This window comes from Ambystoma mexicanum, chromosome 14, assembly GCF_040938575.1.
Source record: "Ambystoma mexicanum isolate Mex_15411 chromosome 14, UKY_AmexF1_1, whole genome shotgun sequence".
NCBI lineage: Eukaryota > Metazoa > Chordata > Amphibia > Caudata > Ambystomatidae > Ambystoma > Ambystoma mexicanum.
The window spans coordinates 595,041,206-595,528,792 of NC_090940.1; the positions used below are offsets into that span (position 1 = coordinate 595,041,206).

At 45.7% G+C, this 487,587-nt stretch overlaps 2 protein-coding genes across 6 annotated transcripts in view; one reads left to right on the forward strand and one right to left on the reverse strand.

The window, feature by feature from the left end:
* Positions 1 to 99,420, forward strand: part of SPATA7 (spermatogenesis associated 7) — a 466,226-nt gene extending 366,806 nt beyond the window's left edge. For 2 of the 4 annotated variants that reach the window (XM_069637949.1, XM_069637946.1), the window contains 4 exons: positions 15,769 to 15,828; positions 73,775 to 73,852; positions 97,742 to 97,799; positions 98,347 to 99,420. In XM_069637949.1, the coding sequence (XP_069494050.1) occupies positions 15,769 to 15,828; positions 73,775 to 73,852; positions 97,742 to 97,799; positions 98,347 to 99,234 (1,084 nt within the window). In that variant the 3' untranslated portion in view covers positions 99,235 to 99,420. The remainder of the gene's footprint in view (positions 1 to 15,768; positions 15,829 to 73,774; positions 73,853 to 97,741; positions 97,800 to 98,346) is intronic. The other 2 variants (XM_069637948.1, XM_069637950.1) reach the window with 1 other exon arrangement.
* A 78,835-nt stretch (positions 99,421 to 178,255) lies between these two features.
* On the reverse strand, positions 178,256 to 486,640 carry PTPN21 (protein tyrosine phosphatase non-receptor type 21). Of its 2 annotated transcripts, XM_069637951.1 has the most exons (20): positions 486,490 to 486,640; positions 448,603 to 448,914; positions 428,047 to 428,216; positions 425,963 to 426,060; positions 408,136 to 408,203; positions 402,244 to 402,314; positions 384,195 to 384,282; positions 376,296 to 376,384; positions 340,463 to 340,550; positions 335,788 to 335,867; positions 334,540 to 334,635; positions 318,045 to 318,105; positions 316,126 to 316,207; positions 312,177 to 313,657; positions 269,248 to 269,388; positions 263,568 to 263,786; positions 263,260 to 263,388; positions 232,187 to 232,421; positions 222,497 to 222,657; positions 178,256 to 186,742 (listed from the first exon to the last, which is right to left on the reverse strand). In XM_069637951.1, exons 2-20 carry the CDS (start codon positions 448,780 to 448,782, stop codon positions 186,614 to 186,616), a joined length of 3,666 nt encoding a protein of 1,221 aa, XP_069494052.1. In that variant the 5' UTR covers positions 448,783 to 448,914; positions 486,490 to 486,640; the 3' UTR covers positions 178,256 to 186,613. The 2 variants fall into 2 exon arrangements, with proteins under 2 accessions (XP_069494052.1, XP_069494053.1); XM_069637952.1 differs by lacking the exon at positions 334,540 to 334,635.
* Positions 486,641 to 487,587: the final 947 nt, after the last annotated feature.

The window sequence follows — 487,587 nt, forward strand, 5'->3', positions numbered from 1 at the left end:
TAGGTATTTAGGTCCTGCAGAGAGTTTGCTTCTTAAAGACATTGTCAAGTGTTATTTTGCTGGAACTCCACTCTATGTACTAAGAAAGACATTCTGTAAAATGCATGTTGAATGAATACTGAACCTGACATGTGAGTTGCATGCGAAGAATCCTTGCAAGTAGAAGTCATGCTGCCTTATGGCAGTTTGGACATGTGTGGTTAAAAAATGATGTGAATGAAAGAAGACATTCTTATCTGCATGTTTTTTTTAAAAAGAAAGAAAGACAGTGCAGGAGTAACATGGTTAATTGATACTTGAAGAACTCTGCTGCAATACTTTGAAAGGGAAGTGAAAGACACTATGTCCAGGGTTGATTCCAGGTGGTGGTCTGTTTATTCATGAGTTCGATCTGGGTTTTGCTAGCTGTGCTTTCATTTACACACAAGACAGGAACATGATGGAGTTGGAATGTCATGTACTCCCCTTTTGAGAGGATAAGGTGTTTTTCTGCAATTTGGGACTTAACTTCCCTTCAAAAGAATCCAATTCTAATTGCAGGATACCCTAAGAACTCATCATAATAACCAAAGTTACTTACAAGTGCAAATAACATCCTCCAAGTTGTTGTTAACAGGTACTGATCCTATGAAGTAGTTTTGGATAATAGACTTTGAAGGTTATGCTGTTTTCTGATTAACCTTTTTCCTTCCTTTCTGCAAATTCGTAGCCATTCGGAAGTTGGAGTCTGTTTTTTTATGTTCTCCACATACCCTTTCCCTTGGGAGTGTTAGTTCTTCAGCTTGTAATTTACACATTTGTTGATGAATTAGTCTTGAGGGATCTGTGGGGTTCAGCAGCTCCCGCGGAGAAGAAAAGTCAGGACCGGACACCCACTCCAGCACCTAGACCTTCATCTGAGGATGTGTTTTTTTGTGAAATTTTAGAAGCTCATGCACTCATGAGGGCATACTTTAAGGGTTTTTTCAGGGAAATGTATCCTGAACCTCCTGTGCTACCTTCTGCCCCGGATATTCCATTGCAGGCCCCGGTGGGGCCACCTCTTCCACCTCCTCCACCTCTACCTGCTGGCCCTCCTCCATCACTTCCCCCTCTGCCTCCGCTGTCCCCGATGGAGAAAACATCGGGTGCACTGCTAGACAACACTTTAATACCTGATGCGCCATGTGCAGCGGATCAGCCTCCTGTTCCCGTTTCAATGGATGAGGGCCAGGCAGACCAGGACAGCGATGAAGAGCCCCGCTCTACCAGAGAATTCCATGGTCGGGTGCTGGATATGATGGCCTAGGTGGATATTCCAGTACCCGAGGCCTCCGCTCCACAGGAGGGGGTGCTTTCTGGAGCCGTAACCTTGTCACTGCAGGAGCACACCAGCCTGTTCCTCCAGGAGGACGTCTTGGCTGAAGCCCGTAAGGTCTGGGAGAAACCCCATACTGGGCTGCAACTCAACAAGATGATTAATGCTCAATACAAGCTTCACGCCTCGGAAGATATAGGCTTGTCCGCTCCCATCGTCAACGGTTTTGGCTGCAGCTACTCTTCAGTCCAAACGGACCTCAACATCCTCCACTGCAGCGGCCCAAATCCTCTCCAAGGACGATAAACGTATTGACGCCATTGGCATGAAAGTATTTTCCAACTTGGCGCCCCAACTTTGTCAGGCTAACACAGAGCTCATCTTAGCTGCGGCCAATGTCAGGCTGTGGAGGGAGCTAGCTGATTTCCAGTAATGTTTACCTGTGTATAGGCTAGAAGACTTCAAAGCTGGTTTATTGGATGCCATAGTGTTGGCCCAGGATCTACTTGAGGCTGTAGCTCACCACCTAGATACCTCTGCTCGAGGCCTTATGGTCTGGGTTGTTGTTTCCCACCAAGCGTGGCTCCGTGCAATGAAGTTCTCAAAGGAAGTGCAGAACAAAGTGCTGGATCTTCCCTTTGATGGTAAGGAATTGTTCCATCTAACACACAGGGAGTTACTTTGATACACATTACCTCCAATAACGGGTATAGTATCCTTTGTTATCAGATATACTGTAACACACAAAACAGAAAAAGGACAGGAAGCTTAACTTGAGCTGATTTCTTTATTACGCCATCAATGCAGCCCTAACACACTCCCTAAAAAAGGACACACTATCCTAGCCCTTCATGATGTTCCTCACCCTAGAGAGCGCTGGTGCACCGACTAAGAGCGGGGGGTACATGCGGGCGATTCTTACCCTGTTCCTACATGCGATGAGATGATTTTCACAATATGATTTTTCACAGAGATTACATTCAACCCAAATTTTTATTCTGCTCCAAACAAGTTAAAAAGTTGCAATTATGGGAAAGCATGTTTCCTGGCTGCACACTTAAGTCAAACAGTTCACGTGGGACTGAACGTCAGAGATTCAGATGATTTATTTGCCCTCCATGAGGTGTGTCTGGTTGGCCCGAGTGTAATGTCTAAAACATTTTAAGAATATAAATATCAAAAACACACTCTCGTCAAATGAAAATGCACCCGCTACTAGGCTCTTTCTACCACTTTCAGGACATGGATAGTAAGAAAATTGTGAGTTCGGTGGTCGTGCAGGTAACACAATGTACATCCTCAGTGGCCATGGTGAAACTAGGATTTATAAAATCGGTGGAATATCTGCAATCGAGTGGAATGCACATCGACCTCATAGCCACGGACAGACACGTTTCAATTGCCAAGACAATGAGAGAGCAGTTCCCACATATTAAACATTAATTTGAAGTATGGCATCTTGCTAAATCAATCAATAAGAAAATCTCGGCTTCAGGGGAAAAAAAAAGGTTTGGAAAGTATTTCAGAGTGGTCGCAGTCTATCAGCAACCATCTTTGGAGCTCCAAAACTTGTGAAGGATCAGTGGAAATACTACTTGAAAAATGGCGGTCACTGATGCACCAATGTACCAACGTGCACCGCTGGTCAGAAAACCTACATTTCCACCAATGTGTACATGGCCCTTTATCCCCAGTGGAGGCACGGAAGAAGAAGTGGTTGAATCCATCTTCACCGACACACAAAGCCATTGAGAAGATTGTTTTCGATAAAACTCTATCAAGAAATTTGAGTGGACTGACATAATTCTGTCACACAGGAGGTTTGGAGGTGTTCCACAATATGTGCCTAAAGTATAGGCCAAAGCGCTTGCATTTCAGCATACAGGGCATGAGACCTAGGACTCTACTTGCCGTCTTGGCCCATCACGAGAATCTCGGCTGTGAACAATCTAGGACTAAGGGTAATGTAAGGATGCCTCGCTTCACTAAGGCCTTTTCAAAAAGAAGTAAGCAATGGGTGATCAAACCAGTCTATGAGGAAATGGAGTTCGACTTTGTCAAAAGCCTTATTGTTGCTGTATTAGAGAAGCACAGATATGGAATTTTGAACGTTTCTGTGCAGAGCACTGATCCATTGCCACTGTGCCATGTCCACCCAAAGGAGAGCTGGTTGTGAAGTACAAATCCCGGTTTAAATAATTGTAATACGATTGTCTTTTTGTAAATAAATTTTATTGTACAGTGTGCATACAAAGTACGCTAACCCTAACCCCTACCTTCACCATCCTGGGTGCCGAACTACCTGGGTGTCATCTTTGAATTCTCTCTATTCACCTCATATTGCTGACCTTGTCTATATGTGTATTTATATATTTTTGTTGATGTAATTAATTTTCGCAATCTCTTATAAATGCTGGGCACTGTTAACCAAGGGGAGGCTTGCGTATTGCAAATAATAAAACAAACAATAAAATCTCACTTTCAACTCAACTCCTCGGGTACTTTATACTTTCCCTGACCTTCCCCAAAAAATTAAGTCTCAATAGTTATGGTTCTTTGGGGCTTCAAAGCTCGCAGACAACGAGGACAAAATTGGGGGCCTTAGAACGCGCCAAGCGAGCCGTTGCAGATGGGAGAGAAGCCAGTTCGCATTTGCACATTGAGGCGCACTACATAGATGGATTCGAAACTTCAAGTTCTCACAGATGGCTTCGCTACGGGATGTTGCAAAGAAAGAATGTATGCTCATTTCTAGTGAAGGTCAGCGGCTTTGTTTTTCAGCTCGCGCCCTGAAGAGGCCCACAACTCGCACTGGCAGTATAAGGTTCTATTGTTTTTTGACCTTGAGAGACAGGGACCATACCGAAAGAACTTCATTTGAAGGGGGTTTTGGGGGGTGCAATAACGTAAGACGACAAGGCAGAAAATTCTTAAACTAGACCGAGTTTCATGTTAGTTCAGTATACTAAAAATCGTTGTCAAGAGCACAGTGGGATTTACAGACTGCATTACGCAGAGACACAATGGAATTTGCAAATATAATGTAAGTAACTCTTTAGACGCTTTTATACCGGAATGAAGAATTAATGAATGGATGCATGAATAAATGAATGAATGAAGAGCTTTGAAAACTTTTGTGGGATCGTCCTTGTAGCGGGCACATGGGCATGCAGGTCCACATTCCACACGCATGTAGACAAAAAGTTGTTTCTCATTGTGTACTAACCTTGATTTATTTCGTTAGTTTTCGCATTGATTTTAGAGCCGAACATACTCCATTGCACTATCCTTGAAAGCAAATAGTTTCAGCTCGGCCGTAATAAATAAAATGAATAATATTAATAAAGATCGGCTGGCGAGACTAATTATAAATTTTATGTTTTCAAAACGGGTATATACTTCCCTTTTGCCACTGCCACCAGTTTCAGACACCGGCAGACAGTTTCTTCAGCCGCCAGCTGCAGCTTAATGTAAACAACTGCACCATTCTGATGATCTTATGGGACGATCGCCAAGGGCCCATATGCCCTTACGTGGTACTAGCAGCTAGAAGCAACATATCAACCTTTACGCTGGCCTAGTGCCTACTTGATGGAACAGCCTTGCGGTTCAAAGTGCGACAAAAGTGCTTCTTTGAACGAAAAACAACACCCTGTGTACCATAAAGGAACAGCGCGTGACTCACGATAAAATTTTACGGATTTGCGGATAGAGATAAAAAAAAGACTTTCGGAATTCATATGGCAATTGCTGAATATTATATAAACATTTAATGTCAAATAAATGTACTTTACCAAATTTACTGTGTTGCTGTTTGATTTTAAAGTACAGTTTCATATTCTGAATTGTGGCGCGCTGTGTTGTGAGCTGATCTGTGTTGGTTTCCGGGTTCTGTGTGAAGTCGCGTAGAAGACGACTGGGCGCGTTTGCCTATGCAGCACAGAAACGTCAGAGAGAGGCGGGGAATATGAATGTTTTGATAATGTCAGGCTCAGGGGTGGGGGATATGATTTAGTGCCGCAAAAGCAGGTCAGCCAGGGCGATGCGGCAAGTGATAGGATTATCACAAAATGGCAGCTCCCTGGTGCCTGTTTTCGCGTGCGTTTAATGGACGAAAACTCGGGGAAGATCCATAGGAAGTTTTTCTAAAATCGAGCGACTTAGGCTTAAAAACACATGGCCGACCCATAGGGGCAATAACAAATTTTGACCGAACCATTCCTTTAACATCTAGTAACTATTTGTTCAGCACCGAATGATGAAAAAAGACACTTAGAGACTGTAATAGTAAATTATCTGATGTGGTCTGGCTTGATGAGAGGTCAACGGCAGAGTTTGATTCTTGTATCATGTGGATTTCTTGCCTTGATAATGAAAAGAATTGCAGAGTTAAGGAAATAATCAACATATATTTTACTTTTGAATTAATTGTTTCGAGGGGATTGGGTCCTCCGACGTATTTCATATCTATGACAGGTAATGTCCACAGCTGTGCTGCTTCGGAAAATCTTTGGCGCCTGCGTCCTGCGTCGATGACGTCGATGCGCCGTCCCCGAGGACCTCCTCCGACGGCCGACGTCACCCGATTTGATAAGTAGGACGCACGACGCCCATAGCCTCAGTTCCGTTTTTTCCGCGAACATGTTCGCTTTGTGAATCTCGGTACGCCTCGACTCGTTGGAGTTTGCTGTTTTCTATTCTCGGTTCGTTGAACCTGTTCGGTTGGTTGTGAAGACCTGTTCGTGGCGATGTCTTTCTCATCTTCGACCCTGCGTCCGGGCTTCAAGAACTGCGGGGACTGTGGGTCCAAGATGTCGGTCACGGACTCGCACGACGCCTGCCTCTGGTGCCTCGGGGAGGCCCATGATACAGACGACTGTGTTGACTGCCAGTCGCTCACTGCAAAGGCCTTGCGGGAGCGCAAGAAGGAGCTGTCGGTAGGCAGGGTGTCTAAGCCCCGGAAGTTGAGGTCTGCAGGGCTTTCGACCGATGACTCGAGGGGTGACTCTCCGCATCGTCGTCGGAAGTCCGGTGGGTCTCCTTCCAGGAGTCGGTCTAGCCACTCCTCTGCCTCTTCTAGGCATTCCAGGAAGCGCCGGCATAGCGCAGGCCTTCCCTGTCCTCTTCCGAGGACTCCGCCCGTCGGCGGGTCGCTTATCCCTCCATGCAAGCGACACCGGAGGAATGGGCTTCCTTCGGGAAGCAGATGCTAGCGATTCTGGAATCGCAGGGCACCGGTCCGTCTGCGCCTCCGAGTGGGGTCGGTCGGCACCGGTCGAGAGACACCGCTCGTACGCCTTCGGGCTCGGGTGGTCGGCACGGCTCGCGGGAGAGGTCCCACTCGGACAAGGGTAGCCGTTCTCGCCATGCCCGTTCCAGGTCCCGGTCCTCGACGCGCTCGAGACCGCGTGATCCTGTGCCATCTTCGAAGAAGACGTTGACGCCTGTGGCGCCAAGGTCGTCTACGATTTCTCTCGAGGTTCCGTCTTTGAGGGGGTCGTCGACGCCGTCGGCACCCAGGTTGTCCAGAGACACGCTCGGTGCTCCGGCTTCGAGAACTGTGTCGACGCCGCAGATGCTGGAGGCGTTGCAGCTGACGTCGATGCCGATTCGCTCGACGTCGACGCCTTTTGTGTCGGCGCCGCCTTGTTCGGTGCCCTCAACGCCTTTCGAGGCGATGGTGTCGGAGGGGCCCCATGGCACGGGGTTTGCCCCTAAAAAGGCTATGTCTAAGGTCCGGCACTGCTTTGGTCCGCAGAGGTCTTCCTCTCCCCGCCTGGAGTGCATTTCAGAGGGTGATGAAGGCTCTGATGGCGGCCTGGTTCCGGTTACGGTACCAGATGACCTTATCTCGGGCCATAGCCAGTTTGATGACCTGAGGCAGTCACTGCATGATGCCAGTGGACTGGACACCTCTCCGGAGGTGGAGTTTTGTAGGCCGGAGCCTGGCACTCATGCCGATTCGTCGTATCGGCGCCTTATGTCTCGGGTTACCGAGTACTTGGGTTGGTCAGCTCCCCCAGGGGAGTTCGTTCAGGATGATCTCACGGACATCCTTGATCTCGGTCTACCCACTGACCCGGTCTTGCCTTTTCATATGGCTTTGCAGAGAAGGGTGGCGGCGGCTTGGACTGCTCCGGAGAGTCTTCCGGCAGTGGGCAAGTCTTTGTCGCGAAAATACCGTCCAGCCAGTAGCGACCCCTGCTACTTGTCTAGGCACCCCGCCCCAGAGAGTTTGGTGGTGCAGGCGGCTACGGCCCCGGCAAAGCAGGCATCGTATCCTACCATCCCTTCGGATTCGGACAACAAACGTTTTGACGGCTGGGCGAAGAAAGTGTTTTCTTCGGGGGGGGGTATGGCGCTTCAGGCGGCCAACTCCGTATGTGCCTTGTCTCGTTTCACACACACTCTGTGAAACTGTGTTGCATTAGCGGCTGATCATATTCCCGAAGGGGACGAACGGGATGGTTTCCTTGCTATGGTTCAGGATGGCAAGGATGCTATGTGTGAGGCCGTTCAGTCCGGTTTGGACTTGGTGGATTGTGTCAGACGGTCCATGGCGGCGAGCACCGTAATGCGCAGGTTTGCGTGGTTGCGGAAGTCTGGGTTCGCTCCTGATGTGCAGTCCTGGGCCCTCAACATGCCTTTTGACGGTGAACACCTTTTTGGCATCAAGGCTGACGAGGGCCCTGAGAGGTTGCAGACCTCCAAAGCTGCAGCGAAATCGTTGGGCGCTGCAGTTCGCCAACCTCCGCCTTTTCGTCCTAGGGGACAGCAATGGAGGGGGAGGTTCCTTTCGCTATTACTCGTCCTTCAGCAAAGCGAGAGGAGCTAGCAGTCAGAGGCCATCATAAGAGTGCCAGAGGTGGAAACAAAGGTACTCGAGGTGCCAAGGCCACTCGGGCAGTTGCTTCTTTGCCCTCAGGCAACACCGCAGCCGCTACCACTCCGTCATGAGGCCAGGTCCCATGGTTCGCCAGTTGGGGGAAGGCTGGCGCAGCATCTTGTAGAGTGGCAAGCCATTACTTCGGATGTGTGGGTTCTGGAGATCATAACCCACGGCTACTGTCTTCCTTTTTCGGCAGAGGCCTCACGACAATCCACCAGGGAACCTCTCTTTGAAGAGTCCGGATCTGCTCCTTGCGCAGGAAATTCAAGCCCTGCTGGAGAAAGGCGCCATAGAACTGGTGCCTGTAGCGGAGAGGAACAAGGGATGGTATTCCCCTTATTTTTTGATTTCAAAGAAAGACGGGGGATTGAGACCCATCATGGACTTGCGCGGTTTGAACAAACTCCTCAGGAAGGATAGGTTCAAGATGGTGACTCTTAAGTCCTCCAGGCCCTTCAACTTCAGGACTGGTTGGTGTCTCTCGACCTCAAGGATGCTTACTTCCATGTGCCGATCCATCCCAAGCACAAGAAGTACCTGAGGTTTGCGGTTGGCGACTCATACTTTCAGTTTCGGGTCCTGCCATTCGAATTGACCTCCGCCCCGAGGGTTTTCACCAAGCTGATAGTGGTGGTGGCAGCGCATCTCAGCAAAGGGGGGATTCACGTCCACCCCTACCTGGACGATTGGTTGATCAGGGGGAGCTCTCCCGAGCAAGTCCTGGATCATCTGTCCGTCACCTGCCACTCCCTTCACAGGCTGGGCTTCTCCCTCAATTTAAAGAAGTCCCATTTGACACCAACGCAGCGGCTCCAGTACATCGGAGCAGTGCTCGATACGTCCCTGGGGCAGTGTTTTCCTCCTCAGGTGAGGGCTCTTCACATTCAGCAGATGGTGCACAAGATTCAGTTTGCCCAGAATCTCCCAGCGTCCGAGTTCTTGAGACTGCTCGGCCTCATGGCATCCTGCATTCTTATAGTGCCAGAGGCTCGTCAGCGGATGAGGTCTTTGCAGTGGGCACTCAAGCTCCAGTGGTCTCAGTCCTCCGGCAGGCTGTCGGACCCTGTTCAGGTGCCGCCCTCGGTAGCCCGGGACCTTCTGTGGTGGGCCGTCTAGGGCAATCTGAAGGGGGCCCCATTTTGGCTGCCCTGGCCGGAGGTGACGATCGTGACGGACGCTTCCCTCACGGGATGGGGAGCTCATGCCAACGAGTTGACAGTCAGCGGTCGTTGGTCTCCGTCGGAGTCCAGACTCCATATCAATCTGTTGGACCTGCGGGCCGTCAGGCTAGCCCTGAAGGCTTTTCTGCCGACTGTGCGCGGAAAGAGTGTCCTGATTCTGACGGACAACACGGTGGCCATGCACTACCTCAACAAAAAGGGGGGGGGCAGGGTCACTTCCGCTGTGCAGGGAGGCGATGCAGCTTGAGTTCTGGGCCATCCAGCAGGAACTTTCGATCTCGGCGGTTCATCTGGCCGGGGACGACAACGAGACGGCGGATGCTCTGAGCAGGCAGAGCACGATCTCTCACGAGTGGGAGCTGGCTCAGGAGATTCTCCTGGAGATCTTCGCCCTTTGGGGGACCCCTCAAGTGGATCTCTACGCCTCCAGTGTCAACCGGAAGTGCGAAAGGTTTTGCTCGCGGGAATTTCCTCCAAAAGGAGCCTTAGGAGATGTGTTCATGGTGGAGTGGTCGTTCCCACTGCTGTACGCGTTTCCTCCAATCCCCGTCATCCCGCAAGTGCTGCGGAGGTTACGGAGGTTCGGTTCCCGAATGATCCTCATTGCTCCGGCGTGGGCCCGGAGGACGTGGTACCCGGACCTTCTAGGCTTGTCCATCTGCCCTCCACGTCGTCTTCCCTACCGAGACTATCTGCTCTCACGGGAGGGGGGTCAGGTTCTCCATCCAGAGGTCAGATCCCTCAATCTTCACGCTTGGCTTCTGAAAGGTTGAGGTATAAGGATTGGGACCTCCCTGAAGATGTGATGGAGGTGTTGCTCTCGGCCAGGCGGCCGGCAACTAAGTCTCTGTACCGTTGCCGTTGGAGAAAGTTCTGCGACTGGTGCAGAGTTCAGAATGTGGATCCTTTTGAATGTGACATTCCCCTGGTTCTGTCTTTTTTGCTTTCTTTGGCCCACAGGGGCTTGCAAGTGGGGACCATTAAAGGTTACCTGGCGGCGCTGTCCATATTTAAGCGCTTATCTGAAGTGTTCCTATTTTAAGATTCCTTTAATTTCGCAGTTTTTGAAAGGGCTCACTAATGTGTTCCCTCCGTCACCTTTTCTGGTGCCAGGTTGGGATTTGAACCTTGTTCTTAAGTTTCTTATGGGTGCTCCGTTTGAGCCTTTACATTCTTGCCCTTTGAGGCTGTTAACTCTGAAAACTGTGTTTTTAGTTGCGGTTACTTCCGCTCGCAGAGTGAGTGAGTTACAGGCACTTTCAGTTAAGCCACCCTTCACTGTGTTTCACAAGGACAGGGTTGTCCTTAGAGTTCGTCATTCTTTTCTTCCGAAGGTGGTTTCGGAATTTCATTTGAGCCAGAAGGTTGTTCTTCCGGCGTTCTATCCTCCTCCACATCCTGGTAAGGAAGAGGAGAGGCTCCATAGGCTTGATCCTAGGAGAGCGTTGAGCTTTTATATCTCGCGCATGTCCCGGGTCAGAGTGGACGATCAACTTTTCATTGGTTACGCTGGTAAGTGTTTGGGACAAGCTGTGACGAAACAGACTTTGTCTCGTTGGATTATTTTAGCTATCTCCGAGTGTTACCGCTTGGCGGGTAAGGACCCTCCGGCTGGCTTGCGGGCCCATTCTACCAGAGGAGTGGCTGCGTCTACTGCCCTGTAGAGGGGAGTTCCTATTTGTCACATCTGTGATGCAGCCACCTGGGCTTCAGTACATACTTTTGTACGTCACTATTCCCTTGATTCCATCAGAGGGCAAGATCTGGCCTTTGGCAAGGCAGTTCTCTATTCCGCAATTTGATTGGGCATGCTAAATTTGTATTCTAAATTCTTTCCCACCTCCTTGCTTGGTACTGCTTTGGGAGTCTGTCATAGATATGGAATACGTCGGAGGACCCAATCCCCTCGAAGAACAAGTTACTTTCTCACCTGGTAACCTTCTTTCGATGGGATGGTCCGACGACGTATTCCATATCGCTCCCTCCCTGCCTTCCCCGCTGCAGAATTTCTTTTGCGATTGCAGCTTGCGTTCCGCAAGGCCTTGTGTCTGACTGGCAGAAAACTGGTGGCACACGTTCTGGGAAAAAACTATAACTGAGGCTATGGGCGTTGTGTGTCCTACTTATCACATCGGGTGACGTCGGCCGTCGGAGGAGGTCCTCGGGGACGGCGCATCGACGTCATCGACGCAGGACACAGACGCCAAAGATTTTCCGAAGCAGCACAGCTGTGGACATTACCTGTCATAGATATGGAATACGTCATCGGACCATCCCATCGAAAGAAAGTTACCAGGTAAGAAAGTAACTTGTTCTCGTTTGATGTAAACCTAAATTTATTTTTGGGCAATTTTACTTAAATATGTATGATGATGTTTTATTTATTCTTCTTTTTGTATTGATAGTGAAAGGTTGGAACATTTGATGTCTGAACCAAAACGCTAATAGACAGGCTACACTCCTAGGAATCAAGGGCACGGCTCTCACATGGATCTCCTTCATCTAATCTATCCCCCTGTTTTTTTAATGTCTACATGGCCCCTTTGGCTCACATGATCTCTGCCTTCACCTCCAACTTTGTGTTATGCAGATGACACACCGCTCCTTCAGGCTACTCTCTGCCTCTTCCTCATCCTCGCTCATCTCGGACTGTCTGTCCGCAATTCAGTCCTGGTGTGCTGCTAATGATCGCTGCCTTAATGCAAGTCAGGCAGAGATTGTCCTCATTGGGACCCCTGCTTCCATTTTCCCACATTCACTCTGGCCTACCACCCTCAGTCCTGCATCCTCCCCACTAGTGAGGCAAAAAATCTGGGGATCATCTTCAACTCTACTCTCTCCTTCGCTTCTCTTCTCACATCTCGAATATGTCCAAAATGTCCCACTACCAGCTGCACATCCTCAGAGGTATTCTACCTTTTTTCACCTTCCCCCAGAGGCTCACTGTCTCCAGAGCCCTCGTTCTCTCCAGACTGGACTACTGCAACAGTCTTTCTCACTCTTCCTACCTCTACTCTCTGACCTCTTCAACTTATCCAGAACAGAGCCGTGAGACTTATCCTTGGCCTCAAGTCCAGGGACCGCATCTCTCCAGCGCTGAAATCCCTCCACTGGCACCCTGTGGCTGCAAGGATCAAGTTCAAGTCCCTCTGCATAGTCCACAAGGCTTTCTGGGGCCGGGCCCTTACTATCTACAACACACTTCTTAAATGCTCTCCTTCCAGAGCCCTCCGCTCGGCCTCCTCCAACTCTTTATGGGTGAGCCCTTTTTCCAATCAGAGATTTGGGGGTCGATCCTTATCCTATGCAGGTGCCTCCCTCTGGAACAGCCTACCTGGGTCTCTCCATCTTGAGCCAGAGCTCCTTAAGTTCTGGAAACTCCTCAAGACATTCCTCTTCTCTACTCTTTCTCTCTACCTCTCCCTTGCTAACCTCCTTTCTCTTCTCTCCTAACTCCCTCCTTCATTCTCTTCAACTTGTTCAGTCCGCTAACTGGTTGCCTGGTGCACCTCCACAGCCTCACAGGTCCCAGGCTCCACCGCCATTCCTGCCTTTGTCTACGGACCTCCACACTTTGCCTTGCCCTACTGCACTCAGAATACGTTCCATGAGAGTGGCAACAACTCTGTGCTTAACCCTGGCCCCTGCTGGACTGGGTGCAATTGTCCCCCTCCCTAGCACTTGTGCGTGCGCACTTGCACAACCTTGAATGTACTAGGCTTAGCCTGTTTGTCTGTCTGTCCTATCCTCCTCTATCTCCCCTCCCTAACTTGGCTGTGCCTGCATGCATAGGCGTATTGATGAAAAAACATTTGCCTCTGTATGTTCCCCTACTCCCCGCCCCTGCCCCGGCCCACTCTTTGTCACGCACTTATATTAGTAGAAATGCCCCTGGCCTAGTATGCTAGTTATTGCTGTTAGATCATTCGGAATCTTCAAGGCCTAAGAATGACGACGATATCCCCTTGTTACCTTCCCGCCTTGAAGTGCTTTAAAGTACTTCACTTGTGTATAAGCACTTTACAAATAAACAATTACTATCTCTAACTGCTCGCAAATTGTGTTTCTACATCCTTTCAACCCCACATCTGGTCCAGTGCCGAAAGGCAGGGAGCATGCCTATTTCCCCTCCTCTTCAATACCTCTGTCCCCTTCCTTCACTCATCCGCTCTGACAACCTCATCTGCTACAACTATGTAGATGATCCTCAAATTCCCAAAATCGCTAGGCACCACCCTTTTATCATGCCTCTTATATTGACCACTGGATGACGACCAACCACCTCATCCTCAACCCTATAAAAACAGTAATCCTAGTGTGTGTGGTAAAACCGCTCTCCTTCCCCAACCTATCCCCTGGCCTCACTCTCTAGGCTTCCATTTATACCCCCCCCAAAAAAACCTCTACTTCAGTGAAAAACCTCAGATGGATACTTGACTCAATTCTATCCCTCGCCCAACACACCAACTCTGTATCCAGAACCTGCTTTTTCCACTTACACATCTTAATGATGAATCTTCCCATACCTCACCTACCGACACTGAATCTCTGCCATCCTCACCATCATCCTCTCCCGCATAGACTATGCATACTGCCTTTATCTCGGCACACTAGCTTTCCAACTTAGGAAACTCCAAAGAATCCAAAACGCCAGGGCCCACCTGCTCATTAGCCTCCCACCTAGGGAACACATCAGCCCTGCACTGAGAGTCCTACACTGGCTGCCTATTGGTCGACGGACTACCTTTTTAAAGCCATGTTCATTACTCACTGTGTCCAAATTTCTCCAAGCTAAACTCACATGCTACCGACCCTCCAAGACACTCAGATGCTGTGCAGCTTTTCTTAGTTATCCCCCACTATAACTACCCCAGAGTGGGTGGGTCCTCCTTCTCCATCCAAGCACCCACCATTGGGAACTCTCCCTCTCCACATCCACTACATTGACGACAACCTTGAATTTAGAAAGTCCCTCAGAACCAAATTTTTCATTACTCTGCTTGAATCCATCTTCCACACAATCCTTTGATTGCTCCTCTCACACAAGTACCTGACCTGACCTGACCAGGCCAAACAAAACACCAACAATTTCATAGTACTGCGGATGCCAGCAAGTACTGGCCTAAACCCAACAAAACAACAACAATTTGATAATGCAGCAGATGCTGGCAGCATTCGCAGCGGCACACTGTTGTAAACTCGCCCCTTTCCACTCCCACAGACAATCGTACATCAATCCCCCTGGACCTCCAGCTCTCTAACTGGTGCACTCTGGTTACCGAACAACACCTGAAAATCTGATTGTACCTTGAAAGTTGAACAGAATGCTCGATTAGACGGTCCACTAGAGATAGCAACTGTAGCCCACCTAGTTTGGCTTGGGGACAGGACATGTTACGCCCTCAGTTGGATCGTCGTACCTAATTATCAAGTGGCTTACCCAAGCACTCAGAATGCTCAATTCATAGGTTTTCACTAGAGGTAGAGAGGAAGTGCGCCAGTTTAACTTGGGCTATAGGACACTGTACGCACTTAGATGTTCTTGGGAATAGGAATGGTGATGCACTAAAATGCTCCTCGGGGGCATAAAACACGACACACTTAGACATTTGTTTCTTTTTGGGGACGGGAAATGATACCATTGGTCTTAGGCCATAGGTGTCAATGTCAAGTTATTTGCATGTTACACTCAAAGAATGCCACTAGCCAGAACCTTCCCAATGGTAGTATGCTAACCCCACCAGAAGATGCACTTGAACGACCAGCCTATTGCCTTGCGAAACTTCGGGGTCAGAAAAACCTGACAAACTTACATCGATAAACTCTGTCCGAGTTTAAGGTATGTATAAACTCACCACATCTGTGTCGCACATGCCACTGGCACAGCTCCCCATCCATGCACGCAAGAATGCAGCTATTGCTATGTCAGATTCGGTCTATCCACACAAATGGCCTACCGCAATGAAACCCTGGTGTGCCACAACACCTCTGCTATTTGTATACAGCAACAACCTATGACAAATTTGGTCTAGCTGAGCACACATTGAGTCTCCTGCACAAGCACTCTGTCTTGCCAGCAACAGCACCCGCCCACGTACCTGACCTCTTGGGTTGCTTACTGGAGCCTAATCAGCCCTCCTAAGTATAAAGCGGAATGTACATACACATCTTAAAGTCAACTCTTAGAATGTTTCCCCATCCCTGGACTTCGGTCCCTGAGGGCTTTCCAACCACAAAGCGCATTGAGGCCATGCAAATGGAAAGATTGCGCTATATACATGACTACAATACTACACATTCATAGCAGCGTGCAGTATGGTGTTCTGCTGGGAGATTTTAGCCAAATTGAATTGTTATAAATGTCTTAAATCTAGAAATCCTTGATATGTTCTCTTTTTTAGGTTCCCATCCATGAAATATTTGACGTCCACTTCACCAGTAATGCAGAAAATAAAAAACGAGTAAGTGCTGCATTATATTTGTTTAGTTATTACCAACATACCCATATTTCTTTTCTGAACAAACAATAGCATACTGATTCTAATGCTACAAGCAGATAAATAGTAACTGAGCTTATAAAAAAATGTTGTTAAAACATTGTTGTATGTTTTTCATGTAAAACCTGGTTTTCGCCTTGAGAATGAATGTCAGCTGTTTGCAGAGGGAATGTATTTGAAAATCCAAATAACTCTGTGTAAAACCATAAGGATGTTTTATGGAATGATTGTGTTTTTGGTGTGTTTAGGTTTCCTTCGTGCAACAAAGGCATATGATGCAAGCCTAGCTGGGAAGCGCCGGAGCCCTGTAGCGAGGGGACATTTCCAGGGGTTACAAGTAAGATGCAGGGGTAGTAGAGGGTATGGAGGGAACTCCGGAGCTGGAGTGTATGGTAGAGTGGAGAATAAGGGATTGGTGAGATATTCTTTGAAGATCCTAAGTTATATGATGAGGGGGCCAATATCGTCCAGAGACAACATGGACAGCAAGGAAAGGCCTGTTTCTGGGGTTTTCCCCTCTTGTAGTTTATTTCAAGGTTGGTTTGTTGAGTTCTGGCCTCCAGAGATGGCGAGTTTCTCAGCCAGGGAGAGCAGTGTTATGGTTGTCTGTTGTCTAGGTGATGCAGGCAATCCTGAACATGAAGCATTCTTCAAGAGGTGGACTGTGCAGCTCCTTGAGAATGGTGCTCATGTGGTTGAATTGTTTTTGGTCCCGTTATTAAGCATGCTGCACCATTTTGGATGCCTTTCATAGGGGCTAGTGTGGCATCTGGGACTTCTAAAAGCAGGGATAGGCTTTGTGGGGGAGCACACACTCTTGGCATGCTGTTTGAGGCTTCTTGACAATGTATATTTAAAATTCAAGATCAAAGTCCATTGTAAAGCTCAGAGTTTTTGCACTGAAAGTTGAGGCATGAATCCATTTAGCTTCTTGTCTGTCTGCTGCTTCTGGACTTTGACACGCTTGAATTTGGTCTTTGTGAGTTGTGTCAGGGAAGTGCTTGACACCCAGGTTGGATGAGGGACAGACTGAGTTGATGGATGTTGTCGATGCAGTTGATCTTTAGGTAAAGCTATGTGTCCTCTGCATGCTGCTGTTTCTTTTTGTTGGTGTTGACATAATTAAGGAAAGATCCACGGGATCCGATCAGGTTGTGATCCTATGAGTGATTATTCACCCAGTCTAAAATGTAATAGTATAGATCTGGAACAGCAGGAAACTGTTGACAAGGAACTCCGAGGGCTTACAAAAGGGGGGGAAAGGTGCCAGCACATTGTGGACTCGAATTGAGGCATAAAAATTGAATAATTGTGAAGATTAACAATGCGTTGCACTTAGTGAATTGTGAATTTTAGCTATGCATCACACCTAGATAGAATTGTGAAGTTTAGTCATGTGTACATTTAGATCGAATTTAGAAGATTAACCTTGCGTCAAGCTTAGATAGAATTGTGAAGATTAACCATGCGTATCACTAGATAGAATTGTGGAGATTAGTCCTGCATCGCAAAACAGATAGTATTGTGTAGATTTGCCAAATAGAAGAACTTAGCGAATAGCCATTGTACTAACCCCACACCTCTCCTACTTCCTCAAACACAGCACTCAAACACTATACACGCCCACTGGGATAACCAACATATTCATTCTCTCTCTCTCTTTCTTACTCGTACGGACACAATAAACCAGTGCACATAACATTAAATACCTACCAATATACACATAAAACACAGACACACCCCAACATAACAATCGCATAGAAACATCCCAGACATTGGACCATACCCGTACGGATACAACAAGCGGGTGCTCACCACCCTTAATACCAGCAATCTAAACGTAAAACCCCCATACACAACCAACATAACAAAGAATCACATAGAAAACATCCCAAGCATTGAACCTTTACCCGTACGGATGGAACAAGCCAGTGCACGCAACTTAATCTATGCAAGCAAGCACACAAAGATGCCAGTTTCTCCTACTTCTGGACCTATCCTATTAATCTTCTCTCACTAACCAACCTCATCCTCCTTCTTGCAGTGCCAGGTGAGTGCCTAGAGACTGCCCTTGGGTAGTAGCGGTGTGTGGAATTAATCAACCTAACATAACTTTATATGAGGAATGTTAATAAGGGAGTATGAGGAGTATTATTGCTAATATGAAAATGACCAATGGCATGCGCCGAGCAAATCTGAAGATGTTCCACGTTCATTGCATGTCTTCAGCCCCATCTTCTGCTTGAAGCAATCAAAACAAATTCCAAATTATTTTTTTTTTTCATGCGCACAAAGCTCTTCCACTTGCCACCAAAACATATCTGCCTATCTTGGCCTCAGTGCCAGGACCGCTAAGGCTGCCACAGGGGGACTTAAGGAGTCCTTTTGCCACGATCCTCAGGTAGCCCCAACTTGCACAATCCTTTTTTTTTTCTGTTTAAATTCCACTATTAGTCTTTTTAGTTAGGCTGAGGTAGTTAATCTACCCCCAACTCATTATATACTTACCATTTCTCCAGCATGGAGTCTGGCATGTATTCACATGGCATGAATATTGACCCGTCGTCAGGCTGGGAATAAATGCTCAGTAAAAAAGAAAAGCAGTTTTGCTTTAGCCTAAAAACTGCTTGTCTCCTCGATAACAAATCACTGTCCTCTGGGTCATACTGCTTCAATCCAATGACGGTCATCGCCTTAAGCTCCACCGCTGGTGGCCATCTTCAGATTTTTACCACACGTTTCAGTGTTGGGAGTCCTTTCATTTTGCTCTTCCGAGTATTTAGCTATTTTTGTATAAATGTGTTATTTCTTTCTGATTTTTTTTTTTTTTTTTTTCTTCCTCCATCGTTGACCTTCGATCGACTACTGGCAACAGGGATCAGTTGGCGGCAAAGATCTGCTTTCATCACCAGTTCTTCACTTCAAGTTTCAGAAGGCCCATGCTTGGGCCTACATCGCGCCTCAATGTCGTCTGAGGAGAAGAGGAGTCTCTTCAAACTGTGAATGAAATGTGGACTGCGGAACATCTGTCAAGGATCGGCACCCCAAGTGCCTATGTTGCCTGCATCCAGACCACGATGAGGATAGATGCAAGATTTGCCACCGATTTTTGACCAATTACGAAGGACAGTTATCGGAGGTTGGCTTGGCTCAAGTTGGGGGGGGGAGACTTCTGACTCGGCCTCCGGGTGCAGTCATGCCTTGTCCAGGACCGGCCAATCCCATGAGCATGCTCCCTCTGAGAAGAGGCTGTGGTCCTTTGAGGATGCCCCTTCCCAGGGGATCCAAAAGAAGTATATATCATGCATTGTTGTTAAAGGTAGGTCTTCGACGAGATCAATGTCCACCTCCCCTTCCTCCTCACCTGAATCCTCTGAGGAGACCATTCGCCGAGTGAGCTTCTTTTTTGATTTCTTCTTTGAGAAGAGAAAGGGTCGTCCTCGGTAAGAAGCCACCCTGATTCCCTTTTAAACAGGGAAGCAGTGGACTCCCTTCCTGCAGGGACCGAATGGAGAAGAAAAAAGCAGCCGCTTAAAAAAAACCTCAGTGGTGGTTGTTGAAGCAAACTTCCGGGTGGTTCTATAGTCCAGAACTGGAGGAAGGAGATCCGTAGCGCACTGTGTAGGTTCCGACGGTAGTAGCATAGAAGGTAGATCTTGTGCTTGAGGCTGAAGAGTAGAAGTAGAACTGAAGTCGACGCCCGGGAAGAAAACGGGCGTGGATAAGGAGCGGAGTACAACAAATAGGCCAGGTAAAAAGAGCACAGCACGGAAAGGAAAGAAGAGCGAAGCAGAAGAGAGAAGGCGGAGAAAGGCAAGCGGAAGAGGCAAAGGAAATGGCCCGAGAAGCGAGATGCTCGGGTAGCAGGAAAGTGAGTAGAAAACGAGGAAAGGCAGGCAGAGCAAGCGCGAGGAGAAAAACACGGGAGCACAGCAACAAAGTGAAAATGACCAAGTTGCAACGTGCCAGACGCAGAGATGGGCGGGGTTAAATACTGAACCGGCGCCAAAGAGCAAAAAGACTAGACCGGTGGACCAGGAAGTGAGTAAACAACCCGGAACAATCTAATGGCGCCGCCAACGCCAAGCGTTCCAAAGCCGCCAGCGGCCACCGGGAGACGGCGGCATGACAGTATACCCCCTCCCAAGTGACCCCCCCCCCCCCCCCCACTGGCTTGCCCGGAAACCTGCGGTGGAACCTCTTAATCAATGCCGGGACATGTACATGAGAAACCGGTTCCCAGGAATCCTCAGAATGGGGATAACCTTTCCAATTGATGAGGTATTCCAACCGGCCCCGCCGATAACGGGAATCCTGCACTGAGGGCACTTCATACTCTTCAGGAGGTACGTCAGATGGCACCGGGTCACGGGGCAAAGGACGATGGTAGGGATCCCCTTTTAATTCTCTAAGAAGGGAAGAGTTAAAAACAGGGTGGAGGCGGTGCATGTGTTTAGGTAGCAAAAGCTGGAAAGCCACAGGATTGATCTTGCGATCAATGGGAAAAGGACCCAGAAAACGAGGTGATAGCTTAGAGGGATGAAGCCAGCGAGGTAGATATTTAGTGGACAACCAAACTTTAGTACCAGTTTGCCACTTCGGAGAGGGCAGGCGTTTGGAATTACTCCGGGTACTGTAGCGCAAACTGCTAGCCTGTAGGTTCTCAACTGCAGATTTGTGAGCCTCCGAGATGCTAAACAGCAGGTTATCCACAGAGGGTGTGACAGATGAAGGAAAGGATAAAGGAGTAAAGCTTGGGTGATACCCATAGGAACAAAAGAAAGGGCTGAGGCCTGTGGCACTGTGCTTGGAGTTGTTGTAGGCGAATTCTGCAGTGGGCAGCACGCTGACCCAACTGTCCTGTTGAAGATTGGTGAAGCATCGCAGATATTGCTCTAGTGTAGCGTTTGTCCTTTCTGTTTGTCCATTGGTCTGTGGATGGAAACCTGACGATAAGGCACACTCTATGCCCAACCTGTCGCAAAGTTCTTTCCAAAAGCGGGAGACATATTGAGGACCTCTGTCAGAAATAATCTTATCCGGCGTCCCATGTAAGCGAAATATATCTCTGGCAAAAACAGCCGCCATCTCTGCAGCAATAGGCAACCCAACCAGGGGAGAGAAATGAGCCATCTTGGTAAAACAGTCGACTGTTACCATTATACAAGAGCAGCCTTCTGAAGGGGGAAGATCCACAATGAAGTCGGTAGCTATCAAGCTCCAAGGTCTCCTGGGAGTCTCTTCTTGTTGCAAAAAACCAATGGATTTTTGAGTGTTGTGTTTAGACCGATTACAAACTGGACAGGTATGGACATAAGAAGTGACCTCTTTTGCCATCTGAGGCCACCGAAATCTGCGTCGTAGCAGCTCTAGGGTGTTCCTCACCCCCCTGTGTCCAGCCACCGGGTCGTCATGACACCATTTTAGCGCCGTCTGCCGTGTTTGGAAGTTGGGAAGGAACAAGCGTTGTTGCTTGAAGTACAAACCATCTTGATCCAGAAGGTTCTCGGCGAGTGGGATACCAACAGACTGTGTAGCGTTACGAACCTCCTCCAAAAAGGACTCAACGGAACAGATGATCTTAACCTCCGGGAGCATGAGACTATGGGGTTCCTTCTGTACCATCCCGGGAAATTATTTTCTTGACAGGGCATCGGCAAGTATATTCTTGGAACCTGGCAGGTAGGTCAGAATGAAGTCAAATTGTGTTAAAAAAAAAAAAAAAAAAGAAATATGGGCCCTTCGGCTGTAGAACTTTGAGATTCTTGTGGTCGGTCCGTGATGACGCCATTCCTCACAAGCTGATTTCATGGCCAGTAGCTCCTTTTCAATGACGGAATAGTGTGTCTGACTGTCCAATGTTTTAGACATATAGGCCACGGGGTACTCCAGACCCTCATGTTCCTGCAGGAGCACTGCACCTAGGGCGGCAGCTGACGCATCAGTCTCAACAATACATTTTAAGCTCTGGTCAGGTTGGCAAAGGACAGGAGCCGAGCATAAATACTCTTTCAACTGTTGAAAGGCCTGGTTAGCCTCGGGGCCCCATGTGAATGGCATGGAAGACTTCTTGAGTAGCCTAGTGATGGCGAGTACTCTGTCGGAAAATCCAAGTATAAAATTGCGATAAAAATTGGCAAGTCCTAGGAACCTTTGAACATCCTTCACAGAACTAGGCGTTGGCCAATGTAGAATGGCTTCTATCTTTGTTGGATACATCCAGACACCCTCTGAAAACAAAATGAACCCAAGGTAAGGAACCTCAGGAACCTGAAATACACACTTCTCAGCATTAATCTTAAGGTGGTTTTCTTGTAATCGCTGGAGAACCTGGTGTAGATGTGTTGTGTGGAGCTGAGCGTTCTTCGAAAATTCCAAAATGTCATCTAGATAGACTATGGCACAATGAAATAGGAGGTCAGAGAATGTACGATCCATAAATCGTTGAAAAATCGATGGTGCATTGACCAAACCAAAGGGCATGACACAGTATTCATAGTGTCCATAAGGTGTATGGAAAGCCGTCTTCCACTCATCTCCTGAACGGATCCGTAGAAGGTGGTAGGCTCTTCTGAGATCAATCTTGGAGAACACCTTGGCCTGCCTCCAGTATGTCTCTTATTAGAGGCATGGTATAATGATCCCTTATTGTGACTTGGTTAAGGCCCCTCTAGTCGATGCAAGGTCGAAGTTCACAAGATCCTTTCTTAGAAAAGTGAGGCTCCGGCGGGAGAGTGAGAGTGCTGAATAGGACCATGTTGCAGATTGGAGTCAAGGTACTCCTTGAGTGCCTCCTTTTCTTTGAGAGAAAGAGAAACCATCCACCCAAAAGGTACCACCGCATTGGGCAGTAGGTTGATTTTGCAGTCCTCTGGTCGGTGAGGTGGTAACTCTTGAGGACCCTCGTTCTGAAACACCACCTGATACTGAAGGAATTCCGTAGGAATGCTGTTCACCTTTAAGACGTCCGTTCTCCGGGATGGATCAGGAAAAGCGAGAACTGTGGCATGCTGGGTTTGGGAAGAACATGATTTTTGACAAAATTCAGAGGCAAAAGTCAATTGATTCTTAGTCCAGTCTATAGCAGGATTGTGTTTCTATAGCCACGAAACCCCCAGGATAACTGGAAAATGCGCGGCTCTAATCAAATCGAATTGGATGGTTTCGGTATGATGACGTATCTTCTTCACCATGGGAGAAGTAGTGTGTGTGATGAGTCCGGAACTTAATAGTCTGCCATCCACTCCCTCCACCGTTTGGTCTTCCTTTTTCTCCAAACGACCAATACCAGTCTTGTCAGCCCAGACGACATCCATAAAACATCCAGCTGCTCCACTGTCAAGTAGAGCAAGTACTTCGTATGTTTGTTGAGAGAGACACAATTGGACACCAACTACCATAAGACGGTTGTCCTCAGTGGAATGGACAGGAGTAACAGATAATGACACAAAGGGACCAGGAAATCCCCTCGGTAACTCGTCCCCACTAGTTCCGAGGTGTGGCGTTTCCCGATCGTTTGGGTGGTACATCCGGGCAGTCCCATAGAATGTGTTGGCCAGATCCGCAGTGCATACACAGATTGTTGTCCCTGCGTCGTTTTCTTTCTTCAGACGAAAGTAGTCCTCTAGTAGTACCTATTTGCATGGGTTCCTCCTTGTTCGAGCAGGTGGAAGTGGGAGAGGATGTGCTAGGCTCAGTCTGAATCGGGAGCCCACGAAGTCTTCGACGTTCTGAACGCCGTTCTGAGAGGCGGAAGTCAAGCTGGATAACTGTACACCAAAGATCGGCAAGTGTGGCAGGTCTACTAACTCTTGCCAATTCGTCTTTGAGTTCTTCCATCAGACCCCGGCGAAAGATGGTATATTGGGCGTTCTCCTGCCAACCTGCATCTGCAGCCACTCGCTTGAAGCGGGATATGTAAGACAAAAGGTCAGAAGTACCCTGGCGGATGTCCAACAATTGTTCACTGGCTACTACGGCAGTCTCTTGCCTTTCGAAAGCCAATTTGAATTGGGCCGTAAACCCGGGATACTCTTGCAGTAGAGGGCTAGCGCCGGTTACAAGAGGAGTTGCCCAAGATAAGGCATTTGCAGTTATATTGGAGACAAGAAATCCTATGCGGGCTTGATCTGAGGCATATGTCTGGGGTCTGAAGGTGAAATGGATAATGCAAGCTTCCATAAATTCCTTGAATTTATTGGATGATCTATCAAATTTGCCACAGGATAAGGGCATGGGAGGAAGGTCACTCCGAGACTGTTCAAAGTGGTTGACCCTTGCCTAAGGGCCGTATTTTCGGCTTTGACAGCCTGTAATTCCTGTGTGATGTTATGCACAGCTGTAAGAAGCACCTGAACTAGTTCAGAGGTAGCCATTGATATTTCCTTATGGCGTTGCAAACTGACATGCACTGTTGTTAAAGGTAGGTCTTCGAGATCTGTCCACCTCCCCTTCCTCCTCACCTGAATCCTCTGAGGAGACTGTTCGCCGAGTGAGCTTCTTTTTTTATTTCTTCTTTGAGAAGAGAAAGGGTCGTCCTCGGTAAGAAGCCACCCTGATTCCCTGTTAAACAGGGAAGCAGTGGACTCCCTTCCCGCGGGGCCCGAATGGAGAGGAAAAAAGCAGCCGCTTAAAAAAACCTTTCAGTGGTGGTTGTTGAAGCAAACTTCCGGGTGGTTCTATAGTCCAGAACTGGAAGGAGGAGATCCGTAGCGCACTGTGTAGGTTCCGAAGGTAGTAGCATAGAAGGTAGATCTTGTGCTTCAGGCTGAAGAGTAGAAGTAGAACCGAAGTCGACGCCCGGGAAGAAAACTGGCGTGGATAAGGAGCGGAGTACAACAAATAGGCCAGGTAAAAAGAGCACGGAAAGGAAAGAAGAGCGAAGCAGAAGAGAGAAGACGGAGAAAGGCAAGCGGAAGAGGCAAAGGAAATGGCCTGAGAAGCAAGATGCTCGGGTAGCAGGAAAGGGAATAGAAAACGAGGAAAGGCAGGCAGAGCAAGCGCGAGGAGAAAAACACGAGAGCACAGCAACAAAGTGAAAATGACCAAGTTGCAACGCGCCGAACCCAGAGATGGGCGGGGTTAAATACTGAACCGCCGCCAAAGAGCAAAAAGACTACACCGGTGGACCAGGAAGTGAGTAAACAACCCGGAACAATCTAATGGCGCCGCCAACGCCAAGCGTTCCAAAGCCGCCACCGGGAGACGGTGGTGTGACAGTATAAGCACCACACTACTGATCCCACGAGGGTAGCTGCAGCTGTGGGGCCCAGTTCGGGAAGGATCAGTTCCCTTCTCCATCGCCGTCCACAGTGAACCTGCCGGTAGGGGAGTACCTTTCGCAAGGAAGTCCTTGACCACCTCGAAGCATAGTATTGAAGCATTGTAGCCTTGTCCATGGACAAGGCTAGGAAGGAGCAATCTTCAGGCTCATCGACAGTCCCGTTGACAGCCTCATCATCCACCATGACCACAACTTTGTCGATGACTACTTCGTCTGCTAAGGCTTCCAACTCATGGACGACCATGTTCCCATCGATGACCAGGGCTCCGTCGACGACAGCATCTGTATCCATCCCATCGACAACCCCCGTCAGTTACACCATCGACGAGCATCATTACTTCGTGAAAGGGAGATTGAATAACTACCGTGAATTCACCGGTCAAGACGACAACTCCATGGGTGACCCTGCCTCCTCGGCCTCCTACACCAGCAGCTGTTCCGCCCTCAACCATGGATGAGGCCCTTGTTGGTGCACAGGCTCCCATCATCTCGACATCCTGAAAGGATTGGGGCAGGACCATGAAGCTGTTACCGCCTACAGAGTTTCTCTGCAGGCAGGCTATACAAGCTCTGATGATGACCACTTGCCCGAGGATTATTACTTGGACCATGAGGGAGGCCTCGGCCCATGTCCTGGGAGGGATCTCCACAGTGGGGGTGTTTCTGCCATTTGATCCTCCATGGCATGCTAGCCCGGAGCCATAGCCATCTGCTCCTTTTACACATCAGTCAGCATCTAAAGACATGTCGCTGGACATTCTTACTACCCTCCAAACCTTGGTGTCAGAAATACAGCAGAGGCTGCCAGCTGCCCCGGTGCAGCCCTTCAAGACCACCGGCTAGAAGTCTGCCCAGGCCTAGTCCGCCAAGGCCAAGCGCCCACCTAGCACAGCCGGGCCAAAGTGACAGCCTATCCCTTAAGGGCCGAGACACCAACTAGCACCTCTGCAACCAGCACCACCCGTAAGGCCTTTAACTCCGGTGGAATAAGTCCCGGCAGACATCGGGACTGATCGGGTGACTACGTCAATGCTTATGGATGAGTATGACTACTATGTCCTGGCTGACGGGGAGCCGTTGGGTGCTGATGAGCCAGTCTGGACTTCTTCCATTCCATGATCTCGAGGGCATCTGCTCTCTTACATTGCGTGCCAGAAGAGAAGGAAGGGTTTCTTTTCTAACGCAGGGAGTCCTCACAGAAGACAGTCATGTCGGTCCCTTTGCTGGACGACGTCAGAGAGGAAGGTTTGTCTCTGATTAAAACGCCAAGTACCGCTCCTCCCAAAAGACAGGCTGGAAAAGAAGTACAGGGTCCTGGACTCAGCCCCCAGGTGCTTCAGATTGCAGCCTTCTCCAGACTGCGTGGTGTTGGCCGCCGTCAGGAAGCGTTCGTCAAAACCCTCGTCCTTGTTCATGGTGCCTCCATAACAGTAGGGGAAGAATCTTGATTCGATGGAGAAGCGCATCATTTACCCCGCGGCCTCCACGGTCAAGGCCGCCAATGCCCTGGCCATACTGTACCGGGAGGACCGGGAGCTCTGGTATAAGCTCATTCCAATCTTAGACTTCCTGCTGAACGACAAGAAGGCCGATATCCTGGCCCTGTTCCAGGAGGGCAAGGTGGCTTTGTACCACGCCATCATTGTGGCGTGGGATATTGAAAACTCCAGCTTCTGCCAGATGGGCAATTGGGTGGCCCTCCGGCGCCAACTTTGGCTGAAGGCCATGTACAGTCCAAGGTGGTGGACATGCCTTTCGATGGGGCCAATTCGTTTGGAAAGGCTGTGGACGAGACACTCCAATTGATTAAGACCAACACAGAGGTGGCATGTTCTCTTGGGCCACTGAGACAGAGGAGATCGTACTTTAGTTCCTCAAGAGGGAAGTCAAGGAGGATCGCCAGCCCTCCCGCTCTACCACCCAGGAAGCCTACAGGGGACTTCGACAGCATAGGTCAGCATTGCCACCCACAGAACCGGCCATGGACCCGGGCCCCCACTTTCGCACCCCAGTGGGTGGCCGGCTAGCGAACATTGTCGACCAGTGGAAGTACATTACCACGGACAAATGGGTGCTGGGCAGTCTTCATCAAGGGCACACCTTGGAGTTCCAACACAGGTGCCCTCACATTCCTCCTGTGGCACTTCAAGAACTGCACATGGCTCAACTGCTGCATGAGGTTCAGGCCATGTTAAGGAAAGGGGAAATAAAGCCGGTCCCTCAGTGCTCTGGTGCTCCAGAGTATACTCCAGATACTTTCTATACTTGGGACAAGTACTTGAAGTCCCAGAAGTTCAGGATTGTTATGTTGCAGCATGTGTTCAGCCACATGCAGAGATTTCCGGGCAACTTTAGATCTGGAGGACATCTACTTTCACGTCCCCACTCCCCTAAGGCATCGGAAGTTCATGCAGTTTGTGGTCCATGTACGGCACCATCAGTTCAAGACCCTGCACTTTGGCCTGAAATCAGCGCCGAGGGTGTTCACAAAGTGCTTCGACCTGGTGATGGCGCATCTGCTTCTCAAGAGCATCCACGTCTACCCTTAACTGGACATTTCTCATCCGCTCCCGCTCGCACACACTGGCGAGACAGCAGAGACCATTCGTCTTCTGATGGTGCTCGAATCTCCATCAGTTATCCACTCTGTTCCTGGGTGCCTGTCTCAACATGGTCGAATGCTGGCTACCCCCTAGGAGAAGATGACTGCCATCCTAGGGAAGGTGCAGTGCCTGTCATTGGGGCAATCCGCAACAGTACGATTCATCAAGTCACTATTGGGCATGATATCCACCTCTTCCCTTTTTGCAGGCTGCAGATGAGGCCGCATGCAGGAGTTCGACAAGTTCTACGATGGTGGGAAGCGTGCTTGCATCGAACGCAAGGAGCTCCTTTTCAGATCCCTCTGTACCAGGCAACAGTCACAATGGATGCCACCTTGGAAGGGTGAGGGGACCACAACAGACATTCACACACCAGAGACCTCTGGCGCCCGTAGGAGAAAGACCTCCACATCAACGTCCTGGAGCTGCAGGCAGTGTTCTGGACCCTCAAGTCTTTCCTGCCGTTGCTGAGGGAGGTGGTGAGAATCTTCTCAGACAACACCAACACCACGTTCTACATCCGGAAGCAGGGCAAGACGTGCTCATCGGTGCTCTCTCTGGAGGCCCAGACCTTGTGGCACTGGGCCATTCTTCAGGACATGTTCCACTTCCCATTTCACCTGGCAGGCACCAAGAACGCTAGGGAGCTGCGGTAATGCCATGAATGGGAGCTTCATCAGGATCAAGTATTTCTTCTCTTCTGCAAGTGGGTCAACCACAGATTGACCTCTTTGCGACGGCAACCAACTCCAAGTGCCAGAGGTTTGCCAGCGGGTTTCCTCAGCTGAGGAGCCTGGGGGATGTCTTCTCGTTTCCGTGGGAGGGGCTCTTCCTGTACGCCTTCCCTCCAATCCCGCTCCTGCTACGTGTGACCAACACATTCAGTGTTGTTGCAGGCTGATATTCATCGCTCCGGTGTGACCTTGACATATCTGGTACCCAGACCTGCTTTGTCCGTCAGCGGCGCTGTCCATCCAACTGCCTCCACTTCCCGATCCCGTCTCCAGAGAAAACGTTACAGTGCACCACAACCCAGTGTCGCTGAGCCTCACGGCATAGCTCCTGCAGGCCTAGAATTTGGGCATTATTCCTTGCCGTTGGAATATGAGAAGTCCTAGCCAAGGCCAGAGCTTCCTCTACGTTGTCGTGCTATGGCCATAAATGGAAAGGCTTCAGTGTGGTGCAGGACTAGAAGATTATGCTGCTGCGTGTCACAGCTTTGCAGCTCCTTCCGTATCTGGTTTCCCTGGCCAAGGCTGGTCTGCCTCGCGTCTCTATCAAGGTTCACTTGGCTGCTATATCCTGTTACACCAGGGCACCTGGTAAGCCCTCCCTGTGGTCACAGAGGCTCATCAAGGAGTTCCTCAAAGGCCTCTTCAGGGCCTTTCTACCAGTGATGCTCATCCCCGAGCTTGGGAGCTCAATGTGGTTTTGACTAAGCTCATGGGGGCCCCGTTTGAACCGATAAATCAGGCCCCTCTGAATTTTCTCTCATGGAAGACGGCTTTTCTAGGCGGGTCGTGGAGATACAGGCCCTTTCCTGCAAGCAGCTATACCTGTCCATCCACGCTACGAGGGTGGTGCTGCAGAACCACCCCACCTTTATGCTGAAGGTTCCTTCATAATTCCACCTCAGCAGGCTGTTTTTGTTCTGCCAGTCTTCTTCCTGAACCCTTCTACACCGGCAGAAAGGACGTTGCATTCGATGGTCGTGCCTTGAAGTTTTATGTGGCACGCACAAAGGATTTTCTGAAGACATCTCAACTCTTTGTGAATTTTGGTCCTGTGAATCATGGGAAGGCCATGTCTAAGGCTTCCATATCCAGGTGGCTCTCCAGCTGCATCATGCACTTTCATCGTCTGTCTAACAGACCTCTTCTAGGCCGGCCGAGAGTCCATTTCACCAGAGGCATCGCAGTGACGACGGCGTTTCTCTCTGTTGTTCTCCTGCTCGACATCTGCAAGGCTGCTACCTGTCGGTCTACCCACACCTTCACAAGATTCGACTGCGTCGACAGGGATTCCAGGGAGGAGTTCGGGTCAGCCAAGTGGTGCTACAGAACCTGTTTACCTGAGGTGAGTCTGTTCTAGGGTTAAGTGTATTACTCCTGTTGAGCCTTGCCACCTTCCGTGGTTGTGTATGTACTGCTGTGTAATCATATTTACGAGCATGTGAATCCATGCCAGACCCCATGCTGAAGAAGGAACAAGTTAATTATCTGTATCTCCTTTTCTCCAGCAAGGGTCTGGCATGGATTCACATGCAGACCCACCCTCCTTCCCCTCTGTAGCTCTACTTGGTTCATACTGCCACTTTATGTGCTCTACCAAATCTGAAGATGGCCACCAGGGGTGGAGCTTAGGAAAACGACTGTCATTGGATGTGGGCGGTATGACCCAGAGGACAGTAATTGGTTATAGAGAAGAAAAGTCATTTTCAGGGTAAAGCAAAACTGCTTTTCTTTTTTACAGAGGATTCCCAGTGGGACGAAATAGTGTCCTCAATGTGTTAATGAGCCGTCTGTAGCTCCATGTACCTTGAAGTTCTGCACTTTGAGTGTTTTTGAGAGATTCTGCATTGGGGATTGGCATTCTTGGGGATATGAAGGGTCATGATTGTGTATGATGGTGTGTGGTTCAAACCGCTGCAATAATGGCCTGCACCACCAGGTGCTGAGAGGTCGGGGCTGCCATGAATACAGCCAGTGCCGCCTGGTGGTGTGTGTTCCTCTGGTCAGAACCATGAATTGGCGGATGTGCAGAGGAAGTGTTCCAGATGGTGGGAGCTATGATGGAGAACGCTGAGCCGCCAACTCTGGTGGAGAGGTAAGGAGGAATAGTGAGGAGTGCTGAGCCCGATCAGCGGTTTCTGGGGGATTGGTAGTGGATGATTTTGTTCTGAACAAACTCAGGTTCTGTATTATGGAGGGCTTGGTGTGTGATGCACATGGCTTTGAAGGTTGCTCTTAGGCTAACAGAAGGCCACTGTAGTACAGGGGTGATATATTCTCTGGGAGAGGGGCCAATGAGCAGTCTGGCTGCCAAGTTTTGGATTTGTTGGAGTTTCCTGAGCTGGAGTGCTGGCATGCCGAGGTAGAGGGATTTGGCATAGTCTCAGCGGGAGATGATGATGGCCAGTATTGCAGAGACTCTTTGAGGATAGGAGAGGTAAGAAAATATTTGTTTTAGGATGCGTAAGTGGAAGTGGCAGGTTCTGTATGCAGAGTTGATGTGTTTGGAGAGAGATCGGTTTACGTCCATGGTGCATCCAAGATTTTAAATGGAGGTGGAAGTGGCAGGTTGGGCTTCCAGTGCTCTTGGCCTGGTAAAAGTTGGGGGAATCGGAGCAGTTTTGCCACATATTAGGATTTCAGATTTGCCCAGTTTGAGTATTAGGTGGTTGGTCATCATCCATAGGTCGATATCCAAGAGGCGAGGTCGGGGAAGTGGGGAGGCTGCAGTCTAGGGAATTTTGAAAATGATCTAGGTGTCATCTGTGTAATTGTAATATGATAAAGGAAATTGGGCCAACTAGACTAGAGATGACAGCTGACTATTGTTCATATCATAATAGTTTTCTGTTTATTGTACAAATGCATATGTCATACAAAAATATATACAATGTTTATGTTCATTAGTCGGCTCCACAGACCAACCGCAATACATCCTTTCCCAAACAGTTCATTCACAACTCATTCATACAGTCATCATGTTTACAAAGAAATAGAAAAAAGTGATGTTCTGTTTAGATCACAATAATAGGTCAGTTGTAAATTAAACACTCAATTGTTTTACAATGTGCCCCTCAGTTGGTATTCAGGGGGTTTAGAAAACCATTGTCAACATGTTTCGGTTGAGTTCTCTTAACGAGGATGAGACAGTCCCCTCGTGTCGTGACTTAATATTCAACCTTCTTCACGACGGGATTTATTCCACCCCACCAGTTCGCCAGCCCCTGAAAGATTCAGAGGAGGTGAGCAGGTGCCATACAGCAAACCAAGAGAGCTGTAGTTGGATATCAAGTAAATAGATTGTTGAGTAAACGCAGAGATGACAACTTTATTTGCTTTCTTTCTTTCTTTCTTAGATCAAAGGCTCTCTTGCCACATACACCCCCCACCTTTGGTTTTTTACCAAGAGGCAACGCGGAATTGGCGTTTGTTCTCCTGTCCTGAAGAAGGTTGAATACTGACCTATTATTGTGATCTAAACAGAACATCACTTTTTTCTATTTCTTTGTAAACATGATGACTGTATGAATGAGTTGTGAATGAACTGTTTGGGAAAGGATGTATTGCGGTTGGTCTGTGGAGCCGACTAATGAACATAAACATTGTATATATTTTTGTATGACATATGCATTTGTACAATAAACAGAAAACTATTATGATATGAACAATAGTCAGCTGTCATCTCTAGTCTAGTTGGCCCAATTTCCTTTATCATATTACAAGATTGCCTGGAGGGCCATAGACAATAATCAGGCTCCCTTTTTCTATCTCTATCTGTGTAATTGTAGCAGGTAAGGGCGTGAGAGCAGATGAGAAATGGCAGTGGGCTTAAGTAGAGGTTGAAGAAGAGGGATGAAAGGGAAGCTCCTTGTTGCACCCTTTTTGTGAGGGGATGAGGGGCAGAGGAGAAAGGTGGGAAGAGAATTATTTGCGAGTGATTGGAAATAAGAGGTGATCCAATTAAGGGCGGAACCTTTAATGCCTAGAGTAAAGAGCCTGTTCCTGAGTATTGTATGGTCGATAGTATCAAAGGGAACGGATTGTTATACAAATATGCCCTGTTCAGTCTTAAAAATGCCGTATTTATTTGCTGGTCTGTGTTCTAAGGGACTGCGTCCTAAGAACGGTGTTAAGGAGTTTTACAAAGTCCACCTATGGTAGGACTAGAGAAGATTCCGTATTGGATGTACCGGTTTCCATTCTTAGATTCAGCCTGAAGTACCCAAAAAGGTTTGGTAGGTTGGCGCACAGGACTCTGAGCATAGAAGGTGGTTCAAAGAAACTCTGACACACTAACGGTTTATATAAAACATTTTTTTTAAAATATATATACAGTAATGTTAAGGCTGTTGAGTAAGGTAAGTACTATTCAGAGTAAAATCTGTCAAATTACAGTAGGATGAATGGTGATATACTTTACAAAACAATGTAACAAAATAAGGCACGCTTTAAATCAAAGTAGGATGAAAGCAGTGTTTAAAACTCTTGTAAGAGGTAAGCAAACTTTTAGAACAATCTGGTAACTTAAATTAATGTTAAAGGACATTTGTACCGCACACTATCACCACCGAAGTGGTCCCCTGGCGCTCTGGCGGCTCTGAAAGAGGAGGGGAGGTTAAGTTAGTGGGAGGAAGCAAGAAAAGTGCAAGAGAGCAGTGATGTGCTGTTGGCGGCACTGGTCACATAATTATGCACATACTTACACCAGACTATGCCGCAACACCTCTCACTTCAGAATGCAGCGAAGACCGATGAACAATTTGGGTACGCTGAAAACATAGCGAGTCTGTAGCACTCGCGTCATTGGCCTCCTCTCAGCACCCATCCACATGCCTGACCCACATGGGTTGCTCTCTACTGGAGCCTGGCTAGTCCAAGCCTTATTTTGCCAAATGCACACACGCATTCTAGTCTTACTCCATGACCTTCAACACTCTGAACTCTGATCCACCGAGGGCGTTCCCACTACCAGCACTTTGAGACTATAATAATAATAAAAGGCGCCATATAAATGACAAGTACAACCCAATACAATTCCCTTCAGGCACTTTTGTGGTCAACGACTTTTGGTGAAACCACAGAGAATGATGGTGCTTTTCTTGGGGAGTGTGCGGCCTGCAGCTCCAAAAAGCAGAGAGGGGGATATGGTGTGTAACCTAGGGTGCATGCACAAACCATGGCAAAGGATTGTTGTCGCTAGGAAGCATGCATCTCGCTACCCTAAAGGCTCTTCCTTCTGAAGATGAACATTCTGTGAATAACTAATTCAGCCTTAGCATGAGATGTTCTAATTATTGTCTCTTCCCTGGTGAACCTTTCAACCCACCTTTCTTATCCTTAATGAACAGTTTTCTAAAATCCTGCTGAATTGCAAAGCGTTGCTTCCAAAACATTAAATACTTTAATTGACTAAGCCTCTCGCTGTCTGCTGGGCATGCAGCCATCAAAAGCTTTGCATTTCCCACTTGGTATTCCTTGCATTGTTCTCAAAGATTTCGAGTTCTTTCCTTGTTCATGCTAATAAGCTTGCAGGGAGACCTAAACTCAAAGCTATGCAAGCACCAGAAAAAACTGATTTCAAGCTATAGGAAACAGTTATAGAATACTTCTCAAGGTGCAATATTTCTAGTCATGGGAGGTGTTGAATCAAACCCCTAAAATAATGAGGGAAAGCTCTACAAATTAGGAGAAAATTCTTCATGAAACGGTGCCGGGGAAGTGGCCTATTCCCATAGACCATCAGCTCAAGTGTGATTTCTCTAAATCATTAAGTTCATACTGTAGCAGAGGCACACACTAATCTACAAAACAATGTGAATGATGTGGCTGACCGAAAGATCCAAAACCTATCAACATTATTTGGCCCGAAAGGCTTCCCTTTTACCATGTCTAACTGGGCTTGCGTTCGACTCATCGGGGCAACATTCTTTGGAATATCTTGATGTTGACTTTACTCTGAGATCCATTGTGTAATTGATGCTCTTGGAAAGAGCCGTCCGATCCATTGTACGAATATTTAATGCGGCCAATTGGAATACCTTCAATACTCTAAAAGATCAATGCTTGAGGCCTTGACAAAGACCCACGTATGGGTTGAAACAAACTCGTATTGGCTGTTTAGAACACAAATGTGCCTGTCCTGAAGACAAATACATATGTTTCAAAACTGTTTGAGCATTTATTTACTTTTCAATTTATAACCTTTGGTTTTGACATTGAATGTCTTGAATCTGTGTCTTAGAAATTATCTCCAACAGGCTCGTTTTAGTCTTGAGCTTATTAACAATTGTGTTCCTATTAATTGAAGCTGGTTGGGGCATCAGCCCTATCCACCCAGACTCACGCAGCAGGTACACCATATAATTTATCTTTTAAAATAATCCCAACACCAAGCCCGGTTGATTCAATGGTCTGAGGCCCAATTTCTGTGCATCTATTATTAAGAGTTCCTTAGCCTCTTGGCTATAACCCTAAGGTAATACACAAATGTTACACGTTTTGGTGACAGAAGAATTCATAAAACAATATCTAACCCTACTCTATAACACAAAAGAGAAAATGATCTCTTCCAGATTTGACCTATTCTGGACCCTTCTTCAGTCTTCCTGCTTTCAGTGTCTCAGTAGACCTCTTCCCGTTCTGTTTCTTACACGTCTCGTTTAGGCTTCAACTCACCCTCTTTCTTTCAGCTTGTACTAGGTTGGGTTTGTCGCCAAAGTCTATAAATTCATACTAACAGATAGTTCTTCTCTAGACCTTAGCATTCATGACAGGTGTCTTATGTTTACATGTGTAAAGAAATGAAAATGAAGAGCATTTTTTGCTAAACAATTGAAGTTAAACTAAAAGGGATTTATTCTACTACTGGCACCATTGAAAAGGCCCCAAATAAGTGACCCTCCTAAGGTGGTTGTATGGGATAGTGAAGCAGAGTCATTAACACGTACATCCAACTTGTGCCTTTTGCAGGTTCTATGCTGCAGAAAAGGGGATGTTGTTTTAAAATGAGAAACTCAGCTGTTGAACAACACAGAAGAGGTTGAATTGGTTTTGGGGAGTCCTGATGAAGGTCTGACTAGAATGAATGAGGCTCTCTTGCACTATGCGAGAGAGACAGTGTAGATAATTGGAACGAAACACAGATGTGTCGACAAGTTTAAAATGGACATTGTATATGGTGGCAATGAAGATTTCCCCTGCTAGTAGCGTAGGGAGTCTGGATTCTATTAAAGACACATCAAGCATTATGCTTCAACTTCTTTAATCTACTCTTCAGCAGTTTCCACACTTCAAATAGAAAAAATAAAAAAAACTTTTCCATGATCTTTTTTTGTTTTCTTTGGAAAACTACATTTCGAATGGATTGTGTCCTCCAACGTATTCCACATCTTTGACAAGTAATGTCCACAGCTGTGCACTTCGGAAACATTTTCAGCAGAGGGCGTCCTGCGTCGATGACATCGTGTCGATGTCTCTCAAGGGTGGCGTCACCGGGTGTTATAAATAGGGCGAACGGCGCCCATAGCATCAGTTCTGATTTTTCCACTAACACGTTCCTACGTGAAAATCGGCGCGCCTCGTGTGTTCATCGTTGAGATGTGTTTTTCTTCGACCCCTCCGACTCTGCGGTCTCACTTCAAGACCTGCCAGGACTGCAAGTCGAAAATGTTGACCACCAACCCGCATCGCATTTGTTTGTGGTGCTTGAGCGAATCGCACAACACTGACGACTGTTCGAAATGCCAGTCACTGACTACCAAGGCCTTGGGGAAGGGGAAGCTCCAAGTACGTAGGGGTTCTAAGCCCAGTAAGTCCCGAAAATCTAAGTCTAAGTCCAAAGGGGTGTCCACCGACGACTCGGGGGGGCGACTCTCTGCTTCGGGAGGAGACCCGGGCTTCTCGGTCATGGAGTGGTTACCGCCATTCTTCTTCGCTGCGGCATTCGCAGAAGCGCTGTTACTGGTCGCCTTCCCCGTCCCCCTCGGAGGAGGGAGCCGAGAGGAAAGTGGCATGCCCGACAAAGTCCTCGACTCAGGAGGAATGGGCTGCCTTTAAGGAGAAAATGTAAGCGATATTTCAACCGCGGGGCATGGGTCCAGTCGCACCTTCTAACAAAGCCAGCCAGGATCGGTCTTGTACCGTGGCTCGCACTCCTTCAGGGACGGGTTCGCAACGCGACTCGCATAGGGAACCTTCGAGGTCCTGCTCGGACAAGGCTTCGGAGAGGCGAAAGAGACGTGCTTCTAGGTCTCGGTCCTTGTCCCCAGCGAGACAGCTGCAACCTCCTAAGGGCTCGATGTCTGCTCGTACGTCGATGCTTTGCCATCTTATCAGCCCACGGTGCTGTCGATGCTGAAGCCTTCGGCGCTATCGGCACCTTCAGGCATCTTTGCCCGAAATATGCCTTTGGAGTACCCTGATGTGGTGGATCCTCCTAGGAAGGTTACAGCGAAGTCTGTGAGGCCAGTTTTGGACTTCAGGCCCTCTTCTGTCACCAGGCCCGGGTTTAAACTCCCTCTGGCTGACATATATGAAGAGGAGGAAAGGCCTGAATTTGAGGACCCTGATGAACTTGATGTGGCTGCGAGCACCGTTATAGGCAGATTTGTGTGGGTTTTGCTCCAGATGTGCAGGCCCATCATCTCAACATGCCCTTTGATGGCGCACATTTGTTTGGCAGCAAGGTTGATGAGAGCCTTGAGAGGTTGCACACCTCGAAAGCTGCGGCTAAATCTTTAAGCGCAGCTGTGCGTCAACCTCCGCCTTTTCGTCCTAGGGGATAGCAATGGAGGGGAGCTTCTTTTCGTTACTACTTCTCCTTTGGTTGAACAAGGGGGGCCGCCAGTCAAAGGGGACGTAAAAGTACCCATGGTGGACGGGGAAATCATGGTATAAAAAAGCCGCTCAGGCAGCTGCCTCTTTGCCTTCAGGCACTGCCGCAGCCGCTTCCAAACAGTCATGAGGCCATGTCCAATGGTTCGCCGGTTGGGGGCAGACTTTCCCAGCATCTCGAAGAATGGCGAGCCATTACTTTAGATGTGTGGGTTCTGGATACATAGCCCACGGCTACTGCCTTCCCTTCCTTCAGCGGCCTCATGGCAAACCACCAGGGAAACTCGCTTTGATGCTTCTGGATCCACTCCTTGCGCAGGAAATCCTAATCCTGCTGGAGAAAGGCGCTATAGAACTGGTGCCTGTAGCAGAGAGGAACAAGGGATGGTATTCCCCTTTTTTTTGTTATCCCGAAGAAAGACGGAGGATTGAGACCCATCATGGACTTGCGTTGGTTGAACAAACTTCTCAGGAAGGACAAGTTCAAGATAGTTACTCTTTCTGAAGTCCTCCAGGCCCTTCAACTTCAGGATTGGTTGGTGTCTCTGAAACTACAGGATGCTTACTTTCATGTGCTGATTCATCCTAGCACAGAACGTACCTGAGGTTTGCAGCTGGCGACTCGCACTTTCAGTTTCGGGTCCTGCCATTCCGATTGACCTCTGCCCGAGGGTCTTCTACAAGCTAATGGTGGTGGTGGCAGCGTACCTCAGGCGAGCAGGGATGCACATCTACCCCTACCTGGACGACTGTCTGATACGGGCGCACTTTCCTGAGGAAGCGTTGGATCACCTCGGTCTCACCTGCTGCACTTTCCACAGGCTGTGCTTCTCCCTGAATTTCAAGAAGTCGCATCTGACACCTTCCCAACAGCTCCAGTACATCGGACGCTGTTAGACACATCCTTTGAAGTGTTCGCCTCCCAAGGTGAGGGCTCATCACATTGTGCAGATGGTGAACAAGTTTCAACATGCCCAGAGTCTCCCGGCTTTCGAATTCTTATGGTTGCTCGGCCTCATGGCATCCTGCATTTGGTGCCAGAGGCAATGCTGCGGATGAGGTCCCTGCAATGGGTCCTCAAGATGCAGTGGTTACAGTTCTCTGGCAAGATGTCGGATCCCGTTCAGATTCCACTCTCGGTCTCCCAGGATCTTCTGTGGTGGGCCAACGCAGGGAACCTGATGAGGGGGGTGGGGCCGTTTTGGCAACCATGGTCGGAGGTGACTGTAGTGACGGATGCTTCCCTCACAGGATGGGGCGCTGATGCCAACGATTTGACAGCCAGTGGTCGTTGGTCTCCGTCGGAGTCCAAACTCCACATCAATCTGTTAGAGCTGAGGGCCATCAGGCTAGCTCTGAAGGCTTTTCTGCCTTCTGTACGGGGGAAGAGTGTCCTGATCATGACGGACAACACAGTGGCCATGCATTACCTCAACAAAAAAGGGGGCGTTGGGTCACTCCTGTTGGATATTTTGTGTAGATTTGGGGTCTGGCGGTATTTTCTTACCGCCAAAAATAATGGTAATTTGGCGATGACTACTCCTTGCATTTAGATTGGGTTTGGCCTTATTTCCTTTCAGTGACCATTCCTTATTACATTATATGGGATCAGTTAGAGGTATACATTATTGTTGGTGGTATTTTGGTGAGCATAATTTTTCTGTTTTATTTGTGGATCCAATATACACAAAACTCTTCTTTTTCTTAGACTGTTCTTGTGATCTATTGAGGCCTCGGACTTGCATTCAGAAACACCACAGTTTCACATATAGCATTCTCAATAACCTGTGGTATTATCACTAATTTATATACATTAGTGAACTGTTTCCATAGGCCTCTTTGCTGGTTCATGTACCCCCAGCAATGTCTATTGTATTAGATTCCACTCAGACACCACACACTGAGTGGAAACACGCACCAGCTATTTATAACTGCTAGTGCTATTATTCCATCTGCATGGGAAACATGACATATGTATTACCTAAAAAATCTTCCCCCTCTCCCGAAACATTATTCTAAATGCACCAAGAAAAGACAAAAGAAAAAACACTCTACACGGTTCGTGTCCATAAGATTTGTATTATAAACAGTTGCATTTCAAAATAACACCTTCCCCTTCTTGCTGCCACCTTATCTGACAAACGGAAGAGAAAACAAATGCAGCAATAAAACGAAATTCACTCCACATTATTTGTAACAATAAGAAGGAAAAAATTTACAGCGATAGAACAATATTCACTTTTGCAACATTATCGCGTTGCAATTAAACACTGGGGATTCCCTATTGCTACTCTCCCCGCCTGATATTTATAGAAGGTCATCCGTACAGGAGACAACCTCAATTCACTTGGATAATTATCAGCTATCTGTAGCTCTCCCACACGCGACCGCCCTTCGCTTGCCTCCGATGAATGGGCCCAGGGTTGTCCTCGTAATCTTGAAGTTTGAAGTGCACAGCGAGTACATGCAGTTCTCAAGCCGGTGCTAAGTGAGACTAGGAATGCCTTTTCACAGCCCGATCTCCGATGGTCTGTGTCAGCAGCTCAGCAAAAAGCAAACTGAACTTTTTTCTGTCAGACTTATCTAGCAAACCTCTGTCTCATCCCCCTATGCTTACGTGGAATCACTGCAGACACTCTGCACCAATCAAATTACAAAAACTGTATCATCCTTCCTTCCACAATAGCTCAATTTTTACAGTAAGAAACTGTAGCTAAACTCATTTCCTGGCATGCAGATTTTGCTTCCTGCAAACACAGTGAACAGAGAGAGGGGAAAGAAAATCCAAATGCATGTTTAAAATTAATCTCGAGCATGTCTTTCTGCCTCTTTTCCACATAGAGATTACATTATAATGTTATTGAGTTAGTACTAGTATTAGTATTTGTTAATTAAGTCAGTCATTTAGACAGCTAATGTCTCCTGTGAATGAGGCATTTCAAGTAGGAGAAAGAGAGAAAAAAAAAAATATATATATATATATATATATATTCTGGTGTACTTTTAAACCTGCAGCCTGTCTCCATTTGCATACCCATATGTTATTCTAACAACATAGGGCTGGCTATATGTGCCACATTATTGCTGGCAATAATGTTATCACATTCATTGGAGCTGTACTCCAAAACACAATATATTATAGTACATAATCCCTCCTTTTCTGAGAATTTGGCAGTGGCCCAAGCCACAATTGGAAGAAACTCAAAACACGCTCCTTTTCTTCCTTTAAAATGTATGCGTATTGGGATATCTTTCATTCCCTGTTGTAGCTAATATCATGAGCAACATCTTCACCTTTACCAATAAAACAATTAACCATCCTCCCATTATTAGCACCAGAACAGCTAAACCCACCATATAGCGTTCCCCCCCCCAGGTTCCCCAATTGAACTTTTCCACTTCTATTATACCCAGGTTACTAACTGTGATATTGGTTTTCCTCAGATTCATTTTCACAACATGTTTTTCTTTATGATTCAATAAGAACTCCACATCCGGGTCTATTGGAAATGCATCCCTTTGAAAAAATTCAATATTTTCTACTTGGCTTTCCCAAATATCATTTGTAATATGAAACGATGTTAAGCCTCCAGTTGAAACAATTGTGTCCTTTGGAACCTGTAAGTAAAATACATATTTCACCTGTTTGACAACAAATGTTCCATGATTTAAATTTATTATTGTCAGATTCTTCATACAGGTGCTGACCAACCATTTACCTTTGACCATTTTAGCTTGTGCCAACTCTTCACCCCCCATATTGCTAATAACTACTTCACATCCTCCTGATATACTTGTGTCAGATCTCAAACCAAAAATAGCATCTGTAGCATCAGGAATAAACGGTTTACCCGGACACATGTAATTTTGTTCTTTACATTTTACACAGGTTTCCAAATTTGGGATCAAGTAAACCTCAGGCTCCCATGACTGAAATGCCACCAGTTCTGGAGTGATAAACTTGTCTTCTTGCCAAAATCCCACATTGTGTACCTACTTAGTTTGATAAATTAGTTCAGGAGCTACGTATGGGATGCATAATAAAAACCCTATTTCCAACCTTTCCAAATACACATATAAGGGCATTGCATTGCCCATTTCAAATGCAATTTTCACTTGTACCACATCAATCTCCCTGCTGGTCAACCTTTCTATCATTTGATGAATAATATCTTGTGAAACGAAATACAATGCTATATATCCTCGAATCAATTGTGAAATTGCAGTTTGAACTTCTCTCATGTAATTCGTCAACAGTCTATCAACAGGATTCATTATATTCAGGATCTCATTTAATGTTCGGGCATGCTTAATCTCGAAGTTGAGCATATTCTTGTCTTGTGCGCCCTGATGCTCCAGGGCAAGGCGCGCCTTACAAATAATAAACTAAACTAAACTTAATAATTAACTTGGTTGTCCGTTGAATTACATCCGCTTGTTCATTCAATACGATCGCAGTTTGATTTATAAACCTTACTTGTTCATCCAATCCCCCCTAATTCCATCTAAAGGTTTTTGTATCATTTCTAAGTCGACACTCAGTTGTTGTGCTTTAATACTCAGCGTCCATACTGAAAGGGCATTGGCTGTTGACATCGTGGTACCTATTATGGCTCCAACTATAGACCTCACCAATGAGACCGCAAGCAATAAAGCTCCTCTTTTTCCTCTCCTTTTCTTTGTCCGCTGAATTCACAAATGTTTTCTCTAATTGCATCAACATATCTCTTATCGACTGCTTGGCGTCCTCTTTCCTTAGTTCTAGCCACTCTTTAGTTTGCTCAGCCTTCATTCCAGTATTATTAAAAATGGTTTTCCATCAGAGTATCAGGATTCAAGGGTATATAAATGTTCTGGAAAATCATCCTTCTATCACTTATGATGAATCCTGGTGCTTCTTCTACCGCAATGCCAGATGCTGTTCCGGGCTCAATGACAACTTGTGCTTCCACAGTTTTGAAATTCCCTCCTATTATCATAATAGTCACCATATCGTTGGCGGCATCATCAATGCTACTTGTTTTGTAGATTTGGTCTTCGCCCCCCACCCGGGCTTTTCCGGAATCCATCCTCGTGGACTCCAGGACTCCATCGTCTCCCGTGACCTCGGACCAAAGATTTATTAGTGTTCTAAATCAAATAGAAAAGAAACAAATTAAGTATATAGCACAATACTAATTTCACCCTTTTACCCAAAAAAAAAATATCCATGTGCTTTGTAAAGCATTTCGCCCTTTTCCTTTCGCCTTCTGAAATTAAGCACATGTTAGAGAAAACAAACATACATAAAGGATCATTCAACATATTTCAACTTTGTACAAATATAACTATTTTCAAGCCTCTTTTAATGACCATCACATATAGTCTTTGTTCACATCTATTCTATTACAACAAGCACTTCTATTTTTATTTCTCTGTCATTGTTCTATGAATAGACTCATGTATCCTCATTCAAGTATTTAAGGGGCTTTATCTATTTCTACACGCTCAAGCCTCTTTACCTCATGTTTGGGGTGCCAGGGTTTAATTTGATTTACGTGAACAAACTGTTCTGTTACTGTTTCACCTTCAGTTTTCAAAAGTTTGTACACCACGGGAGAAATCTAATCTATAATTCGAAATGGCCCCTGCCAGGCTGCCAGAAATGTAGAATTTTTCTGTTTACCTTTTCCAAAATGAAATTTATACACCTGATCCCCCCACACAATATTCTTTCACCGATGTTTTTTTTGATCATAATATGACTTTGCACTATCGGCAGCCCTTCCTAAATTCCGCTGCACAAAAGCAAATGCATGTTGTAAATACTTCCTCAGCTCATCCATGTATTCATGAACTGTAGATGCGCTTACAAGTGTCTGCTCATGTGTTCTGTATAGCAGATGTTGCGGCAATACCATTTTCCTACCCGTCAATACTTCATGGGGGCTAATACCTGTTGCTTTGGCAGGAGTTGATCTGATTGCCATCAAAACCAAAGGTAAACGTAAATCCCAGCTGGAACCTGCCTCTGCTACAAACTTCTTTAATATATCCACAACAGACCTATTACAGCGTTCAACTTCCCCAGAAGAAGCGGGTCTATATGCAATGTGTAATTTTCTTTTCACTCCTAGTATTTGCCATACCTTACTCATTAGAGCACTTGTGAAATGACTTCCTCTGTCTGATTCTATTCTTTGTGGTAACCCAAATCTTGAAAATATATGATTCACTAGTAATGCAGCTGCTGTTTGCGCACTACAATCTGGTGCAGGAATACACTCTATCCATTTTGACATTAAACAGACCACCCTCAAAATATACCGGTTCCCCCTGCTCGACCTCTTTACAGGCCCTACATAGTCTATTTGCAAATCTGACCATGGAAGAGTTGAGCCTCTTTTCATTAATGGGGCTCTATGCGTTGGTGAAGCAGGTTTAAATTGGGCACATACTAGACATCCTCTTGTATATAATTCCACATCTTGGGACATATGTGGCCAGTAAGCATAATCTTTCAGTATCTCCAATGTTTTTTGTGAACCTCTGTGACCTGCAGTTATTTCATCATGTGCATGGTGTAGCATTAGCCCTCTGAATGAAAGGGGCACCACCCACCGTATCTCTCCTGTTATGGACTCTCTAATCATGAGCCCAACCTGTAGGCTAATTTGTTTCTTATTCTTTAATAGCACCCTCAATTCTTCTTTTCCCACACAATCATTTTCTGTTAAAGGGTTTTGTTCAGGGTCTATCAAATGATTATAATATATTCCCAAAATTGGATCATCCTTTTGTGCCTTAATCAGATCTTGATCTGGTGTATCGTAACTCCATTGTACTACTGGTTGATCCACCTCTTTTGGCGCTTTAGAGCGTGTTACTGCATCAATTTGTATTTCACCAAGTATATTTTCAATAGGTAGTAACTCTCCCATCACAGCCCCAATTTTAGCTAAATGGTCTGCCTTATCTCCTTCCTTATCCTCTCCTGGAGTTTTTAAATGTCCACGATTTTCTCTCCAGTATATTGTCAAATCATTCTCTGACACCAATTTGTCTATGGCTTGTATCATTTTTCCATGTTTAAGTGGCTTCTTATTGTATGTAATCATGCCTCTCGCTTTCCAGCAAGGTAAATATTCCACGAAACTATTTTGTGCATAATCAGAATCAGTCACCAGGACAATTTCACTAAATTTATTATCAACTGCAGTAGTAATTGCTTTATAAATGGCTGCCAATTCCGCTACTTGACTGCTCCTAGCCCCAATTCTCATCCCTATACTGGGAACGCCTTCACATTTCAACCAGACATTTCCTATTCCTGACACCAATTGTTTATTACTGTCATTTTCAATGTGAAAAGCACAACCGTCAACATATACAGTCGGCAAATCCTTGCATGTCTTCATCAAAAGCTTTGTGTGGTGATTGCCCAAATTCCTGTAAACTAGATTCCACTTCTACTTCGTTTGATACATGTTCAGCTGCACAGTCACGTAGATCTGCCAAACCTTGAGCAACTGGGCTCTTTTTATTCTGGCCATATCTCACTTCTACAGGAAAACCCTGTAATGCCAGTGTCCATGAAGTGATTCTGGACTGTGCTAGGTTACCTGACCTAATTCTTTTACTCTCTAAAAACTGCAAAGGTTGATGATTTGTCTCAATAATCACCTTTTCTCCCTGAACAATGGGGCGGAAATGTTGTAGCGCCCAGACAGTGGTCAAAAGGGCCTTTTCACATTCATTGAATTTAATTTCAACTTGGGAAAATGCCTTACTTGCATAGGCAATGGTTTTGTGATTCAAATCATGTTTTTGTGATAATACTGCCAACATACAATGTTCAGAGAAACCTATTTCTATAAAGAAATCCCTATCCTTTATGGGGTATGCTAAACATGGTGCCTTTACAAGACATTCCTTTAATTTGGCCACTGCCTCAGACTGCTCTTTTTCCCATTTCCAGGGTGTATTCAGCTTTAACAATTTAGTCAATGGTTGAGTAATTTCAGCATCATTTTCAATGAACTTCCTGTTATAGCCCGTCATTCCTAATAAACTTTTTACCCCTTTCACACTTTTAGGGTCTTTTAGTTTTTGTATGGCCTCTACTTTCTTCTTTTGTAGGTTTAGTCCATGTTCAGTCACTTCATGGCCTAGAAAATTCACTTTTTTCTTGCACCATTGTGCTTTTTGTAAAGATACTTTGGCGCCTGTTGTGCTTTTTGTAAAGATACTTTGGCGCCTGCTTTCTGCAATTGGCCAAGAACATGTCTTATTTAATCAAAATGGCTTTTCAAGATTTCATTTTTTCAGTACATCATCCACATAAACTATGGTACCTCTTTCCACTGCATCAGACATGGCCTTTCTCAAAAATATTCCAAATTCACTCCCACTATTGACCTACCCGATTGGAACTCTAACCCATGCGTATTGGGTCTTATCAAATGAAAATGAAAATAAATTCTGAATCTCCTCTGCCAATGGCACGCACCAATATCCAGAAGTGAGATCTAACGTGGTAAACACTTTTGAGCCATGTGTCTGAGCCAGGCCTTGATCAATGAATGACAGTGGCCATCTGGATACAGGTACTCTTTTATTTAATTCCCTCAAATCTGCACATAGCCGCCATTGACCATTTGGCCTTAACACACCTAAAATAGGTGTGTTGGATGTGCTATGAATAGGCCTGATAATTCCACGAGACTCCACATTTTTAATTATATCTGCCAATTACTCTAAACATGCCAGTGGTAATCTATACTGGCGCACAAATACTGGGTTTCTACTACACCCTTCCGGTAGCGTGGCCACATGTAAATTAGTTAGACCGCAATCATAAGCATCTTTAGCAAAGACATCTTTAAACTCCATAAATATTTTCCTCAATTCATTTCTATCCTCATCGCTGTCGCATGCATCCGCTGATAAAATCTGCTCCTTTACCATTTTTGAACATTCTGGGAAATCTTTCAGTGGAGGAATCCCTGTGCTTTCTTCTGTGTGGCTGTGTCTCTCTGTAATGCTGCCACTTTTAAATATTTTGGTAGATCAGCTTCCACTTCAATGGGCTGATTATCTGTTTCATTTTCATTTAAGTCAGATGTTATACAATCCTCTTGATGACAGCACACTCATTTGAATCATAAGGGTACACAGAATTAATTTTAAATATTCATTTGGGCTGAGAATCCAGGTATTCTGGCAACTCACCCTTGTCATCCATATACTTTTCAGGGATATTTCCAATCCCCATGTTATATAGATCTGCAGTATAATGTGATTTTTGTATGGCTGTTCCTAATGAAGAATTTTCCTCTAAATAAACATCTTGACATCCTTTATTATTCACCATAATCTTTATAGACCCTTCACCAACATCTATCAATGGCATGTATTCATAATCCAGGCCTTGCTGTTTTATGGATTCATTCAAACACACAAATGCATCAGGATCTTTCATCTGTTGTCCATTCTTGCACTTTAGCGTTATTGCAAACTGCTTAGTGAATGCAGGGATAATGGTATCCTTCCTCAGCTGTAATTCAATTGCATATGAGACCAGCTGTGCGCAATGATAAGCCCTTCTTTGTCTTCAAATTCAGGTGCCGACCCACCTAGGCGTGACCATATTTTTTGATTAAGGAAATCTAACACCATACGCATTCTGTGCATGATATCAATGCCCATGTAAAAGCCATTTTGTGTCCTACTCACTATCCAAACATTATGGTGAATTGTTTTTTGTCCAATACTAATCTTCAGAATGCATCTGCCCGCAATTCGGTTTTCAAAATCTGAACTGTCCAAACCAGAGACATATTGGTTTTTAATTCTAAATTTCGGGATCTCCTCCATCTCCATTATTTTTTGCAGCAATTTCTCATTAATAAAGCTTCTTTCCTGTTCAAGTGCTAAAGTGGCTTTTATTATTTTAGAATAGTCATTTATACCAATGTGAACCCGTGGTTGCTCATCTTCCATGAGTATTTCAGCAAGAGTGGTGATGTGTTTTTCTGTACCTGTTTCAGAAGCAGTATTCTGTTTGCATGTTTTTTCTTTTAAATAAAAACATAATGTGTGCTCATCTATGGCAGTTTGCCATTTTTTCCTTGGGTCCAAATATATTTGTACAGATTGTTTCTCATCTTCACTCTGCATTTTATCTTGACACATCAAGAGAACAGTGACCCTAGGTATGCAGCTATTCTGGAGATATACCTCCACTGCATCATTTGTTTTGGCAACCGTGTGACATTCATTTATATTGCTGTTTTGTGATTTTAGTTTCTTAGGTCTCAATGGTTTTTTGGTTAAGGACCACAGTACTCCATTCACCCCATCTATGAGAGGAGACAATCTTCATGAAATCTGTTCCCATCAGAAATGGAATTTCATAAATAGATGTGATCAATACCTCTTGTTTCATTCTGTGTTTTCCTATCTTTATGTCAACCTTGGTGACACCTATAATAGGCACCTCCTCCCCGTTAAAATTATGCACTGGACATTGATTTTCCTTCACTGTGATCTGATTCTGTGGGGATCTCCTTTCATTGGTACTCTTTAACAATTCTTTAGACATAATTGTGGCCTGTGCGCCAGTGTCAATCATTGCAAATGTATTGCATTTCTCTTCTACATTGGTGGGAGCATAATACCTATTTTCAACTTCCTCTAACTCACATAAGAAGTGCGAATTCTTACTGATTTCAGGGCTCACCTTTCTCAGGCTTTTTTCACTTTTGGCTAAGAACATTGGTAAATGGAAAGACATTTTTTCCATCCTTTTTGCCCATTTCTGTGTGAGAGAATGTATTCATTTCTCCATGTTCAGAGGTTTTTTTGGAGTGTGTCCACCGTTCGGCCATCCATCCAGGTATCACCAGAGGTCACATTACAATCCTCCAACTGAACATGTGTAACATCATCACTTGGCAATTTGTCATTGTCTAACTCTGTGCATTTGTGATTATTTAGTATGGTACCAGTCCTTTAAACTTCTTCAAAAATATGTGGCTCAAAGAATTCTTCAGGTGATTGACCTGCACCCTCGTTTTGAGTATTTCTTTTTTCTGCCTGTGTTTGGTTATTGTTTTGATTGCCCAGGGAAGGAGTTATAGCATCCCCACTGACTCGCTGTTCACTGGTATTCCCCATGCATGAGTCATTTTTCTTAAATCTGTCTTTGTTCCTTTGGAATTTCAGGTTTTCCTTTTTTATTTGTACAAATCTCCAATGTTTGATTTAGCTCTAGGTTAAACCAAACTTCTTTCATAAGGGTATTTGCACTTTCTGTCACATGTTCATTTACCGGTATCTTTATTTTTGAATCCTTATACATCTCAGAGTCATTATGGAAAATCACATCAGAGCAATCCGTTTTCTTGGCACTGCAGGTATCATAAGTACTTAGTCACTTTTCAGAAATCACCCGGTCATTGCTATGATCTTCTGCCCCCTCCTTTGATGACTGTTTTTGTGCTGTACAGAGCTTTCCTATTTGCTCAGCTAACATTTTCACTTGGGCCTCGAGACACTGGAATCTTTCCATCTCTCTAGAGTCTCCTCTCTGTGGCCTAGATCGATATTGGTTGTTTTCCCCCTGATTGGATCTATTCTGATACCTCTCAGGGGAATGATTTCTATTGGGATGGTTCCTGAACTCTTGATTCATTTGTGGAGGGGAGCGGGGTGCACCCATCCTTTGGTTGTAGTCCCCTGGTAGGGAATCATTGTACTGACGTGGAGCATAATTCATATTCTGCCTCATGTCCTGTCTCTCATGTTGTGGGTACTGACCCCTATGTTGATTCCCATTATCAGTAAATCGATCCACATATCGGGGTCTATCCTGATTACCATATATCATGGTGTTGGGATCAAATCTGCTCTGTGTCCCCAATGTCTGGCAGGGACCATTATTTCTTTGATCCTGATTTTGTCTCTGGTTATTGTTCATACCTGACATATCAGGCCGCTATCCTGCCCGGGGCCTATCTCCTAAGTACCTAGGGCTGATGTAGCTCTCCCTATAACTAGGATCATGTGATTGAAACATTGGTACAGGAAGTGACGACCTTTGTTGATTACCCCTTTGTTCAGGTGTCAAATTATTTTTACCTGGACTTTGAGCAGACTCAAGGGACGTTTTGGCTGACCTGATTTGCAACTCTGTTGCTGAGGGTTCTTTAGCTTTTGGTCTAGTGTCTTTCATCTTATCACTTTCTCTACCCTGACAAGAGAGTACTTCATATAGTTTTGTGCTTTGGTGTACAATCCACTCAAGGGACTTGTCACAATCAAATTCACGGACCAACTGTGATACGACGTCTTTCTGTAGCCCATAGAAGTAGGCAGTTTTAAATTCATTAGAATTGGGGTCAAAAGATACATCAAAGCGAAAAAATGCTCTTTTTAAATCTAGTAAAAACTGGCGAGGGGATGTATTAGGCCCAGCAGTGATTGTGTAAGCAACTTTCTTTGCCTCCTGCAATGACTGAAAAGGAGAAAAATGACGCCTAATCTCTTTTTCAAACACCACCCATGTCATATTCTGCTGTTCATTCAAGCCCCTTATGATACTAGCTGTGGGAGCATCTAGAGTTAAATGAAAATAATGTCTGTATTGTTCCTTAGGTATCTGGAGGGCTTTAAATATGTCATGGACCGTTTCTAAGTGATTCTCTGTGCAGCATTCCCCTCCCTTTTTAAATGGTTTGATCAGGGATTTGATGGATTTCATTATCTTTATGGGGCTACTTGTTGCAATGCATGGAATTGCACTACTTGGTGATACAACCCTGGTTCCAGGTGTATGGGATTGGTGGCGGCCCCCAATGGGTGTATCAAATCCCCCGCTGCAACCAAGTTCAGTCACAGGCCCAATCACTGGGGCACTAGCTCTTTGGGTAGAAATAGAATTCACCTCAACTCCATTGAATGTGGTGCCCTGCCGTCTATCCTGGGACCTGGAAATGCATATTTGCTGTTCCAAATCCTTACACTTCTTAAGGAGCCTGTCTGCCTCATTTTGCAAATAGTTGTTTTCATCACTCATTGTATTAATTACCTCCTGCATGTCACACATTTGCATTTGGCATTCATTGAATTCTTTATTTCTCTTGTCTCGTTCTTGAAACATTTTAACCATTTCCCGTTCTGTATTTTGGAGATCACTTTCCTTTTCATAATCTTCTTTTTTGTAAAACCTGCATTTCCGAAACAATCTCCTTTATGTTGTCTAATGTGGTCCACCAACGCTTTTAAGTGTACCAATTCTTGTTCACTGTCCTCAAACTGTTTCTTGCTTTGGACAACTGAATATCAAGATCCCTACATTTTAACTGCATGTCTTTTTGACATCCTTCTAATTCTGCTCTTAACATTTCCTCCTTTTTACTTGGCCCATCCAGGTCGGATTTTAACCTGTTAATCAGCTTAGTATAATTTTCTTGCATTCGCAGGGACCTATTCAAAATAAACCAGGTCTTGGTGCATAGCCGTATCAGACAATCTTTCTAGCATGTTTATCAGTTGCATTTAATAATCTCATAAGGCAGACCTGAATTATGCTGCCTTCTGCAAAAATGTCTAGTGGTTCTTTCTGCACTTCACCATAAATACGGTCGTGCCATTCTGTGGCATTGTTCGATGACCACGTCCCATGTGCATATAACTTTGCCTCTAAATATTGCACTAGTTCTGAGAATGTGGCTTCCATTTGAGACATTCTGAAATTCGTTTTTAGTGACACACTGCTATTATGAAATGGGTTCCCTCTAATGTACAAATGGTAGTGAGACACACTTACCACGCCCAGTAGGTGCTCTATGATCACTTTCCCGGCCTGCAACGCACCATAAATATGTTGGATATTTTGTGTAGATTTGGGGTCTGGCGGTATTTTCTTACCGCCAAAAATAATGGCAATTTGGCGATGACTACTCCTTGCATTTAGATTGGGTTTGGCCTTATTTCCTTTCAGTGACCATTCTTTATTACATTATATGGGATCAGTTACTGGTATACATTATTGTTGGTGGTATTTTGGTGAGCATAATTTTTCTGTTTTATTTGTGGCCCCAATATACACAAAACTCTTCTTTTTCTTAGAGTGTTCTTGTGATCTATAGAGGCCTCGGACTTACATTCAGAAACACCACAGTTTCACATATAGCATTCTCAATAACCTGTGGTATTATCACTAATTTATATAAATTAGTGAACTGTTTCCATAGGCCTCTTTGCTGGTTCATGTACACCCAGCAATGTCTATTGTATTAGATTCCACTCAGACACCACACACTGAGTGGAAACACGCACACAGCTATTTATAACTGCTAGTGCTATTATTCCATCTGCATGGGAAACATGACACATGTATTACCTAAAAAATCTTCCCCCTCTCCCGAAATATTATTCGAATGGATTGTGTCCTCCAACGTATTCCTCATCTTGTGATAAATCGTTATCTCCAGCTTCGCTGCTTCGGAAAAAAAAAGTCTCGGCAGAGGGCGCTGTGCTCGAGGTCGTGGCGTCGATTGTCCCTCGACGTACTCCGTACTCTGTCGATGTCACCGATGGTATAAATAGCTCGAGCCGCGCCCGTTGCTTCAGTTCCGTTTTTCCGATCGCTTCGCTATCGAGAACGCGCGCTTCTATTTTCTGTGAAGAAAATGTCATCTTCGACACCCAGAACTGGGTTTAAAAAGTGTGCAGATTGTGGATCTAAAATGTCGATCACCGATCCCCACCGGATTTGTCTCTGGTGTCTCAGTTCGTCACCGAACCGACGACTGCGGGTCCTGCCAATCTATGACCGAAAAAGCTCTTCGTGAGAGTAGAGGTAAACTGTCGGTGGGGAGGGAAGCCTCAAGAAAGGTTTCGTCAAAAAGACACAACAAAGCGACTGATTCTAAGGAATCTGATCGCCATAGGCACTCGAAGAGATCTCGATCTAGGAGTAGATCGAGACACTCTTCGTCGTCATCGAAAAAAATGAAGAGGAGACATAGATCTCCCTCATCATCTTCTTCAGAGTCGACCGAAGAAATTTGTTGTCTGACTAAATCGGATTCTCCCAGTAAGTGGGAAGAATTCCGTAAAAAGATGGTGGTTTTCGAGAATGCGGCCCGACCCCCTCGAAAGACCCTCGAAAAAGCCATACCGCTCCATTGGACGACAAAGGGAAGCCCGAGGCTACCATGGCCAAGACCGGTAGCGTCGAGGAATCTAAAAAACCTTGAGTCGACGTAAAACGTCGAAGACTCTTTGAGAGTCGAGCACCTCTCAAGTGCCATGCAAGAAACACAAGTCGTCGAAGACTGCGACAACTTCGTCGACGCCCTCGACGTCGATAATTTCGACGCCAAATGCGTCATCGATGCCATTATTGAAGTCATCTTCGAAAACTTCGAAGAATTCGAAGACACCCTCAAACTTCGAGGGATTTGCCATTTCCTTCAAAGCAGATGGAAGAGGAAGAAAGGAGATTCACTCCTTGCCCAGGTCAGACTTTTTCAAATCTATGTCAGCAATCTATGAAGAGTCTGCTTCAGAAGAAGACGAGGTTACTCCCTTGGGAGTTACTTATGGTACAAGACAAGTTCCTGAGGAACTTATTGACCAGGAATCTAGAATGAGAGACCTGAGTGATACTCTACATTCTGCCAGTGGAGTTGACACATCCCCAGAATTAGAGTTTGCCAAACCTGATCCTGCAGAGCATGCAGATGCTGGGTACAGGGGTCTTATGACCAGGGTAGTTGAATATATGGGTTGGGGTAATACTTCACCCATTTTTGAACAAGATGACATGACGGATATAATCGTCAAGGGACCTCAGAAAGATCATGTTCTTCCTTTTTCACAGGGCCCTTCAAAGGACTGTGGAGTAAAACTGGGAGAAACCAGAAACTATTGCTGCTGCAGATAGCACTTTTCCAAGAAAATATAGACCAGCTGGAACGGATCCTGAATATTTGAATAAACATCCGACTCCAGAGAGTTTAGTCATTCAGGCAGCATCTACTTCAAAACAAACTGCTTATCCAACAATCCCTCCAGATAGAGAGGATAAAAAAATTGATGCCTGGGCACGTTAATTTTTCACGTCAGGCAGTATGGCAATTAAGTCGGCAAATGTCACCTGTACCCTAACCAGGTTTACCCATACCCTGTGGGACTGTATTTCGGTGGCGGCTGATCATATTCCGGAAGGCGAGGAAAGGGAAGGCTTCCTGAATATAGTCAAAGAGGCGAACGAGGCAATGGGGGAATGTCTCCAGTCTGGACTGGATACTGCTGATAGTATCAGCAGATCCATGGATGCAAGCGTTGTGCTACGCAGATTTGCGTGGTTGAGGAAGTCTGGATTTGCACCAGACGTGCAAGCTAGACTCCTCAACATGCCCTTTGATGGCTCGAGGCTCTTTGGCAGAAAGGCTGATGAAAGTCTGGAAAAACTTCAGACCTCGAAAGCGGCAGCTAAATCACTTGGCGCCTCTTTGCGCCAGCCTCTAAAAGCCTATTCCGGTTCATCTTCCTGGAGGGGTCGTTCTTTTCGATACTAGTCCTCTTTTGGTAGAGGAAGAGGACAGGCTTCTCAAAGGGGCAAAAGAAACTTCCCTCATGGAGCACGAGGAAGAGGTGCAAAATCAGCCTCAGGAGCGGCATCTGTACCCTCAGCCACTCCTGCAGCCGCCTCCAAATCCCTCTGAGACCTTGTTACACAAAACACCAGTGGGAGGCAGGATCTCTCAACATCTGAAGGAATGGCGGGGCATTACCTCAGATGCTTGGGCACTGGAAACAGTAGCCCAAGGTTACTGTCTCCCCTTTCTAAAAAGGCCTCAGAATCATCCACCCAGAGCCAACTCCACCAAAATTCCGGATCCGCTCCTGTTGCAGGAAATTTTAACCCTGCTAGAGAAAGGTGCCATAGAACTGGTACCTGTAGCGGAGAGGAACAGGGGTTGGTACTCCCCATATTTTCTCATCCCAAAAAAGGACAGAGGACTGAGACCCAACTTGGACTTGAGAAACTTGAACAAGTTCCTCAGGAAGGACAAGTTCAAGATGGTGACTCTTTCTCAGATCCTTCAGGCTCTCCAACTCCAAGATTGGTTGGTATCATTGGACCTTCAGGATGCTTACTTTCATGTGCCAATCCATCCAAAGCACAGAAAGTACCTGAGGTTCGCGATTGGCAATTCTCATTATCAGTTTCGAGTTCTGCCATTCGGGTTGACCTCCACCCCGAGGGTTTTCACCAAACTGTTGGCGGTTGTGACAGCAAGTCTCAGGAGAGGAGGTATTCACATGTATCCTTACCTGGACGACTGGTTGATCAGAGCAAGTTCTCCAGAACAAGCTCAGGAACATCTTTCGATCACCTGCCACTTCCTCCACAAACTGGGCTTCTCCCTCAATTTCAAGAAGTCCCACATGATACCATCCCAGAAACTCCAGTTTATCGGAGCAGTCTTGGACACTTCATCGGGGAAAGCCTTGCCTCCCGAAGTGAGAGCTCTCCACATCCAGCAGATGGTAACAAAGTTTCAGAATGCCCAACATCTACCGGCCTTCGATTTTTCTCAGGTTGCTCGGCCTCATGGCATCCTGCATTTTCCTAGTACCAGAGGCCAGGTTGAGAATGAGATCCCTTCAATGGGCACTCAGAACTCAGTGGTCCCAGTTCTCAGGGAATATGTCGGATCTTCTGCAAGTCCCGAGCACAGTTGCTCAGGATCTTCTATGGTGGGCTTGCAACGACAACATTCTCAAGGGAGAGTCTTTTTGGCAACCATGGCCGGAGATAACGGTAGTGACGGACGCCTCACTCACGGGGTGGGGAGCACACACCAACGATCTGACAATCAGCAGTCGTTGGTCTCCATCAGAGTCCAAACTACACAACCTATTGGAGCTTAGGGCAATCAGACTAGCTCTGAAGGCCTTTCTGCCCTCTGTACAGGGAAAGAATGTCATGATAATGACGGACAATGCAGTGGCCATGTACATCTCAACAAGAGATGATGTGTAGGGTCACTGCCACTGTGCAGAGAAGCAATGCAGCTCTGGTTCTGGGCAATACGAGAAGGAATCTCTCTGTCGGCAATTCACCTAGCCGGAGAGAAGAACACAGCGGCAGACGCTCTGAGCAGGCAGAGCACGGTCTGTCACGAGTGGGAGCTGGCTCAGGAAGTCCTTCTGGAGATCTTCGCCCTTTGGGGAACCCCTCAAGTGGATCTGTTTGCCACCGCGATCAACCGGAAGTGCGATCAGTAGTGCTCAAGGGAATTTCCTCAAAGAGGAGCTCTCAGAGACGCATTCGTAGTGGAGTGGAAGTTTCCACTGCTGTACGCGTTTCCCCCATTCCCCGTGATTCCTCAAGTAATCAGGAGGTTGAGAAAGTTCAGGAAAACCATGATCCTAGTTGCCCCGGATTGGGCCAGGAGAACGTGGTACCCGGACCTTCTAGACATGTCCATCTGCCCTCCAATACGTCTTCCGCAAAGAGAGGATCTTCTCTCGCAAGAGGAAGGTCGGGTTCTCCATCCAGAGGTCAAGACACTCAACCTTCACGCATGGTTTCTGAGAGGTTGAGATACAAGGATTGGGATCTTCCGGATGACGTAATGGAAATCTTGCTTTCGGCCAGAAGACCAGCAACAAAGTCTTTGTACCGATGTCGCTGGAACAGGTTTAGTAACTGGTGCAAAGACAAGGATGTGGACCCTTTTCAGTGTGGCACCCCAATGGTACTCTCTTTTCTACTACATCTAGCTAATCTGGGGCTCCAGATAGGAACAATCAAAGGATACCTTGCTGCGCTGTCCATTTTCAAGCGCTCCTCGGAAGAGGTTTCATATTTCAAAATACCGTTAATAATTCAATTCTTAAAGGGGCTTACTAATGTATACCCTCCAGTACCTTTTCATGTACCAACTTGGGGATTAAATTTAGTATTAAAATTCTTTACTTGCATACCTTTTGAGCCTCTGCACTCATGTCCATTGAGGCTTTTGACTCTAAAAACTGTCCTCCTTGTGGCCCTATCATCAGCCCGCAGGGTTAGCGAACTTCAGGCTCTCTCATGCAAACCCCCATATACTATTTTTTATAAAGATAAGGTAGTCCTTAAAGTTAAACCTTCGTTCTTGCCAAAAGTAGTCTCGGACTTCCATTTGTCACAAAAAATAGTACTACCAACTTTTTATCCTCCTCATCTGGGCAAAGAAGAGGAGAGATTACACAGATTAGATCCCAAGAGGGCTCTTAGTTTTTACATCTCAAGGATGGCTAAATTGAGACAAGATGACCAACTGTTTGTGGGTTATACTGGTAATAAATTAGGCTTATCTGTAACAAAACAGACCATTTCCCGCTGTATCATATTAGCCATAGTTGAATGCTACAGATTAGCGGGAAAAGAACCACCAGATGGGCTTTGTGCCCATTCTACAAGGGGAATGGCTACTTCTGCGGCTCTAAAGAGGGGAGTACCGGCAGCAGATATTTGTGCAGCTGCAACCTGGAAAACAATGCATACTTTTGTTAAACATTGTTTGGACACTGCCTCCTCTAACAAGGGTTTATTTGCAAAGGCAGTTCTGCATTTTGTCCACGAAAACTGAAATTAGTACTCCCACCTCCAAAAATTGATACTGCTATGGGAGCCTATCACAAGATGGGGAATACGTGGGAGGACACAATCCATTCGAAGAACAAGTTACTTACCAACTGTAACATTCTTTCGACTGGATGTTCCTCCCATGTATTCCTAATCGACCCTCCCATCCTACCCCGCAGTACAGTTTACGTTTTCTTACACTTTCCTCTCACGAAGAATGTCCTCAGATTGTTTTTTTCCGCCATACTGGTCGGAAGCATTTTGCGGAGTCCCCTGGCCTTAGCCATACTTTTGCTAAAAATTTAAAATAATTATCTATTGACATCCTTCCCCACCCCAACGTCGAACTTCGACAACTCGACGCCGGCTGGAGAAGAAATCGATCGTCGGCTGCTGCACGACGGATTTGGGCCTCGGAAGGCCGCTGGCCTCGGCCCGGGCCTGGTAGGCCGCTGGCCTCGGCCCGGGCCTGGTAGGCCGCTGGCCTCGGCCCTGCAAGTAGGGAGAGTGGGGGGTGGTACATACTCTACACTCTTTGTATATAGGTACACCTTATACATTTCCTACACTTAACAGCCCGCTGCCTCAAGGTGCGTATGGAGGGGTACCCCTTTTCAATTCTGCCCCAAGTGCAATCGCAAATACCCTTGGGTCGACAGGCACGCCACGTGCAATCTCTGCTTGCCGAGGGACCACCCCGAAGCGAACTGCAGAGCGTGTAGTAGGTTTAAACCTAAGACACTTAAGGACCGTTCGACGAAGCGTTGGGCCCACCACGCCAGGCAGGCGGCCATGGCAGAGGAGGGCGCCTTCAGCGATGGCAGCGACGCCGTACTTTCGGACGGCGAGGGCATTACAGCGTCGAAAGACAGCCGAGCGCAGGTCCCCGACCTCGGAAGGTCGTCCGGCAGGGCGGCTATGGGGAAGACCCCCGGCGACACAAGCGCTTCACATAATACACACACTAAACACACTAAGTCCAACCGAGACTCAACGACGTCGAGTTCTCGGAAAGAGGCACAGACAGAACGGTCCGATTCTGTGTCCTCTCGGCGCTCTCGATCAAGATCGCCGCATGACTCCAGGCAATCATCCACTCTTGCCAAGAGTGCCTCGCTCCCGAGGCTAACAAGTTCGATCGTCGGAAGACGAAGACGACTTCCACCCCCACGCCGCGCTCCAGGAGTCGGAGCCCGCAATTAAAGCCAGCGAGGCCCCACGCTCGAAGGTCAGGGACACCTCTCCCGATCCCCGATGCCAGGCGTCGAAAAACTCCGGAGCCACTAAGGGACAGGGAAAACATTTTTCTACGCACGGGGAGGGGGGAAAACAGCAGAAGAAACTACCTGTACATGCTTCCACACCTATAAAACACCCCACCCCCCCTAAACAGACAGACAAGCCCAGGTCTGCTGATAGGTCCACAACCAGCAAAGCTACTCAAGATAAATCCCATAGACTTGCTGAGAGAGTCATTCCCAGTTCCAAAAAATGGTCCAGTGAAGACATAGATAGGGTCATGTCAAGAATGTCTTCTTTGGCTGATTTTTATGATAAAAATCCAGAACATTTCCTCTCGTATGATCCACAAGGGGCCACACCCTCAGGCTCTACTGATCCTATCCCCCCGAGTAAGAAGGCCCGGTTTGAAACCCCTATGAGGTCTGAACCCTTCGAGGTACAACCTTACGCAACTCCATACTCACAGTATCAAGGAGAGGCTTCCTTTTGTGAAGACCAAGAATTTGGTATAATAGAAGAGCAAACCGGGACGGGCTACTATGGGGATGATGAGGACCAGGAAGAAGAGGATGACCCGGAAACATACAGAGTAGATTCCTCGGTAGAGAACGAAGCCCCGGTTACCGACTCCCCGGTCGATAACCAACCCCTCCTAAATGAGGTTCTCGCTCGCGCAGCAGAACATTTCCACATTGACACCCACGGTGTACAGGAAGAAAGGGACTTCGCAGAAGAGTTAGTGGGAGAAAAGGAGGCCTGTTGCCCAGACCATCCCTATCCTTAAATCCATTCAGCGGAGAATAGATCCGTCCCTGGTGAACCCAAACCTCACCAGAGCAGTCAATCCCAGGGTTGAAAAACTTTTCAGGGCGGCACAGTCTGACCCTCTCTATATAAGAGGACATCTGAAGCCAGACTCCCTAGTTGTCACCAACACTCGTAAGAGGGCTGGGACACCCTTGTCTTCGTCAGAAGCTCCTCCCGACAAGGAGAGCAAAAAACTATATAGTTTCGGCAGGAAGGTAGCCTCAACGTTCGCCTATCAAGCAAGGATTGCTAACTCCAACACCCTGTTGGCCAGCTACAACTGCCATCAGTGGGAAGAAGTCGCGGCTCTCATAGCCTCTGCTCCTGAACCGTTAAAGGGCCAATTAGCTCGGATTTCCGCAGAGGGTAGAGCCGTGTCTGGTTGCATTTTGAAAGCAACCTTCGACGCTGCGGACAATGCAGGCAGATTGATAGCAGAAGGTACTGTTATCAAGAGACATGCGTGGCTACGGCAGTCTGGTTTTAAGGCAGAAACACAGGCATCATTGTTGGACAAACCGGTGGAAACCGATCTGTTTGGTAAGGCGGTCGAAGACGCACTGAAAAATGCCAAGGACGAATACGAGACACTCAAGTCCCTTGGCCAGTTAACCAATAAACCCCCTAACCAGAGGGGGAATAGTAATTTTCGTTGCCCACGCGGCCAAAATTCCCAGAGAGGATCTAACTATTCCCAGGGGCAGGGTACACAGTGGAACAACAACCAACAGTCTACCCAGGGTTACGGCAGAGGTAATAGGAGAGGTCGTGGTAAAGGCAGAGGCAGCCCCAGCAAAGGAAGCGGCACGCCTCCACCAAAGCAGTGACGCTCAGTTCAGGGTCCCTTCTCACGCAACCCCAGTAGGGGGACGCATTTCAAACTTCACCCAGGCTTGGGAAGGGATCACATCAGACAGATGGGTGCTGTCAACAGTATCCACAGGATATTGTATAGAGCTACTGCAGCGTCCCCGGAACCATTCTCCACGACAAAGAGTACACTCCTTAGAACATCAGAAGATTCTCCTCAAGGAGATCGCCATTTTTAAACAAAATGACGCGATAGAACTCGTCCTGGGACACCAGGTAAACAAGGGTATTTATTCAACTTACTTCCTTGTGCCAAAGAAAGACTTGACAATGCGCCCAGTATTGGACTTACGGCCTGCCAACAAGTATGTCAAGCCCCAAAAATTTCGTATGACCACGCTACAAGAGGTAATCCCCCTCCTAAAAAAGGGGGATTACATGGCAACCTTGGATATGAAAGATGCTTATTTTCATATTTCCATGTTCCCAGCGCACAGAAAGTACTTGCGCTTCAAGGTGGACAGTCGCCACTACCAATTCAAGGTACTGCCCTTTGGGATAGCTTCAGCACCAAGGGTATTCACCAAGGTACTGGCGGTGGCGGCTGCACACCTACGCAGGGAGGCAATCCCAGTGTACCCTTATCTGGACGACTGGCTCATAACGGGGGAAACCCCAGGAATTTGCAGGACAAACATTCAAAGGACTATCGACCTCCTACACGAGTTAGGCTTCTCAATCAACGAGAAGAAGTCAAGCCTGGTGCCAAGCACCTCAAAACAATTCCTAGGAGCAATCCTGGACACCCAGGAGGGGATGACCTTTCCTTCGAAAGAATTCGGAATATACTACTGCAAATTCTGCATTATCAGTCCGGTCAACAAATAACGGTACGCAAAGCATTGCGTTTACTGGGCATGATGGCGTCATGCATTTACCTGGTCCCTCACGCGCGCCTGCGCATGCGTCCCATGCAGGAATGGTTGGCGAAACAGTGGTCTCAGGCAAGTGGTCAGTGGGACGATCTAGTGGTCATTTCGCCAACAGTGGTACAAAGCCTTCACTGGTGGACAAGAGAATCTCGCAAAGGGGAAACCCTTTTACGATCCCGAAGTACAGGCAGTAGTCACTACAGATGCATGTCTGACGGGGTGGGGAGCTCACCATCTCCACCACACAGCTCAGGGTCTCTGGTCTCACTCAGTGGCCAAGAACCACATCAACCTGCTAGAGCTTCTGGCAGTATTCAGAGCGCTTCAGGCGTTCGAGCCCCATCTACTAAACCTGTCGGTGCAAATCCGGACAGACAGCACTACAGCCATGTTCTACCTGAACAAGCAAGGAGGGACTCGCTCGCCAAATCTGTCCAAGCTTGCCCAGAAAATCTGGATATGGGCACTCAGACGGAACATCTTCCTGTCATCACAACATGTTCCAGGGGAGCTCAATTCCCTAGCGGATGCTCTGAGCAGAGACTCCCTCCCAGAGGAACACGAATGGGTTCTTCACAGAGAGGTCGTAGAAGATCTCTTCTCTCAGTGGGGTTTCCCCACAATAGACTTATTCGCCACAAGCGAAAACAGACAATGCCCAGGATTTGCATCCAGGTTCCCCCAACCAAACTCCCAGGGGAACGCCCTGTGGATGAACTGGTCAGGGATGTTTGCGTACGCTTTTCCACCAACTCCTCTCATCGGGAAAGTGGTGAACAAGATGAACAGGGAATCGATGACGCTCGTCCTAGTTGCTCCCATGTGGGCAAGACAACCGTGGTTCCCACACTTACGCAGGATGGCGGTGTGCGAGCCCATCAAACTTCCAGCCTGGTACAACCTACTATCCCAGCACCAAGGTCAAACAGTGCACCAGCAACCCAACTGAATGAACCTGGCAGCATGGCTCCTGAGGTCATAGAGTTTGGACACCTCAATTTGCCGCAGAGGTGTATGGACATCCTAAAGGAATCTAGGAAACCAAACACAAGGCACTGTTACTTTGACAAGTGGAAGAGGTTCGTTATCTGGTGCCAGAGTAGACAAATCAACCCGGTTGATTGCACTCCTTCCACTATTGTTACATACATGCTCCACCTGCTAGATGCAGGATTGGTTTTTAACTCACTGAAAGTACACCTGGCAGCCCTCTCGGCTTACACCACTTCACATAGCAAGGTTTCGTGGTGGAAAGTACCAGTAGTTAAAGCCTTCATGGAAGGAGTAAAGAGACTTCACCCTCCTATTTCAAACCCACCACCAGGGTGGGACCTTAATGTGGTGCTAGCCAAGCTCATGGGCCCCCCTTTCGAACCCATGCATAAAAGCAGTCTCAAACACCTGACTTATAAAACTGCCTTCTTAGTAGCTATTACTTCTATAAGAAGGGTCAGTGAAATTCAGGCTCTGTCAGTGCAGGATCCCTTCTTTACCGTCCATAAAGACAAACTGGTTTTACGCACACACCCTAGGTTCTCACCTAAATTTATATCAAAATTCCATGTAAACCAGTCCATCGAGCTTCCGGCTTTCTTCCAGAACCCGCAAAGCTCGGCTGAGGTGAAACTACACACCCTAGATGTGCGTAGGGCGGTCCTCTACTATGTAAATAAAACAAGACCGCTAAGGAAAACAGATCAACTGCTTGTCTCCGTAGCTACAGGCAGAGAGGGGGATCGCGTCTCGAAAGGTGCCATCTCGAAGTGGATTATTAACTGTATCCAGCTGTGTTACTCACTCTATGAAAAAGACTCTGCCTTTTACGCCAAGGGCCCACTCTACTAGAGGCATTGCGGCCACTCTGGCTTTCATTGCAAATGTACCCCTTGACACCATTTGCAAAGCAGCTACTTGGAGCTCTATTCACACTTTTACTCAGCATTACTGCATTGACACCCATTCCAAGGCAGATACACAAGTGGGACAAGCGGTTCTAAGACACTTATTTGCTCATGACCCTTCTCACATCCCACCTCCTTCTTCTGGTACTGCTCGCTAATCTATGCACAGCATGTGATCTAAGCAGATTCCACAAGCCTCAGAAGGGATACATTACTCACCGTAATCGTATTTCTGATGCTTGTATCTGCTTAGATTCACATGCGACCCACCCTTCCTCCCCTCCGAGAGAAGGCGCATGATTGCTTGTAGTCTTACCTTTCTATCTGCTTGGATTATCTGTACTCGCGCTACTCCTCATGCTACCTCAAGTCAGAAAAAATACAATCTGAAGATCCTAGACGCGTGAGGGATCTTGGGTACAGTGGACGTCACACTAGGGATAGTATTACTGGCACGCCCTGTGTCGACGCCCATTTTCGAGTTTCGAAAAACAAACTGTAGTACTCCGCAGCTTCCACTAGATGTCGGCCTATGCACAGCATGTGAATCTAAGCAGATACAAGCATCAGAAATACGATTACGGTGAGTAATGTATCATATATATATATATATATATACATATATTTTCGTCTCAAAAACAGAACTTAAGCAACGGGCGCGGCTCGAGCTATTTATACCATCGGTGACGTCGACAGAGTACGGAGTACGTCGAGGGACAATCGACGCCACGACCTCGAGCACAGCGCCCTCTGCCGACAATTTTTTTTTCCGAAGCAGCGAAGCTGGAGATAACGATTTATCACAAGATGAGGAATACGTGGGAGGAACATCCACTCGAAAGAACTTTACAGTTGGTAAGTAACTTGTTCTTCTAAATGCACCAAGAAAAGACAACAGCAAAAACACTACACGGTTCGTGTCCATAACATTTGTATTATAAACAGTTGCATTTCAAAATAACACCTTACCCTTCTTGCTGCCACCTTATCTGACAAACAAGAGAAAAAAAATGCAGCAATAAAACGAAATTCACTCCACATTATTTGTGACAATAAGAAGGAAGAAAATTACAGCGATAGAACAATATTCACTTTGCAACATTATGGCGTGGCAATTAAACACAGGCGATTCCCTATTACTACTCTCCCTGCATGATATTTATAGAAGGTCATCCGTACAGCACACAACCTCAAATCACTTGGATAATTACCAGCTGTCTGTAGCTCTCCCACACGCGACCTCCCTTCGCTCGCCTCCGAGGAATGGGCCCAGGGTTGTCCTCGTAATCTTGAAGTTTGAAGTGCACAGCGAGTACATGCAGTTCTCAAGCCGGTGCTAAGTGAGACTAGGAATGCCTTTTCACAGCCCGATCTCTGATGGTCTGTGTCAGCAGCTCAGCAAAAAGCAAACTGAACTTTTTTCTGTCAGACTTATCCAGCAAACCTCTGTCTCATCCCCCTATGCTTACGTGGAATCACTGCAGACACTCTGCACCAATCAAATTACAAAGACTGTATCATCCTTCCTTCCACAATAGCTCAATTTTTACAGTAAGAAACTGTAGCTAAACTCATTTCCTGGCATGCAGATTTTGCTTCCTGCAAACACAGTGAACACAGAGAGAAAAAAAATAATCCAAATGCACGTTTAAAATGAATCTCAGAGCATGTCTTTCTGCCTCTTTTCCACATAGAGATTACATTATAATGTTATTGAGTTAGTACTAGTATTAGTATTTGTTAATTAAGTCAGTCAATTAGACAGCTAATGTAGTCTCCTGTGAATGAGGCATTTCAAGTAAGAGAAAAAGAGAAAAAAAAATATTCTGGTGTACTTTTAAACCTGCAGCCGGTCTCCATTTGCATACCCATATGTTATGCTAACAACATAGGGCTGGCTATATGTGCCACATTATTGCTGGCAATAATGTTATCACATTCATTGGAGCTGTACTCCAAAACACAATAAATTATACTACTCCCCTTGTGCAGAGAGGCAATGCAGCTCTGGTTCTGGGCCATCCAGCAGGAAATTTCGATCTCGGCAGTTTATCTGGCCGGAGACAAAAATGCAGCGGAAGACGCTCTGAGCAGGTAGAGCACGATCTCTCACGAGTGGGAGTGGGGGAGAACCCCGCAAGTGGGTCTCTTCGCTACCAGTGTCAACCGGAAGTGCGAGAGATTCTGCTCAAGGGAATTTCCTCCAAGAGCCTAAGGAGATGCATTTGTGGTGGATTGGTCATTCCCACTACTGTATGCGTTTACTTCAGTCCCCGTCATTCCTCAAGTGTTGCAGAGGTTTGGTTCCCACATGATCTTCATTGCTCTGGATTGGGCTAGGAGAGCGTGGCACCCGTACCTTCTAGAAATGTCCATCTGCCCTCCACTCAGTCTTCCCTACCGAGAGGATCCGCTATCGCGCAAGGGGGGTTAGGTTCTCCATCCAGAGGTCAAGGCTCTCAACCTTCACGCTTGGTATCTGAAAGGTTGAGGTATAAAGATTGGGACCTCCCGGATGACGTGATGGAGGTGTTGCTTACGGCCAGACAGCCTGCAACAAAATCCCTGTACCGTTGGCGTAAGTTTTGCAACTGGTGCAGAGGTCACAATGTTGTTCCTTTTCATTGTTCCATTCCTATGGTTTTGTCTCTTTGGCCCACATTGGCCTTCAAATGGGCACCATTAAAGGTTACCCCACGGCAGTGTCTATCTTTTAAGCACTCGTCTGAAGTCATTTCTCAGTTTCTTAAAGGACTGACTAATATATTCCTACCGTTCCTTTTCCAGGTGCCGGTTTGGGACTTGAATTTGGTTTTGAAATTTCTCATGGGTGCTCCGTTTGAACCTTTGCACTCCTGTCCTTTGCGATTACTGTCCTGAGTGTTCTTGGTTGCGGTTACTTCCGCTCGCAGAGTGAGTGAATTGCAGGTACTTTCATCTAAGCCACCCTTTACTGTGTTTCACAAGAACAGGGTTGTACTTGCGGGTATGTCCCTAATTTCTACCTAAGGTAGTATCTGAATATCATTTGAGTCAAAAGGTGGTTCTTCCATCTTTCTACCCTCCTCCTCATCCTGGTAAGGAAAAGGAGTGACTCCATTGTTTGGATCCTTGGAGAGCTCTGAACTTTTACATTTCTAGGATGTCCAGGGTCAGAGTGGACGATCAACTCTTTGTGGGATATGCTGGACTCTGATAGGGCCAGGCTGTTACCAAACAGACCTTGTGCAGGTGGATTATCCTCACCATTACGGAGTGTTACCATGCGACTGTGTTACCGATTGGCGGGTAAGGACCCTCCTGAAGGATTGTGAGCTCATTCCACTAGGGGCTACTTCCACAGCGAGGGGTTCCTATTAGGAATATTTGTGATGCAGCCACATGGGCTTCAATCCAGACCTTTGTTAAACATTACTCCCTGGATACAATCCATGGTCAGGATATGGCCTTTGGGAAAGCAGTTCTTTATTCCACAATCTGATTGGGTACTCTGAATTCTTTTTCCCTCCTCCATTTACTGGTACTGCTTTGGGAGTCTGTCAAAGGTGTGGAATACGTCGGAGTACACAATCCATTTAAAGAACAAGTTACTTACCCACTGGTAACGTTCTTTTTCGACTGGATGTTCCTCCAACGTATTCCACATCACCCTCCCAGCCTGCCCCTTTGGAGAATTTCCTATGCGATTGCAGCTTACGTTTCCACAAGGCAATGAGCAGTCAAGCAGGCACGAAACTGGTGCCACACGTTCTGAGGGAATAAACTTAAACTGAGGCTACGGGCGCCGCGCGTCCTATTTATAACATCTGGTGATGTTGCCCTCGAGGGACATCGACCCGACTTCATCGACGCAGGACGCCCTCTGCTGAAAAAGTTTCCCAAGTGCACAGCTGTGGACATTACATGTGAAAGATGTGGAATACGTTGGAGGACCATGCGGCCGAAAGAACGTTACCAGTGGGTAAGTAACTTGTTTTCCTCTCTTCTAGTTCATTTTTATAGTCCATAGAACTTACTGTATGGAGCCTCACAGCTACGCCCTGTCTCTAGCTCCACCTCTTCTTTGGGTGCTCTGAACTGCAACTCCATAACTGTCAAAGAAAAACACGGCACACTCAACCAACAATGTCTCTGGCACATGCCACCGGGGTCAACGCAGTCCTTTCTGCTCATCAGATTTTCATCCACGAAGAAAACCTCAGGAGCCTCTCTTGCCAGCAAGACCGCTCAACCATTCTTCTGGTCGTCTCCTGCAATTCAGAAAAAGAAATACCATTGGAGAATGCACTGCCCTATTTCACACCACCGGGAAAATTTGGGTTAAACAACTCTGATGTACACTGCATGCGCAGGATGGGAAAGTAATGCTCGCCCCCGTGACTTTAAAAGAAACAAGACCCTGCTTTACTAGCAGGGGTAATCTTCATTTTATGTCAACCCAGGAGGCGAGCATTATGCCTGTTCAAAGGTCTGCACTACAGCTTACGTCAATGCGGGAATTGATTTGAAATAAAGACTTACACACGCTGTCACTCGACCAGTATGCTGCCCACAGAATGTGGACAAGCGGCATGCCCGCTGCGAATGTCCTGGAAGCCATGGCTCACCTGACAGAGTGAGCTCCGAAATGGTCCAAATTAATCCCTGCATGCTGCATGATCGTAATGTCAAAAATCCTTCACCAGCTCTGCGAGGAGTCTGGACCTTGTCCTGTCTAGATGGTTTATGTACCAGACTACTGAAATGCTGTCTATCCTCAAGTGGATGCAGCAGTTTGCCCCGTCTTTCGCAAAAGCCGTTTGTGAAAGATCCAGCTAACCGTTCTAGACAGTTTATATGTAGCTCTAATTCTCTGGGTGCCCATTTCCATCCGGTCTCTAGGGCGCTGCATCAGGCTCCCCAGTTTGCTGTGCTGGCGTCTAATTCTATAACCAAATCCGGACTGTATCCAAAGATGGCCTGCCCATTCCACGCTTCCATGTCCTGCAACCACCAAAGCAGTTTTGTGCATGAATCCTGATCGCGCAGAACTAACTCATGATATATCGGACCCTGCTGAAGATGCTTGATCTTCAGCCTTTGCAGGGCCCTTTTAATACAGAGCCCCCTGGAATATAGCTTGAATGGAGGAAGCTAATCGGCCCACTGTTCTCGCTAGTGAGAGGAGAGATGGGACCTCTTTGTCGAGGCATACTCTGAGCTCCTTCTTGATATCTCGGTCTTCCTCGCTAGGAGTTCCAGTGTTGCCTTGCATGTGTCTACTACGAAGCTGAGGAATTCTATCCTCTTAGGAGGTCACATGTCCGACTTCTCCCAGTTCACGAGAAAGCCTAGAGACGATAAGAGATATTTTACCCATTCTATCTGATATAGTAAGGCTTCCCTGTTGTCTGCCATCAGGAAGATGTTGTGTAGGTAAATTATTATGCGGATGCCCTTGTCCTTGATGGCTGCCGCAACAGGCCTCATAGGTTTTGTAAACACCCATGGTGCTGATGCTAGACTGAAAGTCAGAGTTTTGAATTGCCAAAATAGCCCTTCCCACTGGAATGCTAGGAGCGGGCGATCTGCTGACGCCACTGGGACTGTCACATATACATCTTCCAAATCTATCCTGGCCAGACAGTCGTCTTTCCTGAGGATGTCCCGCCGCTGGTGGATGCCTTCCATCTTGAAGTGCCTGTACACCACACAGCTGTTGAGCTCCTTTAGGTTTATTACTGGCCGAACTTTCTCTTTCCTGTGGACCAGGAACATATTGCTGACATATCAGGCCCTGGTGTGTCGCAGCACTCTATTGATTCTTTCACACTGAACTGCGCAAGCTTTCTGTGGAGGAGAGCCTCCTCCGCTTGTGACCTGATCAAGAGGTTGGGCCTTGACATTTGAATCGGGACCTTTACGAACTCTAGCTTGAAGCCCTGAATAGGTTTCAACACCCATGTATCAATGGAAGCCTGCGCCAGTTTTGCCAAAATTGTAACATCGTCAGGGGGGTATTTTGCTGTGCATCTCTCTCACTGGTCCTTTAGCACTGCCTGCTCCCTCTTCCCCTACGGTCTCTGGTGTTCCTCCCTCTGGAGGGCAAGAAAGAGTCTTGTTGTCTGGACTCCCAATAGTGGACCTGATGCCCAGGGGTCTTTGGGATGATGCGACGCGACTGACCCCGATAGAGCTGGTCCCAGCAGAAACTCTGCTGAGGAAGATGAGGGAGGGAGGGAGAGGTAGGGAGAGAGAGAGACGGACGGAGGGAGGGGGGAGGGAAAGGGAGAGGGAACACCTCCTTCCCCATCTTTTTGCCGAAAGCCTCTCTGTATAGGAGGCCTTGCGCTGCCTACTTGACTTCATAGCTGTCAAGGTCGCTCAACTTTGGATCAGTCTTCAGCAGGAGGCCCATACGTCTCTCTGAAGAGATGGCGCAGTTAGCGTTTCCTAAGAGGCAGACTGTTCTCTGCGCCCAACTAGCCAAGGTCTCTATCTGCACCTCTACTCTGGTGTCTCAAGCTCTCTCTGCTAGATCCATTATCTTCGCTAGCAGACCTGTGATGTCCAACAGTTTCTCCCGACACCTCTGCCAGGGTCTGTCCATGCTCTTTCTGAGATCTTTTCAGGTTTTGGTGACAAAAGTCATATTCTGGTTAAGCTCAGGAGTTTCTGCTACCTCCCTGCTAGATCGGGGCACGGGAACTCTCCTCTCATGCGCATCCTGGTATCTTTATCAAGGGCTTTCCGGATCCTTTGAGCCATGCATTTGGCCACCCTAAGAGATGGCTGCCAGTCGGAGGCCCTCTTGCCTCCAACGTGGGCTTGTTTACTCTCATTTTGTGAAGAAGCTGATTCTGCAGGCGAATCTTCCTCCTCTGTATCATCCATATTATCTTCCCCTGGGTAGGGGGTAAGGTGGTTTGGCACTGCTGTCCTTTGGAGGAAGGCTTAAAGGCATCAGTGACCTTTGGGGCCTTATGTTCTACCCCGTTACGTGGCCCTGGGAGAGTAGAAGAGGATTTCCTCTTCCGGGTTGTGGTACTCCCCTGAAGGCTCTCCTTTGTGGCGGCGGCCTTCGCAGACGTGTTCTCTTTGATATTCTGGGTGCTTAACTTCTTCTGCCCTAGGATAGACTCTGGGGTGGTCAGCCTTTCTTGGATAGGCCTTACTCCTTCAGCCACGGCTACCACTAATGAAACCCCCAGCACCTGTTCCGATTGCTCCTCTTCGCTCCATTCATATTCCGACATGCTGGAGTTTGAGGATTGTAATGCAGTGCTTGTGCCAATGCCTGGACTAAGCAGGCTGCGTCACACATCCGCAGTGTTAATTCTGGTGAGCCTGGCTTGCACCCTCAGCTGTTTGTGTGCTAATAAATATAACTGTTATTCATACACTGTGGTGTACAATTATGATTTCAGTCCCATGTAATGTGAGAAAACGATTTACTTTATATATTTTTATTTTCTGACTTAATTCTGTTCATGTGTTTATGGGTGGAGGGGGCTACTCAAAACATGTTTTGTTTGGTTGGCCTTTTACTTCTGAAGAGCTGCCCCTTTGTGGCCCGCCTGTGTCTCCAGCAAGCTTCCAGAGTGCTCCTGTGCAATAACTCCCAAGCTCAGGGTGCTCAATATCTGCGTTGCAGCGGGAAAGCTTAAGCACACTGTTCCTGTTATCACCGTTGCAGCGCTTCTCCCTCACTCGCTCCGAACGCTTGTAAATGCCAGCAAGTATTGTGAAAGCTGTGTCGCTTATGCAACACGTCTCCACTCCTCCTCCCCGAGGAAGGGGGCCCACTCCACGATACCACTGAGCGGGTACCCGGAAGTGCTGCGAGTACAGCACATGACCCTCTCGGTGCAATGCAGCACTACGGATGCTCACCCGTGCTTTCACAGGCGCGTATGGCACAAAACACAGGCTATTACTGAAACCAGCCCCACAACTAAAAATACAGGTCTCTACTGTTTGCTCCGTATCAGGTGTGCCTGCCACAAATACATGCATTATTAGCAAGTCTCACAGTACATACAATACAAAATGCTGTGCAGCAAGAACAAATGCACTTATCTGGCTGAAGAGCAGCTAAAGAAGAGGTGGGATTAAAGACGGGATGTAGTTAAGAGGATACCGACAGGAATTAATATGGACTACAAAAATTGACTAGAAGAAAGGGAAATGTAGTTTTTCAAAAGAAAAAAGAGAGAATTGAAAGGTTTTTTTTTTCCATTTGAAGTGTTGAAACTGCCGAAGGGTAGATTAAAGAGGTTGAAGCCTAATGCGCGCCTTCTGTCTAAATTAAGCGACCATTGTTTTGAAGATGTGCGCATGGGCACCACACTATGGTCGGTGGAATTCACGCCTCGTCGCAGAAGGAAAACTGTACATTATCATTTGATGTGAGACAACATTTGAACAGTTTATTTAGGTCTAACAAATGTATGCGAAATACCTCATTATATACAATTGAGTAATTTAAAGAGCTCGGCAAAAGATTGTAAACGGGGTGTGAGTACAGCATTGCCTCACCTACTAACCCCCACTCAGTGATTACATATTTTTATGAACGTGTTCATGTATTGTTAATTGATATGTACTGAATCAAATCAAGTGAAATTATTTATGTATGAAGGTTCTAGTACAATACCAAACACATTCAGTTGTGTAGAGCTGTGGAAGAGGAGAAGCTGAGGATGTATGAATAAGACAGGAGTGCTATATAGTTTTTTGAGTACTCCCACATAGGAGTTGTTTATAGAGGTATCTTATAGTCTTTGGTTCTCAGCTTTTACTCGTTCAGGTCTCTGCTTCACTTTGGATTTGTCAGCATTCAGGTCACTCCCTTACTTCTGGTTTCTGTAGAATTCAGTGTTCAGGTTACTTCTAGACCTCTGGCCCGCTTCTCACCCCTGTATCAGAGTCTGGTTAGCAAGTAACTTCTCCAGTAAAGTGCTCACCTTGTACCAAGTGGTGGTCTCCTTGTCTCGGCAAGCAGTGACGAGTAACAGGTCCTTCTCCCGGTCTGCTGCTGCTTCGGTTGGGCTCAACCAGCCCCTTTTGTGGCGCCTAATTCATTTGGGTATTTGTGTCAGCCCTGTGGATTGGCTGGGGCTGATAGTTTTGTGTCATGGGTTTGGGCTGTCTTTTTCTGGTTCCCTTAATAGATTTTTAACAAGAGCCTCTGTGCATTGGTTAGTTGCAGTATTTCTCTCTCCTGGTCGTTCTGCAGCTTTACTGATTCTGCAGTGTTACCCCGATCTTGGATTCTTGCATGTAGCCGCTCTTAGTTTTGTGTCTTCGCAGGGTTGGAAAGTGGACTGATGTGACATGTCTTCCTGGCTGTGAGGACCAGTTTTGGGAACAGAAGTAGAGCACCCAGTGCACCAGATAAGATTTGGAAGTGGGAGTACTTTACTCCCTATTTTTAAATGGGAGTAAAATGATTTTTAGAGAGTAAAAATGAAAGTTCCCACTGAGACTATTTTATAAGCGAGTAATAATATGGTTTAACTGAAAAACAAATAGTTTTGTAATGTTTATTTCTTTACACCTAGTTATTCATGCACATTAAAAGATACAGGTTTACTTCTTCCAATCAGGCAGTTAAAATAGTAGTTTCCTCATGTGTACTACGTGCACTACTGGTCCAAACATATGCATGGAGCTGTGAGGGGAAAAGCAGTGGCGCAAGACTCTTCATGTCTTTTTTCCAGTTTTTTGTTGGGAGTATTTTTACTCGATATTTTTTGTTTTTGGGAGTATTTGCCAATTTTGAGCGAGTAAAAGTGGCTGGTAAAGGGCTTATCTGCAGGCTGGGAGCACCTCTTAGTATTTTCCATCTATTACCTAAACTGTTTGGGCATGGTTTGAAGGTGTCTGCAAGTTACACTCCTGGTTGGGAGTTGGCATCTTGAACATCCCTGGTGGGGTAGCACCTCACCTTGGTAGAAATGGTGAGCCTGCCGAATCCCACTCCATCCATTGGTACCAAATAGTGCCTTACGACTTGGCTCCTCACAAATTAAAATGGGGAGTTTTGTCAACTCCAGACACACCCACCATCCCACAATTCAGGGAGTACCTCGAGACCCAACTCTTCAAAGAACATCTTGCCAATTGCTGAGCAGTTACCTCATTCCCATTGAAGGTCTCTGGAGCTTTCCCTCCTTCCCTGGTCACCCTACCCATCTAGGGCCACACTTTATACATACCATACGAACATATGTACAGTCAAGGACTTCAGAGTACAACCAAAGATCAGATTGCCTGGTACCCCCATATGCAGTTTAGTCGATACAATGTGGTAGCATCAATAAAAATTTTAAAAAATGGGCAACCTGGGTTGTCCTCATCTGCCTTTATTTGTTTATATTCCCTTTATACTTGCAACATCTTTGAATGCTGCCGCCATGCTTCTGGAAAGAAGATAAAGTTATATAACAATTTTTCTTACCTTTTATGTAAATAATTCATTCTCAAGCAATGTGTTTTAATGTTCTGATGTTGTGTGACTGGCATATCGCGCTTGGCCAAAGATTATAAATCCTTACAATTTGCAAATAAAAATGAGTTTCTAATCAAAAATTGAAGGTCAATTATTGTCCAGAAATTGGAGTGTCGAGTAACTTTAATGAACTATGATGTCAGCCGACACGTGTTTCGACAAGCGTTGTTTTCAAGGCATTCATCCAGTTGTGAACTAGGCAAGGAATAAAGTATTATCCTCACTAGGTTCTCCAATCAAACTCAGAATCAAGCCTGTTGCTGTAAAGCCCGATGGCTGATAATGTAAAGTGGATGTCCTATTACATGTGTCAAATGGTCAATCGATATTTCATTAACTGAGACTATTGGCTGCAAATCTTTTCAAAGGTTCAATCCCTATGGCGCTCGAGTTCCTAAATGCTTAGAGCGCCATAGGGATTTAACCTTTGAATAGATTCACTATTGGTAGAGCCATGATGAAAAATGTATGTTATGTTCTACCTAGACATATATTACATTGTGTTCCTCTAGTAGGATTGTGTGGCAAATATTTGTATTGGAATCATTTTTGTAACTTGGATTTCCAGGAATTACATTTTGCTGAAATTGATAAGACACATTTAAAATAATATACAGTTATGCTAAGAATGCATTCTCTTTCAGGGAAGAAGAACTTCAGTATCTGGAATTTGTTGCTGCTGTCACCAATGAAATCCTGACACTTGGGTTGTTCTCAAACAGGTTTGATTTTAAAACATAAGTCTGAATTGTATGGAAACATTTGTCATTTGTTACAATGGGTTTACCCTTGACTTGATTGCATAAAAATGTAGTTTAATTACTGTGAAATACATTTTTTGATTTTTGTCACCTAAACATTTGCTGTTAATGTGGAAATCTTGCATTATATGCACATCACGCTAGACACTGGAATAGCCAGTGTGATGAATCCAATGGAGTCATAACGAATTCCCCAGCGGTGACCTCCTCCTCCCATGTGGCCAGTGGTTGGCAGCCGCTACCCTGGGTGGGGCGGCTATATGAGGGAGGATCACATGGGAGGAGACATCCACCAGGGAGATATCATGGCTTCATGGATGAGACGTGGTATCCTCCATTTGCCCATGAAAAAGAACCCCTGTTTCCAATACCCTAATTGGCTGTTGCCATGCATCTGTTCCCCCCTCCCACACCCCCCATTAAGGAAAATAGAAAAACCTTTTCCCAAAACCCTTTAGGCCAACCTCCCATGACTGGTTTGAAAGGTTAAAACTCCAAGAATACCTTTTTTTAATTCTTATTGCCCTTCATGTAGAACTGGTTTTTAATATGTAACCATTGAGAGATTTTCCAAATACTGTGCATCAGTTGACATGAATGGACTGCAATTGCCGCAACCACCTAAGTAATGGGACGAGGAGGATGAAGGAAATGATGCAGAATAGAAGGAGCCTCAAGCTCAATGAGTGTGCTAGTTGCTTTCAGAAAGCACCTGTGTGCAGGACATTTAAAGATGGAAAACAAGCAATTGGGAGAGGCTGTTCAGGAGATGACGTCTCATCTCCCTTGGAGTCATGTGGTGTGGCGGTGTCAAGGGGCTCACCAGCAAAGAGGGACAGTAACGTTGCGTGAACCGGACATGCCGCAGAGATACCATGAACCACGTGACAATTCCTTGGCGGTTCGGCAGCTGGAGGAAGCAACGTTACCCTCACCAGGATCTGCCGGTGTGCAGGAGCGGAGCCGCGAGAGAAGCTGAAAAGACTTTGAAGGAGTCCAGAGTGGAAAGCAGGCGGCAAAGCTATGCCGCGTAAGCGCGAATGGGACCCCGGGGGCATTCAGGCGATGGCGCCAAATAGTTTGAACATTGTAAAGATGATCGAAGGAGTCGTGGCGGCCCTGGCGAAGCCTGTAGAGGCTACCCCAGTGGAGACGACCTCTGGGCCTAGAGCTTTCCTCCCATCCCGGAGGGAATCCTCTTTTCAGCCTATCGATAAGACCCCCATGAAACCCCAGATGGAGAAAGAGGGGTGGCACGGTAGCCTTAACAGACACTTATACCACCTCTGAAGATGAGCTGGTTGGCGTTGCAAAGATCCTGGACAAGAGGTTTGAGGAAGTCCGGTCCTACAGGAGGGATCCCGACGAGGCGGACGTAGAAAGCGACGTAGCCGACGAGGAGCCGCAGATCGTGGAGGAGACGGAGGACCCTACTCTCCAGCCGTCGCTCCCGTCGCAACCAGTGCCTATGCCACAGGACAACTTGGGAGCAATCTTGATGGCTATCCAGGCCCTGTGTACGGAGATAAGGACAAGATTGCCCTTAACACCAGCGGACGATCCAGCGGCGCCTGGATTGTCGGTAAGCCCACCGAACAAGCGGAGGCAAATTCATCCTCCCACTCCTTTCCAGCCCTCACCTCCTTCCCCTCCACCGGGGGACGAGACTGGAACGGAGACGGCGACGACGGGGACGGACGATGACGGTGGTGACAACGGGGCGTATCTCCCATCACCTCCTACCCGGGCTTCCCCACCCCACCCCCCGACGAAATTGGCTCTTTCCGTGACATGATCGCCAGGTCTCCGGAGCTCTTCCAATTTTGTCCCGAAGAACAGAAGGAGGGTTTCCTCCACCAGCGACGGGAGGCCAAGAGGAGGACCGTCCTCTCAGCACCGTTAATAGACATCTGGTACGAAGGACTGTCGCTACTCAAGAACCCATCCACGGCACCTGTGAAGAGGGACCGGTATGAGAAGTAGTACCGGGTCCCAGATTCCGCCCCGATATGCCTCAGAGCTCAGCCGTCACCGGATTTGGTGGTCTCCGCAGCGGCCAAGAAGAAATCGGCAGGGGCGATGGGATCAACTTCCACTTCCCCACCTGACGGCGAGGGGAAGAAGCTGGACCCCATGGGGCGACGAGTCATCTCGTCGGCTGCGACGACCATCAAAGCGGCCAACGCCCTCGCGATTGTGGTGCGCTAAGACCGGGATCTGTGGTTCAAGATCGCTCCCCTCCTGGATTTCCTGCCAGACGACAAGAGGGCGGAAGCCCTTGAAATCCTGCAAGAAGGCGAGGTGGCTTCGGACCACGCCATCACGGTGGCCACGGACATCGCCGACACCGGCTGCGCCAGATGGGCAACAGCATTTGCCTTCGCCGGCGCGGTTGGTTTAAGGCCACCGATTTCCATCAGGACGTGTAGACCAGGGTACTGGACATGCCCTTCGACAGGAACAACCTGTTAGGCGAGGCAGTGGACAAATCACTGCAGCCCATCAAGGAAGACACCGAGACAGCCCGGGCCTTGGGCTCTCTCCATCTGCGACGGCCGCCCTTTCGAAGCTCCAGAGGCAAGTCTCAAGGTGCCTCCAAAGTATTTGGTGGCGGTTCCTCGTCGTACCGCCAAACTGCCCGTTCATCATTGCAGGAGGCCTACAGAGGCTGCAGCAAGGCTGGAGGACGTCATCGCCAAGGCGGCCAAGGCCTCGGCGAAGTAGGATTGAACCGGCCGTGGCATTGGGCCCCCGCCGAGGCACCCCGGTGGGAGGCCGGCTGGTGAAATTCATCAGCTTGTGGGAGTCCATCTCCACCGATAGTTGGGTGCTAGACGCGCTGGCCCACAGGCACACTCTGGAATTCCAAAGAAAGTGTCCACGTCTACCACCTGTGGCCAGAAAGGAAAACCACGTCCCACAGCTACTTCTAGAGGTACGAGCAATGCTGAAAAAGGGCGCAATAGAACTCGTCCCGAAGATGCTCTGGGGCTCCAGAGTGTACTCGTGTACTTCCTCATCTGAAAGAAGACCGGCGGTTGGCGACCCATCCTGGAACTTCGTCGTCTAAACCAGTGCATCAAGTCCCAGAAATTCCAGATGGTCACCCTCCAGCACGTGCTGGGACAGCTGGAGGAAGGAGACATCCTTTCGTCACTGGACTTGGAGATGCCTACTTCCACATCCCCATTCTCAAAGGACATCGAAAGTTCCTAGATTTGTGGTTCAAGGGGGACACTATCAGTTCAAGGCCCTTCCCTTCGGACTGAAGTCGGCACCCAGGGTCTTCACCAAGTGCCTGGCACCATTGGCAGCACGACTGCGCCTGCAGGGGATCCACTTCTACCCCTACCTGAACAATTGGCTCATCCGAGCAAAGTCAAGGGAACTCGCAGTCTATCACACAGCGAAGGCTATCCAACTGCTCACGGATCTGGGATTTTCGATCAACTTCGCAAAATCCCACTTGGTACCGTCGTAAGACGCCCTGTTCCTGGGAGCCAGACTCGACACAGTGGCGCGATTGGCTTCGCCGTCGGAGGAAAGGACGAAAGCCATCCTGGGCAAGGTACAACGGTTGTTGACCATGGACGTGGCCAGGGTGAGGTCCATCAAGTCCCTACTCGGCATGATGTCCTTGTGCATTTACCTCATGCGCCTATGCAGGTTGCGGATGCGTCCACTGCAGGAGTTCTTCGACGCCCGTTTGCAAGCGGCGGGCAGCTTCGAAGACAGGATCTCGCTCAACGAGATTTTCCGCCAAGCGATCCGGTGGTGGGGCACCCGCGCGCATCTAGAGGCGGGCATGGGCTTTCAGAACTCGGCACATCAGGAAACGGTGACGACGGACGCCTCCCTGGAAGGGTGGGGATTGCACACCAGAGTTCTCCACGCAAGAGGCCTTTGGCTCCCGGAGGATAGGTCACTGCACATCAATGTACTGGAGCTCCTAGCTGTATTCTGGGCCCTCGGGTTGTTCCTTCCGTCCCTCAAGAGCAAGGTGGTGAGGGTCTTCACCGACAACATCACCACAATGTTCTACATCAGGAAGCAGGGGGGCACAGATCCCCAGCCCTATCCAAGGAAGCACAGAATCTGTGGCACTGGGCCGTTGCTCAAGGGATGTTCCTGGTGCCCTTCCATCTGGCAGGAATAAAGAACACCATCACCGACTCAGTCAGCAGGGAGCTGCGCTCGTGCCACGAGTGGGAACTTCGGCAGGATCAAGTGCATCTCCTATTCCGACGATGGGGCAATCCCCAGATTGGCCTATTCGCGACGGCGATGAATGCCAAGTGCCGCAGGTTTCCCAGGCTCGGGAGTATGGGCGATGCCTTCTCATTCCCCTGGGACGGCCTGTTCCTGTATGCATTCCCCCCGTTGCGACTCATCAGTCAACTCAGATGGTCCCGGTGCAGGATGATCCTCGTCGCACCGGCATGGCCGAGGCAAATCTGGTTCCCGGACCTTCTGGACATTTCACCGCCCCCCGTTCAAACTTCCGATGGACGCGGATCTGCTCGCCTGGGAAGGAGGCGCCATCCTCCATCACGGCCCAGGATTGCTGAACCTGCAGACCTGGCTCCTGCAGCGTTAGAGTTCGGAGGGTATGATATCCCAGCGGACTGCAAGGAGGTGCTTGCAAAGGCCAGGGCGTCCTCGACTCTCAAGTGTTATGGACACAAATGGAAGAGGTTCTCTGTCTGGTGCTGTGCACAGAAGATTAACCCTCTGTGGATTACGGCCCCTGAAGTGCTACTGTACTTGCTATCGCTTGCCAAGGCGGGGCTGGAACATGCTTCCATCAAGATCCATCTGGCGGCTATCTCCCGCTACACCAGAACTCCGGGGCGGTCATCTCTTTGGTCTCATCGCCTGGTGAAGGAGTTCATAAAAGGACTGTTCTGCTCGTTCCCGCCGTTGTAGACTCCAGCTCCGGCGTGGGAGCGCAACGTGTTACTGGCCATGTTCATGGGGCCGCCATTCGAGCCTCTGCATTCGGCACCGTTAAAGTTCCTGTCGTGGAAGACAGCGTTTCTTGTGCCCATCACCTCCACACGACGAGTGGGAGAGATCCAGGCCCTCTCCTGTAAACCTCCATACCTGACAATCCATGAGACAGGGGTACTGATGAGGACGCACCCCTCCTTCATGCCCAAGGTGCCATCGACTTCCATCTCAACGAGCCCTTGGTGTTACCGGTTTTCTTCCTGTCGCCTTCGTCGCCGGCTGAGAGGACTTTGCACTCACTGGATGTGGCTAGAGCGCTGAAGTTCTACGTGTACCGCACGAAGAGTCTTCGGAAGACATCACAGCTGTTTGTAAACTTTGGACCTGTGAACCAAGGGAAGGCCCTCTCGAAGGCTATCTCCAGATGGCTCTCCAGCTGCATCATGCACTGTCACCGGTTGGCAAAGCGACTGTTGCCTGGCCGTCCGAGAGCCCATTCAACCAGAGCGATCGCTGCTACCATGGCGTTCTTGTCTGGTGTGCCCCTGCTGGACATCTGCAGGGCTGCTATGTGGAGGTCGACACACACCTTCACGAGATTCTACTGCGTCAACCGGGATTCCAGGGAGGAGTCCAGTGTCGGCCAGGCAGTGCTGTGCAACCTGTTCGCTTGAAGGTGAGCCTGGTGAGGAGGTAAGAGATGCTTGATGTTGAGTTGTTGAAATGCTTAATGTTGAGCCTTGCCACCTCCTGTGGTTGTGCATGTGTGTACTGCTATGTATTCTTGTATTCATGAGCATGTGAATCCATGCCAGACCGCATGCTGGCGAAGGAACAAGTTATTTACCTGCAACTGTTGTTCTCCAGCATGGGTCTGGCATGGATTCACATGCAAACCCTCCCTCCTTACCCCTCTGCGGCTCTTCTCTTGGTCCTACTGCCACTTTACGTGTTACCAAATCTGAAGATGGCTGCCATAGGAGGGGCTTAGGTAGAGGGCAGTCATTGGCTGGGGACAGTATGACCCAGAGACCGGTGATTGGGTACTAGTAGAAAGACATTTTTCTTTACCGAGGATTCCCAGCCTAACGACGGGGAATATTCATGAGCATGTGAATCCATGCTGGAGAACAACAGTTACAGGTAAGTAACTTGGTCCTTTTTTACAGTACACACCATTTTACAGTGCAGTGGGGATACTTGTGTATCACCCTAGCTTTACTCTAGGGATTTTTGGTTACTTTTGTATGTGCTGTGGTGAATCTGGTGATGTCATCACTCCCTCTCAGGAGAAACTCCTCTCCCATATGGCAAGTGAAGGGCAGCCACTACTAGATCCCAAGCCTGGGGGTGGCTGCCTGAGGGTGGTCCATGTGGTGCGAGACAACCCTCATGGGAAGGAAGGAGACTCACTGGCAGGAACATGGCATCCACCTTATCACTCAAGGTATAACAACAACTCCCTGAATTCCCAAACCTGTATGGCCTATTGTAATATACAGCAAGCCCATATCACTTTGCACTGACAGTAGGGCTCTTTCCTATGCTTTTTGTGGAAGGACTGCGGCGTGGAAGAGCACAAGAGCAATACAGAGAGCTGAAGCTGCGGAACTAGACCCACTGTAGTGTTTGGATGGATTCGATAGGTGCAGAGACATTTAAAACCCTAGCACTGCAAGGAAGAGGGAGAACCACTATACCAACGTGGGTCGGGAAGCGAGGAAGAAGCCAGCTGTAGCAAGGAGCAGCAGAACTCCAACAAAAATGGGAAGGAAGAAGATAAGAGGGAAGGCGTCAAACTGCTGGGTTCATTCCCCGAAAACAACAATTAACATACAGACCAAAGAACCCAACAGTCATTTGTATCGTCTCTAAAGACCTAGAAATTCATAGATATGCCTACCTGTGTAATACAATTAATTCAAATTATATCAAAAAATACCCCCAGTATTGCTCTTCGCCAAGTTTCTGAGCGTATTCTCTCTAAGTAAACCCTAATCTTCCTCATCTTAGTATTTCCAGAAAGAAGGATACTATCTACCATACAGAGACATGAGGACATGTCTGGTATAGATGGGGTCTGGGTAGGGTACGTGGGTGAGGAAGGGGGTAATGCATGGCTAGCATACCACGTTCTCTCTGAATAGTCATCACTGGTCCAATAGGGGGTATCCCTCCCCATGAGATCCTCTCGCTGAGTACCAGCCCCAGGGGAATATCGGGAAGCAGCATCACCTCCCTGGCCTCATGAAAAGGGCCTTCACTATGGAATCTGTGACAACATTCTGGGATTCGTCACAGCCTATAATATAGTATTTCTGTACTTTGTGGACCCTGCCCTATTTCTGATGTACACCCACTGAGCAATGTACTTGATGTGGCGGCAAGTCCTGTCAGGTAAATCCTGACATTTTCTCTTTTCGCCACAATTTTGTTATACTATGGGATCTTTGGCTAAACACCAGCAGGCTTTGTACTGCTCCAGGCACACCATGCTCTTGCAACACTGAAAATCATGAATTGGACAGGCTGCACAATAAAAAACAGACACAATAATAGCCACCACACGTTTTCAAATTTCTGCACTTAGGCGCCTTTATATTAATTCATGTGAGGGGTCAGAAATGAGAGCTGGACACAATGTTGTCATGTTTTCACAATAAGATATTTATTAAAAGAAAAAGGTTAGGGAAAATGCCACTCTATCCCTATGCTAAAGAGGAGTGTCCCTGCCTATTAACCAAAAACGAAGGATCTGTCCGAATCAGGATGTCAACAACTGAAAAAAAACTGTCCTTGTATCCGAAACGCCCTATCCTGACCCTCACACTATGTGTAAGGGAAAATATCTTCAATTGGCCAAAAAAGTGTTCACAACAAAAATGTTCTCCAGGGCGGGAGCCTTTTGGTTCCGAAGGGTGGATGCCTTTCCCTGGGTTCTCAATTGTAAGATGAATAGTCACTTATGTAAACATTTCCTTAGTATATTGTTTGGACTCGCACGATTCCGGTTTAGGCAACCAGGTCTTTAACAGACTTTCTTTAATGTAACTTTCTCTGCGGTCTGGATAGCAATGTTTTTAACATACTTTCCAAAACACCAATCTTCCCTTTAACATTTCATCGGGCTTGCACATTACCTGGTTTACTCCCATGCCAGGTTTCTTTATGCAATACCACTTGCCTGGTGTCCTCTCCTGCCAGGTCTTTTTCTGCAGTGCCACTAGCCTCGTGCACACTCATGCTATATTAATATCCAGGCTTGCTGTCTTTCCTGTCAGGATTTCTCATATATTTCATTTGCCAGGTGTTTTTGGTTTACCCAGACTTCTAACCTGATTTTCTGTTTCATCACTATTGGAAGCTCACAGCCCTTCCTACAGTTCGATGCTTCCCCTCTACCCCCATTTATCCTGCCAAGGTCGATACATTGAGCACTATTAAATTGGGTGATTGCACCCAACACCACCTGTAACGAGAACGATTTCATTGGAATTCAACAGAATTATTTGCTTCGGTCTATGATCGCATACAAAAATGGATGAACAATTACTCTCTTGCTTTAAACGGTAGTAAGGCAGAGCTCATGCTAGTGGGCTCCAGCCAGCGACTGTCCAAATTATGTACAAGATATAGTCACTTTCTCATCAGGATCTACAAACAAAACATGCCCCTGGGTAAAAATTCGGTTTATACTTGGATTCTAATCTCAATATGAAAAAGCATGTCAATCACATCAAATCTGCATGTGCTTACACCACCAAACTCATCCGGCATATTAAACCATATCTTTCTGATAGTAATGTTGCATCTTTATTGACGGCACTAATAAAATACTAAGATCGACTATTGTAATAGTCTCTTTGCTGGAACTACAAAATGCAAAAGACTCAAGACTGCTCAAAATAATGCAGTGAGAGCAGTATGTGGACTTGCTTGCAGGACTCATGTCTTCCAGGCACGACATTTGCTGCACTGGCTTTCGGTGAGACACTGAATCTATCACAAATTTCTTTTCGTGGACCCATGAAAGTCTTCACCATCAAGCCACTGTGTATCTGACTAGGAGTATCCACAGAAATCCATTTGACGATCCCTATGCTCCAACGGCCACAATAAACTTCTTCAGCCTCGTCATTAACTGCAATCCTTTGGAGGTATTAGCTTCGATGTATCCGCTCCCGGCCCTTGGAATTCATTGTCCCAGTAGTTAAGAAATATTCCAGATCTTTGCCATTTTAAAAAAACGATTCAAACGTACCTCTTTAATTCTGATGACATTTGCATTCCCATTGTCCTATTCCTGTAAAGTATTTTGCACACTGAGGCCTCTGGGCGTGCTGCTCATTATAAAAAGTCATAATAATTTCTTAGATATGGGACTATTCCTTCAGGACGCATGCTATCAAACCTTGACATTTTGTCATCCACGTCGGGGGATGAAAGCCATCCTATAACAATAGGTAGTCAATAGTCTGTTGCACTCTTGCAAACCACTTGGCCCATAGTTTTGAAAGGTATTTTATAGAGGGGAATGAGATAGGGATAGGGTGTTTGGGTGTTGTAGGTATGCTCTGAAGAAGGCAAGGTAGAAAGTTCTACGGAGAGGGTGGCTGAAAGAGTGTTCGATAATTGTTTGGACATGCAGTGGTCTAGAGTGTAAAAATCTAGATTAAGTAGAAGTTTGGGGTGAAAATGCGCTCTACACCATTCAATTCTACAACTACGATCAAGATTCAGTGTTTTTGGTTTAAAAGAGTGAAGAACAGCCGACACGTGTTTCGACACTCGGGTCGTCTTCAAGGCTGAATTATTTCAAAATCAAATAATCCATTAACAATAATGTAAAAAGGTAAAGCAAAAGATAATGAAATAAAATACAACAACATGAGCCACAAATGCAAGTTGACATGGAAAATAACATACAATTATCAAAATGAAAAGTAAATGGTAACATTGTACCCATATCACATATCCAATTTAACATAATCCATAAGGACAAATCAACAGAATAGTGCAAACGAAAACCAAAAGAAAAATTGAAAAATGATATTACAGTAAAATGTTCAAATATATTAAAGCATACCATATCAGCAAGCGAGGGAAGGACAGATGTTGCGGAACAGACAATGCAGACGGCATGAAAGAAAAAACAATGTATTCTGATGAATGAAGTGTAATAATTACAACGCTTGAATAACTGTTGCTATATGTGCTTCAATAACCACTGTTCAAACCCATGCAAAGTTAAACACCAGTCACCGGATTAAAAGATAAATGTCATGATTTCCGAGCATTGGAATGATAAATGACCGAAAAGTGCACCTAGGGAAAGTACATCCACGTACACTAACTCATGATAAGTTCTACTCGGATATAGTAATGTGCGTACCCGCACGAAATTAAGGTGTACGGAAACCAAAAGATACCCGAGTGAAGGTGGGTATGTTAGTAATAGCCAAAGGAAAGCTTACCATCAGGGCTTAATGGTTGATAAGTAATATGCTCCTGTTGGAAAAAAGCCTTGTATCAAATTTGATAAAAATAAACAAATGATCAATAATCAAATATTGAAACAAAGATACTGGCACATACCATGAGGAGAGTAACTGGGTAAAATCCAATAAATTCACGTGGATAATCCACGTGAATTTATTGGATTTTACCCAGTATTCATCAGAATACATTGTTTTTTCATTCATGCTGTCTGCTTTCTGTTCCGCAACATCTGTCCTTCCCTTGCTGGCTGATATGGTATGCTTTAATATATTTGAACATTTTACTGTAATATAATTTTTCAATTTTTCTTTTGGTTTTCGTTTGCATTATTCTGTTGATTTGTCCTTATGGATTATGTTAAATTGGATATGTAATATGGGTACAATGTTACCATTTACTTTTCATTTTGATAATTTAATGTTATTTTCCATGTCAACTTGCAATTGTGGCTCATGTTGTATTTTATTTCATAATCTTTTGCTTTACCTTTTTACATTATTGTTAGCTGATTATTTGATTTTGAAATAATTCAGCCTTGAAGACGACCTGAGTGTCGAAACACGTGTCGGCTGTTCTTCACTCTATTAAACCAAAAACACTGAATCTTGATCGTAGTTGTATAATTGAATGGTGTAGAGCACATTTTCACCCCGAACGTCTACTTAATCATTTCATGAGTACCAAGTTGTGTGGATAGGTTGGTGGGAGTTGAATTGCTGCTACCACATCTCTGTATATTTCATTTCTCCCTAACCCTGACAAGTGACAAATAGCGCACAAGTATATAGTTGCGAATCTAAAAATCTAGAGACTAGAGTTTTGATCCAAGCTGTGGTTCTTCAACAAAGAATTGTATGAATCTTCATTTTCTCTTCTTTCTCCCTAGCCTTTTATATCGGTAGCACTGAGATGTCTGAAAGGCCATTGGCGCTATACAAAATACCATAAAACAAGACCTAACTTTTTCCTGTGCCTAAAAAGGAAAATATGAATTATAACATGTAAATGAGCAAAATAAAGTCTGTTAGGGGAGTTTTGCTAAAGTCCACGCTATAAAACTATCCCTTGTTATACAGGTGCCCAACTTAGTATAAGTCTGTACTACCCTAAAGAATCTTGGTAAAATGGCAGCACAGCCAGGCCTATCTTATGAGGAGGATGTGAGCTGTAGGTGAACACACTGAACCCAGTCAATTCAATAGCCCAAAGAAACTCTTATACACCAAGAGTTATATGTCAGGCTGGTAATATCCACATCCAACGCAGGAGCTGCTGAGTCCCACGATCCCACTAAGATGTCTAGCTCACAACTAAACTGAACAGCTGAGTACTAGACACCCCTGGGGGGAAGGGGGAAAAGTGGATAAAATAACAAATCAGACACTGGATCTTCTATCTTCATCCGGTCTCTGTATGAATGAAAATTGTTAAGCATTAAATAATATTACAAAACTAAACAACTATTATTTTATGAATATCAACAATCCTATCTGAATACCCTCTGCAAAAAGCCCAGAGGATGATAATTATTTCTATATATTTTTTTTAGTTTTGAAATAACTCCAACTCTTTTACCCTAAAAGCAAACTTTGGTGGTCATGTTTCATAACTGTGCTGCTGAAAACCAATGAACTGAATGTCATTACAAGTGACTAAACTGATGGAGGTTCCTTGTGGAAATAAATGAACTTGAAGAAAAGAAAATGTGTTTCCAAACAATGTCAATAAAACTGTGAACACAAACTCCAGAATGTCTCAAGAAGATGAGTCTTTTGAATGAAGCACACTTGAAAAAATAGTTGAAAACACAGAAATAATCTTTTGTTTTCCTTAAAATGATACTATTTCCTTAATCAGTTCATTCCATTTCATTTACCTCTCTTTATGGAAATAGTTCAACAACCAAAGGAAATACCATTTAATGTTGAGTGCAGTTTTAAAGTAAAGTTATTCCTCAAAAACGTCTTTGCATGTAATGAGATGCATTTGGAAGATTCCTCATATAATATGGTAAACAAGTCTTATATATTTTCCTCTTTGTTAAAAATACCTTGGCTCAAAAATAAATATCCTTCTTGGTGCTGCTTTTAAAAAACAAGGTTGCCTGTGCAGTCATTAACTTTAATAGCCTTTAAATATCATGTTTTCATGACTTAATCTCTGATGAATGAGTTTGCCATGTAAAAACACTGGCTTCACAACACAACGTCTTTTAATCCTTGCACTTCAGAGGAGAAAATAACAGAAGATAAGGCTAACTTTGGCAGTTCATTTAGATTAATTACATAAAAAGTACTTAGCTTATTTTTTGCTTTAGAAGACCTCTCAGCATTTTCTTCCACAGGGAAAATTAATTTCTTTAGAGTAGATGTAACTTGAATGAGTTGGTTCTTTTTCTTTTAGTGTTGAAGATATTTTCTTAAGAGTTTTCCAAGGCCCAAAACATAGGAGATAAACAGAAACATGACTAGCTCAGGAAACTAAACTAATGAAAGGCAGTTTAGAATGTTGGGAGTCACACCATTGTCAACCTGCCACCCAATCAGAACTCCTGCCTCTGCCCTCCATCTTGGCTTGGGGTATCTGCAGTACTCTGAATATGGAAGTTAAGGCCCAACCATTTTAACAGTGAAAGGACTATATTTAGTTTTTAAACCTAACAATGAAATAAACAAAGAACATAAGGATAATAATTCTTTAATTACCACCTATTTACTATGGAACCTGACAGTACCCCCTCTCCAAGCCCTCCCTCCCGGACCAGGCTTGAAAGGATACTTCCTATGAAATTTGGCGACAAAAATTGGAGCATGGACATCACTAGCAAATTCCCAAGAGCGTTCCTCAGGCCCAAAACCTTTCCAGTCTATTAAATACTGAAGTTTTCCACGACTTCTTCTAGAGTCCAAAATTGCTCTGACCTCAAATTCTTCAGATTGATTCTCCACTAAAACTGGACTAGGAGGAACTCCTAATCTAGTTCCATCAACAAATGGTTTTAACTGACTAATGTGAAATGTTGGATGTACTTTTACATTTTCGGGAAGTTTCAATCTAATTGCAACTGGATTTATCACAGTCTCAATCTCAAAAGGACCTATAAATCTTGGACTAAATTTAGTTCGACCCTTGATTTTCAAATTCTTGGTAGACAACCAGGCTTTATTCCCAACACAAAATTCTGGCCCAGGCTTGCGTTTAACATCAGCAAATCTCTTATAACTAGCCTTACTCAATTGAAGTGCCTTGACTGCTCGTACCAAATTTTCCTTCATAGTCTGTAATCTAATCTCAACTGCTGGACTACCAATGTCTTTCTCTATCTGTTCTCTAAGGAAACGAGGATGGAAACCACGACTACAGAAAAAAGGTGACATAGAAGTAGAATCCTTCATAGAATTATTATATGCAAATTCTGCTATCCAAATTAGATCTACCCAACTGTCTCCTGCTTGCAAGTAACATCTTAAGTACTTTTCCAACTCTTGATTAACACGTTCCACTTGACCATTAGTCTCGGGATGATATCCAGATGTTAATTTAACTTCCACACCAAGACTTCTACAAAAGGCGCTCCAAAATTTTGAAATAAACTGAGAACCTCTATCGGAAATCACCTGACTAGGTAAACCATGCAGCCGAACAATGCCTTGAGAAAAATGCTGTGCCAAACTTTCTGCAGTAACTTCCCCTTTAATTGGAATAAAATGACTTTCTTTAGTAAGTAAATCAACAACAACCAAAATTGTAGAACAACCCTGATCCTTAGGGAGATCAACTATAAAATCCATAGAAATAGTATGCCACGGATGCGGCGGAATTGGAAGAGGTTCTAATAAACCCATTGGTTTACCCACATGTGACTTGGCTCTAATACAAGTCTCACAAGTCTTAACAAAGTTTAAAATGCCACTTCTCATTGTATCCCACCAAAATTCCCTCCTGACCAATAAAGTTTTTCTAAACCCTGGATGACCTGAGAGTTTTGATTCATGACAATCAATCAAAATTTTTTCACGGAGCTTCTCTGAAGGAAGATATAATCTAGTGTCGAAATATGGTAAACCATTTTTAATTTTTCTCACTGGGTCCTGTCTCACCCATTCATCCATTTGTTCAGAAGTCATACAGTCTTGAATTTCTTTAGAAAAACTTCCTTCATCAAAAACTCCCGCCACAATAAAATGTTCAGAGGAAATCACAGGTTGTTGATCAATCTCCTTCAATTGTTCACTACCAGGAAACTGACGAGACAAAGCATCTGCCTTTCCATTTTGACTTCCAGGTTTAAAAGTAATTACAAAATCATAATCTGAAAAGAATAATGACCATCTTAATTGTCTGGGTGTTAAAGTTTTAGCTGATTTTAAAAATAAAAGATTTCGGTGATCAGTCAAAACTGTCAGTGTGTCTAGCTCCATTTAAATAATGGCGCCATTCCTCAAAGGCTGCCTTGATCGCTAAAAGCTCACGATCCATGATGGTATAATTGATTTCAGCTGAAGAAAATATTTTGGAAAAATAAGCAACTGGATGCAATTGTCCAGTGTTTTCATGCCTTTGAGATCAAACCGCTCCCATAGCCAGATTGGAGGCGTCTGCCTCAACAAAAAAAGGCTTAGAAGGATCAGGATGTAAAAGCACAGGTCCTGTAATGAAACGATCTTTCAAAACCTGAAAAGCCTCTTCAGCTTCTTCACTCCAAATGAATTTTACTCCTTTCTTAAGAAGTTTAGTAATAGGAGTAATGATTTGAGAGAATCCTTCGATAAATCTCCTATAAAAATTGGCAAAGCCCAAAAAACTCTGCACCTCCTTAACTTTAGTCGGAGATGGCCAGTCTTTGACAGCCTTAATCTTCTTTAAATCCATCTCCAACCCACCAGGAGTAATCACAAAACCAAGGAATTCAACTGAAGAAGTATGAAATTGGCTTTTTTCCAATTTTGCAAATAAATGGTTTTCTCTCAATTTTTGTAGGACCAATTTTACATGACTTTGATGTTGTTTCAAATCTTGTGAATAAATCAAAATATCATCGATGTAGACTACAACAAAAATGTCCAGAAACTCACGTAGCACTTCATTAATAAAAAACTGAAATGAAGCTGGGGCATTACATAATCCGAAAGGCATCACTAAATATTCAAATAATCCATACTTAGTCTTGAAAGCTGTCTTCCATTCATCTCCCTCTTTTACTCTAACAAGATAAGCACCTCTCAAATCCAATTTAGAAAATATTTCAGCTCCTTGTATCTGATCTAATATAACTGAAATTAAAGGAAGTGGATATCTGTTTTTGATGGTTACCTTATTTAGAGCTCTATAATCAATACAAGTCCTCAATGTTCCCTCTTTTTTAGGCACAAAAAATAAAGGAGATGCCACCGGGGACTTGGAATGTCTAATGAAACCCTTTGCTAAATTTTCAGTTAAATACTCCTTAAGGTAATCGTTTTCCTTTTCAGTAAGTGCATAAACCCTGCTACAAGGTAAAGTGGCTCCTGGTTCAAGTTCTATTTTACAATCAAATGGTCTATGAGGAGGAAGACCACCTGCCACTACCTCATCAAAGACATCACTGAATTCTTTGTAGCAATCAGGTAACTCTCCCATAACAGCTCCAATAGTATGAGAGTGAAAAAGAGCTCCAACCTCTCCTAAGAACCTTGCACCCTTAACATCATCAATCTGAGTATCTTCAAGGGATTTACCTTCAAAACAATGTTCCTTACAAAAATTGGAATTTAATTCAATCACCCTTCTGCCCCAATCAATCAAAGGATTATGATGTGTAAGCCAGGGCATGCCTAAAATAATCTTCAATTGTGGAGCATCGATAATCTCAAAAATCAACTCCTCTCCATGGTTCCCTGCCATAATCATTAGTAAGGGAGAAGTTTCATGTGTGATTGGTCCTGAAGTTAATTCTGATCCATCCACTGAACTAACCTGCTCAGATAAAACCTTCTTCACTAAGGGAATACCTAAACTCTTTGCTACTCCCCAATCCATAAAATTCCCAGTTGCTCCTGAATCAATAATCACAGGACCACTACCCACCAATTTCTTTTAAAAAATCAAGGATACATTAATTGTTATGTGAGGAACTGCCGCCTGAAGAGTATTGGCTACTTGATGATTCTTGCCGTCAGGATTTTGTACTTTCTTTGGAGTGTAAGGGCAGTTCCCAAGAAAATGTCCACTCCTTCCGCAATAAAGACAGAGATTATTATTTCTTCGCCTATCTCCTTCCTCCTTAGAAAGAGGTCCTCTAATTCTTCCTGAACTTTCTGAATTTTTTGACCTAAAATCTCTATTTACAAACTCCAGCCTAGGTCTATCAAATCTAGGATTAGATTTATTCTCTTGTTTATTGTCTCCCCTCCTACGCTCCAATCTTCTTTCATAGAGGCGAAAATCTAACTGTACAACTAAATCCATCAAGGCGTCACAAGAAGTTGGTCTATTTGCCACCCCAGACAAGGCGTCTTTAAATTCATCCCTTAAACCTCTGTAAAAAAGGGATGCTCTCTTCTCTTCTGGCCAGTTACTTTCAACAACTAGAGTCTTAAATTGGGTAATATAACTTACTAACTCTCGATTCCCCTGTTTTAACTCCAGCAGTTCACCATCAACTTGTAAGGATTCCTGACGTTTATCAAATAGCTCACTGAACTCCTCCTTAAATAATTTAAAATCATGCAAAGCTAAATCTTTTTGTTTAACCAACACTCCTGCCCAACTAGCAGCCTCCCCTGAAAGATAAGATATCATAAATGTTATCTTTGACATATCAGAAGAAAACACTTCCGGCCTACTTAAAAAATGTAATTCACATTGAGTGAAAAATGTTTGAAATCTTTTAGCCTCACCAGAAAAACGTTCAGGTGGTGCCAGAGGCACCGGTAAAATTAAAGACTTTAAACCTCCAATTGCTCCTAACCCAGAATCTCCTCTCTGTCTAGAACCTTCCCTTTCCAGAACTGGAGGTTCCAAAATCTGTTCTTCTCTCCTACCTACCAACCTTTCTTCTGACATTTCCTGAATATGTGTTACCTTAATATTTAACTCCTCAATCTTTTTATTTAAAAGGACATTCTCATTTATAGAAACCCTTAATTCTTCCCTCAACTCCTTAATCATATCCCCCAAGGCTTCCATAATTATTCTGGGAAGTGGTCTCAGCAGCTCAGGCGAAGTTAACTACTTGGGCCTTTCATTCTGTCAGGCTGGTAATATCCACATCCAACGCAGGAGCTGCTGAGTCCCACGATCCCACTAAGATGTCTAGCTCACAACTAAACTGAACAGCTGAGTACTAGACACCCCTGGGGGGAAGGGGGAAAAGTGGATAAAATAACAAATCAGACACTGGATCTTCTATCTTCATCCGGTCTCTGCATGAATGAAAATTGTTAAGCATTAAATAATAATACAAAACTAAACAACTATTATTTTATGAATATCAACAATCCTATCTGAATACCCTCTGCAAAAAGCCCAGAGGATGATAATTATTTCTATATATTTTTTTTAGTTTTGAAATTACCCTAAAAGCAAACTTTGGTGGTCATGTTTCATAACTCTGCTGCTGAAAACCAATGAACTGAATGTCATTACAAGTGACTAAACTGATGGAGGTTCCTTGTGGAAATAAATGAACTTGAAGAAAAGAAAATGTGTTTCCAAACAATGTCAATAAAACTGTGAACACAAACTCCAGATTGTCTCAAGAAGATGAGTCTTTTGAATGAAGCACACTTGAAAAAATAGTTGAAAACACAGAAATAATCTTTTGTTTTCCTTAAAATGATACTATTTCCTTAATCAGTTCATTCCATTTCATTTACCTCTCTTTATGGAAATAGTTCAACAACCAAAGGAAATACCATTTAATGTTGAGTGCAGTTTTAAAGTAAAAGTTATTCCTCAAAAACGTCTTTGCATGTAATGAGATGCATTTGGAAGATTCCTCATATAATATGGTAAACAAGTCTTATATATTTTCCTCTTTGTTAAAAATACCTTGGCTCAAAAATAAATATCCTTCTTGGTGCTGCTTTTAAAAAACAAGTTTGCCTGTGCAGTCATTAACTTTAATAGCCTTTAAATATCATGTTTTCATGACTTAATCTCTGATGAATGAGTTTGCCATGTAAAAACACTGGCTTCACAACACGACGTCTTTTAATCCTTGCACTTCAGAGGAGAAAATAACAGAAGATAAGGCTAACTTTGGCAGTTCATTTAGATTAATTACATAAAGTACTTAGCTTATTTTTTGCTTTAGAAGACCTCTCAGCATTTTCTTCCACAGGGAAAATTAATTTCTTTAGAGTAGATGTAACTTGAATGAGTTGGTTCTTTTTCTTTTAGTGTTGAAGATATTTTCTTAAGAGTTTTCCAAGGCCCAAAACATAGGAGATAAACAGAAACATGACCAGCTCGGGAAACTAAACTAATGAAAGGCAGTTTAGAATGTTGGGAGTCACACCATTGTCAACCTGCCACCCAATCAGAACTCCTGCCTCTGCCCTCCATCTTGGCTTGGGGTATCTGCAGTACTCTGAATATGGAAGTTAAGGCCCAACCATTTTAACAGTGAAAGGACTATATTTAGTTTTTAAACCTAACAATGAAATAAACAAAGAACATAAGGATAATAATTCTTTAATTACCACCTATTTACTATGGAACCTGACATTATATTACAATATATTTCTGTTTTATACACAAGGCAGGTAAGTAAATACTCTTCACAATACTTTTTAAAAGTGACTGCTTCACTTGTAGTTGCTTGTGTTACAATTGTTAGTGACACTAATAAGAGTTCTACCGTATTATCAGTACTACCACGCACTCACACAGATTACAGATACATGGTAATTGCATTGATGTAGTAAAGTCACATCAGGCAAAGTCTGTGGGAAGGAAAAGTATTATTTATTCACGCTTTACCAATAGTATATGTTCTAGTAACACTTTTCAAGGCTTCTAATGCTTTGCAAGTCCAATCCCTAACTAGCCAAAAGTCAGTGTATAAGTAGAACAAAAAGTATTATGTAGCAGCACAAAAGGCAGATACTTTAGTCACTAGAATAAAAATGCCTTAGCAGGATAACACAAGTTATAGGGACCGTGCGAAGGACTCCCTACTAGGACAAATTCTGTGTAGCCTGGGCCAGAGGTATGCGTGGACACCCCAACACCTTGTAACGCACTCCAGTCACGCTAGAGTGACTTTCCCTCTTTAGATAAGTTCTACCTTTAGCCCCTGAGTACCTTCGGTTAGAAGAAGTAAATGCAGCTGGATTCTTTCCAGTGAAGCAGCAACAGACCCAGTTTCCTGATTTCTCGGTCTGGCAACGAAACAAAGGACTCTGAATGTGATGTCACAGCAGCATTCGTGAGAAAGGACCCTCAGCTTGGATTTCTTCGGTCTCTCTTGCTGATCTGCGGTTTTGGTGTTTTTTTTTCAGCTCCAACAAAGAACGGTTATCGCCTGGTTGATCTTCCCCGGTTCTTCAGTCCTGTACTCTGTAGAGGGGACTTGGATGAGTGGGATTGTGCCTCTGGTTGTCCAACTGGAGCTCACCAAAGTTCTGCCCAGATTTGTCCACGCCAAGACATTGCACTGAAAATGGGTCGGTGGTCTCCTAGTATTCAGTTTGCACCTCTGGAAGGGAGATGGCTCGATTTGTAATTTGTCTTGTGGCTGTTTGGTCCCACCAGCCAAAGAAAGGGAAGGAGTCCTCCTTGGAGCGCCTCTGTAGACCAGAAAACTGGGTCAGGACAGCAGTGGTCCCTTCACGGTTATTGGAAGGGCCTGCATGCGTCTCTGGTCGTCTTCAGCTTTGGAACGTTTGTTCCAGTGGTTGACTTGCCTTCTACCCCAGGACCCTCACCTTATATTCGGATTTTCCACTCACTCATCTGCAAACTTGCAGCATTTTACAGAAAGGGGCATGTGGCTGTCTAATCAGGACAGCAGCCCCCCAGTTGGAACTGGTTCAATTCAGGCGCTCTGGCAGACAAAGGACAGGTGAGTGTTCTACTCCTCCCCTGCTTCTTGCCTTCGCAGACACACTGGAGCATAGACAGGGACACCCAAGGGTTACAGCCAAAGGCAAAGAACACACAGACATCCCCCTGCCAGAATGGTAAAAGAAGGGCTAACAAAGGACAACTACACGAGAAATGGCAGAAAAAAAAAAGAAAAAAAAACACCATGTTAGAACATAGGTGACCAAGACTGTGAATGCAGTTTGCGGTAGACAAAAGCACACGCCCACTGCCACCAGCCATGAATGTAGGGTTGTCACAGGGAGAAGGGGGATACTGGGTTTCCCCTTAGCAATCTCTCATTGGTTAAAGTTTTAGGAAGGATACAAAGTATCCCTCTATCCTTAAGAACAGTAGTTTTTAAGGATGGCAAAATAATCGCAAAGGATAATCCAAAGGGCTCCCAGCAACACTGCTCTTAGGGTGCTCTGGGCTGCAAAAGTTAAACACAGATGCCTTTAAAGAGATGTGAAGAAAAGCAGACTCCATAGAAAAGGTAAAGCGCAGAGAACAGAGTTCCAAAAGTCAGAACAAAATAAGAATGAATGAGGGGGAAAAGGCTCCCCTCATTCAGGATTGAAAGAAAAAGGTCCAGAAGTTCAGCATAAAGTGCCAGTGGTGGGGACATTGGGGGGGGTGATTGGGGGGGATTGGGGTGGGGAGGGGGATGATTGTGGGGATTGGGGGGATGATTGGGGGGAGGGGGGATGATTGGGGGGTATTGGGGGGGGGATGATTAGGGGGAGGGAGGATTGGGGGGGAGGGGGGATTGGGGGAATTTAGCATAACACTGATAAATCTCCAGAACAAAGTACATAACCTTGTATGGTTTGCATTGTACGTTACTTCATCCCTTGCCACTATGTGCGGTTTGTGTAATCTGACTTCACACGCCATATTGTTTCTTTCTAAAGCATTCTACTGCTCCTTGGAGCTAGAACTGCTGTACATCAAATACTTTAAATATAACCTGCTTCATGTCTGAATATCTTCCAACACAATTTGTTACATATAACCTCAATCAACTGCAATCCACAAACTAACACCTTCTACGAGGCTGCCTCTAAATAATGGGCGTTGTGGCCTCTATGAAGAGGCACCAATATATAATATAGAAGATTCCTTGGTAGAAAACAAACTGATAGGCGGGCACTCTACGTGGCAGTTCCACCTTGTGACTGCTGCAGCACAAGTCCTTGCCAGGCCCCTACGAGGGTCTGCAAGTGGATCTGTCCCTGTAGGCACAGAGTAGCACCATTAAGCCATGACCATACCATGTAGATGTCCAGTTCGGAATCCCAGCAGTGTAAATTCTGGCCCACAAATCCCAAACTCTTATGGCCTTTTAAGCGACCGATGTCAGGACTCTGGCTCAGGTTATTCAACTTGCCTCCATGCTGGCTGATTCTGCATAGGACCAGAGACGCAGGAAACTGAGAGTAGGAGTAGAGCCAAGGGACAATGAGAACATGTTTGTGCTAACAGATTGAATGTGTGTGCGTTTGTATTCGGGATTGCATGTGAGGAGTGGCAGGAGGAAATGGGGCAATGTTAGGAGCAGTGCGGTGGTAGAATGGGGTACCGAGGGGCAGATGGCGATAGATCTGATTACTTGGGGCCAGACATGGGGATAAACGCAGCTCTGCAATGCAAATGGGTGGTCAGAACTCACCACTGAGGGTCACATGGCCGTTGAACTCTGTATTGAGGGACAAATACAGGGCATAACTTATCACCAAGTGGCAAATTAGGGTACAACTCAGCACAGGGGGCAACCTGGAGCGAGAACTGTCGGATGCAAGTATGGCAAAAGTGGCTCGGGGAGACGGGACTCAAATTCAACTCCATCTTGCCCCTCATTGGAAGCAGTTTCAAGGACAAGAAAGATGGAGCCGAAATATCTTTCAAAAGCAGTCTTGGCTGAACAACCTTTTAGACTAAAAATGATTCAGACTCTTACTATTTTATACAACCATGCTGCAATGGATTTTCAGTTTTGGTAGTGGGGTGTTGTGTCTTTGCAAACTATGTTTTAGGGCGGGGGCTGCCTTACCTAAGATGACCATTGCTGAGTCCAAAGTGTCACTCGACTTTAATTTTGATGCCTACATTCTCGTCGACTTCCCCCGATTCTCACCCATACCTGCACAATGCTGCAAGACAGGGCTGCTGTTCATGCCCAGTATTGCCAAACTTAAACTCTTTCTCCTTGCCTGCAAATGGATGCATGGGCTAGCCACAAGCCCCCTCCCACTCACCTATCTGGCTTACTCCATCCCTTGCTGCTCCCCCCTCTCTAAAATCTTTCATTTGCCTCAACCTCTCTGTCCCCCATCCTCCCGTCACTACCTCTTGCTCGTTCACCCCATTTACTCGCCACCAAAAGAACACTACACTGTCCCATAAACTTCACCTCTCTAATTTCAAGGCTGCCCTGAAAAGGCATCCCATTCCCTGGACGCAGTGCAGAGCTGCGTCACCCACCGATCGGTATCTCCGCTTTACTTCGCCACGTACACTTACTTTGACATACATTTACTTGGGTATCTGTTAAGCTTTGCCGTTTTATTTATAATTCTTTTTTGCCAAATGGCAACTTTGCTCATTTTACCACAGAAAGCCGGGGGAGAACCCTCCCCCTTATATACCTGACCCATAATTGCCATCTGTGGTAAAAGAGGTACAGAAATTCGGCAAAAGGGCGGTATACCTCAACTTTGTCCTACAGTCACTTCGCTATACCTTTACTTTGTCATACTTTTACTTTGTCTGCATCTTCACATTGCGAAGATGGTAATGGATGTGGTTAGGGAAAGCGCATGGTTAGGTTTGGGACCAAGGGGCAACAGGGGGAAGAATATGGGGTAAGAAAGAAGGGGGGTCTGCGACAAAGTAAAGGTCTGGCAATGTAAATGTGACAAAAAAAGTGATGGAATTGTGAATGCTGGCTAAGTAAAGCCTTCCATCTCTCCGATCTCACACACACAGCTGTCCCCGAGCCCCAAACACTTAACTTGTACAGAGTTGAAAACATGGAACTGATAATCTTGTACAATGTGTTTGTGTATATTCTCACATTCCTGTCTCGTAACATGTGGCCCTGCCTCCCTAGTAGACCTGGTTATTGAACCTGTCACTGCAACTCGGTAACCACTGTAAGCCCCCATCCATGTGATTATTCCAGTCAGCCATCCATGCTCATTTACAGTTTCTTGTGGACCATATTTTACTAGGGTAAACAAATGCAACAGTCATGTCTCTTAAGCCAGGACTGAAAGCATATTTGTCTCCTTAATACTCTGTTTTTTTTTCTTTTTCATCAATGTTACTTAGGGTTTTGGAGCGAGTGTTTGCGCGCCATGTGGAACAAAACCGAGATCGCCTCGATGAGGTATGCCATTCCCATTTTGACAGTTATCTAAAATGTCTTGTACCAAGGTTTGATGAGCGCAGCAATGATGCCATTATTCCAAGTATTCTTTCCTGGAAAGTAACAGTATTATTGAGCATGTTATTAAAAATAGCTGATTGACTACTCATGGCAGAACTCGCTTAGAAGGCCATTGTGTATTTTATTTTTCCCCTGTTACACCCAGGCATCTGTGCTCTGTGGCAACACCAGATTCTCAATGCATTTGTGAATAGGGCAAACAATGTGCACAAGAAATGGGCAGTTGAGCTTTATTTTCATCCTTGTGAAGCACTGGTCTTTTCTTCGTGCACCGATGACCGCTAGAGAACATTGTTTCTCTACATCACCACGCGTAACGATCCAGCATATATTGCTGCAGCATAATGTATGTGGATGCTCCACTTTATATTGCAGCAAAGTATGTTGGGAATACTAAACCTGTGCTACTGTAATATTGACCTATGTGTTTCAAGGATAAAATGCAATACACTCTATTAAACGAGTTTGCTCTTTTTTTTTATCACAGGGAAAAATGCACCACCTACTTGATGTCCTCAGAGCAGACCTGGGGTGTAAGATGGATACCCCTGAAAAACCCAGCAGCATTGAATTTCATAATTATTTTCGCAGAGAGTCATTGAAATCTCAGCCGCCATCCGATAACGAGAAAAGTGATCATTTAAAAAAAAAAACGACCTCACCATCAGATGAGAAGTTTCCACAGAAGGAACAAAATGCTCTGGAGGAATTTCTGGCTCTAGATCGTCAGTCACCTCAGCCTGAGAGTAAGAATGAGGGCAAAGCTCCACTTCCAGCAGCGCAGCACGCAGGTCCTGTGGTGATTGATCAGGTCAAGAATGATGGCAAAGGGCCACTTCCACAAGCTCGCCAAGATGGAAAAATAACAGAGGCCTCGCTTTCAAATGAGAAGTTTCCACAGGCGGACCAAAGTGCTCTGGAGGAATTTCTAGATATAGATCCTGAGTCAACCCAGCCTGAGAGTAAGAGTGAGGGCAAAGCTCCACTTGCAGCAGCGCAGCACCCAGATCCTGTGGTGACTGATAAATTTCAGCATCCTCTCCTGCTGCGCAGAGAACTGGATCACGCCCAGCTAGATAAGGACAAGGACAGAGTGTCCCCACCGGCGGGTCGGGAACGAGCTCTCCTCTCATTGGTAAATGTAAAAGAAAGGGAAAGGGTAGAAATAGCAAGCACTTCAGAACCATCATTTGATAGCAACTCCTGCTGCGATTATGAAAACACAGAAGCGTCCACAGAATTTCAATGTCTAGAGCGATACTTTGCAGACTCTGTCAGAATCTCCAGGAACAAAGATAGGCCTCTTTTGAGTTCAGCAGAGAACCTGGGGGCTGACCCAAGCGAAATAAGTTATGTGCAAAAGAAAAACTATTGATCAACATCTTTAAGAATAAATTCCTGCCAAAGTTAGTAAACTCAAAAACAGTATCTTTGTGATGTTTCCTTTGCGTGAATGCTCCAACGTGAAACTCAGAAAACCAGGATCAATTCTCAGACGCAGAAAATGTGTTCTAGAACGTCTAATAAAGCATTGTAGGATGATGAATAGTACCAAAATCAACCTTGAATGTTGGTGTAGCTATTTCTATTCAAAGAAAAACGAGCATCTTAAAAATAAGATATTTTAATGTATAGTTTTTAAACGCAGCTGGCATTTTAAAAATCATTTTGATGTGTTTAAAGGGTTGTATCAGAGGATGTCAAAATGTATACTCAATGGTGTGATAGTGGTTTGCAAATTTGCGCCTGTCCAGTTCAAGTGAATATTGTTTTATTTCCCATGAAATGTTCATTGACTTACTCCAATTGGTCTAGAGTTACTATTTGTGCATGGCGAAATTAATAATGTGGCATATCTCAATAGGATAACATGTATCCAAAGCAATGTGAAAGTTGTCTATTTAGCTGCATTTTTGAAGTTAATGCTTCCAGAATTCCAGCTGTATGATGGCAGGTCAATATTGCATATACAGGAGTGGTTCTATGTTTATAGACCACACAGTAAAGGTCACACCTGCGGATGCAGCCTTTTGTGCGTGGCCCTCTCCCCTTCCTTGTCAGGGGGGTCCCCCCAAGACCTGACTGCTACGTGGCACCCTTCGTCCCTTCCCCCTGCTCCCGCCTCCCCACTTACCTCCCTGGAGCTCTGATCTCCAGCTACCGAGTTCCTTCAGCGCTATGCAGAGCACGTACCCGGAAGCCGGGGCAAATCACAGCGCGCTGTTGTGTGCAACCTTTTGTGACTTGGGATTCCGGGTAGACACTCTGCAGACTGCGAGCGACAGGTGTGTGATTTTCAGGGGCACAGACTCCCTGGCACTGGGAGATGGCAGGGTCCCTCTGGAAGGCACGCCATCCTCTGATTCAGTCTCTTGCATCACCAGCATTCCACGGTATGTTTATATATCGAAGATTCTCCTCGCAGTGGGCATCATGGCACTGAAATACGAAGACCAGTCTCACAATAATGAAGATCAGTGTGGCAAGCAGACTACATATGTTATTTTGTGAGTTTTTATTTGGTGCCTAAAAGCTAGATGTTTGCCAATATTATGAAGGCTTCTGTCAATACTGTTCCAGAACCTAGCTGCATGTCCTGTAAAAGATCTACCTCCAAAGCATGTGTGTCAGTAGCTGAGAAAATGCAAGACGTGTTTATTCTTGGATGTCTGTGATCGGTCAGACAGGGATCGCTATAAGGAGCTCCATGGGCAGTGGACAGTGTCTTGAATTCGGTCCCGGTCCTGAAGGAACCACAGGAGTGCCAAGGCTGCTATGGATGGAGACCCAGAGAAAGATGGGTTGCTTCTTGATTTTTCCTGGTTTGGTGGACCACCAAAAGATGGAATAGAATGCCGGAGTACTCTGAAGATGCGTGCCTGGCTCTCCGTCAGGTGCCCTTCTTATTAATCAGAAGCTTAAGTGGCATTTAGTGCACTGCTCTATGATGTGTGGGGGCTAGGGTACACAGAGCAAGGTTGCCTTTGCGTTGTTCTTTCCACATCAATGGGCACATTGATCCAAAGGTGCCAGGGAAGGGGTGGGAGCACTAGGAAGAATGGAATACAAAGTTGGGGGTTGAGGGGAGACCCTTCCCTTCACAAAAACATTTCTGTTTGTGCATTATTTTCCTTTTATTCCCATCTTCCATAAGCAATGTTTATATAATTGTATCAATTGTTTATGGTAGTTTTTAAAAATACATATATAATGAACATGTTTTGGTAATACCACTTTCAGATGGAGCTATTCAGGGTTTCAGAATTTTACACGAATCCAAAATGTCGGGTGTGATGCAGTGCCACAACGAGGCTGTTTACGCTCGTTGCCAGGCAACCAAGGCCCTCATTAGCCAATGAGAACCGCCGGCAGGTGGAAGTGCCGGCCATCGGCAAAGGCCAGGAAAAGGCCATGTTTGCTCCTGTCTGCCGCAGTAAGCCGCTGCCCTATATTTTATCCTTTATTATAAAAATGATTCTGCCGTCCATTCTATCATTTCTGTCCTTCTGGCTCTTTAACACTTTGGCTGCATCCTCTACAACGCTACCGCGGGTGCACCATATACTGCTCCTAGGAGTGCCCATCTCGCCATCGCTCATTATGCATACTGCGCATAGCCCGTGGTAAGCAACAGCCGCCATAGCAGTACTTATACCTCCAGTATACTGCTAGGGCAAATGCACCTGGCAGCTGCATAATCACCTTGTGCATCCTGCTACCTTGTGCATCCGACTCCTGCAACTATCTACAACTCACAGGAGACCGTTATTGCTTGCAATTGGCGATCTGGCCAAACCAGTCCCATGTCACTATACAGTCGCTCATAGAGTTACTATGCCCTCAGGGACATTGTGACACTCCTACCCTGTGCCAAAACTCCTGTTCATTGCCCCTAGCACAATGTTACCCACTGCTATGTTATTGCTATGTCCCATTGTTACCTATTGCTATATTATTGCTATGTCCCACTGAACTGTGCTGAACTGTCCCATAGCATGTTATGTGCCCTAGCTGAACGTTATTGATTTGCGCCACTGTATCTGTGTGCCCCATCTGATCTAAGTTAATTCGCCCCAGTGCATTTTCTTGTGCCCCATTTATCCAAATTGCGCTGCTCCATTGCACTTCTGCACCCTACTTGATCTATCCCGATTTACCCTATTGCATTTTGTGCATCCCACCTGACCCAAGTAGATCTGTTCGAATGCTTACCAAGATCCATCACTATGTGCATGCCCTACCTACTACGTTACATACGACTGCTATTCTGCATCACACTAACGCCTGCCTTGTTATTGTCCAACTTCAGTAGGGATACACCAACTCCGCCCCCTATGACTTTGAATAATAGGCTCATTATGTCAGGCTCATTATTTACTACCAGCTCTAGACCCCCACCTTCAGAGAGCATTCCCCCTTCAACCTTCCTGCCCCCTTGCTTACAGCATACCACCAACACCACTCCCACCAGCATTGCACCACCTACTAACCCTTATCTGAACTCACCAGCTTTATGGTTGGAACACTTTGCTGCCAAACCCACTCCTAACCAACCTTGTGCTTTGCATTTTAGGAACCTCAGACTAGGCTCCAGATTCCTCTGCATAGCCCCACGTTCACACATTCTCTCCACTGATGCCAAATCTCTCAATACTTCTATCAAACATATTCACATACCCAAGATAATACCTACGCAGAACACCCCACCTAAAGTTCCTTCTAATATTAACGATATCAATCATACCATTGACAAAGTTACCACGATTAAGGGTCCCTTATTAATGCAAGGTCTCTCCCTGCCCATGCGCTGGATATTGCAGACTGCATCACAGCCCAAGATCTAGATTTCCTAGCCATTAGAGACCTGGCTACACTCATCAGCAAGACCATTACTCTCACTTGCCGTCCCCGATGGTTATTACATCACTAGATGCAACCGAGATTCCAACCAATCCAAAGGCGGAGGCATCTCCAGAAGCTCCTTAGACTCATCCCTAATCAGCATATTCGATCAGCTGAGCTATTGTCCGTCAAGTTGCCTGTCTCATCTAACCAAACTATCACCATGCACCTCATCTATAGACCACCTGGCCCTGTCTCCACCTTTGCAGATAATATTACCACCCTCCTATAAGCTAACACCAAGCTCAATTCACAAATCTCACAAATCCTCTTACTAGGTGATCTCAATCTTGGCTTCTAAGATCCCAAGGACCATAAAGCCTTAGACTTGCCAGTACTCTAACTGAACTGGGCTTCTCATCACATTCAGGCACCCGCCCACATCAAAGGGAGAACCCTTGACTGGCTGGTTCATCTGAAGTGCACCATAAACCTAGTGTCCAACACACCCTGCGCCTGGTCAGATCACCATATGATAACCTTTAAAATCAAAGCGAATTACCAATGTTCTAAACAGAACATCGCACCTCCTATCAGCACGAGAAATGAAAGGGACATAACAAGGGAGAAACTGCTCCCACTAATACTAACCTTACTAAACAATGCCTCGGTGTCGTGCACTGACCCCACGGTTCTAGTTAACACCTTTTAATCAAACTATACTCAAAGCCATCAATACCATTGCCCCAATTAAACTAAGGAAACCCAAACCTCGTGCATACCTCAACTCTTGGTTTACGCCACACCTTAGAACATTACGTAAGGATACGAGAAACGCAGAGGCCTGCTGGTAAAACCTTCCCTCAGTCGCGAATGAGGACAGCCTTATACTAGCATCCCTTAATTACAAAGAGGCAATCTTCCAAGCCCAAAAAGACACCTATAACAATCCGATCTCGCAAGCCAAATCGAGCACCAAAGAGCTCTTTAAGATACTTAAAGAATTAGAATCCCTGTCAACTCCACCTGATACCTGTGTCAAAGATAGTATAAGGTGTTCTAATATTCAAAAAGCGCTCTTAGATAAAATAACCATGCTACAAACTAAAATTGACGCCAGAAAAAAGCAACTTATCGGCTGACCTACAGTATAGTATTTCCACTGGAGCATCTGACCCTCACCCCCCCAGCACGCCTACAAACCTTTTAGCTTTGCACCACTTTCTATCAAAGAGGTAGAAAATATCCCCAAACTTAAACCATCCAATCGCCAGGGCGACACATGCCCAGCCTCCATCATTAAGGAGGCAACCAAGGAACTAGCACCATTCATCACCGCCCTTATAAATGCTTCATTTAACACAGGCGTCGTACCTGATAACCTCAAGGATGCCTGGGTCCTCCCCCTACTTAAAAAACCATAGTTGGACCCGAACACCACTGCTAATTAAAGGCCAATCACCCCCTTCCCCTTCTTACTCAGAATTCTAGACAGAGCTGCTTACCTGCAGATCCAGGACCATCTAGAATCAAATAATCTCCTTGGCCTCAGACAATCTGGCTTCGGACCTAGCACGGAACAGAAACGGCCCTAATTAATTTTAAAACTCAAATCGAAGACCTTAAAGATAACGGCAAGCTGGCCATCTTACTACTGCTCAACTTATCAGGAGCATTTGATTTGGTTAACCATCAAATTTTCTGCCAGCATCTTAAATTCGCAGCCCACTTTTCTGACGAAGCTAGCATATGGATTAGATCCTTTTTGTCGAATAGATCTGTGAGGGTCTTCTCCCCCTCTGCCTCCGCTGAACCGTCCCCAGTTCTGTATGGGGTCCCACAAGGATCATGCGTATCACCTACACTTTATAATGTGTTCACAAAGCCCCTCTTTGATATTCTTGACTATTTGGGCGTCACCTACACCAGCCACGCAGCTGACACCCAAATACTCATCCCCATCACCGGAGGCCACATAGTTGACTCCAAAGCACTAAACGACGTCTATCTTGTCATCCAGGCTTGGATGGCACAACATGGGCTCTGTCTTAACAGCGATAAGACAGAGCTACTCCTCCTTGGATCCCAACTCCGACTCAACAGATTAGATCCCGCCTTCAAATCATTCATCGACGGCAACACCATAAAGGTATCCAAGGACACAAAAACCTTAGGCATTTATCTTGATTGTACTCTTTCCTTAACCAGACAAACAAACGCTGTAATATCTTCAACAGCCTACACGTGTAAATTGATCATGGCCTGTCGACCATTCTTCACTACAGCCAACTACACCACACTTGTTAGAAACCTCATCGTGTCGAAACTCAACTATTGCAACGTGCTCTTTCGAGGGGATTGGGTCCTCCGACGTATTCCATATCTGACATGTAATCACCGCAGCTGTGCGTCATCGGATGTGATAAGTAGGACGCACGACGCCTGTAGCCTCAGTTCCGTTTTTTCCGCGAACGTGTTGCTTCGTGAATCTCGGTTAACGCCTCGACTCTTTGGAGTTCTGTTCTTCTCGGTTCTTCGAACCTGTTCGTTTTGTGAAAATCCTTGGTGTGAAGATGTCTTCGACCCCGCTTCCGGGTTTTAAGAAGTGCGGGGAGTGTGGGTCCAAGATGTCGGTGACGGACTCGCACGACGCCTGCCTCTGGTGCCTCAGGGAGGCCCACGACACGGATGACTGTATCGACTGCCAGTCGCTCACGTCCAAAGCCTTACGCGAACGTAAGAAGAAGTTGTCGGTAGGTCGGGTGTCCAAGCCCCAGAAGTCGAGATCTGCGGGGCTTTCGACGGATGATTCAAGGGGTGACTCTCCGCGTCATCGTCGGAAGTCTCGTGGGTCTCCTTCTAGGAGTCGGTCTCGCCACTCCTCAGCCTCTTTGAGGCATTCTCGGAAGCGCCGACACCGGTCCTCTTCCAGGTCCTCTTCGGAGGACTCTGCCCGGCACGTCGCTTACCCCACCAGCTGGTCGACGCCGGAGGAATGGGCTTCCTTCGGGAAGAAAATGCTGGCGATTCTTGAGTCGCAGGGTACTAAGCCGTCCGCGCCCCTTAGTGGGGTCGGTCGTGAGAGGTCGAGAGACACCGCTCGCAAGAGTGGTCGGCACGAGTCACGGGAGAGGTCCCGTTCGGACAAGGAGACTCGTTCTCGACGTAACCGTTCCAGGTTCCGGTCCTCGACGCGTTCGAGACCGTGTGCACCTGTGAGGTCTTCGAGGAAAACATCGACGTCTGAGGCGTCAAGGGCGTCGGCAGGCTTTCTCGGGGCTCCGGCTCCGAGGAAGTCGTCGAAGCCGTCGACGCTCAGGTCGTCGAAGGACACGCTCGGGGCTCCGGCTTCGAGGGCTGTGTCAACGCCGCCGATGCTGGCGGCGCTGCATCTGACGTCGACGCCGATTTCCTCGACGCCGATCCCCTCGGCGCCGATGCCTGTTCTCTCGACGCCGGCACCGATTCACTCGAGGCCATCGACGCCTTTGTGTCAGAGGAACCCCCTAGGAAGGCTCTGGTTAAGAGCAAGCACTCTCGGGTGCCTTCTTTTCGCCACCTGGAATATATTTCAGAGGCGGATGAGGATTCTGATGGCCTGGTTCCTAGTCAGGTTCCAGATGAAATTGTCTCGGGCCCTAGTCAGTTTGACGATTTGAGGCAGTCACTGCATGATGCGAGTGGACTGGACACCTCTCCGGAGGTGGAGTTTTGTAGGGCTGAGCCTGGCTCTCATGCCGATTCCTCGTACCGGCGCCTTATGGCTACGGTTTCTGAGTACTTGGGATGGTCTGCTCCCCCAGGGGAGTTTGTGCAGGATGATCTAACGGACATCCTTGATGTTGGTCCCCCAACTGACCCGGTACTGCCGTTCCATATGGCTTTACAGAGAAGGGTGGCAGCGGCTTGGACTGCTCCGGAGAGTCTCCCGGCGGTGGGCAGATCCTTGTCGCGAAAATACCGTCCAGCCAGTAGCGACCCCTGCTACTTGACCAGGCACCCCCCTCCGGAGAGTTTGGTGGTGCAGGCGGCCACGGCCCCGGCAAAGCAGGCGTCGTACCCTACCATCCCTCCTGATAGGGACGATAAACGTTTTGATGGCTGGGCGAAGAAAGTGTTTTCTTCTGGTGGTATGGCGCTTCAGGCGGCCAACTCCATTTGTGCCTTGTCTCGTTTCACACACACTCTGTGGAACTGTGTTGCGTTAGCGGCTGAACATATTCCCGAAGGGGACGAACGGGATAGTTTCCTTGCTATGGTCCAGGATGGTAAGGATGCCATGTGTGAGTCCGTTCAGTCGGGTTTAGACTTAGCTGAATGCGTCAGTAGGTCCATGGCGGCGAGCACCGTGATACGCAGGTTTGCGTGGTTGCGGAAGTCGGGGTTTGCTCCTGATGTGCAGTCCCGGCTCCTCAACATGCCCTTTGACGGCGAACACCTTTTTGGCAGCAAGGCTGACGAGAGCCTTGAGAGGTTGCAGACCTCAAAAGCTGCAGCGAAGTCGTTGGGCGCTGCAGTTCGCCAACCTCTGCCTTTTCGTCCTAGGGGACCGCAGTGGAGGGGTGGTTCCTTTCGCTATTACTCGTCCTTCAGTAAAGCGAGAGGAGCTGGCAGTCAAAGAGGCCAACGCAGGGGTACCAGAGGTGGACGACAGGGTACCCGTGGTGCCAAGGCCGCTCGGGCAGTTGCCTCTTTGCCCTCAGGTAACGCCGCAGCCGCTCCCACTCAGTCATGAGGCCATGTCCCATGGTTTGCCGGTTGGGGGAAGGCTGGCGCAGCATCTTGTAGAGTGGCTAGCCATTACTTCAGATGTGTGGGTTCTGGAGATCATAACCCACGGCTACTGTCTTCCCTTTCGGCACAGGCCTCGCGACAATCCACCGGGGAACCTCTCTTTGCAGAGTCCGGATCCGCTCCTTGCGCAGGAAATTCAAGCCCTGCTGGAGAAAGGCGCCATAGAACTGGTGCCTGTAGCGGAGAGGAACAAGGGATGGTATTCCCCTTATTTTTTGATTTCGAAGAAAGACTGGGGATTGAGACCCATCATGGACTTGCACGGTTTGAACAAACTCCTCAGGAAGGACAAGTTCAAGATGGTTACTCTCAAGTCCTCCAGGCCCTTCAGCTTCACGACTGGTTGGTGTCACTTGACCTCAAGGATGCTTACTTCCATGTGCCGATCCATCCCAAGCACAAGAATACCTGAGGTTCGCGGTTGGCGACTCGCACTTTCAGTTTCCGGTCCTGCCGTTCGGATTGACCTCCGCCCCAAGGGTTTTCACCAAGCTCATGGTGGTGGTGGCAGCGCATCTCAGGCAAGGGGGGGATTCACGTCTACCCCTACCTGGATGATTGGTTGATCAGGGGGGGCTCTCCCGAGCAAGTCCTGGATCATCTGTCCGTCACCTGCCACTCCCTTCACATGCTGGGCTTCTCCCTCAATTTAAAGAAGTCCCATTTGACGCCAACACAGCGGCTCCAGTACATCGGAGCAGTGCTCGACACTTCCCTGGGGCAGTGTTTTCCTCCACAGGTGAGGGCTCTTCACATTCCCAGACGCTCCCAGCGTTCGAGTTCTTGAGGTTGCTCGGCCTCATGGCATCCTGCATTCTTCTGGTGCCAGAGGTGTAACGCTCACCTGACTCCCACGGAGGCGCTGGCCTGGTTCGCGCTGCTGTGACCTCTTCTAAGGTGAAACGCAGGGTTCGGAAGACGGACTGGACCGGGCCCCCAAATCTGGCTTGTCTGGCTCGCAGAAGTATCCTTCTGTAGGCAAAAATAGGGGACTGTCTGTGGGGTAATGCAATCGGCCTCCCACTTTCCCCTCTCACCCTCCTTGAAACCCTTCTGTGATTCCCCGGAGCGTCTCACCTTAGGGTCTGGAAGGACGAGCTCTCCATCCTGCTTCTGATGCAGGGGCGCGTTGGTATCCAGTTACTTCACTGGGTTTTCGGATTGGTGAGAACCCAACTTGCTTGGCTTCCAGGTACGTTTTTTGATAAGAGGTTCCCCTTCTGTCCATGCATTAATGTACTAATGCTAGTGTCTTTTTCCCCATAGGGGCCGGGGTACGGAATGCCGGGGAACAGGCACCGACCCGAGATGAGAGGTGAAATCCTTGTAGAAATCAGGCAAGTCTTTAATGAGCGTTTTTTGGTAATGTCTTTTCATTCGCTCATTAACGCTGATGTCTCTTTTTCCCCTTAGGGGCCGGGGTCCGGAAATGCCAGGATGCGGCGCGGACCCGAAATGAAGAGGGAATGAATCATTAGGTAAGTCTTACCATGGAGATTTAGCTTTCCTTATTCCCTTCTCTCTCTCACCTTTTGTTCTGGTCTTTTTCTCCCTAGGCGCTGGGGCGTGACTGCGAATCCGGATGATCGCTGCTGAACATGGAGGCGCCCTGTAAAGGTGAGTGGAATGCGGCGCTGCAGCGATCGACGCGATGAGCTTTTAAATAAAAGTCTTCCTTTTCAGGATTGTCGGCGAGATGTCTCCGGGATGCGGATTTAGCAGGTAAGGACTTTTCCTTCTTCTGTTCTTCTCTTCCTTTGCAGGTGATCCAGGATGCTGGCAGGCGTGGCAGAAGTCAGGATGCAGGAGCAGACACGGTGAGCGTCCAGCTGCTAGATGCAGAACAACGCGAAGCACGTGTGGCTGTTCGGGTGGGGTTTAAATAGCCTTGGAAGAAGTTCCAGGTATGTATCCTTCCCCGACCACGCCCGGATGGTACATTAGTCCCACAGGTAAAGTAGTTCCTTTCAGGCCTCAAGGAGGCCGGGATCCTGCAGCATGGTCTGCATCAGGTAAGTGCACCCAAGCACTCCCATAATGAGCCTGGCGCCATAGGCGCCAGTACACTGTCCAAAGGGCCCCTATATGGGGTTGCTGGGTCCTTCCTTGGGGACTGGATGTCTGTTTTCGGGGACACAGGGCTTGAACCAGCTCCCCGGGAGCGGGCATCATGACAAGAGGCTCGCCTGCGGATGAGATCTTTGCAGTGGGCACTCAAGACGCAATGGTTGCAGTCCTCCGGCAGGATGTCGGACCCGGTTCAGGTGCCGCCCTCGGTCGCCGGGACCTTCTGTGGTGGGCCGTCGAAGGCAACTTGATGAAGGGGGCTCCATTTTGGCTTCCCTGGCCGGAGGTGACGATCGTGACGGATGCATCCCTCACGGGATGGGGAGCTCATGCCAACCGGCTGAGAGTCAGCGGTCGTTGGTCTCCGTCGGAGTCCAGACTCCATATCAATCTGTTGGAGCTGAGGGCCGTTAGGCTAGCCCTGAAGGCTTTTCTGCTGACTGTGCGAGGAATGAGTGTCCTGATCCTGACGGACAACACAGTGGCCATGCACTACCTCAACAAAAAGGGGGGTGCAGGGTCACTTTCTCTGTGCAGGGAGGCGATGCAGCTCGAGTTCTGGGCCATCCAGCAGGAAGTTTCGATCTCGGCAGTTCATCTGGCCGGAGACGAAAACGTGACGGCGGACGCTCTGAGCAGGCAGAGCGCGATCTCTCACGAGTGGGAGTTGGCTCAGGAGATTCTCCTGGAGATCTTCGCCCTTTGGGGGACCCCTCAAGTGGATCTCTTCGCCTCCAGTGTCAACCGGAAGTGCGAAAGGTTTTGCTCGCGGGAATTTCCTCCAAAAGGAGCCTTAGGAGACGCGTTCGTGGTGGAGTGGTCATTCCCGCTGCTGTACGAGTTTCCTCCAGTCCCCGTCATCCCGCAAGTGCTGCTGAAGTTCGGTTCCCGGATGATCCTCATTGCTCCGGCGTGGGCTCGGAGGACGTGGTACCCGGACCTTCTCGACTTGTCCATCTGCCCTCCACGTCATCTTCCCTAACGAGACGATCTGCTCTCACGGGAGGGGGTCAGGTTCTCCATCCAGAGGTCGGATCCCTCAACCTTCACGCTTGGCTTCTGAAAGGTTGAGGTATAAGGATTGGGACCTCCCTGAAGACGTGATGGAGGTGTTGCTTTCGGCCCGAAGGCCGGCAACAAAGTCTCTGTACCGTTGCCGTTGGCGTAAGTTCTGCGACTGGTGCAGAGTTCAGAATGTGGATCCTTTTGCATGTGACATCCCCATGGTTCTCTCCTTTTTACTTTCTTTGGCCCACAGGGGCTTGCAAGTGGGTACCGTTAAAGGTTACCTGGCGGCGCTGTCCATCTTTAAGCGCTCGTCTGAAGAGTGTTCTTATTTTAAAATCCCTTTAATTTCACAGTTTCTGAAAGGGCTCACTAATGTGTTCCCTCCGTCACCTTTCCTGGTGCCCGGTTGGGATTTAAACCTTGTTCTTAAGTTTCTTATGGGTGCTCCGTTTGAGCCTTTACATTCTTGCCCTTTGAGGCTATTAACTCTGAAAACTGTGTTTTTAGTTGCGGTTACTTCCGCTCGCAGAGTGAGTAAGTTACAGGCACTTTCAGTTAAGCCACCCTTCACTGTATTTCACAAGGACAGGGTTGTCCTTAGAGTTCGTCCTTCTTTTCTTCCGAAGGTAGTGACGGAATTTCATTTGGCCCAGAAGGTTGTTCTTCCGGCGTTCTATCCTCCTCCGCATCCTGGTAAGGAAGAGGAGATGCTCCATAGGCTTGATCCTAGGAGAGCTTTAAGCTTTTATGTTTCACGCATGTCCCGGGTCAGAGTGGACGATCAACTCTTTATTGGTCACGCTGGAAAGCGTTTGGGGCAAGCTGTGACGAAACAGACTTTGTCTCGCTGGATTATTTTGGCCATCTCGGAGTGTTATCGCTTGGCGGGTAAGGACCCACCGGCTGGCTTGCGGGCCCATTCTACCAGGGGTATGGCTGCATCTACTGCCCTACAGAGGGGTGTTCCTATTCGCAACATCTGTGATGCAGCCACCTGGGCTTCAGTACATACATTTGTACGTCACTATTCCCTCGATTCCATCCGAGGACAGTATCTGGCCTTTGGCAAAAGGCGGTCCTTTGCTCTGCTATTTGATTGGCTATTCTAAATTTTGATTCTAAATTCTTTCCCTCCTCCTTGCTCTGGTACTGCTTTGGGAGTCTGTCATAGATATGGAATATGTCGGAGGACCCAATCCCCTCGAAGAACAAGTTACTTTCTTACCTGGTAACGTTCTTTCGATGGGATGGTCCGACGACATATTCCATATCGCTCCCGCCCTGCCTTCCCCGCTGCAGAATTTCTTTTGCGATTACAGCTTACGTTCCACAAGGCTTTATGTCTGACTGGCAGTTGACTAATGTCTGGGGGAAAAAAAACTACAACTGAGGCTACGGGCGTCGTGCGTCCTACTCATCACATCGGATGACGTCGGAGGAGGTTTCCGGAGCAGCACAGATGTGGTGATTGCATGTCATAGATATGGAATACGTCGTCGGACCATCCCATCGAAAGAACGTTACCAGGTAAGAAAGTAACTTGTTCATCTAGGGACCAGTCAGAGGAACTTAAGTAAGTTACAGGTAACACAAAACAGCGCCATCAGGGCAGCACTAAATATCCTGAGGAATCATCATATCTCTGACACTAGACGTAGCCTACACTGGTTATCTGTCACCCAAATAATCACCCTCCAAACTCTCTCACTTCCGCATAAATGCCTGGCGAACCGCTTCACACCCAACACTTCTATTCGCCCACTCTGAGCAGCCCAAGTACACTGCCTATCACTACCGAGGTTCAAGCTGCAGAAAGCAGGGTGTGTGCTCGCCACCAAGCTGTGGAACTCTCTTCTTAATCCACTCAGATCTGAGCCCTCATTCCACTCCTTCAAAAGTAAAGCTAAAACCTGGCTTGTAGCGCAGGACTGTTAAAGCCAACACCTGACACACTGCGCCGAACAACTTACACTGCCCTTGGTGCTTTGTGCTGCCGTCCTGACAAACACCTTTGTAAATATTACTGTATGTAACTGGATATGTATAATGTTATATTTTTGCTTCCTCTGTATATTTATGCTAATGTAACCTTAAAGAAATGCGTCGAGATGCCTTTGGGCCAGGCGTGCTATACAAATAAACAAAATACAAACCACTGTATTCCTCCAGTGCCAGTAGCAGATTATGCCCCCTAACGGTAGTCCTTGCTCCTTCTCCCCTGGCAGCGGTACCCATATTATCTGCAGGGAAGAAAAAGGGCTTCCCTAACCCCAGCTGTGATTAAGTAACAGTTTCTTCCTGAATCACGATTTTAGAAAAGAGCTGATTTACAATGGTAGATTTGTAGAACAGAGGCCCTAGTCACAAGGGGAAGGGCCCACTCCTCAGATTTGCTTCTGACGCTCTGTTCCGAATCCCTGGTCAGTGTCAAGCTGGGAAATCACTGTCCCTCAGCCAATAATGCTTAAATACTACCAATGGTTTATGCCCCAGGGTGCGGAAGAGGTTCTATGCCTGTAGTCTGCACACAAAAGGTTGCTCCTGCGATTGCAGCACAAAAGGTTAAAATCCCGTGGGTGCAACCTTTTGTGCGTGGTCTTCTTGTCTTCCTACGGGGCACTCTTTACGCCATACTTTCGGAAAGTTATGTCTACAGGGAAGCGCACTGGGACAATCGATTTTTGGCTCCCAATTCCCCAGATCCATCATCAGTCAACCGGGAAACCGCACCTCCCAACATTTTTCAAATGGTAGCACTTGCTTGCTGGGGCACGTTTTTAGTTTGGGCTATCAGATGGTGCTACAGTGCCACCTATAGGCCAAAACAATTGCATCCGGAGTACAGATGGGGAGAAATGGCATATAAGGGGAAGCGTGGGACACACACTTTAAGTGATTGTTTGGTTATTTGCCCACCCATTGACTGCCTATCAGCATGCTAATCCCTATACCTTTTCCCACCCAGTTCTTGCCCGCCCACAACACTGCCTCATGGGAACTCTTTCACCTCGCTTTAATCAAGCCTCATTATCTCACTTTGCACTCAAAGTGACTGCCAGTGGTTTTTCAAATCAGTCTTTGGAGAGTTGATCACTTAATTGGAGTATTAAACGCGGTACTGGTGTAACAAAAGTGGCTTGACCAGGTCTGCGTTCAGCCACTCGATTTATAAACACTATATATGTCCTTCGTTGAAGCCATGTTTAAAAAAAGCATTTGTAAAGCCAACAGTTTTGGCTCATTTATAAGTATTAAGCGTTTGCCAGGCACTGCTATTAGATGCCCAGGTACTTGCACCATTTTGTATTTGCTAACCATCAATGAGCAGTTATTACCACTACAGCAGTGCCTGACAAGTGCCTTTCTCAATCCTACACAAAAGTCCAAACTGTTTGGCATTGCCAATGCTTGTTTCAGTGTCTTTCTGCTGGGCAGTCACCTTGTTCCCTACAATCACTGCCACTCTTGCAGAAATTCCTCCTGTGATGCAGACACTCACCACCTCCATCTAGAGTTTCTAGTTGCAAGATCCACCTGGCCGTTTTACACACTCTGCAACCCCTTTTCTCATTGGGGCCTTTTTGACCACACTCATCTGGCATATCTGCTGGACTTTGGGAGAGGTAATCTTCTTTTCACGTGCACCCAACACCGGATGACTTGCTCCCTGTGCGCTCAACTCTTCAAGTTCTTCTACCACCAGTGGTCTCTGTGTTGCCAGGGGCAATAGTACATTTAATTCTGTTCCTAGCATTACTGCTGAGTCCTTGAGGGCTTGCCTTGTATGTTGGAGCTTTTAAGAACCAATACTGATGTGGAATTCTAGAAAGCCAACCTAGTGGAACAGCAAGAAGTTTTCATGCTTTGGTCTAACCAAACTCGCTGGGTAGCCTAGGCTGAGCAGCAAGACTTGGACCTAGATGATCAGGGACTGGGTGGCAGATGCAGCTGACATCAAATAAAGTTAAGTTATTGAATATCCACGCAGATGTATGAAAATATACTATTTATTAATGATGACAAAATGCAATAATAGCAAGGTTTCTAAACACCAGATAAGCACACTATACACATATATATTTACACAAGAACCCACAAACGGTCACACGCCATTTTACACAGTTCAATGTATAGCAAAGCAAACACTTTAGGACCTATCCTAACCCTCCCTTCCCTCCCCACCCCCCTTTGCGGAACTACGGTCTACCTAAGAGGACTGACATACACCATCCAATCAAAAAACATTCTTCCCCTGCTGCAACACTCCCTTCCTGTGTTTGTAGCATTTCTTTTCACCTCTTATCTACACTTGTTTTCTTTCATCTAGCAGACAAAGGTATGGATACCCCTGGCAGGGAACAGTAAGCCACTCCACGGTGCCACGCCTGCTTCTCTGAAACTGATACAGTGATGATTTTGAGAGGTGTAATGTCAGAGTAAAATAACATGCAATAGGCCCCCCTCTCCTTTGCTTTCAGTAATGCCCCCCTCTGCTCTTTCTCCGTATATTGCATTGCATCTATTCCTCGTGCATTCACTCTCCCTTCCGGCATTTCCCTCCTGCACGTCTTCATTCGCTTAATTATTTGTGTCTTATTTCCTCCATCTTTGTACAATAGTACCCCCTTTCTCCTAGTGTTTATCTTCTCCGTATATTGTACCTTATGTATTCCTTTTGCATTCTTTCTCTCCTCTACCTTGATGTGTTAACCTTCTCCCCTACCTCCATATGTTCCTCCTCTCCTTGGTGTCTTGTGGGAGGTCAGAAGAAGGAGACAGACCAAATGGTGGCATTGTTACTGATTTCTTTATTCAAATAATTAATAAAAGGCCTATCCATCACTAACGTGAAGGGGTTTGCCCTACCAAACACAAAACTAATGATGGTGCTCGTCATTTGTGATGTTGTCTAAATCAATAGTCTGCCCTCTGTCACAAAACAAACCTATCCTGACCCTACCACTTAATCAAAGTCTCTACAGAAAAAGGGGGTCCAGTAGAATGACTCCCTTTTCCTGGACAAGCTTGTATGGCCTTAATAGTTTATCTTCAAATAGTTCTTGGTAATGCCTTGAATCAGTTCCTTTAACTCTTCAAGGGGACTCGTGCGCCTCCTGGGTGTCCCTGTTCCTTCTGTACACAAGGTTCCTTGGTTCATTCGCTGTGGACCTCTAAACCCGTATTCCTCTGTCATTCTTAGTGTCCGTTTTGTTTTCCACCCTTGGTTTTATGTGGGACCTTCCCCTAGCTTGACTACATTGAGCTTCAAAGTATTATTCACTAGGTTCCAACTTCTTTCTGTCCCTGGGACAAGGATTCTGAGACTCATTGTGCTCTTCGCTCTTTCCCTCTCATTGGGACATGCAGGATGACTCTCTTTGCCATCTTTACTTGTTTTAAAGCATTCTCACTTACTAGGATGAGTAGGTTGAATCTTTAGGTACTCGTTACTTGCGTTAACGTGTTCCCTAATACTGTGACAAGCCGGAATATTGTCCTGGGGTTCTTCAGGGCTTTCAAGTAATCACAAGTAAAGGGACGAGTATGAATAGTCCCTTGACGTTTGTCACTTTGTTTCATGTACTGTTTTTGCCTTGTTCCTCTCCCGCTACTCCTGTTACCTCTTTCCCATTGGGCTGGCATCATTGGTTCTTCCAACAGGGTCAGGCTTGCTTGTCTGATGCATGCTTCCAGCGGTAACTTATTTTTCCTCCGATACGCAGCTCCAAAGTGCTTTTCCTGTTACAATCTCAGCGTTGTTTGAGGACCATGCGGACTACCCTTTTTGCGTCGTGCCACCACCTCCAGTTGCTTTGCTAGTACACGGCCCGGTTCCCTGCATCTTCTATGGTGTCTTCTCTTCATGGTCTTCAGTGTCCTCTCGACTGAGGACTTACCTGAATCTCTTGGCTTTCCTGCCTTCCCAGATTCGAACTTCCCAGGCTCCTGTGACATTATTTACTTGTCCTCTTTTTATGGGGAAACACTGGGTCCTCCCAAGCGTAGACGTATAGTCCTTTGTCCCTTTTCGTTGAGACTTCTTTATCCCTCGCTCTCTTCTTCGTCCCAGTGTTGTTGGTTGCCAACCATGGAGTACTCTGCATGTTTTTCACACTCTTCTTCACAGTATGAGTGATTTGCGGGTAGGCATTATTGGTAACGTTGCAATAACAAACAGTAACTGATTCAGAGTAACTTTGTTGAGGCTCTTCTGTTTTTATGGACTCCTCAAAAAGGGGTCTAGGGAGTTCCTTGACGGAACAGGAGTCCCTGTCCTCAAGAGGGGAGTCGTTCCCTGTGAGGTCCCGTTTACCACCACTCGTAGGGGGAATGTTTCATGGTGGGCTCACCTCCCTAGCCTCACAGGGTAGGGCTCACCCTCTGGGGAGAAGTGACAAGATCCTGTGAATCGTCACATACCCTTATGAGCCAATGAGCATGCCTTCCCCTTTTTTCATAGATTGGAAACCTGCTAAGGAAATCAACATTCCCTTGCTCCTTTCCTGTGTTCAACAGTAAAGCAATAGAGTTGAAGATCAAGGAACCACAGCATTATTCTATTGTTAGTATACTTTTTAAGGTTAAGTCAGGTCAGGGGTAGAATGATCCGTCACTAACCTAAATGTTTGTCCCGTCATGTTGTACTTTAAATATGTTATTGCCCACTTGAAGGCATGGACCTCTAATTCAATGGTGGAATAATTCTGCTCTCTAGGGAAGAGTTTCTTTCTAATGTACAGTACAGGATGTTCTACTCCCTCATATTCCTGCAAGAGTACGCCCCACTACCAACTTTGGAGGCATCCATCTGTAGGATGAATTCCCGGTTGAATTTTGAGACCTTGAGGACGGGCTCACTACATAGAATGTTTTAACATATCAAAACCATCTTGATCCCGTTTCCTCCACCTTAGTTTTGGGGCTCTGTATTTTTTAAGTTTATCCATTAGACAAGAAGTGGTGGTAGAGTAACTAGGGATAAACCTGCAGTAATACCCTGTAAGGCCTAAGAAGGCTCAGGGCTCTGTTTTTGTTTGGGTGGTGGTGTCAGTTTTAGGCTTTTTACCTTTTCTACCTGGGATTGAGCCAAACCATTACCCATGAAAGATCCTAGGTACTGAACAGCTGACTGGGCCAGGTGACATTTCTTAGGATTGGCGGTCAAGACGGCTTTTCTCAGTGCCCTCACAATCTCGTATAAATGCTGAATATGTTCCTCCTAAGTCTCGCTATGTATTAGGATATCATCAAGATATGTGCCACAAAAGTATGAAAAGGGTTGCAATACCTTGTCCATTAAGCATTGGAAGGACCCGAAAGGTGGAACTAAATTGAAACAGCCCCTGAGGAGTGGGAAAAGCATTTTTTTCTCTGTAAGGTGTTAGAGCGATATGCCAATAGCCATTTGTGAGCTAAATCTTGGAGATGTATTTTGCTGGTCCCAGTTTGTCTATGAAATCATCGATCCTGGTCAAGGGATAATCGTCAAACTGGAAGATGGAATTTAACTATTGAAAGTGAATACAAAATCTCCATGATTGATCCGGTTTAGCGACTACGGCTGTTGGCTAATACCAGGGGCTCTCATATGGCCAGATTATGTCCGCCTCCCAACATGCTCTTCACTTCCTGGCAGATTTTTTGCTTTCTGGGCTTCTGGGATTTTATAAGGCTTTACATTTTTCACCTTCTCCTGTGGAGTCCTGATGTTCTGCATGAACTGTTGGACCCTCCCTGGTTTGTCAATGAAGACATCAGGGAACTGAAGAAATAGATGTAAAATACATTGCTGTTGAGGTGTTGAATCAGAAGAGATGAGACCACCTTCTTTACTTTCCTCAGTTAAGAGTGGCCATAATTACTACGTTATTTTCTGCTGGGTCCATCCTCCACTCCTTTAATGGAGAATGTTGATACATTTTCTGTCTATGGTCTGGCTCAGCAACCACACAGTTGGACATACCTTTCTTATCTATGATCTTATATGGTCCAACCCATTTAGAGAGTATCTTTAGATCTGACTTGGGTAGTAACACCAATACTTTTTGTCCTATAGAGAGACTGGTGAACGGCCTTGTAGATGTTTAGTTACTACATTTTGTACTATTGCCATGTGTTGTTTTAGGCGCTGAGCAGTTTGAGAGATGGTTATAACTGCTTCTTCCCTGTCTTCCCAGGTTTCTCAGAACATGTCAAGAACATCTCTCGGTTCCCTACAGTAGAGAAGTTCAAAGGGTGAGAATCCTAAGGAGGCCTGAGGTCATTTCTTACTGCAAAACGCGCCCGAGGAAGCATTGTGTCCCAGTTGTTTCCATTGGCTTCAACCAGTTTTTTAAAAGATTGTAAGGTCTTGTTTAAGCGTTTAACCAATCTGTCAGTTTTGGAATTATATGATATGATAGTTTATATAGCGCCAATACTCAATGTGTTTCAAAGCGCTTCAAGGCAAGGGAAGGAACCAGGGAAAATACAATGACATTCTTACAGGCCATGAACAGTAAGGATGTCAAATTAACTATTGTACTCGGCCGGACGACATTTCAGATTGCAAGTGCTAAAGCATAAATAAGGAAGGGAGGGGAAGAGTGGGAAGGAATGGAAACAGACATGTGACTACCATACTAGGCCTGACAACATTTCAGATAGTGCAAGTGCTAAGACATAGATAAGGAAGGGAGGGGGAGAGTGGGAAGGAATGGAAACACAGGCGACTACCGTACTAGGCCTGACAACATTTCTGGTAGAGCTGGAGAAACCAAAAGGTGAGGGAGAGGGTTGCAGAAAGGGAGGGGAGGAACAAAACAAGCGATTATCGTACTATGCCTGATGACATTTCAGCTTGTGCTGGGGTGGGGGGGGACTGGGAAAAAAAACAAGTAAAGGGGGGCAGATAAAGTTGCTATCCTACTAGGTCCAGGGACAATTCTGATAGAGTAAGTGCATGGCAGAAAGTAAGGGAGAGCAGAGAGTAAGCAGTCAAAAAGAGTTGAGAAGCAAGAGGTGAGAGTGAATACAATTGCAGAAATCAGTAGTAACAATGTTGCAAGCCAGGATACAAGAAGTCCAGCATGAGAGTTGAGAAAGGATGACGCACTGTGAATCAATGAAGCACATAAAAGTCAAATCCAGCATTAACCACAAGACAGTGATGGTGTAACCAGAATGTATCAGGACAGACTCCTGCAGAAGTAGGCATGATGTGATACACAGACATTCATCGCATCTTGATATGTGGTATTTCTTTCACTTCAGCCATTATTTTAGACATGCATGTGCTTGCCTGATCGGGTAACATCTCCTTAGGAAACGCTAACCGAGACAGGAAGTGAAATAAGATGGTTCAAAAGCTGCTGTGTAGTGTTATAAGGGCAAATGCTTCGGGATACCTGACGGCGTAATCCACTATAATCTATTACTAGTATATTCTTGTTCCCTAGCTTGGAACGCTCAAGCGGACCAACAATGGCCATTCCAATGTCGAAAAAGAGTAACTCATTAATCGGGAGGGACTGGAGAGGGGCTGTTGAAATCATTGGGGTGGCTGTTTTTTGACATATGGGTGCAAGTGTTCACAAAGTTTTTCACATCAGCGTAAACTCCCTCTCAGTAAAACTTTGTGATGACACTGAGTTTTAGTTATGCCCTTGTACCGGAAGTTATATGCAAGTGTGCAAGTTCTAGGACTATTGTTCGGTGGCTCTGAGGGATCACTTATTGGGTTCTTGGCAGGCCACCATTGGTGGTATCATCCCAATACAAAAGTTCACTTTTTAGGAAAAAGAAGGGACTGCCTTGAGCCCTAGCATCGGTCTATGGAATCACTTTAGAAAAAGCTACAGCGTTGGGAGGCACTGTGTAAAAACATTCAGAGAATGTCCTTGAATATTGGTGAAAGAGTACGACAAGTGAAATGACTGAATAAGCAAGGGTTGAGTTTAACAAATGCATGCTGGGGATGTGGTCTTTCGCGGGGCTCTCAAGAAGAGAAGGAATTTAATTTTGAAACCTTGATTCTGGGAGAAGATACAAATCTAGATGACCTACGGTATCACCAAGTAACACAGATTTTGAAAGGTTCTTTGGCTGTGAAAAGGATAATTCCACGTAATTGGAAATCGACTGTATTCCCAACAACAGAATCATGGATGTAGAAAATGTACTCAATATGTAATAATGAAAGAGTTGTAATGTCCCTGCAGAGGAAGGAGAGACTGTTCGATAAAGTATGGGATGGCTTTCTGAGTTTGGAATCAGATTAAAGTGGTAAAGATAGAGAAGAGATGATTTGTTGAAATCTGGATATTAAGATAAGTCCATTTTTAATAATTTAATGAATTTGCACTAATATTCATAGATTAAAATGTGTATTTGACAACATATGTAGTTTGATATTTCCCTTTCTGTGGGGTTTGGGTTTTTTCTTTTTTTTCCGTTCACTGCCTTTTTCTTTCTTTCCGTCCTCTTGTCCTCACTCCTTCATTTAACCTGTTTCAGATTATATTAAATGGGGAAGAGGTGGAAGAATGATTGATTGTTTTATGTATAGTACTTCTTAAAGATAGGATGCATCAACTGAAATGTATTCTGATATATATTTGTGTTATGGTAAATTGAATAAACTAGTTAAAGCTTCAGATAAAATAGGGTCATTGTGCTGAGCTAAACCTAGTCTGCAATAAGCTCTGCTTCTTCCACCTGTGGGGTTAGTTTTTGCTGGGTAGGTTGTTTTGCCTATCCAAATCCTAGTGCACACCTTTAGTTAACTTCCTGTTCTTGCACCTCCCGAGGGATGTATCCCCTGTGCAATCTTCTCCCCAATCTTGACTTGTTAGGCCCGTTTACCATGATTATGTATCAGGATTTTTACATTGCCTCTATATCTATAATCTGGGTCAATGACACTGGTGTGCTCTAGCACCTTCAACCGTCTTTGTGCTAGATGGAATTATCAGTAAATGATCACAGACCAAATAACCGGACAGACAAAAGGAAGATGGTAAAATATTGCTTTAATCTCAATGAAAGAAAGCAGGGCAATATGACAGCTATCAAAGTAGATGCTCAATGTTGCCACATAATTTTGCTTGCACAGAGTTTATATACTTTCACATAAGTCATTTATGACATCATCCTACGTGGCATTTTATAAAACCTATCGCTGCAAGGGATTGGATTAGGGGAACATATCTACTTATAGAATGAGATACGGGTTAATATCTCATTGGCTTCGCTTTGTCTGTGGGACACGCCCTGAGCCTACATACTTCACATACTGATTATAGCAGAGGATATGGCAGCAGGCTAATAAATGTAACATTGTGTATAAAAGTGCGTGGCAAGCCTTGTGATTGGTTGGCAACCCTATCCAATCTTGGACTTTCGGTTCGTTAGCAGCACGTGAACAGAACGAAACCTAGATGTTCAAGCTGTATCAACTTATTCTTTGTTTTCCCAATTAGTCCATCGCATTTCATCGACCTGATCCTTAGCCAAGGTCTATCTTTTGTAATTGACCTCATAGTCTTCTCACTGTTTTGGGTCATTCAAGGGAGTGTGAACCCACCTCTATCTTAACTCTTTGTTTTGAGTTCTTTATCACGTGTTAGCAGTAGTTAAGAGTCTGAAATAGACAAAATCATGGTCTCCTATTTGATTTTATTAAACAGGGTGTCATTACCCCTTCTAGCCTTTAGAGACTTGCTCACTCCACCTCAGAAAGGCTTTTGCCTTTGTATTTGTTCAACACTTGGCATCTGCAAATGTCCTAGTCACTCCTAATCGTAGCATAAATCTATCTAACGCTCATGGTCTGTTCATTCAACTCCCTTTGTGCCTTGCACCCACCTCTTGAAATAGCCTCCTTGACTTCAGACCAACGTACTCCCTTATTCTTCACACAAAACAGCTTCTTCATTAATTCTTCAATTTGCAATTCTAGGCTTGTATTTTGAGGTAGATGGGTTTATTCTTGAACATGGGGCGTCATCCATTTTCCTCCAATAGCTGTTCTAAACGTTCTGTATATACCTCTTTTTAGCAAACTTCCATATGCTTTTTCTACCTTGCATTGCAGTATATTTACAGTTATAGGTCAGCAAGTTACTTCATCTTATCTTCACGATTGCTTCATTTTTAGGTACATGTTTCTCTTCGTGCTTTAGTTACATCAGTCTTAAGTATTTTCATATTGTTTCAACATAGGTTTGTATATCTTATTCATGACATCATTCTGTTGTCAGACTTTTACTTAGCGTTCATCCATAATTCCCATAGCCGCATTCTGGCACTTTGGCAGTGGACCACCTTCTTAACTTCCTTCCACTGTCTCAATGTGGAATGGCTGTCTCAGTGCATGCTGTCTTTCATACAATCGACGAGGTATGGACATGTCACATAAACTTGTGCATGGGTTCCCAATTGTAAATCTTTGCTGCTCCAATAAGACAGTGGTGAGGAGGCGGAGACTAGAGAAGAGACATCCACCTGCTCCTCTATATTCCCCCTGCGCTCGAATATTCGACCATATCCTTCTTTTCCTCTTCTTCAGCAATCCCTGCTTCATCTTCTATAATTTCATCATATTTTCTTTTGGACCCATATCTTTATCAATCCCCGCTAAACCCCTCAGGTGACCCGCATTCTTTGTGTTCATCCACACTCCAAGTCATATATCGGGAATCCCCTGCTGGTTAACCTAATTTCCATCATCCCACATATCTCTTCCGATCTTGGGGACAGTAGAACCTTGTTCCTGGATGTGCAAGAGAACTCTTCTTGATGTTTTCTCGACTGGTTTCTTCAGTCTGCATTTTGTGTTCAGTGCCACTGTTTGTCTCTCATTATCTTCATTCCAATAGCTTTTTTGGCTGTTTTTTGGCATTTACCCAAGATGATTCTTAAGAAACAGAATCCCAGCAACACTAACACTATTATTGCTCCAAGTAATTTGAAAGCATTCGCCAACGAAGATGGAATCCATGAAAACAGAGATGAGAACCAATCTTCTCCTGACATCTCATCAGCTTTGTCGTCCATATTTGTATGCAAGGTTAATATTGTTATTGCTTTTTCCTCTGTCATGGGATGGTATAAACATACAGCAAGAAGGCCTGACCTTGACACAGATGCTGCCTTCCATTGCGGTTATCAGATCCAGAACATACCAGCTATGCAGGGTCATCAGCCTGATGGCTCTCATTGAATCCTTTTATCGTTGCATTAATTGTTTGCAGCAATTCCCACAGAGTGATGTGCAACCACTTTGCATTTACTTCAGCCTGAAGTCCCGGTGTAAATATAGATGTCATCATGGCAGTCTTACTGAACAATTAGTGTTAATCAGGCATGTCTTCATAAGCCTTTATTGATTTTGTTGAGAAATAATTCTCTTTTTAGTTGACGTAGATGAAATGATCTCTTCCTTCTGTTGTATTCATTCATTTTTGGGAACTCCTCAATATGGAGGTCACTTTGGGGAATCACCATGCTGGGACGTGTACATTTACAATGGTGCAGACTCTTCCCCAATCTTTAGGCAATTACATGTGCGCTCTGGTTTTGCAAGCCCAATGTCGATCCATTAGTACTGCAGTTCCTCCATTCCTGGCACTTCAATTATTTCACCACAAAATGTATTCCTTCCAACCTAGACCTTGCCATCATTCTTGAAGCAGATTGTTGCATTCTTTAGATGTAATATATGCACTGGTCCTGCTTCTTTATCAACCCAGGTTAATAGTTTTGCATGCATGGGCCATGATTCCAGGCATTCATCGTTCACCTTTTGCACCTTGTGGACTGTTTCCTTTTTCAGTAAGTGTGCAGGGCATGATATTAGCCCATCCAAATGAACAATTATAATCTTCCCATCCATTACTGGTTCCTACACGCCGATACACCAACAGCTGTGCTCTCTTCCAGCATCCTGGCTCTCCTAATCTTTCAGTCATGTCTGAGCAGTTCATTCTTTTCATTTCAACAGTTTGTATGTTCTCTCCATACTGGAATGGATACATGCATTTTTTTGTTTGTCCATCGTAGTCCAGTCTCCATTCTTTTTGTCTTCACGTATGTATCTTCATGTGGAAAAGTCTGTCTGGATCGCCATCTCAAAGTTGCACATTTTCCTTCGAATTGCCCTCTGGTGATACATGCTGCCAGATGACTGAGCCATTTTACATTGTGTGAAGACCTTTCTCTTGCAATATATGTTCTTGCAGCATTCATAGCCTATGGTATTAATGAACAGACATGACATAACTCTCTTCCGAGGTTCTTTCTCCCACCTCTCATCTGCTGGTACCATAGATTATTAGCTAGATGAGCCGATTTATCTAAGTATTTCATTTTCTGCCTCAGCATCTCTTTATTCAAGAAAAATGTCTTTAAATATCAGGAATCATTGCAGGTTTTGGACCCTCAATGGGGATAACGGGAACAATGGGTTATGTCTTGTTTTTCTTTTCATCACCGACTATAATGTGTGTGAAGGCCGACGTAAGAAGGATACCAGTTAATCAAAATACCACAAAATGATGCAATAATTATCCGTATAGTACATCTTTTTTCATGGAGATACAGTTCTTACCTCTTGGAACATTTCCATTTCTCTGATGTTTGACATATATCCAATGTGTCAATTATTGATAATTTATGAATGTATAGCAAAAACTACAAAATAATCGCCAATATAATTCTTAAAACAAAAGTGTTATTTGTAGGGTTTCCAAGAAAAGTCACTATATCGGTATGTCTTAAAGCTGCGTAAGACTGTAATATGTGTGGAATATGTGTGTAATGTGTGTAATATGCGAAAAGACTGCAAGTAAGAACATGTGTACAATGGGTAGCATAAGAAAAGTATGTATTATACTTTTCTTCTCAGTTATACTGCTCTGTACTATTATCTCTTGTTTCCTATTCTAGGGAAGGTGTTCCAAGATCAATGCAAATCCATCAGTCCTTAAGAAACCTTAATTTAAAAGTTTTGCCTCGTATTCCTTTATCTTGTCTAGATATTTGCTCCTGGATCTTGTCTGCAGTCGCTGAAATTCTTCACTTGCTTCAGGAGGGGTGGCTGCAGCAGAGGTCAAGATTTCTCCTTTGTATGGTTTGACATCATGTAGGTGTATCCACGCTCTTATACCTTTGAACTGTATCGCAGTAGGGCTTTCTTCCTCAACTTCATGAGGACCTTTGAAATGAGGGGTGCACTAGGTGTGCATGAATTTACACACCAGCACCTGGCCCCTGGGTATAAACTAAAGGGCTTGAGCATCTCTTCCAAATCAATGGGCTGATTGTCTTTTTTATTTTCTCTTGACCCCTCCCGTTGGTGTCTTTTTTATTTTATCCTGAACCCTCCCGTCGGTTCTTTTATGACCCTGTTGGGACATAAAAGAAACAAATAATCATGCATTTCATCATCTAAAGCCCTCGCTACACTATGGGCACCTTTATTTGCCCTTCGTGGCATAGTGAGAGGAGTTCTCATGCGGCGTCCAGTCACCAACTCATGGGGCGTCGGATGATCTGAACTTGGCTGGTTCTGCAGCGCATATAGCGCAAGGGGTAGGCAATGAAGCCATCTTTTCTTTAAAGTGGCCTTTAGTTTTGCTTTGCTTTCTTTCAAAAGGCCCTTTAATTTCTCACATTTCCTGTTTGTGCATGATAAACTGGAGCAAACCTACGTTTAATGCCTAATAGCAGAACTAGATTTTCAAATAGCTCATTCACAAAGTGCAGTCCGTTATCGAATTGCAAAACTTAACACACACCTTAATTTGAATATACTTAGTGCACAAGGAAGCTGGCAGCACACATGGCATCAGGGTGCATGCATGGACCCTTCTCAATCCATCTTGAAAAGGGGCATATAACTAACATATACCTATAACTACTGTATGTCTGCAACATATCTACATAGTCTATGTGTGGATGCTGGAATGGTCCATTTGGTCTGAGAATTACTCTTCTCACTGTTTACAAAGTGTGTCCTTCAGTACATTTCTTGCACACAATACAGTTTATAATGAACTGTGTCACATGTTCATATAGGTTAGGTACGAACCATTCTTCTGCAATAGTAGCAGCTAGACTCTTGAGTCGCATGCGCTGGGTAGTGAAGCTGTTCCAATGCTGCCCTCTAATGCTAGAGGCATAACTGGCTTTCCAGTGCTGTCCTGTCTCCAAATTACCTCAGTAGGGGATAAAGAACATTCCCTTTTTACCATAACTTTTTCTTCCTGCGATGCTCGTCCTTGTATTTCAATTAATTGCACAATGGATGTCATAGTAAATCGTTGCTTTACCAACATGCATTGCCCTGTTTCCTGCTTTATATTCTTCCCTCTCAAATATGGTTGGGCAATCGGCTGCTTTTTTGGCCTCTAAATCTGCTGCTTCATTTTTGCAAGAGATTAAATCTGTTTTTTGAATGGGCTGTGCTTTTTACAATTGCTAAGGTCGCTTGGAAACTCAATGCTTCAATATGTTTTTCTAATCCTGCATGTTGCACTGGAGTGTCATCTGTGCAGAGGAAACCTCTCCTTTTCCAACTTGTCAAGCCTGCATGTACAGTTGACATCACATGGGCGTAGTCCAAGTACACCGTCACTTCCTCATCCTCAAAGCTTTGCAGCTCATCAATAAGTGTGGCCAATTCTGCAGCCTGTGCTGAATAATTTGGGGACAATCTGCTAATCATTAACTCAAATTTACCCTCTCGGTTCTGCTCTACTACTGCTGATCTGGAATGTCTCACCCCACTCTTTTGGTCACTCCTCGATGACCCATCAATGAAGACCACTGGCCACTGCCCCCCACCCCCTCCCTGGAGCATTTTCTCTAACTTGTTAAATATCATCACACTCAGTATATGTTTTACAATCATGCATATCATCCTCTTCTCTCACTGGTTCAGCTATAAATATTGATGGTTTCACTGTACTACACCTGCCAATTTTAGGTTCAGGGTTTGAGATAATTACCTCATATCCTGACGCTCTTTGTGTGGTCAATATGTTCTTGGGTTTTTCCAAAATTGCAAATAATGCATGTTCCACGAATAACATTACTGAACACCACATGGTTATGCTTGAGGCTTTTTTGATTGCAAAGGCAGCTGCAACCAAAGATTGCTCACAACTATAATGTCCTCTCATGACTGGATCTAAGATCGCACTATAATAAGCCAATGGTTTATCAGGTCCTAATGTTGTTTTCTGTGTGAGCACTGCTGTTATGACTTCTCCATTTGAATGAGAGAAGAAATACAATTATTCACTCAAGTTTGGAATCCTAACACAGGCACTGTGCGGATCCCCTTTTTCAATTCATGAAACCCTTCAGTCGTTTCTTCTGTCCATATTAATGTATTTTTAGTCATGTGTGCCTCTTTAAATCCCTTTAAAAGTGATCAATATATGTACTTTAATCAAAGACCCAGGCCCTGCAGTAATTTCGTAGGCCTAAAAAGTGTTGCATTTGTCTCACTTTTTTTGGCTGTTCAGTCCTTAGAATAGCCTCTGCTCTTTCAGGTGTCACTTTTCTACCTTTGTGTGAGATCAACTGCCCTATATACGTAATTCTTAGCAATATTGTAATTTCTTTGTATCCACTTTTGTTCCCTTTCTCTGCCAGTATAGTCTTACGTCTTCTATGCATCTTCTACTGCACACTAAAATGTCATCAACGTATTGAATTATGGTACTTTCAATGACTTTGTACATTACCCAAGTCCATCGGAAGCACTCTATCAAAAATTAATGTTGATTCTCAGTACTCCTGAGGCAAACAAGTATGTTTCAGGCAAATCGTTCTATATGGAAAGGAGGTCTTGGGAGTCTTCATGAAGGGGAATTGAGAAAAATGATTTTTTAATATCCACAACAGTAAAATACATTGCTTTCGATGGGATATTACACAATATTGTCACAGGATTTGGAACTAAGGGAAATTTTGCTTTGACTATATTGTTTATGGCTCTCAAGTCCCGGATGAATCTCCATGACTCCTCCCAACCCCCGTTACACAGGGAATCAGATGGTACCAAAATGCCTTGTTTCATTAAAACGGATATGATTTTGAATATACCTTCATCCGCTTCTCTAGACATGGGATACTGTTTTGCACGTAGCAGAATTGTGTCTGTTTTGAGCTTTATTTTTACTGCTCCCACTCCTTTCACTAAGCGCATGTCATACGGATTTGTAGTTTGAGTCTTCCTGAAAAAATTATGGTTTCTTTTATACAAATGCCATTCATTGCGGTATTTCTACATTCTCTACTTTAATCCAATAAGTAAGATTTATGAAAAATACTAGCTCCTCATTCGACTACTCATCCCTAAATAGCTCCTCGTCTGTCAAATCCATCAACCTGTATCCTTCATTGAGGGCTGTCACCCGTCTACATCTCCTTCCCTCAGTCTATCCCATGAAGCATATGATGCATCACCCATCGTTCTCTTACTGTTGCTGCTTCTAGTGCCAAAGGGATAATCTGCCCTTGTCATCCATAGGAATCTCTGGCTCCTCAATAGCTTGCTGATCAGCTTAGGCAACCATGATAATAAGATGGCCACTCCATACAAAAACTCGTCCTCGTCTAGAGGTACTCCTCATAGGGTGTTCTTTCCTGTAAATGCGAGTATCCGTTCCCTCACATTTATATAAACGTATTCCTGGAGTAGAACACACTATCCCTTCGTCAATAAAAGATATCTTCATTTTAAGTTTCATCATCATGGCATACACATCGTGTTCACCTATAGAGATGGGTAATTTGTCTGTAAATGAAACTAAATTAATTGCCCCAGAAAAGCCCTGCGCATTTATGACAATGCCTGACATTGGGATATTTTCCCTCAGACACAGGAACCAGTTGCTGCAGTGTCCTGCCTCCTATCGTCACCTTGAGCTCCCTGGGGTCCGGTGTTACAGATAGCACTGAGCACATCAGGTCCTTCTGTGGGCTGTTCTATTGTGGATATAAATCCATATGAATATATAAAAGAACCTGACACTAAGAGAACTGCCTAACTCATCATTCCACTCGTGAGAGTCACTATAAAACTATCCCTCGCTGACACCGCCTCCCTCACCCTCCACATCATATTTAGGCCGCCTGGCCCAATTCTATCTCTGAACGAGGACATCACCCTCCTGCTGAGCAACAATGCCAAACCATCCTCCAGAATTATTACTATGGGAGACTTCAATTTAGGACTCCACGAAACGGCAGATGCCAATGCCAAAATTATAACCAGCACAATTGAATCACTGGGATTCATACAACGCATCACCTTCAACACACAACAAAGGCTGTACACTTGATTGGCTGGCAGACATGAATGCCAACATTAGTATCACCTCCACCCACCCTTGCTCTGACCAAAACATCACCTTTTTCATTCCAAAATACACCATAGCAAAGCCTCACCACGACTAGCTCCTGCCTCATATTCCAGAAGCACACAGAACATCACCCTAGAGAACATGCTCCACCCTCAGACAGAGACCCTAACCTAATGGTGGAGTTATATAACCAAACTCTACCTCAAGCTATAGACAAAGTTGCCACACTAAGTACCTGCAAACCAAAACCCACAGCTCACCTAAACTGTTGGTATACACCAGACCTGAAAATCCTACGGGCCACCAAACAAAATGCTGCGGCCACATGGAAGACCTCACCGTCAATAACCAACAAAAATAAGTTCTCAATGCAGCAAAAAAGTACAAACAGGCCATTATCCAAGCAAAGAGTCTCACAACAAGCGCATAGCCAAAGCCAAAACAGGCTTCAAAGAACTCTTCTCCATCATACTTGAACTCAAATCCCCTGTGTCTCTGCCAGAAAGTGCCTTAAGGATTCCTCCTGGTGCTCTAGTATCCAGGAAGCACTGCTTGACAAAATCAACTTATTACAAAGTCAAACTGCAGACAAAAAAGCCAATGTATCTCTACCAACTATACCAACCAACAACAACCCCACTACGCATCCCCAACAAACTATTCGAATTCAAAACCGTTACAATACAAGAAGTCACAAAAATGATCAATGACCTCAAACCCACAAGCTGTCAAGGCGACATCTGCCCAGCCCCCTTCATCAAAGAATGTACAACAGATCTAGCACCATTCATCACCTCACTCATCAACAATTCCTTTGCACAAGGGATTGTCCCGAAAATAACAGAAAGATGCATGGGTTTTCCCACTCCTGAAATATCCCTCTCTAGACCCTAACACCGGCACCAACTACCACCCCATTACTACCATCCGCTTCCTCCTAAAGATTCTAGACAGAGCGGCCTACCTAGAAATACAGGCACATCTGGAATCAAACAATATCCTCGGCCTACGCCAGTCAGGCTTCCGCCAAGGACATGGCACTGAGACATCACTCCTAGATCTCAAAATCCAAATGAATGGGATTTTAGGCAATGGGAACCTAGCGATCCTGCTCCTACTGGACATATCTGCGGCGTTCAACCTAGTAAATCACCAAATACTCTGACAACACATATCCTCTGCAGCCCAATTCTCCCCCCAAGCCATAGCTTGGATTGATTCCTTTCTCTCCAACCAATGAGTCTTCTCCAGTCTAGCGGCAGCCACCCCAACCCCCATCCTCTGCGGTGTACCTCAAGGCTTCGCCAACACTTTACAACATCTTCACTAAGCCCATATTTGACCTCCTGGATGAACAAGGCATCTCCTATATCCATTACGCTGATACGCAGATCCTTGTGCCTATCACCAGTAACAACTCTAAGGATACCAATGCCATCAATACAATCTACCAAATCATCTAAGCATGGATGCCGCAACATGGACTCTGCCTTAATGATGATAAAACAGAGCTCCTACTGGTAGGGACCCAACCCTGATTAAACAAACTGCACTGTGATTACAAATCCTTTACCATAGATGGGAACACTATTAACATCCTAAGAGAAGTAAAAACCCTAGGACTCTATCTCGAGTACTCGTTCTCCCTAACCAGACAAGTCAATGCAATGGTTTTGGCAGCAGCCTACACACCTAAGCTCATTAACGCTGGCCAACCTTTTCTTAACCTGACAACTGCATCACACTAGCCAGAGCCCTAATACTATCCAAACTAGATTATTGCAATATGTAGGATCATCTACAAAAAAAAACACAAAAAACTACAAATCGTACAGAACAAGGCCCTCAGAGCAGCACTGAACAAGCCTAAAAAAGAACATATCCCCGCCACAAGACACAACACCCACTGGCTACCCGTCCTAGACCGCACCAAATTCAAGACCCTCTCCATCACACACAAGTGCATCACAAACACAGCCCCCTAATACTTCTCCAGCAAAATCACCAAACATCACTCAGACAGACCTACCCGAGCTATCACCGCCCACCTCCTCACTATTCCCATATTTAAATGAGCAAAAGCAGACGGCTGTAGCTTCCCAGTTATGGCGGCCAAACAATGGAATGCCCTACCTCTCTTACTTAGATCTGACCACTCGCTATATTCCTTCTGACAAAAACTGAAAACTTGGCTCTTTACACAAGACCCCTAGCCCACACTACCAATCTATGTCACCTATATCACCATTATACCAGAATTGGCCCTCAACTACCATATTAGGCAATGAAACTACCTCCTCTATGCTTTGAACTGTGACTTCTGCCCGATTGTATATCCCCCTCGATTTATTGCAACAGCGCCTCCCTGTTTGTACTCAAATCATCTATGCTTCGAACTGTAACTGCTTCCCATATGTCCCTTTTATTTATTGCAACAGTGCCCAGATACTTCCGGGTTCGGCGCGCTTTACAAATGGAAATAAAATAAAGAAATCCATCCCCATCCCTGTGTGAAGGGATTTACTCCCATCACAGTATTATTCCCTGATTTGGGTGTGGCTACTTGCGTGGCTCCCGTATCCATGTGCATTTTGATGCACCTGCCTGTTGGATTGGAATATATTGTACTTGCTGTATCAGTGTCAGTTGCGTCTGCATAGGTACTTGCTGTTGTTGCCCTTGTGGCGGCTGCAGCTGAATTGGGACTGGTTGCATTTGCTGTGCTTGTGGTGCATATGTCTGGGTTTGTGTGTGATCTTGGGCATGATATCCTTATGAATTTGTATTATACTGTGGAGCATATCCCATCCCCCCTCTCGGAAATTGCAAATTCTGTTGCTGCATGCCTCCCTTGCTTCTGCATACTCTAGCTAATTGTCCTAATTTACAGCCGCTCCAACATTGCGGTGGCTGTCTACCATTAAATCCTCCCCTTCCTTGAGGGTTTTGAAACCCACCTCATCATCCTCCTTGAGGCCCATTCCCTCCGACTCTCGGCATAAATATATACCCATTCTGATCCATGGCATATACTACATTATTCTGCTGTGGTAACTGCACTATTTGTGCCATCGCTCCCTCGTTGTTTGTCAATACCGCTCCTTCTATGGCATATTTTGATAATATTTACTGCACCAACTTAACTTGTTTGTTTTCTACCCTCCGCTTTCTTTTTGTCTTTCTCCCTTAAAATTCTACATTAATGCACAATTGCCAATTGTATCTCTGGCCGTGGCTTTGCTTCCATTCCTACCTGTTTTTTTTGCACCGGCTCTGGCAGCCCTTGACATAAAATGTGGTAAAACAATGCTAGCATCCTGTCCCATGATTCATGCGTTTCCAAATTCCATCCGTCCTGAATAAAGGCAATGGGGTCTTCAGTTTCTCCCAGTTTCCTAGTGATTATTGCCTCAATATCTGATGTAGCAGTGTTTTGTGCAGTGGCCTTCGGTTATCCCACTATTTTCCAACGTCATCGGCTCTCTTTCCCCTAGGATGGCTAATAATAGGCCTTTAATGTCGCCTATGGCTAAAGTCGCTCATAACGTTCTTTTCTCTAATTCAGAAATCCATTTTCGCATACGCCTGAACTTGGTTGTATGCACTTTGAATTCTCCTTATCCATTCGGGGTCACATTATATATTGTGGTCGACCCTCCCTTTCTCTAATAGGGGGAATTGTGACAATCCTGATTCATAATCCTACCCGTCCACCCTCCTTGTTTTCCAGGCAGTGTTGTTCTTGTGTCCTGGCAATGCCCTTAATCTGTTTATATAAAGTGGGGCTATATCCTCTGTGCTACATGATTGTGCTTAAGGTCGTTCAATATGTGGTGCTAGTTCTGGTGCATTTTTCTATGGTGTCTTCTAAAGCTGACTATTCAAACCCTTTATTTACGCTTGATTCCCTTGGAAATCTGCTTGCACCCTCTGTGTGCCCTCTCATTCTCCTCTTTCTTCATCTGACATCATTATGCCCCATCTCGTGTGACTGTTATCTTCTACATTGTCAAGATCTAGTCTGCTTAAGGACATCGTTCTATGATTGTCTGTTATGAAGTCCCTTGATTTACTTTCAGTTCCCTTTAATCGGGAGCTTTTAATCTTCTCTTGAGTTCCGCACATTTCTCTGTCCCTCATTTGCCTATATAATTTCCCAAGCCTCTGCACTGTCTTCTGTATCCTGGCCACCTGCCCATGCTGATCGTGGCATTCCTTGCAGCTCCCTTCGGGGCTGTTGTGACCCTCTTTCTTTTTCCAATTATTCTTGTGCTTCTATAGGCATGATGCTTCTGTGCCATAAATATTCTATTTCATAATCTTTTAATCCCCTACTCCTGTTAATTTCTTCCTCTCTTCTGCTTAATTCCCCTTCTTTTCGCCTTCGTTGCCACCTACGTACTTTCAATCTTTGGGATTCTACCTCTTTTTGTTTCTCCTCTTCCAATCTTTTTCTTCTCTCATCTCACACCTTTTCCGTTCCTCACTTCGCTTACATTCTTTGTCCCTTTCTTTTTTATATATTTTCTCTTTTCTCTCGCTCTCCTCTTTCCTCTTTTATGTACTCCATCGCCTTTATCATCTAGTTTGAGCAATATTTGTCCTTCCATTCATTCTGTACTATCGTCATGCACTTAGCTACATCATGTGTTCCCTTCTGTCTTTCTGCCTTTCCCTCTATCACTGTCTGTTTGTCTGGTCTTTCTTTTCTCTCATGCTGTTTATCTTCATCAGGTGTTGATATATTTTCTTTCTCTAGTCCCACTCTCTTCTGAAGTATCTTCACTGTTGTAAGCAGGAGGCTCATAAGTTGGATTAACATAGCCTGCTGCTGCCTTTAAATTAAACATTTACATCTTGTTTTTTCAGGAGGTAAAATAGGAGCTGAAGGAATTACAGCTTCTCCTTTATTATGATTAAGCACCCACTCTCTCTGCTGGATCTTCTTTCTTACATTTTCAAGAGTTCTAAAACTGCCAATCTTTTATTTAACTTCTTTCCTTTGAGTGCCATGTAAGTATGCCGTCCTGTGACGCAACACTGGTTTTATTAACCCTCCTGAGTCCACAAAATAAGTGCTTTATAAGTTGTGCTCTTGAGCCACTCAGAATGTATCTCAGCATAGGTGTAAAAGCGGCGTATCTTCTATGGTGACAAGTCAATTTAGACTGTCAATCATTAATTAAATATATATTGTTTTAATCTTTTTGAGCAAGCACCATCAATCGCTGCCCATAATCTGTGAATCAAAATATTTTCAAAACTTTTTACACCACTGTTGTTCTTACTCCTTCGTTTACACTTTGCAATTTTTATATTGTTCTTGGTTTTTTTAGTATCTTAAGGTTCTCTTTATTTGTAGATAAATTTAATGTAATTTTAACCTTTTGATTGGTGTCAATCCTTTGTTTAAAAAGTGTACTAAAAACCGGATAGACCAAAAGAAGATGGTAAAATACTGCTTTAATCTCAATGAAAGAAAGCAGGGCGATATGACAGCTGTCAAAGTAGATGCTCAATCTTCACACATAATTTTGCTTGACCAGTGTTTATACTTTCACATGGGTCATTTATGCGCCATCCTACGTGGCATTTTATAAAACCTATCGCCGGGAAGGATTGGATTAGGGAACATATCTACTTATAGAATTATATACGGGTTAATATTTCATTGGCTGCCCCTTTTCTTTAGGGCACACCCTGAGCTACTTTACATACTTCACATACTGATTATACCAGAGAATATGGCAGCGGGCTAATAACTGCAACATTGTGTATGAAGGTGTGTGTCAGGCCTTTTGATTGGCTGGCAGCCCTATCCAACCTTGGAATTTCGGCACGTGAACAGAATGAAACCTAAGTGTTAAAGCTGCATAAATCTTTGTTTTCCCAATAAGTCCACTGCATTTAATCGACCTGATCCTTAGACAAGGTCTATCATTTGTAGTTGATCTCAGTCTGCTCACTGTTCTGGGACATTCGAGGGAGTGTGAATGTTAGGGAGAATTCTCTGTTTAGGCTGAATTTCCTAACCTAGTGGTGTGACTGTTGATGTTAGGATTTTATTATCTGGTGTCTTGTGCTCTCCTGCAATGGTAATGTAATTTCATATGTGTGCATTAATTAATGATTAATTCTTTTTTGTAAATGATGTATCTTAATACATTTTTGATACCTTTAAAACTAAGAAACAACCTCTGGATACATTTGTTCAGTATACTGTGTTGCATTAATACCCTAGTCCAGGGTGTGGGGTTTTCCTGCGGTTTTCAGAGTGCTTAAGACTGTGAAAATACCTGTCAGCATACAAAGTGAGGTGCCAGGAAGGGTTCTGTTGGGTAATGACTTGAAAATTCTTGGATTAGTGTCACATACCCCCAGACCTCCTAGTAAAAGGTTACAGGAGCTCACCAGACCTGCAAGGGAGAGCACCATGAGAGGTTCTCCCAAGGAGATGAAGAAAGAGATCACTCCTGCTCCACTGGAGATGTCAGCTGCTGTATCTAAGAAACTAGAAGAAAAAGGGAAACCTAAAACTTCTAAAAAGAACCCCACAGCCAGCATTCCAGTGCAGCCAACAAGGACTTCCCCTAGGTTGTCCAAAGTTACACCAGTAACTCCCCCTTCAGCTGAGGCTGAGAGGGAGGTACAACAGGTGTGGTTGAACTAGACTCTGAGGAAGAGCTAGTGGAAGGCCAAGAACTCATTGGAGATCTGGATCCTGTTGACCATCCTGAGCTGCAGTCTTTACTGGCAGAAGGTGGACCCAACAGGGCAGACTTCAGTAAGGGACAGAGAGAATGTCCAACTCTGGAAGGTCTTCGCCACCAGGCAGATGCTCAGGCTGAGGGGCAAGAGCCTGGGAAATATAGGTTACACTGGGAAGATGGCCTCTTCTACAGTGAACCAACGGCGTCTGCACCTGGGGACAACAAACGACTTGTAGTACCCCAAGAGAACAGACCACAGTTCTTGCAGTTAGCCCATGAGATTCCTTTGGCTGGTCACTTGAGTTTCAAGAAGACTAAGGAAAGGCTCTCACTCTACTTTTATTGGCCAAAGATGGGGGCTGAAGTAGATAAGTACTGCAGGAGCTGCCACAACTGCCAGACTTCTGGTAAGGTTGGCTCCAAGAATGTGGCACCTTTAGTGCCTCTCCCAGTTGTGGGAGTCCCATTTGAGGGAGTAGGGATTGACATTGTTGGTCCCCTTGATCCTCCAACCTCCTCAGGCAACAGGTTTATACTTGTTGTAGTAGACCATGCTACTAGGTACCCTGAGGCAATTCCTATGAGGACTGTTACAGCTCAGGCTGTAGCTAAGGCCCTCTTTGGTATTTTTACCAGGGTTGGGTTTCCTAAGGAAGTAATCTCTGACAGGGGGTCGAATTTTATGTCCCACTACATGAAAGCCATGTGGAAAACCTGCGGAGTTACTTACAAGTTCTCAACAGCATACCACCCTCAGACAAGTGGGTTGGTTGAAAGGTTCAACAGAACCATGAAGAGCATGATAGGTGCTTTAGAGGACCCACTTAAAAGAAAGTGGGACCTTCTACTGCCATGCCTTCTCTTTGCTTATAGAGAAGTCCCTCAGGAGGGAGTAGGTTATTCTCCCTTTGAACTTCTTTATGGTCATCCGGTCAGAGGTCCCTTGGCCCTGATCAAGGAGGAGTTGGAGAGTGCTCCTTCTCCCAAGCCAGTCAGAGTGACTGACTATGTGATAGGTCTCCGAAGGAGAATGTCGCACATGTTGGCAGAAGCAAGTGGCAACTTGAAAGCTGGACAAGCATTGGTCAAGCACTGGCATGATCAAAAGGCTAAAATGGTTGAGTTTACTCAAGACCAGCTAGTTCTCGTTATGATTCCAACAAGGCAGAGGGCCTTGCAAGACAAATGGATGGGACCCTTCAAAGTTGTGGGTAAACTTGGAGAGGTCAACTATCTGGTGGACTTGGGCAATCCCAAGGAGGCTCCAACAGTCTTCCACACCAACAGACTAAAAGCGTATGTCTCCAGACCTGATGTAGGAGCTTTGCTTCTAGCATCATCAGAGGAAGAAGAAGAGAGTGAAGCTCTTCCTGATCTCCTCAGAGGCTTACCTTTAGACGAAAAGATTGAAGGAGAAAAATCTCTCTTCAAATCTGACACCTGAGCAACAGGAAGAGTGCAAATCTATGTTAAATCAGTGTGCCTCTCTGTTCTCACTTTCACCAGGCTTGACCCCTTGGGGACAGCATGACATACTCACTGGTGACTGCCAGTCAAAAGCAGAGGATATCGAATGTCAGAGAATGTAAGAACCCACATCAAAGGTGAGGTCAGCAAGATGCTTGATCTCGGGGTAATAGAGCCCTCTACTAGTCCATGGTCTAGCCCAGTTGTTAGTACCAAAGGCAGGATCTAAAGAACTTAGATTCTGTGTGGATTACAGAGCTCTTAATGCAGTCACTAAGACTGATGCCCACCCTTTTCCAAGGACAGATGAGTTGGTGGATAGACTTGGTGCAGCCAAGTTCCTCAGCACATTTGACCTGACGTCAGGCTATTGGCAAATAGCCCGACAGACCATGCCAAGGAGAAAACTGCATTTTCTACCCCAGTTTGCTTATACCAGTTTAAGGTTATGCCTTTTGGATTGAATGCACCTGCTACATTTCAAAGGATGGTAAACCAGGTTCTGAATGGGATGGAGGACTTCTGCATGGCATACTTGGATGACATAGCAGTGTTCAGCAATTCCTGGGAAGAAAATGTGGACCACTTGAGATATGTTTTGCAGGCTCTTGGAAAGGCCAATCTGACCATAAAGGTGAGTAAATGCCAGATTGGGCAGAGTAAAGTGTTCTACCTTGGACATGAGGTAGGAGGTGGAGAAATAAGGCCAAAATTGGACAACACCTACTACTCAGACCCAGGTGAGAGCCTTCTTAGGCCTCACTGGGTACTACAGGAATTTCATAGAGAACTATGGGATCATAGCTTCTCCACTGAATGTCATCTCTCCAAAATTCCATAAAAAGGTTGGATGGAATGAGGAATGCAATCAGGCCTTTGAAACCCTGAAAAAGGCTCTTTGCCAAGCCCCAGTACTCAGAGCTCCTGACTACCACCAAACTTTCATTGTTCAGACAGATGCTTCAAATGTAGGAATAGGTGCAGTCCTAAGTCAACTGGATGGGAAAGGTAGGGAGCACCCCATTTGCTTCATCAGTAGAAAACTGAAGGATCCTGAAACAAGGTGGGCAACCATTGAACAAGAGTGTTTTGCTATTGTGTGGGCTCTGAAGAAGTTTAGGCCATACTTGTATGGTTCTACCTTTGTCATTCAGACTGACCACCAACCCTTGAGATGGTTAATGCAAATGAAAGGGGAAAACTCAAAACTATTGAGATGGTCAATCTGCCTGCAAGGGTTTGATTTCACCATTGAGCACAGGTCAGGGTGTCACCACCAAAATGCTGATGGTCTCTCTAGGATGTATGTCATCGACTAGAGGTATGAGATTCATCCAGGAGTGGATTGTCCCTTAGTCTGGGGGCGGGGGGGCGAGTGTTGGGGAGAATTCTCTGTTTAGGCTGAATTTCCTAACCTAGTGAGTTCCCCAGCAGCTTTGCTGGATTTCTGGAGTTTGTTTTTTTTCTCCTGCCAAGAGTGAGACTCTGTTCCTCCCACTCTTGGACATGATTTGTGGTGTTCCTTTGAATGTTAATGTGTTTCATGGGCTATGGGGTCTTTTACTCCATAGGGTCTCATATGTTTTTTTCTAGGTGTTACACAGCACCCTCCGTGCAGTAACACCGGGGTGTCATAGTGACCCCCCACCATAGACTCCATACCCTGGGACTGACTACTGTCTCCCAGGGCATGTAAAGTCACCATTGGCTTTACTAGTCCCAAATTACTAACAGAACCAGTACAAACCATCATATTGTGGGCGTACTGGTAGGGGCAATTCGATTGCCCCTGGGTCTGTTGTTCGAGGGGGCACTGTCCCGTCCCTCCTCGTCGAGTTTTGGCTGGTGGCAGTGGATACTACTTTTTATATTCAACCGTGAATATATCTCTATGGGATTTTCCAATTGTTCGAGGCTAATACTTTTTTAACATAGCCTCTAACATACCGCCGGTTTTTTTATTTAATATTAATTCACTGGTTGGTATTTTCTGCCAGAACTCGGTTTTAAAATGGCGGTTGTGTTCGCCTCTAACTCCAAACCAAAGGTCGAGCCCTTTGTTCCACTTTTGGCGGGCTCTGTACAGAGACCCTCCAAAGTGGTGCCACTCTGTCTGGGTACCACAGGGGGTGTGGGAGGGGGTTTAGGCACCCTGGACTGAGTTGCCTTGGCAACTCAAGTCGCACTGTTGTGTGATTGGCCCAAGTGGTGAGCCGGCCGGCTCACCACTTAGCATGTTTGATTGACAGCTAGGCTGAATGAATGGGGGTTTCTTGCATAAAAGCAGGGCTTTTGGGACTGGAACTTCAGAAGTCGCCACAGGACCTGAAAATCCGACGAGGGTGAAGCTGAGCCGACCTGCTACGATGACACCACCGGTGGAGCCCTGCTGAACCGACTCACCACTTCCCAATGACAGAGGAGATCTCCCTGCTGGAGAGTCTTCTTCCCCTGACTGGTGGGCACAACCAGTTTACCTTCTCTTCTCGCATCCCAGGATGTCTTGTGGTCGAATTGTCCGTGCCACGCACCCCGGCAACCGGATAGCCACTTACCACTGGACCACAAATAAAAGGACTGCTCCTTTTAATTGAGAACTCCGTGGCTGGTTTCTTCCCTAGCAGTGCAACAGACTCCTGGTTTCCTTCCCAACGAGATCCTCTCTTCCCCCGGACGAAGCACCGACTTGCACCCGCTGCCAGGAACAACTGCCCCCGCTGGAGCGTTCTCACCATTTTAAGGTACCGTGTCCGCCAGGCCTCCCTTTCTAAAGATTGCCACAAGGTAACAATAATACCTTAACCTTCTGGGCTGGCCGCCTTGACCATCTAAATGGTCCCTTTCTGTTGGTCCAATTCTTTCTGAAACTGTTGCGAGACTTTTGGGCACTTTCAACCGTGTGACCTTGGACACATTTCGACCGGAGCCTCTTAAAGTGGGCTTGGCCTTGTTAACTTTGACTTTACGGTTTTAATCTGCCTTCTTCTCCTACTGTGTTCTTCCGAAAGTGTTGGAATATGTTTCTATCTTTGCCCTGCCTTTCTCTCCCTTTTTAACCAATTGATTAGAGTGCCATCTTCGTTAAGCGCTCACCGCTGTCTGAAAATAAGTGTTGCTTTACTTAAGACTTGTCTAATAATCGTTGAAGGGAGTGTATATCTTTTAGTGACCGTGTTTTTGAACTGCTCAATATTAATGCCAGTGTGTTTAACTAGATGTGTTTTTAAATAAATAATTATATCTCTTTTACACCAAGCTCTGGTCAGTGTTTGCTTGTTCTACTGTGTTCTTTTGACCTATTGTGAATACTCTGTATACTGCCTAACTCTTCTTGAGAGAAGTCTGACTGCTCAGCCACAGCTACCAGGTAAATCTGGGTGGTACAGACTGCTACCAATTGGGCTTACTGCCAACCACCTGTAGTCTTAAATCTTTTGCAGTGGTCCCAGAGGGAACTGCACAGGTTTCTGCCTAACAGTGAGCACACCACTATCTTAACTCGAGCTCTAATGAATAGTCTTTGTTTCGAGTCCTTAATTGCATGTTAGGAAACCACGATTTTGTCTATTTCAGCCTCTCAATTACTGCGGTTTACTTTTATTAAACAGGGTGTCATTACCCATCCTAGCCTTTAGAGACTTGCTCAATCCACCTAACATAGGCTTTTGTCTTAGTATTTGTCCAACACGTGGCATCTGCAAATGTTCATGTCTCCTAATTTGAGCATTTTGTATATACAGAAAGTACATCCTTGTATCAAGTCCAAATAGAACCCCAAAGTTGAAATTGTTCTAAGCTGGGGTTGGGTCTGCCAACGCAGTGGGGGGAGAGAAAACAGGAGGAACACCAGAGGGTGTTCCTTCTGGAGGTGGACTATCAGTGATCCGGGGTCCAAAATAGATGCAGTATCTTCTGAATGGCTGGCTGAGTGCATATCGTCTTTCATACAATCAACGTGGTATAGCCATGTCGCATAAACTCACGCGTGGGTTCCCAATTGTACCTCTGTCTACTTCTCCAATAAGACGTGGTGAGGGGGCGGTGACTAGAGAAGGGGCATCCACGTGCTCCTCTATGCTGGCCATGACATAAAGACCCTATTTTCAGGCCAACTCTGATTTACAAGCAAGCCTTGCATAGGTCCCCTGGGGTGGTGACAATATGAGTCCTGTGGGGACTAACTGGTGCTATCCTACTTTAATGGTGACTTCAGCACTGCTATGGAGGTCAAAGAAAATAGATTCAGCTGTAGCCACTGTAGGGGCTGAGGTTCTAGGAGTAAGTTTGCTAAATCTCAGGGTCCTCCAACTTTTTTCAGTTGGGCATGATCCCACACCATATGTGGTATGTCAGAAGGAGACACACCAAATGGTGGCATTTATACTGATTTCTCTATTCAAATAATAAATAAAAGGCCTATCTATCCCTAACATAAAGGGATTTGCTCTACCACACACACAACTAACTAGGTGCTCGTCGTTGGTGATATCGTCCAAATCAATAGTGCATCCGCGGTCACTAAACAAAGCTATCCTGACACTACCACTTAATCAAAAAGGCTAAACAGAAAAGGGGGGTCCAGGAGAATGACTCCCTTTTACTGGACAGTCTTCAATGGCCTTAATAGTTCATCTTCAAATAGTTATTGGTAATGCTGTGAATCAGTTCATTTCACTCTACAAGGGGACTCTTACTACTCCTGGGTGTCCCAGTTCTTTTTGTACACAAGGTTACTTGGTTCATCCACTGTGGACATGAACCCTTATTCCTCTGTGATTCTTGCAGTGTCACTGTCTTGTTTTCCACCCTTGGTTTTACGTGGAATTTTCCCATAGCGTGACTAGGTTGAGCTTCAAAGTGTTCTTCACTAGGTTCCAACTTTTCTCTCTGGGACAAGGATTCTGAAAGTCCTTGTGCTCTTCACTTCCCTCTTCCATCTCCTTGGGACATGCAAGATGATCTTTGTCATCTTTACTTGCTTTAAAGCATTCCTATTTACTAGGATGATTAGGTTGAATCTTTAATTTTTTATTTTTATCTTATTTAAACAGATTGTGTGGTTTCCTTATTTGAAACCTTTAACCTGAGCATGTCCGTTCTTTCATCATGATTCTTCGTTTGGTATACAGTATCTTAGTAGCAGTGCTTGGTAGCATCTTATTAGTCCTGGGTTATGTTGTTGATCTCCTCTGGTTTCTTAAGGATTAAAATCACTAATTTTATGAGTGCTAATGTCGTTTTCATTTTTTCTCCTTCTACAAGAGTCCTCCACCACTCATCGACATTCCTTGTCGTGTAGCTTCTAAGGATGTCCCCCAAGCACTGCTCTCGCTCTTTCCTTAAACCGGTACACTGTATTATGAGGTGTTTCAGAGATTCTATCTCCTTTTTTTTTTGCACATTCTGCAGCTTTCCCTGATGTCCAGCCTTTTTCTTCTTTGTAATATTTCTCCTGTTGGTAAAATGTTCAATCTGAATCTCAGGAAAAGGTCTCGGAAGTACCAATTGGGGAATAAAGTCAGATAGCTCGGGATCTGATTCAGTTTTCGTGGCTGGGCCCAGAAGTCTTCGTAACCTTTATATTTACAGTTATCTTCTTGGGTTTCGATCCAATCTGCCATGTATAGTTTCTTTTTAGTTTTGTCTGGGTTAATCCATAAATCATCCTCTGACTCGCTGAGGTTCACTAGGATCCCTCGACATGACTTTTGCCAGTCTGTTAGGATTACATCGGATTGATCTTTTAGGGCTTTTTTCAACACCCCAAATCCACCCGTAGTGTTTTCCTCAAGACATTTCCGATAGAAACGTAGTGTTTTCCATACCACTATTGTTTTGAGTGATGTCACAGCCAGCTCTCTTCTTATCTGCTGTATTGGGGCTGATTTAGGCAGCTGTAAAGCTTTCCTCCAAAACAGACCCTCCAGGATTGACCATGTTTGAGCTTGTAAGGGGATTGGTGATTCTACCCCATATGTTAGTATTGGCACCACTTTCATCCTATAAAAGGCTATTAGAGGTGATAAGGTAAATCTGCAGTATCTTTTACGCAGAATTCTCCCTTGGGCAGCTAGATTGGTTGCTTTCCTTTTTAGCCCAGCTATTCTTGGCGTATTGTTCTTCGTGTTGTCTATACAGACTCCTAAGTACGTGAAGGCTTCGACTTCCAGGATTTTTTTGTTTCTCAGAGACCATCCTAGTTTTTTCCCTCTGGCTTTATTACCTCCTGGGCCTAACTTCAGAATTCTTGATTTTTCTGGGTTTATAACCAGGTCATTTGAGTCCACATACGACTGTAATGATGTAAGCTGTCTTTGCAAGCCGATTTGGGTTTGGTCCATCAGGACGAGATCGTCTGCGTAAAGCAGTCTCCCAATCGCCGTTCCTGCTATTTTTGGTGGAAAGCAGCGGGTGGACTCAAATGAATCTTCCAGATCTGACGTGAACAGGTTGTACAGTTCCGGTGCCAGCGGGCATCCTTGCTTTAAGCCCATTTTTATCTGAATTTCGTATTTTAGTGTACCCGCTGTATCCAGTCTGACTCTGATGCTTGTGTCCGTGTACAAGTCCTTGATGTTCTCCACCAGTGACTGAGGACATTACCAGTTTTCCATTTTCTTCCATAGTTTGGCTCTTTTTATGGTGTCAAAAGCTTTCGACAAGTCTACAAACGCGATGTGGATTCCTTGGTTTTTGTTCCTTTGTGTTCTGGCTTTCAATAAGTTAATCGGGAAAATGTTGAGTGCTGTGCCTCTTCCCTTCACAAAACCCGATTGCCAAGGATCACAACGTCCACTTTGCTGTACCCAGTGGTTTAATGCTTTCAATAGTGTGGACGCAAAGACCTTCCCCACCACGTCCAGTAATGCAATCGGTCTGTAGTTGTCTGCTGATGTTCTGAGACCCTTTTTGAAAATGGGTACCACTACTGCCTTTCGCCAGGAATCCGGGATTTTTTCTGTTGTTAATATGTAGTTGAATAGAAGTTGAAGGAGTTTGGCCCATTCACCTATGTTGCTTTTCAGTATTGCATTCGTGAGCCCGTCGGGCCCTGGGGCTCTCGAGTCTTTCAATTTTTTCAGGATGTTTTCTATTTCCTCAATACTGATATCTATTACTGCCTCATTTTTGTTTGTCATTGATTTCCGCTTTGGGTCGATGTAAGTTTCCCCTTGCAGCTGTGTATAATACTTAACCCATGATGAAGCACTTATTGGGTTCATTTGACTTATTGCTTGAGGCTTCTCCGCTTCGTTGATAATTACCCAAATTTCGGCTGTCTTTTTAGATCTTATTTTCCCCAACATTCTTTCTGCGTCCTGGTTTAGCAATGTCTTCTTGTGTAAGTGTAACCAGTTTCTGTACTTTTCTTTCAACTTATGTATCTCTTTACTCCAGTTGTCATGTTTGGTCTTTTTTAGTCGTCTAATATCTCTCCTTAATGCTTTTTTCCTTTCTCGTATGCGACTGTCATACTGATGTTGGTGAGTCGTTGTTTGATGGTTACTTCCAAGCTTCCTTTCTGTAACAAATGCTCTGAAAAGCAGGGTGTAGTCAATCCTTTTTTGGCTTTGTTCGTTTTCAAGCGTCGAGATCATTTGTTTTAGGTTATGGTTTAGTTCTCTTGTTTTCTCTGGTCTGATCCTTAATTTAATACCCCTTTGGTCTATGACCACCTTCTGGTTGTAGGTTCCAATCTTGTTATTGCTTATGTTTTTGCACGTCAGTTTTAACAGATTGTGGTCACTTTCTACTGTTGGGATTACTTTCAAGGTCTGGATGTGATCTGACAAGTTGCTTGAAATGCAAATGTAATCCAGGATCTCTACTGATTGTGTTCCCTTCCAAGTAGGTTTTGCTGGTTGGTCCCCCTTCACCTTTCCATTCAGAACGACAGTCCCTTGATTGTACCATACGATTCCACATTGTTCCTCTTTTTTCCTTTGCTGAGGCAGTTGTATCGTATTCGGGTTGGTTGTCCTTGTTCAGGCATGAACAATTTAGATCTCCTGCCAATATGAATATTGGATCAGTCAATTTTTCTCTTTGTTCATCAATTAGTTCTGCTATTTTATCTGGTAGGTTTTCGTTTGATAAATTTGCTGGGTTCCAGTATATGTTGATCAATATTAGTATTTTACTGGCTTTTTTGTCCAGCTGTAACACTACCATCTGGATGAATACATTTGGGTTTGACTCCTCCAGGACTTGCCAATCCAGATCGTTTTTGATGGCTATAAGTAGGCCTGACATGGGTCTGCCTTTTTGACCTTTGACCACTGGATTTAGCAGAACCACGTAACCTTCCAGTGTCGGTGGTTGCAACAGCCATGTTTCTTGTAGGCACAACACACTAAAGTTCTCTTTTTGAAGCGCTCCCTTAGTAAAAAGGTGGGAAGAGCCTCTAGTGTTCCAACTTCCCAGGCTCCATGAACCCACACTTTTTACTGTTTTATGTTATTGGGTGTTTGTTTTGTCATCAATCATGTTTTTCAACCATTTCCACCTTGCCGCTTCGTTTTCTTCTCCTTGATGTTGACTTCTATTGTTTGAGCTTTGTGTGTTCTGGTTGCCCCTTCTCACTGCTGATGTTCTATTTGTTTTAACACTACTGGTCTCTCTTTCTTTTCTGTTGATCTGTCTCACCGAGTGTTTCTTTTCTCTCCTGGGTTTTTAGGACTTCGTCACTTTCTTGTAAGTCAAAACCCATTGGTCTTAATTGCGGGGCTTCTTCCAGTAGTAGTTGTCTCACCAGATTTGATCTTGTGTGCAGAATTACTTTATCAGTGCGATCTTCCTCGACGAATACCACGATCGCCAGGTCGTCTGTTGTAATTAGTCTTAATGCCGGTATATGGTGGAGTAATCTTATTACATTGGTTCTGTTGAGAATTAGTCGTTCTTCATAATGAAGGATACGTTCTAGGACAAGCCCCGGTTGTTTAACTGTCACCAGCACTTGTTTTGCGCCCTCGATGCTGTAGGTCTCTTTCCCCCTCTTTTTGTTGATGCCGATCTCTTCTTTCCTCCATCTCGGTCCGCTTTTTGCTGTATCTTGTTTCACTTTCCCGACTGGTTCCGTGATTCCGGCTCTCAGACCGCCCCACGTTCCTTTCTCGACCTCTACGTTCACTCTTCTGAGTTTTTTTCACTTGGATCCCGGTTTTTTCTCAATGCATCCTTTTCTGTATGAGTATCTGGAACTTTTTTGTTGTCTCTGTGTCTCGTTTTCGGTCTGTATTGACATTATAGATGAGGTATCACTCTCACTATAGTCTGTATGCTCCTCACTCAAGGAGTCTTCTGCCTCTGTATTTACCTCTTTGAAGCCTCTTATTCCCTGTTTATCTTCATCATCTGAGACCGGGTATGTAGAGAGATCCAGCAGGTCGTTTTCAGGACAATCATCTTCTTCGATTTCTAAGATCTTTTGTCCTTCAGTCTTTTGTTCTGTTCTGAGATTTTTCTTGTTGTTTCTTAGCTGGTCAATTATACTTGGTGGTTCTTTTGGTATTGTCAAATTTTTCATAAATGCCCGGCTTTTGCTCTACTGCTTGTGGCTTTTACTGGTGGTTGATTTTTCTGTTTTTTAGTGGGTCCTGTGATCTTGTGATGACCCCCTGATTTGTTGTCTGCGGGCCCGTTGTTCTTCGTTTTTATTTGGTTATCTGATTTTTTTTTCCCTCCTGTGTTTGTGTCTCTTGTTTTGAAGATCTCACACACGTTCCCCTTTTTCTTTCCTTTCTCCCAACACTTATCCGTAGTGGTGGGGTCTTCAGGCCTTGTTGTCGATTTTTTACTAGAGATGGCCTCCACTATTTCTGTAGAATTGTTTAGCCCTTCCCTGGCACTTCTGTTTAGGGGTTTTTTTTCCACTTCAGTCTCTAGTGATTTTGTTGGCTCGTTCCTTATATCTGGATCAGATGATGTGCTCTTTGATTTTTCTCTCAAAAGATTATTGCTGGTGCAGTCCTCGGCCAGGGTGGGTCCGTCTTCGTTTTGTTTTGCCTCCCCCTTCTCTTCACTTTGGGCTGCTCGCGGTCCCGTAACGGATGCACTTTGGGTTTCTGCGACCTCTTCTACGTTTACCGGTGTTGCCATGGACCTTTCTCCTTTGTTTTCTTGCTCGTTGGATCCAGCTTTGTTTTCTTTTTCTATGACTGGGCTGACCTCTTGTGTGGTCATTATTCCAGAGTCTTTCCTTATTGGTTCCTTGCTTTTTGGATTTGACTTCCCTAGTTTTCTCTCTTTTTAGTATAGGTTCGATTATGTCATGTAGCAGTTGGGTGACGTTGGCGGTACTGTTGTCCAAGTTGTTTTGGAATGCTGAGATAAAGCCCTCCACAAATATTGTTTTAGTGTGAACCATAGCAAGTATTGTAGAATGATCTCTTAGTGTGTCCGCGATATCCTCGTACAATTTCATGAAGGGTGCTAGGACACCTGACAAAGTTGCGACCATTAGGAAATTGTCTTCCATTGTTCGGCCTGATATGACCTGGTCTACGCTTCCCACTTGGTTTGGTGGCAACGTTTGCGTCAATTTGTCTTCAGTAGCTACTTTGGCACTCGTTTCTTTTGCTTTGTCAACATTTTTGATTCCTGTAAACTTATCTCTTAATGCGTTCTCCATGTCCATTGACGTTTCCAACAAAACTGCGTCTGATATTTCCACTCCTGTCGTTTTCTTTAATTGATTCGTACAGGCGGAGCTCCTGCTGCCAAAACTGAGGCTAAGGGTCTGTCCTACGTTTACTGGGGTTACTATGGGTCCTCCATTTGTGATGGTTGGAGTTTTGGTCCCCCCTTTTGTTAAGTTTATTGGCAATGGTCCTGCAGTAAATGGTTTCCATATAATGCTTCTGGGGGCACCTTCCTTTTGGTTGGTTGGGTATTTCGTCCTCTTAACTGTATATCTGGCTGGGGGGCTAAGCTGGTTCCTTGGGTTTGCTCCCTCACAGCCTTCCGACTTTGCTGACTCCATCCACGGCCTTTCTTCTTCAGCCTCGGAGTTTGAGTTTTTTCTTTTCTGTATGTGATGCTCCCCCGATGTTGGTAAGTTTGATTTTTCTGTCCCACTGGATGCAGGCCCTAGACTGGCGTTGTCACCTATGCTTGCCTCATTTGGGCTTGCCCAATGCTCAATAGTAGAAACGTTCCATGTTGTTGGATTTGGCGAACTGACCAGATTTTGCGTTTGGGTTTCTACTGGTTTATCTATGGTTTTTTGTGTGACCTGATTTGCCGAATGCTCAGCGGCCGTCTGTAGGCTTCCTGCTACAATTTCGATGTCATCCATGGCGGCTCCCGTGACTTTGGGTGTTTCCCCAGTATTGGGTGCCCCCAGCCCGTTATCTATGTATAGAGCTGTGCTTGCTCCAATTTTCACTTGAATGTTAAAGGGGCAAGGGTTTTCGTTTAAAAGGGGATCAGGGACCTCCAACTGTAGTTCTGCCTCCCAGCCCAGGAGGGGGTGGAACAGGTGATATCTGTGTCCCCAGCTGTGCCCTCAGCCCCTCCAATTTGTTCATTGTCTCTCCTTAAGAGCATTTTATATCCGTGCTCTTCTTCACTTAATCCCGATGACCCGTGTAGAAAAAAAAAAAGCAAGGCTTACCTTCCTTTGTGTTTTGAAGTTTAGAAGATCTTTTATGGCGCTGGGGTCTAGCACTCCACACTCCACCTACCACCGGACACTCCGCTACGCTTCGCTTGACTTCCGGTTTATGAAGCAAGCAGGCGTAGGGAGGTGGAGCGTCAGTGCAGGCAGGGCAACAGCAAGTGAAAGCAGACTCCTGTGTCTGCGAAGTGAGAGCAGACTCCAATGTAAAGTTCCAAGGGAGCAAAAAAAATTTAAAAAAAATTAAAAAAATAAAAAATCTTTTTCCAGCAGTGATTTCTAGCAGCAGTCCCAAGAAATCCTCACAGTATTCACGGCACACCGGACACTCTGACTGAATCTTTAATGTGTTTCCCAATACTGTGACAAGTAGGAATATTTCCTTGGGGTTCTTCTCTGGCTTTCAAGTAATCACAAATACTGTGACATGTATGAATAGTCCCTTGACATGCTTCACTTTGTTTCAAAATAATCTTCTTGCTCTGTCCCCCTCCCAGGGCTGGCATTTCTGGTTCTTTCAGCAGGGTCGGGCTTGCTTGGCTGACACAAGCGCTTCCAGCGGTAACCACTCCTTCCTCTGATGCATGCTCCGCTAAGCTTTTCCTGGTACAGTCTCTGCATTATTTGAGGACCACACAGTCCATCTTTAATGGGCCATGCCACCACCTCCAGTTGCATTTGTGGGTACACGGCTTGGTTCCCTGCCTCTTCTGTGTCTTTCTCCTCGTGACTCGGTTTCCTGACTTCCCGGGAACCAGTGACATTATTCACTTGTCCTTCTCTTTTTATGGGGAAATGCTGGGTACACCCTATTGTCCCATAGTCCGATGTCAATTTTCATTGAGGATTTTTTATTCCTCGTTCCATCTTCTTCATCCCAGTGTGGTTGGCTGGTGCCATTATTGGTGACACTGCAATAACAAACAGTAACTGCTTTTGAGTGACTTTGTTGAGGCTCTGGTTTTTTTGACTCCTCAAAAAGGGGTTTAAGGAATTCCTTGATGCAGCAGGAGTCCTTGTCCTTCTCCCTGTGAGGTCCTGCTTGCGCCCGTAGCCTCAGTTCCGTTTTTTCAACAAACGTGTTTGCTTCGATAACTTGGCGCGCCTTGTGTCTTCTACTTCATACTGTGCAATTATGTCTTCTTCCACCCCGACGACCCTGCGGTCTGGCTTCAAGAAATGTCGGGACTGCGGGGTCCAAGATGTTCATAACGGAAATGCACCGTATCTGCTTGTGGTGCCTGGGCGAGGGCCACTCCACGGGCGACTGCTCGAAGTGCCAGTCATTGACTGCCAATGCCTTGCGGGAGCGTGAGGGGAAATTAAAGGTAGGGCGTGTTTCCAAACTACATAAATCCAAATCGATTGGTATGTCAACCTACGAGTCAAGAGAGTCTCCTCGTCAGACGTCCAGACGTTCTAGGTCCCAGAGTGGTTCGCACTACTTGTCCTCTTCGTCGAGGTGGTCCCAGAAGCGGTGTGACCGTTAGCTTTCCCCGTCCTCATCGGATGACGGCTGTCCGAAAAAGATGTCATCCCCCAATGAATCCTCTACCCCCGAGGAAAGGGAGGCTTTTCATGCGAAGATTTTACAGATTTTTCAGTCTCATGGCACACTTCCGTCCGCGCAGTGCTCCAGATAAGATTTTGAGGTGGGAGTATTTTGCGCATGATTTTTCAAATTAGAGCGTAAATGCAATTTCAAGAGAGTAAAAATGAGTTTTCTCCTCTGCAAGAGAGTAAAACCTATCCAACACATAAGTTATGGGTATGAACACATTTTAAAAGGGTGCATGCTTTGTGTTGCTCGCTTAGCTGTCACAGATTTGGTCTTTCAGTTGGAAATTCACCATCATGCATAAGAAGGCTATGCTGCTGACAAAAGAAATGCTACAGTGCCATCTAGTGGTGGAAAGTATGTTTTTTTTAAATTATCCATATTGGCCATATTTACATGCGTAAAAGGGCAAAATACGCACGTTAACTGGTAGGCTGCGTCCGTGCCTTCGGTTGAAGCCGGCAAGGAACGGTCTTGGTCCGATGCACGTGCGCCCTCGAACCCGGGCAGTCGGCGCGATAAACATCGGGAGCCATCGAGGTCCTGTTCGGTCAAGGATTCAGGGAGTCGCCAGAGATGTGCCAGGTCCAGGTCACGGGCTTCATCTCCCACTAAATCGTAGAAGCCGAAGAAGCTACTGATGCCATTGGCGCAATGACCATCGAGTGAGTCCGAGTCTGTCAGGTCTTTACCTGGGGTCAGACCTTTGAAATCTTCTAAGTCTTCAGCGCCTTTCTCGATGCTGATTCCGTCGACGCCATCGGCGCCTGCTGGGCAGAATTTGCCGTTGGAAGCCCCTGTGGCTGTTGAATCTCCAAGAAAGGCTCTTGCTAAATCTGTGAAGCTGGTTCCTGATAAGAGGTGCACTCCTCTCCCTGGGAAGGAGTTTTTCCAGTCCCTCCAAAATATTTATGAAGAAGATGTTGACGAGGAGAGGTCTGATGAGGAGTTTGTTCCTTTTGGTCTGCCTTATGGGACTCCTAATGCTCCTGAATGTCTCATTGACGAGGATAGTCGGATTTGTGTGGTTGAAGACGTCCGGTTTTGCACCCGATGCGCAGGCCCGTCTTCTCAACATGCCCTTTGACGGGTCACATTCTTTTGGTAGCAAGGCTGACGATAACCTTGAAAAGTTGCATACCCCCACGGCAGCCGCCAAATGTTTGGGTGCAGCTGTCAGACAACCTCTGCCTTTTCGTCCTAGGGGGCAACAATGGAGGGGTGGTTCCTTTCGATATTACTTCTCATTTGGAAAAGCAAAAGGGATGCCCAGTCAAAGGGGCCTCCATAGAGGCACTTGTGGTGGATGAGCTAGGGGTGCCAAAGCCGCTCAGGCAGCTGTCTCCTTGCCTTCCGGCACTGCCACTGCTGCTTCTAAACAGCTCTGAGGCCATGACTTATTGTTCTCCGGTCGGGGGGCAGGCTGTCGCAGCATCTCGAAGAGTGGCGAGCCATTACTTCAGATGCGTGGGCTCTGAATACAATCGCCCACGGTTATTGCCTCCCTTTTTTCCAATGGCCTCACGACAATCCACCTGGGATACACTCTTTGAAGGTTCCGCGGATCGGCTCCTGTTGCAGGAGATTTTAACCCTGCTGGAGAAAGTCGCTATAGAACCAGTGCCTGTGGCGGAGTGGAACATGGGTTGGTATTCCCCTTATTTTTTGATACTCAAGAAGGATGGAGGACTGAGACCCATCTTGGACTTAAGATACTTGAACAAGTTCCTCAGGAAGGACAAGTTCAAGATGGTCACTCTCAGATATTTCAGGACCTTCAGCTTCAGGATTGGTTGGTGTCATTGGACCTGCAGGATGTTTATTTTCATGTGCCAATCCATCTCAAGCACAAAAAATACCTCAGCTTCGCAGTGGGCGGATCCCACTATCAGTTTCGGGACCTGCCTTTCAGGCTAACCTCCGCCCGAGGGTCTACGCCAAGCTCATGATGGTGGTGGCAGCGCATCTCAGGAGAGTGGGGGGATTCATGATTACCCCTACCTGGACGATTGGCTGAACAGGGCGTGTTCTCCTGAACAAGCCCTGCATCATCTCAGCGTCACCTGCCACTCCCTTCACAAGCTGGGCTTCTCCCTCAACTTCAAGAAGTCACATTTGACACCATCCCAACTGCTCCAGTAGATAGTAGCCGTGGTGGACACTTCCTTGGGGATGTGCTTGCCACCCAAGGTGAGGGCTCATCACATTCTTCAGTTGGTCACAAAATTTCAACAAGCCCAGACTCTTCCGGCTTTCAAATTCTTAAGGTTGCTCAGCCTCATGGCATCCTGCATTTTTCTGGTGCCAGAGGTCTGCTTGAGAATGAGTTCCCTTCAGTGGGCTCTACGGACTCAATGGTCCCGGTTCTGGGGCAAGATGTCAGATCTCCTTCATGTTCCATTCTCAGTCTCGCAGGACCTTCTGTGGTGGGCCGACAAGAACAATCTCATGAAAGGGGAGCCTTTCGGCAGCCATGGCCGGATGTCACGGTAGTGATGGATGCTTCTCTGACATGGTGGTGAGCTCATGCCGACGATCTATCCATCAGCGGTCACTGGTCTCCATCGGAGTCCAGACTTCACATCAATCTTTCGGAGCTGCGAGCCATCAGACTAGTGCTGAAGGCTTTCCTGCCATCTGTACGGGGGAAGAATGTCCTGATAATGATGGACAACACGATGGCTATGCATTACTTCAACAGGAGAGGAGGTGTAGGTTCCCTACCTCTGTGCAGGGTGGCAATGCAGCTCTGGTTCTGGGCACTCAGCAAGGGTATGTCCCTTTCGGTGATTCCTCTGGCCAGCACGGAGAACATGATGGCGGACGCTCTGAGCAGGCAGAGTGCAGTCTCCCACGAGTGGGAGCTAGCTCAGGAAGTTCTTCGAGAGATCTTCGCCCTTTGGGGAACCCTGCATGTGGATCTTTTCGTGACCGGTGCCAACAGGAAGTTCGAACGGTACTGCTCAAGGGAATTTCCTCAGAGAGGAGCTCTAGGAGACGCGTTCATTCTGGAGTGGCACTTCACAATTCTGTACGCGTTTCCTGCGATCCCTGTCATCCCTCAAGTTCTCAGGAGGTTGCGACGGTTCGGGACCCGCATGATCCTCATTGCTCGGGATTGGGCCAGGAGAGCGTGGTACCCAGACCTTCTAGTCATGTCCATCTGTCCTCCAATGTGTCTTTCCCAAAGAGAGGATCTTCTCTCACAAGAGGAAGGTCGGGTTCTCCATCCAGAGGTCAAGACTCTCAACCTTCACACACGGTTTCTGAGAGGTTGAGATATAGGGATCTGGACCTCCTGTATCACGTAATGGAGGTGTTGCATTTGGCTAGATGGCCCACAACAAAGTCCCTGTACCTTTTACTGTAGGTTTTGCAACCGTTGCAGAGGAAAGCATGTGGATCCTTTTCAGTATTCTATTCTGAAGGTTCTCTCCTTCTTGCTTTCTTTGGCCCACAGGGGTCTTCAGGTGGGTGCCATTAAAGGTTATTTGGCAACGCTTTCTAGCTTGAAGCGTTCTTCAGAGGAATGTTCTTATTTTAAAATTCTGCTGATCACTCAGTTTTTGAAAGGGCTAACAAATGTGTTCCCGCCATCACCATTTCAGGTACCGGTCTGGGGCCTTAATTTGGTTCTAAGGTTTCTGATGGGTGCTACTTTTGAACCATTGCACTCTTGCCCTTTAAGGTCGTTGACGCTTAAAACTATTTTCTTAGTTGCAGTTACATCTGCTAGAAGAGTGAGCGAGTTGCAGGTAATTTCTTCTAAGCCGCCCTTTACTTTGTTCCACAAGGACAGGGTTGTATTGAGAGTGCGTCCGTCCTTTTTTCCTAAGGTTGTGTCTGAATTTCATTTGAGTCAGAAGGTGGTACTCCCCGCTTTCTATCCTCCTCCTCATCCTATTAAGCAAGAGGAATGGCTCCATAGGTTGGATCCTAGAAGAGCCTTGAGCTTTTATCTATCCAGAATGGCCAAACTCATAGTGGACGACCAACTCTTTGTGGGATATACTGGACACCATTTAGGACAGGCTGTTTCTAAGCAGACCTTGTCTAGGTGGATTATCCTCACTATTTCAGAATGCTATCGGTTGGCTGATAAGGACCCCCTGAGGTTTTACGGGCTCATTCCACCAGGGGAATTGCTACTTCAACTGCCCTCCAGAGGGGTGTGCCGGTGAAAAATATCTGCGACCCTGCAACGTGGTCTTCTACTCACACATTTGTTAAGCATTACTCCCTGGATACTTCCCATGCTCAGGATGTTGCCTTTGGTAAGGCAGTGCTTTACTCTGCCATTTAATTGGGTATTTCTAAATTCTTTCCCTCCTCCAACTATCATTACTTCTTTTGGGAGTCTGTCATAGATGAGGAATACGCTGGAGGACACAATCCATTTGAAGAACAAGTTACTTACCAAACTGGTAACGTTCCTTCGACTGGATGTTCCTCCAACGTATTCCTCATCGCCCTCCCAGCCTACCCCTCCAAAGAATTTCCCATGCATTTACAGCTTATGTCCCGCAAGGCTAAGTGCAGTCGATGCTGGGTTCTGGGCATGTGTGCCACACGTTGTGAGGGGGAAAATACATGAACTGAGGCTACGGGCGCCATGCGTGCTACTTATAACATCCGATGATGTCACCCTCGACAAAGGCTGTCAAGGGACATCGGCCCGACGCCATCGATGCAAGGGCGCCCTCTGCCAAAATAATTTCCGAAGCAGCGCAGCTGTGGACATTACATGTCGTAGATGAGGAATATGTTGGAGGAACATCCAGTCGAAAGAACGTTACCAGTTTGGTAAGTAACTTGTTCTTCTGTTACAATATTGCTGCGCCCTCCTTTTTTAAATATAAAGTAACTCTTCCCAAACTTGTCCAATAATGCCACCACACTTTGTACAATAAGTCTTCCCCTTTTTTCATAGTGCAATACTGCCTTTACCACTTTGTACAATAATACCACCCGGCCCATTTTACGATAATGCTGCCTCCCTTTATACAATCATGCCACCCCTCCTTCTTTCTACAACGTCCTTCCTTATATTTGTTAAATGATGTGTCAACTCTCTTATCATACTGAATATTCACTATTCCTCATGCATTCTTTCTCCTCTTCCTTTGTGTATCCCTCCCCTCTTAATGCCTTCCCCTTCTTTATGTCCCTTCTGCACCTCTTTGTACAATATGGCTGCTAAACTGAACACAGTTTTATCCTAGTCGAGTGATCCTCTCCTTTCTTCCTGTGTTCCCATATCTGCTCTTCATTTGTGCCTTCCTTTTCTTCACCCCAATCAATAATACCATGTCTCCCCCTTTTAGCATAAATGCACCAATTCCCTTTGTACAATAATACTGTGTCAGCCCCATTGGTATAGGCCGATTTGACCGACAAAAAATGGTTGCAATGACCAAAAGTTCTAAAAATGCTACCACCAAAGGTTCGAACACCAAAAGTTCGAACCTTTGGTTGTAGCATTGTAAAACAAAAAAAAAACAAAAAATGGGGGCTGTGAGGGTGTCCTCCGCATCGCCCCGCTCACTATACTTTATGGTATAGTGTGCAGGAGCTGCAGGGGACACCCCTGCAGCGTTCTGTTAAAAAAAAAAAAAAAAAAAGGCCCTGCAGCGCTGGTTCCCGATCACGGAAGTGAAAGGGAACTGGTTCTGCAGGAACCCAGCGTGAAGATGAAGGTAAGTGGGGTTTGTTTATGTTGGGGGTGTGGGTGGGGGGGTGTTATGGGTGTGTTGTGTGGGTGTGAGTATGTATGTGTGTTCGCATGAGAAAGGTGCAACCCTTTGGTAGTTCGCACCTTTTTCATGCGAACTTTTCTGCCACGCCCAAATCACTTAGATTCAGCACCATTAATGGTATAGTCATTTCTCTTTGTACAATAAAGCTAACTTTCCTTTCTATAACAAAGCCCCCTCTTTCCTTATACATAATATCTATTCCTCCTGCATTCCCCATCTCCATTTTGCATTTTCCACCTGTTTGTGCAATGATGCCTCTCCACTATGTACAATACTGTCCGCCTCGCTCTTCTCCTTCTAGTGAACATTACCTGCTGCTGTTGCATTCCTGTCTCCTCCTTCCTCTTCATCTTTCATACAATGACACCTCTTCTCTATGTACAATACTGTCCACCTTTCTCTTCTCCTTATGGTGAAAATGACCGGCTCCTGGTTTATTCCCTGTTGCCTCCTCCTTCCTCTTCTCTACCTCTTGGTACACTAATGACACCTTTCCTCTATCTACAATAATGTCTGCCTCTCCCTTCTCCTTATAGTGAACATTACTGGCTCCTGGTGAATTCCCCATCTCCTTCCTCCTCGCCACCTGTACAATAGTGCTTTCCCACATTGCCGGACAATCCGCCCCACTCCCAATACAATAAAATGTTATTATTGTGGCAGAGGTCTTACAGAATTGACTTTTCCATAAAAAGTCTTGCTCGTAGAAAACATAAGTCTTCTAGGGAGATTGGTCTCTCCTAGATCCCATACCAAACCTGTTACCTGAAAGAGCGCCTGAAAAGGAGAAATTACTTACCGTAATGATCTTTCTGTGTTCTTCTCCCGCAGATTCCTCATCTTGATAGATATCCATCATGCAGCTCTGCTACTCGGCCGACAATCTGCCTTGATATATATATATATATATATATATATATATATTCACTATGCGCCATCCTTCGGTTCCTCTTTTTTTTTCCTCCTGCGCTGGAACACGGCAGAGGAAGACCAAAGGGAGGAGGCTAACTAGCCTGTAAAAATAAAAAAACAACAAAAGGATAGACCCCACAGGGGAATTCCATTTAATCTGAGATGGCAAATTGTTTTTTGTTTTTAGAAAAATGATTGAAAATGGACATCCCAGAGACTTCTTTCTCACTTAGATCGAAGCATTGAGCCACAACACTTTGAGTGGGGATGGCTGGGAGGGGCGATGAGGAATCTGCGGGTGAAGAATCCATAGAAAGAGCATTACAGCAAGTCATTGCTCCTTCAATTAATTGGCTTTCTCCTGCAGATTCCTCATCTTGATAGACTCCCAAGCAGTAAGCTAAAGGCGTCTTATGCTCTGCAGATCTGCTCTACCAAAGTGTGTGTTTGCCCTGTGGGCAACATCCAAAGCATAAGGCTTGGTGAACGTATGTAAAAAAGACCATGTGGCTGCACGGCAAATGTCCCTAAAAGGAACATCCGTCTGTAGGGCTGTGGAAGCTGAAACCCCTCTGGTAGAATGCGCTCTGATCCCTGGCTGAGGTTCTTTGCCTGCCAACTGTGAACATTCAGATATACATAAAATAATCCACTGTCAAAGGATTTGCTTTGTTATGGCAAGACCTTTGCGAGATACAGAACGGCTACGAGCAACTATTTCAGAACTGCACGGGCTACGTAAAAAAAGCTCAAGGCTCTCTTTGGTTCAAGACAGTGAAAACACTCCACCTCTTTCGAGGGGGAGTAAAATGCAGGCAAATCAATAAATTGTGAAAGGTGGAATTCAGAAACAACTTTTGGAAGGAAGCCAGGCCAGAGTTTGAGAGAAACTTTTTCTCTGGAAAAAATAAAATTGTGGTTTGCAGAATAATGCTTGCAGTTCACTAACTCTCCTCGCTGACGTGATTGCAACCTAGAAGGCTGTTTTGAGGGATACCAGCCTCAAAGAACAGTAATGTATGGGCTGAAACGGAGATGCCATCAAAAAGATCAAAACCAGAATAAGTACCAATCCTGAACAGCAAAGGGGGTTGGTGGAAACTTATTAATAAGGCCCTTCAGGTTTTGGGCCATGATCGGAATAGTGAAGAAAGAGCCTGATCCGGGGACCTTTTGAACACAGACAAGGCCGCCAAAGACCCTTTGACTGTGATAACCTGAAGGCCTGCTGAGGCCAGTGACAGAAGGAACTCCATCAATGTAGTGGTGGGGAAAGAGATGGGGTTAATCCAGTGATCCCTGCACCAGGCCTCAAATCTGCTTCACCTGCATGCGCACAGTGATCTAGTAGAAGATCTGTGTGCAGCCGGCAACACCTCAAGCACCTCCTCCGAGAGGTCCCAGTCATCATATCTCATCCTCTCAAGAGCCACACATGTAGATTGAGGGAATCTGGAGTCTGGTGAAGAACCCGACCTTCCGACTGGGTCAGGAGATCCAGACACCGAGGCAACCAGCAAGGTGGTCAGATCCAAGAGATTGCAGTGCCATGTTCTCCTTACACAGTCCGGAGCGATCAAGATCATGGTTGCTCGGAAGCTCTTCAACCTCCTGAGAAACCAAGGAATGACTGGAATCGAGGGGAAAGGATAGTGAAGAGGGGAGGTCCAATCCACAAAACGCATACCCCAGTGTGCCGTTCGCTGGGAATTCTCTCGAGCAAAACTGTTCGCATTTCCTGTTGGACTCTGTGTCAAACAGATCCACTGCAGGGGTACCCCAGAGAGAAGACCTCTTACTGACACACTTCCCACTCATCTGAGACTGTGCACTGCCTGCTCAGAGCATCCATCAAACCATTCTCGGTCCCCACCAGATGTAGTGCTGAGACCAAGATCTTGTTCTCTAGCAACCAGAACCACAGTAGCTTTGCCTCTGTGCAAGGGGACAGGAATTCACGCCACCTTGTTTGCTTTGGTAGAGCATGGCCACTGTGTTATCCGTCAGAATGAGGACATGCTTCCTCTTGAGAGACAGGGCGAAAGGCCGATGGTTTGCAACTCTAGTCTGTTTATATGCTACTTGTTTGCCAGTTTAAAAGTTGGAGAAGTGTGGTTGTTCTTTGAATCTAGGGGTGTTCACCATCCTACACACCCATTTTGCATTGCATTGTGTGCCTTTCAAAGGAGTGCCGTGGAGTGCCTGTTGGCCTGCCATGATGTCCCTCCGAGGCTGTCCCGGTTTACTGTGGACTGTTTCCTTTCATGCTGGACTATTCTAACTGGACTCATGAGTTTGCCCCCATTGACTTGCTACATATATAGCTGTGGAAAATGCAGAGAATTATTTCTTTTGTTTTATTTTAGTCGCATATTTGGCCATGCCCCTTTCTCCACGCAACTTTTCAAAAACCCAGACACTTGCGCCACGAGGCGTGCCTGCTTGCAGGCGGTGGCTTGGGCACACCTCTGACTCCTCTTTAAAGCCTGTTTGGTACGGATTGTCTTTCACTATCGCTGGTTGCAAGTCTAACTATCATGCCCGAGCGGAATGTAAGTTGATATTGTGACTGGTTGCCATTGATTGTTTCAATAATCATGTCCGGCTCACACACACAAAGTGTGAAGTTAAAGGTGGCGCGGATGTATGACATTAATCCGTGCCCCTTGTTTTCAAACCCGTGAAAGGCACCTTGCATATGGCTTTAATGATGCCTTTCCCTCCCCCCCCCCCCCCCACCCTTTAATCAGGGACTCTCTAATGCTCAAACATGGGCAGGGAGGAGGGTCCCCTATTCTGATTGAGTCAGGTGCCATACCTAATGATGGGGAGAATATCTTGCATAGGGGATGAATTGCGGACAAGGTAAGATTCCTAACTCAGTTGGCATTGATCAATCATTTTTGGATACCTCTCCTGTCTTTGAAGAGGGGGAGGTTACCTTGTTGGCCCTATCCCAATACCCTTTGGGTTATAAAGAGAGGGCTGATGACTTTCCATCGGCCCAACCTCAGCTGATTCCCGCGCACAGTGTTCCAGCTAAGTGGGGAAATGGAGCTGCTGACGCCGATTTTGGCGGAATTAAGATTGCATACCTCCTTCCTGCATGATGATATAACTGCCATGAGCAAACTTTCAACAGCAGTGGGTGCTACAGTTAAGGGGAGTATTGCAGGTGGAACTGCATCAGGTGATGTGGGGTGTGTCCAGGTATCATCTATTGATGATCTGGCGTGTCCTCAACCAGCACCTAGTCCTCATAAATCCCCCTCAAATGGTGCTTGTATTGCGACTGAATTAGACTCCACAATACCTTTATGACCCAGCACATGGCCCCCTTGCTGAGGTCTTTAAAGAACAGATAGAGGCCACCCAAGCTACAAAACAGACACATAGGGCCTCATTACAAATCAGGCGGTCCGGAAATAACGGTGGCGGTAAACCCGCCGCCCCCGTTGTTTCCGGACCGCCTGATCCCGACTCCTGCGGGAGGTGATGTTCCCGCCAGGCGGGTTTAACACCGCCCGCCTGCAGTCGGACGAGGAAACACCGGCAGCATCACGAGATGCTGCCGGTGTTTCCATGATCCCCGTTCCCATTGAGTCCCATAGGACTCAATGGGAACGGGGATTAACACCATTCCGCCTCCATGATTGTTGTAATGCCCCGGTAATTCCGGGAATCACGGAGGCGGAATGGTAATACGAGTCTGGCGGTAACCAGGCGGTTTTATCGCCTCGGTTACCGCCGGACTCGTAATGAGGCCCATAGTCTCAAGCGGTCCCCGATAGTAATATGACCAGGTTCTCCTGAGGGATTGCAGGGAAAGGGTGTTACTGAAGATAAGGCTGTTCCACAAAAGGTTAACCACCCCCCCCCCTCCCCGAGGAAAATAACAGTATAGTGGCTCTGATTTGATCTACGATTGTGGAAATGTTACATCTCCAGCCGAGCTCCTCTGGAATTCCCTTGCTTTTCCCCACTGCTACCACAAATCCACAGGGTGTGGTGGGAGGAGCAATGGCCAAAGAAGTGAGTCCATTGGCCAAAGCACTTCCTCCAGCTTCTGGCACGATTGAGTTTCAAAGGGGGAAGCAAGGGATAGTGCATGTTGAAGAAGAGCCACACGAGAGACAGGAATGAGAAAGAACATGAGCAATTTCAATTAGAAGGTCCTGTAGGCAAGCACCCAAACTCTATTCCAGAGTGACCGTGGGTCTGTCCAGTGGCGCAAACCCTGCTTTTCCTGACCATCCAAGCATTTTTCTTTACCACCTATTCGAGCACGGGGTCCTCCCTCACTGAATCATGTACTTGTTTTGTCACTCTTTCAATCAGAGACCCTTCATTAGACTTATATTGTCAGCGGATCTAAAATTAGTTGACTTTATACATCCAACTCGTTATGACCATGTCGGACTGGTTTTTCATTCTAGATAATAATAATAATTTCGCATTTATATAGCGCTACGAACCCGCAGGTATCTGAGCGTTGCTTATTATTACCCACAGTGTGTGGTGCTCATTTATCGACCTCGGAAGGATGAAAAGCTGAGTTTGGCCCTGCCGGTATTCGAACCTGTGTTAGCAGGCTCTGCACGGATGTCAAAGCGACTGCTCTACTCGCTGTGCCACTTGACCGGCTAGATCTGTTTATGATGCAATGCTTTTGGAGGTGTCACAGTTCAATCGGTTGGGATATGATATTCTGATTTTTAGTCCAGGTCTCCTATTGTCTTTCAGCAGGGGGAGAGAGCCTATCAGTTGTAGGCTGAACCAGGAAGGGAGAGGACATATGATGGATGAGATGGATGCCCCCAAGGGTGGGTGATGAACAAAGCTGTCGATGGCTCGCTCTATCCTTAAGGGACTCCATATCCCAGGTACAATCTATGAGGCAAGATCTTTAACCAGAATGATCAGACCAATGACTTAGTTCTAATCTCCTGGAATTCCAGGGGCATGTCACATCTTTCCTCATCTGGCGATTTGTGTTTGAAGTGAAAAAATTGGTTTGTCTACAGGAATCCTGGATGACCTCAGAGTTCCACATAGATGGGTTTGAGTGCAAGCACCAATTTGCAAAAAGGGGAATTAAGGGCCACCCATAGGGTGGTCTCTTAATTGCAATACAAAATGGGGAAGGAATTAAGATCCTGAAATCTCTTGATATCATAATGGGGGTCTTTGCAGTAGTTTTGGAGATGAAAATTGCTAGTCTTCAGTCCTACACACTTGTTATAAACGGAAGCATTTAGTCTGCGGGGTTGACAGATATGAACTTCAGATGCCCTGGGCCCCCATTCAATTCAATAGGTGTTCTGTGTTGCGTGTAAGGAAACTGAGAATTAGTTCCCCAGCTCTGTTATATTCATAAAAGAAAAGAACTTTCACACAGTAACTACACCACAGGTGTACAAAAAACCTTGTCTGGTTTTATTGATTTGTATTATTATTAAGCTCCCGTAGGCCGTTTGTGAGACACATGTTTCAGCAGGGCAATAAGTGTTACACTGTCACACATTCCAATGTTTCTTCAGTTCGTGTTGGCTACGCTCTTAGTTCTTAAGTCTTTGGTTGTCAAAGTTGTTGTGTTAAATCTCATACACATATTGAAATCCGGCACATGATCTTAGAAATATAGTGGGCTACACATCGTGATAGCGGGTGACGTTAATGCTCAGATCTCATGGGACAGGCCTGCACAAAAACCTGGGTTCTGTTACCATTTTAAATACTGACAGTAAACAAAGAATTGAAGGGGCACCGGGAAAAATGTCAAGGAAATGTCTTAAGGGGTACTTATGGCATAATTTATTTATAAAACTGGGGTCTTCTCCATGCAAACGTAATTCTGAACCAAGATTTTGATCCCCATACCTGGACAGATGGTATTGGAGTTTCCACTATCGATAATCTATGGGACAAAAATATATGATTTGATACCTGTAATAAATTTAATATTATAGACCTCAATCAGAGTGACCACCTGATCTTGGAGATTGTGATTAGGGTGGACCGTGAGAAGACCATTGAGGGTTGGTTTCAATCTTCGTTGGTAGTTAACACTTCTAGGAACAGAATTCAATGTGGTCTTTGTGTCAGACTTTCATAAAAACTCTTGGGACTCTAGACATCCGCTCTTTACGTCTGCCACTTTTCCTCGATATTTGAACTTGATGCTCTCAAACTCTATTAAAGCAAGAGGACGGCTGCCCTGTAAGTCTAGTCGCTTACATATATATGACCCGTTGGTCAGTCAACACAAAAATCAGTGTAAGGGAGCAATTCGTAGGGTTCTGAATAGTTCCCTTTATTGGGATGTAAAGGTATCAAGAGTGTGTACTTTGAAGCAGAGACTGAAAAATTGGATAAAGGTACATAGGGCACAGATTTAACAAGCAGACAATGAAGCTATGTTGATAGCTCTCAAAGAGGGCTCTGAAAAGCAATCGTGGTGCCTAATGAATTTACAAAAGTCATCCCAAGTGTCAGTTAAATCTAATTGTGTATCGGAAGATGTATGGGCAGGCTATTTCGGCTGCTTATATGCCGAAAAACATCACATGCCCGTAGAAATTGCTGCAATTAGGACTCAACCATGGGACTTAATTTTACAATCTCAAATATAGAAATCCAAATAAAGCATTCCAGCTCGTACAGATCAAGTGGTCCAAATGGTTTAGCAAATGTTACTCTGAAGGCAAACCCTGAGGGGTCTGGGCTAAATCACTATCAATACTGTTTCTAGATATTAATGTGAACAGACTGCTGTTGCTGTTTCTAGATATTAAGGTGAACAGACTTATTCCAGAATCCTGACATGTTTCTTATATCATTCCTATCTATAAGAAGGAAGACAGGACTCAACCCTGCGAAATACCACCCCATAGACCTGATGGACGTTGAGTCAAAGATCTTTGCTGGGCTTGTCCTTAAGGACTTGGTGGAGTGGTTAGAATCTAACTCTATATTGTCGAATAGGCAGTTTGCCTTCTGCAAGGCTATTGGGACGGAGATTGGCATCCTACTGTTCACTTTATCGCAAGAAAAAGCATGCAAGAAGGATGCTATATATTACATGGCCACGGTAGTGGCCGTGTAGTTATGGTTAAGTTGCTGTTTCCACAGGAAGAGCACTTTTTGGGCGGCTTATAACTCTGCTCTCCCTGGACGAATCCTCACCAAACTTTGCAAAAAAAGGAATATGGGCCACTCAGAATTTTTTTGCAAAGTTTGGTGATGTTTGGTCTGGGGGAGGGGGGAGTTATAGGAGGGGTCCCAAAACATCCTTATTTACCCATAGACTGAATGGGGGAAAAACTTTGTGCATGGCTACAGGCCAAACCGCTGGATGGATGTTCACCAAATTTGCGGCAGGGGCAGGAGCTTGGTCCCAAAAGCGTGCTTTTGTACATTTGGTGACAATCTGTCCAGTAGTTACCTTTTAAAACGACTAAAAAGTATGTCTGAAAAAATGAGTGATATCTATGTCCGCTCCGCGGTCACACTTCCCTGTTCGCTCCGTGGGCAAGAAATGGATTGGCTAATCTGTAGCGTCGTGTCCGGACATGTGACGCGTTCACTGATTGGTTGTGGAACAGCGTGAAGTGCGTCAGATTATTTCACTGCGTCTGCCATTTTTTGTTCGTGTTTTGTTGTACGCCGATATCGGCGGTAACATATATAAAACAAGACACTATTGCACTTCTTTCACTTATAAAATACTGTTTCGGAAGGTGAGCGTTAATGAGGGTGGGATGGGATGCGGAAGCAGGAAGTGAAACAGTGGTGTTTTAGTGTCACCAAAGCCATACGGTAAATTGGAAGTTCATGCTCAATATATGGCCAAGAATTACTGCGTCTGTGTTAAAATGTATTTAGAATACTACTGCAGTCTTACAGGCGTCCTACAGTTTGAAATCTGAGCCAGCCACCTGCACTGTTTGATGGAAACAGGGGTTCTGCGCGTGTATCGGAGTCGCGGTTCTCATGAATGGATTCTCGTATGTTGTTGCGAAGTGAGAATGTATTTGCATTCTGAGTGAAGGTCACTTGATGTGCTTTTTTCGTTGCAAGCTCAGTAGACCCACGCATTCCACTAAACCCATAAGGGTCAATTGATTTTTGACCTTGAGCAAAAGGGAAAAATAAGCAACATTGAAGGGAGTGAAAGTTTGCAAAAAACTACCATTTGATAAGGTTATGTTTTAAAAGTGTTTGTAAGGCATATGAGATATCAGTTCACGGAGAATCTTTGGTGCACATACATTGCTGTCTGGCCTTATCTAAAACCAATGGAGGCGGTAAATATCATGTAAGTTTAATTTTGAAGACTCTCCACTGGACCGACTTTAAAGTTGTTATTAGCAGAACAATAATTTTGACAATATAACTGAAGTATTATCTCACTGTGCAGTTCTCATTTTTTATCACCTACGAACTGTTCAACGCTACTATTTCTGCTTTAAAATGTCATGTTTGACCACATCGCTTTGTACGTTCTTTTGGCCTTTTTTATAATGACGAGATGTAGTTTTTTGTTACTTGGGCATTACTTTTGGCTTTGTAACTGAAGTAACATCTTTCTGTGTAGGTGTCATTTTTTTTTTAGACTTATGGATAGTACAGATTTTCGGCGTTTGTAGCCTGTCACTAGATTTAGCCATGTTCAATGCTAATATTTCCTTAAAATGTCCTCTATGACCACTTCGATTTGTGCATTGGTTTCCACGTTATTTTTTTGTGTTTTGAAATTGTTTGCTGAAGGCTGGGTATTGACACGTACTTTCTCTTACGTTTTCCAACCAGCTACATCCTGCCTCACTGTGTGTGTCATAGATTCCAGATGCCGAGTGGTGGTTTCTTTGGACGCCAGATGCAACTGATCGTCGCCGGCTACCTGTTGGTCACCAGCCCCAGACCCTTTTGTCCATACGCTGAAGTGGCCATAAGGAGTAACATTACATGTTTTATGATGGTGTAGGCCAAAGGTCATGGCGATGTCATGGAAATCACTGTGGGAACAAAGCAGTTGCTTTATTGAAAACGCATACTTTGTGTATGGGAAAAGAACATGTGACTCACCATTAACATTTTCGCTGATGCACATAGAAACGATGTTACATCTTAATTGAAAATGGGCATAGTCCAATGGTCTCGGACAGTTTCTTGTGAAATAAAACTACTTTACAAACTCTAACATGTTAATATTTTATTTTAAAAACCAGTGTATTATTTCAAAATGCAACGTGCTATGTTGTACGTTGCTGTATGTTCATTTTCAGGTTCTGTGTCACGGCATGTAGTTTTGCTTTTTGCAAGCTGCCATGGAAAGCGAACAGGGCCCATGTATGGAAGAACCGCCTTCCCTTTCTGTGGTGGCCATCTTGGATACTGCTTTGCAAATCTAGATTGTTAATGGCAAATGTTATTACGTCTATGTCCTTTACTGAGGAATATAAAGTAGATGGAGTGTATGCCATTTTTTTATTTTTAAATATGTTTACACTGTGAAAGGTGGCTCTTACAAGAACATTTTCTTTGTTTACGGATGGTGTTTTTTTTTGGTAGGACAGCTAATAAGGAAATTTGCAAACGGCAATGAGGAAAGAGGCATCAAACAGTAATATGCGGGGTATGTGAACTGCTAACAATGTTGTGTGTTTGTTATTTGAAAGGTAGAGGCAGTCTTTCTCATGCTCCATTACAGCAATGGTGCAGTTTCGTTGGGAAGGAGGGATGGCTTTAGCTTATGTCGTTTTCAGATAAGTAGACCTTTTGATAAAAGTATGTAATGTGTACTACAATGCTAATGGCTGACTACTAGTATGTGTTGGAGCTGTGCAAGGGAAATGTTGAAGGTGGACGTTCCTACATCAATATAAAATGTATTTCCACACTGTCCACGAGGCATACATTTTATTGTGAAGTGTGTATGGATTCTCGGACACGTCACCGTGCTGTATGCCAGCATATGGTCAAGTGGCATTCTACGCAAGGTGTCTCATTAAGTCAGAAGTTACTTTACACTATGGTTACGTGCCACTACTAAAAATCAATGACCTTTAGAAAAAAAAACTTTCTTAAAGAGACGGTATGGTTACGTTGCCCTTCTAAAAACCTGTGAAATTCAATTAAAAAAACTTTGTTAAAGGGACGTTATGGTTACGTACCACTAATAAAATCCTATGACATTAAGTCGAAAAACGTTGTTAAAAGGACATTATGGTTCCAAGTAAAATCTAAAAAAAACCTGAAATTCGCCAGTTATGGTAAGCTAAGCAACCATAACTCGCGCCACCACTGTGCCCTGCTAAGACTAACACCCAAGACATCAATGATGACATGACATGACAAATATCATTGATGACATCACTGATGACATCACATGTACATTTACTTTTCATACAAGGGGTTGTGAATGTAATGTTGGCAAAAAATATCAGGGATTATCGGGAGATGTGAAATACACTACATTCTTCATCACGCAATGTAGTGTCCTAAAGAACATTCCATTGCAGTGTTCTTTCTAGTATAGGAACCTACTCACACAGAAATGTAGGGATTGGCTGCAGCATACACCACAGAGGTGCTACATTTGTAATTTTCTTAAGTTATATAATAAAACGGTGAATGCTTCTGTATTAGACGTTTCCGTACTTTCAAACATGTACTAAGTAGCTAATAATGCATCACTTACTACAAATTTGTACTAATGCACGCAAAACATAAATATAGTATAATGCATACAAATATGGGGCTTATATATGGAGAGTAAAGTAAGCAAAGAGGCAGTATCATTAGCAACTGTGTATAATCTACATAAATGTATGCATGCACAAAAATGATTGCTGTGTTTCAAGCCTGCTTCTTCCCCTATATATGTACATCATAAGATGCGATGACATTGTAAAGAAAGTAGTTTAAGAACATGTGAGAATAGCAATATCTATAAATGTAATTCCTTTTGAAAGTTAAGTTCCTGACTGTCAGTAAATAAATCCACCTGGCCTAGATATGGCAGTGAACAAAAAGAAGGGGATAGACATGTGATGTCATCAATATTTGTCATGTCATCATTGATGTCCTGGGTGTTAGTCTTAGCAGGACACAGTGGTGGCGCGAGTTATGGTTGCTTAGCTTACCATAACTGGCAAATTTCATGGGTTTTTAGATTTTACTTGGAACCATAACGTCCTTTTAACGTTTTTCGACTGAATGTCATAGGTTTTTATTAGTGCAACTTAACCATAACGCCCCTTTAACAAAGTTTTTTTTATTGAATATATATATATGTATATATATATATTGATCTATCCCTTGCATTCGATCTTGTAGATCGTGTATTATGGTCGAAGCTTCCGTCGATGGGGTTCCCTCCGGGTCTCTTGACAATACTGGTCCATCCGCATGAAGGATCTGTGATACAGGTGAGACTTAATACAGAGGGGAAAATGATCTTTTTCTGATCAAAAATATGAATGGCTTACGCCAAGGTTGTATTTTTGCTCCAACTCTTTTTAATTTGTGCGTGTCATATGCTGGTCAGTGCATAGATGCTGCTTCCCTGATCTCCCCTAAAATTGAGGGACAGAAAATAAACTGGTGTGCGTATGCTGATGACTTCCTATTAGCGTCAAATATACGCCTTATCTAATTACGTCATTGGCATTGGTCTTGTGATGAGAAGAAATCAGTGATTATATGTTTAAACAACCGAAAAAATCTATCGCCATTCAGTTGGTTTTTGAAGAAATTTAAACTGGCAAAAATTAGATCACTGCAATATCTGGGCTTTCCAGTGTTTGACACTCAAAAAAAATATCTGTATTGGAATTGTACTGTGGAGCGGACAGGCTACTTGATACTACAAATGAAAAATGTTGCCCAGAAGTATTGTAAATATTCCACATTACCGCTGATTCACTTTTACAAGTCAAAAGTGATTCCAAAGTTGTGCTATGGTGTAGAACTGCTTCCATTTTGTTCACAAATTGATTTACAGAGGATTGAGGCAAAAATGTGGAGATCACTGCTGTATTTTCTGCCGAAATGTATCCCACTGGAAGCCTCGAGAGATGACTTAAGCTTACAGTCTCTGCGGAGTGTGGTTGACTGGAAATAAATCTCCCTGTATAGAAATGTAATCGTAGCAAACAGAAATACTCTATGCTGATCTTGGGGGGAAGGGAGGGACCTAACAACTGGCCAACCAGAGTCTATGTGGCTTTTGTCTTTGCAAGAAGTGTCTCTAATGGCCCTTAGGAATATTGGGGTATCGCTGGATGATCTTTTGACAAACCCTGACCGAGTAAAGCGTATGCTACAAGATTTTGATTGGTCTAACACTATCGAACGTGTGCTCAAATCTCCAATATGCTACCATCTGGTTTCTAACTGGGAGTCCATGGACAAGCCGGAACCATATTTGATATATTTTACTGACCTGTATTGGAGAATTGCATACATGAGGTTGTGTTTCAATGTTTACTTAACAGGTCAAATAATTGAATTCATCAATGTCCACATGGGGAGGGGTTGCATGTTCCATGTCGTTTTTGCTTAAGTTCAAACGTTAAGGAACCCCTTAGGCATCGTCTTCTGGACTCTGAAGCAATTAGTTTGCAGCGCCTGAGTTATTTTGGGAAATTCGTCTCAAACACTGAACAAGTTTTTCCAGAAATAATCTGGTGGGACATGTTGCATGGTAAATCTGTGGCTTTAAAGTTAGCACTGATTAGATTTCTCTCTGTAGTATGTGGCTTAATTACAATTGGATCCTGTATTCTTCCCAGTTAGTTACTTTCTATATTTTAGTTGAACTTTATTATTTCTGTCATTTAATTCTGTGATTTTAGCTGTTGGGATACTGATACTTTTTTTTCTTACTGTAAATGAGAAAGGTGTACTTATTATTTCTTTCTTTAATCTTTTGTAAATGTTTTCTTTTGGAAATGAAAAACAAAAAAAGTTTTTAAAAAAAATGATATGCCATTTGGCTTCTGTCGTGAACCAAAGGCTGCTCACCTGCAAGATCTCGCAGTGAGCACCACAACCCTTCTGTGATGCATACGTGACCGCCCGGGTGTGAGGCCAGGTGGGCCAGAAGGGACCCGTGTTTCCTATATAGTGTCTCACTTTTCACTCTGCTCCTCCATTTGCACCTTCTGCGGTGAAATGTATGTGTCAAGGCTGGTTCTTTTTAAGGAGCTTATTGTCGTCTTGCATTTAAGTGATTGTGTGCAGTAGACGTTTCATTGATTAATTTTCACAAAATGTATAATATAAACAGTATGTAAAATGCGAAACGTTAGCTCACCATGTAAGTGTGCTTGATGCCTCAGGAACATTCATTCCCAAGTTTTCATCTGCAGCAGTTCTTAATTTGGCCAAACTCTAGTTCCCTGAGTTAGGGATTAGGACATTTTATTGGAATTGGCCTCAGATATGTTTTGGAGCATGTAGCTAAAAAACAATGCGTATATCCTACTGTGTCTTTGAGCTGAAATAATAGTTATTAAAGGGACTGGATAAAACATTCTGATGTGTTGATGTTTTATGGGCCTTAGTGTTCGAAATAAATGTAATGACTGACAAAATACTTGGGGTCTACCATGCTGTTACGAGTGAACGGAGAAAACATTGCGCCCAATCCAGTGCCCGTGTTGGGTGCTTGCTCAGCTTGAGCTCCATTCTGGGCATGTTTCAGCACTGCATATGATCGGATCAGGACACCGACTCAATATCCAGCCAACACCTACATGATCCCGAGTCTGGGGGATGTTTCAGCGCTGCATATGATCGGATCAGCACACCGACTCAATATCTAGCCAACACCTACATGATCCCGAGTCTAGGGATGTTTCAGCACTGCATATGATCGGATCAGCACACCGACTCAATATCCAGCCAACACCTACATGATCCCGAGTCTGGGGGATGTTTCAGCGCTGCATATGATCGGATCAGCACACCCACTCAATATCCAGCCAACACCTACATGATCTCGAGTCTGGGGATGTTTCAGCGCTGCATATGATCGGATCAGCACACCCACTCAATATCCAGCCAACACCTACAGGATCCCGAGTCTGGGGATGTTTCAGCACTGCCTATGATCGGATCAGGACACCGACTCAATATCCAGCCAACACCTACATGATCCCGAGTCTGGGGGATGTTTCAGCGCTGCATATGATCGGATCAGCACACCGACTCAATATCTAGCCAACACCTACATGATCCCGAGTCTAGGGATGTTTCAGCACTGCATATGATCGGATCAGCACACCGACTCAATATCCAGCCAACACCTACATGATCCCGAGTCTGGGGGATGTTTCAGCGCTGCATATGATCGGATCAGCACACCCACTCAATATCCAGCCAACACCTACATGATCTCGAGTCTGGGGATGTTTCAGCGCTGCATATGATCGGATCAGCACACCCACTCAATATCCAGCCAACACCTACAGGATCCCGAGTCTAGGGATGTTTCAGCACTGCATATGATCGGATCAGGACACCGACTCAATATCCAGCCAACACCTACATGATCCCGAGTCTGGGGGATGTTTCAGCGCTGCATATGATCGGATCAGCACACCCACTCAATATCCAGCCAACACCTACATGATCCCGAGTCTGGGGGATGTTTCAGCGCTGCATATGATCGGATCAGCACACCCACTCAATATCCAGCCAACACCTACATGATCTCGAGTCTGGGGATGTTTCAGCGCTGCATATGATCGGATCAGCACACCCACTCAATATCCAGCCAACACCTACAGGATCCCGAGTCTAGGGATGTTTCAGCACTGCATATGATCGGATCAGGACACCGACTCAATATCCAGCCAACACCTACATGATCCCGAGTCTGGGGGATGTTTCAGCGCTGCATATGATCGGATCAGCACACCCACTCAATATCCAGCCAACACCTACATGATCTCGAGTCTGGGGATGTTTCAGCGCTGCATATGATCGGATCAGGACACCGACTCAATATCCAGCCAACACCTACATGATCACGAATCTGGGGATGTTTCAGCGCTGCATATGATCGAATCAGCACACCCACTCAATATCCAGCCAACACCTACAGGATCCCGAGTCTGGGGATGTTTCAGCGCTGCATATGATCGGATCAGCACACCCACTCAATATCCAGCCAACACCTACAGGATCCCGAGTCTGGGGATGTTTCAGCGCTGCATATGATCGGATCAGCACACCGACTCAATATCCAGCCAACACCTACATGATCCCGAGTCTGGGGATGTTTCAGCACTGCCAATGATCGGATCAGGACACCGACTCCATATCCAGCCAACACCTACATGATCACGAATCTGGGGATGTTTCAGCACTGCCAATGATCGGATCAGGTCACCGACTCCATATCCAGCCAACACCTACATGATCCTGAGTCTGGGGATGTTTCAGCACTGCCAATGATCGGATCAGGACACCGACTCCATATCCAGCCAACACCTACATGATCCTGAGTCTGGCAAAGGCTGCCATCAATGTTCCCACAGATCAACTTAAAAACCCGCCAGGCAAAGCCGCCAGTTGTATTTTGCTTCCCATGTGGCAACAAAAGAAAAATACACAGGTTTACACCCGAATGACTTTGCATCTGCTTTTTGTTTCCTGAGAGGAATCTGCTCGTGTTGAATGTGCAATCTAAGCTGCTAAATTAATAGCATGTTTGAACACTCCAACCTGGGAAGAGTAGTGTTACGTGATAGACGTTTACTGGTTTTCAAATGCAATACAAATCAAATTTCTTATCTTGGACTGGTGTCACAAATTGCATTATACACTTTAATCTGAAAAGCTCTAAACTTCAAGCCAGGGTACCGACCTGTAGCCGCAAATGAAATTTTTTTTGCTAACTTTGACAGAGAAATGTCCATTCAGTACTATTGATGTCAGCCTTCTCTTCTCAAACATAATTGGAAATATACAGAACGTTACTGAAACCAATCAGAAAGCATCCTGGGGTTAACGTGTTCACTGGAAACCTAATCCGAGCGATGTTCACCTTTGCATGAAAGTTGCTGGGGGCTTTTAGTGATAAGACCACAGTGACTAGGTGTAGACCCCTGAGATAATCCCTCAACACCACTCGCTCTTGAAACCTTTTGGGGGTATTTATCATTTTTATGCCTCATCCCCTCTCCCAACGAGGACCCCCCCCGCGCCCCTCACCCAAGCACTTTCTGCTGAACTTCTGGGAGGACTTCTTTTAATCCTGAATGAGTGGAGCCTTTTTCCTCTCATTCCTCTGTCTTTCAGAACTCTGTTCTTTGTATTCTACCTGCACTCGGGAGCCTGCTTGCGCCATGGCTCTTAAAGGCATCTGAGTTTTTACAACTGCAGCACACAGCTCCTTATGGGCAGTGTTGCTGGGGACCCTTAAGGTACTCTTTTAATTCTTTTTCTGTATCCTCAAGTAACTACAGTTCTTAAGGATACAGAGATACTCCGCATCTCTCCCTAAACTCTATAGTCTGAGAGATTGGCACACACCACCTTGTGTGGAGTGGCCAACGGGATACCTAGTATCCCCCTTCTCTCTGCTTCTGTGACTTTTAAGTCACATAGACAATCACCTAGTTATGCCTGGTGGCAGTGTTCTACCACCTATTGTGTATTTTCTATACTGTGTCCATAGCCTCGGTAGTGCACAATAGGGGGTACCCAAGTACCAACATGGGGGGGGGGGGGGTGTTTTTTTTGGTTTTTCCCCTTTGGTGGGAACCCTTGGGTATCCCCGCCTAGGCTCCAGAGGGGCTGAGCAGGCAGGAAGTGGGGAAGGAGTGTTCCACACCCCCCCCCCCACTTCCTTTGTCTGCCAGAGTGCCTGACTAGGTCCAGCTCCCACAGGGGGTCTGGCTGTCTTGACAGGACAGCCAAACGCCCCTTTATGTAAAATGCTGAGAGAGATTGCAGAGGAGTGTGTGCTGGAACTGTATAAAAGGTGAGCTTTCTGGAGTGAAAAGCAAGTTGACCACTGGAAGCTGATGTAACCAAAGATGCCTGCAGACCCTTTGCAACACTAAAGCGGCCACTGCTATCCTGACCCTGTTTTCTGTGCGACAGAGGTGCTCTGACAAGGACGACTCCTTCTCTTTCGATGGTGGGAACAACCAGTCTCAAGACTAACTTCGAAACTTCACACACAGGACCCAGATAATGGTTGGCACAGTTGAGCTTAGTCCAATGAAAGAATTATTTAAACCAACACATGACTTAATTCTTCAAAACTCCAAAAGTCATGTGACACCTTAAAATCCATAACTTGCAAATTGGCAGGCGGCCGTCCCCAACCAAACCAAAACAACTCAAACTGCCATGTAGAAAGTGTCCCTCCCAAACCCAGTCAACACTACTGACAACCCTTGTCAACGCACATGTATAACCACCGAGTACTCCTTTGACATCTGTGTGCAATCTGGAATCTTGACCAAAACACTTTGACCATGTAAAACATCTTTGCTAAATTGCATGCAACTCCTTGAGTGCAAATGACCTATTCACCCAGGCAGAAAGAAGCCATTTAGTGTTAATAACGTGAGGTCATCATGCGGCCAACACGTACCAAGGTTCTTTCCTCAAGGCCTCTGGTTTCATTGTTCATTTGGCAATGCCACGAATAACGGCTGTGCCCCCTGGAATCCTGATGCAAAGGTTCCACCTGCGCCAACTCCCACACCAGCGGAGTGACGTTACCATTCCGACAGGGGAGAGCAGGGAGAGGAGCTCCTAGACTGCAACCATCGCAACTGTCACCACAAGACCACCAACCAGCTTCAGGCCCCAAGCTCCACCCCAAAACCTTGTGACATTACACATGCACAGGGCTCGTTCGCAACGCACATGTAAGGATAAGAGGGCGAATTCACATGGAGGGGGGGCTTCCCTGTAAGTTCCATTGGGTTCCTCAAGGTGTCGCATCTCCACCCTCTTTGTCCCTCACATCTGTACTTTCTTAGTGGCGGGGCACAGAAACACTCCCCTTACCCAATGCTCTCCATGCCCAGAGCTCCCCTTGCCCTGGATGGAGGGCTACTCTGCTTTTCCACTTGTTCTCCTTTGCTATTGGCCCTGGGTGGTGGGACACATCTCTGGGGGGCGGTGGGTCTCCCTCTTCCTCTCTTCTGACTCAAGCTCCATTACTGCACCCCCGCAGCAGTCACTTTCATTAATTCCATATTACTAAGACGGGTACCTGCATTCTCCTTTAGACTTGCTTCACAGGGTCCATTTTGAGACCACCTTCATCACCAGTATTGTAACTTAGGTTAAAAGGATATGTCTGCTGTGTAGGTAGGTTCATGTAGTTTTATTGCTCATCGGAACTACATCAGGAAATCCGGTTACATTAAAGAAGCTAGGACGATCATATGGGAGAGCCCACTGGCTCCCACCACCCAGGCTACATCTTCAGCAACTGCCTGGGTCGGAACTCCACTCACACAACTTTCTTCTCAGGCACACAGGGTTCTATGCTGACATTCCACACTGACATCACCACTCACCAAGGACATGTATACAGGGACCACAACCAGACATAATAGCAACCCCCTCCTAACTCAGTCCCAAGCCGCTGCTTGGGTCCCCTTCGAGTCCGTTTTAAGGTCTCCCTCATTAGCTGTCAACTTGCTGCTTCAATACCACTAGAAACTGGAAGAAATCCAAAGAAACACTTTGTAATTTGCTGCTTGTTAAGACTTCAAGCCCTCTCCAAACTGTCTTTAGCTAGGGTTGTGTTTTTGGACTTGAAGGACTAGGCGAAGAAACAGTCTCTAGAACCTTGACCTAAGCAGCTTATGTTACACTAACCATTTACCTCCCCTAAAGTGACTTTACTATGTGTTTGCAGAGTAAATGCATTACTGTATGGACCGTCAACATGCATGAGTGCGCAATAACCAATAATATGATAACATTGTATTTTCCCTTTCTAACGTTGCTACAAATGTAACCGCTAACAAACGCAAGTGAAAGTGCCCTTTGAAGTGTATTATCAAGTATTCTAGTATAAACGCCTGAAGTATTTAAAGTGATTCTGGTGTAAATATAATAAATATATACTTTTTTTTGTAACTATACGTGTAAGTGCTTCTTTGCTGTGCCAGTCTAGCTAAGATTCAGTGTACTTACCTACAGCTGACATCTTCCTCTTAAGATGAGCGTGACTGCTCTGCCACTCTACCAAGGTCCTGAGCTAGTACAGACCGATACTAAGAGTTGGGGATCTACAAACCACTGGGATAGCTTACTAAAGTCTTACTACCAGTAGGACTTTAGGAAAACTCCCCTAACAAAATTCCCTTTAAAGATCTGTGGATGTTCAAAGCAAGCTATGACTAAACTCTGCTTGTGCTGTCTTGGGACATCTGTAGGCTTTGCAATGGGAGGCCAAGACTCCCCCCCCTCACTACAGAAACTGAGGTGTCCTCTATTCCACACATCCAACTACCGGTGAAGGGTAGACATGGTACCCTCCCCCTTAAAAGGTCAGTTTCAAAAAGTGTTTCCATTAAAAATGTCTTACCTTCCTTCTTTGGCAGGATTAATATCTAAGTCCGTCACTAAAACAAGTAAAGGTACCCTCCTGTCATCTCCTTGGCCGGCTAACTGGCTCAACCACAAGCAAAATCTGTTACTGACATCGTGTTACTTATTATGTGGGCTTCCTATTTGCTAGGACATTAACTCCCATCCGCCATAGCCAGCATGTTCTGTGGTGAATGCTTGTGGGAGTTGTAGTCTAAAACATGTAGACAGCCATGAGTAACCATGCTATCTGTTCAACGCAGCTCCCTGTAGCTTGCACAGTTTAGCAGTCTAAAGAAACGTTCTTTATAGGGCGGAGACGTTAAAAGGGAACAGGGCTACAAGTGTCCTACATCTATTCTATTTTTCAAATGTCACTCTCCACAACAAGAAGTTGCCTTTCATAGCAGACCATCAGCCAATAAGATTAATGTAACAAAAACAATTTGAACCAAAGCCTGGGATGTACGCACCTAGAGCCCGGTGTGAGCGGGTAAAACAACCTACATCTGTTCATGTTCCACAGGAAGTGCTTTTTTGGTTAATCGCCATCTGGATAACGCGGAACATGCATACCAATTAGAGTCATGTAAGAGCAAGTGTCATGCCCTTAAATAATTATTTACAGAACATCAATGTAAGGCGTTTACCTTTAGGCACAAATGCACACTTTAGAGACACTTGGTGGATAAGTGTTAACAAAAAGAAACACATTCAAACGTGATACAACATCAAATATTTAATTCCATGGCAAAAATAGACTATATTCATTTTACATAAATTGACACTGTACAGGTTCAATCATATAAAACATTCCCTACCTATCAAATATAATGTATCCACTGTTGTGTTAACCAATTATAAAATAATTCATGTTGTAATACCCATATATGCATTTACAGTGATGGCAGGCACAATCATACTGGCCAGCCACGGCGCTTAATTAAATAATACTTCAATAAAATCCACTAGCACTCATATGATGTGTATCTGCAATGTTTTGAGACATGGAGCAAGGATGCATTGTTTCACCTTGTATGTCCCTACTATGCAATTCTCACATACAGTATGGCGATTGCACCATGTTGGGATATTCTATTTCGAACCAGAATAAATGTTTTGCCATTACATGGCATCAGCTAATGCAGGGATCGAAATAACTGAGTATATTTTTTAGGCTCTTAGTTTAAGCCTAAACTCCGGTGCACCAGTTTCCTTCCCTAGCGGCTAGTATAGCCTTGCTGCCAAAATGCCCAATATCCCTCGTTGTTAGCAACCTGCTACCTTGTATTGATCCCTTGCGATCTGCTTCCCTCACCATGTACTAACCCCCCCGCCCCCCAACCCCTCATGACCTGTAAAGTGCTCTGCCGCTTCTGAGCTATGTCTGTCCTCAGTAAATACCCTTATAACACTATTTCCTATCAAGCTAGAACTTAAATATTGTCTGAAAAGCCACACATTTTTCCATTTGCCCATTTGGAGTAACCATTTTTGGTAGATTTACGATTTTTTTAAGTGACATTAAATGGTATTTGCTGAATAAATAACTAGTTATTCAAATTGTTGATAGCTTTAAGAATTCAGCTGAAACGCATTTTACATCATTTTTTTTTTAACATGTCACAAGATTTGTATGTATACCTGATCAAATCGAAATTCCTGCATAGAGCTCGACTTCTGGCAGACGTTTCAAGCTCCTCGTCTAATCAAAGGTAGCTTCTGCTCAGAGATTAATGCCTGTTACTTGGAGGCTATTTTTCGCTCTGGTTTGCAAAATCCTGAATTTGATCCCTGCTTTTGATGTGCTACTTATTAACCAAATCTGCCCAAGTCGGTGAGTTCGGGCAGCATTAAACCCACAGAGGCTGGGGCCCAAGTACGCATGACGTTTTTAGTGAAGTCCAAGACCTGCGGTCGACCTGTGCATCAGTGCGAACTGAGGAATTTAATGGATGGCTGCTAAGAAGGCGGACATCTTAAACTTCTCCTTATGAAACAAGAAACCGTCCATCTCTTATGAATGTCCCCCTTTACTAGTGCGATCTCAACATAGGCTGCATCTGGTTCAATTCAATCCGTAGCAGGTGGTAGTAGGCGCAGGCCTAACCGAAATGACATTCTGAACACAAATGAAGCTTCCATTGGAGAGGAGGGGGGGGGGTGCACAATAAGACCATCGACAGATGACCAACCCTGAAATAACCACGACTTGAATCATCGAAACGCAGAATTAATACTAAACTGTCTGATTGAAAAGGTGATTTCTTTTTAACAATAAAGCTAATTTCTTGAACAATGTGAACAATTAAATATCAGCTCTTCCATTCCAGTTTTTTTTTATTTTAAACAGGAATACCAGGTTTGGGAGCCACATATTTCAGTGGGACAACAATTGGCAAGACCTCCAGACACAGGGAAGCCATTTGTCAGAAGGTTCTGTAGTGTACTTTACCAATAGGTGTTCACTCACCCCTCCAGCTACTTAGGCAGTACGCGAGAGCAGTCCAGTTTCGGACCACATAACATGACCTATTCCCGCCCCACACGTGTGCGCAAAATCGCTACAAGCCGAGAGGATGCAGCAGGACATACAGATATGTCCAGCAGGGAGGCACCCATTTGCTTTCTCAGTTGAGGCAGCCCTAAGCCTGGTGAGGCGGCGAGAGGGTTCCTAGTGCTGAAGTGATGCACCCAAAAGGAGCACATGCTCCACCGTGGAGGCTTCCGTTTACCTGCCAATCAAATATCGCTCTGGTCAGCTCAATGGCCGGTCCACTCCAGTTGCCGCTGTACAGGTTCATCATTTCTTAATAGTGACCTTGGAAAGTTTTACTTGACAGCTCAATAAAGCAACATACAGAAACATGCCTTGTTTCTTTAGGAGTAGCAGCTTTATGGCCATCAACATCCCTAACACTCATATATTGAAAGGGTATTTCACAGGAGCCGCATGATAAACTTGCTCTCAGATTTGATCTTTCTATAAAAGTTTACAGCAAAGGGGGTCAATGAAATCCCTAGATGTTGGATGTTCTGGAATGCAGAGTTTGAGCAGGAGACTTGGTGGCTGAAAGACTAATGGAAACCTGCCCTCCCCCAAATAGATCTGGTTGGTAAAGTGTGTCTTAACCTTTCTGCTCATTTAAAGCTCCTGCTTAACCAGCAACCAAAGCTCAGGTGGCGGCCTTCTAAACGCAAAGGTGATTTACACCCATTATATACCATACCAGGCACCCTGGCACCCTGGTACACATTGGCACTAGGTCAGGAAAGCTACAACGACCAATATTTTAGAATGTAATGTGAATAGCAAATTAGAAAAATGTTTTCTGGTTATCCTTGAAAATAGGCATTTCCCATTTAGAATCATCCAGAATATTAGTTTTCCGCACTGTGGCTATCCCCAGCCTCTGTGTTCTCCAGTAGCTATTTACAAGAAAGGTGTTCGGCAAAGATCTGGGGTTACACTATATTCATTTTTGCACCAATGGAACAAATTCATTTTTCCATGATTTTCTACTTACCCAATGGGAAACGAAACAAACTGATTTTGCTTCAACGGTATGTAAACCAAATGTTTCATTATATTCACTTTTTTTTGTTGCCTGATCTATTTTTCAATTTCCTATGACGTAGTTAAAAATCAGTTTGAGGTGACCTTAAAGGAAACCTGTCCATGAATAGACTACTTGAGCAATAAGCCCCGGCCATGGGGGGGCATTACCACTTAACGAAGGCCCCGGTGCATTATCTGAAGTGGTAATGCTCCCCTAACTCCCCCCCCCCCCAGGGGCTTATTGCTATTACTATTAGTGCCCCGGCCTGTAAGACCGGGGTACTAAAAGCATTTTGTTTCAGTGCTGATGCTCCAGCGTTTCGAAACACAAAAAAAAGTCTAATAAATGGCCAAAGGACATTTTCCCTTTCCATGGCGGCCATTGAAAAAAGTAAATAAAAAAATGTCTGCCATGGAAAGGAGAGAAGGGGCAATGTGCAGTCCCTTCTTCCTTTCCATGACAGCCTGTCGGAGATCGGGAGCGGACGTGCTGGGGAAGAAATGTTCCCAGCGCGTCTGCTCCCGAAATGGACTATATAGAAGGGGAGTGTGGGGGAGGAGCGAGGGGAGAGGGGGAAGACCACACTTGCCTCGTTCCCCGGCGGGGGAAGATGACAGCCTCCAGCAGTGAGGCGGCTCGGAGCGGGGTATTAACGCTGGTGATGCCCCCGTTCCGAGCTGCCTCATTGACTGAGAGGCTGCCACACCCCCACCGAGTACTAATATTTGTAAAAGGAGCAAAAGGCAAAGCAATTTAATAAGCGGCGATGCTCCTTTCCTTTGCAATAATTCAGAGTGCAAAAATCTTTGTAATATGGAATTGTAGCAAAATCTGTAAACTGTACTTCCTGTTATCGAGGCAGCAAAAACTTGTTTTACTTTTGAATGCAGCCCTATTGAGGTACATTTATGGTCTGCATACTATAGGAGGCGATTTAAGGACCTTTAAGAAGCTAAAAGGCAGAAATGTAAAACATTGGACTAATGGACATTCTCTCACCACAGCAACACTGCAGCCAGCCAAGTTCTCCAGATGTTGGTGAATTCCACAAGTCTCGCGGCTATAGCTAGAAAGGAGGCACTGCATATTGCCTACACCCAAGAGATGATATAAGGTTTCTGTATAGCACTTCAAGGATGACGCCTGGTTTTAAGCTCTGTAATAACAGGCGCAATTATTTTCCTGTCAGTGCTGTTAATTTAACAGCAGGAGCAGGAGGAAGAGCTGTGGGGGGTGGGGGGCGGTGATGTTGGGATTTGAATCCAGGTCGAGCAGGCTGGACATTGACGTATAGGGCAACCCCTCTTGCAGGGTGAAGAGAGAGCGGTGTCGGAGACAAGTGCCTAGCTTGCAGAGCTATCTTCACTGTATGTTTTATATGCTACCAAAGGACAGAGCTGGGCGAGCCAGGGAATTTCATTGCTAGGGTCGAACCTGGGGGTCAGGCCAGGCTCTAGGAGCCCACCAAGAGTCGAGCCCATGAAATCCCTGGCTCCCGCAGAGAAAGGGGAAAAAAAATAAACACGCCCTGGCAGGCCACTTTCAGGGCCGCGTTTATAGTTTTTTATATATATGGGCATTTCTTTCCATTTTGCCCACGCGGTGCAGGCGAAATGGTCGAATGTGAAAAAAGAAAGGCAGCCCTGGTCCCCTCACGGCACTTGAGGCGTGTTATTTTTTTCATATGTGGGTATTTCTTTACATTTTGCCATTTGCACGGCGCAGGCAAAACGTATAGCTTAATAGCTAAATCCTACAGCAAGTAGCCAGGTTACATGTATATTTTTGGAACCATGTCACTTGCCTCATTCAATCTGTTTTTTCCCCTCTCAAGGGCATCATTTTTGGGGAGGGGCTTTCCTATTGCACAGCTTCATTGTATTACTTCTATTGGCCTTTGTAGCAAGCAGATTCCTATTGCACAGCTTCATTGTATTACTTCTATTGGCCTTTGTAGCAAGCAGATTCCTATTGCCCAGCTTCATTCTATTACTTCTATTGGCATTTGTAGCAAACAGATTCCTATTGCCCAGCTTCATTCTATTACTTCTATTGGCCTTTGTAGCAAGCAGATTACTATTGCCCAGCTTCATTCGATTATTTCTATTGGCCTTTGTAGCAAGCAGATTCCCATGGCCTAGCTTCATTGTATTACTTCTATTGGCCTTTGTAGCAAGCAGATTCCTATTGCCCAGCTTCATTCTATTACTTCTATTGGCCTTTGTAACAAGCAGATTCCCATTGCCCAGCTTCATTCGATTATTTCTATTGGCCTTTGTAGCAAGCAGATTTTCATGGCCTAGCTTCATTGTATTACTTCTATTGGCCTTTGTAGCAAGCAGATTCCTATTCCCCAGCTTCATCCTATTACTTCTATTGGCCTTTGTAGAATGAAAGACCGCGACCAGCCTTTCAGGATACAAAATACCAACCTGAAAATATCCCAGATGTTTCGATTAACAGATTTCTTTTGGTGTTATAAACAAATATTTTTCTAGCCTAAGTTCATGGTTTGTATGCTTATATTGTTTTCCACCCACTCTTGACCAATTTCTCGATCAGAAGTAGAAATATTGTCCTTAATCTGTTTGCCCAATAGAACTAAGAAAAGTAAATGGGTTGCTTTTATTGAAAATATTTTCTAAAAATAAATTACATTTGACAAATTCTAGCTTTGATATGTGCTGGAAAGCATTGCTGAAATTGCACCACGTGTACAAGACGGAGAATACCAAACAAGTGTAGACTATTTTAGGCTTTTTAAATGGCGCGATACCCCAAGGAGATGAAAGCGGTCAATTTCCATCAATGAAAAAGCTGCTCTGGCTGCACTCATGTAACATTTTGTGGCCAACTAGCAGGCCAGATTATTCAGGGAGTTCCAGACTATGTGGCATACCATGAAGTGCATGTTTCTATTGACATTCGGCCTTGATCAGGAGCCAGTCGTATATTCTACTAGAGCAGTGAGAAGGCTTCAATGCGAAAGCTCCAGAGTATGGAGCTGCAGCATGTAGTGGGGGGGATTATTTCTTGGATTTAGCAGCGATTAGCTGCCAGTGAAAAAGAATTGACATTTCCCCCCATTTGCACCTGAAATAAAATGGATCACATATAGAAAGTGTTTTTGCATTTCACTTCTTGCAAAAGAATGGCCTTGAGGCAAACCAGAGGTCATCGCAAGGTGACAGTTTCCCATTTGAGTCCTATTTCTACAATACGTGGCTTTTCAAAGCAAAATGAGCAAGGCCCCACCTATTTCAATTTTGACCACGTGGGCATTTTAGGAACCGACGCCAAATGACGTGTAGCTGTTGAGTACTGCATGTTAGAGGAGAGCCCTGAGCACAGAAAGGGAAGAAAGATTCTCATCCTTGCATTCGCATTCTCCAGAGCAACCAATCGGCTGCCTTCATCTGGAGGTCTCATCTGCAGTTCAGTTTACCCTGGTGTGGCATACAGGCAAAACTAAAGACCAGGGGTCTGCAACCTGTGGCTTTACAGATCTTTTGGACCACAACTGGAGAGCTGCAGGTTGCATACACTACAGACTCCAAGCGATGGACCGACTGCGTTTACAAACTTTTAGGACCGCCTCCCTCTGAAAGGGCTGTGGGAGCTACAAAGTTGGTTAGGACCGGCTCCCTCTGAAAGGGCTGTGGGATCTACATAGTTGGTTAGGACCGCCTCCCTCTGAAAGGGCTGTGGGAGCTACAAAGTTGATTAGGACCGGCTCCCTCTGAAAGGGCTGTGGGATCTACATAGTTGGTTAAGACCGCCTCCCTCTGAAAGGGCTGTGGGATCTACATAGTTGGTTAGGACCGCCTCCCTCTGAAAGGGCTGTGGGATCTACATAGTTGGTGAGAAACTAACTGTGGGCTAAAACGATATAAATAGAAAATTAGATCTATATTTACAGAGACATACCATGGCTTTGCCGATATAAAAGTGTGTGTGTGATTGTCGTTTTTTAACAGCTTATTGCTTTAATATTTTGGGTTTATTTTGAACTTCCTTGCAAAAGCTACAATATAACTTCTATTTCCTAAAGAAAAGAAAAAATACAAAAATAATACATTGACTTAAAAAAAAAAGAAGGAAAAATAGCGGCATATTTATGTACTTCTCTTCCCCTTTGCCTTCATGCTATTGACATGTATTCCTTTCTTCCGCACACACTCAGTCCTCATTCAGAGATTCCAGCTAATAAACCAACATGTTGTATTCATTATTATGCATTACTCTAAAATCATATACATGAATAGCTATATAAATTTAAAAAAAGAGCAACAAAAAGTGCTTTAAAACAAAACTTGCAACCGCTTTGATTTCAACGAGTAAAATCAGACATTCATCTCAAACGAAGGAATAATACTGATACAATTCGCTTCATATCATTGTTCCTATGGAAGCATCATCTGCTGTGCTTTCCCGACAGAAGCGACCGTGCTCAAAATGACCACTCTCAGACCAACCACATTAAAATCCATCCCAGAAATGCCCTGCACACTGAGAAGTAGACTGTTTAAGAGCTTGGCATCTCCAGTGAGAAATGTATTGCTCTGTAAATCACCCCCGCCTTCAGGTTCTTAACGTTTCCTTGCCTCCTCCACTTCTGAAATATTCTCAAAGCACAAGAGTCAAATGTGTTTTTTTAAAATTTTCCAATCACTGCGGCTGTCTCAGTCATGCGTGCCCCGGGCTCTTGAAGCTCAGGGATGCAGTCTGCAATAAGCCACCTTCTCGCAGCCTGGCATGGAAGAATTTGTTCAACTGGGTTCAATGACACGGTCTCAAAGACAAGGGCATCCTGACACAAGATAACTTGTGTAGACTACAGGAGATTTCCAAGAAGGCAGAGTCTCTGATAGGCTATAAGGGTTGGGTGTAGCCAGGCGTGGCAATCTCTTCCTCCAGCAAAGGCACCAGCTGGTCAAGCAACATGAGGGCGGTGCAGTGGTTTCTGCATATTACGTGGGACAGATGTGAAAATGTGAAACCTACCCACCTTGAAATTCAAAATTGTAGACCACAAGATAAAGCACATTACAAAACAATGGTTCAACAATGGCTTGCAAATTTTCAACGCTTTAGGGCTCATCTTTTCCTTCCACTCCAAAGCATCATATCCATGCTGATTCTTTGGTTTCTATGAGCCGAATGTTCACCAGTGATGGGGTTCTGTCACGAGGCAGCCTGGCGTTCAGAGAGAGGCTGATGGATCAGCCATTAAAGCATGACATTAGCTTGTCTAAAGTTAGCTCCACACAATGCGTGTGGCAACCAACTCTTCTCCTTAGTCACAACTGACGAGCCATACAGACCCTGCTCAGCCTACTGCTTTTTAAGCTCACTACCATGAACAAGGCTGGAACATTCAAGCAGCTAGCACCGAACTGGCTCATGCATTCCAAGGATGAGTTCCTCCAGATGGAGGAGAAACAGAAAAGACTGTGCTCCAATGGTTACTGAAATGGTTCTGGAAACTCCCACTTGCTGCAGATTCTACTGGACCATGTGGTCCTCAGATCAGCCTGGAGCTCCTAAGGAATTCAATGAGAACCTTGTAGACAAATGTGTACTGGCAGATAATCTGAACCATCATCATTCGCTGCTTTCGTAGCATATCCAACACTCGTGGGATGTCCAGCATCTGAAATGGGAGAGGCAGGAAAGGTAGTCAACAAACATAGAACAGCATGTAGCAAGTCAAACAGCATGTCAGCTAAACTAGCTCTGCAACCTTTGTGCCACTCTAGATGTTTTGGACTATGGCTCCCATCCACCCTAGCCAGCATAGTGAATGGTGAGGGATGATGGGAGTCGCAGTCCAACACATCTCCAGAGCCAAAAGATGACGGGGTTGCAGTGAGTATATAATAAGAATAAAAGGACGTTTCGTGCAGATCAAGGCCACTCGTGGAAAGGTCCATAAGAATAGAAGGTTAAGAAGAATGAGCATGAACATAAGTGGAATATGTAATAGCTTGGACGAATCACTGAGTGGAATTATTGTTAGTGTGTTGAAGCAAGCGGCTAAAAGGCTAATGCTAGCAGGTGCATCAGGCCACTGGTCGCAGGTCTACTTCCAAATCCCTTTTTTTAGACATCTCTGAAAGAAAAAAAAAATGTATGATCTTCTCACGCCATCAAAGCAATTCTGAAGGTTTCATCGCAAGGTGCGTCTCTAAAATTACATTCTTCCTGACATTGCTTGTTCCCGCCTACGGAATCCTCAGAATCTCTGCTTCAATTTCTTTCGACCATCAGTTTTCATTTAATCGCCCCCATTCCCTCACTCCATCTCGGGCTACTCGCGCTGCGGGTGCTCGCCTTTTCCTATCATGGATTCCACGGGGTGCACCTCCCTGCAGTGCCAGTTAAGCCCTGTTGTGCTGGGCACGATTACTGGGCAGTCTTCCATCTACTTAGCGATCGCTCGCATTGGTGAGCCTTAATTCTCTAGATGGGCATTTCTGACTGCTTTGTGTTTTAGACCTTGTGAGACGCAGTGTTTTTATCTTGAGGATATCCTTTGCCTAGTGGAGCTGTTCACCACACAAGGCCTAGAACTTGTCCAAGATGGCTGCCACCACTTTCTTTCTTACTTCCAGGCACAGGAGTGGCCCAGCCTACACACCACCTTGGCAGTGATTCACTGCTCACCCGTTCATTGGGCCTATTGATGAGCTGGCCCACCGAACAAGGCCCACACCAAGGCCTTGTTCAGACCAGAGAGGGTCGCAGAGGGCCCCGTCACTTCACTTTTTGCATCCTGCCTGCAATAACTTCCTCTGCCAGGGATGGCCCCTAATACCAAGCACTGCTTATTCCGGTCCTCTGCCAACATTTCAGCACCACTCACACGCAGGAAAGTTGATTTCCACCTTTACTGTGCAGCCTGAATTGGACCACGACTGACCACTGCATATGCCTTACTACATGCGTGAATCACTCTGTTCTTATTGTTCTTAAACATTGCTGCACTTCACCCTGCCTCTCTGGTATCTTCTGTTGCCCTTTTCCACCTCTGTAACCCCCGAACCCCCCTTTAATCAGAATTTCATGCATCTTCAAACCTGTGAAGTTTGTTGTGTGCTGCATTTTGGTGCTCTACTTTAAAATCGAATCTAGGTGTGCCTGTGAACCTACATAGTGTATGTTTATGCTGCATTTTAGAGCTTTGCTTTGAAATCAAATCTAGGTGTGCCTTGATCCTACACAATGGGCCTCATTACGACCCAGGCAGTAAAGGGTTAACGGCGCCGTAAAAGGTGTCTGTGCCGTTAACACCTTATCGCCTAATTACGAGGTCCCTTTGCGGGTCCCCACCTTAACGGCTGGTTTTACCAGCCGTTAAGGAAGGAACCCGCAAAGGGACTTGAGGTAATTAAGGTACCGCAATTTGCAGTACCGTAATTACCGCCTTCCCTATTCCCATTGAGCCCTATGGGGGCAAAAATGGCAATGGGGAAGGGCCAATGGGGAATTACCGCCCCGCCAACCTTGGAATGGGGCAGTAATTCCGCCATCCACCATGGCGCAATCGGTAAAATACCGGCGTCAACCATGGCGCTAATAGCACCATGGTTAACGCCTGGGTCGTAATGACCCCCAATGTATGTTTTGTGGTACATTTTAACACTCACCCCTGTGCATATTTTGCTTAGAGCACCCTTCCTTCTTAGCTGCTAGGTTCATTGGTGAGTTATTTGTGCATTGAGCAGTTCCTCTATCTGGCTCTTTCCCTCCTTCTTCCTCCCCACTACATGCTCTCTCTATCTATTCTAACTGCAAATCACCTATCCGATCTTTCTCACGAAGTCTAGAAATAAAAAAGTTGAATAAAAGCCCTTCTGGATTCTGACCCAGGCCTATCTCCTAGACATCCTCTTTTCTGTCCCCATCCCCTAATATATGGAACCCCCCCTCCCCCCCAACTTGGTCTCCACTCTGTCCCCTTTTTCCTCTTCTCCTATTAATGGCGGCACTAGATGGGAAGAATTGTGGCATACTTCTCATCCTCTAGGTTCATTGTTAATGTCTATCATTATTATTATTGTTGTTGGGTAAAGATTTGGTGCAGTACCCTTTGTGTGCACTACAACAACCTCAGCCGCCTGGCAATAGGGACCCAACCTTTGTATAAGTCTGAACTACACAGGTTGGTAGTGTGTCCTAGCAGCCAGGCTCATCTCAAGAGGGGTCAATGTGAGCAGTAATGGAGTTACAAAGAGATGCACAGTGACAAGTATTCACACAAACACTGACACTCAAGGTTTCTTGATAAAACAATTATTAATTTATTTACCAGTCATTTAAACAAGCCTTCTTCAGAAGGGGCAATATAAAAGCAACACTCAAATACACTTCAGAAATATACACTCTTAGGTTTCTCAGAATCAGTAAAGATCAATTGGGGAAGGCACACAGATAGTTCCTACACCCCCAGGTGACCTAAATAGCTAGGACAGTGCTGACATCAATATATTACTGTACATTCAGAGTAGGCTTTGAGAATGTCAAAGAAAAGGGTTATTAGAACAAACAAGAGATCACAAATATTCTTTAAGTAGGCAAATACTTTTGGACCCCCCAATGCATAGTAAGTTAACCCCGTCCTGGAAGGATAGGTGCAACACAATAACAGAGGAGAGAAGAGTCAATCAGGGATCCAGGCTGAGCCAATGTCAATGGGCAAAAGACTATGTGGACTGAAGCACTTTTTGAAGATGAGTAAAAGTCTTTGCACAATGTTTTTAGAAGTCTTTGGTGAAAAAGAATAATCAAATGTAGGGCCACAAGCCGGGATACTTGTGAAGTAGAAGAGCAAGCAAATCTACAGTGAGAGGTAAGTTCTCTCAGACTTTACAGTACCTTTGGATTGAAGAAAATGAGGCAGCTGATGACCTCTGTTCCTGTGCAGCTCTGCAGATCCTGTTGTTCCTGGGCCTCAGTCATGGGGACAAGAGGGAGGACCTCTGGGGACTCCTGCACCACAACCAGATGGTCACCGACGGCAACCAGCAAACTTCAAACAAGTGGCACTTCGGTGTTTCAGCTTCTCGCGACTACTTCAAAACAGCAACACTGCGGTTTCTGGCTGTCGAGATGGGCTTTCCTTGCTTCTGGGGTCCTGCACTCTGTTGAGGTGGCTTAGGCTCTGTCAGTCCTGCTTCCTGGGAGTCCAGAGGATCTTCCGGGAGCTCTTAGCCAACTTAAAAGCAATGCATACAAACTGGTGTTCCTCTCCCAGTGCCTGCAATGGAAATTCAACCAGCTCTGAGAAGGATGTCCACGTGGCTTACTTTGGAGTTGAATGGTCCCACCAACTCAAGGGGAGAAGTCGTCTTTGCAGGGCTTCTCTGTTGATACGAATTTGGAGCATCAGCACAGCAGCAGGGCTTCACCGGTCAAACCAACAGTCCAGGAGGTGCAGCAGGCGTCCTCTTCAAATTCTTCTTCTAATTCCTTCGTCCAGTGGTCGACTCTGCCTTCCAAGCCAAAAGCCTTGCCTTTTATGAAGCTCACTCACATTCATTCCAGCCTAGCTGTAAGTCACTCAGCAGGGCGGCTGTCCTTGCTGGACAGCCAGCCAATCATCTAGGAGTGCATTCCTGTCTCCTAGGAGACTAAGCACAGGGAGTTTGGGGTACCTCCCTCACTTCTTACCCCCACCAGACACTCTGGAGCCATAGGCGGGTTTCACTCGTGAAGCCCGCCAAAGACAAAATGAACAAAGGGTCCAAACGTGCTTTAGTGCACAGAGTAAATCTCAAGAAGGACCAAAACAACAAGAAATGGCAAAAAAAGAAGACTGGGCCATTTTGACAAAAATGGCACCCATGGGTGCTTCACTGTGACTGCACACGCAGCCCGCGTTAAAAACACAACACGATAGTAAAAAGTAACTACTGCCACCAGCCATTCATTGTGTAAAGCGCAACATAACAAATGTTACATGAGAAGCTAGACAAAGGGGATACTAAGTAAACCCCCCAGCACCCTACTGTAAGATAGTGTGTGCTGGGTCTAGAAAGTTACAATTTCACTTCTCTGCTCTTGGAAACCGTACTTAATCCAAGAGTAAGGTACTTAAACCTTGGGAAATCTAAAAGACTGCCCTGTGCCACTGCACTGAAGGTGCTGTGTGACAATGCAAACAGATGCCTTGGAGTTTGTCAGACTCCAAAAACACAGAGTTCAAATCACAAAAAAATACATGAGAGAGTGGGACAAGGGTCTTACTCTCTCCAGGTTCAAAATTAAAAAGTCCTGGAGTCTAGCAAAAGTACTGGGGGGTCTCCAAGGTAGAGAGGAATTAGCACATTTCTGAGAATTCCTCCCTAACAATTATTATCATCATCACAATGGCACCGTCATGGCCCAAGGTTCTCAACCTACTCTTCTCCTCCTTGACCAGCGCCTGCCCCCCGCATTAATTTCCTCTCTTCTCCTGCTACCCCACTTTCCTCCTCTCATCTCTCCACCACCATCGAACGGAGTAACAAACCCCTGTATCTCCCCCCTCGGAAAACCATCAAAAAAGGTTGCAATCAGCTTCACTTAGCTACTCTGAATGGCTGCTCTGCTATCAAATAACCTCCCCCCCCCCATCCCCTGAAATGGGCCGACCTTGCCTCCTCCCTCTCAACCTCTTCCTCCAAACTCCTCCTGCTTGGTGATTTCAACATCCACCTCGACTACCTTGAATTAGCCCTCTCTGTTTTGTGTCCTATATGACTTCCTCTCGCTCAGTATTGTTCCTTCTGCCCCAACTAACTCAGCCGGGCACACTCTGGATGCCCTCATCTCTGATGAAATCGCCCTCTCCAACCCGGTGACCACCATCCTCTCCTGGTCTGATCACGCTCTCCTCTCGCTTGAGGCCCCTTGGTCCCCTGTCTGAGCCACTGCCAGCCTGCTTTACCGTCATTCGGCCAATCAAGCAACTATCAGTTGCAGTTTTTGTTTCCACCTTCAATGGCGTTTGACTTTCCCTACGACTCTGTCCTTGCCAATCTGCACCACTCCATCTGCAACACCTTCAATATACTTGCCCCGGTCATGAGGATCCACCTAAAACCTGCCTCCCAGAGTAACGGCTTGTACGACTTAAAGCTAGCATCTCTGAAACGTAACTGCAGAATTGCTGAATGGAAGGGCTTACGCTCTGACAAACTGGACTGCCACCTGTGCCAAAGGCTATATCGTTTCTCTATCGGTTCCAAGACGAGGGACCACATCCAAGCCCGCAGTCACCAACATGGCTGAACTTTTCAAAATCTGTAAGGAACTCGTCAATCCTACTGCAGTCTCCTCTCCACCCCCGCCTCCCCCCCCCTGCCCCCTTCCCTCTCAGGCTCTCTGTACCGCATGGGCCTCCCATTTCTCATCCAAAACTCAGGACATCCTGTCTTCACTCTGCCCCACCCCTATCTCCACTCCTGCTACTGCTCCCCCTCCTTCCGCCCCGTGCACTCTCCTCCCTCTGTCCCACAGCACTAGATGAGGTCTCTAAAGTTGTCCGCTCTATGAAGGTCTCCTTCACACAGGTGCTCCCCCGCTTTTCTAGGACTATTAATGGCAATATCTATTCCCTCAACCCAACTCTTGCTGACTTCTGTAACCACTCCTTCGCCACAGGCTCTTTCCCTCGAGCACTCCCTTGTGTACCCTCTCTTAAAAAGGCCATCTGCTGACCCCTCCTGCCCAGCTAACTATTGCCCTATGTCCACTACCTGCTTCCTGGGTAAGCTCTTGGAGAAGCTGGTCCTCCCCCAACTGACCCTACACACTGAACTTGTTGGTTGCCTCCATGACATCAATCTGGATTCCAGGCATCCAGAGGCACGGAAACTGCTCTCCTGAACACCCACAAAGACATGCTCGCAAATCTTGGCTAACCATTCTGTCCTCCTAAAACGATTCTGTGATAACCTCTGCATCACGGACCAGGCACTGGAATGGTTGACCTTTCCTCACCAATCGCCCTTACTAGTTGCAACTGGGCCCTTTTTCCTCCACCACCCCACTCTTGACCTGCGGCGTTGTGATGCTGGAAATGCATCGGAGGGACAGGGCCTCCGTATCCTTTACTGCTTTTTATCATGTTTTCCGCACACGAGTTCAGATTGGACTCCTGGCGGTGCAGCTCTCTTTCTTTTGGTTTGGTGAACAGACCCGTGGATACCCTTATGGCACCCATGGGTGGGGGTACCACCCTGTGCCCCTATTGTGTGTTTTTGGGCACCTGTGGGTGGCCCGCAGAGCAGGGTATGGGCTGGTGGCAGCTCCATGCTGAATTTGACAGGTGCGTGGAGTATCCTCCATTTTGGGATACCCCGGCCCTGCCATTGGGATCAGTTGATTCCTGATGGAAAACAAGATGGCCCTGGTGGCCTCTTGCTTTCTATTACCCATTACCTTGTTTTCCCAAAGTCCTGGGAAGCCCCGACTCTGTCCCTTCCCCCTGACTGGCTGTTGGGTGGAAATGCCATATATGGTGTTGTTGTGAAGGCCCGGCCAGACTAGCTGGAGCCTTCCCGGTGTTGTATGTTGTGGGTACCTCCTGTGGGTGGGACCTGGGTGAATAGTGTGTGACGAATATGCATTCTGTGTTGTGGGTGTCTAGTATCTGGTGTTTGACACAATGACTGAGACAACCCTGCCTGAAACCGGTATGAATGCAGCTTGGAGTGTTGAATGGCTCGGTACTTGTCCCAATACACATAACTTGTTGTGAGTGTCTGGAGAGAAGTGAATGGCCTGAATATCTCGTGTGCCCGATTGGCTGCCTGCATGAATGCCCGTAGTCGTGATTGGATGCTTGAGTGTGACCCAGCGGAATGAATGGGAGATCAACATTATATATGGGGACCTCTCACTGCTAGGAATCGTGTTCAGAAGCTGAAGTCCACTACGACGAGTAACTGGAGTATCTGACGCTTGAACTTGAAACCCCTGCTGGACGAGAAGAAGTGCTGTGGCTCTCCCTCGCAATCTGAAGGCTGCAGTGTTTCCAAGGACTGACCCAGAGAGGACCTGGTAAGGCGCCCTCTTTCCGAGCTACGAGGGACCATCGTGCACAGCTGATCTTTGCCAACGCTCCCTGGTAGACAGACCTTCGACAGGCTGCCAACCCGATACAGGGACTGCTGCAGAATCTCAAAGAAAAGCCTTCGACTGTTGTCCGCCACTGTCGACGACCGCCGTCGCCGACCGGAGCCGCCGTGCTCCCGTTTGCCTAAGAACTTTAATTGATCATCGGACGCTCTCGTCTGCATCGTCATCCACTTGTCTCCCGCTGGAGAAGGCCTGATCGTCGACGCGCCGAGGAACATCCACCGGTGGGTTTTCCGCCACCTAAAGACCACAGAGATGCCGACAACTCGACACCCTTGGTGGGCCACAGTTCTTCATCATCTCTTTGCGGTCCAGAACTATCGTCACTGAGGTGCCCCGCACGCCTCTTCCTTGCAGGACGCCAACGCTCTGTCGTCGACGAGCACCGTTAGGAACCAAGTTGCCACTTCCCTGCCGTAGTTCACCCTGTTCACCGTCGGACGTTCGACAACCCGTGTCTCCTGCCTTAAAGGGAGGGCACTCAAGAAGGGCTGTCGATTCCCCGACACCTTTCGACGATCCGTGGCTCCCACCTGAAAGGGAGGTACTCAAGAAGGATCGGTCAACGCATCGTCGGAGAACTCTACTCCACCAGGTACATTTTTGGGGGGGGGGGGGTAAAGCCTTAATAGGAAGAAGTGAGACTATTGAATATATGGACTGGGCTTGTGTGATATATCTTATTTACAGGTTGCCCAGGTGGGGGGGGGATCTCCACTCAGAACTTTGCCTCGTGGTAGGGTTCAGTATTCTGCCTACTGTTTCAACCATCTTGCGTTCCTTCCTATCTCTATTGCTGGTTTCCTCGTTATTGATCAGTGTGACATTTTAACCGTACAGTTGATGCACTTTAATGAGATTTGATAACATTAGTGGTACCACTTTAGAATTGTATATATTTATCATTCTTGACTTCCAAGTACAAAGTGCGTTGTTGTGATCGTGTACATACCTTTGAATATTAATTATATAAAGACTGTGTTTTCAGTAATACAGTGTGTGGACATTCCTTTGTGGGGGTTCAGGGACTATACTGTACTTAAGAACCAGCCTGCATCACCTCCTGAGAAGCTAGGCCTTGATTGCTTGTCTATTGCTACCTTATAGAGAATCTTGGATGGGGTCTTCTGTGCCTCTCCTCTAACATATAGAGAGCGGAAGTACAGACACCCCCTACCAGTCTTTACAGGCATGCCCCTGGGCTCTATCCTATCACCGTGGCTCTTCAATATCTATCTCGCCCCTCCTGCTCACCTGATCTCGATCTCCTCCTCCTCGTCCGCTCATTTCCAGTGCTATACCGAGGACACACAGGTTTCCTTCAAACGCCCCTCCACTACCTCCTCTTCCTCTACTCTCATCCCGGACTGTCTGACAGTCATTCAGGCATGGTGTGCAGCTAACAATTTCTGTCTTAATGCCAGTAAGACAGAGATCCCTCTCCTTGGACACCTGCGCCTCTTTCCTCCTTCCCTCTGGGACCTCTACCCTCCACTTCCTGTGAGCCCAAAAACCTTGGTTTTTTTACGATTCCGCTCTCTCCTTCACCCCTCACATTTTGGACCTTGCCAAAAAGACCCACTTCTAGCTTCATCTCCACAGAGGCATTCTCCCTTTCCTCACCTTACCCCAGAAACCTAGGGTTCCAGAGCTCTGGCCCTCTCCAGGCTGGACTACTGCAACAGCCTCTTCCTCAACCCCCACCCCCTTCACCTCCCTATGCCCTCTTCAGCTAATCCAGAATAGGGCTGCCAGACTTATCCTTGGCCTCAAGCCCAGGGACTGCCCTAAAATCGCTCCATTGGCCATAAGGATCAAATTTAAGACCCTCTGCATCATCCACACTGCTTGAGCCTAGGACCATGCCATCTCCAACTTTCTCTCCCCAAATACCTCCCAGCTAAAGCCCTCCGCTCCTCTAACTCCAACTCTCTGTTAAATGCTTCTCCAAGCAGAGCGGGGGGTGGGGGGGGCAGGTCCTTTTCCTCGGCTGGTGACTCCCTCTCGAACAGCCTCCCTGCCCCTCCCAGACTTGAGCCAGACCTCCTCATGTTCCGGAAACATCTCAAAACTCTGCTCTTCTGTACCTCTTTCCCTTCCTTGCTAATTACCCCACTGCTGCTGAGACCGGTGGCCTGGTTCTCACGAATATCACAGGACCCAGGCCCTCTAACCCAGTTGACACTAACACCCTGCTCCCCATTGCACTGCTCCCTGCGGGCCCTTGCTTGGCGGCTCGCATCCCACCCTTACGATTCATCTGCCCTAACGCTTAACCTGAGGCTTCCTTATTGACTCCCCTTGGCACTTCCATCCTGGGCACCCATCTGCCCCTTGCATTCCTTCTCCCCAGCACCCATTCCCATCTCTTGTACTTCTCTTCACTTCACTTGCACGTCTGAATACCACAAGGCCAAGTAGGACCACAGATGTTTAATTGCTGTTTTGCCATTGTTATTCCCTCCTCAATTAGCCTTGTGCGCCTTGAAACAATTCTGTTGTATAGGCACCTAACAAATGCTCAATAAATGAATACATGAAATCACAGTGAGACAATGGTCAGTAGTACCCCTCAGTGCACACATTGCAGGTTTTTTTAATATTAGGCTTAGTTATGAAAGATCTCGCTTTTAGGCACTTTTCCCTCATATTTGATGGACCCCCAAACCTTTTGCTTTTGAACCTGTCCTGACATTTTACAGAGAAGTAAAGCCTTCAGCTTCACTTACTTGTCCTTTTGGTCATGGGGAAACGGACTAGTCCTTCAAAATCAATTAAACCTTGATTGGGTTTGGCTAACCTCTGAGTTTTCCTGTTCACTATAACTAGAGTGGCCTCCTGAAATCTGTCAACCAGGCCAGATTAAAAAAAGATTTTAAAAAATCCATTTTAACAGGCTTTACATAAGATATTTCCATGGAAATTGACCAATTCCTTTGACCGTGACTACTTTCTTCAAGGACATACTGGTAGGCAAGATTGTAATTAGTAACCCCGTGGGAGATTACACCAACCTTGTCTTCTTGGCAATAGATAACCCGACTATTGGTATAGGTCTGTACTACACAAGGCGATGGAGTGACTGAGCAGCCAGACTTATCTCAAGAGGGGTAAATGTGAGCTGTAGAGATGCAACACTGAGATTCACTGTTACAAGTAGTAAAATAACACTTATACTCAAGGTTTTCTAGTAAAATTATTATTGATTTAACAGTCAGTTTTAAATAAGCCTGCTTCAGAAAGGGCAATATGCAACAATAAAAATACACTTTACAACACTTCCCCAGATTTAAGTTAAGCAAATAGATGCCCCTTTGGGATGTCACAAACCCACATCCTACACCCTGAGGTGACATCCATTGCTAGGACACTGGACATTGATATCCCTTTTAACACTTAATGCAATGCTAGGGTTGTGGGAAAGGAAAAGTTCTCAGAACGGGTGAGTACTTTACAATCCCCCACTGAAGTTTAGGTTAGACCTTTCACAGCAATACAAGTTAAACGTATGCACCACCTATGAGGAACAGCTAAAACCAAAGTCAATGAGTCAGAAGAGTCTGCAGGGAGCCAGGACTGGCAAAGTCAATTTGAACAATGTCTAGGGAGCTGAGGCACTTCTTTCAGATAACTCAAAAGTCTTGCAATGTTAGAGAGTTTGTAGAAAAAGAATCACTGTAGGGCCACACGCTGTAAGGCTTGTGAAGGGCAAAACTGCAAGCAACTCTGCAGACAAAGCAGCTACTGCAGGTTTCCAGTGAGACAAACAAGCTATAGACCAAAAATGTATGTACTCCTTTAGTCGAGACAGTGCCTCAGGTTGGAAGAAGAGGATCCAGCTGGCTTCTGTTCAGGTGGCAGTCCTGCAGTTCCTGGGCCTCAGTTGTGGGGACAAGAGGGAGGACGTCTGGAGGCCCCCTGAACTGCAGTTTTAGGGACGTAGGTGGCAATGGGCTCTTTCCAAATCAGCAGCACTTTGTGGTTTCAGCTACCGGCCAATAGCCCCATCGCAATTCTTGGACACCTTGTGGGCTCCACTTGCTTCTGGGGTCCAGCATTCTGATGAGGTGGCTCAGGCTTGGGTCGTCCTGCTTCGGGAGAGTCCCGGGATCTTCCTGGAGCACGGGTCAGGTACAAAGGCGATGCACTCATTTCTGGTGGTTATGACCCCTGGCACTCAGTTCCAGCAGCAGCAGCAAGTGTTTTTGGGCACCTGTGGGTGGCCCGCAGAGCAGGGTATGGGCTGGTGGCAGCTCCATGCTGAATTTGACAGGTGCGTGGAGTATCCTCCATTTTGGGATACCCCGGCCCTGCCATTGGGATCAGTTGATTCCTGATGGAAAACAAGATGGCCCTGGTGGCCTCTTGCTTTCTATTACCCATTACCTTGTTTTCCCAAAGTCCTGGGAAGCCCCGACTCTGTCCCTTCCCCCTGACTGGCTGTTGGGTGGAAATGCCATATATGGTGTTGTTGTGAAGGCCCGGCCAGACTAGCTGGAGCCTTCCCGGTGTTGTATGTTGTGGGTACCTCCTGTGGGTGGGACCTGGGTGAATAGTGTGTGACGAATATGCATTCTGTGTTGTGGGTGTCTAGTATCTGGTGTTTGACACAATGACTGAGACAACCCTGCCTGAAACCGGTATGAATGCAGCTTGGAGTGTTGAATGGCTCGGTACTTGTCCCAATACACATAACTTGTTGTGAGTGTCTGGAGAGAAGTGAATGGCCTGAATACCTCGTGTGCCCGATTGGCTGCCTGCATGAATGCCCGTAGTCGTGATTGGATGCTTGAGTGTGACCCAGCGGAATGAATGGGAGATCAACATTATATATGGGGACCTCTCACTGCTAGGAATCGTGTTCAGAAGCTGAAGTCCACTACGACGAGTAACTGGAGTATCTGACGCTTGAACTTGAAACCCCTGCTGGACGAGAAGAAGTGCTGTGGCTCTCCCTCGCAATCTGAAGGCTGCAGTGTTTCCAAGGACTGACCCAGAGAGGACCTGGTAAGGCGCCCTCTTTCCGAGCTACGAGGGACCATCGTGCACAGCTGATCTTTGCCAACGCTCCCTGGTAGACAGACCTTCGACAGGCTGCCAACCCGATACAGGGACTGCTGCAGAATCTCAAAGAAAAGCCCTCGACTGTTGTCCGCCACTGTCGACGACCGCCGTCGCCGACCGGAGCCGCCGTGCTCCGGTCGACGACCGCCGTCGCCGACCGGAGCCGCCGTGCTCCCGTTTGCCTAAGAACTTTAATTGATCATCGGACGCTCTCGTCTGCATCGTCATCCACTTGTCTCCCGCTGGAGAAGGCCTGATCGTCGACGCGCCGAGGAACATCCACCGGTGGGTTTTCCGCCACCTAAAGACCACAGAGATGCCGACAACTCGACACCCTTGGTGGGCCACAGTTCTTCATCATCTCTTTGCGGTCCAGAACTATCGTCACTGAGGTGCCCCGCACGCCTCTTCCTTGCAGGACGCCAACGCTCTGTCGTCGACGAGCACCGTTAGGAACCAAGTTGCCACTTCCCTGCCGTAGTTCACCATGTTCACCGTCGGACGTTCGACAACCCGTGTCTCCTGCCTTAAAGGGAGGGCACTCAAGAAGGGCTGTCGATTCCCCGACACCTTTCGACGATCCGTGGCTCCCACCTGAAAGGGAGGTACTCAAGAAGGATCGGTCAACGCATCGTCGGAGAACTCTACTCCACCAGGTACATTTTTGGGGGGGGGGGGAAAAAGCCTTAATAGGAAGAAGTGAGACTATTGAATATATGGACTGGGCTTGTGTGATATATCTTATTTACAGGTTGCCCAGGTGGGGGGGGGATCTCCACTCAGAACTTTGCCTCGTGGTAGGGTTCAGTATTCTGCCTACTGTTTCAACCATCTTGCGTTCCTTCCTATCTCTATTGCTGGTTTCCTCGTTATTGATCAGTGTGACATTTTAACCGTACAGTTGATGCACTTTAATGAGATTTGATAACATTAGTGGTACCACTTTAGAATTGTATATATTTATCATTCTTGACTTCCAAGTACAAAGTGCGTTGTTGTGATCGTGTACATACCTTTGAATATTAATTATATAAAGACTGTGTTTTCAGTAATACAGTGTGTGGACATTCCTTTGTGGGGGTTCAGGGACTATACTGTACTTAAGAACCAGCCTGCATCACCTCCTGAGAAGCTAGGCCTTGATTGCTTGTCTATTGCTACCTTATAGAGAATCTTGGATGGGGTCTTCTGTGCCTCTCCTCTAACATATAGAGAGCGGAAGTACAGACACCCCCTACCAGTCTTTACAGGCATGCCCCTGGGCTCTATCCTATCACCGTGGCTCTTCAATATCTATCTCGCCCCTCCTGCTCACCTGATCTCCTCCTCCGCTCATTTCCAGTGCTATACCGAGGACACACAGGTTTCCTTCAAACGCCCCTCCACTACCTCCTCTTCCTCTACTCTCATCCCGGACTGTCTGACAGTCATTCAGGCATGGTGTGCAGCTAACAATTTCTGTCTTAATGCCAGTAAGACAGAGATCCCTCTCCTTGGACACCTGCGCCTCTTTCCTCCTTCCCTCTGGGACCTCTACCCTCCACTTCCTGTGAGCCCAAAAACCTTGGTTTTTTTACGATTCCGCTCTCTCCTTCACCCCTCACATTTTGGACCTTGCCAAAAAGACCCACTTCTAGCTTCATCTCCACAGAGGCATTCTCCCTTTCCTCACCTTACCCCAGAAACCTAGGGTTCCAGAGCTCTGGCCCTCTCCAGGCTGGACTACTGCAACAGCCTCTTCCTCAACCCCCACCCCCTTCACCTCCCTATGCCCTCTTCAGCTAATCCAGAATAGGGCTGCCAGACTTATCCTTGGCCTCAAGCCCAGGGACTGCCCTAAAATCGCTCCATTGGCCATAAGGATCAAATTTAAGACCCTCTGCATCATCCACACTGCTTGAGCCTAGGACCATGCCATCTCCAACTTTCTCTCCCCAAATACCTCCCAGCTAAAGCCCTCCGCTCCTCTAACTCCAACTCTCTGTTAAATGCTTCTCCAAGCAGAGCGGGGGGTGGGGGGGCGGGCAGGTCCTTTTCCTCGGCTGGTGACTCCCTCTCGAACAGCCTCCCTGCCCCTCCCAGACTTGAGCCAGACCTCCTCATGTTCCGGAAACATCTCAAAACTCTGCTCTTCTGTACCTCTTTCCCTTCCTTGCTAATTACCCCACTGCTGCTGAGACCGGTGGCCTGGTTCTCACGAATATCACAGGACCCAGGCCCTCTAACCCAGTTGACACTAACACCCTGCTCCCCATTGCACTGCTCCCTGCGGGCCCTTGCTTGGCGGCTCGCATCCCACCCTTACGATTCATCTGCCCTAACGCTTAACCTGAGGCTTCCTTATTGACTCCCCTTGGCACTTCCATCCTGGGCACCCATCTGCCCCTTGCATTCCTTCTCCCCAGCACCCATTCCCATCTCTTGTACTTCTCTTCACTTCACTTGCACGTCTGAATACCACAAGGCCAAGTAGGACCACAGATGTTTAATTGCTGTTTTGCCATTGTTATTCCCTCCTCAATTAGCCTTGTGCGCCTTGAAACAATTCTGTTGTATAGGCACCTAACAAATGCTCAATAAATGAATACATGAAATCACAGTGAGACAATGGTCAGTAGTACCCCTCAGTGCACACATTGCAGGTTTTTTTAATATTAGGCTTAGTTATGAAAGATCTCGCTTTTAGGCACTTTTCCCTCATATTTGATGGACCCCCAAACCTTTTGCTTTTGAACCTGTCCTGACATTTTACAGAGAAGTAAAGCCTTCAGCTTCACTTACTTGTCCTTTTGGTCATGGGGAAACGGACTAGTCCTTCAAAATCAATTAAACCTTGATTGGGTTTGGCTAACCTCTGAGTTTTCCTGTTCACTATAACTAGAGTGGCCTCCTGAAATCTGTCAACCAGGCCAGATTAAAAAAAGATTTTAAAAAATCCATTTTAACAGGCTTTACATAAGATATTTCCATGGAAATTGACCAATTCCTTTGACCGTGACTACTTTCTTCAAGGACATACTGGTAGGCAAGATTGTAATTAGTAACCCCGTGGGAGATTACACCAACCTTGTCTTCTTGGCAATAGATAACCCGACTATTGGTATAGGTCTGTACTACACAAGGCGATGGAGTGACTGAGCAGCCAGACTTATCTCAAGAGGGGTAAATGTGAGCTGTAGAGATGCAACACTGAGATTCACTGTTACAAGTAGTAAAATAACACTTATACTCAAGGTTTTCTAGTAAAATTATTATTGATTTAACAGTCAGTTTTAAATAAGCCTGCTTCAGAAAGGGCAATATGCAACAATAAAAATACACTTTACAACACTTCCCCAGATTTAAGTTAAGCAAATAGATGCCCCTTTGGGATGTCACAAACCCACATCCTACACCCTGAGGTGACATCCATTGCTAGGACACTGGACATTGATATCCCTTTTAACACTTAATGCAATGCTAGGGTTGTGGGAAAGGAAAAGTTCTCAGAACGGGTGAGTACTTTACAATCCCCCACTGAAGTTTAGGTTAGACCTTTCACAGCAATACAAGTTAAACGTATGCACCACCTATGAGGAACAGCTAAAACCAAAGTCAATGAGTCAGAAGAGTCTGCAGGGAGCCAGGACTGGCAAAGTCAATTTGAACAATGTCTAGGGAGCTGAGGCACTTCTTTCAGATAACTCAAAAGTCTTGCAATGTTAGAGAGTTTGTAGAAAAAGAATCACTGTAGGGCCACACGCTGTAAGGCTTGTGAAGGGCAAAACTGCAAGCAACTCTGCAGACAAAGCAGCTACTGCAGGTTTCCAGTGAGACAAACAAGCTATAGACCAAAAATGTATGTACTCCTTTAGTCGAGACAGTGCCTCAGGTTGGAAGAAGAGGATCCAGCTGGCTTCTGTTCAGGTGGCAGTCCTGCAGTTCCTGGGCCTCAGTTGTGGGGACAAGAGGGAGGACGTCTGGAGGCCCCCTGAACTGCAGTTTTAGGGACGTAGGTGGCAATGGGCTCTTTCCAAATCAGCAGCACTTTGTGGTTTCAGCTACCGGCCAATAGCCCCATCGCAATTCTTGGACACCTTGTGGGCTCCACTTGCTTCTGGGGTCCAGCATTCTGATGAGGTGGCTCAGGCTTGGGTCGTCCTGCTTCGGGAGAGTCCCGGGATCTTCCTGGAGCACGGGTCAGGTACAAAGGCGATGCACTCATTTCTGGTGGTTATGACCCCTGGCACTCAGTTCCAGCAGCAGCAGCAAGGAAGTGCAGGGAGAGGGTTTCTAGGCAGGTTCGTCAAGAGGTCAGTTGGTCCCACCAACCCAAGGGAAGAAGTTGTCAGTTCCGGGCTTCTATAGACTATATGAAATTCGGGTCATCAGCACTGCAGCAGGGCTTCACCGGGCAAACCAACGGTCCAGGAGGTGCAGCAAGCTTCTCTTCCAGTTTCTTTATTCAGATGTTTTTTTTCCATTGGTCGACTCTGCCTTCTGGTCAAGAGACCTTGGCTTTTATGCAGGTTTCTCCCATTCATGCACAGCCTAGCTGTCACTCGCACAGCATTGTGGCTGTCCTCCAAGGACAGCCAGCCTGCCAGCCAATCACATTTGGGTGCATTCAGGTAACTAAGGAGACTAATGACAGGGAGTTTCGGGCATCTCCCTCACTCCCTGCCAGACACTGGAACCAGAGGCAGGTTTCAGCACCGAAGTCTGCCAAAGGCAAAATGAACAAAACGGTTAAACCTGGTTTGGCATGCAAATTAAAACCCAAGAAAGACCTCACAAGCAAGAAATGGCAAAAAAAAAGAAGACCCGGGCCATTTTGACAAAATGGGCACCCGTAGGTGTGATACTGCAGCTGAGGATTCACCCTGTGTTAAAAAAGCGCAATGGTAGGAAAATGAAACCACTGCCACAAACCATTAAATGTAGTGAGGGTAACATAAAAAATGTTACATGAGTAAGTAGGAAAAGGGTCTGTAAACCCCCCCCCCCCCCCCCCCCACATAAGATGGAGTGTACTGGACCTACATAGGAAAAACAGGTAAGTAAAATCAATTTCACTTTACTACTCTTGGGAACAGTAGTTTACCCAAGAAAAGGTATTTACCTTATGAGACATCTAAAGGCTTTCTCTGTGACACTGCACTGGAGGTGATGTGTGTCACAAAACAAAAGGTATATGCCTATGGAGTTTGTCAGATTGCAAAACCAAAGAAACAAAAGTCCAAATCAGATCAAAAATACATGGGAGAGTGAATAAAAAGGTCTCACTCACTCCAGGATAAAAATCAAAAGTCCCAAAGTCCAGCAAAAGAGCTGGGGGGTCTCGAAGATAGAAGAGAATTAGCACAGAAATGAGAATTCTCCCTAATACACAACAAGTACTATTGGCTTTCAAGCTACATGTCGCCCAGGGTCTGTAACCTTTGGTTCTACAAAGGTTTTGGGCTACAGTACCCATGAGCCCTAGGCAATAAACTGAATAGTGAGGGACCATGGGAATTGTCTAAAATATCTGGAGAACTGCAGGTTTCCAGAAAGGCAGCAAGGTTTTTAGTTTTTTTTTTTTAATTTAGTTTTTTTAAACTAAAGACTTCATATTTACCCCCTACTCATCATTAGCTTGCCTGACACTGGCAAGCAAGATAAACCAAAACACTTTGGCCTTTGTAGAAAGCAATGAACTATCAAGGCTCTTGCATGTAGTTGTTAAAATACAAAAAAAGGTTTAGAATAGATCCATCTAAACAAGTTTTCTGATCTAAACTAAGAAGCCATTTTGTGGCATCCGGTGTCAGTAGGCCACAGACAGGGAAGCCTCATGCAGAAAAGGTCACGTACAGAAGAGCAATGTTTTGTGTGTCGGGCTTCAATTACATGGCCTGCAGAGCAACGGGCAAGGCAGCCAGAGCCTGCAGCAGGAAGGTGGAGAGCAGAGGGGATGGGTGTGCAGAGGAGAAGGTATGGATGGAGTGGGAAGGGAAGGGAATGGCAGGGAAGAGAGCATCCCAGGAAAAGGACAGGGATAGCGGCCAGCAACATAAGGTCAACCTTGCTGCAGCCGCCTTTTCAGCCCAGAACCTGCAAAGTCAGTCTTTTGTTCTCAGCTTTTCGATATAGATCAGTTTGTGGAGACCACTACCCACCTTTGAGTAACTGACAGCTGTTGACATACTGCCCTGGCATGGACGCACGAGCCAGAAACTGCTAAGGCGTCGCAATATCCAAATCTACTCCATGACTTCAAGTAGTGCTAGGACAGTGTTTCTAAAGTCCACCCAAAGGACTTTATAAGACTAACCTTGGGTAATACAGAAACCCCAACTCTTAGTACAGGCCTGCACTACAGAGTAAACGTAGCTATGGCAGTGCAGCCAGGCTTATCTTAAGTGGGGGCCGGGGGGGGGGGAGAGAGAGATACAAAGAACTTGTAGCATACATTTGGTCCATAGAAACACTTATACACTGATCTATGTAAAAAATGAAATACGGTTTATTTTATATATACACACAAAGAAAATGCTTTAGAAAGGCAAGTGCTATTATAAGCAATGCACACAATATATAAACAAACAACACTTCTGGCACGTAAACCATAACGTAAACACTTTTAGAATGGCAGTATGCAATTCAAGGGGAGTAAACCCTATTTGTAGTTAACTATGTATCCTATTATGTTTCAGGAATTATACAGTTACACTACCAACACTTTTATAATGGTAGAACACAATTCAAAGGTAAGCAAGAGCGTGGCAGTTACATTTCAATTGCTTACTGCCATTCTGAAAACCAAGTAATAACTTTGTAACATACTCCATTTCAGGAATGTTACAAGAGTTCCTCCACAGAGGCCTTATGCTTTTGCAGTCCTTCCCTAATCTAGAGCATGAGTGTTCTCAGAGGCAGAAGGGGCCCCTGCTGGTCCAGGGGCCAGCAGTAGGCAGACAGGGAATAGGCACAATTGTAGGAAATCAGAGTTCCAGAGGATATCTTCTTAGAACAAGTAAGTACAGCACTCTAGACTCAGTAAAAGAGTTCAGGGACTCGTAGAAGGCTCCCATGATGCCGCCTGCGTTAGGCCCTGGCGAACGGATTGGGTGTACGCCCAAACACACGAATCACCACCGTAGCCAACAACGACTTTAGGTAAGTATTACCTCAAGCCACACTGTACCTCAGCAGGCCCCTTAACAATGCAGCAGCCACAGGACCCGGTCTCTGGATTCTTGGTCATGGTGACAAAAGAAAGGACACTTGATGGAAAATTACAGCAGTCGAGAGGAAAGGCTGCCAGCAAAGGATTCATCAGTGCTTCTCTTGGCTCTGTGGTTTTGACGCCCCTTTTAAGACACCAGATGAAGAACAGTTGTCATTTGAACGAGTCGCTTCGCGATCTCCGTCCTGCACTTTGGCGAGAGGACTTCAAGCAGCAGAATCTTGCTTCTGGAGGTCCAACACGAGTCCACAAAAGTTTCAGCAAGATTAGTTCTTCGGATGAGGATGCTCAGCTTCAAGGTCCCAAGCTACTGGCAGTTTGCAGTCCGGGAAGGTCACAGCTTATCGTGGGATAGCTTGACATGCAGGCCTTCTTCAGACTAGTTGGACCCACCAGTCCAAGTGTCAGAGTCGTCATCTTCGGGACTCCTCTGTTGCATGTAAGAAAGGGTCAGCACAGGCAACGGTTCCTCAGCAGATATCTCTGGTTGCTGGAAGCAGCTACAAGCGTCTTCCCTTCTTCTTTCTCATCAGATTCAGCTCCAGTGGGCGACTTGTCTTCAGCTTCCAGATGCAGGCCATTTATCCAGGAACCCAGCCAATCAGCATGAATGCCTCATTCAAACTTTGGAGGGTGGCTACAGCCAACCTCCCTGTCATGACTGGTTCCAGGAAGGCAGGCCAGAAGACAAAGGGCTACATAGTTTCTGACTCCTCCCTCGTTTCCCGTCTTCTCAGACACTGGAGCCTTGGCGAGCTTCACAAAGAACTCCTGCCGAAGACAAAAGTCAAACCAGGACCTCCCCCACCCAGCACGACAGAAGAGGGACCAAGAAAGGACACACTCAAGAAATTGGGGGGCGGAGGGGGTGGGGGAGGGGGACGGGAACAGCCACCATTTTGGGTCAATGGTGACCCTTCTGTGCATTACCGGGACTATGAAAACAGCCTGTGCGTAAAAGTAACACAAAAATCAGTATAACACGTCCACTGACACCAGCCATAAACATAAGCGTGTCACTGTGGTAGAAATGTTTTAGGAGCAGTGATAAAGGGGATATAGTGTAACCCCTCAGCATTTCACATAAGGTGGGGTGTGCTGATCTCCCAATGGGAATTCTATCCTTGGGAACATTAGTTCACACGAGGAAAATAAGAAAAACAGGGAAGCCCAAAGGGATCCCCAGCAACACTGCACAGAAAGTGCTGTGTGCTGCAATAGCACAATTTAGATGCCCAAAAAGTAATAGGAAAGCATGTTTCCAAAAATAAAGTAGGAAGAGGCCTACAAATTACCCCATAGATAGAGTAAAATAAAGGGAGGGGGAGGCTCCCAATCACTCAAAAACATGGAATCCCCAAGTCCAGCAAAAGGTGCTTGGGATCTCACAGGTGAAGGTGATTTGGCTTAAATATGAAAAGCTAACCTAATAGCTAGAGACACAGAATACATTTGAATCTATTACATCTAAATCACAGTTCTTTACCTGATCAGTTGTTATCCTGAAAACTTGGTTGGGTCTCAAAAACCAGACTAGGAAAGCATCTGAGCGTCTTTGGAGAATGTTCCAACCCTCCCTCATATTGTGACCAGCCTAATTTATTAAAATGGTTATAGAGCAGGTCACTAGGATTTGATTTCTAGTACAATACCGCAGTGGATGCTGCACTTTGCAAGCAAGCATCTCTTAGGACGACGATAACCCATCATGGCTAAGAGAGGAGAAAGATTGCTTTTCACTTGTCCTAGCAAAATAACCTCTTCTATTCGAACTGGTGATTGTAATTTATAGACATACATTCTTATGTGACCTCTTGCTGACATAAGATAGAAAGCATAACATCTTGGATTCATCAGGTTATGAAGACTTCCGTCACTACCCAACTGTATGCCACAATTCAGATGTACACGGAATGCGAAAACTCACCTGCCACTTATTGACCGCATATGAGCTGAGAGAACGCTAACTAGTGGAAGGCTAAACGTGTCACAACTTTCGATATTGAGGAGCCAGACATTTCAAGAGGACTACCTTAGATTTATAGTTGGGGAAAAGATCAACATGCTCCTGAAATAATTTCTCTTTAATGAGGATAAGGAACCAGCTTCCAACACCTCGCACCTAAAAACTGGAACTCCTTACCTACCTCACTAAGGAACGAAAAATCATACCACACCTTCCGTAAAAACCTCAAAACCCTCTTATTCCGCTAAAGTCCTCCACATGCACATTCATGCTTGCATTGTAACCACAGCATAGCATAACCCCTAAGCTCAATGTTTATTACTAATGTGAAACGTACTCTGTAACTCGGTTTACATCTGTAAACATATTCCTATGTTTGTGTTCAAGACTAAGTCTGCTGTAACAGCGCCACGATGCCCCAGGGCAGTTTTGTGCGCTTTATAAATGCAAATAAATAAATAAATAATAGATTGTGCAGCGTCGTGTGGATGGACTGCAATTCAGGAAACCTTGCATGCTCCCTTGAAACCCCTTAAAATAATTGTGTTCCAGTTTTGGAGGCACATCTATAGACACAACTTTGAAAAGGCACCCAGAACAAGTTACCCCTCTATAAGAACGAATGGGCAAGCAATTACAATGCCCCGTTTGCCATCTCCTCACAAGTCTTTATTTACTCTGTGCTTCCTGAGGAGGGTAATTACTTTCCGATGTTAGTATTTTGTGGGCTTGGGCTGTCATTTGGGAACTTGTTTTCCACACAGAAATATAGGCATCTTTTAATTCAAGGGATCTAGTTTTCCCTGGAGCTGGTCTCTCTCAAAAACGAGGACATCATTGTCATAAGTCCTTCAGCTTCAGAAAGGGCTGCAGAATTGCAACTGGCTCGGTACGGCTGATCGTTAGTCTGGTTTCTGAATAGACTATATTTTAGAGATCGTGTTAAATGATGGGAAACCGCGCTCACCTAAACCCAATAGTTTGCTAACTTGCTCTGAGAACGGTAAGGACATTGAAGTAGAAGACATTTAAACTGCAGCATCAGTGATCTGGAGGTTGTCACACCACTAACCAACCTACATTGATAAATAAAGCAAATACCATCTGGTTTCTGCATAGATTTTCATTTCTGAATTATTTTTTTACCTTAGTAAACTTAGGGGGCTGCTATTGAGACACCTCGCGGGACTTCACCGCACAAACCGATCACCAGAAGAGTGGTCTTAACGACCACATAGTTACAGATGGATTCTGAATAATGAACATGCCTTTTGGTTGAACTTTGTCGTGTTTGACTTCATAATGCAGATAGCAAATTAGGAACATGATTTAGAACAACAGATACACTTTGAGGAAAGGCAGCTACTTCATCAGGATTATGATGAGTCTCCAGCATGGGGTCTGGCATGCATTTACATGCTCATGAATATTCCCAGTCGTCACACTGTAAAAGAAGTTTCGCTTACACTTTAAAACTGTATTTATCCTCTAAACCAACCACTGTCCTCTGGGTCATACTGCCCCCATCCAATGCCAAGCCTCTCGCTTAGCTCCACCCCTGGTGGCCAGCTTCAGATTTTTACAGAACGCTTCAGTGTTGGGAGTCCTCAAGTTGTTCCGAGCAATTTTTGTGGTTTTACAGATTTTTATACTAAATAGTTAAAATGTGACATATTTTTGCTTAAATATCTTCGATGAAGGACAGAGGGGATCCGCTAATGTCAAAGATCTTTATCCACCGTCAGATGGTCAAAGTTTCGAGAAGGCCCGGCCCTCGGCCTACTTTGCTACTTTTCTACCATGAGTGAGGAGAAGGAACAAGTTACTTACTTGTAACTGTTGTTCTCCTGCATGGGTCTGGCATGGATTCACATGCTCATGAATATTCGGTATGCAGTGATAAAATTGCGGCAAACATGTCGCCTGTACAAGAAAATTGCAGCAAAAATGCTGTGGTTTGACCCAGTAAAGGTGTACCCCATGATACCATTTAAGGGGAGCGGGGGTTGCGGGGGTGTCCCCTGCATCCTTTACATGGATTGCAGCAGCAAAACCACAGCCCTTCTGCTGCGATATTTTGTGCCAATGGCCATTTGTGCCGCCATTTTAACACATAGAACCGATTATTTTCTGTTGTCCTCGGTAAAAGAACAATCAGTTTCAGTTTAGTTTTTGAACTGTCTTTCTCCTGAAAAACAATCACTGAGCTCTGGGTCATACTGCCCCCAGCCAATGACTGCCCTCTAACTAAGCAGCCATCTTCAGGTTTGGTAGCACATAAAGTGGTAGTAGGACCAAGAAAAGAGCCGCAGGTTCGAATGTGAATCCATGCCAGACCCATGCTGGAGAACAGTTACAGGTAAGTAACTTGTTCCTTCTCCAGCATGGGGTCTGGCATGGATTCACATGCTCATGAATAAAGAATACATAGCAGTACACACATGCACAACCACGGGAGCTGGCAAGGCTCAATATAAGCATCTCTTACCTCCTCACCAGGCTCACCTTCAAGCGAACAGGTTGCGCAGCACTGCCTGGCCGACTCTTGACTCCTCCCTGGAATCCTTGTGGACGCAGAAGAACACCGTGAAGGTGTGGGTCGACCTCCACGTAGCAGCCCTGCAGATGTCCAGCAGTGGCACACCAGACAAGAACGCTGTTGTGGCAGCGATCGCTCTGGTAGAATGGGCTCTCGGGCGGCCAGGCAATGGTCGTTTTGCCAACTGGTGACTATGGGTGATGCAGCCGGCGAGCCAGCTGGAAATGGAAGCCTTGGACAGGGCCTTCCCATGGTTCACACGGCCAAAGTTCACAAAAAGCTGAAAAGTCTTCCGAAAACTCTGTGTGCAGGCCATGTAGAACTTCAGCGCTCGGGCCACATCCAACGAGTGCAACATCCTCTTAGCCGGCGACGAAGGCATCCGAAAAGAACACAGGTAACACCAAAGGTTCGTTGAGATGAAAGTCCGATGGAACCTTGGGCATGAAAGAGGGGTGTGTCCACAGCACCACCCTCGTCTCGTGGAAAGTCAGAAAAGGTGGCTTGCAGGACAGGGCCTGGATCTCACCCACTAATCGTGCAGAGGTGATGGCCACGAGGAAAGCAGTCTTCTATGACAGAAACTTAAGCAGAGCTGAATGCATAGGCTCAAACAGAGCCCCCATGAGCCTAATCAGCACAATATAGAGTTCCCACACCGGGGCTGGAGCCTTCATCGGCAGGAACGAACTGTACAGTCCCTTGATTAATTCCTTGACCAAGTAGTGCGATCACAAGGAGAATCGCTCGGAGATCTGGTGTAACGGAAAATAGACACAAGATACACCTTGATGGATGAGTGAGTTAGCCAATGACAGCAGGTACGGCAACACTTGAGGAGCATCTTGTACAACACCAAATTGCGAATCTCTTCCATTTGTGTCTGCAGGATTTCAAAGTAGTTGAAGCCCTGGCCTTGGCGAGCACCTCCTTGCAGTCTGCAAGAAGATCGTACACTCTGAACTCTAACGCTGCAGCAGCCAGGCCTTCAGGTTCAGCGATCCTGGATCGTGGTGCAGTATGGTGCCTCCTTCCCTGGCGAGAAGATCTGCGACCAGTGGCAGCTTGACTGGAGTGGACACTGACATGCTGAGAAGGTCCAGGTACCAGATCTGCCTCAGCCGCACTGGTGCAACGAGGAACATCCTGCACCGGCACCATCTGAGTTGATTGACTCGAAGTAGCAACGGCAACGGTGTGGGGGGAAATGTATACAGAAACAGGCCATCCCAGGGGAATAAGAATGCGTCCCCCATGCTCCCCAGCTGGGGAAACCTGCTGGCGAACCTCCACCACTTGGTGTTCGTCACTGTCACAAACAGATCGATCTGGGCATTGCACCATCTGCCGAACAGGATGTCCACTTGGTCGTGCCGAAGTTCCCACTCGTGGCAAGAGCCGAGTTCCCTGCTGAGGGAATCAGCGACAGTGTTCTGTATTCCTGCCTGGTGGAACAGTACGTGGAACTTCCCCTGGGCGACAGCCCAGTGCCACAACACCTGCGCTTCCCTGGATAGTGCTGGGGATCTTGTGCCCCCATGCTTCCGGATGTAAAACATTGTGGTGGTATTGTCCGTGAAGGCCCTCACCACCCTGCCCCTCAGGGATGGTAGAAAAGACTTGAGGGCCCAGAATACTGCCTGTAGTTCAATAAGTTTATGTGTAGATCCTTCTCTTACCATAGCCGCAGGCCTCTGGCGTGAAGACAACCGGTGTGAGCTCCCCAACCTTCCACAAACGCGTTTGTTGTGACAGTCTCCTGGTATATGGGGGTGGGGGGGGTTCTGGAAATCCATGCCTCCGGAGATATTGGAGCGCACGCCCCACCATCTGATTGCCCATCGGAACTCCTCGTCAAGAGCGATCTTGTCCTGGAAGTCTCTGGACACTTGGACATACCGGCTATGGAGGAGACAAGAGGGTATCAGGTAATATTATCCCCATATATATGGTCGCCGTAAATAATATCGCTGGGAAAAAGTGGGGGCGATATTATTTGGGTGACCATATATATGGGGACAGGGGCAGCTGGGGTTGCGGGGGTGTCCCCCGCTCCCCATGAAGGAAAAAAAGGTTTGGAGGTTGCGGGGGTGCCCCCCGCATGTTCCATGTAATTATGTCCCCACAAACAACGACCAATTTTTGGCAATTTTTTTGCATGGCGATATTTTTGCGGGGACATTATTACATGGAACCGACGGGAGGGAGACGACCTCGCCTGGTGAACTTGGGCCTTCTGTGAAAGGCTGGATCCTTTGTCCGGTTTGGACTTCTCCTTCTTGGCCGTCTCAGACACCTTGTCCTGCTTGGCCTTCTCCTTCGGTGGGCCTCGTCAGACACCTTGTCTCCCTTGGTCTTCTCTGCCGAGGGTGGGTCGATCACTGCACTGTGCTTGGCCTGCTCAGGCTTCTCTCTTAGCTTCCCTGGGGAAGCCGACTTCCTCTTGGACGATGACCCGGAGTGGTAGCTGGAGAACGATGCCAATGGGGATAATTGTGCCCTGACCATCGCGGGACCCACGGTTGCGGTGACCTAGATGGAAGCAGACTCGCAGTGCTTGGCCTTATGTTGCGCCCCCAAGGGTGAGTCTCCCTCAAAGGTCTTAGAAGCCGGCTTGGACTTTCCTGATCCAGAGGCATGCCCTGGGTGCCACCTGGGTCAGAGGCCTTGGCCTGCAGCCACAACTCCAGTCGTTGGCAACGATCCATCAACGTTTGCGTTATGAAGCCACGGCAAATCACGCAATATTCCTCCTTATGCATAGGGTGCAAGCAGTACAGCCACTAGGAAATGCTTGTCGTCCATATACACATTCCGCAAACCACAGTCTGAGCACAGATTGAAGAGGGAAGCGCTGTCCTTCTCGTACAACATGATCCACGCGGTGTAGTCCTAAAGAATCTTCTGGAAGCCTCAAAAAGAAAACTCAATGAAAACAGCCCTTGAGGGGCGCTGAAAAATCAGAAAACAGTTCCCTGTTAGGAAGGATGATCGATAGAGCACAAGGGCTTGATGGACCGAAAAATAGAGTTTAACTCTCAAAAAAGTGAAAAACGCAGCAAAAGCTGAAAGAGCGAAGCACAAGGACCCCCAACACTTGAACGTGCAGTAAAAATCCGACGATAGCTGCCAGAGGAGGGGCTTATGTAGAGGGCAGTAATTGGCTGGGGGCAGTATGACCCAGAGCTCAGTGATTGGCTTTTAGGAGAAAGACAGTTCAGAAATGAAACAAACTGATTTTTCTTTTACAGAGGATTCCCAGCCTGTCGACAGGGAGTATTCATGAGCATGTGAATCCATGCCAGACCCCATGCTGGAGAAGAGGGAAAGTCGGAGCATCTTCAAACTGCGTGAAGTGTGGATTAAAGAACATCTTCGTGGAATATCGGCATCATAAATGCTTGTATTGCCTGCATCCCGACCAAAATGATAGGGGATGTGAAGCATGCCGTGGTTTTTCAAAGAAAACCAAAAAAGACTGCTATGGCGGCATGGCTCAAGTTGAGCAAGGCCACTGACTTAGCCGTGGGGCAGAGTCATGACTCGGCTAGGAACAGCTGGTCCAAGGAGAAAACTCACTCTGAAAGGAGGTTGAGATCCTTTGAGGACACCCCGCTTGCAGGGGTCCAAGAGAAGGCCAAGCTCTGAGCCGCTAGTTTTGCCACCGATGCAGGTCCCGAGCCAGGCATAAGGCGATCCCATCACCAGCAATCTCAACGGTGAGCCAAACATCAAAAGGGTTTTCAAAGAGGAAGTCTCAGAAACCCGGCAAAATTATGTGTGTCGGCGGACAACCCGGCCAAGGGCAAGTCTGGGGAGGACTCGTCAAAGCTGGCAAAAACATGCTAGGTCGACGGAATCGACGACGGCACTCTCGACAAAGATGGCAACAAGCTCATTGTCGAAGTCAGCGACAACCGCTGCGATAGCGCTGAAGCAGAATGGGTTAGCAAAGTAGGTAGCTGCCACTACACGGGTGTCCCTACCTCTGCGGCGAGATACAGCTGCAGAGGCACCGTCTAAGGCGGCGGCCACTCTGGGGTCAGGGAGGGAACAGACAGCTGCAGGTAACCATCCTTCTGAGAAGGATAGACTGTTTTGCCAATGGAGCTTCCCGGTACGTGGATCAGGGTGCTTTCCAAAACAGACAGGAGCAGATCTACTCAATTACCGATGAAGACAGCGATCTGCAGGACGATTGTTACACAGATCACAAGGGGTCACCTGCTCGCAAGAGGAGGCACGTCAGCCCAGAGCCAGCTCCATTCACCCCTAATAATAGGGACGTGTCGCTGGATAGTATAATGACCCTGCACACACTGGTCAACGAAATCCAGCAGAGGATGCCTCCAGGACCTACGCCCTCATTGGACACGCAGGAGCCTCTGAGGCTAAACTCGCCCCAACGAAAGAAGTCCAAAGAGGGCACTGGTCCAGGCCATCATCCAACGACTCCATGACAACCTTGTTGCGAAAAGACCCCACCCAGAGCCCTGGACCCGCATAAGGCCATGTGAACCAACGATGACTTCATTGCGGTCAACGGGGAGACGCTGCATGCAGATGAGCCCCATAGGGCCTCCCACACAAAGTCAGATCCTTCCATTCCATTATATCAAGGGCCTCAGAGTTGTTTCAGTTAACCCCTGAAGAGACCAAAAAGGAAGGCTTCCTATACCAACGGCACAAGTCGAGAAGAAAGACAATCATATCTATTCCCTTCCTGGACGACATCTGGGAGGAGGGCCTGGCACTAATGAAAAACCTGAGTACGGCCCAGACCAAGCCAGACGGGCTGGTGAAGTACAGGGACCCGGATTCAGCCACCCAGGTGCTAAGGTCTCAGGCCTCGCCCGACTCTGTGGTCACGGCAGCAGCAAGGAAGCGCTCAGCGAACCAGTCGTCGGCAGCCATGGTACCTTCGGGTCAGGAGGGGAAGAAGCTGGATGCAATGGGCAAGAGAATCATTTACATGGCAGCCTCTACCATCAAGGCAGCTAACACCCTAGCCTTCTTGTCCAGATACAACCGGGAACTATGGTTCAGGTTGAGCCCTATTCTGGACTCCTTGCCAAGACCAGGTCAAGGCACTGGCGCTCTTTCAGGAGGGGCAAGTGGCCTTAGATCACACCATCACAGTGGCAGTGGATGTCGCAGACACAGGGTTCCACCAGATGGGGAACGGGGTGTCCCCACGTAATCGAGGTTGGTTGAAGGCAACAAACTTCCGCTTGGACGTGCAGACTAAGGTACTAGATACGCCATTCAACGGGGAGAACCTCTTCGGAAAGGCGCTCGACGAGTCTTTACAAGCGATAAAGACCGACATACAGACAGCACGCTCCTTGCAGTGTGAAACCTGATAGTATGGAGAAGCCTGGTTTGTTATCATTAGAGAATCTTTACCCATTTATGGATTAGTTATCCATCATTGCATCCCGTTTAGTTATCCATCATACATTATGATTAGTTCTGATTAGTAGTGACATCATTAGACTATCCACATTATTCTGCCACATACATGTATGCATTCGCAATTTTCTTATAGAATGAGGCCTGTCATATTTGAAGTGCCATTTAGAGACACATGTAGAGATATGTTGTTAGGTATCATGTATGCATTGTGGAGACACCACACATGAGTGTGCACTTAGAATATGCATTGAGACATTATAAATAGCGCTTGGTTTGAGTGAGTGAATGTGCTAAGTACTATAGAGAATGCATGTAGCTGGCTTCTAAGCCATTCTGAGAGACAGAAGTGCCGCGGAGTGCGGAAAAGCAAATATGCGTAAACAGTTGCTTGGCAGACAGATAAGACCCCTTGTCCGAATGGGGAAGGCATTGTGCCTTATCAGGACCTGGGTTGTGCTTCGCAGACAGAGGAAAGGTGGGGGCAGCTCCATGTGGAGGGAGAGCTTTGCAGGCAGAGACCTGCAGGATAGAGGGATTTGAATGGAGAAATATGAATAGATGGCAAAATGGTGTACCGCAGGCAGACAAAAGAAGGCCATGGCATAGATATGTAGAAAATGTCACATTGACCAGAACACGCAGTGCTTGAAAAGTAAAGTACATGCATCACAGACATTTAGGCACTGCTCAAATATAGAAATGCTGACAGAGGGAGATGAGTGTAACCATAGAGATTTATGTATGTCATTGAACAGTATAATGAGAGGTGAGGCTTTGAGGTAGTGGCTGCTCTCTGCTGGTCGGCTCTATGGGATGATGTTGTTGGAGAGGCAGTTCTAAGATCGAGGGAGCTGACTCCGAGATGGAAGAGAGATGTTTGGCGGTGGCATAGGAGAAACGCTTGGATGACTTTTGAGAGAGGAAGCTTGGGGAAACATTCTGCAGCAGAGCTGATCGATCTGGCAGGGATCTGGCCCTGACTGACTGGTTGCAGAATTAGCGGGAGAGGGGAGACAGAGCAAAAACAGAGCTGGAAAGGGGGCGTATTCCTGAAAAAGACATGTGCATGGGGAATTGGAACAGACACTCACACAGAGCTTTGGCTGACATGATAAAGGGGGTAATGAGAGAGAGAGAGAGAGAGAGAGAGAGAGAGAGAGAGAGAGAGAGAGAGAGAGAGAGAGAGAGAGAGAAAGAAAGAGAGAGACAGAGAGACAGAGAGATATGGGGTAGAATGGTGGGTAATTGTATTACTTGCATTAACAGCCTGTAAGGCTTAGTTATTACACTGCATGGTAGATTTGCACCAAAAGCATAAAAAGTGCAAATTCAAGATTTGCATTATAGTAGTGTTTGTATTATGCATTGCTATGTATGAATAAAAGTGTTTCTATTGTTGAATCGGTTCATGTGTTTTCTTTGTGTCTTATATTAATGTGTCCATAGGAGTTAAGATAGATCAGAGTAAGTAATCTAGGAGTAACACAGTGCACAAAGGCCCTGAGATACAAGAGGTGGAGTCGGGCATAGTGATCTACACCCCCCCCCCAGAAGATTTGTCTAAGGTGTGACATGGTCACCCACGCAGGGCTAGACCAGAGGTAGATTTGTTTGGGTATAACAGCAGCAGCGACGGCCGTCCTTTCGCTCTTCCAGAGGAAAACCAGTAAGGTCCCTCAAGGGATACAATGCGCCATACCGACAGCCTCCACGCTCCTCCTCTCAGGAAGCGTACAGGGGTCACTGAAGGCAGTGGAGGGCCGACCCCCAAGCAGGCCTGAACCGGCCATGACATCGGACACCAACTGAGGCACCCCGGCGGCAGGCCAGCTGGCTAAGTTAATCAGCACGTAGGAAAAGATCCCCACGGATCCTAGATCTTTGTCATCTCAACAAGTGCTTGAAGTCCCAAAAATTCTGGATGGTCACGTTGCAACACATGCTCAACCAGCTGGAGCAAGGAGACTTTCGGACGTTGTTTGATCTGGAGGACGCCTACTTCCACATACCCATTCACAAGAAACACCACATGTTCCAACGGTTCGTAGTTCAAGGTCAGCATTACCAGTTCAAGGCCCTGCCTTTTGACCTGAAATCGGCCATGAAGGTGTTTACGAAGTGCACGGCCCCAGTGGTGGCGCATCTTTGTCTGCAAAGCATCCACGTATCCTGGACAACTGGTTGGTGCGTTCCCGCTCAGATGCTCTGGCGGGCGACCACACATCGAAGAATGTGTGTCTGCTGACGGAGTTGGGGTTCTCCATAAACTATCCAAAGTCTTGCTTGATGCCGTCTCAGGATGCAGTGTTTCTAGGTGACAAACTCAACACTGACGTGTCTGGCCTCGCCTTAAGAGGAGAGGGTGAGAGCCATACAAGGAAAGGTACACAGTGTGTTGTTGATGCAGAAGACAGTTCGGTCCATCAAGTCACTGCTGGGCATGATGTCCTACTGCATCAGCCTCGTTCGCCTGTGCAGACTACACAAGACCACTCCAGGAGTTTGTGGATGCAGTTGTCAGGGAATTTTGCGGACAAGATCTCACTCAACGAGGAGTTCCATCAGGCGAGTCAGTGGTGGGGCGTACGGCCACACCTCACCCAGGGAGCTCTGTTTCAGGTTCCTACTTACCAGGAGACTGTCACCACGGACGCCTCCATTGGCCTCTGGCAGCTGGAGGAAAAGGACCTACACATCAACATCCTGGAACCTCGGGCCGTGCTCTGGACCCTCAAGTCTTTTCTGCCATCATTGAAGGACAAGGTGGTGAGGATCTTCACAGACAACACCACAAACATGTTTTACATCTGGAAACAGGGGGGGGGGGGGACATGCTCACGGCACTCTCCAAGGCCCAGGACCTGTGCCGGTGCGCCATTCGTCAAGGCAGGTTTCTCGTTCCGTTTCACCTGGTGGGAGTCAAGAAACACCACTGCGGACTCCCTCAGAAGGGAATTGCGTTCTTGCCACGAGTGGGACCTTCGCCAGGACCAGGTGGATCTTCTGTTCGACAAATTGGGATGGCCCCAGATCGATCTCTTCCCGACTGCGGTGAACACAAAGTGCCATAGGTTCGCCAGCAGGTTCCTGCAGCCAAATAGCATGGGGAATGCGTTTTCGTTCCCTTGGGAGGGACGGTTCCTGTATGCTTCTCCTACTACGTGTGATCAACACACTCAGACAGTGCCACTGAAGGAAGATACTCGTCACCAGAGCGTGGCTGAGACAAATCTGGTATACAGACCTGCTGCGTCTGTCAGTGGCCCCATCCATCGGGCTACCATAGTCCCTGACCACCTCGTCAGAGGGGGCGGGGGTGGGGGCAATTCTGCATCCTGATCCAAAGTTTCTGAACCTGAGGGCATGGCTCCTGCAGCCTTAGAGTATGGGGGTTATGCTCTACCCAACAAATAGAAGAACATCCTGGCCAGGGTCTTGTGAAGTGCTACAAGCATAAATGGAAATAAGTCTCCGTGTGGTGCAGGACTCAGAAGATTGTTCCGCTGCGAGTCACGGCCCCTCAACGTCTGCCATACTTGCTTTCTCTGGCCAAGGCGGGACTGGCTCATGCCTCTATCAAGGTGCATCTCACCGCCATATCCAGGTACACTAGGTCTCCAGGCAGACCTTTGCTGTGGTCTCACAGGCTTGTCAAGGAGATCCTCAAGGGACTTTTCAGGACTTTCCCTGAAAGTGAAGGCTCCTCCCTCGGCATGGGTGCTCAATGTGGTGCTAACTAAGCTCATGGGAGCGCCTTTCGACCGTATGCATCAGGTCCTGCTCAAGTTTCTCTCGTGGACAGCTTTCCTCGTGGCTATCAACTCTGCCAGGAGGGTTGGGGAGATTCAGGCCCTGTCTTGCAAGTAGCCTTACTGAACTTTCCACGCTTCAAGGGTGGTACTGCATACACACCCAACTTTATGCCAAAGGTGCTTTCAGAGTTCCATCTCAACGAGCCTTTGGTGTTACCCGTCTTCTTCCCGAGTGAGTCGTCACTGGCCGAAAGGGCTTTGCATTCCCTGGACGTTGCTTGTGCTTTGAAGTTCTACATGGCATGTACTAAGAATTTTTCTAAGACTTCTCAGTTGGTCGTCAACTATGGACCTGTAAAATCAAGGAAAAGCCTGGTCGAGGATTCCATCTCAAGGTGGCTGCATCATGCAGTGTCATCGGCCTCTCCAAGGCCGGCTGAGAGCCCATCCTACCAGAGCCATAACAGCAACAACTGCATGTCTTTCTGGTGTGCCCTTGCTCGACATCTGCAGGGCTGCTATGCTGAGGTCCACGCACACCTTCACAAGGTTCTACTGTGTCAACAGGGATTACAGGGAGGAGTCCCAAGTCGACCAAGTGGTGCTACGCAACCTGTTTGTTTGAGGTGAGTATGTTCCAGAAGTGATAGTTCATTGCTCCTGTTGAGCCTTGCCACCTCCTGTGGTTGCGTATATGTACTGCCGTGTAATCGTTATTCATGAGTATGTTAATCCATGCTAGACCTCATGCTGGAGAAGGTTTAAGTTACATACCTGTAACTATCGTTTTCCAGCATGGGTCTGGCATGGATTCAGATGCAAACACTCCCGCCTTCCCCTCTGTGGCTCTTCTTTGTTCATACTGCCACGTTGCATGCTTACAGCATCGGAAGATGGCCACCAGGGGTGGCGCTAAGCGAGAGGACTGTCATTGGATGGGGGCAGTGTGACCCACAGAACAGTGATTGGTTTAGAGGAGAAATACAGTTTTGAAGTGAAAGTGAAACAGTTTTTTCTTTTACCAAGGATTCCCAGACGGACAGGGAATATTCATGAGCATGCGAATCCATGCTGGATAACAAAAGCTACAGGTAAGTAACTTAAACCTTGCAACATATCCATTTTGTCTGAACAAGATCGGCATCATCACTGAGGACACATTAGTCACTGATTGCAAGCGTGTTTTATGAGCTTATCGATGCAATACCATTGAACTATGTATTAAGCCCTGATGAGGACGTAGTTGATGTCAAAACATGTGTCAGCTTTTTGTGTCAGATGGACATTAAATCTTTGAATATTTGAGAAATTGTTGTTTCACTCAATTACTGTTTGCTTGTGATTTTGAGATCCGACAGTTAAATAAATAACTTCACAGTTGTGATAATAATTTTGGGAGATAAGGAGTGCACGGGTATAGCTTAACTATTGTATTTCTTTTTTACCTTATTTGGTGCCTGGAACTGGCATCTCACCTTAGAAAATATGAGTACACTAGACCACTTTTGATAATGGTTGTACTAGAGGTTGCAAACAAGCTAGAGAGACCAAACTATTCAGGCTGTATCCCTGGTGAGCATTTTTTATCAATGATCTTCCTACAGCCTACGACGGCATGTGTGTCGTATCAAAGTGCGGCCATACAGTGGCCCCCCCACCCCCAACTGCAGTTTTCCCAGAAAAACACACCAGAGAGTTACAACTCAAGAAAGAATGTACAACTTTCTGTAGGACAGTCACAAATACAAGGTAAAATGCCACAGTGCTGAAGCATGTCAATAGTTGGAACCTCACTATATCTGAAAGTAGCCCTTCTAGTTTGAGCACAAAGCCCGGTTAAGCCGATCACAGATTAGACTTATTACATAAGGAGCAAGGGCATGCTTCGTGTCGGCTTCCTCTCCATATTCCTAGCACCATCTACTTGTCTGAATAAATGTCAAACCGTGGCCTCCATTCCCGATCTTTGAGTCCCCAACTCTCACCCCACCACAGACCTCCCGGATGACCTACAATTCATGTACTTAGATGTATAATGCACGCCTTGTGTTGCATACATTTCTATCTCTCCTGCATGCATAGCCTTGCTCCTAAAAGCCACATGTCCTTCCATGGCAGAAGTTTGGTTTATAAAGCTACACAGACATTGAAGGTAAGAACTTTCACAGAATAACAAAATGACTACAGAGAAAAGCTAATGCAATGGTCATAGTTTGCATAGTTCAGCATTTCTGTTACAAACGGAGAAGTGCTTTTGCAGCAAGAACAGGGAAAAGGTATGCAAACCAATGCAATTTGGCAGTGCTGGAAATCCTGACGGAGCGAAAGTCACTCACCTCATTGTGTTCAAGGCAAGCGATCATGATTTCAGACAAAATAACCACCCCGGTTCTCCCAACACCAGCGCTGCAGTGGACCAGTACAGGAGGGTTGGGGCTATTTGGCTCTGTGGCACTATTGGTGTGCCGGCGCACTGACTGGATCTCTTCGAGGTAGGCTACAGGTGGCAAAAGAGAACAATTGTATAAATCAAACATGTCTTCTATTAGACTAGGCAACAAATACATTTACTTACATGAGGTAATACCATCCTGGAAATCTCTACACTTCAATATTTCCAAGATAGTGGTGCCACCAATCCACTCACAAAATGCACCCAAATCATCGCGAAATTGTCCAGTTTCAGTGTTAACTGAACCTTGTGTCACTGATTGCAGAGAATTCATGTGTTGTGACGTCTGCTAATGATCAAGGAATCCACCAGCATTAACCAAATTCAATTCACCTTTTCTGGGAGGGATGCGGGTGGGTGGTAGCCGGAGACAGCTGTGTACCCCCTATTCTTTGCAAGGTTGGGACATGTGTCTTCAATTTATTGCAAACATCTGATGTGTGCACCTTTGTACCTCCTGTTCTTTGCAGATGAATGCTAGGATACTGTGTTGTGTGGGGCGGGGCCTGGCGGGAGGCATTGCCACTGCGATCAGCTATTTCTAGGTCAGACTCCGTTAAGTTGATATGCTGCGGTGGTCGTTGAAATAGTGAAGTTTGACGGTTTAGTTATTTATTTGACTGGTTTATTCAATGTGCTTTGAAACACAATTCTGTTGTATAGGCGCCTTACAAAGGCCCAATAAAATAAAATTAATAAAATGTGTATTGCAGTTTCTCAGTTCGAAAACTACTGACACTGTCTGCTCCATTAATAACAATCATCACTGCCACAACAATACACAAGTGTGACAAGTGAGTCAGACTAGGATCCACAGAAGATTAATCAATGCTATATATTTATGTAATCCTGTTAGATTTCATCACCAGACTAAGTCGCCCCAGTAAACATTCAGGGAGAGTACCACAGGTAGATCCTAACAGATGGATGTTGTGCTGCCCACATTCTGGAGGTAGAACCTGCACTTCTGGGTTGTTCCTTTTATGATGTGTGGTCCATCGTGGCCTTTAAAAAACCAATCCCTGTCACAGTTTCAGCTGAGACGAGACACTCATGCCAAGGGAGTTGTAAAATGGATTTAATGTTGTTCTACATACCCGCCATGTCCACCTCCCCAAGGAAAACCCCACCCCTTCTCTGCCTGTCTCCCAGCTCACCTTACCCAAGGGACATCCATGGAATGCCAGCCACTCCCTTGCTGTGTTGCACTCTACTCCACAATCCACTCACCACCTCCTCTGCTGGCAAGTCCTGTTCCCATTTCCACATAATGTATCGCTGAGAGGATACTTCGCACCGGATTACTGTGAAACACCCTATCCTTAATATATGGTGTGCAACGAGTGTGCAGTGTTCTCAGAGGAAGATCCCAAAGCATATAGATCCTAGGAAAGAAATGGATTTACGTGACATACCTCAAGTGTGAGGGGGTGGTGGCAGAGAGCCAGGCTGTTGGCCATGTAGTTCCCCTAACGTTAAACAAGCGTGGCAAAAACAAAAGTAGTTTCTGCAGTGATGTTGTGACAGGTGTAAGGGAGAAGAATGGTAGAGGCTCCCTCTTGTAGGGTGGCTGCAGGACTGGGGCAGCCGGCCGGTTCACAGATTCTCCATCAAACTGCCCTCACCCACACAGGCCTATAACGCACCCTCCCTCCTTCCCCACCCTTTTTCAGGCAAGGGGATTCCTTCCTCCCCTAACATGCATAGGAGATCACCCACAAATCTAAAACTACTTACCACTACTGATCTTAGTTTGAGGAGACTAGTGGGGCATCAAGCTTTCCCAAAACTGACACATGGCTTTTGATTCCAACTTAGGCTGAGGAATGGAGCAGGTGGCGGTTCCTAGAAGTCCACCAACAATTCCAATAAAAGCAATGGCTTCAAAAAAGGGCTTACTTGAAAGGCTCTTTTTCAACCAGACCACACTAATGAAAGCCCAAATGACTACCCTGCCTGCTGCAGAAGTGGGCTCCTCATTTCCAGGTCTTCCAGCATCTATATAGAAACATAACAGGTGGTATTGCACATGCACAGAAATAATTTAAAAGTTCTTCTTAAAAGGTTGGATGATAAAGATGGACACTAAGTTTGTGGAATTCAACCAAATAACCCCCCCCCCCGCACCCCATCTTCCATTTCGCCAATGACCCAGTATAAAATGCCATTTCAGATCCTGATCCCATTTATGTTGTCTGTGTTGATGACTCTTCTAGGCCAGCAACTCTTTTCTTCTAATACATTACAGACATTTCCTGGCTTTTAGCGCTAATGTATGTGCATTTCTAACCGAGCTTCCACTATACGCTAGATTCCCTGGTGCGTAAACATTACTGATGGGCTTTTCATTACCCGTTTAGAACTGGATTGAAGACAATTCTTAATCTGATCTGTATCGGACAAGAGTTTGAAAGGTTACAAGTTGCAAGCTATTAGGTAGGCAGAGGTGGCCACCCAAGACAGCAGAGCTAAACTTCTGTTTGTGTTGGGAGTTGCCAAATTTCAGTGTAACAATATAAATGTGAGGGTAATGCCTTAAAACAATAAACTATGGGCCTCATTACGAGGTAGGAGGTAAGGGATTACCGGTAATCCCTTACCTCCATATTCCGAGGTCCCTTAGCGGGTCCCTTCCTTAACACCTGCTCTGACCAGGTGTTAAGGATGGGACCCGCTAAGGGACTTCAGATCTAATAACGGTACCGCAAATTGCGGTACCGTTATTAGCTACTTCCCCATTCCCATTGAGCCCTACGGGGGCTCAAATGGGAATGGGGAATGGTTCTCAGAATGGGGACTTACCGGGTCCTCCAAGGTTGAAATGACCCGGTAAGTACCCATTCCGAGAACCCGGACCTGGTATGCGGTAAGGGGGTAGCCATGGTGCTATCAACACCATGGCTACCTCGTAATGAGGCCCTATATATTGCAGGGTACTGTGATAAACCCGATGGAGTCATCACTGATTTCCCAGTGGTGACCTTCTGCCATGTGGCCAAGGGACGGCAGCCGCTACCTGATCCCGACACTGGGTACGGTTATATGAGGGAGGATTACTACCGGGGGAAGGGAGGAGGGCGGACAACCTCCGGGGAGATGTCATGGCTTCATCGGGTGAGACGTGCTATCCCCCCTCCCCATTTTCTCAAGACTGAACTTCCTTTCCCAGAATTACCAAACTACTGGGACGAGGAAGAGGAATCGAGCAATGCAGAGCAAGGAAGGCCACAAGACCAGTGAACGCTTTAGAGGTTGCTCATACACACCTGGGAATTTTAAAAGGCAAGTGAAGCAGGGAATCAATGCCTGCTGTTGGCGGGAGAGGGATGTGTCTCTCTGTGAAGTTGAAGAAACCAAAAGGCAATTACTGGCGTGGTGGAGCCAGGAGGCTCACCAGCGAAGAAGGAAGAGGCGGCTGCGCGACGGTGGGAATCCCAGGTGCCGCCAAGAGACTCCTGGGCATTCGCAGGTGACAGAGCAACGCTTTAGTTACCGGTGCCCAGAACGAAGCAGACATGTCAAGTGGAAGCCGCGAGAGGCAAAGAAATGAAGAGCATGCAGTCGCGAGAGTGAAGCAGAAGGAAACGCTTCTCCAGTCGACCGCAGGAGAATCCAGGAACGCCAATGAGTGCTGGTGAGTCCATCCAGAGGCAGTGGGGAAATCAAGCCGTTTCAGCAGCCACACTGAATACAAGAAATTGAACAACAAGCAAGTGAGAGAAAAAAAAAATCTTAACTGAATATTAAAAAGGAATTGAGTTGCAAACAAAACCCAGGACCGGATAATATCTGTGGAGGACATATTTACAAAGTATGTACGCAACTTTGGGATGGGCAGAGAGCCCGTGTGAATACAAGATGCCCTGGCAGGAGAGTATACTGGCAGTCACATGTGTGAGAATACACGATGCCCTGCCGTGAGTGCACAGACTTCCTAATTCTGAATCTCACTGAAACTTCATGGGCATCCTGGTGGATCTCCAGAGACCCGACTCAAGTCTGAAATGGCCCCTCAGAATGCTGGACCTTTGTAACGACAAGAATTCAACCACAATTTTCTGTCTTCTGTGCTCCTTGAAAAGGCGCCAGATACGCAGAACCGCATTCAACCGTGAGGAAAACCTTGCCTAGAGCCTTCTCCATCAATCCCTGCTGCAAAGTTCCTTCTGCAGTCCTGTTTTCAGTCACCACGACAAGGAATCCACTGACCGGGTATTTGGCTGCAGATACTGAAGTCCTGCTGCAAAATCTTCAATGCTGAGATACTGTGTTCACTTAGGTATGTACTTACCTTAAGTCTGTTAGGATTTTTATGTAGCTGTGGGGTGTTTGCAATGGGGAGGCCTCTCATCTAGTTCACCCAGTCCCACTGCTAGAATCCCACTAGAGTAGGGGGCTAGGACCGGATTCAGAACTCTTGCATTGACGTGGTCGTAGGGGGTAGAATACAATCAAATTGATACGGGCCCGCTCACCCACATAAATCTAATTCTCACTGAATTCCTCCAACACATGCCTGGGATTGAGGAACTCTAACCTGGTATATCAAAAGCGCAAGACCGCAGCTGGTACATGAGCTGCACCCCGCATAATGGAGGGCCCTTAGGAAGCACACAAAGAGGGGCAGATCACTGCGCCACGCATTGGGGGCAGAAAATAAAGGGGAGGTGAACCTCCCTCATCCCCAAAATGTACCCCCACCTTATTCCCTACCTAACCACCTTCTTCAACATCTGTCTCTCCTCCGCCACCTTTCCTTCAGCTTTCAAACATGCCACCATAATCCCTATCCTGAAGAAACCTTCTGCTAACCCTCTTCTTGCCTCGAACTTCCAGCCAATCTACCTTCTCCCCTTTATTTCTAAGCTCCTCGAGCGCCTTGCCTACTCTCAACTTTCTGCTTTTGTCTCATCCCACTCCCTCCTCCCCACCTCTCAATCTGGTTTCTGCCCTAAACACTCCACTGAGACTGCCCTCACCTATCTCCTCACTGCTCGCTACGCTAAGCAATCTTCTATTCTCATCCTCCCTGACCTTTCTGCAGCTTTTGACACCGTAGATCACCCCTTACTTCTTAGCACTCTGTCCTCATTCGACTTCAAAGACTCTGTTCTCTCCTGGCTCACCTCTTACCTCTCCAATCGATCCTTCACTGTCTCCTAGGGCGGCAATACCTCCTCCAGCCTCCCCCTGAACTATTGCGTCCCTCAGGGTTCCGTGCTGGTACCCTTTCTTTTCTCTCTCTATACCTCCCTTCTCTCCCCAGTCATTATATCTTTCGGCATTTCCCACCACTTCTACGCTGATGACACCCAACTCTTTCTTTCCTTCTCTTTCTTCACATCTGACCTCCACCACACTGTTTCTTCCTGCCTCACGGCCATAAAAGATTGGATGTCATCCCACTTTCTTTCCCTCAATACTGACAAGACAGAGGTGTCTCTCCCTCTCTCCCTCTCTCCCCCTCCCTCTCCCTTCTCCCCCTCTCTCCCCAAATTTCAATTGCTTGGTCTTGTCTTCAAATCTCTACATGACCTGGCGCACCCTACCTTTCCTCCCTCCTCTCATTTTACTCCCCCTCCCGCTCTCTCCGCTCAACAAACCTCTACCTCCTCACTGTACCCCCCTGCCCCATGTGCCTTCTCACACTTCCGCTCCTTCCAACTCCTGGCCCCCTTACACTGGAACTCCCTCCCGCTCTCCATCCGCTCCACCCCTACCTACTCATCCTTCCACGACTCCCTGAAAGACCATCTTCTTCACCCCCCCTGACCTTCCCCTTCCCTACCCCTCCCCTCCTACCCTTGCCCCCTCCTTTCCCCCATCCTCTCTCCTTCCCCTTTGACCTTAAATTGGTAACAAATACTACTTAAGGGCAATGAGGACACCAGATCACTCCCCCCTTCCCTCCCTCCCTTCCCCAAATTCTACACCGGAACTCCCTTCACCTACCCCCCTCCTCTACCCTCCCCCCTTGTAAATAGTTCTACTTATTGTACTTATGACCTGTTCATGTTTGTAAACATGCTTCTCTCCCTTTTGTACCTGTTATATTGTAAAGTGCTTTTGCTTAAAGCGCTATATAAATTCAAGAAACAGAGTGTCGTCTGCAAAGCCCATGGGCCCTCTTCTAACTTTAAAGTAAAGTACTTACCTGGTTGCCCAGTCTTCCTAAGGAACTCTGACTTTTGCAACTTAAAAACCTAGCCTGACACTGCCTGTTGAACACTAGATCCTAGTGACCCCCCCCCCCCACCCCTTCTGTCACTGAGAACACGTGTGCTCCAAGAATAAGGAAAGACTTTTAAGGGATTCAGACTTTTCCCTAGAAAGGAAAATAAGTGTTTAAAAGTTCCTTACTTGTAAAAGAGTTGGTTGGTAACTGTCATTCTAAGAGTGAACAGTTACACAAGTTCTTACTTACCTTGGTTGCGTGATGCACTATTCTTAAAGGCATGGTTAAGATCTTTCTTTCATTAGAAACCGTTTTGCCATTCTAATAGAAAGTAGATGTGAAGGTAATTACTCACTTGTGATTAGGTTGTGCCACTTCCCAAAAGTAATGTGTTGGTATCACCACATTAGGCCCGTTAGGATCATTGTAGGAGTGTCCCCCAAGTCTTGGTTTCTGTGTGCTGTTGTAGACAGACACGCAGCGGGTCTTTGGTTCTAACTGTCCCTCATAAGTCATACATAAGGTACTGTTAGGCATGATTGTATGCAGTACCCTTTGTGTGCACTACAACAACCCTGACCTCCTGGCAATAGGAACCAAACCTTTGGTATAAGTCTGTACTACGCAGGTTGGTAGCGTGTTGAGCAGCCAGGCTTATCTCAAGAGGGGTCAATGTGAGCTGTAGGGGAGTTACACAGAGATTCACAGTGAAAGTATTAAAATAAACACTTACACACCAGGGTTCTTGAATAAACAATTATTATTTTATTTATCAGTCAGTTAGAATAAGCTTTCTTCAGAAGGGAGCAATATAAAAGCAACACAAATACACTCCAAAACTACACACTCTTAGTTTCTAAATCAGTAAAGGTCCTTTTGGAATGGCCCACAGTCACAAACTACACCCTCAGGTGACTTCAATAGCTAAGGTGCTGGGGATATTAATATCTTACGGTAGCATTTAGAACATTCTTAGGAATTGGTCAAAGGAAAAGGTTATTCAAACAAACAAGAGATCACAAATATTCTTAAGCAGGCAAATACTTTTGGATCCCTTAAGCAGAGTCATTCAGTGGAACAGGTTAAGCCAAAGTCAATGGGCAAAAGTCTATATGAGCTGAAGCACTTCTGGTAGGCAAGTAGAAAAGTCTTTGCACAATGTTTTAGAAGTCTTTGAAGAAAAGAAGAATCAATGTTGGGACACAAGCTGTTTAGCCTTGTGAGTAGTAGATGTCAGCAACTCTACAGCAAGAGGTAAGTTCTCTCAGACTTTACAGAACCTTTGGATTGAAGAAAAAGTGCAGCAGATGACTCCTGTTCCTGTGCAGCTTCGCAGATCTCACTGTTCCTGGGCCTCAGTCGTGGGGACAAGAGGGAAGACTTCTGGGGACACCTGCACTGCAATAGGATGGTCACGCTCACCGCTGGCAACCGGCAATCTTCAAACAAGTGGCACTTCGGTGTTTCAGCTCCTTGTGACTACCGCAAATAGCAACACTGCGGTTCCTGGCTATCAAGATGGACTTTCCTTGCTTCTTGGGTCCCGCACTCTGTTGAGGGGCTCAAGCTCGGTCAGTCCTGCTTCCTGGGAGTCCAGAGGATCTTCCTGGAGCTCTTGGCCAACTTAAAAGCAACGCACACAATCTGGTGTTACTCTCCCTGCCTATTCGGTTTCCAGCAGCAACTCTGTGGAAATACAACCAGCTCCGTGAAGATGTCCAGGTGGCTTTCTTTGGAGTTGACTGGTCCCACCACCTCAAGGGGAGAAGTCGTCCTTGCAGGGGCTTTGCTGTTGATACGAATTTGGAGTTTCAGCACAGCAGCAGGGCTTCACCGGGCAAACCAACGGTCCAGGAGTTGGAAGCAAACCAACGGTCCAGGAGTTGCAGCAGGCGTCCTCTTAAAGTTCTTCTTCGGTTCATTCGTCCAGTGGTAGACTCTGAATTCTAAGCCAAAAGCCTCACATTCAGATTTCTCCCATTCATTCCAGCCTAGCTGTCAGTCACCCAGCAGGGAGGCTGTCCTTGCCAGACAGTCAGCCGGCCAATCACCAGAGTGCATTCGGGTCTCTTAGGAGACTAAGCAAAGGGAGTTTCGGGCACCTCCCTCACTTCCTGCCCCCCCCAGACACCTTGGAGCCAGAGGCGGGCTTCACTCGTGAAGCCCGCCAAAGGCAACGCGAACAAAGGGACCAAACCTGGTTTGCTTTTTACTACCATGGTGGGCATTTACCACGGGCTGCATTCGCAGTTGCAGTAAAGCACACAAGGGTGCCATTTTTGACAAAATGGCCCCGGTCTTCTTTTTTCGCCATTTCTTTGTGGAAAGGTCCTTCTTGAGATTTAACTAGATAACTGTTATGCAGCCTCGGGTGAAGAGCCTTGCAACTCTAAACACGTGTCAGGCTGTCTGATCACTAATTAAAATCAAGCAGAACTTACATTCAAATGTGTGTTTTTGTGCGCAGACAGGAAGCAAACAACCCTCTCTTTTTAGTTCCTTCTCGTAGGCAACTTCGACCGGTTGTCCACAACCTGCTTCCATCTGCAGCCTATCAACGCACTAATCCATAGTCAGGGCGCTAACTCTCAACCAGTCCCCTTCTGCCAAATATCTGTGACCCTCATGTCTAACTTGTATTTGAATTTCATTCCCGATTCCTCATAGTTCCGTGGGATTAATTCAAATAAGGATATCCATGAGCTCACAAATAAGCCCCTAAATTGGCTAAATATTTTTGAATAATGTCAAATCGACATTCTCGTCTGGATCAAGGATACATGTAGTGAAGTAAACAAACCAAAACGTAACAATGTTCTTTCTGGTAGAGGGTGCTTCTTTTTCGGAAGAAGTGTGGAGGGGGTGCTGTGGGTCAGGTGGCAAAGTACCCTTTCCTTGGGTACATTATGCAGCTAAATTATACCTCTTTAGAACCTTTAGCAAAATTTTGCTTGCTGCAAAGGCTTTTCCCCTCTAGCTGTGAAGCCCTGTAACATGCTGGATGGATGCAACCTTGAACATGAGTTTTAAGGAAACGATGGGGAGAATGATATAATCTGCATAGTCAGGGTCAACAATATTCCATACATTCATAAGAGAAATGTCAACTGCCTATCACTAAAAACTAGAGCAGGCATCATGACTCACATTTACAAAGATGAATAGAAAATGTTTTGCTTAAACAAGTTAATTTTACTTATGTCACTAACCTTGGAACAAGGACCCTTCTCCCAACAGATTTTCTAGTGCCCTCTCTCTTTCGTTAGAGTGTCAAGTATTGGAGATAAGTCACCATCGCAGAATAACAATAAAATGTACACATAAAAGGAGCTACAGTTTTGTGAATTACATCATATGCCAAAGTTCTAATAAAGCCAAGTACCATGTGCTCAAACTTACACAAAAAACCCTTGATGTCTTCTGGACAGCCATGCTCTGGCCAGTCAGTGTACTGGAGGTGCCAAACTGTCCTCTCCTGGTCAGTCAGGAGGTGCTTTATCTTTAAGCCGGTCGTGGAATAGCATACAGAGTCTGTGCGAAAGCGAGTGGTGATCTTAAATCGCCCATACGTCACAGTGTTGTGCCTGGAGCCTAGCCGAGGCCAGTATCTGAAGCTCTTTTCTCTTCCACCCTCCTATTAATAAAATAGAAAAGAACATATGATCATTGGAAACAGTTTATAAATGGCTTTAAAGACATAGAATAGTGATGGTGCAAAGAATTGAATCTAAACCAGAAAACAGTACAAGGAACAATTTACATTATTGATGAGGTTAAGCGCTAATGGAGAGGGACCATAGTGAGAGAGGGGGGTAGGAGGTTTCGGTAGAGGTAGAATCAGTAGTGAGAGGGGAAGCAAAAAGATGCTAGAGGGTGAATGGAAGAGATAGGATTTTAGAGAAGTGCGGAATGAAGGCTAGGGGGTAATAGAGTGGACGGGGAGGGGTAGGCGGTTCCAATGGAAAGGAGCGAGGAGTTGGATGGAGCGGAAGAGGAAAGGGGCACAAAGTGGATGCAGAGGAGAAGGAAGGAAGAGATCCGCAGAACCAAGTGAACGAGAAGGAGTATAGAAGGTGAGAAGAGAGGATAGGTAGGGAGGGGCAAGACCATAGAGGGCTTTGAAGACTAGACAGAGGAAATAAAATTTGAGCTGGGAGTGAAAAGAGAGTCAACCTAGTGAGTTAAGAGAAGAGGAGATGGAGTCGTGAGGTGAGAGAAGGCAGAGGGAGCGGATGGCAGAGTGGTAGATAGATGTGTACCATATAGGAAGCAGCTATGAACAAACCATGCTTGCATTGGGTGCCTTATAATAATAGGAGTAAATAAATCCAAAGCAAAGTAAAAACAATTATGAAATTCCGATAAAATATTATACGCCTAATACTTCATAATTACATTTACAACAAAAATACATCGCCAAACACTTAACGTTTACTTGAAGAGAAGCCAAGGCTCCCCTGTTACCGATCATCCTTTTTATTTCTCTGCACCCCCATTTTACTCTGAATCCCCACACTATACTTCATCCTGCCCCCAACTCACTATCAAAGTTGATACATTGATACATACATTTTCCTAGATGTCAAAATCCATCTGCACTCAATTTCGTCCCCTTTTTCTTCTCTCTGCTCTCTCCTGGTACCATCAACCCCTAAACCTTTCTAGCACCCATGGAGGGCCTAAGAAGTATGCTCAGCCAATCAAATGCGGATTCTGTATGAATTCTGGTCACTTTTACCCAGTATTTGCTTGAAAACTTAGTTTCATGCCCAAATGCACGAAGCCAAACATTCACTCCCCAGCCCCTTCACTATGTGGCTTTGCACCCTTTCCCACATGCTACCTAGTGCTGCCGCTATTCGGCTCCAGTTTGGAACATACAGCATCCCCTTCTCAACTTTCCTCTACTCCACACTTCCCTCGTCCCCCGTGCACCAGCTAGGGCCTTCCTCCTGTGTGCATTATAACATGGCTCCATAACGCCGCATTGCTGCACACCAATCCCCCCTCTCATTGCTTTTAAAACAAAGTTGGTTGCAGAAATCCCTCAAAAGCCCTACCTCCTGGTGGACCTGCGGAGAGGTGTTTGGGCAGAATTCCCAGGCATCCGTTGCACGAAGCTCTCCTTAATACCCTGGCTTCATTTGGGGTGCTAACATGGGCTTCAGAGCACCTAATGCCCGTGAATTCCACCCCCTCCTCCCCCCAGCGAGGTGCTAAGCCTTAAATTGCCCCATTTAACAATTCAATTCAGATTTATTGGCAGGACTCTGAAAGCTTCTGTAATACCATCTATCGTACTATAGAATTCACTGTATGTCGGACCTCAAATCCGACCCGGGAAGATAGCTCAGCGGCAACATGCTCACCTTGGAAGCAAGACGACACAGAGCGATACAGGTTTGATCCCCGGGTCCGAGCTTAGAAACCTCTGGGTATTAAGCATGTTATAAATAACCTATCATATCATGATGTTGCAGGTTTCCAGTTTACGTCTTCCTCTACATAGTTCCCCTCACCACTTCCAATCTCTGTCTATACTTCTCCACGCACGCCTGCTCACTTAAATAAAGCTTAGGTGTCGCAAGGCCGTCTTTTGGACCAGAGCTTAGTGTTAGGCAAAGTTTAGATTCAGTACCCTCTGGGAACACTACACACAACTATGACTACAGGTATAGGCAACCCAACCTTTGGTATAAGCGTGTAGTACACAGTTTTGGTAGCTTGTTGAGCAGTCTGGCTTAGAGGGCTCAATATGAGCTGAAGTGGAGTTACAAAGATTCACAGTTACAGGTATTCAAATGAACTCGTACACTCAAGGTTTCTTGCATAAACAATTAATGTACTTATCAGTCAGTTATAAAGCCTTCTTCAGAAGGAAGCAATAGAATAGTACCACACAAATATACTTCAATAATGTACACTCAGTTTCTGGATCAGACAAGGCCCTTTTGGGATGGCCCACAGAAACAATCTACATCCACAGGTGACTTCAGTAACAAGGGTGCTGGGGACATTACTGTACTGTGGTGTTCGCAGCCACAGTAAAGTACCCATGGGGGCCATTTTTGCCAAAATGGCCCCAGTCTTTTTTCGCCATTTGTTATGGTTTTGGTCCTTCTTGAGAATTACTCTGCGTGCCAAACCAGGTTTGGTCCCTTTGTTTGTTTTGTCTTTGGCAGGCTTCAAAAGTGAAACCAGCCTCTGGCTCCAGAGTGTCTGGTGGGAGCAGGAAGGGAGGGAGGCGCCTGAAACTCCCTGTGCCTAGTCTCATAGGAGACCCAAATGCACTCTGTAGTGATTGGCCGGCTGACTGTTCGGGATGGACAGCCACCCTGCTGGGTGACTGACAGCTAGGCTGGAATGAATGGGAGCAAGCTGCATAATAGGCAAGGCTTTTGGCTTGGAAGGCAGAGTCGATCACTGGACGAAGGAATCCGAAGAAGAACTTGAAGAGGACGCCTGCTGCAACTCCTGGCTCGTTTGTTTGCCTGGTGAAGCCCTGCTGCTGTGCTGAAGCTCCAAGTCTTCCTCGACAGAGAACCCCTTGCGAAGACGACTTCTACTGTTGAGTTGGTGGGGCCAATCAACTCCAAAGTAAGCCACCTGGACATCCTTCTCGGAGCTGGTTGAATTTCCTTTGCAGTCGCTGCAGAAACCGAATAACCAGGGAGAGGAACACCAGTTTGTGTGCCTTGCTTTTAAGTTGGCCAAGAGCTCCAGGAAGATCCTTCGGACTCCCAGGAAGCAGGAGTGACCGAGCCTGGGCCCCTCAACAGAGCGTGAGACTCCAGAAGCAATTAAGGTCCATCTCGACAGCCAAGAACTGCAGTGTTGCTGTTTGCGGTAGTCGAGAGAAGCTGAAACACCAAAGTGGCATTTGTTTGTAAGTTTGCCGGTTGCGGTCGGTGACTGTCCCGTTGTGGTGCAGGAGTCCCCAGAAGTCCTCCCTCTTGTCCCCATAACTGAGGCCCAGGAACAACAGGATCTGCAGAGCTGCACAGGAACAGAGGTCATCAGCTGCATCTTTTTCTTAAAACCAAAAGGTACTGTAAAGTCTGAGAGAACTTACCTCTCACTGTAGATTTGCTTGCTCTTCTACTTCACAAGTATCCCGGGTTGTGGCCCTACACTTGATTCTTCTTTCTTCATCAAAAACTTCTAAAAACATTGTGCAAAGACTTTTACTCACCTTCAAGAAGTACTTCAGTTACATTGACTTTGGCTTAGCCTAGTTCCCTGAACGACTCTTCTCTCCTCTGTGCTGTGTTGCACCTATCCTTCCAGGAAGGGGTTTACTTACTCTGCATTGGGGAGTTCGAAAGTTTTTGCCTGCTTAAAGAAATAATTGAGATCTCGTGTTTATTTTTTAACTTTGCTCTTTACACACTCTGAGCCTACTCAAGATGTAACAGTTCTATATTAATGTCCACAAGCTTCCTAGATATTTATGTCACCTGAGGGTGTAGGAATGGTCTGTGAGTCATCCCCAATGGGAAGTTACTTCATCTAAGAAACCTAAGAGTGTGGATCTTTGAAGTGTATTTGAGAGTTGCTTTTATATTGTTCCTTCTGAAGAAGGCTTGTTTAAATGGCTGGTAAATAAATTAATAATTGTTTTATCAAGGAACCTTGTGTATAAGTGTTTACTTGAATACTAGTCACTGTGACTCTCTCTGTAACTGCATTACTGCTCACATTGACCCCTCTTGAGATAAGCCTGGCTGCTAGGTCACACTACCAACCTGTGTAGTTCAGACTTCTACCAAAGGTTGGGTCCCTATTGCCAGGAGGCTAAGGTTGTTGTAGTGCACCCTAAGGGTACTACCCCAAATCTTTAACTAACAGTGAAACAGACTGACTGGGGCCACATAAGAAGCCGTATTGCCCTCTGCACAAGCATTAAACCATGGCACCTGAAAACAAGGTTGACACAGCCCCAGTGTGTCCTTCTCCGTGGCTTCCCAGGGGCTCTGTCTCCATCTCTATGGATATGGAGAACAGACTCTTCACTTCAAGCCGCCAAGAAAGTGAAGTCTGTTCTTCATTTTCATTGCACGGAGGCACAGCCTTGGAGAAGACGGGGAGACAAACTGGAGCAGCAAGGGATGCATAGGTGGCGCCATCACCATAAGGTATGTTTTGGGAAGGAAGCGGGGGGAGCAGAACTCACAAGTCTGTTGGAATCTTGGCACATGGGAGAATATTGACCAGCAGCCCTGTATCCTGATTGGCTATCAGGATTCTAACATTCTACCACTCCTTTTAATACTTTTTAACCTATAATATTTATTTTTACCTGATAACAATGCTGGATGTAATTTATAATAAAATGTATACTTTTTCAGTCTACCAGTGTGGGTGTTGTCTTAACTGCCCGCATGCCTCTAGAAGTTGAGTGCTTTCCTTTTGGAGAGAAACACAATCACCTAGAAGATAGAGGGCTGACTAGAGTGTGCTAGGGAGCTTTATCATGTGTATGATTCACCCCCTCTCCTAGTGAAACCCCCAGCACTTTTTGCTGGACGTCTGGACATTTTTCTGAAATCCTGAACGAGTCGCTCCTTTGTCCACTCATTCATACTTATGGGCTCTGTCTTTTGGAACTCCATTCTTTGTATTTCTACCTGTACTATGGAGTCTATCTTCTCCATAACTCTTAAAGACATCTTTGTCTTTAAGAGTTTTAGTCACATAGACAATCTCCTAGTTATGGCTGGTGGAAGTAGCCATAGCCTCGGTGGAGTACAATAGGGGAACCCAGGTACCAACTTGGGGCCTCCCTTCTTTTTTCACCGTTACTAGCGTGGTTGTTCTTCGTTAGCCCTTCTGGAAGAGTGTGTGTGTGTCTGTCTTTGGCAGGAACCCTTGGGTGTCCCTGCCTAGGCTCCAGAGCGTCTGGGTATGCAGGAAGTATGGGGGAGTTTTCCCAACCCCCTGTTCTTTGTCTGCCAGAGTGCCTTAATAGAACAAGCTGACATTGGGGGTCTGGCTGTCCTGAACGTAGTAGTTATTTTAACCCATTCCTCATGTAACATTTTGTTACACTAACTCACTTGAATGGCTGGTGACAGTGTTTTTTTTTTTTACTACCTATTGACATGTATCTGCAGGCTGATACCTCAGCTGCAGTGGTGCACCAAAGGGTGACCATTTTCTCGAAATGGCCCTGGTCATTTCTTATTATTTTCTTCTGGGCTTTTACTCTGTATCTGTTGTTTGTATCAGGTTTGAGTCCTTTGTGTATTTTGCCTTTGGCCAGCTTCAGCTGTGAAGCCCCGCCCAGGCTCCAGTGTGTCTGGAAAGGCAGGGTCCCGAAACGTCCCTGTCATTTGTCTCTAGGTGTCCCTAAGTGAAACCAGTTCCAATTGACCGACTGGCTGGACAGCCACCCTGCTGTGTGATTGACAGCCTATGGCTGTGAATGAATGGGAACTTGCATAAAAAGCGAGTTTTTTGGGACTAAAACCACTGGAGGACAACATCCGAAGCAGAAGATGAGAAGACGCCAGCAGCACCTTCCTGGACCGCAAAGTTCCCGGTGAAGCCCTGCAGCTGTACTGACCCCATTTTTGAATCGTCAGGGAAGACCCGTAAAGAAGGACTTCCTCCCTTAGGTTGGCAGGACCAACTAGCCACAAGACGAACTATTTTGGCGCAACCCCCGACTTGCTGTGACTTTCCAAGGCTGCAGAAGCCCAATACCGAGGATACTTTGAATGCCCACGAAGATCTGGCCGGATTCGGACATCGGAAGACAATGCACTCACAGGTGGTCAGAGGACCCTACAGAAGCAAGAAATCTGTGTCCAGAGTCCCCTCACCAAAGTCCAGGACAGAGGGATCAAGGAAATCCTAACCAGAACTTTTTGTTATTTTTTGGCACTGAAAAAAAGGCAGCGAAACCACAAAGAGCCACTGAATAGATGGAAAGCCATTGCTGCTAAGTCCTTCTCTCTCGAGTGCTGCCACTGGAGCCCGCCAGACATCCTCCCTTTCGTCACCACGACTAAGGACCAGGAACAAGGGTCTCCTGCATTGCATCATGAAGGCAACCATCTGGAACAACTACTTCATTACAAAAGGTACTGTGGGAGTTGGGGTATTTTCTCCTTTTGTCATTGGGGGAGCTTCCTATCTTTGGGAGTGCGCTTTAACCCTACACTAAGTGCACCTCAACTAACCTGCATTGGCCTTACAGTGTATGCTTTCTAAAGGAGACTCCTCTTGAGTAGCTGTGATTTCTTTTTGACCACTGACTATTTAAGAACATTTTTCTGATAAGAGCATCAGAACTTTGACTTTTCCCATTCACTTTGGCTGTCCTTGCTCCCTAAAGGCCTCCTTCTGAACCTATTGGCTTTGGCAGTGCTTGTTCCATTACAGGTTTTAAATGTTGAACAATTTAATGCTTGGATAATAGGTTCTCATCTCCCAAATGGATGCAGACAGTCAATCAGTATGTTCTGATCTAACCCTAACCTTTCCTTCCTTGAAAACTCAATATTGCAAAGGTGATACAATATAAATGCTATACTGACCTCAAATGATGTCACCTCCGGGGCCTGGAACATATGTAACCTTAATTACTCACTGTTTGAATTGAATCCTACTTTGGGATTAATGTTACAGCTAATTACTGCTTTTTAAAGAATGCTTTAAATATCCTTGTGTATAAATAAAGAAATATTTATTATATAACTTTAAGTATTTAATTGGATACTTATATTTACTGATTTCATTGTACAGCTCTACAGCTCACGTTGCCCCTTTTAAGATAAGCCTGGCTGCTCAGTCACACTACCAACTTGTTTAGTGCAGGCCTATATTAAATGGTTGGTTACCCAATACCAAGAGATAAGTCGTGTGAAGTCACACACCAGTCGGACAGCACTAATTCTTACCAAACACTGGAGCTCTATGCGCCGATCTTTCAAGGGAGCTGTCCCCTATTTTGAAACTAGTATGTGCATCACACACAAACTCTGACATCTTTTTGAACGCTGGTGGGAACCTCACGTTGACTGAGCGAGCCGCAGTGTAAGTAACTTTCAGGCTGGCAACAACAGAGGCATCCAACCCACCCCTAAAAGATGATCCACACCCATATTCGAAAAACAGTGGGTCTTTGATACATACGGTAAAGTTTACTTGAGGCCAGATTATTATTTATGTTGATTTTTACTGGCAGAGCGGTCATCCCCTGTTGGGACAGTTTTTCTGAAGTCCAACTAAGGGCTTAGTAAAACCATCCAACTGAGACAGTACAAGACACCACTCTAGTGTATGGCTGTACCACATGAGCATAGGCTAGTGTAGACAGAGCATCCAGGCTTATCTTAGGAGGGAGAGAGAGGGTTGTAGAATCAGTACAAAGAAATTATAGCGTAAACACTATGTATTGTAAAAATAAAGGGTTTATTTAAATACAAGTAGGCCCAGATAAATCTTGGGGGAAATAAGTACCATTACAGATCATATACACACATGATAAAAATCCAACACTATGCTTTAAAGTACACAGACCAAAGCATAGACTGTATTTAGAAAACGAACAGTATTCTAGGTAAGTCAAACCTTCGGATCCACATTCAGTACAGGCTACACTTATTCATGGGGAGTAAAACCATAAATTAATTTCAGATTACTTTACAGTAATTCAAGGGTAGTAGACCCTTTCAGTTATGCAGTGACACTCCACGAGGACATCGCATAGTAAACCAACTTGAAAATATACTTTTCTGAATAGTGGAACGCAGATTCAAGGAAAGGAATATACCTCTACTACTTTTGTGATAACACACAGATATACTAAGTGAGTAAGACCTTTGTGGTTAAAGAATATTAAGTATCCCACTAGGGGCACTGCTGGGTTTCACTTAATAGTAAAGACGCTCTGGATTCCCTACTGACTGGAAATATTTTAAAGTAATTATTTCAGGTGCCTGGGCATCTCTCTCCCTACAGAGAAATCAACTAAGAACATTTTTTTTTTATTTAAAATGTTTTTAGTTCAGATAGTACTTTTACATTAACTCAAAATTGCATCTTCTCATAAAACAAAATCACATAAGGAACGAAATTTAAAAAAAGTTGGGAAAATATTTCTATGCTTCCACACAACTCCTAACATTTGTTTCCATGTTCTCATTTACCCAGCACAGCAGTATTTATATATGCTCGGCCATTCCAACTAGACAGCAAATCAACAATAAAAAAGGAAATAATGTATTTTGGTTAAGTACCATTTAGCACCTCTAGTTGTGCCTGTCCCATTATCTTTTCAATATTAACAAAGGTAGTCATCAAAAATGTAACTAGTGCCAACATGACTGACAGTTAAAGGTCGTCATTAGCCTGTGCCAAAACCGTGAGGATATTATAGCAGAAGGTGAGTTTATAAAGGGACTTAAGTGTGCAATCCTTTCAGTCATCATCTCCGGACAGTATAGTACCAGATGATTTAACGATTCACACTCTTCTCCACACAATCTACAATTTTGTAATTCTTCTGTGATCTCTAATTTACGGCCTATCACATCCAATGTTGATAGGCAATTGACTGAATTTCAAATAACGTTCTCTATATTTGTTTGTTGGACATTTTTTCACATACAGTTTAACTTCAAAGCTTGGAATGCATTCTAGTTCTCTCCCTTTGTATAGTTCTTGCATATCAGCAATTTTATCCCATGATTTTATCTTTCCCTTCAATGGCTCTTCAAAAACAAGTTCACTTAGACCGAGTTGTTCCATAAAGATACCACATTTCTTCTTAAATTTACATAAAAATGGGTTCTGCGGAATTGGAGTAGGGCAGAGTGGTATGTGTAACGTGTACCATATGGTTACTATCATAGAAATAGGCCTTTACCCATTGTTACTATATTTGAGTACCATTAAACTTGGAGTGAACAAGCCATGGGTTTGGTAGGGCCAAGACAGATATTCTCATACCCTTATATTAACTCAGTAACTGCAATTTCTCGTGTGCTGAGCCTGGAGGAGCAGGAGCTCCCTCCTTCTACTGCTGGAGCAGTAGGCAGCCCTGCACTGATGCCCTGGAGCCCTGCCTAACTCCAGGTATGCTACAAGCCACCAGATGATTCTCGCAACTCGGAGCGCGAGCGTGCCGTTTTTCTGCAATTCGAGGCGGATTATTGATTAATATATCCGCGCCGCTCCTGATTGCCCAGGGGACCACATCCACGTAGGTCTTGCCCCATTACTGCACTTGGAGTGCATCTAGCCACCATTGGGAGACACGAGGTCTGCCCCACTTCAAGATGGCCGACCGTCACTGCCACAACACTCCACTCGGCCCCACAGCCCTACAAGCATCGTGATTGGCTCCTCTCCCCTACTTGGGAGCCAACCACAAGCCGGCAGGCTTGGAGCCGGCCCACCACGAAGGCACCCACAAAGGCACTGTGCCTGTCTTCAGCCTGTCTACACCGTCGAGCCTAGAGCCAGGACCCCTTGCCGTCCACCTACAGGGTAAGCATACTGCCCCCCTCCTCCACAATCCACTCCCAACCTTCGAGCTAGAGCCCTGATCTAGCACCTCCCAACATTGCTACGTCCAAGGTCCCACATGCACCGTTGTGCTCTTGAACTGCAACAAAATATTCCAATGCACAATCCATAGCCAACCAACCATGCTCTTGCCCTGCTTTGCAATATGCTGTCATCTGATAATAGCACCGGCACCACGGTCACTTAGCGACCATTGTATTACTGTGAAGTGCCTTATGGTCACCCAGAGACCACTGTGATACTGTGTAGTGCCCTATGGTCACCCAGAGACCACTGTGATATTGTGTAGTGCCTTATGGTCACCCAGAGACCACTGTGATATTGTGTAGTGCCTTATGGTCACCCAGAGACCACTGTGATATTGTGTAGTGCCTTATGGTCACCCAGAGACCACTGTGATACTGTGTAGTGCCCTATGGTCGCCCAGAGACCACTGTAGTGCCATATGGTCGCCTAGAGACCACTGTGATACTGTATAGTGCCTTATGGTCACCCAGAGACCACTGTGACATTGTGTAGTGCCTTATGGTCGCCCAGAGACCATTGTATTACTGTGTAGTGCCTTATGGTCACCCAGAGACTACTGTGATATTGTGTAGTGCCTTATGGTCGCCCAGAGACCATTGTATTGTAAACCACTTACCCACCAAACTAAGTACTAGTTACGCACAATGTCCAGCCTACTAAGCTTCTACTGCATCATGGCTATTGCTACACTTCCTGCTACTAGCAAGCTGGGCAGCTACACAGAGACCCCACTATATTCACATGCACCTCTATCACATATATCACCAGATATTATTACTAACACTCATGCATACACTGACTCTAAACACCAAGCTCTGTCAGAACCTCTAGCTTACACTTCCAAGCCTAGCTCCACCCACGATAGAAATAGCAAACTACGCGCTAGACTTAACAAACTCCATGAGACACCCAGACGACTCCTCCTTCCCACAAAATCTGTAATGAAACATCAAATTGGCAATACAGGCTACGCTTCCAACCACACCCGAGCTTCAACGCTCACCCAAATATCTATGCCCAAGACAAAATCCAGCGCTAAAAACACTCCTAATCCTACACATACCAAAGAGGAAACTAAGGATCATTCCTATAAAGGAGCACTTCTCAATGCCAGGTCACTAGTTGCACATGCCCTTGAGATAGCTGATCTAATCACTGAGAATAACCTGGACTTCATTGCTATAACTGAAACTTGGCTACACCAGGCAGCAGGCCCTTCACTCATGTTAGCCATACCTGACGGCTACACTATATGTAGACAAGACCGAGAGGGCACCCGCGGAGGCGGAATTGCCATTATCTCTAAATCAAGCCTCTCACTAAGACTAGCCCCTGCACTAACGCTACAATCCTGTGAAGCCCTCACTGCCAAACTCCTTATAAATAATAATCAATCCCTAACCATTCACCTAATCTATAGACCTCCAGGCCCGCTTGGGACCTTCGAAGAGGATCTACACAAGTTACTAACCCTCAATGCTAAAACCACCTCTCAATTGCTGGTATTAGGGGATTTTAACTTAGGATTTAATGACAAAACAGATGTGCATGCCGCGACCATCGCCCAAGCTATTAACTCCCTCGGCTTCTCCCAAAAAGTTAACAACCCTACCCATACGAAAGGTAGAATATTAGACTGGGTCGCTGACTCTAACTGTACTACAGTCATCTCCTCTATCTCGGCCTTATCATGGTCTGACCACTCATTAGTGTCCTTTGACCTCCTAACCTCCCAACCATCCTCTACAGTCGTCCCCATGGCACTCTCATGCCCCACAAGAAACAAAAAGAATATGACAATAGATAATGTCATACCCGCTATTCTTCCAACCTTAAACGCCTTGCCTGACAATTTAGACCCCGGCACTTTAGTTCACGAGTATAACAAAATTATGACTGATACTTTGGACAAAATTGCCCCACTTAAAATGCGCACAAGTAAACCCAAAGCCCATCTAAATAAATGGTTCACGCCAGAACTCAAGGCTTTACGCCTCATCAAGAGAAAATATGAATCCAACTGGAAATTATGTGCAACTGCTGAGAACAAGGCTAACCTAATATCGATCTCCCGTCAATACAAAAACGCAGTCTGTCTGGCTAAGAAAAACTCATACAACGATCGTATCGCTAACTCCAAATCAAGTATGAAGGAACTCTTCTCCATCCTAAAGGAACTTGAGTCACCTATTGCCATACCAGACACTTGCACTAAAGATCAGACCTGGTGTTCTGACATCCAATATGCTCTAACTAATAGAATTACTACCCTCCAAAACAAAATTCAACTGAAAAAAGACTTGCTTAAACTCCCTACACTGTCACCACCTAAGGCGATCCACATGCCTCAACATACCAAATTTTCCTTCACTAAAACTTCCACACTTGAGATTGAAAAAATCATCCTCACCCTCAAACCATCCAACTGCAAAGGTGACATCTGCCCAGCACAGCTAATAAAAGACGCTGCCAGAGACCTATCACCATTTATCTCCAAACTTGTCAATGCATCCTTCTCCACAGGCATCATCCCAGCCAACCTAAAACAATCCTGGGTGCTCCCGTTGCTTAAAAAGCAAACTTTAGATCCTCTCATCCCCACCAATTACCGCCCAATCACCACAGTTCCGTTTCTGCTAAAGATCCTGGACAAAGTGGCCTATATACAGATTCAAAACTACCTTGAACAGCACAAACTACTAGGATCTAGACAATCTGGCTTCCGCCCACTACACGGAACGGAAACAGCCCTGATTGACTTAAAGGCCCAAATAGACGAACTGAGAGATCAGGGTAAGACAGCCCTCCTCCTCCTACTAGATCTCTCAGCTGCGTTTGATCTTGTGGACCACAAAGTCCTCTGCAAACACCTGGACGTTGCCGCTCACTTCTCCACCCAAGCTATCAGTTGGATAGAATCCTTTCTGAGTGAGAGAACTATGAGAGTCTTTTCCCCTTCGGCAGCAGCTGACCCTATACCCATTACTTGTGGAGTCCCTCAGGGATCCTGCGTCTCTCCGACCCTTTACAATATATTCACCAAACCTCTGTTCGATGATCTGGACAATCTCGGTATCACCTACACTAACTATGCAGATGATACACAGATTCTCTTCCCACTTTCTGGGGATCACAGCGAGGATGAGGAGTTGGTGAATAGAGTGTATCTCATCATTCAGGCATGGATGGCCACTCACGGTCTTTGCCTGAATGATGATAAGACAGAGTTGATCATTCTGGGCACACAAGCCAATATTAACAAATTGGGCCCGGATTACTCAGCCTTCAGCATAGACGGAAATGCCATTAAAGTCTCGAGGGAAGTAAAAACACTTGGTTTTTATCTCGACTCTACCCTGTCCTTCACTAAACAGGTAAACTCCCTAGCCGCCACTACTGCTTACACCTGTAAATTGATCAGAGCAGGCAAGCCCTTCCTGTCTAATACCAGCTGCCTAATCCTGGCTAGAGCCTTAATTCTTTCCCGACTCGACTACTGTAATGCCCTATACAGTAGCGCCAATAAAGCTACTACCCTAAGACTTCAAACTCTACAAAATAATGCTCTCAGAGCTGCATTAGGAATAAAAAAGAGGGAGCATATCTCCTCGACTAGGCGGCAACATAAATGGCTCTCTACTGAGAATAAAATCCAGCTAAAAATGATCTCATTAACCCATAAGGCCTTAAATAATGCTGCTCCCAGCTACTTGATGGACAAAATAAAAAGAAAAACTTCTAATAGACCCATGAGACTCGCCAACTCCAATTGTTTGGCAGTACCTAGATTCAGACTTGCCAAAATTGGTGGCGTCTGCTTCCCTGTGAAAGCTGCTAACCTGTGGAACGCCCTGCCACCTAACCTAAGAGCTGACCAACCCTTCCCCCATTTCAGAAGGAACCTTATCAAACACATTATCGCCAACAACGACTTAACACCCGAACACTCACAAGTGTAGTCCTACCTAATGCACCCTGACGTGACATCAACCATTATGGTTATTACTGCTAATCCTGTATATTGTTAACTGTACACATTCATGTAAATACGGCAACTCTTTATCTGTACATTCTTGTAATTTGTGAAATATGGTGTAATATTGTAAATTCATTTATATAACATTGTAACATTGTAAGCTTCGCATATACTTGTTGCTGCGCCCGGTAACCTAAGGGTCTGGTGCGCAATATAAATAAAATAAACAAACAAACAAACAAACAAACAAATTTCCCTATCAAATATGACTGCGACCGTGGCACTCTGTTTTGTGAACCAGTCACATAATCGAACGTGACGTCCTCGTCATGTGACGGCTTTATTTACTTTGAAATGCTGGTACAGGACGGGAGGCTGTTTCCATAGCCGTCTCCATGTTACTGAATCGGGCATTGTTCTTGTAACTTGAAAGCAATGAGTGTTGGATCAGCGAAGTATAAAGGGTGAGGCATACAGTAGGTCTAAGTGTGACACTGAATGGTTATTTACAATTGTGTCTTGGTACAGCCATTTGGAATGAGATTGACTGATCCGTGCTTTGGCGGTCGGATGTGGAACAATTTCAGTCCATTGGATGCTCTATAAGAAAGAATAGCTTGTTAGTTGATGGACTGGTTATGCCAAGCTTTGATTTACAAATATGTGAGATGTGCGGTTTGAGACTGACGGTGCGAGACTGTATTTGTATTCCTCTCCAATTGGTGATTATTCCTGCTAGTTTAAGAATAGACAGGTCAGTATTTTGTTTAATAGAAGTATCTGATCGGAATAGGATATTTAAATAGAATATCCATTCTCACATTTTTCATTAGATTATTGGATAAGATAACAATTACACCTGATGAAGGGACAGAGGGTCCTGAAACATGTGGTGTGGTGTCAACATGGGAGCATCTCATTGGGAAAACCATCTTTGTGCTAATGTGGTATTGCACTGATTGAACACAGAATTGTTATATAGACATGTACACACAATAATTTCTATGATCTATGTATGACATGCAAAGGCAAGGTTCTTGGACGTATTGTTTGTTTTGCTTCCCTTTTTGAACAATTGAGAATTATATTTTTTGTTTGAGGAACATAGCTATAACGCAACATGAAAGCATTGTAAATTTGTAAAATTATTGATTCAGCATCAATTATCTTTATGCTATTGTTTAAGTACCGAAAGCATTTTTTTAAGGGGTTTTTCACCTCGATAAGAGTGACTGGCTGACTCATCAGTGATACTGATGAATTGTAAATGTTCTAGGACCTTTTTGGTGCAATATTCAATTGTAGTTGCTTTTCAGCTCAGTGGAACAGTCTAAGAAAGGACTCCTAATTGTGGATGCACTGGGCAGACTAAGGTCAGCTACACCTAAAAGAACACTTTGCAAGAACGACACACAGCTATTCTAGGCAGGTAAAAACTAATGTAATAAACTATTACAGTTGCTTTTCAGATCAGTGCAACACAACAGCAAGTCAGGGGAAGCAAGACCCAATGGGGACACTCATACATTTATCCTAAAAGGAATAGTAAAGTGAAACAAACAGGATTACTTTTGGGGAAAAGGTACAACCAATTCACAGGTGAGTAAATTAACCTTATTTATACTTTTCAGATTAGTGCAATACACATTCAAGTTAAGTAGGAACGTTTCTAACTGTTCACTCTGAGTTACAGTTACCAACCAACTTCTTTACTAGTAAGTAACTTTTGTACACTTGTTATTCTTTTCAAGTAAGCACCCTTTTCTTATCCAGTCCTTCCCTTATTCTATAGCATGAGATCACTCGGAGGCAGAAGAGGGACCCTAGTGGTCTAGGTGCCAGCTGTAGGCAGGGTGAGATATGGTTCAGTTGCAGGCAAAGTCAGAGTTCCAGAGGAAGTCTGTTCAAACAAGTAAGCATTTCACTTTAAAGTTAGTTGAGGGTCCAGGGACTTCAGAGGAGACACCCTAGGAGGATTCCGCAGTGGGCCTTGGTCAACTGGATGAGTGGCCTCCCAATCACAGCAAACACCCCAAAGCTATACAGAAATCACAAAGGCTTAAGGTAGGTGAAATACCCCAGCCGACACAGTACCTCAGCACAGAAGAAGAGTTGCAAAAAGAAGACTTCAGGATCTGAAGCCAAAAAGCGGCTGATGGATTCCTTTGTCAAGAAGACGGAACACAGGACTTGGACTTTTGCAGCAGGATCATGGGAGAAGGCTCTAAGCAACAGTTTCCTCGTGGTTGGGTGCAGCTCTGTGGGTTTGGCGCCCTTTTAGGAGTCAGGAAGAAGACTGAATATCACTGGTAGGATTCTCATCACTTGCAAGGTCCAGCACTCTGAGAGGACTTTTGGGACTCGATTCACATCTCTGGAAGTCCAGCAGGATGCCCACAAAGTTTAAGCAAGATTTGGAAGACTGTGCATGGCACAATGGCTCGAGTATTGCAGCCCCGCAAGGTCGCAGCATGTTGTGGGATGGCTCAAAATGCAGGTCTACTTGGGACTTGTGGATCTCACCAGCCTTTGGGTAGGAGTCGCCGTGTTGGCGACCCCCAGGTCAATTGGAAGGAAGGGTTACAGCAGGCTCTGGTTACACAGCAGGCTCTCCGGTCGCTGGAAATCGTCCCAGCTGGGGTTTCTTCACCTTCTTCTTTGGATTTGGTTCCAGTGATCGACTACCTCTTCAGCTTCCAGGATCAGACTTTTATGCAGGAACCAAGTCAACCAAACAGCCATGCAACAGTCAAACTTGGGGGGTGTTGGCAGTCCTTTTAGGACTGCCAGCCTCCCAGTTTAAACTGGATTCTCGCATTCAGGCTGGAAGACAAAAGGGGTGAAAGGTTTTGGACTCCTCCCTCGCTTCCTGCCTTCACAGACACTCTGGAGCTTGGGCAGGCTTGACCGAGGTCTCCCGCGGAAGATAACATTTTCTCAAAGGATTTCCCACCGTGGAGTTCAGGAGAAGGAACAAGAAAGGGCAAGGAATGCTAAAACTGCAAAAAAAGAAGACTGGCCCTTTTGGTAAAATGGGCACACTTGGGTGCCTTTACAGCAGCTGTCAAAACAGCCTGTGTTAAAGGTGCACCGAATTAGTAAAAAGGTTCACTGCCACCAGCTATTAAAAGGTAAGCTTGCCCCTGTAACAGAAATGTTACAGTTGGAATGAGAACGGGGATACATAGTATCTCACCACACCACACCACACATAAGGTGGGGGTGCTGGTCTCACCTAATAAAATGTAAAAGGGATCCAAAGGTTCTTTCTACCCTTGGGAACTGTAGTTCTCACAAGGTTAGCCAGAGAAAGTTAAAAGGGGAGCCGCAAGGGAAACCCAGCAACAATAGAGAGTATGTGCCAAAATTTGGCAAAGAGGATACAATTAAAGAGAAAACATGGAAAAATTCCAGGACTCGGCGCCAGTGTAGAATTGGATTGTTTAATGGCGCAATCTGTTTGCACAATCTTATTTGCGAGCCCTCTACTCAATTACGCGTTTCGGCTCCCACAAGCCTTTATCAAATCAGGGCTACATTCATTATTCAAACCAAAATTTTTTGTTCATAAAACACATAATATAATTGGCAAATGTATGATTCAGTTGCACACATTGTATATACATTAATTTTTTACAAGACATTTAGCACATTGTCATTCGACAGAGAAACAGGGGTTGGTGAAAGGGAGAATTGAGAATATTCAAAAACAAAGTCATCATATCAACCATAATCATATCGTGTTCAATTAATAATCATAAGAAAAACAAAATTAATTCAAAAAACGAGGAAACGGGGAAATGGAAAAAACAAAAAGAAAAGCCCATTAGTTCCAGTTGCTACAAAGACGAATCACTGAGTATAATGCTGTATTTCAAATAGAGTACATGCCTGGGGCTTACCCAGTAGCAGAAAAGTCCGTACGAACATTGTCTGAAACACAGTTATAGCGACAAATCCCAAGGTAGATATTCTGTAAACACAAAGATTAAACATGACCTGTATTAGTGGGATTGTGAGAAGGCCATTATAGGTTCCTACATAGCAACATCTAATTGCGCCTTCACGAGTTTTCCAACCTGCATTGCGCCGTTCTATCACAACAAAAACCGACCTCGCATTCGCCAGTGTATGACTACCAAAATATAAGATTACATTCAATGGTATACCCGTATCATTTACCAAAAAATAGACCTCGCCTTCACAAGTGTTAAAATCACACTGTGCCGTTATATCTAATTCATACACAAACATATATTGAAGATGAATCTCGCCTTCGCAAGTATTTAATTACAATAAGAACGCGTGCCCCTTAGTCGCACTGCATCCTCACAAATAACCGTGCTCATTATGAAGCACTCCTCGCATACGCAAGTGATTTAAGGTAAAAGAAACTCACTGTTCTGCTCTGTAGTCTCTCGCGTCGGCTGCTCGAATGTTAGATGCAGCCGGCGCTATTTTGAAAAATCTAAATAGTATTATCGTTGTCATGGCAACATTAGCACCCGTTGCTGCGGCAACCTGGCTCAGTGCCTTGCAATGACCCAAATTAAAGGGGAAGTTACCCTAAAGCGCTTGGACAACGAAAACATGCCTTTCTACAAATTCATTCAATGCCTTTCAGCTTGAAAAATTGGGAAATTGCATTACTACATTTATTAAGTATATATATTGTTTGGGTAACATCATAAGATATCAATATAGAAAGAAAAATATTTTTTTATACATTATACCTGAAGAACGGAAACCATGTAAAAGACAAAAAGCCATCCCTAAAAAACACTGGAATAATTGAAGACACATTATTCGTGAATACATGTAACAAAAAAAACCCTTTGGCCTTCCATATCCCAAAATACATGGCACAAGAATCAGTACAATATACCAATAGCTGGATCAGATCAAAAATACTGGACATGATTCCAAACAGTATTCTAAAGGACATACCAGGGTACCAGGGCCTGGTGGTATATCCAAAGCGATGATTAAGGCCAAGCCAGAAGCCTGGGCTACTTTAATCTTTGACTTATTCAATCAAACATTGAAGATACCCAGTTCTTGGAGGTCTGCGATAATCGTCCCTACCTACAAGAAAGGCCCAACAGATAAACCTTCAACCTTTCCCCCCCATCACCCAGTTAGACGCAATAGGTAAATTCTTTGCATCATTTTTCTGACTTCTTCTAGTCTTGGAACCTTCAACGAAAGAAAGGTTACCCGTCATACAGGATTCACCAAAGGAATCGGAACGGACCTAAGCTTATTCCTGGTAAATCTTCTCAAAGCACAGGCCCACAAAGATGACAGCAGGTTTTACCTCGCCTTCATAGACCTAAGACAAGCCTTTGATAGCGTCGACCGACATCAGCTGTGGACCAAGATGGAAACTGGGAACTGCCCACCTGAAATATTGGCGGCTTTCAAATCCCTTTACCATGACACCAAGATCAGAATATGTTTAAAAGCGTAAGGGCTTCCATCAACTAAGATTAATACTTTCAAAGGTCTAAAGCAAGGTTGTCCATTGGCTGTGACCCTATTCAATTACTTCATCGCAGATATGGAGGCCCATACGAATAAGACGCAATCCTTTCCTCCTAAAATCGGAGCTCAACACCAAATTCTCTATGCTGACATAGTGCTGCTCGATACCACGTTGATCGGCCTTCATAGGGCCCAAGATTGCTCATTAAAGTACCTCTCTGTCAATGGCTTGGAAATGAATTTAGCAAAGACAAACATTATGATGTTGCCATGGGGCTGCCTTCAAATGGTACTTGGACAATCAGCCGTTGACTCTGGTCAACAAAGCTTTGTACCTAGGTGTTTTGATCAACAACAGAAAGGTGGATCTGGCACGGCGGGCTGCCCTGAAGACAAAACTTAGGATATTTATCTCTCAAGGGCGGCTCATGCACAAGAGATTTGGTAAATCTTTGCAGTCATCTATATTATCTCTACATCGCGAAGGTCACTCCGGCCTCACGGTGCGTAAGGTTGTATGTGCACTGCATGGGAATTGTGGTCTACCCTTGGAGGGGTTTACTGGAGAAAACTTGTCAGCCTACCAAATTTAATTCCTACTGGGGTTATCTGCTACGAGATAGGACTAACCTCGCTAGCGGAAAGGGCCCAATAGAAATCTGTTACTTTACTGAAAATGCATAGCATCTCCTCCTACCAGGCCCTACAGAATTTTGAACAAGGCCCTAGGGACAGTTCTGAAGCTCTTTTGAGGCAACGGCACAAGGGATGTAGCGCCCTCCTGATCCAGCTGCAATCTGATCCTGACGAACTAGTTAACAATCCTGGAAAGGTCAAATGGACATTTTGTAGAGATGACTGGATCCAGACCCTCGAAGACAAAAACACGTTTTAGTATTCTACCACGATAAGAAAAGAAAATAAACAAAGGAACTTATTGCCGAAATATCTCACAAAATTCTCGAATCACTGCTACAGGAACCAATTTCTGCTATTTAGATTGAGCCTATTTCCAACAAATCGGCTACGTCACATCTACAAGGGAGCCTCGACATCAGAGTTCCGCTTTTGTGCCAAATCAGGAGAAACAGAAACGTTGAATCAGATAACGCTATTCTGTACAGGCCTGACTGACCCAAGAACCTTTTACTTAGGGAAATGGGTGACAGTGCAAAACAACAACGATGCAGAAGCATTGTGGACTCTTAACACAAGGAAACAATTACTCACCGATCTTCTGTGTAATACAATTTCTAAAAAAAGGTCTGCAAAGGACTCGAAACAGACCTCCATTTATAGACTTAAGGTCCCTTTTGGTGTAATCAGGAGGTTTCATATGGACAACCAATTTTAATAATGACTGACAAAGATTTGTAATCAAAATTCTCAATCCATTTTTTTTTTTTTTTTTTAAAAGAGGACCTACACCACACAGAGTGTGTGACAGGAACACCAAGGTTCTTGTCAGCCCTAGGAATTGCCTCCAAAAGCAGATGGTCGAGAGTCAAGGTTTTTCAGATTCAAGGACCCCCTCCATTGTCTGAGGTTTCAGAGGGTCTTTCTACTGCAGCTGATGGCAAAGTGACAATATATCTTGAATAGGAACACTTAAGTTCATATCAACAGGGTGAACCAGGAGGATAGCTCAGCGGCAGCGTGCTCGACTTGGAAACAAGACGACACGGAGCAACACAGGTTCGATCCCTGGGTCCGTGCTTAGAAACCTCTGGGTATTAAGCGCGTTATAAATAACATATCATATCATAACCACTTCCACTCTAGAAAGGTTTTCAAGGGGTTCTTCCACTGCAGTGTTAACTAAAGGTGGTGGTCACACTAATGACCTTAACTATGGTGTTACACCAAGCCAGTATTAGGACAGAAGCATTTGTTTCTGGCAACTAGGTGAACCATTTCCACTATACATGGTTTTTCTAGAGGCTCAGTCACCTTAGCAGCAGCTAAAGGTGGGGGTCACAGGAGTGATAGCTAGCTTTGTGGGTCCAGGGGCTTTGTCCCTATTTGAAGTTATGGGTGCTACACCCAAATGCCCTTCAGAGTGGCAGTTAATGCCTTTTATCTCCAAGGATGGCTATCGTAAGTGGACCTTTCTTCAATTTGAAGAGCCTCCATCTTTTTTCAAGGTGGCTCAGCCGAGTCTAAGACCACAGCTTCTTTGCTACACTCAGTGTTAAAAGATCCTTTAAGGGAAGAGGAGATTGTTTCTTTCGACCTATCTTTATTCTCATTTTCCCTTAAGGGGTTCCGATATTGGAAGCTTTCTTCATATAGCTATTTATTAGAGCTTCTTTTACCCTATCCCAGTTACTTCTTTTAGCTACATTGAAATCCAAGGGTTTATAGTTAATATTTCGAAATTCATACTTTCGAATGCAAAAATGTTGAAAAAAATACAGAAAAAAAAAGTTGAATGTCTATTTTTTGTTTGAAATGGGGGTTCTCCTCCAAACCCCCCCTTTTTTTTAAACCCTTTTTTTACTTGTGAAACCCGAATAAAACCATGTAATTTAAAAAAATAATAAATTCTATTTTTTTCGTTATTTTTTTTCTACATTTTTGTCAATCGACATTTTAATTTCAACATATTAACTGGATACCAAATCCAAGATCACTAGGTAGTCTCTCTTGGAAAGCCGAAAAAGAACCCTGTATATTTTATCCCTCTCACACAGACCAAACTTTGTACAAGTGAGGTCAAACATTTATAGCCATACAACAAGGATAAGTTACTTACCTGTAAACTGTTGTTCTCCAGGATGGGTCTGGCATGGGTTCACATGCTCATGAATATTCCCAGTCGTCAGGCTGGGCATCCTCTGTAAAAGAAAAACTGTTGCACTTTCACTTCAAAACTGTATTTCTCCTCTAAACCAATCACTGTTTTCTGGGTCATACTGCCTCCATCCAATGACAGTCCTCTCGCAAAGCTCCACCATTGGTGGCCATCTTCAGATTTGGTAAGCACGTACAGTGGCAGTATGAACCAAGAAGAGCCACAGAGGGAGGGTTTGCATGTGAATCCATGCCAGACCCATGTTGTAGAACAATAGTTACATGTAAATAACTTATACCTTCTCCAGCAAGGGGTCTGGCATGGATTCACATGCTCATGAATAATGATTACACAGCAGCACATATACACAATTAATGGGAGATGGCAAGGCTCAACAGAAGCAATACACTCACCTCTGGAACAGACTCACCTCAAACAAACAGGTACATAGCACCACTTGTCTGACTTGGGACTCCTCCCTGGGATCCTTGTTGATGCAGTATAACCTCGTGAAGGTGTGCAGGATCTCCAGGTAGCAGCCCTGCCGTTGTTGAGCAGGGACACACCAGAGTGAAATGCTGTAATTGCTGCGATGGCTCTGGTGGAGTGGGCTCACGGCCGGCCTGACAGCGGCCTGCTCTCCAGTTGATATATGATTATGATCCGGCATTTATAACGCGAGGAGGAGGATCTCAGTCTTACTGGCATTAAGGCACAGATCTTTAGCGGCACACCATTCCTGAATTGCGGCCAGACAGTCTGGTATGAGAGAAGGGGAAGAGGCGGCTAAGGGGAGCATGAAAGAGAGCTGGGTGTCATCCGCATAACACTGAAAGTTGGAGCAGAAAGTAGTGATGCGGAGGGCAAGAGGCACCAGGTAGTGGTTGAAAAGCCAGGGAGAAAGGTTAGACCCATGGGGAACACCAGAAGCAGAGAGAGAAGAGGGGAAAGACCCCAGTTGGACCTGAGAGGGTCAGTCAGTGAGACATGAGCTCAGCCAGGCCAGGAGGCAAATGAGCAGGATGGCATGGTTGACCGTATCAAAAGCAGAAGAACGATCGTGGAGTATGAGGACAGAAGGAAGATTAGAGTCAAGGTTAGAGAGCAGGTCTTCACGGGTGTTCAGGAGAGCAGTTTCTGTGCTTCTGGCAGCTCTAAAGCCAGACTGGTGGTCATGGAGGCAACCAACTGATTCATTGTGCAGATTAAGCTGGGAGATGGCCAGCTTTTCCAAGAGTTTGCCTAGGAAAGGAGCGATAGAGATCGGGTGATAGTTAGCCAGAGACGAAGGATCGGCTGAGGGCTTCTTTAGAAGGGGGTGCACAAGGGAGTGTTTAAGTGGGGAGGGGAAGGTTCCAGTGGCAAATGAGTTATTGCAGAAATCGGCCAAACCTGGAGCAAGGGTGTCAATGTGGTCTTTGATGGTTCTGGATGAGCAGGGTAAGCACCTGCTTTGACGAGGCTTTCATAGATCAGACTTGTCTAGAAAAATCATCTGGGGTGAACAAGGGAAAGGAGGAGGAGGAGGAGGAGGAGGAGAGACAGCCGCAGGCGGGCCAGGAGTGGAGTAGGAGGATGAGGCAGAGGAAGAGAGGGTGGACAGGATGTCCTGAGTTTTAGTGATGAAATGAGAAGCCAATGTTGTGTGCAGGGGGCCTTGGGGGGGGTGAGAGAGAGGGGGGGGGGGAACAGGAGTGGTAGAGACTGCAGCAGGATTGGCCAGCTCCTTGCAGATTTTAAAGAGTTTGGCCGAGTTGTTAGATGCCGCGAAGACGCAGGCTTGGATGTGGGCTCTCTTCTTAGCAAGGACAGAGAATATGTATCGCCTCTGGGGCAGACAGCAGGGCAGTTTGTCAGGGGGTGCACCTGGTGCACCTGATGCCCTCCACTTCCTCTCAGCTACCCTACACTTGCGATTAAGGGTGACCAGGTCGGAATCGTACCAAGAGTTGCACTTGGATTTGGGCTTCAAGCGGATCCTTATGACAGGGGCAAGGACATCAAGAGTGTTCGAGATAGAGAGATGAAGGTTAGATAGGGCAGTGTCAGGGTGCGAGTCAGCCAAAGGTGCAGAAGGAGCGAAAGCAGTGGCGAAAGCCTCAACTGAAACACGCTTCATGGGTCAGATGACCAAGAAGATAGGTGGCAGTGCTGGAGTCGACTTGGCCTGAGAGGTAGAGCAAGAGAGGTGGGACGAAACGAGAAACTGATCACTCCAGGAGAAAGGAGTGGTGAGAGGGTTAGAAAAGGGGAGGTCCAAGGAGATCAGAACATCCAGGGTGTGCCCTGTAGAGCGAGTCAGGCCAGAGGGGAGAATAGAGAGAGTGACAAAGGTTGCGAAAGAGTCCCAAAGAAGGGCAAGTAGGATCCAGGTCGATGTTTAGGTCGCTGAGGAGGAGAAGTTGAGAGGTAGAGGCGAGGAGGGAGGAGGAGAGCGAACTGGCCAGGTGGCCTGTAGATAATGGCCACAGTGAGAGAGAGAGGCTAGGAGAGATGGAGAGCCTGTAGGACAGGCATTCAAAGGAGTAGTAGTCCTGCATAGGAATGATAGAAGCAGGGATCAACTCCGGGAAGCTCAAGGCTACACCCCCACCATGACGGTTGGTTCTGGGTTCGCAGAGGATCTTGCAGCCATTAGGAAGGAGTGTGTCAAAGCTTGCGACAGAGCTGGCCGTGAACCAAGTCCCCGGTGAGACAGAGTACATCCAAATAAAGTTTTTCCAGGAGATGGCAGATGTCAGAGGAGTGTTTGACATCTGAGCAAGAGTTGAGAGTAGTAATGTGGAGCAGGTTCCCCCCCTTGAAAGACTTCCATGGAGGGGTACAGGTCAGAGGTATACCCTGAGGAAGTGCTGGAGATCCCCGTGGATGACATGACATGATAGGTTATTTATAACGCGCTTAATACCCAGAGGTTTCTAAGCACAGACCCGGGGATCGAACCTGTGTGGATCTGTGTTGTCTTGCTTCCAAGGCGAGCACGTTGCTGCTGAGCTATCCTCCCGAGACGGGAGATGGCCAGAGGAAGAAGGAGGAGAAGGCAAGGTAGCCAGGGAGGAGGATGAGGGTGGCTGAGGAAGGAGACAACAGGGTGGCCAGAGAAGCAGCAGAGGGTGCCATAGAGGTGGCAGAGGATGGAGGCAGCAGAGGAAACAGATAGGGCAAAGGGCTAGCAGGAGAGGAAAGAAAGTTAAAGCACAGAAAGCGTCTATCAAAAGGAGGGGTTCATTTAAATACAAGCGGGCCCAGATAAATCTTGGGGGAACTAAGTACTATAACAGCTAATATAAAAACCCAACACTGCTATAAAGTACACAGACCAAAGCATAGACCTTATTTATAAAACAAACCGTATTCTAGTTAAGTCAAACTTTCTCATACAGATTCAGTGTAGGCTACACCTAGACATGGGGAGTAAAACCTTAAGTTACTTTCATATTACTTTGTAGTAATTCAATGATAGTAGACCCTGTCAGTTATGCAGTGTCACTCAACGAGGAAATCGCATAGTAAACCAACTTGCAAATATACTTTTCTGCATAGTGGAACACAGATTCAAGGAACAGTATATACCTCTACTACTTTTGTGATGACAGTTATACTAGGTGAGTGTGATGCTGGAAATGCATCGGAGGGACAGGGCCTCCGTATCCTTGTCCTTTACTGCTTTTTATCATGTGTTCTGTCGTGTTTTCCGCGCAGGAGTTCATGTGGGACTCCTGGCAGTGCAGCTCTCTCTTTTGGTTAACGGACCCATGGGATACCCTTATGGCACCCATGGGTGGGGGTACAACCCTGTGCCCCTAGTGTATGTTTTTGGGCATCTGTGTGTGGCCCACAGAGCAGGGTATGGGCTGGTGGCAGCTCCGTGCTGAAATGACTGGTGCCCTGAGCGTCCTCCATTTTGGGAAGCCCAGGCCCTGTCATTGGAATCTGTAGATTCCTGATGGACAAAACGGTCCCCATGGCCTCTTGCCTTCCATCACCTGTTACCTTGATCTTCCCGAAGTCCCGGGAAGCCCTGACTCTGTCCCTTCACCCGGACTGGCTGTTGGGTGGAAGTTCCATATATGGTAGTGTGAAGTGCTGACCAGACTGGCTGGAGCCTTCCCAACGACCGTATGTTGTGGGTACACCTGTGGGTGGGACCTGGGTGAATGGAGTGTGTGATGAATATGCACTTCTTGTTGTGGATGTCTGGTATCTAATTTGACACAATGATTGAGACAGCCCTGCCAGAAACTGGTATGAATGCAGTGTGTAGTGTTGAATGGCGTGGTACTTGTCCGAATCCACATTCTGTGTTGTGAGTGACTGGATGGAGAAGAATGGCCTGAATGCACCGTGCGCCTGATTGGCTGACAGACTGCTGAATGCCCTTCGTAGTGATTGGATGCTAGAGTGTGACCCAGCGGAATGAATGGGAGATCAACAGTATATCTGGGGACCTCTGACTGCTAGGAATCGTGTAGAAGTGTTGAGAGCTGAAGTCCAAACTATGAAGAGTAACTGGAGTGAAAACGACGCTTGACCTTGAAGCCCTGCTGGAAGAGAAGAATTGCTGGTGCTCTCCATCAATCTGAAAGCTGCCGAGTCTCCAAGGACTGACCCTAGTAAGGCGCCCTCTTCCCGAGCTACGAGGGACCATCGTGCACCAGCTGATCTGTGCCAAAGCTCCCTGGCAGACAGACGCTCGACAGGCTGCTGACCCGAGACGGGGACTGCCGTGGAATCCCAAGGAGAAGCGCCCGGAATGTTGTCTGCCACTGTCGACGACCGGAGCCGCCGTGCTCCCGTTTGCCTAAGAACTCTTGATTCAAGGAAGCTCTTGTCCGCATTGTCACCACTGTATCCCGCTGGAGAAGGCCAGACTGTTGACGTGCCGAGGAGTATCCACCGGTGGGTTTCCCACCACCCAAAGACCACAGACGCCAACAACTCGACACCCTTGCTGGGCCACAGTTCTTCAAACTCTTTGCGGTCCAGAACTTTCGACCTCGAGGTGCCCCGCACGCCTCTTCCTTGCAGGACGTTTATGCTTCCCCATCAACGAGCACCGCTAGGAACGAAGCTGCCACTTCACGGTCGTAGCTCACCCTGTTCTCCGTTGGACGTTCGACGACCCGTGTCTCCTGCCTTAAAGGGCGGACACTCAAGAAGGGCTGTTGATTCCCCGACGAGGAACGCTACAACGCCAGGTACTTTGGGGTTGCAGAACTATTGGGAAGTCTCTTGTGAACAATATATGGACTGGGCTTGTGAGACTTCTATATTCTACAGGTTGCCCAGGTTGGGGGGGGGTCTCCACACAGAACTGTGTCTCGGTAAGGGCCAGTATTCTGCCAATTGTTTTAACCAACTGCTTTCCTCTATTGTTGGTTTCCTTTACGCTTGATTTGTGTGCCATTTATCCATACAGTTGATGCACTTTAAAGAGATCTAATAGTAACTGTGGTACCACGTAGAATTGTATATTTGCCATTATAGATAACCGAGTACAAAGTGCGTTATCGTGATATTGTATATAACCTTGAATATTAATTATAGAAAGACTGTTTTAACCGATACGGTGTGTGGACATTCCTTTGTGGGTGCTTGGGGACTACACTGTACTTAAGAACCAGACTGCATCACCTCCTGAGAAGCTAGGCCTCGATTGCTCAACCACGTACCAATATTGAGAATCTCGGCAGGGGTCCTCTGCACCTCTCCTCTACCAAATAGAGAGTGGAAGTACACCCCCCCCCCCCCCACCTCCGGCATGTCACAGTGAGTAAGATCTTTTTGGTGTAATATACAATTAGATGCTTTTCAGCTCAGTGGAACACAGTCTTAGATAAGCAAGGACTCTTTACTCTAATTTTGGATGCACTGGGCAGACCAAGGTCAGCTACACCCAAAGGATCACTTTTCAAGAATGGCACACAGCTATTCTAGGCAGGTAAAACCTAATGTTGTAATATACTATTACAGTTGCTTTTCAGATCAGTGCAACACAGATTGAGGTAAACAATAACACTAACTTGTTTTAGGATGGCACACAAGGTAAGTAAAACTTATATACTTTTTAAAGGAGCTATCAGCAACTTAAAAGGTAAGTAAGGAAGACTTATTCTGGACAGGCTAACAGCAAGTCAGGGGAAGCTAGACCCAATTGTGGACACTCCTACATTTATCCTAACAGGAATAGCAAAGTGAAACCAACAGCATTACTTTTGGAGAAGAGGCACAACCAATTCACAGGTGAATAAATTAACATTGTATATACTTTTCAGAATAGTGTAACACACATTCAACGTAAATAAGAACTTTTGTAACTGTTTACCCTCAGAGTTACAGTTACCAACTAACTTCTTTTTTAAGTAAGTAATTTTTGAACAGTTGCTATTCTTTTCAAGGCAGCACCCTTTTCTTATCCAGTCCTTTCCTTATTCTATAGCATGAGTACACTCAGAGGCAGAAAAGGGACCCTAGTGGTTTAGGTGCCAGCGGTGGGCAGGGTGAGATAGGGCTCACTTGCAGGCAAAGTCAGAGTGTCAGAGGAAGACAGTTCAAACAAGTAAGCATTTCACTTTAAAGTTAGTTGGTGGTCCAGGGACTTCAGAGAATACACCCTAGGAGGATTCCGTAGGGGACTGTGTGAACTGGATGAGTGGCCTCCCAATCACAAAAACACCCCAAAACTATACAGAAATCACAATGGATTAAAGTAGGTAAAATACCCCAGCCAACATAGTATCTCATCACATAAGAAGAGTTGCAGCAAGAAGACTTCAGTATCTGCAGCCAAAAACACGGTCGATGGATTCCTTTGTCAAGAAGACAGGTCTTTGGAAGGGCTTTTGCAGCAGGGATCATGGGAGAAGGCTGCATGCAAGAGTTTTCTCACGGCTAGATGCAGCTCTGTGGTTTTGGTGTCCTTTCAGGAGCCAAGATGAAGACTGAATATCGCTTATCAGATTCGTTTGCCAGGTCCAGCACACGGATGAGTTGACTTTTCCGACTCTATTCATGTCTCTGGAGGTCCAGCAGGATGCCCATAAAGTTTCAGCAATATTCAGAATCAGGAAGACCGCAAACACACAATGGCTTGAGGTCCCAGGGTATTAGGGTATTGCAGCCAAGCAAGGTCGCAGCATGACGTGGGATGGCTCAAAATGTGGGCTTTCCTGGCACTAGTGGATCCCACCAGCCTTTGGGTAGGAGTCGTCGTGTTCGGGACTCCCAGGTCAATTGGAAGGAAGGGTTACAGCAGGCTCTGGTTACACACCAGACTCTCTGGTCGATGGAAATCGCCCCAGCTGCGGTTTCTTAATCTTCCTCTTTGGATTTGGTTCCAGTGGTAGACTACTTTTTCAGCTTCCAGGAACTAACTTTTATGCAGGAACCCAGCCAATCAAATAGCCATGCAACATTCAAACCTGGGGGGTTGGCAGTCCTTTCAGGACAGACAGGCTTCCAGTTTGAACTGGATTCTCGCAGTCAGGCTGGAAGACAAAGGGGTTTGAAGGTTTGGACTCCTCCCTCGCTGCCTGCCTTCACAGACACTCTGGAGTCTGGGCGGGCTTCACAGAGGTCTCCCGCCGAAGATACAATTGACACAAAGGATTTTCCCACTCTGGAGAGCAGGGGAACGAACAAGAAAGGGCAAGGAACACTAAAACGGCAAAAAAAGAAGAGGGGGCTATTTTGGTAAAATTGCCACCCTTAGGTGCCTTTACCGTAGTTGGGAAAAGAAGCCAAAGTACCGGTGCACCGAATTAGTTAAAAGGTACACTGCCACCAGTCATTAAAAAGGTAAGCTTGTCCCTCTAACATAAATGTTACATTTAGAAAACTCCCCAGCACTCCACATAAGGAGGGGGGTGCTGCTTTCACCAAATAACATGTAAAAAGGGATCCAAAGATCCATTCTACCCTTGGAAACTGTAGTTCTCACAAGGGTAGCCAGAGAAAGTTAAGGGGAGCCGCAAGGGCAACCCAGCAACAATAGGCAGTACGTGCCAAAAGTTGTCAAAGAGGATACAATTAAAAAGACACTATGGAGAGTCTTAAAAATGACAACCATAAAAAGAGTAAAAGAGACTGAGTGTGGAAAAAGGTTCCCACTCACTGAGGAATAAGGACAAATATTCTACCAGACCAGCAAAAAGTTCCGGGGTTGACACCCAACACTCCCACACCAAGTACTGGGGAAGGCCACCCTCCAAAGCTTCAGAAGAGACAGCGCCCCAAGATATGGATCAGGCTGCTAGGACACTTTGGCGAGAGCAGATGACACTCCAATGTCAGTGTGTACAAAGGTTACAGACGAGGTCCCGGGAAACCCGGACTTCAGGCAGCCTTCTGACATCCAAAGGCTGGTGCAATGATATAAAGAAGCTGCATTGGCTACTTGGGCAGCACAAGAAAAAGAGTTAGTGATAGGAAAAAAAGCCTCACCCTTGACACAAGCAGTTATAGTCAAGGGAAGAAGGCATACAGTGATGGGAAAAAAATCCTCACCCTTGATACAAGCAGATATAGTTAAGGGAAGAAGACATCAAACATACCTGGGGACTCACTTAGGAACCATCTGCCCCAACAATTGCACTTTAATAACTAAAAAAAAAAAGCACCGTACTTTAAAATATGAAAAGAGGACCATCCACTCACCTCTTCAGCAGTTACCATGGCAATGATGGCAACACCTTGCTCCCACACCATCTGCCAGAAATCTTGGCATGTATTCTGCATCGGGCCTTGTGTGGCAATATAGTCCCAATCCTCGCCCCCAACTGTGATCTGGAAACAGGCCCAAAGAAGAGTTGCACCATTATGAATGGAGTCAGGTAGTGGAAAGAAAGAAAAGGCAGGTTTGCAATAGAGAATTGGCTTACATCAAACATTATAGAATAAAGAAATCATTCTGGCACTGTATAAAAAAAAAGCTGAGCAGTAAGCTCTGTCATTCAAATGATTACCTTGACATGCGAAGCATTGATATAACCAGTGTTGTTCTCTTTGGTTGGCACTAGCTCCACCCTGCAGTCGTCATACGGTAGCACGTCCTGGTACCGGTTGCGCTCGGCGTTTTCGGGCAGGCGGGCCGTCGCACATTCCCCATCTGGACGCTTTTTCAGGATGCCCTCATACTCTGTAAATACCATGGCCTGCTCCAGCCGCTGTTCCAAATGTTTACACTGCAAGAAAACAACAGGAATGCCTTATTAGCGTCAGAAAACTATTGTGTGTATATATACCCCCAAAATGTCCATCTACTGAACAGAGGTACATCAGGACACTGTTTGGAGATACAGTTCCTGGTTCTTAGATTTTTCGTAGCCACAGCTCTGGTTATGCCTCACACCCTCTGCTGAAATATGTCCTCAAGTGGCTGCATGTTTTTTTAATTCTGAAATTTATTGTGGACGGTCCTTCACATTTGATTTGATCAGCCCAGCCCGAGTCCTCTCAAGCATAGGTATGTTTAGCTCGTTTGGGTCTATTTGGCCTAATCACATTTGATCGAATTTATTTGACCTTTTTTTGGTCTAAAATGCAGGGGGAGACCGCCCGAAAAACACCACCCCGCCCCAGTTCCCCTCAACCTAATCTATACCCTTACCCACCCCCATATAATTAAATTTGACCAAAAAAAGGTCACCAAAAATGCAATCAAATATTTTAGGTCAATTATGCTAATACCAGTTTAGCCAACATCTGAAGCACTTCAGTCTGGGAAGAAATCAAAGCAGTAGCTGACACAGTTACCATTCAACCCAGATCACAGGTGTTAAGGGGACTCTAATCAACGGACGGACCGGACTTTAAAAAGGAAAGGTTTTAGAGGGTCTCTCTCGGACTTGAATACGCAAGAAAATGACCTGATGGTACTTTCCCAATTCAGCCGGCCCATCACCAAGCATGGATGGATAGCATTCTGCGGAACTTCGGTAGGATACGGCAACCTGGGGTGCCAAGGCTAGAGACAATAATGGCACTCATTCGGTTTCCACAAGTCTCCAATCTCACCCAAGAACCCATTCCCAAGAAGGAAGTGTTGCCCAATATTCGCTGGTGCATCGCGTGCTCTCCCGCAGACTCTGGCCCAGAATGTATTTAACTTTAAAAAAGCCTTACTCATCTTCCCATATAACAAAATGAGATGGCCTGATAGTGAAAAAAAACACCACCACCTGGGCTGAAGCCTGCTCCGACAGGGCCATCAAAAGAGGAGGTTGCACGTTTTTCACAACTACTTCCCTCTCTCCCAAAACAAGCACTACATGCCAACCCAAAAAAGGAACAAAACACTGGTCACGGACTGCTCTGGACAGCACTTTGCTACCATAATAAAAATGCCAGCAAATTCCTACACCACTACCATTAACCGCAGATTGAACAAAGCAATGCATTGAACGAAAAAACTCAAGAGCCAGAAATGAATGACAATCACTTAAAATATATTGAGAAGAACGCCTTCCGCTAGAGAGCATTTAAAGATGCCAAGACCAGCGCAAGAACCGCAACCAAAAATACATGAAAGGGCGAATGCTAAAGTATGTTTAACGTCATTCGGCACCACTTGCACGCAAGTGGGTAAGCACTCGGATTCTGCGACTCTCATGCCAGAGGCGGGCCCGGACATTGTGCCCCTTTGCTGATTTCAGCAAGAGATGGCATGGAGGGCTCTATAGTCTTGTGGAGCCTGCACTACACATCACAGTGCTTTGCATGTAGAGGATATGCCAGCATGGAATGCCAACTGCCTGCGCCATCTAGAAGCAACAATTGGCATATTGGTGCCCCTTCAACCAGTCAGCCAAATGTAAACAAGAATACGAATACAAAACATTTGTACAAACTGGGGACACATTTTTCTATTTAACCCCTTCATGTATACGAAGAACAGGCACTGGGCATTTCTACAACAAGGCATTTGGAGGACATGTATTTTACAGCAATGCAACACATTCTTTGAAAGCGCGGCCCACACATGGTCTGGTGCTGCTGTAAACTAAATACTGCCTGGCCTGCAGCCATGAGCGGCCGAGGCTCTGGGGTGAAGTGGCCTGATGACACTCCTACTCGTGAACATACTACAGGAGGCCTGGATGCTGAACTTGCATGTGAAAACACATTGGCTACACAGCCTGGTGACACTCCTGCTCCTGAACATACTACAGGAGGCTTAGATGCTGAACTTGCATGTTCAAACACATTGGCCAAATAGCCTGATGACACTCCTACTAGTGAACATACTACAGGAGGCCTGGATGCTGAACTTGCATGTGAAAACACATTGGCTACACAGCCTGGTGACACTCCTACTCGTGAACATACTACAGGAGGCCTGGATGCTGAACTTGCATGTGAAAACACATTGGCCAAATAGCCTGATGACACGCCTACTCGTGAACATACTACAGGAGGCCTAGATGCTGAACTTGCATGTGAAAACACATTGGCCAAATAGCCTGATGACACGCCTACTCGTGAACATACTACAGGAGGCCTAGATGCTGAACTTGCATGTGAAAACACATTGGCTACACAGCCTGGTGACACTCCTGCTCCTGAACATACTACAGGAGGCCTAGATGCTGAACTTGCATGTGAAAACATATTGGCTAGATAGCCCGATGACACTCCTACTCGCGAACATACTACAGAAGGCCTAGATGCTGAACTTGCATGTGAAAACACATTGGCTACACAGCCTGGTGACACTCCTGCTCCTGAACATACTACAGGAGGCTTAGATGCTGAACTTGCATGTGCAAACACATTGGCTAGATAGCCCGATGACACTCGTGAACATACTACAGAAGGCCTAGATGCTGAACTTGCATGTGAAAACACATTAGCTACACAGCCTGGTGACACTCCTACTCGTGAACATACTACAGGAGGCCTAGATGCTGAACTTGCATGTGAAAACACATTGGCCAAATAGCCTGATGACACTCCTACTCGTGAACATACTACAGGAGGCCTAGATGCTGAACTTGCATGTTCAAACACATTGGCCAAATAGCCTGATGACACTCCTACTCGTGAACATACTACAGGAGGCCTAGATGCTGAACTTGCATGTTCAAACACATTGGCTAGATAGCCCGATGACACTCCTACTCGTGAACATACTACAGAAGGCCTAGATGCTGAACTTGCATGTGAAAACACATTAGCTACACAGCCTGGTGACACTCCTACTCGTGAACATACTACAGGAGGCCTAGATGCTGAACTTGCATGTTCAAACACATTGGCCAAATAGCCTGATGACACTCCTACTCGTGAACATACTACAGGAGGCCTAGATGCTGAACTTGCATGTGAAAACACATTGGCCAAATAGCCTGATGACACTCCTACTAGTGAACATACTACAGGAGGCCTGGATGCTGAACTTGCATGTGAAAACACATTGGCCAAATAGCCTGACGACACGCCTACTCGTGAACATACTACAGGAGGCCTAGATGCTGAACTTGCATGTTCAAACACATTGGCTAGATAGCCCGATGACACTCCTACTCGTGAACATACTACAGGAGGCCTAGATGCTGAACTTGCATGTTCAAACACATTGGCTAGATAGCCCGATGACACTCCTACTCGTGAACATACTACAGGAGGCCTAGATGCTGAACTTGCATGTTCAAACACATTGGCCAGATAGCCCGATGACACTCCTACTCGTGAACATACTACAGGAGGCCTAGATGCTGAACTTGCATGTTCAAACACATTGGCCAAATAGCCTGATGACACTCCTACTCGTGAACATACTACACAAGGCCTAGATGCTGAACTTGCATGTGAAAACACATTGGCCACACAGCCCGATGACACTCCTACTCCTGAACATACTACAGGAGGCCTAGATACTGAACTTGCTTTGAAAACACATTGGCCACACAGCCCGATGACACTCCTACTCGTGAACATACTACAGGAGGCCTAGATGCTGAACTTGCATGTGAAAACACATTGGCCAAATAGCCTGATGACACTCCTACTCCTGAACATACTACAGGAGGCCTAGATGCTGAACTTGCATGTGAAAACACATTGGCTAGACAGCTTGATGACACTCCTACTCGTGAACATACTACACAAGGCCTAGATGCTGTTCAAACACATTGGCTACATTGGCCACATAGCCAACATTGGCTACATAGTCAGATCTATTTGTGAGCTCTTGCACGCATGATCTGCCCAGTCGTTCCCCTCACGCAGAAAGTTTTTTTTTTATAAAACACATATGTATTCTGTGCTCATTTTAAATGACAGGGGGAAAGCAAAGTATTTTACGTGCAACAGGAGAAATCATGCCCACCACTGACAAAGCCAATAGGTGTGACTTTGTATAGTGGACATGTGAAGTTGTGTGTGAAGGATTATATGCAGAAATGTGGGAGTGATGGAGTTTGCAATAGGGTAGCGAGGAAGTACTCTATTCTTGTTGGTGGCTAGTAAGGTGTCCTGGTTAGTACAGTGCAGACCAGAGTACCAGATGCTTGGTGACCCAACAGTATCGGGCAGTGGTCAATGGGGGGCAAATTAGTAGAAGAGGGTGGTCAGAGTGGGGCATGGCAGTGGTAACCGGGTATACCGAAAGGGCCCAGTGTGGCAAGTGGAGGGCAAAGGAAGCTTTCAGCAACCACTCACCTGTGCCTTGTGATGGGTGTCGCCGGCTCTGAAAGGGGAGCTTTCTGGCATTTAGACCGTAACCTACAACTTCCAACAGAAAGTATTCCCTTTGCTGACAAGTTTCACAGATGCATACAGAAGTCGCATTATTATATTACACTATTGTCTTTATTGTCATGACTCGCATGTAATTTGTGGATCTACAAGGTGCCGTTTCTCAATGCAAAGAAGCATACCGACCGGTCTAAAGGGGGGCTATGTAGATAATCAAAGTGAATGGTTCCTTTCTAATAGTTTAAAAATACATGATTTATATGATGTTTGGACCCCAAATCTCTGAGAAATTAGAAGAAATACTTAAAAACTCAACAAAATCAGGTTAAGATTGTACACTTCATGAGTTCCAAGAGGAACAAAGTTCCTTCTGACATACAGATGAAACAGATCAGAGAGTAGTTAGGCTTATTTTGTATGACTATTATTGGGGTCAGACGTTAAGACTTTAATTCACAAGAGCATTAACCAACTAGACGTACCTACTAAGAGTTATTCATTGATACTTTCATTTGGGGTCGCCTAGCGGCCAGCACCCAGCTATTCTTGCCACATATCTTAGACACAGCAGTCACCTGTAATGCAGATCTATATCTTTAGATAAAAGTGGGTTTGCAATGATAGACTGAGTGGACCTTCCTTCACTGTTGGCAGGTGGTACAGAGAAGGCCATAGCTCACCTGACTGTATGATGGCTTTTCTTAGAGGATAGCTCACGAGTTACATAATGTACTCTAATATGTGGCAAGCTTGCACTGCACAAGCTCAGAGCCTAAGCAGTACACTCCCCTCACCCCACCCGCCTCCACTCCGCCCTCCATCATGGCTGGCTGCACAGCGATTCCGGTAGGAGGTGCAAACACCAACCATACCCCCCCACCCCCCTCGCCCCACGCCCCACGCCACATAAAATACATTTCCACAGAATGCCCTGCTGTGCCCACATACCCGCTCATCGTTGGTTTCTTGGGCCGGCTCTTCCTTGGCTTCATCCGGCAGTGGCATCCGGGAAAGGGTCAGCCCATTCAGGGCTGCCAGTTTCAGCGGGCCCATCTTCTTGGCCTCGGTCCTGTTGGTCTTTTTCATGCCCTAAAACGATAAGAGTTGAGTGTTGTATTAGTGAGCAGTGACAGAGAGGGGTTAGGAGGAATACAAGCTTTGTGAACTTGGGCATGTATGGAACTGCATAGAAGATCTCCATGCATCATCCTGTTCCCCGTCTGGCCGGTGGCACGGCAGCCGTGGCCAGACTTTGCCTTGTGCATTCTGTCCAAGCTGCACTAGAATGAAAGGAATGTTAAACCCTGGCTCATCAACATTCCTCCTCTTGCCTGTTGGCAGCGGGGGTTTAACCTCTTCGAGTAAAGTGTCCTGATTCATTAGTGTTCCTGGGAAATGTGCTAATATTAAGACTCTGCAATGTGTTCTCCTTTGCCCTTGGAAAGGTGCTTATCCAAGACGTCCCCTGCCGCTATCTTATAGAAGGAAATTCTCCATCTTCAGCACCAAGAAACCAAGATGATTTTCTGGTCAATAAAGTTTCACAGTCCCAGTTTTCATGCACTTGGTGGTTTTGATTTTTATCGTTACCCAGCCAATATGCACACACTGGCCACTAAGCAGGGTTGTCCAACTCTGGGCCATGTCAGGTTTTCAGGATACTCCTCATTAATATTCATGAGATCTCGCCCAACTCCTAACTGTGGTGCTGCTCTATCAATACTTATTGGGGTTCCGGTCACTGCTTCTGCTCTACTGAGGCTCAACCCCCATATAGACAGGGGGCAGAGTCATTAAACTGCCATATTTGCAGTCGCTACATCTTTGAGGCCACGCTCGGCTTCAAATAAGATCGTCCTCTTCTTTGAGAAGGGTTCACTAGTAATTCTGCACTTCACTTTGGAGTATTATTGTCCTGCAGTTATACAATGCTTCATGTGCATCGTCCCCCTGGATGAGGCGGAGGACTTGCTTTATTTTCGGCAAAGTCATCGTAGAACTTTGCATCTGTGCCACCTTTCTCATCCCTTGAGCAAAGGTCTGGCCTCGATAAGACTGCAGCAGAACGGTCAGCCCAATAACTACTCTTCCCCCCCTTGGTGAGAAGATTGAAAAATCTGGCCTTTAAGCCATGTGACACTATGGTGAAAAATTGCCTCTTCAGACCTGATCAATCTAGTACAGCTCTCCCCGGGAAAGGGATCCATATAAGCCATTTCCTGAGCCAAGAAGGCAGGAAGAAGGCCAAAAGACAATATGGCCAAAGCACAAGCGATGAACCCCGTGGCAGGCCCCTATTGGGGTGCTCGCCACCTTTAGTAACAGCTTGCAGTAAATGCAAAAGTGCACAAGCAAAATGTCCCAAAAACGGTAAAAATGTCACGTCTGCTTGTCTTAGGCACATTGATAAGTAAGCAAAAAGCTATTATATGACATGCATTACTTATTGTAAAAGCATTTCTGATGATTGTATCTGCTTAGATTCACATGCTGTGCATATGGTCCGACATCCAGTGGTAATCGCCGAGTATTGCATCTTGTCTTTCGGGGACGTCGGCATAGGCGTGTCTGTAACACTATCCCTATCGTGACGTGTGTAGTACCCAAAATCCCTCACGCGCCGAGGTCCCTCCGATTGTATTTTTTCTGCCATGAGGGAGCCCAAGGCTATAGTGAGTGAGTACATGAAGAGAGAAAGTAGTAAGAAGTCTATGTTCCTTCCACCCCGAGCGGGGAGGCAGGGAGGGCACATGTGAATCTAAGCAGATACAATCATCAGAAATGCTTTTACGGTAAGTAATGCATGTCTTCTGATGCTTGTTAATCTGCTTAGAATCACATGCTGTGCATAGACTAGCGAGCAGTACCCGGAGTTGGAGGTGGGTTGTGAGAAGAAACAGTAGAAAAAAGATGTCTTGGTACTGCTTGTCCCACCTGAGAATCAGACCTAGAATGAGTGTCTAGGAAGTAGTGTTTAGTAAGGTGTGTACAGAACTCCAGGTTGCCGCTTTGCAAATGGACTCTAGGGGAACATTTGCAATGAATGCTATGGATGCCTCAGTGCCTCGAGTAGAATGTGCTCTAGGCTTGAAGGGCAGTTCTCTCTTTGCAAGAGTGTAACATAGTATGATGCATTTGACAATCCACCTTGATATTGCCGATTTAGAGACAGGATCCCCTTCTCTACCAGCTGCCACTGAAACAAAGAATTGTTTAGTTTTCCTCAGTGGTTTAGTTCTATCCATGTAGAACATGACTGCCCTGCGCACATCTAGTGTGTGAAGGCTTCTTTCGGCCATGTTAGTAGGTCTCTGGAAGAACGTGGGTAGTTCGATTGACTGGTTCACATGGAACTTCGAAATAAATTTCGGCGCAAATCTGGGATGAGTGCGCAGAACTACCTTATCTTTGTGGACTGTAACAAAGGGGTCCAAAACCGAGAGGGCCTGTAGTTCGCCAACTCTTCTGATAGAAGTGATAGCTACTAGAAAGGCTGTCTTGAAAGTCAGGTCTTTCAGACTAGCTTTATGCATAGGCTCAAAAGGGGGACCCATGAGCCTAGTTAAAACCACATTTAGATCCCACCCAGGGGCTGGGTGAGTGATGGGGGGACACATTCTTTTAACCCCTTCCATAAAGGCTTTAATCACGGGTATTTTCCACCACCACACCTTCTGCTGTGACGTGGTGTAGGCTGACAATCCCGCTAAGGTGAACCTTTAAGGAATTGAAGACTAACCCAGAGTCCAACAGATGGGTTAGATATAACACAATGTGTGAAGGCGAGCAATCGGTGGGATTGACGCCTTTGGAACTGCACCAGATGACAAAACGTTTCCATTTGCTGGCATAGCAATAACGTGTGTTAGGCTTTCTTGCCTCCCTCAGTATGTCCATGCATCTTTGATGTCCAAACTCAATGACCTCAGGAGCCAGGCTGCTAAGTTCAGAGTTTGTGGGCATGGGTGCAGAGTCTCCCCCCTGTCCTGAGACAACATGTTGTACGGGCAGGGCAGCTTGACTGGTCGGGAGAGGGACATTTCCATCAGGTGCACGAACCAAGTTTGGCGGGCCCACATGGGAGCCACCAAAATCATGGTGACTGGTTCCTGGTGCATCTTGTGGTACTATCTTGTTCAGAAGGGGAGTCGGGGGAGGGGTGGGGGGGGAGCGTAGACAAATTTCCCCGACCAAGTTATCCAGAGACCGTTCCCCTTGGATCGGTTCTGGGGGTACCTGGAGGCGTAATCTTGGCATTGGGCATTCTCCCGAGTAGCGAACATGACGACCTCTGGAAACCCCCATTCTTCGAAGACGTTAGATACAATGTCTTTGTGCAGTCGCCATTCGTGTTAGATACAATGTCTTCGTGCAGTCGCCATTCGTACTCTTCTGGCAGAGGAAAATCTCTACTGAGTACGTCTGCCAGAAGATTGAGTTCCCCTGGAACATGTTGGGATATCAGGAACATCTTGTGTTTGAGAGCCCATATCCAGATGTTTTGGGACAGCTTGGATAGCCCTGGAGAGTGAGTGCCCCCCTGTTTGTTCAGGTAATACATTGCTGTTGTGCTGTCGGTTAGGACCAGCACTGTCTTCCCTTGCAGTTGCTCCTGAAAGGCTTTCAATGCTTTGAACACTGCTAGTAGCTCCAGTAGGTTTATATGGTTGGACGCCACCTGAGGGGACCACACTCTGTGCGCTGTCTGTTGAAGCAGGTGAGGGGGGGGGGGGGGGGGGCCCCCCCCCCCACCCTGTGAGAGATGCGTCTGTCGTGAGAGTGGCTTCCACTGCAAGGGTGGTGAAGGTTTTCCCCTTCAAGAGGTTCTCCCTCGACCACTACTGCAGAGAGAGAACGAGGGCTGGCGAGACAACTAACAGATCTTCCCATTTTCCGCTGGCCTGACACCACTGGCTGTTGAGCCACTCTTGCATGGGACGCATGCGCAGCCGCATGTGGGGGACCAAGTATATGCATGACGCCATCATCCCTAGCAAACAAATAGCTTTGCGTACCGTCACCTCTCGACTGGGTACATACTGAGGAACCTGAGAGAGCATGTTCTGAACCCTCTCGCTGGAAGGGAAGACTAGACTGTCTTCCGTACGAATTAGAGCCCCCAGGAACTGTTTTACTTGGCTGGGGACTAAGCTGGATTTCTTTTCGTTGATAGAAAATCCCAGGCTGAAGAGTAGGTCTACTGTTTTTTGGGTATTCGAAAAACAAACGTCGAACGAGTCCCCCGTGATGAGCCAATCGTCGAGGTAAGGGTAAATTGGAACTGAAAGTCTGCGCAGGTGTGCCACTGCCAGGACCTTGGTAAACACCCTTGGGGCCGAGGCTATGCCGAAGGGGAGTACCTTGAACTGGTAGTGTTTGTCCTGAATAACGAACCTTAGGAATTTTCTGTGCGTTGGCAGCATTGAAATATGAAAGTATACATCTTTCATATCCAATGTTGTCATGAAGTCCCCCTGTTTTAGCAATGGGATCACCTCCTGCAGTGTTACCATGCAAAACTTCTGGGGCTTTATGAACTTGTTCGCTGGGTGCAGGTCTAGAACAGGACGCATGGTGAGATCCTTTTTGGGTACAAGGAAGTACACTGAATAGATACCCTTGTTTACCTGAAGAATCGGGACGGCTTCTATGGCGTCCTTTCCCAGCAGCGCTTCCACCTCTTGGATCAGGATCTGCAGATGTTCCGGTGAAAGGCGTCAATGTTTCGGCGGTCTGAACTGTGGAGGTCGGGCGAATTTCACGCAGTAACCGTGGGCGACCGTCTTTAAGACCCACTGGTCTGAAGTTATCCCCTCCCATGCCTTGAGGAAAGATGTTAATCGCCCCCCCGACCGGGGAGACATGGGAGGGGACCTGGACTTGGTGATCATTTCTGACCCGAAGTTGATGCTCCTCTGGAATTGGAGCCTCTGCCTCTATTCTTTCGCGCTTCTGACCCCTCTGGGGGTAGTAAGTGGGGCTTGCAGCAGGTTGACTTGAGTTGAAATTGCCCGTGCCGAAATTATTTTGAGCGGCGCAGGCTTGTCCTCGAAAGGACCGCCGAGAATTACTGCCCCTCTGTGAAGAGGGTTTCTGGGAAATTTGGTGCAGCGACTTAATAGTCTCGTGCTCCTTCTTGGCTGTCTCCAACGCGTCGTCTACCGCCTTCCCGAAGAGGTTGGCCTCTTCGATGGGTTTTTTGATAATGGATGCCTGGGTCTCAGGCCTTAAGCCCGACGTGCGCAGCCACGCGTGCCTCTTTAGGAGAGTACCCTCTGCGAGAGACCTGCCTGCTGTCTCTGCGGTGTCCAGGGTATTCTTTATCACATTCTGATTGGCAAGTTTGCCCTCCGAGACAATGGCGAGAAGCTTGGCTCTCGTTGGTTCCGGAACCTCTTGAAGGCCTTCCTGGAGTAGGCTCCATTGGGCATCGGCATAGCTTGCCAGTAACGTAGTGTTATTGGCAATCCGGACGGTATAGGCCGCCGCCGGCGTAACCCGTTTGCCTAAGGCATGCAACCTTTTGGACTCCTTGTCCGGGGGTGACTCTCCCGTGGCAAGGGGAACCCCTGCTCTCTTGCGAGTGTTGGTCACCACCAGCGAGTCTGGGATTGCGTGTCCTTTGATATAAAGCGGGTCAGTGAGGGAGGGTCGGAAAAGTTTTGACCCTTGGGTTCACAGCCCTAGTCTGAGCGGGTGTGAGTAAGGAAGGGGCCAGCCGTCTCTTTACAGAGCTCAAGAGAGGGATAGACTGGCTTGCCGGAGGCTTTTCATTAATAATGTCCTCCACAAAATCTTGTTCGGGCAAGGCTTCAAGTGTGGCAATTTTAAAGAATTCTGTTGCTTTTTTCAACATGTTGTTGAAAGCCAATTGATCATCCACCGGGGAAGCTTGTCGAATCGGGGTGGATGTGGGAGAGTCGAGGCAGACGATATCCGAGTTGTGATCGTCCTGCTGGGTGTCCTCCCAGTTGTCCGTTGCTCCTCGATCTTCCCCATAGTTGTCGAGAAAAGAAGACTCCTCTTCTTCTGTATAGCTGTCTCTATACGTGTCCATCTGGACATCTTCTTGATAGTCAACTTGGTGTTGGACATCTTGTGTTTGAGGGTTAGGGTCTACCCAAGCTTTTTTCAGCGGAGGTTGATAAGAAACCCTGAAAAACTGCTCCAGCCGATCCATACACCCTTCGAATTGCTCCGTGGTCCACTTGGATGACCCAAATGGACCTAGCTGAGTAGGAACCATGTTCTCCGCCCTAGGGCGTTGAGAGGATCTCCTCAGGGTGCTTGAGAGGGGTACCTGGCTTTCTTCGTAAGACTTCGGGATCGTCTTCCAATTCCGTGGAAAACTTTCTGGCGGATTGGCCCATAACTGTGGGCGGAACCGGTACTAGGCCCACCGCCGTAGCAATCCTATTGATGCTCTTACGGATGGTCACCGAATCTTCGGGAGACAACGCCTCCGATGATGTGTCGGCAGTGAAAATGGCTTTCCGCGGCTCCAGAAGGGCCAGCGGATGGCTTCTCAGGTAGAGGCCTACTCGTAGTTTTCGGGCCTGTACGGGCCTTGGAAACCGTCGAAGTTTCTTGTTCTGAAACTTCGGCGCGTGTAGTTTGGGGAGTAGCGCCCTTGTTATGTTTGTTATGCCCAGTCGTCATGCGCTGCTGCGGATGCGGGGAAGGCTTCGGATCAGACCGATCCGTGGGCGCCGCCGAAGTTTCCAGCGGACCCGTTGGCGCTTTCGCCTTCTTCGACGAAGTCATCGAGGAGGGCGCTTGGGTTGTGTGCTTTCTGCGGTGCGATTGTACGCCCCGTCACCGGGTGATCCCTGTATCAAGACCGGAGTCGAGCCTGGAAGGGTCGGGGACAGGCGTGGCGGCCCTAGAATAGTCCGCCTCAAGGTCTATAACGTCCGCGTTGGACGTTTGGTCATCCGATGTACCCCCGTCACTTTCGGCTGGTGTCGCGGCAGGGGAGGGAGGCTCCACGCGTGACATTCCGTACGCGGCCCACCGCTTCAACCAGCGCTCCTTAAGGGTTTTAGGTCGAAGGAGTTTACACGCCGAACACCGCTTCTCGTCGTGCTTTAGGGGGAGACAAGCATTACACGACGTGTGCTCGTCTTTCCACAGATATCTGACCCTACACACAGGGCAGAATCTAAATGGAGTCCTTTCCATAGCAGAAGGGAAGGGAAGGGTGACCAGACCAAAAAGTAAAGCAGTGGAAAAGAGGAAAGACATAATTTTTAACAGTATGGCAAACCCAGAGCCCACTCTCCCTACTGTGTAGGCCGGCCAGAAGGCCCGACCACGTGGAAGTCCGAACGCCGGATCTTAGGCGCCAGAACCCACAGCCGTAGACGATTCCCCATAGTCTTAGTCGAAGATGTTCTTGATGGGCGAAGTGACTTAACGGGGATTAAACCGACAATTCGGTAAGATAAACAATGTATCATGAAGAGCTCCGCTATAGGGCGACCAGTTATCTGGGCGGAAAAAAACAATCTGAGGGACCTCGGCATGTGAGGGATTTTGGGTACTACACACGTCACGATAGGGATAATGTTTCAGACACGCCTATGCCGACGTCCCCTTTCGGTCCCCCGAAAGACAAGATGCAATACTCCGCGGTTACCACTGGATGTCGGACCATATGCACAGCATGCGATTCTAAGCAGATTAACAAGCATCAGAAAGAAAAATATAAGGACATAAAGTACCACTTCACTATACAATGTGTGGAGTTGTAACAATACAAACATTCTCAGTACTGATTAATTTCCCCATAAGAATGAGCAAAACTAGCAAGCAAAGTAAAGCAAAAGGCTTAACTTACCTCCAAAAAGCCAGGTCAGGGCTCAAAACAAGAAAAAAGGGGTCCCATAGAAATCTATGGAGGGAAAGGTGCAAAAAGAAAATCTTTCCTAACACCCCCCCTACTGATAGGTAGATGAATAAGTCATCCATCGCGTCTACCCCTCCCCCCGCTCAATACGGCACAGGTGAACAAAGTTATGTACTAAGACAACTGTACCACCCTTACCCCAAGCAGGTACAGCAGGAGATAGAAACAATTTAAGGTGAAGATGGCAAAGGTAACCAGACTAACGTTGTGACAGTACAAGTGTATGCATTAGACGCAAAGCAAATGTGTACTCAACATGAATGCGGCTACTAGGTAACATTTGCACGTATACATGAAGAATATTAGCATAGCATCCATAAGACATGAAGAATACTTACAAAAGCAATGTATAAGCTCAATAAAACATTAAAGACAAGCGAATATAGCTCACTAACATAGATATGCAAAAGTAATGGGCAGCCATTGTTGGGGAGAATTCTCAGAAATGTGCTAATTCCTCTCGATGTTAGAGTCCCCAGCACTTTTGCTGGACTCTAGGACTTCTCAATTTTTAACCTGGAGAGCGTGAGACCTTTTTCCCCACTGTCTCATGTATTTGTCTGTGATTTGAACTCTGTGTTTCTTTTGGTTTTTGGAGTCTGACAAACTCCATAGGCACCTTCAGTGCAGTGGCACAGGGAAGTCTTACAGATTGCCAAAAGGTTTAAATACCTTCTCTTGGATAAACTACTGTTTCAGTGAAGGGAAATTGACTTTACTTACATTTGTAACTTTCTAGACCCAGCCCACACTATCTTACAATAGGGTGCTGGAGGGGTTACTAGTTTCTCATGTAAGAATTTTATGTTACTCTTTCTACGAGTAATGGCTGGTGGCAGTGGTTTACTTTTAACTACTGTGGTGTGTCTTTACCACGGGCTGCATTCGCAGCTACAGTAAAGCACCCTTGGGTGCTATATTTGTCAAATTGGCCCGGTCTTCTATTTTTGCCATTTCTTTGTAGAAAGGTCCTTCTTGAGATTTCCTCTGCACGCCAAACCAGGTTTGGTCCCTTTGTTCGTTTTGCCTTTGGCGGGATTCACGAGTGAAGCCCATCTCCAGAGTGTCTGGCAGGGGCAGGAAGTGAGGGAGATGCCCGAAACTCCCACTGCTTAATCCCCTTGGTTACAGGAATGCACCGATAGGTTACTGGCCGGCTAGCGGTCCGGCAAGGAGAGCCACCCTGCTGGGTGATTGGCAGCTATGCTGGAATGAATGGGAGAAACCTGCATAAAAGGCAAGGCTTTTTGGCTTGGAAGACAGAGTCTACCACTGGATGAAGGAATCCGAAGAACAACTCGGAAGAGACGCCTGCTGCAACTCCTGGACCATTGGTTTGCCCACTGAAGCCTTGCTGCTGTGCTGAAGCTTCGAATTTGCCTTGACCAGAGAAGCCCTGCAAGGACGACTTCTCCGTTTGAGTTGGTGGGACCAATCAACTCCAAAGTAAGCCCGTCTGGACACCCTCTGGAAGCTGGCTATACTTCAACTGATGCTGCTGTTGGAACCAAAGTGCCAGGGAGAGGGACACCAGATCGTGTGCGTTGCTTTTAAGTCGGACCTGAGCTCCAGGAAGATCCTCCGGACTCCCGGGAAGCAGGACTGCCCAAGCCTGAGCCACCTCAGCAGAGTGCTGGACCCCAGATGCAAGGGAAGGTCCGAAGTGGTACCAGAGAACCTCAGTGGTGCTAATTGCTTGAGACGCGAGGAGATAAAACAGCGAAGTGCCACTGATTTGAAGATTTCCAGTTGCTGTCGTTGACAGTCCCATTGCAGTGCAGGAGTCCCCAGAAGTCCTCCCTCTTGTCCCCACGACTGAGGCACAGGAACAACAGGATCTGCAGAGCTGCACAGGAAAAGAAGCCAGCTGACACCATTTCTTCTAACCAAAAGGTACTGTACAGTCTAAGAGAACTTACCTCTTGTTGTGTAGCCTTACTTGTTCTCAGTTTAGAAGTGTCTTGGTTGTTCTGTAGAGTTGCTTGTATCTTCTACTCTCACGAGCCTAAACAGCTTGTGGCCCTACATTGATTCTCTTTTCTGCAAAGACTTCTAAAACATTGTGCAAGACTTTACTTACCTTCAAGAAGTGCTTCAGATCACCTAGACATTTGCCCAATTGACATTGGCTGGCCTGGCTCCCTTCTGACATTGTGTTGCACCTATCCTTCCAGGGGTTAACTTACTTTGCATTGGGGGGGAGGGTTCAAAAAGTACTCGCCTGCTTGAGAATATTTGTGTGATCTATTGTTTAATCTAATAACCCTTTTCTTTGACACTCATCTAAGTAATGCTCTAAATGTACCAGTGATATATTAATGTCCACAGTGTCCTTGCTATTTAAGTCACCCGAGGGTGTAGGAAGGGTCTGTCCCATCCCCAATGGGTACTTGCTGATTTAGAGAAACTAAGAGTGTGTATTTTGAAGTGTATTGGTGTGTTACTGTTATATTGCTCCCTTCAGAAGAAGGCTTATTCAAACTGACTTAAATAAATTAATAATTGTTTAATCAAGAAACCTTGAGAATAAGTGTTTATTTGAATACTTGTCACTGTGAATCTCTGTGTAACCACCATACTGCCCAAATTGACCCCTATTGAGATGAGCCTGGCTGCTCAACCACACTACCAACCTGTGTAGTACAGATTTTTTTTTTTAATGTTTTATTGTTTAAAAGTCAAATATGTATAAAACAATAATTCACTTAAAATAAACCTTTAACATTTCTGTTCCAAAAAGAACATCCACAAACTACAAGAAAATCCACTCCACCAAAAAAATAAACCTTTAGCATTTCGATTTCCAAAAATCATCCATGAGCTAGAGCAAAATCCATCCCACTAATTTCCCAGAAAACAGACCATTAGACAGTTAAAATCAGCAACATCCATTCAAAATTCCATTAACACACTCCCTCCCTCCCTTCCTCCCTCCCTCCCTTCCTCTTCCCCCCCTGATCGGATAGCCCAACATCAAGCATTTTCATTGCAGCAATAACCAAGCGGGGCTGATCACCAATTAACATCCAGTTCCACCATTCCCCACTTGTAAGAGTTGATTTTGTCCATAAGAGTTCATCTAGAAAGAATGCTCGGGTCTCAATCAGAGCTTCACAGTTCATTACCAGATGCTCCGAGGTTTCCACCTGGCAAATGCTCTTACAATACCGACAGTTCGCATTTTCCACCCCCGCCATTTTCCTCTTAAACAAAATCTCTCTTGTGTGTAGGATGTTTAGACGACATCTGAGAAGAAGGTCACGATATTTTGATGAAGGGAATTTGATCATAAACTTCGGGAGTTTATTAACTCTCCCCCACTCAACGGACAGATTGTCTGAACCCCCTACCACCACAATGATCTAAAGTGGTAATCCAATCTCTGAGCAACAACTTCCTTCTCACACTCATTGGATTACACAGTAACATATTTACGGACACATCCTTATCCCACAGAAGGGCTTCCACCTTGTTACGCCATTCTCCAAATGGTCCTTTTACCACCCTATTATCCAATGCCAAGATCTTAAATGGTTTTTCAACACTCTCCAAGGCACATTTCCTATATAGGGATACCGTCTTCCAAGTTACCAATGATTCCAAAGACTGTAGTCTCAATTCAAACCTAATTGTACACATTGGGAGATCATTCGGCAGATGTAATATCTTACGCCAGAAATGACCCTCCAATTTCTCCCAACAATCATATGAGAGGCGGAAAACCGCCTCAGCTCCATAGGTTAGGATCTGTGCCACCTTCTGCTTGTAAAAGGTAATGATCGGTATTAGTGTGAATTTAAAAAATTTCCGGTGGAGTAACCTGCCCTGATTGACCAAAGGAATCATTCTCTGCCATAGGTATTCATAGTGAGCAACCTCATTAGCATTTCTATTGACAGTAACCCCTAAGTAAACTATTGAATCCACCGTCTCTAAGGGGATTCCTCCCACACTCCAGGTAAATTTCTCTTTCTTTACCTGTCTTGCGTTCTTCATCGGCAGAATCTTAGATTTCTTTGCATTAATTTTCATACCATTACTTTTGAGGTACAATTCAAAAGCTTGGAGATGATGCTTAAGTCCCATGGGGGTACAATCAAGGAAGACCAGGTCGTCCGCGAAGAGGATCCACGGTACCTGGGCTCCGTTAACTGTCGGCGGAAAGGCACATTCACCTGAGACAATCCCAAGTCAGAAATATATAGGCAAAACAGGAGTGGCGCAAGAGCACACCCCTTTTTCAAGCCTCGATAGGTGAACATTTTTACTAGATAATGTCCCCTTTGCACACAACCTAATTTGGACCGAAGTGTTGGTATAAAGCGCTTCAATAACTTCTACCAGATCTACCGGACAGCCCCACATACGAAATTTCGCCCACAGATGATTCCTCAATACACTATCGAACACCTGTTTGAGGTCCATAAAGGCCAAGAACAGTGTCGATCCCTTCTCCAAGCTCTTTTCTTTTAGTAAATTCAATAGGAAGAGGTTTAAGGAGGTGCCCACTCCCCTTACAAAACCCGTTTGCCTAGGGTCCAAAATTCCATTCCCTTCCGCCCATTTTTTCAGGAAACGCAGAAGAAGCAAAAAGCTTTCCCATTGCATCCAAAAGGGCGATAGGCCGATAGTTTTTTGGGACCAGGCCCATCGCCCTTTTTAAAAATGGGCACAATTAAGGCCTCCTTCCAAGACTCAGGTATGGATCTATTAATCATGATTTGTCTAAACATCGTTAGAACAACACTTTTGTTCTTTGTTCTTTTTTAATTCATAATTCGAGATCCCATCAGGTCCCGCCGCGCGGGAAGCACTCAGTTTTCCAATCATAAGGCTTACATCATGGTCATCTAAAGCAAAATTCCATCTATCCCTACCCATGACTTTGGGAGTAGCCAGACCCTCACCCGGATCAGAAAACAGGGATTTGTAGTGGCTGATCCAATCTCACTGAGCCACCATAACCAAGGACTTCTCGTGGCAGAATACACCACCATTGTTGATTAACTCCCATGTAGCTCTGGAGTCTTTCTTACAGACCGCTTGCAGCATACACTCAGCGTCTTGCTGGAGACGCAAATGTGTGCTTCTACACCAATTTTTATAGGTCTGACGAATATTTCTTATCCTTTCTTTTTTCCCAGAGCAGGAGTCACCCCTTATCTGTTTCAATGCTCTGCGCATACCTTTTCTTTTTGTAACTAGATCCTGGTCATATACATGCTTTTTTGACCATGGCAAATCCCCTTTCCGTACACCTGGCTTAGAGAACTCTTTGAGGAGACCCCTATAGTCCATATTCCCAGGATCCATCAGCACTTGGCTATTATAGTCTCTATTGATCCTCCTGACCTCATAAACTTTCAATCTTAGACGAAGCCCACAGCTCCTCAATTCAACCTCTTCCATTACATCCTTCAAACCACTAACTCCTACACCTCCAAAACACATGGTCAGTAAGTCATGATCACTGATGGACTGGGGACTAACCACAAATTTCTCAATACTCTCCTTAAGATTTTTCGAGATAAAACAGTAGTCAATACAGGATGTCAGTGATCCACACCTCCATGTCGGGCGACCAGGAATATCTCCCTCTGTTTGACTATTTACCAAGTGCATTTCACGCAGCTTCATGCTCAGCATCCATTCATTCTCTCTTTCCTTCAATTCCTTCTTATCACACACTGTCCCAGTCTTATCCAACAATTTAATATTGAGGTCATCACACAACACTATCTTAACTCCTTCCACCTCACACACAGCCTCATCAATCAAGTTAGTTATAGAATTTGTAAAGTCGAAGTCCTTCCCCATATTGACTCGCCAATAAACATTGAGCAATACCTAAGAAAAGTTCCCACCCTCCTGTTCATTCTTTAGGTATATTGCCTGGACATAGAGATGGGGCATTTCGTGGCCGTCACTGACCATCCCAAGTCGTTCTTTATCATCATCAATAGGCCAGAAAAAGGGCGGCCCAACAGCCCTTTTGGTGCTGGGTTTAAGAACACCACATACTCATCACATTGAGGTGGCTCCCTTAACCAAGTTTCTTGGAACACAAGGATATCAAGATCATTCAGAGCCAGCATCCCACCCCCAAACAAACTTCAAAACCCTCTAGTGATCCAGCAGCCTATCCTCAATTGGTTCAGCTCCTTTTCCCTAACAGTCTAACGCCCTCCAGGACGACCCAATGCCCCCGCTAACCATGACCATGAGGATGTTGTAGCGATAGCAGAAGTTAAATCCTTCAACTCTCCATGGTTCGCAACTGTAAACTTCTGTGAATGTACATCTTTCTTATTAACCTCCAGCTCCAACTCTTTAAATTGCTTCCTGGATCCTTCATTACTACTTTCTTTCCTCTTTTCAACCCCATGAGCTGTATTTCCAGTGGCCGGAGCCCTTGTTGAAGTCGTATGTAGTACAGACTTATACCAAAGGTTGGGTTCCTATTACCAGGAGGCTACGGTTGTTGTAGTGCACCCAAAGGGTACTACCCCAAATCTTTACCCAACAGCCATCTTTTCCAAAATGGAAGCCACAACATGCTTCTAATCAAACGAAAGGTCACAGAGCTTCACAATAACTCAAAATGCTGAAATCACAAACATACAGATCTGGGCACAGCTCAGGAAGGATCTGGCAACCACAGCCAAGGTTGTCAATTAAGGCAGTGTCAGAACGTTGCAGTGAAAGCACGAGATGGCAATTCCCATGACCCAAGAAGGTTACTCCCAGATTAATTAAAGTTTTATAACAGTACAACTAGCCCTTGTAAGCCAGGTGCAAGAAAACTATAAGCCGAAAGACAGAATAAAAGTGTGTCCCCAGTGGCAAGAGAAAACATAATGACAAGACCTTGGCTACCAAGCCAACGGTGTGGGCTGCATTCCCAAGAACCACGTTGTGGTGTAAAATGTTCTTTAAAAATATATTCTTTTTTAAAAGTATAAAGTCCTCAAAACTATTTTTTGTCACAATATTATTTTATTTTCTGATTGGGTATCTTTACAAATAATTTAGTGCTCAATCATGGGTGGCAAATGCATATCAGGGCTAATGCATTTCGGACAAACAATGTCCTTCATCAGGGCCAATGCAATCTCTTTACTAGATCTGATAGTCACAATTCATTGTCCATAATTGGGCAGTTTACATAAACACGATCCACATAAGCATAATAATGCCAAAATACACTGCAAACAGTGCACATTAGATACAAGAAATATATCAAGCGTAATATTCATACACCATAATATGATATTGTTTAGGATACGTTCGTTGTGCGATGTTGCATTAGTCGGCATATTATGGTCTATCAATATTACGCTTCAGAGAGTGGGAAAGAGCGTCTCACTCTCTCCAGGTAAAAAAAAAATCAAGTCCTCGAAATCCAGCTTTGTGTGGGGATTGTTCAAATTCATTCAAATTGGGTTCTAATTCCGTTTCATCAGATGTACACTCGGCTGTGCAATCAGGCAGATCCGCTAGTCCTTGAGCAACCGGGCTCTTTTTATTCTGACCATATTTTACCTCCACAGGGAACCCACTGTAATGCCAATGTCCAGGAAGTAATTCTGGACTGTACCAAATTACTTGACCTAATTCTTTGTATGGGTTGGTGATTTGTTTGAACAATTACTTTTTCTCCTTGAATGATGGGACAGAAATTCACTTCCTTTTTGCACCAATAGGCTTTCTGCAAAGATACTTAGGATCCTGCCTCCTATAATTGGCCAAGCACATGTCTAATCTCATTGAAATGACTCCTCAGGCTTTCATTTTTAATCAAGACATCATCTACATAAACTATTGTCCCCCTTTCTGCATCTGGGAGCCCTTTTCTCAAAAATATTCTGAATTTACTTCCACTATTGACATACCCAAAGGGTGTTCAGGACCATGCGTATTGGGTTTTATCAAACGAAAATGCAAACAAGTTTTGTATGTCTTCAGCCAGTGGCACACACGAGTATCCAGCTTTAAGATCCAATGTGGTAAACACCTTTGACCCATGGACCTGTGCGAGACCTTGATCAATAAATGGAAGTGGCCACCTGGAAACAGGTACTCTTGTTTAACTCTGTTAAGTCTGCACACAAACGCCATTGAACATTTGGTTTTAACACGCCCACAATGGGAGTGTTTGAGGTACTGTGAATGGGTCTTATTCCTCTGGATTCTAAATTTTTAATTATCTCAGCCAATGATTCCAAACATGCTAGTGGCAACCGACATTGACGCACAAACACTGGTTCCCTACCATGTCCCTCTGGTAATGTGGCAACATGCAAATCAGTTAAGCCACAATCATATGCATCATTGGCAAAAACCTCTTTAAAATCCATGAATAGTTTTCTCCACTCATTTATTTCCTCGTCATTCATGCATGCATGCATCTGCAGTCTGAACCTGTTCCTCCACCATTTTTAAGAATACTGGGAAATCCTCCAATGGAGGAACCTCTGTTCTCTCCTTTAACCGTTTGGCTGTATCCCTTTGTAGAGTTGCCACCTTCAAATACTTTGGAATATCCGCTTCCATTTCAATACGCTGTTTTTCTGTTTCATTTTCATTTAAATCAAACAATATACAATTCTCTTGGTGACAGCACACCGTCTCACTGGAATCATAAGGATACACAGACTGAATTTTTAATATCCCTTTAGGTTGAGAATCCAGAGACGCTGGCAACTCACCCTGTGCATTCACATATCTCTCAGGGATGTTCCCAATCAGTGTATTGTTGAAATCTGCAGTGTAATGTGATTTTTGTATTGCCATACCTAATGCTGAATTCTCTTCTAAATAAATATCCTGACATCGTTTATTATCTACCATGATTTTGATGGGCCCATCCCCAATCTCTACCAGTGGTTTATATTCACACTCTATTCCTTGCTGCCTCATGGATTCAATTATGCACACAAATGCATCACAACTCTTCACCTGCTGTCCATTTCTGTTTCAGTGTTATAGTAACTTGTTTGGTGAATGCAGGAATGGTAACATCCTTCTTCACCTGTAGCTCAATTGCATATGGCACCAACTGTGCACAATGACAAACCTGTCTTTTGTCTTCAAACTCAGGCGCAGGTCCCCCTGGCCGGGACCACACTTTTTAAATAAGAAAGTCCAACACCATACACATTCTGTGCATCATGTCATTTCCCAAATAAAAATCATTCTGTGTCCCACTCACTATCCACACATTGTGACAGATAGTTTTCAGGCCAATGGTAATTTTTAGCATGCATCTTCCTACGACTCTGTTCCCCGAGTCCGGCTCATCTAACCCGAAAAAATGTTGGTTTTTAATTCTGAATTTTGGGATCTCCTCCCTTTCAATTATTCGCTGGAATATTTTCTCATTAACTAAAGTTCTTTCCTGTTCAAGTGTTAATGTGGCTTTTATCAGTGGTAACTGCAGAGTATTGCATCTGGACTTTCGAGGATCGAAAGGGGACGTCGGCATAGGCGTATCTGTAACACTATCCTCTTCGCTCCGCTACCTCCAACTCCCTCCGGGTCAATCGTTTTTCAAAGAAACGAGCTGGTGGTAGATATCAATCTTCGGCTGGGGCCTCCCTCTGGAACAGCCTCCCTGCCACTCTAAAACTTGAGGAGAACCATCTCCGATTCCGGAAGCACCTCAAGACCTTCCTCTTTGCTTCTGCCTTCGCTCCCCTTCTCCCCTGCTGATCTGCTCTCTTGGCACTGTGCACCTAGCCACCCTCTGTCCCCTGGACCCAGGTACCGGCTCACCCTGCCACCTTCCTGCAATGCCTCCTGGCCGCCCCTTGCACTGGGGACTGTATCTGTACTCGTACAGCCCCTCCCCATTTTTCTTCTTTTTCTGCACTTAGACTTACCCAGTCTGCTGCCTTAAACACAGCACTTGCCACTGTTTATTGCCTCCATTTTCTATTGATTTCTATTTATTATTATTATTTATCTGCGCTCAACAACCCAGATACAAAAAAATGCCCTACTGCTCAGCCTGTCCGACTAGGAATAAGCGTAACATTACTGCTAAAGCCCCAATACCTTTGGTCCTCCCCACGTTCAACGCACTTCCGGCCACGGCCGACCTCAACCTATTGGTCAATACCTACAATGATTCCATGGCCAATGCCATCGACACCATCGCCCCACTGAAATTGCGCAAAGGAAAACCCAGAGCTCATTTGAACTCCTGGTACAGCCCCGAAATTAAACTATTGAGGAAAAAGAAAGCTAAGCTAGAAACACTTTGGAAGAAAGCGCCACCCTCGGCTGAAAACAAAACCAATCTTACAAATATCTCCTCCTTATATAAAAATGAGATAATTTGCACCAAGAAAGAAGCCTACAACGTTAGGATAAACAAGGCAAGATCCTGCACCAGAGAACTTTTCAATATACTAAAGGAATTAGAAAATCCGAATCCACCTACAGATACTTAAGCGAAAGACAAACCCTGGTGCACTAGTATCCAGAACGCCCTCGCCAACAAAATCACAGGGCTCCAACCCAAAATAGAGTGTAAACGACAACAACTCACCAGTAGCAAATCCACTAGCTCAAGTACACCACCGCCCACTGACAACAATCTAGGCTTTAGATTCAAAAAGGTTACTATACCAGAAGTACAAAAAATCATAACCTCTCTAAAACCTTCCAGTTGCAAAGGTGACAGCTGCCCTGCCCAGATTATAAAAGACGCAGCCAGAGACGGATCCCCTTTCATCACCAAACTAATAAACCTATCTTTCTCCAATAATTCAGTCCCTAACAATTTGAAACAATCTTGGGTTCTCCCACAAAAAAACAATCAGTAGACCCGGCCATACCCACCAATTACAGACCCATCGCCACGGTCCTATTCTTGCTAAAAATCCTTGACAGAGTTGCCTACCTGCAAATTCAGGACTACCTAGAGACAAACCAATTATTAGGAATACGTCAATCTGGCTTTAGACCACAACATGGAACAGAAACTGCCCTTGTTGACCTCAAAAGTGAGATTGATGAAATCAAAGATAAAAAGGTAACGCCGCCATCTTACTCCTTTTAGACTCGTCAGCAGCCTTCGACTTGGTTGACCATAATATCCTCTGCAACCACCTATCTTCCGCTTCTGCTGTCATGTGGATTCAATCCTTCCTGGCCAACAGAACCATGAGGGTCGTCTCACCAGTAGCGGCAGCTGACCCTATCCCTATTACATGTGGTGTCCCACAAGGATAATGTGTTTCGCCCACTTTGTACAATATATTTACAAAGCCACTCTTTGCCAAACTGGACCATCTGGGTGTCACCTACACCAATTATGCAGATGACACCCAGATACTCCTGACCCTCTCAGGCAACTACAATGCTGACATCATCCGGATTAACAACGTTTTTACCATCATTCAGGCATGGATGGCCACCCACAGCCTCTGCCTGAATGATGAGAAAACTGAACTTCTCCTGGTCGGCTCACCCGATAACCTATTCAAACTCAGCCTCAACTACAGCAGCATTATCATCGACGGCAAGACTATTCCAATTGTTAAAAGTGTGAAAACCCTTGGCTTTTATCTTGATGCCAACACTAACCTTTCCAAACAAATCAACATGACTGCCTCAGCCATTGTCTACACCGGTAAGCTGATCGGGGCATGCAGACCGTTCCTGTCCTCCAACAGCTGCATCACGCTGGCTAGGGCTCTTATACAGTCCAAACTGGACTATTCCACCAGTCTATACCTAGGCGCAAACCAATCCATAATGGATAAACCAGGTACTCCAAAATAAAGCGCTACGAGCAGCACTAAACATCCCCAGACGAGAGCACATCTCCTCCACCAGAAAATCGTGTAAATGGCTCTCCATACAAAAATCGACCTAAAAACCATCAGTCTCACTTACAAAGCCTTAAACCATCTAGCCCTTCCTTATCTTAACAAATTTACCTTGAAAGCTGTTGCCAGAATCACTAGATCTTCCAACACACTATGTCTAACGGTGCCCAGATTTACCTTAAAAAGAGCGATCTAGCTTCACGGTCCTTGCCTCCCAACTTTGGAACACCCTACCTCTCTACATCAAATCTATCGAGTCCTTTCAGTCTTTTAGGAAACAGGTCATTAACTGGCTACTGAACAAAATCTAGCATCTACCATCTTCTCTCTACTTTGGCTGATGTTACTAACTATACCGTAATTATGTCTCTACGTACAAACTGTATAAATGTATAATTGTAAACTGTATATAATGTAACATGTAACCGTGTACCAAGCGCCCTTTTACCTCCAGGTCTGGAAGCGCTATATATATATATATATATATACACACACAAACTTTCCACTCTCCCCCTTCCATGCACTTTTTTCCCTTTCCCATGCACTTGCGCATTCTCAATGTCACTGGGCCTAGTAAGATCGTTTTTATGTTGTGCTGTGTTCTCCCGTTCCCCTCCCTTGCCTAGTCGCACTCTGAAACACTTGTGTACGAGCGTGATACAAATAAAATATCATATCATATATCATCCCTACCGTGACGTGTAGTGTACCCAAAATCCCTCATCACCGCGGTCCCTCCGATTGTATTTTCTCTGCCATCAGAGAGCCCAAAGCTTATCGTGAGTGTACATAAAAGAGAGAAAGTAGTAAGACGTCCATGTTCCTTCCACCCGAGCGGGGAGGAAGGGTGGGTGCATGTGAATCTAAGCAGATACCATCATCAGAAATGCTATTACGGTGAGTAATGCATGTCTTCTGATGCTTGTTAATCTGCTTAGAATCACATGCTCTCCATATACTTGCGAGCAGTACCCAGAGTTGGAGGTGGGTTGTGAGAAGGAACAGTAGTGAAAAGATGTCTTAGTACTGCTTGTCCCACCTAAGAATCAGACCTAGAATGAGTGTCTAGGCAATAGTGTTTTGTAAAGGTGTGTACAGAACTCCAGGTTGCCGCTTTGCAAATGGACTCTAGGGGAACATTTGCAATAAATGCTATGGAAGCCCCAGTGCCTCGAGTAGAATGTGCTCTAGGCTTGAAGGGTAGTTCTCTCTTAGCAAGAGTGTAACAGTGTGATGCATTTGACTATCCACCTTGAGATAAAAGAGACAGGATCCCCTTCTCTGCCAGCTGCCACTGAAACGAAAAATTGGTTAGTTTTCCTCAGTGGTTTTGTTCTTTCCAGGTAAAACATGACTGCCCTGCGCACATCTAATGTGTGTAGGCTTCTTTCGGCCAGGTTAGTGGGTTTCTGGAAGAAAGTGGCCAGTTCTATTGACTGGTTCAAGTGGAACCTGGAAATAAATGTAGGTGCAAATCGAGGGTGAGTGCACAGAACCACGTCATCTCTCAACAGTAACGAAAGGGTCTAGTAGTGAGAGGGTCTGTAGTTCACTAACCCTTCTTATAGAAGTGATAGCCACTAGGAAAGTGGTCTTATAGGTAAGGTCTTTTAGACTTGCCTTGTGCATAGGCTCAAAGGGGGACCCCATGAATCTAGTCAGAACCACATTTAAGGCCTATCCGGGAGCTGGATTGGAAATGGGGGTGTTAGGAAGAATTCTCTGTTTAGGCTGAATTTCCTAACCTAGTGAGTCCCCCAGCAGCTTTGCTGGATTTTTTGGGGTTTATTTTTTTTCTCCTGCCAAGAGTGAGACTCTTTTACCCTCACTCTTGGACATGACTTGAGAGTGTTTCTGTGACTTGCTATGTGCTTATGGGCTAGGGGGTAATTTTCCCCATAGGCCATCATTGGTTTTTGAATGTGTGTTACACAGCACCCTCAGTGCAGTAGCACAGGGGTGTCCTACAGACCCCCAAACATAGACTCCACACCCTGGGACTGACTACTGTCTCCCTGGGTCTGTAAAGTTGCCATTGACTTTACTAGTCTTAACTTAGGAATTTAACCAGTACAAACCATCTTACTGTGGAAGTACTGGTAGGGGCAATTAGATTGCCCCTGGGTCTGTTGTCGAGGGGGTACTGTCCCGTCTCCCCTCGCCGAGTTCTGGCTGGTGGCAGTGGATACCACGGAAATATTCCACCGGAATATTTCCCAATGGGATTTCCCATTGTTTTTGATGCACCACTTTTTGGTGCAATGTTAAAGATACCGCCGGTTTATTTATTTAATATAAATTCACCGGTTGGGATTTTTTGCCGGAACTTGCCACCAAAATGGCGTCTAGGTTCACTTCAGTAACCCTGAACCCGAGTCGAGCCTTTGTTCCACTTTTGGCGGGCTTCTGCACAGAAGCCCTCCAAAGTGGTGCCATTCTGTCTGGGTACCACAGGGGGTGTGGGAGGGGGTTTAGGCACCCTGGACTGAGTTGCCTTGCCAACTCATGTCGCACTCTAGTGTGATTGGCCCAAGTGGTGAGCCACCCCGCTCACCACTTAGCATGTTTGAGTGACAGCTAGGCTGTATGAATGGGGGTTTGCTGCATAAAAGCAGGGTTTTTGGGACTGGTTCTTCAGAAGTCGCCACAGGACCTAAGAAGCCGAAGAGGGAGAAGCCGAGCCGACCTGCCAAGACGACACCACCGGTGAAGCCCTGCAGAACCGTCTCACCACTTTTCCCGACGACAGAGGAGATCTCCCGCCGGAGAGTCTTCTTCCCTTAACTGGTGGGGACAACCAGTTGCTGCTGCCTTTTCGCCGTCCCGAAGCATCTCGTGGCCGCCTTGCCTGTGCCAAGCACCCTGGCAACCGGGATACCACTTTTTACCTCAACCGCGAAAGAGGGGAAAAATCCTTTGTGACCGGAAAACTCCACGGCTGGCCTCATCCCTGGTAGTGCAACGACCTGCAGCTTTCCTCTACGTCGAGATCACCTCTTCCTCGGGACGACGCCGCGACTTGCACCCACTACCAGGAACGGCTACCACCGCTGGAGGAATCTTTCCACTTTTAAAGGTACTGTGTTCCGCCCGGCCTCCCTTGCCACCGATTGTACGGGGTAGATTTAGCCCTCGGCTCTCGAACCTGGGTAGGTCTGGGACACCCTAACTAAACTTTTCAGAACCGTAGTAAAACCTTTTTTTTTTCTCACCTGCAAAGACTTGTGACATTGTGTGATCTTGGGCACATTTTTCGCCTGGCTCCCTCTAAAGCGGGCCCCGAACTAATTCTCCTTGTTCCACCATTGACTGTCTTTGCTAACCTTATGTGAAAAGTGTTTTACCTTACTGCTCTCTTTATTTCTGCCTTTTCCCTCCCTTTTGGTAATACTTGTTGGAGTACCATCTAACGTTAAGCGCTCACCTCTGGTTGGAAATAAGTGGGGTTAACTTAGAATTGTCCAACAAATGATTAGGGATGTACATATGAGTAATAGTAACTGTGTTTGACTTTCTTACCTTTTCTAATGTGCTAGTGTAATTTATGAGTGTACCTTTAATAAATAAGTTTATACTTTTACACCTAGCTCTGGTCAGTGTTTGCTTGTGCTACTGTGCCTCTGTACCTATTGTGTATCCTCTGTATACTGCCTAACTCTTCTTGAGGGAGGTCTGACTGCTCAGCCACAGCTACCACAGTGAATCTGTGCGGTGCGGACTGCTACCAAGTGGGTTTACTGCCAACACCTGTAGTCTTAAATCTTTTGCAGTGGTCCCAGAGGGAACTGCACAGGTTTCTGCCTAACACTGGTGTACAGCGGTGGGATCTGTATTGAGTATACACTTTAGAGTACTTTTGAGATACCTTAGTGCAACTAACCACAAAGCTTAAGCACAAGAAAGAAAAAGTCATTTTTAACCTGTCTACAATGGAAAGTTATAGTCAAGAGTGCCTTGCTACAAAAACTGCTGATTGTCGAAGACTTCTCTGTAAGCATAAGAATCTCATGACTAAAGGAAAGAAAATAGAGCTAATAGAAAGGTTGTTAGAAAACCAAAGTCTGGAGGATGGTCCAGAGGAACCTATCACTCCAGCAAATGTAGAAAGCAGCAATGATCTTGATATGGCACAAAGTATTGATGATCTTGGGTCAGAACCAGAAGAGGAGGATGAAACTGTTGTAGATAGTCCCTCTAGGCCTCTGTCTGCTCTACCAGCTGTACCTACTGGACCTTTGCCGGGTCCCACATTTAGCCCTCAATACTTTGAACTAGATTAAATGAAACTTGAATTAGAGTACAAGAAACTTAATGCTCAAACTGACAAAGAACTAAGGCTAAGGGAAATGGAGCTCAAGTATGAGCTAGAAATGAAGAAATTGTCTGTTGAGAATGCTTCTCTCTCTGGCTCCTCTAGAAGTTCCAGTCCTAAAAGACCCCGGATGCCTAAGGAATTGATTGGTATGTATGAGCCTAAGTTGGATGTGTCGGATTGGTTTTCCATGTTTGAGTATAATCATGGGCTCCAGAACATCACAGGTAATGAGTTACTCACCTGGTTGTTCTCTAGGCTTCCCCCTGTTGCAACTGATGTGGTAATGGAGTTGGGGGGAGGAGGATAGGAAAGAGTATGAATGTGTGAAACTAGCTTTGATAGCTAGGTTTGGGAAGACCCCTTCCCAGTATCTTAAGAGGTTTAGGAGCCTCAAAAAGCATGATGGTACCCCTTGGGCTACCTGGGTGTGTGAAGGGTTGAAAAACTTAGAGGGATGGATTAAGGGTTACAAGGTGAACACTTATGAAGGAATGAGAAATCTGGTAATGATGGAGTCAATTTATGATGCCTGCTCTCCTGAGCTCAGACAGCACTTGGCTGATTCACAGGAATTAGATCCTAGGAAACTAGCTAAGGCTGCTGACTTGTGGGTTGCCAACAGGGCTACTCACAAGGATTCTGGGGTAACTCAGAAGAAGGATGAGGGAAGACAGCCTAAGAAAGACTCCAAAGAGAATTCTAATAATCCTAATTCCAAAGAGGGCCCCAAACAAAACCATAAGGGTAAGCCACCTGGGAAACCACAGCAGAGTAGTATACCTTCTGGTGCTAAACCAGAAGGAGGTCAGAACAAGCCTCCATTCCAAAGGGCCTTTGGGGCCTGTTATGTTTGTAAGGCTACTGACCATGTGAAAGGAGATCCCAGATGTAAGGGTAAACCTTCAGGGGTCCAACTTGTCTCCTTAGCCTTCGCTCCAGAGGAGGAAGTCACTATGGCAAGTGGAAACTTTCTACTACTGGCTGATGAACCCACTGGAGTCTCCGCCAGTGTTTCTTTAGTCTCTCTGGGGTTGTGGGAACAGCAGAATTTAGATGTATATAATTCTATCCCAGATAATACTAAAGAGTATTATAAGGACAGTGTCCACGTGAATGGTCAGGAGACTCCTGCCATCAGGGACACTGGGGCCAGCATAACTGTGGTGGATGAATCATTTTTCAAGGCAGAGGATGTTGCTAAGGCACCCAAATGCCTCACCAAGTTAGCTGGAGGGCCTGTGCAGATGTGTCCCCAGTTACCAGTTCTCATCCAGTGTAATGATATGGCTGTGAAGATACCTGCCAGTATACAATGTGAAGTGCCAGGAAGAGTTCTGCTAGGAAATGACCTGAAAGCTCGGGGAGTTGTGTCACATACCCCCAGACCTCCTAGTAAAAGGTTACAGGAGCTCACCAAATCTGCAAGAGAGAAAACCCTGCGAGGTTTATCTCAGGAGATGACAGAAATCACTCCTCTCCCACTGGAACAACTTACTGCAGTAACTACCAGATCAGGAGCAAAGGGGCAACCCAAGACTCCTAGGAAAAAGCCTACAGCAAGCACCCCAGTGCTTCCAACGAGGACTTCCCCGAGGTTGTCCAAAGTTACACCTGTAACTCCACCTCCAGCTGAGGCTGAGAGGGAGGTACAACCCTGTTTGGTTGAACTAGACTCTGAAGAAGAGCTAGTAGGAGGCCCAGAACTTATTGGAGACCTGGACCCGGCTGACCATCCTGAGCTGCAGTCTTTACTGGCAGAAGGTGGACCCAGCAGGACAGCTTTCCATAAGGGACAAAGAGAATGTCCAACTCTGGAGGGTCTCCGCCAGCAGGCAGCTTCTCAGGCTGATGGGCAAGACCCTGGGAAGTATAGGTTACACTGGGAAGATGGCCTCTTCTACAGTGAACCAACCGAATCTGAACCTGGAGCATACCAACGCCTGGTAGTGCCCCAAGAGAACAGACAACAGTTCTTGCAACTAGCCCACGAGATTCCTTTGGCTGGTCACTTGAGTTTCAAGAAGACCAAGGAAAGGCTCTCTCTCTACTTCTATTGGCCAAAAATGGGGGCTGAAGTAGATAGGTATTGCAGGAGCTGCCATACCTGCCAGACTTCTGGTAAGGTTGGTTCCAAGAATGTGGCACCTTTAGTGCCTCTCCCAGTCGTGGGAGTCCCATTTGAGAGGGTAGGGATTGACATTGTTGGTCCCCTTGATCCCCCAACCTCCTCAGGCAACAGGTTTATCCTTGTTGTAGTAGACCATGCTACTAGGTACCCTGAGGCAATTCCTATGAGGACTGTTACAGCTCAGGCTGTGGCTAAGGCCCTCCTTGGTATCTTTACCAGGGTTGGGTTTCCTAAGGAGGTGATCTCTGACAGGGGGACAAATTTTATGTCCAACTACATGAAAGCCATGTGGAAAACCTGCGGAGTCACCTACAAGTTCTCAACCGCCTACCACCCTCAAACAAACGGGTTGGTAGAAATATTTAACAGAACCATGAAGAGCATGATAGGTGCCTTAGAAGAACCCCTTAAGAAGAAGTGTGACCTTCTACTGCCATGCCTTCTATTTGCTTATAGGGAAGTCCCTCAGGAGGGAGTGGGTTATTCTCCCTTTGAACTTCTCTATGGCCATCCCGTCAGAGGCCCCTTGGCCCTGATTAAGGAGGGGTTGGAGAGTGCTCCTTCCCCCAAGCCAGTCAGAGTGACTGACTATGTGATAGGTCTCCGAAGGAGAATGTCACACATGATGGCAGAAGCAAGTGACAACTTGAAAGCTGGCCAAGCTCTGATCAAACATTGGCAAGATCAGAAGGCTAACATGGTTGAGTTTACTCAAGACCAGCTAGTTCTAGTTATGCTCCCAACAAGGCAATGGGCCTTGCAAGACAAATGGATGGGACCCTTCAAGGTTGTGGGAAAACTTGGAGCGGTCAACTATCTGGTGGATCTGGGCAAACCCAGGGAAGCTCCCAGAGTCTTCCACACCAACCGCCTCAAAGCCTATGTCTCTAGACCAGAAGTAGGAGCATTGCTTCTAGCTTCATCGGAGGAGGAGGAGGAGAGTGACGCTCTACCTGACCTCCTGAGAGGCTTACCTTTGGACGAAAAGGTTGAAGGAGTTAATCTCTCTTCAGATCTGACCCCTGAGCAACAGGAGGAGTGCAAAGCTATGTTAAATCAGTTTGCCCCCCTGTTCTCACTTTCACCAGGCTTGACCCCTTGGGGACAGCATGAGATACTCACTGGTGACTGTCTGTCAGTCAAAAGCAGGGGATATAGAATGTCAGAACATGTCAGAACCCACATCAAAGGAGAGGTCAAGAAGATGCCTGATCTCGGGGGTAATAGAGCCCTCTACTAGTCCATGGTCTAGCCCAGTAGTGTTAGTACCAAAGGCAGGATCCAAAGAGTTGAGATTCTGTGTGGACTATAGAGCTCTTAATGCAGTCACCAAGACTGATGCCCACCCTTTGCCAAGGACAGATGAGTTGGTGGATAAACTTGGTGCAGCCAAGTACCTCAGCACACTGGACATTACGTCAGGCTACTGGCAAATAGCCCTGACAGACCATGCCAAGGAGAAAACTGCATTTTCTACCCCAGTTGGCCTATACCAATTCAAGGTTATGCCTTTTGGACTGAAAAATGCACCTGCAACATTCCAGAGGATGGTGAACCAAGTTCTGGCTGGGATGGAGGACTTCTGCATGGCATACTTGGATGACATTGCAGTCTTCAGCCACTCCTGGGAAGAACATGTGACCCACTTAGGACATGTTTTGCAGGCTCTTGAGCAGGCCAATCTGACCATAAAAGCAAGCAAGTGCCAAATTGGTCAGAGTAAAGTGGTCTACCTTGGACATGAGGTAGGAGGTGGAGAAATAAGGCCTTTGCTCAGCAAGATTGAAACTGTGCAAAATTGGACAACACCTACTACTCAGACCCAGGTGAGAGCCTTCTTAGGCCTCACTGGGTACTTGTAACGCTCACCTGATTCCCGTAGAGGCGCCGGTCTTGACTGGGCGTATACCGTATCTTCAAAGGTGATGTGTAACACACGGCTGGCTCTTTGGGCTGGACCTCTGTGCACTGTATGTCTGACTCGAAGGGTAAGATGTCTGCAGATAGAAAATATGGGATTAAGGAACTGGGTTATTGAATGTCTCTCTCTTCTTCCCTTTCTCTTCTCCTGTAGAACCCCAAAGGTTAACGCTCTCACCTTAGGTAAGTGAACGCCGTGCTCTCCATCTGCCTCGGGGCAGGGTGCTGTAACCAGTTTCTTCACTGGATAAGGGGAGCAGGCCTCTTGACTTCAGAGGACTGCTGTCCGTCGTTTACTGCACGAACGGTAAGTTTCGAGTAATTCTAATGTCTTTAAAGTCTTTAGTAATGATGTTTCTTGTTTTGCCGGGTTCCGGCGATGGCGGATGACGGGCTGAAGTGAGTTGAAGATGGAGCCCGTGTGATGAATAGAAGCGCCTGGAAGCACGTAAGTAAGCGCTTGTTGCCTGCTTCACGATGCGCTCTAACTGTCTTTTTATTTTGCAGGTACAAGTTCGGAGTGGCTGCAGGGTGCCGGAATACCCACTGGGTTAGATGTGCAAAGGAGTAATGGCACGTGAGTATTAAAGTTCCCCAATGTCTTTAAACGCACCTTGTTTTGTCTTTCAGATGCGGGATGCAGCGCCGAAGGCCTCCGGAGCGTGCGAAGAGTTGGTAAGCTTTTGTCTTTCAGATGCCGGAATGCAGTGTGAAGACCTCCGGAGCGCACGAAGAGTAGGTAAGCCTTTGTCTTTCAGATGCCGGAATGCAGCGCGAGGCGTTGGTGACAGCCGATGGACCAGGTAAGTGAAGAGCTGTCACTGAAGACCGTAATGCTAACCTGTTCTTTCTTGTCTTTATAGGTGTTGCTGAAGACTGGATTCAGGATGGTAAGCCTTTTTCCTTAGGCCCAGGATCAGATGCAGAAGACACGATGAGCGTTCTGCTGCAGAGGATGCAGAATAACGCAAAGCAAGTTTCATCCATCGGGTGTGGTTTAAATAGCCTCCTGTAGTGCTTAGGTGTCTCCTTCCACAGCCACGCCTAGGTAAGAAAAGAGTGCCTGCTTTCCAGAAGAGTTCCAGTGTTCTGAATCTAGGGAGTGGCTCCTGCCCCACCCAACAGGAAAAGTAGTTCCAAACAGAAGAGGATCAGAGGCTCAACTGGCAGGCAAGTAAGCAGCATGGTCTGCTGCAGGTAGGTCCACCCAAGCATTACGAGCCCGGCGCTTCCAGCGCTGGGACTGGGCATATTTATGAGCCTGGAGCCACTGGCGCCAGGACTGGGTCCAAAAGGTCCCAATTGGGACTGGTTGGCACTCGGAACCTGGGTTATGGATCTGCTTCCAAGGGAGTTGGGAAAACCCTGACCTTTTGGAAGCAGAGATCATGACAGTACTACATGAATTTCATTGAGAACTATGGGACCATAGCTTCTCCTCTGAATGTGATCTCCTCTCCAAAATTCCCTAAGAAGGTCAAATGAAATGAGGAATGCAATCAGGCCTTTGAAAACCTGAAGAAAGCTCTCTGCCAAGCTCCAGTACTCAGAGCTCCTGACTACCACCAAACTTTCATTGTACAAACTGATGCTTCCAATGTAGGTATAGGTGCAGTTCTTAGCCAACTGGATGAGAAGGGTACGGAACACCCCCATTTGCTTCATCAGTAGAAAACTGAAGGATCCTGAAACAAGGTGGGCAACAATCGAAAGAGAATGCTTTGCTGTTGTGTGGGCACTGAAGAAGTTTAGGCCATACTTGTATGGTTCTACTTTTGTCATTCAGACTGACCACCAACCCTTGAGATGGTTAATGCAAATGAAAGGGGAAAATCCAAAACTATTGAGATGGTCAATCTGCCTCCAAGGGTTTGATTTCACCATTGAGCACAGGTCAGGGTGTCACCATCAAAATGCTGATGGACTCTCTAGGATGTATGTCATCGACTAGAGGTATGAGGTTCATCCAGGAGTGGATTAAATCCTCCTGTCCCTTAGTCTGGGGGGGCGAGTGTTAGGAAGAATTCTCTGTTTAGGCTGAATTTCCTAACCTAGTGAGTCCCCCAGCAGCTTTGCTGGATTTTTTGGGGTTTATTTTTTTTCTCCTGCCAAGAGTGAGACTCTTTTACCCTCACTCTTGGACATGACTTGAGAGTGTTTCTGTGACTTGCTATGTGCTTATGGGCTAGGGGGTAATTTTCCCCATAGGCCATCATTGGTTTTTGAATGTGTGTTACACAGCACCCTCAGTGCAGTAGCACAGGGATGTCCTACAGACCCCCAAACATAGACTCCACACCCTGGGACTGACTACTGTCTCCCTGGCAAATTAACAAGCGGGGTCCTGGGAGTCCCTCTGCCAGACATTAGTCCTGGTTGCGAGAGACTTACCCAGAGTCTTTAGCTCACTATCTTTCACAGAGAAGAAATATCCCAAACATATCAGTCTTTGTCCTGCCCTGGGGCAGTCCAGCACCGAAATGCTAGGCAATTCTCCTCTGAACAAGAGTACCAACAGCATCCCCAGACACGTGTTTCGGTCTGGTTGGACCTCATCAGTAGGGAGGAGCTGTGCCTCTCTAAGAATAGTGAGCAAGGGGTCCACGTCTGGATTCCCCTAGTAACTTAGGGTGAGACCCAAAGTTACTCAAACATGCAAATTAACAAGCGGGGTCCTGGGAGTCCCTCTGCCAGACATTAGTCCTGGTTGCGAGAGACTTACCCAGAGTCTTTAGCTCACTATCTTTCACAGAGAAGAAATATCCCAAACATATCAGTCTTTGTCCTGCCCTGGGGCAGTCCAGCACCGAAATGCTAGGCAATTCTCCTCTGAACAAGAGTACCAACAGCATCCCCAGACACGTGTTTCAGTCTGGTTGGACCTCATCAGTAGGGAGGAGCTGTGCCTCTCTAAGAATAGTGAGCAAGGGGTCCACGTCTGGATTCCCCTAGTAACTTAGGGTGAGACCCAAAGTTACTCAAACATGCAAATTAACAAGCGGGGTCCTGGGAGTCCCTCTGCCAGACATTAGTCCTGGTTGCGAGATATTTAAGTAACTTTGGGTCTCACCCTAAGTTACTAGGGGACGTATCCAGACGTGGACCCCTTGCTCACTATTCTTAGAGAGGCACAGATCCACCCTACTGATGAGGTCCAACCAGACCGAAACACGTGTCTGGGGTTTCTGTTGGTACTCTTGTTCAGAGGAGAATTGCCTCGCATTTCGGTGCTGGACTGCCCCAGGGCAGGACTAAGACTGATATGTTTGGGATATTTCTTCTCTGTGAAAGATAGTGAGCTAAAGACTCTGGGTAAGTCCCTCGTAACCAGGACTAATGTCTGGCAGAGGGACTCCCAGGACCCCCCTTGTTAAATCTGCATATTTAAGTAACTTTGGGTCTCACCCTAAGTTACTAGGGGAATCCAGACGTGGACCCCTTGCTCACTATTCTTAGAGAGGCACAGATCCACCCTACTGATGAGGTCCAACCAGACCGAAACACGTGTCTGGGGTTTCTGTTGGTACTCTTGTTCAGAGGAGAATTGCCTCGCATTTCGGTGCTGGACTGCCCCAGGGCAGGACAAAGACTGATATGTTTGGGATATTTCTTCTCTGTGAAAGATAGTGAGCTAAAGACTCTGGGTAAGTCCCTCGTAACCAGGACTAATGTCTGGCAGAGGGACTCCCAGGACCCCCCTTGTTAAATCTACTGTCTCCCTGGGTCTGTAAAGTTGCCATTGACTTTACTAGTCTTAACTTAGGAACTTAACCAGTACAAACCATCTTACTGTGGAAGTACTGGTAGGGGCAATTAGATTGCCCCTGGGTCTGTTGTCGAGGGGGTACGGTCCCGTCCCCCCTCGCCGAGTTCTGGCTGGTGGCAGTGGATACCACGGAAATATTCCACCGGAATATTTCCCAATGGGATTTCCCATTGTTTTTGATGCACCACTTTTTGGTGCAATGTTAAAGATACCGCCGGTTTATTTATTTAATATAAATTCACCGGTTGGGATTTTTTGCCGGAACTCGCCGCCAAAATGGCGTCTAGGTTCACTTCAGTAACCCTGAACCTGAGTCGAGCCTTTGTTCCACTTTTGGCGGGCTTCTGCACAGAAGCCCTCCAAAGTAGTGCCATTCTGTCTGGGTACCACAGGGGGTGTGGGAGGGGGTTTAGGCACCCTGGACTGAGTTGCCTTGCCAACTCATGTCGCACTCTAGTGTGATTGGCCCAAGTGGTGAGCCACCCCGCTCACCACTTAGCATGTTTGAGTGACAGCTAGGCTGTATGAATGGGGGTTTGCTGCATAAAAGCAGGGTTTTTGGGACTGGTTCTTCAGAAGTCGCCACAGGACCTAAGAAGCCGAAGAGGGAGAAGCCGAGCCGACCTGCCAAGACGACACCACCGGTGAAGCCCTGCAGAACCGTCTCACCACTTTTCCCGACGACAGAGGAGATCTCCCGCCGGAGAGTCTTCTTCCCTTAACTGGTGGGGACAACCAGTTGCTGCCTTCTTTTCGCCGTCCCGAAGCATCTCGTGGCCGCCTTGCCTGTGCCAAGCACCCTGGCAACCGGGATACCACTTTTTACCTCAACCGCGAAAGAGGGGAAAAATCCTTTGTGACCGGAAAACTCCACGGCTGGCCTCATCCCTGGTAGTGCAACGACCTGCAGCTTTCCTCTACGTCGAGATCACCTCTTCCTCGGGACGACGCCGCGACTTGCACCCACTACCAGGAACGACTACCACCGCTGGAGGAATCTTTCCACTTTTAAAAAGGTACTGTGTTCCGCCCGGCCTCCCTTGCCACCGATTGTACGGGGTAGATTTAGCCCTCGGCTCTCGAACCTGGGTAGGTCTGGGACACCCTAACTAAACTTTTCAGAACCGTAGTAAAACTTTTTTTTCTCACCTGCAAAGACTTGTGACATTGTGTGATCTTGGGCACATTTTTCGCCTGGCTCCCTCTAAAGCGGGCCCCGAACTAATTCTCCTTGTTCCACCATTGACTGTCTTTGCTAACCTTATGTGAAAAGTGTTTTACCTTACTGCTCTCTTTATTTCTGCCTTTTCCCTCCCTTTTGGTAATACTTGTTGGAGTACCATCTAACGTTAAGCGCTCACCTCTGGTTGGAAATAAGTGGGGTTAACTTAGAATTGTCCAACAAATGATTAGGGATGTACATATGAGTAATAGTAACTGTGTTTGACTTTCTTACCTTTTCTAATGTGCTAGTGTAATTTATGAGTGTACCTTTAATAAATAAGTTTATACTTTTACACCTAGCTCTGGTCAGTGTTTGCTTGTGCTACTGTGCCTCTGTACCTATTGTGTATCCTCTGTATACTGCCTAACTCTTCTTGAGGGAGGTCTGACTGCTCAGCCACAGCTACCACAGTGAATCTGTGCGGTGCGGACTGCTACCAAGTGGGTTTACTGCCAACACCTGTAGTCTTAAATCTTTTGCAGTGGTCCCAGAGGGAACTGCACAGGTTTCTGCCTAACAGGGGGGATGAATCCTATTAACCCCTTCCATGAAAGCCTTGATAACTGGTATTTTCCACCACAAAACTTTTTGTTGTGATGTAGTGTAGGCTGATAGAGCAGCTAAGTGAACCTTTAGGGAATTAAAAACCAGGCCTGAATCCAGTAAGTGAGTCAGCTACAATACAATGTGAGTAGGAGAGCAGTCAATGGGATTGACGCCCTTGGCATTACACCAGATAACGAAGCGTTTCCATTGACTGGAATAGCAGTATTTGGTGTTGGGGTTTCTCGCTTCCCTGAGTATGTCCATACATCGCTGAAGGAGTTGAAGGTGTCCAAACTCTAGGACCTCAGGAGCCAGGCCGCTAAGTTCAGAGTTTGCGGGCATGGATGCAGTGTTTCTCCCCTGTCCTGTGAAAACATGTAGGGGCAGGGCAGTTTCAAACCGGGCTTGGGGGGGGGGCAGTGGAGGGGGAGAGGGGCATCTCCATCAGATGAGAACCAGGGTTGGCAGGCCCACATGTGGGCCACCGATATCATGGGGACTGGTTCCTGGTGCATCTTGTGCACAATCTTGTTGAGTAAGTGAGTGGGGGGGAGGGAGGAGCATAAACAAATTTCCCTGACCATGTTATTCAGAGCCCGTTCCGGTTGGAGCGGTTCTGTGGGTACCTGGAGGCGTAATCTTGGCATTGAGCATTCTCCAGAGTTGCGAACAAGTTGATCTCTGGGAAGCCCCATTCTGCGAAAACGTAGACGATGTCTTTGTGTAGTCGCCATTCGTACTCTACGGGCAGTGAGAAATCTCTGCTGAGCACGTCTGCCAGAAGATTGAGTTCCCCTGGAACGTGTTGGGACAACAGGAACATCCTATGTTTGAGAGCCCATATCCAAATGTTTTGGGACAGCTTGGATAGCCCTGGAGAGTGTGCCCCCTTGTTTGTTCAGGTAGTACAAGGCTGTGGTGCTGTCTGTCAAGATCAGGACTATCTTCCCCTGTAACTGTCTGAAAGTCTTTCAGTGCTTTGAATACCGCTCATAGCTCCAACAGATTTATGTGGTAGGACACTACTTGTGGGGACCACACGCTGTGCGCCGTCTGCTGATGCAGGTGAGCCCCCGACCCCGTAAGAGATGCGTCGGTCATGAGATTGGCTTCTACTGCGGGGTGGTGAAGGTTTTCCCCTTCAAGAGGTTTTCCCTCGACCACCACTGCAGAGAGAGAACGAGGGCTGGCGAGACAACTACCAGATCTTCCCATTGTCCGCTGGCCTGACACCACTGGCTGTTGAGCCTCTCTTGCATGGGACGCATGCGCAGATGCGTGTGAGGAACTAAGTAAATGCAGGACACCATCATTCCTAACAGTCACATGGCCTTGCGTACCGTCACTTCCCGACTGGCTACATACTGAGGGATCAGAAACAGCATGTTTTGAACCCTCTCGTTGGCGGGGAAGACGAGGCCGTCTTTTGTCTGAATTAGATCCCTTTGAAACGGTTTGACTTGACTGGGGTCTAGGCGGATTTCTTCTCGTTGATGGAGAACTCCAGACTGAATAAGAGGTCTATTGTCTTCTGAGTGTTCAATAGGCATGTTTCGTAGGACTCCCCTGTTATGAGCCAGTCGTCGAGCTAAGGGTAAACCAGGATGGATAGTTTGCACAGGTGTGCTGCCGCTTCTGCCAGTACCTTTGTAAACACCCTTGGTGCCGAGGCAATGCCGAAGGGGAGTACTTTGAACTGATAGTGCTTGTCCTCTATCGCGAACCTTAGGTATTTTCTGTGGGCTGGCAACATTGAAATATCAAAGTATGCATCTTTCATGTCCGGTGTTGCCATGCAATCCCCCTGTTTCAACAGCGGAATTACTTCCTGTAAAGTGACCATACGAAAGGTTAGACAAACTTGTTCACTGGGTGCAAATCTAGCACAGGGCGCATGGTGAGATCCTTTTTGGGTACAGGGAAGTCCACTGAATAAATAACCTTGTTTACCTGTAGAATAGGGACGACTTCTATGGCGTATTTCCTAGAAGGGTCTGCACCTCTTGCAGTAGGATTTGCAGGTGGTCCGGCGTCGTGATCTTGGCGATCTGAATTGGAGTGGTCGGGCAAATTCTATACAGTACCCATGAGCGACCGTCTTGAGTACCCACTGGTCTGTTGGTATACCCTCTCATGCAGTAAGGAAAGATATTATACGCCCCCCCGACCGGGGTTGCATGGGAGGGGACCTGGATCCACAGGTCATTTCTAACCAGAGGCTAGAGTGCCGCTGGGGTTGGAACCTCATCCTCTTCCATTCCCACGCTGCTGTCCTCTGGGTGGGATAAGTGGTGGAGGTATTAGACCCTTGTCCTGAATTCCAGTTGTTTCCTGCATTATACTGGTTCTGGGAAAAAACGAGACCGCCCGTGAAAGAACCGGCGGGAGCCGCTTCCTCTCTGGGCAGAGGGTTTCTGGGTAATTTGTTGAAGGGACTTGAGTGTTTCATGTTCTTTCTTAGCTGTTTCAAGAGCATTGTCCACTGCCTTGCCAAACAGGTTGGTCTCCTCCACAGGTTTGTTAATCAGCGTCTCTTGAGCAAGGTACCTTGTGCCTGGGTTCTCCCTGCTGTCTCGGCAGCGTCCAGAGTGTTTTTGAGCACATTCTGGTGCACCTGCTTGCCTTCGGAAACGATGGCGAGCAACTTGGTCCTTGTAGATTCTGGCACTTCCTGAAGGCCTTCCTGCAGAAGGTTCCACTGGACGTCTGCATAGCTGGCCAATAGAATGGTGTTATTGACTATAAGGGTGGTAAACACAGCAGCCGTTATTACCCTTTTTCCCAGTGCATAAAGTCTCTTGGATTCCTTATCGGGTGGTGCCTCTCCTGTAGACAGGGGAACACCAGCCCGTTTTCTAGTAGTGGTAACCACCAACGCATCTGGAGTGGCATGACCCTTGTTGTAGGCAGGGTCGGTCAGAGAAGCCGGAAACCGCTTCTCCACCCTAGGGTTCACCGCCGTCGTCTGGGTCGGCGTCAACAAAGAAGGTGACAATCTCCTCTTGATTGAGTTCAACAAGGGGATGGCCTGGCTGGCCGGAGGTTTTTCTTTGAGTATATCCTCCACGAAATCAGGATCTGGTAAGGCCTCGTGAGTGGCGATCTGAAAATGGTCAGCCGCCTTCTTCAAGATGGCGTTGAACGCCATCTGGTCGTCCACTGGGGAGGCTTGCCGAGCCAAAGTGGAGGGGGGAGGGAATTTATGCACAGGACATCAGGGTCCTGGGTAGGAGTAGGGGACGTCCAGAGTTGAGCATCAACCTGACGGCTGTCCTCCGTAGCGGACATCCAAAGTTGAGCATCAACCCGACGGCTGTCCTCCCAATTGTCCATAAGACCTGTCTGATCATCCACATTGTAGTTTTCCAGAAAGGTGCCATCTTCATCCTGATCATAAGTGTCCATAACATCATCATCTGTAAGGACACAAGTAAACTCCTCATGTGGATCTTCCAAGGTCCTTTGAAACTTGGATACAGGAGTAGAAGGAAAGTCTTCTTGAGGCCTCTTGGAAGCAAGGGTCTCAGAATAAGACACTTTTCTAATCTGTCCATACATCCCTAAAATGTCTCCCTGGTCCATTAGGATGAACCAGCGGGGTCCAGGGGAGGAAAGGGTTCATCTTCTTCCCTGTGACGTTGAGATTTTCTCCCTAATGTGCCTGAAAAGGCACAGGACTCAACGTAGTCCTGGCGGAGTTCGGGGCGCTGTGGCGTGTCCCTTGACACGTCTCTCGGCCGTTCTTTGTGCTTCACCGCCTCCTTTGACTGCTTCTTCAGTCTAACTGCCGAAGTAATCCTTGCGATGCTCTCGGCAATGGTCGAAGAATCTGGGCGGTCTACCGGCTGAACCGGAGGCTGAGCGGTGGATTGCGACACCACTGGGACAACCGAGGGCTGAGCAGTGGATTTCACCGCCACCCAGGCCTTAAGTGGCGTCTGCGCGTCCTCCTGGAGTGCCTCGACGTCCGCGTGTCTTTTAGTGTTAGTGCCCTTTACTTTGGATTGCCCAGTCGCAGGCCGCCACTGCGGTTGTGGGGAAGGTTGCCGATAATGCTGATCCGAGGATCCCGTCGAACATTGACGGTTCCATTGGCGCTTTGGTACGCTTTGGCAGTGCCACCAAAGCAGAACCTTGGGTTGTGTGTTTGGTGTTATGATCGTGTGTGCCCCTGTCGCCGGGTGTTTTCCCCATAGTGCTTTCCCAGCAATACAAGGTAAACTTATGCACCACCTACGAGGGACAGTTGAAATCAAAGTCAATGGGTCAGAAGAGTCTGCAGGGAGCCAGGCGTACCAAAGTCAATTTGAACAATGTCTTATGGAGCTGAGGCACATCTTTATATAGCACAAAAGTCTTGCACAAAGTTAGAGCGTTTATAAGAAATCGCTGTGCAATGCATTTGCAATGATTGATACAGGTGTACAGGCCACGATCATGTCCAAAGAGTTGGTAAAAAGTATCAATGAAGGGAGATCCCCCACAAAATCATATCAGAATGAAACAAAATGAAGGCCCAGTGCATAAATTCAATGGTGAGGAGATACCGATCGAAGGTGTCATTGAGGTTGACGTAAAGATAGGGAAACAGGATGAGACAGGAAGTGTTGATCACATCTCTCAGTGAAATTCTATTTTTGATGGGAACAGATTGCCTGAAGAGGTTGTCGCCCCTCATTGATGGGGTAAATGTGGTTTTATGGTCCATAACCAAAACGCCATTGAGGCCTAAGAAAGTAAGGTCACAAAACAACAGTATAAAAGAATGCCATACAGTGGCTGAATCAGATGATGCAGTGGAGGTGTACCTCCAAAATGGCTGTGTGCCTAGTGTCATTGTCATCCTGATGTGTCGGGGCGAAATGCAAAGTGAAAAAGAGAAGCAATCCATGGAAATTTACTTGGATCCTATGAAAGATTGGCAAACAGAAATAGATGAAAATACATAAAGGAAGAGAAGTGCAAGCAGAATGTTATTCCAGAAGTAACCACCGGAGTACATATTACAACACTCTCTGAAATACACATGGGTGATGGGCAGCCATGGATCCCTATACGTGTAAATAGTTTTCTGATGCTCGTTAATCTGCTTAGAATCACATGCTGTGCATATGGTCCGACAGCCATTTTGGAGGTACACCTCCACTGCTTCATCTGATTCAGCCACTGTATGGCATTCTTTTATACTGTTGTTTTGTGACCTTACTTTCTTAGGCCTCAATGGCGTTTTGGTTATGGACCATAAAACCACATTTACCCCATCAATGAGGGGCGACAACCTCTTCAGGCAATCTGTTCCCATCAAAAATAGAATTTCACTGAGAGATGTGATCAACACTTCCTGTCTCATCCTGTGTTTCCCCTATCTTTACGTCAACCTCAATGACACCTTCGATCGGTATCTCCTCACCATTGAATTTATGCACTGGGCCTTCATTTTGTTTCATTCTGATATGATTTTGTGGGGGATCTCCCTTCATTGATACTTTTTACCAACTCTTTGGACATGATCGTGGCCTGTGCACCTGTATCAATCATTGCAAATGCATTGCACAGCGATTCCTTATAAACGCTCTAACTTTGTGCAAGACTTTTGTGCTATCTAAAGATGTGCCTCAGCTCCATAAGACATTGTTCAAATTGACTTTGGTACGCCTGGCTCCCTGCAGACTCTTCTGACCCATTGACTTTGATTTCAACTGTCCCTCATAGGTGGTGCATAAGTTTACCTTGTATTGCTGGGAAAGATCTAATCTAGACTTCATTGGGAGATTGAAAAGTGCTCACATGCTCTGAGAACCTGTTAACATTTTTCCTTCCCTAACCTTTTCCTTTTGTTTTCAATACCTCAGAATGTATTAAGTATCAAAAAGTGATCTGTATATGCCAATACTGCCTAGTAATTAAAGTCACCCCAGTGTAACGCTCACCTGATTCTCGCAGAGGCGCCGGTCTTGACTGGGCGTATACCGTATCTTCAAAGGTGATGTGTAGCACCCGGTTGGCTCTTTGGGCTGGACCTCTGTGCACTGTATGCCTGACGTGTAGAGTAAGATGTCTGCAGATAGAAAATATGGGGTTAATGAACTGGGGTTATTGGGGTGTCCCTATCTCTTTCCTCTTCTCCTCTCCTGTAGACCCCCAAAGGTTAACGCTCTCACCTTAGGTAAGTGAATGCCGAGCTCTCCATCTGCCTCGGGGCAGGGTGCTGTAACCAGTTTCTTCACTGGATAGGTAGCGCAGGCCTCTTGACTTCAGAGGACTGCTGTCCGTCGTTTACTGCACGAACGGTAAGTTTCGAGTCATTCAAATGTCTTTAAAGTCTTTAGTAATGATGTCTCTTGTTTTGCAGGGTTCCGGCGATGGCGGATGACGGGCTGAAGTGAGTTGAAGATGGAGCCCGTGTGATGAATAGAAGCGCCTGGAAGCACGTAAGTAAGCGCTTGTTGCCTGCTTCACTATGCGCTCTGTCTTTTTATTTTGCAGGTTCGGAGCGGCTGCAGGGTGCCGGAATACCCACTGGATTAGATGTGGAAAGGAGTAATGGCACGTGAGTATTAAAGTTCCCCAATGTCTTTAAACGCACCTTGTTTTGTCTTTCAGATGCGGGATGCAGCGCCGAAGGCCTCCGGAGCGTGCGAAGAGTTGGTAAACTTGCCTTTCAGATGCCGGAATGCTAACCTGTTCTTTCTTGTCTTTATAGGTGTTGCTGAAGACTGGATTCAGGATGGTAAGCCTTTGCCTTTCAGATGCCGGAATGCTAACCTGTTCTTTCTTGTCTTTATAGGTGTTGCTGAAGACTGGATTCAGGATGGTAAGCCTTTTTCCTTAGGCCCAGGACCGGATGCAGAAGACACGATGAGCGTTCTGCTGCAGAGGTTGCAGAATAACGCAAAGCAAGATTCATCCACCGGGTGTGGTTTAAATAGCCTCCTGTAGTGCTTAGGTGTCTCCTTCCACAGCCACGCCTAAGTAAGAAAAGAGTTCCTGGTAAGAAAAGAGTTCCTGCCTTCCAGAAGAGTTCCAGTGTTCTGAATCTAGGGAGTGGCTCCAGCCCCACCCAACAGGAAAAGTAGTTCCAAACAGAAGAGGATCAGAGGCTCAACTGGCAGGCAAGTAAGCAGCATGGTCTGCTGAAGGTAAGTCCACCCAAGCATTATGAGCCCGGCGCTTCCAGCGCTGGGACTGGGCATATTTATGAGCCTGGTGCCACTGGCGCCAGGACTGGGTCCAAAAGGTCCCAATTGGGACTGGTTGGCACTCGGAACCTGGGTTATGGATCTGCTTCCAAGGGAGTTGGGAAAACCCTGACCTTTTGGAAGCCGAGATCATGACACCCAGGGAGTAGGAAATGTATTGACAGCATCTCTAACTAGTATCTACTTGCTTATTCTAAATCTGAGAAAGTGGTATGAAGTGTATTTTTATTGTTGCATATTGCCCTTTTTAAACAAGTCTTATGTCAAACTGACCGTTAAATAAATAATTATTTTACTAGAAAACCTTGAGTGTAAGTATTATTTGGGAATAGGATGAAATGTCAGAATAAAAATTACCGACCCCACCAAAAGACCTAAAAAAACACCACGAAAAAAGTTCCAACTACCAAAAGTTCGATCTTTTCGTGGTATGTGTTTTGGTGGGGTCGGTATGCAAAAAGATTTTTTTGTTTTTTTTTTTTTTAAATGGCAGCAGGCGGATGGGGGGGGTGTCCCCTGCAACACCCCACTCACTACAGTGAGCAGGGGTTGCGAGGGAATACCCCCCCATGGCCCCCCACTAGAAAAAAAAAGCCTGGGGCTGTGGGGGTGTGAGCAGGGTGTTGCGGCGGACCTCCGGCAGCTCACCCGAGCAAAAGTAACAAAAAAAAAAAAGAAAAGAGAAGGACCCTGAGGTGCCGGTTCCCGATCATGGAAGTGAAAGGGAACCAGCGCCGAAGGGACAAAGCGCGTCTGAAGGACGTCTGTGATTTGTAATGGAAATATTCGTACATTTTCCATGCGAACATTTTGTATTGCGTACATTTCCCATGCAAACATTTCCGTCGCAGGTAATTTACCCGCAGACAAATCAGATAGATCCATCATTTGGATTCTTGCATGTGTGGATTTCGATACTACAGCTCTACAGCGCACATTTACCCCTCTTGAGATATGTCTGGTTGCTCAGCCACTCCACCAACGTGTGTGGTACAGACCTATACCAATAGGTGGGTTACCTAATACCAAGAGGACAAGACTGGTGGAGTCTCCCACAGCGGTATTGCATACAACCTTGCCTAAAACAGAGGAATACTTATTGCTGGGCCCTAGTCCTTCCACAGAAAGAGCCTGCAGATCAGTGCAGGAAATGACGACGAGCAGGAATAGCACAGTCAGAATAACGAAGCAGTTAACCCAATTATAGCTGGCACCAATTAATTTGAAAGAATAACTAAAGAAGAAACGATATTGCTAAGAGCCTCAGGCAACTATGTAATGTGCCCAGCCCTGTCAAGAAGAGTAATTATGATGTATGAAGATTTGGCACAGCTTCATATCTTAGAAATAAAGAATAGTTCTGTTCAGATTGCTCTGAGCCCATCTACTGCACGGGTGCATGTCCCAAAAGTATTGTGCAATGTGGACAGGGCATAAGAGCATGTTCATTGTCTTGTCTGCAGCCTGGTATGTGACATGTACCCATTGGTAACAGTGTACACAGGAACTTTGAAGTTGGTTTTCGGATGAATGGGCATCTTTTGGTACTCAAGTCTTGGTTGGCATCCTCCCCTACCAGCAGCTACTGTGGAACACTGCACTACCAGACCTAGCATAAGAATGCAGAACTCTTTGGAGGATGCTGGGAGAAAAGCATGTCAATGGACAAATATGTCCTGGAGGAACTAGACCTTTAAAGACATATTGGTTTGTAAAGTTACTATAGAACTATGTACCCACTCACTCATCCATGTTCAAATGCATAGTAGAAACATCCAAGGGCCATATTGTATAATTATGCCTCACTAAGAGGAGTTTAACCTTTTGTCTAAGGAGTACTTATCTAGATTTCTACATTTAAAAAAAAGTAGTTGTCCCCGATACGGCACGCTTGTGTAGTGAGAATTATTTACTAAGTGCCGCCTACTTCACATCCTGCTATTCCAAAGTGAACTGGACAACTGATCATTAAAAAACATGAAGTTAGTGTGCTTTATATTTTAATAAAATCACTCAAGATCAACTATACTTACTCCGAGAGGCGGAAGCCCTTCGACGATCATGTTATTTCCAGAAAGCACATCAGAAACTGGCCTCTTCTTGGTAGAATCCTTCTTCACTCGGTACCTCATAGACACGGTCAGGTCGGACTCCGACACCGATGGTGCCAACATGCCCTCTCCTCTCCTCTGAACATGTGCACTTGCCATAAAGTAGCCTTGGCTGCTGTCTACTAGCTGCCTTGTTCCCATCTCAGATTCTAAAGTGAGAGGCATCTGTTCAAAGACTTGTAGAGGGCCACCAGTCAAAGCAGCCACAGAACTGAAAGGATAACTTGGCAAGGGTTCCTCAGGATACCTTTCATGAAGTGTAGTAAACAGTGTTGGGTCATTGGCTTGGGATGTTCGGGAGGTACCAACTTCAGCTTCCTCTTCAATGTCTTCTTCATCATCCTCACTGCTGTGTATTAGCATAGTGGCATCTGAAAGAGACTTTTTGTGAGCGTACTGTGTAGCGCTTCGCTCATCGTGGTGTTCCACCTTCGTCCTTTCCACAAAAACATTAGGCTGTGAGCTTTCAGTTTTCACCCACGGCAGCCCTATATCAGCTGCAGAGGCTGACATGGTCCTCTCTTTTATCCGCATACCTTCAAAGTTGTGTGTTAGTCCAGCTATCTCTATGCTATTTCTTTTCTGCAGCTGCAACTGGCGGGCAGAGGTGAGGGGCTCGCTCACTTCCTGCAGAGAGTGCGCGACCGGCAAGCTGTCTTCCTGAAAGGTCTGCACAGAATGGTGAACACGTCGAGTAATGAGATCAGGGTTGCTGCTGCTGATGTACAAGTGTCGGGAAAGATCTGGGGTGCTGTTGGCAGGTCTTGGGTAAGGATAAGGGGGAGGTGGGCGATACACCTGAGTCCTCATGATGTTCTGAGCTGGGTACTCATGGGCCTGAAGTTGGACATTCGTCAGTTCAGGGACACTGACTGCTCCAACTACTGGCCGCCTGTCCGTAGGATGGGGATATGGGGACTGGCTGTGAAAGCTATAGTTCAGGTTGAATGGATAGTTATTGGTTTGGGTTGTAGTGAATGGTGCATGCTCACGAATTTCAGGCTGGCTGTAGACCAATGCATCGGGCCTGCTGTAGGCATATGAGCTGCCAATGTTCAGATTTCTCATTGAATGACTTTGCCTTTCGGTGTGCATCATGCCACGGTTGAGCTGCCTCATCACAGTCTCGTAGTCCGGGGTGGGCCGATAAGATGGTGGTATCAGAGCACTATGCCTATGCGTAGGTATGTACTCCGGTCTCATAATGTCACTCCCGGTTATGCTAGGGTTGGAAGACATAGGGGAGGGCTGTATATACTGTTGTGGGTTATTTAAGGAATTATTGCTGTGAGCGCTATAGACGCTACCGTTGCGGATCCTTCCCTTATAGTCAGGAGGGGCTCTATCGAGACTGGACTGGGAGTGATAATAATATCCATTCTGATTGTTCACAAAAAGGTTGTCTGCAAAAGCAAATGAAGAAAATTAATATAGCAGTAAAACAAGGTTCAATCATTTTCTGTTCAAAACCCGATAACTTGCTGAAGCTCAGCAAATTAGTTTTCTGCGACTTTAAGGCCCCAAATTAAATGAGTGAGGTATTCCGAAGAAAAGTCTCGGTTTGCTGGTTTGCATTGTTTGCGTTTTGTATAAGAATATTAATACGGGCATGGAATAAATGTGTTTTGCCAATGCCGTCTGTAAACGGCAAAATGACCGCCTGCTTTGCTCCTTTCTTACAGACCAGCACCCATAGTTTCCCCCCTTGCTTTCCAGCTGTCTTCTTTCCCGCTTCCGCTTCCCCCTCCTCCCTGCCCCATCATCCCCCATTCACTGCAGGGGTGGTCTTGACTCACTATGGTTTTCACCATCTCCGACCTGTTGCCAACGCTTATCGACACATTGACTTTATGGACACATTGACTCTGGGCTTCACCTTCTCCCTTGATCTCGTTCTCAGGTTGGCCCTGTATCATACTGTGCCCATCGTTCCCTTCAATCCTTGCCTATATTTTTTGTTCCCTGCAACATTGTGTTTTTATTGACTTATGCAACTGTATTTCGCTCTCCTCTCTGCTTCTCTGCTCCTTTTCACTGTTTTATTCTCTGTTCTCTCCTCCCCACCCTTCACCCTCTCTCCTCCCTCCCTTACCCTTTTCTTTGCACTTTATCAGAATTGTCCTTGGACCTAGTACAATAGCAACAATGGTTTGTCACCTCCCCCACCCCCATACTGGTTCTTTCTCCCTAGCCCCCCCCCACCCCCATCCAGCACTATCAGAAATGTTGTCAGGCCTAATACGCTAGTCGCTTGTTTTGTTCCTCGCCCTCCTTCCTCCTCCCACCTCTTGTAATATTCCGGCTCTACCAGAAATGTTGACCGGCCTAGTACGATAGTCGCCGGTCTGTTTCCTATTTCCTTCCTATCTGTGTCTTAGCTCTTGCACTATCTGAAATGTCTCCAGGCCGAGTATGATAGTTAATTTAACATTCTTGTTGTTCATGGCCTTTAAGAATGTCTCTCCTATCTCGATCTCTACCTGTGGTGTCCCCCCGGGGTCCAACCTCTCTCCCTGGCTGTTCAACCAATAACTGGCACTTCTTGCGCACCGCAATGCCGCTCTCTGCCCCAACTTTCAGTGCTATGCAGATAACACTCATATAATTTTCAGGCTACCTTCGGCCACCTCTTCTACGTCTCTCATCTCTGTCTTCTATCAAGGAGTGGTGTGCCGCCAATGATCTCTGCCTTAATGCCAGTAAGGCAGAGATTCTCCTCATCGGCACACCTGCTCCCTCCTTTCCTGTCACTCTATGGCCGGCCTCTCTTGGCCCTCTTCCTGCTCCCACCTGCGAGGTAAAAAACCTTGGGGTCATCTTCGACTCCACACTCTCCTTCTCTCCTCACATCTCTCAAGTCTCTAAGACGTCGCACTACCAGCTGCACCTCCTCAGAGGTAGTCTTCCTTTCCTCTCCTTCACCCAGGAGCTCACTGTCTCCAGAGCTCTGGTTCTCTCTAGGCTGGACTATTGCAAAAGCATCTTTCTAAATCTGCCTGCTTCTACTCTCCGCCCTCTGCAACTCATCCAGAACAGGACTGCGAGACTTGTCCTTAATCCCAGGGATCGTATCCCTCCAGGACTGAAATCTCTGCACTGGCTCACGGTGGCTGCAAGGATTAAGTTCAAAACCATCTGCATTGTCCACAAGGCCTTCTGGGGCCGGGCCTCAATACCTTCAACTCTCTCTTCCTAAATATCTTCCTTCTCGAGCTCTTCCCTCATCCGCCTCCAACTCCCTCAGGGTCAGTCGCTTCTCCAAGCAAAAAGTTGGTGGTAGATCTCTTGCTTCGGCTCGGGCCTCTCTGGAACAGCCTCCCTGCCCCCCTGAAACTTAAGGAAAACCATCTCTGGTTCCAGAAGCACCTCAAAACCTTCCTCTTTGCTTCCGCTTTCTCTCCACCTCTCCACTGCTGAATTCCTGCTGAAACTGTACTGGTTACATGGCCACCGTCTTATCTCGGGCCCACGTCCCCTCCCCCCAGTTACACACCTGCACTGCCTCCATGGCAACCCCGCACTTGGGGACTGTTTTCTGTCAAGACCATTGCATGACAGCAGTGAATGTAAACACATGCTTCTGTCAAAATCCTTCATAGTCACACTTGCTCTTGCGCAATCTCAAAGGCCTGTTTTATCTATTTGGTTTTGAGTCCTTACCACTAGTGCAATGCCAACATAGATGTAATGGTTTCCCTTTGAAAACTCTTAATGGGAAATTGTTTAGGAGAAAACCCCCACGAGTTTACATTTTTGTTTGACATAATGCCAAACCCATCTCCTCTCTCTGAAATGTCTTTGCAATAGGAGTAATCTCAATCAACAATGGCGTGTAGCAGGTCTTATTTGCATTCAGAACTACACCACTTACCTTGGGAAGTAGTGTACGGCTCGTTGTAGTGACCATTGTAGTGAAGCTGGGGTGGAGCGACCATGTACGGTTGTGGCTTGGGCTAAAAACGAATGCAGGAAAAGGCAGGTCAGTGACTGTTCAGGATACACCCGTACTGCATCTCAAAAATCAGACCCAACAGGGCATAACATGCTAGGTCAGCGAAAGGCCGAAAAGTCCACAGAGTCAATTTCTCAAGTGACTCTACTGCTGCTGGCTTTTCATCCATAGGTCCCCTCATCCCAAGAGCAGTAGCGCCTGTGCTCGGTAAAAGTCACCTGGAGAGATCGGTCTTCAAAGAAGCAACTACCTGCACTGGCCAGCAAAGGGAGCAATACGCAAAATAGACATGTGTGCTCCACAAAGTAATCTTTCAAAACGGATGCTATGCAATGTTAGATTTGCTATAGGTTTATAAAGCACCTGTATACCATTATAGTAGTGTAATGGGGAGTGTGAGCACTTGCCCACAAAGAAGGACATTAAGCTGGAAAAAAAAAATCTCTGAAGACATCAAACTCCATTTGTTCATGTTTGTTTCATGGTTTACTTCCCCTTCCAGTGAACACAGCCAGGAAATAATGTGGACATTGTAGCGGACCGGCCAGAACACTTGACAAGAAGTCGATTTTAAGGTATTCTTTTTGTAGTTGAAAGTGATTGGTCTTTTATAAACCCGAGGGGTTCATTTACATCTATGAAGGGTGCCATTATGCTAAAATGGTCTAAGCAAAAGGTGTCTGATGATTTCAACATTAAGGTGTCAGAGTTCTTAATATGGCGACTGGGCCAACATCTGCTTTGGGCACTGAGGTCCCCCTTATTGACCACGAATGACCAACAGGATTCTTCAGCTTCTTTGCTGAACTGGAGGGGATTTGGGGAGAAACGCCTATGGGCTCCATCAGCTTTAGCCTTCGGGAAACCAACGGAGAAAGGTGCCAGGATGGGCCTAACTAAATTACAATTAAAAAGAGAGACCAAACGGCAAGCTACTTTTCTTCTTGTCAAGGGAGAATGCGATACTCTGAGGTAAGTGTACGAGAAATACTAATTATTCCTGTGTGGGGCTCTCTGCTGGTCTTGGACCCACGCTGGTGTAACACCTTTTTAAACTCCTTGTATGTATTGAAAGTGAAAACCACAACGGAAACAAGGAGGGTGTTGAATAATGTTAATCAGTGTGTGGATTCTCACTTTCATCTGACAATTTCTCAACAAAAGCATCAGCTTTCATATCTAATGTATTCTGGGCCCTCTTGGTGTGTGCAATGAACAATCATAATACGATTTGAAAAAGGAAAAAAATAAACAAACATCCAATGAAGGTAATTCCTTTTGAACTCAATTTGCGCCAAGACAACTTATTCGTAAACCGGTTTCTCATGTCGAAAGTACTTAGCATTCATCAGGACTGTAAAAGGATGACCCATACTCCCTATGCTAGACTGGGATGTGCCCAGGCCCACTTTAGGTTGTGAATACTATCACTTCTCCTAAGAGGGCGCTAACCTGAAACTCCTGTAACACTTAACAGGACCTGCATCACTATATGACTCACATAATGCATACTATTTATTCACTAGTGTATTCCAATTACTCACGGTGTTGTGATCTGTTCACATTTCATTTGTGTTAGCAAAAAACATCATAATCAGCCCTATGGTGGGTTATCGGAGGCCAACCTAGGTGATGAGCAAGGGCTTTTCACACTTGCTCTCAATAAATTGCCTTGAGGTAGATTGGGCAGAGCATTAAGAAAAACATGGAAGATCAAGGGCTGGTGTGTAAATACAGTTAACACCACCTGGAGATATTCATGTACTAGTCTCACAAAGAAGTACACAAATATACCATTTATAAATTATGAAGTAAAGTAAAGAAAAAGATGTTCATACCAGGGATATTCTGGAGGACGATCCTCGTCGGACAGGATTTACTGAAATAGTCTGGGTTTGTCTAGGAAGAAAAAAATAGGACAGGAAGGCTTTAATTAATGTCTTGTTCAATAGAAGCAATTCACTTTAGATACAGGTGTTTTATTAACAAAATAAGTAAGCTAAGACTTTGCTAAGGGTGTGCAACAATCTTCTGGCTTCTGAATACAAGGTATATTATAGAACAGAAAATGCGAAGGAAGTGCTTAGGACAACTGAAAAGACGCAGAAAAGCCAGCAGAGAGTAAATTAGTTATTTCTTTAGTGGATTGTTGATTAAATACTATAAGAAATGATTTGTTGTAATATTGCAGTTTCAATTTAAAACATTTAAATTTAGCACCTCAAAATGTGATTAAGCGCCTAAAATAATTTGTCAATGTCACTGTAGCCAAAACAATTAACCTAGAGCAACAATAGACCTACACAGTATTTTGCTTTACCCTTCACTAAAGCCAATGGGTACTTTTAAGTATTGTGAAGTAAGTACGTTTTATATAGACATTTCTTAGACAGGCAGTTTTGTTTACTACTTAGCAAACAATAACATACTTTTTAATTTAGGTTACAAAAGTAAAAAAGTCAAAATGTCTTGGAATACAGATGTTAATGTGTCAATGGGACAGGTAGAAGGCTAAATCCGTTTTCTAATTACATATGTAGTTCATACAAACATTTTATATATTGATTTCATATTACATCCACATAATATATAACTGCACCAGGTAGTTTAAAAATCTTTAACACCACTGAAGTTCATCTCAGTTAAAATCCCCTTTTTTCATCCTAATATTTTACATTTATACCTAGAATTACAAGTTTCTTAAATGCTCACCCAATTTCCATTTTTAGATCTTTTCATCTATTAAGTCAATTACCCAGAGTTAGAAAATCCTGTTCTAAGTATTCAACAGAACGAACTGTGGCCAAGGCTAGTTTTATATTCTCCCCTTGCATAAACCCCCTTCATACATTTTCCCAACCTGGGGTCCTCTTATCTAGCTCAGATGAATATTTCAAACGCTCTGCACTGAGACACCTCACTCTACCAAAAGATGGAAGAAAAGGTCAAGGGTTTGCCCAGTATAATAGTTCCTACATGTAGGTTTCTCCTGGATTACACGCATATATTACACAATAGCTGTCTTTTTATTGGACTTGTGAACCTGTCATTCAAGGCACATTCAAATTTAAGATTACAGTTTTCCATTGACGTCATATAATCCTGTGCTCTTTTTGCAGCTTCAGAAAGTCAACATGTGTCTCCTGATCTGGTTTTCCATTATTGCTGTAGCATTAGACTCAAGTACGTCTATTATGCTATAATCGGTTTCAAACTCATGCAGGAGCGTGACAAATTCTGACAAACTCTTGTTTATATTTCGAAGACTCATTTTAAACCCTCTAACTGTATACCATAGATTTTCCAAAAGCTACCAAAATCGTAATCATTATGTTAATTGCTTGACATTTCACTCCAGTATCCCAAAATGTGATTTTTAGCTCACCCCAAGTTTCACAGAACACACATTTAATATTTGTTTCATCAGACCAAGTCTGCAAGACTACATAAAGTCACCTATGTTTGATTTTGATTTTACTATGCCTAATAACTGTTCTATTAGCAAATTAACATTGGTTTCTCTATACATTTTAAACTTAATGTGATCTTTTAAAATCCTTTTTATTGAAAGTCTGTTCGGCAAGATTCTGTGCAGTACCTTTTGGGAGGCTACAGCAACCTTGTTCTCCTGGCAATAGGTAACCCAACCTTTGGAATAAGTCTGTATTACACAGGTTGGTAGTGTGGCTGAGCAGCTAGGCTTATCTTGAGAGTCGTCATTGTGAACAGTAGGGCTTTTACACAGAGATTCACAATGACAATTATTCAAATAAACTCTTACACTCAAGGTTTCTTGCTTAAACAATTATTAATTTAACAGTTAGTTATATAAGCCTTCTTCAGAAGGGAGCAAAACATGCAACACTTTAAAATATACTTCAAATCACACTCTTAGTTTCTCTAAATCAGATGATGCCCATTGGGGTTGGCACAGACACTTCCCACACCCTCGGGTCACTCAAATAGCATTGATTTATCACTGGTGCATTTACAGCAATACTGATTTTGGTGGAAAGGTTAGATAGGAGAATAAAACGCAGGTTATCAAATAATTCATAAACTGATAAGTAATTTTTGAACCCTCCCATGCAAAGTAAATTAACCCTTTCCTGATGGAAAGGTAAAGACAAAGTCAGAGGTAAGAAGAGTCTCTCGGAGCCAGGACAGCCAATGTTAATTGAACAAAGTCTAGGGGAGCTGAAGATCTTCTTTGCAGGTAAGTAAAAGTCTTGCAGTGTTTTTAGAAAAGTTTGTAGAAATAAGATCACTTGAAGGGCCACAAGCTGGGAGGCTTGTGAGGGGCAAAGCTTTAGCAACTCTGCAAGGTTAACCAAGACAAGTCTCAACTGAGACCAAGTAAGGCTACACAACAAGAGGTAAGTCCTCTTAGGTTTACTGTACCCTTGGTTAGAAGAAATGGTTCCATCTGGCTTCTGTTCCTGTGTAGCTCTACAGATCCTGTTGTTCCTGGGCCTCAGTTGTGGGGACAAGAGGCAGGATGTCTGGGGACCCTGCACTGCAATGGGAAGGTCAGCGCCAGTGTTAAGCAAGATTGGATGCAGTACCCTTTGGGTGCACTACAATAACCTTGACCCCTCCCCCCCCCCGGCAATAGGGACCCAACCTTTGCTATAATTCTGAACTACACATGTTGGTAGTGTAGTAGAGCACAAAGGCTTGTATAAAGAGGGGTCAATGTGAGCAGTAATGTGACACAGTTTCACACATACAGTCATCCAAATAAACACTTACACTCAAGGTTTCTTGATAAAACAATTATTAATTTATTTCACAGTCAGTTATATAAGCATTCTTCAGAAAGGGAGAAAAACATGCAACTCTTACATATACTTCAAAACACCCTCTTAGTTTCCCTAAATCAGATGACACCCATTGGGGATGGCACACACACTTTCTACACCCTCTGGTGACTTAATTAGCTAGGATACTGTGGACACTGATTTATCACTGGTACATTTAAAGCAATACTGAGTTAGATGTAAAAGATAGAATAGAGGAATAAAACAAAGGTTAACAAATAATTCATAAACAGGCAAGTACTTTTAAACACCTTCCAGAGCACAAAGTCAGAGGTAAAGAGGAGTCTCTCAGGGAGCCAGGACAGCCAATATTAATTGCACAATGTCTAGGGGAATTGGAGATCTTCTTGGCAGGTAGGTAAAAAGTCTTGCACACGGTTATTAGACATTTTTGTAGAACACAGAACACTTGAAGGGCCACAAGCTGAGAGGCTTGGGAGGGGCAAAGCTTTAGCAACTGCAAGGTAACCAAGACAGGTCTCAACTGAGAGCAAGTAAGGCTACACAGAGGTAAGAGGTAAGTTCTTAGACTTTACAGTACCTCTGGTTAGAAGAAATGGTTCCAGCCGTCTTCTGTTCCTGAGCCTCAGTCGTGGGGACAAGAGAGAGGACGTCGGGAGATTCCTGCTCTGCAACGGGAAGGTCAGCAGCAGCAATGGGCATACTTCAATTCAGCGGTTCTGTGTTTCAGCTCCTCGCGTCCAACAGCAAATAGCAACACAGTGGTTCTCATATCACTCTAGACTTTCCTCGCATCTGGGGTCCAGCACTCTGTTGAGGTGGCTCAGGCGTGGTCAGACCTGCTTCCTGTGAGTCCGGGGGATCTTCCTGGCGCTAAGGTCCGACTTAAAAGCAACGCACACAATCTGGTGTTCCTCTCCCTGGCACGGTTCCAGCAGCAGCATCGTAAGTGCAGCCAGCTCTGAGAGGATGTCCAGACGGGCTTACTTCGGAGTCGATTGGTCCCACCAACTCAAAGGGAGAAGTCGTCCTTGCAGGGCTTCTCTAGTCAAGGCAAATTTGGAGCTTCAGCACAGCAGCAGGGCTTCACCGAGCAAACCAACCGTCCAGGAGTTGCAGCAGGTGTCTCTTCCAAGTTCTTCTTCGGATTCCTTCGTCCAGTGGTTGACTCTGCCTTCCAAACCAAAAAGCCTCACCTTTTATGCAGGTTTCTCCCATTCATTCCTGCCTAGCTGTCAATCACACAGCAGGGTGGCTGTCCTTGCCGGACAGCCAGCCGGCCAATCACCTTTGGGTGCATTTCTGTAACCAGAGGGATTAAGCACAGGGAGCTTTGGGCACCTCCCTCACTTCCTGCCCCTGCCAGACCTACTGGAGCCAGAGGCGAGCTTCACTCGTGAATCCCGCCAAAGACAAAACGAACAAAAGGGACCAAACCTGGTTTGGCGCGCGGAGTAAATCTCAAGAAGGACCTTTCCAAAAGAAATGGCGTAAAGAGAAGACCGCGGCCATTTTGACAAAAAGGGCACACATGGGTGCTTTACTGCAGCTGCGAAAGCAGCCCACAGTAAAAACACACAATGGTAGTAAGAAGTAAACCACTGCCACCAGCCATTAATTGTAGAAAAGGTAACATAAAAATGTTACAAGAGAAAGTAGACCACTTCTCCCCTTGGGTGGTGGGATAAATCAACCCCAAAGTGAACTCGTTTGGACATCCACATCCTCTCAGAGCTGGCTGTACTTCCATTGCTGCTACAAGAACTGAAGTACCAGGGAGAGGAACACCAGACCGAGTGCATCGCTTTTAAGTCGGACACGAGCTCCAGGAAGATCCTCCGGACTCCCATGAAGCAGGACTGACCAGGACTGACCAAGCCTGAGCAACGTCAACAGAGTGCTGAACCTCAGATGCAAGAAGTCCAGAGTGTTATCCGAGAGACCGCAGTGGTGCTATTTGCTATAGACGCGAGGAGCTGAAACCTCAATGTGCAGCTTTATTGAAGTTTGCCCATTGTAGTGCAGGAGTTCCCAGATGTCCTCCCTCTTGTCCCCACGACTGAGGTGCAGGAACAACAGGATCTGCAGAGCTACACAGGAACAGAAGCCAGCTGGAACCATTTCTTCTAGCCAAAGGTACTGTAAAGTCTAAGAGGACTTACCTCTTGTTGTGTAGCCTTACTTATTCTCAGTTGAGACTTGTCTTGGTTGCCCTTGCAGAGTTGCTTGCAGCTTTGCCCCTCACAAGCCTCCCAGCTTGTGGCTCTTCAATGATTTCATTTCTACAAACATTTCTAAAAACATTGTGCAAGACTTTTTACTTACCTGCAAGAAAAGCTCCAGCCACCCTAGACTTTGCTCAACTAATATTGGCTGTCCTTGCTCCCCGGGAGACCCTCCTTACCTCCGACTTTGTGCTTTTGCCTTTCCCCCAGGAAGGGGTTAATTTACTTTGCATTGGAGGGTTCAAAGAGTACCTACCAGTTTATGAATTATTTGTTAACCTTTGTTTGATTTTCCCTGTCTAACCTTTGCACCAAACTTAGTATTGCTCTAAATGTACCAGTGATAAATCAATGTCTGCAGTGTCCTAGCTATTTAAGTCACCTGAGGGTGTAGGAAGTGTCTGTGTGCCATTCGCAATGGGTATCATCTGCTTAGAGAAACTAAGAGTGTGTTTGAGCTATATTTTAAAGTGTTACATGTTTTGCTCCCTTCTGAAGAAGGCTTATTCAAACTCACTGTTAAATAAATTAATAATTGTTTAATCAAGAAACCTTGAGTGTAAGAGTTTATTTGGATAATTGTCACTGTGAATCTGTGTAAAAACCCTACTTCTCACATTGACCCCTCTTGAGATAAGCCTGGCTGCTCAGCCACACTACCAACCTGTGTAGTACAGACTTATACCAAAGGTTCGTTTAGCTATTGCCAGGAGAACAAGGCTGGTGTAGTCTCCCAAAGGGTACTGCCCACAATCCTGCCTAACTGGCATCAAGGATGGGATACAGCAACCCCACCGAGTAGCTGTTGATGTCTAGACCCATGTGAAGTCTGTGCCATCCTCTCCTGCCTCTGCCTTATTGCACCAATCTGTGCCAGAGCCATCTGCTCCTATTTTCGTTTTATTGTGCCGGAGTTATCCCTCATGGACATCTACACTGGGGAGTTTAAACTGGATCTGAGCCCCATCACCTCAAGTTGCAGCAGGACAGCGAGAGCTGTGCATTGTGGGCAGATACTTATGCCAATTTTAACGTTGTTCATTGCGGGTTGTAGAGGATTCCTCCATTATGAGCTCATTTCGGCATTTAAAGACACGCGCAAGGCACCTAAGGGGTGTGTAAGACAACAGTGGGTGAAAGCAGCACGAGTCCTGCAAGACCAGAGCGAGACAACCCACACTACATGAAGCAGAGCAGCAAGTGTTTTGTCATTATTTGCGGTCGTTGAAGCAATACAGAGACACGCAAGCCACCAAGGAAAGGACCTTGCTAGGTCTGCATATGTGCCACCATATTGGTTGCCTTGGTAACCACTGAACACTACTGTTACTTATAACACGCAGCGAGGGACACAGTTACAAAGCACAAGTGAAAAGAGTCTAAAACACATCTGCACATATCAACTCTCCTCTGACAAAGGCACCATTTGTGGAAGACCAAAGAGAAGGGTCTGTTAAGGCAGAAAGGACTGAGAGCTCGCCTCATACGTGGGTGTGGAAGACCCTTGAATGTGAAAGACTATGTGGAATAATATCACCCTGTGGCTGTTTTAAATGTCCTTATACACATTTTAGATGTTTGTTATACTAAAGTACTGCCATCCTAATTGGAATTGCCCAAATGTGTATTCTCATACAGCATTACTACTTTTGATTTTAGTAACTCTAAGTTTGTTTTAAATAGTTATGTTTTGTAAATAATTTTTCAGTAATGTGAAAAATGGAGATGTGTAGCGGAATATCATAGAATGTGGAACCTAGAATGTAGGAGAAAGGATGCAGGCGTTTTGTCAGTTGAGAGCACTTGGGAAGAAGCCTGTGGGGTGTACATATGATCCTAAATAAAGAGGACTTAAACCACTTACCAGTCACAGGATAATTCCAACTATATCTTGGTTTGCATGCTATAGGTATTGAGTTGGTTTTTATGATTGCGTTGATATGAAGTTTTAGTACCTAATTATCTTGGTCTACTTGTATTTAAATAAATCCTTTATTTTTACAATACATAGTGTTTCGGTGTTTCTTTGGACCATACATATGCTACAATTTCTTTGTACCAAGTTACAGCCCTCTCTTGTTAGGACAGTTTTTCTGAAGTCCAAATAAGGGTTTAGTCAAACCATTCAAATGAGGCAGTGCAAGACTCCGCTCTTAGAATAATGCTGTATCACCGGAGTACAGGGAAGCGAGGACAGAGCAGCCAGGCTCATCTTAGGAGGGAGAGAGGGCTGTAGAATCAGTACAATTAAATTGTAATATACCCATGATCCAAAGAAACACTGAAACACTATGGATTGTAAAAATAAATGGTTTATTTAAATACAAATAGGCCCAGATCAATATTGGGGGAAATACGTGCTATCACAGATCATATAAACACATTATAGAAAAACACAACACTATGCTTGAAGGTAGACAGACCAAAGCATAGAACCTAATTTGGAACACCCTACAGGAGTTCTAGGGAAGTCAATCCAATAGTTACTTTTTAGATTACTTTCAGTAATATAAGGGTAATAGACTCTAGCAGTTGTACTGTGACGCTCTGAAACAAATCACTTAGTAACCCAACTGGACAATATACTTTTTTTTAATAGTGAACACTTATTCTACTAACAGTAAAAACACCTATAACGCTGATTCAGGATAACAGTTATTCTAGGGGAGCTGGACCTTGGCGTGTAATATTCAATTACAGTTACTTTTCAGTCAACAGACTAAGGGAAGCAAGAACTAACTTATTTTAGGATAACTCAGTTATACTCAAGGTAAGTAAAACCTACACGCTTTTTACAGGAGCTATAAGCAACTTAAAGGCAGGTATAAACCTAAGGCTGCTTTTGTGTCCTCCTACAACAGACCAGGGAAAGCAAAACCCAGTGTTACACTTTATGAATGACTCAAAGTTATTCTACGTAGGTAAAAACTAATGCAGACTTATTCTGGACAGGCTAAAAGCAAGTCAGGGGAAGCAAGACCCAGTTGGGGGACACTCATACATTTATCCTAACGGGAATAGTGAAGTGAAACCAACAGCATTACTTTTGGGAAGAGGGACTGTTAGAGAGAATTCTCATAAATGTGCTAATTCCCTTCACATAAGAGACTCCCAGCAACTTTGCTGGATTTTGAGGACTTGATTTTTTTTTACCTGGAAAGAGTGTGAGCCTTTTCCCCCCCACTCTTTGATGTGCGTTTTACTCGTGTTCTTTGATTATGGAGTTTTAAGATCACTCCATAGGCATCTTTTCATGCGTGTCACACAGCACCCTCAGTGCAGTAACAGAGGGATGTCTTTTTAGACTTCCCAAAGGTTTAAACACCTTTTCTGGAATAAACTACTGTTTCCCAGAGAATGTAAGGTTAAATTGACTTTACTAGTCTTTTTAAATTCCTAGACCCAGCACACACTATCTTCCTATTGAGTGCTGGAGGGGTTACCTAGTATCCCCTATGTCTAGAATCTCATGTAGCAGTCAAATGCTACCCTTTCCTATTGAAAAGGCTGGTGGCAGTGGTTTTACAACGAACTACCATGATTTTTCCCGACCGCGAACACCGTAGCTAAAAATCGCGGGAGCCATGTTTTTCAAGATGACGCCTTAAGCCCCTTTGTTTAAACGGGTGCCGGTCTTCTTTTGTTGCCATTTCTTTTTGGAAAGGTCCTTCTAGAGTTTGTCTCTGCGCGTTTTTGGTCCCTTTGTTTCTATTCCTTTTGCTCGCTTCAGGACTGAAGACCGCCTCTGGCGTCTGAGTGTGTGGGGTGGGCAGGAAGTGAGGGAGGTGACCGAAACTCCTTGTGCTTCGTCTCCTAGGGGACCCAAATGTACTCTGGCGTGATTGGCTGGCTGACTGTCCAGCAGCTAGGCTGGAATGAAAGGGAGAAAACTGTTTAAAAGGTGAGTCTCTTGGGCTGGAAAGAAGAGTCGACCACTGGAACGAAACAACCAAATAAGCTGGAAGAGGACGGCTGCTGCAACTCCTGGACCGTTGGTTTGCCCGCTGAAGCCCTGCTGCAGGTCCAAATTGCCAAGTTCATCTCGACAGAGAAACCACTTCAAGGACGACTTCTTCCTTTGAGTTGGTGGGACCAATCAACTCGTGAGCCACCTGGATACCATTCTCGGAGCTGGTTAGGATTAACCAGGGGGCAGGACACCAGCTTGTGTGCTTGATGACTGCTACTCGAACCGAATATCTTCCATTTTTCCAGCTTGTTTGACCCATCCCTGTGCTGTGCAGGAGTTCCCTAACGTCCTCCCTCTTGTCCCCACGACTGAGGTTCAGGAACAGTGAGATCTGCAGGAACTGCCAGGCACCAACGTCTTCAGCTGCATCTTTTCTTCATATTAGGTACTGTGCCAACCAGATTGAGAGAACTTACCCCTCGCAGTGAAAGTTTGTGAAACTTTCCCAACTTGCAGGCCTAATCAACTTGTGCCCCAACATATGATTCTTTTTCGTACAAACTACTTCTGAGAACATTGGCAAAGAATTTACCGTTTACTACAAGAACTGCTCTTTCCTATCCAAGACACTAGTCTATTCACTTTGGAAAGGCCTATTGAACTGAATTGAGTCCTCTAGGGAACTGAAATTATTTGCACTAACTAATAGTATTTGTAAACTATTCTATTAACTTGTGCCTTTCTACTCCCATTCAAAGTAACTGAAATGCCTTTTGCTCCTATTTCAGGGGAGCCTAATTTACTCAGAAACATATTGGTTTGGTATTGAAGTGTATTTGTGTATAATATTAAGTTGTCTCCTTCTAGTGAATGTTTTCTAAATGACTGTGTAATAGATTAATAAGTGTTTTACCAAGAAACCTTGAGTGTAAGTGTCTACTTGAACCACTGTGATTGTAAGACCTCTGTGTAACTTCTTGTACTGCTCTCATTCCCTCTTGAGGTAAGCCTGGCTGCTCAGCTCGCTACCACAAACTGCAGTACGGACTATACAAAGGTTGGTTTTTGCTTACACTTGTAGTCCTAATTGTATGTGGTGGTCCCAGAGGGTACTGCCTGCAATTCTGCCTAACAGGGACAACCAGATCACAGGTGAGTAATAGAACCTTACATCTACTTCCTGTTAGAATGGTGAAAATGTTTCTAAGGAAAGATGTTACATATACTCTCAGAATGGCAGAACATTTATAAGGTAAGTAATAACGTTTGTAACAGTTTACTCTCAAAGTTACAATTACCAATCAACTTCTTTTGCAAGTAACTTTTAAACAATTATTCTCTTTTCTAGTCAAAAGCCCACTCCTTAGAAGTTGTTCCCTTATTCTTGGAGCATGAGTGTTCTCAGTGGCAGAAGGGGGGTCACTAAGGTCTAGTGTCCAACAGGCCGGTCAGGATAGGTTCTTAAGTAGCAAAAGAAGACTGTTACAAAAAGTACATACTTTAGACTTAGTTAAGGGTCCAGGGGCTTCACAGAAGACACCCTAGGAGGATTCCAGCAGGGGCCTGGGTGCACTGGACGCGAGGACTCCCAATCACAGAAAACACCCCAAAACTACACAGGAATTACAAGAGACTTAAGTAAATACCCAAGCCATCACAATAACTCAGCACATAAGAAGATTTTGCAGCAGGAGGACTTCGGGACCTACAGCCAAAAACCTGTTCATTGAATTCCTTGATCGAGAAGACAGGTCACCGGAAGGACGTTTGCAGCAAGGATCACGGGGAAGGCTCTAGGCAAAGTTTTCCTCGCAGCTGGATGCGGCTCTGTGGATTTGGCTCCTTTTTCAGGAGCGCAGAAGAAGACAGAATATCGCGGGTCGGATTTTGGACTGGCATAGTGCCTATGGAGTTCCAGCAGGATGCCCATGAAGTTTCAGCGAGATTCGGAATTCGGACAACTCTGCACTGCACAATGGCCAGAGGTCCCAGGGTATTGCAGCCCTGCAAAATCGCAGCACAGCGTTCTTGAGTCTAGTGGGTCTCACCAGGCTCTGGGCTAGGGGTCATGGTTCTCAGAGTCCCGAGGTCAATTGGAAGGAAAGGCTACAGCAGGCTCCGGTCATACAGCAGGCTCTCCAGTCGCTGGACATCCTTTCAGCCGTGAATTCTTCACCTTCCTCTTCGGTTTTGGTTCCAGGGGTTAACTACCTCTTCAGCTATCAGGTTCAGATTTGTATGCAGGAACCCAGCCAATCAAACAGCCTAGCAACATACAAACCTGGGGTTGTTGGCAATCCTTTCAGGACAGCCAGCCTCCCAGTTTGAACTGGAATCTCGCACACAGGCTGTAAGACAAAGGGCTGCAGAGTTTTGGACTCCTCCCTCACTTCTTGCCTTCACAGACACTTCTGAGCCTTTACCGGGGCTGTGCAAACAGCCCGCGGTAAAGATGCACCGAATTAATAAAAAGGTTCACTGCCACCAGCCATTAAAATTAAGTTTGTCCTTGTAACATACATGTTACATTTAAAATGAGAAAGAAGATACTCGATATCTCCCCAGCACTCCACATAAGGTGGGGGGTGCTGGGCTCACCTAATAAAATGTAAAAGGGATACAACATTCATTTCTACCCTTGGGAACTGCAGTTCCCACAAGATTAGCCAGAGAAAGTTAAAAGGGGAGCCCCTAGGGCAACCGAGCAACAATAAGCACTTATTGCCAAAAGGTTGTCAAAGAGGATAACTTTTAAAAGACACTATGGAGAGTCTTAAAAATGACAACCATTAAAAGATTCTCAGAGTGTGAGAAAAGGTTCCCACACAGAGGTAAAAGGAAAAATAATCCAGCAGTAAAAGCAAAATGCTCTGGGGTTGACACAGGTCAGGAAGATTTATCATTACTATGAAAATCTTACCTAACATCTCTCCCTCCTAATATATGCCTGGCTGCTCTGTCCATGCTACCACATTCTCAGGTGGTACAGCCTTGTTAGGGAGAATTCTCAAAAATGTGCCAATTCCTTCTACCTTAGAGACCCCCAGCAACTTTGCTGGATTTTGAGGACATGGAGAAAGTGTGAGCCTTTTGCCCACTCTCTCATGTATTTTACCTGGTATCTGGTCATTGCATCGAATGCAATACCATTGAATGCCTTACCATCGAAAAAATGGCTTTGAAAAAAAAAAAAAGCATCTAATGCATTTTTTTTAAAGGTAAAGGGTTTAGTTTCATTATAATGGGTTTTAAATGTTAAAGAAAGGGGGTTGGGGGGACCCCCCCATAAAAAAAATTCAAAAGAAATGCATTTGATGCAATTTCTTTCGATGCATTATTTTTAGATGGAATGGTGTGTCGATAGTAGGCATTCGATGCAATGACAAGGAACCGTTTTACCTTTGTGTTTCCTTTGGTTATGGAGTCTAACCAACTCCATAGACATCTTTTTCATTTGTGTCACACAGCACCCTCAGTGCAGTGACACAGGGAAGCCTTTCAGGATTTCCCAAGGTTTAACTACCTTATCTGGGATAAACTACTGTTTCCCAGAACAGTAAAGTGAAATTGACTTCACTTAGTCCTGTACATTTCTAGACCCAGCACACACTATCTTCCTATAGAGTGCTGGGGGGGTTACCTAGTATCCCCTATGTCTAGATACTCCTGTAACAGTCAAATGGTACCCTTTCCTCTCAGAATGGCTGGTGGCAGTGCTTTTACAACAAACTACCATGATTTTTCCCACTGCAAACTGTTCGTAGCTCCTGTAACGTTAAATCGCGGGAGCCATGTTTTTCAAGATGGCGCCCAGCCATCGTTGCTAAAATGATTCCCAGTCTTCTTTTTTCGCCATGTCTTTGTGGAAAGGTCCTTCTAGAGTTGCTCTCTGCACGCCAAACCAGGTTTGGTCTCTTTGTTCATTCGCCTTTGGCGGCCAGGAGTGAAACCCGCCTCTGGCTTCAGAGTGTCTGGGGTAGGCAGGAAGTGTGGGAGGTGCCCAAAACTCCCTGTGCTTAGTCTCCTAGGAGACCCAAATGCACTCTGTGATGATTGGCTGGCTGACTGTCCGGCAAGGAAAGCCACCCTGCTGGGTGAGTGGCAGCTAGGCTGGAATGAATGGGAGAGAACTGAATAAAAGGCAAGTCTCTTGGCTTGGAAGGCAGAGTCAACCACTGGACGAAGGAACTGAAGAGCTTGAAGAGGACGGCTGCTGCAACTCTTGGACCGTTGGTTTGCCCGGTGAAACCCTGCTGCCGGTCCGAATCATCAAGTTCACATCGACAGAGAAGCCCTGCAAAGGATGACTTCTCCCTTTCAGTTGGTAGGACCAATCAACTCCCAAGTAAGCTACCTGGACACCCATCTTGGAGCTGGTTTCATTTCCTCAGAGTGCTGCAGGAAACCGTAGAGCCAGGGGGAGGGACACAAGATTGTGTGTGTTACTTGTAAGCTGGTCAAAAGCGTTTAGAAGATCCTCCGGACTCCCACGACATCGGACCGACCTTGCCTGACCACCCCCTCAGCTGAGTGTGGGACCTCAGAAGCAAGGACAGTCCACCTTGAGAGCCAGGACCAGCGTTGTTACCAGTGCGGTAGCTGAAACGCGAAACAGGCTCTGAAATTGAAGTTTGCCATTTGCAAGCTTTTGACCATCCCAGTGCAATGCAGGAGTCCCCCGACGTCCTCCCTCTTGTCCCCATGACTGAAGCCTAGGAACAGCGAGATCTGCAGGAACTGCCAGGAACAGAAGTCATCAGCTGCATCTTTTTCCTCATTGTAAGGTACTGTGAAACAAGACTGAGAACTTACCTCTCATGGCGAAAGTCGAAAGTGCTTGAAACTTTTGCAACTCACAGGCCTAATCAGCTTGTGACCCAACATATGATTCTTCTTTTTACAAACTACTTCCAAGAACTTGTGCAGAGACTTTTTCGTTTTATTACCAGAACCGCTTTAACCTATCCAAGACTTTGGCCATTGACTTTGGCCTAGCCTATTGAACTGACTCTTCTGGTGAACTCGAGAGTATTTGCACTGTCTAACAATAACTGTAGTATTTTATGTTCTGATAACCTTTGCCTTTTACTCCTCTTGAATAGTACTGAAGTATATTTGTGTATTATTATAGGATTGCCTCCTTCTAATGAATGTTTTATAACTGACTGATCAATAAATTAATAAGTATTTATCCAAGAAATCTTGAGTATAAGAGTTTATTTGAACACCTGCGATTGTGAACCTTTGTGTAACATCATTACTGCTCACATTCCCCACTTGAGATCAGCCTGGCTGCTCAACACGCTACCAAAACTTTGTAGTACAGACTTATACCAAAGGCTGCTTTGCTTACACCTGTAGTCCTAGTTGTGTGTAGTGTTCCCAGAGGGTACTGCAAACAAACTTTACCTAACAAGCCTTATACTAAGAGTAGAGCTTATGGACTGCCTCAGATGTATGGTTTTATGATGCCCTTAGTTGGACTTTAGAAAAACGGTCCTAGCAGTAATTGCAGCACATTCAACTCCCCCTATTCTCCATAGAATAGACTTTTGTTATTCCATTCCATCGTTTTTTGATCATTGGGTCAAAAAGTCTGTATCTGAAAGATAGGAATATAAAATTGTAACGACCTGTAACTTTGTTGAAAATCTCATGGAACATTTCACCACCACAAGAACTCTTCCTACAATAGCCCTTTTTCCTAAGGAGAAGCTAAAGTTAGGGCATCATTCTTGTAAAATTGATTTAATCCTATTGCATCACTACTTACCTTATTTTTGTTGTCTCGGTTATTGAATGCATTTCCAAGAACCTAAAAGTGACTGTATATATAGGTTTGATAATTGAGTATTGTGCGATATTTCCTGCTGTGTGTCTTGGGCCTGGAATTTACAGTATTTTTGTACTCAGCAGTCTAAATTGAATTATTGTGTGCTTCACTGTGTGGACCCATTGTGGAACCTTGACCCCACTCACACCCTCCAATAGCCTTGAACACTCTCCACACTTACCTTGATTGGGTTTGGCTAATAGCTCAGAGTTCCCCTGTTCACTATAACCTTGCTCGCCATGCCAGATTGTAGAAATCCATCTTAAGTAAGCAAAAGGTAGCATTTCAGACTTTAACAGATGGGACTTGAAAACAAAGAAAAACCCAGTCTTTCAGCTCAGCAAACAGTGGCAGAACGGACGATGTAGGTTCAGTACAAAAAAAATCGTGACATTGTCTCCAGTCGGGACTCCTCAAATTAGATAATCACAAGGCATTTAAGAGGTAACGGATTCTAATGACAGTTTAAAAATAAGCGACAATACTTTGTTGCAGGATCTTACTTTTCAAACCCTAATTCAGGCCACAAGGGTCTTGCAATTATTGGAAGAGTAAATCTAGACCATAGGTCTACCTTGACCAGCATCTTCTCAAAGACCCTCCAATCCATATAGATGTCTTTTCTGCATCAAATGAGAGAACCAGTGCCAGCTTCTTTTGCTTATTGACCATTGGTAACAAATGTAGTACTTGTCATACATATGGTGTTTCCAGTCGATCTCCCTATGATTACCACCACTTGGGGCATGTCCTCCAAAGCAGGGAATACCCCATGCAGCCTAAAGACTTAGAACCATGTATTGATCTTAGTGCCGAAGCTCAGGAGTGCAATCAATGGAAAATATATCCTACAACGTGTACTTCACATCTGCTTCAAGATCACTGCTTTCATGCTCACTCTCATGAATATAGTTGCACCCATAACTACAAACAAAGAGTTTGGGAACAGCACCAACGGCTCAGTTAAAAGGACTGTCATTTACCTCTAGAACGAGGCAGTGAAACCACCTCGGCCTGGTGCCCTGTTCTTTATTTTTGGCAATAACATTTACACCTTAACATTAGTGTTGGAGAACACTATAAAAATGAGTGTATTACTCAAATTGTTCCTTTGTTTTTTTTCTACAGTGCACAGTATCGAGTTATGGATGTATTCAACTGTTCGGAAAAAGAAAGTATGCACAAGTGTGAGTGTAGCATACAGCAAAGTGTAAATGTTATAAACAGAGTGGCAATTGTGGTCAGATAGGAACAGTGTGGGAAAGTTGCTTTGGGGATAGGAGAATGGATCAGATGTATTCAGGGAGCATGTAAGTTCACTACAGTCCATCCACAATACGGCTAGACCTATTGTAAAACTGTTGCTTTAACTAAACAATAACATTGGGCATAATTGTATGCAATTCTAAAACGTGCCATGGGAGTTCACATAACTAAATATCAAGCAAGTGCTTAAATGGTACAACAACATACTTTGTGCAAAAGCTTTGTTTCCATTACAGAAAGGAACACACAAGGTATTTAACAGAAGAGCAACACTGCTACACAAAACAGTCAGGCAAAGAAAAGATGTTTCAGTCTCACCCTTTGAGAAGAGAAGGACGAGACAGAATTGGAAAGCGTGGAAAGGAGAGGAGAAAAGATTTCGGAGTGCCTTCCACACGAGGACTTTCGGAGTCTCTATGGACAGGTGTGGTCAAGAAACATGGTGAGAAGATAGAAAATGAATACAAATCTCAGAAGCACAGAACACCCAGACTATTCTCACAATTAATCTAGAAGAACAAGCATCAATTCCTGATGAGGAGTAAGACATAAAAAACGTATCTAGCCTAGGTCTACTTCATTCAATAACAGTTGGGACTAGTGGCAAAGTGGGAGGATTAATTGCATCAGGGCAGATACAGCCACAGCCAGAGAAGCCTTTTCAAACATATATCCCAAAATCAACAACCCACCCCTCTCCCCTGAAGTCCTCCAGTGGTGGACAAAGCCAAAAACCATTGTGGGCAGCCATGTCAGCTAGCAAAAAGGGCACAATCAATGCTTTGTTCAATCCAGGTCCTATTTATTATGATCAAAGGATTTAAAAGAAAACAATTACCATAAAGCATGTCTGGCTGTATATGTATCCTTTCACAAATGCCAGAAAAAAAGTCAGACTCCAATGCAATATTTCTAAACCTTGGGCTCTAGGTAACATTGTGAAGTCAAGAATATTTCCTTCCCTATTTTTGGAAGTAGAGCGTAAAATACTTTTTTGGGGCAGTGAAAAAAGTATTTCCCTTTTCCAATGGGGTATACATTTTAGGGAAGCAAAAATATACTCCAACTCTAAAACCAACATATTTTGTAATCCACACTTCTTGAATCTAGCAATTCATGCAAATTAAAAGATGCAGTATTACACAGAGTTTCTCTTCAGATCAGGCAATATCAGTATTAGAGCTCCTTGCCTTGATACTGCTCTGCAATGGGCCCACTAATCAGACATGCCTGGAATTGTGCCGGCCGAGGTAGAGAGCAGGATCCTATTTGTGACTTGGTTCCTTTTTTTTGTTGCACGCATTTTTAATCCGTATTTTGGGGAAGTGGGAAGGGCAGAATTTGCTCGTTTTTGGGGTGAAAAGGTGGTTGTATACACCGCATCTGCAGGGCTGTCCCCACCAAGATTCTTTGTCCTCACAAGTGGCAAGTACCACCGACATTAATGCAAAAATAAAAAAGACCCCTACGAGCGATAGCTAGCAGAAAATCAAGAACACACATCTTGTCCAAAATAAAGTAAAGCTGAGCTGAAACTTTGCCAACTCAACAACAGATGATACTTACAAGCTACATTGGTTCAGTCTATAAAATTTGTGCCTGGCAACACACATCCTCCACACATACTTGGCAGTTTCCATGTCATCCTATAAAATAAAAAACACAAACATGCACATATTGTACTTTAGATTAATGAGTCTTCAAAACCAATTGCAAAGTTTAAATGCATGGGAACAGTAGGGCCTAGCAAACCAAACAAAAACAATAATGCAGTACTTACAACATGCTAGTATTGACAGGTGTGCCAGTGGCCCGTCCCAAAGCCTGGAAGTGACTATGCAGGCCAGGAAAGCCAGGCCTTATATCTAGATAAGAGAACCATGAGCCTCCTGGAGGTGGCTAGAGCATAGGAGCTGCACAGCCTGCCTCATAATTGCAGCACCCTCCCCGATCCGGGTGACCTAGATTCTGAAAGTGGTGAAGTATGTTGCTTCTATATGAGGCCAGCTGGAGAAGATTGTTACGAAAATTAAAAAAAGGTTGATTTACTCGGAAGAAGCGGGCGAGTCCAGGACCGGAGGGCTACTCCTCAGAGGGAGCCATCTGGCCAGGGCGTCCCCAAAACGGATACATCCCCAAAGAATCAGGAAAGAGGGTAGATGTTTAATCCCTCAAGAACACCACAGGTCATGTGCCCCAGTGGGGACCCGTGCCGAAAAAAGAAGGGAAGACCAGCGAGCGGAGACCAACGATCAAAACCGTTTGCAGAACTGCTACATGGGATCCTGTGAGGCAGAAGGGATTCATGCAAGCACACACCATAAGCAGCAAGGAATCCATCCATGACTCACTGATCAGCAGTATGGGTAGATGCCAAAATGTCACTGAAAGATCACAATCCATTGAGGCATTGCGCAGATAGCTCAAAACAAAGAGGGGAATTAAGAAAGTCTCAAGACGCCACAGCCCCAGATCAGCTGGGAAAATGAACGTATTACGTGATGTTGTCTATCTGAATTTTTCAGGCAAGGGTGAATCATCTGACCTTGTCAGGTGGCCAAGTGGTCGACTCTCAGCAGAACAGCCGAATTGGAAAAAGAAAACCTGAAACAGTCCTTAGGGCTGAACCAGCAGAGATGTCCCCTATTCCTGCCACCCACAACCTTGAGCAGCATGCATGTGTGCAGACCCTTATCGCCAACTGTACCTCCTTGCACAGATACTTGCAATTGTCTTTTCCTTTATTACAGAATGGCAGAAAACTCAGCGAAGCCACAATCAGCTGAAAGAATCCCGCCGAAGGGAAAAGATGGCGAAACGATTACAGCGTTGTGCAGAGAAGACAACAGAGGCTCACAAAGGGAACGAGAAGCCACGTTCATATGCGGCAGGTGTGAGAAACCTGAAAGTGTCTCACTTACTAGTCTCAGGGGCTCCGTCATCCAGGTGGCCAAGACATGGCCATCAATATTGGATCCAGCTCATGAGGGTGGACCAGTGAGTGAGGATCACATGGATGGGGGTGGGGTGTCCTCCAGGAGTGGAAGCGGGACACAGAGGGGGCAAGACGCAGTGTCCCCCTTCTTATAATACCTTTTCCCCAGCCTACCACACAGGGTACTCAAACTCTCTGCCCCTCTCCCCCCTTTTTTCCGACACACTTTCTTACACCACAAAAAGAAAACAGACTAACACTAAAGCAGTTTACCTGACATGTCCCAACACCAGGGTCAGGCAGAGTCAGGCAATTGACCAGAACCACACACACACACCTGACGGCCCTTTCCCTTCCCCACAGAGATAAAAGGTGGAGCACAAGAGCACGATACGAGCATGGCAGACTGCATGACGAGAGAGCTAACTCAACACAGCAGTTCAAGAGGAGGAGAAAGAAGGCGCAAACCAAGAGGGTGCAAGGAGAGAAGGAACCTTGCCCTTTCGAAGCCAGACCCGTGAAACCTTCACAGAAGGAATCGTAAGCGAACAATAGCCCAAGTGTGTTGCAGCAGATGTCAACAGTACACAGCATGCCTGCGCTGATAAGTAGGACAGAGGGAGACGCCTGCTACCATGGTACTGGCCTTTACTCCCAATACAAGTAAAGTCAAGCAGTTCATCACAGCCAGAAAGTTGAGGGGAGAACCAATAAGAAACTGAACTGTGTTGAATGAAAATCGCAAAGTGGTAAATTAAGAAAATTAGAAAGAAGTGTTAAAATGAGAGGGGGAAAACCAGCTGCAGAAGAGCCCGGCACCACGTGGTTGCTCACTCGAGAAACTCTGGGCGAACACCCTAGTGTTGAAACTACTGTTACCAGAAGGTTTTGGGAATGGGGATCGAAATGGGTCAAAGTGGTCCTACAGGGATATAGTAAAATCCTCTGTACAGTCGAAGGTCTGACCAGCAAAAGGCTGTAACGTTAAAGGAAGTGAATCCTGCATCCTGCATCGTAAAAAAGTAGAAGATAATGTGTGATTAACAAAAGTTGGTAAGAGGAAAGCCGAGGGACGTGGAAGCGTGGCTAAGTCTAAAGTCCCAAGAAACAGTGTGTTGCCAAAAAGTTAACCTGGCAGAGGGATGTCCACTGTGAATTGTTTAATAAGACATTAAGATTTGTGAATGCCAAGGAGAAAGTATCTTTGCCAAAGCCGTAGTGAACCTGACGGAGGGAGGCAAACATTTGAAAAGGGTCTCAGCCCAGAAGAGGGAGATCCAGAGGTGAGAAGCCATCACCCCAACGATACGTGAATGCAATCGAGAAGTTATTTTGAGTATAAGCCATAGTGAACCCGATGGGAGGGAGGCTGATATTCGAGAGGGGTCTGCGCCAGAAAGCGGGGAACCCAGGCATGAAGAATCATCACCTCAAGTGTAATCCGAAAGTAACTTGTTTATTTGAACCTGCCAGGCTCTCGGAAGCAAGAAAGTCAACCACCAAAGGTCCTGATAGCGATAGGAACTGTTTTGTGGATCTAAGCCCGGAAGAGGGGGATCCAAGGGTGAAAAGTCATCACACAACGTACATGTGGAAAGGAACTTTTGTTTATTGTTTTGAACACAGCAGGTTCTCTAAGGCAAAAGACTTCTTTTTAGAGAAGAGACTTAACTACCGACGATCCGGCTATCTGGAGGGCTGAACGGTCGTCTTGTGCTGAGGGAAGCATAAGCATGTGCTGTGCTCAGGAGCCCCACCTTGTCCCGTGCTTAAAACGTGGGGAAGGGAGGCCCCGGCTTCCCCATCCAGACTTATCATTTGTGAACACTTTTCTTTTTTGTGAATCCTATCCCACACTCCTTTTGGTATTTAGTTATGCGGTTTGGCAATTTTATTTTATTATAGGCCCTTTATTTTGACAAGACACCACTAGGACGGTCTTATTTTGATTTGATAGTCGTAGCTTGCTTCCATCTTAGATTTTTCCAACCTACAAAAGAGTTTAATAAACACCCTTGAACTTTGATCATTTGTGACCATCTTTTCTTGATACCATGCCTTCCTTAGACAGGGCAGAGAACATGAAGGAGCTTGCAGAGGGGAGCAGCCATGCAATAGACCCCCAGGGACTATTGGGAGGGCGACCCACTCACCCTCCCATGTGAACCTACTGAGAGACAGCATGAACCCAGGCCCTGAAACGGGCACATAAAACCTGAATTCCCAATGCTGTCCTGCTCATCATACAGCAAGCCTGCGTGTAGAAAGTGGGCAGAACTTATTCCCCATTTAAAGAGGTTCCCCACCACATGCCTGCCCTGAGAGGGAAAGACTGGGTCAGACTGGGTAGGGAGAGATGGCCAATCAGCATAGGGGAAGGGATACTTATCCAGGGGACGGGAAGCAGGAAGTGTAGGTTACACAAGGGAGGTCAGCAGTGAAAGTGGACCAAGAGGTCACCAGGAGGAAAGACAAAGTGGTGGCTTGTGGAGAACAAAGTCGGAGCGGGTAAGGTATTTGAGTCAAAGTGGTTCTGCAGTTTGTGTATACTGGCTGGTGTGGCGAGTGAGTAGTAATAGTGTAAGAGTGAATGTGAATTGACTGGTACAGAGTGGATGAAAGGTGTTTGTGTAGTTTGCAGAGTGGAGTAGTAGTGGGGAGTAGCAGAAGAGAGAGTAGTAGTGAAGTGGGAGGAGTGGTAACATCAACGGGTGGATGGGAGGAGTGACACATAAGAGGGATCGAGAATTGATAGGATGTGTAAGGTAGAGGAGAGACAGTAAGAGTAGAAGGGATAATATGAGTTTGGGTGCAAGTGAACCACTCCGAACCAACTGAGTAAGTGCAAGGCACATCCCTATACTAAACCAACAACTGGTTAGAATAAGGACAGTTAGGAAGTCCCTAAGGGAGTTGAGATAGCCAGGATCTTAGAGAGACATCTCCAGCTAACGACAGCCACTAAGAAAGTAGACATTACCATTTCGGTAGCACTAACCAGGGTTAGTGACACCTAGGTTGGGGAGGAAATCCCATGGGAGAATAGAGTGAGAAGGACGGCCCTAGAGCTCACAAAAATCCTATAATAAAAACGCTTGGACCATCCTACAGACTCAGTTTGATTCCTGTACCATCTGTGACTAGGTGCTTTATAAAACATATAGCATCACATTTGTTGGTGGTTGTAGGGGAGTCACCGATTTAAAAAAAAAAAAAAAAAAATCTATATCATTGCACATTTTTATTTTGCAAAGCTTTAATTTTCCCTAAACCGAATAGAAAAAAAATAAAGCTTCACTCACTTACAGTTTGGAACTGGATGGTTTCCTCCTTGCTTGCAAGCTCTACTGTAAAAAAGGACTTGCTGTGGGACATGTTCGCAATATCATGCCACCTGTAGAGAAGCAGAGACAAGGAAGGTTAAACTTATCACAGCATTATAGAACCAAATATCTTGACTGATGCTGGTAAGTAGATTTAGATTTATTTTGTAAACAAAACGTAAGAAGGCAGCTCACAATACCATATCAGAATCCTGCATTGGAACACAAAGCTGGCTGACATACACCAGTTAGTAAGTTGCGCTGCGCATAGAGTTCTCATCATATGGGATAATATGTATACATCTACTTCAAGATCTGTATAGATGAGTTACTTCATAGGATTCATGAATAATCTGTATTCTATATAAAATGAAGAAGATCTGCGTTGAAAAATAATCCCACACGCCCGTCAGCGGCGAGAGGGAACATACAACTACTCACCAATGACAGGGGGAAATGTTGCTGTTGCCGAAGTTATCGACTCTGGACCGAGGCAAGGCCAATTGACAGGCGGAGCTCACCAATGGCTCATTGTGAGTTTAAGATACTGCCGATACAGGAAAGACAGTACTACCATGGTTGCATCAACACTTGTTGGATTGATCTCGGATTCTACTTGGCTGGAGTATCAATGGACAAAGAGGTTGAGTAGGGTAACTCCAATCAGCAGGGCCTTGAGTGATGCTTGGCTGCAGGCCTGTAAGTAGGGATCAAGAATGGAATAGTGTGGGCTTGTATTGGTGGTGCTGGGGATCAGGAGGGGGGTACACCCTCTTTTCTGTGATCGGCAACGGGAAGGGGGTGTGGTGGAAGGGGATCATGTAGAGCACCCGATTTCTGCGACTATGAACCAGAGAGTAATCACAACACAGTTCTCTAACACTAGTAAGTTCAGCCCAATGGTTTGGGGCCTGAATGTTAGTCGCCCTTTTAAACTGTGAATCATAGCCACTGCCATCGTCCAATCACGTAGTAAATCTGCCTGAAAAAGGTTTACTTTGCAACTGATGACTTTAGGGCACGAGCCTCCAAACCATCTTAGGGCTGGACTTACTAAGTGTTAGAGTTTTATGGTTACTCTAAAGGGATTATACTGACCTTTATGGATCTGTCCAGTTACACTGGTTATATGAAACAAATGCTTTCCATCGCCTCCTAAGGGGGACTGAACACGGCATACATTACTTACCGTAATAGCATTTCTGATGCTTGTATCGGCTTAGATTCAAATTCTTTGCATTGGCCGACATCTAGTACTAGCTGCAGAGTATTGCAAATGTCATTTTTGAAGTTCGAAAAGGGACGTTGACTGTGCATGTTCGTAATTCGATCCGTAGTGTGACGTAGACTGTACCCATGATTCCGAAGGGCTATTCCGAAGGGCAGCACCTTGAATTGGTAGCGCTGGTTTGCTATCTTGAAACGCAAGAACCATCTGTGCGCTGGAAACATTGGAATATGAAAATAGGCATCTTTCATATCCATTGTTGCCATGTAATCCCTCTTTTTTACAAGCAGGATTACTTCTTGTAGCGTGGTCATGCAGAACTTTTGTGGCTCGACATACTTGTTTGCAGGCCTTAAATCTAATACAGGGCACATTATTAGATCTTTTTTGGGCACAAGAAAGTAAGTTGAACATATGCCCCTGTTTACCTGGTTGGCTGGGACCACTTCTATGGAGTCCTTTAATAGAAGCTCTGTAATTTCCTGTAGAAGAATCCGTTGATGTTCTTCGGAGTGCACCTTTTGTCTCGGGGGATGGTCGCAAGGTTTTTAAAGATGTTCTACACAGTAGCCCCCTGCTACTGTTGACAGCACTCATCTGTCTGAGGTAATACCCTCCCATGCGTGGGTGAAGTTGGAAATTCATCCTCCTACTGGAGATGCATGGGAGGGTACCTGGAGCGGAACGTCACTTGCTCTGGAGGTGGTGTGCCACCTCGAGCTTGGCCTCTGCCCAGAGTACCACGACCTCTTCTTTGTCCTCTTGGGTAGCTCTGAAAGGACTGTCCCTGGTTGGTGTTTTAGGAACCCTGGCCCTGGTTGTATCCCGATCCCCTCTGGGAATTCTGTCCACGAAAGCAGCGAAAATTGCCTTTGCCCCTTTGCCCTGTGGGTTTGTTCGTGAGTTGGCCTAAAGACTTGAGTGTTTCATATTAGTCTTTAGCAGTCTTCAGTGCATCTTCTACTGCCTTGCCAAAGAGCACATCTTTTTCCACCGGCATATTAATTAAGGTGGCCTGTGTTTCCAACCTGAAGCCAGATTGGCAAAGCCAAGCATGTCTCTTGATGATAGTGCCCTCAGTGATTATTCTACCCGCGTTGTCTGCTGCGTCAAAATGTGACTTTAGAAGACAAGGGGACACCGCTGTACCATCTGCTGTCACCAGGGCTAATTGGGACTTAAGCGGCTCGGGTGCAGATAAAAGTAATGCTGAAAATTCATCCCACTTGCCTTGTGGCAGTTGTAGCTTGCCAGGAGTGTAGCATTATTTGCGATGCGGGTTTGGTAGGCTGCAGAAGAGGCTACTTTCCTGCCCGTTGCGTAGATCTTTTTGCTCTACTTGTCTGGAGGAGCCTCAGAGGAAGCAAGGGGAGTGCCTGCTCTCTTTCGTGTGGTAGTGACCACCAGGGAGTCCGGTCTTAACTGGCCTCTTATGTAAAGAGCGTCGGAAGGTGCAGGTCTAAACATTTTTTCAACACGCGGGTTAACGGCCCATGTGAGGTTGGGTGCTTCCAAAGAAGTTTGGATTCTGCGTTGTACAGACTTCAAAATTGGAATAAATTCACCCACTGTGATTTATCTCACATTTGCTCAGCGAAGTCTCTGTCTTCTACCACCTCCTGGGTATCTATGCGGCAGTGTTCTGCCGCTTTTGTTAGAAATTCGTTGAGTAAAGGTTGGTATTCTATGGGGTGTCTACTACTGGAGGATCCTGATTAATGGGTGAATCCAAGGAGTAGATGTTGGCCTCCTGGTCTGGTCTTCATTGTCCCTCTCATAGAATTCGTCTAGGTCGTAATCCATAAGTTGAGGATCAGATGCATCAATAAAGGAAACATCGTCCTGTCCTCCTCCTGGACTGACCTCAGGGTCAGACAGATCTAGAACTCTGCCCTGACATGGGATGTCAGTACGAACCTTCTTAGAAGGAGGTTGAGACACAGGGGGTCTAGAGCTCGAAGGGGCTGCGGTTGGTGGGGTGGACTGAAGGCTTATAAGGTGTTCAGGGTGTTTTTCGAAGACGTTACCAATGAAGGACATCCTACATAACCCTGTCGATGTCCTCGGCGGACCAATCTTTTGAGCTTGGAAAGACAATTTCGGGCTCGGAGTCAGGAAGGCCCAGGTCTACATTAGTGGGTGGCATAAGCTTAGGCCTAGGATCTTTAGGGCGGCTTTCTGTGTGGGAGGACTTATGTGTTTTATGGTGTTAGTCTCTCTCTCTCCTCTGGGACCCAGGGTGGGGACAGACTTCTTGGGCCCTGACGTCTTACTAACAGAAGATCGTTGAATTTCATGTGTGGGTGGCCGAGGTTTCGTCTGCGGACGAATGGGCCTCGGATGTCGTTTTCCACAAGGCACCCTTGCCGTCTTAGCGTCTTTTGACGTTTTACCGTCTTTCGACGCCTTAGTTCTGTCATGAGGTGATCTAGATTGCCCAGAGGACAAGGATTTGGTTGACCGTTCTCGGGGTGCCGAGCGTTGTCGAATACTCGAAGAATCTTTCGAGTGTCAACTGGGGGTTGTGTCCTTAGTGGTGTGAATAACTATTGCCCTACCGCCGCCGGGTAAAGTCCTCACAACATGGCCGCCGGCCTGTCCTACGGGGTCGGGGGCTTGCGCTCGGGTAGCGTCAGCTACTCCAGTGTCTTCGCCGTCCGAAAGTACGGCGTCGCTGCCATCGCTGTATGTTCCATCCACGCTCATGGCTTCGAGTTGCCAGGCGTGGTGGGCCCAGCGCTTGACTGAACTGTCTTTTAACGTCTTAGGCTTGAAGAGCCTGCAGGCTCGACAAGACGTCTCGACGTGATCTCTCGGGAGACAAGTTACACACGAGAGGTTTGTCTACCCAGGGTAACTTACGGTTGCACTTAGGGCAAAACTTAAATGGGGAGTTCTCCAGAATACTGGGTAAGGGTGATGGCAGCTAGGCGAACAAAGTGTAGGAAGGGGAGAATATGCATTCTACAAATGGCCTCTTAACAGTGGCCTCCCCCCTCTCTTCCTACTGCCTGGGCACCGGGGCCCGGGGCGGCCTTCCAAGGCCGCTCGGTCCATCACGATTATTCTTCAACGGTAGTCTTCTTTCCGATTCTTCGGCATCGTATAACAAGGTCGAAGAAAGGATAGAAAGAGAAACGATATTATTTCACCAAAGTCAATGGCTAATTTGCCGAAAGGAACTCCACTATACGCGTCCGTCTAGCATGGCGGAAAAAAAACAATCTGAGGGACCTCGACGCGTGAGGGATCATGGGTACAGTGGACGTCGCACTAGGGATAGTATTACTGGCATGCTCTGTCGACATCCCTTTTTGAGTTTCTGTATTACTCCGCAGCTTCCACTAGATGGCGAGCTATGCACAGCATGTGAGCTAAGCAGATTCCACAAGCCTCAGAAAAAAAAAAAAAAGATAAGCCAGCTGCAAGAAATTCAGGCTAAAATCCTCCGAATTACAGGCGGAGAGCTCCATTTCGTGGTCTCAGCGCACATGACCTAGCAGGGAGAGGCAATGCCCTTTCAATCAAAGTAGGCATAGAGAAGCTGTCCCCATCGAACCAGAGGTGGAAAGATACAAGTGTTGCTCATGAACTACCAACTGAATGCACTTTCCCCGGATTAGGTGATCAGAGATGGCAACACTAGGGAACACAGCCCCTCTATGTTCATTCTCATCGCCTTGAAAAATTACACTCAGCCTGGTAACTGTCCAGGGTCCCAGGACTGGGAGGGCACATTCTGCCCAATCCAGAGTCACCTTTTACTTTGAGACATAAAAAGTTGCAGGAGCCAATAGTCTCCCTACGGTCCTGCAACTTTGTATTTTGTGGATTGTAGAGGTGGTCCCAGGAGGAGCCACCTGATATGGCTACCCAACAGTAGAATTAACCCTCATAGGATACATATATGGTTCGCCTAAACGGACCAATGTGAGCGCCTGATAGGTTCTGGGGTTGACACATCGCGCCTGGATAAACCCAGGTGACATGCTCAGCAGACGAGAGCTCTGGAGAATTCATGTTTTTCTAGTGTGATCCCTGTCATTTTGTTAGATAATAAAGACAGTACACCTCCCCTATGGCTGAGTCTTCTGTTCTTGTGGTGGGGAGGTTTTGATGGGCTTGAGTGTCTCTCTGCTGGTAATTGGGGTGACAACTAGAGAGCCCCTGCCGCTCTTTTACAAGTGGTAGAAGACGGATGGTCGTTGACCTTTCGGCAATAAACCACCTCATCCCGCCGCGTGTCAGAGGGGCTGCCCAGCAACCCACGGAAATCGACGCCTAAATCCACACGCGAGGATAAAGAAGATGTTGACAGGAGCCGCCTCTGGAGGAAATTCCTGCCCGCTTCCCGTGGTACACCTAGCAGACCGGACAGCAGAATGGGAGGTTGAGGGAGAGTCAGTGACCGAAGGGCTTCAGCGAATAACGGAGTGTAAGTAGAGACTCAGCTACTCAGCTATATGGCAAATATGGGGGGAAGGAAATGTTCCGCTTGATGTCATATGTTGTGGTTTTCTGTTTTGTATAAGGATTACCCGTTCTTTAGGCGGTCAGCTTAGCTTGTGAATGACAAAACTTTGAGAGAAAAAAAAAGAGAAAAGAATAAGGGTTTCCCTTCGAGTTAGACAATTCAGCTTGGTTCATGGATGGTTATGTCAGTCAGTCAAACAACTTTTTTCGGCCAAAAAAGGCCATCAAAGCACATCCTGAAAAACAATACTAGAGCATAATTACAATAAAGATATGAGTGAAGGAAACAGCAAAGTCATGAGAAAAACCACACCCTTCATGAGTGCCCCAGAACCGAGCTATGAGCAAGTAAGCAGAACCCACTGATCCCGTGTTTCTGGAAACCCCCGTAACGCCTCAGGCCCAAGGCAGACAGGTTTGCCCCTGAGAGGGGACTGTTACCAGAGTAGTCTCTTATCGGGTACACCGGGGCGGGGACATGAAAAAGGATTGACTAATAACACTTTTCCTTGACCACCCGCGGCCATTACATCTTTCCATGACGTCCCTTGCATGTCGACATCCGCGAAGACCACTTTGACAATGTTCGTGTTGGCTGCAAGTTTGGACAATCTAGTACAGTCCAACAGAGAGCCCCCGAACACAAACCCACATTCCCCACAGCCCGCAACCAATGAAGGCATTTGTTCCGGAGGGCATCCCTTTGCTCTCTAGTGGCAGTCGATAGTTTTGGGACTCCATGAAAAAACACACAATGGAGCTACTACAGCATTTACATGCATGGTGCCCAGATGAAAAAAAACCTTGACCACAGAGTGAAGCATTTGCCCCCCTCCCCAACAGGCACATATTGTCCTGTGCTCTCCCAATGGGGAACCACGATGGTATGGGGGGCACCCCGAGGCTGAGGTCCCTAAGGTCACCCACAGTGAGGGTGGCGGTGGGGGAGGAACCACCCCTGGTTGACTCCTTAAAGATGAAGCAGTCCTAACCACAGAAGCAGGGGACAGACAGGGCTGTGTGGGTTATACCCTTTGTCAGATTCTGGATTCAGCCTCCCTGGCTCAGTCCCTTTTGAGCCCCTTCCAGCATTCCCCGCACCCCCCCCCCCCCCCCAAATCCCCTTAATCAACACATATAGGAGGTTTTTAATCTCAGAGAGCAGGTGGTGACAGAATCAACTAGGCGAATTGGCAGGTGATGTGGACGAAGGAGCTGGTGGACAATGATGACCTTTAGAGGGGGGGGTTTACAACCCCAGAGAGGGCTAAGACGAAGGAAGGAGCTGGCCCCCGAGGGAGCATCAGACGTAGGCTCGCTCCCTATGCTGGGTGGAAGGCTGGACCTTTCTCCCAGCCCCAGACCCCCTGGGTCGACTCCCCCAGAGACCAAAGACGGGAGCGAGCCACAGGGAGAGCCAGTGATGCCCGCAGGGCTGAAAAGTCAAGATTGGGGGCAGAAAAGGATGGATAGGGACCAAAGCCGGTGAAGAGACCGGGGGTGATGTCACAGGTGGGTCTTCCCATCAGCTTTGATATGCCTACGGCGATACTCGCACAGCCGTTAGCCAGGGTGTCCAGTAGGTCGGCAGTGGCCCCCCTCCAGGAGTTAAAAAGTTAACAGGTTCATCCGGAAAGGGGCTTACAAAATCGATCATGGAGGGAGCAGATGAAACAGGGCCACAAGTGGTTCCCGAAGGCCGTGATGAGGCACCTACATACAAAATGTGATTGTAGGATGGCTTGAATGAGAGCAGCCAAGAATCTACCTCTTTGTCACAGTCAGTGGCCAGAGGCCGTTGGGCAGATGCTCCGTTCACACAGAGGGTCTCAGTACAGGCTCTCTCTCCCTGCTTGACCCCCGGAGCTTTACTCAACATTGCCTCCCTCCGTCTTCTGCCCATGATTGGCTTCCGATGTGCCAATGGTGCCGGGGGACATTGTAGCATTGATAAGAGTGAAGATTTGGAGAGGTAGAGGGGGGGGGGGGGGGGAGGGAGAGGATAGGTCTATAGCTCCAAAATCATGAATGGTTATGTATGGTTTACCCATGTATAGGTGTTAGCGGGAGAAGCCAGCTTATATCACGGAAGGTGGATTCCTAATGTATCTCCGAGATTCATTCCTATATGGCACGCTTATAAAAGAGGGACCATATGGCTTGACTTACCCTTTTATTGAGGCAGGGAGACAGAGAGGGGGGCAGGGGATGTGTGAGAGAGAAAGGGAGACAGGGAGAAAGGGAGACGGACTAATAGCGGGCAATGTATGTTGAAGGGTCAGGCATCGAGGCTTTTTCTCTAGGGTAGTGGTGACGTCACCTGCATGGTTTAATAGGACTTGAGGTGTACTAGGAGTGGTGGCTTTCAGGGGTTAGATTGTTAACTGAGTTTAAGGACCAGTGTTGTGCCATTGGGGCATAGTTTGAGAAGCACAAGAGTGTTTTGATTTGGAGAATGGTATTTGAGAGACAGTATTAAGAGTGTGAATTGCTAAATTGACAGGTCAAAATAGGTGTGTCGAAATCCGGATTTGAGGTCAAGTAAGTATTGGCAAGTGTTACATAAGGTGATAAAATAAGGGATCACCCCTTCAACACTTATGCAAGTCCCTCCCGCAGTATCAAAACAAAATACCCAAACATAGCACGGAATGGACTTCAGATACCAAGGGCAAGTTGGCAAAGACATAGCCAAAAGACGGGAGCTTTTCCAAATGTGTGCAGCAACATATGACCACATATTTACATGCAGCCTATAAGGGGACCACATTAAAATACGCGACTGGCCATGCTAGAGTTCTGGAAAATGTTTCAGGACGAGGAAGGGGACACGATGCAGCGGCACTGGATGCAGACTCAACGTGATGTGGAAGGTGTACTGCCCTCGCCCCCCATCCTCCTCAAAATGAGGATGTAGATGCAGCAGCAGGATACACCAATTTTAACCCCACAAAGGAGTTAAAAGCAGCAGCGGGATACACCAATCCCACTTTCGCACCTCCAGCGTATGGGGGCAAAGATACAATTAGTGGTGCAAAGCGAACGAGTAAAGAAGCGCAAGACATTAGCAGCGAATATAAGGTGCGCAGCGAGATTGACATGGGGAATAAAGGGCTTGGCTAGGGCCAAGAATCAATAGTTCCAAATGAATGGGTAGGCGTACAGATATTGCTCAAATTAGATGGAAAAGCCCCAAGTGAAACTGGGCACTTGGGGAAGGAAGTACAGAGTAGAAAAGTAACAGAGGAGGAAGCTAAAGAATGGGCGGAGATAATGGAGGAAGAACATAGAAGGGAAAGGGAAGAAAAAGAGGAAAGCAAGAGGGTGCAAAAAGAGAGCGAGCAGAAGGACGAGAGAGAGAGGAAAAAGAGAAGAGAAGACGGACAGAGCTAAAGGACATGGATTGGGGTTTGAAGCCTGTGACGGAAATGGTTGAGGGAGAAAAGACCAAAAGTTATTTTTCTGAAAACTTTCCGTCTTTTCTCCCCTGAACATTTCAGCCACAGGCTTGCAATCCCAACCACACACACACACCCCCACACCTCTACGTACCTTGCGGCGGCACACTTTGCTGTGTGCCGCCGATTCGCTGTGTCCCTGCGACGCCTGTTCCCCTTCACTTCTGTGGTCCTTTTTTTAACCTTTCACGACACCCCCGCAACCACCCGCTCACAATATAGTGAACAAGGGTGCGGGGGATACCCCTGCAGCCCTTGCCACCGAATGGGGGATTTGGTCGAACTTGTCGACCCTTTGGAATTTTCGAACAGCCGAAATTCAGCCAAATCTCCCATTCAGGATCTTTTTTTCTGACTTTTTGGAAGTTTCCAAGGACATAGCCAGAAGGAAAGTGGAAGAAGAGCAGGAGCAGCAATTGCGAATAAAGAAGGAGAAAAGTAGGTAAGAAGTTGAGCCACCCGTTAAAGAGTGCTGGCGCAGGGAAGAAGAAGAGCAGAGACATGAGTGGGATGGATTGAGACGAGAGCAGACAGAGATGCTCTTTGAAGGCAGTGGAGATTGACAGATTTGGCTGGTTTAGATGATAGGGAAGGGATAAGAAGAAGGTTAGGGGAACTTAACATGAGTAGGAGAACTAGCACGGCTACCCCACGGGCAGATAGGAGTGCTACTGGGCCCTCATTAAAGGGGAATGCAGGATTATGGATCAAGCCACGGGAAAGCAATGGGAAGACCGAATGTGAAGGAGGTTTATCTTCGAGGACGAGAGAAGAGACAGTGATAGTAGTATTGGGACCATGGGGTCAGACAAGGATCGACGGGGGAGTGATGACGGAGAGGGAATTCCTCATTGTCACTCCAGGGAGGCAAACCCTAATAGAGACACAGTGTGGGGAGGCGAAGAAGACATGGAAAGGGGAAAAGGAGGAAATGGAGGGGTGACTGGTGCGTCCCAGGGATGGATTGCGCAGTGTGGATGATATTCCTCTGTATGCGCAGAGGCTCAGGGCCCTGCCAGGACGGAACAGACAGATGGCAAGGGCATTTGCTGCCACTAAAAGACATGGGGAGACAGGACGCATGAACAAGACTGACACAGTTCTCATTATTGGAGAAGGGTGGTAAGCAGCCTCAATATATTCTGTGGCAACAAATGGATAAGGACAACTTAAGATGCAAGCTACCTTTGTTGACTGCTGGGGCTGGAAAATGGATTCATGAGCTTGAAAGACTGACAGCAGGGACGACATTGGTGGTGGGTGACATGAGTTTACCGTCAGCAATTCCTGGGAGGTAGCGGACTATGTATGGAGAAGAGCAGTGTATACCGGAGTGACAGCACAAAAACACAGCACATGATAGCACGCCGTTCAATAGCTGCCGAGCTGCTTAATGGCAAGCTCCAAGGCTGCAATACCCCGACACCTCAGATATAAGCGCGATTATGGCACGCAAAACGGGAGGATGCTTCGCAGGGCAATGGGATGTGAATCAGTGGCCACGAGGAGGAGCAGGTCAGGGAAGAGGGTTTGGGTATCCAATGAACCTTGGGTTCTAGTGCTTAGAAATCGATCTCAGATATTAAGCGCGTCATAAAAGAACAGTTATAATTATAACAGGGCACAGAGGGGTTTCATGGGGGACAGCAAAGACCAAAGTCCATGCAATGTTGGGTGTGTGTGAGAATGGGCCACATATCTAGAGTGTATTGGGACACGGGTGGGATGCACCAGAATGCGAGGATGGAGCACCAACCAACATATCAGACAGAGCAGACCGACTATTATGGCCAGGATCACACGCAAGCAGAGACATAGGCTCTGCAACAGACGCACACACAGAACATGCTAATGCAGCCATTCCAACCCATGGCGCATGCATCGCAGATGCAGGGACACATGAAGCCGTCACAACCAGCACAGCAGGCACCAGCACAGCATAACATCATGACCACGACACATGCAGACTCCACAATGCAGACTCCTGTGCGGAAATGGGGGGGGCGTGACTTTTGTAGGGGGCAATGCATTCACAGGGACAGGAATGTCATTATACCCAATATAGGACAGCCCACAGACAGACCTGATGTGTTCAATCCTATCAGTTACACCCAATCCGGCCAAGATAACCACGTATAAGGGTGACAAGACTTTTTCGTTTCTCGTGGATACGGGGGCAACTCGGTCCTTTATTAGGGAGGGTAGATAACGAATGTCAGACATCGGCATGAATGCAAAGGGATTCTCTGGGGTTCCTTTTACTGATGAACCTCCACTTTCTGTAGGAGAACACAAACTGACCATGCCACTGTTATATTCCCCACAGACAACAGTGAACATAGTGGGTAGAGACATGAGGCGCCAAATTAACATGACTATTTCATTCACAGAATAGTGTACTTAATACCAGAAATTAATTACATTAACGTGGGGTAACTTATTCAGGCATATTGCAGCTAGATGGTACAGAGGGGGTTGCCAGAAGACATTGAGCTGTTCCAACATGGACTGGAAGTGTTGATAGCATGGCTTGCAGGGATTCAGGGCAGACTGTTGCGCATACCCAATGAGTTCATATTCAGACCAGAAATTCCCTTAGATGAAAAAGGAAGGAACGGTGATCCCAATAGAACTCGAGGTAGTTATAGTGAAGGACGAAAGAATAGTGTTGCATGGGACCGATGAACTGACAATCATGGAGGACTGTGATTGCAGTGGGAGTCGGATACAGGCTGACTGACGTGACAGATGAGGAACTATTGCAGGATGATCGATCCGATCACGAGACAGTGTTTGACATAAGCATTACGCACTGGGTGAGAATACGTTACAGAGAGGTGCCACTGAGAATGGGTGTGTTGCGAAAAGCACCACCACCATTTCTCGAAGACGACTTGGGGCGAGCCCAGCGTCTTATTGACCAGTGGTCCCTATGCAAAACAAAAGAACTGATGCCTGGAAGGTTTAGAATTAAACCTAACCACTGGCATTGCTTTGGGCAACCTTCTAGACCATCATTCCTCACCTGAAAATCCATTACAAAAGCGGAAAGACCATATGCAACTCAGGCTTGGTCCCACACCAAAAGCGGTAGTCCAGCCCAAACTGCTTGGTAACATCCCTTTTGCACTAGATCGCAAGCATCCCCAGACACGTTCCGGCCTTGTTCGGCCTCATCAGTGAGGTGTAGCTTTGGTCTGTAGGCCCAGCAGGCATGGGACCCACGTCTGGGCATACCCGTCCCTCTTGGGGTGACTAAGCAAAACAAAAGATGGGATGGCTGGAAGGTTTAGAATGAATCTTAAACATGGGCATTGCTCTGGGAAACCCTGCAGACCATCGTTCTTCACCTGCCAATCCATTACAAAAGGGGTCCCTATGACGTGGGTTTGCTACGAGGGATAGTGGCAGTCAAGATAAAACTTAAACCATGGGCTATTTTACCAAAGGTGAGATAGAATCCCCTTATCAAAGGAAGCAGATAAAGGTATTTATGAGACGATTGCTGGGCTAGTGAAGCAAGGCATTCTGGTATACTCAATCACGGTGTACCCTGGGAAGAAGGCGACTGGGGCGTCATGGCGTTTCCTTCAGAATTTGCATCCCTTGAACCAAATTGTTGAAGAAGAATTTCCGATAATTCCTAATACAGCAACAATTCTGTGTAGCATCCCGATGGAAGCTACCCACTTCACGGTAACAGACTTGAACGCCTTCTCTATACCGCGCCATGTCACTGGATTCCACCTCGTTCATATATAGAAATCGGAAGTGGAAACACATGAGACTCCCACGAGGTCACTATGAGTCACCTTCTATTTCTTATAGGGTCCTCCAGATGGATCTTGGCAACATACAGATGGGGAGGACTCATACAATATATAGACATTTTAATTTGTAGTAAGTCAGAGGAGCAGTGTCGAAACGACTCAATATACTTGTTGACAGTAATGGTAGAGAAGGGTTACAAGGTGGACAAGGCAAAATTCTAGTGGAAGCTGCAGAGTATTACAGTTTGTTTTTCGAAACTCGAAAATGGGCGTCGACACAGGGCGTGCCAGTAATACTATCCCGAGTGTGACGTCCACTGTACCCATGATCCCTCAAACGTCTAGGACCCTCAGATTGTATTTTTTCTGACATGATGTAGCATGAGAAGTAGCGCAAGTACAGATAATCCAAGCAGATAGATAAGACTACAAGCATCCATGCGCCTTCTCTCAGAGGGGAGGAGGGGTGGGTCGCATGTGAATCTAAGCAGATACAAGCATCAGAAATACGATTACGGTGAGCAATGCATCTCTTCTGAGGCTTGTTGAATCTGCTTAGATCACATGCTCTGCATAGATTAGCGAGCAGTGTTAGAAGAAGGAGGTGGGATGTGAGAAGGGTCATGAGCAAATGTCTTAAAACCGCTTGTCCCACTTGAGTATCTGTCTTGGAATGGGTGTCAATGCAGTAGTGCTGATTAAAAGTATGAATAGAGCTCCAAGTAGCTGCTTTGGAAATGGTGTCAAGGGGTACATTTGCAATAAAGCCAGAGTGGCCCCAATGCCTCTAGTAGAGTGGGCTCTTGGCGTGAAAGGCAGAGTTTTTTCAGCAAGAGAGTAACACAGCTGGATACAGTTTATAATCCACTTAGAGATGGCACCTTTAGAGACGCGATCTCCCTCTCTGCCTGTAGCTACGGAGACAAACAGCTGATCTGTTTTCCTTAGCGGTCTGGTCTTGTTTACATAGTAGATGACCGCCCTACGCACATCTAGGGTGTGTAGTTTCACCTCAACCGAGCTTTGTGGGTCTTGGAAGAAAGCCGGAAACTCGATGGACTGGTTCACGTGGAATTTACAAATAAACTTAGGTGAGAACCTAGGGTGTGTACGTATAACCAGTTTATCTTTATGCACTGTAAAGAATGGATCCTGCACTGACAGAGCCTGAATTTCACTGACCCTTCTTATAGATGTTATTGCTACTAAGAAGGCAGTCTTATAAGTCAGGTGTTTGAGACTGCTTTTATGCATGGGTTTGAATGGGAGGCCCATGAGTTTAGATAGCACCACGTTAAGGTCCCATCCTGGTGTTGGGTTAGAAAAAGGAGGGTGAAGTCTCTTTACTCCTTCCATGAAAGCTTTAACCACTGGTATCTTCCACCACAACACCATGTTATGGGAAGTGGTGTATGCTGACAGCGCTGCCAGGTGTACCTTCAGTGAGTTAAATACCAGTCCTGCATCCAGCAGGTGGAGCATGTACGTGACAACTGTGGAAGGAGTGCAATCAACTGGGTTGACTTACTTGTTTTGGCACCAGATAACGAATCGTTTCCATTTGTCAAAGTAGCAGTGCCTCGTGTTTGGCTTCCTAGATTCCCTTAGGATGTCCATACACCTCTGAGATAATCTGAGATGTCCGAACTCTATGACCTCAGGAGCCATGCTGCAAGTTTCTTTGAGTTGGGTTGACGATGCACTGTTTGACCTTGGTGCTGGGGACAGTAGGTTGTACCAGCCCGGGAGTTTGATGGGTTTGCACACCGCTAGTCTGCGTAGGTGTGGAAACCACGGTTGTCTCGCCCACATGGGAGCAACTAGGACGAGCGTCATTGACTCTCTGTTCATCTTGTTGACCACCTTCCTGATGAGGTGTTGGTGGAAAAGCATACGCAAACATCCATGACCAGTTCATCCACAGGGCGTTCCCCTGGGAGTCTGGCTGGGGGAACCTGGATGCAAATCCTGGGCACTGTCTGTTTTCGCTTGTGGCGAATAGGTCTATAGTGGGGAAACCCCACTGAGAGAAGACATCTTCTATGATTTCTGTGTAGACACCATTCGTGTTCCTCTGGGAGGGGATCTCTGCTCAAAGCATCCGCCAAAGAATTGAGATCCCCTGGAACATGTTGAGATGACAGGAAGATCTTCCGTCTGAGTGCCCATATCCAAATTTTCTGGGCAACCTGGACAGATTTGGCGAACAAGTCCCTCCCTGCTTGTTTATGTAAAACATGGCTGTAGTGCTGTCTGTCCGGATCTGCACTGACCGATTCAGCAGGTAGGGCTCGAAGGCTTGAAGCGCTATGAATACTGCCAGAAGCTCCAGCAGGTTGATGTGATTCTTGGCCACTGAGAGACACCAGAGACCCTGAGCTGTGTGGTGGAGGAGGTGAGCTCCCCACCCTGTCAGGCATGCATCGGTTGTGACTACCGCCTGTATCTCGGGATCGTAAAACGGTTTCCCCTTGGACAGATTTTCTCTTGTCCACCAGTGAAGGCTTTGTACCAGTGTTGGCGAAACGACCACTCTATCGTCCCACTGACCACTTGCCTGAGACCACTGTTTCGCCAACCATTCCTGCATGGGACGCATGCGCAGGCGCGCATGGGGGACCAGGTAAATACATGATGCCATCATGCCTAGCAAACGCATTGCTTTGCGTACCGTTATCTGGCGACCGGCCTGATATTGCAGAATTTGCAGCAGTATATTCCAAAATTCTTTCCTCTGATGGAAAGGTCAACCCCTCTGGCGTGTCTAGGATAGCTCCTAGGAACTGTTTGGAGGTGCTTGGCACCAGACTGGACTTCTTCTTGTTTATTGAGAAGCCCAATTTGAAGAGGAGGTCGATCATCCTTTGAATGTTTGTTCTGCAAATTACTGGGTTCTCCCCTGTGATGAGCCAGTCGTCCAGGTAAGGGTACACCAGGATTGCCTCCCTGCGTAGGTGTGCTGCCGCCACCGCCAGTACCTTGGTGAATACCCCTGGAGCCGAGGCTATCCCGAAGGGCAGTACCTTGAACTGGTAGTGCCGACTGTCCACCTCGAAACGTAAGTACTTTCTGTGAGCTGGGAACATGGAAATATGAAAATAGGCATCTTTCATGTCCAATGTTGCCATGTAATCTCCCTTTTTTAGGAGGGGGATTACCTCCTGGAGAGTAGTCATGTGAAATTTTTGGGGCTCGACATACTTGTTTGCAGGCCGCAAGTCCAATACTGGGCGCATTGTCAAATCTTTTTTGCCACAAGGAAGTAAGTTGAATAAATACCCGGGTTTACCTGGTGTCCTGGGGCGAGTTCTATTGCGTCCTTTGCTAGAAGATTGACGATCTCCTCGAGAAGGATTTCTGGTGGTCCAAAGAATGTATTCTTTGTCGTGGAGGGTGGTTTTGGGACGCTCTAACAGTTCTATGCAGTATCCTGCAGACACTGTGGACAGCACCCATCTGTCTGAAGTGATCCCTTCCCAAGCTTGGGTGAAGTTGGAAATGCGTCCCCCTACTGGGGATGTGTGAGAAGGGACCCTGAACGGAACGTCACTATTTTGGTGGATGCGTACCGCCGCCTCTACTGGGGCTGCCTCTACCCTTACCACGCCCTCTCTTATTACCCCTGCCATAACCCTGGGTAGACTGCTGGCTGTTGTTCCTTTGTGTACCCTGCCCCTGGGAATAGTTAGACCCTCTCTGGGAATTATGTCCGTGTGGGCGACGAAAATTGCCATTCCCTCTCTGGTTAGGGGCTTTATTGGTTAGTTGGCCTAGGGATTTGAGTGTCTTATATTCGTTCTTGGCATTTTTCAGTGTGTCCTCGACCGCCTTTCCAAACAATAGATCCGGCTCCACCGGTTTGTCTATCAATGAAGCCTGGGTTTCTGCCTTGAACCCAGACTGTCGCAACCAAGCATGCCTTTTGATAACAGTACCTTCTGCTATCAATCTGCCGGCGTTATCTGCGGCATCAAAGGTTGCTTTTAATATGCAACCGGACATGGCTCTTCCTTCCACCGAAACTCGTGCCACTTGGCTTTTTAAGGGTTCTGGGGCGGAATCTATGAGTGCCGCGACTTCTTCCCACTGGTGGCAGTTGTAACTCGCCAGTAGGGTGGTGGAGTTGGCAATCCTTGCTTGGTAGGCGGAAGTGGAGGCTACTTTCCTGCCCAAGCCATACATCTTCTTGCTCTCCTTGTCGGGAGGAGCTTCCGACGATGACAAGGGTGTTCCTGCCCTCTTACGGGTGTTAGTAACTACCAGGGAGTCTGGTTTCAGATGCCCTCTTATGTACAGTGGGTCTGTTTGGGCTGCCCTGAAAAGCTTCTCAACTCTGGGGTTTACCGCCCTACTGAGATAGGGATTAACAAGGGAAGGGTCTATCCTCCTTTGTATAGACTTAAGGATAGGGATGGCCTGGGCAACAGGTCTCCTTTCTCCCACTAACTCCTCAGGAAAAATCCCTCTCTTCCCGCGCACCCTGGGTGTCAATGTGGAAGTGTTCTGCCACTCTGGACAGTACTTCATTCAAAAGAGGCTGGTTATCGACAGGGGAGTCGGTAACCGGGGGTTCTTTATCTACCGGGGAATCTAGCTTGTAGGTTTCTGGGTTGTCCTCCTCCTCCTCCTCCTCCTCCTCCTCCTCCTCCTCCTCCTCCTCCTTCTCCTCCTTCTCCTCCTTCTCCTCCTTCTCCTCTTGGTCCTCGTCATCCCTAAAGTAGCCTGTCCCAGTTTGTTCTTCCAACATGCCCAAATCTGGATCCTCATAAAGGGATGGATCTCCCCGATATTGAGAATAGAGCAATATACTGAAGGGGTCTGAAGTAGGAGCTTCAAACCGGGACTTCTTACTTGGGAGTATAGGATCCCTAGAGCCTGAGGGAGTTGACCCGTCTGGGGTAAAAGAGAAAAATGTTCAGGGTTTTTGGTGTACAAATCTGCCAATGATGATATCCTTGACATGACTGTCTATGTCATCAGTAGACCACTCTCTTGATTGAACTGGGAATGATTCTTTCTTGAAGGCCTTTCCCCGTCTTATCTAGACTAGACCTACTGGTTTGAACAGGGGTCTTTAGGATAACAGAAGACCGAGACTTGTCCATCTGTTTAAGTGAGGTAGAAAGTCTTTGAGGTGTGGAAGTAGGCTGGGACTGCTTTGTCTGTTTTTCGCCTTTCCCCGTGTGTGGAATAGTGTTTACCCTGTTTTTTCGCCCCCCCCCGCAGTCTTTCGATGCCTGGCACCGATGTTCGGGGGTAGTGTCCCCATCTCTGTGTAGTGGAGGTTGGGACTCGGGAGCAGCCGTTGTGCGGCCTGTTGACGCTGACTCCTGGAGTGCGGACTGGGGAAAGAGGTCGGTTTCGTCTTCTGATGATCGGACCTCCGTTACCTTGGGGAGCGAGGCACTTCTGGCAACAGTGGATGGTTGCCTGGAGTCATGCGGCGATCTAGATCGAGAACGCCCAGAGGACACCGAATCGGACCGTTCTGTATGTGCCTCTTTCCGAGTACTCGGCGTGCGCGTCGTGTCTGGGTTGGACTTCATGTGTTTTGTGGAAGTACTGTGGGTAGCAATTGTGTCGCCGGGGGTCTTCCCCTTAGCCTCCCTGCCGGACGACCTTCCGAGGTCAGGGACTTGCGCTTGGCTGTCAATTGACGCCACGTTGCCCTCATCCGAAAGCACAGCGTCGCCGCCATCGCTGAAGGCGCCCTCCGCTGCCATGGCCTCTTGACGCCTGGCGTGGTGGGCCCAACGCTTGATCGAACGGTCCTTGAGTGTTTTCGGTTTGAACCTACTGCACGCTCTGCAGTTAGCCTCGGGGTGGTCCCTCGGTAAGCAGAGAGTGCATGTGGCGTGCCTGTCAACCCAAGGGTACTTGCGGTTGCACTTGGGGCAAAATTGGAAAGGGGTACCCTCCATACGCACCTTGAGGCAGCGGGCTAATAAGTGTAGGAATATAGAAGTGTGTACCTATATACCAAAAGAGTGTAGAGTTTGTCCACCCCCACTCTCCCTACTTGCAGGGCCGAGGCCAGAGGCCTTCCTAGGCCCAGGCCGAGGCCAGAGGCCAGAGGCCTTCCGAGGCCCAAATCCGTCGTGCAGCTCTCGACGGTCGATTCTTTCTCCGTGCCGGCGTCGAGTGTGGATGTTTGGAGACTCGATGTTGGGGTGGAGAAATGGGGAAATAACAATATTTTAGCAAAAGTATGGCTAAAGCCAGGGAACTCCGCGGAATGCTTCCAACCAGTATGGCAGAAAAAAAAACAATCTGAGGGTCCTACACGCATGAGGGATCATGGGTACAATGGACGCCACACTAGGGACAATATTACTGGCACGCCCTGTGTCGACGCCCATTTTCGAGTTTCGAAAAACAAACTGTAATACTTTGCAGCTTCCACTAGATGTCGGCCTATGCACAGCATGTGATCTAAGCAGATTCAACAAGCCTCAGAAATATATATACATATATATATATATAGTCAGTTAATCTCACAGGAAGGTCGAATAGTGACTCCAGAAAGGGCAGAGATGATCTGCAGACGCTGATGCAAAAGACAGCGAGAGAAATGCAGCACTTCTTGAACCTCATTATTACAGAGCTGTGGGGGGGGGGGTTTGATTATAGCACATATACGAGACCCTTGTTAAGCGGACTCAGAGGCACAAAGAGGACAGCAAATTACTATGGACACAAAATGATTTAAGCATTTGAGGAGCTAAAGAAAGCAATATGCACAGCCCCACTGTTAGGGATCCTAGACTACCATGACGAATTCCATTTGTTATTACACTCGAATGTGGTTCTCACACAGAAGACTACCCTAGGGCACAAGTCACTGACCTATTATTTTGGACATTTAGACCCAGTAATGGGAGGACATTATCCATGTGAACAAGCTCCGGCTGCTGCTGCATTCGCAATAAAAAAAAGTCTGCGAGTATTACAATGTGGTGCAGCAGCATCATCATGCTTTACGTGGAGCATGCCCCCTTTACAATCTACGAAAGACCCAAGAGAACACGGACCACACAGAGCTTCTGGATACAAGGTGATTATTTTGAGTGCAGCAATAAAGGTGGTGAGGTGCAGGATTGTAAACCCAGTGACATTTCTAGCTGAACCAATAGAGAAGGGAGACTATGTGCACGGCTGTACTGCGTACATGTAACAGTTTAACAACATTCCTAAAGTAGGGGATAAGCCTCTTCAAAGGTGGTGGGGTGGGGTGGACGGGTACTTTATATTGACGGGTCCTCAATGATAGACCAGGCAACGGAAGAAAGACATACAGGGACGGCAGTGGTGAGAATAAAGTCGGACGGGAGAACCGAAGTAATAGCAAGCGTGAGATTGCCTTCACATTTTTCAGCGCAAGCAGCAGAATTAGTGGTTCTTCTAGTGGTATTAGAAGTGCGTAGGGACCAGGAAGTCACAATGTATTCCAATTCGGCCTACATGACATCTAAGGCACACTCTGAGCTGTCACGATGGCAGAGGAGCGGCTTTCGACGTGCTGACGGCACACCGGTGCAGCACGCGTCCCTATTGGGCAGGCTCATACATGCGCTCCAACTCCCAGCAGCCAAGGCGGTCATGAAGTGCCAGGCCCACACGATGGTGGAGGACCTAGTGTCCCGGGGCAACGTAGCCGCAGATGCAAAGCGTGTAGCATATTTCCCTGAAGTAACTGACTTTGATACCCCAGCCAAAGCACGTATCCATGTCCGCAATATGATTCTAAAGGAAGGCTAGAATACCTTGCCAGCCACGCAGATAATGGAATTTCAGGGAAGGGCACTGGTTGAGGAGAAAGAATTATGGGTGAGAAGGGGGATGTTCAATATCCCCCACTGACACTTTGTAGTAACAGGAGAGCAGAGGCAAGCTAGTAAGCCCAAAACACACTTTTGCAGATTCCGCTCACGCAATTGCACTACCCTAGTCATCTTGGTAAGGATGTACTTGCCACAAACATTGGGGAAGAGTGGTTCTGTCCAAATATGGTGGAGCATATAGCGCGTTAATGGAAAACTGTCACTGTAACAAGAGACAAATGGTTTCCTAATTTAGGAAACCGGCGTCCCCTGCACACTATCTGTAAGGCAAAAGGCTGTATATATTTTTTGGTGTTAGAGGCAGGGTTGGTCTGTTCTAGACTCCACAAATGGAGTTTAAGTCCAGACCTTTCCTCTTAGCTTGAAGACAATTTGTTTATCAATTCTAAAATATTTTTGACCTTATTACACAAAGGTGATTTTCAGAAATAGCACAATTAGTATATGACAATTCAAATTTGATCTAAAACAAGTATTTAGTCAAACTAAATGTTTTATAATAATAAATACTTGTTTTAGATCAAATTCAGATCCTCTGCACACTATCTATAAGGCTTTTGCCTTACAGATAGTGTGCAGGTGACGCGGGTTTCCTAAATTAGGAAACCATTTGTCTCTTGTTATATTGTCCAGCCTAGGAAACAAGGCTGAGTACTTCTCCCCTACACCTCAAACAACTTTCACCTAACAACTAAATGTATTGACAAATAACTTTAATCAACTAAAGCAATTTTTGAAATAGGTGTGCTTTGCGGTTCTTAGCTTTTTCTAAACTGTCACCTGTAAAACATTTTACAGCTGGTCATACTTTATGTCTAGTAAGAAGAGACATACCGCCTTATCGAGCCTTTCCAACATCTCCACATAGACTGATCCAGGTGTGCTTAGGCTACCGCTACTTGATAGTGGTTGTGTGCCCATTTTTCAGGTGGATTGAAGTTGGTCCCTGCTCACACGCAGACACTCTCAAAGCAGCAAAATTCCTCATTAGAGAGGTGTTCCCACGGTGGGGGGGGGAAGAGGGGGGCGTGTGAGGTCCTGTGGTCTGACAATGGACCTCATTTTGTGAATGAAACTTTTGAGGATATCACAACTCTATTGGGGATACAGCACACATTCTCCTGTGCCTATCACCTGCAAGCCAATGGGGTCTGTGAGCACCTCAACAGCCTGCTCAAAGAAGATTGCAAAAATAAAAGCCACCCTAAAAAAGGGACGGCTCCATTGTCTACCCTTAGCCCTGTTCACATTGTGCAATCAGCCGGATCCGACTACCACATAATGCTCCATGAGTTGGTAAATGGACCACGCATGCGACTCCACCTGGCTCCTCCCACTAGGACATTGACAGATGCCCATGTCACCTCTAATGCATTTGGAAATGAAATGCATGAATATATTGCTTCTTTGATGGCTAGTGCCTCTCATTTCTTGCCAACTGCAAGCACAGCGGGAGAGGTCGAACAGAGGAAGATAACACCCCAGAAACGAAATACTCTTAAAGCTGCCACTACTCTACACCCGGGACACTGTCCTGCTGCAGAGTTTATAAGCACTGGTATAAACTAAGGTTTGAGGGGGCGTATGTCGAACAGGCCATAGACTGTGCAGTAAAATTATGTGGCAAGAAGGTGTGGCACTACATTAGCAACGTAAAGCCCTGTCGTGGTGAGACCTCTTCCCACCGGAACAAAGACGATTTGATGCAAGAAGAACAAGACAAAGAAGGAGCACCACCACAACAGTTAACCCGGACCAGGCCCAAAGAGTTGGGGGGGGGGGGGTGGGAGGACAATACGCACACCAAGGTTAGGAACACTATTTTTTCTTTACATTAGGTATTCATCGAGAAAGTACAGACTGTCTGCAATACATGGTCCCCAATCGACATATGTCCTTTCAAGAGTACTTTATTAGATGCGTGATACAATTGGAAACAGAGCGGATGATTCCTCCACAATTGCTATTCCATGCCTTTCTGATTTATGTAGCCCAGACCTACCCACAGTTGACCCACTGAGACCCATCCATCATTGACTTACTTAGTGATGAGAATCTGCATAGTATTGGAATGATTGTTTTATGCAGCACTCACACAACACCATAGACGCAGAGCTTAACCTAACACAATATCATAATTTTGCATTTTTTTAGACTTTCCACAGGAGTTTCACCGACCCTTGGAGCAACGCAAGAGAACATTCAGGAATCACAAAATGGCAAACAATTAGAAATCTTGTGATAATGTTCTGTGCTTTCTGCTGTCTCTTTAGTTATTTATTTTTGTTAACTCATTGCATTTGTTACAGGCCCAAACCCAATGGTATCACAGCATAGGTTACTTAGAAATCTTCACTGGTTACAATCAAAAAGATAGGGCTACATACATAGGTTTCAAGAACCATAGAAGAAAAGATATTGTGAATACTTATATAATTACCACCCAAGGTCCTAGTTACAGACCTACCTTGGGTATCAGCATGATAAAGAAAATAAGCATTCTTGGAGTTAGGCTACTTAAAGTACTGTCGGAGTCCGCAAATTACAGAGCTAGACACGCTTGATTAGTATTAGTCGAATTTGTTTAAGAGCCAAGTCTTGATCGCTTTCTTAAAGCACTGGTGGGACTGCTCATTTCTGTTGGGGTCTGGTAGTGCGTTTCACAGTGATCATGCAGCTTCTGTGAAGCTAGAGCCTCCCGCCCTTTTGTTCTTGTAGCGAGGGACATTCAAGGTAGTGCATGATCTAAGGGAGCGGGTGGACACCATTATTCAGGTAGATGGGAGCCTCATTGAGGATACATTTATTGGCAGTAGTCGGGCCTTCAAAAGGATTTTTGCTTTGACGACGGGAAGCCATTGAGCTTTTCTGATTTGGGAGATGTGGTCATTCCGTTTTAGGCCGAATGCTACACGCAGGGATTTATTTTGAAGTAGTTGTAGTTTGGCAATGTTAGCAGTCGTTGTGCCTAATAGCAGTATGTTACAGTAGTCTAGTTTTGAGAGGATGGGGTCTCGAGCTAGGGTGAGGCAGTTCTGAGGAGTGAGAAATTGTCTGAGTAAATGAGTTTAGTGGTATAGGCAGTGGATGAGGATAGGGTGTTGATATGCTTGGTCATGGTCAGGTTAGAATCTCCGTAAACGGCCAGTGTTTAACATGTTTCAAGATGGGGATGGTGGTGCCGTCAATATTTATAGCGGAATAGCCATCCTTCAGGGATTTAGTAAGAGCCTACAATGAGGATCTCAGCTTTCTCATTTAAGCACAGGCTATGCGTGGCCATCCAATTTTGGATGACTGCATAGATGTTGTTGATAGTTGTGTGTCTTGTTTATAATCTCCAGTGATGGGGATCAGAATCTGGGTGGCGTCTGCAAAGTTAGTACAGGTGACTCATGGCATCAAGTGCTGCATAAAGTAGTTTTGTGTACGTGTTGTACAATGTGGGTGAGAGGCAGGAACCTGGGGGGACACCTAAAGGTACTGTGATAGGGTCGGCAGCCTCATCGCCAATAAAGACTCTAGAGGTGCGTTATGATGAGAAGGATTTAATCCACAGGGTGGCTTCTGGAGAAAAATGAACGTTTTCAGCTAGTGCCAGTGTTAGGCAAGATTGCGTGTAGTACCCTGTGGGAGACTGCACAAGCCTTGTCCCCTTGGCAACAGTTAACCCAACCTTATGCTATAAGCATGTAGTACACAAGTTGGTAGAGTGACTGAGCAGCCAGGTTTGTCTCAAGAGGGGTCAATGTGAGCTGTAGGGTTGTAACAGAGTTTCACAGTGACATGTATTTCAACAAACTCTTACACTCATGGTTTCTTGATTAAACAATTATTTATTAATGTAACAGTCAGTTGAACAGCGAAATTCAGATCTTCAGCAATGCAGCAGGGCTTCACCGGGCAAACCAACGGTGCAGGAGTTGCAGCAAGCGTCTCTTCCAAGTTCTTCTTCGGATTCATTCGTCCAGTGGTTGACTTTCCCTTCCAAGCAAAATAGCTCGCTTTTATGCAAGTTTCCTCAATTCATTCACAGCCTAGCTGTCACTCACACAGCAGGGTGGCTGTCCTCCAAGGACAGCCAGCCAGCCAATCACTGTTGGCTGCATTCCTGTAACCAAGGGGATTAAGCACAGGCCGTTTTGGGAACCTCCCTCGCTTCCTGCCCGCCCCAGACATGCTGGAGCCAGAGGTGGGCTTCACCAGTGAACCCTGCCAAAGACAAAAGGGACCAAACCTGGTTTGGTGCGTAGAGTAAATCTCAAGAAGGGCCTTTCCAACAAGAAATGGCGAAAAAAGACGACCAAGGGCATTTTGACAAAATGCGCAACCATGGGTGCTTTACTGCAGCTGCAATTGCAGCCTGCGGTAAAAATACTCAATGGTAGTAAAAAGTAAACCACTGCCACCAGCCATTAATTATAGAAAGAGTAACATAAAAATGTTGCATGAGAAACTAGACAAAGGGGATAGTAAGCAACCCCTCCAGCACCCTATTGTAAGATAGGGTGTGCTGGGTCTAGAAGGTTACAAATGTAAGTAAAGTCAATTTCACTTCACTGCTCTTGAAAACAGTAGTTGAACCAAGAGAAGGTATTTAAACCTTTGGGAAATCTGAAAAACTTCCCTGTGCCACTGCACTGAAGGTGCTGTGTGCCACAATGTAAAAAGATGATGCATATGGAGTTTGTCAGACTCCAAAACCAAAAAGAAACATTGTTCAAATCAAATAAAAATACAAGAGAGTGGGAAAAAGGTTTCACTCTCTCCAGGATAATAATTAAAAGTCCTAAAGTCCAGCAAAAGAGCTGGGGGTCTTTAAGGTAGAAGGGAGTTAGCATATTTCTGAGATTTCTGTCCAACATACACAAATTGCCTTTTAAAAAAATGCTTATTTAAAAGTTGATGTTAATTCAAAAAAATATTTATACCTGAAACCTTGCGTGTAAGTGTTAGTTACTTGTATTGACGAATTTCATTGCTACCGCTCACATTTACCCCTCTTGAGATAGGCCTGGCTGCTCAGTCTCACACAGTGTTACTACATCAATTCTTACCTAACAGTTTTACCTTCCTGGAATAATATTGTGTCATTCGTTAAGTGTAACATTGGGGTTTGCTTTCCCTGGTCTTTTTTATACAGATGCTAAAAAGAGTCTTAGGTCTATACAAACCTTTAAGTTGCTGATAGCTCCTGTTGGGAAGGAACTAGGATCTTCCCGTACCCCCAAGCACTTTAGAATTAGGCAAGACTTCTTTTAGGCATTATAATGGGGGGGTGGAGGGGAAGGATAATCACATAAATAGACAGGGGCAGAAACTAAAGAAGGCAGTTATTGGTTAAAATATAAAGCACAATTTAACTATTCGCTGTATAGAATTGCAATGTCAAATCCTATGCATTTCTAAAATCTTAGCATGGGAGAGAGCTCCCGGAAAGAATGCAGCCTGTGCTAAAAATAGGACTACAGCCTTGTTTGCAGCAACATGACTCATCAGCTGTCTGTCAAGAGCCCATACAGGCTAAAATAGATTTGCATGCTCGATGCACACAATGCAGAATTATGAAAATAAGGTTTAAAGGAGATTATATGACCAGATAAAAACATGAGTGGAGTATGGATAGAATGAATGAAAATTAGTTGGAGAAATATTTCGTTTTTCCTGGGGCTAGGCCTCAAGGTTCGTAAAAGTCTGCAGGGCTGCAGTGTGTTACTAAGTAAGGTAGCAATACGTAAGTAGCATGTCCTGAGAGAAATCACTGACAAGAAAGGAAGAATTTGGAGCATCCCTTGTATGGAAGCAGAATTGTTTGGGATGGTGCTATGGCCCGGATCCAGTGACACAACTGCAGCAAGCCAGGAGTATATAAACCCCTGCCTAGCATCACTGTGGCAGGATAAAGGAACCGAAGAGGGACAGGAGAAGACCGTTCAGGCAGCACAGTTCTTTGCTACCATCCTCATTTTCTGTAAGATTAAACTTGTTATCCTTGCCAGATAGACTCTTGGCCTCACTTCCCTAAAGGGGTGCATTTACTCTAGTTTGAGCGTAATTAAGGGACACCCTTATAATTAGGGACACCCTTACACGCCTTTAAAAAGTACATAGGTTTTACTTACCTTGCGTTAGCGGTGTGCCATCCTAAAATAAATTAAATGTATTGCTTACCTCCGTCTGTGCTCCACTGAACTGAAAAGCAACTGTAATAATATATTACAACATTAGGGTTTTATCTGCCTAGAATAGCTGTGTGCCATTCTTGAAAGCTGTTCTTTGGGTGTAGCTGACCTTGGTCTGCCTGGTGCATAGTAAAATAGTGTAAAGAGTTCTTGCTTATCTTAAACTGTGTTCCACTGAGCTGATAAGCAACTGTAATTGTATATTTCACCAAAAGGTCTTACTCACCTGGAATAACTGTTATACTCAACGTAGTTATAGGTATATACAGTTCCTTGAATCTGTGTTCCACTATTCAGAAAAGTATCCTGGTAACAGGGTTGGTTGATTATGTGATTTCTTATCAGAGTGTCACTGCATGACTGGCAGGGTCTACTACCCTTGTATTACGGAAAGTAATCTAAAAGTAACTAATGGTTTTTACTCCCCATGAATAGGTGTCCCCTATACTAAATGTGTATACGAAGGTCTGACTTTTCTAGAAATACTGCTAGTGTTCTGAACAAGGTCTAGGCTTTATTCTGTGTACTTTAAAGCACAGTGCTGTGTTTTTAGAATTGTGGTAATATATAATGTGATAGTACTTATTTACCAAAGACTCTTTCTCTGCCTATTATATCGTGAAACCTACAGCCGAATTACTTTACTGTATATACACCACTAGTCTGGACACAGGCCGCAGGCACGGCCATACAACCATGCACCTTAGAATCCTGCTATGGCTAAGCACATCCGGTCTAGCAACACACAGATGTCCAGAATGAAACACCTAACTTGCCTCAACACCTCTGCCACTAGGATACAGTGACTACCATCCAAAAGGAACTCGGTATAGCTGGCCACACATCGACTCTTCATGCAATATCAATCTATCGCAATCCACCAAAAGCACCCACCCACGTGCCTGGCCTCTCTTTGGGCTGCTCGGTCGAGCCTAGCCAGCCACCTAATTCTTACAGCGGCAACATGTACACACGCATCTCCAAACCTAAACCCCTTTGAATTTTTCACCATATTGACTACGGTCACCGAGGGCATTCCTACCAGGAAAGCGCATTGAGGCCACACAAGTGGGGAAAGAGCGCTATATAAATAACCACATACAATACAAGATGTACCTTGGTCTACTTGTATTTAAATAAACCATGTATTTTTACAATACATAGTGTTTCAGTGTTTCTTTGGACCATATCTGTAGTACAATTTCTTTGTGCAGATTCTTCAGCCCTCTCTCCTTCCTAAGATAAGCCTGGCTGCTCTGGCTACGCTACCATGTACTTAGGTGGTACAGCCTTATACCAAGAGAGGAGCCTTGCACTGTCTCAGTTGAATGGTTTTACTAAGTCCTTGGACTTAAGAAAAACTGCCCTAACAGTTCTCACGTAGTAGTAGTTCCCAGATCCCTCTTTGTGTTTCGGTACTTGGCGCCGCCACGAGGAAGAGGACTCGTGTTGCTTTACTTTGGCGGGTTGCAGACCCTTAAGCTTCTCTTGTTGCAGACAGACCTGGTTCACTACCCTGCCAGGTACGGAGACTATAAAGATGCCGACTATATGTTAGGGGAGATACCAGCATTTGAGACCCAATAGAACTATCCGTTGCTATACAGGGCCCAACGCTTAGTATAAGTCTGCATTACCCAAAGGTTTGGTAGAATGGCAGAGCAGCCAGGCGTATTTTATGAGGAGACTATGAGCTGTAGGTAAGTACAATGAACTCTGTAAATAGATATGCCCAAAGAAACTATATATACACACACACACACACACACACACACACACACTTGTAGTTATAGGAAGATATACATTTAATGTACATACACAAGGCAAAGGTAAATAAATACTATATAGACTAACCAACATTAATGAAAAACATAAGCAACACTTTATTAGGCAAATGCTTCAATAGTAGTGGCTTGCACCAGTCATGAACAAAGTTCAATGATAAATCAATTCACTACTTAAAGTCACTCAGACAATGTTCTGTTAGGGGGAAAAAAAAGTATCATTCAACACTAGTAACAGCAATATACTACTTTTGAATGATTCTTATTACTTTAGCCGTCCATTCCTTAACTAGTTAAGAGTTCTTCAAAATCAGCTTAGGAGGGGTGCAAAGTCATATGCAGCAGTAGAAAAGGTAAAGTTAGAGGAACTTTAATTGCTTTCAAGTAGGATGCTTTAGTGGAAAAGAAAAAGTTAACAGGGACCTTGGAAAGGACTCCCTATAGGTGCACAAGCTGTTAGGCCTGGGCAATGGGTATGTGTGAACACTCAACATCTGGATACAGCACTCCAGTGACGCAGGAGTGACAAATTGGTTGGGGGTAAGAGTTAGGCAAGAATTGATGCAACCCTGTGGGAGACTACACAACCCTTGTCATCTTGGTATTAGGTAAACCACTTATTGGTATAGGTCTGTACTACACAAGTTGTTAGTGTGACTGAGCAGCCAGACTTCTCTCAAGAGGGGGTATATGCGAGCTGTAGAGCTGTAGCATCGAAATTCACCAATGCAAGTATCCAAATAACACTTACACTCAGGTTTTCTAATAAAATAATTATTTAGCGGTCAGTTTTAAATGGGCACTTTTTAAAAAGGGCAATGTGCAACAATAAAAATACACTTCAAAATACTCTCCCAGAATTAAGGCAAATCAAGTAGATACTATTTAGAGATGCTTCATACAGACTTCCTACACCTTGAGGTGACTTCACCAACTAGAACAGTAATGGCATTTATATAGAACTTTTGCACTTTGTAAATTCTGAGGTGGATAGAAATTAAAGGTTAAAGGAAGGAAACAGGTTACACAGGTTCTCAGAGCATGTGAGCACTTTAAATCTTCCAATGAAGTCTAGATAAAAACCTTTCCCAGCAATATTAGTTTAAAACCAATGCATCACTTATGAGGGACAGTAAGTACCAAAGCCAATGGATTAGAAGAGTCTGCAGGGAGCCAGGACAGCCAAAGTCAATTGGAGCAAGGTCTATGGAGCTGAGGCACCTTAGATAGAAAAAAAGTATTGCACAAAGTTAGTGAGTTTGTTGAAGAAAATCACTGTTGGGCCACAAGCTGTTACACTTATGAAAGTTAGAGCTGCAATCAACTCTACAAAAGCAGCTACTGCAAGTCTCAACTGAGAAGAGGAACCTACAGACGATGAGGTAAGTACCCCAAAGTCAGAACAGTACATTTGGTTGGAAGAAGAGGATCAGCTGGCTTCTATCTGGTTGCAGTGATGCAGATCCTGTGTTCCTGGGCCTCAGTCATGGGGACAAGAGGGAGGATGTCTGGAGGACTCCTGCAGAGCAATTTAAAGGCAGCTACGGGCGTTCTTCAGATCAGCAGTACTTTGCAGTTTCTGTACTTGGTAAACGGCACCACCACAGATCTAAGGTTGGTCTTTCTTCACTCCTGGAGTAGAGCACTCTGGTGAGGTGACTCGAGCTTGGGTAGTCGTCCTTTTGGAGGATCCTCAGGAGACTTCTGGAGATTTTGGCCGGCTTACATACATTGCACTCGGGTTTCTTGACCCCTGGCACTCGGTTCCAGTAGCAGCAAAGTAGTACAGCCTGTTGGGGAAGGTCTTCCAGTCAAGTTTGTCTCAGGGTTAGTTGGTCCCAATAACCCAAGGGAAGAAGTAATCATCTCCGGAGCTTCTCTTGTCGATCAGAAAAAGGAGTTTCAGCAAAGCAGCAGGGCTTCATCAGGCAGTTCTACAGTCCAGGAGGATGCAGCAAGATTTGTTCACGGCTTCTTCATCGGGTTGTTCTTCCCAGTGGTCGACTCCGTCTTCAGTCCAAGAAGCCTCTCCTTTTAAGCAGTTTTCTCCCATTTATGCACAGCCTAGCTTTCACTCACACAGCAGCGTGGCTGTCTTGCAAGGACAGCCAGCCAGCCAGCCAGCCAATCAGGACAGTGTGCATTCAGGTAACCAAGGAGACAAAGTACAGGAGAGTTTCGGGCACCTCCCTCACTTCGAGACACACTGGAGCCAGAGGCGGGTATCAGTACTGAAGCCTGCCAAAGGAAAAACGAACAAAGGGTTTAAACATGGTTTGGCATGCAAAGCAAAACCCAAGAAAGACCTCACTAACATGAAATGGTGAAAAAAGAAGACCAGGGCCATTTTGACACAATGGTCACCCATGGGTGCTATACAGCAGCGGAGGATTCAGCCTGTGGTAGAAAAGCCCAATGGCAGGAAAAATAAACCACTGCCACTAGCCATTTAAAGTAGTGAGGGTAACATAAAAAATGTTACATGAGTAAGTAGGAAAAGGGGTCACTAAGTAACCCCCCTTGCACTCCACATTAAATTGGGTGTGCTGTACCTACGAAGAGAAAAGTTAAGTAAAGTCAATTTCACTTTACTATTTTTGGCAAGAGTAGTTCTCACAAGAAAAGGTATTTAAACCTTATGAGAAGTCTAAGGGATTTCTCTGTGACACTGCACTGAAGGTGCTGTGTGTCACTTTACAAAAAGTAGATGCCTATGGAGTTTGTCAGACTCCAAAAACAAAGGAAACAGATAATCCAAATCAGATCGAAATACATGAGAGCGAGAAGAAGGGCTCACTCATTCCAGTGTTAAAATGAAAAGTCCCTAAGTCCCGAAAAAGAGCTGGGGGTCTCCAAGGTTGAAGGGAATTAGCACAGAAATGAGAATTCTCCCCAACAGGACATACTACCTTGAGCCCCACAGTATTTCAGCAGTATTGAAGATGCAACTAGATTCTCTCCAATGCAGCAGTGATGGACCCGGTCTCCTGTTCATTGCTCGCGTTCACGAAAGGAGGGATTCTAGAAGGGATGTCGTGCAAGAAAGGACCCTCAGCAACAAATTCCGCGGACTCCCACCTCGGTCTGCGGTTTTGGCACCTTTTTACAAGCTCCAACTGTGAGCGGTTACACCAGTCGATCTGCCTCCATTCTGCAGTCCTGCCCCCTGGTGGGGGGACTTTGAGCAGGGGGAATCTTGTTTCTGGAGGTCCATCTGGAGCTCACCAGTTCTGGGATGATTCGTCCACAGGAAGATTACGCACTGCTATTGGGTCGGAGGTCCCCGGGTATTGGCGGTTTGCAGCCCTGGAAGGTCACAGCACGTCGGGGAGGTGGCTCGTTCTGCAGGTCGCCTTATGGCTAGTTGGTCCCACCAACCAAAGGGAAGCAGTCTTCTTCGGAACTCCTCTGTCGATGTTAGGGAGAATTCTCAGAAATGAGCTAATTACTCTCTGCCTTTGAGACCCCCCAGCAACTTAGTTGGATTTTGAAGACCTGAATGTTTAACCTGGAGAGAGGGAGACCCTTTTTCCCATTCTCTCATGTATTTTAATGTGATTTTGAACTCTGTGATTCTTTTGGTTGTTGAGTCTGACAAACTCCATAGGCATCCTCTTTTACATTGTTTCACAGAGCACCTTCAGTGCAGTGGCACATGGAAGTCTTTCAGATTTCCCAAAGGTAAATACCTTCTCTTGGATAAACTACTGTTTCCCAGAGCAGTAAAGTGAAATTGACTTTACTTACATTTGTAACTTTCTAGACCCAGCACACACCATCTTACATAGGGTGCTGGAGGGGTTAACTAGTATCCCCTTTGTCTAGCTTCTCATGCAACATTTTTATGACTTTCCTCGATGAATGGGTGGTGGCAGTGGCTTACTTTTGACTACCATTGTGTGCTTTTACCGTGGGCTGCGTTCGAAGCCACGGTAAGGAACCAATGGGTGGCAATATTTGTCAAAATGGCCCGGTCTTCTTTTTTCGCCATTTCTTTGTGGAAAGGTCCTTCATGAGATTTACTCTGCATGCCAAACCAGGTTTGGTCCCTTTGTTCATTTTGTCTTTGTAGAAAGTCTTGTACAATGTTTAAAAAGTCTTTGCAGAATAGAAGAATTCACAGTAGGGCCGCAAGTCAATTAGGTTTGTGAGGTAAAGAAGCTGCAAGCGACTCTACAAGAGAAACCGAGACAAGTCTCCAACGAGAACAAGCAAGGTGGCACAACAAGAGGCAAGTTCTCTCAGACTTTACAGTACCTTTAGGTTGAAGAAAGGTGTAACAGATGACTTCTGTTCCTGTGCAGCTCTGCAGATACTGATGTTCCTAGCCCTCAGTCGTGGGGACAAGAGGGAGGACTTCTGGCGACCCAGTGAAACTGCAATGGGACGGTCACCGGCCGCAACCGGTGAATCTTCAAACAAGTGGCACTTCAGTGATTCAGCTCCTCGCATCTACCGCAAATAGCAACTGGCTGTCGAGATGGGCTTCCCTTGCATCTGGGGTCCTCTGACCTCTGAGGGGGGCTCAGGCTCAGTCAGTCCTGCTTCCTGGAGCTCTTGGCCAGCTTAAAAGCAACGCACACGATCTGGTGTTCCTCTCCCTGGCTATTCGGTTTCAGCAGCGACTGCAGTGGAAATTCAACAGTTTTGAGAGGATGTCCAGGTGACTTACTTTGGTGTTGATTGGTCCCACCAACTCAAAGGGAGAGGTCGTCTTTGAAGGGGCTTCTCTGCCAATACGAATTTGGAGTTTCAGCACAGCTGCAGGGCTTCACCAGGCAAACCAATGGTCCAGGAGTTGCATCAGGCGGCCTCTTCAAGTTCTTCTTTGGTTCCTTCGTCCAGTGGTCGACTCTGCCTTCCAAGCCAAAAGCCTCGCCTTTTATTCAGTTCTCTCCCATTCATTCCAGCTTAGCTGTTGTCACCCAGCAGGATGGCTGTCCTTGCCGGACAGTCAGCCTGCCAATCACTACAGAGTGCATTTGGGTCTCCTAGGAGACTACGCACAGGGAGTTTCGGGCACCTCCCTCACTTACTGCCCGCCCCAGACACCCTGGAGCCAGAGGCGGGCTTCACTCATGAATCCCGCCAAAAGGAAAAGCGAACAAAGGGACCAAACCTGGTTTGGCATGCAGAGTAAGTCTCAAGAAGGACCTTTCCACAAAGAAATGATGAAAAAAGAAGCCATTTTGACAAAAATTGCACCCTTGGGTGCTTTACTGCAGCTGCGACCATAGCCTGCGTTAAATGCACACCACAGTAGTTAAAATGAAACCACTGCCACCAGCCATTCAGTGAGGAAAGGGTAACATAAAAAAGGTTACATGAGAAGCTAGACAAAGGGGATACTGGTAACACCTCCAGCACCCATTGTAAGATAGTGTGCTGGATCTAGAAAGTTACAAATGTAAGTAAGGTCAATTTCACTTTACTGCTCTGGAAAACAGTAGTTTATCCCAGAGAAGGTATTAAAACCTTTGGGAAATCTGAAAGACTTCCCTGTGCCACTGTACTGAAGGTGCTGTGTGACACAATGTAAAAGATGATGCCTATGGAGTTTGTCAGGCTCCATAACCAAAAGAAACAGAGTTCAAAAATCACATTAAAATACACGAGGGGGTGGGAAAAAGGGTCTCACTTTCCAGGTTAAAAAAATCAAGTCCTCAAAATCCAGCAAAGTTGCTGGGGGTCTCCAAGGTGGAGGGAATTAACACATTTCCAAGAATTCTCCCTAACAGAGGTCTCACTAGGAGAGGAGATTAAGCATACAACTGGTAAATCCCCCCAACACTGCACCATTTTAGTTTCTCACCAGCCAGCCTGTGTGCTTCCCCTACCTCTAGGCAGCGTTGTCGTGGGTTCCAGTCCGTCCGGGAACTCCACAATCTCAATCTTCCTCTGGGCAGCGCTGCCTTTCCTTCACACGCTTCAGGGACACCAGGGGCTTCTCTCCACCAGCTTGCCTTCTGGTCTTTCCACTCTGGACCTGCCCTGGACCTTGCAGCTCCCCTCTTGGCAACGTGGTCAGCTTCCTACGACCTTCCTGCACCGTGTGTGTATAGGGGTGTAGGGGTGTGTGTGTGTGTGTCTTCATCAGAACGTTGTCGTTCTTATACAAACGCGCTCCCCAGAGTGAAACAAGGAACAACATCAGCAGATTCGACATATCTCCAAATTGCAATTATTTTAAAGCAGAACTGATCTGGTATGGGAAAGCTTGGGAGGGGCCGTGGAAACAGCCAAGCGTAAGGGGATGCACCAAGGGTCGGGTGAAGCCACAAATATTCCATGAACAGCTTTAATTGTGTAAAAGGTAGGTCTTGAGGACGACGCACTCAAAAAATGAAACCAGTGATGCTGCCTTACTCAGCAACCTTTGATCAAAGACAATAAGCCATTTTACACAAATATCAACCATACAGGACAAGTTTCGCTCAAGCTAGTCTGTAGCAAGAGCGCAGAATCCCATTCCACAAAATTCTACATTCTTCATAGAGTATTCCCATGCTGCCCCAAACCACCTGAAAATGTGTTTGCATGGGATAGTGTATGAATTAGCCGTGCAATGGTTGAGTTGCCATTAATTCAGGTAAATGGTAAACTCCGGGACATCCAGCTTTACAGCACTGTAAACTGTCTAACAATTCCCCTTTAGAAACCGCCCATGCTCAGGAGCACGGTTAAATTTGAATAGGTACACTGTCATCCTGTGGCCAGCACACAATTTGTATTCCAGGAAGTGGCCTGAACAGAAACATCAAAACTATGATGGCTGGAAGGTTTAGAACTAATCTTAACCACGGGCACAGCTCTGGGCAACCCTCCAGACCATCGGTTTTTAGGCTACCAAGCCACTACAGAAGGTGAGAGATGTGTGCCACTCCAAAGTGGAAGTCCAGCCAGAACTGATTGGTCACATACCTCCGGCACCTGACCATAAGCATTCCCAGTCGTGTTTCGGCCTCAGAACAGAACACATGCATAGCCACTCACAAAACAACGGTTTCAACTGTATGAAAAATGAAACTAAAAATAAATCGCAGTGCACAGCCTTATGTTTTTCAAGATCACTTTACTCACCAAAACACCACAGTAGGTCTTCCATTTTTGTGTTTCACAAATATGCCATCCAAACATGCTCCAATGCAGATATCATATCCTCGACTATCCTGAGGGCAATAACAGGAGAATAATGCATCAACGCACTGTGCAAGAAACATTTAGACAGCAAACTAATAAGTCATGTAACTTCTTCAAATATTTCACTGCATTTTAGGCAAAGTTTGGATGCAGTACCCTCTGGGGATACTACAAACAACTCTGACTACAGGTATAGGCAACCCAACCTTTGATATAAGCTTGTACTACACAGTTCTTGACCAGCCAGGCTTATCACAATAGGGGAAATGTGAGCAGTAGTGGAGTCACAAAGATTCACAGTTACAGGTATTCAAATAAACTCTTACACTCAAGGTTTCTTGCATAAACAATTATTCATGTATTTATCAGTTATAAAGCCTTCTTCAGAAGGGAGCAATAGAATAGTAACACACAAATATACTTCAATACTGTACACTGAGTTTCTGGATCAGACAAGGCCCTTTTGGGATGGCCCACAGACACAATCTACACCCACAGGTGACTTCAATAACAAGGGTGCTGGGGACATTAATATCTTACTGTTGGCATTCAGAACACTAAAAAGTTGATAAAAGGCAAAGGTATTAGAACACGAGATAACAAATCTTCTTAAGCAGGGCAAGTACTTTTAGATCCTCTTAGAAGAGTCATACAATTCGATAGGCTAAGCCAAAGTAAATGGGCAAAAGTCATGTATAGGATGAAGCACTTCTGGTAAGTAAATGGAAAAGTCTTTGCAGAAGTCCTTAGGAGTCTTTGATAAAAAGAAGAATCAAATGAAAGGCCACAAGCTGATTAGACTTGCGAGTTGTGGAAGTAACAAGTAATTCTACAGTACGAGTTAAGTTCTCTTACACTTGTTTTACAGTACCTTAGCAATGAAGAAAAGATGCAGCTGATGACTTCTGTTCCTGTGCAGTCCTGCAGATCTCACTGTTCCTGGGCCTCAGTCGTGAGAACAAGAGGGAGGATGTCGGGGGACTCCTGCAATGCACTGGGACTGTCAAAACTTGCAACCGGCAAACTTCACTTGCAGTGGCTGTTTCGTGTTTCAGCTCCTTGCGTCTACCGCAAATAGCAACACCGCGGTTCCTGGCTGTTGAGATGAACTTTCCTTGCTTCTATGGTCCTGCACTCTGTTGAGGGGGACTCAGGCTTGGTCCGTCCTGCTTCATGGGAGTCTGGAGGATCTTCCAAAAGCTCTAGGCCAGCTCAAAAGCAATGCACACAATCTGGTGTTCCTCTCCCTGGCTATACAGTTTCCAGCAGCAACTGAAATTCAACCAGCTCCAAGATGGATGTCCAGGTGGCTTACTTTGGAGTCGATTGGTCCCACTAACTCAAGGGGAGAAGACGTTCTTGCAGGGAATTCTCTGTCGATGCAAACTTGGCGTTTCGGCACTGCAGCAGGGCTTCACCAGGCAAACCAACGGTCCAGGAGTTGCAGCAGGCGTCCTCGTCAAGCTCTTCGGTTCCTTCGTCCAGTGGTCGACTGCCTTCCAAGCCAAAAGACTCGCCTTTTGTTTAGTACTCTCCCATTCATTCCAGCCTAGCTGTCACTCACCCAGCAGGGTGGCTGTCCTTGCCGGAACAGTCAGCCAGCCAATCACCACAGAGTGCATTTGGGTCTCCTGGGAGACTAAGCACAGAGAGATTTGGGCACCTTCCTCACTTCCTTCTTACTACAGACACTCTGGAGCCAGAGGCGGGTTTCACTCCTGAAGCCAGCCAAAGGCAAAATGATCAAAGAGACCAAATTTGGTTTGGCGCGCAGAGAAAATCTCTGGAAGGACCTTTCCACAAAGACATGGCGAAAAAAGAAGATCGGGACCATTTTGTCAAAGATGGCTCCTGCGGTTACTTTACCGGAGCCACGAACGTAGCCCGTGGTAAATGCAAACCATGGTAGTTTGAATGTAACCACTGCCACCAGCCATTCAGTGAGGAAAGGGTCTTTCCTCTCCAATTAGCTCAATTATCCCAAGACTTCATCCAATTCAATTATTTATAGATTGACGGAACCTAGATGTCACTCGTATAGGTAACACTGAGTGAGGACTAAAATTTCTTTTCAGATTTCTTTGATTCTGGGTGGGATACATTCTTTTTTACACATAAAACATGTTACATGGGAGTCTAGACACAGGGGATACAAAGTAACCCCTCCAGCACTCTATTGTAAGATCGTTCTTGCTGGGTCTAGAAAGTTACAATGGTAAGTAAAGTCAATTTCACTTTACTGCTCTGGGAAACAGCAGTTTATCCCAGAGAGAGGTATTTAAACCTTGGGAAAGCCTGAAAGACTTCCCTGTGCCACTGCACTGAAGGGGCTATGTAGTACGATGTAAAAGATGATGCCTATGGAGTTTGTCAGACTCCATAACCAAAAGAAACAAAGCTCAGAAATCACACTAAAATATGAGAGTGGGAAAAAGGGTCTCACTCTCCAGGTTAAAAAAAAAATCAAGTCCTCAAAATCCAGCAAAGTTGCTGGGGGTCTCTAAGGTGGAGGGAATTAGCACATTTCTGAGAATTCTCGTTAAAACTGCAGAACCAATAACAATTAATGGGTGCGATTTTGATGACATGGCTGAGCAGGACTGGATTAGCATTTATGGAGCGAACAACTTCTGCCGCAATCGATGAAGTGCAACGACTGGGTAGAAGTATGCAGCAATATTCAACCTGGTCTCTTTGATCACAAAAGTCCCAAGTACATAAGCAGCATTACATGCTCCTGCTGCAGCACAAAACAATTTTAGCCTCTAGCAGAGCGATTCTTCCAGATACAAAAGCAAAGCCATTTTATCCCCCAACTCTGCCTACATGGAAAACATTAGTTACCTGTAATAGAATGTCTACAGACTGGTGTGTTCAACGGGTCACATGCAGTGCAAAGCCTGCTGCCTAGAGTTGGATCTGCAGTATAAGGCAAGTGATGGAGCTGCAAACCTTACCAGTGGATGAGCCATGAAGTCTGTGCAGACTGTCGGCAGCTGCCCAGTGTTCTACTGGGTGCGGCTTGACTGCCCTTGAAGCCACATGGCAGAGGGTTTGTTAGGCAAGATTGTATGCAGTACCCTTTGGGTGCACTACAACAACCATGACCTCCTGCCAATAGGAACCCAACCTTTGGTATACTGTATTCATTTATATTTTTAAAAGCGCTCACACAGCCCGCGAGGCGCTATTACAGGATTGTTTTGTTACGTAATTGTTTTTTGTCTTAGTTGCATATTTATAACGCGCTTAAATACCCAGAGGTTTCTAAGCGCGGACCCGGGGATCGAACCGGTGTTGCTTTGTGTCGTCTTGCTTCCAAGGCGAACACGTTGCCGCTGAGCTATCCTCCAAGGCATCAAAATACACCTGGTTGGTAGTGTGTTGAGCAGCCAGGCTCATCTCAAGAGGGGTCAATGTGATCTGTAGGGGAGTTACACAGAGATTCACAGTAACAAGTATTGCAATACACTCTTACACACAAGGTTTCTTGATTAAACAATTGTTAATTTATTTAACAGTCAGTTTAAGGAAGCCTTCTTTTTAAGGGGCAATATCATAGTAACACAAATACACTCCAAAATATACACTCAAAATACACACTAAGATTGTCTAATCAGCAAATACCCATTTGGGATGGCACACAGACACTTCCTACACCCTCAGGTCACTTAAATAACTAGGACACTGTGGACATTAATACATCACTGTTGCATTTACAGTAATAATGAGGAGTATGTATAAAAAAAAGCAGGAAAGTACTTTTGAACCCCCCCAATGCAACGTTAGTTAACCCCTTCCTGGAAGGAAGGAAAAACACAATGTCAGAGGGAAGAAGAGTCATTCAGGGAGCCAGGCTAGGCCAAAATCAATTGGGCAAAAGTCTAGGTGAGCTGAAGCACTTCTTGCAGGTAGGTGAACAGTCTTGCACAATTTTTCAGAAGTCTTTGTAGGAAAAGAAGAATCAAAGCAGCGCCACCAGCTGATCAGGCTTGTGAGGTAAAAAAGCCGATAGCAACTCTACAACAGCAACCAAGACAAGTCTCAACCGAGAACAAGTGAGGTTACACAACAAGAGGGAAGTTCTATTAGACTGTACAGTACCTTTGGGTAGAAGAAAAGGGCTTTGGCTAGCTTCTGTTCCTGAGCAGCTCTGCAGATCCTGTGTTCCTGGGCCTCAGTCGTGGCGACAAGAGGGAGGACGTCTGGAGGACTCCTGCACTGCAATGGGACGGTCAGCGACAGAAAAGGTCCAACTTCTATTCAATGGCATGTCGCGGTTTCAGCTCCTCGCATCTAAGCAAATGGCAACACTGCGGACACTTAGCTGTCGAGATGGGCTTTCCTTGCATCTGGGGTCCAGCACTCTGTTGAGGTGGCTCAGGGTTGGTCAGTACTGCTTCCTGGGAGTCTGCAGGATCTTCCTGGAGCTCTCGGCCAACTTCCAAGCAACGCACATGAACTGGTGTGCCTCTCCCTGCCTCTACGGTTTCAAGCAGCAACTGCAGTGGAAATTCAACCAGCTTCAAGAGGATGTCCAGGTGGCTTACTTTGGAGTCGATTGGTCCCCCCAACTCAAGGGGAGAAGTGGTCCTTGCATGGCTTCTCTAGTTGAGGCGAATTTGGAGCTTCAGCACAGCCGCAGGGCTTCACCGGGCAAACCAACAGTCCAGGAGTTGCAGCAGGCGCTCTTCCAAGTTCTTCTTCGGATTCCTTCGTCCAGTGGTCGACTCTGCCTTCCAAGCCAAAAAGACTCGCCTTTTATGCAGGTTTCTCCCAATCATTCCAGACTAGCTGTCACTCACCCAGCAGGTTGGTTGTCCTTGCCGGACAGCCAGCTGGCCAATCACCTAGGTGTGCATTTCTGTCTCCTAGGAGACTGAGCTAAGGTAGTTTCGGGAACCTCCCTCACTTCCTGCCCCCGCCAGACACCCTGGAGCCAAAGGCGGGCTTCACTCGTGAATCCCGCCAAAGACAAAACAAACAAAGGGACCAAACCTGGTTTGGCGCACAGAGTAAATCTCAAGAAGGACCTTTCCACTAAGAAATGGCATTGACAAAAATTGCACCCTTGGGTGCTTTACTGCCGGTGGAAATGCAGCCCGCGGTAAAAACACAATGATAGGAAAATGTAAACCACTGCCACCAGCCATTAATTGTAGAAAGGGCAACATAAAAACGTTACATGAGAAGGTAGACAAAGGGGATACTAAGTAACCCCTCTAGCTCTCTATTGCAAAATACAAATAGAAAAAATAAGTAAAGTAAATTTCACTTACCTTCTCTTAGAAACCGTAGTTTCAAAGAGAAGGTATTTAGACCTTAGCAGAAATCCAAAGGATTTCTCTGTGGCACTGCACTGAGGGTGCTGTGTGTCACTATGTAAAAAGATTATGCCTATGGAGTTTGTCAGACTCCAAAACGAAAAAAAACAGGGTTCAAATCAAAACAAAATACATGAGAGAGTGGGAAAAAGGTCTCACTCTCTCCAAGATGAAAATTTTAAACTCCGTAAGTCCAGCAAAAGAGCTGGGGGTCTCTATGGTAGAAGGGAATTAGCACATTTCTGAGAATTCTCCCCAACAGTCTCTTTTACAATTACAGTCTCTTACTGCAGAGGGCCTGTCGTAAAACAAACATGTATCAAAGTTCCATTCCTCAGGATTTTCACACGCCCAAGTTCTCGCTTCCAGTGTTCATCATGGCTCTCCCTCCTTCAGGCTTGGGCCCCTTTTTTACCACAATGTTAACTCTTGGTCTCTCTAGTTCGGGCTCCAACATTGATCTCCATCGTTCAGGCTTGGATCCTCTTGATATCAAAATCGAAGACTTTCGAATGTGCGATGGGTTTTGCTTAAATTGTTACAGGACCATTTCGATTCACTTCACACAATGTTCTCATCAATATTCTACTTTTGTTTCTCTTGGCGGGATATCTTACAGAGACCTTCGATTGAGCACATTCATGGTGCCAGACCATTCGGTCAGTGGTATCATACCTTTCCTTCTCAACTTCAAATATTCATCAGCAATTAAGCTTTACTCACGTCTTTCATCTCACACGTTTAACAATGTGCGTTCCAGCGCTCGTTATATAATGTTGCTGCTTGCAACCTTGACTTCAACACAGACCGGTCTTGCATCGGTCTCCCTAACTCACCGGCTGTGTTGATCTCTCTTGCGCCTCTTTGTTCTTGGAGCCAAGGACAATACCCCAGCGACTGCTGCTCCTACCCGCCTTGGTCTGTTACACAGGAGAGCCTTCGGTATCTCCGACACACAATGCAGGATTCTTCAGTCTGGTTTCCTGGCCTTATAATTCTTGACTTGAAGGTACAGTTTCTTGCCAAAAAGGTCCAGGGTAATCCCCTCCTTACGAACCCCTCTTGGTTAGCCGTCCTCGTTCAGCTACCGTCTCAAAACTGCTGTTCCTTCATGTGCTCCGCCTTTTATCCGTATGGGGAAGTTTAATGGAAGTTAGATGTGAGTGATTGTCAGTAATTGCCTTGACTTCGCCTGACAATAGTAGCGGGACAGGTCAGGTATACTGCTCGGGTGCGAGTCTATTTTCTCCCAGAATGGGCGGTCCATGTGGAAGTGTTGGAGAAGGGAAAGAAGGGGTAATTCCCACGTATCCTACCTGGTAGGATGGGTAAACGTGTTACAGGGGGAGGGATACCACGTCGCGCATCGGGCGGCCCACTCCCTGTCCCTGAAGACCCCTCACCTAGGTGATCCGGTGATCCTCCCGCACTGGTCCACCCCTAGGGTCTGGATCCAAAGGCGATGGGCGTGCCCTGGCCACCTGAGAGAGAGAGATTCGCGGGGACTAGCTGGTGAGACACCTTCTGGTTTCTCACAATAGCTACTGTCATAACATCTGTCCAGCAACAGACATTCAGGCACCAGGATTCAGGGACCAGCCCACACATCCAGGCTCACACACAAACTGCATATTTAGCCTTGAAAGCAGCATGGTATAGGGCATTATAGATAGATCGCATTTTCAGACCTGCGAAGGGAGGAAGAAGATCAAACAACAATATGGCCAAAGGGCAAGAGAACACATTGTGGCATGGTTATTTTAGGGTGCTAGCCTCCTTTGGTAGCCTTTTGCAGTAAATGCAAATGTGCACGAGTAAAAAGTAGAAAAATAACTTCGGACACCAGCTCTGCCTAGGCAAACTGGAAAAGTAAGCATTGCAGAAAAGGTTAGAAGGATACAAAGCATCCTAACTGCACTTCAGTTTAGGGTGATGTGTGCAATTGTGACAATACAAGAAATCCACAAAGAGAGACACAGCCTCTCGGCACGGATTACCTTATGGACTGATCAGCCTCTACATTAACATGAGCACAAAGGAAGGCAGTTCCACAGAAGGCTTTATTTACTTGTACTACGTCCGCACAGGTTTCAAAACAGAGCAAAAAGAAAGGTGTCATGTCCTGCAGAAGTCTATGGGAGGAAAGCAGCAAAAAGAACATCTTGCCTAACAGCTACCACTAAATGCGCCAAAGGAAACTTGAACGTTTATAGAGCCCGCAAGTCTTGAAAGGTACCTCGCACACTTTAAGCATAGCGCAAGACTAAAATGCTTGGCTTTTCCGAACACTTTACATTCCCTATAGTCCCCTAATGTATCCGTCAACCCCAACGTAGTGTTTGTTCATCAAGTGTACAGGTACGTCTTGCATGGTTTTATTATTATTAGGACCTTTAAAACATTGTAAATTTCAGAATGCAATGAAAAATAGCTCCTACAGATAATATAGTGCTTTTTTTTAACCCTGCCATATCACATTGCAAGCCATCGTTGGAAAGGTGAATGAAATATTTACCTTTGCAGGGTAGCTTTCTTCGCCATAGCCTTCCATTCTCTCGACCTCTTGCATGTATAACATTTCTGTCTCCGGTGGGCCAAGGCCTCTTCAAAGGAACACAAGTCATTTTTAATTTCCAGTCATTGGTTCCCCCCTCCCCCCCCCCCCCCCCCCCGAGTTTAAATGAAGTCATTATCACAAATTCTTAAACTGCACTGCACAAACAAATCACGTAAATGTTTGATATAGTGCTTAGCAATGGTATTGCATGTTGTAGGCATAGGCCTGCGTTAAATGTTTTACAAACCAAGGCAAGCTATGTAAACCTGAACATCTGTGAATTCTACACTATAGAGTTTTAGCTGCATCCCAGAGACAGAAGCACATGTGAATGAATTAGCGTATGGTTGGCCAAACTTTAATTGCAACACACAAACATGTGAATCTGTTACATAACATTTGCCACTGTTGAAATGCATGACGGCTTCAGAAAACACACAGATGTTTGTCATCGGTGGTAATGCTCTATTAAGTTTATAATGCATTTCTCAAACACGTAACGCAGAATACACACAATGACATGTGAAAATGCACTGCTCCTTGTTTTGTGCCAACAGAAATTAGGTCTGTGGTCTGCACACTCAAAAAGCCTCATCTACAATTCTTATACAAAAGGAGTACTCAGAATCAAAAATAGTATGAGGCTACATTTTACCAATATATTGTGTTGTTTGAAAAGGATTAAGTGAATACTGGGCTCATTTAATACAATCTGAAATCGTGGTTTACATTCTAAAGTGATGGTCCTTGAGGAATTTGGCAGTGAACTGAAATCCCCCAGTAAACAAAATCCATTGTAATCAAATTTTTGATAATTGCCCATTTTGTAAATTAACAGTTGGACAATGCATGAGTAAGCTATTGTTTTTGCAATGTCCTTCAGGTGGCCCTTTCATTTTCAGAATTACATTGTAATCCTATAGAAAGTGTGTGCCAAATGTCAACAGGAAATTAACGCTGGAGGCCTCATGTCAAAAACGTACGTAGAGCAATTGGACGACTATGTGCCTCATTATGAGGTTGGCGGTAACCCGCCGGTGCCACTTGTTAGTTGCCGCCAACCCGTAACACTGTTTCCACCGCCTGAGATCCCAGTGCCACCAACATTACATTCTCAGGTGGCGGAAAGTGTACGTCCCCATTCCTATCCAACTCTATGTGAGTGGGAGACGGTGCTGGTGGTTCTGCAAAAACTGTGCCTACCCGGGCCGATGTGCCCGGCAGGTCAAGCTCTGCTGGGCACCGGCAGGCACAGTTGTAGTCTTCCGGTCCGGAATGGGTGATGGTATGTTGCTACTGGCACCCTTAATTCTGGACAGGCAGACTTGTAAAGAGGCCGTATGTCTTTTCTCTTTTTGGCTGGCTAAGATTTATTGCACAAGTACACTTAAATTAAGCTCTGATTGACAAGCGTGCAGGGTCATTTCTGAAAAATCCATACAAGCCTATGGAAAAAACAGCCTTCCCGACCACTTTGTTTTTGATGGTGGACTGGCTCCATTTTGGGAGCAAAAACAATTATAGTTTTGGGGAGATCACAGACCATGATTGACTTCTGCACTGCTTATTCCTGAAATGCATCAAAGGTCAATGGGAAATGGCCCTGCCGGGAACTTTCTAAGATCAAGACAAATGATTAAGAAACTGATGCCCACTCGTCAAATTTGACTGTCAAGGCAGTAAGTGGGGTTTAGATAACGTTGGCTTGAGGCTATACACACAAGCCACACCACAAAGCTAAAGCGCATAGAGGCATACAGACGTGATGTGCCAGATTAGCAAAAGCCATAAGTGGAAGATATGGGAGTAATAGCTGAAGCACAATGGCTAGACTGCCTGTGAAAGTGTCAAGCAGCTATTTTAATGCATTAACCATGACAAAGTAATTATGCCTTTGGGCCTAAAAATTAGCACTTTTCCAAGGTTACCAAATTCAAACTTTTTGCCTGCGTCAATATTTTGCAATAAGCCATATATTATTATGACAACAATCCATTATATGCTTCAGCATTTGTGATATGTCTTCCTTATAGGAGGCCAAATATAGTGTCTCGCCCCACAGATTCCTCTCACTGCCCTTGGCCTTTTCTCCTCCCAGGTGATCCTCCCGCAGAACACCACGCCAAGGTCAGGATGAGTCTGCCTTTCTCTGGCCACCTGGGAGGAGACTTTAGGAAGGGGTTAAGTGAGGAATCCATTGGCTTCATCACAATGCACAGATCCATTTCCCTCCAGGCCTTAAGCCGGGTACAGCACAGTTCTCTCTGCCACAAAACCTGATAAAGTCCCAGGTGGGTTGTTAGGACAGTTTGTTCTGAAGTCCTGTCGGACTTCATCAAACCCAGACAACTGAGACAGTACAAGACTCCACTCTTGGTAGAAGGCTGTACCACCCGGGTTCGTGATAGCGTAGACAGAGCAGCCAGGCTTATCTTAGGAGGGGAGAGGGCCGTCGAATCAGTCAAAAGTAATGGTAATTCAAATGGTCAAAAGAAACACAAAACACTATGTATTGTAAAAAATAAATGGTTTATTTAAATACAAGTAGGCCCAGATAAATCTTGGGGGAAATAAGTACTATACCAGATCATATCAACTCATTATAGAAAAACATAACACTGCTTGAAGGAGCACAGACCAAAGCATATCACCTTATTTGGAACACCTAACAGTAGTTCTAGGGAAGTGAAAACCAATAGTTACTTTTGGATTACTTACAGTAATACAGGGAAGCAGACCCTATCAGTTGTATCGTGACGGTCAGCAAGAAATCACATAACAAGTTAACTGGGCAATACACTTTTCAGAATAGTGGATCATTTATTCTAGGGACAGTAAAAACCTATAACTCTGATTCAGGATAACACAGTTATTCTAGGGGAGTTGGACCGTGGGGTGTAATATTCAATTACAGTTGCTTTTCAGTTCACAGACTAAGGGAAGCAATAACTTGTTAACTTTTTGGATGGCACACAGCTATGCAAATTAAGTAAAACCTTTAAATGCATGTGTAAGGAGCGAAAAGCAACCTAAAAGGTAAGTATGACCTAGGCAGACTTGTTCTGGACAGGCTAACAGCAAGTCAGGAGAAGCATGACCCAATTGGGGGCACTCATACATTTATCCGAACAGGAATAATAAAGTGAAACCAGCAGCATTACTTTTAGGAAGAGGGGAACCCAATTCACAGGTGAGCAAGTTAACCTATTTCATTTCTGTTAGAATGGCGAGACAGATTCTAAGGAAAGTAGGACTTAGAGAATACTTATTTAAGGCAGCACACAGGTTATTCAAGATAAGTAAATCCTATATATACTTTTCAGAATGGCAGAAAATATCTAAGGTAAGTAATGACTTTTTGTAACTGTTACCGAGAATGTTAATTTCTGTGCCAATTCGCTTTAACCTTAGAGACCGCCAGCTTTTTTGCTAGACTCAGGGCTTTTTAATTTTTTTCTCTTGAGTGAGTGGGACCGTTTACTCACTCACTCATGTGTTTTCCTGACTATAAATTTCAATTTTGCTTACTGTTTATGGAGTCTGGAAAACCCCATAGGCCTCTGCTTTTGCATTGTGACACACAGCACCTTTTGTGCAGTGCCACTGAGGAGTCCCTTGGACTTCTCTTAATGTTGAACTACATTTTCTTGGGTGAACTACTGTTCCCAAGAATAGTAAGATGACACCTGTCTTATTTACCTTTACTTTATGGGTCCAGCACTCACCACCCATTCCTCACGTAACATTTTGTTACACTAACTTACTTGAATGGCTGGTGGCAGTGGTTTCTTTTTTACTACCTAGTGACATGTATCTGCAGGCTGATACCTCAGCTGCAGTGCTGCACCAAAGGGTGACCATTTTCACAAAATGGCCCGGTCTTCTTTTTTTGACATTTCTTGTTAGTTTCTTCTGGGCTCTTACTCTGTTTACATCAGGTTTGAGTCATGTGTGTAGTTTTGCCTTTGGCAGGCTTCGGGCCTGAAGCCCACCCAGGCTCCAGTGCGTCTGGAAAGGCAGGAAGTGAGAAAGGGTCCCGGAACTTCCCTGTCCTTTGTCTCTAGGTGTGCCTGAGTGAAACCAGTTCCAATTGGCCATCTGGCTGTCCTGGAGGACAGCAAGCCTGCTGTGTGATTGACAGCCTATGGCTGTGAAATAATGGGAACCTGCATAAAAAGTGACATTGTGGGGACCAAGAGCAGAGTCGACCACTGGCGGACAACATCCGAAGCAGAAGATGAGAGAAGACACCAGCAGCAACCTCCTGGACTGCAAAGTGCCAGGTGAAGCCCTGCAGCTGTGCTGACCCAGTTTTCGAATCGACAGGGAAGACCCATAAAGGACAACTTCCTCCCTTAGGCTGATGGGACCAACTAGCCTCGAGAAACTATTTTGGTGCAACCCCTGACTTGCTACGACTTTCCAAGGGTGCAGAAGCCCAATACCAGGGGTACCTCGACCACTTGTGAGTGCATTTTCTTCCGAAGTCCAAATCCGGCCAGATCTTTGTGGGCATCCATAGGACCCTACAGAAGCAAGAACTACACGTCCAGAGTACCCTCACCAGAGTCCAGGACCGAGGGAATCAAGGAAATCCTAACCAGAGCTTTTCGTTCTTCATTGGCGCTGATAAAAAGGTGCCAAACCCACAAACAGCCGCTGAATCGACGGAAATACATTGCTGCTGAGTCTTCCACTTGAGTGCTGCCGCAGGAGCCCGCCAGACGTCCCCCCCCTTTCGTCACCAAGATTTAGGACCGGGAACAAGGGTCTACTGCATTGCATCGTGAAGGCAACCAGCTGGATCACTTTCTTCATTTTCAAGGTACTGTGGGCTTGGGGTATTTTATCTTTTTGCCATTTGGAGTGCTGCCGATCTTTGGGAGTGCGCTGTAACCCTACAGTAAGTTGACCTCAATTTACCTGCATTGGCCTTACAGCTTGTGCTTCCTAAAAGTGACTCCTCTTGAGTTGCTGTGATTTCTCCTTTGAACACCGCTATTTAAGAACATATTTCTAAGATGAAGAGCCTTAGAACTTTGACTTTGCCCACTCAGGTTGGCTGTCCTGGCTCCCTAAAGGCCTCCTTCTGAACCTATTGGCTGTGGCAGTGCTTCTTCCCTTACAGGTTTTAAATGTTGAACAATTTAATGGTGGGATAATTGACTGCCCGAATCCCTTTGGAAGAATCTAACTGTTCTTATAAACTATCAGTCTGTTCCGATGTAACTCTAACCTTTCCTTCCTTGAACAACTCAATATTGCGAAGGTGATACTACATAAATGCTATACTGACCTCAAATGAAGTCACCTCTGGGTGCTGGAACATGTGTAACATGAATTAATTACTCACCTGCTTCATTGTTCACCTTTTGAATTGCATCCTACCTTACGCTTTAGGTTACAGCTAATTACTGCTTTTTAAGGAATGCTTTAAATTTATTTATCACAAAGTGTTTAATTGGATACTTTTACTGGTTTCATTGCACAGCTCTACAGCCCACATTACCCCTCTTAAGATAAGCCTGGCTACCTTGGCTGGTCTCAAATGTTTGTAGCAAAGCGTGCACACAGATCGTTGATGGCAAGACCTAAACCGGGGGCGTTCCCTCTGCCAATAATAGCTCGCCTAATGAACTATAGAGACAGAGATACGGTTTTGAAGGCCGCAAGGGAGAAACAAGATCGGAAGATGGGCTCCAGTGTGATTCATATTTTCCCAGATTACACTTAAGCGGTCAAGCAAGAGAGGCACACATTCTTCGGGGTGAGGAAGCTACTAAGAGAGCGCAAAATACCCTACACTATGTTATATCCAGTGAGACTAGGTATGCAGTTCAAAAATAATCTTCACATTCCCAGAAGAGGCGGCTTCGTTTGTGGAAGCTAACATTCCCTTGCCTGAGAAACAGCCGCATGAAGAAGAGGAGTGACTACTATGATATTGTGCAAAGAACCTGCAAGGGCTCCTAGCATGTGGAGTACTTTCAACCACAATAAACAACAGCAGCAGCAGCAGCAGAGATCTCGATGACGCCAGATTAAAAGTTACATCGAAATTAGAGCTCAGTCAGTTGGGTATGCGGGGAGTACAGAGGTTAGTGTGGTATGCATGGGAAGATGCTCCACATGTGTGATACAATGTACCTTCTTAATAACTAGGTGAATTCATAATGTGTTTTGGGAACGCAGGATTAGCGGGTTAATTGTGATAAACCCGGATAAAGTTCTTATGTTGTACAAGCCGGGACCCTAAACACAGTGGAAGGAGTCGCCCCAATGCGAGTGCACAGTTCTGTTAAACTTGGTAGAGAGGGGGGAGTAGGTATGGGGAGGGGAGTAACAGTCAAGGTTTGGGCACTAAGAGTGAGGGAGGGGGGAGTTTGGAGGAAATTGGGGTGAAAAAAAAGGTACACAAATGCACAGTATGAATACAACAAGTAAAAAACAAATCGTAAACAGGTACAAGGTTGTGGAGACTGCCCAGAGGCTTGTGAGAGATGATGGCTAAGAATGGACCCACTGGGGTAAATTTACTGAGTTGGAATGTACGGGGCCTGGACATACCTATGAAGATGCGTAAGGTGATGGCATACGTAAGTAGACAAGGGGCCCAGATAATGTTTTTTTTTACAAGAAACCCATCTTTTAGAACACCAAGCACCAAAGATGCCCCTGGTTTGGGGGTTAGGGGGGGTGGAGGGGGGGGGGGACACCGCTACTATACCTCTTACTCGACTAGAGCCTGAGGGAGTTATAATCCTGGTTCATACATTGCTCCTGTTCACACCTTACACTGCAGAAAGTGATGTATGTGGCAGATATGTGATAGTGCATGGGAAGCTGCGATGTGCCGAAATATTACTGACATAGATGACTCAGATGAGAATTGTATTTATTTCCAGCCAATTTCAGAGACATTTCCCTCTGTCCACTCACCAAAACACATCGCCATCAACAGATGTCATACCTTCCCGTGTTCCCACTGGTAACCCCAAGCCTTTCGGCACAGTGCATGTTGTTCATGTGGGCAACCTACAGATTTGGGCCTAGGGTGTCGAAGCCAGCAAGGAAAACGGGGAACCCCATGCATTTCCCAAAAGAGGACACCCGTGGGAATGCACAGAGGTCTGACTGGCGCAAAGCGGCCCAGAATTTATTACCCAGAACCCCAGACAATGTGAACATTGTGTTTTATACCCACCAAATATCACACTCTGTCGGGGATTGTGGCTAATAAAAACTGGGGCAATTTGGTGGGCGATAAAGTAGCACATCAGCCAGTAGCCAGGTCACTTATGATCAATTAAAATGCCTTGTATCTTCTGAAAATGTTGAGTATCTCTACAAAGGAAATCATATACACAGTAGCTCAGCAATTATTAAAATTCATAACTTGTTATTGCCCTCCAACCGCACTCTTTGAAAACAGAGGCAAGATTGAATTTACCAGTCAAGTGCTTAGCATGCTGGAAACCTTTCGGGTTATGTTATGTTATTTTGCACTTATATACCATTGGTATGGTCTGAAGGCGCTGGTAGGTTGAACGCCTTCGGGAACCGAAGTTCAGGTCAGTAGAGAGAGTAGGGAGATTCAACTGTCTGCAGCTGGTGTGGTATTCGTGTAATAGCTGCTTCTTAGCGGTAGGTGTGGTGGTTGAGATCAGGGGTATGTGTTCGTTCTGGCAGGATTTATCCAGACCGACTGTGGCTGCGTTAGTGCCTGAGGAGATCACCTGGCTGGGGGGTGTGTAACCAGCAGTGTTTACTTAGAATGATGGGGAGTGAGCGGGAGATGTTGGTATGAGAACAGTTATACCGAATGGTGTCATAGTATCTCTGTGTTCTAGTTGAGTGTTGGTGTAAAGAAGAGAGTAAGCGTGGGGTGTTATATGATGGGTTACATGCTCTTTCAAGCGTTCCCTGCATTCCAGACCATACTATTTACGTCGCGCAGTTCTATGCACTCCAGTCCATTCTATGGACTTTTATTTATTCCATGAGTCTCCGTCTGCTACACACTCCGGTCTGCTCAACGCACTCATGCACTACAGTCCGCCCGCGCGCTCACGTCTGCCCCGCACGCTCCAGTCTGCCACATGCATGCACTCCTGTCTGCCCCTGTATTTCGCATTCACCCACCTTACGCAGTTACCAGTTCCCCGCACTCAACTGCTCGCTTCACTCATCCGCTCTATGCACTTGTGCTTTCCACGCATTCAACTCACCTGCTCCCCGCGCTCATTCGCTCGCTCGCTTCACTCATCCGCTCCCGGCACTCGTGCTTTCCACACATTCAACTCATCTGCTCCCCGCACTCATCCGCTCTATGCATTCGCGCTTTCCCCGCATTCAACATTAATATGCACTCATCAGGCCCTTAGAGTCATTCGCTAATACGCAGTAATCCCGTTCTATAAATTAATTTGCTCTCTACACTCATCCGCTCTATACACTCATTCGCACTTCCATACTCATCCACTTTACACGCTCATACGTTCTGTGCATTCATCAGTTCTACACGCTCCTGCGTTCTATTCGCTTCTCTGTATTTATGCACTCATCCGCCATATACGCGTGTCCGCTCTACACCCTTAACCACTCTAAAAACTCATCCGCATAACATGTTCATCTATTCTATACCCTCATCCGATCTACATACTCATTTGATTTACACACGAATTCGATCTATGTAGTCATCTATTCTTCCACTAATGCATTCTTCCACTCAGTGCATTCATCTGTTCAACACACTTCATCCATTCTAACTATTTCATCCACGCCATTCACTTCGTTCCCTCCACATGCATTATGTGCCTTTCAGCAGTTTACATCTCCTTACTGTTTCCCTATGATTTATTCTTATTATCCACTTCACTATTTTGATCTACTTTACTCGTTTAATTCTATTTATCTTTCTAGTGTATATTCGGGGTTATTGGCTGTAAATTTCTCGCATCAGGTAGTTTTTTTTGTTGGTGTCCTTGAGATGCTGTTTGGGTTAGTTTGGTACCGGTTGGTTTTAGGGGAAGAGCAAGGTTTTCAGCAGTTTGCAGAAAGATGTTAAATCCTCAGTTTGGCGGATGTGGGGTGGGAGTGAGTTCCACTGGGTGGGGGCCAAGGCGAGAATGATGATCCGCCTAATCTGACTGAGTTTGTCTTAGGTATGACTAGGAGGCCGGCTGAGCTTGATCTTAGGGTGTGAGGGGGCTGCTAGGGTTTTAGTTTTGTCTTGAAGATATTGAGGTCCTGTTTTATGCAGTGCTCGATGGGAGATGCATATGGTTTTGAAAGTCACCCTTTGGGCTACTGGAAGCCAGTGCAGCTGAGATGTGGTCTCTTGGGCCGAGTGCAAGTAGCATTTTGGCTGCTGCGTTTTGTGCCCTTTGGAGTTTATTCAGTTGGTACGCGTGGATTCCGAGGTATAGGGGGTTTGCATAGTCCAGTCTTGATATAACGATTGATTGGACCGCGGAGAGTCTGTTAGGAAAGGAGAGATATGGAAAGATACACGTAAGGGTTTTAAGGTGGTAGTGGCAGGATTTTGAGACGTTGTTGACTTGGCGCGCATAGTTAAGGGTGCATCCAAGATTTTTCACTGAGTTGCAGGGGGTTGGTGAGCTGCCCATGGCGGATGGCCAGGGTAGTGGATGCGGAAGAAGCTCGGAGTTGCCACATACCATGATTTCCGTTTGAGGGGTTTAACAAGAGGTGGCTTTGGGTCATCCAGAGTTCTATGTCGAGGAGGCAGGAGGCCAGGTCAGGTCGGGAGTTGGGATTTCATTTCATTAGTTGATTGTCGTCGGCGTAGATGTAACACAGGATGTTGTGTGAACGAATTATTGGAGGGAGGGTGATCAGGTAGAGATTGAACAGGAGGGCAGATAAGCATGCTCCTTGTGGGACTCCCGTGTCGACTGGTAGGGCTTGGGAGGTATAGGTGGAGAGTATCGTTATTTGGTACCCATCTTTGAGGAATGAAGCTATCCATTTAAAATGTGCTTAATTAGGTGCTTAATTACTAAAATTAAAGAGAAAGACATGCCTTTGTCTATCAATTAACGCAAACTAATTCATTGTTTAGAACTATGTAAATCCAAAAATGGCATAAATAAGCTATATATATATATATATATATATATATCTCTCTCCAGCTCAGAGATAGGTGTCCAGGTGTCTTACTTGGGAGTTGATTGGTCCCACCAACTCAAAAGGGAGAAATTGGCCTTGCAGGGCTTCTCTGTTGATGCAAACTTAGCGATTCGGACCTGTAGCAGGGCTTCCCCGGGCAAACCAACGGCCCAGGAGTTGTAGCAGCTGTCCTCTTCAAGCTCTGCTTCAGTTCCTTCGTCCGAAACTCCCTGTGCTTAGTCTCCCAGGAGACCCATATACACGCTGGTGTGATTGGCTCGCTGACAGTCCGGCAAGGACAGCCACCATAGGCATCATATTTTCATGTGGGTTACACAGCACCCTCCGTGCAGTGACACAGGGAAGCCTTTTTTTTTTACGCTGTCCAAAGGTTTAAATACCTTCTCTGGGATAAACTACGGCTTCCCAGAGAATGTAAAGTTAAATTGACTTTACTAGTCTTTTTAAACTCCTAGACCCAGCACACACCATCTTACAGTAGAGTTCTGGAGGGGTTACCTAGTATCCCCCGTGTCTAAAAACTCACGTAGCAGTCAAATGGTACCCTTTCCTATCCAAATGGCAAACACTGGTAGAGTTAAACCACGGGAGCCATGTTTTTCAAGATGGCGTCTGAGCCCCTTTTGTTTAAACAAGTCCAAGTGGTTTTTTTTCGCCATTTCTTTTTGGAAAAGTCCATGACTGAAGACCGCCTCTGGTGCCTGAGTGTCTGAGGTGGCCAGGAAGAGAGGGAGATGCCCGAAACTCCCTGTGCTTAGTCTCCCAGGAGACCCATATACACGATGGTGTGATTGGCTCGCTGACTGTCCGGCAAGGACAGCCACCCTGCTGGGTGAGTGGCAGCTAGGCTGGAATGAATGGGAGAAAACTGTTTAAAATGTGAGTCTCTTGGACTGAAAGCCAGAGTCAACCACTGGAATGAAAGAACCGAAGATGAGCTGGAAGAGGACGGATGCTGCAACTACTGGACCGTTGGTTTGCCCGGTGGAGCCCTGCTGCAGGTCTGAATCGCCAAGTTCACGTCGACAGAAGCCCCTTCAAGGACGACTTCTTCCTTTGAGTTGGTGGGACCAAACGACTCGTAAGCCACCTGGATACCATTCTCAGAGCTGGTTAGGATTAACCAGAGAAGGACACTAGCTTGTGTGCTTGAAGAACAGCAACCGGAATCAAAGATTTGCCAATTTGCCAGCTTTGTTAGCCGTCCCCATGGAGTGTAGTAGTCCCCCAACGTCTACCCTCTTGTCCCCACGACTGAGGCTCAGAAACAGCGAGATCTGCAGGAACAGAGTCTTCAGCTGCATCTTTTTCTTTAATATAAAGGTACTGTGAAAACCCGACCGAGCGAACTTACCTCTCACCGCGAAGGTTTGTGGAACTTTGGCAACTTGCAGGCTTTGTCAACTTGTGACCCGACATACAAACCTTTCTTCCGTGAACTACTTCTAAGAACCGTGGCAAAGACTGTTCCGTTTTAAATAGCAGAACCGTTTTTAATTATACAAGACACTAGTCCATCGACTTTGGCCTACCTATTGCAATGAATCAACTCCTCTGGTGAACTCAAACTACTTGCACTGTTTCAAAGTAACTAATATTTGTTTTATCAACGTATGCCTTTTTGCTCCGACTTCAAGGGAGCTCAACTGCTTAGTAATCAGTATTGTGGTATAATTTGTGTGCGATATTGGTTGCCTCATTTAGTGAATGCTTTATAAATGATTGTGTAATAAATTAAGACGTGTTTTTACCAAGAAACCTTGAGTATAAGTGTCTATCTGAATACTTGTTATTGTAGACCAAGTGTAACACCCTTACAAGCTCACACTCCCTCTTGAGATAAGCCTGGCTGCTCAGCTCGCTACCAAAAACTGTGTGGTACAGGCCAAAGGTTGGTTTTGCTTACACCTGTAGTCCTAGTTGTGTGTAGTGGTCCCACAGGGTACTGCATACAAACTTTGCCTAACAAGCCCGCCAAAGGCAAGACAAACAAAGGGCTCAAACCTGTCTCAACCCACAGAGTAAAAACAAAGAAAGACCTCACAAACAGAAAATGGCGAAAAAAGAAGACCGGGGCCATTTTGACATAATGGTCACCCATGGGTGCTATACTGCAGCTGAGGGTTCAGCCTGCGGTAGAAAATCACAATGGTGAGAAAAAGTAAACCACTGCCACCAGCCATTTAAAGTAGTGAGGGCAATATAAAAATGTTACATGAGAATGTAGGATAAGGGGCTACTAGGTAACCACCCAGCACTTCACACAAGATGGTGTGTGCCGGACCTACTTGGGAACTATAGTTTCCCCATGAAAAGGTATTTAAACCTTAAGAGAAATATAAGGGATTTCTCAGTGACACTGCACTGAAGGTGCTGTGTGTCACCATATAAAAAACAGATGCTTATGGAGTTTGTCAGACTCCAATAACAGTGAAAACACAAAATCCAAAATCAGGTAAAAACACATGAGCGTGAGAAAAAGGTCTCACTCACTCCAGAGTTAGAATTTAAAAAGTCCCAAGTCCAGCAGAAGAGCTCTGGGTCTCTAAGGTTGAAGGGAATTAGCCCATAAATTAAAATTCTCCCCAACAGAAGTGCCCTTAACCTTTTCGGAGAACAGCAACTACTTTCATGAGCCTTCGAGAATAAGAAACACAAGACATGGAATTAAAGCTGAAGAAACGTGCATTGTGTGTCGGAGGTACGCAGGGCTCTCCTGCGTCGATAACCAAGGTGCGGGGCAGCGTTTGCCGCTGTGGTACTGTCCTTGGCTTCAACAACAAAGCAACGCCAGTAAAGTCAGCACAGCCGGCGAGTCTGGGAGAATGATGGTGAAACGTTCTGTGTTAGAACCAAGGTTGCAAGCGGCAACATTGTATGAAGAAATCTGAAGAGAATAGTCTGTTAAGAGTAGGTGATGAGCGACGATTGCAAGGAGTGACAACCTTTGAAGCCATGATACATACCATAAACAGAGAGCTCCGGCACCACATGGGTGCTCATTTGAAGGTCTCTATTAGGTATCCAACTGAGAGGTGGAAAATGTAAATTGTGAAATTTAAGTGGTCCTGCAACGGGTCAAGCTAAACCCTGTGCATATTCAAAAGTCTGATAGCTAATACAAACTGCAATGGGTCCGAGCCCGGCTGAGGGTGATCCGGTGTGAACTGTAAGTCACCTCAGAAAGACTATTCTCTGAACATTGTCACAGTGACAATTATCCAAATAAACTCTTACACTCAAGGTTTCTTGATTAAACAATTATTAATTGATTTAACAGTCAGTTTGAATAAGCCTTCTTCAGAAGGGGCAATATAAGAGTAAAACAAATATACACCAAAATACACACTTAGTTTCTCTAAATCAGCAAGTACCCATTTGAGATGGCACACAGACACTTCCTACACCCTCAGGTGACATGAATAGTTAGGACACTGTGGACATTAATATATCACTGGTACATTCAGAGCAATACTGAGATGGGTGTTAAAGCAAAGAGGTTTCAGAATAAGGCAAGAGATCACACAAATATTCTGAAACAGGTAAGTATTTTTTAACCCCCTCCCCATTTGCAAAGTTAGTTAAGCCTTTCCTGGAGGGAAGGTAAGACACGAGCAGAGGGGAGAAGAGTCATTCAGGGAGCCAGGCCAGGCAATGTCAATTGGGCAAAAGTCTAGGTGAGCTGAAGCACTTCTTGCAGGTAAGTAAAAGTCCTGCACAATGTTTTAGAAGTCTTTATAGAAAAAGTAGAATCAATGTAGGGCCACAAGCTGGGAGGCTTGTGAGGGGTAGAAGATGCAAGCAACTCTACAGGAGCAACCAAAACAAGTCTCAACTGAGAACAAGTAAGGCTACACAAGAGGAGGCAAGTCCACTTGGTGTACAGTACCTTTGGTTAGAAGAAATGGTTCCAGCTGGCTCCTGTTACTGTGCAGCTCTGTAGATCCGGTTGTTCCTGGGCCTCAGTTGTGGAGACTGTTAGGGAGAATTCTCAGAAATGTGCCAATTCCCTCAACTTAGAGACCCTGAGCAACTTTGATGGATTTTGAGGACTCGATTTTTTTTTAACCTACAGAGCAAGACCCTTTTCCCCACTCTCATGTATGTTAATGTGATTTCTGGACTTTGTGTTTCTTTTGGTTATGGAGTCTGAGAAACAAAATAGGCATCATCTTTACATTGTGTCACACAGCACATTCAGTGCAGTGGCACCGGGAAGTCCTTCAGATTTTCCAAAGGTTTAAATACCTTCTCTGGGATAACCTACTGTTTTCCAGAGCAGTAAAGTGAAATTATTTTGTAACTTTCTAGACACTGAAGTGACCATTCCAGGGCAGCCCTCTGCCCGTGCAGCCCTGTGGCAAAGGGCCCCAAGGCAAAGGGCAGCTCCTACAGAGGCGGCTCCAGAGAGTGTCAGCAGGTGTCCGCAGGGGAAGCCAGCAGTTAACAGACACCAACAAAAACTAAGTGTGGCATGGGTGGGGTGTCGAGCAATTACTCTACACCAGAAAGCCCCTGCCACTCTACCTTACGTTCCCATAAGATAGACTGCCATAGACTCAGACCATGCATACTTAAAAAGATCTGTGACCACCAGTCTGAATTTATCCATGCCAGTAATGGAAATGTTGACTTGCACTGTATCCTAAAATACTAGTCAATGTTAACAAGTATCACACCTGGAGGGAATTGTGGACGCTAGCCCGCGTCTCATCCAGACAGGTTTCTGAACATCGCCATCTGCCTCACTTAGATGGAATTAGGAAAGTTAGCATGTACCAAACTTGATCGAACTCTGATAGAAATGTGAATGTTAGCAATGCAACACACTTCGATGGAATTCTTAACTTTGGCCTGCTTCGCATCTAGATGGGATTATGAATTTTAGTATCTATCACACTTGGATGGAACTTGAATGTCAGCACGCGCCACACTTCGGATTGAGAACATTGGCCTGCGCCGCATCTAGAAAATATTGCGAATGTTAGCATGTACCACACCTAGACATAATCTTGAACATTAGCCAGCGTTGCATCTAGACCTAACCGTAAACACTAGCCGGCGTCGCACCTAGATAGGTTTAAAAATGTCAGCATGTGCCACACTTAGATAGAATTGTAATTGTTGGAATTTCCCCAATTAACCAATCCACTAACAATTTCACCCCTCTGCATATACCTCTCAAACGCTAACCAACCACAAACCTACAACACAACAATCCACACAAACTTCACTACACTGCAACAACAAAACAAACCACACAGACTCACAACAGCACACGACTACCGAACAGAAAAACACCCCAAGCCCATCCAACGGAATTCCGGGTTGAGGCCACCAACAGCACATCACTGCTCTCTTGCACTTTTCCAGCTTACTCCAACTAACTCACCCCCCCCCCCTCCCTTTTCAGAGGTGAGGTGCCAAAGCACCAGGGGACCACTCCGGTGGTCATAGTGGGCGGTACAAATATCCTTTAACATAACCCAGCACACACCATCTTACAATAGGGTGCTTGAAGGGTTACCAAGTATCCCCTTTGTTTAGCTTCTCATTTAACATTTTTATGTTACCCTTTTCTCACTGAATGGCTGGTGGCAGTGGTTTCGTTTTAACTACCGTAGTGTGCATTTACCGCGGGCTGCGTTCGCAGCTGCAATAAAACACCCAAGAGTGCCATTTTTGTCAAAATGGCCCGGTCTTTTTTCGCCATTTCTTTGTGGAAAGGTCCGTCTTGAGATTCATTCTGCGCGCCAAACCAGATTTGGTCCCATTGTTCGCTTTGCCTTTGGCAGGATTCACGCGTGAAGCCCGCCTCTGGCTCCAGGGTGTCTAGGGTAGGCAGGAAGTGAGGAAGGTGCCCGAAACTCCATGTGCTAAGTCTCCTAGGAGACCCAAATTCACTCCGTAGTGATTGGCCGGGTGACTGTCCGGCAAGGACAGCCACCATGCTGGGCGAGTGCAGCTAGGCTGGAATGAAAGGGAGAGAACTCAATAAAAGGCAAGGCTTTTGGTTTGGAAGGCAGAGTCAACCACTGGATGAAGGAACCAAAGAAGAACTTGAAGAGGACGCCTACTGCAACTCCTGGACCGTTGGTTTTCCAGGTGAAGCCCTGCTACTGTGCTGCAACTCCAAATTCATATCGACAGAGAAGCCCCTGCAAGGACGACTTTGCGCCTTGAGTTGGCGAGACCAACCAACTCCAAAGTAAGTCACCTGGACATCCTTCTCGGAGCTGGTTGAATTTCCACAGAGCTGCTGCTGGAAACCGTATAGCCGGAGAGAGGAACACCAGATTGTGTGCGTTGCTTTTAAGCTGGCCAAGAGCTCCAGGAAGATCCTCTGGACTCCCAGGAAGCAGGACTGACCAAGCTTGAGCCCCTCAACAGAGTGCAGGACCCCATAAGCAAGGAAAGTCCATCTCGACAGCCAGGAACCACAGTGTTGCTATCTGCAATAGTCACGAGGAGCTGAAACACTGAAGTGCTACTTGTTGGAAAGATTGCTGGTTGCAAGCGGTGACCATCCCATTGCAGTGCACGAGTCCCCAGAAGCCCTCTCTCTTGTTCCCACGACTGAGGCCCAGGAACAGAAAGATCTGCAGAGCTGCTCAGGAACAGAAGTCATCTGCTGCACTTTTTCCTTCAATACAAAGGTACTGTAAAGTCTGAGGGAACTTACCTCTCATTGTTGAGTTGCTTGCATTTTCTACTACTCACAAGTCTAATCAGCCTGTGGCCCAACATTGAATTCTTCTTTTCTTTAAAGACTTCTAAAACATTGCGCAAGGACTTTTCTTACTTACCTGCCAAGAAGTACTTCATCCCATATAAGACTTTTAACCATTGACTTTGGCTTAGCCTGTTGTACCGAATGATTTTTCTTGGGGGATCCAAAAGTATTTGCCTGCTTAAGAATATTTGTGGTCTCTTGTTGCTCTAGTGACCTTTTCCTTTGACCAACTTCAAAAAAGTATTCTAACTGCAAACAGTACGATATTAATGTCCCCAGCACCCTACCTATTGAAGTCAACTGAAGGTGTAGGTTGTGTCTGTGGGCCATCCCAAAAGGGTCTTTACTGATTTAGAAACTAAGAGTGTACAGTTTTGAAGTGTATTTGTGTGTTGCTTTTATATTGCTCCCTTTTGAAGAACGCTTATTCTGACTGATAAATAAATTAGTAATTGTTTATTCAAGAAACCTTGTGTTTAAGGGTTTATTTGAATACTTGTCACTATGAATCTCTGTGCAACTCCCCTACAGCTCACATTGATGGCTCTTGAGAAGCATAGCTTCTCAACACGGTACCAGTACAAGCTTATACTAAAGGTTGGGTTTCCTATTACCTGTAGTCAGGGTTGCTGTAGTGCACACAATCGGTACTGCATACAATCTTGCCTAACAGTACTCACAACTGCTGTTATTTTTAAACACTGCTGTGAATCAGCTGATGTAACTTTATTCGTGTGCATTCATATTGTCACAGAGCAACATCAATATTAAGCATAAAAAGACAGATTTTTCTATTCTCATATAGTGACTTTATGCCACTCTATTCACAGCAAAGGTGAAAAACTGTTGATTTCAAAGGCTACATGGCATAGAGGAATTAGACATGTGACTGGAGTAAGGACAACCAATAACGTGTTTCCGGCATTATGGTATAGTACATGGCCTCAACAGCCATAGCTCCCATAATGCACATGATGCATTTAGTTACCCTGCCATCCAATAATTACTGTAATTCACAAAACACAAGTGATTTTCAAGTGATTTGCAAGTGATTTGCAAAAGGTACAAAATAAGTTGCAGCATTTGCTTCAGAGTCTCAGTTGGTCATATTTTTAGCCTTACCTGAACTTTTGATGTAGCAGGGCCACCTTCTGCGTAGCTTCTTCCAGAACATTCTCATCCTGCATCCAACCCTAAAAAATGCAAAAGCATGGGTGGCGCATCGTTTTACAGCCCAATCACTGCATAGTTCTGGGTTGCTTTGCGTAGCAATATCAATGTTCCCCAAGAAAAAGTTCTGGCCTTTTAGCTAATCAGTAACAGCTGGTTTCGCAATACCAAGAAGGCAAGGCTGGTGTTAGGGTAGTGCGAAGGCATCATGAAGAAGGACACGGACAATAGATTCAAAACAGCCAAGTTTATTAACTTAAATGGCAGGATGGAAAAATGCCTAACTTGCCCTATACTAAGGTGGGATTTCCCCATCTAAATAAAACAAGCAGCACTCTTTCAGCTCCCTTCCCCAATATAAAACAGTTCAACAAAGTAAAGTCTCACAAATCCCTTTCCGAGAAGAAATATAATAGTCTCTTCAGGTTTCGTCCCCCCAAGTTAGGACTTGGGTTTCCCTTTCTCAAGTTCCAAATCACACAATTTAAAGGATCTTGAAATGAAATGTTTCTAGTTAGGACTTGGGGCTCCCTTCCTCAAGATCCAAGTGCGACAATTTCAAAAGAACACAAAATGCCCTTGTCTTCTATAGTTTAGCTGGAGTTTGTTTTCAAGTGTATAGTTCAAATAATATAATTGCCTAGATTTCTTTCAGGTTGCAAATGCCACTGTAACTCGGGCTTCAGTATCCTTTGTTTGCCCGTTCTTTTCACGTCCTTTTATTGCAGCATACAGGGATTGGTTTATAATTATATTCGTTTTAGCACTTCAATGTGTGATTTGTTTTCATTTAAACTTTCTTTCCTCCTTTCGATTTCACCTGTTTAATTCTCTTTAGTAGGAAAGGCTTAGTTCTGTGTAACATCAAAGTCTTATGTCAATTCGGTGTGTTCAAAGGTTAGACTTTTTTTTAAAAATGTATTTAATATTTGTGATCCTGGTTGTACCAAGACAACTTTGCACAACATTAAATATACTTTCATTAAAACATTACAAAAACATCACAAAACCATTAGAGATCATCAACAATAAGAATTGAACATTATCTAAAACACACTTAGCACCATCACAATCAAACCAGCAATATTTAAAATGTACCAAATGTGCTTCTTCTAAAGTTTTTAGCACAGCGTTTGTGGCTAGGGTTTTCTCCCCGCTGGGAAATTCTGTTAAAAAATTGTTCGACATCTAAAACTGCAGAGTTATATATAAAACGACTCAAGTATTGGGTTCTCACTCCTGTCAACGATGCACAGTATAGTATGATACGTTTCCTATTTTGGATTGCATGGTTATATCATTACAAAGAGTGCGGCTAGGATCTGTATCTCTCTTGCCCTCTGACCTGACAAATCACTCTAGTCGGGAGAAGATTAAGTCTATATCGTAAGAATTGGGCTACCCAGTGAGAGTTTGGGAACTTCATCAGGTAGTTGGGTAAACTCCCCGCTTCCTATCCAGTGGTGACAGACTGTAATATAAAGTGTATTGCCTCATTGTAGTGACTGTGGCTATCCAATCTGATCTGAACATGGCCTTCTTGACATCATGAGGGAATCTTATAAAGGTGCTCAGTTAAGTCCTAAACGGATAGGAGCGCTTCTACTCTTAGCCTTAGTTTATTAGTCGCTTTATATCTCCCCGATTTCAAGATGTGTGTTAGGCAGAATTCTCAGATATGTGCTAATTCCTCCACCTTAGAGACCCCCGGAAAATTTGCAGGATTTTGAGGACTTTATTTAACCTGGAGAGAGCGAGACCCTTTTTCCCCACTCTCTCGTGTGTTTTAATGTGATTTTCTTACACTGTTTCTTTTGGTTTTGGAGTCTGACAAACTCCATAGGCATCATCTTTTACATTGTGTCACACAGCACCTTCAGTGGAGTGGCACAGGCAAGTCATTCAGATTTCCCAAAGGTTTAAATACCTTCTCTGGGATAAACTATTGTTTCCCAGAGCAATGTAGTGAAATTGACTTCACTTACATTTGTAACTTTCTAGACCCAGCACACACTATCTTACAATAGGGTGGAGTGGTTACCTAGTATCCCCTTTGTCCAGCTTCTCATGTAACATTTTTTATGTTAGCCTTTCATCACTGAATGGCTGGTGGCAGTGGTTTCATTTTAACTACCATGGTGTGCATTTGCCGTGGGCTGCGTTCACAGCTGCAGTAAAGCAGAGTGCGGGACCCCAGAAGCAAGTAAAGTCCATCTAGACAGCCAAGGCCCACGGGGTTACTATCTGTGGTAGACGCGAGGAGCTGAAACACTGAACAGCCACTAAATTGAAGATTGCCGGTTGCGATCAGTGACCGTCCCCATGATTTGCAGGAGTTCCCAGAAGTCCACCCTCTTGTTCCCACGACTGAGGCCCAGGAACAGCGAGACCTGCACAGGAACAGAAGTCATTTGCTGGACTTTTCTTCATTCTAAAGGTACTGTAAAGTCTGAAAGAACTTCCCTCTTACTGTAGGGTTGCTTGCATCTTCTACTGCTCACAAGTCTAATCAGCTTGTGGCTCTACATTTGATTCTTCTTTTCTTTAAAAACTTCTAAAACACTGTGCAGACGTTCTACTTACCTACAAAGAAGTGCTTCAGCTCATATAGACTTTTGCCTATTGACTTTGGCTTAGCCTCTTCCACTGAATGACTCTTATTAGGGTATCTGAAAGTATTTGCCTACTTAATAATATTTGTGGTTTCTTGTATGTTCTAAATAACCTTTTCCTTTGACTTATTACTATATGATTCTAAATGCAACAGTGATATATCAATGTCCCCAGCATCCTAGCAATTGAAGTCACCCGAGGGTGTAGGTAGTGTCTGTGGCCCATCCCAAAAGGGTATCTACTGATTTAGAGATATTAAGAGTGTGTATTTCATGAAGTGTATTTGAGTGTTACTGTTATATTACTCCCTTCTGAAGATGGCTTATTCTAACTGACTGATAAATTAATAATGGTTTATTCAAGAAACCTTGAGTGTAAGTTTATTTGAATACTTGTCACTGTGAATCTCTGTGTAACACCCCTACAGCTCACACTGACCCCTCTTGAGATAAGCCTTGCTGCTCAACACGCTACCAAAACTGTGTAGTACAGGCTTATACCAAAGGTTGGGTTTCCTATACCTGTGGTCAGAGTTGTTTGTAGTGTTCCCAGAGGGTACTGCATACAAACTTTGCCTAACAATGTGCCAGATCAGCATATTGAGAGTCACACAAGGGAACCACGCACTTTCTGTATAGTTCTACAATTCTTAACTCCACCAAGCAGCTCAGTGAGGTTAACCCTAGCTCAAACCTTAATGAGACCATGGGTGCGCAATCAGGTAAGCCCAGTGCTCGTTTCCAAACTCGGGAATCAAACTTGACAAAAGGAAGTGAACGCAATCTGTCATTAAGCTCGATTCCATATTAAAGACTCAGGATCACTTTCATTTTATAAAAGAATAAAGGATGCAGACAAGATTTACAGTGTTTGGACTTTATTCATTTTCATCTGGGCTCCTACTTTGACAGCCTTTGTAAAAATATTCTTCATCAACTTTTGACTGTTATCTTCTGAAGACATTGGGAAAGACTTTCTACTTACCTGCAAGTAGTGCTTCAGTTCACCTGGACTTTTGCTAACTTAACATTGGCTGGCCTGACTCCCTGAATGACTCTTCTCTCTTCTGCTTATGTGCTTTGCCTTCCTCCCAGGAAAGGGTTAACTGACTTTGCATTGGTGGGTTGTATTGAAAGTACTTACCCGCTTAAGAATGATTGTGTGAATACTTGTTTTATTCTGAACTCTCTTCTCTTTAACACTACCCCCAAGAACAGTGATATATTAATGTCAACAGAACCCTAACTATTGAAGTCACCTGAGAGTGTAGGTAGTGCCTGAGTGTCATCCCAAATGGGTTTTTGCTTATTTAGAAAAACTAAGAGTGTGGATTTTTTTTAGTGTATTTGTGTGTTGCTTCATATTGCTCCCTTCAGAAGAAGGCTTACTCTAACTGACTTAAATACATTAATAATGGTTTATTCAAGAAACCTTGTGTGCAAGAGTTTATTTGAATATGTGTCACTGTGAATCTCTGTGTAACACCCCTACAGCTCACAACCCCTACAGCTCACACGGACCCCTCTTGAGATAAGCCTGGCTGCTCAACACGCTACCAAACTGTGTAGTACAGACTTATACCAAAGGTTGGGTTCCTATTGCCAGGAGGTCAGGGTTGTTGTAGTGCACCCAAAGGGCACTGCATACAATCTTGCCTAACAACGGTATTGTCAGGTTTAAGATTTTTGGAGGAGCAAATAAGAAGGTTGCCAAGTGTTAGGCAAGAATTGATTAAGTAACCCTGTGGGAGACTACACAACCCTTGTCCTCTTGGTAATAGCTAACCCAACTATTGGTATAGGTCTGTACTACATAAGTTGATAGCGTGACTGAGCAGCCAAACTTATCTCAAGAGGGGTAAATGTGAGCTGTAGCAATGAAATCCACCAATACAGGTCAAATAACACTTACACTCATGGCTTTTAGTTAAAATAATTATTTATTTAACTGTTATTTTTAAATACGCATTCTTTAAAAAGGGCAATGTGCAACAATGAAAATATACTTCAAAATACTTTGAGAATCAATACAAATAAAGTTGGTACTCTTTAGAGATGCTTCATACACACTAAGGTGACTTCACTAACTAGGACAGTAACAGCATTTATGTATCACTTGTACACTTTGGTAGATTCTGAGGTTGGCAGAAAGGAATGTTTAGAGAAAGGAAAAAGGTTAAACAGGTTCTCGGAGCATGTGAGCACTTTAAATCTTCCAATGAAGTCTAGATATAACCTTTCCCAGCAATATTAAAACCCAATGCATCACCTATGAGGGACCGCACAAATCAAAGTCAATGGAATAGAAGAGTCTGCAGAGAGCCGGGACAGCCAAAGTCTATGGAGCGGAGGCACTTCTTAGATAGTAAAAGTATTGCACAAAGTCAAAGAGTTTGTTGAAGATAGAGGGTACTGCATACAATCTTGCCTAACAGACTCCAAAGTCAAAAGAAACACAAAGTCCAAATCACAGGAAATTACATGAGTGGGAAAAAAAGTCTCGCTCTCTCCAGGTTAGAAATTAAAAGTCCTAAAGTCCAGCAAAAAGAGCTGGGGGTCTCTAAGGTAGAGAGGAATTAGCACATTTCTGAGAATTCTCCCCAACAGTGTAAGAAAGTGTTTGTATCGGAAAAGAGGGTGGGGTAGAACTTCTGAATATCCTATGGGGTAGGAGGAGGAAAAGGTGTTATAAGGAATGGGGTACCACGTCTCACCCATCAGGTGTCCCACTTCCACTCCCCCAAGGGCCCCCCTCATCCAGGTGATTCTCCCGCATTAGTACACCCCCAGGAACTGGATTCAATAGCGATAACCTTATCCTGGCCACCTGGATGACAGATCCCCGGGGACTAGCGGGTGACCTTCAGGTTTCTCACACCACTCCATCATACCCTTGGGTAGTTCAGGCTGCTCCTAAGGGGTGGGCTTCCCCCCCCCCCCCATGTCCTATCCCAGAAAGTGACATTTGTAAAAAGAATTATAGAAAACTAAACAAAACTGATCAGTAAGTACAGCTGTAGATTTTACAGAATAACAGTGCATCTATGACCATCTTCAGCCCCTAATCTGCATGTCTCAATAAGGAGGTATTTAAGAGCATCAAGGAGCCGAAATTGAGTAGGTTTTTAGATGACCTATGTTTTTATGTAACAGTAAAACGCCACAAGACACAGGAATGAGAAGGAGCAAAACAACATTGTTTTAATTCAAAAGAAAGTTAGGAAAGTCTTACCACAGGAAACAGGGCAAACCGTTGAAGGAAATCCTGCGATTCATACTGATCAAAGTCGCCAAACTCAGCTGCGTACAAAAAATAAAGAATAACATGCATCACGCATACAGTTTCTACCAGCTTAGCAACATTGCCTTTTATTTTGTAAAACAAATCATCAAGCAATGTAGAGAAGTCAGACAACTGTTTTTGTGTCGGGTAAGAAACCATACGCAAGAGGTTTAGGATTCAGCCTTTTGATTCTAGGGTTGACAAAGAATATTACTAAGTAGTCCTGAGGGTCACATTGGGTCACTGGTTCTGACACTTCAACTGTGCACTACAAAACTAAAGAGTGTTCTCGCTGGTAGCTGGCAAAGTGCTAGGTGTATGTCTTGAAATGTAGCAACTCATTTTCCTTCACGTGATCTACCATGCCACAGTTAAAAGAACAAGACAGGCTTCTCAAACTAAAAATTACAAACAATAAGCGCCTGTTCACAAGCAGTGTGCATGCAAATGTTAAGGTTTAGACCTTTATTATACTCTAAACATAAAATAAAACCAACATTGTTAACCTTGACTTTTCTTTGGTATTCTTGTTAAAGAGTTAATATTGTTTTGCAAGTATACTGGTATTTTATGTGTGCTTGTTTGGAGTGGAACGGAAAGATGGCAATGGGAGTTTGTTTTTGTGAGATACCTTTTTATACAAGCATGGTTGCATGTAATATTACTTTATTAAATGTGTATATTAGGACTACTTTTTCAATTGTAATGCATATTTAATGAATGTAATGTATGTTGTCCATGTATGTAAGCATATTTTTGGCTTCTAAACAGTTCGGGGCCGACGCGAGTAATACTGTTTAGCACGCCGAGATAGAAGGGATTAACCCATGACTTCTACATAATGGATTTCCGGATTTATTGATATATGCACGGATAGGCCCTTAAAAGAGTGTTTGTTTTGACAAAGGCCCTTTGGAGGCTGAAACACGTGTCAACATTATTCAAGGGGCAAGGAGAGCAAATTAATAAATACATTTGCTTGAATATCATTTGCAACAAGAGTGGACAATACATTCTGTGTAAACTGCATTTTGAGTGGCGCAGTCTAAGTGTGCTTTAAACAACAAACTATATTTTTGGCTTGCTTTGCATAGAGACACATGTGCTCATGCTACTGTGTGGGGTGCACTTTGCAATTTATTTTTCATTTTGCAATATATTTAGTTTTGGCTAATTGGTGGCACTTAAGCGCCAGCTATTAGTCCAAACTATTGCATTGGAGTACAGCTACGAGGGAGATGGGATGCAACAGACAGTTTTTCGGTGGAGTTTGGTTATATATCCACACAATTATTGTCCCTGGCCATGCTAATCCCTACGTTCATTTCCACCCCCTATCAGCTTAAAAGGCATCCCCTGGGATCTATTTGAGCTAGCTTCATCAAGCAGCAAGACCAAACGTTGCGATGTAAATGTCTGCCGTGTTATTTCAAAGCAGTCTTCAGAGCGATAATAGCTTAATTGCATCTGTAAATGTGCTACTGTTGTAATACATATGTCTTGGCCAACTATGCCTTCAGTCACTTGATTTATAATGATATCCATGTCCTTGCACTGAAGTCCTGTTAGAAACGAGCATTGTCAGGTATAAGCAGTAGGCATTCCGCAGGCACCACTTTCATATGCCTTTCTACTCACATCCTTTTGCATCTATTACCATCCTATTGCCAGGTGGTATATTTATGGCAGTGCTTTGCAAATGTCTATCCTATGCATTCACAAAAGTCAAAACTGTTGGCTTTGCCACTGCTTGTTTTCATGGTTTTGTTGAGAAGACTGGCCATTGTTGTGCCCCTCTGACCCTGCTGCCGCCATTTAGTGATATTTTTCTCACCCTGCAATGTAATTAACATGTCATTGTGTTCCTCTAACCCTACTGCACATGACTGAGTGTGTGTGAGTGTGAGTGTGAGTGTGTGTTGTCCAATTCAACTAACACAGAGTTATAAACCACTGAGCAATGCATTGCATTGTGGGCCCACATTGGCTGGAAAAGCATACATGTTTGCTCCTTGTGAGAAAAGCATCTAGTCTTACAGGGCAGTGCTTGTCTGCAGACATGTTAACACCCTCCCCCCTTTGTGTCAAATGTTTGCTCCAGGGGACAACCTGTTAGGGGGATTTATCATGTTTATGCTTCATCCCCTCTCCTAGTGAGAGCCTCAGCACTTTTTGCTGGACCTCTGAACATTTTCCCTTGTCTCCTGAATGAGAGGAGCCTTTTCCCCCTCATTCATTCTCATTTGCTCTGACTTCTAGAACTCTGTTTTACCTTTACTATGGAGTCTACTTTCCTCCATATCTCTTTTAAGGCATCCGTGTTTTACTTTTGCAGCACACAGCTCCTTATGTGCAGTGTTGCTGGGAACCCTTTTGGTTCTCTTTTGAGATTATCCCTTTATCCTTACTAACTACAGTTAGTAAGGATAGAGGGATACTGTGTATCCTTCCTAAAACTAAAACTTTATATTCTGAGAGATTGGCAGTGGAGTGCTAAGGGGATACCTAGTATTCCCCTTCTCTCTGCTCCTGTGACTTTTTAGTCACATAGATAACCCTATATTAATGGTGGGTGACAGTGGATGTGCTCTACCAACTATTGCACCATTTGTTACCGCAGACTGCATTTGCAATCTCTGATGTGTAAAATAGGGTCATCTATGTTCTAACATGGTGGCTCCTTTCTTTTTTCGCCATTTCTAACGTGGTTGTTCTTTGTGTTAGGTAAAATGTTCACATTTATGATCCATCTTCCTGACCTGTGTCAACCCCAGAACTTTTTTGCTTTGACTTGGTAACTATTTTACCTTGTCCATAGGCTATGGGAATCGTTTTCCCCTCTCACCTAGTCGTTACTCTTTTTACGGGGAACCTTTTATGTCTCTCCATAGTGTATGGTTGAAGTTATAGTTTCCTACATTTGGGCTTATGCTGGGTTGCCACTTTGGGCTCCCCTGTTAATTTCTCTTTCATATACTTGGGTGAACTACTGTTCCCAAATAGTAAAGAGATTTTCATCCCCTTTACATTTTATAAAAGGGAGCCAGCACACCCCACCATATGTGGAGTGAGGGGGATGCAATGTATCCCCTTTCTTACTTATCTGGTAACATTTTGTTACAATTGCAAGTTTACTTGAATGGCTGGTGGCAGTCTAACTACTTTTATTACTTTTAGTCACTATTACTCACAAGCTGTTAATTCTGCCTCGGTAATGCACAGAAGGGCCACCATTTTCCTAAAACGGTGGGCTCCTTTTTTCGTCATTTCTTGTATGCTTGCTGCTTCTGAGCTCTTGCCCTGCCATTCTAGGTGGGAAGGACCTCAGTGGAAGTTGTTCCTTTGGCAGGAATCCTTTGGATTCCTCGCCCAGGCTCCAGAGTGTCTGAAGGCCGGAAGAGGGGGAGCAGTCCAAAATTCTACAGCCCTTTTTCTTCCACCTTGCCTGAAAGGAACAAACTCCCAGCGGGAGGCTGACTGTTTGATTGGACAGCCAGACCGGCCTTGCTGTAAAATGCAGGGAGAGAATGCAGATGTACTGTAGTCCCTGATAAAAACTCTAAACCTGGAAGCTGCTGACAAGTCGACCACTGGAGCAAGAAGGTGAGGAAAAGACCGATGTGTCGATTTCCAGCGATCGGGGAGCCTTCTGTCCAACCGGGGCCGGCTGTAACAGTTCCTTCCAATTGACCTAGCGGTCCCGAAAGTGATGACACCTAGCCAGAGGCTGGTGAGATCCACTAGTCTCAAGAAGACCTGCATTTTGACCCATCCCACGATGTGCTGCGAACTTGCTGGGCTGCAATATTCAAATACCCTGTGACCTCGAGCCATTGTGCAGTGCACAGTCTTCAGAATTCTGAATCTCGCTGGAACTTTGGTGGCATCCTGCTGGACCTCCAGAGACTAGATTGGAGACCTTTAAGTCCCCTCAGAGTGCTAGACCTGTAAGTGAAGAGAATCTGACCAGCGATATTCAGTCTTCTCCTGGCTCCTGAAAAGGGGCATCAAAAGCACAGAGCCACGTCCAGCCAGGAATAAACTCTTTCCTGGGGCCTTCCCAGTTGATCCCGGCTGCAAATTCCCTTAAAGTGTCCTTTCTTCAGTCACCACAACAAGGAATTCATGGGTCGGGTTTTCAGATGCAGATCCTGAAGACGTCCTGCTGCAAACTTGTCTTCGGTGCTGAAGTACTGTGTTGGCTGGGGTATTACTTACCTTAAGACTTGTGTGGTTCCTGTGAAGCTTTGGGGGTGATTTATGAGATTGGGGGTTCCCACATCCAGTTCGCCCAGGCCCAATGCTGGAATTCTTCTAGAGCGTCATCTCTGAGGTCCCTGGACCCTAACTAACTCTAAAGTGAACTACTTACTTGGTTTGACAGACCGACTTTTCCTACATCTGTGCCTATCCTGACCGGTCAATGGGTCACTACAGCAATAGTGAACCCCTCCTGCCACTAAGACCACTCATGCTTCAAGAATATGGAAAGACATAAGGTTTAGGCTTTTTGCTGCACTGAAATGTAACAAGTGTTAAAAAGTTACCTACATGTAAAAGAGCTAGTTGGTAACGGTCCGATGGATCTCTTGTCGCAGTCGGATAAACCTACTGTGGAGTCCATCAAAAATCTTTTTGTAACTCTTCTTGAGATTTATTAGAACGTTTTTCATCCTTCAAACTATATGACCTGCGTTCATTGCTAGGCAATGTGCTCTTTTTAAAAGAAGGGATCCGAGTTAACAGTCCCTCAGGAGGTGTTACAACTACTGAATCTGCAATAGGCTTTTAAAAGGGCTTCTTATAAAACGGGGTATCCATGATTCCTCACCACCTCTCCCTTTGGATCAGGTTGGGTCTCAAGTATCTTAGTTGGAGTAATTGTGGCAAAGCATTGTACATGCTTCCACTTCCTCCGGGATACACGTTTACCATGGTTCGAGGGGTCCCTCCTAATACTAGGATTTAATGTTGGGTCTACATTAGAAGATCCCACAGTCTCAAGGTGTTTAGCCTTGACTTAAAATTTCTGGTTTTCCACCAATGTTGAGAACTACCAGTCCTCAAAGGCCTAGAGAGGTTTCCAATGTTCTTATCCATGTCTTCCCCAGAAGCAGTGTGGGTCAAAGGCTTTATTTTTGGAATTGAAATGGTAGAGCATGGTTTAGGCTCCCATATCCCTAGTATTCTAGAATAGTTTTGATTTGCCTTTGTTAGAGGTTGCCCTGCTAACAGAGTATGCTCCTCTCTTGAGGATCCCAAAGGCTTAGAGTTGTCTCGTTGAAACAGAATACGTATCCATCTCTCCTATAGGAGTAGTTGGCGTCACAGGCTTTTTTGATAGATGGCCTAGTAGGAAAGCTATGTTAAGGTTTCTCGTACTTCTTTTTGGTTTTCTGTTTTTCAAGCTTTGAAGTTTCCTTCAGGGCACTCTGAACTAAAGGAGAAAACCCAATTCCAACCTTGGGGTCAAGGTCAAGCCCTGGCCTTTCAGGTTGCCCAAGAACACCTAAGTGCTGGTCAATCTTCTAGATCACCTCCACTGTAAGTGGATTTTCTAGAGTATCCAGTTTTAGAGTTTTCCAAACCACCTCCACAGCATGGTGATTTCCAGGAGGTTGTCATTTCAGATTTAACTGGAGGGGCCTTTATTCTAAAGACAGGAACACCAAGGTTCTTGCCAGCCCTAGGAATTGCCTTCACAGCATGTGATCGAGAGTCCAGGTTTTAAGATTCAAGGACCCCTTGCACTGTCTGAGGTTTCAGAGGGACTTGCTGCCTCAGCATCAGCTGAAAACAGAGTCACATCAGTGACTGGAAGAGTGGCATTAGACCAGGTTACGGGCTGGATATCATCACTTGGGTTTTTATCAAGAGTTTGAACCATCGCCACATGATTTGTGTTTTCAAAGGGTGCAAATACCTTAGTGGTAACTGAAAGTGGGGTCCCACCACTGACTTTTGTAATGGCATTACACCATATTAGGGATTGGACAGAAACATTTAAGTTTGTGTCTACATAATGAACCACTTGCAAAGTATGTGGATTTTCAAGAGGCTCAGTCTCCTCAGTGTTAGCTAGAGGTGGGGTCACAGCAGTGATCTCCAGCTTTGTAGACCTAGGAGCTTGGCACCTATTTGAAGCTATGGGTTTTTCACCTAAGTGCCCTTCAGAGTGGCAGGTTATGTCTTTAGTCTCTGAGGAGGGGACCCCTAAGGTGACCTCTTTGGCTTCAAGTTTAAGAGCATCATCCTTTCTACAATGTGGCTCAGCTGAGTCTAAGATAACAGCTTTTCTGCTTCATTTACTGGTAACAGGCCCTACAGGGTACAGAGATGGGACTTTACGACCTACCATTCTTATGTTCCAGTAAGGGGCTTAGATATGGAGAAGGTCTCCTCTCATATCCCGTTATGAGACTTTGTCACACCCTACTATAGTTAACCCTTTCAGCCTCATAGATACACAAGATCACTATAGTCATTCTTGTGAAGCCTAAAAAGAACCCAGGCTATCCAATCACTCTCACACAAACCAGTAAGGTCAAATGTTTACAGCCATACAACAATGTCATCCGTCCCGTCATACAGACTCAGCAACTCCGGGATCCTGGAGGCTTCAGACTCATCAGACCCTGTAAATAAGAACAGTCCACAAAATCCTTTTCCATAGATGAGTTAGACGTCTGCTTATTAACATGCCCTGGTTGACTTTAGAAATGTGCCTATTAACATGACCTGGTTGACTTTAGAAATATGCCTAATAGCCTGCCCGGTTGACTTTAGAAGTGTGCCTAATAGTATGCCCGGTTGACTTTAGAAGTGTGCCTAATATCCTCTCGGTGTAAAGTTGAATTTAGAAGTGTGCCTAATAGCGTGCCCTGGTTGAATTTAGAACTGTGTCTAATTTCCTCTCTGTACAAAGTTGAGTTTAGAAGTGTGCCTATTAATATGCCCTGGTTGACTTTAGAAGTGTGCCTAATAGCGTGCCCTCGATGAATTTTGAAGTGTGCCTAATATCCTCTCTGTGCAAAGTTGAATCTAGAAGTGTACCTATTATCCTCTCTGTACAAAGTTGAATCTAGAAGTGTGCCTATTAGCGTCCCTTGGTTGAATTCAGAAGTGCGCCTAATATCCTCTCTGTGCAAAGTTGAATTTAGAAGTGTGCCTATTAACGTGCCCTGGTTGACTTTAGAAGTGTGCCTAATAGCGTGCCCTCGTTGAATTTAAAAGTATGCATAATATCCTCTCTGTACAAAGTTGAATTTAGAAGTGTGCCAAATAACGCGCCCTGGTTGAATTTAGAAGTGTGCCCGATATCTTCTCTGTGCAGAGTTGAATTTAGGAGTGTACCTATTAGCACGCCTTGGTTGAATCTAGAAGTGCGCCTATTATCCTCTCCGTGCAAAGCTGATTTTTTAGAAGGGTTCCTAATAGCATGCCCTGGTTGAATTTAGAAGTGTGCCTGATAGCGTGCCCTTGGTTACCTTGGAAGTGTGCCCAATAGCGCGCCTTAGTTGAATATCCTCACTGTGCAAATTTAAATTTGGTTGCCTAATATCATCCCCATTGCAAAGTTGTTTTGGGTGCCTATTATCCTCTTTCTGCAAAGCGGAATATAAAAGTGTGCCCATTATCCTCTTTGTGCAAAGTTGAAGTTAGAAGTGTGCCTAATAGCATGCCTTGGTTGAATTTAGAAGTGTGCCTAATAGCATGCCTTGGTTGAATTTAGAAGTGTGCCTATTAGCGTGCCTTGGCTGATTTTAAAAGTTTGCCCAATATCCTCTTGGTACAAAGTTGATTCTAGAAGTGTATATAACATCACCACTCTGGCGTAGCAGGATATGACAGTGTCCATAATAACGACACTGTGCCAAAGTCTAGAAAGTCTCCCCTATATCGGGTGAAGTGTGTGGATGGAACGGGTGAAGTATGTGGATGGAACGGGTGAAGTGTGTGGCTGGAACGTGCGAACTGATGTAGAATGGGTGAAGTGGGTGGAACGGGTGAAATGGTAGAACGGATGATGTAGGTGAATGAACGGGGGGTGTGCTTGGAGCCGGCGAAGTGGGCGGAACTAGTGAAGTGGATGGAACGAGTGAAATGGATGCAATTGGTTAAGTAAATGGAACGTGTGAAGATGACGTATGTGGATGGATGATGCATGGAGTAAGGATAACATGGCTAGAACGAATGAAAAGAGTAGTGCATAAAATGGTGGAGTGCATAAAATGGTTGAAGTACATGGAACGGACGGGAGTGCATGGAACGGACAGGAGTGCATGGAACAGACGGGAGTGCACAGAATGGCGTGACGAGCATGGAATGGTTTTTGAGGGCATGGAACGTCTGAAAGAGCATTGAAACGAACGGTCTGAGTGCTTGAAACGGTCGTAATGCACGGAACAGTCAGAGTACATGGAACGGATGAAGTTCATGGAACTATTGGAGTGGGCACGATCTCAAGCACCTACAGTAAACCACCATATTCACATCTCCACGCTTACGCTCTTCTTTACACCAACACTCAAATAGAACACAGCGATACTATGACACCATTCGGTATAGCTGTTCTCATACCAACATCTGCCTCATACTCCCCATCACTCTAACTAAACACTGCTGGTTACACACCCCCCAGCCAGGCGTTCTCCTCAGGCCTAACGCAGCCACAATCGGCCTGGATAAATCCTGCCAGAACGAACACATACTATTGACCGCTCAACCACCACACCTACCGCTAAGAAGCAGCTATTACACAAATATAACACCAGCTGCATACATATCCGGTGCTCACACGCACCTTTGATCCTCTCTACTGACTTGAACTTCAGTTCCCAAGGGAGTTCAACCTACCAGCGCCTTCAGACCATACCAATGGTACATAAGGCGCTATATAAATGCAAAGTAACATAACGTAACTCAATTTTTCTGACCTTTGGGTTACAGTCCATTAGAAGTTTCCTTTGGTTCAATTCCATGGATTATGGTATAGGGCAAGGTAGGGATAGAAGAAGGGGAGGTGGGTGAGCCATCATCCTCATCAGAACCTTCATATTCTGCCTCTCAGGAATTTTGACTGGTGCCTAAAACTTCCTATTCCGCATGTTTACCACTATAGTTACAAGAAGACAGGTTCTGTGGAGACTTTTTGGTGGTCCCACAACCTTTATATGATTTCTAGCTTACTTCTTTTACAGGAGAGGCCATACTTACACAACATGAACACGTTTTTCACTGATACAAGGCCTCTGGCTTAAAGAAGCCCATGGTTACGTTTTAAAATTACTAATACAATTAGTACACTTTACTTTGGCTAAACCAGATCTACTGAATGGTTTCCTTTGGCCACATCTCAATAGTCAATGTGATCCAATCTGCACAAATTCCAGCGCATGCCAACAGCTTTAGGTACGTTTTTCTAAAGATCAACTGGAGTTAGACGTATTTCTTGGTATTAGGGACCAACTCTTAATATAGGCCTGTACTACACAAGTCGGTTGAGTGGCGAGCAGCCAGGCTTATCTTAGGAGGGGTTAATGTGAGCTGTAGAGCAGTACAAAGAAACCAGTTCATATTGAGATCCAAGGAAACACTTACACACAGCTATAGAAAAAATAATTATATATACACAAGGCACACAATCCATTCTAAAATGTAGCAACTAGTAATAACATTCAGTAAGAAATTAATTAAGATTGGAAAGGGAACAATAATGCAGGCGAGTAACTTTTCATATCCAGCACACAGAGTGACTTCAGTTAAAAAGCACTTATATGTATTACCTTTGCAAAATTCAGTTTAGAAGGGAAGTAAAGGTTTGACAGAACACAGTTAGCAACTGCTAAAATACCAATGCATACTCTCCAAGAGGCAGTCTGTTTATGAACTAAAAAAGTTTTGACAAGGTTTATGGAGGAACCAGCGTTACCAAAGGCAGAGGGATCATGAAGATGGACCTACAGAAAACCAGCAAAGCCACAGTTAAGTGGACAGCACCAGTTCTGATGAAAATCTTCTGAGGAAGGTTAATTAACCAGTCAGTTCTTGTAGAAAACACAGGAGCTCAAGAGGAGCCTTCCCGCTAGCACAAAGGCTGTAAGGCCTGCACAGTCGAGTTGAGGTCAACTCCAAATTGAAGACAACTGCACTCCCAAAGCAAAGAAGCACCGACAATGGCCTAAGTTAAGTACAACCCAAGCCCCACAGTACCTGTAGAGTGAAGATGCTCGCCTTTTGGATGCAAACATCAAGACCCCGATTCCTGCTCCTTGGTCGAGGTGATGAAAGGGGGGACCTTTGGAGGGCTTCTGACTCAGCACTCAAGAGAAGGAGTCGGCAGCAAAGGATTCAGCTCACTCCAACAGAACTTTGTCGTTTTGGCACCTTTTTCTTAGCGCCAAGAAGAAATGAATATCGCTGGTTGGATTTCGATTACTCGGTCCCAAACTCGTGAAGGAACTTGGTGAAAAATTCCTGCCTCTGGAGGTCCACACGGATGCCTGCAAACTTTCAGTGAGATTCAATGTTCACAAGACGATACACTCGCAAATGGTCCAGGTACCCTGGGTATTGGTGTTCTGCAGCCTAGGAGAGTCGCAGGGTGTCGGGGGATGGCCCAAACTGAAGGTCTTTCGGCTAGTCTGTCCCACCAGCACAAGGGAGAAAGTTGTCCTTGCAGGAGCTTCCCTGTCAAGATGAAAACGGGGTCATCGCAGCTGCAGGGCTTCACCGGTAGTTGAAGGTGTTGTTGGCATCTCTGCTCGTCATCTGCTACAAATTCCTTGTTCCAGTGGTTGAGACTGGCTGTAGTCCATAAATCCTCTCCTTATACACTGGAACTCTCTCCCTCCCTCCCTCCCTTCCTCCTTCCCATCCTCCTTCCCATCCTCCTTCCCATCCTCCCTCCCTGCCTCCCTCCCTGCCTCCCTCCCTCCCTCAGCTGTCAATCACCTGGGGATTGGCTGTCCTGCAGGACAGCCATCCGCCCACAGAACTGATCTCAGCCAGGCATACCTACAGGGAAAGGACAGTGAGGCTTTGGGCTCCTCCCTCACTTCCTGCCTCCCCAGACACACTGGAGCATTGGTTGGCTTTAGGGGAGAAGCCCGCCAAAGACAAAACTCGCAAAGGACTCAAATCTACATGAAACTATAGACGTAAAGCTCAGAAGGAACGGACAAACTTTAAAAAAAAAAAAAAAAAAAAGACTGGGGCCATTTCCATGGGTACTGTACTGGAGGTGAGAAATCAGCCTGCCAGTAACCTGCACAAAAGGTAGAATAAGTATCCACGTCCATCACCCATTTAAGTTAGTCACTGTAACAAAAAGTTACAGGAGTAGTGGGATAAGGAGTTACAGGGTAACCCACCAGCACCCCATCTAAGGTGGTGTGTGCTGGACCCACAAAGGAAAAGGTTAAGTAAGATAAATGTTATTTTACTACTCGTGGGAACTGTAGTTCTTTCAAGAGAATGCCATAAAACAAAGAGAAATCCAAGGGATTGCACAGAGGGTGCGGGTGTCAGAAAGCCAAAAAGCAGATGCCTGTATTAAACATATGGAGATTAGCAGACTCCATAAAAGCAGTAAAATTTAAATCCCAGCCAGAGAAAAAGACTGAGTGGTAAAAAGTTCCACTCACTCAGGAGATTAAAATAAAAAAAAGTTCAGAGTCCAGGAAAGGTGCTGGGGATCTCAGGTTAAAGGGAATTAGCACAGAAACTGAAAATGCTCCCTAACACTTTGTTAGCACTTCTTCTACCATTCTGGGAGGGGAGGTCTGTGTGTGGGTGTATTTTGCCTTTGGCGGGAACCCTTGGGTGTCCCTGCCAAGGCTCCAGTGTGTCTGGGCAGACAGGAAGTGGGGAGGAATATTTCACTCCCCTGCCCTTTGTCTGCCAGAGTGCCTGAAATGATATGATAGTTTATTTATATAGCGCCTATACACAATGTGTTTCAAAGCGCTTCAAGGCAAGGAAGGGAACAAGGGAAAATACAACAACATTCTTACAAAAGCCATGAACAGTAAGGATGTGAAATTAACTATCGTACTCGGCCGGACGACATTTCAGATAGTGCTAAGACATAGATAAGGAAAGGAGGGGGAGAGTGGGAAGGAAATAGAAACAGACAGGCGACTACCGTACTAGGCCTGACGACATTTCTGGTAGAGCTGGAGGAAAACAAAAAGGTGAGGGAGAGGGGTGCAGAAAGGGAGGGGAGGAACAAAACAAGTGACTATTGTACTGGGCCTGACAACGTTTCAGATAGTGCTGGAGGGAGGGGGGGCAACACTAAGGGGATAGGGGAGCGACAGATAGGTTGCTATCATAGTAGGTCCAGGGACAATTCTGATAGAGTAAGTGCATAGAAGAAAGTAAGGGGAGGAGGGGAGGAGATAGGAAAAGGGAGGGGGGAGGGGAGGGGAGGGGAGGAGAGAACAGATTAAGCAGTCAAAAAGAGTGGAGAAGCAAGAGAGGAGAGCTAATACAATTGCAGAAGTCAGTAGTAACACAATGTTGCAAGCCAGGATACAAGATGAAGATGGAACAGCATGATTCAGGGCCACCATGAGTACAAGATGCAAAGGAAGTCCAGCATGAGAGTTAAGAAAGGGTGACTGACGCACCGTGAATCAATGAAGTCCATAAAAGTAAAATGCAGTAGAATGGACCCAGTTCTGACTGGGGGGCTGGCTGTCCCGAAAGGACAGCCACCCGCCCCTTTCTGAAAAATGCTGGGAGAGTTTGCAGAAGAATGTGGCAGGAAAGGCCAGAGCTGTACCTGTGGTTGATGCGTTGGCTCAAAAGCTTAATGCCCTCCTCCAACCCCCCCCCTCCAGATTATTGAGGCCGCACCTCCTGTGGGATCAAACACAATAATTGAATCAGCTGGTAGAATGCTGTAGGGCAAGAATCAGATGATTCTTCACAAGGCAACATACTCCAAACCAGAATAGATAAACAGTAATACTTAATTTCTTCATTTCATCCCCCGGTTATGAGCTAGCTAGCCCATGAGGTTACAGCAGAAGTGGGCCAGTTAAAAACACACACACACCCCGTTTTGCCTACATTTTAGGGTGCACCTTGATTCAATCTTACTTTGTATATGGTGTGATAGGTCAGTACTGTGAGACTCACTACTGTATTGAGAACTCTCAGGATTTGCCATTTTATTGTACACAAAATTATAAAAAGCCCCAACTAAACCTTCTCTACAGGGGATTCCCTACCTATTCTAAGATCTATGGGAAAGCCTCCATGCATTCGCAAAACTAACCCTCACACTAAAAAAACATTCAAAGCAACATGAATACAACATAAATAAAAGGTTACCAAACACCCCGTGTCTTGGATGACTTCTTGTGGTCCTAGGCAGATCCTGCTCCCTCAGGAATGTCCCAAAGTCAATTTCCTCCAAGAAATAGAAAGTCTTAACGAAAGTCTTGAAAAAGTTCCAAAGAAAATGTCATACAAATAAAAATCCACTGGTAAAAGTCTCTGCTTGGTGAAAAGATCCTCCTTTTACAGTTCAACAAAGAAAATAATAGCACCAAAGGAGTTTCCCTGGATGACTTCCTTCCAGGAAAGAACATGTAAAGTTGAAGACAAAAAGTACCAGTTCTGCTTGCTTCAACTTCTCTACTTTCAACTTCTGCAGCGTCTTTTATACACAGTTTGTCAGAATGCTTCTGCTAAAGGTTTGCCATAGTTTCAGAAACGTCCTTCTACTTTACAATTGAGATCAGGCTCCCTTGCCCACTGTTGGCTTCAGCTTCTACTTCTACCAATAATATTGACGCCCACGCACAGTTATACTGCTGCTGCTACTACAACAACTTCAATATTGGGCTACTTCAACAAGACCTCTTCTACCTCTACAGGTTGCCAAGGCACTTCTCTTTTGTAGGGCAAGAAAGGGCAGCCTCTTCGCCGGTCTTGCAGCTACCACAAAATCTGTTTCTAGTTTAAAACTCCTCTCTTCCCCAGATTTATAGACGTCATTCCTCTAATGGTTACCCCAAAACAGTTCTGCCACTCTTCCAGCTTTGCATGATCTTGTCACGTTCAACTTAGAGGATTCTTGGGTAACAATAACTTCAACAACTTCAGTGGCATATAGTTCTTATGTGAGCTTATTCAGTTGTATAGAGTTCACTCTATGGGATTGGGAATGACTTGTTCTGGCTTCAGCTTCAACCACTTCTACGGCTTCTGCTTCAGCTTTTAATATGCTGCAAGATGTGTACTTCTTACTGAAAACAAAATTAGACCCACGCAATTTCGCTTCACTCAAACTTTCGGTCAGGCTTCAGCTTCCAAGGTATCGGGAAACATTGCCCTACATGCAGATTTAAGCGGTGCTTGCAACACTTAGGGAAAGTAACTTCTACTTCAATTAAACTACCGGCAATGGTCTTCGTATTAACAGGAGCCAGGTGACCGCTCAGCAACAAGATAATTCTGATAGTAGGTAAGAGAAAGGATTTTACTACACGCAAGCTTTTTATAAAAACATGTGTTGCATTTCCCTCCTCAGAAAGACTTTCCACTTCTGCGGTTAATGTCTACCCGCTTAGATGCACATGTGACTACAATTCAAGCTGGTTACAGTTACAGTCAAGGTATTTCTGTTGTTCAGGAGTACAGGGCTTCTTTTCCAACTCCCAATTACTACGGCTGTGGGCTGCTTCCGTTTCCCAGTTTGATTTCTTCTGCTTCTATGGTCACTCTTGGGATTCACACCTCTCTCTGCTGCACAGGAGTCTCCGATCCAGCCTCATCAAGGGAGAGCCTTCCACTCTCCAGTTTCCCTCAGCTTGCTTCTGCACATGGGTCTTGGCAGAATGCACAACTTCAGATCAGCATTCACGGCAATGAGGTGCACCCGGAAAGACTGCCTGTTGCTTCCAGTCCCTTCCAATGCTGGCACAGCCAAACAGGGTTTGTGAGCACAGGACCAACTCAGAGGATGCAGGTGAAACAGGCCCTTAGGTCTAATTGCCTGACCTAGGTGAGAGTCAATAGGCTGGCCTGTCTGACTTGGACTCCTGTATGCCTCTTCAGGCCACTTCTTCACAGACCCTGAGGGATTCTGGGACTTGCAGTTTATTTTGGGACCATTTGTGTTCTCCAATTATTTAAAAAGGTTAAGATGGATTTTCTTCCCACGATATTAAGATAAGAATTATAAGATTTAGTCTTTTTAGAGACAGAAGGATTAGGAAAGGTCACATGTTCACTATTCCTGTTGGCATACATTTGATATTGTGGGGGACATGGGACATTAAGGGTATAAAAGATTGGTTCCTTGGGTTCAACACGAAGTGGAGTCACTCCTTCAGATTGTACCTTTTCACCCTTGGTAGGAGATCGGGATGTCCCAAAATGGCAGTAAGCCAATTCCTCCTCGATGTCTAGGTCAACCGTATTCCTCTTCAAGGAAAAATACCGTGTCTCACCTTGTGCATCTCCCCACCTCCCTCGGCCTGGTCTCCACCCAGGTGATCCTCCCGCAGTATACCACCCCCAGGATTGGGATCAGGAAGAGTCTGCCCTCTCCTGGCCACCTGTGAAGAGACCCTAGGCAGTGTTCTAGTGGTGGATCCGCAGAATACTCCACAATGGTTAATCCCTTCTATGATGGCATAGACAAGTTAAATAACGCAAATGAACATGGATCCCATGGGATTTTAAATCATTATTTGTTTCTTATAGCTAATTTTGGCTATTAGTCAAATGCCTGGCACATTTATCAGTCAATAGTTCCAGAAGCAACATGGTCTAATGGCATTTAGTTTTGTCTGGTAGTTCAATAGATACAGATATTGAAAACCTTCTTAACAATTCTGAACACCTGCTCTCAAATTTTGACACCAACATCCCATCTATCCTCATTCTCCTTGACCTCTCCTCTGCCTTCGACGCGGTTAACCACAACATCCTGATTGCACGTCTCTGTGGAACCCTGGGAATCACAGGCCAGGCTCTGCCGTGGTTAACCTCCTTCCTCTCCGACCGCCCATCCCAGGTGGAACTCTGAGCATTTTACTCGACTATCACTCTCTCAACATGTGGCGTCTCCCAGGATTCTAACCTATCCCCATGGTTCTTCAACATCTATATGGCTGCCCTGGCACGGGTGATCGCCACCTTCACCTCCAACTTCCAGTGCTATGTGGATGACACAACTATTCCTCTTCCCCCATACCCCATATCAGACTGTCTGCTATTCAGTCATGGTGTGCTGCAAAAGACCTCTGCCTCAACACCGGTAAGACTGAGATTATTCGCATTGGGACCCCTGCTCCCACTTTCACTCTGGCCGGCCTCCCTTGGCCCTGCACCCAACTGCGAAGCAAAAAAACCTTGGGGTCATCTTTGATTCCACTCTCCCCTTCTCCTCTCACATTTCAGACATCGCTACAAAGTCGAACTATCAGCTACACCTCCTCAGAGGTACTCTACCCTTTCTCACTTTCCCCCAGAGGCTCACTATCTCCAGAGCCTTGGTTCTCTCCAGGCTGGACTATTGCAACAGCCTCTTCTACCCTGCACCCTCTGCAACTCATCCAGACCAGAACCGCAAGACATATTCTTGCCCTCAAGCCCAGGGGCCGCATCTCTCCGGCACTGAAATCCCTCCACTGGCTCCCCGTGGCGGCAAGGATCAAATTCAAGACCCTTTGCATTGTTCACAAGTCCTTCTGGGGCCTGGGACCCACTGCCTACCTACGTACTGTCCCTCGTGATACCTCTGCTCATCTTCCTCCAACCTTCTGCGAGTGAGCCGGTTCTCCAAGCAGAGATTTGGTGGGAGATCCTTATTCTCAGCAGGTTCCTCCCTGTGGAATAGCCTCCCTGCCGCCCTATGCCTTGAGCCGGATCGCCTAACATTCTGGAAACTCCTCCAGACTTTCCTCTTCTCTTCCTTCTCTCTCCCTCTACCCTGCTAACCGATTTCTCTGTCATTTCCTCCTCTCCCTCCTATTCCTTACAGCATTCTGACTGGCTGCCTGGTGTACCACAGTCTCACCGGGCCCCAGCACCCCCACCAGTCCTCTTTCGCACTTGCCCCAGGGCCCTACACCCCACCCACACTCAACGCACTACGAAATTAACCCAAGAGTGTGGCTCTCTCTGCACTTACCCCAGTCTCAACCGACTCAGTGCACTTGACCCTTTCCTCCCGGTTAACCTCTGTGCACTTGCTCGATCCGTACGCACCACGCCTGGAGATCGTCTGTCTGTATGTTTCTCCCGTCTTCACCCCTAATATGTACTGTTAAAATTGCAGAATCGCTGTCAGACATATTTGCTATATCCCATACTGTTAAATGTATTCTATGCACTTACTCTGCCTGTGCAGACTATTATCGTTTCAGATTTCAAGGGCACTGAGCAACTGTTGTTCCCCCCCTCCAACCCACATGTTCCGTGTTCCCACCCTCCTTGAGCGCTTTGAAAAACTTGCCAGTGTATAGGCGCTATATAAATGAACAATACCTACCCATCAACCAAGGTCTAGAGATCAAGGTTTCCGTCAGAGCAGGGATATGCTACCCAATAGCATAATTCATGAGATCTGACACACATGCACCTCTGAAAGGCTCTTGAAGGTAAGCACCTGATGAATCTGAATTAATTCTGCCATTCAGATGCATTGGTATATTACAAAGGCATAGTGACATTCAAAGAAAATGTATCAGTGACAAAATGCAGGATCAATTTTAATACCAACAAAACACTACAACATATTTCTGCCACATACCTTGAACTGCTAAACCAGCCAACTTGACTGCTTGCTCCAGAGTGCAAAGAATGTTTCCCTCCAAGACATCTTTCTTCAGCTGCAAGTAATACTGGTACCTGCACAAAGAAATTCTGTATTAGAACTCCCCTTGAAGAAGGGTAGGTGGTACAAATAAAAATGTATTTTCCTTCTGTAGCTGAATCAGTGGTCTGCAATGTTTGGCTAGCCAGATGTTTTGGACTACAACTCCCATCAGCCCTAGCAAGCACAGTCAATGGTGAGGCATCATGGGAGTTGTAGTACAAAACATCAAAAGGGTGCAGACTGCTCTGTTCTGGGGAAAAAGAGTCCAAGACAAAAGCTAGACCCTCAAAATATTCTGAGAGCAAAACAAAAATCATATTTAAAATAAAATTAAGTGATCCTGTTTCTAGGACTGTACTGTTGATGTTAATGTTAAAGGACATTTGTGCTGTACACTATCACCACCAAAGTGGTCCTCTGGCGCTCTGAAAAGGGGAGAAGAGGGGGTGGGTTAGTGGGAATAAGCAGAACAGTGCAAGAGAGCAGTGATGTGCTGTTGGCAGCCTCAGCCCGGTGGGTCCGTTAGCTGGGCTTGGGGTGCTTTACGGTCCGTAGTCGTCATGTGCTGTTGTGCAAGCCTTTGTGTAGTTTGTTTTGTTGTTGCATTGTTGTGAAGTTTGTGTGGATTGCTGCGTTTTAGGCTTGTGGTTGTGTTTGTTTATAGTTTGAGAGGTGTATGCAGAGGGATGGAATTGTTGGTTGGTTAGTTAGTTAGTTAGTTGGCATTGCTGTCCTTGCAATTGTGGGATTCCATCTAGGTGCAGTACATGCTGACATTCACATTTCTATCCAGATGCAACATGAGCTAAAGTTGAGAAATCTGAGTGTGGCACATGCTAACAATCCCATTTCTATCTAGATGTGGTGCTACATTAAAGGGCCATAGCTAATAGCAATGATTACCTCCCTGTAACAGAGCAGATGCTCCAACCACAACCGGACTTGAATCCCCTAGAGTTGTCAAACTCTGGGCCTTGAGGGCCAAAATCCTGACTGATTTTCAGCATATCCCTCATTAATATGGTACACAGTCAATATATCTAAAACATTACACAGTGGTACATTTCAGAGTGGACAATAATACCGAAAAACACTGCAAACATTAACTAAATAAATAAAGGGTAGAGGGGTAAAGGTGTTAAAACGGGTCTGGATGGGGTTGGGGCAGGGTTATAAGGGGAAAAGGGTGCAGTGTGGGTGGGGAATCCCCCATCCCAAGAAAAAACAAATAATTGTGTTTTTCGGTATTTTGTCCACAATTAAATTTATGGTTAAGATCACATAACAATTAATATTCATGAGGGAAAATGTGCATAATCATTGCATGCAAATGTAGCTCATGAATATGAATGAGGGGTATACTGAAAACCCAGCCTGGGGTTGGACACCCTGCGTAGGCATCGACAGCCAGGATAATCATGGTCACCTGGTTATTCAATTTCAGAGCTCAGAGGTTTTCACCGAAAGAGGTTTTTTTTACAACAAATTTCCCCAGTTACCGTCTCCTAACCCCCACCCACCCACCAGATCTTTTTTTAAAAATTCCAGCGGTGGCACATAAACGCGAATGTTCATGCTGAGGGTTGGGGGTGGGGGGGTGGGGGTCAGGAGCACCCTCTAGGGTTCCTAGGTCTGCATTACACACATCTTACCCTGTTGCAGTGGCATTTGGAAGTAGCCTTAAGAGCGGGACAAAAAAAATGCTCAGGACAAATGTTTCATAACTGCCTCTTTCGACAAAATCAAGAACCTAGTTAACGAAACCCATTTGCTAAGAATTACTGACATTATGGAAAGAGGAAGACATTTCAAATTGATAAAAAAAACCCTTCCTTTTTAGCTCACCCTTGTTTTCATACTAGACAGCCTGGCCTATTAAACAAACCAATCCTTCTCCATTTGGTGAATTGCTAAAGGGGATCTACTAACCGCTGCCTAAATACACTCCTTTACCCACTGAGGTAGATTATCAATGTTTCACTTTAAAACTCTGACAGCATGATGTCGCTATTGCTCACCTGGTGATTTCCTGCTGTAGCTGTGAAACCGAAGGCACGTAAAACACCACCCCAAAATACACTGTGGGCTCCAACGCATACTTGTCAAGCTGCTTCTTCAGAGGTTTATCTAAATCCACCCAGCGGCGCAGGTTCTGCTTGTTGTAATACCACAGGCTGAAATAGGTAACCTGAAATAAAGAGAAGGCATGCTCAAGGCAGGTACTCCAATCCCATGTGCATGATTAAAGGGGATCCACTGCACTGCTGTGAATGAGCCAACCAGCCATCCAAGCCAGGGGTCTGCAACCTTTGGGATCGCCAGATGTTTTGGACACCAATTCCCATCAGGTCTCCAGAGCATAGTCAATGTGGAGGGACCGTGGGAGTTGTACCCCAAAATATCTGGGAGAGCCTCAGGATACAGACCCCCTGATCTAAAAATTCCAGTTACATGATCCACTAGTAAATGATAAAAGAGGATGCGCTCATCGCAACAACATGATCAACAGTGCTTGATGGTTTCAGGTGGAGGCCAGGTTAATGTCTATAGCTTAGTCAATAAGACTAGTGGAAGCCTAGGAAACCTCAATTTCCATTATTATGAATCGGGTCAGGTTAACAGGTCTACAAAACACAGTTCAGTTGAGATTGCTCCACTACGGGGTCTTGCCCCATCTTGGCATCCCAGAGTCTTTACGTGACCATTTTGTCTTCTACAGGCTTTTGGCAACCTCCTGGGTTCCTAAAAGAACTGTTGGTTACACGCTTTCAAACACCTGTTGGATGCATCAGAACACTATTCCTTCAGACACTCAATCAGCCCCTTAGCTTTGTCAGGCAAGCATTTCTTCAGAAACCTGGGCACATGTGCCCGATGTCTTTCCATCAGGCAGAGGGCACTTTGCCCTTTTTCCCCCCAGGAAACTCATGAGTTTTCACCCGTCAACTGAATAGGACAATGAAGGTCATACATTCTGTGCAACCATTTTGAATTTCCAAATGATAGGGAGCTGTAGCATCGAACAGTAAATATTTCTCACTGCGAATAAAGGTTCACTATTTTAAATCCTTCTTTTCTCCTCCATAGGGGCAATTTGCTGCATAATATAAGCCAAGATTTGAGCGGGGAAAAGTTTATTACATAAAACTATAAGGTGAATATTAAAAGATCATGCTAGATGCACGCATTGTTATTATACATAGTTCAAGACATAAACCAATATGTGTCTCCAGTCTGTAAGGAGCGTAAATCTCGCAGAGCTTTTGTAATGCCTCTTCGGATGAAATAAGCAGTCTAAAAACTTATTTCTGCACGCTCCTGCAACCATAAAGGAATAGATTGACGAGAGAGAGAGATCTGCAAACAGTGGGCAGTTAGACGTGTAACGCATTGGTCTCAGACATGAAAGCAGCCTGTGCGTTGCAAGTGTGGACTGACAGTCTTTCACAGTCGACAAATCAAATACCAATCAAAATGGGATTCTAGGAACCACTTTTGTTAAAGCGCTTAGTTGCTGGGGAAGTATGGAATAAAGCAATATATACAAGACAAAATAGAATTTCGCCCTCCTGACACCTTGACAATGTATGCAGGTGGATGTTAATGCAGCCTCTACCTCATTAATGGGAGAGCCAGGAGCTGCGAATATCTCAAACAGGTGATTCAAGGGGAGACGCATTGCAGGTACAATGTTAGGTCCATTACAGACGTCCTGGACAATTAGGATTTGATAAGCAGGAGCTAAAACAGCTCCTGGTTGTCATGCATCACACAGTAAGCAGGTGCTGTCTTTAAGGAACAAGGAGCTAACACAGAGAGTCACAAACTCCTCCCACACTATAACCTTTGTAGATGACCAAATAGGACTTAAAGTCTCCTACCTGTGTCCCAATGCTCTTAATACACCATTCCCAAACACACATCTTTGGATGAATGTATTTGCATGGCGAGTTAACAGTAGCTCCTGGTTGCCGTTGGCGTCAAGCTAACCAGGCCCTTCTAGGCTACAAGCAAAAGCTAAACAGCTCCCTGCCCCAGGCAATTTCGAACCCTGTATGGTACCTTCTAGGATAGCTGCCGGAGGACCAAAGAGCTACAACAGCGGGTGGGCAGTTCTTTTTCCGAGGGAGGTGAACCAGGTATGCAGGTTCTGCGGGAGTACAGACTAAACCTTGCTCTTTCAGCTCAGCTTGCCCAATGTTTTTACCATCCAGCGAGGCTAAATCAAGGACCTTAAAGAGACTGAGAACATTTAAAAATACAAACCAATCACTGGGCTGAGCTACATTACCCGTAAACTTCATACGTGCTACGATTATTGTTACACTTCCTTTATAAACATATTTGATCTCTCTGAAAAGGAAGGTGAATGCACATTTCATTTTGTACACAAAATCAAGTGAAAAATTGAGACCATGTCAATTTACATGGCACCAACATATGTTACCATAGATTTCATTGAATACTATTTCAACTAATGAGATTTCACCAAATGTATTTCACCGAAAATGGTAGATGAAATGGCATATGTGCATTGCATAATAGGTCGGGTGTGGGGTAAGGGTATAAGTTAGGGTAGGGAGGGGCTGCGGGGGGTCTCACCCCGCATTTAAAAAAAAGTAGAAAGTGAAAAGTTAATTGCGTTTTGCAGGGAAATGGATTTGGTGAAATCTTCATTAGGTGAAATATTTTCTAAGAAATCATACGCATCCAAAAACATATACATGATTCATCGCACTGACGAATGGTTAACCCTGCCAAATTCTTTACACCAACCAAAAATCTTCAATAATCGAGAATACAATTGAGGGTTATAACGCTAACATGCCAGGAGTAGAAGTCAGTAAAATGCAAATTGTCAAGGCACACCGAGGGTGTGTACGAGGCCTCCGAATAAAAAAAAACAGGTGGGACATTACACTTTAAAAGCAAATATACTGCTGCTTGAGTAAACCTCAGAGCAAGATTAACCACAAATGCAAAGAGAGGGAACAATAGAGAAACAGGATGCAGGCATTCCAAGATAAAAAGCTTACAACTACCATTAAAATACCAGCAAACATTGATTCTGTAGCATGTGAATTAGCTATACCAACCACTGCTTTACTTTAGCAATTTATACCACGCAATCCATGGATCCAGAGGCTTAAGGGCGCCAAAAAGGAAAAACGCACAAAAAACATGGCAGAAGCAGCTAAATGACCAAAGTGCTAAAAGGATGAATTAAAAAGCCATATCTTGAGATGGCCCTTTTAATTAATCAGGGCCTGAAGATGCACCGGCATCTTATCCTGCCGACATTTATATATAAGAGCAAGGGGATATAGAAGTCTGGATTCCACTGGTAACCAGTGAAGGTTACGGCGAGCCTCTGAGATGTGATCTCTGCGAGCAATGCCCGTAAGCACTCACACTGCACTGTTCTGCACGACCTGTAATCTCTTGCATTCTCGTTTATTAATACCTTTCAGTAAACCACAACAGTAATCTATTTTAGCGTCCACTATTGCTTTAGCAATGGTTGCTGCGTTCTGTTGAGTAATAAAAGGGTGCAGATGAGCCAAGAGTTTTAAATAGTATCCAGACGACACAATGGAACCGACATGCTCTTTCATATTTATTTTTTTTAAATATTTATTTTAAAAAAAATCACATCATAACATATGAACAAAAACACAAACAAAATACAAACATCATACAATCACAGCAAATCAACATTAACTATATACATCAGAAACACCCCCCTCTCCCCCTGGAGTCACAATACAAGCAATAAAACAAAACTAATACAGTAACAGAAATTTGCCCATGATCTTATTAAATAGCGCATCCTTCTTTTCTCTCCGATACAGCACTCTCTCCATATCTGCTAGAGAATGCATCTCTGACATCCATTCCTCAATAGTAACAGGGGTAGATGTTTTCCAACGTCTCAAAACTAGCTTCTTCCCCACCATTGCCCCACGAAAGATCAATTTCTTCTGAGAAGTAGTCAGGTCGTGCAACAAATCCCTACTACCCAGCACTATGGTCTTAAAATCCATATGAACCTTCACTTCAAGAATCCTTTCACAGATCTGGTCAAATTCAAACCACATACCCCTCACCCTTGAGCACTCCCACAACATATGCTCAAAAGGTACCCACTTCATGTAAACATGCCCAACATTCCGAGCTGTCACTCATTCCCCTCTTCATCATTCTCTCAGGCGTCCAGTATGTCCTATTCAAAATCGTTATTTGACACAACCTGTCTGCAAGACTCAAAGAACACAGCTTCACATTCTCACAAATACACGTCCAATCATCCTCCGTAATATCTTCTCCAATTCCAATCCAATCTTAAAGCCTCATTAGCCTGATAGTTCGACACAACCAGCCTATAAACATAACTAACCAGGCCACATCCACTCACTCCAGGCTCCCAACCCAGCATCTTCGTATTGATTTTCTTTTCCATATCCACCAGCCCCACCGCCCTACTCATCATCCGATAATCTGCCAGGCGAAAAGTAGGAATGTCAAACTTCAACTGTATCTCCCTAGCCGTCATCCAATTCAAACCACTGAACAGATCACCCATCCACCGCACCCCAGCCAGGTACCAATCATGCCAGAACAAAATGTTCCCCTCATGTGTAATACTTGGATTCAGCCAAATGGAAGCACTCGGATCTTTCAATGCCTTGAAACCCAAACACTCACACAATGCCACCCATGAGTTCCGCAAACTTTCATATTAAGATGTTGGTCTAGCACTACACCAAGTGTTTGAAAAAAAATGTGTGTAGTGATTTTAACCTCCTTTAGGCTAAAGCTCTCTCATAGGCAGTACCACAGTTTTTTTGCAAGTTTTGATAGCCCACAACCATGAGCTCCGTCTTGTCCTTATTTAGAGCAAGGTTATTCTGGACCATCCAGTTTTCTTCAATGGAGTAGACCTTATTAAGGTTGCGTTCGGCCTTCTCAAAGTTACCGGACAATGGTATCAGACACTGGGTATCATCAGCGTAATTGGCGAACTCTATGCCATTAAAATTTAAGGCATTTCAAAAAATGTAAAAGTAAAAATGTTATACACGCAGGGCGAAGGACAAGCTCCTTGAGGCAACCAAAATTTTAAAATTGTCGGAGATTCCGCCTCTCTGGAAAAGACTCTACATTCCCTATCATTTAGAAAGGAGAGCCACATAGCTGCCGCGTTGGAGAGGTTTGCCACCTCCTTCAACCTGGGGATCAATATAAAATGATCCACCAGATCGAAGGCAGCTGAGAGGTCTAAGAGCATAAGAAGGGAGGGCAAGCCACTATCCATACGGTCTACAATCTAGACTTCAATTCCAGGAGGGCCGATTCAGCTCCATACCCTTGCCTGAAACCCGATTGGTGTGGATGAAAAATAGGATAAGAATTCAAATGGGCAGTTATCTGGACATAAGGCACTCGATCGAGAATCTTCAATAAGAAAAGGGTGTTCGTGCCGCTGAGGAGCTCCGGAGCGATCCTGACAAGATCCGACAAAACTAGCATAAATTGGTTCCAGAAGACCGCCAAAGTCTCTGCACAGAGACCGGAACACCTGCTGCCCACTCGGCGAAGCCCCCGGTGTTAGGCAGAATCCTGTGCAGTTCCCTTGGGGAACACTGCAAAAAGAATAAGACTATAGGAGTAAGCAGTAAAACCAATGGGTAGCAGTCTGTACCACCCAGATTTACCTGGTAGCTGTGGCTGAGCAGTCAGACTTCGCTCAAGAAGAGTAAGGCAGTATATAGAGTATACACAATAGGGCCGAAAAAAACAGTAGAGCAAACAAACACTGACCAGAGCTTTGCATAAAAAGTATATAATTATTTATTTAAAACACACTTTAGGCAATATACTAGCACTCCAAATCAAAAGCAAGTTAAAACACACTCAGGTAAAGTATACACACCTCCCTTGATAACTGTCAGACAAGTCAGAGTTAAAAACCCCACGATTTGTTAAACAGCTGTGAGCGCATAAACTGATGGCACTCCAATAGTTCAGTTAAAGGGAGAGAAAAAGACAGAGCATAGAAATAAAACAGGTCCCAACACGTTTAGGAGTTCTCAGCAAGAGAAGAAAGGCAGTATATACTGTAGAGCCAAAGTTCATAGGCCAGGCCCACTTTAAATGGAGCAAAGCGAAATCTGCCCAGGATCACACGGTTTAAAATGCACTAAAAGTCTTTGCAGAATGTTCAAAAGAGGTTGGGGCGATTCAATAAGGTAAAGTTAGAAGGTCTGGGGCCAACCCAGTTGGAAAGCCAAGGATCTAAGGGTCACCTTGGGCAAACCGAAGAATGGGAGGCCAGGCAGGACACAGTACCTTAAACAGAAAGGAAGCTCCAGTGGTGGCAGTTGTTCCTGGCAGTGGTTGCAGTTCGTTGTTTCAACCAGGGGAAGAGAGGATCTCGTCGAGGAGGAAACGTGGAGTCGTTGCACTGCACAGGGATGAATTAACCCCTTCCAGTACTTCCACAATATGATGGTTTGTACTGGTTCTGTTCACAATTTAAGACTAGTAAAGTCAATGGTGACTTTACATGCCCTGAGAGACAGTAGTCAGTCCCAGGGTATGGAGTCTATGTTTGGGGGTCACTATGACACCCCTGTATTACTGCACTGAGGGTGCTGTGTAACACATACACAAAAAGACAGAATATACCCTATGGATTAAAAGACCCCATAGCCCAAAATCACACAAATAGTCCGAGCCATACCTCAAATCATGCCTAAGAGTGGGAGTAAAAAGAGTCACACTCTTAGCAGGAGAAAAAATAAAAAAAACAAAAAATCCAGCAAAGCTGCTGAGGGACTCACTAGGTTTGGGAAATTAGCCTTATAAGAGAATTCTCCCAAACACCCGGAGAGAATCGGGCAGTGGAAAGGAAGATAGAGCGCCGGAGAGGAATCGTCCCTGTTAGGCAGAAACCTGTGCAGTTCCCTCTGGGACCACTGCAAAAGATTTAAGACTACAGGTGGTTGGCAGTAAACCCAATTGGTAGCAGTCTGTACCACCCAGATTTACCTTGTAGCTGTGGCTGAGCAGTCAGACTTCTCAAGAAGAGTTAGGCAGTATACAGAGTATTCACAATAGGTCAAAAGAACACAGTAGAGCAAGCAAACACTGACCAGAGCTTGGTGTAAAAGAGATATAATTATTTATTTAAAACACATCTAGTAAGACACACTGGCACAAATATCAAACAGTTCAAAAACACAGTCACTAAAAGATATACACTCCATTCAACGATTAGTTAGACAAGTCTTAAGTAAAGCAACACTTATTTTCAGACAGCGGTGAGCGCTAAACGAAGATGGCACTCTAATCAATTGGTTTAAAAGGGAGTGAAAGGCAGAGCAGCGATAGAAACAGATCCCAACACTTTCTGAAGAACACAGTAGGAGAAGAAGGCAGGTTAAAACCGTAAAGTCAAAGTTAACAAGGCCGGACCCACTTTAAGAGGCTGCGGTCGAAATGTGTCCAAGGTCACACTGTTTAAAGTGCCCAAAAGTCTCGCAATAAGTTCAGAAAGAGTTGGACCAAAAAGAAAGGGACAGTTAGATGGTCAAGGCGGCCAGCCCAGTCCAGAAGGTTAAGGGGTTATTGTTACCTTGTAGCAATCTTTAGAAAGGGAGGCCTGGCGGACACGGTACCTTAAAATGGTGAGAGCACTCCAGCGGGGGCAGTTGTTCCTGGCAGCGGGTGCAAGTCGGTGCTTCGTCCGGAAGAAGAGGATCTCGTCGGGGAGGAAGCAGGAGTCCGTTGCACTGCCAGGGAAGAAACCAGCCGCGGAGTTCTCAATTAAAAAGGAGCGGTCCTTTTATTCGCGGTCCAGTGGTAAGTGGCTATCCGGTTACCGGAGTGCTTGGCACGGGCAATTCGACCACAAGACGTCCTGGGATGCGAGAAAGGAAGGTAAACTGGTTGTGCCCACCAGTATGGGGAAGAAGACTCTCCAGCCGGGAGATGATCTCTGTCGTTGGGAAGTGGCGAGTCGGTTCAGCAGGGCTCCACCGGTGGTGTCGTCGTAGCAGGCCGGCTCAGCTTCTCCCTCGTCAGATTTTCAGTTCCAGTCCCAAAAGCCCTGCTTTTATGCAGCACACCCCCATTCACTCAGCCTAGCTGTCAAATATGCTAAGTGGTGAGCCGGCCGGCTCATCACTTGGGCCAATCACACAAGAGTGCGACTTGAGTTACCAAGGTAACTCAGTCCAGGATGCCTAAACCCCCTCCCACACCCTCTGTGGTACCCAGAGTGGCACCACTTTTGGAGGCTTCTGTGGAGAAGCCCGCCAAAAAGTGGAACAAAGGGCAAAGTTAAAAACCCACAGGAGCAACACACGGCAGCGTTGGGAGGAGGAATTAGGGAGACCCATCGGCGACCAAGAATGGACCAGGGCCCCACGATACCCAGAAAAAGTATCCAGAAATGCAAGATTTAGGCAGGCGCAGCTATATGTAACGCATAGAGCATATCTCACACCTAAAAAGATTAATAAAGTCCAGATTGGAAGCCAGAACGGGTGCCCCCGCTGTTCATCGGAAGAAGCGGACATGGTACACATGTTCTGGTCCTGCCCAGTGATACAGGATTTCTGGGACGGGCTCAGACTTAAGATAGCAAGAAGCGGACCCCAAATCCAGGCGGAGAACTCGGAAAAGTATCTACTGGGCCTCTTTTCGAGAGGGAGTAAACACGAATCGCATCTAGCGAAGATGAAGATTTAATATGTATATTGGCCAACAGAAGGATAGCAAAGACATGGAAGTCAAGGGCGGGCCCGCGCATAGAAGCATGGTGGTCAGACCTTCAGAAGTGGACGCAGGCAGAGACTGTGGTGTGGATGAGAGCAGTGACAAGAGGGGAAGGAGAAACTGCACACAAGTTAACTGCATGGAACACGCTAATACAAGATCTGTTTGGCCACGGAGAGGAGGGAAACTGCGAAGATCCCACGGAAACAGAGCATCTATAGACGAAATAGAAAGACCGAGCACGAAGCCGAAGAATAGAACAATATGCGTACTAGACCTGGTGTTCGACCCAACGGGAGGTCCGGACTGAACTAACAAGGTCGTCGGTGAAAATTATGTAATGACAGCAGAAGGGCAAAATCCGTACAAAGTGGCAATAAGCCATTTATGTTATGGTTGTTTGTTTGTTATGTGTTTTGTTGTTGTTAAAAGAAAACAAAGAAATTAAAAAAAAATAAACTAAAAACAAAAACAAGGGATGTTCGCGATAGGTCTAAAGTTCAATGGATTATCCTCAGGTAAACTAGGTAATAGGCGTAATCCATGCCTTTTTTAAATCTGTTGGCACCAGATTTTCAGCAAAGGATGCATTAATAAACTTGCAAAGCAAGATTTAATAATATCCTTTTGGGAGGATAGCTGAGGGGAAACGTGCTCGCCTTGGAAGCAACACATATTCGAGCCCAGGGTCCGTGCTTAGACACCTCTGGGTATTTAGCGCTTTATAAATAACCTATCATACCATATATCATAATTGAAGAAAAGCAAGGGTCACCTTTGCTTAATAATGATTGATAATTCCTCCACCGTTATGGGAGTAAAGTTAAACTCTGGAGTCTGAGAGTTAGAAACGGAGTACACTTGATTGGTGGCTCCAGGGGTATCGGAGTACAAAGCCTTTTTACTGATATCTGATTTTATTAAGCTTACCCTTCATTGCTTCCTGAATTGATGTACACCAAGTCGCAGCCTTAGTGATAGTGGAGGGCTCTTGCCTAAAAGGGGTTACTTGTTCTGTTAAAAAATGTTAAAGTTCTTTGGTTTCATATTGTGCATTAGTAATTCTATTATTAAAACTATTTTTCTTTGCATTATTAATAGCATATGTATAATCTTTTACAGCTCTTTTATAGGAAGTTAAACAGGAGGAGGGTGGGTTCTTCTTCTAGGCATAAAAACATTCCAACATACACATTTTGATTTCCCTAAGTTCTTCTGAAAACAGTGTTTCTGGGAGCAGTTTTTTTTTTGCTTCAACTTACGGAAGGCCAAGGAATTAGTGACATTGTCGAAGGAAGAGGTCATAGCTTTAAGACAACTCTTCAGCAGACGCTAGGCTATTGATCCCATCAATGGAGGAACTCATGAGAGGATCCATACGCTCCTTTGTAAGACTCCTTGTATTTCTATGCAGGATATCCTGCTTAGTCCATCCCTTAATTTTAATAGGATGTGTTGATATTAGTGTGTATTAGAGAATGAAAAAATGGTCATACCATGGGCATGTATATACTGGCAAATCATTAATGGGGACATTAAGGGTGGCAACCCAATCTAATGTATGTCCTGTAATATGTGTGGGTACAGTAACTTTTTGGGTAAAACACAAGTTCCAGGGCTCTGCTATCGCCCCCCTACCCCAACAATAAATGAATGTTTCCTAGCAATACAAAATTTGTATTAGGTTTAAGAAGCGAGAGAATAAAATTAGATATAGTTTGAGAAAAGTCATCCATGACCACAGCAGGTCTATATAGAAGCAAACGATTAACAGTTGCCTCAGCATTCAGGCCTATTTCCTCAAACAAAAACACTCCACATTGTGTTTCCGCGTCGCATTGCAGAGTCTAAATTATCCTCCCTGTAGGCCAGAGGGCAAAGCAGATCAACCAGAACAAGAAAAGCGTGTAGAATGGTGACCAACATTGGGCCAACCACGCCTCAGATGCATTAGGAAACTGATGTCTTCAGGCACATGAACAGAAAAGACATTAAATGATCAAGCTCTAGAATACAGGGCTTCATCCTTTGATACGCCAGCTGTTTTGGACTACAACTCCCATCAGCTATGGTTGTCCAAAGCATCTGGAGAGCTGTAGATCGGAGTTTCCTCTATAAAGTAATAATAGATGCGTTTTAGGTAGAAGAGCTGCACTGGACATCTCCCCAGGCGAATAGTGATTCAAATCAAACAAGACACTGGAGAGCATGCATGTGGAGCCATGTGGTTTTAGACCAGATGTGGAAAAGAGCACCATTTTTATTTTGGTAATATAGGTCTTGTACTCTGATTTGGTGGAACAAATGAGGATCCTATTGTCTGCAAAAGGTTTGTACAAGGGCAGTACAACTTTGAATGAAATGTGGGTATGGTTATTCTAGAGAAGAGGAGGTTGTGAACAGTTTCTGGGCGGCATTTAAAAAATAATGGATACATATAATACAAGTACATGTCCTCCAGAATCTCAGCTACGTAGAGTCAGGAAGAGCGCTGAATGTAGCTGGTTACGATTTAAGTCCCCCAGTTCCAGAAGATAGGCAGTTGATAGGGTACTTTGACAGCTGATGTCTACAAAGTCACTATTCCAGCAAACTTAACCTTTTAAAAGGCACTGCTCAGTCTAGAAATCTGCAGATTTCCTTATTGAGGCAATAGTCGCCTGGCACAAAGATATCATTAGTTTATTTTCCACACTGCTGAGATCTAAATCAAGATCTCATGGAGGCAGCAGCATTAGGATTACAAATTGAGTGGAACTATTTCACATCTGAAAGCACTGGAGTTTAGTTGTGTTGAGCACTAAGCATATGCAAGCAGTATTGGCTGAAAGAACTGTAAAGATACTGAAAACCCTACATTTCCCAGCAATGTTCTCATTTGTAGGTAGTTGTGATCCTCATCGGGTGTATGGCATGTGCTGGGTTAACAAGGTCAACATCTGAGGCTCTACACCGGCCATAAAAATGCTATAATATCTGAGAGTGAGAGCATCCAGGTCAAGGATAACTGACAAATACACACCGTAGGTGTCCAGACAATGCAGACCAAGCAAATTGGTATTGGGGTCAGTCGTGGAAACACCAGCTGGCACCCTACCTCTTACTCCGCTTTCCTTACGGTCAGTGTCATTTGCAGCTTCAGGAATTTGGAAGGTGACAGAACCTGCTGAGACTCCACCTTAGCCAGCACGACGCACATAGACCACACGTTCTAGAGTTTTAGGTAAATCGATTGTTCCCAGAGACATGTTCAGGTCAAGCACAGTCAACAACCGGGTAACTGTACTTAGGCAATTTGCCCCGAGCCAAAGGGTCATTACCACATTAGGTAATGTCCCTAGGGCCCATAGTTACAGGCCAGAGTGCAGCGGAGGCCTTAACGAAGGCTCCATAGGCATTACCTAAAGCAGAAATGCCCCCCCCACATCCACGGCTCCAGACTTATTGCCATTAGTATTCCGGGGTGAAAAGCCCTGGGATACCAATTGTGCTGCATTTCGTTCAATGCCGCTTCACATTTGCAGTTTCTGGCTGCGGCAGTCGCAGGACGCGTTAGTAAGGAAAGACTAGACTGAGTATTCTGCTTCCTAGGTAGGGAGCTACAGGGATCCATGTTGCAAGGAAGGCGGCCTGTTCCATATCAAAATACTTAAAAATGAAAAATGTCAAAGAAATATATGTTTGCCGTTATTTATTTTTGTCCCGTTACGGATTTAGATTCCTTTAACAAAAATTGTGCAAGGATTGAAATGAAGATGCATAGTGAAGCAGCAACTGAAGCAATGGCGGACGAAATCCGGAAGAGATGTCGGGAGGAACGGAAAAGAATGCTGGGGACAGCCGCGAGGAACACGCATTTACGCGACAGGGAGAACCTGCAGGTAAGGCTCATAAAAGCACCAATCAGTGCAGCGTTTTCAATGTAAATATGGCACACTGGGTACTAATTGAAGAGAAACCCAGGAAGTAAACCGTTGATGATAAATGTTTCCTTGCTCGCCCATCTTCCTGCATAGGTTTGATCCTTCGTTTTTAGGCACAGCTGCAGTGAATGTATTGATCTATTTAAGGAGAGCTACGCAGCAGCAAATGCACACCCTGCGAAGTCACTAGACATACAAATTCTGTACATAAACTTCAACCCTGGGGGCAAACTTCTAGGTTTACCATCATCCGTTTCTGCCTGTGTCAACATTTCATGGCTTCATTCTACCACAAAGGTGAAGCAATTATAAAGGAATGAAGTTGGCACTGTCCTGTTCAGTTTACTTACACCGTTTCTATAATTTGGCCCCGTAACTAGGAGCGTTAGTTAATCGCAGATTAAACAAATCACAAAAATCCTTTTCCTAATCTGTATACGTTAAGGTTTATTTGCATTTATTATGCACCCCTGCACATGGAGCACAAGGACAGCAGAGGGAAAGAGTTTTAAAAGAAAGAAAAATAAATAAAAGAAGGGGGACAGGGTTATTATGCAGATTTAAGAGATACATTTTTAGGTGTTTGCGTACCAGAGTCTGGTTGTCTTCACCTGAGAAGGTGGATGGGGAGGCCATTCCACATCTTTGTGGCTAGAACTGCAACTCTTCAACTTCTGCGTCTTGTTTTCCTGATAGCAGGGACTCGGAGCAGCTAGGTATCAGACGTCCGGTCTGAAGTGGTATGGCTGGGCAAGATTTCTTTAAATTATTCTGAAGCCAGATCCAGATCCATGAATGGCTTTATGGGTGATGAAAGGAGCTTCGACTTGCTATGAGAATTGAAATTGCTTCATGGGTGAAGTACTCTAGTGTTATGTGAAGGCATAATGAAGTAGATAGACAAATGAATACGATTTTTATAAAACAAACATTTATTAAATAAAGGTGGAAGATTGGAAAACGGTCCAACGTGCCCTATACGAAGATGGCACTTCCCTACCTAACTTAAACTAATGATAGTCTATGTCAGGACGTCCAAAGCAAAATGCTGTCTGTGTCCAAAACCTAAGCTTGCACTCACATCTCATCGCATACAATGTGTAGGGATGTCGGCATCAAACAAAACATGTTCAAATGAAAGTTCAGGGCTTCTGCCAGCCCTTGTAAGCAAGAGGGATTTTTCCCCTTCACAAGGCTCAAACAGTTCCAAAATAACACCGTTCTTCAGTATGTTAAATGTTCCAAAATCACCAAATACCTTGGGACCAGCTCCTCAGTTTGGTTACCTTGCACCAGTTTAAATTCAGATCCCCAGTTTCCTTTCCACAGGCTTTTCCTTTATTCGTTCAACAAGTCACTTGACTTTAGGAGGGTGTATTCAGTCTAGGTGCAGCTCTTGGAACACGCGGTCCTACCATTAGAGGTCACACAACCAACACCTTTCTTGCTGTATAGTTAATTTTGCCACAGTTCCAGCTTCACAATAAGGCTTGACCTATTCCTCTCACTTGCCCTTGAAGCTTTATCGTTTCCTCTTTCATCACGATTCACTGCTTTGTTAGTGTCCACTTGCTACAACCAACACAAGCATCCCAGTAAACTCTCCTGCTAGGAAGCAGACACGGTTTCAGCTTTTTACCAAAACCTCCGATGCTTTGGTTGTCAGATTATCCTTATATACTGGTTCACTGCTCTCAATGAGCAACAATACCTGCTTCACTCTTGACAGCCTTCACTTGACTCTTAGCAATGCTTACTCCAAACATTCACTTCTGGTTGATTTGCTCACATTTCTTATTAGCATTGCTTAGCCATCTCAACTTTCTCCAATTCACTTTACAAGTAGTCATTTTTGGTTGTTTTGTCTTTGGCAGGATTCATAGGTGAAGCCAGCCTCTGGCTCCAGCGTGTCTGGCAAGGCAGGAAGCGCGGGAGGTGCCCGAAACTCCTTTTGCTTAGTCTCCTTGGTTACAGGAATGCACCCAAAGGAGATTGGTTGGCTGGCTGTCCTTGGAACACAGCCACCCTGCTGTGTGAGTGACAGCTAGGCTGCGAATGAATGGGAAAAACCGGCATAAAAAGATGCAGTCTTTTGCAAGGAAGGCAGAGTCGACCACTTGACGAAGTAACCGAAGATGAAACTGGAAGAGAAGCTTGCTGGACTCTCCGACTGTTTTGCCGGGTGAAGCCCTGCTGCAGTGCTGAAGCTCCAATTATTGTATCGACTAGAGAAGCCTGGGACAGACAACTTCTTCCCATGGGTTGGTGGGACTAACTGACCCCAAGACGAACTTGACTAGAACCCTTCTCCCTGCTGGCTGTACTTCTTTGCTGCTGCAGAAACAGAGTGCCATGGGACAGAAAAACCAGGAGCCAGTGTATAGTCTTTACGCCAGGCCCGAGCTCCAGGAAGATCCCGAGGACCCTCCCAAAGCAGGGTGACCCAAGCCTAAGCCAACTGAACAGAGTGCTGGATCCCCAAGGGGAGCCCACAAGGTGTCCAAGAACCACGGTGTTACCATTTGCTGGTAGCTGAAACCGCAAAGTGCCACTGATCTGGAGTAAGCCCATTGCTGCAGCAAACCTTCAAACCGCAGTGCAGGAGTCCCCAGACGTCCGCCCACTTATGCCCACGACTGAGGCCCCGGAAAACAGGATCTGCAGGACTGCAACAGGAACAGAAGCCTGCTGGATCCTTTTTCTTCAGAACTAAGGTACTGCCTAACTAGGGGTAATTACCCCTTACTGTGTGTGGCTTGCTTGCTATCACTGGAGACTTGCATGTGCTGGCCGTTGCAGAGTTGCTTGCATCTTTGCTTTTCACAAGCCTCGCAGCTTGTGGCCCAACGTGATTATTTTCTACAAACTCTCTATATAACATTGTGCAAGTCTTTTGTGCTATCTTCAAGAAGTGCCTCAGCTCCCCTAGACTTTGTTCAATTGACACTGGCCATCCTGGCTCCCAGCAGACTCTTCTTACCCTCTGACTTTATGTTCATCTATCCCTCAAAAGGTCATACACAAGTTACTTGTATAGCTGGAAAGGGTTAACCTATACTTCAGTGGGAGATTGTAAAGGATGTACCTGTTCAGAGAACTTGTTAACCTTTTCCTTTTTCCACAATCTCAGTATTGCATTTAAGTGCTTGCGCCTTGAAACACTTGTGTATAGGCGTGTTATAAATGCCATATCATATCAATGGCCACAGTGTCCTAGCAATTAAAATGAGAGTGAGAGAGTGAATTTGTGAAGAAATGTATTTCATCGTTGCATATGGCACATTCTAAAGAAAGCTTATTTTAAAACGGACTGATAAATTAATAAATAATTATTTTAATAAGAAACCTCAAGTATAAGTTTTATTTGAATATGTGTCACTGTGAATCTCTATGTTGCACCTCTACAGCTCACATTGACCCCTCTTGAGGCAAGTCTGGCTGCTCAATCCCTCTACATACTTTTGTAGTACAGACCTATACCAGAGGTTGGGTTTCCCATTGCCAAGAGGACAAGGCTGCTGTAGTCTCCCACCGGTTTACTACATACAATCTTACCTACCACCAGTCAATAATACCTTCTGCGGTAACTGGCCCCTTGGTCCTTGTTTGAGCCCTAGAGACTGGTTAGATAACTCAAATCCCTTTTTGCACTCAAGAACATATCTTTTTTAACAACATTGTGGTTTTTACCTGCCGTTCACCACTGATTCACTACCCAGAGTGCTGCACCTTGTCATCTTTGCATATTATGTGTTCTTTCCTCAGTGGTGGGTTTTGTGTAGTTGTTAGGGATAATGTTATGTCTGTGCCAATTCCCTTTAACCATAGATAGCCCAGCTCTTTTGCTGGACTCAGTTTTTAAAAAAAATGTTAACTCCTGAGTGAGCAGGACTTTTTTCTCACTCTCTCATGTATTTTTCTGACTAGGATATTTGTGTTTCTTACTATTTAATGGACTTTGGTAAACTCCATAGGCATCTGCTTTTTGCATTGTGACACGCAGCACCTTTTGCGTAGTCCCACTGGGAAGTCCCTTGGGCTTCTCTTAATGTTTTACTACATTCTCTTGGGTGAACTACTGTTCCCAAGAATAGTAAGATGCCCCCATCTTACTTACCTTTTCTTTTGTGGGTCCAGCACATACGACCCTATGTGGAGTGCTTGGGGGGTTACATGGTGACTCCTTTATCCCACTCCTCATGTAACATTCTGTTACACTAATTCACTTGAATGGCGGGTGACAGTGGTTTCTTATTTACTACCTTGTGCCATGTACTTGCAGGCTGATTTCTCAGCTGCAGTACAGCACCCAAAGGTGACTATTTTCTCAAATTTGCATTTTGCTGTTGGCGTGCTTCAGTCCTGAAGCCCGCCCAGGATCCAGTGTGTCTGGAAAGGCCGGAAGGGAGGGAGAGTCCCGAAGCATCCCTGTCTTTTGTCTCTAGGTGTGCCCGAGTGAAACCAGTTCTGATTGGCCGGCTGGCTGTCTAGAAGGACAGCCACCCTGCTGTGTGATTGGCAGTCTAGGGTTGTGAATGAATGGAAACTAGTTTAAAAGGCAAGGTTTTTGGGACTAGAAGCAGAGTCGACCACTGGAGGACAACATCCGACGAAGAACACGTGAAGAGACACCAGCGGCACCCTCCTGGTCCGCAAAGTGCCCAGTGAAGTCCTGCAGCTGTGCTGACCCCGTATTCATTTCAACTGGGAAGACCCGCACAGGATGAATTCCTCCCTTGGGCTGGTGGGACCAACTAGCCTAAAGACAAGCTTAATTTTGGTGCAACCCCTAACTTGCTGTGACTTACCAAGGCTGCAGAATCCCAATACCCGGGGACCCCTAACCATCATCGAGTGCATGGTCTTTTGAATTGTGAATCCGGCCAAAATGTTGTGGGCATCCAGCGGACCCTATATAAGCAGGAAATCTTCATCCAGAGCCTCCTCACCAGAATCCAGGACCGAGAGATCAAGTAACTTCTAACCGGAGCGGTTCGGAGGCGCCAAAACCGAAAAGAGCTGCTGAATCAAGGAGAATCCATTGCTGCCGAGTCCCTCTCTCGAGTGCTGCCGCAGGAGCCTGCCAGACATTCCCCCCTTTTGTCACCACGACCAAGAACAAGGGTCTGCTGCACTACAACAAGAAGGCATCCAGCTGGAACAAATTCTTCAGTTCAAAGGTACTGTGGGGTTTGGGTGCATCAACCTTTTGCCATGTGTGGTGCTTCCCATCTTGGGGGGGTGCTATTTTACTCTCTTGTGAGGTGACCTCAACTCACTTGCACTGGCCTTTCCGCTTGTTCTTCTTCAAGGTGACTCATGAGTTGCTGTGATTTTCCATTTGAACTATAAAATGTTCTAAGAAGAGAGCATCATAACTTTGAACTGGCCCATTGATTTTACCTGTTCTGCTCCCTAAAGGCCCCCTTCTCAACCTATTGGCTATGGTAGTGCTTGTTCCCTTACACGTTTTAATTGTTGAACACTATTATTGCTGAGATAAAAGACTGCCTGCATCCCTCTGGGATAATCTAACTGTTATTGTAGAATACCAACTATGTTCTGATCCAACTATAATTGTTCCCCCTCTTATAAATCAATATTGCAAAGATGATACAAAATAAGTGTCATTGCGGACCTCAAAAGACGTCACTCCATGTGCTGGAAAACATATTACATATGAAAGAATTATTCACCTGCTTTATTGTTCTCTTTTTCAATTGAATCCTAACTTGGGATTAAGGTTACTATTAGTCGCTGCTTATTAAAGAATGCTTTAAATATCTTTGTATATACATATAAATACATATTTATACTATAACTAAGTGTGTAAGTGTATACCTGCATTTACTGATTTACAGCTCACATTGGCCCTCTTAAGATAAGCCTGGCTGCTCAGTCACACCACCAACTTTTGTAGTACAGGCCTATATTAAAAAGTGGGTTACCTAATACCAAGAGAAGTCTTGTGTAGTCCCACACCAGTGAGACTGCATCAATTCTAACAGTAGTGTTTTGCTACTTAGTTATTTTTGCAGATGGTGTGTGCATTTAAGTATATATATATTATTATAAAACCTTGATTGAACATTGCCTTTATTTTGGACTGTTATTACTGTTTGGGTGGCTACTGGACAGAGCCCTCGAAGGTATAGCCCCCTACCTCTGCACCCATAACCACAAAAAGCAAAGGAGGTATATCTCTTAACTGTGCCAGTTTTAACTTTATGATTGGGATCACTCTTGTTTTGTAGCAGTTTGTGGGCACTTGAGCCTCTAGTCGCCACTGTACTTCTGCCAGGCAGAAGTAATTCCGCCACAATAAGTGAAGTTGATTTTTATGCTCACAAGATAACCCTGTTTTTGAATTTGAAAGCACAGAAACTTCCATTTTCCGTTAAATGATTTGGCTCTAAAAGCCATGTTGATGCCTGCGAACGAAACGCCAAATTGGCGGGAGGAAGCAATCGGCAGAGAGTCTTTTTTAGCAACAAAAAGAAAAGGAATGCACTGGTAGTGGTGTAAGCTTCCTCACCTGTTCAATTTTTGCCAGTAAATGATACACATTAGGTATTCTGCAAAGGTAGGTATTTCAAATCGGCCTTAATGGATTTTTCATACAGTAATCATGACAGGAACAGTAAATGAGACAATACCTTTATATCAAAACATTACCTATATGTGGGTGTTTATACCTCTAACACAAATATGTTTGTCTTGTGTTAGTTTGCATTATTGGCTCAAAATATGAATGTATTTAAGTGCATATGTATTTACAATTATAGCTAATCAAATTTTAAGCATGTTTTCCCACTGTTGGATATGTTCAGTAGGCAACTGGTTTCATTTATAGTAATGTATCCGATTTGAAATGTGTTTGGTCAAAGAATATTGTAGTTTTCATTTATATAGCAACTTTTACCATATATAGTCACAATGCTCTGGTGGAGGGAACGCCTTAGGGGACCGAAGTCCAGAGTGAGGGAGATCGCAAAGTAGGATTAGCACGAGTGGGTGCATTTGGCCATGATCAGGCTTAGCAGGGCTGGCCAGGCTCCGGTAGAAAGCAACCCATGATGTCAGGCATGGGGATGGGTGCTGAGATGGGTGAGCAGATGGGGTAAGTGCTAGAGACTCGCTATGTGTCCAGCAGGCCCGAATTTGTCGTAGGTTTTCGCTGAATACTGGATGTCAGAGGTGTTGAGGCGTAGTCCGGGCTAAGTAGGCGGAACAATTATCTGATCAGCAAGACCTAATTTGTCGTAGTCGTTGCTGTATTCTGATATGTGAGGTTAGCCATACCTGCAGCCAGTGTCCACTGCAGTGGTGCCTTACACATAACCAGAAGTTAGAATGTAGATTGCATTTTGAAAGATTAAATACGAAGATATGTTGGTGTAGTGTCTAAAGACAATAAATTAAAAAAAAAGTTATTGTTTTGGGGTGGTTGTAAAATTACCGTCAATTCAAAACTGGAAAATTAGTTTAATTGCTTTAGCCAACCTGTAGGAATGATCTTTTCTTTGACTTGTAAAGGAGAAAAGCAGTTTGAGGACAGAATTGTAAAAAGTAAAGACTGGAAAGGCAAAAGAAAAGAAAAAAAAAGCGTGAGAAAGTAAACAAATAAGGGGCTGAATAAAAAAACATCTCAACATTTCTCTACCAAATTAGCTCTTCAATTATGGAGAATGACAGCAAGAGGAAAAAAACAAAAAAATACAATAACCCAATTGACCAACGCAGAACGTAAACTGGGGAAGAAACAAAGGAAAAAAGAAATAAAGTGACAAACATAGAAAGGGAGTGGGGGGGAAGAAAAAAATAATAGTACTTTTATACTTTCAATGAGGCCTTGTACCCGCATCTCACCTCTCGGAGTTCCAACCGCTGCGCCACAGCCTCCAGGCACTCCTGCCCCACGCTCTCCACGGACAGGGTGAACTCCACAAACTCATTGTTCAGAAGCTGGATCCGGGCTACCAGGCAGCTTTTACTGGAGACAGTGTACCTTCGAGTCCGCTTCAATTTTAACCCGAAGGGTAACGGCATCTTATCGGCACTGCAATAAATATGTATATGGCCGTTTCAGATGAAGCTGTGAGTTTTCAGCCTAGGCCAAGCCCTCATCCTGCGGCCATCAGGAACAGATTGAGGAATTCACGTGTGGGGAACATCAAGACCCTGTGAGGAAAAGAAGTAGTAGTAAATGCCACAGAATAAAAGCAAAAACAGGCTTCCATTTAGCCAAAATGGCAAGGCTGTGAAGCACTTGCATGGAACTCAAAAGCACACCGAGTTTGGCTTGCATTTGTCCACCTGCATTTTGATCTACTTTGGTCCAACAGCCATTAACGGTGACAGGTCACCTCAAACCAGCGAGACGGAGGTAAAAGGCTTTATAAAATGTGCCAGCCCATTCAGCTGCTTTGCCATTAAAATGGCACTGCTCCACGCACTAATTCTACATTCCACCACACAATACGCATAACAACAGAGTAGAAAGGCTTACATTATCTGGTAACCCTTCCTTAATGGACATTCGTGGAGCCCGCATCTTGAGCCCTACCCAGATGCCGGAAGGGTTGCTGGGGCCAGGACGAGTTTAGAATCAGTGCGTGTGGCAGGGAGGATTGGCTGAAGAACTGGCCTCGGGTCCTAAACCCTATGGATGGTTTACATTGGCAACTTTGCTAGGCAGCTAGTCTACCTTCACTTGTAGGATAGTAAAGGATTTTGACAAGCATATTTTCCTATTGGAGGATAGAGAATTCCACATTTACTTTCTAAATGGCAGCATGAAACTCCTCCACTACACTGTCCATGGTTCAGGAGTGATGGTTAAGGTTCTCGTAGTCTGTAAGGTAAAGGTCAGGCAAGCTCTCTCTGGAACCAGGAGGTGTACACCAGAACGGTCCACCCGCTGTTTCAAGCTATAGGAGAGGGGTACAGCCCTCATAAGGTGAGGGCATTTCTGAGAACCATAACAATGGAGATGGAGGGGAGTAAAGGCACAATCAGAACTGGCCACTCTACTATCTGACCAACAGCCATCTAGATGTCAAAATGGAATGTGTGGCCATGATCCGGTTGTTTCCAAAGACAGGTCTGCCTGAGTCCAAAGAGTCCTGGTCTACCCAGAGCTATGCAGCTGCCCTAATGGAGTGCGGGAGGTGCAGCAAGCTCGTAGCCGGAAAAGAGCAGTCAAGAAAAGGTCCACTCCACTCACTGGACCCATGTTCAAAGCAGGGCTGAGAATCTAGTTCTATGCACTGGAGGATAGAATCTATGCAATTTTGATTCATGAGTTTGTGACAACGCCATCCTATGCCTTGCTGTGTTTTGTGGTGGTACTTCCCAGTCCATCCCTCATACACATTCCTCTGATGTCAGCACGCTCTAGTCTGCTTCCGAGTTGGGCGGTAAGCCATTGCGACTCTGCTTGAAAATGGAAGAGGGCCTGGAATGATGGTCTACCCCCCCCCCCCAATTGTCCCAAAACACAGTGCCATAAAGCAAAGCTGTATCTTCAGTTCCAGTACAGCCAGCCTCCATAGTAAGGTAACTTGCAGCGACCTTCAGCCAATAATGTTGGCATTGCTCCCTGTAAAAGAAAGTGGATGGTTGGGAGGGGGGTGGGGGTGGGGGGGAATGGGGAGGAGAGGGGAGGCTCGTGTTTGTGGGATAGTGGGGAAGGCTAGTAGCAGAAAGCCTGACATTTTGGAAGCAACTGTTGCATGTGCACAGAGTAAGGATTCTGCTGTATTAGAATGGACAAACAAACCTGATGGGTTGTGCTGGTGGGAAGGGCAGTCCCAGACTTCAGATGAGGGTTGTGGGTGCAGCGGAGTGGAGTAAGATGAGGTGTTTGTGAGAGAGTAGAGTATGATTCTGCGTTTGGTGTGCTAGAATTTGTGGGTCATCAGCCGGGCGGTGTATGTGATGCAAAGGTTGGTAGATTTGATGAGTAGAAAGTAGTGAGGGGTGCAGAGGAGGGGAAAGGATGAGTTGGGTCAGTGGATTTCTTATTGACAGTGTGCGACTTCCCGACTTAGAGAACCAACCCAGATCCTCGAGGAGCATCTCTCTCAAGAAAGCATTTCAACCGTAGATAAAATGGTGCCAGAAAAAGGCAGCAGATAGACAGGACACTGTGCTCTTCCATCACTAAGGAGTGAACTGACTGCACTAGTGATTCAGGCATCTAGGGGAGTATCTTTTTTGCAGAGGTGAGGGCAGCCAGGGGACATGTACAAAGCATGTGAATTGAATAGAATGGGAGCTCAGTCTGGTTTTCCAAAAGGGAAACGTTCGGGGCATTGCTCTGACTCCCGGATTCCTCTTGATGCTCCCCCTTAGTTAGATGTGCATACCCCATGGTTGCGTTATGCGGGATGATGGCCACTGGATAAACGGCCCAGCCGCAAACGTTTTAGACCAATCGAGCAGACGATTTTCAAACATTATTGCCCGAAGCTGCGACAATACGATTTCTAGTGTGCAAACCCAGACGCCTCAATTAAGAGCCCTAGAAAAGAGAGGGCTAAGGGAGCATAAGAGGCAATAGTCCCCAGCAGCTGCAGGCAATAAGCAGTAGTGTACTGGCCTACAGGGAACACTGCAGATTTCCTAGAGGGCCACTGTCCAATGGGTCCTACTTTGAGTGGGATGAAGTAAATAAGTAAATAATGTGTTCTAAAGCATCCAGTATATGTTAATATAGGGCCACTTTAAAAAAACATTTACAGGGCCCCTTTTGGTTCCTGGCTATCAGCACCTGTCCGCAGGGCTGAAATGCTAAGCAGGGTTGGATTGGGGAAAATAGAAGAAATACGGGCTGACTGCTGAGCAATGGACACTTGGTGGCCTGGGGAAGGGAGGGAGCAGTCCATTTTCAATGTTCATGGACTATTGGAACCGGGGAAGGAAGGGAGGGGTCACCACGCACATTGAGCGGCGGCAGTACAAAGTTGCTGAAGAATGTAAGCCAGCAGCGGAACTGAGAGATAGGCAGTCAGAAGAGTTGAGTTGGGGAGGCAATGGGGACAGCGGTGAGGTAGAAGGAGGAGAGACAAGCAGCAGACATCACTGCACATGAAATCCTGAGGGCTGTCAAAATCCATTGCTACACCAGTTAATATTGTCCCACAGCCATGTATCTGGATTGGCTCCGTGGTTTCCAACGTTCCATCCCAGGTGCCATCAGGCATTGATACTTGAAGAGTCCTCACACCCACTTTCTGTTCTGCATTAATCCAACTGTGTTCTTAAATGTGTGGTTTATTAGTGCAGGCATATATGATAAATACTTAGGGGCTCATTACACGTTTGGTGGTGTCATATTGTGGCAGTAACCCTCAATATTCCCCAACACTTAGTCATTGAGCTAAAACTAAAATTGCAAGGTTACAGCAGTAAAAAAAGACTGACACGAGGAAGAGAGTAACCGGAATGAAGATTGCTCAGCTAGACCGAAGTGAGCGGTCTAGTTGTTGGAAAGATCAGATTGGCTCCAAACAGCTCCCTTCAGTAACGCAGGAGTTCAAAGATGGAGCTGTGGAATACCACAGCGAGATCCTACCAGCTACTCTCTGCCGGGGATGCCAAGCTGCCACAAAGACACTCAAGCACGACGAAGAGGCAAAGCAGAGAAGCGGCACGGAGAGCAGGCAAGGCAGCGTCTGGAACTAAGCCGCATTTCGCAGGCAGCAGGAACACTGAAGCAGAGGAGCTTCGTGCCAGCAAGGGAAACCAGAGCAGCGTGCAGACAGCCACCGGTCGCAGACACTTACCGCACGAAGTGGAGCGAGAGAACGAATGCTGCAAGAGACTTTCTAAAAACGGGGAAAGGAAAGGAAGAGACCGACCATGGTCCGAGAAGTCACAGGAGCCATCCAAAAGCCATTGAGCCCACAGAGGAAGGTCAGATTCCTGGAGAGGTAATTCCTGATCCCTGGCTGAAACGGCAGGCAAATTGCCTCTGGCTTATATCACAAACTGAGTTATAAAGTAACAGTATTTGGGGAGATGCAAATACACCAGTGATGAGAGGAAAACCTATGCCCCTAGATCTACAGAGTTGTGTGGTACAAATGTCCTGGCAAGAGAGTATACCAGGTGAAGAGTGAATCTGGGACCGGCACACAAAGAGTTGGGTTGTACAAAAGACTTGGCAGGAGAGTATACCAGCCATTGACGAGACTGGCATTAGGACTTATTTTCTATACTCTAGCCTGGTGGACAGACGTACAGGAGGCCAACCTATATTGTGACAAGGACAACTCTGGGGAGTTGTAACCAAACCATTTCAGGTAGTAGTGACAGGTAGTCTAGGCTAAGATCTTCAGGAGGTAGTGAGCTTGAAAAGGGACCACAATTAGGCCACACAATGGAAATCACAAATTACACTTAGACAGGATGTATAAAAATACAGCTATTTATGGCCAAAACACACTATGAAAAAGGCAAAAAAAAAGCAAGCGAGCTATCACACAAGACTAAAACAATAGATAAATATATACAGTCACTTAGGGCATACTACATATCAAAAACTCCTGCAAAGGAAAGGTTAGATTGTATTATGCACTCATGGTCCACAGAGATTATCCCCTACTAAAATTGTCCAGCCCTAAGTTGTCTGGGGCCTTTTGCCCAACAGTTTGGGTAAAGGTTTCACAGAAGAAGCTGGAAAAAAAGGCAGGTAGGGTCTCTGCGGTCTAGTGAAGGGTTTGGGTTCAACTAAAACTAACTACCAAAAGTAGCCCCATCTTTCAGAGGTCTTGTGCCAGCAAGCACTTCCAAAGCCAAAAGTGTTAGAATTAAGGTTTTTTATAAGCCCATTGACATATAATCGGGGTAGGTTAAGAAGCTCTGTAATTTACCCCCCCCCCCGTACTCTTGATTCTTCCCCAGACTTGGCAGGACAAAGGAAGAGGGTTCGAGGTTGCTTTTCCCGCCAAAGTTCGCAGTCCTCCATTTACAAGGGTTGCAGGTTCAAGCTGATCAAGGTTGGTGTATTTCAGTGTTGCAAGGACTCTTGATGGAAGATTGCAGCAAAACACGATGCAGGACCCCTCTTAGGAATGGACTCGGGTCAGGAAAGCGATTTCGGACAATGGTCACCGCAGCACGGCATCGAAAAAAGGACTCAGCAGCCACGGTCATACTTTCCCTTCTATCTCATGTTCCCTCGATGCTAGGATATCGAAATTGCGCAGAGGTTAGTCTCGTAGGGCCAGCCAAAGAATCCTCCCGCCAAGTTTCCGGCTGAAACTCTGAAGGGTGATGCTGGCAGAACGGTAGTCCAAAATCGAAGCTCGTCAGCCTCAGGACGGTTCCAGGGCACTTCCTAAGGCTTCCTTTGGCAGGGCACCAAGCAGACGTCAAGAATGGATGGTCCCTCCCTTCCAAGGGTTGCAGCTCCTTCGCAGGACTGCTAAAGATCACAAGACAGGGCTCCTCCAGGACAGCAGCAGAAGTTGGTCGCCAGGCCTCCTTCAGTCGGGTCTCAGGTTTCTTTGCGTGTCTCACAGCTGCACAGGATACTTAGCTCCTTCAGGTTCCTCCAGTATCTCTGAGGAATGGGTGCAGGGGTCCTCTTCTTATCCTAAAAGTCAGGTAAGAGCAGCTGTCCTCACTAGCCATTAGCAGGACTAGCCCACACACAGACACACCCCAGCATTCGTCCAATCTGGACCACTGGCGGGAACATTCATGCATACCACTCTGACACACTGAACCAGTTTGTGGATTGGGACCAGAGAGTCCAGCCCACATTATGCCAGAAAACACACACAGCCCTCCAGTAGCCCGCAAAAAGCTTCTGCTTTCCCGGGCACTGGAAGTCCTATAAGGATAGGCGTTTCATATAGATATTGAACATTCTCATAATAATTAAACAGGAACAGTGTAAGGGGTGTGGCCTCCAAAGTGTAAAAATACATCGGATGAGATCATGGCGGAAAACATTTTCTAATGGTTCAGCCATTATGCTAAAGCACAAGCGCATAGAAGTATTTCAACTGCGTACGCTACATGAAAAGCTTACACCGTTACAACAACAAATATAAGGCCTCAATGCCACATACAACTTTAAAGGTTTATGATCTTGCATATTGGCACTTGATGCTTCTTTCAGGAAGACAATAAATATGAATTGCCGTTAAGGAATACAATTAATTTAGACTTCAATTAATTAAAAATAACAACACAATCAACGACTGAGGGCTATTAAGTCAACACACAAAAAGTAAAGTATTCATCCTCACATTACCTAAAACTCTACATACAATAGAATAGGTATGTATTCAGAGCAACGTAACAAGGTGGAGTCTAACTTTAAAATAAGTAAATAAAAGGCTGTTTCAAATGTTTTGAACTAATAAGCCTTTTGCAAAGTGCTTAGTGGGGAACGTTGGAATAACTGGATTCCTAATATTGCGTTCCACAGAGTATCTAGGATGACTTCTAAGGTCCGTCAGTTGTCATCAAATTAATTGGACCTAAAAAATAAAATTAGAAAGGGCATCTGGGTATACATGGTTTTAGAGAACCCCTTTTGAATGCTACGTGTCTCATTGAGAAAATGACATGTGCCTACCTTAAAGGGAACGGGGGTGCATTCAACTGGCGGTTAGCTGAGTTGCTTCTTGCGGAGGGCAGGTAGCCTCTTGCCTACAGAGGGGAAAGCGAAATTGGCTGCCTCTGAACAGAAAGAGAGAAAAGAATGCAAATGGAGGCATAAATAGTACTCCCTGCAACCGCATCGGAACAGTTAGATGCGGAGATAGACAGGATTACGTGTGGGACTAGTCGCAATTACTCGGAGACAAATGCTCCTTACCTTGAGTTTACTAAAAGGCTGCCGGCTAACTCATGACTTTACTTCGTCCAACAATGCAGGACGCACAGAAAGCGTCCGCTTGCAAGCGGCGGAAAAAGCGAACGAGTGAACGGGACAGAGGAAGGGGCATTGATATGAAAAGGTCTCTTCCTGCTGAGTTGCATCTAGGAGGAACCAGATTGGTTGGAGGCTGACGTGCCTCCTAATTCAAAGAATCTCATTGGATATGAGAGATCTCTTCCTGTTGAATTGCATCTAGGAGGAACTGGATTGGTTGGAGGCTGACGCGTCTCCTAATTCAAGGGGTTAATTGGTAGATGGGCCGTCCAGCCCCTGGAGAGCATCTCAAGCTTGGCTCTTGCAGAATCACGAACGAAAAAAGATGGATGCTAAAGGTAGGCGAGCAACAAAGGGCATGTGCACCTGAATGCGGGTAGCACAATTTAAAAAGGCAGCAGGCTGACAATGATTTGTTGCAGGAACAATATAGAAACTGCAATCTCAGCCTAATAATGATGATGATGGGTAATGTGAATAATAGAAACCGCAGAGGGACTCAGAACCAAAGCAGGGAGAAGGAAAAGGTTAGGATGAGGAGCAGGAAGAGATTCTCAGGATACTGGAAGAAAATCCTCATTCAAACCGTTGATATGAGTAGATAAGCGATAGATCCAACGTGCCTCCTTCGGAAGAAGACGAGTCACATAAGGAATGTTTTTTACTACATCTAGAATCCACCAGAAAATCTCATTGGCAGAGTGCTGTAATTCAATGTAGTGACTAACAAGGGGTGCAGAATCTGTCCGGCACCGGATTCTTGAGCGATGCTCCGAAATCCTAATGTGAACTGGTCGAGACGTTTGTCCGACATAGCGAAGCCCACAGGGACATTGGATGCAATACACTACTTGTTTGGTTTTGCAGTTCGTCATAGAGGAAAGGGTCCAGGTTTTTGGCCCAATTTTGAATTCCTTACGTTTTTTGGTTTTTGGTAAATTGACAAACCGAACAGGATCCACACAGGAAATGGCCAGTGGTAGTTCTGAGGTCCCAAAGGCCTAGTCTAGGAGGGTCCTTTTTGAAATTCGAGTGAACAAGTTTGTCACAAATATTTTTGGCCCTTTTCAATGCAAACCGTGGTAAGGGTGCATTGGGCAGCCTGAGTTTGACGATTGGCCAATATTTAGAAATCATTTTTTTGATCGCAAAGGTTTGTGGCCCATGAGTTATGACGCACGTCATTTTGGTGATGTCATCACTTTGTTGGGAGTGGAGGTCAGATTTCGGGGCAAGCAGTATGCCCCCGTCTGTAAAGCGTGCCCTTTTTAAGGCCTTGTTGATCAGTCTCTTGGGATAACCTCTCTCAATTAAGCGAATGCTCAAATTCTCAGATTGTTCATAGAAATCATTCAGGTTAGAGCAGTTCCTCCGTATGCCGAGAAACTGTCCATACGGTAGGTTGTCACGAAGGTGGCCAGGGTGATTACTAGAATAGTGTAACAAAGTATTGCAGGCAGTGGTTTTTCGATAGAGAGCATATCAATTTGCCCGATTCCTCTTTAATGACCAAATCTAGAAATGCAATTTGTGTAGTGCTAAATTCCATTATGAATTTGATATTTGGGTCCACATTGTTCAGCCAGTTCAGAAAAAGTACCAGTCAGGTTTGGATCCAGTCCAGATAAAGATGATGTCATCAATGTACCTTTTCCATCTTGTTATATAGTAACGGAAAGGATTATTACGGGATAAAATGTGTAATGATTCAAATTTGACCATGAAAAGTATTGCTAGGCTGGGTGCGAATGCAGCCCTCATAGCCGTACCTTTTGTCTGCAGATAGAGTTGACCATTGAATTCAAAATAGTTTCTGTTGAGTGCAATAGTCATCAGTTCCAAAATAAAGTTGTGCGGAACCCGATCCTGGGTGTCATGCTCCAGGAGGAGTTCTCGCATACAGTCAATGGCTTGGTCTTGTGGTATACTAGTATATAGCGATTGGATGTCCATTGTAACCAGTATCTGAGTGGATTGGTCAAAGTCAAGGTTCTCAAAGATTGTAATAGTGCGAGTGGTGTCCCTCAAATAAGTCTGTTTTCACACTAATCGGTTTCAAAAACATATCGATGAATTTGCACAAGGGTTCCAATATTGACCCGCAACCAGACACAATAGGTCTCCCCGGAGGTTTTTCCAAATTTTTATGCATCTTAGGAAGGGCTTACCTGGTCGGTATGCAATTTTGACTTATTAAATTACGGCGTCACCCGCTTCTCTCAGCAGCAGCACCTCAGCAGCACCTCACCCCCTACACATGAGTGGCAGACTGGTACTACGCTGAGCACACCAGAATAGCACTGCGCTGCTCCCACTTGCTCCAACACTAAACAACCACTTGCCTTGCATTGCATTGCTACACACCTTGGGGTGGCTGCCCAGCATTTTATCTACAAGCACTGCCTGGTCACCCTGCCACTGTAATCCTCTCCAGCCACTCTCTCTCGCCAATGCCGGTGGCTCACTTACTTTTGGATGACACAGGTGGCTCCCCCCCTTGAGCAACTTGCACCTTTAAGCAACTAGGGGCCACCGCCGGGCCTCTCTGGGCCCCTTCACCTGGGGGCCATACAACTGGCTAACTCCCTCCAAGTGCCTGCGTGCTCATCTGTACCTATACACCAACTCCACCAAAGTGGAGCTCTGGGGGTCCAACTCTAAAGCGAGGACTACACGGATGCATAGCCTTGCTGGCAACAAAAACTGTACAGTCGAAGGAGTAAATGCCCAAACCAGCCATTGGAATCCAGCGCTTGCAGGTACACATTACCCTTACACATTGACATCTTGACTGTGTGGCGCCTACCATCTCCTTGGCTCCTAGGAATGTCACTAACAAAGAACAAGGGCAAACCTTCGATCATGGACTCATTTGCCGGCCAAAGGAAACAACAGCGTGCATCTTGAGCCACCTACCCAGGTACAAAATCCTGATGAGGACCAAGTTCTCACCGCAATCGCCGCTCTTAGATCATCCCTCGAAACCAGAATTGACAAGATCAAGGTCGACATCCAGCTTATCAGTCGAGATGTTAGGCAATTGGCTGAGAAGGTCACAACCGTCGACCTGGGGCTGAAAGAGTCGACCAACATCACCGAAGACCTGGTGGCACGTGTTAAGGAGCTTGAAATGCGGAACAGCGCATTGGAGTCACAAGCTGAAGATGCCGAGGGCAGATCCCGCCGAAACAATGTCTGTGTGCTAGGCCTTCCAGAGGGAGCTGAGAGTCTGGATCCAACGACCTACATTGAGAATATGTTGCTACAAGAATTTGGACCCAGGAACCTCTCACAGGCTTCACTATTGAATGCACTCACCGCTCACTTAAAAAAAGGCCTTGGCCCAGATCCCATCCGAGGCTGATCATAGCCAGGATTTTGAATTTGTGACAGGGAAATTATCCTTCAAATCTCCAGAGAGGGCGGCGACATACAAGAACACAGTTCCAGGATCGCGATATAACCTGACTATACACCTACAGTCCAGAGAACTCCTTTGTGCAGATAAAGCTAACGCTCCGGCACTGGGCCTTAAATATAGGCTTATGTACCCCGCTAGGCTGAAGATCATCTAGAATAGGTCGCATTTCCTTGAAAGTCCTGCAGCAGCCACTATGTGGTTGAACATAACTTGGCTAGCAAGATCGACAAAGATACCTGAACGAATACTTGGCCCCCAACTACTTTCTCCAAGCCCGTTGTCACTTTGACGCACAGCTAAAGCTTATTGTGCGGGCGGGGTTTAAGGTACCACTATGTAATGTCTGGAATTTGGGCACCACACAACTCACAGATCCATCATACTGTCTGTGCAAAATTGTAGCTGAAATCGCTTCAACAGTATCCTTTTGTTCGGCAGGGTTGAAGAACCCAGTCTTATGCCGCTACTCCCATCTGCCCACCTCAAGTTGATACTGGGAACCGGCCCATTGCTGGTTCCCCCCAATCGCCGAAGTTGGCCTTGGTAATACCGGTAATACCAAAGCAATATAACTCTGCTGGAAAATGTTTCACAGTTCTGTTTGTTATGTTATCTTTCTTTTGGTTACTCTGTGCACTATGGCTCTGAACTTTTTGCAACAGATCGAGCGTGGGAACTTGGGTATGCAAAGCCTGCCCTCCCCACTACTCATGTGGCATGTGCAGCTTGCCACGGCACTGACTGGCAAGCACTGCCGGTGCCTCTTTGGTACGAGACAGGTGCAACGCTCTGGGCTCGGAGCGGTGGGTTTCTGGCTGGTGTGGTTTCTCCTTTTATCCATCCATGGCCCCAATTAGACCAATAACCTCAATATGAGAGGGATGGGGACTTATCTCTATAGAAATAGAGTGAAACCCTTCCTGAAACATAAAAGAATATGCATGGCACTGATTCAGGAGACACATCTGATAGCAGATCAGGAAACGATGCAGATCAGGAAGCGATTCTGAATCGCTGTGGCAGGACAAGCGATGGAGTCCCATACTCCAAATCTGCTAGGGGGTGCTCATCTGGATAGAAGATTCACTACCATGCCAACTACTAGACATGGAGGGGGGACAAAGAGGGACGTATGTAATCTTGCGAGGCTACCTAGAACATAGGGAAATTTGCATAGTGAATTCATATTTCCTGAACCATAACATCCCAGCTCATGTACACGCCATAAGCAGCACTGCCACATCAAGACACAAGGGCTTCTTCTTATGGGGCAGAGACTTTAACTGTGTAAGGGACACTGCAGTGGACAGATTTCCCTCCGCCCCGTGGGGGACCACACCCAGCCACTATAGCTTTAAACGCTGCAATAACTGATCTAGATCTGGTGGATGTCTGGAGGGAATTGCACCCTGCCACTAAAGTCTATTCCTATAACTCATGCCCCCCCATGACCTGCACACTGGAATAGATTACTTCTTTGCGACGGTCGGTACATGATGACGGATATATGCAACGCAGAATACCTGGGACGTTCTATATCAGACCACTCACCATTGGTGATTGAATTGAATGCTACAAGCCCAAGGTCCCCTATCCCGACTTGGCGCATGCTGGTGGGTGCTCTAACCGACTCAGCCTTTAGAAAGACCCTCTAAGACTGATTTCTTGGAACGTAACATTGGGAGTGTTAAAGAATGAGGCACTATTTGGGAAACAATGAAGGTGGTGACTAGGGTTGAGGTGATCGCAGGTGCTGTCGGCATACGCCGGAAACTTAGAGAAGACTTAAAAGCTATGGAGCAGGAAATCAGAACTCAGGAGGCCCGACACACAGACTTGCTGGCTACTGAGCAGAATTTTGCAGAGACACAGACCCGCTGTCTTGAGGCATGGGAAAGGCTCTCCAGTTTGATTACGCCACACGCTGAGGGGGACAAACCAGCAAGACTATTAGCGTGGCTCTGTAAAAGAGAACATCCACAACCCTGGACCACCTTACTCAATGATGAATGTGGGGCCCCGTGGAGATCACAACTTGCAATAAACAACTTCTTCACTACATACTACTCTAAGCTGTACAGTCATGACAAGCAGGTACCCCACGAAAATTTCACTGAGGCACTTTTTGCTAATTCCACTCCCAAAACTCACACAGACACGACACAACAGGCCCTACTGGATCAGCCCATTACTGTGTAAAAACTCACTGACGCAATAACCTCCCTCTCCACCAGCAAGACCCCGAGGAGTGACAGACTCCCACCGGAATTTTATATGGCCTACACCATCACTTTGGCTCCCTTGCTCCATAAGGTGTTTGTTAAGGCTTACGATAAAGGCATACTCTGGGCTGGCATGAGAGAAACCCTGGTTGTGCCTATCCCCAAACCCGGCAAACCTATATAACATAGGCATAGTCACTATGTACATCGTCTCTTGCCTTGTGTAATCAGTTACAGTGTCTGGAACTGCAGACGGGTTACCAGGCTAGACTCCTAAAGCTCCAAACATTCTTGTTTACTAGCCAAGCTTTGCTCAGACATCCCCAGTACTGCCACTATTGCTCCATAGCTTATATTAAGCACCTTGTTCCTTAGCCAGTATTGACTGCACTGCTAGTATTGATCCTTACTCTCTAGTAATTGCATTGCCACTATTGTCTCCAGCTTGTATTGACTGCACTGCTAGTCTTGATCCTTATTCTCTAGTAATTGCATATTGCCCATAGTGCTAACAGCCGCTCCAGGTTATCACTGCCCTAAGGAATAAACGCCAGATAGACTGACAAGTCTTGACTGCCACCCCACTCCAACATGCACATCCTGCCACTACTCATATGCATGCAAGGCACCCTGCTCACACACGATCGCAGGCCAGGTCAAGACACCATGTGTACAACAGCAGCCTTAACTCCAACACCATAGTCTTCCTGCCTAGGCCCTCCCAACACACCACGCTCCCAGCCATGCACCCCACTACACTGCACTCCAGACTATTCAGACTTAGGAACCGCACTCAGCTATGAACCTTGCCACCATACCCTCCCCCCCCCCCCCGCTCTATCTCACTCAGAAATAAGCACCTAGGATCTAGGACCACCCGCAAAGCTAACACCAATCACCTCTGCCCAACTAACTCCAGCACTAGCAGCACCAAGGTGCGCCACCAGACTCCCTCCCACAAGAATACTAAACAATCCTCTTCATCTCCTAAATCAGAAATCAAACCACCCAATAAAACTAACCACCAACACCTTAGCTACAAATGTGCCCCAATTATTGTTCGCTCGCTCAATGCGCTAGAAGTCAAAGATATTATCACCAACCAAGATCTAGACATAATTGCCATCACGGAAACCTGGCTCCACGAAGCCTCCGGTCCAACTATCACAATCGCACTTCCCAAAGGTTACTCTATCCTCAGACAGGACAGGCTAGCCAAAACAGGAGGAGGAGGAGTAGCCCTAATATTCAAAGAGAGCATATCTATCAGACCTATACCCCACCAGGCAGAAGGAAAGGTAGACATCCTATCCGCTAAAATAGCCTGATCTCCTAATAGTACCATAAATATACATGTAGTTTACCGCCCTCCAGGAACTCCGTCAGACTTCTTAGGACAAGTTACCCACCTCCTAGGAAACAATATTAAAAAAAATTCACCGAAAACGCTACTCCTAGGCGACATCAATCTAGGTTTCAAGGACGTCCATGACAAAACCGTCACATCAATCACGAAGGACCTTAGTGACCTTGGCTTCTCTCAGAAAGTCACTTCTCACACACATGCAAAAGGTCGCATCTTAGATTGGATTATAGACCACAACTGCGACACAAACATGGTTTCCAATACTGCCCTCCCATGGACAGACCATAACTGCCTGCTAATCACCATCCCCATAACGCCATGCGCCAAGCCCACCACTACAGCCAGAAGCGCAAAAAAAAAAAAACTCACTGCAGAGAACATCAGTGCCTATCTCAACCTCCCCTGCCTAGCACCACCATTCTCTTCTGACCCTGTCATACTAGCGGAATTATTCAGAGACACATTGACCAACACCATCAACACAGTCTCCCCGCTAGAAAACAAAAAAGAAAAGAAATCCTTCCACTCTAACTCGTGGTTCACAGAAGAGCTCCTTAACCTGATCAACTCCAAACGGCAGGCGCTAAAAACTTGGCAGGCTAACCCCTGTGACACCACTAAAGATATCTTACGATCCATCGCTAGAAAATACAAAGAATCTATATTCAAAGCCAAATCAGAATCCTACAACAATAGAATCTCCTCAGCCAACTCACAATCCAAAGAGCTATTTACCATCTTTAAAGAATTAACAGTACCTCCCATCTGCACTGACGAAATCGTTAAACATGCAGCCTGGTGCTCCAGCATACAAGCTGCCATGCAAAAAAAAAAAAATAGACCTCCAGAACAAAAATCGCTGACCATTACAAAGCACTACCTAAACAGAAGCACCAGAAGCAAACCCACCACAAGCGTTCAGGCAACATCCATCCCAATTTCTCCTTCTCTGAAATATCTGAGACAGATGCCCTAGACATCCTAAAACATCTCAAACCATCGCTATGCAAGGGCGATGTATGCCCCCCCAAAAATTATAAAAGAAGGCGCGGAGCAGCTCGCTCCACTAATCACCGCCTTCATAAACGCCTCATTCAAAACAGGTATCGTCCGCAACTGCCTCAAAGAGGCGTGGGTACGTCCACTCCTAGAAAAAACCCATATTAGACCCCTCCCAACCTAATTATAGGCCAATTACTACCGTCCCATTTCTTCTTAAAATATTAGCTAAGGCTGCCCACAGGCAAATCCAACTGTACCTCGAAACCAACTCTATCCTTGGTAAGAGAATCAGGGTTCCGCAAAGGACACGGAACGGAAACCGCATTACTAGATCTGAAAAACCAAGACACTTCCATCCTTGACATGGGTAAGCCTGCCTTACTCCTGCTCCTAGACCTCTCAGAAGCGTTTGATCTCGTTGACCATAACACCCTCACCAACCACCTAACGCATGCTGCGCATTTCTCCAATCACGCAGCAACCTGGATCACGTCCTTCCTACAAGACAGAGCCATGAAAGTGTTCTCCAACATAGCAAACGCTGAACCCACTATCATACACTGTGGTGTTCCCCAGGGATCCTGTACTGCCCCTACTCTTTACAATCTATTTACAAAGCCACTCTTTGATAAAACTGGATGCACTTGGGATCACATACACAAACTATGCTGATGATACCCAGGTGTTCCTTCCCCTCACTGGGAGCCATATCAAAGACGCTTCTACCCTTCAACAAATTTACTCCACAATCCAAGCCTGGATGGCCACCAATGGATTATGCCTCAAAGGGGATAAAACTGAAATCCTCATTCTCGGTCAAAAATCCACGCTAGCCAAACTGGGTCCATCCTATCAAAACTTCTGCATTGACAACTGTATCATCCAAGTCCTATCGTCAGTCAAAACGCTCAGTCCACATTGATGCTACTCTATCTATGGATAAACAAGTTAACGCCATTGTATCAGCCTCCACTCTGAGTACCAAACTAATCAATGCCATAAAGCAGTTTCTAACAAAAGACAATTGACTCTCCATTGCGAGAGCCACAATAGGAGCTAAATTGGATTACTGCAATTCCCTCCTAGCGGGGACATCAAAAGAAAAACTTAGCCAGACTGCAAACCACTCAAAACAACTCTCTCAGAGCAGCTCTAAGTATTCCTAAAAGAGAGCACATCTCCCAAGCATGAAAAAAGGCTCATTGGCTACCAGTTAAAGACCGAATCTCTTTCAAAATTCTCTCCACCGCACACAAATGCATCAACCTAACGGCACCCTCTTACTTATCGGACTCTTTAGTCGGAACACAATCCACTAGACCCACCAGACTCGAGTACACCAACCAACTCACAGTGCCACATATCACCAGGGCCAAGGTAGGAGGTCTAGGATTCCCCAATCTGGCACCTAAACTCTGGAACACGCTACCCACAGCCCTCAGAGCGGAAACCTCTCTTCAGGCCTTCCGAAAATAATCTAAAAACCACACTTTTCAACTAGCTGCTAGCTCACTGTATTTACTTGTGCACTACTATGCTCTCTGCATCTATGCGCTATAAGCCACAATGCCATCTCATGCTGTATGCATTTACGTGACTACTGCAACTAAGATATGAACATCTACTGTAACCAGCGCCACAATGCCCACGGGCTGCTGTGCGCTTAACAAATGTGAATAAATAAATGGACAAGTGCGACTCATTCCACCCCCTGGCTATGTTAAACTATGAGGTTAAAATCCATACCACTGTGTTAGCAGCTCACCTGCGCAAAGTAATTGCCTCCCTGATGCATTTGTACCAAACCAGGTTCGTCCCAGGACGCAGCACAGCCCTAAATATCCGTAGTCTACAGCACATCATTGATTACACTGATCACTGCACAGAGAGCAGTGTAGTGGCGTTATTAGACGCAATTAAAGCCTTCGACTCATCTATTGGGAATATGCTGCTCGCCTCACTGCGGGGCTTTGGGTTGGGGGGGCTTCATTTGCTGGGTAAGGCGGTCATACCTCACAAACTGCACAGGTAAAATCAGGTAGACAGATTTCCAAAGTATGGGCCATATGTCGTGGGACCCACCAGGGGTGCCTGCTATCACCCATGCTATATATATTAGCATTTGAACCTCTCGCAGTATGCTTGCACCAAGGATACTGGAGTGCGGGCATCCTGATAGGGGAAACCCGACATTTGATATCATGTTATGCCCATGACGTCCTACTGTATATCTGCGAACCACAATATAACCTCGCTATGGTATTGGACGTACTGGACAACTTCTCAGAACTGTCTGAAATAGTCTTCAACAAGCAAACATCCTGCCTACTGCCGCTGGCTGGCCTCCGAAGGGTGCGGGAGACCCAATTACCACATCTGGGCCTTCCCTGGGAGGTGCACTCTCTCAGATATTTGGGAATTCACATCACACACACACGCACGCTGAAAGGCACCCACACACTTAACACTCAAGGTTATGGAGGGCCTCGCGAGGTCCATGTCCATCTGGTCCCAACTACCATTGTCTCTTATGGGTAGGTTTGCCATCATAAAGGGGATTATCCTTCCCAGATTCCTGTACTGTTTCACGAATGTCTCCTACTACATCGGGCCACATTTTTCTGCCTCCTTAATACAAAAGGCAAGCGATTTCCGCAAGGGCACGAATCGTCACAGACTTTCCCTGAAGATTCCATCTCTACCATGTAGTGTAGGTGGTGTACAACTGCCTCCGCTGGAACTATACTATTTATCCGCCCAACTAACCCTGTGGCGAAATGGTGTCCGATGACCAAACTTACGAGGCAAGGCTGCTCCAGCGCCTGGTCTCACCCGCCCGCCTTAAAGAAATCCTATGGCTTCCGCCTAGCTGGATGAACGCCCTACCACTCCTCGTGACCCTCAGCAGGAAAATCTGGTCCCAAGACATGAATTTCCTTCATATCCGCCATCCGTATTCATCAAATGCTCCTATTGTGGCATATGTACCTCAGAATAGGGAGGACTTGGCAAGAACCCGGCACTGGGAGGTACGGGGAATTTTCACATTGGGTGACATGTACCAGGACAGGACGTTTAGGAACCTTGATAACCTAACCCAACGGACAGGGCTGTCTGGCGGACAATTCCGGGGCACCAAAAGTTAAAAGAATTCCAAGTGTTAGTTGGCGGGGGTGGCCGGCCGAGCCAGAAGGGACAGAACTCCTGGCGTTAATGTATATGCTTGAAGATGGCTGGAGGCCGTCTCCAGACTATATGGCTGCCTACTAAATGGGTCAAACACACACAACCCGAACCTGAAAACGCTATGGGAATCTGATATAGGCGCCATGATTACTGACCATGAACGGGCACTTTTATTGCATTTTCCTATGAAAGTCTTCCGAAATGCCAGATTTAGGCTGCTCCAAGTCAATGTTGGCCATTGCACGTACTTGACCCCCAATAAAGTGGCCAAATTTAACAAAGATAGGCATTTGTCCTGTCCATGGTGCAAACTTGAAGAGGCAGACCTAATCAACAAGGAAATGTTCCAAAGTGCAAGCTTTCTGGTCCTGTATCGAACATGTTTGTAGGGCGGCCGCTATTGCAAGATATGACTGGAGCCTGCTTGGGGCATTGTCAGGAAGAAGAGGAACTCTGACATCTCACCAGGTTCATGGACTTAGCCTGCATCCTTGCTAAGTGACGCATTGCCATGTCCTGGAAACAAACAAAAGGGCCGAAATACAAACTGTGGTATCTTGAATTTGAGACTTGGTGCAACGCTGAGACAAAAGCATGGGCTGGTTCATTACAAGACCTGGATGAACTTCAAGCGGGAACTCATGGTTCTTGGAAAGCACTTGATATTTTCCACCCATCTGATGACAAACCCCCCATGAACTCCTAACGAAGGCTATGTTTCTCTTGCTTGAGCGGTTTGAGAACTTCTTGCACCCCTCCAAACTCCCTTTAGGTCAATAACTTGAACCCCCCTGATCAACCACTCTTATGTGCCTGTACTACACCTTAGCTTCCACTTTAGCGTCCTTCTTGTTTCACCCTGAATGAGAGCCCAGTTGTTAAGCAAGGAAAGTTTGACTTATGTTTGGTTTGCTTCCTTTCCCCCTATATCCCCTTGGCGCCATAAGTACTCATCAGTTATCTTGTAATGTTTATCTTTATGTACACTGAATTTTCCATCTATCAATGTTAACTGCTGATGTTCTGTCCATTTCAATAAATGCCAATAAACAAAGTTTAAAATAAAGTAAATATAGGTCACGCAACCGACACACCTGACTGTCTTCTTTTCCGCAGTTACACCACCACTACTCCAGCTCAACAGTGGTATTGGACTTATATTCTTGCAGTCCTTTTCAACCCTCGTTTTGCAACCGTTCACTTTTTGTATTATCAAACTTTCTCAGAGTATTGCCACAGTTTGAACTTGTACAGTTGCTCGTTTCCTTGTGGCTCTTGGCAATGCTTGCTTTTTCTCAGTTTGTAAAGTGCACAGTTCTTTATATTCATTACCAATGCTTGCTTTCTTTAGTTTCCATGATTCACAGTTCCTTTGCATCAGGGAACGCTTTTCTCTGCTTTCCACTCATGTGGCATGCACTCATTATTACTTTCCTTTGGTTCGGCATTCAAATATTGCAGTTCGTTCATATCAAAACAATGTAACTGCAAATTCCCAGTTAACTCTCCCGCTGGGAATTCGCACCCTGCTCACATGCTTCTCATTCAATTTCAAGTTTACTGCTTTTCTGGCCCTTCACAATTTCTCTACAGTCGATATTCACAAACGGCTGCACTCACCAACCTTCACCTTCATATTATTGTAGTCAAACATCTGTGTTTTACATTTTTGTACCGGCATTCACACTGCCTCCACGGTCGCTCGCTCACAAGTGCTACGACCTTCCTTCACCACGTGGCTCGCAGCACAGCGTACCGGAGTCATTCAGCCTCACTTGACTCACCGGGTACGCTTTCTTTGTGTGCCCTTCCCTGCTTCGGTTGGTTCTTCGTGGCTGCTGTTGTTCCCGGCTCGGCAAGCCCCTCTTTCTGGGTCTTCCGACACCTGTGGCTACCAGAGAGGGAGTCCTATTTACTCCGGGAGGTCAGCAGCCTGACCCTGCCGCCAGAGACATTCTGACAATGCCAGCCACAATCTGCTTCCGCTACAATGATTCTGCAGCACCTCTGCACTTCGGACACACGTCGCCCGGCCTTCAGCTCCGGCTTCTCTATCTGCAAGCATTCAAAAGGCGATCTCAATCTCCTCCTCCCTAGCCTCACCTGAGCGGGCCATTCATACCGCCCCTTTGGCTTCAGGTGCAGGCTATTCACATTGATTTCACAGTCTTGGCACTCAGCATCCCTCTTCCCAGAACCAGAGTGGTGTTTGTGTATGTCTGAGGTAATAAAAGGATGATTATAAGTTCCCTTGTGGTCTCTTCCTCGTCTCAGTACCATAGTGATATACATTGGGAGATGGTTTTCCAGCACAAAAGAGAAGGGACTGGATATATCCCATAAAAGCCTGGGACACATTCGATTCCTGATGAAAGGGAAATGGGAGATACTGTGTCTCACCCAAGGGTGCCTCATCCCCACTCCTCAAGTCTCCTCCTCCCAAGTGAGCCTCTGTCAGCATATCCACCCCCAGGGTCAGGATCCAAAAGTAACGGCCTTTCACTGGCCACTTGGGGAGGGAAGATATTCTGGGGAAAGAAGCGAGGACGCCCTCGGATTCCCGACAACTGTGATAGATTGAAAAGAGGTGGACTTAAAAAGGGGAGTGGGAGTGGTAGGGGGAAGGGAAGGTGTGGTAACTTCACAGCCAAACAGGTAATGCCCCCCCCCCAAAATCTAGAATGCCAAGGAGCAAAAAGCAACAATAAATACTGAAGGGTAAATTAAAAAAAAAAAAAAAAAAAAAAAAAAGACACCCACAGTAATTTTCTGTCCACTTTCATCAATTCAAACCTCCAAGACATCAAACTTCTGTTTTCCTTGCGTAACTAAATGCACCAGCTTCAGAGTCCTATGTGGTCTCAAATCCTGGAACAGCCAGTCCAAGCTTTTGACCCCTCACAGGGTAGGAGTGGGGAGGAGAGGAACTGAACAAGAACCAATATTTTCCCTTTTAATTTCAGGTTGCTGTGACCGCACTTACAAGGCCCATGATAGGTTTGCACTCAGGCCTAAGCTAACCATTTCAGGAGCAGGCAAACGTAGTCCATTCCAACCAGTTCCAAGAATCGTTTGAATGCATAGCAGGTGCGACTGACAAGAAGTGAATCATCGTCTCTCAACAAGGTATCCTTTTGAGTCTTGAAGTAAGTACTACTCATCATGGACGGCAGGAACAGTTTGCACTCTTTGGCTCATATCGCTGTTCTGTGCCTCATCCATTAATGCTGTCCAGTGTGGATCCCATCAATAGTGTTTATAACCAGGCAACTAGAAAGACTGTTTTTTGCCGCTCCTCAGAGAACACTACACTAGTAGCGTGGGATTTAGCGATATGCCATATCATTTCAAAGATTCATCGCCAAGCCCAAAAGACTGATAAGAAATTTACCAGCAAGCAGGAATGTGTCCCTTCTAGTTTGTCAACTCCCTGTGAGCACCTTTATCAGACTATTGGAGATCAACAATTACATTATACATACACCGTTCGGGCTTGCGCTCAATAATTGTCAAAGACTAAACACTTCATTTTAAAAAGTTAATCTTGAAGAACATGGTGCCAAACATTTTTAATTAATAAGCACAGATAAAGCTGTGACGATATCAGACATAACATTCTAATAAAGTCAGATAAATAAGATGTCACAACATTTCAAGTCAAGGGGTGGTTTCAAACATTGCTAAACAGCATTCACTGTGGAAGCTTGCAAAACCTCCATTCCAAGAAGCTGACCCTCATTGGAGTGACTATTAGTGCTCATTTGTACAAGTGAGGACAGCAGGTTCATGTTTACTTGGACCGATAATTTACTACTCACCAGCAAAGTGATCAGTACGATACAGTTATTATTCCTGACTGATGAACAAAATCTCCAGTGTAGAGCAAGGTTATGGACTCGGTGTTCGTGCAGGAAGAACACCAATCTGGGTTGAACAGTATTCAGAAATAGAAAGCCGTCCAAGGAAGATTGCTCCGGAGTTGAAAACTCAAAATCTTGAAACAACTTCTTGCAATTGAAAAGACTGTGTGAGAGTTCAGTCTACGATAGAAGATGTTGGAGCAGCTCCCACGTGCATCACTCAGCACATCATCCACCCGAAAAGTCTATAAATGCTTGCAAATTCTTCAATCAAGCACGGTATAAAGAGTTGACCGCAGCTCAAGAAACGGCGGATAGGAAGTGAGTGGAAGTGGCCACTGGCAAAACAATGAAAAGGGTAGCTCTACAGAGGACCAGTGCTACAATAAGGCTGTTCTAAGTAGCTGCCTAAGTCGACACTGGAACAGGGGGGGCCAAGAGGTGCTATCGTAATCCGAAACCCATCAGAGCTAGTCCCATTTTAAGGGAGCAGCGGCAACGTCAAATTTAAAACCTAAAACACACACAGTCGGACAGGTACTAAAAGAAAGCCAACGTGCTCGGACTGAAGGATTCCTACACCTTTGAGGAGCGCTGAGGAGACAGGATTGTACGTTTTTATTCCGAGTGAACACGGAGTTGAATCTCCTGTAGACACAGGGTCTGGTAACACTTTATGCCTGCTCGAGATCCCATGCTGCGGCCCTCTCGATGCGTTGTCCTGGGCGAACTAAAAACCAGACAACCTGCGTAGTGTAGAAATATATTTTAGGGTTGCCCCAAATATTTTAAATGTGTGGTCTCCTTGTTCTCATAAACACAGAGGGTCCAGTGTTTTTCTTGAAAGTTTGCAATTCAGCTTTGTAAAGTGATGTGCATTATAATCATTACATTCATTTTTCATAGATTTTTTTAATTTGCATTTGGTTTATTACACAATAGTCTTACATTGTAAGGTTTATTTTTCCCAACATTATTACATCTTGTAACAAATCTGGTTGTCATCCCTTCTCCCCTGGGAGGGGAAAGACCTTTCCCATGGGGCAAGGGCGGTGCATCCACAGTACAAAAGTGCCCCTGGGGGTGGTGCCCCGGGGAGGATCGCACGAGAGAGGAAGCCCCTCATGGGCTTAGAGATGACATTCCCAGAGAACACAGTATTCCTCTGCTTTAATAATCCCCAAACCAAACTCTCCTTCCCTATTCCCAGTCAGTGCAAATGTCTTCTTTTGTGAAGTCAACCAACCTGGTATGTTAACCCTGACTAGCAGCCCTGAAAATACCAACTCTTTCCTATATAACTCCAATACAAGTACTGTGAAGATGATGAACAGGAGTATGAAGATCACACCAGAGAACCGGATCAACGGTCCAGTCTCTCACCGCATTTGAATGGCCACGGAAAATATAACACCAGAGGTAAACCAACACGGAGAGAGCCATCCTCTGATGAGGAAACCCAGGAGATGCCGACCCAACAAAAAGAGGACTGCAGAAGGACACCGATTTCCCTTACCTAATGAGTCCCTCAGCAGCTTTGCTGGATTTCTAGGATTTATTTTTCTCACCTGGTAAGAGTGTGAGCCTTTTTCCCACCCTTACATGTGTTTTGCTGTGTGCGTTTTCACTTTTTGTGTGATCTTGAGCATTGGAGCCTCACCTACTCCATGGCCTCATATTTTGATGTGTGTTACACAGCACCTTCAGGGCAGTGACACAGGGTTGTCTTTGAGACTTCCCACCAACTCCATTTTCTGGGGTTGACTACTGTCCCCCAGAAAAGGGTAAAGTTGCCATTAACCTTACTTTAGTCACTTTGAACCACAGACCCAGTACACCCCATTTTACATGGAGTATTGGAAAGGGTTAACTCTTATCCCTTTTTGTCTGTGCCTCTTGCAGCATTGTTTCGCTCCCTTTACATTAAGACTTGGCTGGTGGCAGTGGTATCTACCCTAACTTTTCTACCGCGATTATCTTATATAAACATGGTAATGTTTTTGGCTATTATATTAGCCTCGAACATAAACCCACTTGACCAAATACATTTTATTTTTGCTCCGGCTGGGTTTATTCGCCATTTCTTTTTGTTGAAGTCTTTCTTGTGTTTTTCTCTGCGTGCCAAACCGGGGATGATTCCTTTGTTCGCTGTCTTTTCGCAGCCTTCTGCACAAAAACCCTCCTTAAGGCGCCTGAAAGTCTAGGTAGTCAGAATGTGAGGGAGGGGTCTTCGGACCCCGGCCATGGGTTCCCTTGGTAACCCAAGTCGCACTCCTATTTGATTGGCTGAGGGGACTGTCCTTGCCAGGACAGCCACCCTGCTTTGTGATTGACAGCCAGGCTGTACGAATGGGGGAAAACTGCATAAAAAGCAGGTCTCTGGGACTGGAAAGGCAGAGGAAGGCAAGAACCAACGAGCAGCTGACAGAAGAGGACCCCTGCAACGACTGAACCGCCCGGTGAAGCCCTGCTGCGGGTCTTAATCTTCAGAATCCCACGACAGAGAAGATCCTCCATGAAACTTCTTCCCTTGAGCTGGTGGGACCAACCAGTTCACCCAAACTACAAGCCAGGCCCCCTCCTCTGGTCGGATTCGCTGTACAGAGCTACAGTGGGCCGGATAACCAAGAAGGTCGGACCCTGCTTGGGTTTTAAGGAGCGCACCTCGGTGCATTGCTCTGCTACTGGTTTCTTCCCTGGGTAGTGCTTGACCCTCCAGTCTTCCTACTTTTTGTCAGTCCGACAGTCGCTTCAGGAAACGTGAACCTGCACAAACTACCAGAAACGCCTGCTTCAGCTCACTCTCTGTTTTAAAGGTACTGTGCAAATCCGGTTGTCTATTTCGTTCAACCGCGGTGAAAGTGTTTGAAATCTTTTGCCAATCCGAGGGCTTGTCCTGCTCTTCTCTTTGAACTAACTTTTCTGCCAGCCAATCTCATCCAGAATCTGTGCCACGAACTTTACTGAGAACTACCCTGAACTGTGTGATCTTGAGCAAAAGACTTTTGACCCATTGACTTTGGCACTAAGCCTTTTCTAGCTGATCTCCTCACTGAAGTTCCTCTTGTTCAATTGGCCTGAGTACTTACCCGTTGGTTTGCCTAAATTCTAATAACTGTCTTTCCCTCCCTTTTAAATTGCTGGAGTGCCATTTTGCTCCCGCTTCATTTTGTGAGCTTAACTTGTCTGGAATTTAAGGGAAGTGGTGTGGTCTATTAAGAGTGTGATTTTTGACTTGCTTATAATAGTGAAATGTTATACAACGGTTGAGTAAATAAATATATATTCTTTCACTTAGAAACCTTGAGTCAGTGTTTGCCTGAATCATAGTAATTGCTGTCCTTTGTATAACTATCTTGTACTGCTCGCTTACTCTTGAGATAAATCTGGCTGCTCCGCTACTGCTACCACTTGAACAGTGTAGTACAGGCTTGCACCAAAGGTGAAATTGTACTGTCACTTGTAGTCCTAATTGTGTGTGGTGTTCCCAAAGGGTACTGCATATAATTCTTCCTAACAGAGACTGTGTGCATGGGGGCGCAAAGGTAGTCCACAGAGAAAGAGCTACTTTGCTCGCTGCCCGAACAATCCTCCAGGCATCCCCAGACCCTGGCATGCCACCGGAAATGAAAGCCCCATACCGAGAAGGGAGAAGAGAGAGACTGGCGGAGTGACCGCCACAGAGAAGTGAAACCCAAATGCAAATTGACCGACTGAGACGACGCTGATGAAGCGCTCTTCCGGAGCCTCAGATGGAAGCACAGCTGCTCGGAAGACGTGTACTACAGGAACAAGTACGCAGGCAGCCAGAGAGGTGCTGGAGGTCCGGGTGGAATAGGGGAGCAACTGCAGAACACAAGATAAGAGGGTCTGGGACCCTCTCTCATATGAGAGCAAGAGAATAAGAGGGTCTGGGACCCTGAGAGAAGCAGAGACAGTACAGAAGGAAGCACATGCTTGGCAGGAGAGTAAACCAAGCTATTGCAACCGCACATTGAGAGTCTGGGACTCGCACACCATATGAGACCCAGAGAATGAGAGGCTGTGGGACCTGAAAAGACAGTCCAATGAAAGCACCTGCTTGGCACGAGAGTAAACCAAGCAATTGCAACCGCACATTGCGAGTCTGGGGCCACACCTACAGCCAAACCCACATGAGAACCTGAGAATAAGAGGACCCTGGAAGCAAAAGAGACAGATCAGAAGAAAACCTATGGTTGGCAGGACCGTACACCAAGCTGGTAAAATAGGAAACTGGAGGTCTGGGACTCGCACCCAGAAGAGAATATAAAAATACAGTTAAGTTTGTCCAAAAAGAGAAGGGATCTGGGACCCAAGGAGATAAAGAAAGAAAGGAAAACAAAGCAGAATACATTCAGGGGAAAGGAGCTAATCCCTAAGCCTTGGAGTTACACATTGTGGAATATTTTGATCACCTGAGACATTGGGAAGTTTTCTGCTGGTGGGGACTGTCATTACCAATTTACTTTGGAACAGAACCCTGAGGGGTCAGCAATGAGAGCCTGACACAAGGTTGTCATGTTTTTACCAAAGATATTTATTAAAAGAAAAAGGCTTGGAAAATGCCTCTCTGACCCTATGCTAAAGCGGATTGCCCTGGTTATAAGCCCGTACTAAGGATCTGTCTGTGTCAGGATGTCAATAAATGAAAAAAAGCATCCTTGTGTCCAAAACGTCCTCTCCTGGCCCTCACACTATAAACAAATAACAATGTGTAAGGAAAAATATCTTCAACTGGCCAAAAAGTGTTCACAGCTGAAATAAGTATAATTCCAACACGTTCTCCAACACCGAAGCCCTTGGTTCCAGAGGGTGGATCCTTTCCCCTAGATTCTTAATCATAAGAATGATAGTTACTTTTGTAAACAGTTCCTTGGTATCTTGTTTGGACTCACAAGATTCTTGTTTAAGCAACCAAGTCTTTAATAGTCTTTATTTAATGCTGCTTTATCCTCGATCTGGATAGCAATGCCTTTCTTTAACATCCAACTTCCAGGAGTCAACAATTAAAACGCCAGTCTTTCCTTTAACATTTCTTAAGGCTTGCAAATCGCCTGGTTGACTCTCGTGCTGGGTTTCTTTATACAATGCCAACTGCCTGATGTAGTCTCCTGCAGGATTCTTTCTTAAATGCCAATTCCCTGGTGTTCTCGACTTCCAGGTCTGCAGTTAAGAGTTTCACTTGCCTAGTATACTCGCCTGCCAGGACTTTTAGAGATCAATTGCTTGCTGTCTTGCTCGTCAGGATTTCCCATATATTTTACTCACCTGGTGAGTTTAGTTTACCAGGACTTCTTATATGCTTTGCTCACCTGGTGCTTTTCCTGTATCATCAATAGCGTAGATACGTCTCTCGCGTTGAGATATATACCCCGGGTAAACTTTCTTTAAATTTGGCCCCACGTTTACATTTCAGACATTCAGTTCATTGCGATTTGCCTTTTAGTATTTAAGCAAGCCTTTCGTCGTATTCACAAGACTATAATGTTCAAAGTGTTGTTGGTGCCGTCGCCCGAACGCACCATAGTCCCCACTGGCTTCAGGCAGATTCAAAGGCTTTCTCCAGCAAATCCAGTCAGGTTCGCGATTCTGCAGCATGCAGCTCCCACCAGCTTTCCAGAATTTAGGCTGTAGACATTCTTCTGCCCTGCGTAGCAGCTTCGCTACTGCACGTCCACTTTGATCCGGGATCCGGAACGGAGAACGCCAGCTTCTCAACACGCCAAGGACCTTCCTCGTGGCTCCCAGCGTTCCCATGGCACTACAGTCGGACTCTGTCCCTCCCGTGGCGGCCTCTTCTGCTCTGCCACACCGGTAGATGATCTTTGCATTCGTACGCTCTTGATCAGGAACCAGCGTCTTCTCCTCTACTACCTCTCCGAATAGTGCACTCATCAGATTCAAATGACCCACGCACAGGTGCTTTGGAAAAACAACTACACTTCACCTTGTTCAGGTTCCTGGTACACAATTCAAACTCCTGCATCTTCATAGTCACAGTACTTGGGGAATTCCAGGAGTTGAAGTTCATAGATCTGGCATTTGAATAGTTCTTTTTACTGGTTTTACCTAAAGGAACTTTAAAAGAAAAAAAAAGAAAGTGTCATGTTTGAGCTGTGTGAGTTGGTGTTATGGTTAGGAGTTTGGCCAAAATAATATGAAGAGGGTTTACTTATCCTACTACTGGGAACACGTATCTGACAGTATGCCATGAGGTTCTGGGGCATCAGACGCTCTTCCTCATGGAAAAAGGTCTTGGGTAATAGAGGGTTTTCTTCATGCGAAAGGGGGAGATAACTCATTCAGTGAAGTCACATCATCTCCCTAGTGGCCGTCTCCTCCCATGTGGTCCCCCCTCATTAATCTGCCCCCTGGGTCAGGATCAGGTAGCACCCACCGCCCCCTGGCCAGGTGGGAGGTCACCGCCGGGAATACGGGATGACTCCACTTGATGCATCACAACACCCTTACACATTTGGTTTAGGTTATTAGTGTTAGCACCAGAAGAAGGTTTTGGGAAAAAGACAGTGACAGACTCTTATTTGACAACCTGACATGTTCACTCGTTTTATTTGAGGCAGGGAAACCAGCTTTAGGGATAGCGAGGCTATTTTCCCAACCATTTTGATTGATTGTTTGGGTATGTATAATGCACCTATAAACAAGTGTTTCAAGGTGCAAATTAACATGGTTTTGGTTAATAAAAGTTTATAACCAAAACTATGCCACCTTTGTGTCCGACCCTTACTTCTGCAGCGTTACAATCTCCATATATAAAGCCATCTATTGCTCATATGATTCTACTGCACATTATGTTTTTGTGCTGTGATGCCCTCTGTCATGAGCAGTATGCTTTCTATAAAATAAATCAATAAGGAGAGAGAGGAAAAGTGGAAATACATACACGGATCAAATTTTCATGCGATAATTCAAGGCAAGGATAAGAAATACAGATGTGGTTGCTGTGTTCAGTTATAGCTAAAACCTACCCTATTTACACCCAACAATCCAAGTCTGTTCCTAGTCTTCGGCTGTCAACACCGGTTACATGTGATATCATTGAATGAAAAAACTAATGAAATGTGAACAAATTAAAAAAAAAAAATTCAAAAAAGAAAAATGGCTTTTTTATTGTTTTTGGGGGGTTCCCGTAGACCCCCCTCTTTTTTCACAATACTTTCTCCCTCCACCCCCATCACCAAAACCACTAATCCCACTCCCATTTTTAGTTTTTTCCAAAATTCATTATTTTCGTTTCCGTTGTTTTTTCCATTTGTTAAAACGTAATTCGTTGTTTTCTATTTGATATAATCACTGCATACCTCTAGAGCTTTTTCGATGACCAGCACCGGTGAAATGAGCAGTACTGCATAAGTCACTAATTATATTTTACACACCACTATCCTTCAAGCAAGGACATGATCTGATCCAGCGCTGTGAACTGATCAATGGAAATGCCTGGGGTTTATTTATTTATTTTCTAATGTATATAGCGCATATTTTTTTTTTTTTTTATTTATTTATTTGTTTTGGTAGCAAATATAGCGCATATAACCCAGAGGCATTTAGGCGCTTTTAGCTTAAGAATTCGGTTACAGTTGTTGCTTGCATCATTCGGTTACAGTCATTACATGGATATATCACAGGGTAGTAGGGTAGATTACAGATTGCAGCATAGTCTTGCATTAGTTTGCAGGTCATTTGAGGTGGTAGTAGGTTACAGGCACCACCTAAAATCGACTGCATACATTGTAGATTACGGAAAGGTACATACAGGGTTGCATAAATGACATCTGCTGGCTGCAAGTGTTGCAGCCAACAAAAAGTTAGATAAGATCTTGGGCGAAAAGCCAAGTTTTAAAACCTTTGTGAAAGGGTTGAGGGCAGGTGCATTTTGAGTTCTCATGAATGATGGTGGCTAGCATTCAGATGAAGTGAGCAGAAGCAGTGGAGCCAATTAATCCACACCAAGGGTAGGTGAGAGGTGGGAAATTAACAAAGAGACATAAATAGGCCATAGCCAACTGATCGAGCAGTTTTGCGAACCACTTTTGCCCACTCTAAACCTGGCAGGCATCTCAGCAGGAGCACATTGCTCAGCTTCACCACTTACTGTTCATCCAGTGATGAATGACCGTCCATACTGGGCGATTGTGGCCAGGTACTATGGTTGTGCTTTTCAATTTCCCCAGAGACAAGTAAAAAAAAAATGTAGGAAGCAACAGCAGTGTGTGAGGCACAGATTAAAAGACCTGGGTAAAGGCTTGGCGACAATAGCTCTAAAAAATTACCTGTTTAATTCTCTCTTCAAGAACTGGCACAATGGCCATACTACAATACACACGGATTTCAGCTGTATTAAGGGGGCAAAAAAGAATGGGTGGTGTGCATGTTATTAGTGGGTAACACGTTCTGCTACACGTAATGGCATAGTGGCAGAGAAGCGGAAGGTGTTGGGAACAATTGATTATGTACAAGGATGTAGATCAGGCATCTGCAACCTGTGGCTCTCCAGATGATTTGGACTTAGACCCACATGATGCCTCATTATTGACTACGCTGGCTAGGCCCGAAGAGAGTTGTAGTTCATAACATCTGGAGTGCAAAAAGTTGCAGACCCCTGATACAGATGGACAAAACAACGCAAAAACGCATACAACTGTTTTAATAGTGTCCCTAATCCCATCAGGAAATTGCCACCATCAGTACCCGAAAACATCACCACTGGACAATGTTTTTCACCAAGAGCTTTCATGTTTTACCTCTTTCCAGATCAGAATCCATTCTAGTCTGCTACCATCGGTCACAGGCACCACTGCTTAATCATATTCGTTTTACCACAGTCCCGTCCTATCTTCTCAACTTGCTGGAATCCTATTGCAGCCCCCACTTTCTGCCCAGTTTTCTCCTTTCTTCTTTTTCTCCACAGACTACAATCTGGTTTTTCCCAGAAGGGGGCAAATTATGCAATTTTCTCCAACGCACTGCAAGTGCTGTAAACCTACTATGATGTGTGGTGGAGTTAGGAGTTGGACAAAGGGGTTACATATTTCAACACGTTTTTCATTAGAAATAAAGAAAAGATCCTACCTCTGCCCATTTCCAAAGGGTTATCCCTACCTAAACAAATATCAACTCAGGTTCTCGTCATATGGATGTTAGTCCAAATGAACATTATCAGTCCTCTGCTAAAAACCTACTCTAACCCTACCCCCAATATACAAAAGGGTTTAGCATCTAAAGGAAAATAGTACCAGGAGAATTACTCCCTTCTCCTGGGAAAATGGATCAGTCTTTATCTATTTTTCAACACTACTTTGCACCAGCTTCTAATTCAACAATAGTGACTCCCTTCTCCTGATCCACCTCGCACAGCGTTGTGGGCTGCCTTGGGATATTCTCTTACAATTGTCCTCAAAAGTCTCTTCACTTTTTCCCCCAGGGCTTCTTAATGCTTGCTTTACAGTTCCAGCAATTCTTCCCCGTCTTATTACTTTATGAAGATTATCTCCAGATAGCTCTTGTTGTCTAGTAGCCTCTTTAATCTTACTTGGATGATCATAGTGACGTGGGAGATTCCTCTTGGTTCTCTAGGTATCACTACTGTGACGAGGGAGATCACGCCCGGGACTTTGACTCTGAGCTGCTCCAAGCCCCTAACGGGTCTCCCGCTACTCCCATTACCGGTTTCATGTTGGCACTGCGTCGCCGGTTCTTCCTGGGGGGGGGGAAATTGGCCGACTTGCGTTGCTTCAGCGCTTCCTGCTTTCTTCACTCCGCTCATCGCTTCATCCTTGCGGCTTCACAGGGACTTGGGCCACACGGCTCCAACGTAGTTGCAGGACCACATGGTCCACCTCCCAGAGGTCCCAGCACTGCTGATTTTTTTCTCCCCTTTCACTGGTAAGGAGCCTGGCTTCCACCACAATGTTCCACCGACTGTTCCTGGGTGTCATTGCCACTGGGGATCAGCATTCTTGCAGCTTCATGTTCCCAGGTTCGAAATTCCCAGGCTGGACTGGCTTCATGCTGGCTGCTCCCTTTCTTAGTCCTTTCTCTATCTTTATTTCCTTTAGCTGGATCCTCCCCAGTGTAAAGTTAAAGTCCTTCTTTGCTGTTGAGAGAATCTATATGCATCCTTCGGGCCAACTCTTCTCAGTACTCTGGTACGACAATCTGTTATTATTCTGCAAGTTTCTTTGGCTCTTCTTTGTCCGAGTTATATTAATGTGTGGATCAAGGACGGAAGAGACATTGACAATCGTGTTATATGGGATTTCTGACAGTACTTGGTTCCAAGGTAAAAGGGGTTAGGGAGTTCCTTCGTAGAATGGCAGTCCTCATCCCCATTAGGGTTGTCTCTCCCTGTGAGGTTTCGCTTTCCACCACCTCTAGGGGGGCTATCAGGTAGCGGGCTCACTTCCCTAGCCTCACAGGGAAGGGCTCCCCCTGGGGAGAAGTGACGAGATCCTGTGCATTGTCACAGATGGCAATTGGCGCCGCCTGAAAGCTTTATAACATGCCATAACATAAGCAGAAAATTAATGAATTTACAAGACACCTGTACAAATTCTGGATGAAAAAGTACAGGCTCCACACCGCAAAAGCCTGGCTGAACAGAGAGATTCCACGTGCTTCCATGTTAATGATGCCATGAAAAGCTTGGCATAAGTAGTTTATTTTGAATCTGAAGAAGTCAGCGTATATTTGCACAGCTGCAAGCAGATGTACCGTCCATACGAGAAAAGCACAGCTGCTTTTAGGAGAGCCACTTTCATCAAGATTTGTTGGATTAGTTTACATTTTCATTTGCTTTAGCAACTAAAGTTGAAAACCACACATGGGCCAGGTAAGGACCTTGGTTCATATTTAGTGGTTCGCTAGCACAATGCGTTCCTTTGATCGGTGATCCAGGCACCGCCCAGCTCCATCGTTCAACTCCATAGTGCTTAACCTGGCACCTGGCCCATCAGCCTGCCTTCCAGATGCTGTTATTCCCAACTCCTGCATTATAGACTGCCATGAGCGCTGCTGGAGTCTGGCCATCTGGGATAAATAAGAGACCGCTGTGTCCCTGCCAAGACTTTCAGAAATCAGATTCACTGCCAGCTGAAAATCAAGGGTCTTTATTTAGAAGGGGGCCAACTCCCAGTTGCCACAATAAATAATGCATTCACTGCATAACCCATATTGTGTGCATGTGTGACTGGCGGGCCTTTACTTTGTGTAATGCGCTAACTTGTGGATATCTGCTTCAAAGCGCAGTAGTAGAGGGGAGTGCAGTTATGGTAGAAGGTCAACATTTAATTTACATCACAGTGGTGCGAAATGGACAAAGGCGGTACCACTCAATATAAGGATTCACAAACCAGTGGACGCAAATTTATGGCTACATCAAGAAACTAGTGCTATGAAGGGAGCGAGTTGACTGGAAGCGGTTTAACTCCTGCTTGCTGCCTGGCTAGCTTGACACCCACAACTAACCAGAGCTACTTTGTACTCTCCGCGTCAATTGATTGCCATTGAACTTTGGAATGCAAGTCTGTGGACTTGGGTCTTTTGAATGTCCGGATATGTGATTGGTTCTACTTCACAGTTTAGGCTAGTAGTTTCTTGGTTTGATTCAGTGCTTTGATTTCCCGCTACACACTTCACAATCCCATTCCATTAACTCTGTTCCTTTTTATACACATTAACGATAATTAGAGCCAATCTATAATAGATGTAAATCATAATTTATCATAAAAAATGCACACACACAGGTAAAATGTGCATCTCATGTGGAAGTTACATGTGCGCATGCCATGTGCTCGCTCTCCGTTCCACAGAGACAACGTCTGCTTACTGGGTGATGCTCGATACTCAGGAGCAGCTTTTAGCTCCTGCTCAACAAATCTTAATATTAAGTGTCTTGAGGGAGAGGTAGTTGGTCCTGGTAGGGGTATAGTGCCACGTGCAATCTGCTGTGCCATCGACTATTTGAGGATGAGGGTCTCTACTGGTTGTAGGTCGTTGGCATGTCAAGGAAACAGAGGCTGGCTGACTGCCAGAGCTTCTTCTAGCCAGAAAATGGTTTCCTACAGAGATTTATTGGTGTGTTTTAAGATCTGAGGCCCGTTTGCCTCCAAGCTTTGAGAGACACTTAACAGAAAGGTTCTTGGGGAGTATTTAGTCATACCTCTTAAATGTTCTCCCTCAAAAAGAATAGACCAAAACTGAAAAATAAGTTCAAAGGCCAATTTCAGCTGGTGTACCTCAAAAGTCGAGCGCACACAATATATAGTCAACAATGAGTTAGCGAGTGTCAAGATTTCAACCCTAAACGATACTTCTGATCTTTTCAGTGCTGACCGGTATGTGAAATTCATTTTGCGAATACCTTAAACAAGAAAACAACACACACCCTACCTACCCTACGTTCCTGAAACTACGGCTGCTGCCAGGTATCAACTAAAGCAGAACAAAGGGTTGTTTGTCAACCTGAAATGGCTCTTCTCATACAGAGCAGCAACACGAAATTGCTCGTTCAAAAACACCTCAACCTAGTCAATACCTTGATCAAAGTATTTTTATGAAACACTTGGGGTTTACTGAAGTGATAGCCTACAAAGAAAACATAATTGCTGCTTCTTTATAGATTTCAGGTAGCAGTTTAGTAGGCAGGCAACTCTGAATGCGCACTTTAAAAAAAAATAAAGCGCCTTTTCAATAAATGAGAAATGATAACTAGTTTCACTATATCCCCTTCTGCATTTAGATACGTAGCTTATCGAAAGTGAAAATAAGCACTGGCAATGACAACAGTCTGGGCCTGTGTGTAGGCACGGAAAAGAAATCTGGCCTTTAATAGTAGCAAGTGCGAGTACCTGGGTATCTAAAAGCAGTGGCTGGAAAATGCCCTATGTTTATATACAAGCTACAATGGTTGGCTTTACCCATGCTTGTTTTTAACAGGACTTCAGAAATGTACACAGTGCTTATAAATGGAGTGGCTGAAGGCAGAAATGGTTAAGAATTTTTCATCACAGTAGCACGTTTACAGCTCCAATTAAGTTATTAACACGCAGAAGACTGCTTTCAAAACACTGGTAGGCACTTAAAGTGCAAAGTTTGATGACAAGTCATAATTAAATTAAGCTCAAAGAATTCCCATGAGGAGGATTTGTGGGTGGCGAGGGGCAGGAACTCGGTTGGAATGACCCATGGAGATCAGGATGGCCATGGGCAGTAAATTGGTGGGCAAATAGCCAAACAACACCAACAAGCTTTGTGTGCCTGCTCATATGTTCCTTTTCCTCCCACTGCTAAGCTCCTTAAGACGTTTTACCTCCTCCTTCCCTTCCACTCTCCTCTGCTAATCCCACAGTTGATGTGATTGGTGTCTGGGGCCGTTATGCATCCTCAGGCCCCTGACCTCCCACACCCAATCGGCCCAGCTCTTGTCTATCCTCAGCACTTGCATTGGCACACCCTCCGCCCTGGAGGTTCGCACCTACACCCAAAGCAGCTCCAGGCCGTGTAGCACTCATCAATCCTAGCGCTTCATCTGTGGCTCACCCATGAGTTCTGACGCCCCAGCACTTACCGCCTCTGCCCTCTTCCTTGCTGCACTTGCCCATTCTGAATACTCACAAGGCATAGTAGGTTCGTCCTTTTTCCTCTCACTGCACTTAGTGTGTTTTGTGATGTGTTTTACTGCCTTGTGCCCTCCCTTCGCCCTGCGGGTGCTTTGAAACAGTATTTTACTTGCTGTATAAGCGCCTAACAAGCAAACATTAAATAAATAAATATGCCATTTCTCCCCAACTGTAATGTAATAGTTTGGCTTTACACCTAATAGCCCAAACTAAGACAGAAGCACCTTCAAATTGGGCACAATCTCACCTGTCATTAGAGTACTTAGAAAACTGGAGGGTTCCACTACATCACACTAACATGTTCATTTAATTGGTCTTTTTCCTGTCATATACCCAAAACAGTCTCTGGCTTTACACCTTCCTGCATTGTTTCGAAAACATTGCATTTCAAAATACACCAAAATATAATTGTTCTCATACCCGAGCTAATAACCGCTTTACCACATCCAGAAAAACGTAACAAATGTCAATAGAAAACATATTTGCACACTGCCGAAAGTTTTGTACACAGCTACAATCATTTTTAAAAATAAGTACAGCTTATTCTGCAATACACCTCAAGCCATCTCTCCTTTCAGCACTGCTCCCCACTGAAAACAGCCGGGTCCCACAATACATTCGGTCCAATTGTACACATAGCTTCACTACCTTTTCCTTCTCATGCTTTCTTGTGCATCTTATCTATCCCTCATCCCAACTATCTACCCCACTTTGCTCCTTCCTACTGTTAATGAATGTTCCATCATACTCCTCTCTTGACAGTCAAAAGCGCTACGGCGCCATAACCTATGGCAGGAGACGCAACAGTTGCACATAAGGTCTAGCCTTAACATAGAAATGCTGAATAAGTGCTAATCTGCAAGAAAATAAATTGCCAGATGGAGAAAAACAAGCAAATCAATCAAAGGTTTAAAAAAAACAGACTATATAAACACACACCAGCCGATTGCTATGACAAGCATGCATTATACAAAAAGGGCACTGGCTGGTGATAATTGAATGTTGGAAGGTATAAAATTAATGGTGTGCTTTTTGTATGCTCAGAATTAAGGTGGCGCGTGACTTTATGAGTCGCTAGCAAATTGACAGTTTTACCACGTGCACATTCATTAAAATAGAAGACAATGTAAAAACTACATATGGTGCTGATCCAACATCACATGGTTTCCACGTTAAACCCGCAACCATGAAACGTCCTGATCACATCCAATGTGACAATGGCTAAAACGATTGTTGTTATTAATATGAACAAATATAATGTGTGAAAAAGTCAGAGCAAATTAGCTAGAATGAAACACAGGTGATGCTATACACAAAATGACTGTGGCAATTGTGAATGAGACACACACACACACAAATTAAATGGTAAAAACAGTCTACGTTGTGAACGTGGAATACCACACAATTCTACCCGAAGCAAGAGGCACAGCTACACCCCACTGATGAGGTTCAACCAGACCGAAACACGTGTCTGGGGTTTCTGTTGGTACTCTTGTTCAGAGGGGAATTGCCTAGCATTTCAGTGCTGTACTGTCCAGGGAAGGACAAAGACTGATATGTTTAGGATATTTCTCCTCTGTGAAAGATAGTGAGCTAAAAACTCTGGGTAAGGCTCTCGCAACCTGGACTAATGTCTGGCAGAGAGACTGCCAGGACCCCCCCCTTGTTATTTGCACATATCACAATATGTCTTGTGTGGAATATCGGCCCTGGTTTAATCCACATTTTTAACCTACAAGGTGCATTTTCCTAGGGTGGCCCCACGCCCCTAACACAGCCATGTAGCCCACCACATTTCAATAGAAGTTTTTAATTGCCAGACCTCGATGTTAGGGGACCACCCCCAGAACCGTGCCAGGTTAGGAGAAAAGCCACTGCACACGTCTATATTTGCATACACATTGAGAAAAAAAACACTTATCCAAATCATCGAAAACTTTTAGAAGTTGCAACAAAAAAAAGGAGGGGGGGGTCCATGGATCTCACAATAAAAAAGAAGAATAAATACATGCATTCACTGATCAGAACTCTCTCATTGTGATACCGATCTTATTGGATCAGAGAACAGGGGATGGCTGTAATTATGAGAGCAGGGCTGCTGCCAGGACCCTCCCTCTGGGGGGAAAGCACCAGCTATATATTTACCTGTTCTGCCCCACTGCTGGGACCACTCTCTGCCCCTCTGCGTCTTAGCGCGGCGTCTCCTTGGCAGCCCGTAGCTTGGCTCCTCCTTTTCTCTTCCTTTCTCCCCCACCCGTCGGCTATCCTGCAATGTTTATGTGGAAACGGCACCCCGCTCCACCCCAACCCCCTCCCCCTTTCTCCAGGGACTACTTTCTACAGACAGGCTCCGCTCACTTCCTGCCTTGGGGGAAACATGGTGTGAGCGCATCCCTGCGCTGGGCGTGGCTTAGCCCGAGCAATGGGCAAAGAAAGGGGACTAGGATGTAAACACGGAAGTGCTCCTCAATGACAGCATCGATTTCCATTGGGAAGCGTCCCACGAGTCAGATAAAACAGTGATTGCAACTTCAATCCGATAGATTGACACAGCTTCGGGGGTACTATAACTCGATGAAGCTAATGCCAGCATTCCAGTGAAATGTTTATATGCGTATCTGCCTACATTTGGGGGGAAAAAAACGGAAAGTCTGCTCCGCCCACAGCCACACAAGACCCCGCCCATTTGCCCACATGCCCCGCCCACCTGTCAAAAAGGTAAACTCGGTTGTGCATGCACATTTCATTCACTTGGCTTTTCATGACCAGCCACATTTCGTAATATGAATGGCATTTGCTGTCCATAAAATCAATGCACACACAAAACCAAGAGAGGATATTTTCTTCAAATAGTGTTTTTGAAAACGTTAACATGTGTGCGTGTTTTAAACTCCAAGAACCAATGCAAAGGTTTTCCCTGGAACTTGCAGTACCGAAATGGGACATTTCACCTTAGTTTGTTATTTTCTTTGAGGTTATATAGTGCAGAGGTGAGGTGTCCAGCCTGCAAACCAGATGGCTGGTTCAATCCCTGAGGTCGGCTTTAATTAATGAAGTCAAAGACGACTTTCAATGTTTCTCATTTTAGCTGGGGGTGGGGGGACTGAGTCCACTCTCTGAAAAAAGTGGGTGTCACCCGCATGTACCCTCAACTTAAGCCCTGGCAAACTGGCCAAAAAGAATGAAAGCTGAAAAAATAGGAATATTGCTTTCAATCCGGTGTCATTAATGAAATTGAAAGCA

What these genes read in the sequence shown, in the direction of transcription:
- PTPN21 (XM_069637951.1), bottom strand. Translation starts at nt 448,782, where the DNA reads ATGCCGTTACCCTTCGGGTTAAAATTGAAGCGGACTCGAAGGTACACT. An exon ending in GGCTGGTTTAGCAGTTCAAG is followed by an intron (nt 408,204 to 425,962) that starts GTATGTGGCAGA and finishes TTTTGTACGCAG; the next exon opens with CTGAGTTTGGCGACTTTGAT. An exon ending in GCCGTACACTACTTCCCAAG is followed by an intron (nt 313,658 to 316,125) that starts GTAAGTGGTGTA and finishes TTGCTTTTGCAG; the next exon opens with ACAACCTTTTTGTGAACAAT.